Consider the following 576,716-nt stretch of genomic DNA (forward strand, 5'->3'; position numbering starts at 1 on the left):
TTTTGGTCAAGGAATTTCGGAGTCCCCTAGATTCCTACGAAAAAAAAATTTTTGGAAAAATGCTCTAATTGTTGGAAAACTGGCCACTTTTGTTTTGTATGGCAACTTTTAAACGGTGCGAGATAGGTGGGGGGTGCTCGACCAAATGTCATAGAGGGCCCCGAGGCAAAGCAAACTGCTTTAAAAAAAAATCAAAATGGCCGACTTTTTTTTTTAATTTTTTCAAGTTGGTCCGAGCGCGCTGAGATTTGGTACAGCGAGAGATAGAGGCCTCTAGATACCTACGAATAAAAAATTTTTTGGAAAAAATCCAAGATGGCGGAAATAATGGGCATTTTAATTTTGTATGGAAACTTTTAAACGGTGCGAGATGGGTGGGGGGTGCTCGACCAAATGTCATAGAGGGCCCCGAGACAAATCAAACTGCATTTAATTTTTGACGTGAAACGTAGGTAAACGTCTTTAAAAACCCGTAGAGGGGCTCGGATCAAAAACCGATGTAACGAAAAAGTGTTATGGCGCGGCGGCTTATATCTCCGAAACTATAATACCTATAAACATAGTTTTGATACAGATGTGTAGAAGAAAGTAGCCATTACTCGGAACAGCACGTGCCGCTGACATAGATGGTGCTGATTCTGCGCTAGACACGACGTATTCGGAGCAAAAATGACCCCTATTTTCAGTGTTCATTTAGTAATGACTAATCAGCCCATTAACCGATTTTGGTAAAATTCATGTCATTTGATAGATCTTACTTTATTTTAATGAAATATGAGTAAAATAAAGTACGTGGAATTATAATAAGCTGTTAAAAAATAAAAATGTGACAGTTTTTACAGAATTTTTATCACTGCTCTTGTTTGAGGCCACGGTGTGCGAAAAAAAGGGCGCCAAACTGACAAAATATACCTGAAATAGTAAGATAAAGCAATAACGGTTCTTTTAATACCACATTCACCATAGTAATACATGCTCATCTCCTCAAATAATGTATTAGCATCTATGGCGGCGCAGCGACGCGAGTTACTTTGATAGAACACGTATAACGTATGACGGCTGCTTGACAATCCCGAGTTCCTAATGCTAGTAAGTATATAGTAATCTTAGTTAGGTACTTTCTGATGTAATGGGTAAAACATAATTTAGAAAAGGTCACTTCTGTGGACAATAGGTACTATAAAAGGTAACGACTGTGGTTCAAATATATCCCGTTTTTCTCATTTGAGTCTCAAGTATTGAATGAAATATTCTGCCTGTAAAGGTGCTGCGCAAAAAATTGCTTTTAGATTCCCTTAAATGCGATGGCTACAGGAAAAACACGAACGAGTTTGCTATAAAAAGTGTATTACCCGTATAAAATATCTATTCTCGTAATTTTGCTGAGTTATTTACAAAAAAATTGTACCTAATCGTTACATTCATTACTCCAAAATGAATTGATCATTTAATTATTTAAATAGGTGTGACACTGTAATTAATTATTTTAAAATTACCCATCAAATGCTGTATTCAAGTTCATCTAGATACAGTGAATCATTATGACCCCAAATAATCTTTACAGATAAAATTTAGATACTACTCAAATATGTGCGACTTCGGTATTCAAACACAAAGCAATAGTACAAGAGTCTAACTAAATGCGAAGGTCGAAGGCTGCGCTCTCGAAGGCAAGAAGCGTCCAGGATGTCAGTGCTTTAACACAGAACAATATTACAAGTGTCTAAATGCGAAGGCCGAAGGCCGAGCTCCGCGTAGGGCCGAAGGGCCGAAGCGTCCAGTCTGTCAGTTCTGTGTTTAACCACTGACATCCTGGACGCTTCCGCCTTCGCATTTATACTCTTGTAATATTGTTCTGTGTTATAGCATTTAAATCCTGGACGCTTCGGGCCTTCGGCCCTACACGGAGCTCGGCCTTCGGCCTTCGCATTTAGACACTTGTACTATTTTTCGGTGCTAAGGCACTGATGTCCTGCACACTTCGGGCCTTCGGTCCTACGCGGAGCTCGACCTTCGCATTTAGACACTTGTATTATTGTTATGTGTTAAAGCACTGACATCTTGGACGCTTCGGGCCTTCGGCCCTACGCGGAGCCCGGCCTTCGACCTTCGCATTTAGACACTTGTACTATTGTTTTGTGTTATAGTACTTAAATCCTGGACGCTTCGGGCCTTCGGCCTTACGCGGAGCTCGGCCTTCGGCCTTCGCATTTAGACACTTGTACTATTGTTCTGTGTTAAAGCACTAACATTCTGGACGCTTCGGGCCTTCGGCCCTACGCGGAGCTCGGCATTCGGCCTTCGCATTTAGACACTTTTACTATTTTTCTGTGCAAAGGCACTGACATCTTGGACGCTTCGGGCCTTCGGCCCTACGCGGAGCTCGGCCTTCGGCCTTCGCATTAAGACACTTGTACTATTGTTCTGTGTTATAGCACTTAAATCCTGGACGCTTCGGGCCTTCGGCCCTACGTGGAGCTCGGCCTTCGGCCTTCGCATTTAGACACTTTTACTATTGTTCTATGTTAAAGCACTTAAATCCTCGGCCTTCGGCCTTCGCATTGGCGGTCCACACCACGTTTCACGTCTGCCAAAGCGGCTGTGTCCCTGATACAGCCTCTCTCATTTTTTTTCAAAATGGCCGACTTTTTTTTTGACGTGAAACGTCTTTAAAAAGCCGTAGTAGAGGTGCCGGACCAAAAACCAAGTGTAACGAAAAGTGTTATGGCGCGGCGGCTTATATCTCATAAACTATAATACCTACAAACATAGTTTTGATATAGATATATAGAAGAAAGTAGCCATTACTCCGAACAGTACGTGCCGCTGACATAAATGGCGCTGATTCTGCGCTAGACACGACGTATTCGGAGCTAAAATGACCCCTATTTTCAGTGTTCATTTAGTAATGACTCATCAGCCCATTAACCGATTTCGGTAAAATTGATGCCATTTGATAGATCTTAATTTATTTTAATGAAATATGAGTAAAATAAAGTACGTGGAATTATAATAAGCTGCTAAAACATAAAAATGTGACAGTTATTACAGAATTTTTATCACTGCTCTTGTTTGAGGCCACCGTGTGCGAAAAATAGGGCGCAAAACTGACAAAATGTACCTGAAATAGTAAGATAAAGCAATAACGGTTCTTTTAATACTACATTCACCATAGTAATACATGCTCACCTCCTCAAATAATGCATTAGCATCTAAGGCGGCGCGGCGGCGCGGCGGCGCGAGTTACTTTGATAGAACACATAATATAACGTATGACGGCTGCTTGACAATCCCGAGTTCCTAATGCTAGTAAGTATATAGTAATCTTAGTTAGGTACTTTCTGATGTAATGGGTAAAACATAATTTAGAAATGGTCACTTCTGTGGACAATAGGTACTATAAAAGGTAACGACTGTGGTTCATATATGTATATCCCGTTTTTCTCATTTGAGTCTCAAGTATTGAATGAAATATTCTGCCTGTAAAGGTGCTGCGTAAAAAAATGCTTTTAGATTCCCTTAAATGCGATGGCTACAGGAAAGACACGAACGAGTTTGCTATAAAACGTGTATTGCCCGTATAAAATATCTATTCTCGTAATTTTGGTGTGTTATTTACACAAAAAATTGTACCTAATCGTTACATTCATTACTCCAAAATGAATTGATCATTTAATTATTTAAATAGGTGTGACGCTGTAATTAATTATTTTAAAATTACCCATCAAATGCCGCATTCAAGTTCATCTAGATACAGTGAATCATTATGACCCCAAATAATCTTTACAGATAAAATTTAGATATTATCCAAAATTATTATAATACATCACGCATTCGCGAGATGTGCGAATTCGGTATTCAAACACAAAGCAGTAGTACAAGAGTCTAACTAAATGCGAAGGTCGAAGGCTGCGCTCTACGTAAGGCCGAAGGCAAGAAGTGTCCAGGATGTCAGTGCTTTAACACAGAACAATATTACAAGTGTCTAAACGCGAAGGCCGAAGGCCGAGCTCCGCGTAGGGCCGAAGGCCCGAAGCGTCCAGTCTGTCAGTTCTGTGTTTAACCACTGACATCCTGGACGCTTCGGCCTTCGCATTTAGACACTTGTACTATTGTTCTGTGTTATAGCACTTAAATCCTGGACGCTTCGGGCCTTCGGCCCTACGTGGAGCTCGGCCTTCGGCCTTCGCATTTAGACACTTGTACTATTTTTCTGTGCTAAAGCACTGATGTCCTGCACGCTTCGGGCCTTCGGTCCTACGCGGAGCTCGGCCTTCGCATTTAGACACTTGTACTACTGTTCTATGTTAAAGCACTTAAATCCTGGACGCTTCGGGCCTTCGGCCCTACGCGGAGCTCGGCCTTCGGCCTTCGCATTTAGACACTTGTACTATTGTTCTGTGTTAAAGCACTAACATCCTGGACGCTTCGGGCCTTCGGCCCTACGCGGAGCTCGGCCTTCGGCCTTCGCATTTAGACACTTGTATTGTTCTGTGCTAAAACACTGATGTCCTGGACGCTTCGGGCCTTCGGCCCTACGCGGAGCTCGGCCTTCGGCCTTCGCATTTAGACACTTGTGCTATTGTTTTGTGTTATAGTGCTTAAATCCTGGACGCTTCGGGCCTTCGGTCCCACGCGGAGCTCGGCTTTCGGCCTTCGCATTTAGACACTTTTACTATTGTTCTGTGTTATAGCACTTAAATCCTGGACGCTTCGGGCCTTCGGCCCTACGCGGAGCTCGGCCTTCGGTCTTCGCATTTAGACCCTTGTACTATTATTCTGTGTTAAAGCACTAACATTCTGGACGCTTCGGGCCTTCGGCCTTCGCATTTAGACACTTTTACTATTTTTCTGTGCTAAAGCACTGACATCTTGGACGCTTCGGGCCTTCGGCCCTACGCGGAGCTCGGCCTTCGGCCTTCGCATTTAGACACTTGTATTATTGTTCTGTGCTAAAACACTGATGTCCTGGACGCTTCGGGCCTTCGGCCCTACGCGGAACTCGGCCTTCGGCCTTCGCATTTAGACACTTGTACTATTGTTCTGTGTTAAAGCATTAACATCCTGGACGCTTCGGGCCTTCGGGTCCACACCACGTTTCACGTCAGCCATAGCGGCTGTGTCCCTGATACAGCCTCTCTCATTTTTTTAATTTTTTCAAGTTGGTCCGAGCGCGCTGAGATTTGGCATGCGGCGAGCTTGGGGGCCCAAGATTACCATGTGAAAAAAAATTTTTGGAAAAATCCAAAATGGCGGCGGACACGGGCCAAATTCAAATTTCCAAGTAGGTTAAGCGAGCCCGAAGGGCGAGCTTCAGGCTGGGAGGCCGAAGGCCGACCTCGCGGAGGGCCGTCAGGCCCGGAGCTTCACCCCGAATGTCCAAGCGTGCCCCACCCCCAGTAATTTTGGGCGAGGCCGAAGGCCGAGCTGCGGGAATGACGAACAAAGCAAAATCCTATACAAAAAGTGTGTTTAGCGAGCCCGAAGGGCGAGCTTCAGGCCGGGAGGCCGAAGGCCGACCCCGGCGGAGGGCCGAAGGCCCGGAGCCTCCACCCAGACTCCCAAAACGCGAGGCCGAAGGCCGAGCTGCGTGAATGCAGTTCCTGCAAGCGTTGTACAAAGTCAACTGTCTTGATAAGCGAAGCCGGCGGGCCGAAGGCCCGACGGCGGAGCGTCGAGGCTCGCGAAGGCCGAAGGCCGAGCTCCGCGTAGGGCTTAGGCCCGAAGCGTCACACGAGAGGGGGAAGTTGGAGCTTAAACACGACCCAATAGGAAAAGTGTCTTAGACAAGCGAAACGGCGGGCCGAAGGCCGAAGTCTATATTATATAAAGTCTATATAAAGTCTATATTATATAAAGCCGCAACCCGATGATTAATTGACATGATTGTTCTCCCAGAAGGAGGTTCGTGGGGTATTTGAGTTTGCTACGGTCGTATAGAGGGCGGTCTGATGACCTCCAGAAAAATCCGACTTTTGGTCTACCGTCTTTCGTCACAAAAATGTTGAACGGCCCGGCTAAACGGTTAGACTTGGTGGGGGGGTGCTCGACCAAATGTCATAGAGGGACCCTGGCAGTTTTTGACGCCGCCATTTTTTTTTCAATATGGCGGACTCAAAATGGCGGCCGATTTTCAAGTTTGTCCTAGCGCGCTGAAATTTTGGTCACGGAATCTCGGGGTCCCCTGGATTCGTATGGAATTTTTTTTTTTGAAAAAATCCAAGATGGCGGAAAAAATGGCCACTTTTATTTTGTATGGCAACTTTTAAACGGTGCGAGATAGGTGGGGGGTGCTCGACCAAATGTCATAGAGGGCCTCGAGCGAAATAAAACTGCATTTAAAAAAATTCAAAATGGCCGACTTTTTTTTTTTAATTTTTCAAGTTGATCCGAGCGCGCTGAGATTTGGCATGGCGGAAGATAGTGGGCTCTAGATTCCTATGAAAAAAAATTTTTTTGGAAAAAATCCAAGATGGCGGAAATAATGGCCATTTTAATTTAGTATGGCAACTTTTAAACGGTGCGAGATGGGTGGGGGGTGCTCGACCAAATGTCATAGAGGGCCCCGAGACAAAACAAACTGCATTTAAAATTTTTCAAAATGGCCGACTTTTTTTTTAATTTTTTCAAGTTGGTCCGAGCGCGCTGAGATTTGGCATGCGGCGAGCTTGGGGGCCCAAGATTACCATGTAAAAAAAATTTTTTGGAAAAATCCAAAATGGCGGCGGACACGGGCCAAATTCAAATTTCCAAGTAAGTTAAGCGAGCCCGAAGGGCGAGCTTCAGGCTGGGAGGCCGAAGGCCGACGTCGCGGAGGGCCGTCAGACCCGGAGCTTCATCTCGAATGTCCAAGCATGCTCCACCCCCAGTAATTTTGGGCGAGGCCGAAGGCCGAGCTGCGGGAATGACGAACAAAGCAAAATCCTATACAAAAAGAGTGTTAAGCGAGCCCGAAGGGCGAGCTTCAGGCCGGGAGGCCGAAGGCCGACCCCGGCGGAGGGCCGAAGGCCCGAAGCCTCCACCCCGACTCCCAAAACGCGAGGCCGAAGGCCGAGCTGCGTGAATGCAGTGCCTGCAAGCGTTCTACAAAGTCAACTGTCTTGATAAGCGAAGCCGGCGGGCCGAAGGCCCGACGGCGGAGCGTCGAGGCTCGCGAAGGCCGAAGGCCGAGCTCCGCGTAGGGCCGAAGGCCCGAAGCGTCACACGAGAGGGGGAAGTTGGAGCTTAAACACGACCCAATAGGAAAAGTGTCTTAGACAAGAGAAACGGCGGGCCGAAGGCCGAAGGCCGAAGGCCGTAGGCCCGACGTGAGCTTGTCAAGACACTTTTACTATTGGGTCGTGTTTAAGCTCCAACTTCCCGCTTAAGTCCCAACGCAAAACCAACCCCCCCAAGTGTTTTAATAAGCGAAGCGACGGGCCGAAGGCCCGGCGCTGAGCTTCGAAAGCCAGCGAAGGCCGAAGGCCGAGCTCCGCGTAGGGCCGAAGGCCCGGAGCGTCCCTTTCGATTTCCCGAGCATGCGAGGCCGAAGGCCGAGCTGCAGGAATGAAGTGCTCGCACGCGGATCTTTTCTTTCTAGCAAAAGTACAACTTTATTTATTTCTCCCTTTGGAAAAAAAACTACTACACAACAATAACAACAGCAGGAATGGACTGCTACCAACAATGTGGGTTAGGTTAGGTTAGAACTGCGACCCTCACAGGAACAGACTACTACCAGAAAAGTGGGTTAGGTTAGGTTAGAACTGCGACCCTCACAGAAACGGACGGCTACCATAAAAGTGGGTTAGGTTAGGTTAGAACTGCGACCCTAATAGAAACGGACTGCTACCAAAAAATTGGGTTAGGTTGGGTTAGAACTGCGACCCTCACAGAAACGGTAACAACACGCGTACCGCGGGGCCCTCGGGCCCCGCGCACAGGGCAAAATCTAGTTAGAGAAATGTAAAGTTACATGCCAGTAAGTAGGTACATGCCTAATACAACATGCCTTATCTCGGTAAATGCCATATCAGTTCACTTAATGCGATACATAATTATATATTTAAGCCTCGATTAGCCTTATACATACATACATACAGTCATACATAAATCACTGGCTCAGTGACCCAAAGAGGATCTTGACCTCTGACACAAAAGAGCGTCACTCTGCCCTATTCTGGGTAAGTTGGATATTCTTATAAAAGTGGAATCTTGATTGGTGCAAGGGCTTCAAGGCTGAGCTGAGAAGGCTGGCAGAATTTTCCCTCTGAGCCTCCGAAATACAGGTCACCCCTCTGATCATTCGAAGCCTCCATAAGGCATCTTGCTAACTCATCGAGGCGACGCCCGCTAGGCCTGCTAACATCTACGGCCTGAGGGTTTCAACGTTATATGCCAAGCCACGCCAGGCCATAATAGTAAAGGTCTAATTATTGAATTTTAATTTTTTGTCCGACTACGGCAGAATTTGCTATCTATGCGTGCATGTGTAGGTACTGTTTGCATGAAACTACTGAACTGATTTTGATAAATAAGGTGTCAATTTATTTGTCTTTGTAGCCCAGGTCACAAAAGCTACATTTTAACCGACTTTGGAAGGAGGAAATTAGGTACATAAAGAAACAGTATATTGCTTACTTATCAAGTAAATTATTATTTTTTTAATTATGGTTCCATTCGAAAATGTCGTTTTCATGTATTTTATGTAATGTTCATTCATTTAATACTCGATAAACAGATTCTTTGCATAATATGAGCGCATTAAGGTAGAATTGTTGGGGCGCTTTAGTTTTTTTTCCACACCTTCCACAGTTTTTGTCGGAAATGTAAAATTTAAATTGTGATATATAGTTGAATAACTAGTTTTATAAATATTATATGCAAAATAATTTTGACGGTTTTACTTTAGCAATAAAATTGATACATATCTACTTTTTCCATAAAAAGTGGTATTTCGTTGTTTCTAGCTCTGAAACCGTACATTTTTTTTACAAACAATGTTTAAGTGAATCATAATACATTTAATAACCTTTCATTACATGTAACTCACGTGTATGTGAGACTCGTGGTATAGCTATAATTTACATTTTACGAAATTCGGCAGTGATTATTTATATGACGTCATTATTTGTAACTGAGGAACAACAGAGATGGTCTCCCGGCAGTTTTAGAATCCAGGTCATATTGCTAATAACATACTAGAAGCTTATGCGGATTATCCTGAAAATGACCAATTTTGATTTTTTTAACTTTTATGCATTTGTATGGGCAAATATCTACATTTTGATGCATAATTTCCACATATTTGGTTCAATTTTGATTTTATTGATATCAGTGTATGGCTTGAGACGTCATCTTTAATATTGTAGTACATTACTTTATCGTCCGACTTTTGGTTTGGTTGCAAAACCCAAATAATAGAATATTTTTTAACGTAATTTTTATTATTTTGTAATTTTTTCTTAAACTGTTGCATATTTTGATACACTTTGTAAGAATAAAATATAGTTTATTTAATTGGCTTTCATTTAATACCGCACACGTGTATGTGCTATGCATAATTTGGGTGCAGTATGCAATATTCGCAACGAAGCGGGAGTCATTTTGATGACGTCATTCCGCTGAAGTAGATGGCCGGCGCCGCCGTCTCCCGGCAGTTTTGGAGACCCAATGCTATGCCCAACAACATACTAAAAGTTGGTAGCGGTTTCCGGCTCTGAACTATATTCCCATAAGGCATATGACTAATATTTTAACGCTTACGTGGGGGTCTAATCGATTGCTAAATAAAAGCGTTGCACCAACTATAAAATAACAGGACGTTAAAATTACTAATCGCTAATCGTATTGCGTATTATGAACGCATTCCTACCAAAAATTTTATGATAGAATTTTTATGTTATACAGGGTGATTCATGAGACATGAGCAGGAATAATCCTGCACACTCAGTAACTGATAATTGGTCGATCACCATCATATTTAGGGGAGACAACCATACTTTTTCCTATATTTTTACTTTTTGATGAGGGCAAATTTAATTGTCTACAATCGTAGTTACCCTACAGGACCTAATTAATAAACATAAAACCTCTTTAACCGTAATGACAGCATTTTGATTAGGAAGAAAACAAACTGTCAAATTTGAGTGAGATACTTAGGAGTTTTCAAAAGTAACCAGACCGTGATGACATTCAATTTGACACAGAATATCGGTAGTTTAGTATTGTAGTTAAAGGGTGACCATGCATGTCGTAAATAAATTAATAACTTTTTTTTTTCAACACGACTAGATAATTAACGTTAACCTCACTAATACTGTTACGAAACGGTTGCATATAATTTACGATACGCGCAGTGTTAATCCTGCTCACGTCTCCTGAATCAGCCTGTATAGCAACCCAGTCATAAATGCCAAAGTAAGTTATCAAAATTCTCAACCTCTTTGATCTCAAAGAGAAAAGTTTTGTACGCGCGAACCAAACTTTGCAGATTTCAAATCTAAATATATATTCAACACTATAAGCCATTCCTGAACATTTTTATCTTAAAAACAATATATATTCACAGGCTTCACGCTTCGAGCAACACTGGCTTCCGACAAGGCACATTAAAGTGAAATCTCTGACGATTATTAAAAATGCATATGCTTTCCAAACTATAGCCACACTGAAAGAGGCAGTTATGTTATTATCAACCTGAAGACCTTGCTAGGTTTCGTGGAGTAGCTGGGGTGGTTAAAGTAGGGCTAACTCGTTTCTCGCAAAATAGGCACAGTGGATGTCGATTTGCGATAAATGCCCAGTAAAACTAACTAACTATAAGCTACAGCCAGAATCAGACAACGGGCTACATGGCTTGGTAAGTTATCTTATTAGTTTAATACCTTTAGAACCCTATGCACAAGGCTTTCCCTTACTATGCCTTTATCTTTAAGCTGTGAACTGGCTCTGAAGCAAAGTTCATACCATTCTATTTCTGCAGCATTTTTTCTTTCGTACCCAGGCAGTTCAGGCTCAATTGGCAATAACATTTTTTATACAATTGTGCATACCTAACTGCTAATTAGTAGTATTACATTCAAGTTACTTTTTACATTAATTTGAAGCCGCTTGTTATAAGCACTTGCTTTTTACCAGTAGTCGAAGAGAAACACATAATATTTTTACAATTATAATAAATAATGTTGCTTTCTTTTCAGGATTAATTTTAATACAAGATGAAAGGAGTGTACAAGTGAATCAACTCAAGAATATGCATGTCAAATGCATAGGCAGAACGAAAATTTTGTGGTTTAAAGTAACAAAGTAACTGGAAGAAACTTGTTGTTTAAATTAAAAATAAAGTATTATAAATATTATCTTATTTTCATTTTGATAATAAAATATGTTTCTAAGCACCTTATCTAAGTTTATTTATCTCACACTGGTATAAGGTATTCTCTTGAAACTGCAGATTGACTAATGAAGGTAAGAGACTATCCAGAGAGCTTATTTCAAATAACCAATTTATATCAACATCATAAGTATTTATTTTTTGTATCATAATGGTATTGAGTATTAATTATTTCCTTTCTTCCTTGGGTGGAGACAAATAATTATTTATAAACATTGGCTATTGTGAAGTTGAAAGAGGTGTAGTGAAAATAAATAATCTACCGGCGCGATTCGGGAAATGATTGAGAGATTCACTAGATATGAAATAGTAAAGATATGTAACGTTCTAAGACAAAAGGTACCTTATGGCGGCTGGCGCTTACGTCGCATAGCGCATAATATATTTAAGTGCGGCGTTAATAATTGCCAACTGTCATAAAGTACCTTTAAATAATTTCATATCTAGTGAATCTCTAATTCATTTCCCGAATCGCGACGTATGTTAATATGCATGGCCTATGGCAAAGTTTCTGACATCAGGATGATAAACTAAATAAAATAAATGTAACATAAAGGGGCTTCCCTTGTGACTGTGCTCAGAGCTTAAGAGCTATAGAGATAGATTAGGTTTTATAGTGTTTAAATTTAGGAACTTCAGGCAGCAGTTGTGAATGATTCACGGTTAGTTTCACTAGATTTATATTGACCGGGATATGAACCGTGATTACTGATTACCTTTCGTATTGTTTTTGAGCTCCCGATATTTCATATCCCGGCCAATATAAGTCTAGTGTAATTAGGTTCAGGTAGGAAATTTCTAGAATAATTTTATTAAAGATAAAAAAGACATACTGATACCTGCCTCCGCACTTCCGCAGCCAAACGATGTAGTTTTGTGGAGCTTAATTGCTACATTTACCTAACCGTTACTTATTATTCTTATAAATAAAATAATAAGATCATGACAGTAGCTATTGTAAGATCTTAGCGCTCTGGTACATTTTGCAATAGACTACAACCATTGTACATCCTTCATCTAAAAGCAGCACACATGATCAAATTCACATTGCTTTTGTAATTAAATGATTTATTAGGTAGTCATAATAAATACTGGGTAAAGCCATAGTGTGAAACAAGTTGTTTTAAAAGTTGTTTCATGTATTCAGATACCTATACATAGGTATAGCTTCGGAAATAAAATGATTTCTAATTAAGTACTTGCAGAGAGCATTGTTACTGTTTCATAGGCTTGTAAATAACATATGTTTTAAAAGCAAATAAAACACAAATAAGTAGGTAATAACTGAAACAGTATAATCATTTTTGCATCACACATTTTTCTAATTTATAGGTAACAATTTAGTCATATCTTCAACTTAAACTCATTCTGTTAGCGATTTAGACTTAAAACACGTACATTTCTTTTAATATATGAATAAATAAAATTAATGTATTTATGAAACACTAAAATCTCCCAACTAAAATGACTTTTAAAACCATTAATGTCAATGTCACACGTTTAGCGTTTAGAAACTTCCACATTTTTATTGAAAACAATTTTCTAATAGTTTACCTACATATAAGGTCAGTAAATGAATGCTCAAAAAACGTTGTAGAGGGAAATGCTAGGAACACAATTTTTGACTCCGTAACTTTGTTTAGACTAGTTAGGAGGTGAACATATCAAAAGTCTCCGGCTGTAGCCCCGATGCTGCGGGGAAGAGGGGGGTAAGAAGATCTAATTTTTCGGTTTTTCATTGATATCTTGGAAACTTTGCATCTTAGCGACATGACTACTAAGACAAACCGAAAGCTCATAAAATTAGTTACAAGTTTTATTTAGTCAAGTTTTTCGATATCTTGAATAGTTTTTGAGATACCCGATCTTGAAAGTTTATTTAGGGATTTTAATTTTTTCTTGATATCTACATCAGTGATGCTGTTAGGCCACGTTTGGTATCATTTTCGTATAAATCGGGGGTGCTGAATTCATTTATGGTATCACATTGACACTATTCCGAAGTAAAACCAAAATTTAAAAAAAATATTTTTTAAAATCCCTCTTCACGCTTAAACCGCTGAACCAATTTCGTTGAAATTTTGTATAGAAATAGTTTCAGTCTCGACACAGGACATAGGATGGTTTTTATAACCAAAAGCATCTTTTGAGGATGTGAAAAGTGGGGTGGAAGTTTGTATGAGGAGTCAATAACCGCTGAACCGGTTTAGGTGAAATTTAGGATGGTATACATCTGTGATTTAGATGAAAATGATACCTAACATGACTTCAAACTTTACCTTAAGCAGTATTTACCTCAGGAATTCAGTTTCGTCGACGAAGTTGAATTCCCCCCATACTCCATTTCACAACTTTAAAGGATGATTATTGAGATAAAAAGTATCTTATATCCTGTCTTGGGACTCGAAATATTTGTATACCAAATTACAATTAAATCGGTTGAGCGGTTTAAGCGTGAAGAGGAATTAAAAAAAAAGGTATTTGTTTAAAGTTTATATGTTTTTTCTAAGGAATGGTGTCAATGTGATACCAAAAATGAATTCAGCACCCCCGATATATACGAAATTGATACCAAACACGGCCTAGCAGCTTCACTAATGTAGATATCAAGATAAAATTGAAAGCCCTAAATAAACTTTCAAGAGCGGATATCTCAAAAACTATTCAAGATATCGAAAAATATGACTGAATAAAACTTGTAACAAATTTTATCAGCTTTTGGTTTGTCTCAGTAGTCATGTCGCTAAGACGCAAAGTTTCCAAGATATTAGTGAAAAACCGAAAAATGAGACCTTCTTTCCCCCCTCTCCCCCCCAGCACCGGGGCTACGGCCGGGGACTTTTGATAATCTGCCGTCCTAAGCTAAAAGGCAGTTTTTCGACAAAAGCTAGTTTCGAGATAATCGCAAAAAACCAACCCAAACATCTTTCTTGAATTTCTACGAAACGGTAAAACTTTTTCCATTTTTTCTTTTTGTATGTGATAGGTATATATATGTACTTATTTTAGGTATTTATACTATGTTTCTAAACAGCTCAGTTTTTTTTTATTTTATAAAAAACACTTTATATTAGTATTAAGCTTGAAAATGAGTAGGTCGTACTAGTCAAGAAGGCGGTAAACATGCGTTATGCGGCATTCTAACTTAGTTCCGAAGTAGAAACTAGGTAAAAACGCCGTATATGTCACATGCTGCCTTTTTGCTTAGTACCAATGAATAATTCGCACTTGAGATCCTAAGTTAAAAGACCCTATAGCAGCTATTCGGCCTTTTTGGTTAGTATACTAGGAAAAATTATGAATTTGACCACATTTTCGACTAGCGTGCTAGTGTAAAAAAACGTATACCAATAAAAACACCGAATATACGGTTTTATAGATTAGTATTTATGGAAGAAATGGGAATAAAAAACAGTCACGTAGTTCAAATGTTTATTTATATACGAACAAAAAACGCCATACTAGTAGGCTATTATTAAAAAAACGAGATCCAGCAATTACTTTTTGGATTATATTATAATCTCAATTACCATACAAAATTAACATATAAATTGGGTTATTCCCACTAGTTACGATCAAGTTGTTACCAGTGGTAACTAATGGGAGTAGTTACCACTACAATCTTGTTAGGGTTCAATAAAGCCTCTATATTTATAGTATTCTACTTATACTGTTTTTATTACTATTGAACTAATAAAATGTTGGTGGTAACTACTAGGAATAAAATCCAACCTTTTACCAGTGGTAACTACTGGGAAACAAATCTCATTAGTTACCACTGGTAACAACTTGATGGTAATTAGTGGGAAAAACCCGATCTATGTGTTAATTTTGTATGGTAATGAAGATTATAATCCAAAAAGTAATCGCTGGATCTTGTTTTTTTAATAATAGCCTGGTAGTAAAGTGTTTTGTGTTCATATAATAAACAAACATTTAAACTGTACTGTAAAAAAATGTTGGTGGTAACTACTAGGAAAAAATTCCACCTTTTACCAGTGGTAACTACTGGAAAAAGAAGTTCCCAGTAGTTACCACAAAACTGAGTTGGTGGTAGCTACTGGGAAGAAAAGTGGGATATTAATTCCCAGTAGATACCACTGGTAACAACTTGGCGGTAGATACCTAACTAGTGGGAATAGTATGTAACAAATTTTTAGTGTACGGCCTTTCTGATTTTATTTGTATAATAGACTAGATTTACTCGACTCTACTAATGACATTACATATACTTCTAATGAGCATGAGCAACGAAACTTAACAGAGTCCGCAGTAAGCTCAGCCGAATTTTTACGTCCCATAAAAACGGAGATTCGTACTCATTTTAAAACAACGTGTTGGATTGTACTAAATTGCACATACAATGACATGAGGTATATCTATGCCAGTACCTAATTAGTTTATATTCCAACAAAACTAATGAAATAGAGGAAAAATAAGTTTTGTATGAAAAACTTATTTTCGCTGTATTTTTTTCCATGGTATCTGAAGCTACACATTAATTACAGGCATAGATATACCTTATCCTTTACTGAGTACAAAGTTTTAGAGCAATGTAGCTAATCGTTTTAAAATGAGAGCGTAACTACAGTTGTATGGAGAACCCAGCTTGCTGCTGACTTATTGTTTTTATATTTTTTTTTAAAACGTAATAGATAGTACTGTAATATAATATATAAATACTATGATAAATAAAACGTAATATAATTTGCAGCAATTAATTTACGACATTTCTTATCGAAATCTATTGGTGCGATATGAACTAGATAAAACCTACTTAAGTATTTCATTTAAGTAAAATATTATATATATATATATATATATAGATAACCAGGACAAAGGACCATGGGCATCTTTGTATGGAACCTGGGTCCATCCGAAAACCAACTGAGAATTAAAGATAATATTATATACACACACATATATATATATATATATAAGGGAAATTTAATGACGGGCAGTATAACATTTTCCGCCTAAGTATTTAGATAACCAGGACAAAGGACCATGGGCATCTTTGTATGGAACCTGGGTCTATCCGAAAACCAACTGAGAATTAAAGATAATATTATATACACACATATATATATATATATATATATATATATATACACGTTTGCTGTAGAAAAGTACGTATGAACAATTTTACCATCACAAACTACGCTAGAAAGACGTATTTGCTGTCGAGCGGAAGTATTTGCGAGGCATTTATAAAGTATATACCTTATTAAAAATGATAATACTCGAAGGTACTAATTGTAAACACTACATATTATTAATAACATATGATGGTAATGCAATAATAAAGTATTTTTTTTAACCTTGGCGTTCGGTCAATATTTCGCGCGCAAAAAGCCACCTCCGCTCTCATTCCGGCAGCCACAAGCCTGCGCTTGCGGCTGACGGCTTTTACTTAGCGTAAAGGTGTCTTTCGGCGCGCGGGGAGCATGACGAAGGTTGGAGCATATACTGCGTTATAAACTAGTTAGACGCACTTTCAACCATTTTAAAAGTTTGTTTGCGTTTAATACGACGTCCATACAAAATTAGAAGAGCGTATAATAGTTATACGTTTCTAAAGACTATTATGGTGACGTAAAAAAGTTAAGTGATACTAGGCTAAAATGGCGTATGAGACATTTAAACAAAAAAAAATATTATACGATTTTTTAGACTAGTATCAGATCTAAAATTTTGCTAAAGATCCTAATCTTAAAGTGCGTATAGCGTCTTTTACGTATTTTTAGCCTAGTTTTTGGCTTATACGTTATTTTAGGCTAGATATGGTGGATAAGATTTTACGCAAACCAGAGCGTAAAAAAACGTATAGCTGCATATACGTTGTTTTAGCCTGGCTTTGTCAAATAGTCGCTTTTTAGACTAGGAACGAACGAAAATTAGTGCAAATACGGTCTTTTTACGATATTTTTCTCGAAAACTAAGCCACTTATCGGAAAACGGGCTAAAGTGGTCGATGCGTCTCGATCTCTACATTACGAATATCACAAAAAGTCCATTTTGGCAAAATGTCGAAAAACTGCCTTTTAGCTTAGGGCGGCAGATATGTTCACCTCCTAACTAGTCCAAACAAAGTTACGGAGTCAAAAATTGTGTTCCTAGCATTTCCCTCTATAACTTCTTATTTCTTGGCCTAATAACGTAGTATTTCATAAAATTATTGAAAAATCAAACACAAATTCATGAAATACGGACAAGTTCAATAAAGTGCCGCCATTTTTATCAGGCGAGCAAATCGTTAACAGTGGTCTACGACCGGTTAAGGGCAGCGTAACATTTTAACAGACGTTAGGCGTGGTGCCAGCCAAATATGCAGTTAGCGTTCGTTGGCGCCATTTTACAAGCTTTTATTTAGTTTCACCTGACCGTTGTCTGTCGGTCTGTAATCAAATCTTGCAAGTTAAATTTGATCCACTTCCCGGTTTCCGATTGAGCTGAAATTTTGCATGCATGTACCATCGAGCTGATCTGATGATGGAGACAGGAGGTGGCCATATGAATTCTGTGATGAAACAACGCAACCTAATTGTGTTAGGGGTTTTTAGAATTATCTCGATGAGTACATATTAGTTGTTTGTTGTAAGAAAAGTACAGTCAGCGATAAGAGCTTTTACCAAAAATTTATTTTTTGCCAAAAAAATATTTACAAGCTTTCATTTACTTTCACTTCACCTGACCGTTGTCTGTCTGTAATCAAATCTTGCAAGTTAAATTTGATCTACTTCCCGGTTTCCAATTGAGCTGAAATTTTGCACGCATGTATAAATCGAATGACAATGCAATACTATGGTACCATCGAGCTGATCTGATGATGGAGACAGGAGGTGGACATAGGAACTCTGTGATGAAACAACGCAACCTAATTGTGTTAGGGATTTTTAGAATTGTCTCGATGAGTATTAGTTGTCTGTCGTAAGAAAAGTACAGTTAGCGATAAAAGCTTGTACCAAAAATGCCAAAAACTTATTAGCCATGATCAGCACATCAAATGGGCCCGCCCTAAATATACCTAACTAATTATTTACGTTTTTCAGATAGTTTAAGTATTAACAACAAATCACATTTCGGCTGCTAACGTCTTATCAAATTACCAGGTGACACTCCAAAAAAGACAGAGACATTACTTCTTTGAATTAGTGTTGTGGATCATGGTAGAGAATTCTTTTAAAAATTAAGCTAGTTTTCAATTAATATAATAATAATTTTGACATGAAAATTTGAAAAACTTTATTATTTATAGCCAAAAATAGGCAAGAAAGGCTGACTACTGGACCATGGCTGAGCACTGGTGCCTTTACCCTATGGGGAACCCCCAAAATTTATTGTTTTTTTTTTTCTATTTTTGTGTGAAAATCTTAATGCGGTTCACAGAATACATCTACTTACCAAGTTTCAACAGTATACTCGTAGTTATTATAGTTCCAGAAAAAAGTGGCCGTGACATACGGACGGAGAGACAGACAGACATGACGAATCGATAAGGGTTCCATTTTTTGCCATTTGGCTAAGGAACCCTAAAAAGGGGGAAAAAGTAGATATTTATTATATCCACAATATCTCAAAAAGTATTAATATTTAAGAATACAAAATTAATATTATAAATTTATAAAAGAGGAGGATATTTCCAATCAAACATTCCTTACTTGCAGAGCTGTATCTCCATCTGGGGGCACGGCAGTGTCCCCGCCAAGTCGAGCAAAACAAAAAGGCACGGCCGTACCATCCTTTTCTCGACGCGATTCAGGCCATTTTCGACGGCCTGTAATTTTGTGCTGGCTGAAGGTAGAACCATCATCATCATCATTTATTCATTGACTAACTTACATTAACAGATATACCAAACATGTAAGTTATAAACATAACAAATTATTGTATTACTATATATGTACTATATACATGACTAATAGGTAATACCTAATACTAAATTATGACGATATAGTCGTGGGCGTGGAGATCGACTCCAAATACCGAGTTGCCGTGGCTAAGAGTCTCGGTTCCTTCTGTGAGAATATGTCTGTCAGGGCGTCGAATAGAAGTATATTATTTATGTGATTCAGTGATACATAAAGAGGGCTAGTGACTAAAGTTACTGTGCTGGTGCTGGGAATTATAAAAAGAGGTGTGGGGCGGAGTCGAAGAGTAGTTCTCACCAGAGCTCGGCAGGGGTGAGCCATTTTGACGTCACTTATGTCAAGTGCAGATATTAATATAGATACACCTTAGAAAGAAATATTAAAATAAAACTTTATTAATTATAATTAAACTAAAATGACAATGCCTTATGTACAAATAAACTTTAATACTAGCATATGGATGGATATACATATTATTTGAAGAGGTTTACTAAAAAAGCTTGCTATAAAATTTATTTGTTTTAATGGCGACGTAAAGATCGTAGCGGAAAGGCAGCCTAAATAAAATTATTTCTTTAGTTATTAAATTACACCACATATACCATCGAATGACAAGGCATGTCCATGTTGTGCAAACTCTGAAAACAGCTCACCCCCGCCGAGCTCTGGTTCTCACAAATGGCGTAGGTACTTTAAAAGTGACATATTGCAATAACCGTGAATTTTCAGTGACATAGGGATTAACATGCTTTAGCTATATTTTCAAAAACATTAAATCTGAACTTGTAGTTTAAGAATTATTGTACTTCAAATTTCCTTAGTTTCGACACTGACACTCACTCACTCACGATCATCACAATTCTAAGGTACTTCTAGCATACCCACAAGCTTCAAATTTTAAACACAGGTAGTTTTCAGCGTATTAAGCCACAGAAAATCTAAAAATATTGCAATATCAGTCACGTTTTAAAGATCTAAGAACTGCATGAGTAAGTTTGTAATTCCATAGAAATATATGCTATTACAAAGTTACTGTTGCAGTTCCTACAAATAGTAGGTAAAGTAAAGGTACACTACGATGTACGATGTGAGTATGAATGAAGATGTGTTTAGTTATGATATGTGTATACATACATAGTATGAGTGTGAGTACCCGAAAAGAAGGACTGCCTACAAAAAGAGATGAGATCCCATCAAAAACATTACATGTAAAAATGTAAATAAATTAATTAAAAAATTAAAAACACGACTGCTGCATTTTAACCAGGGACCTTTTGATTGAGATGCATTTAGGGTCGTTTCTCAAAAAGTTGGCACCGCCAGGTTAACGTTAACGTTTTTCAAAAAATTTGCATTTTCGCATTTTTTTTTTATTGGGATCGTTAAAAGGCAACTTTAACTATTAGAAAATGTGGAAGGGAAGCAATTCCTTCAATTAGTTTAGGAGATATAGGCGTTTGAAATTCAGGTTAATGATATCAAGGACAGGTGAAAGATATTTTGTCTCCAGGTTATCGATAGTAGAAGCAATAATAAGAAATAATAAGAAATAATAATAAGAAATAAGTACAAATTCCAATGAAAATATTGACAGGTTATCGAGAGGCGTCATTAACCTGTGTCCGTTGCCGTTAACCTGGTTTCTTGTCATCGTTCACCTGTAATGAGTGTCATCCACCTGTCCACCACATCATTTTCAATGCCTTCTAAAAATAATCGAAAAATGTGTCATCTTCTGTAAAAAGGGACCTTATTGTCCACCATGATGATTAAAATTTTGGATTCTGACCCACCTCACCTTCGATTCGATTCCCAATTTAACAACAAGTTTCTGTGAATAAGTAAACATTCAATCTTACTGTCTATTCACCCTGGCAGTACCTAGTGGAACTCAGGTTTGGTGCAACATAGGCACATGCAGTTTTGGTCATCCAACTCGTCTTGGTGAGCACTTGGGAGAGCAGAACTCAAGATAGAGCTATATGGTAAGCGTACAGCATGTCACGTACGTCGGGCTACGCCCAACTCTCGTAGTCTGAGGGCGCCACGACTTTGGAACGCGTGCATCGCGCCACATACGTCGGGCTAAGCCCCACGCTTTAAGTATGAGGGCGCCGAAGGCGCCCGGATATGGTGAGGGTACAGCGTGTCACGTACGTCGGGCTACGTCCAACTCTCTTAGTATGAGGGCGCCTCGACTTTGGAACGCGTACAGCGCGCCATATACGTCGGGCTAAGCCCGACGCTTTGAGTATGAGGGCGCCGAAGGCGCCCGGCTTTGGTAAGCGTACCTACAGCGTGTGACCTACGTCAGGCTACGCCCGACTCTTTCAGTATGAGGGCGCCCGGTTTTGGAACGCATACAGCGCGCCACGTACGTCGGGCTGCTTTGAGTATGAAGACGCCGACGGCGCCCGGGTTTGGTAAGCGTACAGCGCGCCACGTACGTCGGGCTACGCCCGACTCTTTTAGTATGAGGAAGTCGAAGGCGCCTGGTTTTGGACCACGTGCAGCGCGCCACGTATGTCGTGCTATGCCCGACTCTTTTAGTATTATTCAAACCCTATCGCTTAAATTGAAGTTCACACGTTTAGATTTCAATAGGGCGATTTCTAAAAATATACCCATACAAGTCATATGGATGATTTGTATATATTTTTATGATCAGCGGTAAATACCCTTTTATTTGCTAGCTCACTAAATAAGATAGAAGAATTTATTTTTCTTAGCACATTTTGTAAATCCTTATTTAACCAAAATAAGATTTAAGCGCGTATGTTGCATATATAGTATTTTAAATCGCCTTTCAAAGCTCTTCATTTTGAGACCCCACTCGATAGGTTTGCAAGATTTTTTCTTCTAAACGTCACGCAATATTGTGTATTACGTCCGCCATATTGGTTTTATAATGATGTCATATAGCCTATGTCACCCGGGATGACGTAAGGATTCTAATGACATATCATACATCTAAATCGGTTAAGGCATTCAGAAGTTATGATGGAATAAAGAAACTCACATAAATACAAACATGAACGCTGAACACAATACACTCTTTTTGTTTGGGCAGTCGTGTAAAAAGGTGCCAGTCTCGCAACGCTTCTACTACAAAAAAGTTTTTGAGATGTAATGTGAAACCAAGTCGGTTATTTTAATCAGTGCCAGGGGGGTGTTAAAACAGTATCAATAAGATATCTTTAATTTGTAATACATATAATGACTTGGCAATCGCATATAATGTTTTACTCGTACCGTACTCGTAAATATGTGTATATGTTACTGTAAAAGCCCGAAGTACGGCAAAACCTAGGTTTTACCGCTGCTGATCGGCAAAAGCCCGAAATGTTAAATCTTACTAGTTTACTTCGGGCTTTTACCAACACCGATATGGTAAATCCTAGGTCTTACCACGGCGATCGGTAAAGTTTGTGTCATGCACTGATTCTCAACCCCTCCCGCTCAAACCCCCGTACACCGCACCGCATGCGCCGTTAAGTGGGTTAGGTTAGGTTTGAACTGCGATCCTCACAGAACCGAACAAAAGTGGTTAGGTTAGGTTAGAACTACGACCCTTACAGAAACAAAATCCTATTAGAAAAGTCCGGTTTTACTTCCTTTTCTACATATTGCACCATCTACCATAGTCTTTCATCGGGCCCCATAGAAGTCGTTTTTTTTTTCTTTAAACTTATCATCTAATAATCTCAAGAATCAGTGCATGATTCAAACTTTACCGGTCGCCGTGGTAAGACCTAGGATTTACCATATCGCTGTTGGTAAAAGCCTGAAGTAAACTAGTAAGATTTAACATTTCGGGCTTTTACCGATTGGCATCGGTAAAAACTAGGATTTACCGGTAAAATCTAGGTTTAGCCGTACTTCGAGCTTTTACAGTAACATATATAATACTCAAACTGCAATGAGCGCTAGCATTATGTTCAATTAGAATTATTTTTAATAGATGACGATGATCCTCATGTCATTATGCAGCCGTGCGATGGCCAGGTAATTTTATGTATTACAAATCAAAGATATCATCCTATTGATACTCTTTTAACACCCCTTTGCACTGATTAAAATAACCGACTTGGTTTCACATTACATCTCATAACTTTTTTGTAGTTGAAGCGTTGCGTGACTTGCACCTTTTTACATGTAATGTTTTTGATGGGATTATTTATACTTTTATTCAACGCTCACAGCAGTCACAGCCTTCTGCGCCTCATTTTCGAGAAACGCGCGCGCAAAATATAATTTTAATGATATTAAGTATAGAGAGAATTATTTTTTTAAATGATGGTGTATTTAAAACATGTTAACAAATGTACTGCTTGTATAAATTTATCATAAAGTTATTTTTTGAACAAGTTATGCAATTGTATATCAACAAAATCTCGAAATCCTTCTTCATTGAAAACGAAAAAAAAATTATACATAACGAATAGTAAAATTTTGTCCCTTTCTAGAGCCCTTCTCATTGTACATGCTTAATAAGATCACATCACATTATAAAAGTTTTAATTAAGTTAATACTTCAAAGAATAAATATATTTATTTATTTATTTATTATACATAAGTTTTAAGAAAAAAAACCGCTTAATTTTTGCATTCTGTAACAAATCAGGGCAAACCGTAACCGTACAAGCATTGCTAATTAATTTGAGCATACTTAACTTAATTAAAATTTAATCTATTGGTACAAAAACTCATTCTATTTTTCATTTGGCGGACAGATAGTAATTTCAAGCTCATTATCTTTGCTTAGGTATCATCAGACCATGACGTTATCAGCTTAATTAAAATGCTAGGGTTGGCACTGCACATTAATATATTTAACGGATATGGATCAAGGATCACGTATATTAAAGACTAGCTGTGCCCGCGGCTCCGCCCGCGTGGAATTCGGTCTGTTCTATTTCTCTCCCTCTCCCCTGGAGGCGGAACTTGAAGTAAAGTTGACAGATGGATATGCTAGAGGACTGTAGCCCAGATAAAATATTTTACAATTAGGTACCACTGAATAAAACTACACTCCAAAATCAATAGCTTTTTTCGCCCTTATTCAAATTTTACACGTGATTTAAACGACAGAGTAGTAGGTGTATATCGGACGATACAGTAAGGTATACGCGCGCGAGCAAAAGCGAAGCGGCTTGCCTGGCTAAAGCGCCACTCACCGTGGTCTTCTTCAGACTCCTGAGGAAAATCACGTGCCCTTTGTAACCTCAATGCGTTGCGAGACTTTCACGAATCATTCGATTTTTTTGGGGAAGGCATGGTAATGCATATAAAATGTGAGTCCCAAATCGTTTGACTCCGCTAACGACCAGTGCCGGATTAAGATATTTTGATGCCCTAAGCATTTCTAGACCATGGTGCCCCCTCTCCCTAGGGTCGTCAAGATTATATTGAATTTTTTTTTTGGTAAATTGAGTGACGTTCATTGCCGCATTACAGCTGGATATGGAAATCAGTCACATCATTTTATCACGAAAATTGACAGTCCTGCAGCAATAACGTTGCAACAGAGTAATGCTGCTGCAGTTGCCACCTGATTATCACCTTTATCATATCTTAGAATGTACTTGAAAACGCGAGCGAAGCGAGCGCGAATATTTTTCAATATAAATACGCAATTTAATAGACAGTTGGTCATTTTTACTTTTAGTATAGAAATCAGACACATCATTTTATCACGAAAATTTACATGGAAATCAGTCACATTATTTTTGCACAAAAATTGACAGTGCTGCAACAGTAACGTTGCAACACAGTAATGCTGCTGCAGTTGCCACCCGAATATCACCTTTATCACATCTTAGAATGTTATTGAAAAATCGGGCGAAGCGAGCGCGAAAATTTTTCGATATAAAAACGCAATTTGATAGAGAGTTGTACATTTTTACTTTTAGTATAGAAATCAGACACATCATTTTATCACGAAAATTGACAGTACTGTAGCAGTAACGTTGCAATAAAGTACTATTTTCGATATAAAAAACGCAATTTGATAGACAGTTGTATATTTTTACTTTTAGTTCCAACCAGGCGCGAATCCAGGATTTCATACAGAGAAGGGATGTGACAGTTTTCTATCAGCCTAGCTTGGCATACTGCTGGAGTTGCTAACCGAATATCATCTTTATCATATCATAGAACGGTTTTGAAAACGCGAGCGAAGCGAGCGCGAAAATTTTTCGATATAAAAAACGCCATTTGATAGATAGTTGTACATTTTTAGGGTTCCGTACCCAAAGGGTAAAACGGGACCCTATTACTAAGACTCTGCTGTCCGTCCGTCCGTCTGTCACCAGGCTGTATCTCACGAACCGTGATAGCTAGACAGTTGAAAATTACACAGATGATGTATTTCTGTTGCCGCTATAACAACAAATACTAAAAACTGAATAAAATAAAGATTTAAGTGGGGCTCCCATACAACAAACGTGATTTTAGACCGTAGTTAAGCAATGTCGGACGGGGACTTGGATGGGGGACCGTTTTATTTTTGCCTGTTTTTGCATTATGGTACGGAACCCTTCGTGCGCGAGTCCGACTCGCACTTGCCCGGTTTTTTTACTTTTAGTCCCAACCAGGCGCGAAAAAGTTTGCCCCTCCTTCCTAAGTAGCGCCATAAGATTCAGGGGCAAACTTATATCAAGCGAGTATTGTGGCTACCCCCCCTTATATGGGTTGAATTTTTATAGCCTATAACCTGGCCGGAGATTTTCTAGACAGATTAGTAAAGTTTTCATCAAAATCCGTTCAGCCGTTTTCACGTGATGCGCGTTCAAATAAACAGACAAACAGATAAACAGATAAACAGACAAACAGACAAAAATTCTAAAAACTGTTGGAACGTGTTCTGTTATCGATTCTAAGTATCCCCAGCCAACTTTTTTTCAAATATCTTCCATGTACAGACTTTGGACCGTCTACAGCTTTATTATATGTATAGATACTCGATGTACGCCATAGCTAAAACTATACAATTCATAAGTTATATAAATCAGCCAGGAACCAATCCATTAAAGAAGCTGTTCGGGTCATTCAAATAAAAGTCACTGTATCGCAGTCAAACACACTCAAGCATAGACTATTTCAATACTTGACATTCCATCAAACGCAGCCGTCATAAATTCATTATAGACGGTCTGCGACATATTTATTAAGCATGTTTAAACATGCCGACGACCGGTCTGGCCTAGTAGACAGTGACCCTGCCTGCGAAGCCGATGGTCCTGGGTCCGAATCCCAGTAAGGGCATTTATTTGTGTAATGAACACTAATATTTGTTCCTGAGTCATGGGTGTGTTCTATGTATATAAGAATGTATTTATTTATATAAGTATGTGTATCGTCGCCTAGCACCCATAATACAAGCTTTGCTTAGTTTGGGGCTAGGATGATGTGTGTAAGATGGCCCCTAATATTATTATTATTATTCTGTCTTTCCATATCTCGGGACCATGGGGTCTCGGACCATTGGGAGGCATGCGTGGGGCCGAAGCCAATAGCACAGAGGCCCTTTAAGACAAGTTTGATGTTATGTAATACATCAGCTAGAACCCATTCACGGGTACAAATAGATACCCGTAAATCGATCCCAGCTGGCATAGGAGCTATTGTAAATGCAGTGGAGAAGAGAGCCGGTTATGGTGTTGAAGTTTGGTTGGTCAAAAGATTGGGCTATTGCCAAGAGGTCCGGACACCTGCCATAACATTGTTTCTACATGTTATCGAGGCAGGCGGTGACTTGCCGCCAACTAAGTGGGCCCCTGAAACTGTCGTCGTAAAGATTATTATTACCTACCTAGTACTACACCTATCTGATGTTAAAAATATTATTGTACTTATTTTATTTAGTTAGGTCCTACTTATAGGTAGATTTTAAGGGAAAGGTCTTCAAAGAGGTTATAGTTAGTAGATTAATTGTCAGTTATTTGTCAATTATGATTGATGTCATATAATTTATTATTTTATTCATTAAAAATACGCATTAGTTGAATAATATTGTTTTAATTAATTCATTTATCAATTACCAGACCAAGAGAAGTCTGCAACGATTTTGATAGCACACACAGTGTAAGTGTTAATTTAAACGCCAAACTTCTATGAAATTATGACTATAAATAGCAATTGTATCAAAATTCATAGTTTTTAGGGTTCCGTACCCAAAGGGTAAAACGGAACCCTATTACTAAGACTTCGCTGTCCGTACGTCCGTCAGTCCGTCCGTCCGTCCGTCCGTCAGTCCGTCCGTCCGTCCGTCCGTCCGTCCGTCCGTCTGTCACCAGGCTGTATCTCACGAACCGTGATAGCTAGATAGTTGACATTTTCACAGATTATGTATTTCTGTTGCCGCTATAACAACAAATACTAAAAACAGAATAAAATAAAGATTTAAATGGGGCTCCCATACAACAAACGTGATTTTTGACCAAAGTTAAGCAACGTCGGGAGTGGTCAGTACTTGGATGGGTGACCGTTTTTTTTTGTTTTTTTTTTCTTGCATTGTGTTACGGAACCCTTCGTGCGCGAGTCCGACTCGCACTTGCCCGGTTTTTTAACTAAATATTTTGAATTATTGTAATGATTTCCTCATAGGTCATGTGAAAACCAGTATGTGTCGCATGGTATTATTGTTTCACCTTGGGCGCTAACATTTTAGTCCTTCACTTTGCTAAGGATTCAATGTACACCAAAGCCGTAAATATGTAATTTTGCTCCCTTGTGACACAATCTACCATATTTTATCAATAATGAACTGAATTGAATAATACTTAAAGACTGATTAATTATTTATTATCAATACATTTTATAAAACAAAGTCTCCCACCGCGTATGTCTGTTTGTGTGGTTGTATGTTCGCGTTAAACCCAAAAACTACTGAACGGATTTACATGCAAATTTCACCTATAGATAGAGTGATTCTTGGTGAATGTTTAGGATTTAGGTGTATAAATTATAATTTGTTAAGGTTAACCCGTGCGACGCCAGGGAGGGTCACTAGTTATAAATTATTTTTGAATATTTATACTATAATTTTGGCCAACACTAGAGAGAACGTGAATTATAATTGCATATCAACGCTTTGCAATCAAAAACCATATCATTGATTTAAAAGATAATTAAAAATTTCCGTGGTATAAAATTGATCGGAATACCTTAGCTACTCGTTACTTGATACCTGCTCGTCATCATACATTTGCGGCTGTTCGGAGTGTTCGGTAAGTTGAGAAGAAGGTAGGTGCCCGCGCCAAATAAGGCCCATCGATATTTTAATTTATATCTTTTTAACCGACTTCCAAATCTCAAAAGGAGGAGGTTATCAATTCGGTTGAATGTTATATATACCGGGTGTGGCCTGTAACACGAGCAAATAATTAAAACATAGATTGTACTCCTCAAACGGTGACACTTTTGTTCAACAACATTTAAAAATTATGAAGTATTTAGACTCCCTATTTTTCATACAAAATAAATATTATCTTCAATGGACGCCATCGCCACGCCATATCATTGTCAACAAAATTCGCAATACATTGCGTCTTAGAATAAACTTTAAAGTGTATTAAAAATCAAACCACAAGTTATTTTTAAAAGTCGCTGAACAAATGTTGGTCAGTATGAGGAGTACAGCCTACAGTTTAATTTTTTGCTCATATTACAGGCCACACGCGGTGTATATATGTATATATATATATATAATGTTTGTTACTCCATATTGCCGTCATTACTGGACCGATTTTGAAAATTCTTTTACAGTACATGCATTATGGTCCTGTATTTTCCCGCACTTTTCGTGCGATGTCAAAAGTTTAAAGGGCCATATGTACTGTGAAACGTTGGACGATACACGTGCGAATAGGTAATTTGCAACTCGTGTCGATTTAAAACACTCCCTTCGGTCGTTAATTTATCGCCACTCGTTTCAAATTTCCTCTTTTCCGCACTTGTATCGTAAATAACTATTTGATAGTATGTATATGCATACAGATTAGTCCCGTTTTTGCCAAACCCAGTTCTGATGATGGGATCCATAGGGAATCGTGGGAACTCTTCAAATCTTAAAGGCATTCATATAGTGATTTTTGTGTTTTTATTGTTACATTTAATATGAACTTACCGTTTTGTCTAAGGTACTAGACAAACATGGACGCTAAAGAATCTAGCCGTGTATTATGTATTGGGCAATCTGCCCCGGACATCAAATTGATTGCCGTTTTTCGATTGATTTGCCTAGATGTAAGATTCTATTATACCAAATATCAACCCTAAAATGTTACAAGTTTTCGATAAAAGGGTAAGTAACTATACAGATAGGTACCTACTGAACCAATTTTTTTGTAACTTAAACATATTATTTAAGTTGCATAATGTATGATTTAAAAAAATATGAAGTACAAAATGTCTTTATAAATAGTGAAATATTCTGTTTGAACTAAACAATACTTTTATGTTTCCGATATATTAGAAGGACCCTCCTATTTTGGGTATTTTATGTGTAAACTAATATTCTCTGCCATATCTTTTTTCACACTTTGATCAGGGTAAAAATACCCAACCTGTGTGTAAAATCAAGAGAAAAATACCGGCCAAGTGCGAGTCGGACTCTGCCGTGTCACGCCTAACTCCGTTAACTCGAGTTACATGAGTTACGGATAACCAGTCTAAATCGTCTTAAAAACCATTAAAAATATATCTCCTAAAAGAAAATTTTGAAAATATTCATTATTTACTGAGAAAAGCATATGACTAACTCATGTACCTTCATTTTTTTGCCGATGGCGTCAGGCACAACTCAGTTAACTTGAGTTGCATGACTGACATAACCAAAATATCACAATCGTTTCTTAAGTTGCCAGAGTTAGGCAGGACTGGCCGAGCGCTTGGTTTATAAGACAACAATATTGGTCAAGTAAAACGTGTCACGTTTGATCACGCGTATGTCATGTAACTTGACTTACATGACTTCATGTGACCACTAATAGTATGAAAGAGTTGATCATGCGGAACCATTTAATTCGAATAAATGAAAACTATTCAATTATGCGAAAAAAAAATTAAAGGGCCTATTCTGTGACCATATTTCCTACATGTAGATAAAAAATAAATAAAAAAATTACCATGAACCGTCAACGATAACAGCATTTGAATCTTTAATACTTTAAACGTAATTATCTCGAAATTCAACTTTTAAAGTTACATGAGATGCGCGTGACACGGCAGGACTCGCGCACGACGGGTACCATACCATTACGCAAAAACGGCTAAAAATTACGTTTGTTGTATGGGAGCCGCACTTAAATATTTATTTTATTCTATTTACTTATAGTATTTGTTGTTATAGCGGCAACATAAATAGTTACCTAATGATAGTAATGATTCTCCGAGAAACTTTTAGTAGATTGACGATTCGCCGAACATCGTTTCGCAGAGCCATTTATTTGTAAACTAGCTGTTGCCCGCGACTTCGTCCGCGTGGAATCTTATCTTCAACATTTTACATCTTTAGTACCTATAATTTTCATATCCAAGCAATGTTGAAATTAAGTACTTTTCTTTTTTAACAAGTTGTATGAAGTTTTAAGTCAAGTGGATTTTGATGTTGGTTACTGAAATTACTTTTTTTGTATTCTCATAATAGGTACCTATGCCCTTATACAAAGATTCAAATTCGGCACTCACAAAATATCTGATCTCCATACAAACTTTCAACCCCTTTCTTACCACCTTGGGGGATGATTTTCAAAAATGCTTGAATTAGTTTTCATGGTTTTTATTGTTTTACCTTTTTTTTGCAAAAGTTCAAGTTCCTAGCTTAAAATTAAATTTACACCCCATGACGAACTTTCATCCCCTTTTTAACCCCCTTAGGGCTTGAATTTCCAAAAACGTCGCAATAACTTTTTTTGTAATCGGCTAATATGTCTTTCTAAGAAGTTTCAAAGCATTTTTAATGGATTCAAACTTTGAAACCCATTTTAACCATGTTACGGATGCATTTTACAAAACGCTGAAATTACTTTTATTGTCTTCTAATAGTATTCCCAAATACAAAGATACAAGTCCCGCGCTCGAAAAAATGTTTGATATCCATACAAACCTTCAAGCCCTTTTTCACCACCTTAGGGGATGAATTTTCAAAAACGCTGATATTAGTTTTCTAGCATTTTAATTTAAAACGTTTTTACAATGTTTCAAGTTCCTTGCTTAAAATAAAATTTGCACCCGCAGACGAACTTTCATCCCCTTTTTAGCCCCCTCAGGGGTTGAAATTCCAAAAACGTTGCAATTTACTTATTTTTGTAATCGGCTATTATGCCTTTCAAAGAAGTTTGAAAACCATTTGTAATGGATTCAAACTTTCAACCCCTTTTTAACCATGTTAGGGGATGAAATTTACAAAACGCTGAAATTACTTTTCCTGTCTTCTACTAATATCCCTAAATACAAAGATTCAAGTCCCACACTCGAAAAAATGTTTGATATCCATACAAACTTTCAACCCCTTTTTCACCACCTTAGGGGATGAATTTTCAAAAACGCTGAAATTAGTTTTCTTGTATTTTAATAATATATCTTTTAACGAAGGTTCAAATTCCTAGCTCAAAAGAAAACTTTAACTCCATACAAACTTTCATCCCCTTTTTAACCCTGTTAGGGGATGAATTTTACAAAACGCTGAAATTACTTTTATTGTCTTCTAATAATATCCCCAAATACAAAGATTCAAGTCCCATGCTCGAAAAATTTTTTGATATCCATACAAACTTTCAACCCCTTTTTCACCACCTTGGGGCATGAATTTTCTGAAACGCTGAAATAAGTTTTCTTTTTTTTGAATTTGATACGTTTTTACAAAGTTTGAAGTTCCTAGCTTAAAATAAAATTTGCACCCGAAGACAAACTTTCATCCCCTTTTAAACCCCCTTAGGGGTTGAATTTCCAAAAACGTTGCAATCACTTTTTTTTTGTAATCGGCTATTATGCCTTTCTACGAAGTTTCAACGCATTTGTAATGGATTAAAATTTTCAACCCCTTTTTAACCCTGTTATGGGATGAATTTTACAAAACGCTGAAATGACTTTTCCTGTCTTCTAATAATATCCCTAAATACAAAGATTCAAGTCCACCACTCGGAAAAAAAATGGATATCCATACAAACTTTCAACCCCTTTTTCACCACCTCAGGGGATGAATTTTCAAAAACGCTGAACTTAGTTTTCTTGTATTTTAATAATATATCTTTTTACGACGTTTCAAATTCCTAGCTTAAAAGAAAACTTTAACCCCATACTAACTTTCATCCCCTTTTTAACCCCCTTAGCGGTTGAATTTCTCAAAATCGCTTCTTATCTCTTGTACACTTTATAAATGCAATCTGGTGTGCAAATTTCAACTATGGTAAGACCACCAGTGAATGAACACTTAAGCAATTATCCAAGTTTGAAAAATCATTGCTCAGCATTCATTAATAATTGGAATAATTAACTGCAATTTAACTAACTCATTTAATAAATAAGAAAGTCATTTCTGCGATTTTTAATTACTTTCATAGTTTTTGAGTTATACCAGAATTTACCAAAAACTACCCAATAACCTAATGAATGAACATAAAAACTAGTGAATGAACACCGAAAAACCCAGTGAATGAACATTATTTAACTCTTTTTAATTAGCATAATAAAATCATTTTTATCACAAACACCGTTTTCGGCTCTATTTTAATAAGTATAGCGATAGCGTTTGTATCTTTTTGTCCCTCCATATTGACTTCGAATCGATTAGAATGTAATGAAATTATGGTTATTCACCAATAACATAGAAACCCGTTACATATTAAAAGGAAAAAATAAAATCAACCATTAAAACCAGAACCAACGTGCATATTTTGATGAAAAGGGGTCATGCTCACCAAATAATGCTTAAATTAATAAACTTGTCACTGCATTGTTCGTGGTTACACTGTTCATACATAGAATTAGTAGAAATCCAATAAATGAACAAGCCAAATTTTGTATTGTTCATACATAGGCATGACAAATCTAGTGAATGGACTATAGAAATTTGGTTTGTTCCAATACTGGCTAATTGAATCAGAATCGTTTTCTATGCAGAATCACAACAAACAAGCTTAATACGATTGCGTTTACATATAAATTTGGGAAAAAAATGAAATCTACCCGACACCAGTAAATGAACACACTGTTCATTTACTGGTTTCAGAACATTTGATGAGCCAGTAATGGAACTATAAAAAATAAAGACTTAATATGGATCTGTTACGTGATTGCCAACTTTTTAAGTTTGCCTACATTTCGAAGAGTTAGTATAACTACGTTCATTTTGACTACTTTTCAACTCCTCTATACTGATAGTTACATTTCGCCATCTTTACCATTTCACCAACTTTTAACCTTCCTCATATGATTTGATTATTTTTGCCGAATAATAAACTTGCCCATATATTTTTTTCTCACATTGCAATATTATTGTACAGGCCGTAACAAACGTGTTATACATATAGGTAATTAATAAATTTGAATATAGTTTTTGTACATTGCATTCAATCTGCATCTTAAGCCCCGGAGCTATTGCTGCTGTTACGAAATGCCTTGAAAACATGCATCATAAGATTGCCACTACAATGTTGATACATAGAACTTCTGTATCGGTGTCCTTATCCAACTTGCACACAACATTATGGTGTCGTCTTTATTTTATACTTTGTTATATTGCGATGCACCGTCGTTAAGTCATTACAGAAAACACTCTTACGCCCATCGACACCCCATACTTTGATAAATTAAGAACGTACTTGTTACCAACATTGAGGCATAGAAATAATCTTATCGAATTAAAATGACTGCTGTTGCATTTTGGTGGCACATACCATACTTGCTTTTAACATAGACGTATTATACTTACTTTTCTTTAGGTGGGTATGATTGGTAGTAAAACGTCAAACGTCATTTGAATTGTCGTGAACGTGGAAATACGTGGTTATTTTTTATTGTAATTGGTAAAATAACTTTAGCTGTTATTTAAATGGGGGCCAAATCTTTAAGGAAATGTGAAGTTTGTAGTGGGTGTGTAAGAAGACTAACTACTGACGCTTTTTGGCCAAATTTCCACTTGATCCGAACAGGTCGGTAAACTGAGGTTTGTATGCAATATTTTCATTTTTTACTTTGAGTCGTTAACAGTTACTAATTTAATTAGTTTTAGTCGTGTACAATCCATGATTAAAACGAAAATATTTTGTGAATAAAGTATTTTTAAGTAAAAAACTAAGTAACCTATGACACGAATAGTGTACGACCAATTTATCGATAATCTCTTTATTTCAGATGTCGATTATGGGCAAAGCTGAGGAAAAGGAAATGAGGATTTGGCGTATTTATTTACCTATTCAAAAACTGAATGGAAACAAGTTCATTTGTGGAAATCATCAAATCGCGCGAATTCAGCTTATTGTAATATGCCTACTTGAATAATAAACTATGTTATTTTTATCATGTAAAATAAAATTGTTTATATACATAATGTTCTTTTATTTTATTAATCCACGTGATTCTCAAAATGTACTGTTACAGTAGTACAGTAGGTAAATACAGCAGCACGTATCGCACATTTATCGATAACGATAAACAGTAGGTACTGGAAGTGTCGAGCCCTAGCGTTGTTTTCTTTTGTGTTGATAGTATTGTGTGTGATTTTTTTTTAACAATTATGGCCTGGATGCGAGATCTTTAAGCCTGTATTTGGTGTGTTGGGATATGTACGTTCATAATTCGGTTCGAGGATTGTTCGAGAGTGCCGACTCTTAAAACGTAGTGATTATATGCTCTTTGACTCTTACTACTGGTGCAATAAGACTGATGTAAAAAAAATTATATGCCGTGTAATATAATAATAACGGTCGTTTTATTAAACACAACCATGTATGTGGGTATTTATGAAATAAGTTCGGTAGCTACATACATTCATTTTGTGCCAGTGTGTTTTACGATATTATTTATGAGTGATTTAGGATTTCAACTACATAGTTTCCTTTAGTTACCTAGTAATTAACTGCAGTTCTAAACCTTTAAAGATGGTTCGACTGACGACTTTTTTAAAGACTAAGATAATAGTTCTCTGGGAACAGAACCAGTGTTTCTAAAATAGCTCGGGATTTGCATACAACGGTAAGTGATTTTAAGAATTGTAAAAGTGACTTATTTATTGCCTTAATTAGATCTTAGGTATTTCATATGTCTTATAAACGTATTAATATTTATCACCGTAATATAGTCCAAATACACACAGACGCTCCATTTACGAGTACTCGTTCGAGTGCTGAAAATTTCGGAGTATCGATAAGCACCGTTCGAAGACACTTACATGCTGCGAAAATCCATAATAATAAGCCAGCAAACAATACGCTCTTTTTGTTTGGGCAGTCGTGTAAAAAAACACCCGCACATCGGACAACAAGAAAGAACTTTGCTGAACGTTACCGAAACTTCGATTGGGAAAACGAAATTGTAATTTTTACTGATGAGAAGTGTATAAATCGGATAAGGACGGTCGTAAAATATTATGGCGAAGAAGTGGAGAGAGATACAACCCCAAAAACCTGTTAGATCTGAGAACTAGCGGAAGGATGACTTTGGGTAAGCAAACCTCACATAATTATGTAATACTGCGTAGGTAACTAGGTATATGTATATAATATATATATATACATATATAGATATTTATATATACACATGTACTCGTATATGTATACTATGTATATTTAGTATTGTTTCAAAGTACTTATAAACCAAAGATTCATTTCGATTTCGGGTATAACTCTAATTTATAATATATATATATATATATATATATATATATATATATATAAAAAGATTGTATATAAGAAAGAAAGATTGTATTGTATATATATATATATATATATATATATACAATACAATCTTTCTTTCTTATATACAATCTTTTGCGTAAATTTGTGAAAACCGCAAAAAAAACAGTGTATAGATAATGCTATATGTAACATACTATCCCTAATCAATTTACTTAGTAATCTACGAGTAATACCTCAATAAATGTAATAAAAAAACCGGGCAAGTGCGAGTCGGACTCGCGCACGAAGGGTTCCGTACCATAATGCAAAAAAAAAACCAAAAAAAAGCAAAAAAAAAAAACGGTCACCCATCCAAGTACTGACCACTCCCGACGTTGCTTAACTTTGGTCAAAAATCACGTTTGTTGTATGGGAGCCCCATTTAAATCTTTATTTTATTTTGTTTTTAGTATTTGTTGTTATAGCGGCAACAGAAATACATCATCTGTGAAAATTTCAACTGTCTAGCTATCACGGTTCGTGAGATACAGCCTGGTGACAGACGGACGGACGGACGGACGGACAGCGAAGTCTTAGTAATAGGGTCCCGTTTTACCCTTTGGGTACGGAACCCTAAAAATTTAAGTTAAGGCGAACAAAAAGAGTATATTTATTTATTATAGAATGGGTCATTCCATGTGATTTCAACAAATTTGAATTAAAAAGTGTGCCGCATGATTTTTGATTTGCATAAAAAAAATTGAGGATATATTTCATGGTGGCAGAAGTGCTGAACCACCACCAGTTTTTTCTTTTATCTTTTAATTTCCAAGTTTTGCCCATTCGAAGTTAGCAGTGGGGTCAAATTCTTGCTTGTACAAAATCAGACCTAACTTTTTTTCTATAAAAGGTAACGAAATAATTATTACTTTTTTTGATTAGGTATGAAATGTGGATATTATACTGTATGACAAAATTTATCTGAATTAACTACAAAAAAAATGGTGACCACCCGAAGTGTACACCTAATTGGTCAATTATTGCAATTTTAAAATGGTTCTTGTGCCAACCCTGGTGCATATCAAATATTACTTTTTTCTGAAATATAATGTACTTACCGTGTTCATCTTGTAAAATAAATATAATTGTGTTAGATCAATTACTTTTAATAGAAAAATGTAAGTGAAAATTTAGAAATTCGAAAAATGCTCGTGTTTGACTCTAAAAAAAACCATGTGGAAGAGAAAATAAAAATTTGATGGTAGTCAGAAAATATAGCTGATATCTTCGTTAATTAGATTTACAAAAAAAAGTTTTGTTATTTTGCCTATTTTTTGAAATATGATTTTTTTAACATGCTACTGTTTACAACTATCGATACAAAATGTTTTATGTTATAAATTAATAAAAATGGGACGGTAATTGGTCATACGGATATTATTTACGTTTTTTATGTTCAAATATTTTTTTTGACATGGCAATAATTTCATTTGTAAATTTAACGAGGGTAGAAATTCGACAATGCACTGTTACCTGACAAGGATTGTGAATCACTTGCGAATGTTTCTTAATTTAGCCGTGTAGAAAATAACCGACGCCTCCTGACTTGTTAACAAGCTTTATTTGCATGTTACATGGCTAAATTACGAACATAAGTAAACGGACCAATAATCCTTATCGAAGTTCTATAGGAAATCGTATTTATCTAGGAGATAATGAAGTGGTGCAAACTCTTTGTAGTAAGTGCTTGTGTTATTAATAGTTGACTGTTCAAATTCATGGGATCAAGTTCTTTTTCGTCTCAAAATCAGATGTCGAAGAAGCTGAGGTATATCTATCAGAGCGATTTAAAAATATAAGGACCATAAAAAATACACGTTCTTATCATAGCTTCGTTCCCATTTCTCAAAATGAATTAAAAGTGCGACGTTATTCAACTTCAGAAAATTTTGAAGTAGCAAAGGTTTGCAAATGATTTTTTTTTATTGTATAAATATATAAAGTAAATTTCAATCGTCTGGATTTTATTTATATTTTTCCATCGAATTCATTCATATTTATAAGTTTAAGGTCATATGTATTTTAATCTGCATAAATACAACAAGAGCGAAAATGTATGAGACGAGCAGTTTAAAAAATCATATTTCAAAAAATAGGCAAAATAACAAAACTTTTTTTTCTAAATCTAATTAACGAAGATATCAGCTATATTTGCTGACTAAAATCAAATTTTTATTTTATCTTCCACATGGATTTTTTTAGAGTCAAACACGAGCATTTTTCGAATTTCTCAATTTTAACTTATATTTTTCTATTAGAAGTAATTGATCTAACACAATTATATTAATTTTACAAGATGAACACGGCAAGTACTTTATATTTCAGAAAAAAGAAATATTTGATATGCACCAGGGTTGGCACAAGAACCAATTTAAAATTGCAATAATTGACCAATTAGGTATACACTTCGGGTGGTCACCATTTTTTTTGTAGTTAATTCAGATAAATTTTGTCATACAGTATAATATCCACATTTCTTACCTAATCAAAAAAAGTAATAATTATTTCGTTACCTTTTATAGAAAAAAAGTTAGGTCTGATTTTGTACAAGCAGGAATTTAACCCCACTGTTAACTTCGAATGGGCAAAACTTGGAAATTAAAAGATTAAAAAAAAAACTGGTGGTGGTCCAGCACTTCTGCCACCATGAAGTATATCCTCAATTTTTTTTATTCAAATCAAAAATCATACGGCACACTCGATTTGTTGAAATCACCTGGAATGACCCGAATGGCTCATGCTCCATTGTCATAATACAACAAGCAAGCTCCTTGAACGCTACAAACTTAAAACTCTGACTAGCAGACGCAATGTCCAAGACGCTATTGCTTTGTTCAACATATGTGGGGGTTATTATAATTGTCCAGAACTGCTCGAACATATCGGTTTACGTGCTCCAACCTATAGAACACGAACTATATCCCTGTTCGCGTTGCCTGCCTCGTCGAATAACGCTGGAGTCCGCGCTCCGCTCGCAGAATATGTCAAATGTACAATAACAACCTGGTCTCGGTTGACATTTTTAACAATAGTCGTGCAAATTTCAAACGTAAGGTAAACCTACTGTTATGAAGCGTTTAAGTACTTCCTTAAACATACCATAAAATTTGATTCGTCTTAACTAGATAATTACTGTTGGCTCAATATATGCTTAGTCCTATATTTATCATAGTATAAGTGTAAATATGTAGTTCCTCATCTCGCTGCTAGAATGTTATGTGTGTAATCTTCTCAGCACTGTAATGATTATTATTATCGTCTGTCTATCAATGTTAGTTTAGTATCTATTATCCTGTTATACCTCAATCCGATGACAATGTCACTTAAATATCCTAGGTTTACAAATCATAGTGGGAATTGTCTCAGGATGTAGGTTGTAACTACTAATGTATAAATCTATGTCCTCTTTTGTATTATATATCTGCCTATGTCTGTTTTTTCCCCAATAAAGAAAATAAATATAAAATAAAATATTAAGAATATTTTCAGGCTATTGGGGTTGGATGTCCTCCATGGACCCAGGAGAGCTGGTGGAAGTAGGCAGCCGTATGAACGGTCAACGTTACATGGAGGTGCTACGAGACGTGATGCTGCCGACAGTTCGTGTTGCATATCCCCAAGGTCAAATTCATCTTGTCCACGACAACAGTTCGGTGCATCGCTCACAAGTTGTCCAAGAGTGGCTGTCATCGCAAGATGACATTACTGCGTTCGTGTGGCCGTCTAAAAGTCCTGACCTGAACCCAATAGAAAATCTATGGGGTCAAATGATTCTTAATTGGGACTCCACTGAAATCCGGACGAAACAAAATTTAAACGAAGAGGTATACAGAACGTGGGAGCTGATGCGAAATAGTAACTGATGCGAAATAGTATACTTAATAACGTAGAGTCTACGTTATTAAGTATAAGAATCGTTTGACCTATTGGATTCATGTTTCACTTATTTTATGTTTAAATTAATAATTTAAGAAGAGATGGAAATTGTTATCCTATAGCTGGTTTGTTACTGCACACCTCGGAGTAATTAACAAATGGAGACGCCATGTCTAAAATTTTCGGTACAAAATAGTCTGCCGTTTTTTGCGGGGGAGGGGCACATCAAATGTATAGGTACGTCATGTCAGATAAACGTCAGTCCATACATATGGTTGACCATTGGCCGCCTATTTTCGACAGAGGGGAACGCCTGTTAATGGCGGCTCCATTGTTAATTACTCCGAGCTGCACACCGTTGTGTGGGGACCTTGCACTTTGAGACTATGCGCTGAAACTTGGCACAGTTGATTGTTAGCTGGTCTTGAGCAGATACAGACCGGGAGCCGAAGAGAGCCACCTCTCATTTAGTGGGGGGAGGGGGGAAGTTCGACGCTGCCGCGCTTCACTTGGAGCAATATTTCTCTAAAACTATACCTATTAGGGCACGTAATATATCATTTTCAGATAAATTGAGGATGAGGAATCTAGTTTTGGAACAAAAACAATGCACTTTCTAACAAAAAAAAAAGCATAAAGTAGAAAAGATTAAAAACGTATTTTAGATTTTTTCATAATTACCAATTTTTTTTAAGTGTAGCAGGAATTAAAAAAAATATAGTCGTAAAGCTACACTTATTACGTTTAAGAAAATATATAGTTTATTATACAAAACTGTTGATAAATGAGTGATAAAAAATAATATTAAGCGTGGGTCAGAGTGATCTCAATACAAAATATTATTAATATGGGAAAGTTACTTATAATTTGTTCTACAATCGTTTATTTTTCTTGTTTTTCGTAAATAACTCGTAAACGGTAGCCCACAGCAAAAAAAAAAAATTACGTAAATAATCTGTTTCAGATTTCTTATAAAATAAGTGCTACTTTTTTTCGCTACCATCAATATTTAAAAAAAATATTGGAGGGAGAAAATAAATACTTAGGTCCCCTTTTTTAGTAATTCGTAAATAACTCGTAAACGATGGCCAATAGCAAAACATGTTTTATTACATGAATAATTTACATCAAATTTCCTACAAAAAAGGTTATTCAAACTTTTTCGCTAGGGTCAATATTTAAAAAGAGGACCTCAGATTTATTTTCTCTAATAAAAAAAAATATGCTATTGGCCATCGTTTACGAATTATTTACGAATGAATAAAAAAGGGGACCTTACAATTTATTTTCTCTCTTCAATTTTTTTTTAAAATACTCATCCTAGCGAAAAAAAGTAGCACTTATTTTATAAGAAATCTGTAACAGATTATTTACGTAAAATATATTTTTTGCTGTGGGCTACCGTTTACGAGTTATTTATGAAAAACTAAAAAAAATAAACGATTGTAGAACAAATTTTAATTAACTTTCCCACCTTAATAATATTTTATATTGAGATCACTCACACGCTTAATATTACTTTTTATCTCCCATTTATCAATAGTTTTGTGTAATAAACTATATATTCTCTTAAACGTAATAAGTGTAGCTTTACAACTATATTTTTAATTTCAGATTCCTGCTACACTTTAAAAATTTGGTAATTATGAAAAATTCAAACATACGTTTTTTAGTCTTTTCTACTTTATGCTTTTTTTATCAGAAAGTGCATTGTTTTTGTTCCAAAACTAGATTCCTCATCCTTAATTTATCCGAAAATGATATATCACATGCCCTAATAGGTATAGTTTTAGAGAAATGTTGCTCCAAGTGAAGCGCGGCGGCGTCGAACTTCTCCCCCTCCCCCCACTAAATCAGACGTGGTTCTCGATGTCTACCGGTCTGTTTCTGCTCAAGACCAGCTAAGAATCAACTGTGCCAAGTTTCAGCGCATAGTCACAAAGTGCAAGGTGTCGTGCACTAACAAACCAGGTACTAACTTACTACTTACTTAATAAGGTATACTTAGTTGTTTTTTTTACATTTATTCCTCGGAATAATACATTATAAATATACGTTTTAGATTCTTGTTTAAATGGGCACCATGATAAATAATCACAAAAAAAAAAGTTTTCTTGATGCTTAGTAATAATATTAAATGCTCAGAAATTCATAATCAATGTGAATCTATCTATTTCATTACAAACAATAACGCAAACTAAATTTCATGCAAATTACGAGTATCATTTTATAGTTTATTCAGTGTTGTGTAGGTTTTTTAATGAGTCTAAAACTGTAATAAATACGAAAGATGTAAATTGTTAGCTACCTAACTTGTAGTTGACATGCTGATTCTCTCATATAAAATACAGTTTAAGATACGGAATTTAAAAAAAAGGATTATTCCTAAGAAATTTGGTATTTGTATGCCGTTTCTATATTTTGTAAATGGAGAAAACAAGTTTAAGGTTTTAAATTACAGAACTTATAAAGTTCGTTGCACGAAAGAAAAAAAGTGATGTGATAATTTTGTTACGCAAACTCAAATCTATGCGAGTCTTTGTGAATTATGAACAATTAACCAAGTTATTGTGTTTACATATAATAACATTTCAATTCGTTTTGGGGAAAAAAATACCAACAAATACCTGATAGTTGTATATTATTTGACAGTTGTATTACAAGAAATGAGGGAATACTGTATAAATTACTGTCTTCTGTTTCATATGTTTTATTTAGGTAAAATCCCTACTTAAATATGTATTTATGTTATTTGAAGAAAGAAATAATGTAATTATATAAACAATCCTATTAGGTATATCCCTATTATTAGCGTTACAGGATCCATGCCGGTGCTTATTAGCATTTAAAAAATGTAATTTAAATGTAATTAACATTAAAATAAAGTAGGTATATGACTGATCACGCTTATACATATTATAAATAATAATAATATGAATTATTTCTTCCAATGCATACCTACTAGAGGTATACTTAAGTAAATAAAGAAATATATTTCAACTGTCTGTTCTTTTATTTTGCATTAACTATAAATACGACTTATAATTAAGCTTATTAATACGTTTATTTTAACAAAAAAAAGATGAAACGGAATAAAATGAAAAACAAACATACAAAACGATATCTTCACGGCGGGGCACGAACCCATAACCTCTTGAATGTGAAGCAAGGGGTCTTACAATTTGACCAAAGATGCATCTACCTGATAGTGTCGAAATTTGTGTACGGTTGTAGACCTAAACTTGGGGTGGATACATTTCTCTGGTGCTGTGTGTACAAGCGTCTAAATGCGAAGGCCGAAGGCCGAGGTCCGCGTAGGGCCGGAGGCCCGATGCGTCTAGGATGTTAGTGCTTTATTACAGAACAATAGTATAAATGTCTAAGGCCGAAGGCCAATTACCGCATAGGGCCGATGGCTCGAAATGTCCAGGATGTCAGTGCTTTATCACAGAACAATAGTACAAGTGTCAATGCGAAGGCCGAAGGCCGAGCTCCACGTAGGGCCGAAGGCCCAAAGCGTCCAGGATGTCAGTGGTTAAACACAGAACTGACAGACTGGATGCTTCGGGCCTTTGGCCCTACGCGGAGGTCGGCCTTCGGCCTTCGCATTTAGACACTTGTAATATTGTTCTGTGTTAAAGCACTGACATCCTGAGCGCTTCGTGCCTTCGGCCCTACGTAGAGCTCAGCCTTTTGAGATTCAATTCACATCTAATAGATATCTTACTCTATCTAACGTAAAAGTGACATTGGTTGCCCGAATTGCGCTGCAAAAGAGAACTAGTTAATATCTAAACTACAACGTATCTAGAATGGATCTAGTACGTGTCTAGTACTTGTGAATATCTAGAAGTTCGTATACCGCGGACTGTATCTAAATGAACTTGAATACATCATTTGATGGGTAATTTTATAATAATTAATTACAGCGTCGCGCCTATTTAATTAAATGATCAATTCGTTTTGGAGTAATGAATGAAACGATTAGGTACAATTTTTTTTTGTAAATAACACACCAAAATTACGAGAATAGATATTTTAAACGGATAATACACGTTTTATAGCAAACCCGTTCATGTCTTTCCTGTAGCCATCGCAAATTTAAGGGAATCTAAAACCAATTTTTTACGCAGCACCTTTACAGCCGGAATATTTTATTCAGTACTTGAGACTCAAATGAGAAAAACGGGATATATAATGTACCACAGTCTTTACCTTTTATAGTATTGTCCACAGAAGTGACCTGTTCTAAAATATGTTTTACTTTTACCCATAGGTCCATCAAAAAGTACCCAACTAAGATAGATAGCATGTACCTAATTAGCAATAGGAACTTGGGATTGTCAAGCAGCCGTTATACGTTCTATACGGATTTTCTATGTGTTCTATCAAAGTAACTCGCGCCGCCGCGCAGCAATAGATTCTAATGCATTATTTGAGGAGATTAAATACACAAAATACACAAACATTTATTGTAGGTAATATACAAAAACATTTTCAGGGGTGCTAAGATTATCCTAATTATGTACAGTTTGACAAAGTGTAGGTACCTCAGCTAAGAAATACATTATATCAGGTTGCTCTTGGTTCCTACACTAGGCTTCGCCTGTCTCGTAGGTAACCCAGACTCAAGTGAGTTTATACAATTGAAACTTAAATCCAAGGAAGAGGAAATACTAACATATATTACTTTTACATTTTTACAATAAATGACTTAAAAAAACGAAAGATTCTTAAATTACAATAAAACTAAATTAACCTAGATAAAATTTAAACTTATCCATCGCGTGCGACTCAATCAAGTTAATTGTTGCTAGTGAATGTGTGTTTGTGTGTGTGTATATATATATATATATAAATGTATGTGTGTGTGTGTGTATGTGAAAAGAAAAAGTGGTTATTTATCCACTTTTACAAGTTCTTCTATGTCCTCGTAGGAAAAGGATCTGAGCCATGAAGATATTTCTTTCAGAACTTCCCTAACAGACAATTTTTAGTTTCCGTACTTTGTTCACGGAACACTTATGGGATCACTTCGGTCTTGCAAATCAGTTAAATACGTTTTTTGATGAGGATTTTAGTGTTGACTTTGTTGTAGACAAACGGATGGATGAAGTTAGGCAGACGTTGAGCGAAAGCCGATAAGTCGGGGGAACTGGGACTTTAAACGTGCGTTTTTGTAGCATGCAGTCGTAGTTGGGGGACTTCAAGACTTCTCCGTGAATCCTTGACACCACACGGAGGATAAAAATACCACGAACACTGAGGACATCCATATCGCTGTACACTAGTTTGGTAGGGTATCTAATTGGTTTTCGAAGGGAGACCTTGATGACAGCACGTTGCCCCCTCTCCAGAGTAATCAAGCAGGTTTTGCATGCTCCGCCCCAAGCAGTTATGCAGTATGCTAGTACAGATTGGCAGATGCTAATGTAGACTGTTCTGAGCAATGATTTGTTTGCGGAGTTACGTAAAATTTTGAAAACGTAAATTAGTTTGCGTACCCGATTTGCTCTGGTTTTTATGTGCTCCTTGAAATCCAGCTTCTCGTCAATTACTACCCCAAGATATTTTACGGAAGTAGCCCTGTCGATCGGCTGGCAAGAACAGGAAGATGTTGGTGATTGGGTTCGGTTACAAGTGTGCATTTTGATACTGGGTGAAATAGTAGGAGCTGAGGCTTTTGTTTTATGAAAACATATGAGTTTTGTTTTTGTAGTGTTGAGTGTAAGCAAGCTGCGTTTTAGCCAGTCAGCTACAAAACCCAGCCCTCTCTAAGCCCGGGGGTCATCCAGGGCTTAATCGTAAACTTGGACCGGCTAATGGCTACATATGATGAGTGCTTAGAAATAACGTCAAGCAGCAGTCGATTGAAGGCATTAACAGCTTCTTGCATTGTGAGTGCGGAAGTAACTCTGGACCAGTCGATGTTCAGCAACATTTGTCCAGCTGCGATCGTGGAAGATAATTGCCGTGTCGTCGGCATAGCAAATTATATCAGCATTGGGTAAATTGCCTGAAGCTATGTCATTAATGTAAACATTAAATAATATAGGAGCCAATACACTACCCTGCGGGACTCCGAAACCGATTTCCATATGGTTACTTATGTCTTGGACTATCTTGACTCGCTGTGTTCGGCCTGACAGATAGCTGCTAAACCATTTCAAGGCGATCCCTCTCACACCTAGTTCACAGTAGTTAGAGTTCTAGTTTTTTTAATAGAATTGGGATTGAGACAGTGTCGAACGCCTTGGTTAGGTCCAGGAAGACACCGATGCAGCTTTCGTTATTGTCGAGGTATCCTGATATTAAGTTTGTCATGAGTACCACTGCGTCATCAGTCGACCTTTTTTCGCGAAAGCCAAACTGCCGATTTGAGATTATGTTATATTTTTCTAGGAAACTGACCAAGCGTTTACTGACCAATTTTTCTAGGATTTTTGAGAGAGCCCCGAGCAAAGAAATTGGTCTGTAATTGCTAGGGTTACATTTGTCCCCTGTTTTGTATATTGGTATGACCGCCGCCTCTTTCCAAACATCAGGAAAGATACCCTCGGACAAACTAAGGTTGAAAATGTGTGTAAGGGGAGTGATAATGTAGCTTTTGATAGCCTTTAGCAGACGATTTGTGATCCCGTCTAGACCAGGAGAGCTATCAGGTTTCAGGCTATTTATTATCGACTCAACCTCTGATTCGCTGGCTGCAATAAAGAACAGAGATTGAGGCGGAGAAACATTTGATGACCTTTCACGCGCAAGGTCCTCTTGAGTTTTGTTAGTGGTTTTAAGTACATCGTTGGCCAGCCTTTCACCAACTCTTGCGAAGAACTGGTTACAGTAATCGAGAGATTCGCCAACTGTACTCTTAATTTGCGTCAGATCGGTTGGCTTTTGTACATTTTTCTTCGTGTAAGTGATATTCTTGATTGAATTCCAGAGTTTTTTTGGGTTATTCTTATTTTCTTCTAGCTCGGCTGATTCGTAGTTATATTTTAGTTTCCGTAGAAGCCCGTTGTGAAATTTTTTGTAGCGGATGTAAATTTGTTTCAGGATTTGATCATTTGGATTTTTGCGGCATTTTTGATGGAAATGATCTCTATGCCTTGAGCACCGTATAAGCCCGGGGGTCATCCAGGGCTTAATCGTAAACTTGGACCGGCTAATGGCTACATATGATGAGTGCTTAGAAATAACGTCAAGCAGCAGTCGATTGAAGGCATTAACAGCTTCTTGCATTGTGAGTGCGGAAGTAACTCTGGACCAGTCGATGTTTCGGAGTTCATTCTCAACGCCTTCAGTATCAATTTTCTTCACAAATCGTTTGTTTTGGTTTTGTTTTGACGCTTTTGTGCTTATACCTATCACAATCAGATCGTGGTATGTGATGTCTGACTTACAAACGACCGTTGCCGCCGGCAATCTTGCAGTGACATGAACGTGGTCCAGACAAGAATCGCCACGGGTAGGCTTGGTCACTGTTTGCTTAAAGTCTAGTTCTGCTAACATACATAGGTAGTTCGCGCATGTGCCAAGTTGTGAGATATTATCTGACAGTGTGTTGATATTTATATCTCCTGCAACTGTCACGCAGGGGGATCGTTTTATTGATTGTACTGCAGACATAAGCGAGTTGCAAAAATGTATGGTGTCATTGAACGATGGTGACCGATATATGCCCAGAATATCAAATCGATTTTTGACTGCAACATGTAGGCAATCGGCATCTCGAAAAGTAGGCTCAGAGACTTGTGGCATCCATGATTTATTTACGTACATGACAACACCACCGGCTAGATTTGTGTGTTCGGAACGACTGAAATCCATCTAGCTGTGGTATTTTCGATCCATCATTGAGCCAACATTCCGTCAGGACAATTACATCCGTCTTGTTAAAGATATTAAAAACTGGTCAAGTGCGAGTTCGGACTCGCGTTTCAAGGGTTCCGTACATCACACAATTTTCAAAAATTTTTTTTTGTACATCAAACGTGACGTGAGTGAAACGTCTTGAAAAACCCGAATGGGTCAATCAAAAACCAGATGTAACATGAAGTTTTCTGGCGTGGTGGCTTATATTATCTCTGCAACTATGCAAAGTAGCTTAGATAGGAAGATTAAATGCCGAACAGTAATACAAGGTGTCCAAATGCGAAGACTGAAGACCGAGCTCCGCCTAGGGCTGATAGCTCGGAGCGTCCGACGAGTCACGCTTCCTGACAACTTCCGCAAGTGTTTTAAAAGGCCGAAGAGAGATAATACCTACAGGGTGGCCAAAAAATAAGTGCATTCCCGTAGCCGGGGAGGTTTTCGGATTATACTGAGCTTTACAAGTTTTACTATGGGACCCCAACCCCGAAATCGCGAAAAAAATGTATCCTCCCGTAGAAAACGGACCAGCCAAAATGTATGAAACAGCCAAATTTTTCCTCGCAATTTCGGGGTTGCACGTTGGCAACGGGAATACACTTAGTTAATTTTTGGCCACCCTGTTTAGTGCTTTTTAAAACACGTAACAATAGTAACCTAATCAATCAGTACCTACACTTGTACCAATGCGGCTGTGTGCCAGATACAGCCTATAGTCACACCAATAAAAGTCTGCAGCGGATATGATAGCCCACGCAGTGTAAGTGTTATTAATGCGTCATAATTTCATAGAAGTTTGACGTTTAATATGACACTTGCACTGCGTGGGCTATCAAAATCGCTGCAGACTTTTTACGATCTAACTATAGTCGCATTTTTTGTCGTCATTCCGACTCATGCTTGAAGTTAGCTTCAAGTGTGAGTCGGAATGGCACGCCTCTTCGGGACGCTTCGGGCCTTCGGCCTTATGCGGATATCGGCCTAGGGCCTTCGCAAATAGCTGTCTACATCACGTTCACTTAAACCATTGCGGCTGTGTCCCTAAAAAACCTAAACAGCATTTTTGTTCTTACATCCGACTCACGCTTGACTGTAGATTTCTAACAGGTTTTCCTGTCATTGTTAGATAAAGGACTATTATGAGTAATTTTTTCAGAATTTTAAACCCTGTAGTTTCGGAGATAGAGGGGGGGGGGAATGGTAATTTTTTGTCTTATTTCTTGAATAACTTCTAAATTTTTTATTGTAAATTTATAAAAAAAAAATATTTGAGATTCTCACAATGAGCTCTTTCGTTTGATATGTAACACGACATAGTTTGCAAAACTTTGTTTTTAAATTTTATCTTTTACCCCCCAAAAGTAGCCTTTATGTTTAAAATTCATTTGTTGACGTTACATATTCGTCTTTGGGTCACAGACTTACATATGTGTACCAAATTTCAACTTAATTGGTCCTTAAACTTAGTTTCGGAGCAAATTGGCTGTGACAGACGGACGGACAGACAGACGCACGAGTGATCCTATAAGCACAGGGCGGACACGCCATACATCAAAACTCGTTTGCGTGTATATGTGTGAACGGCACGTCTGTACACGCGTCATTGTGTGAGTAAGTCGCTTAGGGCTACTATTTACATGTTTTTGAGTTCACGGAGCGTTATCGTTGTACTCGTAACGTAAATATCAAACATTTTTATTCCTAAAATTAAAGAAAGAAACATAATTTACAAGATGGTATTTTCTCCTAGATCCTTGCTATAATAAACTGTTCTATTCACAGGTCACAGCTAATATTATTTGAACGTATATGCGAACTCACCCGTAACCCGTAAAGGCCGTAAAATATTACGTAAAGTATGGTGCGGCAATAAATTACCAAAAATGTCATGTCGAATTGTCGATACACAATTATCGTGGACTAAATATAAATAATTACAAAACGCTACTTTTTAATATATGTATAATAAAAAATAAATGTTCTTTATTTCGTGAATTTGAAAAACAACCATACATCGCAAAATACATCGGCATTTTGAACGTTGCGTCATCGCGCCGCGGCGTTGCTAGCCGAACTGAGAGTATGTCAGGAGTCCGTCAGGACTCAGTCGCGGGGCGAGGTAATCCGAGTCGGGGCGGGGCGGCGCGTGTCCGTTCTGTATGATAATACTATTACTTATTCTGTGCTATAAGGGTTCCGTTTTTTCCTTTTGAGGTACGGAACCCTAAAAATTGGTCAAAGTTCTTTTGAAGAATCCTTATATTGTAAGTTAGTACTTTCAGGTTAAATTTTTTTATCAATATAAAGCTCGCATGACTCTGGGCAGTCAATGACATGGTAGGGCGTATCATCCTGATCAATATCTGAAATCAAAATGTCAATGTCACCCGGTATCGTATAGTTGAAACTCAGGATACAATCGCTTAAGAATTTGTTCCTGCCATTTACTGTCTGAGCAGCGAGCTATCGGGGTTGGATTTGGTAGAGGACATAGGAATGTATTGTTGATCGTAGTCATAACCTTATATGAGTGTGTGATGAGGCTGATAGCATTATTAATTGTGTGCGTGTTAGAGTATGTGTAAGGTGTTTGTGTTAAAAACTGTGAAATATTAACTATCACGCAAAGAGGATAGAGAAGTGTTACATTAAACAGAAAAATTGAACAATTACGAACTGCGAAAATTTTCTTCGGAAACGTAGGTCGAGGCGCCGGCGTCCAAGATTTGCTCGGTGGGGGCGGGTATCGCAGCAGATGTCGCTCCGAGGCATCGTTCAAGATCTTCGGCGCTCCGAATCGGAACTTCAGGGCAGCCCTCCTTCTTGCGAATGAATATACTATCATTTCTGGTCCAGCAGAACTTGCATCCGGCCTTATTAGACTGCAGCCTAGAGTCACGAAATAACTCCCGATTTTCTTTGGTGAGCCGTTCATTGAAATACAGCTTTCTTCTGGGGCCATTAATTTCTATAGCATTCGTGACTAAGTTCCGCCTGCTTTTGGCGGTCTTCAAAAATTCGTTTCTCTTGGCGCGGCGAACAAATTTTACCACTAACGGGCGTGGAAGCCTGCCCTCCGACTCTGGTAACTTAGTTCCCCGAGGACCAATGCGAGTTACGAAGTCCAGGTCTTCTTCAGTCAGATTAAGGCCCATTTTTATTGCAGTAGTAAGGACAATGTGTATTTTATTTTCGTTTGGGAACTCGTTCACGCCAATTATCTCTATCTCATTGCATAATCTGTCTTGTGCTTGTGCATTTAGCTGGTTTTCGAGCTGAGAGATTCTTTGCTTAAGGAGGTCGTTTTCAGCATCACGTTCTTCGAGAGCTCGAATGCGGATATCGGACTGAACTAAACGATTTTCTAGGTCCGCCAAACTATCGTTACACTTATCTAGCTTTGAGTTGATGTTTTGCAGATTAAGGTTCATCTTGCTCATGTCCAAACGCATCAGCTGGATCTCAGCGGTTAGGGATGAAAGCGGATCGGGTCGCGTGTCTTCTTCTACTCCTTGGTTGCTGCTGGGTTCCGGAACGAGCGCAGGTGCTGTTGATGGTTGTTTTTTCTTCAGAGGTTCAGAACTCCCTCCCGCTGGAGCTGCGGCTGCGGCGCTGGCCGCTGCGAGGCGGACTGGTGTGTTAGTGTTGTCTGTTTTTGGTTGCCTGCAGCAGCATTCTTGGCACTTCCATAAAGCCTTGTGTTGGGTGCTCATGGCAGCAAAAGTCTTAGGGTCTATGTTTGCGCACGCTAAATCATATTTCAGTTTACATATGGAGCATGCCAGATATTCATTTCTCTTTGGAAAGGCGCTACCGCACCCCGCACAGACACTCGTTGTAGGTGGCATTTTTATTTTGTCAATAATCGATTTGGAAACTTACAATCGATTTGAATTATTGATTAGCATGTATTACTAGTGTAAATGTAGTATATAAAGAACCGTTTTTGCTTTATCTTACTACTTCAGGTATTTTGCGTCAGTTTTGTGCCTTAATTTTCGCACACGGTGGCCTCAAACAAGGTGATAAAATTTCTGTAAATACTGTCACATTTTTATGTTTTAGCAGCTTATTATAATTCCACGTATTTTATTATACTAACATTTCATTAAAATAAAATAAGATCTATCAAATGGCACCAACTAGCCAAGTATAGGTTTTGGTTTGGTCTCGGTTACGTTCAAGAACATCTTAGTCCATGTTGTTAACCAGTTTTTTACGCGGAAAGTACGTTCCCCCTGGACAACTACCTTATCACACTCGGTTACGAACGTGGAAGAACAATTCCACTCAGACAACTAGTTTTCTTCGCTGAAGATACTTTCCCCCTAGACAACTAGTAGCAAAATTCGGTTAAAAAAATGGAATTAGACTTCCACTCACATAACTGTTTATCTCCGCGGAAGAAATAGTGCGTCTAGTTAGTAACCAGTTATCAAACTTGGTTGTATGAGTGGAACAAAGGAAAAATAGCAACCAATTTCTGTTTGTTTTGGACCGAAGCGTTAGCGAAGTTCTTCGTTCAGTTTGCACAATATGATTTCGTATGTCCGAATGTTCTGCTCTGCAGATCGCAATTTTCAACCCAATTCTCGTCAAATTTTATGATGAATTAGTTTTTTTTGTCGAGCATTTTTTTTGGACATTTTTAGGGTTCAGTACCTCAAAAGGAAAAAATTGAGAGAGGCTGTATCAGGGACACAGCCGCTATGGCTGACGTGAAACGTGGTGTGGACCGCTAATGCGAAGGCCGTAGGCCGAGCTCCGCGTAGGGCCGAAGGCCCGAAGCGTCCAAGATGTCAGTGCTTTAACACGGAACAATAGTACAAGTATCTAAATGCGAAGGCCGAAGGACGAGCTCCACGTAGGGCCGAAGTGCTTCAGCACAGGGCACCAGTACAAGTGTCTAAATGCAACGGCCGAAGGCCGAGCTCCGCGTAGGGCCGAAGACCCGAAGCGTCCATGATGTTAGTGCTTTAGCACAGAACAATAGTACAAGTGTCTAAATGCGAAGGCCGAAGGCCGAGCTCCGCGAAGGGGCGAAGGCCCAAAGCATCCAGGAAATCAGTCCTTTAGCACAGAACAATAGTACAAGTGTCTAAATGCGAAGGCTGAAGGCCGAGCTCCGCGTAAGGCCGAAGGCCCGAAGCGTCCAGGACATCAGTGCTTTAGCACAGAACAATAGTACAAGTGTCTAAATGCGAAGTCCGAAGGCCGAGCTTGGCGAAGGGCCGAAGGCCCGATGCGTCAAGGATGTTAGTCCATTAACACAATACAATAGTATGTGTCTAAACGCGAAGTCCTAAGGCCGAGCTCCGCGTAGGGCCGAAGGCCCGAAGCGTCCAGGATGTTAGTGCTTTAACACAGAACAATAGTACAAGTGTCTAAATGCGAAAGCTTATTTTATTATTAAGGAAAATTAATTACAGCGTCACACCTATTTAATTAAATGATCAATTCATTTTGGAGTAATGAATTTAACGATTAGGTACAATTTGTTTGTAAATAACACACCAAAATTACGAGAATAGATATTTTATACGGGTAATACACGTTTTATAGCAAACTAGTTCGTGTCTTTCGTGTAGCCATCGCAAATTTAAGGGAATCTAAAAGTATTTTTTTACGCAGCACCTTTACAGGAGGAATATTTTATTCAGTACTCGAGATATATATGAACCACAGTCGTTACCTTTTATAGTATTGTCCACAGAAGTGACCTTTTCTAAAATATGTTTTACCCATAGGTACATCAGAAAGTACCTAACTAAGATTACTATACATCGTCGCCCCCATGCTAAACTAACATAAGTGTAAATTTGTCAAAATTGAGTTATTGATGTAATTCTGTACCAAATATGACAATGCACAATGTGACCAATTTTCAGCCTTCTATCTTTTAAGCTTTCAGAGTTACCATTGTACCAATCTGACTTAATAGTTCTTTTACCCCATGGTAGACTCGCGAAGTGTAGATAAGGTATTTTTCCTTGGCCGACACCAGTAAATAACTAACGAATCTGCCATTTTCGTTAACTTTCTATGGTGGCAATTATTATTGACCGGTACGATTAGCCTATAGAAAACTTGCGAATCTGGCAAATACGGTAGTTTACTATGGTGGCATTTATTCCTCATTCATATTAATAAACTATAGCATAATTGCGAATCTACACATTCGTTATTTTACTATGGTGGCAACTATTACTCAACCACATAAGTAGACTACAGCAAATTTGCGAATCTGGCACATATGTCAGTTTACTATGGTGGCATTTAATATTTATCTACATTCATAACCTTTAGCGTAGTTGCGAAACTGCTCATTCGTTAATCTACTATGGTGGCAAATAGATATAACCACAAAGTAGCCATAGCAAATTTGCGAATCGGGCATATTCGTTACTTTATTATGGTGACCACGGTGGCCATTATTTACCACATCACATAAATTAGCCTGTTAAAATTTACGAATTTTGCATTTCCGTGAGTTTGTAAGGTAAATAATTCGTTTGTACCTTTAGAGTAACTTACAAGTAAATAAGCGAATCAGGCGTTTTCGTAAGTTTATAATAAAATTATTTTTGTACTGTTTACAAGATTACTTGAAACGCATTTTTGTTATATTTTATACCACGTCCGTAGCTAGCTTCAGAGTTAGACCCTTTAACAGCCTGTACACTTCTTTTTTTAGGGTTCCGTACCCAAAGGGTAAAACGGGACCCTATTATTAAGACTTCGCTGTCCGTCCGTCCGTCCGTCCGTCCGTCCGTACGTCTGTCACCAGGCTGTATTTCACGAACCGTGATAGCTAGACAGTTGAAATTTTTGCAGATGATGTATTTCTGTAGCCGATAGCGGCTACAGCAACAACAACAAATACTAAAAACAGAATAAAATAAAGATTTAAATAGGGCTCCCATACAACAAACGTGATTATTGACCAAAGTTAAGCAACGTCGGGCGTGGTCAGTACTTGGATGGGTGACCGGTTTTTTTTTTGCATTTTTTTTTTCGTTTTTTTTTATTATGGCACGGAACCCTTCGTGCGCGAGTTCGACTCGCACTTGCCCGGTTTTTTAAGAATCGGGAAAAGCTCGATCTCGGACTCGTTCCACAGCCGGAACCCGCGGGAGGAAATATCTCTTGAACTGCACAGTTCGCGACCATTTAGCTACTAGTCTAGGGTGTGAGGATGAACACCCTGCCGACGGCGAGCGGTGCGGTGATAGAAGCTGGCCGTTGGCATCATGTCAATAACTATTATTCAGAGCATAGATCATCGTACAAGCGGTAGAACACATACAAGGAGGTAAAGTCTCTCCTTAGACTTGCCTAATACCGAGGCTCAATACCGCTTGTGAGTTTGGGACTGTTCATTTTGTATTGGGAAGGGGGCGCTTTGGCACTGGAAGTGTTAAACACAACTTCTGGTATGCTGTCTGGCCCGCTCGACTTATAAACGTTGAAAGATAGCAGCTCCCGCCGAATATCTCTCTGCGTGATAGAGATTTCTAGCATAGGGTCTGATCAGGGAGTCGTGACACAAGCTCTTTTTTTTTAATTCTTTATATGGCAACTTTTTTTCCTATCACATAAGCTGTCAGTTTCAAACTGTCATTTATTTTCATAGTAATTTTATTGCCAGGTGCAGTTCTTATTGAAATTCCCACGTTTTTTTTGTGACACGACTCGCTGGTCAGACTCTATGAGTACCGCGGGATGGTGGGCGGCACGGAGCTACCGTTGTCATTCGAGGCAGAATTCGAAGCAAAGATCGGTTTTCTCTTTTACACTGTGAGCCAGAGCACCGTCAGCTTTTCGCAGTGGTGGTAAAGAAGACTGACAAAAATTCCTTCGGCAGCTTTGGCAAGTGCTTAGAACGCGCGACTCCCCACTGGGTAGCCCGCTAGATTTTCAGTAATCCTGCCAAAGAAATCGTATTTGGCTCTGATAATGGCTTTTTTACTGGACCTCGAGGCAGCATTTAATTTGCGTTTCACATCGGAGACGTTCGAATCCTTATTAGCTACGGCCTTTCTCCAAGCCCTGTAAGCGGCTTGCTTGCAAACTGTAGCTTCTTTACAGGGCTGGTTAAACCAAGGACGTCTCTTTGCTCCCGCACCTATTACCGAATTGGGAATGAAACAATCCATTTTTGTATTGCTGTTGATGCCCCAAAAAACCACCAGTATCGTCTCGGGGATATTGGCTGCGCAGGATATTCTGATGTGAATCAGAGCTGCCTACACGGGTACGACGCGTAGAATTCACGCAGTCCGTTCCAAACTGCTGATTTATACTGCCGTACCCGTCGTGAGCTAGTTGGCCGTGGTGGATCGCATGGTGCAAGTGTCCGGACTAGACAGTGATTGGATGAACATAATTTTATAAAAAATAACCAGAGGCAGTAATCGGATGAACCGAGAAGCGCGTTCACTGAGACGGAATATCCGTCCGGACGTGTGGTCTGCAGAAGGTCTAGTAGAGAGCTTGTATGGTATTGGTTTTCTCGTGGGGGAAATTACCAGTGGCGAGAGTTTATAGGCCAGAGACAATTCGTAAGCAGACCTTCCTGCGTGGTCGGCGGACCAGGACCCAAGCCAATCAATGTAGTAGACGTTGAAATCCCCCAAAATCACCGTAAGACCTGTACAGGCACGCGTAGACGTGAGTCCACTGTAGTCTACGCACACGCACACCCACAGAACTGACAGGTCAATAACTGTCTACATAGGCATCAAGGTGGTGACAGCAGACATCCTGCCGGACATACACTACATATCCCGGCGTGTCTCATGAACTTGTGTTCAAGTGTATAGCCGGGATATATTTAATAATTAAGTATGCAATGTCTGCCGGGCAGGATATCTGCGTCTCCATAAGAAACACGATGGTCGGCTGCACAGATGGTGATGGACTGGGATGGACATAATTATTATAAGGCCTTGTCAAGTAAGTAGGTAATGGTTATAAAGACTGACAAAAAAGAGTAGAAATTAAAAAGTGACACTGTAGTAAGGTCAGGTTTTTCTTAGATTGATTTGAAAAGTGAAAAAAAACGACACTACAGTATTGCCACTTTTTAATTTCTACTCTTTTTTGCTTATAAGTGTTTGATTATGCAAAATATTCTTGTTGAAATCAAAAATAAATACAGATTCGCAACTCAATTTCTATACAAATGAATAGGAAGCATTCACATACACCAGAGTAAACACACGAAAGTGTCATTTTCGTAACTTTACCTCGGTCCAAATGTTTTAAATGGATTTATAATTTGCGAAAGTGGTACTTTCGTGAGTTCACTATGGTGAAAAATCTTATCTTTTTTTTGCTATCTATGGAGATGCAAAATTGCGAATGTGCTGTAATTCCCAATTCCAATAAAATAATGCATATCTGACAAATTGATCATGTAATACATGCATTTTGAAAACACTGTGTGTATACTATATCAATACAACTTCAACGACTACTTCAAAAAAAACAAAATGGAATTTTTAGGAGCTTCAAATCGCTCTCCTCAAAAATGTGTTTTTTACAGTTATGTTAGTTTAGCATGGGGGCGACGACATATACTTTGTATCTTTCCTATAAAATACATGTAACTTTCGAAAAAAAAAACTGACGTTTGTCTGACAAATACAATCATACACGTATAATACCTGTTTTATACTGTGTATTTTACATGTTTATTTAATAATGACGTGTCATGTCACCTAGAGCATAGATTAAAAGTATTTCGTCAGAATTGATAATTTCAACCTCTTTAGTTAACTGATATTGAAATATAGTCTGAGCGGAATGAAAAGTCACCTGTTTGTATGAGAGCCAATAATACGTTCCGAGTCACTATTCATAATATAATATAATAATGCGAAAAATACAATGTATATAATAATGTAAAAAACTTAAACTTGCGAAAGATTCAATCGAAGATCCGCAAGGAAAGATACTATATTTTATTAAAAAATACAGGGGCCTTTGAAAGATCATGTAATTAGTTTTCTTGTATTTTAATAATATATTTTTTTAAGAAGTTTCAAATTCCTAGCTTAAAAGAAAACTTTAACCCCATACAAACTTTCATCCCCTTTTTAATCCCCATAGGGGTTGAATTTCTCAAAATCGCTTCTTATTACTTGTACACTTTATAAATGCAATCTTGTGTGCAAATTTCAACTTTCTGGCTTTTATAGTTTCGGCTCTGCGTTGATGAATCAGTCAGTCAGTCAGGACACTTGCATTTATATATATAGACTAGCTGTTGCCCGCGACTTCGTCCGCGTGGAATCTTATCTTCAACATTTTACATCTTTAGTAGGTACCTATAATTTTCATATCCAAGCAATGTTGAAATTAAGTACTTTTCTGTTTTAGCAAGTTGTATGAAGTTTTAAGTCAAGTGGATTTTGATGTTGGTTGCTGAAATTACTTTTTTAATACAGTTGCTCAAAAAGTGCTACTTTACGTAGCTTTTTAGCGTGCGGAAAGTTGGATATCTCGAACTAGTGCTTTTTACTTTTCCAATTTTTTTAAATTTATACTTGTTCCAATTCACGACTACTTATTGATGAGTGTTAATATTAGTTTCCTTTAAACGTCGTAATCAGCATAAAAACCTACCGTTAATGTAAGAATACGAAAAATATTACATATTTCATATTTAATTACTTACCTCTTCATCATTATAACACGTTTATTTTTTAATATTCAATATTGAAAATTGCGTTCTTAATAAGTTGACTGAATGGAACGGAATAGCTGCCAAACGCCCATAGATATAATATACTTAAAGACGACGTCTAACCGAGCTGTCACTGTTACCACTTTTGTTTAGTGTACGATTAACAATGTTTTTCTTATTTTTTCGCAACTGTATTAAAAAACGTCGTTCGATACACGTGCGGAAATGTCATTCTTCACTCGTCCCGAGTCTTGCCACTCGCCTGCGGCTCGTGGCAACATATCTCGGTACTCGTGAAGTAATGACATACCTTCCGCACTAGCATCGAAATGTACTATTCTTGTATTCTCATAATAGGTACTTACCTATGCCCTTATACAAAGATTCAAGTTCCGCATTCCGCACTCACAAAATATCTGATCTCCATACAAACTTTCAAACCCTTTCTCACCACCTTGGGGGATGATTTTCAAAAATGCTTGAATTGATTTTCATGTTTTTTAATTTATTACCTTTTTTTCCAAAAAGTTAAAGTTCCTAGCTTAAAATTAAATTTACACCCCAAGACGAATTTTCATCCCCTAATTAGCCCCCTTAGGGATTGAATTTCCAAAAACGTTGCAATTACTTTTTTTTGTAATCGGCTATTATGTCTTTCTAAGAAGTTTCAAAGCATTTGTAATGGATTCAAACTTTGAACCCCATTTTAACCATGTTAGGGGATGAATTGTACAAAACGCTGAAATTACTTTTATTGTCTTCTAATAATATACCTAAATATAAAGATTCAAGTCCCGCGCTCGAAAAAATGTTTGATATGCATACAAACTTTCATCCCCTTTTTAACCCCCTTAGGGGGTGAATTTTGAAAAATTCTTTCCTAGTGGATCCCTAGACCTTATAAGGAATCTAGTTGCCAAATTTGGACTTTCTAGTCCCAGTGATTTGGGCTGTGCGTTGATTTAAGTCAGTCAGTCAGTCACTCAGTCAGTCAGTCAGGTCTTTCACGTTTATATATATAGACTAGCTGTTGCCCGCGACTTCGTCCGCGTGGAATCTTATCTTCAACATTTTACATCTTTAGTAGGTACCTATAATTTTCATATCTAAGCAATGTTGAAATTAAGTACTTTTCTTTTTTAGCAAGTTGTATGAAGTTTTAAGTCAAGTGGATTTTGATGTTGGTTGCTGAAATTACTTTTCTTGTATTCTCATAATAGGTACTTACCTATGCCCTTATACAAAGATTCAAGTTCCGCATTCCGCACTCACAAAATATCTGATCTCTATACAAGCTTTCAACCCCTTTCTCACCACCTTGGGGGATGATTTTCAAAAATGCTTGAATTAGTTTTCAAGTTTTTTAATTTATTACCTTTTTTTCCAAAAAGTTAAAGTTCCTAGCTTAAAATTAAATTTACACCCCAAGACGAATTTTCATCCCCTAATTAGCCCCCTTAGGGATTGAATTTCCAAAAACGTTGCAATTACTTTTTTTTGTAATCGGCTATTATGTCTTTCTAAGAAATTTCAAAGCATTTGTAATGGATTCAAACTTTGAACCCCATTTTAACCATGTTAGGGGATGAATTGTACAAAACGCTGAAATTACTTTTATTGTCTTTTAATAATATACCTAAATACAAAGATTCAAGTCCCGCGCTCGAAAAAATGTTTGATATACATACAAACTTTCATCCCCTTTTTAACCCCCTTAGGGGTTGAATTTCCAAGAACGTTGCAATTACTTTTTCTTTGTAATCGGCTATTATGCCTTTCTAAGAATTTTCAAAGCATTTGTAATGGATTTAAACTTTCAGCCCCTTTTTAACCCTGTTAGGAGATGAATTTTAAAAAACGCTGAAATTTCTTTACCTGTCTTCTAATAATATCCCTAAATACAAAGATTCAAGTCCCACACTCTAAAAAATGTATGATATCCATACAAACTTTCAACCCCTTTTTCACCACCTTACGGGTTGAATTTTCAAAAATGCTGAAATTAGTTTTCTTGTATTTTGATAATATATCTTTTAACGAAGTTTCAAATTCGTAGCTGAAAAGAAAACTTTAACCTCATACAAACTTTCATCCCCTTTTTTAACCCTGTTAGGGGATGAATTGTACAAAACGCTGAAATTACTTTTATTGTCTTCTAATAATATACTTAAATAAAAAGATTCAAGTCCCGCGCTCGAAAAAATGTTTGATATCCATACAAACTTTCAACCCCTTTTTCACTACCTTAGGGGTTGAATTTTCAAAAATGCTGAAATTAGTTTTCTTGTATTTTGATAATATATCTTTTAACGAATTTTCAAATTTGTAGCTGAAAAGAAAACTTTAACCCCATACAAACTTTCATCCCCTTTTTAACCCTGTTAGGGGATGAATTTTACAAAACGCTGAAATGACTTTTATTGTTTTCTAATATTATCCCCAAATACAAAGATTCAAGTCCCGCGCTCGAAAAATTTTTTGATATCTATACAAACTTTCAACCCCTTTTTCACCACCTTGGGGATGAATTTTCTAAAACGCTGAAATGAGTTTTCTTTTAGTTGAATTTGATACTTTTTTACAAAGTTTCAAGTTCCTAACTTAAAATAAAATTTGCACCCGAAGACGAACTTTCATCCCTTTTTTAACCCCCTTAGGGGTTGAATTTCCAAAAACGTTGCAATCACTTTTTTTCTAATTGGCTATTATGCCTTTCTACGAAGTTTCAAAGCATTTGTAATGGATTAAAATTTTAAACCTCTTTTTAACCCTGTTAGGGGATGAATTTTACAAAACGCTGAAATTACTTTTCCTTTCTTCTAATAATATCCCTAAATACAAAGATTCAAATCCACCACTTGAATTTTTTTTTTGATATCCATACAAATTTTCAACCCCTTTTTCACCACCTTAGGGGATGAATTTTCAAAAACGCTGAAATAAGTTTTCTTGTATTTTATTAATATATCTTTTTACGAAGTTTCAAATTCCTAGCTTAAAAGAAAACTTTAACCCCATACAAATATTCATCCCCTTTTTAACCCCTTTCGGGGATGAATTTTGAAAAATCCTTTCTTAGTGGATCCCTAGATCTTATAAGGAATCTAGTTGCCAAATTTGGACTTTCTAGTCCCAGTGGTTTGGGCTGTGCGTTGATTTAAGTCAGTCAGTCAGTCAGTCAGTCAGTCAGTCAGTCAGTCAGTCAGTCAGTCAGTCAGTCAGGTCTTTCACGTTTATATATATAGACTAGCTGTTGCCCGCGGCTTCGTCCGCGTGGACTCTTGAACATTTTACATCTTGTGTACCTATAATTTTCATCGATGCAAAATTTAAAATACAAACTTTTAATGCCCTTTTACCAAGTTTGAAGTTCCTAATTTGAAAGCTTGAAAAAAAATGTTTGATATTCATACAAACTTTCAACTTCTTTTGCACCACGTTAGGGGATGAATTTTCAAAAACGCTGAAATGAGTTTTCTTGTAATTTAATTTAATACCTTTTTGCAAAGTTTCAAGTTCCTAGCTTAAAATAAAATTTGCACCCCAAGACGAACTTTCATCCCTCTTTTAACCCCCTTAGGGGTAGAATTTCCAAAAACGTTGCAATTAGTTTTTTTGTAATCATCTATTACGCCTTTCTAAGAAGTTTCAAAGCATTTGTAATGGATCCAAACATTCAACCCCTTTTTAACCCTGTTAGGGGATGAATTTTACAAAACGCTGAAATTACTTTTCCTGTCTTTTAATAATATCTCCACACAAAGATTCAAGTCCCGCGTTCGAAAAAAATTTTGATATCCATACAAACTTTCAACCCCTTTTTCACCACCTTAGGGGATGAATTTTCAAAACCGCTGAAATTATTTTTCTTGTATTTTAATAATATATCTTTTAAAGAAGTTTCAAATTCCTAGCTCAAAAAAAAACTTTAACCCCATACAAATTTTCATCCCCTATTTAACCCTGTTAAGGGATGAATTTTACAAAAAGCTGAAATGACTTTTATTGTCTTCTAATAATATCCCTAAATACAAAGATACAACTCCACCACTCGAAAAAAAATTTGATATCCATACAAACTTTCAACCCCTTTTTCACCACTTTAGGGGGTGAATTTTCAAAAACGCTGAAATTAGTTTTCTAGTATTTTAATAATATATTTTTTTAAGAAGTTTCAAATTCCTAGCTTAAAAGAAAACTTTAACCCCATACAAACTTTCATCCCCTTTTTAATCCCCATAGGGGTTGAATTTCTCAAAATCGCTTCTTATTACTTGTACACTTTATAAATGCAATCTTGTGTGCAACTTCAACTTTCTGGCTTTTATAGTTTCGGCTCTGCGTTGATGAATCAGTCAGTCAGTCAGGACACTTGCATTTATATATATAGACTAGCTGTTGCCCGCGACTTCGTCCGCGTGGAATCTTATCTTCAACATTTTACATCTTTAGTAGGTACCTATAATTTTCATATCCAAGCAATGTTGAAATTAAGTACTTTTCTTTTTTAGCAAGTTGTATGAAGTTTTAAGTCAAGTGGATTTTGATGTTGGTTGCTGAAATTACTTTTCTTGTATTCTCATAATAGGTACTTACCTATGCCCTTATACAAAGATTCAAGTTCCGCATTCCGCACTCACAAAATATCTGATCTCTATACAAGCTTTCAACCCCTTTCTCACCACCTTGGGGGATGATTTTCAAAAATGCTTGAATTAGTTTTCAAGTTTTTTAATTTATTACCTTTTTTTCCAAAAAGTTAAAGTTCCTAGCTTAAAATTAAATTTACACCCCAAGACGAATTTTCATCCCCTAATTAGCCCCCTTAGGGATTGAATTTCCAAAAACGTTGCAATTACTTTTTTTTGTAATCGGCTATTATGTCTTTCTAAGAAATTTCAAAGCATTTGTAATGGATTCAAACTTTGAACCCCATTTTAACCATGTTAGGGGATGAATTGTACAAAACGCTGAAATTACTTTTATTGTCTTTTAATAATATACCTAAATACAAAGATTAAAGTCCCGCGCTCGAAAAAATGTTTGATATACATACAAACTTTCATCCCCTTTTTAACCCCCTTAGGGGTTGAATTTCCAAGAACGTTGCAATTACTTTTTTTTTGTAATCGGCTATTATGCCTTTCTAAGAATTTTCAAAGCATTTGTAATGGATTTAAACTTTCAGCCCCTTTTTAACCCTGTTAGGAGATGAATTTTAAAAAACGCTTAAATTTATTTTCCTGTCTTCTAATAATATCCCTAAATACAAAGATTCAAGTCCCACACTCGAAAAAATGTATGATATCCATACAAACTTTCAACCCCTTTTTCACCACCTTACGGGTTGAATTTTCAAAAATGCTGCAATTATTTTTCTTGTATTTTGATAATATATCTTTTAACGAAGTTTCAAATTCGTAGCTGAAAAGAAAACTTTAACCTCATACAAACTTTCATCCCCTTTTTTAACCCTGTTAGGAGATGAATTGTACAAAACGCTGAAATTACTTTTATTGTCTTCTAATAATATACTTAAATACAAAGATTCAAGTCCCGCGCTCGAAAAAATGTTTGATATCCATACAAACTTTCAACCCCTTTTTCACTACCTTAGGGGTTGAATTTTCAAAAATGCTGAAATTAGTTTTCTTTTATTTTGATAATATATCTTTTAACGAAGTTTCAAATTCGTAGCTGAAAAGAAAACTTTAACCCCATACAAACTTTCATCCCCTTTTTAACCCTGTTAGGGGATGAATTTTACAAAACGCTGAACTGACTTTTATTGTTTTCTAATAATATCCCCAAATACAAAGATTCAAGTCCCGCGCTCGAAAAATTTTTTGATATCCATACAAACTTTCAACCCCTTTTTCACCACCTTGGGGATGAATTTTCTAAAACGCTGAAATCAGTTTTCTTGTAGTTGAATTTGATACTTTTTTACAAAGTTTCAAGTTCCTAACTTAAAATAAAATTTGCACCCGAAGACGAACTTTCATCCCCTTTTTAACCCCCTTAGGTGTTTAATTTCCAAAAACGTTGCAATCACTTTTTTTTTTCTAATTGGCTATTATGCCTTTCTACGAAGTTTCAAAGCATTATTTGTAATGGATTAAAATTTTCAACCCCTTTTTAACCCTGTTAGGGGATGAATTTTACAAAACGCTGAAATTACTTTTCCTTTCTTCTAATAATATCCCTAAATACAAAGATTCAAGTCCACCACTTGAATTTTTTTTTGATATCCATACAAACTTTCAACCCCTTTTTCACCACCTTAGGGGATGAATTTTCAAAAACGCTGAAATAAGTTACACGACTGCCCAAACAAAAAGAGTGTATTGTGTTCAGCGTTCATGTTTGTATGTATATATTTATTTACTTATGTGAGTTTCTTTATTCCACCATAACTTCTGAATGCCTTAACCGATTTAGATGTATGATACATCATTAGAATCCTTACGTCATCCCGGGTGACATAGTCTATGTGACGTCATTATAAAACCAATATGGCGGACGCAATACGCAATATTGCGTGACGTTTAGAAAAAAATATCTTGCAAACCTATCGAGTGGGGTCTCAAAATGAAGAGCTTAGAAAGGCGATTTAAAATATATATGCAAAATAGGCGCTTAAATCTTATTTTGGTTAAATAAGGATTTGCAAAATGTGCTAAGAAAAATAAATCTATGTACCTATCTTATTTAGTGAGCTATCAAATAAAAGGGTATTTACCGCTGATCATAAAAATATATACAAATCATCCATATGACAAAACGCTGAAATTGCTTTTTTTGTCTTCTAATAATATCCCCAAATAAAATGATTCAAGTCCCGTGCTCGAAAAAATGTTTGATGAGCATTATACTAATAAGTACACAATAACAATGCCTTTTTCCTATAGCATTGGATACTACAATTTATTACAGCTAATGAAAAGCGGTTAATTCGGTACTTACAGCCAAAAATAACATGTAATGATACAATTAGATGTAATGACACCATAATCTTAAAATTAAATTAACAAGTCTATATATATACTTAGTAGAACAATTTTTGGACATAGCCTTGATTTCAGACCGTATACTCAGGTCTAATTAGCCGTACAATAAAAAAGAAAAAGAATTACAATGGCAAGTATTCCATACAACTCTTTAAATCACTTAAACTACGGAAACGAAAATGAAATTATCTAGTTAAAAAAAAACTTCCTCGAACCCATATCTTATTGGAGGATTTCGAGTTCTAGGGGGCTGGTACCTCGGAGTCGGGTCGGGCGGTAAAATTTGGGCCCCGCTCGTGCCACCGCGCTCGCCCGGACTGCTCGGACCTGCGGCTCCCGACTGTGCCCCGTCACACGGGAAAAGTAACAAAGTATTTCTTGAACGCCGTTTTATTTGGTCGACATGACGATGAACAATTTCGCCCGTACTAGTTTCTACTGCGTAATCTGAGCTACCTAAACTTTCTTTAATAATTCCTTCGAGCCACCTGTCCGCATTCCTCGAGCTGTAATTTCTGTACCAAATCATATCTCCCGCTTGGAAACCCCGATGCGCACCGCCAGCAGCGCGTTGTTGCCGCGCCTGCGCTTCGCGCGCGTGCGCCCCTCTCTCCGGTTTTAAACAATCCAGACGTGTGCGTAAACTTCTACCTTGTAAAATGTTGGCAGGACTGTCCCCCGTCAAACTATGTATTGTATTTCTATAAATTAAAAGGAATCTACTCAGAGCTATTTCCGCATCGAGTTTCTGTTTTTGTGCCTTGATCAAAACGTGTTTACATATTTTTACAGCGCTTTCCGCCGCACCGTTCGACGAAGGATGGTATGGGGCTGTAAATATATGCTCCACGCCGTTACTTTTAATGAAAAACTGAAATTCGTGACTAGAAAAGGGAGGTCCGTTGTCTGATACTACCTGTTTAGGTATACCAAACCTAGCCCAAATTTCTCGCAATTTAGCGATGACAGCGGCCGCAGTAGTACTCGCCATCTTGATAACCTCGATCCACTTAGAACACGCGTCTACCATTACTAGGTACATAACTCCTGCGAGGGGACCTAAAAAATCTAGGTGTAACCTGGTCCATGGGCGCTCCGGCCAGGGCCAGGCGCGCGGGGCCTGTGCTGGCGGCGCACTGGCCGTCGCCGCGCACACGGCGCACGCGCCGCACGTCTGCTCAATCGCTTCATCCATACCCGGAAACCAGGCATAACTTCTCGCTAATGATTTGGTCTTTACTACTCCCATATGAGTTTCATGAAGTTCCCTAATAACCTTGTCTTGGCAGCCCACCGGAATGACCACTCGGTGTCCCCACATAATGCATCCCAGTTCTAAATAAAGTTCCTTCCTACGATTGAAATACGGTTTCAATTGTTCTATTTCTATGGAATCTGGCCACCCATCTAAAATAAAACTTGTTACGCGAGACAGTAACGGGTCTTTCCTAGTTTCAGCCTTTAGCACTTTATAATCTAATAGCAAGGCGTCAGACGCAAAGTGGAGATAGGTTTGTTCTGGTTCTCTTTTCTCATTCTCCGCTTCACTTACTTTATGCGCCTTGATAAGTGCGATAAGACATCTGCCACGTTTTGCTCTGATCTGACGTATTCTATGTCGAAATCGTACGCCGACAAGCATAAAGCCCATCTTTGTAATCTACTGGCCGTCATACTCGGTACGCCTACATTGGGTCCAAAATACTAACCAGGGGCTTATGATCTGTTCGCAAAGAAAAACGCCTACCATATAAGTATCGGTGAAAACGTTTGACCGCAAAATAGATTGATAACGCCTCTTTATGAATTTGGCTATAATTGCGCTCAGCCGCGGTAAGCGCGCGCGACGCGTACGCTAAAGGACGCTCGGAGCCGTCGGGGTAACGCTGAGCCAAAATGGCACCTACTGCGAAGGAACTAGCGTCACTTGTGACCACCACCTCTAACGCGGGGTCGTAGTGCGCGAGCACCTCGGCACTTGACAACATACTTTTTACCCTATCAAACGCTATAATCTGTTGGTCACCCCACTGCCATCTAGTGTGTTTTTGTAACAACGCATGAAGTGGCGCCAAATAATTACCGAGATGCTTGATGAACTTAGCATAAAAATTAACCATGCCTAAAAATGATCGGAGTTCACTGACATTACTAGGGTACGGCATTTCCAAGATCGGTTTTATTTTAGCTTTGTCTACACTTACACCCCTTTTGTCAATAACATACCCCAAATACGTCACCTTTTCTTGTAAAAATACGCATTTTTCCTTTTTTAATTTTAAACCATGCGCCTGCAATCTAGCTAGAACCGTATTTACCGTAGCTAAATGTTGCTTTAAGTCACTTCCCGTAATTAAAATATCATCGTAGAACACAACCACGTTATCAATACCTTGTAGGAGGTTACTCATCAACCTTTGAAAAATACCTGGACTGAAGCTAAGCCAAAAACCAATCTATTATATGTGAATAACCCTCGGTGCGTGTTTATTCATATTCATATATTTTATTCATAATAGTTCGTATTACATGTCAAAAATATTGTTTACAAGAAATTATTTACAAAATAAGATTTGTAACATTTTACATAATAATATGATATACAATTAAAAATTAAATATAAATCTAAGTTTGGGTACTTATTTTGTACTCCATAAACTCATTAAAGCTGTAAAAAGTGTGCTCGATAAGCCATCGTTTCAGTTGTATTTTAAAGCTCATTAATGACGGCGCATTCGTGACATGACTCGGCAGTCTGTTGTACACAGTCGGCCCCATCACGTGGGTTAGTTTCGCTGACTTGGCTAATCTATGCTTAACACCCAGGAGCCTGTGGGCATTCCGCAAGTTACGACCGTGCACGTCAGCTCCTCTCGCGTATTCATTAAGGTGGCATCGCACATAGACAGCTACTTGGTATATGACTACAGAGGGCAGCGTGAGTATCTGGAGGTCCTTAAAGAGTGGTTTTGCAGATGTATTTTGTCCTACCTGTACAATCGCTCGGACGGCTCTTTTCTGCATTCGGAAGACACGCTCCCATTCGGCAGCGCGGCCCCACAGCTCCGCACCGTATTGGAGGATCGAGTGGACAGTGGCAAAATAGCAGGACCTCACCACATCCCTGGGCACCACCCTTGCCAGGCGTCGCAGTGCGAAGCAGGCACCCGCCAGTTTGTTACAAACTTTAATAGTGTGTGCTTCCCACTGGAGGCCCCTATCAAGTTCAATGCCCAGAAATGCGGCGCTTTGGACCCGGTCTATTCTGACACGGTCCACGAGTACCACTAGATCTCTAGGATCTCTTCCAGCAAGATTGAAATGAAGGAAATTGGTCTTTTTTAAGTTAAGTGCTAAGCCGTTCACACTGAAATACCGCGATACCTGACTAGCAACTTCATTTAGGCGCTGCTCAAGTTCATCTATATTGGGTGCGGATACTACAACAGCGACGTCATCGGCATACATATAAGCTTCTCCCGCTGTTATTGCTTCCGGAAGGTCATTTAGAAGCAGCGAGAAAAGTATATTCGACACCGACGACCCTTGTGCAACTCCGATTGCCGTCGATATCGCTTCCGATCTCACTCTGCCCCCGTCACCTACCACTGCCTGGGACCTACCATGAAGCATATCTGTTAAGAGTGCGTGCGCTTTACCTCTAATGCCATAGTGGCGCAGTTTGACAGCGAGCACGCTGTGGTCAGCAACATCGAACGCCTTCGACAGGTCACAGCATAACAGAGCAACCTGCCGGCCCTGTTCGCGAGCACCCACAACACAGCGCACCAACTCACGCGTCATCCCGCAAGTCGAGCGGCCCGCGCGTTAGGCATATTGCCGCGCAGACAGAGCGTCTGTAGCCGTAAGAAAGTCCGTTAGTCGCGAGCTGAGGCCATTTTCGAACACCTTAGCCACCGCTGGAATTATGGAGACGGGTCTGTATCCATCAATGTTTTCTCTTTTTCCTTTTCCCTTAAACACAGGCGAAATTTTACTTTTTTTAAGGGATGAGGGATAGACTCCTTCGAAAATGCATTGATTATACAGATCCGCCAGCACAGGTGATAGGGGAGTGGCAGCGATATATATGAGCTCCATAGAAATATCGTATAGATCTTTAGTGGCTTTGTGTGGGATGTTTTTGGTGATTATTCGAAACACCTCAGCTACAGAGAACGGACGGAGGAGCAGGCTACAATCGGCCGGCGCGCAGGCAAGGCTCAGCGCGGCGCTCACCTGCGGCAAGTCGGCGCTCGGTGCTCCACATGCCGCCGCCGCGGACGCAAACCGTTTGTTCATGGCACTCGCAGCGTCCTGTTTCGATGCGAAACTGGTCCCGTCTGAGTCTACGACAACATCAAAAAAATCTGCCAGAGGGCGTGAGGTTCTGCCCCGTTCCTTATTTATAATTTGCCACATGGATTTGGAGGCACTTTGGCTCATTTTTATAGTATTTTTATAATGGTTGTATTTTGTATGCCTAACGAGCTCGTTATACCTCTTATGTGTACTGTCGATTATTTGTTTTAGGCGTTCATTATTTGGAAACACATTGCCAATTTTAATAATATCAAATAAAAATAGTTTTAAATTGAAAATGTCATCTGATACCCAGGATTGATTCTTACGATTATACAATTTAAATGGAAAGCAACTGTCAAAGTGATATTTAATAATATTTATAGTAGATGACGCCATCTGCGCAGCCGTGCGTCCACGGCGATTCCACAAATCGTTCCAGTTTATACTGAATAATGCTTCTATGAAGGAAGTTCGGTTCGCATGAGTAAATGCGCGTGCCAGCCGCGCCGGCGCCGGTGGCGCGCGAGCCTGGTACATCACCTCGCAGCGCACCGCGAGATGATCACTAATGTTTGTAGCCACAGGAGACGCATGCGTTACATCGGGCCGGCAGTTAGTATATACATGGTCTAAACACGTAGCCGAATGACTGCTAATCCTAGTATAAAAATCTACAATACATCTAAAATTGTATACAGCTAGTAAATCAATCAAATTTTCCTAGAAGGGTCATCATTTAAAAAATCAATATTCATGTCGCCTACAATAATGCAATCCTTATCATAATCCGCGATCTTAGCGAGCACACTTTCTAAGCGAGTCATAAATTCGTTGGCGGTTATACTATTTGTCCGATAAATACACACAACAATAAGATTTAGGTCTAGTAATTCTATCGCGGATATTTCGCAATAAAGTTCGTTTGAAAGTTGCTGTATGTCTGTTATTTCGACTGCTTTGACGGAATTTTTAACAAAAATGCACGAACCACCGTGAATAGCTTGTTTTCTACAAAAATGCGATATTAAACAATAGCCATCTAAATGTATACATGCAATTTTATCATCCGTCAGCCAGTGCTCCGTAAAAGCCACTATGTCACTATTTAGGTCAGTATTCAATAGCACTTCCAATCTCTCCGTCTTATTGTTAAGAGATTGGACGTTTTGTTGACTAATCACAATCTTACGTGTTAGCGGTGCGTCATTCGTTACATTGCAAGTAGTAGTGGGCAGCGTGCGCGCATCCTCACCGTGTGACGGCGGAGCGCGGACTGGGAGCGGCTCCCCGTCACTGGCGGGGGCGAGCGAGAAACCAGTCTGTGAATCGTATGCCCGGTGGCCACACAGTCGGCGTTGTTAGTCGATCGTACAAGCTTGCGGGCATGCCAATAACAAATGCTGCGTGTCTATTTGTTTTTATGCAGCGTTTTTCGACAACGTATTCATTCGATTGCTCAATTTTACACAGGAACTGGCGAATTTGTTCTTCAGTCGTTTCTGGTTTAAATAGCCACGCTTGTATGTATTTAATTTGTTCAACAGACTGGAGGTCCGAGTTCTCGTTGCCGGTTCCAACAGTAATGGACTGCTTAGGCTTGCGTGGTTTATTTTTCTTACCTCTAGCGATTTTCCATTCTTTGTCGTCTGACTGCTCACCAGTCGCCTCACACTCACTCACTCCTTGCGGTGCTGCAACTTGCTGGTTTCGTGGCCCCACATCGGCGTTTGTCGTATCCGTCGCCTTCTGCTCTGAAGCCGAAATCGTCTTATTTTGCGATGAAACAGTTGGTGGTATTGACGTCCTTTTCTTGCTCGTGGGCTCTTCTTGGGGCTTGCTCATTGTCGATAGTTTAGCGCTTCTCATCGTAGCTCGTCGGGCGCGGTCGGATGATGACGTCGTCGCCGAGGTGGTCGGTGTTGGAGTTATGTCGATACTCTTCTTACCCGCGTCAGTCGACGTGTTGTCCGTCTCACACGTATCTAATTTTTTCGGGGTGTCCGTGGAAATTCTTTGCGTGTGTTCGCGAACTACCCTCTTGAGTTCTTCTATGATCTGTTCTTGGTGATCAATTTTTCGATTTTGCGCTTCGATGCTTGAAGTTAGAGCGCAGATTTTTTCAGTGAGTAGTGTTAATTTCTTCAACACATCTTTATTTGGCAAAGCCATAATTATCGCGACTGAATTTACCGCGTTATTTTATAAAAAAAGTGACGAACGGTTATAGGGACACGTCCGTGTGTTGTGGCGCACACCAGAAGTTTATGACCGTATATTTCTTTGATTCCTCGTCTAGTAATACTTGAGAATATGCTTGTGACAGATCCAATTTTGTAAAATATGTACTACCACTGAGGCTACTAAACACATCTTCTATTCTCGGAACGGGATATTTGTCGACCAATAAAACTTTGTTCAATGTTACCTTGTAATCGGCACAAAGGCGTAAGCTGCCGTCAGGCTTACGTATGGGAACGAGTGGCGTGGCCCAGTCGGAGGCATCAACAGGCTCGATGATCCCGGTGCTCAACATGGAGTCGAGCTCCGCGTCGACGCGCTCACGGAGCCAATATGCATTAGTACCCCGGCGTGGGCCTCCGCTGCGCCCGCGCGGCCACCGCGACCGCGCGCCCCGGCCAGTGGAAGCGCCATCTCGACGCCTACCCGCCGGCCCACAGATTTGTTCCATCGGGTTTGGGCAAACGCGCCTTAAATGACCAATCTTCCCACACCTACTGCACACGAAACTCTGGAATCTGCATTCCGTAAAGTTATGATAACGGTCCCCGCACGCCGCGCATCCGTTTTTAAAATTCACTGCACTCATGTTTTGTTGATTTTGTTGTCGCGAGGCACTCCCAAATTGCAATGCACTAGGCTTTGCTGTGCTGGCGCTTGCATGATGCACCCCCTCCGCCGATGTCCCCGCGCCCCCGCTAGAATCCACCGCTAGTGCATCTCTTTCCGCCGCCTCAAGGTTCGATGCGATAGATACAGCTTTCTCGAAGTCTAATTTCGATTCGGTAAATAATCTTTGCCGAAATAAATCGTTACTAATCCCGCATGCAAATTGATCGCGCAAATTATCGTTAAGTATTGTTTTAAAATCACAATAGCGAGATAATTTTTTTAACTCCGCTACATAATCCTTTATTGCCTGACCTTTGCTCTGACGACATTGGCGGAAGCGAAAACGTTCTGCCAACACAGATGGCGGTGGTTGGAGATGGTTTTCCATTATTTTTATAAACCTCCGCATATGTTAACTCCCCTGCTTTTTTAGGGCTACATAAGGTTACCATTAATTCATATGCTGTGTCACCGATGGCCGAGATCAATACCGGTAGCTTCATGTCGTCCGCGGTCGAGTTAACCTTAAAGTACATTTCCACTCTGTCCACATATACTCGCCAATTCCCATTACTTATGTCGAATGCACTTGCCGATGGTTGTCATCTTCTCACACGCGAAATACTTCGAAAAACTGTATTTTTGCCAGCCCGTCGCCAGTGTTAAATAAAAGACTAGGTGTGGTCCAGTAGATGATCATTTAATGACAACTGTCAAAAACCCTTGCTTAAACTACCTACATACATAACATATACCTACCTACATACAAGTGATGAACTTGCAAATAAAAGTAGGTAGCCCTGAGAGACTAGATTGCTGAATGCCGAGCTCTGCGTAGGGCCAAACACTCAAAGCGTCCAAGAGAAGCGAGCTTCTACGCGAGGCTGAAGGCTAAGCTGCGGGACGTTAGCGGTGAAACACAAAATCACTGTAGGTACCTACAGTGGTTTTGTGTACATGTGTTAAAATACGTAAGCTGAAGACCGACCTCCGCGTAAGGCCGAAGGGCTAGGGATTCTAGCAATTCCTGTAATTTCTACAAATATCTGACCGAGTTCCGCGAGTACTAACCTGCCGCAGCTCGATCTTCGGCCTTGCGTGGAATTGCGACTTCTCAATTATGATACTAGGGGAAATTGTAGAAAGCGCGTACCTGTCGGACGCTCCGGGTCTTCGGATTTACGCGGAGTTCGATCTACGGGCTTCGCATTTAGACACTGGCTATGCCATCGGGCATAGAAAAAGGCCTCATACAAAAAGGATCGCTTTTTTGTATGAGGGCGCCGAAGGCACCCGACTTTGGAACGCGTGCATCGCGCCACATACGTCGGGCTAAGCCCCACGCTTTAAGTATGAGGGCGCCAAAGGCGCCCGGATATGGTAAGCGTACAGCGTGTCAAATACGTCGGGCTACGCCCAACTCTCTTAGTAGTAGTAGTAGTAGTAGTAAAATACTTTATTGTACAAAAAGAAACATAAAACATGAAAGAACACACCTCATTAGTACAAAGGCGAACTTATCCCTTTCAGGGATCTCTTCCACCCACGCTTTAAGTATGAGGGCGCCGAAGGCGCCCGGCTTTGGTTAGCGTACAGCGTGTGACGTAACATCAAGCTACGCCCGACTCTTTCAGTATGAGGGCGCCGAAGGCGCCCGGTTTTGGAACGCATAGAGCGCACCACGTACGTCGGGCTGCTTTGAGTATGAGGACACCGACGGCGCCCGAGTTTGGTAAGCGTACAGCGCGCCACGTACGTCGGGCTACGCCCGACTCTTTAAGTATGAGACAATCGAAGACGCTTGGTTTTGGACCACGTGCAGCGCGCCACGTATGTCGTGCTATGCCCGACTCTTTTAGTATTATTCAAACCCTTAAATCGAAGTTCACACGTTTAGATTTCTATAGGGCGCTTTAGTTCCTAAATTTACTTTATAAAAATATACCTATACAAGTCATATGGATGATTTGTATATATTTTTATGATCAGCGGTAAATACCCTTTTCTCCAATATGCTCGGAAATGTTCACCTTATTGTAGCAAAAATAGTACGGGAAGTTCTTCGTTAATGTCAAACTCTAATTTAAAAAAATCAAACTATCGCTGTCCTGTTCTAGCGGACGGGAAGTAAAAAAACACTACAGTAATAACTTATTACTGTAGTGTTTTTTACTTTTTAATAATAAAAAACGCAAACAGCCAATTATTATTGCCGCGAGCCGCTTCTACACGACCCGATCAGCTATCATTTCACGTGTATGATCGTGCAAATACTGCTTAATAAAATCAAAGATTATTTATATATTTTTTTTTAAATCTCATCCGTGTTCATAAAGCTTATATAGTTTGTCAAAGGACTTTCTCATTTCAAACATAGACAGAAAGAATCATACTATCTTTGTCTTACACTAGTACTAGCACCCAAAAGAAAAGGATGGGTATAGTTTTCCTGGTTCTTACTGACCGAAAAATTGGTTTGACCAACTATATTGCACAATTATATTGAATGAACGAATATTGAATGGTACTGAATGGCAGAATAAGTTTGTGCCTTTAACTTTTAAAAATTAATTAAAGAGGGAAATTGTTTTTGACATTTTGGATGTGAAGGTTTGATTTGATGCTTAAATAATTATAATTTAACCTATTTCCTCGCATGTTTGGAGAAAAGCACTATATATGCCTCGGCAGGAATAGCAATTCGTGGATTCGTCTTCTTTGTCGGACTCCGCTTCGCGTCGTCCGACAAAATCGAAGCTCATCCACGAATTGCCCTTTCCCGGCCTCTGCAATAATGTACTATTTATTTGATAGCTCACTAAATAAGATGGATAGATTTATTTTTCTTAGCACATTTTGTAAATCCTTATTTAACCAAAATAAGATTTAAGCGCCTATTTTGCATATATATTTTAAATCGCCTTTCTAAGCTCTTCATTTTGAGACCCCACTCGATAGGTTTGCAAGACATTTTTTTCTAAACGTCACGCAATATTGCGTATTGCGTCCGCCATATTGGTTTTATAATGACGTCACATAGCCTATATCACCCGGGATGACGTAAGGATTCTAATGATGTATCATACATCTAAATCGATTAAGGCATTCAGAAGTTATGGTGGAATAAAGAAACTCACATCTATACATATAATAAAGCTGTAGAGGGTCGAAAGTCTGTACATGGAGAATATTTGAAAAAAAATAAATTAATTAAAAAATTAAAAACACGACTGCTGCATTTTAAAGCGAACTGAAAAGCTAAAAATAATGTTAATATGTTAGTCACTAAATTTTATGAATCTTTCTTCTATCTATCTATACATATATGTATATAAATGCAAGTGTCCTGACTGACTGACTGACAGATTCATCAACGCAGAGCCGAAACTACAAAAGCCAGAAAGTTGAAATTTGCACACCAGATTACATTTATAAAGTGAACAAGAGATAAGAAGCGATTTTGGGAAATTCAACCCCTAAGAGGGTTAAAAAGGGGATGAAAGTTTGTATGGAGTTAAAGTTTTCTTTTAAGCTAGGAATTTGAAACTTCGTAGAAAGATATTTTATTCAAATACAAGAAAATTAATTTCAGCGTTTTTGAAAATTCATCCCCAAAGGTGGTGAAAAAGGGGTTGAAAATTTGTATGGATATCAAACATTTTTTCGAGTGGTGGACTTGAATCTTTGTATTTAGGGATATTATTAGAAGACAGGAAAAGTAATATCAGCGTTTTGTAAAATTCATCCCCTAACAGTGTTAAAAAGGGGGTAAATGCAACAGTTTTGGAAATTCAACCCCTAAGGGGGTTAAAAAGGGGATGAAAGTTCGTCTTCGGGTGCAAATTTTATTTTAAGCTAGGAACTTGAAACTGTAAAAACGTATTAAATTAGAATACAAGAAAACTAATTTCAGTGTTTTAGAAAATTCATCCCCCAAGGTGGTGAAAACGGAGTTGAAAGTTTGTATGGATATCAAACATTTTTTCGAGCACGGGACTTGAATCATTTTATTTGGGGATATTATTAGAAGACAAAAAAAGCAATTTCAGCGTTTTGTCATATGGATGATTTGTATATATTTTTATGATCAGCGGTAAATACCCTTTTATTTGATAGCTCACTAAATAAGATAGGTACATAGATTTATTTTTCTTAGCACATTTTGCAAATCCTTATTTAACCAAAATAAGATTTAAGCGCCTATTTTGCATATATATTTTAAATCGCCTTTCTAAGCTCTTCATTTTGAGACCCCACTCGATAGGTTTGCAAGATATTTTTTTCTAAACGTCACGCAATATTGCGTATTGCGTCCGCCATATTGGTTTTATAATGACGTCACATAGACTATGTCACCCGGGATGACGTAAGGATTCTAATGATGTATAATACATCTAAATCGGTTAAGGCATTCAGAAGTTATGGTGGAATAAAGAAACTCACATAAGTAAATAAATATATACATACAAACATGAACGCTGAACACAATACACTCTTTTTGTTTGGGCAGTCGTGTAAAAATACCCTTTTATTTGATAGCTCACTAAATAAGATAGGTACATAGATTTATTTTTCTTAGCACATTTTGCAAATCCTTATTTAACCAAAATAAGATTTAAGCGCCTATTTTGCATATATATTTTAAATCGCCTTTCTAAGCTCTTCATTTTGAGACCCCACTCGATAGGTTTGCAAGATATTTTTTTCTAAACGTCACGCAATATTGCGTATTGCGTCCGCCATATTGGTTTTATAATGACGTCACATAGACTATGTCACCCGGGATGACGTAAGGATTCTAATGATGTATAATACATCTAAATCGCTTAAGGCATTCAGAAGTTATGGTGGAATAAAGAAACTCACATAAGTAAATAAATATATACATACAAACATGAACGCTGAACACAATACACTCTTTTTGTTTGGGCAGTCGTGTAATAACAGAACACGTTCCAACAGTTTTTAGAATTTTTGTCTGTTTGTCTGTTTATCTGTTTATCTGTTTGTCTGTTTCTTTGAACGCGCATCACGTGCAACCGGCTGAACGGATTTTGATGCAAACTTTACTAATCTGTCGAGAAAATCTCCGGCCAGGTTATAGGCTATAAAAATTCAACCCCTAAAAGGGGGGGGTAGCCACAACCCTCGCTTGATTTAAGTTTGCCCCTGAATCTTATGGCGCTACTTATGAAGGAGGGGCAAACTTTTTTCAAATAAGTGCTACCACTATTGAGTACCCTGGTAAACTAACAGATGGCGCTGAGTTTAATACGTAGTGACATGAATAGCTACCGAGGAAGGTTTTTGCCAAATTAACTCTAAGTTTAGATGAGGGGGTACGGACATCAACAAATTTAATTGAATAATTATGTCGAATTATATTGTCCCTGGCGCTAGGCCGGGAAAACGCTAGGCCGAAGAAGAATTATGTCGAATTAATAATATACAACAAAATTAAACGACAGTAAATTAATTACCCCTCATTGCACAGTGCCATCTTTTTCACGACTACCCAGAAAAAAGAGAGAGAGAGTTTATTGTGTTTTCAGCGTTCGTGTTTGTATGTAGGTATATATTTATTTATCTGAGTTTCTTTATTACACCTTAACTTCTGAATACCTTAACCTTAGCCCGACTACGGAATGCAAATCGGTTATTTTTTGTATGGAAATAATCGGTTTTTAACCGAAACCGCGGTTATTTCCATACAAAAAATAACCGATTTGCATTCCTTAAGCCCGACGTACGTGACACGCTGTACGCTTACCAAAGCCGGGCGCCGAAGGCACCCTCATAGTAAAACCTTCGGACCAGTGCCGGATTAACCAATAAGCAAAACAAGCACGTGCTTAGGGCATCACGTTCAGGGGGGGGGGGGGGGCACCAAAATGCCAGGTTGAAAAAGTAGAACAAATTTTAAAATTAGGGACAGACACATCGTTTTTACCACACGATTTTTTAGCTGTCCAAAAGCTAATTTGCAAAAATAATGGCGCGTAATTCTTTGCAGTAGAAGAGTCGTGATTACATGCATAGATTCGATTTCAACCCACTCTTTTGTGGTTCGGCGTTAGGTCTTATGCGAGGCCTTCTGCCTTACGGCAAAGTTAATCTTCCTGCCATAATTACACTTGGGCGTGGATCCAAATCCAAGCTTTCCTCTTTCGCAGCTGGGCCTACTGCCTTGCTCACACTTCGCCAATTCAATTCACTTGGTCAATTCCAAGCTCTGCTTTCTTGCATCTTTTATGCATGAAAACAACCTCGCTGAGACCCTTAAATATCGAGCCCTATGCGAAGCTAGGCTGATAGAAAACTGTCCCATCCCTTCTTTGTATGAAATCCTGGATTCGCGCCTGGTTGGGACTAAAAGTAAAATTGCGTTTTTTATATCGAAATATTTTTGCGCTCTCTTCGCTCGCGTTTTTAATAACTTTCTAAGGTATGATAAAGGTAACATTCGGGTGGCGACTGCAGCAGCATTACTCTGTTGCAACGTTACTGCTGCGGTACTGTCATTTTTCGTCATAAAATGATGTGGCTGATTTCCATACTAAAAGTAAAAATGTACAACTGTCTATCATATTTGATATCGTTTTTATATCGAAAAATTTTCGCGCTCGCTTCGCTCGTGTTTTCAATTACATTCTAACCTAACATATGATAAAGGCCCCATTCGGGTGGCGACTGCAGCAGCATTAGGTACTCTGTTGCAACAATACTGCTGCGGCACTGTCAATTTTCGTGATAAAATGATGTGACTGATTTCCATTCTCAGCTGTAATGCGGCAATGAACTTTTACTCAATTTACCAAAAAAAATAATGTACTCTTAATGACCCTAGGAGAGGCGGCACCACGGTCTAGAAATGCTTACGGCATCAAAATATCTTAATCCGGCACTGCTTCGGACTTAACCCGACGTACGTGTCGCGCCGTACGCGTTCCAAAGCCGGGCGCCTTCGGCGCCCTCATACTAAAAGGATCTGGCGTAGCCCGACAACTTGGCGCGTTGCACGCGGTTCAAAGCCAAGCGACTTCGACTTTCTTATACTAAAAGAGACGTACGTGACACGCTGTACGCATTCCAAAGCCGGGCGCCTCCGGTGCCCTCATACTCAGAGCGTCGGGCGTAACGTACGCGTTTCAAAGCTGAGCGTCTAAAAGAGTCGGGCGTAGACCTACGTACGTGACACGCTGTACGCTTGCCTAAGTTGGGCGTCGAAGGCACCCTCATACGCTGTACGCGTTCCAAAGCCGGGCGCCTTCGGCGCCCTCATACTAAAAGTGTCGGGCGTAGACCGACGTACGTGATACGATGTACGCGTTACAAAGCCGGGCGCCTCCCTCATACCTACTCAAAGCGTCGGACGTAACCCGACGTACGTGACACGCTGTACGCTTGCCAAAGTTGGGAGCCGAAGGCACCCTCATACTCAAAGCGTCGGGCTAAGCCCGACGCACGTGGCGCCCTGAATGCGTTCCAAAGCCGGGCTCCTTCGGCGCCCTCATACTAAAAGAGTCGGTAATTGCCCGACGTATGTGGCGCACTGCACGCGGTCCAAAGCTAGGCGACTTCGACTTTCTCATACTAAAAGAGTCGGGCGTAGTCGGACTACTACAAATCGCGCTCTAAAAAGTATGAATCAATAAGATTAAGAGAAATTATCATGCAGGAAATTATAAATGTTATAATTTTTTCAATAAAAAAATACAGCGTAATGTAATTTACTATTTTTTATATATTTAGCAGCTTACTGACCGAATTCCATGCGGGTTGAGCCGCGGGCACAGCTAGTAAGTAAATAAATATATACATACAAACATGAACGCTGAACACAATACACTCTTTTTGTTTGGGCAGTCGTGTAAAAATCATCAACTTCCGGATTTTTCCAAGTTTTCCGACATTTCGTCTTAAAAGAAATGTATTTTTAGTGTTCCGTACAAAACTTATGGGATCACTTCGGTCTTGCAAATCAGTTATTTTTAATTAAATTACTGCGTAAATTTAAGTAAAAATTCGGAAAATGTATTAGTTTTACTATTTAATTAATATACAGGAACAAATAGAATTTGTCTAATTATGCATCAAATTTGATGTTTATGTTGTGTACGCTGCATCCTACACCATGCATTTAAGGGTTAAATAGGTATATGGATATTCTTGTCAATTCTGTTCTTGTTTTTTTTCTTATCGAATAGAATAGAATATAATAGAAAGGTGTTTATTTCCCTAGTTCGTATGTTACATTCTGTCCGGTGGTGTATTCGGCCTGTGGGTGTGTCAGCTACTTATGATAGTTATGATCTACTTATGTTTGTCCAAAAGATCTGTGTAAGTGTCAAGTAGTGTATGCTGTATGCTTGTTAGTGTATGTACAAAGTAAATTTATATAAATTAAAAATGTTGTTTAATGTTGTCTTAATCCTACTTACAGCTAATTACAATCAATGGGGACGTGGAGCGGTTGTTCGCTTGCTGAGCAGCCGACTCCTGTCTTTTTTTGGTACATAGCTTATTTCACCTAGTCTCGTGTTAGTTATAAGGGGGTTGTACTGTCCGTGTCCGATGTAGACGTCACCAGGGGTTTCAAGATCCTCGATGTGCATTTCGCGGAGTCGGCGGAGCATATTTATCCTCGTTTAGGTCTTGAGCACGGAGGTGCCATGGATCCCAGTCTAGCATATCTCAGACTATTAAGGTTTCTAGACGTCTTGGGAACTGCCCGGCGGTCTTGAGAGCCTTTCGATACTGGCGTTCAATTTTTAATAAGTTGCTCTTACTGTAGCGTAAGAGTAGTTGTACCACACCGTAGTCCAATATAGGAACTATGCAAGCCTGAATGACGGCGAGTTCACCGTCAGATCTGTCTTGGCGTGCCAGCCTATGATAGGGCCGAACGCGCTTCGTGCCCGTCTTGCCTTCTGCACAACGTAGTCCGTCTGTTTACCCATGATCATGGTCTTGTCTAAATGTACGCCTAGATATTTTATACCTTTTTTATAGTTGATAACCTCGTCTTTTATACGGTAGTTTCTCTTGTGAGTGAACATGGCACACTCCGTTCTATCTAAGTTGCATTTTAGTCCCCAGCGATGGTAGTAATTGATAATGGTTTCGGCGGCCCAGCCCGCGCGGCGTGTCGCAAAGTTTGGGTCAGGAGATCTGTTGAGGATGCACAAGTCATCGGCATCGGCACGAATGTGATCCCGTTTATCCCAAACGTCGTGTACGTACAGGTTAAAGATAACCGGGCCTAGGATGGAGCCTTGGGGCACTCCATGTGGCACAGTTTTCTTATCTCCGCTGGTAGTTCTGAAGCGTCCGTAGGTTTTGCGACCAATCAGGTAATTCTCTATTAGTTTGATGATGTTGTTTGGGACGTCAGCTGTTTGAAGCTTCTTCATTAAGCCTTCGTGATTTATAGAGTCGAAAGCCTTCGAGAGGTCTGTTGACACCATGGCTACGCTCTCTTTAGCTTCCAGTGCATCTGTTATGAACTTGCCAGTCCGAAGAATTTGTGTACCCGTACCTCTGTTCTTGGTAAAGCCATGTTGGAACGGTGGTTGGAGCTTATCGGCCGTCTGACGCAAACGTGATAGGATCAGGCGTTCATATGTAGTTTGCCCATGATATTTAGCAGAGTGATGGGTCGGTATGATTTGGCCTCCCGGTGATTCTTTCCTGCTTTATGTAGGAAGATGCACTCCCCGATTTTCCATCTATTGGGATAGTAGCCTGTCAGTAATAGGTAATCTGCTATCACTTTGTACCAGATGAGGAATGGGTCGATCCGCTTTGAGTTTATCCGGGCCAGGTGCCTTTTTATTTTTAAAACGTCTGAGCGCGAGTCTGATTTCGTCTATAGAGGTAGGGTCTAGAGGCTGGAACGGTGTGTTTTTCTCTGTGTTCTTATCTTCGCTACTTATCTCGGCTTCTGTGATGATTGCTGCGTCAACTAGAGCATCAATGGTTTCTTTCTTGCTGTTACAACCGTCGATGTGGGGTAGTCTCTGTACCGGAGCCTTCAGGTTACGTTGGATTCGCAACATCTGGGCTCTATTGTTCTGTGGATCGTTTATCAACCGTGTCCATTTCTTGTTGTTATATTCAACAAGTGCTTGTTGAACCAGACGTTTCAGATGATTGTACGTTCTGTACCTTAACCCTCTACTAGCTAATCTACTTTAATAAAATTCATTATAAATAAATAAAAATAGATAAATTTGGCCATGTGATCGTCTAGTGAAATTAATAAGTTGTGAACCTTAGTACTGTAAAGAGGGCGGCCTATCGGGAGGACGTCGTGGGCATAGAAAACTCGAAGTAGACCTTCTTTAAATATATTTGAGAGAAATTTACATCAAGATCAACATCTATACTCTCGGAGTAAATATCTATGGGGCGGCCATTAACAGGCGTTCCCCTCTGCAAAAAGATCGCGGCCGCCGGTCAAGGAGGTTATATAAAACTAGTTGCCACACGTCATACGCCATTCAGCAAACGTCAGTCTAAGCGGAATGATAGGAACCGAAAATGCCGAACTGCAGCGTTTTCTCGTGCAAAATGAGATCGGAAACGTCTAGTCTACAAAAAGAACACGTTTCTTATCATATATAAGTACTATTACATCTAAATATTATCAAATAGTGCATTAACTTTGCAAATAACTAAAAAACATTGTCAATCTGACAGTGATACCAGTGATATGATATTAGATCTAATTTAGGGTAATACTAAAGAAGACTTTCTAAATATTAATTAGGTACGAGTAGAATTTCTAATAGGAAATATTATGCGAAACTCTGCGTAGGGGGCGCGACTACCACTATCCATCACAATCTGGGGGTCCGCTGCGGAACAAGAAAATTTAAATTTCGTTAGGTATCTAATCTCTCTTTCACTATTGCATATTTGAGCGATAAAGAGAAAAGAGAAAATTTACTAGCTAGCTTAGTGCTACACTCTGGCGGCAGAACATTGCAGTAATACGCGTTGCTTTTTGTTATATGTGACGTTCCATGGAAAAAGGTACCTTATGGCGGCCGGCGCTTACGTCGCATGGCGCCGCAATAATATTGGAGCGGCGTTAATAATAGCGTAAGCGCCAACCCCCATAAGGTACCTTTACCCGTGGGACTTCACATATAATTTATGTAACACATTATTTTTATATAATACCTTAGTTTCATATCAACCTAATCTATTTAATCAAATAAATAGATCTATAAGAATAAAGAAAAGGGGGACGGGGGATCAAAAAGTAGTCGAAAGCATCTCGCGTGATTTGTGCACAACCCCTAAATAACGTAAAATTACCGATAGACTCTTTTTTGAAAATTAATTTTTCCTTTAGTTTCTACATATAGCTGGTCAAGCAGATCTTGTCAGTAGAAAAAGGCGGCAAATTTGAAAAATGTAGGCGGGAAGGGATATCGTCCCATAGAAAATTTGAATTTCGGGCCTTTTTTACTGACAAGATTTGCTTGACCAGCTATATATTTTTATTTAACATGTCAAATATTTTATTAATTTAAGGTATTTACGGCTGTCACTTTCCATAAATAGGCACTTTTAATTTATTACTCTGGTATCACCGTACCAATATTAGTGATGGGACACCATAAAAACCAATATCGGTAAAATCGATATAAACATAATGAATAATATACAGATGGTCATGATGCCTAGCGAACACCAGCCATATCGTACAAATCTCAAGGGGTGATATTCCTAGGCAGATGACGATCTGCCTAGTGACCACCAGCCATATCGTGCTAACTTCAAGGTGTGATATTCCTAAGCAGATCATGAAACGCCGGCATGTCATGATCTGACTAGTGACCACCAGCCATACCGTTCAAACCTCAACATTTAGGCATATCGAATAAGTAGGATGTCCTAATTTTAGCAAATGATAACCATTGAAATGGCTTGACAGCCTACTTATAGTATACGTGTTTGGGTAGCGTATGATTTTAGTACCTAGCAGAATGCGTAGGTACTAGCTACGCATTCTGCTCCAAATGCCACATAGAATGTAGCACTAGCAGTGGCAAAAAATGCAAAAGGCAGATTATTAAATGGCGGCGTTTCATGATATGCCTAGGAATATCTCGATATGCCCGATTTTACGATCCACCGCCGATATATATACTAATTATCCCCTACTCAATATCCCTTAAATGACATCCTATGGCCGCGTTCCATCTCTGTCATCAGATCTGCATGCTCGATAGTATATTGCATTGCTTTCAGAAGTAAACCAACATGTAAAATATTAACTAATAAACTGATAATAAAAAATCATTCTATATCAGCTTGCAAGATTCGCCCTAAACAAATTGACAAACTATTAGAAATAACATCTAAACAATACAAAAATTGAAAGTTAGTAAAATGCTGGTACAAAGACTTGATATTGTATTATTATTATAATTGATAAAAGCAGAAATTAAAATTCATTGTCAATTTTATCGACAATATTATCGGCGCGTCCCTCGCACTATCTAGGTTTACTTAGAACTGACGTCATCTCGTTCACGGACAGGGTTGTCTGTGTTTGTTCTTGTACTTGTGTGAATATAGTTTTTGCTAGTGTTTGATAATTTTGTCGTGTGCGTGTGTAGCGACGCATGCTAAAAATGCATTAGTGTTAACATTATGTGCAGAACGACAGAATTTTTCAGATAGAAATTAGTGCGCGTCTCTACTCCATAGATATTTACTCCGAGTCTATACTAGGTAGCTGCCTCTGATCGAATGCCGAATGCGCACCGCGTTCTATTTGACAGCGGGCTGATATTCTAAATTTAAATATCATAACTAACCAGTCACAGATTAAAAAGGCTGTAAAGGTTGCAAACCTTTACATATCTCGCCTCCTCGGGTGAAAGAGGCAGCTATCTTTCACAAAACTACGCCCTATCCTATTCTATCCTAACTACCGATTGGCCCTACCTAGATCCAACCCCTACAATTTTTTTCCTAACATCCCTTCGCTAAGGTCGGCCTTATGCAAGGTAGCCAACATCTACGACCTTCTACGTAGGTCATGCCTATGGCTGTAATCCTCGTAAATAGGTCAGATGTGGGCTTGGTTTGGAAAAAGGATAAAAAACTAGACCCACGACCCAATTTAAACCATCTTTTTTCATTCGAACTTCCTCACAGCTAATTGTCATTGGCCATTACTAGATGACACTTGTATTTCTGACAGCTGTTAGCAAATTCGCCTAACGTCAAAATAAGAAAACAAGCCGCATTTTTATTTTACAATAATAAACAAATATAAAATCGGAAATCGGAAATCTGCATGCACGTTTTCCTTACCTTTGCAATATACAATCTTGAAGTTCCATGGTTGTATTGCCAATGCCCATCTGGCTAGCCGTCCATTCATATCTCTTCGTGTGCGAAGCCACACTAGCGCCTTGTGATCTGTCACCACTTCAAATTCAAGGCCCCATAGGTATTGTTTAAAGTATGTTATAGCCCATATTAATCCTAAACATTCCTTCTCAGTAATGGCATAACGTTTCTCTGCTTAGCTGAGTTTTCTTGATGCGAATGCTACTGGTCTTAGTTGCGTTTTTCTTGCATTAAGCAGCATCCTAGAGCTTGATCTGATGCATCAACATATAGCCTAGTAATTATATCCTCGTCAGATGAGAAGTAACGTAGCACTGGAGCTCGACATATTCTCTGCTTCAATTCTTCGAACGCAGTTTGAGCCTCGTGTGTCCATTCAAACTTTCGACCTTTCTTCGTTAAGTCCGTAAGTGGTAGGGTTAATTGGGCAAATTCGCTTATGAATTTTCTGTAGTAGGAAAATAATCCTAATGCAGACCTGAGTTCCTTTAAATTTCTTGGCGGTTTCGCATCTTGCATGGCCTTGACTCTTTCTTCTACGGGTTCAATTGCTTGAGACGAAACCGTATGCCCGAGAATTGTCAGTTTCGTATAGCCGATCTTGCATTTTGTTGGTTTTAAGGTGAGATTCGCTTTTTGAAATTTTCTGAGCACTTGCTCTAGGGCTGTCAGGAATTCCTTGAACGTCTTTGCATAAACTATTATATTATCTACATATACTAAGACCGTTTTGTATTTCATATCCGCTAGCACCGTATCCATGGCTCTTTGAAATACTGCTTGTGATGTCTTTAGGCCAAATGGGAGAGTCTTGAAGGAGTACAAACCTGACTGAGTAATAAAACTCGTTTTTTCCTTTCCTTTTCCCAATCTCAACTGCCAGTAGCCTGAATTCAAGTCCAATTCGGCGAAGTAGCGTGCTACTTCCAGGCATGCAAGTAGATCCTCAATTTTCGGTATAGGATACGCGTCTGCTTTTATTTTCTTGTTGAGAGCTCTGAAATCAATACAAAAACGTGGTTTCCTGTCTGCTTTTTCGACAATGACGACTGGTGAAGCGTATGGACTCTGAGAACGTTCAATAATGTCATTCTTCAACATTTCTTGTACTTGTTCTTCAATCAATTCCTTTTGTTTCGCTGACGTCCTATAGGGTGGTTTATGTACCGGGATTTCATCCGTAGTTTCAATGTCAATTAAATACCCATTGTACGCACCTAGATTTGTTGCACAATATGCAAATCTATCTTCATAGTTATTAAGCACACTCTTAAGTTGCTGGGTTTGTGTTGGCGTCAAATTTTCGTTAATCTTTATGCAGTTAATGTCTTCTGCGAGGCTAAATAATTCAGTGTGCTGTAATATCTGACAATCCAAATTCTCACTTGTAGGTACATTCTTGTTTTCTTGAATTGTTGACATTTCTGACATGTTGATGTCATTCATTTTTCTGTCGGGAAATTTATTTTCTGACATTTTCCTTGTCAAGCTTAGCATGTCGTTTTTCGTTCTTGCGAAAAATTCTTCTACTTCATGTCGACGTAATAGTGGCCACGAAAATTTATTTAGTAATATTGCTTGGCCCGTTTCGTAATTAATGTCTGCGATATGATCTTCTCCAAAATCACTGCCCAAAATGAACTGGTCATGTGGTAACTCTAATACCTGGAAAGTATATGTAAAGACGGCGCCTCCAAATACAATATTCGCTCTTATAGTTCCTAATGGCTTTAGGAAGGTGTTATTTACTAAGACTAATACCATATCACTAATTCTATTATATGTTAACCCTAATCTAGTCACTAACGACAAGCTCACGCATGACGTCTCAGCCCCTGTGTCCAAGAGCGCGAGAAAATCTGTACTATAAAAATTAATAACAATGTATCCAGTTAGCCTGGATTTGCCAGCGGGTTTTTCGGAGCGTAAGACATTCAGCGGCGCGGAGCTCCGGTGCCTCGTCGCTGGTTGTCGTTTGGGGTGCTGTCGCTGCTTCTGGGCTGACGTGAAGTGGAGATTGTTCGTATCCGTATCGATGGTATTGCCCTCTGCCGCCGTAGTACTGGTTGCGATATTGCGTTCGCCGTGTTGTATCTCTGAAATCATAACGAGGTTGGGTACTACGAACAGGAGTAGTGTTCGGGTCCGCTTTTTCAGTAGTGACTGTCGTTGCTATTGGAGTAATCGGCGTTGATGCTGCCGTACTATACGCGATTGCTGGTGCCGTTGACGTCGACGGTGATGAGGTATTTGGTGATGGCGTCAATGTTAACGCAGTAAAACCTCGCATTGTGTCTTGCTCAGAGAAAGCGGTTGGTAGAGAGAGCGAAACACTTTCAGTGAGTGGTATGTTTAGCTGCGTTGATTTATTAGATTCAAAAATGTCGATATACTGTCAAATCGCCTTTCGCAATTCTTCTTTTGTTTTCATTTGTATGGTTGCGAAATACATTTTATATTTTTCCGTTAAATTTCGTTGAAAATGTTTAACAAACGCCTCGTCATCAATTCCGATAGCTTTAGTGGCCAAGGCATCGATGGCATAATAATAGTCTAATGGCGTTTCGTTTTGTGCTTGAGTTCTATAATAAAATGCCTGTGCATAATTGACGCGTGATGGAAATTCCTTTTTTAGTTTTTCGAAAACATCCTCTAAAGATGTGAAAGTGTTAAAATTTGCCTTATAGAATTGCAGCGCTGGTCCGCTCAGATAGGCTGCTACGGCATATTTATTTTGTTCCTCTTTGAATTTTTTTACTTGGGTGACGATTTTATATTGAATGATGAAATCTTCAACGTCAGTCGTCCCGTTGAATTTTTCAGACTCCATTTTACGTATATTTTGCACAGCTATTTTATAATTTAACCAAATTTAACTACAGAATGGGTGATAATGAGAATTAAATAACAAGAAAAGTATCACCCGAAATGTCTCCTTGAGGTGGCGATTAATCCTTATGCTTTTGTAGATTCGCTTGGCGTGCGAATTGAGGTCGGGGTTCTTCCTAGCGCTCTTCTTTGCGAGATATCTAAAACGCGAAAAACTGGGGGAAACTTTACGCTAATATAGCATCCTCCACCATGTAAAGAGGGCGGCCTATCGGGAGGACGTCGTGGGCATAGAAAACTCGAAGTAGACCTTCTTTAAATATATTTGAGAGAAATTTACATCAAGATCAACATCTATACTAGGTAGCTGCCTCTGATCGAATGCCGAATGCGCACCGCGTTCTATTTGACAGCGGGCTGATATTCTAAATTTAAATATCATAACTAACCAGTCACAGATTAAAAAGGCTGTAAAGGTTGCAAAACTTTACAGTACCCATCGTCTTTTATGTGCAGACTGATTAGATTTGGATTTAAAATACTACCCTTAAAATACCCTACGTAATTGTAAATATTGCTACTGTAATTCTATATGATAACACTATCATATGAAAAAAAATAATAACGAGTGTTATTATAATAAAAAGTTACCGTGAATAGTAGTGTAAGCCCTTGATGTTTGTAATTAAAAATTATATTTTCCTTTTATATCCATTCGCTAACCTAGCTAGCTAAAAGAAAATATTTATATGTAAATGGTGTAAATATTAATACGTACAAACATACTTTATCTACTGTTACGCCTCGGATGAAGACGGGTCTCTTAACAAAATAATACCTATTTTATTTTATTTATAAATATCAAGCAAGGTATATCAATAAAAATATTGCGTCTCTCGGGGAAACTGTACGGAGCGCAGAAGAACTCCGTGCACACGTCCGATCGCTGCGGCTACCTCTCCGCTCTCCCGCTCGGCGCGGCGGACCTTTAAATGCATGATTTTTTCTAATTATTTGACCGAAATTAATAATATGTGTATCACATAATTGTTTGCCGAATCTAGGAAAATTAGTAAAGAAAAATATAAAATTGATTTTCACTGCGAAATCAGTGTTAGAAGTTGAATAGGCTAAATCATAATTATTTTTGTAAATATATAATATATAACTATTAGTAAGGGTATAGTATAGGAAAAATCTTACTGTTATCAGAACGGTACACTATTTGTGATATTCCTATGATAAAGTTTGTAAATATAAAATAACTAGCTGTTGCCCGCGACTTCGTCCGCGTGGAATCTTATCTTCAACATTTTACATCTTTAGTACATATAATTTTCATATCCAAGCAATGTTGAAATAAAGTACTTTTCTTTTTTAGAAAGTTGTATGAAGTTTTAAGTCAATTGGATTTTGATGTTGGTTGCTGAAATTACTTTTCTTGTATTCTCATAATTAGGTACCTATGCCTTTATACAAAGATTCAAGTTCCGCACTTACAAAATATCTGATCTCCATACAAACTTTCAACCCCTTTCTCACCACTTTGGGGGATGATTTTCAAAAATGCTTGAATTAGTTTTCATGTTTTTTAATTTGATACCTTTTTTTGCAAAAAGTTCAAGTTCCTAGCTTAAAATTAAATTTACACCCAAAGACGAACTTTCATCCCCTTTTTTAACCCCCTTAGGGGTTGCAATAACTTTTTTTTGTAATCGGCTATTATGTCTTTCTAAGAAGTTTCAAAGCATTTGTAATGGATTCAAACTTTGAACCCCATTTTAACCCTGTTAGGGGATGAATTTTACAAATCGCTGAAATCGCTTTTATTGTCTTCTAATAATATCCCCAAATACAAAGATTCAGATCCCGCGCTCGAAAAAATGTATGATATCCATACAAACTTTCAACCCCGTTTTCACCACCATAGGGGATGAATTTTCAAAAACGCTGAAATTAGTTTTCTTGTATTTTAATTTAAAACGTTATTACAAAGTTTCAAGATCCTAGCTTAAAATAAAATTTGCACCCGAAGACGAACTTTCATCCCCTTTTTAACCCCCTTAGGGGTTGAATTTCCAAAAACGTTGCAATCACTTTTTTTTGTAATGGGCTATTATGCCTTTCTAAGAAGCTTCAAAGCATTTATAATGGATTTAAATTTTCAACCCCTTTTTAACCCTGTTAGGGGATGAATTTTACAAAACCCTGAAATCACTTTTCTCGTCTTCTAATAATATCCCTAAATACAAAGATTCAACTCAACCACTGGAAAAAAATGTTGATTTCCATACGAAATTTCAACCATTTTTACAATCTTAGGGGATGAATTTTCAAAAACGCTAAAATTCGTTTTCTTGTATTTTAATAATATATCTTTTAACGAAGTTTCAAATTCCTAGCTCAAAAGAAAACTTTAACCCCATACAAACTTTCACCCCATTTTTAACCCTGTTAGGGGATGAATTTTACAAAACGCTGAAATTACTTTTATTGTCTTCTAATAATATCCCCAAATACAAAGACTCAAGTCCCGCAATAGAAAAAAAAATTCATATCAATACAAACTTTCAACCCCTTTTGCACCACCTTGGGGGATGAATTTTCTAAAACGCTGAAATTAGTTTTCTTGTATTTGAATTTGATACTTTTTTACAATGTTTCAAGTTCCTAGCTTAAAATGAAATTTGCACCCGAAGACGAACTTTCATCCCCTTTTTAACCCCCTTAGGGGTTGAATTTGCAAAAACGTTGCAATCACTTTTTTTTGTAATGGGCTATTATGCCTTTCTAAGAAGTTTCAAAGCATTTATAATGGATTGAAATTTTCAACCCCTTTTTAACCCTGTTAGGGGATGCATTTTACAAAACACTGAAATTACTTTTCTCGTCTTCTAATAATATCCTTAAATACAAAGATTCAACTCAACCACTCGAAAAATTTTTTTATTTCCATACAAACTTTCAACCCCTTTTTCACCACCTTAGGGGATGAATTTTATAAAACGCTGAAATAAGTTTTCTTGTATTTTAATGATATATCTTTTTACGAAGTTTCAAATTCCTAGCTTAAAAGAAAACTTTAACCCCATACAAACTTTCATCCCCTTTTTAACCCCCTTAGGGGTAGAATTTCTCAAAATCGCTTCTTATCTCTTGTACACTTTATAAATGCAATCTGGTGTGCAAATTTCAACTTTCTGGCTTTTGTAGTTTCGGCTCTGCGTTGATGAATCAGTCAGTCAGTCAGTCAGTCAGTCAGGACATTTGCATTTATATATATAGTTAGAAGAAGACTAGCTGTTGCCCGCGACTTCGTCCGCGTGGAATCTTATCTTCAACATTTTACATCTAATTTATTATCCAATAATTTTCATATCCAAGCAATGTTGAAATTAAGTACTTTTCTTTTTTAGCAAGTTGTATGAAGTTTTAAGTCAAGTGGATTTTGATGTTGGTTGCTGAAATTACTTTTCTTGTATTCTCATAATAGGTAGGTAACCTATGCCCTTATACAAAGATTCAAGTTCCGCATTCCGCACTCACAAAATATCTGATCTCCATACAAACTTTCAACCCCTTTCTCACTACCTTGGGGGATGATTTTCAAAAATGCTTGAATTAGTTTTCATGTTTTTTAATTTAATACCTTTTTTTTGCAAAAAGTTCAAGTTCCTAGCTTAAAATTAAATGTACACCCCAAGACGCACTTTCATCCCCTTTTTAACCCTCTTAGCGGTTGAGTTTCCAAAAACGTTGCAATTACTTTTTTTTGTAATCGGCTGTTATGTCTTTCTAAGAAGTTTCAAAGCATTTGTAATGGATTCAAACTTTGAACCCCATTTAAACCCTGTTAGGGGATGAATTTTACAAATCGCTGAAATCACTTTTATTGTCTTCTAATAATATCCCCAAATACAAATATTCAAATCACGCGCTCGAAAAAATGCATGACATCCATACAAACATTCAACCCCGTTTTCACCACCATAGGGGATGAATTTTCAAAAACGCTGAAATAAGTTTTCTTGTATTTTATTAGTATATCTTTTTACGAAGTTTCAAATTCCTAGCTTAAAAGAAAACTTTAACCCCATACAAACTTTCATCCCCTTTTTAACCCCCTTAGGGGTTGAATTTCTCAAAATCGCTTCTTATCTCTTGTACACTTTATAAATGCAATCTGGTGTGCAAATTTCAACTTTCTGGCTTTTGAAGTTTCGGCTCTGCGTTGATGAATCAGTCAGTCAGTCAGTCAGTCAGTCAGTCAGTCAGTCAGTCAGGACACTTGCATTTATATATATAGATTGTACCAAGTCAAGTCAAGTCAAAAATACTTTATTCATGTAGGCCTAGTAACAAGCACTAATGAACGTTTTACGTAATAATATATTATCTTAAGCTAATTATCAGAGCAATTTATTGAAGTTAATATTATTCCATAGTAATATTGGATTATTATTAAATTAATATCCAAACTATGCATGGCACTTAATCGTGTGGGGTATTGAATAAAAGCCAATTAAATATGCTGTATTTCATTTAATACAGTATGTGAGTGATTCTCAAGAAGTGGCATCGACAGGTTAAAGTTAATGAAATTTTTTTTTGTATTTTTTTTACTTCAAGTACCCCAAATTTTCAAAAGGGAACGGAAAATGAAGAAGTTAGTTTCAAGACTTACAATAACCTATACATTGAACACAGGTTAAAGTTAAGCAAGTTACAGTGAAAAATACGTTCAATTTTATTTTTTCCCTTGAACGGATAATAATACGTTTGTCTCACTTTTAGCATGGATGAATAAACCTTCATACAATATTAAAATTACATTATTACATTAGGCCCCATACTGACAACACGGGACAGATTGTCCTGGCGCAGACGCACAAGAAGGCCTGACCCCAAATGAAGTTGGGAATAGGGCAGGATCATGATGATGACATTTAGGCCCATACCAAATTCTTAAAATAATCGAGACAAGTTAACTTTAACATTCCGTTACAAAACCCCAGATGTCTGCCTTTAACCACTTGTATCTACGAAACTACGACACTTGGGTCGTAATGGTACCAGTCAGATGCAATACAACGCATGTACAAGTTGGTACAGGTTAACAGTGAAAATATCCTTGGACAAACTTCGTGCGTGAATATTGTTGTAAAAAAAATCCCACCAAAAACATAAATGTAAAAAAGGAGAGCCAAGTTCAATACAAAAATTATGCTTGGCTGTGGGGCTCGCCGCAAAAAGAATGGAGATCTAAATGAGTGCCACTGCCAAGTTCTATGCAAAATCCAAATATGGCCAAGCCAAATGTAACCTACTTTAAAATCTCACATTTTTTTAAATAACAGCAATTGTTATAGGTATCAAATAAAGCAAAGAAATAGAGTTTAATACTTGTTTATAATGTTATTTTGTTCCTATAAATACATATTTGGATTTTGCATAGAACTTGGCAGTGGCACTCATTTAGATCTCCATTCTTTTTGCGGCGAGCCCCACAGCCAAGCATAATTTTTGTATTGAACTTGGCTCTCCTTTTTTACATTTATGTTTTTGGTGGGATATCAATACTTTTTGTAAAGAAAACTAGGCAGGTATTGAGATTTAATGTTTTTTCTTGTGTTTCCGCTGTATGGTTTTTACTTCTGTTCTTTGTATAATTATGTGGTACCGCGCGCCGCCGACGACACACCGTTGGCCGGTTGTTTAGAGCGTATTAAAAGGTTTTTGTATGGGGACACCAATTATTTTTTGACTAAACTTTATTTTAATATAGCAAATATAATAATACATATATTGGGGTAGTTTCAAATATCTGCTTGTAACGGTTCCAATGCTACAATAATTTTTTTTTTGTATGGGGACCCCCCCCCCCCCCTATTTACTAACTTTTTTTTATTATTAGATTTTTTCCTACGCTTACACACAATAACCGAGCTGGATTCCAAATTTCATCCTTCTAGGTCATCTGGAAGTAGGTTAGGTTTAGGTACTTATATCAGTCCCAATAAAAAATGGTTTTTTTGTATGGGGACCCCCCCTATTTTTAAACTTTATTTTATTTTTAGATTTTTTCCTACGGTTACACACAATAACCGAGCTGGATTCCAAATTTCATCCTTCTAGGTCATCTGGAAGTAGGTTAGGTTTAGGTACTTATATGTCAGTCCCAATAAAAAGTGTTTTTTTTTGTATGGGGACCCCCCCTATTTTTTAACTTTATTTTATTTTTAGATTTTTTCCTACGGTTACACACAATAACCAAGCTGGATTCCAAATTTCATCCTTCTAGGTCATCTGGAAGTAGATTAGGTTTAGGTACTATAAGTCATAAGTCAGTCTTAAAATTTACGACTTTTTGACCTTCATACCTTTATAACCGTTTGAGCTAGCTTCATGAAATTTGGGCTTCTAGATATCCTTATGGATATAATTAAACACACGTAGTTTTATGTGTTTACGTCAAAGATGTTTTGAGTTATAGAAGGGTCAAAAGTGGCACCAAGTGGTTCGTGTAATATTACACTCGGCGCTGGCTAGCCAGTTCCTTTGCTTGAACTTGGCTTGACACGCTGCCGCGTGTCTAGATATATATAAGGCCTGTGCAAAGTATTTTTTTATGTTATTATATAGCATGATATTTTATTTAGGTACATAAATTGATGCTTATAAAATACTAGCTGTGCCCGCGGCTCCGCCCGCGTAGAATTCGGTTTGTGTCAGTAAGCTGCTAAATATATAAAAAATTGTAAATTACATTACGCTGTATTTTTTATTCAAAAAATAATAACATTTATAATTTCCTGCATGATAATTTTTTAAAATAATTCTATCTTATTGTTTCATACTTTTTAGAGCGCGATTTGTAGTAGTCCAACTACGCCCGACGCTTTTAGTATGAGAAAGTCGAAGTCGCCTAGCTTTGGACCGCATTCAGCGCGCCACGTGCGTCGGGCTTAGCCCGATGCTTTGAGTATGAAGGTGCCTTCGGCTCCCGACTTTGGCAAGCGTACAGCGTGTCACGTACGTCGGGTTACGCCCGACGCTTTGAGTATGAGGGAGGCGCCCGGCTTTGGAACGCGTACAGCGTATTACGTACGTCGGTCTACGCCCGACACTTTTAGTATGATGGCGCCGAAGGCGCCCGGCTTTGGAACGCGTACAGCGTGCCACGTGCGTCGGGCGTAGCCCGACGCTTTGAGTATGAGGGTGCCTTCGGCGCCCAACTTTGGCAAGCGTACAGCGTGTCACGTACGTCGGTCTACGCCCGACTCTTTTAGTATGAGGGCGCCGAAGACGCCCAGCTTTGAAACGCGTACGTTACGCCCGACGCACTGAGTATGAGGGCGCCGGAGGCGCCCGGCTTTGGAACGCGTACAGCGTGTCACGTACGTCGGTCTACACCTGACTTTTAGTATGAGGGCGCCGAAGGCGCCCTGCTTTGGAACGCGTACAGCGTGTCAGCACGTACGTCGGTCTACTCCCGACGCTTTGAGTATGAGGGCGCCGAAGGCGCCCGGCTTTGGAACACGCACGGTGTGTCAAGTACATCGGTCTACGCCCGACTCTTTGAGTTTGAGGGCACTGAAGGCGCCCGGCTTTGGTAACCATACAGCGTGTCACGTACGTCTCTTTTAGTATGAGAAAGTCAAATTCGCCTGGCTTTGGACCGCGTGCAGCGCGCCACGTTGTCGGGCTACGCCAGATTCTTTTAGTATGAGGGCGCCGAAGGCGCCCGGCTTTGGAACGCGTACAGCGCGACACGTACGTCGGGTTAACTCCGAAGCAGTGCCGGATTAAGATATTTTAATGCCCTAAGCATTTCTAGACCATGGTGCCCCCTCTCCCTAAGGTCATTAAGTTTACATTATTTTTTTTGGTAAATTGAGTGCAGTTCATTGCCGCATCACAGCTGAGAATGGAAATCAGTCACATTATTTTATCTCGATAATTGACAGTGCCGCAGCAGTAATGTTGCAACAGAGTACCTAATGCTGCTGCAGTCGCCACCCGAATGTCACCTTTATCATATCTTAGGTTAGAATGTAATTTAAAATTTTTCGATATAAAAACGCAATTTGATAGACGGTTGTACATTTTTACTTTTAGTATGGAAATCAGTCACATCATTTTATCACGAAAATTGACAGTGCTGCAGCAGTAACGTTGTAACAGAGTAATGCTGCTGTAGTCGCCACCCGAACGTCACCTTTATCAGATCTTAGAAAGTGATTGAAAACGCGAGCGAAGCGAGCGCGAAATTTTTTAGATATAAAAACGCAATATGATAGACAGTTGTACATTTTTACTTTTAGTATGGAAATCGGTCACATAATTTTATGACGAAAATTGACAGTAACGTTGCAACAGAGTAATGCTGCTGCAGTCGCCACCCGAAAGTCACCTTTATCATAACTTAGAAAGATATTAAAAACGCGAGCGAAGCGAGCGCGAAAATTTTTCGATATACGCAATTTTACTTTTAGTCCCAACCAGGCGCGAATCCAGGATTTCATACAAAGAAGGGATGGGACAGTTTTCTACCAGCCTAGCTTCGCATAGGGCTCGATATTTAAGGATTTCAGCGAGGTTGTTTTCATGCATAAAAGATGCAAGAAAGCAGAGCTTGTAATTGACCAAGAGAATTGAATTGGCGAAGTGTGAGCAAGGCAGTAGGCCCAGCTGCGAAAGAGGAAAGCTTGGATCCACGCCCAAGTGTAATTAAGGCAGAAGATCAACTTTGCCGTAAGGCAGAAGGCCTCGCATATAACCTAACGCCGAACCGCAAAAGAGTGAGAGAGAGTGAAACCCAGATAAATAAATATATACACATACAAACACGAACGCTGAAAACACAATACACTCTCTCTCACTTTTTTTTGGGTAGTCGTGAAAAAGATGTCACTGCAATGAGGGGTAATTAATTTACTGTCGTTTAATTTTGTTGTATATTTTTAAATCGACATAATTATTCAATTAAATTTGTTGTCCATGTCCGTACCTCCTCATCTAAACTTAGAGTTAATTTGGCAAAAACCTTCCTCGGTGGCTATTCATGTCACTTGTATTAAATTCAGCGCCATCTGTTAGTTTACCAGGGTACTCAATAGTGGTAGCACATATTTGAAAAAAGTTTGCCCCTCCTTCCTAAGTAGCGCCATAAGATTCAGTGGCAAACTTAAATCAAGCGGGTGTTGTGGCTACCTACCCCTTTTAGGGGTTGAGTTTTTATAGCCTATAACCTGGCCGGAGATTTTCTCGATAGATTAGTAAAGTTTTCATCAAAATCCGTTCAGCCGTTTTCACGTGATGCGCGTTCAAATAAACAGATAAACAGATAAACAGACAAACAGATAAACAGACAAAAATTCTAAAAACTGTTGGAACGTGTTCTGTTATCGATTCTAAGTATCCCCAGCCAACTTTTTTTCAAATATCTTCCATGTACAGACTTTCTACCCTCTACAGCTTTATTATATGTATAGATAAAGAAGTAAAACTGGAAGAGCGATGTTTTTGGACAAGACAGGTTACAGTGAAAAGTGCTACTCTTTATTTTTATAAATATATATAAATATAAGTATTAAATTTAAATAAAAATAAAGAGTTGGCCTCGATAAACATTGTTTTAGTTTATCTTGATACTTTTTTTGTTTCATATGAAAAAGAGCAAATAAAGATACATTTAATTCAAAAACTCGATGACAGGTTAAGATGCCATTATTTTGAGAATCACTCATGTACCAAAATATACAGCAGTTTAAGAGCCATTTACAAAAGAATCAAAATGATGTAAAAAAATATTCGATTATTTGGGTTTTACAACCAAACCAAAAGTCGGACGTTAAAGCAATGTACTACAAAATTAAAGACGACATCTTAAGCCATACATTGATATCAATAAAATCAAAATTCGACCAAATATGTGGAAATGATGCATCAAAATTTAGGTATTTGCCAGTACAAATGTATCAAAGTTAAAAAAATCCAAATAGTACATTTTCAAGATAATCCACGTAAGCTTCTAGTATGTTATTAGCAATATAACCTGGGTTCTAAAACTGCCAGGAGACCATCTCTATTGTCCCCAAGTGACGAATAATGACGTCATACAAATAATCACTGCCGAATTTCGTAAAATGTAAATTATAGCTATACTCGTACTATGAGTCTCACATACATGTGTGTTATATGTAATGAAAGGTTAATAAATTTATTATAATTCACTTAAACATTGTTTGTAAAAAAAGTATGGTTTAAGACCTTGGAACAAAGAAACGCCACTTTTTATGGAAAAAGTAGATGAGATACCTATATCAATTTTATAGCTAAACTAAAATCGACAATAAAATGTTGCGTATGATATTTAAAAAAAACAGTTATTCAACTATACATCACAATTCAAATTTTAAATTTCTGATAAAAACTGGATGTTGTGGACAAAAAACTAAAGCGCGCCAACAAGGCTACCTTAATGCGCTCATATTATGCAAAGAAAGTTCTAGTTATCGAGTATTAAAGTTCATTACATTACATAAAATACATGAAAACGACATTTTCGAATGGAACCTTAATTAAAAAAATAATAATTTGCTTGATAAGTAAGCAAAATATTGTTTCTTATGCATAACACGATTTGTATTGGTAGTTATTCCGAATCATTTTAAAATGATATTACTTAAATGGTATTAGTCTACAATATTCTTATGAATGTAATACGAAATAATCGTTTCTTTTTTTCATTTTATCTCAGTTTGATATCATGACGTCACGGTGTCAAATCAGGTTTTGAATAATATATAGGATCCCACTGATTAACAGTCCGCCGGACAGTGTAGGCCTGTGAGTTAGAACAAAATTTTGACAGTTTCGAACAACTGACAGGCCGATACCGTCCGGCGGACTGTTAATCAGTTGGCCCCAAGCTCCCATAAAAACAGTTGTTCAGTATGACCTACCTAATAATCCCCGCGCACAATATGGCTAACGGTCCAAAAATGACCCTGTATAATCACACCGTAAATTATTGCAGGTGCCTAAAAAACCGGCCATTTGCGAGTCAGCCTTGCGCACGAAGGGTTCCGTACCATTAAGCAAAAAACGGCAAAAGAATCACGTTTGTTGTATGGGAGCCCCCCTTAAATATTTATTACTTTCTGTTTTTAGTGTTTGATGTTATAGCGGCAAGAGAAATACATCATATATGAAAATTTCAAATGCCTAGCTATCACTGTTCATGAGATACAGCCTGGTGACAGACAGACAGACGGACAGCGGAGTCTTAGTAATAGGGTCCCGTTTTTATTACCCTTTGGGTACGGAACCCTAAAAACAGCCTGTATTTAGCCTGTATTGTGTTTGTGTTGTGTTTTTAAGTATACTTAATATACATATATTCACAATAAATACCTACCTTCTGTTGCAGTTCGAGAACAATGGCGTTGGTGATGGTGTCAGCAATCGTTGTGATTGCGGGGTTGTGGGCACAGCTGCCCTGCATTTCTTGTTCAGTTAGTAAAAAGATACATAAATACTTTCACTGAATCCATCACCATCTTATAATACGATCTCGTTTATTTCGATTTCTAGCTTGGGGGCCTAGCCAACACGACGACCGTTTGCAGAAAACGAAACGAAACTTGAACGATTTCAAACGAAACGAAACAAGATCATTTCCATATACATATTATACATAAACGTTTATTAAATCTTAGCGTTTCGTTTTCTGCAAGCGATTGTCACATCTTGGCATAAGGTGGCGCTTGGCATATGTTGCAGAGAGCAGGGTGCTGCTCCCCGCAACATACTTTCATACATTTTTCCCCGGTTAAGATGGGATGTAATTGGGATATATGTATGTACCTATATGTTATTTCTAGTCATAGTCAGCCACCAGCTCATTCGATCCCAATATGATAAAAAGCGGCCAAGTGCGAGTCGGACTCGCCCATGAAGGGTTCCGTAGCAGCAAGTAACATAATAAAATTGCGGCTTACGTGACGTACCGTACATCATATATTTTTTAACCGACTTCCAAAATTCAAAGGCGGAGGTTATCAATTCGGTTGTATGTTTTTTTTTGTTTTGTTACTCCATATCTCCATCATTACTGGACCGATTTTGAAAATTATTTTTAGATTGTATATGCATACAGATTGGTCCCGTTTTTGTCAATACCCAGTTTTGATGATGGAATCCATGAGGAATCGAGGGAACTCCTCAAATATTAAAGGCATACATACAGTGATTTTTGTATTTTTATCAACAAATACATTCAAAAATGTGATATTTGATGAAGTGGAACTGCTGATGATTCATCCCTCTTGACGCGTAGACAGGCCGGCGGCTCAAGCGAAAGTGAAGTTCGCCTCCGTTCAAAAACAAGCCAACCGGTTTGCCAACGGTCACCTGATTCACGGAATGATTAATAAAGTCGCCAACAGATGGCGCGCAAACGCCAGTAATCAGTTAAGCCGCTTGTCAAAGTAAAATCATCTGCCATTCGTTTCACCGACCGCCACTAGATGGCGCAGAAAAACATGAAATAAATCAATTACAGATGGCGCTAAATATCAATAATGCCGAAACATAATATATGTATTTATTTTTAAACTTTCAGATAAATCAATAATTTGTCTGTTTTTATACACACACATCAAGATTTTTTGTTTGTTAATAAATGTTTTATTGATTATACTTAAAAAGGATGAAAATTAAAATTCTTCGATTGCAGTTGTTAAAATAATTGAAGGGATGTTTACAAAAACAACATAACTGACTACACTGGTTGACACCTGAAACGATTAATATGTTCTTTAAAAAGTGTCAACCGCTCTAAGCAGTTATGTTGTTTTTGTAAACATCCCTTCAATTATTACCTAGGTTAGGACAACACGAAACTATTCAATATTTAGTAAATTAAAAAGCTACTTCCCCGCACACGTACGGAAAGTGCCAGTTTCCGAGCATAGGCATTGTAAAGTATTTAATTTGATTAATTTTATAAATAGCGTTAAAATATTTTTACACAATTTTCAATCGCGGCTGAATGTCGGATGGGCCTGAGCGATCGATGCCTAACCTGTCAAATAATTGGCCAAGCACGAAGTCAAGACTACGGTGTTCAGAGCACCTTACCATGCATCCCTAGACGGTTTTAAGTTTGGATGCTTATACTAGCCCTATGCCTATGGCGGCACGATCTTGACGTCTTTCGGAAAGATTGGCCCAATATTGCCATAGAACGAGACGCGTGGAAGAAAGAGAGGGAGGCCTTTGCCCAGCAGTGGGACACAACAGGCTAACAAATAAATAAAATAAATGCCTATGAAGCCTATGAAAGAGACTGGTCAGCAACATTAGGACATGATGTCACGATCCTCAGCATTGAGGGAACGACTGATGATGACTGATACTATAAGTAATGTCTAGGAGCCCTGAGACCTTGGAGTTTGGACTGATATTAACGCGGAGCTCGGCCTCCGGCCGTCGCATTTAGACACTTGTATTAATTACCTGTGTTTAGAACTGACCTCCTGGATGCTTCGGGCTTTCGGCCCAATGCGACTACAGCCTTTGGATCTTGCGACTTAGACACTTGTACTTAAAAATACTTGGAAAAGTTACGGGAGGCGCGCGTCTGCCGGGCGCTTCGGATCTTCGAATCGCTCCTTCGGCCTTTGCATTTAGTTAGATTCTTGTACTATATTGCTTTGTGTTTGAATACCGAAGTCGAGCATCTCGCGAATGCTTGATGTATTATAATAATTTAGAGTAAGGCCAAGCGCGCACCACGATTTTTTGTCCTGCGATAATATTGTCGCAGAAATGCAACGTATGTGTTTATATGTTGTTTTTGTACCATATATATGAATAAAGTATTTGGTGCGCGCATATGCGAAAAAAAATCGCAGCGATTTTAAAATTGTGATTTGTCACATTTTTCCACGATTGTTCGCGACGCGATTGTCGCAAAGTGAATTGCAGCATGCGGAGTTGTATGGCCCCGCGCGCACTATGATAATAAAATCGCACCCCGGCCGGACCTCAGTCGCCATTTCGCTCTCCAAACCCCAACATCTCGGCACCTGCATCTCCAATGGAGTCTCAAAATGAGACGCTAGATGTTAACCATTTAATTATGGAAATAGACGGGGATCACCTTTGTGTTATAAATGCTCAAAGTCATACAGCATTCGCATATTAAAGACACGTTTCATGACAAGCGACTGGTACGAAATCCATGTTGAGAATGAACAAATCGTCGACTTTTTCATCGCAGTGCGCGCAGTGAATTTTCTGCGATATATTACAGCGCGATTCTAAAATCGTATCGCAAAAATTAAAATCGTGGTGCGTGCTTGGCCTATAATACCTTAAATGTATACTCCTTCAATTTGAATTTAGAACTCATTATTATTTTTTTATTTGATTTTGTATCTAGTTCCATGTCATATACCTATATAGACTTTAATATTATTTAGAACTGCTAAAAAACAAGATCGGCTTACTTTAAATATTTCGTCAATTTTACCTTTGTTTCTAAAAACTGTGATATTTAACTGTCATATACTATTAATGTCTTCCAAAATAATTTTCTCGTAACAGGACTGAGGGGCTACCGCGAAAACCGAAATTCGCAATTTGCGGGGATCTTTCTCTTTTACTCCAATGAAGGCATAATTAGAGTCCATTACATCCATTACAAACAAATCTAGAGGCAGTATTTGCTTTATGGTTCGTAATTACCACGCCACTACGCCTATAAAAAAATACAAAAAATGAGAGAGGCTGTATCAGGGACACAGCCGCTATGGCTGACGTGAAACGTGGTGTGGACCCGAAGGCCCGAAGCGTCCAGGATTTAAGTGCTTTAACATAGAACAATAGTAAAAGTGTCTAAATGCGAAGGCCGAAAGCCGAGCTCCGCGTAGGGCCGAAGGCCCGAAGCGTCCAGGATTTAAGTGCTATAACACATAACAATAGTAAAAGTGTCTAAATGCGAAGGCCGAAGGCCGAGCTCCGCGTAGGGCCGAAGGCCCGAAGCGTCCAAGATGTCAGTGCTTTAGCACAGAAAAATAGTAAAAGTGTCTAAATGCGAAGGCCGAAGGCCGAGCTCCGCGTAGGGCCGAAGGCCCGAAGCGCCCAGAACGTTAGTGCTTTAACACAGAACAATAGTACAAGTGTCTAAATGCGAAGGCCGAAGGCCGAGCTCCGCGTAGGGCCGAAGGCCCGAAGCGTCCAGGATTTAAGCACTATAACACAAAACAATAGTACAAGTGTCTAAATGCGAAGGCCGAAGGCCGAGCTCCGCGTAGGGCCGAAGGCCCGAAGCGTCCAGGACATCAGTGTTTTAGCACAGAACAATAATACAAGTGTCTAAATGCGAAGGCCGAAGGCCGAGCTCCGCGTAGGGCCGAAGGCCCGAAGCGTCCAGGATGTTAGTGCTTTAACACAGAACAATAGTACAAGTGTCTAAATGCGAAGGCCGAGCTCCGCGTAGGGCCGAAGGCCCGAAGCGTCCAGGACATCAGTGTTTTAGCACAGAACAATAATACAAGTGTCTAAATGCGAAGGCCGAAGGCCGAGCTCCGCGTAGGGCCGAAGGCCCGAAGCGTCCAGGATTTAAGTGCTATAACACAGAACAATAGTACAAGTGTCTAAATGCGAAGGCCGAAGGCCGAGCTCCGCGTAGGGCCGAAGGCCCGAAGCGTCCAAGATGTCAGTGCTTTAGCACAGAAAAATAGTAAAAGTGTCTAAATGCGAAGGCCGAAGGCCGAGCTCCGCGTAAGGCCGAAGGCCCGAAGCGTCCAGAATGTTAGTGCTTTAACACAGAATAATAGTACAAGGGTCTAAATGCGAAGACCGAAGGCCGAGCTCCGCGTAGGGCCGAAGGCCCGAAGCGTCCAGGATTTAAGTGCTATAACACAGAACAATAGTAAAAGTGTCTAAATGCGAAGGCCGAAGGCCGAGCTCCGCGTAGGACCGAAGGCCCGAAGCGTCCAGGATTTAAGCACTATAACACAAAACAATAGCACAAGTGTCTAAATGCGAAGGCCGAAGGCCGAGCTCCGCGTAGGGCCGAAGGCCCGAAGCGTCCAGGACATCAGTGTTTTAGCACAGAACAATAATACAAGTGTCTAAATGCGAAGGCCGAAGGCCGAGCTCCGCGTAGGGCCGAAGGCCCGAAGCGTCCAGGATGTTAGTGCTTTAACACAGAACAATAATACAAGTGTCTAAATGCGAAGGCCGAAGGCCGAGCTCCGCGTAGGGCCGAAGGCCCGAAGCGTCCAGGATTTAAGTGCTTTAACATAGGACAGTAGTACAAGTGTCTAAATGCGAAGGCCGAGCTCCGCGTAGGACCGAAGGCCCGAAGCGTTCAGGACATCAGTGCTAAAGCACAGAAAAATAGTACAAGTGTCTAAATGCGAAGGCCGAAGGCCGAGCTCCACGTAGGGCCGAAGGCCCGAAGCGTCCAGGATTTAAGTGCTATAACACAGAACAATAGTACAAGTGTCTAAATGCGAAGGCCGAAGCGTCCAGGATGTCAGTGGTTAAACACAGAACTGACAGACTGGACGCTTCGGGCCTTCGGCCCTACGCGGAGCTCGGCCTTCGGCCTTCGCGTTTAGACACTTGTAATATTGTTCTGTGTTAAAGCACTGACATCCTGGACACTTCTTGCCTTCGGCCTTACGTAGAGCGCAGCCTTCGACCTTCGCATTTAGTTAGACTCTTGTACTATTGCTTTGTGTTTGAATACCGAATTCGCACATCTCGCGAATGCGTGATGTATTATAATAATTTTGGATAATATCTAAATTTTATCTGTAAAGATTATTTGGGGTCATAATGATTCACTGTATCTAGATGAACTTGAATGCGGCATTTGATGGGTAATTTTAAAATAATTAATTATAGCGTCACACCTATTTAAATAATTAAATGATCAATTCATTTTGGAGTAATGAATGTAACGATTAGGTACAATTTTTTGTGTAAATAACACACCAAAATTACGAGAATAGATATTTTATACGGGTAATACACGTTTTATAGCAAACTCGTTCGTGTCTTTCCTGTAGCCATCGCATTTAAGGGAATCTAAAAGCATTTTTTTACGCAGCACCTTTACAGGCAGAATATTTCATTCAATACTTGAGACTCAAATGAGAAAAACGGGATATATATGAACCACAGTCGTTACCTTTTATAGTACCTATTGTCCACAGAAGTGACCATTTCTAAATTAAGATTACTATATACTTACTAGCATTAGGAACTCGGGATTGTCAAGCAGCCGTCATACGTTATATTATGTGTTCTATCAAAGTAACTTCCGCCGCCGCGCCGCCGCGCCGCCTTAGATGCTAATGCATTATTTGAGGAGATGAGCATGTATTACTATGGTGAATGTAGTATTAAAAGAACCGTTATTGCTTTATCTTACTATTTCAGGTATATTTTGTCAGTTTTGCGCCCTATTTTTCGCACACGGTGGCCTCAAACAAGAGCAGTGATAAAAATTCTGTAATAACTGTCACATTTTTATGTTTTAGCAGCTTATTATAATTCCACGTACTTTATTTTACTCATATTTCATTAAAATAAAATAAGATCTATCAAATGGCACCAATTTTACCGAAATCGGTTAATGGGCTGATGAGTCATTACCATTACTAAATGAACACTGAAAATAGGGGTCATTTTAGCTCCGAATACGTCGTGTCTAGCGCAGAATCAGCGCCATTTATGTCAGCGGCACGTACTGTTCCGAGTAATGGCTACTTTCTTCTATATATCTATATCAAAACTATGTTTGTAGGTATTATAGTTTATGAGATATAAGCCGCCGCGCCATAACACTTTTCGTTACACTTGGTTTTTGGTCCGGCACCTCTACTACGGCTTTTTAAAGACGTTTCACGTCAAAAAAAAAATGTTTGCCATAATTTGCAGTTTTATTTGTATAAAGTCAACATGAACATAATAAATAATACATTATTAGCCAAGTTCTATAATTAAAAATTATAAATTTAGCACACGAATAAAAAAAAACATTTAAAATATTTCATCTAAACGTTAGCGGTAAAAAGGTCTACTCAAACACGCGTACCTAGTTATTTTTTTAAATTGTTATGGAGGCAAAGTAGAAAAAATTTCATTCTGTATTTTCGTTTTAATGGATTTATGGTGCGTTGTTGATTTTATGAGTTCCGACGAAACAATGAAATTTATATTAATTGTAATCGTAGGAGTTGGAATTGGCAGCGTAAGCAGAATTGATTTTAAATAACTTGCTGCCTCTGCCGCCAAGTCAAAGACGAAGAATGTTTAAGTTTGCTTATGGCAATTTATTATGGCAAAACACTGATTTAAACTTTCACGATTATTTATTAAACATTATCAAACTGCACAACGGGACGGGAGATATTGATGTCAACTTGAGCCAGTCTTCTCCGAGACCACGGTGACAACGCCGTCCTCGAAACGTCGGGGGTAAATCTTAAAACTTAAATACGCGATTAAGTCCCGTTGTGCAGTTTGATAATTTATTAAGGCAGTTTATTAGAAACAGTTTTGTGCATATTTTAAAGAGATGAAAGTAACCACAAAATCGTCAACACTGTGGAAATTATACTTATTTACTCCATGCATAAAGCAACGATGTATGTGAAACATGATATCAATATTCAAAACTATGTAAACTTATGCGACGAAAACGATAGTCTGACGGATACAAGGCGAAAAAATCAAAGATACATGAAAATATACGGGTAGTAAAAATACACGACTCGTGTAAAACATACGAGTGATAAAGATAAAGGTACGTGTTAGTTATATTTTGGGTGTAGTTTACTTTTAGTTTTTTCTATAAATAAAACTTGGGTTTCGTGGATTTTTCATTTTATTTATTTCATTGCATGTTTGAGAAAAGCACTATACATACCTCGGCGGGAAATGGGGTTGCCCGCCTCAGACCTAGTCTTCGGCCGGCAACCCCTTTCGTCCCGGTCTCTGTAGTAATGTACTATTACAGATAAACTCCAATAATAAATATGTTTCTTACTGAGCATACTAAGATAGTCCATTGGTTGGAAAGCCCGTTCAAAATTTAAACTTATTTGCATTATATCAAGGTTGTATTTTGTAGCTCTTTTTCTGTCTTATACTTATAGGCTATTTAGAAAATACGTTTTTGGCAAAAATTTCATTTTAGGTACAAGCTTTTATCGCTGACTGTACTTTTCTTACGACAGACAACTAATACCCATCGAGGCAATTCTAAAAACCCCTAACACAATTAGGTTACGTTGTTTCATCACAGAGTTCCTATGGCCACCTCCTGTCTCCATCATCAGATCAGCTCGATGGTACCATAATATTGCATTATCATCCGATTTATACATGCATGCAAAATTTCAACTCAATCGGAAACCGGGAAGTGGATCAAATTTAACTTGCAAGATTTGATTACACACAGAAAGACAGACAGACAATGGTCAGGTGAAACTAAATAAAAGCTTGTAAAAATGAAATATCTCACAAAAGTAAGTAAAATTAAACTTTATAGCACGGACATACGTTATAGATTTCAATGCCAAAATTTTAAGTAAGGATCTTTCTGCTAAAACTACTTCCTAATATGAAATGACCAGTGTAAGCATCAGTTAGCTAGCCCTAAGCTCAGGCTATAAGGCTAGGCTAAAGATCAGGCTGCAGTTGAAAAAGTAATAAAGATAAAGTTAACCTGATAATTTTCCCGCCGTCTCCATCATGCTTGTTTTGGTTGGGTATTGACTGGTCAGCTGCCTGTTAGCTAAGTTTTCGCCAAAATCGCCAGGACAGAGATTAAATTTTTTGTATGAAAACTTGCAACTTTTAATGCATTTTTATCGAAACTACTGCACTCTAAAATGAAGTCTGAATCAGTCCATGGACTAAATTTTTTGCAAGCTTTCTAATGGCACCTCACACAATTGTTACAATTGAAAATAAAAATTCAGCCTACCCCTCTCAACCCCCTAAAACCAGAAATAAGCACTTTTGACTTATTCACAGTGTTAGTAATGGTACTTGCCATAACTATTCCAAATTGCAGGTACCTATTAACCTACCTACATCAAACGGTCTTTGAGAAAAACGCATTTAACTGATTTGCCAGACCGAAGTGATCCCATAAGAGCACCGTGAACAATGTTTTGTAATACGGTGCTCTAAAAATGACAATATATCGAACGATTTATTTTATTTGTGAAAAGCTCTTGCGGGCTTAAGTACACGAGATCTCAAACGCTCACAAGATAATACAAGATAAAATTACCATACAAACAATGTCAACTTACCCAATAAATAACGTTTGACTGTCACCGTATTTAAGAAATATTGCGCTTAAAATTTAGTTTTGTCTTCGCAAGTGCGATGAAAATCTTTGTGTATTACTCCGGGGGAAAGAATATTGCAAACTAGAGTCTCACTTCTAGTATTTGACTTACCCCGCATTTGACGCAGGTACAGGTAGGTGGTATTGCGCGCCGGTGGGAGCCATGACCCATTTTAATCCCTAGGGATTAGTTTTTATTTTGGCTCGCAGCCATTTGAACTAAGGAAGTTATTAAGTCAAGCATTTGTGTTAAATAAAGATATTAAATGATCTAGGAATTACTTCAAAATGCTGACGTTTTCTATTTCACAAACACAAACAAATTTCCTGCCCATTTTAGAAGGTTACCCTTAAATCAGTTTAAGCATTAAAAAATGTATACACTATATACCTACATTATTAATTTATAATTGTTTTTACTCTATTTTTAATTTTTGCTGTAACCTATAATGCTTCTGATTAGACATGACTTTTAAAGTTTTAATATTAATAGTTAATAACTAGTTAGGTATTTATAAAATATGTTAATTCATTTCGCATGTTACTTACTATATTTTTGTACACCAGGGCAGGGTATACATAGTGCTACACATATTTATTTACCGCCACTGTAATCAGTTTGTCACATATACTCACAAATAAAAACACTTTGAACTTCATTTTATTCCTTACTTAAGAAAATTCGATTGTTTTCATAACAGAACTGAATAACTGATTACAATTTATTGTACACTATTTTAAACCGTGGCTGTAAGTATACTGAATTGGCTTCTGCCTTACATGCCTTTACGTCAAACAATATGCCGGACGGCAGTCTGTTATTTTACCGTAATTATCGCATAACTAGGTTAATCTTATTTTTTAATACAGTTGCTCAAAAAGTGCTACTTTACGTAGCTGTTTAGCGTGCGGAAAGTTGGTTATCTCGAACTAGTGCTTTTTACTTTTCCAATTTTTTTAAATTTATACTTGTTCCAATTCACGACTACTTATTGATGAGTGTTACAAATGGCGGACTAATATTTTATCAAAATATTGTTAACAAAAGCAATACCTATTGGTAATATTATAACCCGAAACTGATTGGGACAGATAAATTAAACGATTATCGTTCCAAAAACTTGTTTTTAATCGTACAGCGAATAAAATAATTTAAATATTTTTTTTTGTTACTGATGAAGTTAAAGTGACGTCACATAGTTTGTGATTTCCGGCCCCTCTCCTCTTGTCACAACATGTCACATTATCTTGATCACCGCGACGTGTGTGATGTAATTAATGGATGACCCCCAGCTGCAAAAGGGCTGCAATATTACGCGTTTTATTCATCAAAGGCGTCGACAGCGTATGTACATAATATATATTACCTACCCTGAATTCCATGCAGCATTCCATCAGTATAATTTTAGTTTAAGATAGCTAGTAATAAATCCAGGGATTCGTGCAGTGAAATTTTAATCAGAAGTATATCTAACTTCAGAGTTATTGAGCAAAAGATTTAAAACTCGCGCGATCGTCAAATCTTCCGTCCTGAGTTTCGCACGGCGCGCCGTAATCTATAAACGCCGTAATCAATAAAACAATAAATCGCCGGCAAATCATTTATTGATTTCGCTGAACCGATTTCGATGGAAACTATGTCTACATCTTTGATTTAGTTGAAAATGATACTAAACTTGACTTAGAACCTAAACTTAAAGAATTATTAACCTCAGACGTCGCAGACGCTTAAACCCCCCCCCCCCCCTGCATCAAAAATCTGGGTGGCTCCATCTTAAATCTATCCTTGGGTCCAAAGGAAATCTCTTGTTCATGCAACGCCGTGGTTGACCATTTTATTATGCTCTGAGCACACTCAACTAGTAGCAGTTAAGTCGCTCTACACGTCAAGGATGACTCAACCAACACCACAGCGTAGCGTATGACGTATAAGTGTAGATATATACGCTGTCGGGCTGCCGATGGTGAATAAAACACGAAAAACTTTCGCTGTGGAGTACCCATATAATACATTTATTTACACAATTACATGGATAAATACTACACACACTAAATATTTACAAATAACGAGGACATCTAATTTGGGCATTTCTATGTCCCCAATGTTCTTAGTCTGTTTGGTTACTTTTTTTTAAACTTTCTATGACAGTAACAAGAAGACCAAAAAATTTTTGGGACACTTTTCTCGTATTAGGATCAAAAGATCTCGTGATTCTGGGTGAAAATAATATGAAAATTCCAAAACCTCAAATGCAATTTGTGGGTGCATCTACAAATAGAAATGCCCAATTACAAACGATGTGGAAAATGTATGTACAATAGTTGTAGTCGGAATCTTTACCGGCGTGGATGCAGCACGTGAACACTATAGAGTATTATGTCTCACTTTTGCAGATAAAAACGAACGATAAAGATGTCGTGTTCTATGTTGAAGATAAAGCTGCAGAATGGATGAAATCTTCATTAACAACAGCTCAAGCGAACCAAATCGCTTCAGCATGCAACCATGGTAAATATTGTATATGTATTTGTTTAAACATACGTGCATAAAAGAAAAACTTAATGTACAAAAGGCGAACTCCATGATTCTACCTACCTTCTGGCTACGATATATTATTTGATATTTTCCAGTCGATTTTCAGTGAAGAAAAACATCGTGAGGAAACCGGACTAATCCCGATAAGGTCTACAAGCCAATTCCAACAATATAATAGGAAGATATTTAAGCTATTGAAAATTGTAATTGTTTAAACTGGCTCCACGAGACGGGCCTAGCCTAGTGTGGCGGTCATAGGTTAAGTAAACCATATGTATTTTTTCTGGTAAATAAACTATTTTTAATTTTTATTTTATTATTATTTTATAATGCGATGCTGATCTAACATGGATCTGAAATTATTCTTCTTCTTCCTCGCGTTATCCCGGCATTTTGCCACGGCTCATGGGAGCCAGGGGTCCGCTTGACAACTAATCCCTTGACTTTGATCCCTTTCCTTGACTTATAATTTGACGTAAGAACTAGTTTTTACGAAAGCGACTGCCATCTGACCTTCCAACCCAGAGGGGAAACTAAGCCTTATTGGGATTAGTCCGGTTTCTTCACGATGTTTTCCTTCACCGAAAAGCAACTGGTAAATATATTATCAAATGATATTTCGTACATAAGTTCCGAAAAATTCATTGGTACGAGGCGGGGTTTGAACCCGCGACCTCCGGATTGAAAGTCGCACACTCTTACCGCTAGGCCACCAGCGCTTTTTTTGAATCTGAAATTATTCCAATATCCAAATACAAACAACAAATAATTTATTAAGAAAAGTATAGTACATACATGGTTGCTCTTAAAGACTATCACCTTTTTCATAAACGTTTACTTAAGCTGACAAGCCGATAATAGTCGTTTGTCCCTCTCCATCATACCAATACGTCGGAAAGGGACAAATGAGGGGGTGAGATTTTTTATTACAGACATGTGGTTTACAAATGCCTGAACTAGGATTCCTTGTGTGTCAGGCAGAGAAGGAAAAAAATAAGTTCAAAAACTAAAACCCGACTACTGCAAATCGCGCTCTAAAAAGTATGAAACAAGATAGAATTCTTAAAATCTGAAATTATTAAACAGGAAATATTATAAATGTTATCATTGTTTAAAAAAATAATACAACGTAATATAATTTACTACATTTTTTATATATTTACAGAGATTCAGAGGATAGCCGTGGTCGTATGCCACTTTACTTTAAAGCCCGACTCTTATAGTTTGAGTCGGCGCCCGGCTTTGGAACGCGTACTGCGAGCTTCATACGTCGGGCTACGCCCGACTCTTTTAGTATGAGGGCGCATTCGGCGCCCGGCTTTGGAACGCGTACAGCGTGTCTCGTACGTCGGGCTACGCCCGACTCTTTTAGTATGAAGGCGGGAGGGCGCCTTCGGCGCCCGGCTTTGGAACGCGTACAGCGTACCTCGTACGTCGGGCTACGCCCGACTCTTTTAGTATAAGGGCGCCTTCGGCGCCCGGCTTTGGAACGCGTACAGCGTACCTCGTACGTCAGGCTACGCCCGACTCTTTTAGTATGAGGGCGCCTTCGGCGCCCGGCTTTGGAACGCGTAAAGCGTACCTCGTACGTCGGGCTACGCCCGACTCTTTTAGTATGAGGGCGCCTTCGGCGCCCGGCTTTAGAACGCCTACAGCGTACCTCGTATCGTCAGGCTACGCCCGACGTTTATGAAAAAGGTGATAGTCTTTAAGAGCAACCATGTATGTACTATACTTTTCTTAATAAATTATTTGTTGTTTGTATTTGGATATTGGAATAATTTCAGATTCAAAAAAAGCGCTGGTGGCCTAGCGGTAAGAGTGTGCGACTTTCAATCCGGAGGTCGCGGGTTCAAACCCCGCCTCGTACCAATGAATTTTTCGGAACTTATGTACGAAATATCATTTGATAATATATTTACCAGTTGCTTTTCGGTGAAGGAAAACATCGTGAAGAAACCGGACTAATCCCAATAAGGCTTAGTTTCCCCTCTGGGTTGGAAGGTCAGATGGCAGTCGCTTTCGTAAAAACTAGTTCTTACGTCAAATTATAAGTCAAGGAAAGGGATCAAAGTCAAGGGATTAGTTGTCAAGCGGACCCCTGGCTCCCATGAGCCGTGGCAAAATGCCGGGATAACGCGAGGAAGAAGAAGAATAATTTCAGATCCATGTTAGATCAGCATCGCATTATAAAATAATAATAAAATAAAAATTAAAAATAGTTTATTTACCAGAAAAAATACATATGGTTTACTTAACCTATGACCGCCACACTAGGCTAGGCCCGTCTCGTGGAGCCAGTTTAAACAATTACAATTTTCAATAGCTTAAATATCTTCCTATTATATTGTTGGAATTGGCTTGTAGACCTTATCGGGATTAGTCCGGTTTCCTCACGATGTTTTTCTTCACTGAAAATCGACTGGAAAATATCAAATAATATATCGTAGCCAGAAGGTAGGTAGAATCATGGAGTTCGCCTTTTGTACATTAAGTTTTTCTTTTATGCACGTATGTTTAAACAAATACATATACAATATTTACCATGGTTGCATGCTGAAGCGATTTGGTTCGCTTGAGCTGTTGTTAATGACGATTTCATCCATTCTGCAGCTTTATCTTCAACATAGAACACGACATCTTTATCGTTCGTTTTTATCTGCAAAAGTGAGACATAATACTCTATAGTGTTCACGTGCTGCATCCACGCCGGTAAAGATTCCGACTACAACTATTGTACATACATTTTCCACATCGTTTGTAATTGGGCATTTCTATTTGTAGATGCACCCACAAATTGCATTTGAGGTTTTGGAATTTTCATATTATTTTCACCCAGAATCACGAGATCTTTTGATCCTAATACGAGAAAAGTGTCCCAAAAATTTTTTGGTCTTCTTGTTACTGTCATAGAAAGTTAAAAAAAAAGTAACCAAACAGACTAAGAACATTGGGGACATAGAAATGCCCAAATTAGATGTCCTCGTTATTTGTAAATATTTAGTGTGTGTAGTATTTATCCATGTAATTGTGTAAATAAATGTATTATATGGGTACTCCACAGCGAAAGTTTTTCGTGTTTTATTCACCATCGGCAGCCCGACAGCGTATATATCTACACTTATACGTCATACGCTACGCTGTGGTGTTGGTTGAGTCATCCTTGACGTGTAGAGCGACTTAACTGCTACTAGTTGAGTGTGCTCAGAGCATAATAAAATGGTCAACCACGGCGTTGCATGAACAAGAGATTTCCTTTGGACCCAAGGATAGATTTAAGATGGAGCCACCCAGATTTTTGATGCAGGGGGGGGGGGGGTTTAAGCGTCTGCGACGTCTGAGGTTAATAATTCTTTAAGTTTAGGTTCTAAGTCAAGTTTAGTATCATTTTCAACTAAATCAAAGATGTAGACATAGTTTCCATCGAAATCGGTTCAGTGAAATCAATAAATGATTTGCCGGCGATTTATTGTTTTATTGATTACGGCGTTTATAGATTACGGCGCGCCGTGCGAAACTCAGGACGGAAGATTTGACGATCGCGCGAGTTTTAAATCTTTTGCTCAATAACTCTGAAGTTAGATATACTTCTGATTAAAATTTCACTGCACGAATCCCTGGATTTATTACTAGCTATCTTAAACTAAAATTATACTGATGGAATGCTGCATGGAATTCAGGGTAGGTAATATATATTATGTACATACGCTGTCGACGCCTTTGATGAATAAAACGCGTAATATTGCAGCCCTTTTGCAGCTGGGGGTCATCCATTAATTACATCACACACGTCGCGGTGATCAAGATAATGTGACATGTTGTGACAAGAGGAGAGGGGCCGGGAATCACAAACTATGTGACGTCACTTTAACTTCATCAGTAACAAAAAAAAATATTTAAATTATTTTATTCGCTGTACGATTAAAAACAAGTTTTTGGAACGATAATCGTTTAATTATCTGTCCCAATCAGTTTCGGGTTATAATATTACCAATAGGTATTGCTTTTGTTAACAATATTTTGATAAAATATTAGTCCGCCATTTGTAACACTCATCAATAAGTAGTCGTGAATTGGAACAAGTATAAATTTAAAAAAATTGGAAAAGTAAAAAGCACTAGTTCGAGATAACCAACTTTCCGCACGCTAAACAGCTACGTAAAGTAGCACTTTTTGAGCAACTGTATTAAAAAATAAGATTAACCTAGTTATGCGATAATTACGGTAAAATAACAGACTGCCGTCCGGCATATTGTTTGACGTAAAGGCATGTAAGGCAGAAGCCAATTCAGTATACTTACAGCCACGGTTTAAAATAGTGTACAATAAATTGTAATCAGTTATTCAGTTCTGTTATGAAAACAATCGAATTTTCTTAAGTAAGGAATAAAATGAAGTTCAAAGTGTTTTTATTTGTGAGTATATGTGACAAACTGATTACAGTGGCGGTAAATAAATATGTGTAGCACTATGTATACCCTGCCTTGGTGTACAAAAATATACTAAGTAACATGCGAAATGAATTAACATATTTTATAAATACCTAACTAGTTATTAACTATTAATATTAAAACTTTAAAAGTCATGTCTAATCAGAAGCATTATAGGTTACAGCAAAAATTAAAAATAGAGTAAAAACAATTATAAATTAATAATGTAGGTATATAGTGTATACATTTTTTAATGCTTAAACTGATTTAAGGGTAACCTTCTAAAATGGGCAGGAAATTTGTTTGTGTTTGTGAAATAGAAAACGTCAGCATTTTGAAGTAATTCCTAGATCATTTAATATCTTTATTTAACACAAATGCTTGACTTAATAACTTCCTTAGTTCAAATGGCTGCGAGCCAAAATAAAAACTAATCCCTAGGGATTAAAATGGGTCATGGCTCCCACCGGCGCGCAATACCACCTACCTGTACCTGCGTCAAATGCGGGGTAAGTCAAATACTAGAAGTGAGACTCTAGTTTGCAATATTCTTTCCCCCGGAGTAATACACAAAGATTTTCATCGCACTTGCGAAGACAAAACTAAATTTTAAGCGCAATATTTCTTAAATACGGTGACAGTCAAACGTTATTTATTGGGTAAGTTGACATTGTTTGTATGGTAATTTTATCTTGTATTATCTTGTGAGCGTTTGAGATCTCGTGTACTTAAGCCCGCAAGAGCTTTTCACAAATAAAATAAATCGTTCGATATATTGTCATATTTAGAGCACCGTATTACAAAACATTGTTCACGGTGCTCTTATGGGATCACTTCGGTCTAGCAAATCAGTTAAATGCGTTTTTCTCAAAGACCGTTTGATGTAGGTAGGTTAATAGGTACCTGCAATTTGGAATAGTTATGGCAAGTACCATTACTAACACTGTGAATAAGTCAAAAGTGCTTATTTCTGGTTTTAGGGGGTTGAGAGGGGTAGGCTGAATTTTTATTTTCAATTGTAACAATTGTGTGAGGTGCCATTAGAAAGCTTGCAAAAAATTTAGTCCATGGACTGATTCAGACTTCATTTTAGAGTGCAGTAATTTCGATAAAAATGCATTAAAAGTTGCAAGTTTTCATACAAAAAATTTAATCTCTGTCCTGGCGATTTTGGCGAAAACTTAGCTAACAGGCAGCTGACCAGTCAATACCCAACCAAAACAAGCATGATGGAGACGGCGGGAAAATTATCAGGTTAACTTTATCTTTATTACTTTTTCAACTGCAGCCTGATCTTTAGCCTAGCCTTATAGCCTGAGCTTAGGGCTAGCTAACTGATGCTTACACTGGTCATTTCATATTAGGAAGTAGTTTTAGCAGAAAGATCCTTACTTAAAATTTTGGCATTGAAATCTATAACGTATGTCCGTGCTATAAAGTTTAATTTTACTTACTTTTGTGAGATATTTCATTTTTACAAGCTTTTATTTAGTTTCACCTGACCATTGTCTGTCTGTCTTTCTGTGTGTAATCAAATCTTGCAAGTTAAATTTGATCCACTTCCCGGTTTCCGATTGAGTTGAAATTTTGCATGCATGTATAAATCGGATGATAATGCAATATTATGGTACCATCGAGCTGATCTGATGATGGAGACAGGAGGTGGCCATAGGAACTCTGTGATGAAACAACGTAACCTAATTGTGTTAGGGGTTTTTAGAATTGCCTCGATGGGTATTAGTTGTCTGTCGTAAGAAAAGTACAGTCAGCGATAAAAGCTTGTACCTAAAATGAAATTTTTGCCAAAAACGTATTTTCTAAATAGCCTATAAGTATAAGACAGAAAAAGAGCTACAAAATACAACCTTGATATAATGCAAATAAGTTTAAATTTTGAACGGGCTTTCCAACCAATGGACTATCTTAGTATGCTCAGTAAGAAACATATTTATTATTGGAGTTTATCTGTAATAGTACATTACTACAGAGACCGGGACGAAAGGGGTTGCCGGCCGAAGACTAGGTCTGAGGCGGGCAACCCCATTTCCCGCCGAGGTATGTATAGTGCTTTTCTCAAACATGCAATGAAATAAATAAAATGAAAAATCCACGAAACCCAAGTTTTATTTATAGAAAAAACTAAAAGTAAACTACACCCAAAATATAACTAACACGTACCTTTATCTTTATCACTCGTATGTTTTACACGAGTCGTGTATTTTTACTACCCGTATATTTTCATGTATCTTTGATTTTTTCGCCTTGTATCCGTCAGACTATCGTTTTCGTCGCATAAGTTTACATAGTTTTGAATATTGATATCATGTTTCACATACATCGTTGCTTTATGCATGGAGTAAATAAGTATAATTTCCACAGTGTTGACGATTTTGTGGTTACTTTCATCTCTTTAAAATATGCAGCATCAGAACTGATGAGTTGCGAGGACAATATGAAACTACATTAAAATTGACTCATTCTCCAACTGGTCGGTTATGACAGGCAGAAACCTTGCATCATCACGACTGAGGAGTTGGAGGTTATTATGAAATGCAAGTGCCCCTGCCCAATACTTAAAATCCTACTCTAGAATCAGAACTGTATCAATCCTGGTGGTTAAGGTAGGCAGTAACCGTGCAGCATCAGAACTGAAGAGTTGGAGGTCAGTAATGAGTCACTAAGGATTTGTTTCATAGCAACAATAATATAATAACTAGCAAGTGTGTACGACTCTCGGTTAAGGGAAGCAGTGATTCTGCAGCATCAGGATTTGAAGATTAAAGGTTGAAAATATCATAAAAAGTTATTGTCACGGGGACTAGAAGTGGCCGAAAAATGGATCGCAAGATTTGATGGTCCATACAAAGATAGGTATATACGAGGTCAAGCTAAATAAAACCGTTTAATAATAAAAACCCGCTTAACCCTTTGAACGCCACGCCTGTCGTGTGCGGCGCGTCATTGTGAACCTTATGAAAATGCGGGAAGTTTTATTTTTTCCTATTACAGAAGGGTCAATATCTGCATATCCCCATATCCCTTCTCACAGTTCCTGGTAAAGTCTTTGCCAGAGTTCTCTTGAATCACCTCATTAAGCTCTTTGAAGAGATCCTACCGGAAACACAGTTCGGGTTCCGACCTAATCAGGGTACCTGTAAGGCTATGTTCTCATTGCGTCAACTACAGAAAAAAAGCAGAGAACAGGGACAAAGGCTGTACTTTTGCTTCGTTGACCTTGAGAAGGCCTTCGATAGTACCCCCCGTGAAGCTTTGTGGATGGTGCTAGGGAAACTAGGATGCACGGATAAATTCATTCGACTCCTGAGACTTCTGCATAACAACATGGAGTGCTGCCTCGCTGTGCATGGCGAGGAGTCTAGCTGGCAGAAGGTGGCAGTCTGTGAAAGTTTAGAGGGGCAGAGCTCGTCAAATGGAATTCGCATCCGTTTCCGCACTGACGGTAATCAATATATTCAACTTGGCCAGATTTAAGGCTCGCACTAAAGTCTCGTACACTGTGATCACCGAGGTCATGTACACCGACGACTTGTGCTTCATAGCGGAAACCCCTCGTGACCTACAGCAACTTGTGACCGAGTTTCACGAGTCCTGCTGCAAGTTTGGACTGAAAGTCAGTGTCAAAAAGACGGAAGTAATGTCACTAGATATAGACGCTGACAGTTAGGCTTAGGGAGGATGTACTGAAACAGATTGATAAGTTCCGGTACCTGGAGAACACAGTAACGTCTACGTGTGACCTTGACGCAGAGATATACAGCAGAATTGGTGCCGCTGCTGCATCATTTGGTAAGCTGGATGCCAAGGTCTTCCGCTCACATGACCTAAAACTAGCGACAAAGATCTCCATATATATGGCTGTCTTGTACTCTTCTGACACATACATTACACCGATTCCACCTAAACTGCCTTTGCAAAATCTTAAAGATCAGCTGGTCCGATCGTGTGCGGAACACCGAAGTACTGCGAAGAGCCAAAGTGGTTGGGATCGAAGTTTATATTATGCGATGACAACTTCGCTGGGGCGGCCAAGTTTCAAGGAGGGTCGGGTGGCAAAGCGCATCTTTTACTCGGAGCTGGAGGTGGGCAAGCGAAAGCATGGCGGGCAACTTCTCAGATATAAAGATGACTGATGTGCTTAAGCGCCACATGAAGAACTGCCACATTGACCCGCTTCTGTGGAAGAAGCAGGCGGCTGACCGCCCTGTATGGAGATCTTATGTCATTAAACAAACTGATGACTTTGAATCCCGTCGACTTATGGAGCTAGATATCAGACGGGATGAGCTGAAAGCCCGACCACCAGCGGCTATTAGGTATAATTACAGCAATGGTGTTCATACCTTTTTTTTTTTTTTTTTTGACGGAGTGGGAATGCATTTACGCACAGTGTGTGGGACTCGCCGCTCCTTATCCCTCTCTTAGCGAGAGGGAGGGAGAATTTGGCCCTACCCACTAAACCCACTCCGGCGTTTCACCCTCTTTGCCGTTCGTGAGGGCGCACTGGGATCGAGGTCATTCCACCACAGCGCCCTCCGGCAGCCCCGGCTTGTCGCCAGGGCACCCTCACAATGCAGGGGGGGACCAGAAACGCTTGATCCCCACCCCTACGACGTGTGTGGGGCCGATGCGATGCGGGTTCGGTACCCACTGGCCCTACTAGGGCTCGAGGCGAGCATACGCTCCTCGCCTTCGACCCTGCCGCCTGCGTCGGAGAGGAAGCGCGTCAGCCGCCGCTTCTCGCTCCCTCTCCGCCTCCTCCTTCTGCGACATTACTTCTTCGCAGAAGGAGGCCACCGCTTCCCATTTCCTCTCGCTACCCAGCATCGCCGCTATTATGCTGTGTAGCGAGAGATCCGCCACCCCCGTCGCTGCCCTGAGGGAAGCTCTTTCCACGGCCCAGCGATTACACTTCCAGAGTGTGCTGAGCCGTATCATCCGCCGCGCCACATTCGTGGCACTGAGGCCCCGGCTCCCTCTGTATTTTGTGCAGGTAGTGTCCGAAACAGCCGTGTCCGGACACCACCTGCGTCACCCTAAAGGTCAGGGCCCCCCTGCCCCGATCCACCCACTCGTCCATTACCGGGAGAATAGCCCCTATGGTTCGGGTTCCATAGTGGCTATCCTCCAAGGCCTCCCGCCACCTCTCTCGTAGGCGCTCCGCGGCTCCCCGCATCACCCTCTCAACCTCCTCCGCGCCTGGGAGCTCCCCACGCCCCCTGGCTTCCGCCCTCAGCCGGTACCTGTCCGCCAGCACCCCCGCTTCCAGCTCCCAAGGCGGGGTGCCGGCAAGGAGGCATGCTGCTGCGTGAGAGGTGGTGCGGTAGGCCCTCACCATCCTCTGGGCCACCACCCTCTGTGGCCGACGGAGCAATGCCCTCGCGCGTCCCGTCAGTCGTCCGGCCCAAATTGGCGCTCCGTAGAGCGCCATGCTCCGGACGATCCCCGCATATAGCCGCCTACATGGGGCATTCGGCCCCCCCAGATTAGGCAGTAGGCGGCCCAGAGCCGAGGCAGCACCTATGAGATGAGGAGCCTGTCTCGCAAAGTGCTCCTCGAATGTCCATCTTCTGTCCAGGACAAGGTCCAAGTACTTGATGTGGGCCCTGACCTGGACAGCTTCGCCCCCCACCCTCACTGCAGTGCCTTCCGGCAGCTGCCCCCACGCCCTCGTTCGCCCGAGGACCATGGCCTCGGTCTTCGGCAGTGCGACCCTAAGCCCCAGGAGTCCTATGCGGTGCACCGTGAGCTCGGTCGCCACCGCTGCCCTCCTGAGCACCTCTTCCAGCTCCTTTCCCCACACGGCCACCAGTGTATCGTCTGCATAACATATGGTGACCATGCGTGGAAGCTGCGACCCCCGGATCACCCAGTCGTAACCGAGGTTCCACAGGAGGGGACCCAGGACAGACCCCTGTGGGACCCCACACACCATGGCCCTCGCGCCCCGGACACCCCTCTGCTCATAGAGCACTACCCGCCCCGTCAGGTATTGCTCTATTACGCGCCTCAGATAGTGAGGCACTCCATGGTAGCGGAGTGCCTCCCCTATGACCGTATAGGGAAGGGACCCGAACGCGTTAGCGATGTCCAATGACACCGCCACCACTCCCTCCCCCTGGCCTGCCGCAAGTAGCCCGAAATCCCTCAACGCGCCCACCGCGTCTATAGTGGACCGCCCCCTACGGAACCCGAACTGGCTGTCATGCAAGTTCGGACCTGTTTCCACTAGGTGCTGCTGTATACGGGAGGCCAGGATTCGCTCGAAAAGCTTCCCGACCTCATCCAGCAGCACGATGGGACGGTAGCCAGCAGGCGAGTCTGGTGGGCGCCCCTCCTTCCTCAGTAGGCACAATCGCCCCTCCTTCCAGCATCCCGGGAAGCGCCCCTCCTTGAGGCAGTCGTCCAGGAGGGATTTGAGACGGTTCCCGAGGTGCTTGAGTGCCAGGAAAAGCACTTTTCCTGGCACTCCGTCCGGTCCCGGCGCTTTGCGCGAGCCCCTGAGCCGGTCCATTGCCCACTCTATCTCGTCGTCGGTGATAGGGACGACGACGAGAGGTTCCACTGGGTCCACTATTGGGGGGGCCATCGCCGGTGGGACAAAGTGCGGTGCCTCCGGAAACAGGCCCTCAACCACTCTCCGGAGGAGTTCTGGGTCCATGGATTCCATGGGTGGGGCGCTCTGCATTTTGTTGCGCACCATTCTGTAAGGGCGGCCCCATGGGTCCCTATTGAGGGTTGCCAAGAACTCCTCCCACCCCTCGTTCTTCGCCTTCTTAATGGCCTGCTGGAGGGCCCGCTTCTTCTCTGCCCATGCAGTGCGGAGGAGCTCCTCCTCCTCAGCGGTGTGCCTCCTCCTTCTGCACCGCGTGTAGGCCCGCCGGGCATTGTTGGAGGCCGTGCGGAGGGCGGCGATCTCCGGGGTCCACCAATAGACTTGTTTTTTGCCCCGGGCAGGCCGGGCCTGGGGCATGGAAGCGTCACAAACCGTCTCCAGGGACCTTCTGAAGTGGACGGCCCTCTCCTCGACTCCTCTTGGGTCCGCCTGGGGAGCGTTCCACGCCTCGATGATGGCGGCCTCTTCCGCCATTTCTCTGTCGAGGCGGGCCAACGACCATCTTGGGAACCCCCTTCTCCCGGCACATCGGCCGTTAGGGCTGGTCGGCGCGGCCCTCTGCAGTGGGGAGACCCTCATGCGGATATATAAATGATCTGAGAGGGTCTCTTCGTCCTCCAAAACTCGCCACTCGGCAACGCGCGCTGCCAGGTCAGGGGTCGCGAAGGATAGGTCAACTATAGACCCCCCATTCCAGCGGACGCACGTCTGCGTGTTGCCGCGGTTGAGGAGGACCAAGCCCGCCGCCGCCGCCCAATCCTCAACCTCAGCCCCTCTGGGTTCGGTGTTTGGGGACCCCCATGCTCGGCTCTTGGCATTGAAGTCTCCCAACACCAGGATGGGCGCCTGGCCGGCCCTTCTCACCACCCCTTCCAGGTCCCCCAGGAAGCGCTGGAAGGCATTCAGCGGCAGGTTGGGGGAGAAGTATACCCCAACTACTATGAGTCCTCCCCATTTAGCCGCCACGAATCCCTCCCCTCTCTCTATGCCTATGAGGACCTCCCCCGGCACCGGGGCCACCAATGCCACCCGGCCGTCTCTAGACCCTACCCAGTTGGGCCGAGGAGGGACAGCGTATGGCTCTGCCACCGCAGCCAGTGCAACACCCCACTCCGCCATGTTCTGCATGAGCAGATCCTGTGCGGGAACGCAGTGGTTGATGTTGCACTGCAACACTTCCCATGGACCTTGTTGCGGGTGTACTTGCATTACTGGTCCATGGGCTGTCCCTCAAACATCTGTTCCGTCGGAAGGGGGCTTGGGTCAATGGCCGGGGTGGCATTTTCCAGAGCCCCACGGTTCCCACTGCGGGCTTCCACTCCCCTGACCTTAGGGGGGTTACAGGAGAAACCGCCCATTCTGTGCCTCGCTGGCAATTTCGCCTGGTGGCAGACTGCGCAGAAGGCCTCTGCTTGACAGTCCGCTTGACTGTACAAGGGCCGAACCAGTACCGCTGTAGCCAATGCGGATGTCCCCGACCCGGACATCCGCATTCGAGCAACCCCCTTTGGCCGCAATTGCCCTCGCCACCGCTTCCGGTGTGGCAGCCTCGTCGAGGCCGGAGACTCGAAGACGCGCCATTTTAACCGGTCTATAGACTCGGGCCGCGTCTCCTATGGCTGCCTCCAGGCGCACCTTCAGAGCATCGGCGGTGCGGCCATTGTCTTCCCCCGCCACTTCCAGGATGCGGGCCCCGTCCGCCGTCTTCCGCACATTAACGTGCTCGAGGCCTATCTCCTCTAGCCGAAAGGCTTGAGTGGCTCTCAGCATTACGGAGGCGTACGACTCCTTCGCCTCCGGCTTAAGAGCCACCACTACGGCTGCGGTTTTCGGGACCGCCAGCTTTTTGGCTGCCGGGACCGCCGGCTTATTAGCTTTAGTCGTCGAAGCGGCAGGAGGGGTGGCCTTCTTTTTCTTTCCCCGCTTCACCACCTGCGTCCATTCCCCCTGCGTGGGGGGTGTCTGTGTGGGAGGTGCAGGCACCGGCCGGACGGCTGCCGTCGTCTTCTTGGTCCGCGGAGCAGGCGCAGGTCTCGCAGGGGGCATGAGTGTCGCCCCCGTCGCAGCGGCCTGTCTGCCACTGCCACCCAATGGCCCCCTGTTCTCCCTCAGTTGCGGGCTGTGCTGCTCCGGGGCGGTAGGCGCATTATTAGGGCCCTCTGCCCTTTTTCTGTCTGCCGCTAACGGCGGGCGGAGGATCGGCTCTGGAGGGAGGCGCCTCTGGACCTCCTGTAGCCTGGTGTTCACCATCCCTCCGATGGAGGCAAACAGCTTCTTCTCTAGCTTCTCCCTGAAGGAGTCGAGAAGCGTCTCCACCTCGGCCCTTAGGAGGTCCCCTGACCCATTATGGTCCGCGGGGGGTGCCTGAGGGGCCGCCATTCCCCTCTCGGAGAAGGCTTTCCGGAGCGCTTTAGTCTCCAATCGCATGTTGGCGAGTTCCTCCCGCATCCTTTTATTATCCGCTCTGAGGGAGCGGATCTCCTCGCTTTCGTGCCGTGCCTGCAGCTGTTCCATGGCGGCCTTAATAACGCTGCAAGTCTTGGCTAGTTTGTACGTATAGATTATTTATTATATTTGACTAGGTACGTTACTTTTCTAAAATTTGGTTTGTTGCTAAAAACTAGCCAAGACAAATCCTTTATAATTTCAGGATTTTCTACACAGCACAGAACTTGGCACCCATATAGATCTCAATTCTTTTGTCGGCGAGTTTGCGTGCTCCAGGATTTAAGTGCTTTAACATAGAACAATAGTACCTACAAATGTCTAAATGCGAAGGCCGAAGGCCGAGCTCCGCGTAGGGCCGAAGGCTCGAAGCGTCCAGGATTTAAGTGCTATAACAAAGGACAACAGTACAAGCGTCTAAATGCGAAGGCCGAAGGCCGAGCTCCGCGTAGGGCCGAAGGCCCGAAGCGTCCAAGATGTCAGTGCTTAAACACATAACAATATGTATTACAAGTGTCTAAATGCGAAGGCCGTAGGCCTAGCTCCGCGTAGGGCCGAAGGCCCGAAGCGTCCAGGATTTAAGTGCTTTAACATAGAACAATAGTACCTACAAGTGTCTAAATGCGAAGGCCGAAGGCCGAGCTCCGCGTAGGGCTGAAGGCCCGAAGCGTCCAGGATGTTAGTGCTTTAGCACAGAGCAATAGTACAAGTGTCTATTATGCGAAGGCCGAAGGCCGAGCTTCGCGTAGGGCCGAAGGCCCGAAGCGTCCAGGACAGTGATTTAGCAGAGCTACTATTGTAGAAGTGTCTAAATGTGAAGGCCGAGCTCCGCGTAGGGCCGAAGGTCCGATGCGTTCAGGATGTTAGTGCTTTAATACAGAACAATAGTATAAATGTCTAAGTGCGAAGGCCGAAACGCCAAGCACCGCATAGGGCCGAAGGCCCGAAATGTCCAGGATGTCAATGCTTTATCACAGAACAATAGTACAAGTGTCAATGCGAAGGCCAAAGGCTGAGATTCGGCCTTCGCATTTAGTTACTTGTAATATTGTTTTGTGTTAAAGCACTGACATCCTGGACGCTTCTTGCCTTCGGCCTTACGTAGAGCGCAGCCTTCGACTTTCGCATTTATTTCTACTCTTGCCTTGTGTTTGAATATCGAAGTCGCGCATCTCGCGAATGCGTGATGTATTACAATAATTTTGAGTAAGATCTAAATTTTATCTGTAAAGATTATTTGGGGTCATAATGATTCACTGTATCTAGATGAACTTAATAATTCATTACAGCGTCACACCTATTTAAATAATTAAATGATCAATTCATTTTGGAGTAATTAATGTAAAGATTAGGTACAATTTTTTTGTAAATAACACACCAAAATTACGAGAATAGATATTTTATACGGGTAATACACGTTTTATAGCAAACTCGTTCGTGTTTTTCCTGTAGCAATCGCATTTAAGGGAATCTAAAAGCAATTTTTTACGCAGCACCTTTACAGGCATAATATTACATTCAGTACTTGAGATTCAAATGAGATAAACGGGATATATATGAACCACAGTCCTAATGTCCACAGAAGTGACCTTTTCTAAATTATATTTTACCCATTACATCAGAAAGTACCTAACTAAGGCCGACTTGCACCATTTCACTAACCCAGGGTTAAGCGGTTAAACTGTTAACCCAGTGTCAAATTGTACTGGTAACCATGGTAACTCCAGGTTTAACCGCTTTACCCCGGGTTAGTGGAATGGTGCAAGTCGGCCTAAGATTACTATATGTACCTATACTTACTAGCATTAGGAACTCGGGATTGTCAAGCAGCCGTCATACGTTATATGTGTTCTATCAAAGTAACTCCGCCGTAGATGCTAATGCATTATTTGAGGAGATGAGCATGTATTACTATGATGAATGTGGTATTAAAAGAACCGTTATTGCTTTATCTTACTATTTCAGGTATATTTTGTCAGTTTTGCGCCCTTTTTTTCGCACACGGTGGCCTCAAACAAGAGCAGTGATAAAAATTCTGTAAAACCTGTCACCTTTTTATTTTTTAACAGCTTATTATAATTCCGCGTACTTTATTTTACTCATATTTCATTAAAATAAAGTAAGATCTATCAAATGACACGAATTTTACCGAAATCGGGCTGATGAGTCATTACTAAATGAACACTGAAAATAGGGGTTATTTTTGCTCCGAATACGTCGTGTCTAGCGCAGTATCAGCGCCATTTATGTCAGCGGCACGTACTGTTCCGAGTAATGGCTACTTTCTTCTAAACTTCTATATCACAACTATGTTTATTGGTATTATAGTTTCGGAGATATAAGCCGCCGCGCCATAACACTTTTTCGTTACATCGGTTTTTGATCCGAGCCCCTCTACGGGTTTTCAAAGACGTTTACCTACGTTTCACGTCAAAAATATGCTTGAAATCCTCAAAACATGACATATTTTGTACAATTATTTTTTAATTTAGCCATTTCCCCCCAAAAGTGCCCCCTATGTTCAGAAATCTTTTGTTTTTATTACATGTCCGTCTTTGGGTCAAAAACTTGCATATGCGTACCAAATTTCAACTCAATTCGTCCAGTAGTTTTGGAGCAAATAGGCTGTGACAGACGGACAGACGGACGGACAGACAGACGCACGAGTGATCCTATAAGGGTTCCGTTTTTTTTCCTTTTGAGGTAAGGAACCCTAAAAATGTTCTCGATATAATCCGTTTCAACCCTTTTAGAAGACTTTCAAGTCCACTATTAAAAAAAATGTTCGCTCCCGATGCAAACTTTATTAATAGGTATACCTACAATCTTTTCAAAAACGGCGTAATCAGTTTTCATATATTTTAATATTAATGCCCTTTTGCCAAGTTTCAAGTTCCTAGCTCAAAAGAAAATGTGTACCACATATAAACTTACATCCCCTTTAAAACCCTTTTAGGGGTTGAATTTTTGAGAACCGTTAAATAAGTTATTTTAAACTTATACAATGCCTTTCTACGAAGTTTCAAAGCATTTGTAATGATTTCAAACTTTCAATCCCTTTTAACCCTTTTAGGAGATGAATATTAATAACGCTTAAATAGTACATTTCGATGCTCGTGGCAAGATATCTCGGTACTCGTGAAGTAATGACATTTCCGCACGTGTATCGAACGACGTTTTTTAATAAAGTTGCGAAAATATAAGAAAAACATTGTTAATCGTACACTAAACAAAAGTGGTAACAGTGACAGCTCGGTTAGACGTCGTCTTTAAGTATATTATATCTATGGGCGTTTGGCAGCTATTCCGTTCCATTCAGTCAACTTATTAAGAACGGAATTTTCAATATTGAATATTAAAAAATAAACGTGTTATAATGATGAAGAGGTAAGTAATTAAATATGAAATGTGTAATATTTTTCGTATTCTTACATTAACGGTAGGTTTTTATGCTGATTACGACGTTTAAAGGAAACTAATATTAACACTCATCAATAAATAGTCGTGAATTGGAACAAGTATAAATTTAAAAAAATTGGAAAAGTAAAAAGCACTAGTTCGAGATAACCAACTTTCCGCACGCTAAACAGCTACGTAAAGTAGCACTTTTTGAGCAACTGTATTAAAAAATATTTTATTGTTTTCCAATAATATGCATTTATACAAAGATTCAAGTGCCGCACAAAAAAAAATGTTTGATCTCCATACAAAATTTTAACCCATTTTTTACCACCCTGGGGGATAAATGAAATTAGTTTTCTTTTATTTTAATTAAATAACTTTTTACGAAGTTTCTAATTCCCAGCTAAAAATAAAATAAGAACCCCTACAAACTTTCAATCCCTTTTTAACCACTTTAGGGGATGAATTTTTAAAAACGCTTATTTTCTTTTCTAGTAAATATTATAATAATATTGTCTTTATACTAAAATTCAAATCTCGCACTTTAAAAAATGTTTGACCTCCATACAAACTTTCAACCCCTTTTACATCACCTTAAGGGATTGTTTGAGCGTTATATGTATTATTATAAGATTTATGAGTAATTTGCCATTCATTGTGGAAATAGTTTAATTTGATACCTCAAACAGTTCGACTGATACGACTTTATAATAAAACTAAAAAATGTTTATAGTGTCGATTCATATCAAAAAGTACGTGTGAAGTGAAATACAATGCGTCTTTTCATAAAATCTACGTTTTATTGAACATTTATCCACCATTGAACCAGACTTTATCCAAAACAAAATTGTACCGGCTAAGCGGTCGGACAGGATGAATTTTCAAAAACGCTGAAATCAGATTTATTTTCTTTCCATGAAATACTAACCCTGTAGAAATTTTCAACCCCTTTTTTGACGTGAAACGTCTTTAAAAAGCCGTAGTAGAGGTGCCGGACCAAAAACCAAGTGTAACGAAAAGTGTTATGGCGCGGCGGCTTATATCTCATAAACTATAATACCTACAAACATAGTTTTGATATAGATATATAGAAGAAAGTAGCCATTACTCGGAACAGTACGTGCCGCTGACATAAATGGCGCTGATTCTGCGCTAGACACGACGTATTCGGAGCTAAAATGACCCCTATTTTCAGTGTTCATTTAGTAATGACTCATCAGCCCATTAACCGATTTCGGTAAAATTTGTGCCATTTGATAGATCTTATTTTATTTTAATGAAATATGAGTAAAATAAAGTACGTGGAATTATAATAAACTGCTAAAACATAAAAATGTGACAGTTATTACAGAATTTTTATCACTGCTCTTGTTTGAGGCCACCGTGTGCGAAAAATAGGGCGCAAAACTGACAAAATATACCTGAAATAGTAAGATAAAGCAATAACGGTTCTTTTAATACTACATTTACCATAGTAATACATGCACATCTCCTCAAATAATGCATTAGCATCTAAGGCGGCGCGGCGGCGCGAGTTACTTTGATAGAACACATATAACGTATGACGACTGCTTGACAATCCCGAGTTCCTAATGCTAGTAAGTATATAGTAATCTTAATTTAGAAATGGTCACTTCTGTGGACAATAGGTACTATAAAAGGTAACGACTGTGGTTCATATATATCCCGTTTTTCTCATTTGAGTCTCAAGTATTGAATGAAATATTCTGCCTGTAAAGGTGCTGCGTAAAAAAATGCTTTTAGATTCCCTTAAATGCGATGGCTACAGGAAAGACACGAACGAGTTTGCTATAAAACGTGTATTACCCGTATAAAATATCTATTCTCGTAATTTTGGTGTGTTATTTACACAAAAAATTGTACCTAATCGTTACATTCATTACTCCAAAATGAATTGATCATTTAATTATTTAAATAGGTGTGACGCTATAATTAATTATTTTAAAATTACCCATCAAATGCCGCATTCAAGTTCATCTAGATACAGTGAATCATTATGACCCCAAATAATCTTTACAGATAAAATTTAGATATTATCCAAAATTATTATAATACATCACGCATTCGCGAGATGTGCGAATTCGGTATTCAAACACAAAGCAATAGTACAAGAGTCTAACTAAATGCGAAGGTCGAAGGCTGCGCTCTACGTAAGGCCGAAGGCAAGAAGTGTCCAGGATGTCAGTGCTTTAACACAGAACAATATTACAAGTGTCTAAACGCGAAGGCCGAAGGCCGAGCTCCGCGTAGGGCCGAAGGCCCGAAGCGTCCAGTCTGTCAGTTCTGTGTTTAACCACTGACATCCTGGACGCTTCGGCCTTCGCATTTAGACACTTGTACTATTGTTCTGTGTTATAGCACTTAAATCCTGGACGCTTCGGGCCTTCGGCCCTACGTGGAGCTCGGCCTTCGGCCTTCGCATTTAGACACTTGTACTATTTTTCTGTGCTAAAGCACTGATGTCCTGCACGCTTCGGGCCTTCGGTCCTACGCGGAGCTCGGCCTTCGCATTTAGACACTTGTACTACTGTTCTATGTTAAAGCACTTAAATCCTGGACGCTTCGGGCCTTCGGCCCTTCGCGGTGCTTGGCCTTCGGCCTTCGCATTTAGACACTTGTACTATTGTTCTGTGTTAAAGCACTAACATTCTGGGCACTTAGGGCCTTCGGCTCTACGCGGAGCTCGGCCTTCGGCCTTCGCATTTAGACACTTTTACTATTTTTCTGTGCTAAAGCACTGACATCTTGGACGCTTCGGGCCTTCGGCCCTAAGCGGAGCTCGGCCTTCGGCCTTCGCATTTAGACACTTTTACTATTGTTATGTGTTATAGCACTTAAATCCTGGACGCTTCGGGCCTTCGGCCCTACGCGGAGCTCGGCCTTCGGCCTGCGCATTTAGACACTTTTATTTTATTTTATTTATTTGGAAAGCAAACAGAAATAAGTGAGCAGGAGATAAGTTTACAGAGACACACTATGGACATTCACTTATTTCCTTAACAGCTCTCACTAAAACATATATAACAGAAATATACTACACTTAACTACTCTTAAGGTACTAAATACAATTGTTAATTTACTAACACTACATAGACGCTAAGCTTATCAAACAGAATGGTGGTTACTAAGAGAGGAAGAGACACAGTAAAAAAAAAAAACGGTCTTCGCATTTAGACCCTTGTACTATTATTCTGTGTTAAAGCACTAACATTTTGGACGCTTCGGGCCTTCGGCCTTACGCGGAGCTCGGCCTTCGGCCTTCGCATTTAGACACTTTTACTATTTTTCTGTGCTAAAGCACTGACATCTTGGACACTTCGGGCCTTCGGCCCTACGCGGAGCTCGGCCTTCGGCCTTCGCATTTACTTGTACTATTGTTCTGTGTTATAGCACTTAAATCCTGGACGCTTCGGGCCTTCGGCACTACGCGAAGCTCGGCCTTCGGCCTTCGCATTTAGACACTTGTACTATTGCTCTGTGTTAAAGCACTAACATCCTGGACGCTTCGGGCCTTCGGCCCTACGCGGAGCTCGGCCTTCGGCCTTCGCATTTAGACACTTGTATTATTGTTCTGTGCTAAAACACTGATGTCCTGGACGCTTCGGGCCTTCGGCCCTACGCGGAGCTCGGCCTTCGGCCTTCGCATTTAGACACTTGTACTATTGTTTTGTGTTATAGTGCTTAAATCCTGGACACTTCGGGCCTTCGGCCCTACGCGGAGCTCGGCCTTCGGCCTTCGCATTTAGACACTTTTACTATTGTTCTGTGTTATAGCATTTAAATCCTGGACGCTTCGGGCCTTCGGCCCTACGTGGAGCTCGGCCTTCGGCCTTCGCATTTAGACACTTGTACTATTGTTCTGTGTTAAAGCACTAACATTCTGGGCGCTTCGGGCCTTCGGCCCTACGCGGAGCTCGGCCTTCGGCCTTCGCATTTAGACACTTTTACTATTTTTCTGTGCTAAAGCACTGACATCTTGGACGCTTCGGGCCTTCGGCCCTACGCGGAGCTCGGCCTTCGCCCTTCGCATTTAGACACTTTTACTATTGTTATGTGTTATAGCACTTAAATCCTGGACGCTTCGGGCCTTCGGCCCTACGCGGAGCTCGGCCTTCGGCCTTCGCATTTAGACACTTTTACTATTGTTCTATGTTAAAGCACTTAAATCCTGGACGCTTCGGGCCTTCGGGTCCACACCACGTTTCACGTCAGCCATAGCGGCTGTGTCCCTGATACAGCCTCTCTCATTTTTTTTTCGAAATAACTCATCGTAAAATTGTCCTAAAAACCTCGTACGTTATGGTGAACCGACAACTACCCACTACACCCGCTTCTCTCTTATCAGTTAAGGTCATTGACACCCCCCCCGCCCCTCCCGCTGTTTGCAATCGCGTCACCAATTATGAACCCTATTGCAGCGAGATTACCTACATAAGTTGCTAATTTTTCCTTTCATACTTTAACGTCAAAATGCAAAGGCAACCCATTTTTAATCAAAAATGTTATTTCTGATTAATGATTATTAACAAATCGTCCGTGGCTTAAAAACAATGAGTAAAAACTAGGTCAGGTATCTTTGCATTCAGGCGTATTTAAAAAATTGAATCAACTTACGTACATTTGATTAAAAATCGACGCAATTAACGAAAGTCCCACGAGATGGTACTCTTGGATTCAATCCTTGTCTGCGAAGGCGTGGAACGGATTCCATTTCGTATAATCTTTGTGCACCACGTAAACACTCACCACTTAATAAATAACACCGTACCACTTCGTAAAATTCCCGGTTCGAAAACATTTTTTTTAACCTTAGTACGCGCGCGATTATTATTTTAAGGTTGGCGAGTGACGAGTGACTAATCATTTATGCTTACCGTTATGTTTACCGCTAGCGCGGAATGGTTTAGTTTAGACTACCCTCGAAATTGATAAACCTGCCTACCATCGCCAACACTAACTGGGTGGACCCTATTGCAACGATTATAAGGTTTAATGTAGGTCAGATAAGGGTTTTGCTGATGTTGTTGTTAAAACCTACTATTAGGTTTGTTTACATTTGTGTTAATAGGGTGACCACGACTCGTGGAAAATATTTAAAAAATGAAAAATGAAAATTAAAAAAAATGTACTCTTTTTTTTCGCTAAATAGATTCCTTAAGTGTAACCTAGTGCCGGGAATGAATATGGCCAGTGATTTAAATTTCACCCTGTATAACAAAGGGAACAGATACACCAAAGGCAACAGAGCCAACAAAGAAAATAAAGGCATTTCAAGTCCCGTATTCACAAAAATATGTAATCTCCATACAAATTTTCAACCCCGTTTTCACCACCTTGGGGAATGAATTATTTAAAAAAAAGAATTTTGTTTTTTAGTGTAACACCCTTTTGCAAGGTTTCAAGTTCCTAGCTTAAAATAAAATTTACACCCCAAGACAAACTTTCATCCCCTTTTTAACCCTCGTTAGAGGTTGAATTTTCAAAAATATCGATCTTTAAATTTCTTTAATTTTCTTTCTAAGAAGTTTCAAAGCATTTGTAATGGCTTCAAACTTAAATATATTGTATGTTAACAGGTACTAGACGGGCAAACCAAGATAATATATACAACAAATGGAACAGATACAACAAAGGAAACAGATACACCAAAGACAACAACGGAAACACAGGTAACAGATTGGAAATAAACATCTTGGAACACTTTTTTTTATCTACACGTGAACATTTCCCCCAACCTTAACCCTTTACCTACGGGCCCTTGAATCACTCCGTCACCGCCCAATACGGGCATGTTTTGGCGAGAGTTAGCGGTTAGGCATAATTTCACTTACTAGTAACTTTGGAAGTATTACAGCTAGGTACATACTTGAAACTTCACACACACACAGTAAGTATAGGTGTTTAATCAATAAATAATCACTTGGAGTATTAATATTCACTATTATGTCTGCTATCAAGCAATATATCAGTCACTAAGAAATTGAAGATTTTTAAGTTACTACTCGCGGATTTCACAAGTTTAAGTTTAAAAACATTAGTTTATAGTATACCTACTTAACACAAATAAACACTTAAATAACGATAATTACGAAAATAATGCATAAATATCAATCACTTAAAACGTTGCATAAAAACAATTTGCCACTTATGGAAAATAGTGATGTGCGTCTATCGACACATTTGTCGATATATCGATAACCTAGTAAATGTAAAACTGAAGTTTATCAAGTGTGTGATTTTGGTGAAATTAATATTAGGTACATTAGCACCTATGTTTAACACGACCATTACTTCGATCAACTATAGTTGACACCCGTAGGTAAAGGGTTAAGGGAAAGCAAAACTAAATATTACTTAACATAAATAATAACCGTTTTCATCAAATTAAACGAACATTCACAATCATATAGCGAAATAATTAACTAAAGAAAAAGTATTACTTATTCTAACGAAGTATATCCCTATTGATTATTGGATAGGCAGAGGGCAAAAATAATCGCACGACAGGACGGACGAAACTTCCTGTAAGGAGTGAAATGTGACTCACGCTAGCATTTTCTATGACGGCTGATCGGTGACCACTGACCACGTGATGCGTTCCATAGAAAACGAAGCGCCGGAAGCTCCAGCCCGGCCCCGGCCAGGTCTAGCGCGAGTCATCTTTTATTTTGTCCTAACGGGGACAACGCGTGTTGAGCCAACCTTCGCAGGATATGCTGAAAATGGCGGCGCATTATCTACTTTTATCACAACCACTGTGCCGGTTACGATGGGAACTAGTAGCGCGGTCAACGACAGGCTTAACCCGAAACAAATAATCAAACAGGTTTGGAGTCACGAGCAGCCTCAGGAAAATCATATGTGTTATGTAAACCGGGGCCCCACGTGCGTGCTAGGGCCATCTCCCGATGTCTACCCCGAATACATACTGCAAATGATCCGAAAAAAGACGGAGAAGTGCAACAAATGCAGACGTTCAGACAGAAAGTGAGTTCCTGCTCTCATCTATTTATATGTACTTTTATAACTAGCACGGGACTTAATCGTGTAAAACTTAAGTTTATTTATGGCCTGACGTTTTGAACGCGACGTTACGTTCGTGGTCACAGGCAGACTGGCGAGGAATTGTATCAACATCTTCTTGCTGCGCGGGCTTTGCGAACTACCCGCACTTGATCTTGATTATTCAATAGGCCTGATGACAAATTTTGAAATCCCTTTTACTATTGTCGGTACACTTGTATTGGTTCCAAAAACACAATATTTTAGCTATAGGTACTCTTATGAGTACCTATAGCTAAAATATTGTTGACTGGTATTGTTGAGTAAATCTTATGATTTCACATAAATAATTGCATTTTATTGTAGCTAGTTTAAACCTCGCGCGAAAATGCCTCGCACGCCATTTGTGACGTCATAAATGAGATTAGTGGTAGTGTTGTAGATATTGTTTAACAGTTACGAATTTTGCCTTGAACCCGAATGATATTGTTAATATATTACGATTAGGGGTGATAAATATATTACAAAAATTAATTACAATAACTCATTTTGCAACCGTGTCAGAGATTTGTATAAAATTTTCAAAATCTCTCACATGGTTGCAATTAAAGTTTAATTATTTAGAAACATGTAATTTTTTGTGAAAATACCGAGTGCCTGTTTTACTTTGCATTTTTTCAATTTTTTTCTGGTTACGTCAGCCAACATTGGATCTGTCTGTAAGGTCATGTAAACATGGCAATGATAGTTCCATTCAGCCAAATTTTTTTTTGGTGAAATATCGTATTATTTTGCATTTTATTTATAAAATAACAAATAAATATTTACTTTACATCGTGTAATAATATTTTTGGACGTAATAAATGTTTCGTGGCGAAATATTTATTTTTTGAACCTGCAAACTCTTTGGTGAGGACGTATGGATTACGGTAAATGAGGTTGTCTATGCTGCTCTAAGAAATATGTCATGGATTGATGACGTCACTTCTTAAGAGCCCTTCAAGGTGCACACTAGCTCCACAGCTAAATAATCGTGGTTATTTAAATTTAACGAAATATATTGAAAAAAGGGGGCCGCTACGTACTGTATTGTGTATTTAAGTACCTTTTGAATACATCAAACTAGTTTTTGTGTTGCTGGTTTCATCGATCTAGGAACTCAAAACAAAAACGGCCGTTTTAACTTTGGACGCATAGATTGACGAATCCAGCAACATAAAAACTAGTCTGATGTATTCAAAAGGTACTTAAATACACAATACAGTACGTAGCGGCCCCCTTTTTAGGGTTCCGTACCCAAAGGGTAAAACGGGACCCTATTACTAAGACTTCGCTGTCCGTCCGTCCGTCCGTCTGTCTGTCACCAGGCTGTAACTCACGAACCGTGATAGCTAGACAGTTGAAATTTTCACAGATGATGTATTTCTGTTGCCGCTATAACAACAAATACTAAAAACAGAATAAAATAAAGATTTAAGTGGGGCTCCCATACAGGAAAAGTGATTTTTGACCAAAGTTAAGCAACGTCGGGCGTGGTCAGTACTTGGATGGGTGACCGTTTTCTTTTCACATTTTTTCCCGATTTTTTTTGCTTTATGGTACGCACGTTGAAGGGCTCTTAAATCGCTTCTGATTGGTGTTTCAGTGAAAATGGCCAAGTGGAGAATTTTGTACTTTTATTTTATTACATATATTTTAAAATCTTATTCACATATCTGTTTCTTTGAAACCATTACTTCCATGATTCTTTGTTAGGGTAACATTCAATTTCTGACCGCAGCTGCACTACTAGTACGAACGCATCGGTGTTATTGTCATTTTCCATAGTAAAATTAATAGTAGTGCTGTTGTCGTTGGAACTGGACTGTCACCTTTTGCTGTCATCAGGCCTATTGTAGGCTAGGGTTGTGTCACTTTGCCTACACACAAAACTCACGACATCCGATGGTATGTGATGGGATGTTTTTTCACTCTTACGTTTGCTAATCACTGCATTTGCTCATCTATTTATCTTAGATCACAAACCTCTTTCGATCTACATTTGTAGGTACTCTAACTCCGTTAGATTAGCAATGTGCAATTTGCTTATTCTCGAAATTTCCAAAATTTTTACATATAATGTTCCTGTTCAGATAAGCGATTATTTATTACTTAGGTACTCAATGTTCTTAACTGTTGACGACTTTTCATTCAACATGAACGTCACTCATTGGCGTGTGTTTTAGACGTAACGGGAGCCGAGCTAAAAGTTAATTTTGAGATTTCAAGCTGAATATACCCGTCGCTCTGACGGGGCGTAACCGCGGCGTGAGAAACTGTATTTGTGTATGTAATGCACGCACACAGACGCGTGCGGTGCGCCCGTACTCGCGCCGGCGCGCACCTCACTGCTTGCAACTTCCCATATAACCATTCCAGTCGCAGAATCATCAAAGTGGTAACTAAATGTCAGATGTGTCGTAACAGAGTCCACACAATGTGTCTAGAATTGTTTCGAAACAAAGTGTCGTCGCCGTGTCTACACTTTTCCGTAACAAGGTGTCGACACATTTGTGTGCACTTTGCGTGCGGTTTGCGACTAAATCTGACAGCAAATTTGTGACAGCAAATGTCAATATAAAATACCTCTTGAAAACCAAGGTTTGTCAAACTACTATTAGTGTCTCGTGTGCTCGTAATTCTAGTAAGTCATCATGGGCGATGCGAATGATAAAAATCGACCAAAACCATATAAACACCCAACACCCGTCAACCTTTTACAGAAAAGTTTTTAAAGAAATGCAATACGCTACTAGGTCAGGCAACGAATGCTCAATAAAGTTGTAGAGGGAAATGCTCAGAACACAATTTTTGGCTTCTTAACTTGGTTTGGACAAGTTAGGAGGTGAACATACGTCCTCGGCCGTAGCCTTTGAGCGGGGGGGGGAGAGAGGGGGCTTTGAAGGTCCTATTTTCCGGTTTTTCGATTATATCTCGGAAACTATGCATCGTAGCGACATGGCCACTTATAGAAAATGAACGTTAATTTAATTTGTTACAAGTTTATTTAGTCAATTTTTTCCATATATTGAACAGTTTTTGAGATATTCGCTCTTGAAACTTTATTTAGGGCTCTCAATTTTATCTTGATCTCTACATCAGTGAAGGTGCTAGGCCGTGTTCCACAAAATTTAAAAACAATTTTTTTAGGGTTCCGTACCTCAAAAGGAAAAAATTGAACCCTTATAGGATCACTCGTGCGTCTGTATGTCTGTCCGTCTGTCACAGCCTATTTTCTCGGAAACTGCTGGACCAATTAAGTTGAAATTTGGTACATATATGTAAATTAGAGACCCAAAGACGGACATATAACGTAAACAAATTGATTTTATACCCAAAAAATTACCATTGCCCCCCCCCCCCCTTTATCTCCGAAACTACTAGGTCATAAATTTTGAAAAAAATGAGAGAGGCTGTATCAGGGACACAGCCGCTATGGCTGACGTGAAAGGTGGTGTGGACCCGAAGGCCCGAAGCGTCCAGGATTTAAGTGCTTTAACATAGAACAATAGTAAAAGTGTCTAAATGCGAAGGCCGAAGGCCGAGCTCCGCGTAGGGCCGAAGGCCCGAAGCGTCCAGGATTTAAGTGCTATAACACATAACAATAGTAAAAGTGTCTAAATGCGAAGGCCGAAGGCCGAGCTCCGCGTAGGGCCGAAGGCCCGAAGCGTCCAAGATGTCAGTGCTTTAGCACAGAAAAATAGTAAAAGTGTCTAAATGCGAAGGCCGAAGGCCGACCTCCGCGTAGGGCCGAATGCCCGAAGCGCCCAGAATGTTAGTGCTTTAACACAGAACAATAGTACAAGTGTCTAAATGCGAAGGCCGAGGGCCGAGCTCCGCGTAGGGCCGAAGGCCCGAAGCGTCCAGGATTTAAATGCTATAACACAGAACAATAGTAACAGTGTCTAAATGCGAAGGCCGAAGGCCGAGCTCCGCGTAGGGCCGAAGGCCCGAAGCGTCCAGGATTTAAGCACTATAACACAAAACAATAATACAAGTGTCTAAATGCGAAGGCCGAAGGCCGAGCTCCGCGTAGGGCCGAAGGCCCGAAGCGTCCAGGACATCAGTGTTTTAGCACAGAACAATAATACAAGTGTCTAAATGCGAAGGCCGAAGGCCGAGCTCCGCGTAGGGCCGAAGGCCCGAAGCGTCCAGGATGTTAGTGCTTTAACACAGAACAATAGTACAAGTGTCTAAATGCGAAGGCCGAAGGCCGAGCTCCGCGTAGGGCCGAAGGCCCGAAGCGTCCAGGACATCAGTGTTTTAGCACAGAACAATAATACAAGTGTCTAAATGCGAAGGCCGAAGGCCGAGCTCCGCGTAGGGCCGAAGGCCCGAAGCGTCCAGGATTTAAGTGCTATAACACAGAACAATAGTACAAGTGTCTAAATGCGAAGGCCGAAGGCCGAGCTCCGCGTAGGGCCGAAGGCCCGAAGCGTCCAAGATGTCAGTGCTTTAGCACAGAAAAATAGTAAAAGTGTCTAAATGCGAAGGCCGAAGGCCGAGCTCCGCGTAAGGCCGAAGGCCCGAAGCGTCCAGAATGTTAGTGCTTTAACACAGAATAACTACTATTATAGTACAAGGGTCTAAATGCGAAGACCGAAGGCCGAGCTCCGCGTAGGGCCGAAGGCCCGAAGCGTCCAGTATTTAAGTGCTATAACACAGAACAATAGTAAAAGTGTCTAAATGCGAAGGCCGAAGGCCGAGCTCCGCGTAGGACCGAAGGCCCGAAGCGTCCAGGATTTAAGCACTATAACACAAAACAATAGCACAAGTGTCTAAATGCGAAGGCCGAAGGCCGAGCTCCGCGTAGGGCCGAAGGCCCGAAGCGTCCAGGACATCAGTGTTTTAGCACAGAACAATAATACAAGTGTCTAAATGCGAAGGCCGAAGGCCGAGCTCCGCGTAGGGCCGAAGGCCCGAAGCGTCCAGGATGTTAGTGCTTTAACACAGAACAATAGTACAAGTGTCTAAATGCGAAGGCCGAAGGCCGAGCTCCGCGTAGGGCCGAAGGCCCGAAGCGTCTAGGATTTAAGTGCTTTAACATATGTACTATTCAATGAAACACCACGAGTCCTTGACAACAACTGATTTATTAAAACATAAGAGGGTAGAACCCTAAACTTACAGATACCTACAACATTTCCCCAAAAGGAATTTCTTAAAAAACTAAACAATTTGTTGTTTTGTAACATAAAGTATCTGTCACACCACACATTACATTCTACAATCTTATCAATGTATACATTACTTAGTCTATTCCCGTTTTTTTTTGCAATATTTATCAGGAAACTTTACACTATATATACCTATATATATTTTAGTTATAAGTATGACCGATATATTTTTTACACCTACGTCTAAACGACCTATTGGTTTTTCTGAAGTAACTGTTTATCTTTAACTTATTACAAGTAAGTATAATACTAGCCAATTAATTCAAAGCATAATGAAACTTATTTCTATGTGTGATATAAACTCACGGTTGTATAACTATAATGTCTATAATGCAAGAAGATAAGAGACTGTAAGGTTCAAAATGAAACCGTGATATCATAATTTTACTATGATGTTAAAATTAGACAGGTGATTTTAAACCTTACGGTGAACTAAATAAGATCTAATTACTTCGGTTATTCCGACTTAGTATAAATTAATTTGATAATTAAGTTATATAGTTGGCTATTTTAATAACAAATACCTATGCGTAGGCTATATACGTAACGAGTATTTTTAATTGAATTCTGTTTAACATATTTTACTTCTTAGACTGATTTTCGGCGAATAATTTCGCCTTCCTACGCGTCATTATGACTGTCGGTCCATCGGAAGCATGTGTTTGTTGATTATCTGCCTTATGGGCGTTATCATAAGACGGGTTTTCGCATGTTTCCGATTGACCGATATCTTCGCAGGCGTCCTTGAACTCCTCCCCGCAGTCAGCTGATGGCTGCGGCGGCTCGGACTTCGGGGACACCGGCTCGTCACTGACCATACATTTTATCAAATGACGACGATTGCGTCGGAATTTACCTCCCATCTTATTTTGAACTATATACGATCTAGGAGTCGCGGCTTTACCCACCACAGTGGCGCGAGTCCTAGCTTTTCCTTCTACACATACTACGTCATCTCCTATGTCAAGTGGAGGTAATTCCTTACAATGTACGTCGTATCGTACTTTGGCCTTATGCTGATTAAGTAACATTGTGTTGTGTTCAGATGAGTCAACAGGTTGCGGCTTTAATAATTCTGGGTGAACTGGTAGTTTACATCTTAATCTGCGACTCATCAAAAGCTGCGCAGGGGAGCTCAAACCGTCGCGGGGCGTATTTCGGTAGTTTAGAAGTGCTAAATAAAAATCGCTATCACTTAAAATTGATTTTTTGAGCATTAACTTTACCGTTTGAACTGCGCGTTCACTCTTTCCATTAGCCTGGGCATAATTTTGCGATGATGTTACGTGATTAAAATCCCATTTTTTGGTAAATTCTTTAAAATCGCGACTACTAAATTGGGTCCCATTATCTGTAATCAAAGTGTCGGGTATTCCGTGACGTGCAAATATTTCCTTTATATTAGTTATCACAATGTTGGAGGAAATATTTGGTAAACTGCACACTTCAACATAGTTGGAATAATAATCCACCAAAACTAGGAAATATTTTTTTCTTATTTCGAAAATATCTGCACCAACTTTTTCCCACGGAAGTTTAGGGATAGCAATGGGTAATAGCGGCTCCTTAGGCGGGGCGTTTGAGCACTCCTGGCAGGTGGCACATCGTCTCACCATGAGCTCGATATCACGTGACATGTTAGGCCAGTACATCACTTGTCTCGCGCGCCGCTTGCATCGATCTATGCCCATATGACCCTCGTGTACTATATTTAACATTGTTGATCGCAAGACTCGCGGTATCAACACAGACATATCTTTAAAAATCACTCCGTTGACCATAAATAATTCTTCCCTAAAAGACCAGTACACCTTCAGTTCAGGCGCCACTTGCGACTTATGGTCGGGCCAACCCATATTAATATACTCAGCTAGCTTTACAAATTCGGAGTCCCGTTGAGATTCTTTTTTAATTAACGATAGTTTCGCATTCGAAATAGGTATGTTATCAATTATTAGTTGTATCTGATACACATTATTTTTATGTACTCCCTCACTATACAGATCTGGCAAAGGCGCCCGAGACAATGTGTCCGGTATATACATATACTTTCCAGGCTTATAAGTTACAACTAAATCGTAATGCTGTAGACGCAGCATCATGCGTTGTAAGCGTGCTGGGACAGACATGAGAGGTTTTTTGAAAATGCTCTCTAAAGGTTTGTGGTCTGATTCAACGGTTACTTTCTCTCTGCCAAATATATACTGATGGAATCGTTCACAAGCAAAAACAATCGCGAGCAATTCCTTTTCGACCTGCGCGTACCGTCGCTGCGCGTCCGGGAGCGTGCGCGAGGCGAACTCCACGGGCCGCCCGCCCTGCAGGATGACGGCGCCCAGGGCGTCACGTGACGCGTCCACCGAGAGCGTCACCGGTGCCGTCACGTCGTACAGCGCCAGTACGCCGGCTCCACAAACACACTCTCTTAACTCATCAAACGCACCCTTTTCCGCGGGCCCCCACTGCCAGTTATTCTCTTTTTTAAGTAAGTTAGTTAAAGGTGTCGCTCGTTGAGAATAATTAGGTATGAACTTGGACAAATAATTCACGGCTCCAAGAAATCGCTCTAAACTCTTCCTATCGCATGGCGGCGGCATTTGACTTATTGCCCTAATTTTCTCACTATCTGGCCTCATACCGTCAGCGTCAAAAATGTGCCCCAAATAAGTGACTTGCTGAACAGCTATTTTACACTTATCTTTGTTAAATTTGAGATTTATCTCTCTCGCTCGGTTTAACAATGCATGCAATCTTTCATCATGTTCCTGTCGAGTTTTACCCCATACAATAATGTCGTCTATGAAATTGTCTACGCCTTCAAGATCCTCAAGAAGTTGCCGCATTTTGGCATGGAAAACCTCCGAAGCACAACTAATGCCGAAAGGCAACCGAAGGAACTGATACCTCCCAAATGGAGTCGCAAATGTGCAAAGGTCAGCGCTTTCCTCGTCCAGCTGCACAACCCAGAAACCCGAATTAGCGTCCAGCACCGAGAAGTAGGAGGCTCCGCGCAAGCGCGTGGCCAGCTCGGTCAGCGAGGGCAGCTGGTAGTGCGCGCGACGTACCGCCACATTTAACGCGCGCGGGTCGAGGCATACGCGAATACCGTTATTCTTTTTTGCAACAAGTACTAACGGATGAACCCATTTTGTAGGATGTGATACTTTCTTAATTACTCCTAATTCCTCCATTTTTTTTAATTCGTCCGATAACCTGTCTCTTAACCCTAGAGGTATCTTCCTATTAGCGCATACGACCGGGGGAACCGATTTGTCAACAACAATGTGATATTTACCCGGTAGACAACCTAAACCTTTAAAGAGATCAGAATATGACGCTAAGTTTATGGCATAAATACGTTTTATCATGCACATCTCTTCACAAGACTCCCGTCCCAGCACACTTTGACATTTCATGTTAGCGATTGCGAAGTGCAGAGAATAAGGTTTATTTTTATACCAAAAAGTTATATCGCACTCACCTATAATAGGGATCTCATTACGGGTATATGATTCTAAATTAACTTTGACCGGTTGTAACATTTGTTTATTAAACCCTAGCGATAAAAATCTTTCTAACGTAATAACATTCATATCTGCACCCGAATCAAGCTTAAAGCGCTCGGGGCCATTCTCACATAACAAGGTTTCATACCACTGACTTTTATTTTTATTACATTTCACCATATCCACGTAAAACGGTTCAAACTCGCCGGAACCACTACTATACGAGTCATTCTGATCGATCTCATACACTTTTTTAACGCCGTTATCAGTTTGTACAAAACGAGACTTACACATTCTGGAGAAGTGTCCACGATTTCCGCACGCGAAACAAGTCGCGAATGAAGCTGGGCATTCCCGGTTGTCAGCACAACGCGTTCCGCCGCAACCCGCGCACTCACGAGGCGGGCCCCGCGCGCCGCCGGCGCCGCGCCCGCGCCGCGCGCTGGGCGCCGATGCCCGGCGAGGCGGCCGCGCGGCGCCCCCGCGTCGCGCGCGCCTTTCTACACCATGCACCTGCACTGAACTGGAACTCTCGACACTTTTACTTATCTGCTTGCCGCTCTCTTGTGACACCTCCTCAGCTTGGCACAACTTGACAGCCTTATCCAAATCGAGATCGTCGCACCTCAAAAGCCTATCTCTCACTACGGAGTTTCGTATGCCGCATACAATACGATCTTTTATGAGGTCCTCCTGCAAAGTACTGAACTCACAATTTTTGCTCAGGAGACGCAAGGCCGTAACATACGACTGAATGGACTCGCCATCCTCTTGATTACGAGTAAAAAATCTATATCTCAACAACGTTACGTTGACCTTCGTTCCAAAGTATGCGTCGTATTTTTTTATAATAGCCTTTACGTCCTCCTTATCGCTTTCGTTATCGAAAGTAAACGTTTGAAAAATATCGAAGCCCTCGGGTCCGATGAGGTTGACGAGCAGGCTCGCCTCCACCCCGGCAGACTCGGAACTCACTCCGGATGCTTTCACAAACAGTGTGAATTGTTGCTTCCACCGCTTCCATGCATCTGCACGGGCGACCGGCCCTCCCGCCATGTCGAGTTCCGGTGGTGGTCTCGCGTGCTCCATTGTAGTGAACAAATATCATAATTACGCACACACCGCACAAAGAAAAACGTTCGTAACTATAATCGGGCGTCTTTGGTGACTTAAGACACACTTTATGACTATATATATCCGAGATAAAGCACTACACCGCTGCCACCATGTACTATTCAATGAAACACCACGAGTCCTTGACAACAACTGATTTATTAAAACATAAGAGGGTAGAACCCTAAACTTACAGATACCTACAACAACATAGAACAGTAGTACAAGTGTCTAAATGCGAAGGCCGAGCTCCGCGTAGGACCAAAGGCCCGAAGCGTGCAGGACATCAGTGCTTTAGCACAGAAAAATAGTACAAGTGTCTAAATGCGAAGGCCGAAGGCCGAGCTCCACGTAGGGCCGAAGGCCCGAAGCGTCCAGGATTTAAGTGCTATAACACAGAACAATAGTACAAGTGTCTAAATGCGAAGGCCGAAGCGTCCAGGATGTCAGTGGTTAAACACAGAACTGACAGACTGGACGCTTCGGGCCTTCGGCCCTACGCGGAGCTCGGCCTTCGGCCTTCGCGTTTAGACACTTGTAATATTGTTCTGTGTTAAAGCACTGACATCCTGGACACTTCTTGCCTTCGGCCTTACGTAGAGCGCAGCCTTCGACCTTCGCATTTAGTTAGACTCTTGTACTATTGCTTTGTGTTTGAATACCGAATTCGCACATCTCGCGAATGCGTGATGTATTATAATAATTTTGGATAATATCTAAATTTAATCTGTAAAGAATATTTGGGGTCATAATGATTCACTGTATCTAGATGAACTTGAATGCGGCATTTGATGGGTAATTTTAAAATTATTAATTACAACGTCACACCTATTTAAATAATTAAATGATCAATTCATTTTGGAGTAATGAATGTAACGATTAGGTACAATTTTTTGTGTAAATAACACACCAAAATTACGAGAATAGATATTTTATACGGGTAATACACGTTTTATAGCAAACTCGTTCGTGTCTTTCCTGTAGCCATCGCATTTAAGGGAATCTAAAAGCATTTTTTTACGCAGCACCTTTACAGGCAGAATATTTCATTCAATACTTGAGACTCAAATGAGAAAAACGGGATATATATGAACCACAGTCGTTACCTTTTATAGTACCTATTGTCCACAGAAGTGACCATTTCTAAATTATGTTTTACCCATTACATCAGAAAGTACCTAACTAAGATTACTATATACTTACTAGCATTAGGAACTCGGGATTGTCAAGCAGCCGTCACACGTTATATGTGTTCTATCAAAGTAACTCGCGCCGCCGCGCCGCCTTAGATGCTAATGCATTATTTGAGGAGATGAGCATGTATTACTATGGTGAATGTAGTATTAAAAGAACCGTTATTGCTTTATCTTACTATTTCAGGTATATTTTGTCAGTTTTGCGCCCTATTTTTCGCACACGGTGGCCTCAAACAAGAGCAGTGATAAAAATTCTGTAATAACTGTCACATTTTTATGTTTTAGCAGCTTATTATAATTCCACGTACTTTATTTTACTCATATTTCATTAAAACAAATTAAGATCTATCAAATGGCACCAATTTTACCGAAATCGGTTAATGGGCTGATGAGTCATTACTAAATGAACACTGAAAATAGGGGTCATTTTAGCTCCGAATACGTCGTGTCTAGCGCAGAATCAGCGCCATCTATGTCAGCGGCACGTACTGTTCCGAGTAATGGCTACTTTCTTCTATATATCTATATCAAAACTATGTTTGTAGGTATTATAGTTTATGAGATATAAGCCGCCGCGCCATAACACTTTTCGTTACACTTGGTTTTTGGTCCGGCACCTCTACTACGGCTTTTTAAAGACGTTTCACGTCAAAAATACACAAAATAGTCCTTTACCTATCACGATTATCTAGACACGCGGCAGCGTGTCAAGCCAAGTTCAAGCAAAGGAACTGGCTAGCCAGCGCCGAGTGTAATATTACACGAACCACTTGGTGCCACTTTTGACCCTTCTATAACTCAAAACATCTTTGACGTAAACACATAAAACTACGTGTGTTTAATTATATCCATAAGGATATCTAGAAGCCCAAATTTCATGAAGCTAGCTCAAACGGTTATAAAGGTATGAAGGTCAAAAAGTCGTAAATTTTAAGACTGACTTATGACTTATAGTACCTAAACCTAACCTACTTCCAGATGACCTAGAAGGATGAAATTTGGAATCCAGCTTGGTTATTGTGTGTAACCGTAGGAAAAAATCTAAAAATAAAATAAAGTTAAAAAATAGGGGGGGTCCCCATACAAAAAAAACATTTTTTATTGGGACTGACATATAAGTACCTAAACCTAACCTACTTCCAGATGACCTAGAAGGATGAAATTTGGAATCCAGCTCGGTTATTGTGTGTAAGCGTAGGAAAAAATCTAAAAATAAAAAAACGTTAAAAAATAGGGGGGTCCCCATACAAAAAAATATTTTTTTATTGTGGCGTTGGAACCGTTACAAGCAGATATTTGAAACTACCCCAATATATGTATTATTATATTTGCTATATATATTAAAATAAAGTTTAGTCAAAAAATAAGTGGTGTCCCCATACAAAAAACTTGTAATACGCTCTAAACAACCGGCCAACGGTGTGTCGTCGGCGGCGCGCGGCACTACATAATTATACAAAGAACAGAAGTAAAAACCATACAGCGGAAACACAAGAAAAAACATTAAATCTCAATACCTACCTAGTTTTCTTTACAAAAAGTATTGATATCCCACCAAAAACATAAATGTAAAAAAGGAGAGCCAAGTTCAATACAAAAATTATGCTTGGCTGTGGGGCTCGCCGCAAAAAGAATGGAGATCTAAATGAGTGCCACTGCCAAGTTCTATGCAAAATCCAAATATGTATTTATAGGAACAAAATAACATTATAAACAAGTATTAAACTCTATTTCTTTGCTTTATTGGATACCTATAACAATTGCTGTTATTTAAAAAAATGTGAGATCTTAAAGTAGGTTAGATTTGGCTTGGCCAGATTTTATCAGAATTAAAATATATATAAAATGATTGATGTAATGAAAACTGGCCAAGTCAAATCTAACCTACTTTAAGATCTCACATTTTTTTAAATAACAGCAATTGTTATAGGTATCCAATAAAGCAAAGAAATAGAGTTTAATACTTGTTTATAATGTTATTTTGTTCCTATAAATACATATTTGGATTTTGCATAGAACTTGGCAGTGGCACTCATTTAGATCTCCATTCTTTTTGCGGCGAGCCCCACAGCCAAGCATAATTTTTGTATTGAACTTGGCTCTCCTTTTTTACATTTATTAAGATGACAGGAAAACCTATTAGAAATGTGCAGCCAAGCGCGAGGCGGACTTAATGTAGGGAACCCTATATACGCGAGTCCGGCTCGCACTTGGCCGGTATTTTTTAAACTCCTCTTGACGCTTAACCGCTGAACCGATTTCGTTGAAATTTGGTATAGAAATAGTTTGCGTCCCGGAACAGGACATAGGATAGATCTTATAACCAAAATCATCTTTTGAAGGTGTGAAAAGTGGCGTGAAAATTTGTACGGACAATCAATAACCGCTGAACCGATTTATATGAAATTTGGGATGGTCTACAATTCTACATCTTTGATTTAGTTGAAAATGATAAAAAACATGACTTCAAACCTAAACTTAAACAGTAAGTATTAACTTCAAGAATTCAATTCTGAATTCCGCCTGCACCACATTTCACACCTTTAAAGGATGATTTTTGACATAACTTATCATGTTCTGTCTCGGGACTCAAAATATATGTGTACCTTTAAATTAAAACTGTTCAGCAGTTTAAGCGTGAAGAGGAGTTTAAAAGAAAGTTTTTAATAAGTTTATATGTTTTTACTTCGGAATGGTGTCAATGTGATACCATAACTAAATTTGGTACTGTGAATTTATACGAAAACGATACCAAACATGGCCTCGTAGCTTTACTGATGTAGAAATCAAGATAAAATTGAGAGCCCTAAATCTTATTACTTGGCCTAACTTGTGTAGAAGGAAAAGGAAAAATAAAAGTCTTCGGCAGGAATATAAGACACAAATATAATTTTTACAGTTACTATTTCAACCATCAAACATAAACATACCTTGATTATATTATTCTAGTGAGATACGCATATATAAACAAAAACATTAAAAAAATTACAAGGTCGAAATGTCACGGAGCTTGTGTGAGTTATATGTGAAAAATAAAAACTTTTATGACAAGAAAATCTGGACACAATTTAAGAATCATCCAATTGCGTCGAGGAATCATCAGTATTTTTGCTTGTTTCATTACCTCCTTGCTTCTTTTTTTGTCCTTTGTATTCTGTAGCAATTGGTTAGATCTGAAAATAAAGATAACTTGCGTCGTCACGGATGTCGATTTATAGGTTTTAGGGAGTGCAGTATTCGAAAATGATGACCATTTTATAATCCAAGATGGCGGCTACGCATGTTGTCATAAAAGTCGTCATGAATATTGTTTTATAGGTTTTAGGACGTGACAGGTCCAACAATAGGGTATATTACTGCAATGTTCTGCCGCCAGAGTGCAGCACTACCGACTCAGTAAATTCATAGACTAACTTATACATACTGTGCCTTAAACTGTTTTTTGACAAGTTTTCAAAGACAATAAAATATGACATTGATGCATCAAGGCGGTTTGTTAACAAGTGCCTACCGGTAAACGCGAAAATCGAAATTTAGTTATCCGCCTCTTTATCGCTCGAATATGCGAGAGTGATAGAGAGGCAGAAACCGAACCCTCGATTGTCGTGTTTCACGATAGGCGATATGTGAGTGACGTAGTGACGCATGTTTGTTTACTGTATGTGTACTACTAGTGCCACCTACGCAGAGCTTTGCCTAATATTCCCTATTGTCTACATCACTGTAATTGAAGTCACAGGCCTCCATGGGCTACGGTAAACGCTTACCATCAGACGGGCGGTGTGGTTGTTTGCCACCAACATGTTAATTAAAAAAAAACTCCACCATGTCGCCAGTTAATAAGTACTTATTTTGCGAAGCTAATGACATTTGTTACAAGAAATACGACAATTGTCACGAAATTCCGACACAGAACTCAAGAATTACCGAAAGTTCTTTGAAATCTTGTGACAATTTCCATCATTATCATCATAAACATCGCAAAAGAAATACATGTTTTTGCCGATATGATAAAGTTTTTAAAAATAATACAATGATGGTGACAAACAGGAATACGGCCCGCCCGATAGTAAGCGATAACCGTAGCCCATGGATGCCTGTGACGTCAGCAACAATGAGACTTGTCGAAATGTCGCACCTGTCACGTTACGTCACATTGTCACGCCAGGGAGTACATCTGAAAATTGTGTGTTCCCATTTGTCCCCATACCGATAAGGTGGGAAATAATAATTTGGCCAAGTCCGAGATAGCTCGAGGCATTTAGTGTTCCGTACGGCTACCATCAGTTTGGCATTGACATAAACGATATCGTGAACGTAATTTACTTCCTATAGGTATATCTCTTTCGCACTAATATATCAGTACGAGCGAGATGCATAGAAAGTAAATTACGTTCACGCCCACGGTAGGGTTTATGTCAATGCCAAACTGATGGTAGCCGTGCCGCTCGCATCGTTACATTTTACAGGGGTTGTTTGCCTGTTTTTAGGATACCGTATTCAACTACACACACAGAACAATAGTACAAAGTGTCTAAGTGCGAAGGCCGAAGGCCGAGCTTTAGCAAAATGTCATCGCTTTAGCACAGAGCAATAGTACAAGTGTCTAAATATGAAGGCCAAAGGCCGACCTCCGCGTAGCGCGAAGGCCCGAAGCGTCCAGGATGTCAGTGCTTTAACACAGAACAATAGTACAAGTGTCTAAATGCGAAAGCCGAAGGCCGAGCTCCGCGTAGGGCCGAAGGCCCGAAGCGTCCAGGATGTTAGTACTTAAACACAGAACAATAGTATAAGTATCTAAATGCGAAGGCCGAAGGCCGAGCTCCGCGTAGGGCCGAAGGCCCGAAGCGTCCAAGCTGTCAGTTCTGTGTTTAACCACTGACATCTTGCAGGCTTCGGGCCTTCGGCCCTACGCGGAGCTCGGCCTCCGGCCTTCGCATTTAGACACTTGTATTAATTACCTGTGTTTAGAACTGACCTCCTGGATGCTTCGGGCTTTCGGCCCAATGCGACTTCAGCCTTTGGATCTTGCGACTTAGACACTTGTACTTAAAAATACTTGGAAAAGTTACGGGAGGCGCGCGTCTGTCGGACGCTTCGGATCTTCGAATCGCTCCTTCGGCCTTTGCATTTAGTTAGATTCTTGTACTATTGCTTTGTGTTTGAATACCGAAGTCGAGCATCTCGCGAATGCTTGATGTATTATAATAATTTAGAGTAAGGCCAAGCGCGCACCACGATTTTTTGTCCTGCGATAATTTTGTCGCAGAGATGCAACGTATGTGTTTATATGTTAGTGCGCGCATATGCGACAAAAAAATCGCAGCGATTTTAAAATTGTGATTTGTCACATTTTTCCGCGATTGTTCGCGACGCGATTGTCGCAAAGTGATTGCAGAATGCGGAGTTGTATGATAATAAAATCGCACCCCGGCCGGACCTCAGTCGGCATTTTGCTCTCCAAACCCCAACATCTCGGCACCTGCATCTCCAATGGAGTCTCAAAATGAGACGCTAGATGTTGACCATTTAATTATGGAAATAGACGGGGATCACCTTTGTGTTATAAATGTTAAAATACAGCAATCGCATATTAAAGACACGTTTCATAACAAGCGACTGGTACGAAATCCATGTTGAGAATGAACAAATCGTCGACTTTTTCATCGCAGTGCGCGCAGTGAATTTTCTGCGATATAATGGCGATATATTACAGCGCGATTCTAAAATCGTGTCGCAAAAATTAATATCGTGGTGCGCGCTTGGCCTATAATACCTTAAATGTATACTCCTTCATTTTGAATTTAGAACTCATTATTATTTTTTATTTGATTTTGTTTCTAGTTCTATGCCATATATATAGACTTTAATATTATTTAGAACTGCTAAAGAACAAGATCGGCTTACTTTAAATATTTCGTCAATTTTACCTTTGTTTCTAAAAACTGATATTTAACTGTCATATACTACGAGTATTAATGTCTTCCAGAATTATTTTCTCGTAACAGGACTGAGGGGCTACCGCGAAAACCGAAATTCGCAATTTGCGGGGATCTTTCTCTTTTAATCCAATGAAGGCGTAATTAGAGTGACAGAGAAAAATGCTCGCAATTTGCGAACTTCTATTTTCGCGGTTATAGCCCTGAATTTTGTTGCTCACCGATCCGTTCAAAAATATACATAAGTACTGAATATAATTAATAGATATTATAATTATACAATTAATACAGAAATGTAATGGTACTTAATGAAAAGGAATACTGTGTATATTGTTTCGACGAATCAGATACTCTCAATAAAATCTATACATGAGGCTAAAGCTGTTCATAAATATTAAATGACTTTATTATCTCTATACGCCTTACTAACTCTATGTGTCCTATTGTGAAAAAAAAATGAGAGAGGCTGTATCAGGGACACAGCCGCTATGGCTGACGTGAAACGTGGTGTGGACCCGAAGGCCCAAAGCGTCCAGGATTTAAGTGCTTTAACATAGAACAATAGTAAAAGTGTCTAAATGCGAAGGCCGAAGGCCGAGCTCCGCGTAGGGCCGAAGGCCCGAAGCGTCCAGGATTTAAGTGCTATAACACATAACAATAGTAAAAGTGTCTAAATGCGAAGGCCGAAGGCCGAGCTCCGCGTAGGGCCGAAGGCCCGAAGCGTCCAGGATTTAAATGCTATAACACAGAACAATAGTAAAAGTGTCTAAATGCGAAGGCCGAAGGCCGAGCTCCGCGTAGGGCCGAAGGCCCGAAGCGTCCAGGATTTAAGCACTATAACACAAAACAATAGTACAAGTGTCTAAATGCGAAGGCCGAAGGCCGAGCTCCGCGTAGGGCCGAAGGCCCGAAGCGTCCAGGATTTAAATGCTATAACACAGAACAATAGTAACAGTGTCTAAATGCGAAGGCCGAAGGCCGAGCTCCGCGTAGGGCCGAAGGCCCGAAGCGTCCAGGATGTTAGTGCTTTAACACAGAACAATAGTACAAGTGTCTAAATGCGAAGGCCGAAGGCCGAGCTCCGCGTAGGGCCGAAGGCCCGAAGCGTCCAGGACATCAGTGTTTTAGCACAGAACAACCCAAGTAACACACAAGCAGGATAATAGAGTAAAATTATCATCTTATTCAAATTAAGATTGCATAAATTTTGTGTATATGCGGTGGAAATTACTAAATTCGGAATAAGAAAATATGTGGGCCTAGTGGGGCCTTTATACCAATAAATGCTGAATAAGTTTTGCATAGTATCGGTTTTGCATATTAAAGCTGAATAATACTTATTTCTTACACAGTTACTTAGACATTATTCAGCTTAAAGCATTTGTGGTTAGTAAAAGCTGCATAATACCAGCATTAGCAGCAATTAGCTGTATATATTCTGTGTTGTATGATTTTAAGCAGACAATATTAAGAAAAATGTGATAGTGGCTACTAAATGCTGAAAAGAAGCGTCGGTGAAGACTTTCAACTGTATAAAAGCGGTTGCAGTTTCTGTTTTAACGCTAGTTTTTGAATAAAGGTGGACGCTATTACTGGAAGCTGTAATAAAATCCACATATTATTTGTTATTCAGTAGCTGCATATATGGGTAAACTATGGCTTTTATTGACATAACGTCTGAATAATAAATACTAAAACAACACTTATACTTAAGTTATAGCGATTTTAGTACACATATACTATATTTTCTTGCTAAAAGCTGCAAAATGAACGCAATGAGAAGCGCTATTCAAACTACTGCTTAGTATCAACAAGTGCGCAGTGGAGAGGGTTCCGTAGCTTTATACACGGTCAACAGTGCTACTTGAGTCTGATTGCTTTGAGCTTGAGCGTGTTTTTATTTTATTTTGAACGCATCAAGAATAAATACGCATATTCTTTAATCCAACCATTATTTAAAAAATCGAGGTTTAGTTTTCTTAACAATTCTCTTCGATTGGTTATTTTACACAAGATGCATAGTCCTTTTAATTAGAGATGCACCGGATATCCGGTTACTATCCGGCCACTATTTTACTATTCTGCCGGATACCGGATAGTGACCTTCTATTCGGCCGGATACCGGATAGTAACATTGCATGATTTCGGAGTAAACAAATTGGATTTAAGAAACAGACACGGTCATAATCGTACTTGTTTATTATTTTAAAACAATTTAATCATTCCACTGACTTGCACGCGCACTCATTTCGAACCTAGAAATGAGTCCGCGCGAACGTTTACTAGGAAACAGGTCAAACCTGCAGAATGCGCACCTGAAAAACCGAAATGTAGGTATAGTTCCGCCGGCCGAATATCCGGCGGCCGGATACCGGATATTCGGCCAGTGTCCAGGCCGGATATCCGAAATCCGGCCAAACAACTATCCATTGCATCTCTACTTTTAATGACGTAAAACAATTGCTAGTTACCATCGTAAACACTGTTAACTGACCATTTTCATACCTTACTGCAAAGAGATAAAGTTTACCAATGGCCATTTAAGGTTGTTGTTAGTTGGCAAACAATGTGTCAAATGCTAGTTATTCATATTGTTGCATTAAAAAGTTGTAGACTGGACTGGGTATGAGAAAATTAAAATAATCACCCTCATAGCGAAATCGATTCTCCTGTCGATTTTGAACAGACTGTTTTTAGTTTTCAAGTGGGTCTACTCATACCCATCCCACACTGTACTCGTACTCATACCTAAACAATACTGCCCATATCAAACTATACTTAATTGTACTCATACCGGTGATACCCGCTACTAATATGAATGAATGAATGATATACCCTCACCTTCGCACCTATACCATATTCATATTCATACCATACTCGTAACCATACCAATCATACTATCTTCGTACTCACGTCGTACATCTTTGCGTTACCTTTACCTACTACATATTTGTCGGAACTGATAACGGAAAAAATAACTGTGTAAACTGCCGTGCCCCCAGATTTATCATAAAACTTATATATTATATCGCGTTTATAATATTAGTGGGAAGTAGGATTGAATATTGCCCGTGTTACATACCTATAATGTTTTATCATCAAAGTAGTGAGGATCTATGTGGTTTTTACTATTTGTGTATAGAACCCTAATAGGCTTTAAGATTGAGAAAACAATTACTATTATACTGATGTTATTCAAAACTTGTTGTATTAAGACCATTATTATCTAACATGTTGCTTAGTAACGCGAATAATGTGAATGCTTATTCAGAAATTAGCACAATAATAGCTGTGGCAGCAGCTTATATTCAGCACAGTCGGACGCCATTACGGTTGCTCACTTTCTAACCTCTACAATTATATAGGAATTGAAAATGAACTGAAAAACCCATTTTATTCATTTATAAAACTAGTTTTATCGTAGCATATCTTGCTAAAGTACATTTTCTATCACTAAAACATCTAAACACCGCAGAAAAATTACAAATTTAAATGTGGAGTAGTAAATTTTCTATATTTACTTTTGAAACGGTGCATTATTTACGTGGCGCTTTAAAATTTTAAATAAAATGCATATATATATTAACAGTAAAGTCGCATGCGCAATGAAATTGAAGTTATGTAAACATCAAATAAATATATGGGAGATGTCCTCCTTATTTTGTAAGTTTTCACTGCAGAAACTACACTTTGACACGAGTTCACAAATTAAAATGGAAGACAAATCATTGATTTAACACAAATATCTGTATATATTTTCTGTAAAAATGCACTTTGGAACCAAAATCTTCATAACGTGTGAATAACTGATTCATTGTGTACAAAGCTGGATAACTTTGGTTTAAAAGCGGTATATAAGCTTTTGACAGCCTCTATACAAGTGTTATTCAGCGATTCAATGTGTGGGCATACACTTATATAGCTATTACATTACTGTTATTCAGAAATAAGCGGCGTGGGCACTGCCCACTTTGCGCCCAAACCTTCTGTATAACGTCTGTATAACGCTTATTCAGCTGTTATACAGCTACCTTATTCAGCATTAAGTACGGCATGCTCTATTATTCAAACAATATTCAGCTACGTTGTGTTACTTGGGAATAATACAAGTGTCTAAATGCGAAGGCCGAAGGCCGAGCTCCGCGTAGGGCCGAAGGCCCGAAGCGTCCAGGATTTACGTGCTATAACACAGAACAATAGTACAAGTGTCTAAATGCGAAGGCCGAAGGCCGAGCTCCGCGTAGGGCCGAAGGCCCGAAGCGTCCAAGATGTCAGTGCTTTAGCACAGAAAAATAGTAAAAGTGTCTAAATGCGAAGGCCGAAGGCCGAGCTCCGCGTAAGGCCGAAGGCCCGAAGCGTCCAGAATGTTAGTGCTTTAACACAGAATAATAGTACAAGGGTCTAAATGCGAAGACCGAAGGCCGAGCTCCGCGTAGGGCCGAAGGCCCGAAGCGTCCAGTATTTAAGTGCTATAAAACAGAACAATAGTAAAAGTGTCTAAATTCGAAGGCCGAAGGCCGAGCTCCGCGTAGGACCGAAGGCCCGAAGCGTCCAGGATTTAAGCACTATAACACAAAACAATAGCACAAGTGTCTAAATGCGAAGGCCGAAGGCCGAGCTCCGCGTAGGGCCGAAGGCCCGAAGCGTCCAGGACATCAGTGTTTTAGCACAGAACAATAATACAAGTGTCTAAATGCGAAGGCCGAAGGCCGAGCTCCGCGTAGGGCCGAAGGCCCGAAGCGTCCAGGATGTTAGTGCTTTAACACAGAACAATAGTACAAGTGTCTAAATGCGAAGGCCGAGCTCCGCGTAGGACCGAAGGCCCGAAGCGTGCAGGACATCAGTGCTTTAGCACAGAAAAATAGTACAAGTGTCTAAATGCGAAGGCCGAAGGCCGAGCTCCACGTAGGGCCGAAGGCCCGAAGCGACCAGGATTTAAGTGCTATAACACAGAACAATAGTACAAGTGTCTAAATGCGAAGGCTGAAGCGTCCAGGATGTCAGTGGTTAAACACAGAACTGACAGACTGGATGCTTCGGGCCTTCGGCCCTACGCGGAGCTCGGCCTTCGGCCTTCGCGTTTAGACACTTGTAATATTGTTCTGTGTTAAAGCACTGACATCCTGGACACTTCTTGCCTTCGGCCTTACGTAGAGCGCAGCCTTCGACCTTCGCATTTAGTTAGACTCTTGTACTATTGCTTTGTGTTTGAATACCGAATTCGCACATCTCGCGAATGCGTGATGTATTATAATAATTTTGGATAGTATCTAAATTTTATTTGTAAAGATTATTTGGGGTCATAATGATTCACTGTATCTAGATGAACTTGAATGCGGCATTTGATGGGTAATTTTAAAATAATTAATTACAGCGTCACACCTATTTCAATAATTAAATGATCAATTCATTTTGGAGTAATGAATGTAACGATTAGGTACAATTTTTTGTGTAAATAACACACCAAAATTACGAGAATAGATATTTTATACGGGTAATACACGTTTTATAGCAAACTCGTTCGTGTCTTTCCTGTAGCCATCGCATTTAAGGGAATCTAAAAGCATTTTTTTACGCAGCACCTTTACAGGCAGAATATTTCATTCAATACTTGAGACTCAAATGAGAAAAACGGGATATATATGAACCACAGTCGTTACCTTTTATAGTACCTATTGTCCACAGAAGTGACCATTTCTAAATTATGTTTTACCCATTACATCAGAAAGTACCTAACTAAGATTACTATATACTTACTAGCATTAGGAACTCGGGATTGTCAAGCAGCCGTCACACGTTATATGTGTTCTATCAAAGTAACTCGCGCCGCCACGCCGCCTTAGATGCTAATGCATTATTTGAGGAGATGAGCATATATTACTATGGTGAATGTAGTATTAAAAGAACCGTTATTGCTTTATCTTACTATTTCAGGTATATTTTGTCAGTTTTGCGCCCTATTTTTCGCACACGGTGGCCTCAAACAAGAGCAGTGATAAAAATTCTGTAATAACTGTCACATTTTTATGTTTTAGCAGCTTATTATAATTCCACGTACTTTATTTTACTCATATTTCATTAAAATAAAATAAGATCTATCAAATGGCACCAATTTTACCGAAATCGGTTAATGGGCTGATGAGTCATTACTAAATGAACACTGAAAATAGGGGTCATATTAGCTCCGAATACGTCGTGTCTAGCGCAGAATCAGCGCCATCTATGTCAGCGGCACGTACTGTTCCGAGTAATGGCTACTTTCTTCTATATATCTATATCAAAACTATGTTTGTAGGTATTATAGTTTATGAGATATAAGCCGCCGCGCCATAACACTTTTCGTTACACTTGGTTTTTGGTCCGGCACCTCTACTACGGCTTTTTAAAGACGTTTCACGTCAAAAAACACAACGACAGTCAAGAACGGAATTCTTAATTTGAATTTTTCAGATTTTTGAGATGCTTAGTCCATTGGTTGGAAAGCCCGTTCGAAATTGAAACTTATTTGCAATATAATAAGGTCGTATTTTATAGATCTCTCTCATACTTATAGTAGGCTATTGAGATAAAATTAAATATCCCACAAAAATAAGCAAGCAGAATTAAACTTTGTGTCAAAGACATAAGTCATAAATTTCAATGCCAAAGTTTTAACTAAGGATGTTTCTCGCCTAATATGGATTGACCAGTGTAAGCATCAGTTAGCTAGCCCTAAGCAACCAAAGGTCAAGCTGCAGTTGAAAAACTAATAAAGATAAAGTTAAGCTGATAATTTTCCCGCCGTCTCCATGCTTCTTTAAGTTGGGTATTGACTGGTCAGCTGCCTGTTAGCTATAGTTTTCGCGAAAATCGCCAGGACAGAGGTGAAAATTTTTGTATGAAAACTTGCAACTTAAAATGCATTTTTTGACGAAACTATTACAGTCTAAAATGAAGTCAAAATCAGTCCATCGACTCAATTTTTTGCAAGCTTTCTAATGGTACCCCACACGATTCTTACAAATGAAAAAAGTTTCAGCCTAACCCCTCTCAACCCCCTAAATTTCCCCCTTTAATAAGAAATAAGCAGTTTTGACTTATTTACAATATGAGTGGTGGTAATTGCTATAACTGTTCCAAATTTTAGGTATCTATGTCAAACGATCTCTGAGAAAAACGTATTTAACTGATTTGCAAGACCGAAGTGATCCCATAAGTGTTCCGTAAACAAAGTTTTGTACGGAACACTAAAAATGGGAAATATTTACATGCAAATCCTATTCCATCTGTTCCCTACGGAGATAAATGGGAATACATCCGAAAATTGTGTGTTCCCATTTGTCCCCACCCCGATAAGGTGGAAAAAATGGGAAATATTTACATGCAAATCCTATTCCATCTGTTCCCTACGGAGATAAATGGGAATACATCCGAAAATTTTGTGTTCCCATTTGTCCCCACCCCGATAAGGTGGAAAAAATGGGAAATATTTACATGCAAATCCTATTCCATCTGTTCCCTGCGAGGATAAATGGGATTACATCTGAAAATTTTGTGTTCCCATTTGTCCCCACCCCGAAAAGGTGGGAAAATTGGGAAATATTTACATGCAAATCCTCTTCCATCTGTTCCCTACGGGGATAAATGGGAATACATCTGAAAATTGTGTGTTCCCATTTATCCCCACCCCGATAAGGTGGAAAAAATGGGAAATATTTACATGCAAATCTTATTCCATCTGTTCCCTGCGAGGATAAATGATAAATGGGATTACATCCGAAAATAGTGTGTTCCCATTTGTCCCCACCCCGATAAGGGGGGGAAAAATGGGAAATATTTACATGCAAATACTATTCCATCTGTTCCCTGCGGGGATAAATGGGATTACATCTGAAAATTGTGTGTTCCCATTTGTCCCCACCCCGATAAGGTGGGAAAAAATGGGAAATATTTACATGCAAATACTATTCCATCTGTTCCCTGCGGGGATAAATGGGATTACATCTGAAAATTGTGTGTTCCCATTTGTCCCCACCCCGATAAGGTGGGAAAAAATGGGAAATATTTACATGCAAATACTATTCCATCAGTTCCCTGCGGGGATAAATGGGAATACATCTGAAAATTGTGTGTTCCCATTTGTCCCCACCCCGATAAGGTGGAATAAATGGGAAATATGTATTTACATGCAAATCTTATTCCATCTGTTTCCTGCGAGGATAAATGATAAATGGGATTACATCCGAAAATTGTGTGTTCCCATTTGTCCCCAGCCCGATAAGGGGGGAAAAAATGGGAAATATTTACTTTCAAATCCTATTCCATCTGTTCCCTGCGGGAATAAATGGGAATACATCCAAAAATTGTGTGTTCCCATTTGTCCCCGCCCCGAAAAGGTGGGAAATATTTACATGCAAATCCTATTCCATTTACGTACAAAAATGTCCCCCTGTCAACTTTCAATCGAGATTTAATCGATAAATTATTCGATTAATATTCAGATTAATGCAATTTCAATCTATGTTAGGTCGACTAAATTAATCGCGATTAAAATATGAGGATTAACTTTTTTTTATTCCACTGCATGGCTCTTACACTTTGAGAATATCTGAAAACGAATGAACACAAGGAGCCATTTTGCAAATCCAGTAACTTTGTTATTACTTTTGACAGCGCGTGTCATGTGTCAACACAGAGTCGACACAAAGTCGAAACATTTGCGACTACTTTGTGACTGCAATATTTCTCAGCCTTAAACCATATTTATACATCATAATTAACAAGTTTCGTAGTATGTAAAGCGTTATTTCTGTTATTTAAGTATAGTATACGCATCGAAGTACTAAAAATGCATCAAATAATATAGTTATGAACACAGGCACTGAGAAGTAAACAATTTCATTTCCGGCTAAACTAAAACAATGTGGTGGCGCGTTGATTATATTACACTTAGTTTATCAAATCACTCGAGCAGTTTAATTCCCCATAATAATTTAAGTCCTATTGTAATATAAATGCAAACAATATATAATTACGTCTTGTAATCCGTTTTAGAGATGGCGTATTAATGTCACTTATTTTTATTTAAGCATTTTTCCATCTGACAGTTTCCATTTGACAGGAACGAAATGAACGAATGAACGAATGATTTTGGCATAAAGTAGTCGCAAACCCGAAACAATGTGTGCACACGGCGACCACACTTTATGTCACTTTGTGTCATGTGTCGACCCTTCCCCATTTCTGGTAACTGTGTCGACACGGCGACGACTCTGCGACTGGAATTGTGACCGAAACAGACGGTGTCGACACAAGATGTGTCAACACCGCGTCGTAACGGCGACTAGAAATGGTTGTATGGGTTGCATTGTCACTTTTTGTTACTGCTACTACTAAGTAGGGTAATTCACCAGTAACTGGCCACTTTTAATAACTGGCCGCCCTAAACTAAAAATGAATCCTATTCACCTATGAACAGAATTCATTTTAGTATAAGGTTTCAATAGCTTCAATAACTGGCCACCTTATACTAAAATTAATTATATTTATAGGTGAATATAATTCATTTTTGGTTTGGGGTGGCCACTGACGAATTACCCTATTGCGATTGAACTTTTTTACTTACCCGGCTTACGTTTACGGAACTCGATATCGAATAGGGTAATTCGCCAGTAACTGGCCACGTTTAGTACCTGGCCAAGTTAAGTAACTGGCCGCCCTAAACTAAAAATGAATTCTATTCACCTTTATACAGAATTCATTTTAGTAGGTATAAGGTTTCAATAACTGGCCACCTTAAATATACTAAAATGAATTCTATTTATAGGTGAATAGAATTCGTTTTTGGTTTGGCGTGGCCAGTTACTAATAGTGGCCTGTTACTGGCGAATTACCCTATTTATGTACTTAGTGGTTAATACTAGTATCAAGTAAGTATTTTTTTTCAATAATGCTCTGAAACGAAGTATAGACATGACAAATATAAATATTAACGTCTTCGAGAAATCTTTGTAAGGCAGGATTGGACATTCTATAGAGTAAGAGTAAGTGTATGAAACTACCAATTCAGCTAGGACTAGGGAATGCAATCTAGATCTCGCAATTTCGAGATCTCGCTAGATCTCGCACGTATTATCGAAATTTAATCTAGTTGACCGAAAATCTCGATATATGCAATCTCGGTCGAGATCTCGATAAATATTTTCGAGATCTCGAACAAGACTGAAAGTGAAATTCTTTGTTTTAAGTAATATAGGACCTTAGATTCATCTTGTTCAGGCAGTGCTATTATGTGTCCGGCTTTAGCTATTTTATTGTTACGCAGTTTCTAAGTAAAGGTAAATAGTGGTTTAACATCGATAGCATTTCATAGAAGTACAGTAAAAATTTAAATTGATTTTAAGTTAAATGTCAATTTAATTTGTTGTTGTTATTTTCAAAATATAACATGCGGTACTTACCTTAAATAAGTAGTATGTCGGCGGCATATCGTAAAATCGTAATCCTAGGCGTATCATGAAACGCCACCATTTCCTGATCTAATATTAACCCAGGCATATCACGATCTTCCTTATGAAAGAGATGGCAGATCCATCAGATCAATGCATTCTTTGATATTCCTAGCTTCATAGCGGGCGCATTGTAAAATAATTGATCGAGAAATCATATATGTATTTTCAATGATTTTGTAAATGACTACAGTTATGACTACGGTTATTAGAAACCAGTTATAGTATGTTTAATATTCTTTCTAATGGTATGCATCACCAATTGATCAGTAAAATAGAACCCGAGAAATAATGAACAGTTGAGGTCGGTCGCCCGCCATTTACGTGACGGAACAAAATTCATCATTACTTGGTTATATAATATCATACAGCAATAAAACTTATGTTTTTGGAAAGCTAATGAAATATTTGTTTATTTTATAATAACATTAATTGCGGTAAAGTTATAATTTATTGAGTTAGACGCATGTTTTGTCAGTACTTATGCCATCCATGCACGGTAAAAAATCATATATTTTAAAATATTTTGTAAACGACTACAGTTATGACTACGGTTATTATATAAAACAATAATTGCACGTTTAATACTCTTTCAAACGACATCTCACACGAACCGATCGGTCCCATAGGCCTAAAGACGTGAACAAATATCAATGGTGGTCGGCCGCCCACTTTTTCATTCCTTTTTTCGACACGTCCCCCCTACCCCTCCATAAAATAAAAACCGGTCTATTCATATTCTGGAGACCACGAGGAACACGTCCATACCAGTTTTAGATATTTAGAAGGGATGTCGACGAAAATCGTGAAAGAGACGACTTTTGTTTAATTTGCCTATAGACTATAGGAATATTAGAATATCACACCTTGAGGTTTGCACAAAATGGCTGGTGTTCGCTAGGCAGATCATGAAATGTCGGCGTTTCATTATATTCCTAGGAATATCTCGATACGCCCGATTTTACGATGTGCCGCCTACATATTATATGTTTGGAATTCTTAGAGATTTTTGATTAAAATAACACATTTTTAGTTACTTTGTCAAATTCGATCTCGTCGAGTTATTAATCTCGATCCCGAAAATCTGACTGTCGAGATCTCGAAACACCCAATGTCGAGACGGATTTTTCGTGCGAGATCTCGAATCGCCAATCTTGGTGCGAGATTGCATTCCCTAGCTAGGACCTTAAATTGCTCGACAATTACGGAGCGTGACTGTACCTAAAAAAATTGTAAACCCATATCCATGCAATAAAATTTAAGGAGCTTTCGAAAAGGATTATAGACTTCACTGGTGACCGAAGAGCTGGCAGCTTTCTCGCTCAACGTATTAGCTTAGCAATACAGCGGGGAAATGCTGCCAGCGTCCTCGGCACCATGCCAAAGGGGCCCAATTACTTAGATATATTTTAATTTTATCTTATTTTATTTAGTATTAGTTTTTAGTTTTAATTTAGTTTTATTTTATAGATAAGTTAGTTTATTTTCATTTTTAATATTTGTATCTACTGTAACGTAGACATTTTCTTAGATTATTAGTGTTCCGTACAAAACTTTGTTTACGGAACACTTATGGGATCACTTCGGTCTTGCAAATCAGTTAAATACGTTTTTCTCAGAGACCGTTTGACATAGATACCTAAAATTTGGAACAGTTATAGCAATTACCACCACTCATATTGTAAATAAGTCAAAACTGCTTATTTCTTATTAAAGGGGGAAATTTAGGGGGTTGAGAGGGGTAGGCTGAAACTTTTTTCATTTGTAAGAATCGTGTGGGGTACCATTATAAAGTTTGCAAAAAATTGAGTCGATGGACTGATTTTGACTTCATTTTAGACTGCAATAGTTTCGTCAAAAAATGCATTTAAAGTTGCAAGTTTTCATACAAAACTTTTCACCTCTGTCCTGGCGATTTTCGTGAAAACTATAGCTAACAGGCAGCTGACCAGTCAATACCCAACTTAAAGAAGCATGGAGACGGCGAGAAAATTATCAGCTTAACTTTATCTTTATTAGTTTTTCAACTGCAGCTTGACCTTTGGTTGCTTAGGGCTAGCTAACTGATGCTTACACTGGTCAATTCATATTAGGCAGTAATTTTTACGAGAAACATGCTTAGTTAAAACTTTGGCATTGAAATTTATGACTTATGTCTTTGACACAAAGTTTAATTCTGCTTGCTTATTTTTGTGGGATATTTAATTTTATCTCAATAGCCTACTATAAGTATGAGAGAGATCTACAAAATACGACCTTATTATATTGCAAATAAGTTTAAATTTCGAACGGGCTTTCCAACCAATGGACTAGGCATCTCAAAAATCTGAAAACTTCAAATTAAGAATTCCGTTCTTGACTGTCGTTGTGTTTTTTTTTTCCCACAATAGGACACATAGAGTTAGTAAGGCGTATAGAGATAATAAAGTCATTTAATATTTATGAACAGCTTTGGCCTCATGTATAGATTTTATTGAGAGTATCTGATTCGTCGAAACAATATACACAATATTCCTTTTCATTAAGTACCATTACATTTCTGTATTAATTGTATAATTATAATATCTATTAATTATATTCAGTACTTATGTATATTTTTGAACGGAAAGGTGAGCAACAAGATTCAGAGCTATAACCGCGAAAATAGAAGTTCGCAAATTGCGAGCATTTTTCTCTGTCACTCTAATTACGCCTTCATTGGAGTAAAAGAGAAAATCCCCGCAAATTGCGAATTTCGGTTTTCGCGGTAGCCTCTCCTGTTACGAGAAAATAATTTTGGAAGACATTAATAGTATATGACAGTTAAATATCACAGTTTTTAGAAACAAAGTTAAAATTGACGAAATATTTAAAGTAAGCCGATCTTCTTTTTTAGCAGTTCTAAATAATATTAAAGTCTATACATATGGCATAGAACTAGAAACAAAATCAAATAAAAAATAATAATGAGTTCTAAATTCAAATTGAAGGAGTATACATTTAAGGTATTATAGGCCAAGCGCGCACGATATTACGATATTAATTTTTGCGACACGATTTTAGAATCGCGCTGTAATATAAGTATCGCAGAAAATTCACTGCGCGCACTGCGATGAAAAAGTCGACGATTTGTTCATTCTCAACATGGATTTCGTACCAGTCGCTTGTCATGAAACGTGTCTTTAATATGCGATTGCTGTATGACTTTGAGCATTTATAACACAAAGGTGATCCCCGTCTATTTCAATAATTGAATGGTCAACATCTAGCGTCTCATTTTGAGACTCCATTGGAGACGCAGGTGCCGAGATGTTGGGGTTTGGAGAGCGAAATGCCGACTGAGGTCCGGCCGGGGTGCGATTTTATTATTATAGTGCGCGCGGGGCCATACAACTCCGCATGCTGCAATTCACTTTGCGACAATCGCGTCTCGAACAATCGCGGAAAAATGTGATAAATCACAATTTTAAAATCGCTGCGATTTTTTTGTCGCATATGCGCGCACTAACATATAAACACATACGTTGCATTTCTGCGACAAAATTATCGCAGGACAAAAAATCGTGGTGCGCGCTTGGCCTTACTCTAAATTATTATAATACATCAAGCATTCGCGAGATGCTCGACTTCGGTATTCAAACACAAAGCAATAGTACAAGAATCTAACTAAATGCAAAGGCCGAAGGAGCGATTCGAAGATCCGAAGCGTCCGACAGACGCGCGCCTCCCGTAACTTTTCCAAGTATTTTTAAGTACAAGTGTCTAAGTCGCAAGATCCAAAGGCTGAAGTCGCATTGGGCCGAAAGTCCGAAGCATCCAGGAGGTCAGTTCTAAACACAGGTAATTAATACAAGTGTCTAAATGCGAAGGCCGGAGGCCGAGCTCCGCGTAGGGCCGAAGGCCCGAAGCCTGCAAGATGTCAGTGGTTAAACACATAACTGACAGCCTGGACGCTTCGGGCCTTCGGCCCTACGCGGAGCTCGGCCTTCGGCCTTCGCCTTTAGATACTTATACTATTGTTCTGTGTTTAAGTACTAACATCCTGGAAGCTTCGGGCCTTCGGCCCTACGCGGAGCTCGACCTTCGGCTTTCGCATTTAGACACTTGTACTATTGTTCTGTGTTAAAGCACTGACATCCTGGACGCTTCGGGCCTTCGGGCTACGCGGAGGACGGCCTTTGGCCTTCACATTTAGACACTTGTACTATTGCTCTGTGCTAAAGCGATGACATTTTGCTAAAGCTCGGCCTTCGGCCTTCGCACTTAGACACTTTGTACTATTGTTCTGTGTGTGTAGTTGAATACGGTATCCTAAAAACAGGCAAACAACCTCTGTAAAATGTAACGATGCGAGCGGTACGGCTACCATCAGTTTGGCATTGACATAAACGCTACCGTGGGCGTGAACGTAATTTACTTTCTATGTATCTCGCTCGTACTGACATATTAGTGCGAAAGAGATATACCTATACTCCTATAGGAAGTAAATTACGTTCACGATATCGTTTATGTCAATGCCAAACTGATGGTAGCCGTACGGAACACTAAATGTCTCGAGCTATCTCGGACTTGGCCAAATTATTAATTAATATTTTTGGGTTGAATTCCTTTTCTTATTTCAACGTTTTTAACAATATCCCAAACGAACGCGATTGATTGCACTTCTTTGCATAATCTGTTGCATTCAGATGCACCTTTTGATGCTTATCTGTTGTCGGGGTTGTCATATAAGTAAATATAAGTAAAACATAAGATATTTATGTTGTCATTCCAGGAAAACTTTGTATGATTTAGGTATGACTTTTTTAGATAAAAAATAATATTGATGTAAAGCAAAACATAGAAATTACAGACTGACAAAGTGGCTCTGAAATGAAACATTATTAGATTTAATGATAAAATATATTTCTTAGGCTCAAGAAAGAGTTCTCTAGATAAATCAGTTCAGAATTTTCGAAGGATTTGTGTCTTCAGGGATTGGCACCCTACTTTTGTTTTTGGCCTTTTGTTCTCAACATATGAGGAGGTCATTCTGAGGTGACATGCACTTTTGATGTGTGGACCCCTCCGGGGACGCACGCTCGCATGAGCCCTATTTTGTGGTAAGACCACACATTCCACATGGTGGTCAAAATGGTGGAAGCAGTTCGAGTCCTTCGGTGTGTTCCACTGAGTAAGTATAAATGGAATTTAGTTGTGATCAATTCCACAATGGCGCGAAACATTGTGGGTTTGTTCTTAACCAGGTGATAGCTAGTGAAGTAGACTGTATGATGAATTGGTGATATAATGGAAACACGCAGATTTTATACAAATATTATAAATAATTTATTTAAGAAAGCACAACAAGATCTTAATATATAGGCGGTGACAGGCAGACAGAATTGACATAATAAAAATCAAAAGGTAAATCAAAGGTTTTACAAATAATATGTTCGAAAGAGGTCGCGCGCCAGCCAGTCGCCAACATACCGGACCCCCAGTGGAACACTAACCACTGGTGGCTACTGGCTGGGGCGCGGCCTCCATCAGGATAAGTTTCCGGGCCGGTCTGCGCAGCACGCCCCCTCTGGTGTGGACGTCTGCCACGCGGACCGCTCCGTCGGGTCCTAGGTAGACCTTTGCTACCGTTCCTAGTGGCCAACAAACCACGAGGAAGGGTAGGATCGGCGATTAGCACCACGTCACGTTCGGTCCCCTTGCACGTAGCGTCGGTAGGTACTCCCGTAGCCATCGTGCCCAAAACTGATCTGCTAGGCGCAGGGTTCTCCGCCAGTCACATCGTCGGGATAGGTCTGCGTCTGTCAGCGACGTGGTCCATGGAACTACTGATGAGGAGCCGAGGATAAAATGGAATGGTGTCAACGCCTCTGGTGCATCTGGGGAGGACGGGACGTATGTAAGTGGCCTGGAATTCACTATCGATTCAGCCTCGAGTAGGAGCGTTGACAGGACCTCTTCCTTCAGTGGTTGATTTGTTAGGCAAGATCTGAGGGCTGCTTTCACTGTCCGCACAAGCCGCTCCCAGGCGCCGCCCATGAACGGGGATGCTGGTGGGATGAAGCGCCAGTCGATTTTGTGATTAGTGGCGTACTCTACGACCGAGTTGTCATGTAGGGAGCGCAGTTCGCGGGAAGAGCCAACAAAGTTAGTCCCGTTATCGGAAAATATGGTGGTGGGCGATCCCCGGCGAGCAATGAAGCGTCTGAGGCTCATTATGGCGCTATCTGCAGTGAGTGAGTTCACGATTTCGAGGTGAAGCGCTCTGGTTGTGAGGCATGTATATAAGGCGATGTATCGTTTCTCGCTCCGTCGATATAGCGTTACTAGGATCGGGCTAAAGTAATCAAGGCCCACGTGGGTGAATGGTCTTTTGTGGTGATCAAGACGTTCTGGTGGTAAGTTGCCGGTCTGAGGTTGGATAGGTTTCGTGTTCCATCTCTTACACTTCAGGCAGGCGCTTGCTACGCTACGGATGGTTCCTCTGGCTCTTAATATCGAATATCTTTGCCGAAGTTCATTTAGGACGAGCTCATTAAACTGATGCGCGGCTTTGATATGTTCGTGGAGGATCAAGAGTCGTGAAATGTAGTGGCGGCCGTCGAGAATCATGGGTGATTTCATCTCGTCGTTCACTCCCGGTGCGGAACTTATGCGCGTGTTTTGTCGCATTATGCCTTCTCCATCAAGTGTAGGCGCCAATTTCTTAATCCGACTATTCTTGGGCACTGGCTTCGAAGATCGTAAGTTCGATAATTCCTCGGGGAAACTCTCTGTTTGTGCTTGACGGACCAACATATTCTCCGCTTCTATCATCTCTGACGCGTGAAGCCGGTGGGGAGACGTGGTGTTGTCAATGTAGAGTTTGGAATTTGGATCTATTGGCCGAGACAGTTTAAACCGGAATAGGCGTGCGCCCTGGAGAAAACGGGCAGTGGCACGTAGTAAGCGTAGCCAGGAGCTAAAACGCGTTGAGTCAGGTAACGAATTCGAGAGTGGGGTGTCGAGGAGCAGAACCATCAGATCCGATTTTAACTCGGGGTCTGATGAGGTCTCTCCCTCGTCAGTGACGCGCTCGGTCGGCCAAGTGCAAGACTGTTCAACAAGGAACTGTGGACCGGTGAACCACCGATGAGTTGCGGTAAACTCAGTTCGTTTTGGTTTTGTCGCATCGTCAGCGACGTTGAGAGAGGTATTGATTCACCTCCAATCGGATGGATTGGTGGTTTCCAATATCTCTCCCAACCTGTGTGCCACGAAAGGTTTAAACGCGCGAGCGTCACTCCAGGACCAAAATGATAGCTAGTGAAGTGGACTGTATGATGAATTGGTGATATAATGGAAACACGCAGATTTTATACAAATATTATAAATAATTTATTTAAGAAAGCACAACAAGATCTTAATATGTAGGCGGTGACAGGCAGACAGAATTGACATAATAAAAATCAAAAGGTAAATCAAAGGTTTTACAAATAATATGTTCGAAAGAGGTCGCGCGCCAGCCAGTCGCCAACACCAGGTTTTGGTTCTTTACAGAGTTGACTCCTGCTCGAGGGTTGGGAGTGCTCCGCGAGAAGTCGTAACAGCTTCCAGTGCGGTGAGCTAAATTTCCAATTGTTTCATTTTTTCTTTAGCGGCCATTAAGTCGTCGGCTAATATATCCTTTTCTCGGTTTACAGGAGCCGGGATGTTTCTAGATGTTTCAAGATGTTTCTAGAAGCTTTCAATGTTTCTAGAAGCTTTCGATGTTTCTAGAAGCTTTCGATGTTTCTAGAAGCTTTCGATGTTTCAAGATGTTTCATGAGCTTTAGATTTCTTTCGAAGATGTTTTGAACTTTTAAAATGCTGTGGGATCTATCCCACGCCATCTGCACTGGCCGGCTCCAACCAGGTTAGCAGTCAGCTTCCCGGGGGATAGGCGAGGTCACTCCCCGCTGCTCCAGGTCCGGTAGCAGTTTTTGAGGTCGGTCCGATGCATCTTTAATTTTTAAATTGCGTCTGCGCTCGACTACCTACAAATTTAAAATGTAATTTAGAGTAGTTATTTAGTTATTTCAGTTTAAAGTTTTGAAAGTTCTGGTGCATAAAATTTAGGTATTTCGAAATTTAGTTTTTAGGGTCAATTTTTGAAGAGGGTGTTTTTTCGACATTTGTATGGCAATCTTTTATTTTTGAAAAATCTGATTTATAATCATCGTTTTAGGAAGGGTTCTTCACAACAAAAAATATACTGTAGGAGGCACCTCTGTACTTTTTATAGTTAGCTAGATATGGACGTTTAAAGATCGACATTTGTATGACACTATTTAGCCATTTGTAAGGCGCTTTTGACATGTATAAGGCATTTTTTCGACATTATATGGCAGTATCAACATGTATATGCTACTATTTATTATTTTTGTTGCATTTATAAGACCCTGACGACATTTGTATGACACCTTCTCGACATCTGTATGGCACTATGTCGACATTTGTATGCCACAATCGACATTTATACGGTCAAAATAGCCGTATAAATGTCGCCATACAAATGTCACGACATGTCGCTAATAATATTTTTTAGCGATATTTCCTACACAAAACAACCGATTCACTTATTTATTTTACTATATATTTTAACACTATATTTGCAACTATTATTATAAAATAAACATTTTTATTCCAACTATGTACCAACGTATTAAGCGTCCATACAAATGTCATTGTAGTCGTACCAAAATATATCGAAAGAGATTTTTATCTGTTTTTAAATAAATTAAACTGTTTCCGGGTCTATATTTGATGTCAATCGATGCCCAACTAACCGCACTATTGCGTCGTAAATTTAATCTAACCGTTATTCAATAGACAAAGAAGATTATAGGGGGTATATTTAAGTCATAACAAAACAGGTGCGACGCGGGACAGCGATAAAAAGGCTTCCCTGGTTTTATTAAATAACGCATTAATTTATCAATATGATTAAATCAATTCTCTAGAAAATGCTCTTTATAGAAATACAAAGTTCTTTATAATAGGTTGCCTACATACAAAGTTATGATTTTTTTTATTGCGCTATGCCGCCACTGGGACACGCGAAAAACGGCAAATTTCGCCGTTTTTGGAACTTCAAATGCGATTTTGTCAGGAACAAATAATATTTTAGGTACAGTTGTGCATGATTTTTAAAGCTTATAATACACTGAGTGAAAATATATACATACCCAGTCTTTTAGTCCTATGGACTTCGAGTTTTAGCCGTGGGACAGCAAAAAATGCCTATTTGAAAATTGACCCTTTAGTATTTAGTTAATTGGAGTAAATCCTCATAACTTGAACCTGTGAAGCGACCCAGCTTTGCCACTGAGCTTTTCAAATTATTTATTAGGTTAATAAAGTTTGTTAGTTTTAAATTTGTCTAATTGTTTCTCCTCCTAGCTTTCCTACAGCAAGGTTTCCATTTAGTTTATTTTATTTTATTTTGATTTAATTTTATTTTGTTAACATGGCTGTTTCCATTTTAGACAAGCCGGAGCTCTTCATTCATTTATTTTACCCCCTTTCAAAACAGCCGTGTTACACTACCTTATCAATAAACTTTTACTTATTTAATGTAAAAAATAAAATATTTTTGATTTTGATTTCTAATTTGAAATATTAGAATCAAAAAGTTCAAAATAAATTGTATATGTAACTACAAAAATGTGTTCCCTCTCAACGCAAAACCCCTTGTGTCTTAGGAGGATCTAGATATTTTCACACAAGACGGTTTATCGATAACTTTTTACATCACTAGATTATCGACATTAAATGTCGACTATTGCCCATCACTTTTCTGGCAGTGTACGTATTTAGAAACTTGACTCCGCCCCTAAAATTAGTGCGATAGGGACAACTGCAGCTGAGGCGAAAAATCCTGCGTAAAAATGTCAAAAATCGAGGTTTCGTACTCCACTGTTTCCTCCTCCAAAACTTAACCAATCGTAACCTTTTTTTTTATACCACATCGGTGGCAAACAAGCATACGGCCCGCCTGATGGTAAGCAGTCACCGTAGCCTATGAACGCCTGCAACTCCAGAGGTGTTACATGCGCGTTGCCGACCTTTTAAAAACCTGTACACTCCTTTTTCGAAGAACCCCATACTGTAGACCCTCGGGAAAACCTCGGGAGGGATCTCATTCCACAGCCGGAGCGTCTGCGGGAGGAAATTCCTCTTAAATCGCACAGTACGCGACTATTTAGGTTCTAGGGTGTGAGGATGAACACCCTGCCGACGGCGAGCGGTGCGGTGATAGAAAGCGGCCGTTGGCATCATGTCAAATAGTTCCTCAGGGCACAACCCATTGTACAAGCGGTAGAACACACACAAGGAGGCAAAGTCTCTCCTTAGACTTAAAGGTTCAATACAGCTTGTGAGTTTGGGATCATCGACGATTCGCACAGCGTGCCTTTGGACTGAGTCGAAGGGTCCAAGCTGGCATCCAGGTGCTCCTGCCCAAAGGTGACAGCAGTACTCCATATGGGGTCTGACTTGCGATTTATAAAGCAGCAGTCTTTGCCCCGGAGTAAAGTATCGCCTCGCTTTATTGAGCACACTGAGTTTTTTGGATGCCAGCGCAGCCTTACCTTCCAGGTGGCTGCGGAATTGGACGTCACTGGAGATGTCAACACCGAGGTTCCCAATACTCCCTGACATGGTAAGGGCTGTGCCTTGGAACTGTGGGACCACAGTGAATGGGGTTTTCTTAGCAGTTAACGCGCAAACTTGTGTCTTGGTGGGGTTGAATCGCACTAAATTGTCCCGGCCCCACACCGAAACTCTGGATAGAGTGCTCTGAATGTCTGACACAAGCTTTTCACGACTCTCCAGCACCACAGAGCGAGGGATATTGGCACGGCCTGTGTAAAAGGCATCCCCAGTACTGTCGTCTGCATAGCAATGAATGTCATCGATAGACAACATGTCATTGATGTGCAGCAAAAACAGCGTAGGGGATAGCACAGAACCTTGCGGAACGCCAGCGTTAATGTCCATGCTATCGGAGCAGCTTCCGTCTACTACGGCTCGTATGCGTCTGCCGGACAAAAAGCTAGCGATCCATTTGCATAGTCCCTCCGGCAATCCATAAGATGGTAACTTCGACAAGAGACCCCGATGCCAGACCCGATCGAACGCCTTCGCTATATCTAGGCTTACTGCCAATGCCTCATCTTGACTCTCAATGGCCGAAGCCCAGCGGTGTGTGAGATACACTAGAAGATCACCAGTCGAGCGACCGTGGCGAAAACCATATTGGCGGTCGCTGATCAGATCGTGTTCTTCTAGGTATCTCAGGAGGTTTGCGTTGATTATACGCTCCATGACCTTAGAGAGAAGGAAGGTAATAGCGATAGGCCTGTAATTCGATGGGTCCGATCTATCGCCCTTTTATAGGCACAGGGTGTACAAGGGCCGTCTTCCACGAAGATGGAACATGCCGTTTGTCGCTAGAGAGTGAGAAAAGACGCGCTAACACAGGACATAACTCAGGAGCACACTGCTTTAGCACAAGAGCTGGTATGCCGTCTGGCCCGCTCGACTTATGGACGTTCAGGGATAGCAACTCCCGCCGAATATCCCTCTGCGTGAATGAGATTTCTGGCATGGAGTATACGCACCGCGGGATGGTGGGCGGCACGGCGCTACCGTCGTCGTTCAGGGTCGAGTTCGAGGCAAAAAGAGTACCAAGGAGATCGGCTTTCTCCTTTGCACTGTGGGCCAGATCACCATCAGCTTTCCGCAGTGGTGGTAAAGACGACTGACAAAAATTTCCCTCGGCAGCTTTGGCAAGTGACCAGAACGCGCGACTCCCAGTGGGATAGCCCGCTAGTTTCTCACCAATTCTGCCGACGAAATCGTATTTAGCCCTGGCAATGGCTTTTTTACTGGACCTCGAGGCAGCGTTTAATTTGCGCTTCACATCAGAAACGTTCGGATCCTTATTAGCTACGGCCTTGGTCCAAGCCCTGTAAGCGGCTTGCTTGCGAACTGTAGCTTCTTTACAAGGCCGATTAAACCAAAGACGTCGCTTTGCTCCCGCAGCTATTACCGAGTTGGGAATGAAACAATCCATTCCCAGCAGTATTGTCTCGGCAACATTGGCTGCACAGGAGTCAGGATCGTCTGATGTGAAACAGAGCTGCCTCCACGGGAACGAGGCGTAGAATTCACGCAGTCCGTCCCAATCTGCTGACTTATAATGCCACACGCGCCGCGAGCTAGCTGGCTGTGGTGGATCGGGCCGCGCGCAAGGTGCCTGTGCCCGGACGAGGCAGTGATCGGACGAACCGAGAGGTGCATTCACTGAGACGAAATATCCGTCCGGACGTGTGGTCAGCAGGGGGTCCAATAAAGAGCTCGTATGGTTCTCGATATCTGGAATTCTCGTGGGAGAATGTACCAGTTGCGAGAGTCCATAGGCCAGAGAAACATCGTGAGCAGCCCTCCCTGCGTGGTCGGTGGACCGGGAACCAAGCCACTCAACGTATTGAGCGTTAAAATCCCCCAAAATCACCAGCTCTGCGGAAGGGTACTGCTCCAGAAGTTTGTCAGCCGTCCGTTGTAGGTGCTCGAAAACCCGGGTTGTTTCCGTGCTTCCGCTATGAGACCTGTATAGGCACGCGTAGATACAAGTGTGGCCGCTGTAATCCACACCCACCCACAGAACTGGAACCAAATTTGGAAATCTAAATAATTATGAAATTATCTGTATTGGACCGTTTTGCCTTTTTGGCTAATTGATATCAGTTTTGAATACCACGCCTCTCATTGCGGCATAGTCAATTAGGCCATTTTGGCCATTTTTGAAGGGCTCTAGCGCCTTAAACAACAAAAATATCAAAAAAAGCAAAACGGTCCGACACAGATATTGACAATATTAATCTGTGTTGAAAAAATCATTGCTCTAGCTTCAAAAACCACGGAGGAAAACGTGGAGTACGTTTGTATGGAGGAATGACCACTCCTGTTTGCTCTTAAGGGTATGACCCTTAACTTAGTAATAGAAACTTATCATAAGAAGGTTTGGCAATAAACTTTCGGAAAAAAATAACAAGAACATTCATGGGAACTTTGCAATTTTTGAAAATTATCTTTATCACATGCTATGTACGTTAATATCGAATTATGTCGCTGATTAATATGATTATGTTTTAATTATTTAAACATAATCATATTATTTTTTATGATTATGTCAAATTATGTTTTATTTAAACAAAATTTTATGGGTTTGGTGCTTTACGCACACTAGCGTCCCCTCTCCACCCCCTGACGCAAACCCCCCTTTTAGCATGAAGTATTATGTCCCGATTGACAATTTTATTAGCATTCTGAATGTGATTGCATTCTGAATGTGATTGCTGACAAGTTTGATTACCCGATCATCGTTTCCTCACTAGGGCAAGTAAAAAGTGTAGCAGTACATCTTATTGATTAAGTATAGTTTCAACATATATATATATTTTTGTTTTTAGTTGTAGTTTTCTATCTTAGTCTAGGCACTAACAGGGTTTTAATTATTTTAATTATTGTAATTCCTTGGATTTCACGGGCCTATAAATCCCGGTCTTTTGATAGGCTTGCGTGGGGATATAGATCTAACACGTAGAGGCCCCTTGAAGAGCTTTAATTTCATGTAGCTCGCCTGCTCGAACCCGTTCACAGGCGCAACAATAGACACCCATGAACCGGTCTCAGCAGGCATTGGGACTATTGTAGAAAAAGTGAACAGTATACCGGTCTATAGGTTGCAGTTTGGGTGGACAATGAGAAATGGCTATTGAGAGGTCGGACACCTGCAATAACAATGTTTTACACGTTACTGAGGCAGGTGGTGACTTGCCGCTGAGTAGATGGGCTCCTGAAACTGCCGTCGCGAAGACGACCATGAGTAACATCGGTGTGAGCGGCTCAGGGGTGGAGGGGTGTGCGCCGCTTTTTACCCAGTGGCTGTATGCATCTTTCACTTCCACCTCTGGACCATATAGCTCTAGCGACTCCTCTCTGGACTAATGAAGGCAAGCTAGAGCTGAGAGTCCTGGGGGTCCCCTTGGGGTCCACTCTGACCAACGAAGACACGCCGGAGATGGACACCCTGACCGACTCTCGGGAGCAATCGGGTCCATGGGGTCGTTACTCCCCAACAACAGCTCGCCACAAGCTGCCCTACGGGCTGATTATTATTTAAAGAACAAAGTCTCAATGAAAGAAATAATAATGGAACAAGCTGAACCAGTGAACCAGCTGGTTCTCCCTATAGGTACGATTTATATAGATATTTAGTAGGTAGTATGTTATATTCTCTGACTTCTACTGTCAAAAACTTGGGTATCATCTTGGACCAGACACTTTCATGGACGCCGCATATATCTGAGGTCAGTAGGAAGCTGTTTGCTTTGCTACATTATTTGAGGCCACTGCTAAGCTTTCTTACTCTTCCCACGAAAGTTTGTCTTGCTCGCTATCTCTTACTGCCACTCCTTGATTACCTATGGGGATATTGCATTTGTGGACCTTAGGATGGAATTGCTTGATAAGCTTGAGCGCTTGCAGAATGTCTGCATTAGATACCTACAGTATATTTGGATTGCGAAAGTACGGCCGTGTATCCACCTTCCGCTCGCAGCTTGGCTGGCTTCCGATACGTCGGCGTAGGGATGTGCATGTTCTTCCGATACGTTGGCGTAGGGATGTGCATGTTCTTCCGATACGTCGGCGTAGGGATGTGCATGTTCTTCCGATACGTCGGCGTAGGGATGTGCATGTTCTTCCGATACGTCGGCGTAGGGATGTGCATGTTCTTCCGATACGTCGGCGTAGGGATGTGCATGTTCTTTCTTTACTTTTCAACGTATTATTTCATCCAGGGCCATCTTAAACAATGCCCCTGGGCACATAAGAATTTGGGGCCCTGTTGGAAAGTAGAGAAAGCGAATTAGACTAACATTTGTCTACTATAATCTTCTATTTGTTATGGGTAGTCAAATATAGTGTTTCTGTCTGTCTTTGGGGGCCCCCTGAGGATGGGGGCCCTGGGCACAGGCCCCGTGTGCCCTTATGGTAAAGACGGTACTGATTTAATCCCGCATTCCCTGCGTATCTGTCGGAAAGGTTTAGTTTTCTGGCTTCTGCCAGCGGTCACCATCTGCAATCTAAGTACCTAGTACAAATCTGTCTTTAGCCATTCCGCCTAAAAAGTCGCGTACATACTCTAGGTCCTTCACTGCTCATGCAGCTAAATTGTGGAACGAGCTACCAGTAGACGTTCGGAAATCACAGTCTGTTGCCTCGCTCAAGGAGAAATTGAAATAGTTGTGGTAGTTGGACTCCCGATGTTGAAATTGACTAGTTACCTACTAATTTATGTTATAGTGTATATAATATATATAATATTATAGTATACCTACTCTTAATTTATTTTTCGTCTCAAGTTAGGTTATTTATAATATGAATATAAAAGTAAAATATAAAAACACTTACAAAACAATAAAATATACATAATAAACACTTTATAAAAAACCTAACCTAGGGTGCCGCCGCCAGCAGCAGCAGCGGGGCAAGGCCGAGGCTACCGGTGGTCAGGGCTGCGGAGAGAGGAACCGGCGGACTATCCGCGCGCGTGTCCAAGATATTATACTTAATTATACAGTGTGTAATAATACGGGCTAATACGGGCGAATCTCTTAACGGTGGTTAGTATAGGTCAAAGTAAAGGTAATTAGATAACATTTACTTAAAGTTGCAACAATAATTTTGTCCATACAAAATAATTCAGCCCGCAATGTAATGCAAACACACTCACGTTATACGCTCATTGACAGTTACTTTCAAAAACTCCTATTACGTATGTAATGCCATTAACTGTCATGAGTGGGTAAATAATAAATAAGTATGATGTTTTTTATCTGACGAAATTACTACCTAGTTTAAAACCAAATTACATCAAAAAATCTTATTAAAGCAATCATTAATTTTAATAACGACCCATTGAAATTACAACTGAAATTTAAAGAAAACCAACTAAAAAAGAAAACTAAAAAACACAATTTACAACAATACAAATTCTAAGAAACCTGAGTTTAGTTTTGCCCCCTCCACCCTTCCAGTTACGGGCAATCCTTCGCGAGCTCGCTGTATCGCGTTTACAATTTACTCAAGCGTTTTTTGGTACAACTCGATGAGGGAATCGCTCTCTGTACACTGCTAGCGCTCGATGACCATTTTGTAGTGTTTCACCGTAAATTAAAATCATGCCCATTTATTCAGGAGCATTAAAACTTGTTAAACGAGGCATTTTTATAACATACGATTACTTTTGAATCGAAAGACTGACATCGTCAAATCAGAGTTGAAATAAAATAAGAAACTTGCAATTTCACCAAAGAGTTGCCACGTTTTCATACAATGTACCAAGTTTTGTGCTGTTTAGACGGTTTAGTTAATTCTCGAAATAATTTTGGTAATAACTGTACAACTATTAGGCGGGCCGTATGCTTATTTTCCGCCATCCTGGTATAAAAAATTTGGCAAATTAAATACGAAATGAATACACAATAATCACTTCTTATGAGATACTGATATTAAATGACTTTTCAAAAAAGGTGTCCTATCAAAGGTGCTTGTCTATTGCTCAGATTAGAAATAATCACGTCAAGTGCTGTCATCGTGACTGATTAAAATGAAGTCAGTTTCTTGTTGATAAACATGATAAATAAATAAGATTTAATATCTTTTAACACGCCTAGTAGTACTTTTATCTACCAAAATTACTACAAAACATTAAACGCAGTGTAATGCTAACATGTATTGTGAATGTTCCTCCAGATAGGTAAGTTTGTAAATGCTATTGTTGTATTGCTAATGAACATTTGACATTTCGGTACCTCAACCATGTTTACAATACATAGCTGCTGAGAAATTTAAAAAAAAAATTATGGGGTCGTAATGAACTGCAACTTAAAAAAAAATTTTACTTCATGATTACACTAATGAATACTATGTCCGATTTAATTTATCGCCCGTATTAGACTTACACACTGTATTATTATGTGTGTTTGTTTATTTTTAGGGTTCCGTACCCAAAGGGTAAAACGGGACCCTATTACTAAGACTTCGCTGTCCGTCCGTCCGTCTGTCTGTCACCAGGCTGTAACTCACGAACCGTGATAGCTAGACAGTTGAAATTTTCACAGATGATGTATTTCTGTTGCCGCTATAACAACAAATACTAAAAACAGAATAAAATAAAGATTTAAGTAGGGCTCCCATAGAGCAAACGTGATTTTTGACCAAAGTTAAGCAACGTCGGGCATGGTCAGTACTTGGATGGGTGACCGTTTTCTTTTTGCTTTTTTTTCCGTTTTTTTTTGCTTTATGGTACGGAACCCTTCGTGCGCGAGTCCGACTCGCACTAGCCCGGTTTTTAATTATTATAGTTAGGATATAGCAATATGTTTATATATGTATTACATGCTTTATAATAGGTGTAGGTGTAGGTAGGTATATGTTTATTAGTAGTGTCCGGAGTAGCGGTGGCAAATTTCACACAGAAGGTAACGGAGTCACCTAAGTATTTTTATGATTAAACGACAAACGAGTAAATGATTAATTTTGCATAATAATCCATTTATGAGTAGGAAATGATCGATCACTCTACATCTACCGATGTCATGGTTGCATGTTTTAGGACTTGTTTATAATTTTCCATTGAAATCATATTCCTTAATTTGTCAACATCTGTGTTTCTATCTAGAACCAATTCGAGTTTATTTCGCACGGTTTTACTTCCTTGGAGGCTTAAAATACTCCTAACTAACTAACTATTACCAGAAAACTTACTTCTATCGGAATTTTAGTGCATTCTAATTTTTCTATCTATTCTGGTATAATTTCGTAACACTTTTTTATAAAGCTTAATTCGTTTTTTTAAATGTTCATTTTCGAACAACTCTTGGGCTTTTCTGATGATTGCTATCAGAAAAGCCCAAGAGTTGTTTGAAAATGAGTTTCTTTACTGTTCAATTGCATCACAACATTTTTAACCACGTCAAAATGTGTATCGTAGTAAAAACATGCATTTAACCAGGTGCCCCAACGAGTGATAATGGGTTAAATAAGTTTTAAGTAGGTACTTACTTCCAATTAACGAGTACTTTTGGAAAACGAATAATTTATTTATTCTATGTTAAAAACATTATTGAAAAAAACGACTCCATTACCCTCTGTGTGAAATTGGCCACCGCTACTCCGGACACTATTCATTAGGTTATTCGTATTAATATTACTGGCTTATATTTCCTTTTTCCTTTTTATTCTCGTCCTACTTTATGTGTGTCCAAAACATTAATATAGTTATATGTTCATTTTTCTTTTCACCTTTTAGTGTTTGTTCCTCTCTCATTTTATCAAAGGTTAGCTGGAAGAGATCTCTATTAGGGATAAGTTCGCGCTTGTACATAATTATACTTACATCTTTTACTCTGTTATTTCTGTTTTGTGTAAACTTGTTTATGTGCAATAAATTGACATACTTACCTACATACATACATTATATTGAAATTCAACAAGTCAATACATGAATATGGTGAATCTTACCAAAAAACTTATAAACCTTTTTCGTTAAGAATTCATTAAGGATTATTTCTTACATTGACTTTTTTCCAAACTCTAATACTTTTCTTAAAAACGAAAAAAAAACCATCTACCGGGACATATTTCGTGCTTAAAGGAGGGGTTGCGTCAGGGGCGAGGGTAGCGTGCAGTGTGCATAAAGCCCCAAGTGTACCCAAGGTATCATAATAGGTAGGTTCTTTTCAAGCTAGATATAATTTGCTTTCCTTTCCCATACATCGACCATAACTTGACCGAATCAAATAGCATAACAGTGTATACTTTTATAGAGTCGGCCTGGTATGCGCGAAGGATATAAAAGACAACGTGTACCAAGAAATGGACTATTGCGTGCTAGTGAAAATGAATTGCATAGGCGGCGTCGCGGGTACGTACTTACCCGCCTACCTACACTCACTGTTAGCAGGCGAAGTCAACAAGCAGGCCTCTTGTCCAAAATTAGCTTGCATGATATTTTTGAAAGATGGCAATTGGCTCTGATACTCTACTTCCCGTAAGATTCAAATATTTCAAATAAACCTGTATTATGCACCCCAGAAATTTACACAAAAGTGTGTCATAATTAGTGAGAAATGAGCTTTTTTAATATATAAGTATACCTACATTTGAAATTTCGTGCAATTTTCTTTAAGATGCCATAAAAATCATTTTTAAAGGCGTGCAAAAAAATTTGGCAAACATCTAAAGCGTTCTAAATTACTTACAACAAGAAAACAAATACTTACAGCGTTTTGATCACCCAAATTATTTAACCGCAACGTTTTATTACGGATATTGTATATATCTTTTGTCTAATTCACGTGGACTACTGCGTTTTTGCCGTATACATATAAATTACTTATACATTTGGTAATGCAGTTTACTACGTATTTAAACGTAAACGTAGTAACCCACAAAATTTTCATTTGTAACTAATACTTAGAGCCCGCGCACACAGAAAGCGGTCAGAAGTTCCGCGATCGGCTGACCGCTGACCGCTTGGTTTACGAAAGCGTTCTAAAGTGTTTATGCTATTGTATGTGCAACATGTCGCTAAATAGTTCATCTTCCGAAGACGAAGCGTTGCGTTGCGTTTTGTGCCTATTAGAGGCATTAAAAAAAAGAAAGAAACGAGGTGAATTCCATAATATTTTTACCGAATTACATATTGGAGATAAAGAAGGATTTTATATTTATTTTCGCATGTCTAGCAATAGTTATAATCATTATGACTTAAATCATAATTATAAAATACGCCTTTCTCTCACCAGCTCAATATATTTTTCTATGTCAATGGCGGTTGACATTGCGGTGATCTGGCGTTCTCTGTCTCGGCAGGAATAGAACTCTTGACCGCCGGCGTTCTGTCTGACCGCAGCTGTCTGAATGCCTCCTGTGTGTGTTTTGAGTAGTTAGGAGCTACCTACATTGCATAGAACGCAGAACTCTGAACGCGGAACGCAGAACTTCAGACCGCTTTCTGTGGGCGCAGGCTCTTACGGTTAAATGCATTTACTTAAATGAAATTAAGTCCAATTTTTTTTTAAACATTGCTTCCAATTTTGAGTAAGGTATGTTCATAAACACGTTTTTAATGACTTTTTTTTTTTCAAAAATTGAAAGGTGCTTCGCTGGTGAACAATTTGGTTTTTGTGGGTTTATACTTACGTGTTTGTTATTTGCCGTCGATAGGTATACTATTTAGTATGAAGTTGATCTGATAATGCATTCCGAAGGTATACAAGCCCATAGGAGCTACCCGAGGAGGTGATCACAGCAGCACGCTTTCTGTTCCAGTTGTTCAGTCGTCAGGCAGATGGGGAGAGTTTGGGAAGATACCGTTCGCCATCAAGCCGCGCTGGGGGCGTATTTCGATCCGGGGTGCCGAAAACGCCCACATCCGCTTTTACGACAACTGGCCGTATAAGATAAAACACAGTTATTGGGTAATTCACAAATCACAGATATTATGTTATACCGGGTGTGGCCTGTAATATGAGCAATAATTAAACTCTACTATAAACTACTCCTCATACTGACCAACATTTGTTCGGCGACTTAAATAACTTGTGGTTTGATTTTAAATACACTTTAAAGTGTATTCGAAGACGCAATGTATTATGTTATGTTTAAGACGTGACAAGCAACATCAATCACAATGATATGGCGTGGCGATGGCGTTCATTGAAGATAATAATTATTTATTTTGTATGAAAAATAGGGAATCAAAATAATTCATAGTTTTTAAAAGTTGTCGAAGCAAAGGGTCACCGTTTGAGGAGTACAATCTATGTTTTGATTATTTGCTCATGTTACAAGCCACACCCGGTACGTTTAATGTAATTTTAATTATTTTTATTGTATATGTAACATCTTTTTGGGCTTCGGGGCGGAATTACACGTTTTCAATGTTTTTATTAACCGACTTCCAAATCTCAAAGAAGGAGGTTATCAATTCGGTTGTATGTTTTTTATTTTTTTTTTGTTTGTTACTCCATATCTCCGTCTTTACTGGACCGATTTTGAAAATTATTTTTTTGATTGTATGTATATGCATACAGATTGGTCCCGTTTTTGTCAAAACCCAGTTCTGATGATGGGGTCCATGAGGAATCGAGGGAACTCCTCAAATCTTAAAGGCATACATATAGTGATTTTTGGGTTTTTATCAACAACTCAAGCATATACATCCAAAAAAGTGACATTTGGTGAAGCGGAACTGCTGATGATTATTGTTATTTTTTTTTTTTTTTTTTTTTTTTTTTTTTTTTTTTTTTTTTTTTTTTTTTTTTTTTTTTTTTTTTTTTTTTTTTTTTTTTTTTTTTTTTTTTTTTTTTTTTTTGGACTGAAAAGTACACATACATACAAAAATGTCAAAGGAAAAGTGCAGTGGTTGTGGCGAACTCTTGCCTGGCTCCAAGTTTATGAATTGCATCGAATGCGAAAGGAAGTACGACCTGGTTTGCCTCGGGATTGAGCTTAACGCTTTTAATAAGTTCAGCAAAGACCAAAAAAGCCAATGGCTCTGTCCCTCGTGTACCTCCTCGCGACCTAAAGGAGACAACACGCACACGCCCATTCGCGGCGCCGCTACACTCTCAACTACCATCCACAATGCATCGGACAACGTAAACATGACCCGCGGAAGCCGGCAAAAATCCACCAAAACAGTTGTAACCCCTCCAGATAATGAGCCTGGTATACCCGAGCTAGTAAAAGAAATCAGGCAGCTACGAACAGAGGTTCTCGAACTTAAAGAGCAAAATTTAGAAATCGCTCTCCTGAGGAAAGACGTGCAGGAGCTCAAAACGCAATTATCCAGTGCGACTGCGTCTCTTAACGAGTCCACCAAGGAGTATGAGAAAAAGCTCTGTTCTCAGCAAAATAATATAACAGAGCTCACTGACGCTTTGGAGCAGCTTCAGCAATCCTATAGGACTCTCGAACAAAACAGCCTGAATGACGAGCTAGAGATTGCTGGCATTGAGGAGTCTGAGAACGAAAATCTTCACCATATTGCCCTCGTAGCATCCACGAAACTGGGCGTGTCCCTCACCGATGCCGAGGTGAGCCGAGCATTTCGAGCAGGAGCGAAACGACGTTCAACTGACATCCATGGAGCGAGTGCAGGAAAGAAACAACAACCGCGACCGATTGTTATTAAACTTACACGACAGTCAAGACGAGACGAAATAGTAAAGGCCGCTAGAGCTCGACGAAGCCTGACCTCCGAGGGTATAGTGTCCGGCGCGTCCACAAAAGTATACATTAATGAAAGGCTGACAAAATGCAATCGGGCTCTTTTTCACGCCGCCAGACAACGGTCCGCACAGTGCCACTTTCGCTTTTGCTGGACCCGCAACGGATGCATATACGTTCGGAAAGCTGAAGGCAAGCCCGCAATCCATATTCGATCTCTTGCTGAAATTGATTTGCACATGGGATTACCTGAAGCAAATGCGCGTCCGGCAAACGCGGAGGTTCCAGCAGAAGAATCGGACTCCGTGGCAACCACAAACTTCACTTAAACTGCTGTTTACGAGTATTAGTTTAGTATTTTTGCATGTGTATTCCTGTCTTAATAACCAAGCTGTGGAATATTGCTCCTCACACCAACTCACACAACCTAATATAGCGATTCAAAACATATGCCCTCATGACATCACCCACTCATTCATATATCACTACACACACAACACAAAATTCAAAGATCCTGTGCAAACTTGGAACCTGCCATTCTCAAACTCTTATTGTGGTTTAACTTCATGTAATCTAATAAAGCTTTATAATAGAGAGTTCTAAGATACATAATGACATAGACCAAACTCTAGCTATAGAATGTCAGGTTCACAACTATATAGAAACTTGCAAAGACGCACTAAATAAACACAACTTTAAGGTGCTTGCCCTTAACATCCGCAGCATACAGCAAAACTTCAATTCTTTTCTAGTCGCATTAGAACGTCTAAAATCCAAAATCGACGTAATTATATTAACAGAGTGCTGGTTAGCAGCTGGAGCTCCACCAGGCCAGATTCCCGGTTATCGTATGTATGCTACAAAAAACAATCTAAACCGTGCTGGCGGCGTTGTAGCCTATGTCCAAGAGGCCTGGAGCGAATCTGTCACAGAGCCTTATTTTGAAGAGGCTGAGTGTTTATTGATTAAATTATCAGATACGATCACGGTTCTTGGCATATATCGTTCTCCTTCTTTCACGCAACTTAGTAAATTCATTAAGCACCTTAGCATTACCCTTACCTCGATCAGCAATAATTCCTCCGTTATTGTCGCCGGGGACATAAACATTAATATTTTAAACACACTTGACCATCACACCAACGAGTACCTGTGCTTCATGGCTGAAGCAGGTTTTCGACCAGCAATCTCGGAACCCACTAGACTGGACTCTTGCCTAGATCACATATTTGTAAAATCAAAATCCCACAATTTAATTGGCCTAGTATGCAAAATGAATATTACTGACCACGAAGCTGTGATACTTGGAATGTCTCTCCATACCGACAAGCCTAAAGATAAAAACAGATTTATTTTTAAAACAGACTGCCGTGCCATCGTTTTAGAACTCCAAGAAGAGGACTGGTCTGCGGTAATGCAACAAAATAACCCCGATGTGGCAGCTGAAGAATTTCACAAGGTCCTTGAATCGGTAGTACAAAAGCACACAGTTAAAAAACGTGCGAGCAGATCGACATATACTTTGAAGCCGTGGATAACACCCGGCCTTATTAGGTGTCAAAAACACCGTGACCGATTACACATGGAACTTAGAAACCACCCTGATGACCCCATGCGCAAATTGGTGTATAAGAGGTATAGAAATTTTCTTACAGGGTTACAACATAGGTTAAAAAACGCTCATGATAGCAGAGAATTGGAAAAAAACGTAAGCAACACAAAAGGACTCTGGAAAGTAATTAAAAACATTGCCGAATTCCCAGATAGTAAATCAAAAGCCACAGAACTAACAAAAATAAAGCCAACGCCCTTAGAATCAATAAATTATTGCAATAACCACTTTGCCAACACAGGAACACGTCTAGCCAGTAACTTACTCTCAAAAATGAACAAGACAGAGCTTTCTCTCCCATCGACTCTCAGCAATACTGCCTCATCCCCACACACTTTCTTTTTGCGGCCTACTGACGAACGTGAAGTGGCCAAACTTATTAGTGTGCTGCGAAATGATAGTAGCCCTGGTCCTGATAACCTAAAACCTTCACTCCTTAAAGCTATTAAAGCCGCTATAACTAGTCCTTTAACTTATATATTCAACCTAAGTCTCACAACAGGAATAGTTCCTTCCATGTGGAAGAAAGCAGTGGTTATACCTATCCACAAGAGCGGCCAAAGAAACGCACCCGAAAACTATAGACCAATATCTCTTTTGCCTATATTTTCAAAATTGCTTGAGAAAATTGTTAATAGTCGCCTAGTTGACTACTTGGACCGATTCAGCCTACTAGAAGACTCCCAATACGGTTTCAGACGCGGTAAGTCGACGGAAGATGCAGTCGGAAGCTTGACCAGGAAAATCACTTCTGCATTGGACAGCGGCCTGAAGTGTGTGGGAGTGTTTCTTGATCTAGCAAAAGCATTCGACACCGTCTCAGTGCCCATACTACTGCGAAAGCTAGAGCATTATGGAATAAGGGGACTTCCGCTTCAGTGGTTTGAGAGTTACCTTACTGGCAGATACCAGAGATTGAGGGTGGATGAGTACTTGAGCGAAGAAACGCCAACTGTTTTCGGCGTACCACAAGGGAGTGTTCTAGGCCCAACACTGTTTATCCTTTATATAAATGATATTTTCTCCGCCACGCCTGCTCAGTGCGACCTCATATGCTATGCAGACGATACAGTGGCTATCTTCTACGGGAAATCCTGGAGCGATACTCTGCGGAAAGCTGAAGTGGGTATGTCCGACATGAAACGCTGGTTAGACAATAATCTTCTCTCTCTGAACCTAAAGAAAACCAAATATATTTGTTTTCACAAAACCAAAGCTTCTGAGCCAAGGCTAGCCACGGCCCTTCATATCAAGTGTGCTACTGGTCTATCATCGAATGACCCCTGCAATTCGATCAGCCGAACGAATTGCATTCGATATTTGGGTGTTGAAGTTGATCAGCACTTCTCATTTAAGCAACACATAAGTTCACTTTCACAGCGAGTGAGAAAATTAATTTATGTTATGCGCCTACTTCGGCATTCCGCTGATAACCGAGTCCTGCGTCAGGTCTACATTGCCTTATGTCAGTCTATACTGGGGTATTGTATATCAGTATGGGGCGGAGCTGGTACCACCACGATGCTCGGGTTGGAAAGGGCACAAAGAGCTGTTCTCAAGGTAACGTACAAAAAGCCCTACCAACATCCTACAGACCAACTTTTCTCTGAAACCCAATTACTTTCAGTTCGTCAATTATTCGTCTGCAGAGTCGCCATGCTGATGCACAAACTCACGCTTAACTCCCCCACATACGCAGCATTACATCGCAAAAGGGTTTTTCGTGTCCCACAAAGTTTGACAAAAACATCTTACTCGCGACGCTACCCACAGTTTCTACATCCATATATTTATAACCAAATATTAAAAGCTTTCAACGTCCAAACATTATCTCTCAAAGAACTGCTGTACACCCTTAAGAAATGGTTAATCTCTCTTTCCTACAAGGCCACCGAAGACATACTAAAACCCTTGCAATAACGCACCGCATACACAGGATCACTCTCTCTCACACACTCACACACACACACACACACACACACACATACACACACACACACACACACACACACACATAAACCCGGAGCATATCTGTACACATTTCTTTCTTCTTTGTGTTTATTAATCTTTGATATAAGTAGTACATATTAGTAGTAGTTAGTAGTGTATTTTACTTTTAAGTAAGTATCAGACCTGTATCCCACGCATCTTGTTGGTAAATCTTATGTTCAATGCCCCACAGTCCTCACGACACAGGCTCGACCTAGTGTGAGGGCTATTGTTTGTTCTAAGAAGCTGTTGTACATATTCTATAGTTAATTTTAATTTAATTACTAAGGTTTCAAGTCATGTCAATTTGGAAAATAAAAATATATTTGTTTGTTTGTTTGTGATGATGATCAGAACGGAACTCTTCAACGACGCATAGTTCACGTTTGGCGATTTAAGCCACATTTTCGTCAAGCTCGAGTTCTGATGATGGGATCCAAAAGGAATCGAGGGAACTCCTCAAATATTAAAGGCATACGTATAGATTTTGTTGTAGTTTCATCATAAAATCAAGCATTTCCATTAAAAACTGTCGCATTTCATGAAGTGGAACTGCTGATGATGATGACCAGAACAGGACTCTTCAACGACTCATAGTAGGTACACTTTTGGTCTCTGACCCAGACCAGACCGCAAGCGCCGTTAAGTGGATTAGGTTAGGTTTGAACTGCGATCCTCACAGAACCGAACAAGGGTTAGGTTAGGTTAGAACTGCGAGCCTTACAGAAACGAAAAGTTGAAAAGTGGGTTTGATTAGGTTCGAACTGCGATCCTCACAGAACCGAACTGCTATCGAAGTGGGTTAGATTAGGCTAGAACTACGACCTGGCGAGGTTGCGGAAGAGTACTTCGGCGTTCCTGGGACCTCGCCGTATAGCAGCGAGGCGGCAACAGAGGGGTTTTAGTGGGTAAACCTGGGGTCTCATGAGCCCACAACAGGGAGTCCCACATAACCATCCCGGCCCGTCCCCGCGCCGGGGTGGTATGCGTAAAGCATTTCCCCTCTTTAAAAAAAAAAGGCTAGAACTACGACCCTTACAGAATCGAAATGCTAGTAGAAAAGTGGGTGGTTTTACCTCCTTTTCTACATAGTGTACCATCTACAATAATCTTTCACAGGCCCCCATAGAAGTCGGTTTTTTGACGTGAAACGTAGGTAAATGTCTTTAAAAACCCGTAGAGGGGCTCGGATCAAAACCCAATGTAACGAAAAAGTGTTATGGCGCGGCACCTTATATCTCCGAAACTATAATACCAAAAAAACATAGTTTTGATATAGATGTTTAGAAGAAAGTAGCCTTTACTCGAAACAGTACGTGCCGCTGATTCTGCGCTAGACACGACGTATTCGGAGCAAAAATGACCCCTATTTTCAGTGTTCATTTAGTAATGACTCATCAGCCCATTTACCGATTTCGGTAAAATTCATGTCATTTGATAGATCTTACTTTATTTTATTGAAATATGAGTAAAATAAAGTACATGGAATTATAATAAGCTGTTAAAAAATAAAAAGGTGACAAGTTTTACAGAATTTTTATCACTGCTCTTGTTTGAGGCCACCGTGTGCGCAAAAAAGGGCGCAAAACTGACAAAATATACCTGAAATAGTAAGACAAAGCAATAACAGTTTTTTTAATACCACATTCTTTATAGTAATACATGCTCATCTCCTCAAATAATGCATTAGCATCTACGGCGGAGTTACTTTGATAGAACACATATAACGTACTAGCTGTGCCCGCGGCTCCGCCCGCGTGGAATTCGGTCTGTTCTATTTCTCTCCCTCTCCCCTGGAGGCGGAACTTGAAGTAAAGTTGACAGATGGATATGCTAGAGGACTGTAGCCCAGATAAAATATTTTACAATTAGGTACCACTGAATAAAACTACACTCCAAAATCAATAGCTTTTTTCGCCCTTATTCAAATTTTACACGTGATTTAAACGACAGAGTAGTAGGTGTATATCGGACGATACAGTAAGGTATACGCGCGCGAGCAAAAGCGAAGCGGCTTGCCTGGCTAAAGCGCCACTCACCGTGGTCTTCTTCAGACTCCTGAGGAAAATCACGTGCCCTTTGTAACCTCAATGCGTTGCGAGACTTTCACGAATCATTCGATTTTTTTGGGGAAGGCATGGTAATGCATATAAAATGTGAGTCCCAAATCGTTTGACTCCGCTAACGACCAGTGCCGGATTAAGATATTTTGATGCCCTAAGCATTTCTAGACCATGGTGCCCCCTCTCCCTAGGGTCGTCAAGATTATATTGAATTTTTTTTTTTGGTAAATTGAGTGACGTTCATTGCCGCATTACAGCTGGATATGGAAATCAGTCACATCATTTTATCACGAAAATTGACAGTCCTGCAGCAATAACGTTGCAACAGAGTAATGCTGCTGCAGTTGCCACCTGATTATCACCTTTATCATATCTTAGAATGTACTTGAAAACGCGAGCGAAGCGAGCGCGAAAATTTTTCAATATAAATACGCAATTTAATAGACAGTTGGTCATTTTTACTTTTAGTATAGAAATCAGACACATCATTTTATCACGAAAATTGACATGGAAATCAGTCACATTATTTTTGCACAAAAATTGACAGTGCTGCAACAGTAACGTTGCAACACAGTAATGCTGCTGCAGTTGCCACCCGAATATCACCTTTATCACATCTTAGAATGTTATTGAAAAATCGGGCGAAGCGAGCGCGAAAATTTTTCGATATAAAAACGCAATTTGATAGAGAGTTGTACATTTTTATTTTTAGTATAGAAATCAGACACATCATTTTATCACGAAAATTGACAGTACTGTAGCAGTAACGTTGCAATAAAGTACTATTTTCGATATAAAAAACGCAATTTGATAGACAGTTGTATATTTTTACTTTTAGTTCCAACCAGGCGCGAATCCAGGATTTCATACAGAGAAGGGATGTGACAGTTTTCTATCAGCCTAGCTTGGCATACTGCTGGAGTTGCTAACCGAATATCATCTTTATCATATCATAGAACGGTTTTGAAAACGCGAGCGAAGCGAGCGCGAAAATTTTTCGATATAAAAAACGCCATTTGATAGATAGTTGTACATTTTTAGGGTTCCGTACCCAAAGGGTAAAACGGGACCCTATTACTAAGACTCTGCTGTCCGTCCGTCCGTCTGTCACCAGGCTGTATCTCACGAACCGTGATAGCTAGACAGTTGAAATTTACACAGATGATGTATTTCTGTTGCCGCTATAACAACAAATACTAAAAACTGAATAAAATAAAGATTTAAGTGGGGCTCCCATACAACAAACGTGATTTTAGACCGTAGTTAAGCAATGTCGGACGGGGACTTGGATGGGGGACCGTTTTATTTTTGCCTGTTTTTGCATTATGGTACGGAACCCTTCGTGCGCGAGTCCGACTCGCACTTGCCCGGTTTTTTTACTTTTAGTCCCAACCAGGCGCGAAAAAGTTTGCCCCTCCTTCCTAAGTAGCGCCATAAGATTCAGGGGCAAACTTATATCAAGCGAGTATTGTGGCTACCCCCCCTTATATGGGTTGAATTTTTATAGCCTATAACCTGGCCGGAGATTTTCTAGACAGATTAGTAAAGTTTTCATCAAAATCCGTTCAGCCGTTTTCACGTGATGCGCGTTCAAATAAACAGACAAACAGATAAACAGATAAACAGACAAACAGACAAAAATTCTAAAAACTGTTGGAACGTGTTCTGTTATCGATTCTAAGTATCCCCAGCCAACTTTTTTTCAAATATCTTCCATGTACAGACTTTGGACCGTCTACAGCTTTATTATATGTACTAGCTGTGCCCGCGGCTCCGCCCGCGTGGAATTCGGTCTGTTGTATTTTTCTTCCTCTCCCCTGGAGGCGGAACTTGAAGTAAAGTTGACAGATGGATATGCTAGAGGACTGTAGTCCAGATAAAATATTTTACAACTAGCTGTGCCCGCGGCTCCGCCCGCGTGGAATTCGGTCTGTTCTATTTCTCTCCCTCTCCCCTGGAGGCGGAACTTGAAGTAAAGTTGACAGATGGATATGCTAGAGGACTGTAGCCCAGATAAAATATTTTACAATTAGGTACCACTGAATAAAACTACACTCCAAAATCAATAGCTTTTTTCGCCCTTATTCAAATTTTACACGTGATTTAAACGACAGAGTAGTAGGTGTATATCGGACGATACAGTAAGGTATACGCGCGCGAGCAAAAGCGAAGCGGCTTGCCTGGCTAAAGCGCCACTCACCGTGGTCTTCTTCAGACTCCTGAGGAAAATCACGTGCCCTTTGTAACCTCAATGCGTTGCGAGACTTTCACGAATCATTCGATTTTTTTGGGGAAGGCATGGTAATGCATATAAAATGTGAGTCCCAAATCGTTTGACTCCGCTAACGACCAGTGCCGGATTAAGATATTTTGATGCCCTAAGCATTTCTAGACCATGGTGCCCCCTCTCCCTAGGGTCGTCAAGATTATATTGAATTTTTTTTTGGTAAATTGAGTGACGTTCATTGCCGCATTACAGCTGGATATGGAAATCAGTCACATCATTTTATCACGAAAATTGACAGTCCTGCAGCAATAACGTTGCAACAGAGTAATGCTGCTGCAGTTGCCACCTGATTATCACCTTTATCATATCTTAGAATGTACTTGAAAACGCGAGCGAAGCGAGCGCGAAAATTTTTCAATATAAATACGCAATTTAATAGACAGTTGGTCATTTTTACTTTTAGTATAGAAATCAGACACATCATTTTATCACGAAAATTGACATGGAAATCAGTCACATTATTTTTGCACAAAAATTGACAGTGCTGCAACAGTAACGTTGCAACACAGTAATGCTGCTGCAGTTGCCACCCGAATATCACCTTTATCACATCTTAGAATGTTATTGAAAACGCGGGCGAAGCGAGCGCGAAAATTTTTCGATATAAAAACGCAATTTGATAGAGAGTTGTACATTTTTACTTTTAGTATAGAAATCAGACACATCATTTTATCACGAAAATTTACAGTACTGTAGCAGTAACGTTGCAATAAAGTACTATTTTCGATATAAAAAACGCAATTTGATAGACAGTTGTATATTTTTACTTTTAGTTCCAACCAGGCGCGAATCCAGGATTTCATACAGAGAAGGGATGTGACAGTTTTCTATCAGCCTAGCTTGGCATACTGCTGGAGTTGCTAACCGAATATCATCTTTATCATATCATAGAACGGTTTTGAAAACGCGAGCGAAGCGAGCGCGAAAATTTTTCGATATAAAAAACGCCATTTGATAGATAGTTGTACATTTTTAGGGTTCCGTACCCAAAGGGTAAAACGGGACCCTATTACTAAGACTCTGCTGTCCGTCCGTCCGTCTGTCACCAGGCTGTATCTCACGAACCGTGATAGCTAGACAGTTGAAATTTTCACAGATGATGTATTTCTGTTGCCGCTATAACAACAAATACTAAAAACTGAATAAAATAAAGATTTAAGTGGGGCTCCCATACAACAAACGTGATTTTAGACCGTAGTTAAGCAATGTCGGACGGGGACTTGGATGGGGGACCGTTTTATTTTTGCCTGTTTTTGCATTATGGTACGGAACCCTTCGTGCGCGAGTCCGACTCGCACTTGCCCGGTTTTTTTACTTTTAGTCCCAACCAGGCGCGAAAAAGTTTGCCCCTCCTTCCTAAGTAGCGCCATAAGATTCAGGGGCAAACTTATATCAAGCGAGTATTGTGGCTACCCCCCCTTATATGGGTTGAATTTTTATAGCCTATAACCTGGCCGGAGATTTTCTAGACAGATTAGTAAAGTTTTCATCAAAATCCGTTCAGCCGTTTTCACGTGATGCGCGTTCAAATAAACAGACAAACAGATAAACAGATAAACAGACAAACAGTCAAAAATTCTAAAAACTGTTGGAACGTGTTCTGTTATCGATTCTAAGTATCCCCAGCCAACTTTTTTTCAAATATCTTCCATGTACAGACTTTGGACCGTCTACAGCTTTATTATATGTATAGATGTATAGATTAGGTACCACTAAATAAAACTACACTCCAAAATCAATAGCTTTTTTGGCCCTTATTCAAATTTTACACGTGATTTAAACGACAGAGTTGTAGGTGTATATCGGACGATACAGTAAGGTACGCGCGCGAGCAAAAGCGAATCGGCTTGCCTGGCTAAAGCGCCACTCACCGTGGTCTTCTTCAGACTCCTGAGGAAAACCACGTGCCCTTTGTAACCTCAATGCGTTGCGAGACTTTCGCGAATCATTCGATTTTTTTAGGGAAGGCATGGTAATGCGTATAAAATGCGAGTCCCAAATCGTTTGACTCCGCAAACGACCAGTGCCAGATATTTTGATGCCCTAAGCATTTCTAGACCATGGTGCCCCCTCTCCCTAGGGTCGTCAAGATTATATTGATTTTTTTTTGGTCAATTGAGTGACGTTCATTGCCGCATTACAGCTGGATATGGAAATCAGTCACATCATTTTATCACAAAAATTGAGAGTCCTGCAGCAATAACGTTGCAACAGAGTAATGCTGCTGAAGTCGCCACCTGAATATCACCTTTATCATATCTTAGAATGTTATTGAAAACGCGATCGAAGCGAGCGCGAAAATTTTTCGATATAAAAACGCAATTTAATAGACAGTTGGTCATTTTTATTTTTAGTATGGAAATAAGTCACATCTATTTGCACAAAAATTGACAGTGTTGCAACAGTTACGTTGCAAAACAGTAATGCTGCTGCAGTTGCCACCCGAATATCACCTTTATCATATCTTAGAATGTTATTGAAAACGCGAGCGAAGCGAGCGCGAAAATTTTTCGATATAAAATCGCAATATGATAGACAGTTGTACATTTTTACTGTTAGTATAGAAATCAGACACATCATTTTACCTCAAAAATTGACAGTACTGCAGCAGTAACGTTGCAACAGAGTACTATTTTCGATATAAAAAACGCAATTTGATAGACAGTTGTACATTTTTACTTTTAGTCCCAACCAGGCGCGAATCCAGGATTTCATACAGAGAAGGGATGTGACAGTTTCTCTCATCTTCTACTGCTCGCTCTTTGGCTTCACTCAAAAGCGCTACTTGATAGGATGCTTTTAGTTTTCGGCTTTCACGGGGCCCCTGAGACCTAACTGCCAAAGTGTTATCACTTTGACAGTTAGGTCTCAGGATCGCGGCTAAGTAGTAACTCGCCTTGGCCGACAAATCTGCCGTTCAAGAGAGCAAAATTCGCTATAAAATCGGTAACCTATGTCGAAAACATCGGCTGGCCGCAAGCCCGAAAGCAAGATTTTTTTCCATGACTTTAAGGGCCTCCGCGTAAAGGTCAAATCGAAAGCCTACGTTGGAGATGTTCTTTCGTACCCTCACTCTCTTACTTTTAGTATGGAAATCAGTCACATCATTTTATGATGAAAATTGACAGTGCCGGAGCAGTAACGTTGCAACAGAGTAATGCTGCTGCAGTTGCCAACCGAATATCACCTTTAGCATACCGCAGAATGTTATTGAAAACGCGAGCGAAGCGAGCCCGAAAATTTTTCGATATAAAAAACGCCATTTGATAGACAGTTGTACATTTTTAGGGTTCCATACCCAAAGGGTAAAACGGGACCCTATTACTAAGACTTTGCTGTCCGTCCGTCCGTCTGTCACCACGCTGTATCTCACGAACCGTGATAGCTAGACAGTTGAAATTTTCACAGATGATGTAGTTCTGTTGCCGCTATAACAACAAATACTAAAAACTGAATAAAATAAAGATTTAAGTGGGGCTCCCATACAACAAACGTGATTTTAGACCGTAGTTAAGCAACGTCGGGCGGGGTCAAGTACTTGGATGGGTGACCGTTTTATTTTTGCCTGTTTTTGCATTATGGTACGGAACCCTTCGTGCGCGAGTCCAACTCGCACTTGCCCGGTTTCTTTACTTTTAGTCCCAACCAGGCGCGAAAAAGTTTGCCCCTCCTTCCTAAGTAGCGCCGTAAGATTCAGGGGCAAACTTAAATCAAGCGGGTATTGTGGCTACCCCCCCTTATATGGGTTGAATTTTTATAGCCTATAACCTGGCCGGAGATTTTCTCGACAGATTAGTAAAGTTTTCATCAAAATCCGTTCAGCCGTTTTCACGTGATGCGCGTTCAAATAAACAGACAAACAGATAAACAGATAAACAGACAAACAGACAAAAATTCTAAAAACTGTTGGAACGTGTTCTGTTATCGATTCTAAGTATCCCCAGCCAACTTTTTTTCAAATATCTTCCATGTACAGACTTTGGACCGTCTACAGCTTTATTATATGTATAGATAGATAGATAGAAGATAGATAGATAGATGACGGCTGCTTGACAATCCCGAGTTCCTAATGCTAGTAAGTATATATATAGTAATCTTAGGCCGACTTGCACCATTCCACTAACCCGGGGTTAAGCGGTTAAACCTGGAGTTACCATGGTTACCAGTACAATTTGACACTGGGTTAACAGATTTACCGCTTAACCCTGGGTTAGTGAAATGGTGCAAGTCGGCCTTAGTTAGGTACTTTCTGATGTAATGGGTAAAATATAATTTAGAAAAGGTATCTTCTGTGGACAATAGGACTGTGGTTCATATACAGGGTGAAATTTAATTCACTGGCCAAATTGAAACAACCGAAAGAAATCGAAAAAATATTAAACACGTGTTTTTTCTTTTAATACCGCTCAGTACATTTTTTTCGAAATAACTCATCATCAAGTTGTCCTAAAAATCTCGTACGTTATGGTGAACCGACAACTACCCACTACACCCGCTTCTCTCTTATCAGTTAAGGTCATTGACACCCCGCCCCTCCCGCTGTTTGCAATCGCGTCACCAATTATGAACCCTATTGCAGCGAGATTACCTACATAAGTTGCTAATTTTTTTTCCTTTCATATTAACGGGCTTAGAACCGTCAAAATGCAAAGGAAACCCATATGTTATTGCTGACTAATGATTATTAACAAAACTTCCGTGGCTTAAAAACAATGAGTAAAAACTAGGTCAGGAATCTTTGCATTCAGGCGTATTTAAAAAATTGAATCAACTTACGTACATTCGATTAAAAATAGACGCAATTAACGAAAGTCCCACGAGATGGTACTCTTGGATTCAATCCTTGTCTGCGAAGGCGTGGAACGGATTCCATTTCGTATAATCTTTGTGCACCACGTAAACACTCACCACTTAATAAATAACACTGTACCACTTCGTAATATTCCCGGTTCGAAAACATTTTTTTAACCTTAGTACGTGCGCGATTATTATTTTAAGGTTGGCGAGTGATGAGTGACTAATCATTTATGCTTACCGTTATGTTTACCGCTAGCGCGGAATGGTTTAGTTTAGACTACCCTCGAAATTGATAAACCTGCCTACCATCGCCAACACTAACTGGGTGGACTCTATTGCAACGATTATAAGGTTTAGTGAAGGTCAGATAAGGGTTTTGCTGATGTTGTTGTTAAAACCTACTATTAGGTTTGTTTACATTTGTGGTAATAGGGTGACCACGAGTCGTGGAAAATATTTAAAAATTGAAAAATGAAAATTAAAAAAAGTGTACTCTTTTTTTTCGCTAAATAGATTCCTTAAGTGTAACCTAGTGCCGGGAATGAATATGGCCAGTGATTTAAATTTCACCCTGTATACCCCGTTTTTCTCATTTGAGTCTCAAGTACTGAATGAAATATTCTGCCTGTAAAGGTGCTGCGTAAAAAATTGCTTTTAGATTCCCTTAAATGCGATGGCTACTGGAAAAACACGAACAAGTTTGCTATAAAACGTGTATTACCCGTACAAAATATCTATTCTCGTAATTTTGGAGTGTTATTTACAAAAAAAATGTACCTAATCGTTACATTCATTACTCCAAAATGAATTGATCATTTAATTATTTAAATAGGTGAGACGCTGTAATGAATTATTAAGTTCATCTCGATACACTGAATCATTATGACCCCAAATAATCTTTACAGATAAAATTTAGATCTTACTCAAAATTATTATAATACATCACGCATTCACGAGATGCGCGACTTCGATATTCAAACACAAGGCAAGGGTAGAACTAAATGCGAAGGTCGAAGGCCGCGCTCTATGTAAGGCCGAAGGCAAGAAGCGTCCAGGATGTTAGTGTAATGTTTAACACAGAACAATATTACAAGTAACTAAATGCGAAGGCCGAAGGCCGTGATCCGCGTAGGGCCGAAGGCCCGAAGCGTCCAGTCTGTCAGTTCTGTGTTTAACTACTGACATCCTGGACGCTTCGGGCCTTCGCCCCTACGCGGAGCTCAGCCTTCGGTCTTCACATTGACACTTGTACTATTGTTCTGAGATAAAGCATTGACATCCTGGACATTTCGGGCCTTCGGCCCTATGCGGTGCTTGGCCTTCGGCCTTCGCACTTATACATTTATACTATTGTTCTGTATTAAAGCAATAACATCCTGGACGCATCGGGCCTTCGGCCCTACGCGGAGCTTGGCTTCACATTTAGACACTTCTACAATAGTAGCTCTGCTAAGGCACTAACATCCTGGACGCTTCAAGCCTTCGGCCATACGTAGAGCTCAGCCTTAGGTCTTTGCATTTAGACACTTGTACTACTGTTCTGTATTAAAGCACTTAAATCCTGGACGCTTCGAGCCTTCGGCCGTACGCGGAGCTCGGCCTTCGGCCTTCACATTTAGACACTTGTATTATTGTTCTGTGCTAAAGCACTGATGACCTGGACGCTTCGGGCCTTCGGTCCTACGCGGAGCTCGGCCTTCGGCCTTCGCATTTAGACACTTGTACTATTATTTTATGTTAAAGCACGTAAATCTTGGACGCTTCGGGCATTCGGCCCTACGCCAAGCTCGGCCTTCGGCCTTCGCATTTAGACACTTGTATTATTGTTGTGTTTAAGCACTGACATCTTGGACGCTTCGGGCCTTCGGCCCTACGCGGAGCTCGGCCTTCGGCCTTCGCATTTAGACACTTGTACTATTGTTCTGTTTTATAGCATTTAAATCCTGGACGCTTCGGGCCTTCGGCCCTACGGGGAGCTCGGCCTTCAGCCTTCGCATTTAGACTCTTGTACTATTGTTCTGTTGTAAAGCACTAACATCCTGACCGCTTCGGGCCTTTGGCCCTACGTGGAGCTCGGCCTTCGGCCTTCACATTTAGACACTTGTATTATTTTTCTGTGCTAAAACACTGTTGCCCTGGACGCTTCGGGCCTTCGGCCCTACGTGGAGCTCGGCCTTCGGCCTTCGCATCTAGACACTTGTACTAATGTTCTGTGTTATAGTACTTAAATCCTGGACGCTTCGGGCCTTCGGCCCTACGCGGAGCCCGGCCTTCGGCCTTCGCATTTAGACACTTGTACTATTTTTCTGTGCTAAAACACTGATGTCCTGGACGCTTCGGGCCTTCGGTCCTACGCGGAGCTCGGCCTTCGGCCTTCGCATTTAGACACTTGTACTATTGTTCTGTGTTATTGCACTTAAATCCTGGACGCTTCGGGCCATCGGCCCTACACGGAGCTCGGCCTACGGCATTTAGACACTTGTAATATTGTTATGTGTATAAGCACTGACATCTTGGACGCATCGGGCCTTCGGCCCTACGTGGAGCTCGGCCTTCAGCCTTCGCATTTAGACACTTGTACTATTGTTCTGTGTTATAGTACTTAAATCCTGGACGCTTCGGGCCTTCGGCCCTACGCGGAGCCCGGCCTTCGGCCTTCGCATTTAGACACTTGTACTATTTTTCTGTGCTAAAACACTGATGTCCTGGACGCTTCGGGCCTTCGGTCCTACGCGGAGCTCGGCCTTCGGCCTTCGCATTTAGACACTTGTACTATTGTTCTATGTTAAAGCACTTAAATCCTGAACGCTTCGGGCCTTCGGCCCTACGCGGAGCTCGGCCTTCTGCCTTCGCATTTAGACACTTGTACTATTGTTCTGTGTTATTGCACTTAAATCCTGGACGCTTCGGGCCATCGGCCCTACACGGAGCCCGGCCTTCGGCATTTAGACACTTGTAATATTGTTATGTGTTTAAGCACTGACATCTTGGGCGCTTCGGGCCTTCGGCCCTATGCGGAGCTCGGCCTTCGGCCTTCGCATTTAGACGCTTGTACTATTGTTCTGTGTTATAGCACTTAAATCCTGGACGCTTCGGGTCTTCGGCCCTACGCGGAGCTCGGCCTTCGGCCTTCGCATTTAGACACTTGTAAGTACTATTGTTCTATGTTAAAGCACTTAAATCCTGGATGCTTCGGGCCTTCGGCCCTACGCGGAGCTCGGCCTTCGGCCTTCGCATTTAGACACTTGTAATATTGTTATGTGTTTAAGCACTGACATCTTGGAAGCTTCGGGCCTTCGGCCCTACGCGGAGCTCGGCCTTCGGCCTTCGCATTTAGACACTTGAACTGTTGTCCTTTGATATAGCACTTAAATCCTGGACGCTTCGGGCCTTTGGCCCTACGCGGAGCTCGGCCTTCGGCCTTCGCATTTAGACACTTGTAGGTACTATTGTTCTATGTTAAAGCACTTAAATCCTGGACGCTTCGGGTCTTCGGCCCTACGCGGAGCTCGGCCTACGGCTTTCGCATGTAGACACTTGTAATATTGTTATGTGTTTAAGCACTGACATCTTGGACGCATCGGGCCTTCGGCGCTACGCGGAGCTCGGCCTTCGGCCTTCGCATTTAGACACTTGTAGGTACTATTGTTCTATGTTAAAGCACTTAAATCCTGGACGCTTCGGGCCTTCGGCCGTACGCGGAGCTCGGCCTTCGGCCTTCGCATTTAGACACTTGTACTATTGTTATGTGTTTAAGCACTGACATCTTAGACGCTTCGGGCCTTCGGCCTTCGCATTGGCGGTCCACACCACGTTTCACGTCAGCCATAGCGGCTGTGTCCCTGATACAGCCTCTCTCATTTTTAGGGTTCCGTACCCAAAGGGTAAAACGGGACCCTATTACTAAGACTTCGCTGTCCGTCCGTCCGTCTGTCACCAGGCTGTATCTCACGAACCGTGATAGCTAGACAGTTGAAATTTTCACAGATGATGTATTTCTGTTGCCGCTATAACAACAAATACTAAAAACAGAATAAAATAAAGATTTAAATGGGGCTCCCATACAACAAACGTGATTTTTGACCAAAGTTAAGCAACGTCGGGAGTGGTCAGTACTTGGATGGGTGACCGTTTTTTTTTTTTGTTTCTTTTTGTTTTTTTATTTTTTCATTATGTTACGGAACCCTTCGTGCGCGAGTCCGACTCGCACTTGTTTTTTCTTAATACAGTGAAACCTAGTTAAATGGGACCTGGATAAGTGAGAAACCTCTATAGCTGGGACTCATGGTGCGGTCCCGACACTTTAGCACTGAATTACCTCTGTTACTGAGAAAAAACGAACCTCTATAACTGGGATTCGTTGTTGTGATTTTATAGTCACATTTACCTCTATAATTGAGACAGAGAGTGTATTTTACCTCTTTTACTGAGACTATATTTATTTTATAAGATTACATTTTCCTAATTGTTTTTTAGTATTTTATAGGGACGTGACCTCTGTATCTGAGATAACGTCAATCTATGACCTCTCTAAAGCACTTAAATCCTGGACGCTTCGGGTCTTCGGCCCTACGCGGAGCTCGGCCTTCGGCCTTCGCATTTAGACACTTGTAAGTACTATTGTTCTATGTTAAAGCACTTAAATCCTGGACGCTTCGGGCCTTCGGCCTTCGGCCTTCGCATTTAGACACTTGTAATATTGTTATGTGTTTAAGCACTGACATCTTGGGAGCTTCGGGCCTTCGGCCCTACGCGGAGCTCGGCCTTCGGCCTTCGCATTTAGACACTTGTACTGTTGTCCTTTGATATAGCACTTAAATCCTGGACGCTTCGGGCCTTTGGCCCTACGCGGAGCTCGGCCTTCGGCCTTCGCATTTAGACACTTGTAAGTACTATTGTTCTATGTTAAAGCACTTAAATCCTGGACGCTTCGGGCCTTCGGCCTTCGGCCTTCGCATTTAGACACTTGTAATATTGTTATGTGTTTAAGCACTGACATCTTGGGAGCTTCGGGCCTTCGGCCCTACGCGGAGCTCGGCCTTCGGCCTTCGCATTTAGACACTTGTACTGTTGTCCTTTGATATAGCACTTAAATCCTGGACGCTTCGGGCCTTTGGCCCTACGCGGAGCTCGGCCTTCGGCCTTCGCATTTAGACACTTGTAGGTACTATTGTTCTATGTTAAAGCACTTAAATCCTGGACGCTTCGGGTCTTCGGCCTACGCGGAGCTCGGCCTACGGCTTTCGCATGTAGACACTTGTAATATTGTTATGTGTTTAAGCACTTAAATCTTGGACCCTTCGGCCCTACGCGTAGCTCGGCCTTCGGCCTTCGCATTTAGACACTTGTAGGTACTATTGTTCTATGTTAAAGCACTTAAATCCTGGACGCTTCGGGCCTTCGGCCGTACGCGGAGCTCGGCCTTCGGCCTTCGCATTTAGACACTTGTACTATTGTTATGTGTTTAAGCACTGACATCTTAGACGCTTCGGGCCTTCGGCCTTCGCATTGGCGGTCCACACCACGTTTCACGTCAGCCATAGCGGCTGTGTCCCTGATGCAGCCTCTCTCATTTTTAGGGTTCCGTACCCAAAGGGTAAAACGGGACCCTATTACTAAGACTTCGCTGTCCGTCCGTCCGTCTGTCACCAGGCTTTATCTCACGAACCGTGATAGCTAGACAGTTGAAATTTTCACAGATGATGTATTTCTGTTGCCGCTATAACAACAAATACTAAAAACAGAATAAAATAAAGATTTAAATGGGGCTCCCATACAACAAACGTGATTTTTGACCAAAGTTAAGCAACGTCGGGAGTGGTCAGTACTTGGATGGGTGACCGTTTTTTTTTTTCTTTTTGTTTTTTTTTTTTTTTCATTATGTTACGGAACCCTTCGTGCGCGAGTCCGACTCGCACTTGTTTTTTCTTAATACAGTGAAACCTAGTTAAATGGGACCTGGATAAGTGAGAAACCTCTATAGCTGGGACTCATGGTGCGGTCCCGACACTTTAGCACTGAATTACCTCTGTTACTGAGAAAAAACGAACCTCTATAACTGGGATTCGTTGTTGTGATTTTATAGTCACATTTACCTCTATAATTGAGACAGAGAGTGTATTTTACCTCTTTTACTGAGACTATATTTATAAGATTACATTTTCCTAATTGTTTTTTAGTATTTTATAGGGAATTGACCTCTGTATCTGAGATAACGTCAATCTATGACCTCTCTAACTTTGACTCAATTTCCGTATTCTTACTAACTCTTAGTTTATCCACAAATTCCGCATTTGCCTTATTGTGTCTAAACAATTTCAAGATTGATTTAGTTAATTTATGTAAGTAGTTAAAACTATCGAAACGAAAGCTGAAATTTTGATAAGTAACACGAAAAAATAAATTTTCATTTATTAAATTTCTAATACGCAATGAAGTCCGTATCAAATTTAATTTAATTTTGAAATATCTATCCTTTGGAGAATCATTCAAAATAAATTCAAATAAATATTTAAACAGACTTAAAAATATTTAGGGACAAGGATTATTTTACCTTATTTATTTTTAAAGATAATTACTAAATACCTTATTAACCACCTCTATAACTGAAATATACTCTATTCTCACCTCTATTAATGGAACCCTCTGTAAATGAGACAGAAATTTATTTGTACCTGGCTAACTGAGAGCCTGGGTAAGTGAAAAACCTCTTTAAGTGAGACAAATTTGCTCATCCCTTGAGATTCCACTTATCCAGGTTTCACTGTAATTATTATTATAGAGATAACGCAGGTAGCTTGTTAAAACCTACTGGCACGTCCGCTGAACATAATCTTAAATTTATTTTAAATGATAGGTACTTATTTTTCGGACAATACAATAGTGTTTCGTGTTAAATAGGCTACAATTTACGTGGAAAACCTATTAGTGGATGGTGCTGGAGCTAATATACGGCGTTGCATGAACAAGAGATTTCCTTTGGCAGGATTGGTCCCAGGACCCAGGGATGGATTCAAGAAGTGGAGCCACCGAGATTTTTGATGTAAATTCTTAGGGGGGGGGGTCTAAACTTGATCTTGATATCTGTATCATTTAAGCTACTAGGTCAAGTTTGGTATCGTTTCCGTATAAATCAGGGGTGCCGAATTCATTTCTGATATCATAATGACACCATTCCGAAGTAAAAACACATAAAATATGAAAAAAATACTTTTTTTTTAATTCCTTTTCACGCTTAAACTGCTGAACCAATTTAGTTAAAATTTGGTACAGAGATAGTTTGAGTCCCAGGGAATAACATAGCATACTTTTAATCTCAATAATTATCCCTTAAGGGTGTGAAAAGGGAGGAGGAAATTTGTATGGGGATTCAATAACCGCTGAACCGATTTAGATAAAATTTGGTATAGGGATAGTTTGAGTGCCGGGGAAGAACATAGGATAGTTTTTATTCCAAAAAAAAACCTTATTAATGAATGGTAAGGTGTAGGATTGTATGGGAAATCAATAAACGTTGAACCGATTTCGATGAAATCTATGTCTATATCTTTGATTTAGTTGAAAATGATACTAAACTTGACTTAGAACCTAAACTTAAAAAAATATTAACCTCAAACGTCGCAGACGCTTAACCCCCCCCCACCCCCCACCTGCATCAAAAATCTGGGTGGCTCCACTTCTTAAATCCATCCTTGGGTCCTAAGGACCAATCCTGCTAAAGGAAATCTCTTGTTCATGCAACGCCGTGGTTGACCTTTTTTTGCTCTGAGCAAACACAACTATATTATCTGGGCGTAATAACGCTCACTGACATTTATTTGAATAAGTACTTACCTACTATAAATATTGTGCCGTGACTTGACAACATAGTGTCATTGGTCTGGTAATTTGGACCTTTACGGCTACCATCAGTTTGGCATTGACATAAACGCTATCGTGAACGCAGGCAGATTGGTGCAATGGTGTCATGGAGCACCTGGTTTTGTACCCTTGTGTACCCTTCAACGGCCAAGTCACGCAACATTAACTATAATAATAAAGAAATCGCAGTAAGGAACCTTAGACTTGGCACGACTTTGTCTAGATTTCATTACTTTTTAGAGATAAACAAGCAGCTCCATCGAGACTTGGCTAGTTTTTTACAGAATGTTTTTGGTGGGTTAATATTTTAAATTCATGTCTCGATGTGTCATAGAAGGTAGCATCCTATAGAAGTGGTATACGCGTGCCTCCGCGAGGGACAAAACATACGCAATGCGACAATATTAAAAACGCGTTTTGACATTCCTGACAATATACCAAATTTATGTGTCGTTGGTATTTGTGTATCGTTGGCGTACGTGTCGCCATCAATTTTTAGATTAAGTCAGGTCCCCACAGAAAACCAGCGCCACGGTCTGCCGCGGCATCATGCTGAGTGGGGATCCTATTTTAGCGTCCTAATCTCTTTTATGTCTGCATACTTTTCTTTTATTTATTTTTTCCATGTACTATGTTGTTTAGGTAATGATTGCAACCGAGCCGCATTACTTAACGCAAGGAATTGCGCACAGTTTGATAAGCAATGATCGCCCTTACATCTCGGGCACGGCTTTGTCGCCGGCGGCTGAGTTTTGTTGTTATTATTACCTATTTTATCATGCACTGCTATCATAGTTTTTATTTTAGTGGCACTTTTAGTGTGTTGAAGTGACTGATTCGATGATAATTCGAGTGTTTCGAGTAAATCAGCACGGTTTTGTAAGAAAGTTAAGAATTCCTCGAAAGTAACTGATTTGTTTTTATCTAAACCGCCTTTGAACTCTTCCCACTCACGAAATGATTTTGTGTCTAACTTCTGTGAAATTAAGTGAATGAGAAGTGTTGACCATTCTTTGACGGGCTCGCCTAGTGTTTCTAACGAACGAAGGTTTTTGTTAACCTGATCTATGACCCTTTTAATGTGGCTGGAAGATTCTCGTGCAATCGGTTCAATATTGAACAAGGCCGATACATGATTATGCAGCAACTGGCGCTTGTTGTTGAAGCGATCACATAGAAGTCTCCAAGCCAACGCGTAGTTGTCAGACGAGAATTCCACCGACTGTATGACGACTGCTGCGGATGCCTCCAGGGAAGTCCTAAGGTAGTGAAATTTATTTATGTCGTCAATGCCGTCGTTGGAGTGAATGAGGCTAGTAAAGGTGTCGCGAAAGCCTAACCAATTTTCATAGGAACCATTGTATTTTGGCAATTGAATAGTCGGTAACCGAACAAGCTTATTATTTCCTTTACGCGATGATTGGTCGCTTGCGGCTGAGTTGAAACTCGATTCTTGCTGTTTGGCGTGTTTGGCCAATATGTCTTGCGCCTTGGAAAGTAATTTAAAATACCTACTTTCAAACTCTGCTCGCTCAGCTAACTGAGTGTCAGAGTTACTCGAACTGCACTCAAGTTCCAATTGAATCTCATCATAACGGCCATACAACGACTCAATTTTGCCCATACGCAACTGCAATTCATTTACCTCAGCCGATGTCAGTGAAGCAACGTCCAAATCATCCATATATTTCTCAAATATGGTTAGTCGGCCTTTATAGCTGGCCCGCCTGGCAATTAGCTCCTTTTCTTCAGTCATTTTTGGGAAGCGAGTGTAGTCAACCTGGAATATTTATGTTACAAATTTGAGAAGGAGAAATAACAATCAATGAAAGTGCCCTAGCAATAAGCAAGCAAAAGTTAAAGTTACAATTTTAAGGTTAAATAATCTTAGCAGTCTACAATTATAGGTGTACGATATTCACGTAAAAGCACTTGAAATGAATTTAAGGATAATGTTAATTGTACATTTGATTTTTAACTAATTAAAATTAATGTTGATGGCAAGTGCAGTGTAAGCTTTAAGCGTTTAAGTGTGAATATTAAGCGTTCTGATTTTGTATATTTATTAAATTACTTATTTTTTAAACTAGTATTTTTATTAAATTAATAAGTTGTAACTAAATCAGACCGGTACACTTAAATTAAATCTAAAGTTAAAGAACAAAGCTTGACACGTGTGTACTAACCTTTGTCACAGAGTTAAATTACGCTTAAATAATACCTGTAGAGTGCTGGATTAAATTTAATACACACAATTAGCACTGGATTACAACTTTTCTTTACTAAAGTCTTGTAATATATCAAATCTCGACCACTTTCGACGATCCTTTGTCTCTTCTTTGTTCGAGATGATGGTGCCACCCGATGCCAATTGATAGGTAACTCTCCAGTAATTCCACAATTCCTCTTGACCGTATTATTTTTAGTCACTGGTGTCTTCCATCCGTGTCGTAAGGACCATGTTTAGGTCTTTAGGAGGAAAATGGAAACTAGCGTAATATATTTTACTACATGACTAATTTATTACCAGTCGGTACAAAAGCTTAAGAGTAAGTGCTTAAAACTAATATATCCTAGTCTAATAATTATTCGCGCCGGAGGGGCGATGGATTTGCGATGAGGGTTTTGTCAGGCGTTATTCTTAAGGCGTTCTTCAACATATGTTGTGACGTCAAATAAATGTATTTCTTTCTTCTTTCTTTAAATGACAAAATTCGTAAGTCGGTCGGGTTATTCATTTAATTTATGGGGCGAACAAACAAAAAGTGGGACTGTGACAAGAACAAGCAATAATACCGCTTTCTCTGCTACTCCTACTGAAAGTTTCATAAGTGTATCTAGTTCAGTCATTTGGCCCCTCCTCCGTTTCATGTTATTTCGAATTTTAACAAGCTAATACATGAATATTGTGCACCATATAAAAAAATAATATGACCTTTTTTATTAAGTATTTATTAAGGATTATATCTTTCATTGACACTTTTTTCCTCAAATGTATACTTTTCTCAAGAAATGTAAAAAACTGTGAACCGGGACATATTTCAGCCAAAAAGTGGGGTTGCGTCAGAGGGAGGGGAAGGGACGCTAGTGTGCGTAAAGCACCATACCCTAAGGTATCATACTACATTCATAAAAGGCTGGCTATAATTAGTTTGTCTTCCCCATACATTAAGTAGAACACAATTTAACCGAATCAATGGGATATGGGGTTTTTATGATAATTAATGGGATAATTTGAGGAATATCATTTTATTTTCTTTAGTGAATAGGTAACATATTTATGTAGGTACTTACAGAAGGACAGAGTTATGACGAAATTGCTGTTTGCTAGTTTTTAAAGTGTTTATAAATAAGTATATGGTAAAAGAATTAGTATAAAGTCTATCGGGTAATAGAAAATATTATAAAAAAATTGCTTCATTTATTTATATAACCTAATACGTATATCATTATCATGCTCTTCCTAACCTAATCTAATTTTCTGGCAGTTGTTCGTTTTTGTAGGTCACAGTTCTAACCTAACCTAACTTACTTTTCTGGTGGCCGTTCGTTTTGTATGAGGTCGCAGTTCTAACGTAACCTAACCCACTTTTCTGGTATCCGTTCGTTCTATACAGGAGGCCGTTGTTCCTACCTAACATAATCTTTTCTGGCACAGGTTCAATTTTGTTTGGGGTTCACAGTTCTTACTTAACGTAATCCACTTTTCTGCTAGCAGAAAAAACATTATGCCATAATAAAAGTATGCTGCAGGATGATTATGGTACATTAAATTTTGCTAAACGCAAGTGTGCAAAAGTAATCTTCTGCTAAATAATATGCTGCAAAATGTATTGTATGCATAGTAATAATAACGCCAAGTAATATTAATGCAAAATTATCATTCGACTAAAAGATGTATTATTGTATCGCTCGAGTGAAGTGCTATGCGCGCTTGGAATCGGACGCGCATTACTGCACAATCTATCTTCTATCTATCTATCTATACATATAATAAAGCTGTAGACGGTCCAAAGTCTGTACATGGAAGATATTTGAAAAAAAGTTGGCTGGGGATACTTAGAATCGATAACAGAACACGTTCCAACAGTTTTTAGAATTTTTGTCTGTTTGTCTGTTTATCTGTTTATCTGTTTATCTGTTTGTCTGTTTATTTGAACGCGCATCACGTGAAAACGGCTGAACGGATTTTGATGCAAACTTTACTAATCTGTCGAGACAATCTCCGGCCAGGTTATAGGCTATAAAAATTCAACCCTTAAAAGGGGGGGTAGCCACAAAACTCGCTTGATTTAAGTTTGCCCCTGAATCTTATGGCGCTACTTAGGAAGGAGGGGCAAACTTTTTTCAAATGTGCTACCACTATTGAGTACCCTGGTAAACTAACAGATGGCGCTGAATTTAATACGTAGTGACATGAATAGCCACCGAGGAAGGTTTTTGCCATATTAACTATAAGTTTAGATGAGGGGGTACGGAATCAACAAATTTAATTGAATTACTTTGCCTTACGGCAAAGTTGATCTTCTGCCTTAATTACACTTGGGCGTGGATCCAAATCCAAGCTTTCCTCTTTCGCAGCTGGGCCTACTGCCTTGCTCACACTTCGCCAATTCAATTCACTTGGTCAATTCCAAGCTCTGCTTTCTTGCATCTTTTATGCATGAAAACAACCTCGCTGAGGCGTTTTTTTTATCGAAAAATTTTCGCGCTCGCTACGCTCGCGTTTTTAATAACTTTCTAAGGTATGATAAAGGTGCCATTCGGGTGGCGACTGCAGCAGCATTACTCTGTTGCAACGTTACTGCTGCGGTACTGTCAATTTTCGTCATAAAATGATGTGACTGATTTCCATACTAAAAGTGAAAATGTACAACTGTCTATCATATTGCATTTTTATATCGAAAAATTTTCGCGCTCGCATCGCTCGCGTTTTCAATCACTTTCTAAGGTATGTTAAAGGTGACATTCGGGTGGCGACTGCAGCAACATTACTCTGTTACAACGTTACTGCTGCAGCACTGTCAATTTTCGTGATAAAATGATGTGACTGATTTCCATACTAAAAGTAAAAATGTACAACTGTCTATCAAATTGCGTTTTTATATCGAAAAAATTTCCCGCTCGCTTCGCTCGCGTTTTCAATTACATTCTCACCTAAGATATGATAAAGGTGACATTCGGGTGGCGAATGCAGCAGCATTAGGTACTCTGTTGGAACATTACTGCTGCGGCACTGACAATTTTCCTGATAAAATGATGTGACTGATTTCTATTCTCAGCTGTAATGTTGCAATGAACTTCACTCAATTTACCAAAAAAAAATAATGTAATCTTGATGACCTTAGGGAGAGGAGGCACCAGGGTCTAGAAATGCTTAGGGCATCAAAATATCTTAATCCGGCACTGCTTCGGACTTAACCCGACGTACGTGTCGCGCTGTACGCGTTCCAAAGCCGGGCGCCTTCGGCGCCCTCATACTCAGAGCGTCGGGAGTAGCCCGACGTACGTGGCGCGCTGTACGCGTTCCAAAGCCGGGCGCCTACGGCACCCTCATACTAAAAGTGTCGGGCGTAGACCGACGTACGTGACACGCTGTACGCATTCCAAAGCCGGGCGCCTCCGGCGCCCTCATACTAAGAGCGTCGGGCGTAACGTACGCGTTTCAAAGCTGGGCGTCTTCGGCGCCCTCATACCAAAAGAGTCGGGCGTAGACCGACGTACGTGACACGCTGTACGCTTGCCAAAGTTGGGCGCCGAAGGCATCCTCATACTCAAAGTGTCGGGCTACGCGTCATCAAAATATCTTAATCCGGCACTGCTTCGGACTTAACCCGACGTACGTGTCGCGCTGTACGCGTTCCAAAGCCGGGCGCCTTCGGCGCCCTCATACTCAGAGCGTCGGGAGTAGCCCGACGTACGTGACACGTTGTACGCATTCCACCTCCGGCGTACGTTACACCTCCGGCGCCCTCATACTAAGAGCGTCGGGCGTAACGTACGCGTTCCAAAGCCGGGCGCCTTCGGCGCCCTCATACTAAAAGTGTCGGGCGTAGACCGACGTACGTGATACGCTGTACGCGTTCCAAAGCCGGGTGCCTCCCTCATACTCATAGCGTCGGGCGTAACCCGACGTACGTGACACGCTGTACGCTTGCCAAAGTTGGGAGCCGAAGGCACCCTCATACTCAAAGCATCGGGCTAAGCCCGACGCACGTGGCGCGCTAAATGCGTTCCAAAGCCGGGCTCCTTCGGCGCCCTCATACTAAAAGAGTCGGGAATTGCCCGACGTATGTGGCGCACTGCACGCGGTCCAAAGCTAGGCGACTTAGACTTTCTCATACTAAAAGAGTCGGGCGTAGTCGGACTACTACAAATCGCGCTCTAAAAAGTATGAAACAATAAGATTATTTTAAGAAATTACCATGCAGGAAATTATAAATGTTATAATTTTTTGAATAAAAAAATACAGCGTAATGTATTGTAATTTACAATTTTTTTTTATATTTAGCAGCTTACTGACACAAACCGAATTCCACGCGGGCGGAGCCGCGGGCACAGCTAGTATAGAATAATATAATTATTCGCGATCGGCGCGAATTAGGTCGCTGCCTCGGATCTTTTCGTAATGGGTTCGCAACAACTCGTAGCGAATGAATTACTGGCGTTCGTACAGAATGCCGTCGACACCATGGACGAAGTCAGCATCAGGCAGATCTGCAAATCAAGTTTCAGTGAAGACGACATTTACAGTGGCAAGGCGCTGCTATTCCAGACGATCGGCAAAACTGACCAGATGCCATCCCGTCGGAGGGATGGGGGTGTGAAGAGTCTTCAGGACATAATTAAAGTGTTCAAGGAGACGAATCCAGACGACGTGCCTGCCTTCCTTGCGAAGCGGCTAGACCGGTTACCGCCGGTTACCTTCGATCACGTCGACGTCACCAGGCTGCTGAAGGACATAACATTCCTGAAGACGAGTCTAGCAGAGGTGCAGTCTAAGTTAGAGGTCGCAAATAACACCATTTGTGAACTTCGTACTGAGGTAGTGACACTCCGTGACACTGTTTCGGTATGTAGGTCACACGAGGCCACTGACTTAGGCTCGTGTAGTGATGCGCGTGCAATTGTGTGCAATGCTGGGTCAGCAACGGGCGATATGACGCCAGTCCCCGCCGCCGACTCGCCCCCCGCACCCCGCACGCCGCGTCTCGTCGTACCGTCATCTGCTCCAGTTGGTGTATCAGCGACTCCTGGTCTCGATTACGCTGCTGCTGCAAAACGAAGAAAAGCACCTTCGAGGGTACCTGAACGTGTTTCTCGTAATGAGAAGCCACCCCGCGCTGAAAAAGGATTCAGACAGGCGTCGAAGGAGAGGAAGCCGCGCAAGGCGCCTCGCAAGAGCCAGTGTGGCACTGCGGAGCTAGATATTGCTTCTGGCCTGAGAGTTGCCACGCCGAATACGGCGCTATATGTATCGCGCCTGCACGTTTCCACCACGGTTGACGATGTGGTGGAATATGTTCGCAAGAAGAGCCGTTACGAACTGAAAGTGTTCCAGCTGCGATCGCGCCATTACGTGCACTTCAGCTCTTTCGTCGTGCGCGTGCCGCGGCCGCTGCTGGAAACCATCGCGAGCGCGGACTTCTGGCCGAAGGGTGTAGTGTTTCGGCGGTTCCGTGGGAATCTACCAAATCCTACACCGGAACATGCGACACAACTGAAAACCGCCGTGTCGCCGAAATAATTTTTTAGCTTGTAAGATTTTACTATTGTATGTATGTTAGTTTGTAAGGTATGTATCTATGGGCCTTAGTTGCCTGATAATAAATGATATTTGATTTGATTTGATTTGTTTCGGCGATACATGTTATGCGAAGTATATTTCGGATAAACAATATTATGTCAGATGAGGGGATGGGCCCTGGTTTACCACATTTGATATCAATATTTTGAAGTAGGCACGTAACATGATGGTTGAGATAAACAGTTGACTCGTTCGGTCGTGTTCCAGGTGGTCCTCAACGGCCGATGGGGTAGCAGCAGCAGCTGGTGGTGGGGTGGATCCCGGTTAATGACCAAGTTGTGGCAGGAAGAGCGGGAGCCGCCGAAGGTGATCGACAACCCCAACGCGCTTCGAGGTGCAGACCTCTGGACGGAGTACAGCGTCGTGTGGAACAAGACCTCCGGCTGGTTCCTCATGTCGCAGCCTCGCTGGATCCACTGGCGGGAGCACTTCCTCCTTGATCACGTGTCCTGGCCCTACCCCAGGAACATCAAATACTTCGACGTGTCGAGTGATCGCGGCATCCCTCTGACCTGGATACTCCACGGTGCGTACACAAAAGTCTTAAACGTTTAATATAAACCCTCTCAACCCTCATAGAAAAATAATTTTCCAAAGTGCTATAATCAGTTTTCTTGTATAGACGACCGGTCTAGCCTAGCGGGTAGTGACCCTGCCTGTGAAGCCGATGGCACTGGGTTCGAATCCCGGTACGGGCATTTATTGAACCCAAATATCTGTTCCTGAGTCATCGGTATTTTCTATGTATCTAAGCATGTATGTATCTAAGCATTTATTTATCTATACAGTGTGTAAATTCAATACGGGCGAATATTTAAACGGTGGTTAACATAGGACCTAAGACGTATACATTAAGATACCTAGATATTGCTTAGAAATACAATGATAGTAATTTTAACCATACAAAATAATTCGGCGCGCATTGTAATACAACATAAAAGTTACGGGATACGAGCTTTTTAAAGTAACTGTCAAGAGTGTCAAGGTAAAAAGCTCGTATCTCGTAATGTCATGCCATTTTATCTCTTTATGTTTGCCCTACTACTGGGTAAATCTAGACACGCGGCAGCGTGTCAAGCCAAGTTCAAGCAAAGGAACTGGCTAGCCAGCGCCGAGTGTAATATTACATGAACCACTTGGTGCCACTTTTGACCCTTCTATAACTCAAAACATCTTTGACGTAAACACATAAAACTACGTGTGTTTAATTATATCCATAAGGATATCTAGAAGCCCAAATTTCATGAAGCTAGCTCAAACGGTTATAAAGGTATGAAGGTCAAAAAGTCGTAAATTTTAAGACTGACTTATGACTTATAGTACCTAAACCTAACCTACTTCCAGATGACCTAGAAGGATGAAATTTGGAATCCAGCTTGATAATTGTGTGTAACCGTAGGAAAAAATCTAAAAATAAAATAAAGTTAAAAAATAGGGGGGGTCCCCATACAAAAAAAACCACTTTTTATTGGGACTGACATATAAGTACCTAAACCTAACCTACTTCCAGATGATCTAGAAGGATGAAATTTGGAATCCAGCTCGGTTATTGTATGTAACCATAGGAAAAAATCTAAAAATAAAATAAAGTTTAAAAATAGGGGGGGTCCCCATACAAAAAAACCATTTTTTGTTGGGACTGACATATAAGTACCTAAACCTAACCTACTTCCAGATGACCTAGAAGGATGAAATTTGGAATCCAGCTCGGTTATTATGTGTAAGCGTAGGAAAAAATCTAAAAATAAAAAAAAGTTAAAAAATAGGGGGGGTCCCCATACAAAAAATATTTTTTCATTGTAGCGTTGGAACCGTTACAAGCAGATATTTGAAACTACCCCAATATATGTATTATTATATTTGCTAAATTAAAATAAAGTTTAGTCAAAAAATAAGTGGTGTCCCCATACAAAAAACTTGTAATACGCTCTAAACAACCGGCCAACGGTGTGTCGTCGGCGGCGCGCGGCACCACATAATTATATAAAGAACAGAAGTAAAAACCATACAACGGAAACACAAGAAAAAACATTAAATCTCAATACCTGCCTAGTTTTCTTTACAAAAAGTATTGATATCCCACCAAAAACATAAATGTAAAAAAGGAGAGCCAAGTTCAATACAAAAATTATGCTTGGCTGTGGGGCTCGCCGCAAAAAGAATGGAGATCTAAATGAGTGCCACTGCCAAGTTCTATGCAAAATCCAAATATGTATTTATAGGAACAAAATAACATTATAAACAAGTATTAAACTCTATTTCTTTGCTTTATTGGATACCTATAACAATTGCTGTTATTTAAAAAAATGTGAGATCTTAAAGTAGGTTAGATTTGGCTTGGCCAGGTTTTATCAGAATTACAATATAGGTAAATAAAATGATTGATATAATGAAAACTGGCCAAGTCAAATCTAACCTGCTTTAAGATCTCACATTTTTTTAAATAACAGCAATTGTTATAGGTATCCAATAAAGCAAAGAAATAGAGTTTAATACTTGTTTATAATGTTATTTTGTTCCTATAAATACATATTTGGATTTTGCATAGAACTTGGCAGTGGCACTCATTTAGATCTCCATTCTTTTTGCGGCGAGCCCCACAGCCAAGCATAATTTTTGTATTGAACTTGGCTCTCCTTTTTTACATTTATGTTTTTGGTGGGATTAATAAAATTACGGGGTCAGTAACTGAAAAAAAACTTCTTAATAGGGGGTATTACTGCAATGTGCTGCCGCCACAGTGCAGCACTAGCACCCTTCGTAAACCATTGAGTAACTCATACATACTGTGCCTTAAACTGTTTTTTACAAGTTTTCACACACGGAAACGCGAAAATCGAAACTTGAGCTATCTGCCTCTTTATCGCTCGAATACGCAAGACTGCCGTGTCCAGCCAAACTCACGTATATTTGAAATTGGCATTTCGAGAAAATCGACGTTAACGATTAAAACAAAGAACTTATCATAACTGACAAAATTATGTTCCGTTTCTTTATTAGGGTTCCGTACCTCAAAAGGAAAAAAACGGAACCCTTATAGGATCACTCGTGCGTCTGTCTGTCCGTCTGTCCGTCTGTCACAGCCAATTTGCTCCGAAACTACCGGACCAATTAAGTTTAAATTTGGTACACATATGTAAGTCTGTGACCCAAAGACGGATATGTAACGTCAACAAATGAATTTTTTAATACAGTTGCTCAAAAAGTGCTACTTTACGTAGCTGTTTAGCGTGCGGAAAGTTGGTTATCTCGAACTAGTGCTTTTTACTTTTCCAATTTTTTTAAATTTATACTTGTTCTAATTCACGACTACTTATTGATGAGTGTTGACATTAGTTTCCTTTAAACGTCGTAATCAGCATAAAAACCTACCGTTAATGTAAGAATAGGAAAAATATTACATATTTCATATTTAATTACTTACCTCTTCATCATTATAACACGTTTATTTTTTAATATTCAATATTGAAAATTCCGTTCTTAATAAGTTGACTGAATGGAACGGAATAGCTGTCAAACGCCCATAGATATAATATACTTAAAGACGACGTCTAACCGAGCTGTCACTGTTACCACTTTTGTTTAGTGTACGATTAACAATGTTTTTCTTATTTTTTCGCAACTGTATTAAAAAACGTCGTTCGATACACGTGCGGAAATGTCATTCTTCACTCGTCCCGAGTCTTGCCACTCGCCTGCGGCTCGTGGCAAGATATCTCGATACTCGTGAAGTAATGACATACCTTCCGCACTAGCATCGAAATGTACTATTTCTTATAAATTTACGATAAAACGTTTAGAAGTTATTCAAGAAAATAGACAAAAAATTACCATTCCCCCCCCCTCTATCTCCGAAACTACTTAGTCTAAAATTCTGAAAAAAATACACAAAATAGTCCTTTACCTAAAGATGACAGGAAAACTTATTACAAATCTAGAGTCAAGCGTGAGTCGGATTTAAAAACAAAATGCGGTTTAGGTTTTTTTAGGGACACAGCCGCAATACTTTCAGTGAAACATGATGTAGACAGCTATTGCGAAGGCCCTAGCCCGATATCCGCATAAAGCCGAAGGCCCGAAGCTCCCCAAAGAGGCGTGCCTTTAGCTTCAAGCGAGAGTCGGACTGAAGACAAAAAATGCGACTAGGCTGTATCTGGCACATAGTCGCAATGGTACTTGTAGTACAGTCAACAGCAGAAGTTGCTAAGCGGCCGAGGTGTTCAAAATTACCTTGACATGCTCTTATTGTCTTAAATATAAAGTCGCGTCCAGATCATTTTAAACCACTCTCCCGCTTAGCAACTTCTGCTGCTGACTGTACTGATTGATTAGGTTACTATTGTTACGTGTTTTAAAAAGCAGTAGGTATACAGGGTGGCTAAAAAATAAACTAAGTGTATTCCCGTTGCCAACGTGCAACCTTGAAATCGCGAAGAAAAATTTGGCTGTTTCATACATTTTGGCTGGTCCGTTTTCTATGGGAGGATACTTCTATTTTCGCGATTTCGGGGTTGGTCCCATACTAAAAGTTGCTGAGTATAATCCCAAAACCTCCTTGGCTACGGGAATACACTTATTTTTTGGTCACCCTGTAGGTATTATCTCTCTTCGGCCTTCGCTTTTAAAACACTTTCGGAAGTTGTAGGAAGCGCGACCCGTCGGACGCTCGAGTGTTCAGCTCTACGCATTTGGACACTTGTAGGTACTATTGTTCGGCATTTAATCTTCAGAGATATGCCACCACGCCAGAAAACTTCATGTTACATCTGGTTTTTGATTGACCCATTCGGGTTTTTCAAGACGTTTCACTCACGTCACGTTTCTCGTATAAAAAAAAATTTGAAAATTGTGTGATGTACGGAACCCTTGAAACGCGAGTCCGACTCGCACTTGACCAGTTTTTTATATAATACGAATAAGTAGTACAAGAACCACCGATAAGACGTATTTAAAACTAAAATTGTATTCATATGAATTAATTATGCCAAATTCAAAATATGGACAGTCTAAAATTGCATACTTACATTTTAAGTTACGCGAAATGCGGTATCTACAGATACGGTAACATGGCGGTCGGCCTTTAATCCGTTGGCAGCACAACATATACGGACGGTGTTATGCCGATCTCCAGTATCTTAATAGTGCTAGGAAATTACATAGGTAAAACTTAAAGATAAAACTTAAAGAAAAGTCACATTTTTGGGAAAGTAGGTAGTTTAAAGAATACATTAATAATTAACATAACAAATGGTAAATTCTGTTAGAAATAGAAAATGGTCATCAAACCTCCAGGGATCTACAAACATAGTACTACTACAGTAGCATAGTAGTACTAACAGTGTACTAGGGACAAACATAGTACTAAACATGCAATTTCAACATTTTCAACATAATTTTTGATATTACTTTTTTTGGAACATAATAATTAATAATTTGTATGTATGCATGTATGTATAAACTCTTTAATGTACAAAATACAAATTTATGGCACAGGATAGGCAGTACAAAGGCGAACTTATCCCTTTAAGGAGTGCAGCACATTTGACCTTTAAACCATCAAGTCTTCATGCAGTCACCCGTGCTGTCAACGCACAGCAATAGATATTGCTACTCAATAGCATATCATTGATATGAATGATGAACAGAGTAGGTAACAAAACAGATCCTTGGGGTACGCCAGCGTTAATGGGCCGGAGGTTTGAGCATTGTCCGTCAATAAGCGCTGTAATGCTACGCCCAGATAGAAAGCTGGCGACCCATGTGCGTGTCCATCGGGAGCGCGTACTAAGAAAGCTTGGAGAGAAGCGGCTTGTGCCAAACCCTATCGAAATCCTTTGCGATATCTAGGCTAATTGCCAGAGCTTGCTCTCAATGGCGCTGGCCCTACGGTGAGTGAAATATACCAGAAGATCACCAGCGCCACGACCATGGCGGAAGCCGTATTGCCGGTCACTTATGAGCTGGAGGTCCTCAAGGTACGCTAGGAGCTGGTTGTTAGCCACGCGTTTATGCCGCAAATAAAAACGTATATTTCGACACTCTCAAGGGAATCAAAATGGATAGGGTAGTTAATGTTGACCTAGAACTATGGAATTTGGCAAGTAATGTCATCGTTATTTTTTTTCAGATTTACCACACGGTAAGTATCTATTTACTACTCAGAGACGAGCAACGAGCACGTGTTTTGGCGAGGCTCCCGTGGCCCGCGCCGATAATCGGTCTTAATCGGTTTAGGTTGATAAAAATACAATCTACTGTGGCAAAACCAAAAGGAATAATACATTACTATTATACAAGTGCGAAAAGTAGGAAATTACCTTTTCTCAAACATGCAATGAAATATTGATGTTATGTTCCTTAGCTAGCTCAAACGGTTATAAAGATATGAAGGTCAAAAAGTCGTAAATTTTAAGACTCACTGACAGACTTATAGTACCTAAACCTAACCTACTTCCAGATGACCTAGAAGGATGAAATTTGGAATCAAGCTCAGTTATTGTGTGAAAGCGTAGGAAAAAATCTAAAAATAAAAAAAGTTATAAAATAGGGGGGGTCCCCATACAAAAAAAACCATTTTTTATTGTGACTGACATATAAGTACCTAAACCTAGCCTACTTCCAGATGACCTAGAAGGATGAAATTTGGAATCCAGCTCAGTTAATGTGTGAAAGCGTAGGAAAAATCTAAAAATAAAAAAAAAAGTTATAAAATAGGGGGGGTCCCCATACAAAAAACCATTTTTTATTGTGACTGACATATAAGTACCTAAACCTAACCTACTTCCAGATGACCTAGAAGGATGAAATTTGGAATCCAGCTCGGTAATTGTGTGTAAGCGTAGGAAAAAATCTAAAAATAAAAAAAGTTAAAAAATAGGGGGGGTCCCCATACAAAAAACCTGTAATACGCGCTAAACAACCGGCCAACGGTGTGTCGTTGGCGGCGCGCGGCACCACATAATTAATACAAAGAACAGAAGTAAAAAACATGCAGCGGAAACACAAGAAAAAACATTAAATCTCAATACCTGCCTAGTTTTCTTTACAAAAAGTATTGATATCCCATCAAAAACATAAATGTAAAAAAGGAGAGCCAAGTTCAATACAAAAATTATGCTTGGCTGTGGGGTTCGCCGCCAAAAGAATGGAGATCTAAATGAGTGCCAAGTTCTATGCAAAATCCAAATATGTATTTATAGGAACAAAATAACATTATAAAAAAGTATTAAACTCTATTTCTTTGCTTTATTGGATACCTCTAACGATTGCTGTTATTTAAAAAAAATGTGAGATCTTAAAGTAGGTTAGATTTGGCTTGGCCAGTTTTTATCAGAATCTATACATCTATCTATACATTATAATAAAGCTGTAGAGGGTCGAAAGTCTGTACTTGGAAGATATTTGAAAAAAAGTTGGCTAGGGATACTTAAAATCGATAACAGAACACGTTCCAACAGTTTTTAGAATTTTTGTCTGTTTGTCTGTTTATCTGTTTATCTGTTTGTCTGTTTATTTGAACGCGCATCACGTGAAAACGGCTGAACGGATTTTGATGCAAACTTTACTAATCTGTCGAGACAATCTCCGGCCAGGTTATAGGCTATAAAAATTCAACCCTTAAAAGGGGGGGTAGCCACAAAACTTGCTTGATTTAAGTTTGCCCCTGAATCTTATGGCGCTACTTAGGAAGGAGGGGCAAACTTTTTTCAAATGTGCTACCACTATTGAGTACCCTGGTAAACTAACAGATGGCGCTGAATTTAATACGTAGTGACATGAATAGCCACCGAGGAAGGTTTTTGCCATATTAACTATAAGTTTAGATGAGGGGGTACGGAATCAACAAATTTAATTGAATTACTTTGCCTTACGGCAAAGTTGATCTTCTGCCTTAATTACACTTGGGCGTGGATCCAAATCCAAGCTTTCCTCTTTCGCAGCTGGGCCTACTGCCTTGCTCACACTTCGCCAATTCAATTCACTTGGTCAATTCCAAGCTCTGCTTTCTTGCATCTTTTATGCATGAAAACAACCTCGCTGAGGCGTTTTTTTTATCGAAAAATTTTCGCGCTCGCTACGCTCGCGTTTTTAATAACTTTCTAAGGTATGATAAAGGTGCCATTCGGGTGGCGACTGCAGCAGCATTACTCTGTTGCAACGTTACTGCTGCGGTACTGTCAATTTTCGTCATAAAATGATGTGACTGATTTCCATACTAAAAGTGAAAATGTACAACTGTCTATCATATTGCATTTTTATATCGAAAAATTTTCGCGCTCGCATCGCTCGCGTTTTCAATCACTTTCTAAGGTATGTTAAAGGTGACATTCGGGTGGCGACTGCAGCAACATTACTCTGTTACAACGTTACTGCTGCAGCACTGTCAATTTTCGTGATAAAATGATGTGACTGATTTCCATACTAAAAGTAAAAATGTACAACTGTCTATCAAATTGCGTTTTTATATCGAAAAATTTTCCCGCTCGCTTCGCTCGCGTTTTCAATTACATTCTCACCTAAGATATGATAAAGGTGACATTCGGGTGGCTACTCTGTTGGAACATTACTGCTGCGGCACTGACAATTTTCCTGATAAAATGATGTGACTGATTTCTATTCTCAGCTGTAATGTTGCAATGAACTTCACTCAATTTACCAAAAAAAAATAATGTAATCTTGATGACCTTAGGGAGAGGAGGCACCAGGGTCTAGAAATGCTTAGGGCATCAAAATATCTTAATCCGGCACTGCTTCGGACTTAACCCGACGTACGTGTCGCGCTGTACGCGTTCCAAAGCCGGGCGCCTTCGGCGCCCTCATACTCAGAGCGTCGGGAGTAGCCCGACGTACGTGGCGCGCTGTACGCGTTCCAAAGCCGGGCGCCTACGGCACCCTCATACTAAAAGTGTCGGGCGTAGACCGACGTACGTGACACGCTGTACGCATTCCAAAGCCGGGCGCCTCCGGCGCCCTCATACTAAGAGCGTCGGGCGTAACGTACGCGTTTCAAAGCTGGGCGTCTTCGGCGCCCTCATACCAAAAGAGTCGGGCGTAGACCGACGTACGTGACACGCTGTACGCTTGCCAAAGTTGGGCGCCGAAGGCATCCTCATACTCAAAGCGTCGGGCTACGCGTCATCAAAATATCTTAATCCGGCACTGCTTCGGACTTAACCCGACGTACGTGTCGCGCTGTACGCGTTCCAAAGCCGGGCGCCTTCGGCGCCCTCATACTCAGAGCGTCGGGAGTAGCCCGACGTACGTGGCGCGCTGTACGCGTTCCAAAGCCGGGCGCCTACGGCACCCTCATACTAAAAGTGTCGGGCGTAGACCGACGTACGTGACACGCTGTACGCATTCCAAAGCCGGGCGCCTCCGGCGCCCTCATACTAAGAGCGTCGGGCGTAACGTACGCGTTTCAAAGCTGGGCGTCTTCGGCGCCCTCATACCAAAAGAGTCGGGCGTAGACCGACGTACGTGACACGCTGTACGCTTGCCAAAGTTGGGCGCCGAAGGCATCCTCATACTCAAAGCGTCGGGCTACGCGTCATCAAAATATCTTAATCCGGCACTGCTTCGGACTTAACCCGACGTACGTGTCGCGCTGTACGCGTTCCAAAGCCGGGCGCCTTCGGCGCCCTCATACTCAGAGCGTCGGGAGTAGCCCGACGTACGTGACACGTTGTACGCATTCCACCTCCGGCGTACGTTACACCTCCGGCGCCCTCATACTAAGAGCGTCGGGCGTAACGTACGCGTTCCAAAGCCGGGCGCCTTCGGCGCCCTCATACTAAAAGTGTCGGGCGTAGACCGACGTACGTGATACGCTGTACGCGTTCCAAAGCCGGGCGCCTCCCTCATACTCAAAGCGTCGGGCGTAACCCGACGTACGTGACACGCTGTACGCTTGCCAAAGTTGGGAGCCGAAGGCACCCTCATACTCAAAGCATCGGGCTAAGCCCGACGCACGTGGCGCGCTAAATGCGTTCCAAAGCCGGGCTCCTTCGGCGCCCTCATACTAAAAGAGTCGGGAATTGCCCGACGTATGTGGCGCACTGCACGCGGTCCAAAGCTAGGCGACTTAGACTTTCTCATACTAAAAGAGTCGGGCGTAGTCGGACTACTACAAATCGCGCTCTAAAAAGTATGAAACAATAAGATTATTTTAAGAAATTACCATGCAGGAAATTATAAAAGTTATAATTTTTTGAATTAAAAAAATACAGCGTAATGTATTGTAATTTACAATTTTTTTTTTATTTAGCAGCTTACTGACACAAACCGAATTCCACGCGGGCGGAGCCGCGGGCACAGCTAGTTACAAAATATATATGTTGAATAACTTTATAAAATGACTGATGTAATGAAAACTGTATTGAACTTGGCTCTCCTTTTTTACATTTATGTTTTTGATGGGATTTTAACGAGAAACATCCTTAGTTAAAACTTTGGCATTGAAATTTATGACTTATGTCTTTGACACAAAGTTTAATTCTGCTTGTTTATTTTTGTGGGATATTTAATTTGATCTCAATAGCCTACAATAAGTATGAGAGAGATCTACAAAATACGACCTTATTATATTGCAAATAAGTTTAAATTTCGAACGGGCTTTCCAACCAATGGACTAGGCATCTCAAAAATCTGAGAAATTCACATTAAGAATTCCGTTCTTGACTGTCGTTGTGTTTTTTTTTTTCACAATAGGACACATAGAGTTAGTAAGGCGTATAGAGATAATAAAGTCATTTAATATATATGAACAGCTTTGGCCTCATGTATAGATTTTATTGAGACTATCTGATTCGTCGAAACAATATACACAGTATTCCTTTTCATTAAGTACTATTACATTTCTGTATTAATTGTATAATTATAATATCTATTAATTATATTCAGTACTTATGTATATTTTTGAACGGATCGGTGAGCATCAAGATTCAGGGCTATAATCGCGAAAATAGAAGTTCGCAAATTGCGAGCATTTTTCTCTGTAACTCTAATTATGCCTTCATTGGAGTAAAAGAGAAAGATCCCCGCAAATTGCGAATTTCGGTTTTTGCGGTAGCCCCTCAGTCCTGTTACGAGAAAATTAGTTTGGAAGACATTAATAGTATATGACAGTTAAATATCACAGTTTTTAGAAACAAAGGTAAAATTGACGAAATATTTAAAGTAAGCCGATCTTGTTTTTTAGCAGTTCTAAATAATATTAAAGTCTATATATATGGCATAGAACTAGAAACAAAATCAAATAAAAAAAAATAATGAGTTCTAAATTCAAATTTAAGGTATTATAGGCCAAGCACACACCACGATTTTAATTTTTGTGACACGATTTTAGAATCGTGCTGTAATATATCGCAGAAAATTCACTGAATGACTGAATGACTGATGAAAAAGTCGACGATTTGTTCATTCTCAACATGGATTTCGTACCAGTCGCTTGTCATGAAACGTGTCTTTAATATGCGAATGCTGTATGACTTTGAGCATTTATAACACAAAGGTGATCCCCGTCTATTTCCATAATTAAATGGTCAACATCTAGCGTCTCATTTTGAGACTCCATTGGAGATGCAGGTGCCGAGATGTTGGGGTTTGGAGAGCGAAATGCCGACTGAGGTCCGGCCGGGGTGCGATTTGATTATCATAGTGCGCGCGGGGCCATACAACTCCGCATGCTGCAATTCACTTTGCGACAATCGCGTCGCGAACAATCGCGGAAAAATGTGACAAATCACAATTTTAAAATCGCTGCGATTTTTTTTCGCATATGCGGACCAAATACTTTATTCATATATATGGTACAAAAACAACATATAAACACATACGTTGCATTTCTGCGACAAAATTATCGCAGGACAAAAAATCGTGGTGCGCGCTTGGCCTTACTCTAAATTATTATAATACATCAAGCATTCGCGAGATGCTCGACTTCGGTATTCAAACACAAAGCAATAGTACAAGAATCTAACTAAATGCAAAGGCCGAAGGAGCAATTCGAAGATCCGAAGCGTCCGACAGACGCGCGCCTCCCGTAACTTTTCCAAGTATTTTTAAGTACAAGTGACTAAGTCGCAAGATCCAAAGGCTGAAGTCGCATTGGGCCGAAAGCCCGAAGCATCCATCAGGAGGTCAGTTCTAAACACAGGTAATTAATACAAGTGTCTAAATGCGACTGCAAGATGTCAGTGGTTAAACACGTACAGAACTGACAGCCTGGACGCTTCGGGCCTTCGGCACTACGCGGAGCTCGGCCTTCGGCCTTCGCATTTAGATACTTATACTATTGTTCTGTGTTTAAGTACTAACATCCTGGATGCTTCGGGCCTTCGGCCCTACGCGGAGCCCGGCCTTCGGCTTTCGCATTTAGACACTTGTACTATTGTTCTGTGTTAAAGCACTGACATCCTGGACGCTTCGGGCCTTCGGGCTACACGGAGGTCGGCCTTTGGCCTTCACATTTAGACACTTGTACTATTGCTCTGTGCTAAAGCGATGACATTTTGCTAAAGCTCGGCCTTCGGCCTTCGCACTTAGACACTTTGTACTATTGTTCTGTGTGTGTAGTTGAATACGGTATCCTAAAAACAGGCAAACAACCTCTGTAAAATGTAACGATGCGAGCGGTACGGCTACCATCAGTTTGGCATTGACATAAACGCTACCGTGGGCGTGAATTTCTTAATTTGAAAGTCAACTCATATTAATTTCTACTACTATGTAAAGTACAGTCAAGGACAAACACATATCATTACGTTCTAATATTTTAATTTTATTGATATCTTCCAGAACTTCTCGTTTATCCGTGTTTTTACACACTTGTCCTGTTTATGAGATTCAGGTATTAATAAATTCACATACTTAATCAAAGTTATACGGAAATGTTAGAAGTTTAGAACTAGTACTTAAAGTATCAAAATATTAAAAGAGCACCAACCTACTAAATTGTTTTCGACTTGTAAACATTGCAGTTTTTCGTTATAAAACGCTTCACGTCGACTTCGCACATTGTCGTAATTATTTACGAGCTTAAATAATAGTTTGCGGACCTCACACGGATAGTCATTATTAATATTATATAAGTACTAGACGGGCCCGCAGCTCCGCTCGCGTAAATGAAATAAAGAGTGTGTCAACCCTGCCAGGGTTCATAACGGTGATAGGGATTTTTTATTTGCACCCGTTATTTGGATAACTTAATACGCAAAATATCTGAAAAAAATTATGTGATTTGATAAAAGGCAAAATTATACTTTTTAGGGTTCCGTACCTCAAAAGGAAAAAACGGAACCCTTATAGGATCACTCGTGCGTCTGTCTGTCTGTCCGTCTGTCACAGCCGATTTTCTCCGGAACTACTTACTGGACCAATCAAGTTGAAATTTGGTACACATATGTAAGTTTGTGACCCATATACGGACATGTATCGTATTTGAATTTTAAACATGGCGACCACTTTAGGGGGGTAAATGAAAAAATGAAAAAATAAAATTTTTCAAACTATATCATGTTACATATCAAATGAAAGAAATTATTATAAGGATCTCAAATATATTTTTTTTATTATTTTCAAATAAACAGTTTAGAAGTTATTCAAGAAAATAGGCAAAAAATGATCTTTCCCCCCACTTATCTCCGAAACTACTAGGTCTAAAATTTTGAAAAAAATACAGTAAATTGGTCTATACCTATAGATGACAGGAAAACCTATTAGAAATGTACAGTCAAGCGTGAGTCGGACTTAATTACAGGTTTTGATCCGACCCCTACGGATTTTTTAAAGAGATATCACTCACGTTTTACATAAAAAATACATTGTTAACAGTGCCGGATTACTTAGAGTAGTAGTTTTCTTAGAATAATTGGTAATAATTTTCTGATAAGTTAATCATTTTATTAAATATTTAACGGTCTTACCATAACACTTTTTCGTTACCTACATCGGTTTTTGATCCGAGCCCCTCTAAGGGTTTTTAAAGATGTTCACCTACGTTTCACGTCAAAACGCCGTGTGCCTGCTACACTGCCACATCTCAAAAAACCGTTTTTTCGAGAAATCGCGTCTCAAAGTTTTGAGAGTATAGTTCAGGGTGTTTAATAGGATCTTACTCCTTTAGTTTTAGGTCTATGAATTTAAAATTTAGCTTTTTTTACTCGGAATGATATAACCCTCCTTATGACCACGCCACTTTTTAAAAGAAATGTATATTTTTTAAGACACAAGGCCCGAAAGACAGGTATTTAGAGTTGTGGCCGTATTGCAGAAACGTTTTTTAAAGATTTTGAGATGCGGCCAAATTTAAACACAAAATTATTGGATAAAGGTTACCATGAAAATATAAATAAAAACACCAAAATAGTTAAAATCCCTTTATTTTTACCCGACTACGGCAACGCAAAAGGAGGGTTATGATTTTGACCGGTATGTATGTGGGTATGTATGTATGTATGTATGTATGTTCATTTGTTCCCTCATAACTTCTAAAGTACACATTATAATTTGACAAACGACATGTCATTCGAATTATCTTAATCGTCCGCTGGTTATAGGCTATATGAAGTCACAAAAAAATGAACAAGGCGTCCTCTAGAGGTCATAAAGTCACGAACGAAAAAAATAAAAATAAGTAATGATTACGTGATGTATATCATTTGAAAGAGCTCAGTTAGCACATTTTAAATATATAAATATTGTTAGCTTTTGCAACCGGCTTTGCTTGCATGCACCCGATGAAACATTAATTTATCGGGTAGGTAATTCGAACTACGAATCTACAAGCGCTCTGGATTCTATCCGCATATTACCCGACTACGGCGATACAAGAAGGTATTTGCAAAATAAATTTGTTTGGCCGCTATAAACATAGTGTTTTTTTTAATGACCTGCAATATTGTATAACGTGAATAGGTATAGAAGTCCAGATCAGCCAAAATGTATAAAACAGCCGTACAAGAGACGTAGGAAGCTCGCTGTACGCGTTCCAAAGCCGGGCGCCTTCGGCGCCCTCATACTAGAGGAGTCGGGCGTAGCCTGACGTACGTGGCGCGCTGCAAGCAGTCCAAAGCCAGGCGACTTCGACTTTCTCATACTACAAGTGTCGACATACGTGACACGCTGGACGCTTACCAAATCCGGGCAAATGCATGAAACAGCCGTACAAAAGACGTGCGGGCACGCTGTACGTGTTCCAAAGCCGGGCGCCTTGGGCGCTCTCATACTAAAAGAGTCGGGCGTAGCCCGACGTACGAAGCTCGCTCTACGCGTTCCAAAGCCGGGCGCCTTTGGCGCCCTTATACTAAAAGAGTCAGGCGTAGCCCGACGTACAAGACACGCTCTACGCGTTCCAAAGCCGGGCGCCTTCGGCGCCCTCATAGTAATAGAGTCGGGCGTAGCCCGACGTAGGAGGCGCACTGTACACGTTCCAAAGCTGGGCGCCGAAACCGCCTCCATGCCAAAGGATAGCGCAGCCCGATATATGTGGCGCTCTGCGTGTATTTCTGTACTGGGGATGCCCTCGAAAAAGTAATATAAAGTGACTTCGAATAGGTAGTTAGTAACGAAGTCATGACCCCAAAATTAATTAAATAAAAAATAAGTTCAAAAACTAAAACCCGACTACTGCAAATCGCGCTCTAAAAGTATGAAACAAGATAGAATTCTTATCTGAAGTTATCAAACAGGAAATATTATGAATGTTATAATTTTTTTAATAAAAAAATACAACGTAATATGTATAATTTACTACATTATTTATATTTTTACAGAGATTCAGAGGATAGCTGTGGTCGTATGCCACTTTACCTTAAAGTTTATAATCGTGGCATACGACCATGCACGGCGATCCTTTGAATATCTCTGTAAATATATCAAAAATGTAATACATTTTATTACGTTGTATTTTTTTATTAAAAAAAATATAACATTTATAATATTTCCTGTTTGATAAGATAACTTCAGATAAGAATTCTATCTTGTTTCATACTTTTTAGAGCGCGATTTGCAGTAGTCGGGTTTTAGTTTTTGAACTTATATCAACTTTGATAGGAACAAGATCACTGTACGCGACAATAATAATATGTGTAACTCAGCTAATTATTATTTTCTAGGACGCAACTCAAAAGCTTCATTTAAAACGTGTGCTTTATAGCCACAACTCAAAAGTGGCTGTATTGCAGGGAATTGTCTGACAATATATGGTCAAATGCATAAGGCCACTTGTGAGAAAAAGGCTCTTAAAGACCTTTTTTGCTATGGCTCTCGAAATAAGGTCGTAAATTGAACAATTTTGAATACGAATCTGCAATAATCCAGAAAATCAAAAATTTTGAATTGTGGCAGTATAGCAGGCACACGGCGAAAAGATCCTATATAATCGATCTAAAGTTATAGTTTTCCCCTACTCGTAATTTTCATTTTACTATTGACTGCTTGTTACCCGACTACAGCCACGCAAAAGGAGGGTTATGATTTTGACCGGTATATATGTGGGTATGTATGTATGTATGTTCATTTGTTCCCTCAGAACTTCTAAAGTACGCATTATAATTTGACAAACGATATGTCATTCGACTCGTTTTAATCGTCCGCTGGTTATAGGCTATATGACGTCACAAAAAAAATGAACACGGCGCCCTCTAGAGGCCATAAAGTCACGAACCAAAAAAATAAAATAAAATAATGATGACGTGTTGCATATCATTTGAAAGAGCTCAATTAGCACATTTCAAATATATACATTATGCTAGCTTTTGCATCCGGCTTTACTTACATGAACCCGATAAAACATTAATTTATCGGGTAGGTAATTCGAACTACGAATCTACAAGCGCTCTGGATTCTATCCGCGTATTACCCAATTAAGGCGATACAAGAAGATTTTTGCCAAACAATGGCCACTATCTATACATGGTGTTTTTAGGGTTCCGTAATACTGGAGTAATTGATTACGAAGGAATCACGATTACACTTGTACTTAGATATATTCAATTCCAAAGGAATCAAGTACGCAAGTAATCAGCGGATTTGATTCCAGTAATTTCGATTACCAAAGGAATCGATTACTAAGGAAAAATGATTACTGTAATGTAATGTGTAATTTAATTCCAAAAGGAATTGATTACGCCCAACTCTGCCAAAGGGTAAAACGGGACCCTATTACTAAGACTCTGCTGTCCGTCCGTTCGTCCGTCCGTCCGTCCGTCCGTCCGTCCGTCTGTCACCAGGCTGTATCTCAAGAACCGTGATAGCTAGACAGTTGAAATTTTCACAGATGATGTATTTCTGTTGCCGCTATAACAAAAAACTAGATTTTGCCCTGTGCGCGGGGCCCGAGGGCCCCGCGGTACGCGTGTTGTTTGCTGCTGGTGTTGTTGTTGATGTGTTATTGTTGGTAATGTTGTTGTTGCTGTTGTAATTGTGTAGTAGTTTGTTTTCCAAAGGGAAAATTAAATGAATTTCTACTTTTGCTAAGACGAAAAGATCCGCGTGCGAGCACTTCATTCCCGCAGCTCGGCCTTCGGCCTCGCGTGCTTGGGAAATCGAAAGGGACGCTCCGGGCCTTCGGCCCTACGCGGAGCTCGGCCTTCGGCCTTCGCTGGGTTTCGAAGCTCAGCGTCGGGCCTTCGGCCCGCCGCTTCGCTTATTAAAACACTTGGAGGGTTGGTTTTGCTTTGGGGCGTAAGCGGGAAGTTGGAGCTTAAACACGACCCAATAGTAAAAGTGTCTTGACAAGCTCACGTCGGGCCTACGGCCTTCGGCCTTCGGCCCGTCGTTTCGCTTGTCTAAGACACTTTTCCTATTGGGTCGTGTTTAAGCTCCAACTTCCCCCTCTCGTGTGACGCTTCGGGCCTTCGGCCCTACGCGGAGCTCGGCCTTCGGCCTTCGCGAGCCTCGACGCTCCGCCGTCGGGCCTTCGGCCCGCCGGCTTCGCTTATCAAGACAGTTGACTTTGTAGAACGCTTGGAGGAACTGCATTCACGCAGCTCGGCCTTCGGCCTCGCGTTTCGGGAGTCGGGGTGGAGGCTCCGGGCATTCGGCCCTCCGCTGGGGTCAGCTTTCGACCACCCGGCCTGAAGCTCGCCCTTCAGGCTCGCCTAACACACTTTTAATATAGGATTTTGCTTTGTTCGGCATTCCCGCAGCTCGGCCTTCGGCCTCGCCCAAAATTACTGGGGGTGGAGCATGCTTGGACATTCGAGATGAAGCTCCGGGCCTGACGGCCCTCCGCGAGGTCGGCCTTCGGCCTCCCAGCCTGAAGCTCGCCCTTCGGGCTCGCTTAACCTACTTGGAAATTTGAATTTGGCCCGTGTCCGCCGCCATTTTGGATTTTTCCAAAAATTTTTTTTCACATGGTAATCTTGGGCCCCCAAGCTCGCCGCATGCCAAATCTCAGCGCGCTCGGACCAACTTGAAAAAATTAAAAAAAAAAAGTCGGCCATTTTGAAAAATTTTAAATGCAGTTTGATTTGTCTCGGGGCCCTCTATGACATTTGGTCGAGCACCCCCCACCCATCTCGCACTGTTTAAAAGTTGCCATACAAAATTAAAATGCCCATTATTTCCGCCATATTGGATTTTTTCCAAAAAAATTTTTTTTCATAGGAATCTAGAGCCCACTATCTTTCGCCATGCTAAATATCAGCGCGCTCGGATCAACTTGAAAAATTAAAAAAAAAAAAGTCGGCCATTTTGAATTTTTTTTAATGCAGTTTTATTTCTCTCGAGGCCCTCTATGACATTTGGTCGAGCACCCCCCACCTATCTCGCACCGTTTAAAAGTTGCCATACAAAACAAAAGTGGCCAGTTTTCCAACAATTAGAGCATTTTTCCAAAAATTTTTTTTTCGTAGGAATCTAGGGGACTCCGAGATTCCGTGACCAAAATTTCAGCGCGCTAGGACAAACTTGAAAAAATTAAAAAAAAAAAGTCCGCCATTTTGAAAAAAAAAAATGGTGGCTTCAAAAACTGCCAGGGTCCCTCTATGACATTTGGTCGAGCACCCCCCACCTACCTCCCACCGTTTGGCCGGGCCGTTGTACATTTTTCTGATCGGAAGCGGTAGACCAAAAGTCGGATTTTTCTGGAGGTCACCAGACCGCCCTCTATACGACCGTACCAAACTTAAATACCCCACGAACCTCCTTCTGGGAGAACAATCATGTCAATCAATCAGTCGGGTTGCGGCTTTATATAATATAGATACTAAAACAGAATAAAATAAAGATTTAAATGGGGCTTCATACAACAAACATGATTTTTGACCAAAGTTAAGCAACGTCGGGCGGGGTCAGTACTTGGATGGGTGACCGTTTTTTTTTACCTTTTTTGCTTTTTTTTTTATTTGTACGGAACCCTTCGTGCGCGAATCCGACTCGCAATTGCCCGGTTTTTAATGATCTGCAATATTTTATAACGCAAATAGGTAAAAAAGTCCAGATCAGCCAAAATGTAGGCAACAGCCGTACAAGAGACGAACGTACGTGTACGTACGAAGCTCGCTGTAGGTGTTCCAAAACCGGGCGCCTTCGGCGCCCTCATACAAAAAGAGTCGGGCGTAGCCCGACGTCCGAGGTACGCTCTAGGCGTTCCAAAGCCGGGTGTTGAAGGCGCTCTCATACTAAAAGAGTCGGGCGTAGCCCGACGTGCGAAGCTCGCAGTACGCGTTCCAAAGCCGCGCGCCGAAGGCGCCCTCATACTAAAAGAGTCGGGCGTAGCCTGACGTACGAGGTACGCTGTACGCGTTCCAAAGCCGGGCGCCGAAGGCGCCCTTATACTAAAAGAGTCGGGCGTAGCCCGACGTACGAGGTACGCTGTACGCGTTCCAAAGCCGGGCGCCGAAAGCGCCCTCATACTAAAAGACTCGGGCGTAGCCCGACGACGTACGAGACACGCTGTACGCGTTCCACAGCAGGGCGCCGAAGGCGCCCTCATACTAAAAGAGTCGGGCGTAGCCCGACGTACGAGGTACGCTGTACGCGTTCCAAAGCCGGGCGCCGAAGGCGCCCTCATACTAATAGACTCGGGCGTAGCCCGTCGACGTACGAGACACGATTTACGCGTTCCAAAGCCGGGCGCCGAAGGCGCCCTCATACTAAAAGAGTCGGGCGTAGCCCGACGTACGAGACACGCTGTACGCGTTCCAAAGCCGGGCGCCGAAGGCGCCCTCATACTAAAAGACTCGGGCGTAGCCCGACGACGTACGAGACACGCTGTACGCGTTCCACAGCAGGGCGCCGAAGGCGCCCTCATACTAAAAGAGTCGGGCTTAGCCCGACGTACGAGGTACGCGGTACGCGTTCCAAAGCCGGGCGCCGAAGGCGCCCTTATACTAAAAGAGTCGGGCGTAGCCCGACGTACGAAGCTCGCAGTACGCGTTCCAAAGCCGGTCGCCGAAGGCGCCCTCATACTAAAAGAGTCGGGCGTAGCCCGACGTACGAGGTACGCTGTACGCGGTTCAAAGCCGGGCGCCGAAGACGCCCTCAAACTATAAGAGTCGGGCGTAGCCCGACGTACGAGGTACGCTGTACGCGTTCCAAAGCCGGGCGCCTTCGGCGCCCTCATACTAAAAGAGTCGGGCGTAGCCCGACGGACGAGGCACACTGTACGCATTCTAAAGCCGGGCGCCGAAAGCGCCTCCATGCCAAAGGATGGCGCAGCCCGTTATATGCGGCGCTCTGCGTGCATTTCTGTATTGAAGATGCCCTCGCAAAAGTAAAGTAACTTCAAATAGTTAGTAACGAAGTCTTGTCCCCAAAATTAATTAAATAAAAAATAAGTTCAAAAACTAAAACCCGACTACTGCAAATTTCGCTCTAAAAAGTATGAAAAAAAGATAGAATTCTTATCTGAAATTATTAAACAGGAAATATTATAACTGTTATCATTTTTTAATAAAAAAATACAACGTAATATAATTTTCACCTCAGCAGCTCGAACAAGGGTACTTTGCTGCTTAAAAATAGTGAGCAAAATGCGATTTTGCACACTGAGTCATTTTGTCTCACTCAGTGAGCAAAATCGCATTTTGCTCACTGAGTGAGACGAAATAAGTGAGCAAAATCGCATTTTGCTCACTGAGTGAGACAAAATGTCATTCAAGTGACCTTTATAGTCAAATGTTATTTCAACATGCGGGAAGTTCGATATACTTGGATTCTATTATCTCTGTCCCTCTAGGTATGTTCTCACTGCTTAGGGTGAAAAATTGTGCGTACTACACGAGATCAAAGTTATTTACATCTCGTGCGCTTTTGAATCCCTTACTACGCACAAGATTCTAAATTATATATAGATTATTTAGAATCTTTCGCTTGCACTGGACTCAAAATAAGCACTCGAAGAAATATCAAACTTTGATCTCTTGTTGTACAAATAACTATTACTACAATTTTTATATATTTACAGAGATTCAAAGGATCTCCGTGGTCGTATGCCACGATTATTAACTTTAAAGTAAAGTAGCATACGACCACGGCTATCCTCTGAATCTCTGTAAATATATAATAATTGGCCAAGCACGAAGTCAAGACTACGGTGTTCAGAGCACCGTACGACACATCCCTAGGTGGTTTTAAGTTTGGATACTAATACTAATTTATCCCATAAGTACATTTTATTGACTAGGAAATAAGAAGGTAATGTCTGGGAGCTCTGGGACCTTGGAGTTTGGACTTTTATTAAAGTCCTCTGCGGGCGCAGCACGGTTCCATTTTTATCGACTATCACTATGCGCGTCCCTTTCGCACTAACATACTTGTTAGAACGTGACAGGCATGGTGACAAGGGATAAAAACGCCACCGTGCTACGCCGCCTGGGCTAGTATAGGTAATGTAGAAGTTACAAAGCTTCTACCTTAGATATATTTTTTAGAGATTAAAGATTTTATTTACCACCTTGTCGGGTTGATTGTATATCCATACCAAATTACAGCTTTCTGAACACTAACAATCAACCTCATCTTGGAGGTGAAAAGAGGAAAAATCGTAAGGCCCATTTCGGCCAACCGAAATCAAGAACGTTTATATAATATAGGCCTAATACCGTTTATCTAAAACGTTTGGTGAAGGCACATTTCTAGTAAAAACAAATTATTATGAATTTCTCTGTAATTTGTACAAACCATTTCGTAAACTCACATTCCGCTAAACTGTTGTTTTTACATCTTACTAGCATCCATAACATATTGAAGTATGATATTCTTCCACTTGTCTGAACATTTTCATTATTATTGATTCTTTTTTGTGAGATTGGCTTTTTCTGCCACGGCACTTTGCCAATTATTGATTCTTTCAAACACCAAAATAGTGTACATCGAACCTAAACTTTTTTTTCCGCTGAGCGCACCCGTCAATTCAAATTGTCACTCGCGGATTCTCTATTGAAAATGTTTGAAATTGTTATTAATAGGTACGGACGGACAATTTAAAAGCGGTGTGTGATGTTGATAAAAATGATTAACTAATTTGAAGATCTCAAAATAAAATTAGAAGTGGACTATGCCGTTAAACAAGAATGTATGAATAAAATCATTGCTTCAGCAGGTAGATGTCCTTACTACTGGATTTTAATATTTTATTAGATTTCTCAGTTGCCACCGTAGGCATTGTAGGCATCTTAGCTTTGATTAAGCACAATCTTATTTAATATATTGGTATTTAATGGTGACACAGCAGAAATATCTCTTGAAATAGAATCGATTCAGAATGTAAACAAAGATAATGGCTGTCATTCGCGATCCACATTCCACAGATAAAGCACAGATGACACGCGATTTTCGAATTATTCGAACACAGTGTTGCTAACCCGCGATTTTTCAAATTTGCCGCCGTTTGCTACTGACAAGATTTGCTTGACCCAGTATAGTTGCTGCTCTCACCGATCGGTTCAAAAATATACATACTTTATACAATTAATACATAAATGTAATGGTACTTAATGAAAAGGAATAGGTACTGTTTCGACGAATCAGATACTCTCAGTAAAATCTATAGGTAGATGACGCCATAGCTGTTAATAAATATTGAATGACTTTATTATCTCTATTCTATCGCTTTACTAACTCTATGTGCTCTAATGTGAAAAAAAAAACACAACGACAGTGAAGAACAGAATTCTTAATTTAAATTTGAACTGATAAACTCCAATAATAAATATGATTCTTACTGAGCACACTGCGATAGTCCATTGGTTGGAAAGCCCGTTCGAAATTTAAACTTATTTGCTTTATAATAAGGTTGCATTTTGCAGATCTTTTACTCTCTCATACTTATAGTAGGCTATTCAGAAAATAAAATGAAATATCTCACAAAAGTAAGTAAGTAGAATTAAACTTTGTATCAAAGACATAAGTCATAAATTTCAATGTCAAAGTTTTAAGTAAGGATCTTTCTTACTAAATTACTTCTTAATATGAATGACCAGTGTAAGCATCAGTTAGCTAGCCCTAAGCAACCAAAGATCAGGCTGCAGTTTAAAAACTAATAAAGTTAGAGTTAACCTGATAATTTTCCCGCCGTCTCCATACTGGTTTTAGTTGGTTATTGACTGGTCAGCTGCCTGTTAGCTATAGTTTTCCCGAAAATCGCCAGGACAGAGGTGAAAATTGCATTCTAAAATGAAGTCAAAATCAGTCCATCGACTCAATTTTTTGCAAGCTTTCTAATGGTACCTCACACAATTCTTACAATTGAAAATAAAATTCAGCCTACCCCTCTTAAGCCCTAAATTTCCCCCTAAAATCAGAAATAAGCAGTTTCGATTTATTCACAGTGTTAGTGATGGTACTTGCCACAACTATTCCAAATTTCAGGTACCTACATCAAACGGTCTATGAGAAAAACGCATTTAACCGATTTGCAAGACCGAAGTGATCCCATAAGAGCACCGTGAACAAAGTTTTGTACGGTGCTCTAAAAATTGTAGTAAATTATATTACGTTGTATTTTTTTATTAAAAAATGATAACATTTATAATATTTCCTGTTTAATAATTTCAGATAAGAATTCTATCTTTTTTTCATACTTTTTAGAGCGTGATTTGCAGTAGTCGGGTTTTAGTTTTTGAACTTATTTTTAGTGTTCCGTACAAAACTTTGTTTAAGGAACACTTATGGGATCACTTCGGTCTTGCAAATCAGTTAAATACGTTTTTCTCAGAGACCGTTTGACATAGATACCTAAAATTTGGAACAGTTATAGCAATTACCACCACTCATATTGTAAATAAGTCAAAATTGCTTATTTCTTATTAAAGGGGGAAATTTAGGGGGTTGAGAGGGGTAGGCTGAAACTTTTTTCATTTGTAAGAATCGTGTGGGGTACCATTAGAAAGCTTGCAAAAAATTGAGTCGATGGACTGATTTTGACTTCATTTTAGACTGCAATAGTTTCGTCAAAAAATGCATTTAAAGTTGCAAGTTTTCATACAAAAATTTTCACCTCTGTCCTGGCGATTTTCGTGAAAACTATAGCTAACAGGCAGCTGACCAGTCAATACCCAACTTAAAGAAGCATGGAGACGGCGGGAAAATTATCAGCTTAACTTTATCTTTATTAGTTTTTCAACTGCAGCTTGACCTTTGGTTGCTTAGGGCTAGCTAACTGATGCTTACACTGGTCAATTCATATTAGGCGAGAAACATCCTTAGTTAAAACTTTGGCATTGAAATTTATGACTTATGTCTTTGACACAAAGTTTAATTCTGCTTGCTTATTTTTGTGGGATATTTAATTTTATCTCAATAGCCTACAATAAGTATGAGAGAGATCTACAAAATATGACCTTATTATATTGCAAATAAGTTTAAATTTCGAACGGGCTTTCCAACCAATGGACTAGGCATCTCAAAAATCTGAAAAATTCAAATTAAGAATTCCGTTCTTGACTGTCGTTGTTTTTTTTTCACAATAGGACACATAGAGTTAGTAAGGCGTATAGAGATAATAAAGTCATTTAATATTTATGAACAGCTTTGGCCTCATGTATAGATTTTATTGAGAGTATCTGATTCGTCGAAACAATATACACAATATTCCTTTTCATTAAGTACCATTACATTTCTGTATTAATTGTATAATTATAATATCTATTAATTATATTCAGTACTTATGTATATTTTTGAACGGAAAGGTGAGCAACAAGATTCAGAGCTATAACCGCGAAAATAGAAGTTCGCAAATTGCGAGCATTTTTCTCTGTCACTCTAATTACGCCTTCATTGCGATCAAATTGCGAATTTCGGTTTTCGCGGTAGCCCCTCCTGTTACGAGAAAATAATTTTGGAAGACATTAATAGTATATGACAGTTAAATATCACAGTTTTTAGAAATAAAGTTAAAATTGACGAAATATTTAAAGTAAGCCGATCTTCTTTTTTAGCAGTTCTAAATAATATTAAAGTCTATATATATGGCATAGAACTAGAAACAAAATCAAATAAAAAATAATAATGAGTTCTAAATTCAAATTGAAGGAGTATACATTTAAGGTATTATAGGCCAAGCGCGCACGATATTACGATATTAATTTTTGCGACACGATTTTAGAATCGCGCTGTAATATAAGTATCGCAGAAAATTCACTGCGCGCACTGCGATGAAAAAGTCGACGATTTGTTCATTCTCAACATGGATTTCGTACCAGTCGCTTGTCATGAAACGTGTCTTTAATATGCGATTGCTGTATGACTTTGAGCATTTATAACACAAAGGTGATCCCCGTCTATTTCAATAATTGAATGGTCAACATCTAGCGTCTCATTTTGAGACTCCATTGGAGATGCAGGTGCCGAGATGTTGGGGTTTGGAGAGCGAAATGCCGACTGAGGTCCGGCCGGGGTGCGATTTTATTATTATAGTGCGCGCGGGGCCATACAACTCCGCATGCTGCAATTCACTTTGCGACAATCGCGTCTCGAACAATCGCGGAAAAATGTGATAAATCACAATCTTAAAATCACTGCGATTTTGTTGTCGCATATGCGCGCACTAACATATAAACACATACGTTGCATTTCTGCGACAAAATTATCGCAGGACAAAAAATCGTGGTGCGCGCTTGGCCTTACTCTAAATTATTATAATACATCAAGCATTCGCGAGATGCTCGACTTCGGTATTCAAACACAAAGCAATAGTACAAGAATCTAACTAAATGCAAAGGCCGAAGGAGCGATTCGAAGATCCGAAGCGTCCGACAGACGCGCGCCTCCCGTAACTTTTCCAAGTATTTTTAAGTACAAGTGTCTAAGTCGCAAGATCCAAAGGCTGAAGTCGCATTGGGCCGAAAGTCCGAAGCATCCAGGAGGTCAGTTCTAAACACAGGTAATTAATACAAGTGCCTAAATGCAAAGGCCGGAGGCCGAGCTCCGCGTAGGGCCGAAGGCCCGAAGCCTGCAAGATGTCAGTGGTTAAACACATAACTGACAGCCTGGACGCTTCGGGCCTTCGGCCCTACGCGGAGCTCGGCCTTCGGCCTTCGCCTTTAGATATTTATACTATTGTTCTGTGTTTAAGTACTAACATCCTGGAAGCTTCGGGCCTTCGGCCCTACGCGGAGCTCGACCTTCGGCTTTCGCATTTAGACACTTGTACTATTGTTCTGTGTTAAATCACTGACATCCTGGACACTTCGGGCCTTCGGGCTACGCGGAGGTCGGCCTTTGGCCTTCACATTTAGACACTTGTACTGTTGCTCTGTGCTAAAGCGATGACATTTTGCTAAAGCTCGGCCTTCGGCCTTCGCACTTAGACACTTTGTACTATTGTTCTGTGTGTGTAGTTGAATACGGTATCCTAAAAACAGGCAAACAACCTCTGTTAAATGTAACGATGCGAGCGGTACGGCTACCATCAGTTTGGCATTGACATAAACGCTACCGTGGGCGTGAACGTAATTTACTTTCTATGTATCTCGCTCGTACTGACATATTAGTGCGAAAGAGATATACCTATACTCCTATAGGAAGTAAATTACGTTCACGATATCGTTTATGTCAATGCCAAACTGATGGTAGCCGTACGGAACACTAAATGTCTCGAGCTATCTCGGACTTGGCCAAATTATTTATTTAAGTAGATAGAAAAGTCTATGTACAATTTCACCGACTAAATCTATTAATTTTACATTTTTGCGACTAAAATCGTTACCGGCCTCTAAAACGCCACTTGCAACATTCGACTAACCCGGGTTAACCGGTTAAACCTGAAGTCACCTTGGTTACCAGGACAATTTGACACTGGGTTAAGGGTTTAACCGGTTTACCCCGGATTAGTGGTATGGTGCAAATGCATGGCCCTAAGTTAGAAATGTGGCTTGAAAGCGATGCGAATATAAACGCTTTTTTTCTGGGTCTAACATTAATCGTAATAATGATTATATTTTCAGATCTCGAGATATTGAGAAAGGGCCGCTGCCCGCGGTCATAGCTGCGGGACAACTCTATGATAGGCACGGAGGGCGTGCGCCCTCAGGACTAGTCCGTGGAGGACAGTGTCTACGCTGAATATTCCACGAATTAATAAAGTAGTGGAAGTGAAATATGACTGTTGTTTTAGTATGAAAACCAATGTCGCCAAACTCACTAATCTGTGGGCACGTTAAAATATGTCACTGAAATACCTACAATGCCTACATATAAATGCTTTGATTCGTAGCAACTTTTCGTGCCATTGGGTGACACCGGTTGACATTTCTCACACGAATAATTATCAACTATAGGTGACATGACCCATCACGGTCTAAAATATAAAATGTCAAAGTTATGAGACATACGACTCTTTAATTACTTCAATCATCTCACGAAAGCTTGCTAAACATTCACCTAATACAACTACTTAACACCGGATGGCTCTATTTTTAACCGACTTCCAAATCTCAAAGAAGGAGGTTATCAATTCGGTTGTATGTTTTTTTTTATTTTTTTTTATGTTTGTTACTCCATATCTCCGTCATTACTAGATCGATTTTGAAAATTCTTTTTTTGTTTGAATGTATATGCATACAGATTGGTCCCGTTTTTGTCAAAACCCAGTTCTGATGATGGGATCCATGAGGAATCGAGGGAACTCCTCAAATCTTAAAGGTATACATATAGTGATTTTTGGGTTTTTAACCGACTTCCAAATCCCAAAGGAGGAGGTTATCAATTCGGTTGTATGTTTTTTATTTTTATTTTTTTTATTTTTTTTATTTTTATTTTTATTTTTTATGTTTGTTACTCCATATCTCCGTCATTACTGGACCGATTTTGAAAACTATTTTTTTGATTGTATGTATATGCATACAGATTGGTCCCGTTTTTGTCAAAATCCAGTTCTGATGATGGGATCCATGAGGAATCGACGGAACTCCTCAAATCTTAAAGGCATACATATGGTGATTTTTGTGTTTTTATAACAAATCAAGCATATACATTCAAAAACATGACATTTGATGAAGTGGAACTGCTGATGATGATCAGAACGGAACTCTTCAACGACGCATAGTTCACCTTTGTCGATTTGTCCTCTTCGTTATGTTTGTTAAGCAAGTTAAGTTTTTAAGCCACAATTTTATCAAGCTTGAGTTCTGATGATGGGATCCATGAGAAATCGAGGGAACTCCTCAAATTTTAAAGGCATGCGTATAGAGATTTTTGTATTTTCATCAGAAAATCAAGCATTTTCATTAAAAACTGTCGCATTTGATGAAGTGGAACTGCTGATGATGATCAGAACGGAACTCTTCAACGACGCATAGTTCACGTTTGGCGATTTGTCCTCTTCGTTATGTTTGTTAAGCAAGTTTAGTTTTTAAGCCACATTTCTGTCAAGCTCGAGTTCTGATGATGGGATCCATAAGGAATCGAGGGAACTCCTCAAATCTTAAAGGCATACGTATATAATTTTTTGTATTTTCATCATAAAATCAAGCATTTACATTAAAAACTGTCGCATTTGACGAAGTGAAACTGCTGATGATGATCAGAACAGAACTCTTCAACGACGCATAGTACATGTTTGGTGATTTCGAATTTCGATTTTGACTTGGACTGGGACCCGGACTCATACCCGGATCCGGTTCGGACCCGGACTCGGACTCGGACTCGGACCCGGACTCGGACCCGAACTCGGACCCGGACTCGGACCCGGACCCGGACTTGGACCGGGACTCGGACCCGGACTCTGACTCAGAGACCCGGACCTTGACCCGGAAAACCACTATGATACCTAAACTAAATAAACCACTATGATTACCTACCATAAAATGTGGGTATGATGATGCCAAACCCCTCCCGCTCAAACTCCCGTACACCGCACCGCATGCGCCGTTAAGTGGGTTAGGTTAGGTTTGAACTGCGATCCTCACAGAACCGAACAAAAGTGGGTTAGGTTCGGTTAGAACTGCGATCCTCACAGAACCGAACTGCTATCAGAGAAGTGGGTTAGGTTAGGCTAGATAACTACGACCCTTACGGAAACGAAATGCTACTAGAAAGTAGGTACTGGTTTTACCTCCTTTTCTACATAGTGCACCATCTACCATAATCTTTCACCGGGCCCCATAGAAGTCGGTTTTTTTTTCTTAAAAATTATTATCAACAAATCAAGCATATACTGTGAGGGGGCAGGTAGAGGAGCCTCACGGGGATGATGGGAATGAAAAGGCAGGATCCAGAGCGATGAGGGGTATTTATTATTTAAATAAAAAGGCACCTGTAACAATACAGGTTACGTGTTAACAGATAGGTATGTATAAAAGCACTTTCGTAATTCAGAAGGTTAGAAATCAAATAACTTACAATATGTGCCTTGGTGATGATGTAGATATATATCTGGAAGGTGTGCAGGGCCACAAAACGAGCACTATACTGAACTGCACGCACTTATGAATTATTACGTTTACTAATAAAAATCACACTTAAACGGTCGTGTTTAGAAACTTGGGAAGTACAGTCCGTTAGATAAAATGATGTTTATCGATCAAAGTATGTGATCGAACTGAAAATAAAAATCATTGAATGGAATTTGGAATAGGATTTGAATTTCAAAAGGGAATTTAGAATTTGTATGGTGCCAGAAATAGTATGAAGGTCGATAGTGTAACGCTTCGTTACACGCACCGTTACACTACCGGGGTCGCCCTGGAAGGGAAAATCCTGGGGCTTATGGCCAAAGGATTTTTCCGTATTGTAAATATAATGTAATGAATATGGGTATGAGTGATAAATTTAGAAGGTGGGGATGTTATATACAATGTTTATCATACAAGAGAGGCGATTTAAACATGCATACCAAAGGTCATTCATACATCATCTTATAAAATTTTGGTTAATTGTTAAACCAAAATAAGTTTCAATAGAGTACTCCTTTAAGTAGAGGACGTACTCATTAAATCGCTCTCCATTGGTATTAAGGCTTATTAATCAGTAACCACCCGCTGAATATTAATGAATCTAAATATAATATCTACAATAATGTGTACCTACAAAGAGTACGATTGTTGAAATTTATTCAACAAAATAATGCCGTATGGAATGTAGGATTACTACAAAATATCATAAGATAATTCCTTAATGGAATTAATAAATGTACTGTACGGTACGTATGTACCTAAGTACGTAAATATGAACGTTATGTCAAGGGAAGAAATATATAAATAAGTATTGTTCTAACTCTGGTAGAGTTAGCTTTGAATAACGTTATATGAACGTAATATAACGTTATATAAATTAAATAGTATAAATGAACGTATAAATTCGTACTAAGTAGGTATGTACGAAATGTAATGAGTCCGAAATGTATAATGGGGATGAGATATAATTATAAATGTATAACATTATATACAATATTTTACAAGTTAGGAGCTTAGGAGAAAAGTAGCTAAGTTTGAGCCAAATAAGAATCTAATTAAGGAAAAACAGTATATTATTTATTTTAGAATTTTGGGGAGAGGTTTAAGGTCTCTAATATGCCATCGTCCGAGCATTTTGCCGGACATGTCTTGTAGGACATATACTAAGGGTGATATTTTTTTTAGGATAGAACATTTAATAAACTTGGGTGCAAGTTTAGCAGAATAGTGTTTAGGAGAATTACTAATTGCGTAATTTCGTTTCCAGACGATGTCATTTTCGTTGAATTCGAAATGTTGGTGATGTTTATTATACGATGAAGAATTGGTTTGGTGTGCTCTCCAAAGACGGGCTTGTACTTCGGAGAAGACAGGCTGGAGAAGACCAAGATTATCAGCGTATTCGTCTCTGGGCGCGAATATAATATCATCTGTGAGATCAGATTTATCGTATGCTGATCCACATGTGACTAATTCGCGACCAAATACAAGGAAAGAAGGAGTATAATTTGTTGTTTCATTTACGGAAGTATTAATAGCAAATTGTATCTTATGTAGGTTGATATCCCAATTCCTGTGGTCATCCTGTATGAATAAGGATATTGCTGTGGTAACAACTTTATTATATCTCTCCACGGGATTTGGTTGGGCGCATTTAATTGCGCAATAGTGTATTTTTGGGATCTGATAGGAGTGGAATAAATCCGTTGTCTCTTGACTAACGAATTGAGGACCATGGTCAAGAATTATGGTCTGTGGGATTCCGTACACTAGGAAAACTAGGTTTTCTAGAATATGAACGATTACTGATGACGTAGCACGTTTAATCGCAAAGAGGAGGCAGTATTTTGAAAAACAGCAAGTAACGACAAAGATGAATCTGTTGTGTTTTAGTGTAGTAGGCAAGGGGCCGATCAAATCTATTGAAATGCATTGAAAGGGTCGAGAGCATTGCTTAGGTTTACCCATTAGGCCAAGTTTTAGTTGGGTTTGGTGTTTGCAAGCTAAGCAAGTCTCGCATTTGGCAATAAAATTTGAAATATCTTTGTACATTCCTGGCCAAAAATATTTCAATTTAACTTTATTGTATGTTTTAAATGTTCCGAAATGAGCGCAAGTTGGGGTGGAATGATTTTCTGTGATAATGGGTATTCTGTACTCTAGTGGGATAACTTCTTTCCAATTATACTCAGATTGGAGTAACGAAGGGGTTTTTGAGTATCGGTATAATTTATTATTATGTATTATGTAATCTGGAGTGGTGTTGGGGTTAGAACTGCATTTAGCGTAGATATTATTATACCAGTCGTCATTGGTATTAGAACTATTGTAGTTAATAACGTCTACTGAAGGTAAGCGTGATAAAGCGTCAGGGATTAGATGATCTTTACCACGTTTATGTTTAATTTCGAAGTTAAATGTAGATAGACGAATACTCCAGCGGGCTAGACGTCCGGTTGGATTATCTAGATGGAGAAACCATTGTAATGCGGAATGGTCTGTGTAGATTGTGAACTTTAAGCCGTTGTCAAGATAGCAACGCCAATGTTCTAGGGCTAGTAAGACACTTAAGAGTTCTCTTTCTGTAATTGAGTAATTTCTTTGGGGACCAGTTAGGGATTTGCTCATACAAGCAATGGGTTTCTCAACGCCATCAAATTCTTGGGTCAGCATGGCACCGATGCCGAAGCTGGATGCATCACAGTGGACTGCGAAGGGTTTTGAGAAGTCTGGGCAAGCAAGAACAGGGGTAGAGACTAGAGCTTCTTTAATGGATTTAAAGGCATTGTCTTCTAGTGATGTCCATTTAAATGGTGGTGCTTTTTTGGAAGTGGAGGTAAGTTTAGTTAGTGGTGCAACCTTTGTGCTGAAATCGGGGATAAAGCGTCTATACCAACTTGCTGTACCTAGGAACTTTTTAACTTCTCGAGGAGTTGTGGGAGGTGGGATGTTAAGTATTGCCTTAACCTTGTCAGGATCTGTTTGAAAGCCGTGTTCATTAACTATGTAACCAAGATATTTAAGTTCTTTTTTGAAAAATGAACACTTGGGGAAGTTTATAGTAATGTTGGCTTGTACTAGCCTTTGGTAAACTTTATTAAGTAAAGTGATGTGTTCATCGAAAGTATTACTTATGATGATAATATCATCTAAGTAGGTAAATACTGAGTTATCAAGGTTTTCAGAAGGGAATAACGCATCCATAAAGCGTTGTTGGGTAGCAGGGGCATTAGTCAATCCAAAAGGCATTACGCGAAACATGTACATGCCTTTTGAGGGTACATGGAAACTAGTTTTAGGTCTATCAGAAGGGCGTAGGAATATTTCCCAAAATGCTTTTGCTATGTCTATCGATGATAGATATTTAGCATTTTTTAGATTATCTAAAATGTCAGAAATGAGTGGGAGTTTGTAGGCATCTTTGCGCGTAATCGAATTTAGTTTACGGCTGTCGATGCAAAAACGCCACGTTCCATCTTTTTTAGGAGTTATTATGACAGGGTTTAGCCATGGGCTTTCACAGGGTTCGATAACATTAAGCTTTAGCATTTCATCAACTTCTTTGCATAAAGCTTTTTGTTTCTCTGGAGAAAGCCTATAGCATCGCTGTTTGATTGGTGGATGGTCACCGGTATCTATGTGATGTTCAATGAGGTGGGTTCGTCCTAAGGGTTTGGTTTCTGTTGAAATATTTTTAAATTTTTCAATAATAGTATCTGAAATTAACTGTTGAGTTTCAGAAAGGTTGTCATAATTAGTGATGTGTTGGTCGCAGGTGGAAATAACTAGGGTATCTATATGTTTATCAGAATATGACGTTATGTCAGGTAATATGTGGGGAGCTATATTGAATTTTCTCCAAAAATTTGTGCCTAGAATCAAGGGTTGCTTTACAGTAGGGATAACATGAGCGGTAATAATAGCCACAATATTTTTGTACGAAATTGGTAGTTGAATTGTACCAATAGAGTATATAGGGTAGCCGTCGGCTACAGAGCCTACGACTTTATGGTCGTAATTTATGGTAAAATTGTGGGATAAGAGAATTTTATGGGAATTATTTCCGAAAATAGTTAAAGCACTGCCACTGTCTAAGAGGCCACATAAAGTTAAATTATTTGTCTGGATGTTGACATAAGGTCGTTCATCGTATGGATCTTGAGTGAAAAGTGCTGATGTAGTATTGTATGATGACATAAATAATTTAATGGTATCTAACCATTGGTTCCATTCTGTAGCAGTAGTTTTATTTAAGTTACTTTTCTCCTTTATGCGTTTTTTGGAAATTTATGGCAAACTATACATTTTGCAAAAGTGACATTTTGTTTGCCACAGCGGAAGCATACTATATTTTTACTTGTACAAATATCTAAAGAATGATCGTTTGTTCTGCAACGCGGACAGGAGTAACGTAACGTAGAAGGTGGTGCTGTTACAGTATGGACCGGTTTATTAAATGGGAATGGTGGTATATACGGTTGGGAAGGGGGGGTATGGTTAGAATCTTGTTGAATGTTGGTATAGTTGCTAGAGCTATAAGTAGAGGTAGTATTACAGCTTTCGTACCATTTGCACGATTGGAATAATGTGTCTATAGACGTAACATCTGTAGGAACTAATCTGGAACTGTAATAAGGGCTCATGTTTATACGGAGGATATCTATTTTTTGTTTTTCAGAAAGGGGTTCATGTAATTTGGAAAAGAGGGCTTCCATGGCTGAAAAATACATTATTATTCGTTCATGTTGTTTTTGTTTACGGGAATGTATATTTTGTAGTAAGTTGTGGTCATGGTCATGCAATTCGAAATCTTTTAAGAAGTGGGTTTTAAATGATTTCCAATCTGTAAGGGTTGTTTTCTTTGACCTATACCAATCTAAAGGAGTGCCTGATAAAAAATCGTATATATATTTGTGTAAGCGTTTGTCGTCAATGTTACGCGCAATTGCAAACTCTTCGATGTTTCGAATAAAATCATAAGGGCAACTATCGCCTTTATAGTTGAATTTTTTAAAATCGCTTGGTTTTGCTTCAGAGAGGTTGGTTAATTTTCGAGCAAGTAGGTCTAAATTTGTGGAATCATCTATCAAAGAGGTTGCTGACGCGTAAGTTGACGTTGTTGTTGATGGTTGTGACATGTTAAATTTTGTTTGACATTTTGACAATAATTCGCATATTTTCGAATAGTTGTCAATAATTTCTGGAGACAATTCAGTGGTAATAGAGAGACGTTCTATTCTGTTATATAAATGAAATAAGAAAACCGCTATTCTATCGTGCTTCGCTTGGTTGGTGGTCGCAAGCTGTAGCTGAGAAGAAACTATTGTGAGGCATCTGCTAATTTCGGTGATATCCTGTTCAAGATCATATGGGCTGGAGAGATTCGAACACGGGTCCGCGAATAAATTTGGAGTGAGGAGCTGTCTTAAATCATCAGCCTGCGCGGTGGCTGGGAACTGAATGTTCCTGAGTTTGAGCTCATAGATGAGTTCAGGTTTATTTAATAGTGCTGGATTCATTGTTTATTAAAGTGGATACCTATTACGAAGAGAATAATTGATGTTATCAATATAAATAAAATATGTAGTTATTAAATTTTATTTTTTATTGAATCGAAAGGAGAAGTTTATTGTGATATTAGGCTTAGTTGTGTATATTTATTTAATCGGGTGAAGGATAAGCTATCGGATTATCTCCAACAGTACTGCCGTAAGTCAGGATTGGTTCGCACTTCAGTGACTCCAAGGAGTTTTAAAAACACTTAGGATTGAAACCAATTTGTGAGATTTCAGTGGAAATCTTGGATTGTGTAATTGTATGTGTGATAGATGTTTTGTGTAATCACTATGTTAAGAGTTTTGTTACGTGGCGCGACAAAAAGCGTAGGACGCTGGCATAATAGGGATTAGAAAATAGATATAGATAAATTGGTATAAGATGATGAATGATGATAGATGTATATGTAATTGGTTATTTAAGGGGGGAATTTTGGTTAAACGGTTGAGGATTAGATAAAAGGTTGGTTGTAAAATAGAAAATTAAATAAAATGATGTTAGGCCAAGAGATATTGCGAAAATTTGAGTTGGGTCGACTATAACCTTTTAGAATTTTGAAAAGATCTTAAAGCTAGCGATTACAAACAATATAAAAAAAAAATTGTTAGAAAAAGGAAAAATGTAGGACTGGAACAGCTGGTTGTGGTTGTTGGGTAGGAGCAGGTGCTGGCACGGAGGTACTGGAACGGGCTGCTCAGCGTCGTAGGGCGGGTGGGTGTCTTGTCAGGTCCGGGTTTGAGCACGTTGGTGGCGCCAGTGTGAGGGGGCAGGTAGAGGAGCCTCACGGGGATGATGGGAATGAAAAGGCAGGATCCAGAGCGATGAGGGGTATTTATTATTTAAATAAAAAGGCACCTGTAACAATACAGGTTACGTGTTAACAGATAGGTATGTATAAAAGCACTTTCGTAATTCAGAAGGTTAGAAATCAAATAACTTACAATATGTGCCTTGGTGATGATGTAGATATATATCTGGAAGGTGTGCAGGGCCACAAAACGAGCACTATACTGAACTGCACGCACTTATGAATTATTACGTTTACTAATAAAAATCACACTTAAACGGTCGTGTTTAGAAACTTGGGAAGTACAGTCCGTTAGATAAAATGATGTTTATCGATCAAAGTATGTGATCGAACTGAAAATAAAAATCATTGAATGGAATTTGGAATAGGATTTGAATTTCAAAAGGGAATTTAGAATTTGTATGGTGCCAGAAATAGTATGAAGGTCGATAGTGTAACGCTTCGTTACACGCACCGTTACATATACACCCAAAAAAGTGACATTTGATGAAGTGGAACTGCTGATGATGATCAGAACGGAACTCTTTAACGACGCATAGTTCACGGTTGACGATTTGTCCTCTTCGTTATGTTTGTTAAGCAAGTTAAGTTTTTAAGCCACATTTTTGTCAAGCTCGAGTTCTGATGATGGGATCCATGAGGAATCAAGGGAACTCCTCAAATCTTAAAGGCATGCGTATAGAGATTTTTGTATTTACATCAGAAAATCAAGCATTTTCATTAAAAACTGTTGCATTTGATGAAGTGGAACTGCTGATGATGATCATAACAGAACTCTTCAACGCCGCATAGTTCACGGTTGGCGATTTGTCCTCGTCGTTATGTTTGTTAAGCAAAGTTAAGTTTTTAAGCCACATTTTTGTCAAGCTCGAGTTCTGATGATGGGATGGGATCCATGAGGAATCAAGGGAACTCCTCAAATCTTAAAGGCATGCGTATAGAGATTTTTGTATTTACATCAGAAAATCAAGCATTTTCATTAAAAACTGTTGCATTTGATGAAGTGGAACTGCTGATGATGATCAGAACGGAACTCTTTAACGACGCATAGTTCACGGTTGACGATTTGTCCTCTTCGTTATGTTTGTTAAGCAAGTTAAGTTTTTAAGCCACATTTTTGTCAAGCTCGAGTTCTGATGATGGGATCCATGAGGAATCAAGGGAACTCCTCAAATCTTAAAGGCATGCGTATAGAGATTTTTGTATTTACATCAGAAAATCAAGCATTTTCATTAAAAACTGTTGCATTTGATGAAGTGGAACTGCTGATGATGATCAGAACAGAACTCTTCAACGCCGCATAGTTCACGGTTGGCGATTTGTCCTCGTCGTTATGTTTGTTAAGCAAAGTTAAGTTTTTAAGCCACATTTTTGTCAAGCTCGAGTTCTGATGATGGGATGGGATCCATGAGGAATCAAGGGAACTCCTCAAATCTTAAAGGCATGCGTATAGAGATTTTTGTATTTACATCAGAAAATCAAGCATTTTCATTAAAAACTGTTGCATTTGATGAAGTGGAACTGCTGATGATGATCAGAACAGAACTCTTAAACGACGCATAGTTCACGTTTGGCGATTTTTCCTTTTCGTTATGTTCGTTAAGCAAGTTAAGTTTTTAAGCCACATTTTTGTCAAGCTCGAGTTCTGATGATGGGATCCATAAGGAATCGAGGGAACTCCTCAAATATTAAAGGCATACGTATAGATTTTTTTGTATTTTCATCATAAAATCAAGCATTTACATTAAAAACTGTCGCATTTGATGAAGTGGAACTGCTGATGATGACCAGAACAGAACTCTTCAATGACGCATGGTACACGTTTGGTGATTACGAATTTCGATTTTGACTTGGACTGGGACCCGGACTCGGACTCATACCCGGATCCGGTTCGGACCCGGATCCGTTTCGGACCCGGACCTGGACTCGGATCCGGATTCGGACTCGGACCCGGTCTCGGACCCGGACACGGACCCGGACTCGGACCCGGACTCGGACCCGGACCTTGACCCAGAAAACCACTATGATACCTTAACTAAATAAACAACTATGATTACCTACCATAAAATTAATGTAGGTACGACTAAAGTACGATGATGCCAATCTTACTAGCCCCTCCCGCTTAAACCCCCGTACACTGCACGGCATGCGCCATTAAGTGGGTTAGGTTAGGTTTGAACTGCGATCCTCACAGAACCGAACAAGGATTAGGTTAGATTAGAACTGCGAGCCTTACAGAAACGAAATGCTACTTGAAAAGTGGGTTTGATTAGGTTCGAACTGCGATGCGCACAGAAACGAACTGCTATCTGAGGAGTGGGTTAGGTTAGGCTAGAACTACGACCCTCATGGCTCTTCTTCACGATGGGCCAACGCCGGCCACTCCAAGGGACGCATTTATGCGTTAGAGGGAGCAAGTGATATTGCTATCTCATTCTACCGCATGGCTGCGTCCCTTGGAGTGGCCGGCGTTGGCCCATCCTGTAGAGGACCGTAGGAGGCCATTATACAGAAGCAAAATGCTAGTAGAAAAGTGGGTGGTTTTACCTCCTTTTCTACATAGTGTACCATCTACAATAATCTTTCATCGGCCCCCATGGAAGTCGGTTTTTTTTTCTTAAAAATTATAAAGTTAATTAAATATGTAGTAAAATTACAGGCAAGACAAAGATTAAGGAGACCATATAAGTAAGCTATAATCCCATCAAAAACAAATGTGAAATGAGAGCCAAGTTCAATAACGTCGTTGTTGATGCATTCTAATTGGAATATATAAAGATAATCAATCGTTATGAGGAGGCGAAGCTTAGCCTAAACAACAACAACTAATGAACTGTCCCTACTAGCTATTGTTTGTCTCATTACCTGTTTTTACCTTTTTCATTATTAAGATAAAGTATCCTTAATGCATCGTAATTGGTTAATCTCTATGTGAGGCGGCGTTCACCAAGACACCGTCCGCTTAGTACAGCTTGTTTTGCAACTAAGCGTGAACTTTATTACTTGGCCATTGAATTTCACTCCTACGTCGGTCGATTCCCAAATTTTCTTTATGGCAACCTCTATGAAAGCGTTGAATATGAGTGGGGATAGTGGACATCCTTGTCGAACCCCTTGTCGTATTTTCGCCCGAACCTTTTCCGATGCTAGCTCTATTACGGTTTCTTGCTCTTTATAGATTTCGTGTATTATCCGTCTATCTCGGTAGTCTAGCCCTATGTCCTTCAATGTTTTCGTCATCTTGTTCCAATCAATCTTATCGAACGCTTTCTCTAGATCCACAAAAGCGATATGTGTACTTAGTCCTAGATCCATTCGTCGGTCTATTATTTGTCTTAGAGCTAGTATGGCCTCTCTTGTGCCCTTCTTTTTCCTGAATCCGTATTGATCTGTACTTAAGGTGCTATCTATTTTTCCTTCTATTCTATTTTGGATAATTTTGAGTAATATTTTAGATACATGTGAGATCAAACTTAGGGTCCTATGCTCTTCGCATTTTAAGGTATTGGCTTTTTTCGGCAAGGTCACAGTTTTGGTGAGTTTGAAGTCTTCCGGTATTTGCCCTGTGTTATATACTACTTTTGTCATTTCGAATAATAAGTGAAGTAAGTTCTCGTTAGAGTATTTGATCAATTCTATAGGTATATCATCATATACCTAAAACTAATATTCTCTTCTTCGTTCTTTACCTAAAACTAATATTTTTACATTTGTACCTTGATCTTCAATAACTGTATTATGTATATGGTCCCTTATACACTGGGTCCATTTTATCTCTATCTTCCTTTTTGACTAATACCAAATCTCCTATTGTATATGTTATTGGATTTGTTTTTAAATCATAACTTAGTTTTCTAGATAATTTTGTCTTAATTAAATTATTTCTAGCATCCTCTTGGGATTTTTGTAATCTATACTTAAATTCTATTGGATATGAGTCAAAATTATACATTGGATCTACTTGATTAACAATATTACTTGGTATACGACATAATTTACCGAATACTAATTCATACGGTGTATATTTAGTTGCTGAATGCACTGTCATATTATAGGAAAAACACCAATATTGTAACCAATCTGACCACTGGTGAGCCTGGTTGTCTGTTTGTATTCTTAAAAATGCTCCTAGAGCTTTATGTGAATTTTCCAAGGAACCAAGGCTTTCGTGGTGGTACGCGGTTGATTGCAATTGTTTTATACCTAAAATGTTACAAATTTCGCGCATAGTTGATGAGATGAATTCACTTCCTCTATCTGTTCCTATTTCTTTGGGAATACCATATCGTAATATAAAATTATCAACTAAAGCTCTCGCGACTGTGTCTGTCTCCTTATTTAGCAGTGGATATGCCTCTACATACTTTGTGAGCTCGCACTGTAACGTAAGTATATAGCAATATCCATTTGTATCTTTAGTTAGGGGTCCGCATAAGTCTAGGAATACCTTATCGAATGACGCTGTTGCCGTGCTAGTAATACAGTCAGCAGCAGATATACCTGAGCGGGCAAGGTGTCCAAGAAAACATATACACTTGAATCGTCACAAAAATAAGGACATCTAAGATGTCATTTTCACGTAGGCTTTCAGTTCGTCACAAATACCTTAACTTCTGAGTTTTTCTTTAACACCTACATCCTTATTTAATCACAATGACAATAACGGTTAAAAAGTCAGTGGTAACTAAGCAATCAAATTCAAGCTGCTGTCATTAATACCTATACGCACTGCCAATCACGTACGTCAGCAGCCAGGGTGCCACCAGTTGCTAAGCAGTTGTTATTTCAATGGTAACTAAGCATCAACATTTTATCTGTTTAACTAATACTGTAGCACTACGAATTGACACCTCCTTTCTTAAAGAAGTATTTTATCGTTAAGTGTCAAACTTATACAATAAATAAGTAGGTTCTACTAGAATGATCGGTTTTTTTATTTTAACTGTCATATGCGGCTGTTCTTCCAAACTGTTGATCATATTATATACCTATGTTAATATATTTATTTAGCCCACTTATTGTAGTAAAATATACTATACAGGGTGGCCCATTTAGATCGGCCAGTATGGGAAAATCTGATACTATAAGATATACACCGATCTCTTCTTAGGAATCATGTCATCGATTTTAGTAACACAAAAAACTACATTCATACATTTAAAAAAATGTGTACTCAGCTCGGGAATCGAACCCCGAACGTTTTGAAAAATAAAACTAAGATTATTTCTATTTAGATATCGATTTTGTAGGTCTCAATTTAGTCAGTTTTCGAAGAGACCAGCATTTTTAGGGTTCCGTACCCAAAGGGTAAAACGGGACCCTATTACTAAGACTCTGCTGTCCGTCCGTCTGTCCATCCATCCGTCCGTCCGTCCGTCTGTCACCAGGCTGTATCTCAGGAACCGTGATAGTTAGACAGTTGAAATTTTCACAAATCATGTATTTCTGTTGCCGCTATTATAAGTAACAAGAAATACTAAAAACAGAATAAAATAAAGATTTAAGTGGGGCTCCCATACAACAAACGTGATTTTTGAGTAGTAAATATCAAATGGCATTCCGCACAGGAGTAATCTAAGTAACGCCCACTGCGGGTTCAAACCTACAACGTCCTGATAGAAAGTCGTACATACGCTACATGTGACATTATCTTCAAAAATTATATAAACTAATGCGAAATTAACATAAAACCAGAAGACACAAATTAATAAAAGAAATGAAACCCAAAAAAAAAACAAAAAGCTGTAATCTCTAGGTGCGTACGACTGAGATTTGAACCCGCAGTCTCTGCTTTGAAAAGCAAACGCCTGTTACTGAGACCACGACGTGCCTTGACAATTGGCTCTAAATTCGGCTTCAGTTAGCTTTTGCTATGTGTCATTCGTCTTGACGATTCTGTTAAAAGAAATAGTTTGCAGTAAGTTGACCGAAAGGCTCCTGTCAAATGGTTGAAGGGCAAAACGTGAGATAGATGTATGTGATGACAAGACTGTACTGCTTTCGATGATTGTCAAAACGCTTTACCTGAAATTAGCATGGCTATCTTTTATTCAATATTCGACCATACTTGTATGCTTTAAAGTCTATTTTTCCATATTGTTCAGATATATTTGACACGTTGACCGCTTAGATACCATTGGTTTTTTGACAGCTAAGGTATCAATGACTTGTTGTAAGTGTAGAAATTAATGAATAGCGACTGTTAACATATTTGTGACACGTTGAGCGCTCACAAGTAAATACTACCATGACAGTCAACAACTTTTTGACAGTTTAAACGTTTACCTCTCTTTGAGCACCTGGAGTGCATAGCGACTTCTGCTGCTGACTGTACATAGCGGTTGTTTAACGTTTTTATGGAATTTTTGTTTTTGACATTTATCACATTTTTTTACGAATTTCTTAATGTCGTTATCCATTCCGGGCCAGTAGTAGTACCGCTTTACGTTATTGGTCATTCTTTGAATTCCTGCGTGACCGCTAGTAGGTAATAAATGAAAATCGTTTAATATGACGCGTTGGTCATCTTTATTTGTTATCTTTGTGACACCTTTAATAATACATAATCGGGGTCCGGACCCGGTATTGTGTGTATGCATGTATTGAGCTAGCTCCTTTATGATAAATGCGGTGTCATCATTATATAATATGCATACCTCTTTTATTTGTTGTGCCTTGCAAAATGCACCTAATTCTCTCGCGAAGAAAGCTCGTTTCGTACACGATGGAGTAATAGGCCTGACACACAATGTCGCCAAGGATGGCGAGTATATGATTTCATTATTTTTACTCATGACGCGATCTGATTGTTTTAGTATTTTGTAGTAGTCGCGTTTATTGAAACTTAATTCCGGTAATTCCTGAGGTTTTTTGAGAAGTTCAACTATGTCTGGTTGCGCAGGCCAGTCGCAATTGGAACCCTTGTCTTGTGACTTATTATTCTTTTCTTGCTCTTCCATGCGTTTCCTCTGTGCTCTAGTCATTACTGATACCACTTGCTTTGTCATGTTCTTTAATTCTTCACTGGAAATTTCAATCCTAGATAACGCGTCTGCAGCTACGTTATCTTTACCTTTCAAATATTCTACAGTGAAATCGTATTCTTCTAGGCACAATCGAAACTTGGTGAGTCGACTCGAGGGATTATTCATTTTGAATAAATAAATGAGTGGGCGGTGATCGGTGACAATTTTAAATTTTCGTCCATATAAGTATGGTCTAAAATATTTCACTGCCCATACTATAGCTAGTAATTCTTTTTCTGTCGTGGGATAATTTTTCTCTGCTTTGTTTAGAGGTCTGCTTGCATATGCTACTGGTAATCCATTTTCATTGGATAAGACACATCCTAAAGCTATGCCCGATGCGTCTGTGTGTATCGTAAACGTGTTGTCATTTGAGAAATCCGGATATTGTAGTAATGGTGGGGTACTGATGGCTATTTTTAACTTTTTAAATGCGTCGTCGCATTGTTTCGTCCAACTAAATTCTACATTTTTCTTTAATAAATTGTTTAGTGGTTGTGTTATTTCGGAGAATTTCCTAATAAATTTCCTGTAATAATTTACAAAAGCTACAAAACGTCTGACCTCGTCTGAGTTTTTCGGTACTGGATAGTTTTGAACTATTGAAATCTTTTTTGGATCGGGTTTTATCCCTTCCGAGGTTACTACATGTCCTAGGTACAATATTTCTTTTTGCAAAAAATTACATTTTAGTGGATTTAGTTTAAAATTTACTTGTCTTAATCTCTCAAAAATATCTGTTAAGTTTTTATTATGTTGTTGCAAGTTTCGACCCATGACAATGATGTCATCTAAATAAACTATACATTGCACGTAGTTTAGTCCTGACATAGCTATGGTCATTGCTCTGCTAAAAGCATTTGGTGAATTTTTTAATCCCATAGGTAGGCGTTTCATTTGATAGTGTTTATCTGCTATGAACGCGGTGTATTTCCTGCTCTCGGGATCAAGTTTTATTTGATAATAACCCTGGTTTAAGTCTAAAGTGCTAAAATACATAGCGCCGGTTAAAGAATCTAAGATTTCCGTGATGTTGGGTAAAGGGAATTTATCGTTTTCTATTACCTCATTTACTTTCCTGTAATCTATTACCAATCTCCATTTCTTATCTCCATTTGAGTCTGGTTTCTTGGGAACGAGTAGTAACGGACTTGCCCATTCCGACTGCGACTCTTCTATGATGTCATTTTCCAACATTTGTTTTATTTGTCTATTTATTTCTGATTGCTGTGACTGAGGTAATCGGTAGGGTTTAGTATATACGGGTGATACGTTGGGTTTTAAATGTATTTTCTGTTCATATAGGTTTGTAGTGTTTAACAAGTCACCCGGCAGCTGAAAAATGTCGGCATATTTTGCGCAAATGCTGGCAATGGAGTTGCTTTCTTCATTGTTTAAGTTGTTGAATTTTAAAAGAGAATAAAGTAATTTTACTCGGTCTGCGTTATTTTTACTTTTCTCATATGTGAAACAATTATAATCACGCAATGGTTTTATTTCTGGTGTGATATTGTTTAAAGTTACGTCTTCTTCACGTGTGTTTAATATTTTAACAGTTATCTTCCCATTCTTGCTATGTGTTAAGGTATTGGCCAAAAAAATTCCTTCCCCAATTTCGCTTGATAATACGACGTACTCCCCTGTATAATTTGTGGGTAATTTTACAATAGATTCACTTCTTGCGGGTAATTGTATTTGATTTGAACTAATGGTTCTGTTGTTGTCATTTTGTAATGTCAATGGTATTGTAATTAATTCGTTGTTATTGTTTAATGTGATTACTCCTTTTTCGTAATTTATGACACATTTGTATTTTATCAGAAAATCTTGCCCAATTATTCCGTCGACCTGTAATGGTAATTTTTGGAATACATGAAATTCATGCTCAAATGATTGGTTTTCACTCTGCAAGTGTAGAGTAATTGTATTGTATGACGTTATTTTCCCTCCGACTCCGTTGATATGAGTCATCTTTGGTACCATGTGTCCGCGAGATATTAATGCTGCGTCGTTCGTTATCGCGCTTAGACTCGCGCCTGTGTCAATAAGCCATTTGTGCGTTGTACCGTTTATCGTAAATTGAACTGAATTCATATGACAATAAGTTAGGATATAGTTGTTATTCACGAAAAAATTGTAACAGCTGAGGCGAATTGCTGTCATCTGGTGTATTTTGTATCGCCGTATTAACTTGATATCGTTTGTTTGGTATATTTTGACGAGGACGGTTATAATTTGTATATGTACGCGTATTATAGTTTTTCGCGATTTGTATAGGTCGAGTGTTTTTCATCTGGGTGTGAACCCTTGGTGGCTTGTTTGACGTATTACCCCTAGTAGGGTATGTACGCTGTGGGTATTTACCCACTGGTTTATTATTGTAATTAGACCTGTATTGTCTGTGGTTATTATACCCTTTGTTCCGGAAGTATAAAACTTGCTCCGGAGCGGGCGTAGATGATATGGACACCTCTTGGTCTTTTGCACCTTGTATGGCATCTTTTAGCGAGGTGTATCCTCGTGAAGCTATAATGGTACTTAGTTTGTCATTTCGCAGGCCTTCCGCGAATTTATTTATTGCCATTTTCTCATTCAACGATTGTAAGACCGCATATGCCTCTGGTTTCCCATTGGCCTGTGTTACTGTGAGGTTTACAAATAAATCCTCCAACTCCTGTCCGTATCGCTCGATTGACCTATTTCCCTGTTTTGCCGTAAATAGCTTGGTTTGTATCGCGGTAGCTGATTTAGTCGGTAAAAGACGGAGTTTCATCTCATCAACTAAATCGCTTACACTGGTATGTTTTTCGGATATTCTAAGTTTAGCACTTTGTGTTAATCGAGTCTTAATAATGAAATTCATCAATAATTGTGAATCTGAATCTTTTATCATTGTAGAGTACAACTCTATGGCGTCTATAAGTTGTCTAGTGACGGTCTCCGAACCGTCCATAGCTGGTAGCAATGCTACTGCTGTTTTCAGGTTAAAGTTGTCATTCGACGTCATTGTGACCTGATATTTGTTGTCTTGGTCGTATTGAGTTATAATTTTACTGTAAATTTCTTCTATTTTTAGAAAATAAGACTGGATTAACTCACTGTCCTGTATAGAAATTTCTGATTTTTCTACTTTAGAACTATGTAGCTCTATATATTCTTCGTACTGATTATATAATAGTTTTACTTGCTGAAGTTTACTTTGACCATTAGCCTCTTTTCGGCGTTTTGGTCCTAATTTTCTAATATCTTCCTGTAGTGATTTTAATTGGTCATATAACTTTTGAATATTGGTCATAATATTCTTATGAATTTAGGTGGTACGGAAATATTCACATTGCTTACAACAATAATTGAAATTGGTTTAACACAGTTATGCTTAAATTGTACCTCTTAACATCGTATGGTCGTTGTTGGACACTGGGGGTGGTCGTAGCGACGGCTCTGGTGCTGGTGACACGCTGCAGGTGCTGGGTAGCGGCGGTGGGGCTGATGCTCTTCCTAGACGCTCTGCTCTGCCTTGTTGGTGTTGCGCATTATCGTGGCTACTGCTTGTCGCTCAATTTTCCTTGTTAGACACTTATGTATCTTTTTCCATATGGCGTATGAAAAAATTACGCATACGATTACTAGAACAGCTGTTGTTATGTATGTTGCAACTGTGCTGTTGTCTGCCTGTTTAGCGCTGGCGTTGTTGGAAGCACCGTTCTGTGCAATAATCACCTCTTCTTTCTTGTCGTTTTTGGTGCACTGGCTTCCCATAATTTTCGTGGATTTGTGCTTGCTTGAGCAGTGGAGCAGTAGAGCTGGCTGGCTGGCTGGCTGGCTGGCTGGCTTACTGGCTGGCTGGCTGGGCGGTGTCTAAGCTGTGGCTGCCTCGAGCAGCCCGACTGGCAGGATCGCCATGAAGTGTCCGGAGTTCAGGGGTTATAATGATAACACAAGAGTCGAGTAAATACTGAATATATTGGTAGAAAGCGCTCGCCTTATATACTAAGGTTTTAACAGGTTTAATCGAGTGGAAGTTATGGCAATGGTCATTAAACATTGTATAATAAATTACAGTAAGTCAAGGTTTAAGGCATCGTTAACTTAATGTTCTATAAAGTAGTAAAATACATATATGGGAGATAGGCATCAAGTATCAGCTGTATCAGCTGATAGCAGCTGTGTATGATCTGACTACACTACATTTTATCGCTGCGAGTAAAGAGTGCAAAGAGAGTCCTCGCCGGCAATGTGAACAGCCAGCGATCAACTATTAATATAGGTACCTATCTATTGTCTTTTACCGACACGGAATCTCTATCTTATCGCTTACACGCCCTTGGTGCTTGGACTAGTGCATATCCATACAACAGTCCAAATAGCGTGGCTGCAATCCAAAATCGGTCCGTGAATGTCAAAAACGTACAATGTTTAATATTAGGATGCCTTCCATTTGGATGAATCCATTGTAACGTCATCCATTTGGAAGGCTCGTCAGTGGCCTGCTTTAAACGTACTTATCCATACCCCGAAGGTAACGGAATTCAATAAAAACTAGGGCTCGCGGTCGAGTCCGTGTTTCGTTTACACGTTTCGAATACCCGTTTCCGAATAACACGTACACGGTTTTCTGGCCCGTTCTGCACGTGTAATTAAGAAACGTGTAATTGAGATCCGTCTCCACGGATAAACGGGTATTCGAAGAAACGGATCTTATTTACCCGTGGCTCCGGACTAGAGATGGGTAGGGGTGAGTAAATACTGAGTATTTACTCGGTATTTACTCAAAGCACCCGATAAATACCCGTATTTACTCATTTAGGTGGGTAAAAACGATTGCTTATAAAATATTCAAAAAGTGAAATTTAAGTACAAAATTGTCTTTTATTGAAGAGTGCTAACGTGTATTAACAATATCTATAAAATAAAAAGCATAGAAGGCGCTTAATTTAGGAAAAAAAGGAAATTATTAGTGAGAGGCAAATTGTGATAACAATTTTGTTTTAAATAAGAAGGTATTTACTTAAAAAATATGAGTACTTAAATTTTATCGATGTTCTAGATAAGTGCATGTCGCGCAAAAGTGCGTGTTTACGCGGCACTTACGACCTTTTATTAAGGGTTTTTTAAAGAAAACTCAAAAATGGCTCAACCGATGATATTCAAAATATTGTTTTTTGTACTCTATTATACGGCTCATCTCCCGGTATGTTTTCATATTTTTTCTGATCTTTGGTTCGAAAGTTATAGAGAGATAAACAATATTTTGGCCTTTCGGAACGGTTTTTTCCAAAAATATTCAATTTATCCAAAAATGATCTTAGAAACATTCCAGTTATTTTTGAAGACCCATTTAATGACGTGCAACACGTTGGTGGTTTCTGAGATATTTTTTTGTGACAATTAGTTACATGTATGGAGTGCCCCTCTTTTTAAATACATTTCTTACAATTTTGAGTACTTATTCCAGTAGCGGCTTACAAAATACACCTATATTTCAAATTTATATGCCCCTTTCAGCACTCGAAATAGTTTATACCCACCAATTTGGGTATAAACGAGTAAATACGGGTATATTGAGTAAATACTGAGTATTTACTCGGTATTTACCTGTGAGTATTTACTCACTACCCATCTCTACTCCGGACACGTCCTTTGACGAGTAGCGAAGGAACGAGCCGGCGCGGCGTACCTACTTAAGAGCTACAAATAAATAGACAAAAGATTCATGACGAGTTTCCGTCATATCTAACCTTATTCCATGGTCCATAGAGTCGAAATTCAACAAACGGTTTAAATACTCGTAACCCTTTTCTGAGCAGGTAGTTTTTGCTTGCAATGTTGCAATACGAATAGAAAATTAGAAATACAATATACCTATGCTACTTATCAAAATAGTATTTTGTATAAGACTTCAAATAGGTACTAATACTTTATGGTTTATTATTAATAAATCATTTGCTTATATCTTATATCAAATATTTGCTTCTTTAATTTTAGCCGCTGCATTTGTTACAATTTCATGTATGTGTAGACAGGTTCTCCTTAGTACACCGACATAAAGCTTAGAATTGGCTATGGCAGGTCTGATAACGATTTGGGATGCTACTTGTTTTCGGCGATATGAGACAAAAGGGTATTGGAAAACAACACGTTGAACACCACCGGCCGGCATTTATTACCTGAGCACTAGTGTGAAAGTGACCCAAGTGAACATGAATGATTACCAATTTTGAGATCTATCTTAATGTATTTAACAATATAATTACAAGGTAACCAAGGTAGCATGGGTTTTTAAAGTTTTCGCGTGAAATCCTGAGTTTCAAATGCCGCTTTTGTGTACTTTTTTTTGCATCGTTGGTGGATTTGCTGTTCTCGCGCAACAGTTAGGTAATTGATAGCTGTCGCTAACGCGCACGTATTAGCTCTGTAAACTTTGCTATTTTAAAATGCAAAATAAACAAATTCAGTGCCGGGAAATAGCTAAGTCTATTGAGAAACTTCTAAATCTTATGTGACAATGTTGTCCTTAATTTTATATTTATACAAAGTGCAAAACTATGAATAGAAAAAATGTAACAACGTTGTGCAAAAATCTGTGTAAAAGTAAACATTAACTGCAGTGTAAGAACAAATATATAAGGAAACAACTTTTGGAAGTACAAAAAGTGTAGTGCACTGACTAGTTTACGGCAAGTAATCAAAGAAATTACTAAAACTCAGATTCAGTGTTAGTGTGTGCTCTTTTTTTTTCTATTGAGGGTGATCTCTAAAACTTTATTTGTTCAAACCGCTAACGGGTGTGTTTGTTAATGAAACTGGACTAACATAGATCCTAAATTCGTCACACCACGTATAAGCTTCTGTAGTCTAGTGGCTCAAGTGCATATTTTTGAATCACTCTTTCACCGACGTCCGGAGTTCGATCCCCAGTGGCCGAGTGACTTTTTGTGTTTTCATTTTGTTTTTTTTTTTTTTGTTTTTTTTGTTTTTCTTCTGCATTTCTTTATATTTAAAACGGAAGACAAGGCCTAATCCGTCTTTTCTACTAAAACAAAAAACAAAAATGGCTCCGATTCACATATGCGCTCGATGCACGAAGAGAATTCAAGACAAACACTTCTTGACGTGTTCCTGCTGCAAAAAAAGTTATGACCTTCAGTGCTGTAATGCGGAAAAGCGTTATAATCTTATGGATAAAGAACGGAAGCAATCTTGGAAGTGTACAAATTGCATAAGAGCAAAAGTTTACAAGGGGAGAACAAACACGCCTAACGTACAGAAGAAAAGAGTTCATACAGCTATATTGGCATCTACACCAAAGGAAACCACTGAGTGTAAAAGTAAAGAAGAATTGGTGCAAGAGCAGATTGCGTCTCCTGAGCGTAATATGATACAAGATCTAGTAAAAAAAGTGGCTCCCGAAAATGACCAGATAAAAGTATCTCCTGGAGTGCCACTATTAACATCACCGACGTCTGCAGAACAGGCCACATCGGAGACAGCGAATCTCGCAATAAAATCAAATCACCCTGCGTCACATGATAGGGCCACTGATGCATCCTCTGACAAGGTCGACCTGTCAATGGATAGTATAAATCTTACACCTAACTCTATCACGAATACTCAACATGCTCTACTACCTCCGGTATCTCCTGACAACGCAGAGCTGCCGCGTACAAAACCCACTATTTCACCGGACAGGATCACAATTAGAAGGAAAAAATTGGAAGCTAAGAAATCTACTGATAATGATGATTTGAAAGAGGATAGCATGTGTTTACCGGGCAATATCACAACACCTCAATATAATGTTCCAGTACATAATTCCTTTGACTCCCTTTCTCAGGAAGACTCCTTTGACTGTTCCCTCGAAGAAAATCACACTACACTAAACAACAGCTGTCCTTATATATCAATGAATGGATCTGGACAAGGTCAAGGACCGTCTCGTGAGGTCAGCGTCACTAGTCTTCCTAACCTGGATTCGCAGGTGCAAAATGTTGTAGTATATGACCTGAAGCAACAGATTCAAAAGCTTAAAAATCAACTTCTAAGCGCGGACAATGAAATCCAAAAACTTCTTAGTGAAAATTTCGAGCTGCAAGATACATTAACAGAGACGCGCAAAAAATGCGAGCTGTATAAAAAACTATTAAAGGAGCCAGCGAGGTCAATAAGTACACCTATACAGAAGAAAGGAAAACAGAAACTACAAAGTAAAGCACCGGTGAACGACTGTAATAGGGTAACTTCTGAAAAAGGGACGAAACAACATGACAGAGTAAACAGTGCCAGTCCTGGTCAGTCGATCTTGAAACCTGTCAACCCTCTCAAACAAACGGAATCCACTAAGACTAAAGATAAACTCCTCATTATAAGTAGCAATAATAGAAACAGCATATTGAAAACCATCACGAACAATGATTATTTTAGAAATTTCTCCTACTGCCACTACATCACACCTGGAGTTGGTGTAAGAGAGTTGTTCCAAGACTTACATAACCATGCAAAGGACATGACGTCACGTGACTATTGTGTAGTGCTAATAGGCGAGGCGGACTTTCATCAATCGAGCAATGTAACAGTTTTAGTTAAATACATAGAAAATATTGTAAAATGCATCTTAAACACCAATGTTATAGTTACCTGCCCACTGTACATACGCGAAAAATCATTGTTTAACGCTAGGGTGGAATGGTTTATTCATTTGCTGACCAAAGATTTGCATAAGCAAAATTCACGTTACTTTGTTTATGATCCCAATTTATTAAATCTGTCATACGATATGTTTTCTAAGTGGACAGGAAGGTTTAATAACTATGGTATGAGCTATCTCTTGGATACTCTCCACAATAACATTCTGTGGCACCTCAACGATGGTTGCGCTGAGAATGTTGAGCATGCCGAGATAGAACCACAAACTATTTCTATGAGGGAAGAAGAGTTTTTTCGTGAGTAGCACAAAAGATACCTTAAATATAGTCCATCAAAATGTATGCGGGCTGCTAAATAAACTAAATGACCTTGAAATTTATTTGAATGACATACCAAAAATTATGGATTTTATATGTATTAGTGAGCATTTCCTAAATAAAAATTCAGTGGCTTGCCTAAGTTTCCCGAAATACAAATTGTCTTCTTGCAACACAAGACCTGCTAAAAAACGGGGAGGGTCTCTTATCATGAGTTTAGAAAAAAGGGAAACTGAGGAAATACCATATTGTAAGAAGCTATATACAGCCAACTGTTTTGAGTACTACTAATATGTATATCTGTTGCTGCTATAGAACTCCGAACGACACAAATCTCGATACATTTATGACACAGTTAGAATTATTGCTGGAGCACCTCTTCAATAAAATGTCTATTATTTGTGGCGATTTTAATATAAATATGTTGGATGACAATAAGCGCCGTAATGATTTCCTGAGTTTATTGAGATGTTATAATTTTAGGCACCTCATAAATGATGCCACATTCATTAGAAATGAATCGCAATCTTGCCTTGACAACTATGTTACAAATATTCCTGCAGATTTAGTTGCGGGCACTGCCATTGACCATAATGGGTTAGCAGATGGACATGCTGCAATTTCCTGTGAACTTTACACCGCAGACCAACAAACAAACAAAATTAAAGAGCGTTCTTTTGTAACTGAAAGGCGTTTCTTTACGGAAAATAATATTAAAACGTTTAGACAAAATTTGATGGCTATAAATTGGTATGACATGGGTATAAATAGTTTTTTGAATAAATTTTCCGACATATTCAATCAATGTTTTAAAAAAAGACAGGTTAAGTCTATTAGAAGAGAAAATCCGAAAATAAAATGGATAACAAAAGGCGTCAAGGTAGCTAGTAAAATGAAACGGGTTCTTTGTAACGTAGATAAGTCTTCGTGTGATCGCTCTATCCTGGAATATCGGGATAGATATTTAAATATTTTTAGGAAAGTGGTCAGGTATGCAAAAAAGTCAGCAATTCAAGCACAAATATATAAGGCTAAAAACTCTTCAAAGGGGATATGGGACATTGTAAATAAGCGAAGAAGTAAATTTCCAAAGAGCAAACAGAGTAATATATCGGTTAAATTTAATTGCAAAGTGATACAGAGCCCCCAAGATGTTGCGGATATTTTCTCGTCCCAATTCGATTCTAGTAATGTCCCGGGAACAGGTGACTTGGGCTCTGCAACTCAGTGTTTAGAGAATTCGCACAGGAAATGTTTTGCGGATTTATGCTGGCAGCCAATTTCACAGTCAGAAATATTTAGTATTGTTAGATGCATGGAAAACAAAACATCTTATGGGTATGACGAGATCCCAATAACAGTTATTAAAAGGTGCAATGACATACTCATGGGCCCACTTACTTACCTATTCAATAAATGCTCTGACCACGGCGTGTTTCCAGATCAGTTGAAAGTGGCCAGAGTTTTGCCAGTTCATAAGAAAGGTAGTAAATCTGACCCAAAAAATTATCGGCCCATATCTCTTCTACCAACTTTATCAAAAATCTTTGAAAAGCTAATAAATTCCCGTCTTTTGAAACATCTGAAAGAAAATACTATTATCAACCCTAGGCAGTTTGGGTTTCAGAAAAATAAGTCCACCACAGACGCAGTCGATTGCTTTGTGGATGACGTTATATTAAAGCTTCACAACAAAAAAAGAGTTGCAGGCCTCTTCCTCGATCTCAGCTCCGCATTTGATACGGTGGACCATGACATTCTTTTAAAAAAATTAGAATTCTACGGTGTAAGGGGTAATGTTGCTAGACTGCTAAATAGTTATCTCAAAAACCGTAAGCAATTTGTAGAGATAAAAAACCTTGAGAACAACCTTGAGAGTGCGGTTAGATCTCATTATGTTAGTGTTAAGAGGGGCATCCCGCAGGGTTCGATTTTAGGGCCTCTGCTGTTCATTTTGTTTACAAATGACCTAGTTGACTATATGGACAGCAGAGTGCCTGATTGCAAATTAACTTTATTTGCCGATGACACTAGTGGAGTTGTATCTTCCGATAGTATGAATGAGCTTAGCGAATTAATAAATGAGACCTTTGCGGCATTCCAGTACTGGTTCAATGTAAATAATTTAAGTCTTAACGCTAGGAAAACAAATGTAATGCTGTTCAAAAACAACACAAAAAAAACTGACAAGCTAGAAGTTATCATAGATGGAATAACAGTAGATATTGTGGATGTTGTTAAATTTCTTGGTATTCGTATTGATGCTGAACTAAACTGGAAACCGGAGTTAGAGGTTGTAGAAAACACAATCCTATCAGCTTGCTACGCGCTTAGAAGTCTAAGGGAAGAACTCTCGATTGAACAGCTAAAAGTAGTGTACTATGCGCTAGTGGAGTCCAGGCTGAGGTACAGCATCAAACTTTGGGGGAACAGCTTCAAATACAATATAAATAAAGCCATTGTAGTACAAAAAAGAGCAATTCGAACAATAATGCGCATACAACAATGGGTATCTTGCCGTGATCACTTCTCAAGTTTAGATATCCTGACAGCTCCTTCGTTATACGTCCTCGTTTTATTAACTGACTTTGTGAAAAATATCGCTAACTTTGAGTCTTCTGCGGAGCAGGAGTTGCGCCTTCAATCACGAACAAAAAACATAAAGCACTCTTTCTGCCCTAAACAACAAGTAGCAAGGCATTGTGTAAGGTATCAGGCTGTCCGGATTTTTAACCAACTACCTACAAATCTAAAAGCCATTACAGATTATAAGACATTTAATAAGCACTTGAAGATATTTTTATTGAGGGGGTGTTTTTACAGTATTGACGAGATCTTTGCAAATTAAACTGATTTTTACAAAATTATCATGCATGTAACTTTACACTTTTAATGATGACATTTTTATTACTTTATTTGTACCTACTTTTTTTGTTGGTTTAAGTGTGTTTTTGGAATTATAATTATTGACATATCCGGTCCTGCTGTTATTGTATAATTTTAATTATGTGCATGTATTAGTTTGTAAGATTTTTCTAACACAATATCATATTGTTATAGAAATAAATAAATGAAATGAAATGAAAATGATAAAAATAATAAATGACCACAAAGTAGTAGTAGGTAGTATTTATCTGCACACCTATTCTTCGCGAAACTATATAACTTGACACCATTATAGGTATATAAAATGTGTTTCTTTGATTGAAATGTAATATGTAATGAAATTAGCTTAAAAGCAATAATAGTAAAAAAATTAAGGTTCTAAACTAGGGACGGGTAGGTTTAAAATTAAAAATAGTAGACTATATAGAATAGGGACACCTACTTCCATTCATATATTGTATAGTTGGCTAAATATGATATATTAACACATGTGTTAAAACTGTTATAAATAATTTAAAAAATTCTTACGCCAAACGAGTTCATCTGAAGTTAACATTCAATACTAGACCTTGCATGCCCAGACCTAGAGCATTGATTGGCTCAAACTGTTTCGGATCCGTTCGGGCCGGTGTTAAGTACCCGTGTAAACGGAGATACGTATCTGAGAAAAGTTTCTTGGGAACGTTTCTTGGATACGTATCCGGATCCCGGCGGTTCCGTGTAAACCGCGTTCTTAGCACCGCCGGTCTTAAGAACACGGGTATTCGTTTCGGCGTGTAACACGGATACCGGGAGCCCTAATAAAAACACGGTGTATAGAGATGACACGGGGGTGGGGCTAAACGACCGAACCAGATGCACTTATGGCAATTTCAGTAGGAGTAGCAGAGAAAGCGGTATTATTGCTTGTCCTTGTCACAGTCTCACTTTTTGTTTGTTCCCCACTAAAATTTATTTATATGGTTTATGGTGGGCAACAAATAACCCGACCGAATTACGTAGATTGTTTTTGGTATGTTGTCATAAATGTTAAAACGTGTTTTTAATATTGTCGCTTTGCGAATGTTTTATCCCTCACGGAGGCACGCGTATAGCTCATCTATGTACCTAATACTTATTAAATACTGCAACAAGGAACTAACGGAACCTTTAAGACTTTTAATAAATCAATCTTTTAACGACGGAATATTTCCAGATATGCTAAAAGTCTCAAAAATCGTACCAATCCTCAAGCCGGGTGGTGAAAAAACTAATATAAACCAATACAGGCCCATCGCCCTTTTACCGTCTATCTCTAAGATATTTGAAAAGTTAATGTCAAACCGCGTGTATAGATTTTTTGAGAAATATAATGTTCTAGATAATAACCAATATGGATTCAGATGTAACCGATCCACTGGCCTTGCTGTGTATAACTATATACATGATGCCTTAAATTACATAAATAATAAACAGTACAGCGTTGGATTGTTATTATACATGACCAAAGCCTATGACCGTGTATCCCACCAGATTTTACTTAACAAGCTATATGGCATGGGTATCCGTGGAAACGCACATGAATGGTTCAAATCTTACCTTTATAACCGTAGACAGTATGTACAATTAGAACACTTAGATATTAGTACAGGGGAAACGCGTATAATAGCTTCAAAAATGCGGCACACGACTTGCTCTATACCGCAAGGAAGTGTTACAGGATGTCTTCTGTTTATAGCATACATAAATGACTTGCCAAAAATTTTAAATACATCATGCGTTATGTTTGCTGACGACGTCTCAATATTACTGAATTGTACAAATAGTGTAGAATGCAATACTCGCCTACTGGAGACTCTCAACACAGTTACTGACTGGCTCCACGAACATAACCTCGATATAAACTTTAATAAAACGAAAATAATACACTTTAAACCAAATCAAAAAAATCCGTTGCATATAAGTTTACAAATTGACCATAATAAAACCATCGAAGAAGTAGACGAGTGCAAACTATTGGGCATGACACTAGACTCGAGTATTAATTGGAAATCGCACATACAGGATATAAAATGCAAACTAGCTAGGTTCACCTACGCATTAAGCATCTTAAAGATTAATACGAACATTGAAACCGCTAAAACCGCATATTTTGCATATGCGTACGCATGGCTACGATATGGTATTATCCTGTGGGGAGAAAGCACCGATGTGCATCAACTGTTCGTTATGCAGAAAAAATGCATTCGCATCTTATCCAACACGCGCGTACCAAACAGCTGTCGCTCATATTTCAAAGAACTGAAAATACTAACACTACCCTCCATATATATAATGGAGGCGGCACTATTTGTAAAAAGTCACCTTCAGTTGTTTGAGATAAAAAAACTGTCAAGACCAAATCGCAAACCAGTCGGTCCTCAATTATTATTGCCACCCTCCAAATTAGCTATGGTAAGAAACGGCCCTTACTGTCGATGTGTGCGTATAATGACTAAAGTGCTTAGTTTCCTGAATCTTGAAATTAGCGATAAATTATTTAAGAAACAGTTAAAGGAAATGTTATTAGAAATGAATTTAGAACATTAGAATATTTGATAGAAAATAGGTTTAGTCATATTTTATAGAGAAAATAATGATAAATTTGGAAAAAACTTACAAATAATAATGTTAGGTTATTTTGTTCATAATTTTTAAAGTAAGGAAAAATGACTATAGTGGGCTATTGTAATACATAAATAAGGCATAAATACATCCGATTTTGCATTTAATTTCATCTAAAAATGTATATTTTACTGAACAAATCATAGGTGCAAAGGAAAATGGACTCAAAATGTATATATAATAAGGTTCAAAATCGAAACTATATGCAACCACAAATGCATTTTTGTGGTTGCATATTTTGAATGAAGCGTATTATACGTTTTGGTCGCATAACGCGACCAAAGTTGTAAATTTGAATTATTGAATGGAATGGGGCACAAAATTCGGAGTATAAAAGCAGGACAGAATCTGGGACAGGGGCATTCAGTCTACAGCAGCGGTCCTGGGAAGAACTCTAAAGAAGAAGGAAGAGGAAGCAGCCAAAGAAGCTACGGAGCAGCCGAGGAGCCGGGACACTAGAGGAGGCCTAGGACGCCAGTGAAGCCCTACGGAGCCCTATTGCGGGGTCAAGATCGCCGAAGAAGCCAGCGAAGCCCTACTGCGGGGTCAAGATCGTCAGCGAAGCCCTACGGAGCCCTACGACGGGGTCAAGATCGCCAGGGAAGCCCTACGTAGGATCTTCAGAAGAGCCTCAACGTATAGGCTCCGGACAGAGGAGTTCAACGGGTAGACTCCGCCCTGCGGGCAGTCTCCGAACTCATCTGCCTATAAAGGGCAGACGCCTCACCACTCCGAGCAACGAGGCTTCAGTAGCAGAGCGACGGCTACTAGATCCGGAGCTTCGAATTCCAGTCTAGCCTCGAGAACTTCTGTGAGTGTTTAAATATTTTTCATATCAATTTACTTAGATATTTCTATTACAACTAAATAAATGAAAGTTGAATAAAAGTTATGAGTTCTGTGGAACTTTTCTGGTTAAAATGGGAATCAAATAGCAGAATTGTAGAAATATTAAAGTATTTAACTGGCTTAGCGAGAGTGATAAAATAAAACTGAATGAAAAGAAACAGTGAGTTAAGAATAATTGACAGTAAGAATGTTATGAATGCATGAGCAATATTTAGAATGCCCTAGCTTTCCTTTTGAGAATAAACGCATAAGCAAATTGAATTTTTACAAGAATAATTAAATTTAAAGAAATTTAAGTATGGATTTAATGAGAATAAACTGTTTTAGCTCAAGAAAATTTAAGTAACTTTTAAAATATGAATAAAATTGGACTAAAGCCTTTGTAAACATAAAAGGATCATATTAGTGTGAAATAATGCACTAGAGATCTATTCATATTCCAAATTACAGTGCATCAGATAAGCAGAGCAAGTCTGAAAGATTACTGTTGGAAAAACCATTTGTAATCTGTGCATTATACTGTAATAAAAGAATTTTGGAGTTTGAATGGAATCTTTTATTATATTTATGTAAATAATCATATTTGGCTTTATTCTAGTTTAAATTGGGGCATTAGAACATAATTATTTTACAAATTCTCTAGTAGAAGGTACTAAAGTTGGGATTTTAACTTCATTCGCTTTTGCGGTAAATCTACTGTGTCCAATAACTTTTTCAGGGACTCAGAAGTTCGGAACTACGCCATGATCGCTTCAAACGGATATAGATTTATTAGATTTGCAAAATGGTTGAGTTACATAGAGTTTAACTTATGAATTTCCATGTTTAATAGCTTTTGCTTAAAATCAGTTTTAGTTCTTGTTTCTAGCAAGAGTAAATTATAACTTATAATTTATAGTACAAATAATTGAAGCATTCGCTCTACTATATTCAAAGCTTGTAGTTTTCTTCTTAGCGTTCTTTCTGCAAGCTTATTCTAGATTACGAACGCTAAAATAGACTCACGTCGCTTAAATCTAGACACTAGGTAGGTAAGTCGAGGGATAAAACAAATTAGCTTCAAAATAAAATACAAAACCACACAAAATAAAATCAAAATCAAATATTCCGGTTAATAAACGCTTTAAACTCTATTCTGTTGTTTGTTTTAGTAACCACCCCCGTCCTCATAAAGAATCTGAGTTGCTATGTGTCACAACAAAAAGGGTCCTTCATAAACCACTACGATCTTAGCCAGGCCATAGTTTTAAGAAAGCATGTGACGGGGAATTCTGACTCATATCAGGGCTTTAGTTTATTTAGATTTAATTCTGTACTTTTGGGACTTTATTTAAAAGGGGGTTTTAGGTTCTTTGAGATACTTAGCTTGTGGTAAGTATTTGAGAATTAGGGCCGAGATCATCTAGTTGCTTAGTAAATGAGCAGGTAGGTTAGGTTAAGTAAGTAAGTTCAGTAGTTATGGGGTTAGGATTGTTTCAATGTACCTCTTGCCAAATGTAAGACCAAATGTACAATGAACATGATTACAATGGAATAAATGATATGATATGATATGATAATACTAGGTCTATGTCGGACGTCCAGGCGGGAGGAGCAAAGCGATTGCACCCGTTCGTTGTTAATATTCTATAGTTGGTCAAGCAGTGGCCTATTTTATAAAGCTACAAGTTACAATTTACAAGCGGAAGTCTCTTTCTAACCCTATGTGTTAGAACGAGACTTCCGCTTGTAAATTGTAACTTGTAACTTTATAAAATAGGCCACAGATCTTGTCAGTAGAAAAAGGCGGCAAATTTGAAAAATGTAGGCACGAAGGGATATCGTCTCATAGAAAATTTGAATTTCGCGGCTTTTTCTACTGACAAGATTTGCTTGATCATCTATATTTGTCCGCACAAAACGATTTGCCTCAACTTTTGACGTGAAACGTCTTTAAAAAGCCGTAGTAGAGGTGCCGGACCAAAAACCAAGTGTAACGAAAAGTGTTATGGCGCGGCGGCTTATATCTCATAAACTATAATACCTACAAACATATTTTTGATATAGATATATAGAAAAAAGTAGCCATTACTCGGAACAGTACGTGCCGCTGACATAAATGGCGCTGATTCTGCGCTAGACACGACGTATTCGGAGCTAAAATGACCCCTATTTTCAGTGTTCATTTAGTAATGACTCATCAGTCCATTAACCGATTTCGGTAAAATTGGTGCCATTTGATAGATCTTAATTTATTTTAATGAAATATGAGTAAAATAAAGTACGTGGAATTATAATAAGCTGCTAAAACATAAAAATGTGACAGTTATTACAGAATTTTTATCACTGCTCTTGTTTGAGGCCACCGAAAATAGGGCGCAAAACTGACAAAATATACTTGAAATAGTAAGATAAAGCAATAACGGTTCTTTTAATACTACATTCACCATAGTAATACATGCTCATCTCCTCAAATAATGCATTAGCATCTAAGGCGGCGCGGCGGCGCGAGTTACTTTGATAGAACACATATAACGTATGACGGCTGCTTGACAATCCCGAGTTCCTAATGCTAGTAAGTATATAGTAATCTTAGTTAGGTACTTTCTGATGTAATGGGTAAAACATAATTTAGAAATGGTCACTTCTGTGGACAATAGGTACTATAAAAGGTAACGACTGTGGTTCATATATATCCCGTTTTTCTCATTTGAGTCTCAAGTATTGAATGAAATATTCTGCCTGTAAAGGTGCTGCGTAAAAAAATGCTTTTAGATTCCCTTAAATGCGATGGCTACAGGAAAGACACGAACGAGTTTGCTATAAAACGTGTATTACCCGTATAAAATATCTATTCTCGTAATTTTGGTGTGTTATTTACACAAAAAATTGTACCTAATCGTTACATTCATTACTCCAAAATGAATTGATCATTTAATTATTTAAATAGGTGTGACGCTGTAATTAATAATTTTAAAATTACCCATCAAATGCCGCATTCAAGTTCATCTAGATACAGTGAATCATTATGACCCCAAATAATCTTTACAGATAAAATTTAGATATTATCCAAAATTATTATAATACATCACGCATTCGCGAGATGTGCGAATTCGGTATTCAAACACAAAGCAATAGTACAAGAGTCTAACTAAATGCGAAGGTCGAAGGCTGCGCTCTACGTAAGGCCGAAGGCAAGAAGTGTCCAGGATGTCAGTGCTTTAACACAGAACAATATTACAAGTGTCTAAACGCGAAGGCCGAAGGCCGAGCTCCGCGTAGGGCCGAAGGCCCGAAGCGTCCAGTCTGTCAGTTCTGTGTTTAACCACTGACATCCTGGACGCTTCGGCCTTCGCATTTAGACACTTGTACTATTGTTCTGTGTTATAGCACTTAAATCCTGGACGCTTCGGGCCTTCGGCCCTACGTGGAGCTCGGCCTTCGGCCTTCGCATTTAGACACTTGTACTATTTTTCTGTGCTAAAGCACTGATGTCCTGCACGCTTCGGGCCTTCGGTCCTACGCGGAGCTCGGCCTTCGCATTTAGACACTTGTACTACTGTTCTATGTTAAAGCACTTAAATCCTGGACGCTTCGGGCCTTCGGCCCTACGCGGAGCTCGGCCTTCGGCCTTCGCATTTAGACACTTGTACTATTGTTCTGTGTTAAAGCACTAACATCCTGGACGCTTCGGGCCTTCGGCCCTACGCGGAGCTCGGCCTTCGGCCTTCGCAATTAGACACTTGTATTATTGTTCTGTGCTAAAACACTGATGTTCTGGACGCTTCGGGCCTTCGGCCCTACGCGGAGCTCGGCCTTCGGCCTTCGCATTTAGACACTTGTGCTATTGTTTTGTGTTATAGTGCTTAAATCCTGGACGCTTCGGGCCTTCGGTCCTACGCGGAGCTCGGCCTTCGGCCTTCGCATTTAGACACTTTTACTATTGTTCTGTGTTATAGCACTTAAATACTGGACGCTTCGGGCCTTCGGCCCTACGCGGAGCTCGGCCTTCGGTCTTCGCATTTAGACCCTTGTACTATTATTCTGTGTTAAAGCACTAACATTCTGGACGCTTCGGGCCTTCGGCCTTACGCGGAGCTCAGCCTTCGGCCTTCGCATTTAGACACTTTTACTATTTTTCTGTGCTAAAGCACTGACATCTTGGACGCTTCGGGCCTTCGGCCCTGCGCGGAGCTCGGCCTTCGGCCTTCGCATTTAGACACTTGTACTATTGTTCTGTGTTATAGCACTTAAATCCTGGACGCTTCGGGCCTTCGGCCCTACGCGGAGCTCGGCCTTCGGCCTTCGCATTTAGACACTTGTATTATTGTTCTGTGCTAAAACACTGATGTCCTGGACGCCTCGGGCCTTCGGCCCTACGCGGAGCTCGGCCTTCGGCCTTCGCATTTAGACACTTGTACTATTGTTCTGTGTTAAAGCACTAACATCCTGGACGCTTCGGGCCTTCGGCCCTACGCGGAGCTCGGCCTTCGGCCTTCGCATTTAGACACTTGTATTATTGTTCTGTGCTAAAACACTGATGTCCTGGACGCTTCGGGCCTTCGGCCCTACGCGGAGCTCGGCCTTCGGCCTTCGCATTTAGACACTTGTACTATTGTTTTGTGTTATAGTGCTTAAATCCTGGACGCTTCGGGCCTTCAGCCCTACGCGGAGCTCGGCCTTCGGCCTTCGCATTTAGACACTTTTACTATTGTTCTGTGTTATAGCATTTAAATCCTGGACGCTTCGGGCCTTCGGCCCTACGTGGAGCTCGGCCTTCGGCCTTCGCATTTAGACACTTGTACTATTGTTCTGTGTTAAAGCACTAACATTCTGGGCGCTTCGGGCATTCGGCCCTACGCGGAGCTCGGCCTTCGGCCTTCGCATTTAGACACTTTTACTATTTTTCTGTGCTAAAGCACTGACATCTTGGACGCTTCGGGCCTTCGGCCCTACGCGGAGCTCGGCCTTCGGCCTTCGCATTTAGACACTTTTACTATTGTTATGTGTTATAGCACTTAAATCCTGGACGCTTCGGGCCTTCGGCCCTACGCGGAGCTCGGCCTTCGGCCTTCGCATTTAGACACTTTTACTATTGTTCTATGTTAAAGCACTTAAATCCTGGACGCTTCGGGCCTTCGGGTCCACACCACGTTTCACGTCAGCCATAGCGGCTGTGTCCCTGATACAGCCTCTCTCATTTTTTTTTGTAAGGACGATTAAGGAATGGAATGCGCTCCCGTCATCTGTGTTTCCTGGGAAATTTGACCTCGGTGTCTTTAAAGCAAGAGTGAATAGGCTATTATTACTTACTGAGCCGGTAAGCTCCATCATCTTAGGCTCTGTTTTCACTTTCCATCAGGTGTGACTAGAGCCAATCCCCGTTTAGTTTATTGTAAAATAATTTTTAAGAAAAAAAAACCGACTTCTATGGGGCCCGGTGAAAGATTATGGTAGATGTTGCACTATGTAGAAAAGGAGGTAAAAACAGTACTTTCTAGTAGCATTTCGTGTCCGTAAGGGTCGTAGTTCTAGCCTAACCTAACCCACTTCTCTGATAGCAGTTCGGTTCTGTGAGGATCGCAGTTCGAGCCTAATCAAACCCATTTTTCTAGTAGCATTTCGTTTCTGTAAGGCTCGCAGTTCTAACCAAACCTAACCCACTTTTGTTCGGTTCTGTGAGGATCGCAGTTCAAACCTAACCTAACCAATTAACGGCGCATGCGGTGCGGTGTACGGGGGTTTGAGCGGGAGGGGTTTGGCATCATCATACTTTATACCTACATTTTATGGTAGGTAATCATAGCGGTTTATTTAGTTTAGGTATCATAGGGGTTTTCCGGGTCAAGGTCCGGGTCTCTGAGTCAGAGTCCGGGTCCGAGTCCCGGTCCAAGTCCGGGTCCGGGTTCGAGTCCGGGTCCGGGTCCGAGTCCAGGTCCGAGTCCGGGTCCGAGTCCGGGTCCGAGTCCGGGTCCGAGTCCGGGTCCGAGTCCGGGTCCGAGTCCGGGTCCGAGTCCGGGTCCGAGTCCGGGTCCGAGTCCGAGTCCGAGTCCGGGTCCGAACCGGATCCGGGTATGAGTCCGGGTCCCAGTCCAAGTCAAAATCGAAATTCGAAATCACCAAACATGTACTATGCGTCGTTGAAGAGTTCTGTTCTGATCATCATCAGCAGTTCCACTTCATCAAATGCGACAGTTTTTAATGTAAATGCTTGATTTTATGATGAAAATACAAAAAATTCTATACCTTTAAGAGTATGCCTTTAAGATTTGAGGAGTTCCCTCGATTCCTTATGGATCCCATCATCAGAACTCGAGCTTGACAGAAATGTGGCTTAAAAACTAAACTTGCTTAACAAACATAACGAAGAGGACAAATCGCCAAACGTGAACTATGCGTCGTTGAAGAGTTCCGTTCTGATCATCATCAGCAGTTCCACTTCATCAAATGCGACAGTTTTTAATGAAAATGCTTGATTTTCTGATGAAAATACAAAAACCTCTATATGCATGCCTTTAAAATTTGAGGAGTTCCCTCGATTTCTCATGGATCCCATCATCAGAACTCAAGCTTGATAAAATTGTGGCTTAAAAACTTAACTTGCTTAACAAACATAACGAAGAGGACAAATCGCCAAAGGATGAATGAACTATGCGTCGTTGAAGAGTTCCGTTCTGATCATCATCAGCAGTTCCACTTCATCAAATGTCACGTTTTTGAATGTAAATGCTTGATTTGTTGATAAAAACATAAAAATCACCATATGTATGCCTTTAAGATTTGAGGAGTTCCGTCGATTCCTCATGGATCCCATCATCCGAACTGGATTTTGACAAAAACGGGACCAATCTGTATGCATATACATACAATCAAAAAAATAATTTTCTAAATCGGTCCAGTAATGACGGAGATATGGAGTAACAAACATAAAAAAAAAAAAAAAAAAAAAAAAAAAAAAAAAAAAAAAAAAAAACATACAACCGAATTGATAACCTCCTCCTGTGGGATTTGGAAGTCGGTTAAAAAATATATATACAAAGAGTACGAACTAAAAATATTCGATACTAAATTGATGACATTTTTAAGCATGTTACGTCAAAAAAGGGACAGTAATGTAGAAAGTGGCGCCCTCATTTATATTCTACTGGTTTTTGTCACACTGTAATTTGAGGCAGGAAATAGGCAACATTACGAAAAACCCTGCGTAGAGGGCGTTAATAGCACATCCCAGGGCCTACCGCGAAACACGTAAATCGAAATATCGTTTTCTGCCTCTATCACTCATGGCCATTCGATCGACAGAGAGGCAGATAACGAAATTTCGATTATCGCGTTTTGCGGTAGCCTATCTGTAAACATAGGTACTGTAAGCAAATCACCTTGATACATCAATGTCATAGTGAAAATTGTCAAGAAACTCGGTGGGATCAGGGCTTTGCATATAGCAAGACCGAGCCGGGCCCGCACCGTGCCACTCCCGAGCCCTGGTGATGACATAAAGGTGGCCACTGACGAACCTTCCAACAGTCCAAATAGCGTGGCTACATTCCAAAATCGGTCCGTGAATGTCAAAAACGTACAATGTTTAGTATTAGGATGCCGTCCATTTGGATGAATCCATTGTAACGGCATCCATTTGGAAGGCTCGTCAGTGGCCTGCTTAACGCTTTGCATAGAAAAGGAAGCTCCGGTAGCTCCGGCGGCCCGGCCACAGCCCGGTCTAACGTGAGTCATCCTAAACTGGAAAAAAAACGGAAAAAACGAAATTTTGTGTTGTTTTTTGTGTGTGCGATAAGCATTTGTTTTTTTCCGGGATTTTCATCCCTAATTCCACCCAGTAATAAAAACTGACTTTAATAAATATGGTTTAATTACAACTTGCGTGAATAGGCATTTTTGAGCGTTCATAGGTGAATGTGTGGAGCGAGCATTATTTGACGTGTAGGTGTGGGTTCAACAAAAAGAACGCTTGTCAATAAGGCGTTCGTGCTGTTAAAATTCAATTAATAATAGCCTTTATCGACCATCAACAGTGTAGTCCCCTTTTGATTGAGGGAAATTGTCACGTATAGTTCCACTACTCGCCGCCGCACCGTGAATAGCGCGTTAGTTAATCTATCTCTCACAAGATGTCATTAATTCCTGTAAACGTATATATTGAAAAAAAAAAGCTTTACTCTATGCTATAAAATACCCTTTCGCACGTCAAAAACTCCAAGATGGTGCCCAAGCCCATGGACAAAAAAGTCTAGCGATAGTATCCACGCCTGTCAAAATTTGACATTAGCAATCCACAGTTAGGTGACAACCGAACCAAACCGACTTAACCGACCTACCCCGAGTTCAAAGTCATTATAAACCGTATAGTAGTAATTAATAAAACAAAGTTGATTTTTTCTTACTTATTTTTTCGATCACATGTTTGCGATAGAATGCGATTCCATTGAACATGTGATACAATCAACTGTTGATTTGATGTGGATTGGAAATGTCAGCTTTGCACGAGTGGAATAAGGCCCCAGGCCTGCTCCGCTGTCGGCCAAGAGTTTTTAACCGACTTCCGAATCCCAAAGGAGGAGGTTATCAATTCGGTTGTATGTTTTTTTTTATTAATTTTTTTTTTATTTTTTTTATTTTTTGTTTGTTACTCCATATCTCCGTCATTACTGGACCGATTTAAAAAAATTTTTTTTTGATTGCATGTATATGCATACAGATTGGTCCCGTTTTTGTCAAAATCCAGTTCTGATGATGGGATCCATGAGGAATCGACGGAACTCCTCAAATCTTAAAGGCCTACATATAGTGATTTTTGTGTTTTTATCAATAAATCAAGCATATACATTCAAAAACGTGACATTTGATAAAGTGGAACTGCTGATGATGATCAGAACGGAACTCTTCAACGACGCATAGTTCACCTTTGGCGATTTGTCCTCTTCCTTATGTTTGTTAAGCAAGTTCAGTTTTTAAGCAACATTTTTGTCAAGCTTGAGTTCTGATGATGGGATCCATAAGAAATCGAGGGAACTCCTCAAATTTTAAAGGCATGCATATAGAGGTTTTTGTATTTTTATCAGAAAATCAAGCATTTTCATTCAAAACTGTCGCATTTGATGGAGTGGAACTGCTGATGATTATCAGAACGGAACTCTTCAACGACGCATAGTTCACGTTTGGCGATTTGTACTCTTCGTTATGTTTGCTAAGCAAGTTTAGTTTTTAAGCCACATTTCTGTCAAGCTCGAGTTCTGATGATGGGAACCTTAAGGAATCGAGGGAACTCCTCAAATCTTAAAGGCATACGTATAGAATTTTCTGTATTTTCATCATAAAATCAAGCATTTACATTAAAAACTGTCGCATTTGATGAAGTGGAACTGCTGATGATGATCAGAACAGAACTCTTCAACGACGCATAGTACACGTTTGGTGATTTCGAATTTCGATTTTGACTTGGACTGGGACCCGGACTCGTACCCGGATCGGAACCGGACCGGGACTCGGACTCGGACTCGGACTTGGACCCGGACTCGGACCCGGACTCGGACCCGGACTCTGACCCGGACTCGGACCCGGACTCGGACCCGGACTCGGACCGGACTCGGACCCGGACTCGGACCCAGACTCAGACCCGGACTCGGACTCAGAGACCTGGACCTTGACCCGGAAAATCACTATGATACCTAAACTAAATAAACCGCTATGATTACCTACCATAAAATGTAGGTATATAGTATGATGATGCCAAACCCCTCCCGCTCATACCCCCGTACACCGCACGGCATGCGCCGTTAAGTAGGTTAGGTTAGGTTTGAACTGCGATCCTCACAGACCAAACAAAAGTGGGTTAGGTTTGGTTAGAACTGCGGGCCTTACAGAAACGAAATGCTACTAGAAAAGTGGGTTTGATTAGGTTCGAACTACGATCCTCACAGAACCGAACTGCAATCAGAGAAGTGGGTTAAGTTAGGCTAGAACTACGACCCTTACAGAAACGAAATGCTACTAGAAAGTACTGGTTTTACCTCCTTTTCTACATAGTGCACCATCTACCATAATCTTTCACCGGGTCCCATAGAAGTCGGTTTTTTTTTCTTAAAAATTATAATTTATATGTTTTACCTATACTACAAGTTACTGTGCTATAGTTATCTTTATTATAACTAAATATTGCGCTATTCATATTAGTCACGAAAAAACTGCCTGTTAGGATTTACATTATCGTGTGACGGTTGCATGTGCTGCTGCGCACGCGTATTCGGGCGAGTGGGCGCGCGCGCAGGTCGGTGGACTGTAGCTGCACGGTCAGCGAAATTGTCCGGTTGTTTAACTCTATTTGTCGAGACGTGTTGCGAAATACCTGTGTTACGGTTATTATTGGAATAATACCGTGTCCCGAATGTATTTTTATTTCCTGTGTTAAAATCTCTGCCCTTATTCCTATTGTAACGCGCAGAGTGGGCATTCCGGTTCCCGTAATTATTACGAGAATGTCCCCGTCCATAATGTAGGACTTGATCCTGTTGTGGTGATGAGCTGTGCTCGTCAATGGCCGTCCTGATTGCTTCGGGCAATGACGTAAATTGCCTAGATGATATTATTGTGCTTAATTTTGGGTCTGCTAGACCGTCTGCAAACCGTTTAATGGCTGATTTCTCGTTCAGCGGACGAAGTATATCGTACCTGCTATCGTTATCGTCGGCCTGAGATATGGTCAGGTTGACGAAAAGATCCTCGATCTCGGCTCCGAATGCCTCTATAGTTCTCCTACCTTGCCTAGCTCTGTATAGTTGAGCCTGAATCGATTCGGACGATTTTTTAGGTAGTAAAAATGTGCGCATATCCGTGACAAGTAATTCTACGCTACTATATGACGTCTTTAATCTGAGCTTAGCGCTAGATGAAAGTCTTGTTTTTAGGACGAAGTCTATTAAAACCTGTTGAGTTTCGCTACTAATAATGGAACTGTACATTAGAATACCGTCTATTAATTGTTTAGTGGTATCCTCCTGCCCCGTCATGACGGGCAACAAGGCGATGGCCGTCTTGACATCAAAACTGGGCTTAGCCATTTTTCCGTCTGTTTGAGTTTCTGTATCAAAATAATTTATTGCTATCTTTATCCTACTGTAAGTGTCGGCAATATCGTTTATATGCTTATTAGCTAACTCTAATTCTGTAATTTTATATTTTTCCGTTTGCTCCTGTAACTGAGACACAATATCCGCCGCGCGATTATATAATTCGTTTGATTCGTCTAGTTTCTTTCTACCTATTTCTTTCCGTCGCCTCTCTGGACCTAACTTTACAATCCTCCTTCCTCCTCGGCGTAATTTTACTCTCCTATAAGAATAGTAGTTGTATAACTTCTGTCTGTAAGGGTATTATAAAACTAAAAGAATAAATGGCAGCTATAGTACAGCTTTTTTCAGTATTACTGACAGAGTTGCTTATTTTGGCGTAATTTTACACTCGTATAAGTATATATTTCGACCACGAAAATAAAAAAAATGTAATGAACAAAATTAATAATTTAGAAAATTATGAAATGGAACGAAGAATAGAAATAGACATTTGGACCTAAGGGTTTTTTTATTTGTTATACGGATTTCTAAAGAGACTTATAACTTATGTACGGAGAACCGAAATACAGCCAAACGAATACAAATATCCTATTATAAAGCTGTTTTAATTACAAAAGCTGTAAATGATACTCCATTTATTACACAGCACAGCTACTAAGATTATAATACTCTCCAACTAACCTGTAGGCTGCTTAAAAATTGTCGCCATTTTACAATGAAAATAAAACGTATTTGTAAATATAATTAATGAAATACTTGCAAATATTTATCAGACTAACATCGTGTTATGATTACCAGCTAAAATAAATTAACTTTAGCCTTAGAATTAATATTTATAAATATTTTTGATATTCTAACCTTAAAAACAAACACTAACTTTACCGATTTTTGATATTTTCCTTATGGTTTCTCTTTGTTATTTTGCAGGCGCGTGAATATTTTGCCAGAAAAGATACATAGGTTCGCAATAAATAATAATCGGCACTTACCAATAACATAATATTCCACTCAAGACCTCTATAATATGTATTTACTTTTACTTTTACCATCCACTATGACACTTTATTGTCGCCATTACCTACTATTTTACGGATGAACAAGATTAAGACATTTTAGTTTCTTAATAGTACATTACTACAGAGGCCGGGACGAAAGGGGTTGCCGGCCGAAGACATATAGACGGCCGAGCGAAGCGAGGCCGGATAGGTCTGAGCGCGGGCAACCCCATTTCCCGCCGAGGTATGTATAGTGCTTTTCTCAAACATGCAATGAAATAAATAAAATAAAAAATCCACGAAACCCAAGTTTTATTTATAGAAAAAACTAAAAGTAAACTACACCCAAAATATAACCAACACGTACCTATATATCATTATCACGCGTATGTTTTACACGAGTCGTGTATTTTTACTACCCGTATATTTTCATGTATCTTTGATTTTTTCGCCTTGTATCCGTCTGACTGTCGTTTTCGTCACGTAAGTTTACATAGTCTTTCATGTTGATATCATGTTTCACATACATCGTTGCTTCATGCATGGAGTAAATAAGTATAATTTCCACATTGTTGACGAATTTGTAGTTACATTCATTTAAAATATGCCACAAAACTGTTTCTAATAAACTGTAAGCCATTTTTCTTAGTTCCTCAAATAATAAAATTGCCATAAGCAACCATATACATACTTCGTCTTTGACTTGGCGGCAGAGGCAGCAAGTTATTTAAAATCAATTCTGCTTACGCTGCCAATTCCAACACCTACGATTACAATTGATATTAATTTCATTATTTCGTCGGAACTCATATTAAAGTCAAAAAATCAACAACGCTCCATAAATACAATAAAACAGAATGAATATTTTTCAACTTTACCTCCATAACAATTTAAAAAAAAATAACTTCGCGTGTTTGAGTAGACCTTTTTACCGCTAACGTTTAGATTAAATATTTTAAATGTTTTTATGTGTGTAGTTAAATTTATAATTTAAAATTATAGAATTTGGTTAATAATGTATTATTTATTAACTTCATGTTGATTTTATACAAATAAAACTGCAAATTATAGCAAGCATTGTTTTTTGGTTTTTTTTTTTATATAGGCGTAGTGGCAGTGTCATTACGAACCATAAAGCAAATACTGCCTCTAGTTTTTTTTAATGGATGAATGCCACGATGCTGTGTCACAAATATCTGTGAAATGAAAATTAAAAAAGAGGGCTTTGCCGGCCTAGGCCTGCAAGATTTGTATGAAATTCCATTAACGACCTTTTGTCCTAGCCGCACCTGAAACGTCATACTTCGCAGCCTATTATAAGGAACATAACATCAATATTTCATTGCATGTTTGAGAAAATGATTATTATTCTCTTGTAATTATTTTTAAAAGCTAATTTAAAACTCATATTCTTATTAGCCCAAGAAAGATACGCTTACGTTAAACATTAATTAGTAATAGGCAATTTTTTTTTTATTCCTGTTCTTTAGATCATTTTAAGATACTTTATTTTCGAATCCAACCAACTTTCCCTCCGGAAGTAGGTAAAAAAAAATAGTTTAAAAAAAGAGCCGTTCTTGTTTGTTAAAAATAGTAATAGTATTTTTAGTTCGTAAACGTGACGAAAATAATATATATAATGAGTCGACAATGGAATCGGTCAAAATATTTACACGAAAAATAACTAATTCAATAAATTGCGGGACCTCACGGATATACGTCGTAACTTGATATAAAAAAAAAGTTATAATTAAGTCTTTGATTTAATTACCATAAAACTACTTCATTAAGCTATTTATCCGAGAATCCAACATCAATATTATTTGTATCACTTTTATATATATTTACGCCTTAAACGTGCTAGAAAAAATGGTTATAGATATAATTTCTAGCAGACTTTGTTCTGATAACGTTCAAAGTGATATTCAATACATAATCACACTAAAACATGGTCAATGTAATAAATAAGAGCAATTTAACAAATTCGCTAAATGAAACTACCAAATTTGAACTCTGTGCGCTAATGCTAAGGATTACATTTCCTTGCGGCGCGCGGGTACAGTTTCAATGCGGGCGGTGGCGGGAGTTCGTGCCAAGGACGCGTGGATAGTATGTAGGTAAGTATGTACTTAACTACAAGTTGCTACAAGTGACAGGCCAATTCGAACGTGCGCGGGCGTCCCGCTCGCACCAAATATTTGTGCGGCCAAGTCTGAGCGAAATGAACGCGCGCGTGAATGATAGCTAATTAAAAATAACTGATATAATTTCCAACATTATTTTAATATTGGTTGATGTTCAAATTATACACGTCAGTCGTCAACGTTATGACCCACTACAAAAATAAAAATTTCGCATGACTATCGTTCTTATTTAATTTCAGAATGGCATAGTGTGGAGTGGCATTATAAAAGGAATACTTATTATTGTAACGGTGCGTGTAACGAAGCGTTACACTATCGACCTTCATACTATTTCTGGCACCATACAAATTCTAAATTCCTTTTTGAAATTCAAATCCTATTCCAAATTCCATTCAATGATTTTTATTTTCAGTTCGATCACATACTCTGATCGATAAACATCATTTAATCTAACAGACTGTACTTCCCAAGTTTCTAAACACGACCGTTTAAGTGTGATTTTTATTAGTAAACGTAATAATTCATAAGTGCGTGCAGTTCAGTATAGTGCTCGTTTTGTGGCCCTGCACACCTTCCAGATATATATCTACATCATCACCAAGGCACATATTGTAAGTTATTTGATTTCTAACCTTCTGAATTACGAAAGTGTTTTTATACATACCTATCTGTTAACACGTAACCTGTATTGTTACAGGTGCCTTTTTATTTAAATAATAAATACCCCTCATCGCTCTGGATCCTGCCTTTTCACTCCCATCATCCCTGTGAGGTTCCTCTACCTGCCCCCTCACACTGGCGCCATCAACGTGCTCAAACCCGGACCTGACAAGACACCCACCCGCCCTACGACGCTGAGCAGCCCGTTCCAGTACCTCCGTGCCAGCACCTGCTCCTACCCAACAACCGCAACCAGCTGTTCCAGTTCTACATTTTTCCTTATTCTACCAATTTTTTTTTTATATTGTTTGTAATTGCTAGCTTTAAGATCTTTTCAAAATTCTAAAAGGTTATAGTCGACCCAACTCAAATTTTCGCAATATCTCTCGGCCTAACATCATTTTATTTAATTTTCTATTTTACAACCAACCTTTTATCTAATCCTCAACCGTTTAACCAAAATTCCCCCCTTAAATAACCAATTACATATACATCTATCATCATTCATCATCTTATACCAATTTATCTATATCTATTTTCTAATCCCTATTATGCCAGCGTCCTACGCTTTTTGTCGCGCCACGTAACAAAACTCTTAACATAGTGATTACACAAAACATCTATCACATACAATCACACAATCCAAGATTTCCACTGAAATCTCACAAATTGGTTTCAATCCTAAGTGTTTTTAAAACTCCTTGGAGTCACTGAAGTGCGAACCAATCCTGACTTACGGCAGTACTGTTGGAGATAATCCGATAGCTTATCCTTCACCCGATTAAATAAATATACACAACTAAGCCTAATATCACAATAAACTTCTCCTTTCGATTCAATAAAAAATAAAATTTAATAACTACATATTTTATTTATATTGACAACATCAATTATTCTCTTCGTGATACGTATCCACTTTAATAAACAATGAATCCAGCACTATTAAATAAACCTGAACTCATCTATGAGCTCAAACTCAGGAACATTCAGTTCCCAGCCACCGCGCAGGCTGATGATTTAAGACAGCTCCTCACTCCAAATTTATTCGCGGACCCGTGTTCGAATCTCTCCAGCCCATATGATCTTGAACAGGATATCACCGAAATTAGCAGATGCCTCACAATAGTTTCTTCTCAGCTACAGCTTGCGACCACCAACCAAGCGAAGCACGATAGAATAGCGGTTTTCTTATTTCATTTATATAACAGAATAGAACGTCTCTCTATTACCACTGAATTATCTCCAGAAATTATTGACAACTATTCGAAAATATGCGAATTATTGTCAAAATGTCAAACAAAATTTAACATGTCACAACCATCAACAACAACGTCAACTTACGCGTCAGCAACCTCTTTGATAGATGATTCCACAAATTTAGACCTACTTGCTCGAAAATTAACCAACCTCTCTGAAGCAAAACCAAGCGATTTTAAAAAATTCAACTATAAAGGCGATAGTTGCCCTTATGATTTTATTCGAAACATCGAAGAGTTTGCAATTGCGCGTAACATTGACGACAAACGCTTACACAAATATATATACGATTTTTTATCAGGCACTCCTTTAGATTGGTATAGGTCAAAGAAAACAACCCTTACAGATTGGAAATCATTTAAAACCCACTTCTTAAAAGATTTCGAATTGCATGACCATGACCACAACTTACTACAAAATATACATTCCCGTAAACAAAAACAACATGAACGAATAATAATGTATTTTTCAGCCATGGAAGCCCTCTTTTCCAAATTACATGAACCCCTTTCTGAAAAACAAAAAATAGATATCCTCCGTAGAAACATGAGCCCTTATTACAGTTCCAGATTAGTTCCTACAGATGTTACGTCTATAGACACATTATTCCAATCGTGCAAATGGTACGAAAGCTGTAATACTACCTCTACTTATAGCTCTAGCAACTATACCAACATTCAACAAGATTCTAACCATACCCCCCCTTCCCAACCGTACATACCACCATTCCCATTTAATAAACCGGTCCATACTGTAACAGCACCACCTTCTACGTTACGTTACTCCTGTCCGCGTTGCAGAACAAACGATCATTCTTTAGATATTTGTACAAGTAAAAATATAGTATGCTTCCGCTGTGGCAAACAAAATGTCACTTTTGCAAAATGTACAGTTTGCCATAAATTTCCAAAAAACGCATAAAGGAGAAAAGTAACTTAAATAAAACTACTGCTACAGAATGGAACCAATGGTTAGATACCATTAAATTATTTATGTCATCATACAATACTACATCAGCACTTTTCACTCAAGATCCATACGATGAACGACCTTATGTCAACATCCAGACAAATAATTTAACTTTATGTGGCCTCTTAGACAGTGGCAGTGCTTTAACTATTTTCGGAAATAATTCCCATAAAATTCTCTTATCCCACAATTTTACCATAAATTACGACCATAAAGTCGTAGGCTCTGTAGCCGACGGCTACCCTATATACTCTATTGGTACAATTCAACTACCAATTTCGTACAAAAATATTGTGGCTATTATTACCGCTCATGTTATCCCTACTGTAAAGCAACCCTTGATTCTAGGCACAAATTTTTGGAGAAAATTCAATATAGCTCCCCACATATTACCTGACATAACGTCATATTCTGATAAACATATAGATACCCTAGTTATTTCCACCTGCGACCAACACATCACTAATTATGACAGCCTTTCTGAAACTCAACAGTTAATTTCAGATACTATTATTGAAAAATTTAAAAATATTTCAACAGAAACCAAACCCTTAGGACGAACCCACCTCATTGAACATCACATAGATACCGGTGACCATCCACCAATCAAACAGCGATGCTATAGGCTTTCTCCAGAGAAACAAAAAGCTTTATGCAAAGAAGTTGATGAAATGCTAAAGCTTAATGTTATCGAACCCTGTGAAAGCCCATGGCTAAACCCTGTCATAATAACTCCTAAAAAAGATGGAACGTGGCGTTTTTGCATCGACAGCCGTAAACTAAATTCGATTACGCGCAAAGATGCCTACAAACTCCCACTCATTTCTGACATTCTAGATAATCTAAAAAATGCTAAATATCTATCATCGATAGACATAGCAAAAGCATTTTGGGAAATACCCCTACGCCCTTCTGATAGACCTAAAACTAGTTTCCATGTACCCTCAAAAGGCATGTACATGTTTCGCGTAATGCCTTTTGGATTGACTAATGCCCCTGCTACCCAACAACGCTTTATGGATGCGTTATTCCCTTCTGAAAACCTTGATAACTCAGTATTTACCTACTTAGATGATATTATCATCATAAGTAATACTTTCGATGAACACATCACTTTACTCAATAAAGTTTACCAAAGGCTAGTACAAGCCAACATTACTATAAACTTCCCCAAGTGTTCATTTTTCAAAAAAGAACTTAAATATCTTGGTTACATAGTTAATGAACACGGCTTTCAAACAGATCCTGACAAGGTTAAGGCAATACTTAACATCCCACCTCCCACAACTCCTCGAGAAGTTAAAAAGTTCCTAGGTACAGCAAGTTGGTATAGACGCTTTATCCCCGATTTCAGCACAAAGGTTGCACCACTAACTAAACTTACCTCCACTTCCAAAAAAGCACCACCATTTAAATGGACATCACTAGAAGACAATGCCTTTAAATCCATTAAAGAAGCTCTAGTCTCTACCCCTGTTCTTGCTTGCCCAGACTTCTCAAAACCCTTCGCAGTCCACTGTGATGCATCCAGCTTCGGCATCGGTGCCATGCTGACCCAAGAATTTGATGGCGTTGAGAAACCCATTGCTTATATGAGCAAATCCCTAACTGGTCCCCAAAGAAATTACTCAATTACAGAAAGAGAACTCTTAAGTGTCTTACTAGCCCTAGAACATTGGCGTTGCTATCTTGACAACGGCTTAAAGTTCACAATCTACACAGACCATTCCGCATTACAATGGTTTCTCCATCTAGATAATCCAACCGGACGTCTAGCCCGCTGGAGTATTCGTCTATCTACATTTAACTTCGAAATTAAACATAAACGTGGTAAAGATCATCTAATCCCTGACGCTTTATCACGCTTACCTTCAGTAGACGTTATTAACTACAATAGTTCTAATACCAATGACGACTGGTATAATAATATCTACGCTAAATGCAGTTCTAACCCCAACACCACTCCAGATTACATAATACATAATAATAAATTATACCGATACTCAAAAACCCCTTCGTTACTCCAATCTGAGTATAATTGGAAAGAAGTTATCCCACTAGAGTACAGAATACCCATTATCACAGAAAATCATTCCACCCCAACTTGCGCTCATTTCGGAACATTTAAAACATACAATAAAGTTAAATTGAAATATTTTTGGCCAGGAATGTACAAAGATATTTCAAATTTTATTGCCAAATGCGAGACTTGCTTAGCTTGCAAACACCAAACCCAACTAAAACTTGGCCTAATGGGTAAACCTAAGCAATGCTCTCGACCCTTTCAATGCATTTCAATAGATTTGATCGGCCCCTTGCCTACTACACTAAAACACAACAGATTCATCTTTGTCGTTACTTGCTGTTTTTCAAAATACTGCCTCCTCTTTGCGATTAAACGTGCTACGTCATCAGTAATCGTTCATATTCTAGAAAACCTAGTTTTCCTAGTGTACGGAATCCCACAGACCATAATTCTTGACCATGGTCCTCAATTCGTTAGTCAAGAGACAACGGATTTATTCCACTCCTATCAGATCCCAAAAATACACTATTGCGCAATTAAATGCGCCCAACCAAATCCCGTGGAGAGATATAATAAAGTTGTTACCACAGCAATATCCTCATTCATACAGGATGACCACAGGAATTGGGATGTCAACCTACATAAGATACAATTTGCTATTAATACTTCCGTAAATGAAACAACAAATTATACTCCTTCTTTCCTTGTATTTGGTCGCGAACTAGTCACATGTGGATCAGCATACGATAAATCTGATCTCACAGATGATATTATATTCGCGCCCAGAGACGAATACGCTGATAATCTTGGTCTTCTCCAGCCTGTCTTCTCCGAAGTACAAGCCCGTCTTTGGAGAGCGCACCAAACCAATTCTTCATCGTATAATAAACATCACCAACATTTCGAATTCAACGAAAATGACATCGTCTGGAAACGAAATTACGCAATTAGTAATTCTCCTAAACACTATTCTGCTAAACTTGCACCCAAGTTTATTAAATGTTCTATCCTAAAAAAAATATCACCCTTAGTATATGTCCTACAAGACATGTCCGGCAAAATGCTCGGACGATGGCATATTAGAGACCTTAAACCTCTCCCCAAAATTCTAAAATAAATAATATACTGTTTTTCCTTAATTAGATTCTTATTTGGCTCAAACTTAGCTACTTTTCTCCTAAGCTCCTAACTTGTAAAATATTGTATATAATGTTATACATTTATAATTATATCTCATCCCCATTATACATTTCGGACTCATTACATTTCGTACATACCTACTTAGTACGAATTTATACGTTCATTTATACTATTTAATTTATATAACGTTATATTACGTTCATATAACGTTATTCAAAGCTAACTCTACCAGAGTTAGAACAATACTTATTTATATATTTCTTCCCTTGACATAACGTTCATATTTACGTACTTAGGTACATACATACCGTACAGTACATTTATTAATTCCATTAAGGAATTATCTTATGATATTTTGTAGTAATCCTACATTCCATACGGCATTATTTTGTTGAATAAATTTCAACAATCGTACTCTTTGTAGGTACACATTATTGTAGATATTATATTTAGATTCTTTAATATTCAGCGGGTGGTTACTGATTAATAAGCCTTAATACTAATGGAGAGCGATTTAATGAGTACGTCCTCTACTTAAAGGAGTACTCTATTGAAACTTATTTTGGTTAAACAATTAACCAAAATTTTATAAGATGATGTATGAATGACCTTTGGTATGCATGTTTAAATCGCCTCTCTTGTATGATAAACATTGTATATAACATCCCCACCTTCTAAATTTGTCACTCATACCCATATTCATTACATTATATTTACATTACGGAAAAATCCTTTGGCCATAAGCCCCAGGATTTTCCCTTCCAGGGCGACCCCGGTAGTGTAACGGTGCGTGTAACGAAGCGTTACACTATCGACCTTCATACTATTTCTGGCACCATACAAATTCTAAATTCCTTTTTGAAATTCAAATCCTATTCCAAATTCCATTCAATGATTTTTATTTTCAGTTCGATCACATACTTTGATCGATAAACATCATTTTATCTAACAGACTGTACTTCCCAAGTTTCTAAACACGACCGTTTAAGTGTGATTTTTATTAGTAAACGTAATAATTCATAAGTGCGTGCAGTTCAGTATAGTGCTCGTTTTGTGGCCCTGCACACCTTCCAGATATATATCTACATCATCACCAAGGCACATATTGTAAGTTATTTGATTTCTAACCTTCTGAATTACGAAAGTGTTTTTATACATACCTATCTGTTAACACGTAACCTGTATTGTTACAGGTGCCTTTTTATTTAAATAATAAATACCCCTCATCGCTCTGGATCCTGCCTTTTCACTCCCATCATCCCTGTGAGGTTCCTCTACCTGCCCCCTCACAATTATCGTAGTCATTTGACAGTTTTGGTGACACTTTCACATTCTGTCACAGCGAAGTGTGTAGGCCCACTCTTTAATTTTATATTAAAGTCTATCCAACAACTTTGTCAGTAGAAAAAGGCGCGAAATTCAAATTTTCTATGAGACAATAACCTTTCGCGCCTAAGCGTCTGTAGACTTTTTTTTTCAACAAACGTATTATATTGACTATTTCGTGCTCTTTCTATTCATAACTAGTTTACGTTCCTAAGTTTCAGAAAGCCCCCTCTCGCTGTCTGCGAAAATCGACGCCACACTCGCGTTCGCGGCTTCACGCCGCGATTCGCGCACGAGTGTGGAGGAGGCTTAATAAGTATAACATAGTATAATAATAGTCGACGCCAAAGATATGTTTACACTTTTGCACCTTATTCCTTTGTAATAAGGCTAAAAGTACGGCTTTAAAATGACAACGTTTTACACAAAAATAAAACGCTAATTACATAACTTACCATATTCGGAACCTAAGAACAATATTGAGAGTGGCAACACTGTCACAGGAGGCTATTCATAAATTACGTCATTTCAAATTTGGGGCAGGGGGCAAAAATCGTCAAAAATAGATGACGTCATTTATGGACAGCCCCTAGGTCGTATTGTCTTTTTCTAGCATATACGTCCCTCTCTCCCCCACACTCCTACCACACAGGCAGGTTGCTTTGTCAGTTATACAAGATAAATTTTCAAGTCATTGTCTCAAAATTATACATATGTGCACCATGCAGGATTAAAACTTTAGGTTCCGAATAGAGATGCACCGGATATTCGGTTATTATCCGGTATCCTATCTCGCCCTTATTTTAATATCCGGCCGGATACCGGATAGTAACTATGCTTGATATCGGAATATAATCGTACTCGATTATTATATTAAAACAATTTAAACGTTCCATTCACTAGCTCGCGCACTAATTTCGTAGTGATAGACCTATATGAGTCCGTGCAAAAGTTCATTACGAAACAGGGCAAAACTTCCACAATGCTCACCTGAAAAATCGGAATGTAGGTATATTTCCGCCGGCCGAATATTCGGCGCCCGAATACCGAATATTCGGCCTATGGTCAGGCCGTATATCCGGTATCCTGTATGCGGCCAAACAACTATCCGTTGCATCTGTAGTTCCGAATATGGTAAGTTATTTAATTAGCGTTTTATTTTTGTGTAAACGCTGTCATTAAACAGCTGTACCGATATTCGGAACCTAAGAATAATATTGAAGCATGTTTGTTATCGCCTGGTGGTGGGAAGACGCCAAACCAATGTGATTATACATATCCTATGATATACTTATTATGTGTATGTAATATAATTATATTATAAATGTAGTACACCCTTTATTGTAACACCAATGAGGAGAGAGATATTTAGTAAAGTATACAATTTGATAGGTACATTTTGAATTAACATAGGTATATATGCCATTAAATAAATAAATAAATACTATAGGACAATTTTACACAGATTGACCTAGTCCCACAGTAAGCTCAATAAGGCTTGTGTTGTGGGTACTAGACGACGAAATATATAATATACACATATCTATAAACTAGACGGGCCCGCGGCTCCGCTCGCGTAAATGAAATATAGAGTTTATCTTATGTTTATTTAACTGCCGACATTACTATGTACATAATAATTAATAACACAGTCAGACAGGGTTGGATATATATGCAACCTTGCCAGGGTTTATAACTGTGATATCCCATTTCTTATTTAATTGTAGTCGTTACTTGGATAACTTAATTCGCAAATTTCTCAAAAAATGATGTGATTTGATGAATAAAAGGCAAGATTGTATCTTTTCATCTACGTAGGTATTTGTGACGTTCCACGGCAAAAGGTACTTTATGGCGGCTGCCGATTACGTCGCATAGCGCCGCAATAATATTGGAGCGATGCTATTATTAACGAATAATAGCGTAAGCGCCAACCACCATAAGGTACGTTTACCTGTGGGACGTCACATTTATAACAACTTGTTTCAACATAAAATTATTCTTTATTTTTATAAGCCTAGTTCCAAAACGTTCATTAGATTAATTTCCGCCTTAAGAATAATATGGACGATCACCGCCCATAAATCGATAATCGCCTTTTCATACAAACGTAGTCCCCATTTCCCTTTCTGGATATTAACATTACTTACTACGGCTACGGTGATGCAACGACCCAAAGTGAGTCCTGGCCTCCGACTCCAGATCACGCCATGTTTCTCGGTCTTGCGATAGCTCTCGCCAGTCAGCATGGCGGAGGTTGGGCAGGTCTAGAGCAACTACGTCGTTTCAGCGGTACCTAGGACGTCCATCGGCTGTCTCCCACTTCGTTGTCCCAAGTACGCTCTCGGCACGATCCTCTCCCATTCTCTTTGTGTCCGAGCCACGGAAGCTCAGCCGCTTTGGTCTCTCCAATAACTAACTAACTAACTAACTATTTTGAATCAGCGATCCAAAGAGAATCTTGGCCTCCGAAACGAGAGCGTGCCACCTGTCCCGATCCTGCGCAACTTCCTGCCAGTTACTGACGCGAAGCTGAAGCAGATCCGCCGCCACACTGTCTTCCCAGCGATACCTGGGCCGACCCACTGGACGGCTACCAGTCGGTCGTCCCAAGAACGCCTTCTTGACAGCCCGATCCTCTCCCATTCTGAGTAGGTGACCGAACCAGCGAAGTCTGTGCGCTTTCGTTTCGCCGATGATATTGGGTTCGGCCACTAACTCCTCGATCTCGGCATTTTTCCGGATCCTCCAGGTGCCGTCATCTCTCTGAATAGGTCCCAGGATCTTGCGAAAAACTTTTCTCTCTGCTACCAGGAGCTGACCTTCTTCTTTTAGTGTTAGGGACCAGGCCTCACAGCCATACATTAGGATAGGCCAAATATATCGCCAAATATATCGGAACACATTTTTATTATTTCTATGGCAACAAAGTTATATTACGATATATTTGGCTACTTTAGCCGTCACTATCTATTTCATACTGACTGTACATTTGCTTTATGAATGTGTAGTCGCCATTAGATATATATCGTAGCCACCAAGGTCGCTCAAAAATATCTGAACATACACTTTGATTACATTATACATAATTTACATGGTTCAGATATTTGTGAATACCTCATCCGCTCCGATATATCTGATGGTGACTTTCAGCAAGAAGAAAAATCTTACCTGGTCGAGTCGTATCTTATTACGCGAGAAAACAATTCCCGAATTGATTATATCTCTAAAGTCATCCCTTGAACTGATGGACTTCATATTAACGTATCAACTTTTTATTTTTGGGCTTTCTCGGCAGCCCGTTCCCCGGACGAATGGCAATGGTTGCCGAAGCCATAAAAGTCATCTGAATAATATAACTCGAAAATAAATTTAAAACAACGAAATGCAAATTATTAGTAATATGACAGAAGTCATTCGTATGGGGGCTACGAAGGTTGACATTGACAGCACTTTTTATTTTACTTCGAGTAAAAAAAGCCGAAATCACTGCATACCAACATAACAAACATAATTTTGGTTATTTGAAGATCGAAACGAAACCAACAGAGTTTCCGAAAATGGCCGATAGTCGTAAAATGAAGAATGTTATGAAAATTTCTTTTGCTTATTGTAAGTTAAATACGCATCGAAAGCGATAGTTTTTATGCTCTAGTTATATTCTCATATTTAGATAATAGATTAGAACAGCTTTTTCTTATCATACGTGCGTCTTATTCGTGAAACGTGTCAAAAACTTTTTTAGAAATTTGTAAGGTGCCATCTCTCTTCTTCCCTCGTTTTTTATCCCGTTCTGGTTTTTCGATTTTATATATATGATTTGCATTTGTGAGCACCTGACGAAGCCTGCGTTGTGGATATCCTACCTAAAAATTTGATCATATTTTTATAGATGTTAAATAAAGACTTAGATAAAAAATTATAATATGTGAAGTGTAATTAAATCCAAAATAACAACTACATGCAAAAGTTCTTTTCCTTAATCTTTTAAGCTATAGGTAAGTAAGTACCTGCTAAATTATTTATTTAAGTACCTACCTACATTTTTACCAATATTTTATTCAAAATCAAACATCTAGTTGGAAAGAAATAAGTAGGTAGATAAAGAGTGAAATATTTCACGATTTCGTATGTCATTCTTGCGCAGAGCCATGCTAATCTCTCTCTGTTTCTAGTCAAATTTAAGTATATGAATTATGAATTGCCGAAGTACTAACCCACAATGGGATGTAGGTTTGTTCGTTACCTTGTATCTCTTTTTATCAGCACTTTTATTACTAAAAGTTTATTTGTGACGTCCCGCGATAAAGGTACCTTATGGCGGCTGGCGCTTATGCCGCATAGCGTTGCAATAATATTGGAGCGGCGTTAATAATAGCGTAAGCGCCAATCGCCATAAGGTACCTTTATCCGCAGGATGTCACATTCTGCTATATTATACTAACCCTGAACGGGATAAAAAGACAAATTGCTGATAGATACTTAGACAGATGAAACCTCCTCGCCATATCATAGTCTACCTTAATACGTAGGTTCTACGTAACGCGTATTAACTAGCCGTACCATTCGTATTCGAAAACACAAATCACTTGAAAACTGAAGGGTATGCCATTCACCATTTAAGTATTCAAATTTCAAACCTTATTATACACACAGAAAGATTTAAACTAACAAGACTCAGAAGAGACTTCATGTAGTATGTAATGGTAACACGTGCACGCTTTACTAACTCGATGTGTTTTTAAAGATATGTACTTCAGTATTTTCATTGGCATAGCCACGGTGCACGCAGGCAGCCTTTGAAAACACTTTCACGTCATATCATGGCATAAGCCGTTAGAAACTGTTTTTCACCACACCAGCTCGGAAAGGCTTACTTTGCACTTCAAAAACTAAGAGCAAACTTACATTTTAATCACAAGTGAGGCAAAGTAATCAAATGCAAATTTTGAGTTGTTTTGTTATGTTTGCTGGTAGAATTGACTTTTAAATCATGATTTTGGATGATAAATATTTAATAACATTCATTTGTATTTGATTATTACATTTAATATTTGCTTCAGGTTGATGTAGTGGAAGATTTTGTGTTTCAATTGGGGCAAATTTTGTTTAACCCTCGTGCTTTGAAACCCTCGCAACGCTCAAGATTCCATGTTTCGAATATTGATACTCGCAATATTAGCACGAGCGGTTAAACAATAACTTTGCCCCCTTGTAAAATAAATAACTATTTCAATATAGTCAGCTAAACTGAGGTACAAATTCAAAAACTCACCAGTAATTTAGCTTCACGACCTTCTAGATGGAAAAACAGCAAGCCAATGACTTGAAAATTTGCCTTGAATAACTGACAAAGCAACCTGCCTGTGTGGTGGGAGTGTAGGAGCGAGGGACGTATATGCTAGAAAGGAGCAATACGACCTACGACAGTGTTGCCACTCTCAATTTGAGATGCAATGGATAGTTGTTTGGTCGGATACCGGGTATTCGGCCTGACCATCGGCCGGCGGAATAATACCTACATTTCGGTTTTTAGGTGCGCATTGTGCAGGTTTTAACCTGTTTCGTGGTGAACGTTGGCGCGGACTCATTTCTATGTTCGAAATGAGTAGGTACCTACGCGTGCAAGTGAGTGGATGTGGATTTTTAAATTGTTTTGAAATAATAAACGAGTAAGTACAATATGACCGTGACTGTTTCTTAAATCCAATTTGTTTACTCTGAAATCTAGCAAAGTTAATATCCGGTATTCGGCCGGATAGTGGGTCACTAATGTCACTATCCGGTGCATCTCTACTCTCAATATTATTCTGAGGTTCCAAATATCGGTACAGTTGTTTAATTGTTGCTTAATTTGGAGATTGACCCCAATTTCATTTCTGATCAAATCGGTCGATTTGATCATCCCGTCTGGACTCCACTTAACAGCCGTAACACATTAGCGCGCGCGCGTAACACGGTGCGCCAAACCATAGCCTGATGTCATGTAGGTATGTACTTAGTCCAAAATTATGTTATTTATATGCAATATATGCATTGAACGTTAAATCTGAACCAATTCGATTACTATTCTATAGTGAATCAGCATGACTTGAAAAAGCGCGGCAAATTTAAAACATGTATGTAAAAACCATTTAAGGTTTCAATAGCCCTCATAGACCTGACTTTTATCTCGATATCGTAATTTTCTAGCGACAAACCCATTATCTATACAAAACTGTCGCAAAAATGTTATCGCTTGTATATCGTGGTACAGGATAGGATGGAGCCATAGACTTACTACTTGCTTGCAGGTATCGTAATCAAACAAAGTGCTTGCTAAGTAGCTAAATACGCGCAATGTATTTTTATGTCAAAAATAATGTATTTATTTAATGTTAATTTAGTATGAATTATATAGTAAATATATGTATATTGTTTTATCCACAAATATGAACAATTGTAGTTAATTTACAAAACATAATTTATACGGCCACAAATAAAATATTAAATGCTTCTAAAGTCTGTTTGATTATTTCTACATTGGAAACGAAGTCATTTCAAATTATAAAAACATTAACTGAACACCTTATTGCTACCTGCATTCACCGCTCGCCGCTCAGCTACCCCCTGACGAATACCACGGCCTTACGTTTTATGACAGGACTCTGAGTCAGGGGAGTGGCACACTTGGTCCGCCATTTTAATCAGTCATTCCATGTTCGGGTGCGCTTGCGTTCAGTCGAGTTTTGGAATATTACTGCAAATTTTTGTTGTTTGTTAATTTGTTGGTTATGGTGTCGACTTTTATTGCCCTAGTCGCCAAAATAAATGATGTTACTTAGTGAAATTTTAACCGACACCACACGGTAAAAATAAGTTTAACAATAATTACTTAGTTAAAAATCGAGTAAAAACGGTATTTCTAATACTTAACTTATATTTTTTGCTATTCAATTAAAGAGTACTAACAAAATCCTAACTCAATTAATTAGTGCAAATATTTTAAGGTTTGCGATTCCTGCTCGGCCTTGCGTCGTAAGGTGCCCGGTACCACTGTATTGCAGCAATAACTAGAAATGCTTACTTTGGGGAACATTAGCAACTGTCGTTTTTGATAATTACATTTTAGTGGTGAGGGGTGGTACTTAAATGACCGCTATTGAAACCTTAAATGGTTTAAACTTATAGGCGCGAAGATTTGAAATCCCTAAGAAAATTTTAATTTCGCGTCTTTTTCTGCTATCAAATTATGTGTGTTTCGGTATAATAGCCCAATATAATTGGCCTATTATTGTATTAAATTTAACGCGCACGCAAAGACGGAAAGCCTGCAATTATATAAAATTTACTTTCTTATTTACAGCACTCTTGCCCAGATTAAAGCTGATAAGTAGTTCGAATCTAGTCTCCCATATTTTTTAATTTCACTGGTACATATGTCTTGACCGAGTAAATAGTAAATATACTAAATACTTTTTTAAATATTCGCGCTCGGGGCGGGGGGAAGTTTCATCGTTCCGCCGCCCGCTCCATGCAACGACCAATCGCGTTAGCTCGCTGGCTCGTGCGCGGCAATTTTAAAGCAACGATAACGTTTTTGATGGTTTTTTGTGTTATGAATCATATTTCAAGCCGATTTTTACAGTATTCGACGATCGAGAACTCATAACGAAAATCCCATATGATATTGGTCTATTACCATTTTTAACCAGGAAATTAAAGCACAACCCCATAAAACCCACCATACGGTATTATTTAGTGTACGATTAAATTGCAACGCTTGTACTTATTATAATTTGGAAATAATTAGAGAAAAAATAGCCTATTACCATTTTTGAGGACGGAAATATACTGAATTTAATAATAACCGTAGGTTACTTACTTTAAATGTAGGATACATAATTATTTTTTGTGTGATTCATGCTTAATGTTATAAATCAAATATTTCTCTATGAGTATTAATTTAAAAAATGTTATTAATATTTTTTACAAATTTTCTATGATTTTTTATATTTTTACATTTTTTTTTAAATACCTTAATGTAATATATTTATTTGGATTATGTGTCGACGTAATCACTAGATTTATTGTCTGTCCCATACACCATAACAGAAATAAGTACATCATCTGTGAAAATTTCAACTGTCTAGCTATAACCGTTCGTGAGATACAGCCTGGTGACAGACGGACGGACGGACGGACGGACGGACAGCAGAGTCTTAGTAATAGGGTCCCGTTTTACCCTTTGGGTACGGAACCCTAAAAATGAGAGCTACTAACTTACCAAAAAAATTGCGTGATGGTTATCATTTTGTTGTCAAGTCGGTTAATAATGACGTACCTAATTAACCACGTCAAATATCCGAAGACTGATTGATTTTATGGTACACCGGCCCTTTTCAATTACTTCTTTTTTTTTGGCTAAACGAAAGCTTTGAAAAAGCATCATTTTTAATACTTTGCACACACACACCCACCGTACAACTTTCACAGTTAAAATTATCCATTTTTTCACTAATCGCACTTTATAATTTCCGGCAACTGTTATCTCATAAACTCACCAAAACAAACAAACAATGGCGACTGAATAAAAATGTAAATAAACTTACGCAAATACAGTAAACGAATAAAAAAAAAGTCTCGTAATTGCACTAAATTACCATAGCCAATGCTACTTTTTAAAATAGTCACGTAAACATCGGAACTATTCGGAAACTTTCGGGCGTCACCGTCATCGTTTAGGTTTGGTACGAAAGGCACTGCCTAATGCGTTTAAATGTGTGCGTTACTTGTATAAGTGTGTGCTCGTACTTATAGGAAGGCCCACTACACTGTAACCGCGTAACGACGACTCACGAAGAGGCACACATAGAAAGATTTAAGACGGAAATGTTTTCTGTCTTTGCCGTGCAAGGCGCTAGTGCCGCGTGGTATAAACTTCGTCGCCTAGAATTATAGATGATGACTTGATGATTTGATGCTTAACCGGTAGATGGAGCGCTGCTTAATTTTAGAATGTTTTAAGTTATATCGATATTATCGATTACTGATAGTACGATCAAGTATAAATTAAATTAAGTAGTTTAAGAGGTGTTAAATTGTATATTTAACAGCGCCATCTATCTCACCTCTTACGTACTTTATCGAAGTCTAGAATCACTAGATGGCTTAATGATCTATATAACGTACCTACTTAGTTCCCTACAAAGTGCATAGGTGGCGCTGTAATTAGCTTTAATTATTTTAGGCTAGTTAATTTGCGATGTACTCATACTCACTTTCCGAATATACACCATAAGAAGCACACGCTGGTTTGTCTCCGACTCCCTCAATATCCTCCGACCTACGCCCACGTGCCATCATTTTGGTGACCCCGATCCTAAAGAAGATACTTCTATTGAATACGCACGGAGTAGAAGCTGGGCGATGCGAGCCTAGCAACAACGAGACGGGAAAATCGAGCGGTAAGCATCCAGACCGCCTTTGTGTTCCCGCATCGCCACGTGGGGGATCGAAGCGTTTTGTCAGCGGAGAAGGAAACCAACACAACAACTACAACACACGTGCTAGTGCTACAATCGACACGATCTTCGCATATGCGCAGAGAGCAACCAAAATCAATTGGAAAGTCACCGATTCATCAAGCAACGAGCGAGTCGTGGCGAGCGACGACGCCACGAGGTCACCTGCAGAGGTCAAGCTTCAGAGAAGGGTTGAGAAGAGAAGAAGAAGGCTAAAAGCAGGTTTCTATTATCAAGTAAGTGGCTGGCAATTAATTAACGGGCTAAATTATTTGAAAATCCTTCAACTTTCGCGTTTTTATAACCTAACTGTACACGTGTTATACCTATTCAATTCTACAATCATATCTTGCATTTAAATATGCCTTCATCGGACAGTGATTCCACGGAATCCACAGTTGTTGGGGATGTAAAATTAAAAACTTTAATTAAAAAACGAGGAGTAATTAAGGGGAAGTTAACCATATTTAAAAAATATCTGTCGAAACTTACACCTGCCTCATTAACTGCTGATCATATAATCGATTTAGAATTACGTACAACTAGAATAACAAGTGTTTTCAAAGAGTTCGAAATTATTCAAGATAGAATTGAGACTTTAAGTGAAACTCTAGATGAGCATTTACAGGAAAGAGAAACCTTTGAGAACACTTATTTCGAATGTGTGTCTTTAAGCAAAGGTTATTTAGCGCAGGCATCTAGACCAGGAGCCTCCACATCCCCCGAAGGCAACGTTCGCGAGGTCAGCGAGCCACGTGAGCACGATTCTATTAAATACCCAGATATTAAATTACCGTCTTATAATGGACAGGTTACGGACTGGATTGAATTTCGAGACACTTTCGACGCACTCGTCAATCAAACCAGTCTAAAACCTATCCAAAAATGTAAATACCTAAAGGGTTGCTTAACTGACAGCGCACTGGAGGTTATTAGCTCATTGGAATTTGCCGAGGAAAGCCACGCCATAGCGTGGCAATTACTGTGCGAGAGATATAATAGCCCTAAGACACTCGTTTATAGCCATCTGAGAGCTCTGTTTAATATTGACACTTTACCTAATACGGCCACTGCCCTTAGATCCTTAAATGATAACATTTCAAAGCATTTGCGCATACTTAGATCAGTAAAGGTCCCTACCAACGATTGGGATTTGCTAATTGTTTTTTTCCTCAGTTCCAAACTCGATAAAAAATTGCAAACCTAATGGGAGGAAAAAATTAATTCCCGTGAATTGCCTACGTTACAGGACTTCAAGTCGTTCTTGCGAACTCAAGCCGACCTCAGGGAGGCCGTGAGTCAAGCCAAGGCCTCGAAGACCGCGGCCCACGAGGCCCCGTCGCGGAAGGCGATGGTAACCACGCACCCTCCGTCCCATACCAACAGTAAGGTAACCCCTAAAAATAGTACCTATCGTAACCAATGTCCGAACTGTAAAGAGGCGCATTTCATAAACCAATGCCCGAAGTTTTTGGCTCTGAATGCAGCCACATGCATTCGTGTGGTAAAAAGATTAGGTCTCTGCTCCAATTGCTTAGGATCGAATCATATCGTACCAAACTGCCGCGCGAGTAACTGCAGAACATGTAAAGGTAAGCACCATACGCTCTTACACATTACACATACCGACACAACCGAGTCTAATCCACGACAATCGACACTTAATACTCCTGCAGACACGCCGACTTCTGTAGATACGCAGTCAATCAATTTAATTACTAACCAACGACAATTGAACTCTGGCGGGGTTCCGCGCGATCGCAATCCACAAAACAAAGGTGTAATTTTGTCCACCGCCCGAGTAAAGGTACTTAATAAAGATAACCAACCAATTATATTGCGCGCGTTACTAGACAATGGTTCGCAGTCGAACTTTTTAACCAAAAGTGCATACAATAAATTAAACTTACCAACACAACAATTAAACTTAGAGATTATAGGATAGGATTTAACGAAAAAATAACGAAAGTAGATCAATCATGCAACTTAATCATGCGGTCAACCGATGACTCATACTCAAAGAATTTGTCTTGTTTTATTGTATCCACAATAAGTAATTTACCCAAACACGCGGTTAGCGCTCGACAACTCAATATACCTAGGCGATTCCGTTTGGCAGACGAATTCTTTTACGAAGGCGGGGAAGTCGATCTGCTAATAGGAGCTGAGCATTTTTAAATTTTTATCAGTTACTTTGTACCGAGCGACATTATTTAGGTAACGGCCGACCAATCCTTCAAAATACCCAATTAGGTTACATAGTATCCGGCCCGTACTCGTGCAACTCAACCAACGTGCCACAGAGGGTGAGATGTAACTTCACTCAAACTCAGGCGCTTCAGACCTTTTGGAATTCCGACAGCGAACATTCTACAACGGCAATACCAAATCTATACATATAATAAAGCTGTAGACGGTCCAAAGTCTGTACATGGAAGATATTTGAAAAAAAGTTGGCTGGGGATACTTAGAATCGATAACAGAACACGTTCCAACAGTTTTTAGAATTTTTGTCTGTTTGTCTGTTTATCTGTTTGTCTGTTTATTTGAACGCGCATCACGTGAAAACGGCTGAACGGATTTTGATGAAAACTTTACTAATCTGTCTAGAAAATCTCCGGCCAGGTTATAGGCTATAAAAATTCAACCCATATAAGGGGGGGTAGCCACAATACTCGCTTGATATAAGTTTGCCCCTGAATCTTATGGCGCTACTTAGGAAGGAGGGGCAAACTTTTTCGCGCCTGGTTGGGACTAAAAGTAAAAAAACCGGGCAAGTGCGAGTCGGACTCGCGCACGAAGGGTTCCGTACCATAATGCAAAAACAGGCAAAAATAAAACGGTCCCCCATCCAAGTCCCCGTCCGACATTGCTTAACTACGGTCTAAAATCACGTTTGTTGTATGGGAGCCCCACTTAAATCTTTATTTTATTCAGTTTTTAGTATTTGTTGTTATAGCGGCAACAGAAATACATCATCTGTGTAAATTTCAACTGTCTAGCTATCACGGTTCGTGAGATACAGCCTGGTGACAGACGGACGGACGGACAGCAGAGTCTTAGTAATAGGGTCCCGTTTTACCCTTTGGGTACGGAACCCTAAAAATGTACAACTATCTATCAAATGGCGTTTTTTATATCGAAAAATTTTCGCGCTCGCTTCGCTCGCGTTTTCAAAACCGTTCTATGATATGATAAAGATGATATTCGGTTAGCAACTCCAGCAGTATGCCAAGCTAGGCTGATAGAAAACTGTCACATCCCTTCTCTGTATGAAATCCTGGATTCGCGCCTGGTTGGAACTAAAAGTAAAAATATACAACTGTCTATCAAATTGCGTTTTTTATATCGAAAATAGTACTTTATTGCAACGTTACTGCTACAGTACTGTCAATTTTCGTGATAAAATGATGTGTCTGATTTCTATACTAAAAGTAAAAATGTACAACTCTCTATCAAATTGCGTATTTATATTGAAAAATTTTCGCGCTCGCTTCGCTCGCGTTTTCAAGTACATTCTAAGATATGATAAAGGTGATAATCAGGTGGCAACTGCAGCAGCATTACTCTGTTGCAACGTTATTGCTGCAGGACTGTCAATTTTCGTGATAAAATGATGTGACTGATTTCCATATCCAGCTGTAATGCGGCAATGAACGTCACTCAATTTACCAAAAAAAAAATTCAATATAATCTTGACGACCCTAGGGAGAGGGGGCACCATGGTCTAGAAATGCTTAGGGCATCAAAATATCTTAATCCGGCACTGGTCGTTAGCGGAGTCAAACGATTTGGGACTCACATTTTATATGCATTACCATGCCTTCCCCAAAAAAATCGAATGATTCGTGAAAGTCTCGCAACGCATTGAGGTTACAAAGGGCACGTGATTTTCCTCAGGAGTCTGAAGAAGACCACGGTGAGTGGCGCTTTAGCCAGGCAAGCCGCTTCGCTTTTGCTCGCGCGCGTATACCTTACTGTATCGTCCGATATACACCTACTACTCTGTCGTTTAAATCACGTGTAAAATTTGAATAAGGGCGAAAAAAGCTATTGATTTTGGAGTGTAGTTTTATTCAGTTTCAGTCAATTGTAAAATATTTTATCTGGGCTACAGTCCTCTAGCATATCCATCTGTCAACTTTACTTCAAGTTCCGCCTCCAGGGGAGAGGGAGAGAAATAGAACAGACCGAATTCCACGCGGGCGGAGCCGCGGGCACAGCTAGTGATGAATACGTTCAGTGTGAGAAGGTATTCAATGAGCACTCCAGAAAGTCTGATGGTAACTTCGTGGTATCTATTCCCTTTAAGGAGCCGCCTACCGATCTAGGTCAATCGCGATCTGTAGTTTACAAACGATTTAAAACATTAGAATCCAAGTTCTCTCGAAATCCCGAATATAAGGAAAAATATGTTCAATTCATGAAAGATTTTGAAAATGCTGGACATATGGTTCAGACAAAAAATACTGAATACTGCAATTACCTACCCCATCATGCCGTGTTAACCCCCCATAAGCCCACGACACCTCTTAGAGTCGTGATGGACTGTTCATTTCAAACTAACAATGGAAAATCACTTAATAGTATTCAATACAAGGGTACAATAAACCAGGACGACTTAGCTAACATATTGCTAAGGTTCCGAAAAAATAAATATGTAATAAGTGCAGACATCGAACGTATGTACCGAATGATTTATATCAACCCCGACCAACGACATTTACAGTGTATACTATGGCGCGAAAATCCTACAGAACCTTTACGTACATACACACTTACAACTCTAAGTTTCGGTTTAAAAAGCGCACCCCATATAGCTACTCGGTGCCTACAGCAGCTCGCGCAGGAGTGTCAGGAGAAATATCCAGAGGCAGCGGCCGCGATACGTGACAGCTTCTACATGGATGACCTGCTCCACGGAGGCGACGATGAACGTCAGGTCGAAGAAACAGCTGTTCATCTCAAGCAGATCCTGCAAGGAGCGAATTTTCACCTGCGAAAATGGAAATCGAATTCTGCCAACATATTGAAAACTGTAAGTAATACCGATCCCACACACACTAACACAACAACACCCATCTCACTCGCACACGATACGCATAAGGTGCTAGGGCTCGCGTGGTGTAGTACAAGTGACGATTTAATGTACCAATTTAAAGACGAACCAGTATCAAAGCCATTAACCAAACGAAAGATTTTATCCCTAGCCTCAGCTATATTTGATCCCCTAGGGCTTCTAAACCCTACCCTAATTATTGCTAAATTCATTATTAAAAAGTTGTGGGACAATAAATATCAATGGGACCAAAGTTTACCTACAGATGTTATAAGTGAATGGGAAACCTTCTATAAAAACTTGTTTACGCTCAATTCACTGCATATACCTAGGTACGCGCTTATCAGTGATTCCATAACGTTAGAATTGCACGGATTCTCGGACAGTTCATTAACTGCATATGGTTGCGCTATCTACCTACGCGCTATAGATATGTACGGACATGTTTTAACACGATTACTATGCTCAAAAACAAGGGTGGCGCGTAAGGAAACTATACCACAAAACAGATAGGTACAGAAATCAATCACACGTATGTACTTTACTTTTCATACCTACGCCCGGCGGTCGCTCTAGGGTTGCGAACTATGGCTTGTGTACAAAAAACTATCGTGGTAGTGGCACTCGTATCTATCGTATCGTATCTCGTATCTAGTTGTTTGATTTATTGTTGAGGATGAAATGGGAAGTATGGAAATATAAATTAATAACTCAAATAGGTATTTTAATTTTAATGTCATTGGTTTATTACAAATTTGTCACAGAAAATATCTTGCGATAATTTCGAGATTGACAAAATGCACGATTATTATATTTTCGCAATTCGCATTCTCATGTACAATGTAATAAATTCGCATTCGCATTCTCTCTGAAACCACTGGTAGCTTAAAAACCGGGCAAGTGCGAGTCGGACTCCGCGCACGAAGGGTTCCGTACCATAATGCAAAAAAAAAAACAACAAAAAAAAAATGAGAGAGGCTGTATCAGGGACACAGCCGCTATGGCTGACGTGAAACGTGGTGTGGACCCGAAGGCCCGAAGCGTCCAGGATTTAAGTGCTTTAACATAGAACAATAGTAAAAGTGTCTAAATGCGAAGGCCGAAGGCCGAGCTCCGCGTAGGGCCGAAGGCCCGAAGCGTCCAGGATTTAAGTGCTATAACACATAACAATAGTAAAAGTGTCTAAATGCGAAGGCCGAAGGCCGAGCTCCGCGTAGGGCCGAAGGCCCGAAGCGTCCAAGATGTCAGTGCTTTAGCACAGAAAAATAATAAAAGTGTCTAAATGCGAAGGCCGAAGGCCGAGCTCCGCGTAGGGCCGAATGCCCGAAGCGCCCAGAATGTTAGTGCTTTAACACAGAACAATAGTACAAGTGTCTAAATGCGAAGGCCGAAGGCCGAGCTCCGCGTAGGGCCGAAGGCCCGAAGCGTCCAGGATTTAAATGCTATAACACAGAACAATAGTAACAGTGTCTAAATGCGAAGGCCGAAGGCCGAGCTCCGCGTAGGGCCGAAGGCCCGAAGCGTCCAGGACATCAGTGTTTTAGCACAGAACAATAATACAAGTGTCTAAATGCGAAGGCCGAAGGCCGAGCTCCGCGTAGGGCCGAAGGCCCGAAGCGTCCAGGATGTTAGTGCTATAACACAGAACAATAGTACAAGTGTCTAAATGCGAAGGCCGAAGGCCGAGCTCCGCGTAGGGCCGAAGGCCCGAAGCGTCCAGGATGTCAGTGCTTTAGCACAGAAAAATAGTAAAAGTGTCTAAATGCGAAGGCCGAAAGCCGAGCTCCGCGTAAGGCCGAAGGCCCGAAGCGTCCAGAATGTTAGTGCTTTAACACAGAATAATAGTACAAGGGTCTAAATGCGAAGACCGAAGGCCGAGCTCCGCGTAGGGCCGAAGGCCCGAAGCGTCCAGTATTTAAGTGCTATAAAACAGAACAATAGTAAAAGTGTCTAAATTCGAAGGCCGAAGGCCGAGCTCCGCGTAGGACCGAAGGCCCGAAGCGTCCAGGATTTAAGCACTATAACACAAAACAATAGCACAAGTGTCTAAATGCGAAGGCCGAAGGCCGAGCTCCGCGTAGGGCCGAAGGCCCGAAGCGTCCAGGACATCAGTGTTTTAGCACAGAACAATAATACAAGTGTCTAAATGCGAAGGCCGAAGGCCGAGCTCCGCGTAGGGCCGAAGGCCCGAAGCGTCCAGGATGTTAGTGCTTTAACACAGAACAATAGTACAAGTGTCTAAATGCGAAGGCCGAAGGCCGAGCTCCGCGTAGGGCCGAAGGCCCGAAGCGTCCAGGATTTAAGTGCTTTAACATAGAACAGTAGTACAAGTGTCTAAATGCGAAGGCCGAGCTCCGCGTAGGACCGAAGGCCCGAAGCGTGCAGGACATCAGTGCTGTAGCACAGAAAAATAGTACAAGTGTCTAAATGCGAAGGCCGAAGGCCGAGCTCCACGTAGGGCCGAAGGCCCGAAGCGTCCAGGATTTAAGTGCTATAACACAGAACAATAGTACAAGTGTCTAAATGCGAAGGCCGAAGCGTCCAGGATGTCAGTGGTTAAACACAGAACTGACAGACTGGACGCTTCGGGCCTTCGGCCCTACGCGGAGCTCGGCCTTCGGCCTTCGCGTTTAGACACTTGTAATATTGTTCTGTGTTAAAGCACTGACATCTTGGACACTTCTTGCCTTCGGCCTTACGTAGAGCGCAGCCTTCGACCTTCGCATTTAGTTAGACTCTTGTACTATTGCTTTGTGTTTGAATACCGAATTCGCACATCTCGCGAATGCGTGATGTATTATAATAATTTTGGATAATATCTAAATTTTATTTGTAAAGATTATTTGGGGTCATAATGATTCACTGTATCTAGATGAACTTGAATGCGGCATTTGATGGGTAATTTTAAAATAATTAATTACAGCGTCACACCTATTTAAATAATTAAATGATCAATTCATTTTGGAGTAATGAATGTAACGATTAGGTACAATTTTTAGTGTAAATAACACACCAAAATTACGAGAATAGATATTTTATACGGGTAATACACGTTTTATAGCAAACTCGTTCGTGTCTTTCCTGTAGCCATCGCATTTAAGGGAATCTAAAAGCATTTTTTTACGCAGCACCTTTACAGGCAGAATATTTCATTCAATACTTGAGACTCAAATGAGAAAAACGGGATATATATGAACCACAGTCGTTACATTTTATAGTACCTATTGTCCACAGAAGTGACCATTTCTAAATTATGTTTTACCCATTACATCAGAAAGTACCTAACTAAGATTACTATATACTTACTAGCATTAGGAACTCGGGATTGTCAAGCAGCCGTCACACGTTATATGTGTTCTATCAAAGTAACTCGCGCCGCCGCGCCGCCTTAGATGCTAATGCATTATTTGAGGAGATGAGCATATATTACTATGGTGAATGTAGTATTAAAAGAACCGTTATTGCTTTATCTTACTATTTCAGGTATATTTTGTCAGTTTTGCGCCCTATTTTTCGCACACGGTGGCCTCAAACAAGAGCAGTGATAAAAATTCTGTAATAACTGTCACATTTTTATGTTTTAGCAGCTTATTATAATTCCACGTACTTTATTTTACTCATATTTCATTAAAATAAAATAAGATCTATCAAATGGCACCAATTTTACCGAAATCGGTTAATGGGCTGATGAGTCATTACTAAATGAACACTGAAAATAGGGGTCATTTTAGCTCCGAATACGTCGTGTCTAGCGCAGAATCAGCGCCATTTATGTCAGCGGCACGTACTGTTCCGAGTAATGGCTACTTTCTTCTATATATCTATATCAAAACTATGTTTGTAGGTATTATAGTTTATGAGATATAAGCCGCCGCGCCATAACACTTTTCGATACACTTGGTTTTTGGTCCGGCACCTCTACTACGGCTTTTTAAAGACGTTTCACGTCAAAAACGGTCACCCATCCAAGTACTGACCACTCCCGACGTTGCTTAACTTTGGTCAAAAATCACGTTTGTTGTATGGGAGCCCCATTTAAATCTTTATTTTATTCTGTTTTGACGTGAAACGTCTTTAAAAAGCCAAAGTAGAGGTGCCGGACCAAAAACCAAGTGTAACGAAAAGTGTTATGGCGCGGCGGCTTATATCTCATAAACTATAATACCTACAAACATAGTTTTGATATAGATATATAGAAGAAAGTAGCCATTACTCGGAACAGTACGTGCCGCTGACATAAATGGCGCTGATTTTGCGCTAGACACGACGTATTCGGAGCTAAAATGACCCCTATTTTCAGTGTTCATTTAGTAATGACTCATCAGCCCATTAACCGATTTCGGTAAAATTGATGCCATTTGATAGATCTTAATTTATTTTAATGAAATATGAGTAAAATAAAGTACGTGGAATTATAATAAGCTGCTAAAACATAAAAATGTGACAGTTATTACAGAATTTTTATTACTGCTCTTGTTTGAGGCCACCGTGTGCGAAAAATATGGCGCAAAACTGACAAAATATACCTGAAATAGTAAGATAAAGCAATAACGGTTCTTTTAATACTACATTCACCATAGTAATACATGCTCATCTCCTCAAATAATGCATTAGCATCTAAGGCGGCGCGGCGGCGCGAGTTACTTTGATAGAACACATATAACGTATGACGGCTGCTTGACAATCCCGAGTTCCTAATGCTAGTAAGTATATAGTAATCTTAGTTAGGTACTTTCTGATGTAATGGGTAAAACATAATTTAGAAAAGGTCACTTCTGTGGACAATAGGTACTATAAAAGGTAACGACTGTGGTTCATATCCTATCAAAAACATAAATGTAAAAAAGGAGAGCCAAGTTCAATACAAAAATTATGCTTGGCTGTGGGGTTCGCCGCAAAAAGAATGGAGATTTAAATGAGTGCCAAGTTCTATGCAAAATCCAAATATGTATTTATAGGAACAAAATAACATTATAAACAAGTATTAAACTCTATTTCTTTGCTTTATTGGATACCTATAACAATTGCTGTTATTTAAAAAAAATGCGAGATCTTAAAGCAGGTTAGATTTGACTTGGCCAGTTTTCATTACATCAGTCATTTTATAAAGTTATTCAACATATATATTTTGTAATTCTGATAAAAACTGGCCAAGCCAAATCTAACCTACTTTAAGATCTCACATTTTTTTTAAATAACAGCAATTGTTATAGGTATCCAATAAAGCAAAGAAATAGAGTTTAATACTTGTTTATAATGTTATTTTGTTCCTATAAATACATATTTGGATTTTGCATAGAACTTGGCACTCATTTAAATCTCCATTCTTTTTGCGGCGAACCCCACAGCCAAGCATAATTTTTGTATTGAACTTGGCTCTCCTTTTTTACATTTATGTTTTTGATAGGATATCAATACTTTTTGTAAAGAAAACTAGGCAGGTATTGAGATTTAATGTTTTTTCTTGTGTTTCCGCTGCATGTTTTTTACTTCTGTTCTTTGTATTAATTATGTGGTGCCGCGCGCCGCCAACGACACACCGTTGGCCGGTTGTTTAGCGCGTATTACAGGTTTTTTGTATGGGGACCCCCCCTATTTTTTAACTTTTTTTATTTTTAGATTTTTTCCTACGCTTACACACAATTACCGAGCTGGATTCCAAATTTCATCCTTCTAGGTCATCTGGAAGTAGGGTAGGTTTAGGTACTATATGTCAGTCACAATAAAAAAGAAATTTGTATGGGAACCCCCCCTATTTATTAACTTTTTTTTGTTTTTAGATTTTTTCCTACGCTTACACACAATAACCGAGCTGGATTCCAAATTTCATCCTTCTAGGTCATCTGGAAGTAGGTTAGGTTTAGGTACTTATATGTCAGTCACAATAAAAAATGGTTTTTTTGTATGGGGACCCCCCCTATTTTATAACTTTTTTTAATTTTTAGATTTTTTCCTACGCTTTCACACAATAACTGAGCTGGATTCCAAATTTCATCCTTCTAGGTCATCTGGAAGTAGGTTAGGTTTAGGTACTTATATGTCAGTCACAATAAAAAATGGTTTTTTTTGTATGGGGACCCCCCCTATTTTATAACTTTTTTTAATTTTTAGATTTTTTCCTACGCTTTCACACAATAACTGAGCTGGATTCCAAATTTCATCCTTCTAGGTCATCTGGAAGTAGGTTAGGTTTAGGTACTATAGGTATGTCAGTCAGTCTTAAAATTTACGACTTTTTGACCTTCATATCTTTATAACCGTTTGAGCTAGCTTCATGAAATTTGGGCTTCTAGATGTCCTTATGGATATAATTAAACACACGTAGTTTTATGTGTTTACGTTAAAGATGTTTTGAGTTATAGAAGGGTCAAAAGTGGCACCAAGTGGTTCGTGTAATATTACACTTGGCGCTGGCTAGCCAGTTCCTTTGCTTGAACTTGGCTTGACACGCTGCCGCGTGTCTAGATATATCCCGTTTTTCTCATTTGAGTCTCAAGTATTGAATGAAATATTCTGCCTGTAAAGGTGCTGCGTAAAAAAATGCTTTTAGATTCCCTTAAATGCGATGGCTACAGGAAAGACACGAACGAGTTTGCTATAAAAACGTGTATTACCCGTATAAAATATCTATTCTCGTAATTTTGGTGTGTTATTTACACAAAAAATTGTACCTTATCGTTACATTCATTACTACAAAATGAATTGATCATTTAATTATTTAAATAGGTGTGACGCTGTAATTAATTATTTTAAAATTACCCATCAAATGCCGCATTCAAGTTCATCTAGATACAGTGAATCATTATGACCCCAAATAATCTTTACAAATAAAATTTAGATATTATCCAAAATTATTATAATACATCACGCATTCGCGAGATGTGCGAATTCGGTATTCAAACACAAAGCAATAGTACAAGAGTCTAACTAAATGCGAAGGTCGAAGGCTGCGCTCTACGTAAGGCCGAAGGCAAGAAGTGTCCAGGATGTCAGTGCTTTAACACAGAACAATATTACAAGTGTCTAAATGCGAAGGCCGAAGGCCGAGCTCCGCGTAGGGCCGAAGGCCCGAAGCGTCCAGTCTGTCAGTTCTGTGTTTAACCACTGACATCCTGGACGCTTCGGCCACTTGTACTATTTAGACACTTGTACTATTGTAAAATTGGTGCCATTTGATAGATCTTAATTTGTTTTAATGAAATATGAGTAAAATAAAGTACGTGGAATTATAATAAGCTGCTAAAACATAAAAATGTGACAGTTATTACAGAATTTTTATCACTGCTCTTGTTTGAGGCCACCGTGTGCGAAAAATAGGGCGCAAAACTGACAAAATATACCTGAAATAGTAAGATAAAGCAATAACGGTTCTTTTAATACTACATTCACCATAGTAATACATGCTCATCTCCTCAAATAATGCATTAGCATCTAAGGCGGCGCGGCGGCGCGGCGGCGCGAGTTACTTTGATAGAACACATAATATAACGTATGACGGCTGCTTGACAATCCCGAGTTCCTAATGCTAGTAAGTATATAGTAATCTTAGTTAGGTACTTTCTGATGTAATGGGTAAAACATAATTTAGAAATGGTCACTTCTGTGGACAATAGGTACTATAAAAGGTAACGACTGTGGTTCATATATATCCCGTTTTTCTCATTTGAGTCTCAAGTATTGAATGAAATATTCTGCCTGTAAAGGTGCTGCGTAAAAAAATGCTTTTAGATTCCCTTAAATGCGATGGCTACAGGAAAGACACGAACGAGTTTGCTATAAAACGTGTATTACCCGTATAAAATATCTATTCTCGTAATTTTGGTGTGTTATTTACACAAAAAATTGTACCTAATCGTTACATTCATTACTACAAAATGAATTGATCATTTAATTATTTAAATAGGTGTGACGCTGTAATTAATTATTTTAAAATTACCCATCAAATGCCGCATTCAAGTTCATCTAGATACAGTGAATCATTATGACCCCAAATAATCTTTACAAATAAAATTTAGATATTATCCAAAATTATTATAATACATCACGCATTCGCGAGATGTGCGAATTCGGTATTCAAACACAAAGCAATAGTACAAGAGTCTAACTAAATGCGAAGGTCGAAGGCTGCGCTCTACGTAAGGCCGAAGGCAAGAAGTGTCCAGGATGTCAGTGCTTTAACACAGAACAATATTACAAGTGTCTAAATGCGAAGGCCGAAGGCCGAGCTCCGCGTAGGGCCGAAGGCCCGAAGCGTCCAGTCTGTCAGTTCTGTGTTTAACCACTGACATCCTGGACGCTTCGGCCACTTGTACTATTTAGACACTTGTACTATTGTAAAATTGGTGCCATTTGATAGATCTTATTTTATTTTAATGAAATATGAGTAAAATAAAGTACGTGGAATTATAATAAGCTGCTAAAACATAAAAATGTGACAGTTATTACAGAATTTTTATCACTGCTCTTGTTTGAGGCCACCGTGTGCGAAAAATAGGGCGCAAAACTGACAAAATATACCTGAAATAGTAAGATAAAGCAATAACGGTTCTTTTAATACTACATTCACCATAGTAATACATGCTCATCTCCTCAAATAATGCATTAGCATCTAAGGCGGCGCGGCGGCGCGAGTTACTTTGATAGAACACATATAACGTATGACGGCTGCTTGACAATCCCGAGTTCCTAATGCTAGTAAGTATATAGTAATCTTACTTAGGTACTTTCTGATGTAATGGGTAAAACATAATTTAGAAAATGTCACTTCTGTGGACAATAGGTACTATAAAAGGTAACGACTGTGGTTCATATATATCCCGTTTTTCTCATTTGAGTCTCAAGTATTGAATGAAATATTCTGCCTGTAAAGGTGCTGCGTAAAAAAATGTTTTTAGATTCCCTTAAATGCGATGGCTACAGGAAAGACACGAACGAGTTTGCTATAAAACGTGTATTACCCGTATAAAATATCTATTCTCGTAATTTTGGTGTGTAATTTACACAAACAATTGTACCTAATCGTTACATTCATTACTACAAAATGAATTGATCATTTAATTATTTAAATAGGTGTGACGCTGTAATTAATTATTTTAAAATTACCCATCAAATGCCGCATTCAAGTTCATCTAGATACAGTGAATCATTATGACCCCAAATAATCTTTACAAATAAAATTTAGATATTATCCAAAATTATTATAATACATCACGCATTCGCGAGATGTGCGAATTCGGTATTCAAACACAAAGCAATAGTACAAGAGTCTAACTAAATGCGAAGGTCGAAGGCTGCGCTCTACGTAAGGCCGAAGGCAAGAAGTGTCCAGGATGTCAGTGCTTTAACACAGAACAATATTACAAGTGTCTAAATGCGAAGGCCGAAGGCCGAGCTCCGCGTAGGGCCGAAGGCCCGAAGCGTCCAGTCTGTCAGTTCTGTGTTTAACCACTGACATCCTGGACGCTTCGGCCACTTGTACTATTTAGACACTTGTACTATTGTTCTGTGTTATAGCACTTAAATCCTGGACGCTTCGGGCCTTCGGCCCTACGTGGAGCTCGGCCTTCGGCCTTCGCATTTAGACACTTGTACTATTTTTCTGTGCTAAAGCACTGATGTCCTGCACGCTTCGGGCCTTCGGTCCTACGCGGAGCTCGGCCTTCGCATTTAGACACTTGTACTACTGTTCTATGTTAAAGCACTTAAATCCTGGACGCTTCGGGCCTTCGGCCCTACGCGGAGCTCGGCCTTCGGCCTTCTGATTTAGACACTTGTACTATTGTTCTGTGTTAAAGCACTAACATCCTGGACGCTTCGGGCCTTCGGCCCTACGCGGAGCTCGGCCTTCGGCCTTCGCATTTAGACACTTGTATTATTGTTCTGTGCTAAAACACTGATGTCCTGGACGCTTCGGGCCTTCGGCCCTACGCGGAGCTCGGCCTTCGGCCTTCGCATTTAGACACTTGTGCTATTGTTTTGTGTTATAGTGCTTAAATCCTGGACGCTTTGGGCCTTCGGCCCTACGCGGAGCTCGGCCTTCGGCCTTCGCATTTAGACACATTTACTATTGTTCTGTGTTATAGCACTTAAATCCTGGACGCTTCGGGCCTTCGGCCCTACGCGAAGCTCGGCCATCGGCCATCGCATTTAGACCCTTGTACTATTATTCTGTGTTAAAGCACTAACATTCTGGACGCTTCGGGCCTTCGGCCTTACGCGGAGCTCGGCCTTCGGCCTTCGCATTTAGACACTTGTACTATTGTTCTATGTTATAGCACTTAAATCTTGGACGCTTCGGGCCTTCGGCCCTACGCGGAGCTCGGCCTTCTGCCTTCGCGTTTCGAAACTTGTACTATTGTTCTGTGTTATAGCACTTATAGCACTTAAATCCTGGACGCTTCGGGCCTTCGGCCCTACGCGGAGCTCGGCCTTCGGCCTTCGCATTTAGACACTTGTACTATTGTTCTGTGTTAAAGCACTAACATCCTGGACGCTTCGGGCCTTCGGCCCTACGCGGAGCTCGGCCTTCGGCCTTCGCATTTGTTCTGTGCTAAAACACTGATGTCCTGGACGCTTCGGGCCTTCGGCCCTACGCGGAGCTCGGCCTTCGGCCTTCGCATTTAGACACTTGTACTATTGTTTTGTGTTATAGTGCTTAAATCCTGGACGCTTCGGGCCTTCGGCCCTACGCGGAGCTCGGCCTTCGGCCCTACGCGGAGCTCGGCCTTCGGCCTTCGCATTTAAACACTTTTACTATTGTTCTGTGTTATAGCATTTAAATCCTGGACGCTTCGGGCCTTCGGCCCTACGCGGAGCTCGGCCTTCGGCCTTCGCATTTAGACACTTGTACTATTGTTCTGTGTTAAAGCACTAACATTCTGGACGCTTCGGGCCTTCGGCCCTACGCGGAGCTCGGCCTTCGGCCTTCGCATTTAGATACTTGTATTATTGTTCTGTGCTAAAACACTGATGTCCTGGACGCTTCGGGCCTTCGGCCCTACGCGGAGCTCGGCCTTCGGCCTTCGCATTTAGACACTTGTGCTATTGTTTTGTGTTATAGTGCTTAAATCCTGGACGCTTTGGGCCTTCGGCCCTACGCGGAGCTCGGCCTTCGGCCTTCGCATTTAGACACTTTTACTATTGTTCTGTGTTATAGCACTTAAATCCTGGACGCTTCGGGCCTTCGGCCCTACGCGGAGCTCGGCCTTCGGCCTTCGCATTTAGACCCTTGTACTAATATTCTGTGTTAAAGCACTAACATTCTGGACGCTACGGGCCTTCGGCCTTACGCGGAGCTCGGCCTTCGGCCTTCGCATTTAGACACTTTTACTATTTTTCTGTGCTAAAGCACTGACATCTTGGACGCTTCGGGCCTTCGGCCCTACGCGGAGCTCGGCCTTCGGCCTTCGCATTTAGAAACTTGTACTATTGTTCTGTGTTATAGCACTTAAATTCAGGACGCTTCGGGCCTTCGGCCCTACGCGGAGCTCGGCCTTCGGCCTTCGCATTGAGACACTTATATTATTGTTCTGTGCTAAAACACTGATGTCCTGGACGCTTCGGGCCTTCGGCCCTACGCGGAGCTCGGCCTTCGGCCTTCGCATTTAGACACTTGTACTATTGTCATGTGTTATAGCACTTAAATCCTGGATGCTTCGGGCCTTCGGCCCTACGCGGAGCTCGGCCTTCGGCCTTCGCATTTAGACACTTTTACTATTGTTCTGTGTTATAGCATTTAAATCCTGGACGCTTCGGGCCTTCGGCCCTACGCGGAGCTCGGCCTTCGGCCTTCGCATTTAGACACTTGTACTATTGTTCTGTGTTAAAGCACTAACATTCTGGACGCTTCGGGCCTTCGGCCCTACGCGGAGCTCGGCCTTCGGCCTTCGCATTTAGACACTTTTACTATTTTTCTGTGCTAAAGCACTGACATCTCGGACGCTTTGGGCCTTCGGCCCTACGCGGAGCTCGGCCTTCGGCCTTCGCATTGAGACACTTATATTATTGTTCTGTGCTAAAACACTGATGTCCTGGACGCTTTGGGCCTTCGGCCCTACGCGGAGCTCGGCCTTCGGCCTTCGCATTTAGACACTTTTACTATTGTCATGTGTTATAGCACTTAAATCCTGGATGCTTCGGGCCTTCGGCCCTACGCGGAGCTCGGCCTTCGGCCTTCGCATTTAGACACTTTTACTATTGTTCTGTGTTATAGCATTTAAATCCTGGACGCTTCGGGCCTTCGGCCCTACGCGGAGCTCGGCCTTCGGCCTTCGCATTTAGACACTTGTACTATTGTTCTGTGTTAAAGCACTAACATTCTGGACGCTTCGGGCCTTCGGCCCTACGCGGAGCTCGGCCTTCGGCCTTCGCATTTAGACACTTTTACTATTTTTCTGTGCTAAAGCACTGACATCTCGGACGCTTTGGGCCTTCGGCCCTACGCGGAGCTCGGCCTTCGGCCTTCGCATTTAGACACTTTTACTATTGTCATGTGTTATAGCACTTAAATCCTGGACGCTTCGGGCCTTCGGCCCTACGTGGAGCTCGGCCTTCGGCCTTCGCATTTAGACACTTTTACTATTGTTCTATGTTAAAGCACTTAAATCCTGGACGCTTCGGGCCTTCGGGTCCACACCACGTTTCACGTCAGCCATAGCGGCTGTGTCCCTGATACAGCCTCTCTCATTTTTTTTGTATTGAACTTGGCTCTCCTTTTTTACATTTATGTTTTTGATGGGATCGAAATTTCACAAGTTGAAATGTTTTCAACCGAATATAATTTACTCCAAAATAATAAACCGTTACTAAAATCATCAAACTTATTGTCTTTAAATCCATTTATGGAAAACAAGCTAATTAGAGTAGGTGGCCGTTTGGGTCTGTCTGCTTACGACCATAATAAAAAACACCCAATCATTCTTTCACACAAACACATATTAACCAAGCTCATCATGAGCGACTACCACGTGAGACTGCTGCACGCCGGACCTCAACTGTTGCCGTCATCGGTTCGCGAACGATTTTGGCCGATAAACGGTAAGAGTTTGGCAAATAAAATTGTAGATAAATGCGTAACCTGCTTCAGAGCCAAACCAAGGTCACAGATTCCCATTATGGGTAACTTGCCGCCGACGCGGGTCACACCCGCGCTTCCCTTTATGTTCACTACGTTGGATTACGGTGGTCCGTACACGGTCAGGGACAGGAGGGGACGTGGGTACAAAACCTATAAATGTTACATAGCTATTTTTACATGTATGACAACGAAGGCAGTTCACATAGAATTGATTTCAGGGTTACAGACCTCAGCATTTCTCTCGGCTTTTAGACGATTTATTGCTCGACGAGGGGTCCCCAAGGAACTCCTGTCAGATAACGCTACAACCTTTCATGGTGCTTGTAACGAGTTAACAGAGCTTTATGATTTTTTGAATGAACATTCTAATGACTTGATGACCTTTTGTGCGAAAGAAAGAATTCAATGGAAATTCCTTCCACCCTATACTCCCCATATGGGAGGGCTCCATGAGTCCGCTATAAAGCGATGTAAATTTCACTTAAAGAGGGTTCTAGGTCAAGCTCTTTTAACCTATGAGGACTTTTTATCGATACTTGTACAAGTTGAAGGAATTTTAAACAGTCGTCCCTTATGCCCTATTCCAAATTCAAATACTGATGAAATTACATGTCTCACGCCAGCCCACTTCTTGATTGGTAGGACACCTAGCTCAATGCCCAATTATGACTACAAAGATGTACCTATAAACCGACTCACCCTGTATCAACAATTACAGCAGCTGCAACAGAACTTCTGGACCTCTTGGTCAAGAGACTACATAGGGCTGTTGCAGGAACGTACAAAATGGAGAAGTTCCAAAGGTCCAGCTCTTCGTGCGGGAGCCGTGGTACTGGTGCGAGAGGAAAGTCTGCCGCCCTGCCTGTGGAGGATGGGGCGCATCATCAGCTGCTGCCAAGGTCGTGACGGCATCGCAAGGGTGGCCGAAATCCAAACAGCAAGAGGAATTATTAAGCGATCTTTTAATAATATTTGCCCGCTACCGATCGACGCGATAGATATATAAGTAGATTATTCTATACGTATACCTAGCTATATAAGTAGTTTTAAGTTTAGCACATACCTAATGTTACATAAGTTCCTATTGTTTATTATAATTTGTTTCCTGGTTCTTTTCATTGACCTTAACCTAAATAGTAAAACAAAATGCTTGGTACTTACTAACAATTGCTTAAACTTTACTCTTAAATAAATATTTAACTAGTTCTTGTGATAATACACCTATTTTATCTGTCTATAGTACCAAACAGTTTGTGTTATGCTTCTTCCAACAAAAACATGATTATCTTAATCGATCATAGTTATCTACATTCCTTTTATTCAGAGATAGTCATGTGTTGAAAGAAGTATAATAGCAAATCTGTCATGCCAGACAGAGACAACAACCTTTCTGAATGGCACGACAGGTTTCTTATATTTAAGCAACTCCCTTGCCCGGGAGCATGTTAAATTGTATATTTAACAGCGCCATCTATCTCACCTCTTACGTACTTTATCGAAGTCTAGAATCACTAGATGGCTTAATGATCTATATAACGTACCTACTTAGTTCCCTACAAAGTGCATAGGTGGCGCTGTAATTAGCTTTAATTATTTTAGGCTAGTTAATTTGCGATGTACTCATACTCACTTTCCGAATATACACCATAAGAAGCACACGCTGGTTTGTCTCCGACTCCCTCAATATCCTCCGACCTACGCCCACGTGCCATCAAGAGGATAGACATCGGAATTATAGTAGGGTAGGCAGTGCCTTTTTGCCTTTATGAAGTGCACGCCACTGGCTATGTGACGTTATTATAAAACCAATATGGCGGACGTAATACACAAAATTGCGTCACGTTTAGAAAAAAAAATCTTGCTATCCTATCGAGTGGGGTCTCAAAATGAAGAGCCTTGAAAGACGATTTAAAATATATATGCAGCATACGCGTTTAAGTCTTATTTTGGTTAAATAAGGATTTACAAAATGTGCTAAGAAAAATAAATCCTTCTATCTAATTTAGTGAGCTATCAAATGAAAGGGTATTGACTGCTGATCATAAAAATATATAAAAATCATCTATATATGATTTGTATATCTATATATATAAACGTGAAAGACCTGACTGACTGACTGACTGACTGACTGACTGACTTAAATCAACGCACAGCCCAAACCACTGAGACTAGAAAGTCCATATTTGGCAACTAGATTCCTTATAAGGTCTAGGGATCCATTAAGAAAGGATTTTTCAAAATTATTCCCCTAAGGGGGTTAAAAAGGGGATGAAAATTTGTATGGGGTTAAAGTTTTCTTTTAAGCTAGGAATTTGAAACTTCGTAAAAAGATATATTAATAAAATACAAGAAAACTCATTTCAGCGTTTTTGAAAATTCATCCCCTAAGGTGGTGAAAAAGGGGTTGAAAGTTTGTATAAGATAAGATAAGATAAGAATAGCCTTTATTGACCAAAATAGAATTATTACATATTGTATTTAAATAAATTCACATTTCATTTATCATTATATTAGTTTTAATATCTTTCCTATCAAATTTTCAATAAATATATTTTAATGTCATTGTTTTTAGTATTTTAGTCTGCCTTCTTGGCATAGGCCTCCTCCAGTTCTCTCCACGTCTCTCTATCCTGTGCCGTCCTAATCCAGTTTACTCCCGCATGCTTCTTGATGTCGTCTGACCACCTCATTAATGGTCTCCCTTCTCTCCTCTTTCTATCTCTAGGATACCATTCCGCCACCTCTCTATCTCACTTATTTCTACCTTCTCTTACCATATGTCCAGCCCATTTCCATTTTAACGTTTTTACAGTCACTGATACATCCTTAATTTTAGTTTTCTTTCTAATATCTGTCAGTCTTACTTTGTCTTTCCTTTTTACAGATAAGATTGATCTTTCCATGTTGTGTTGGCAAACTTTTAATTTTTGGAGATCTTTCTTAGTTACTGCCCAGGTTTGACATCCGTAAGTCATACATGGTAGAACACACATATCAAATACCTTTGATTTGCAGGACAATGGTAAATCTTGGTTTTTTAGAATGTTTCTCAATGACCAGTAGGCTTTCCATGCGTTAACAGTTCTTTTTTCAATTTCTTTACTTGTCATGTTTGAACCTGTTATAATTTGTCCTAGATATGTGTATTCCTCGACATATTCAATCTCTTTTCCATGGACAAGTACAAGATTTTTGGTGTGGTTTGACATAACCTTGGTCTTCTCTGTGTTCATTGTTAGTCCTACTTCAGCGCTTTGCTCAGCGAGTTGCTCTAACATTTCTTGTAGTGATTGGGCACTTTGCGCAAATAGCACTAGATCGTCCGCAAATCTCAGGTGGCTAAGTTTTTTACCATTTATGTTTATGCCTTGATGATCCCAGTTGAGGTTTCGAAATAGGTGCTCTAGCACGGCTGAGAATAATTTTGGTGAGAGTGGGTCGCCCTGTCGCACCCCTTTACTGATAGAAAATTCTGTTCCCATGGCTTCTAGTTGGATTGCCGAAGTACAGTTATTGTATATTTCTTTGATAATCCGAATGTATTTTTTGTTTACTCCTTGCTGTAGCACTCCATATGCTCGCATGCTTTAAGCTGTCAAAAGCCTTATTGTAGTCCACAAATGCTAAGTAGTATATTTTCCTGAATTCTGTTAGTTTTTCGATTACTTGTTTGACTAAAGCCTTATTGTAGTCCACAAATGCTAAGTAGTATATTTTCCTGAATTCTGTTAGTTTTTCGATTACTTGTTTGACTACAAATATATTGTGGTCTATAGTGCTAAAATTAGATCTAAATCCTCCCTGTTCTCTTGGTTGGTTTTCGTCTAATGTCTTCGTTAGCCGGTTTCGTAAAATCTTTGAGAATACTTTGTATAGGTTTGGCATTAAACTTATAGGTCTATAATTGTTTATTGATTGTTTGTCTCCTTATTTGTGTAGCAATATAATAATAGATTTCTTCCACTGCTCTGGTACTTTTTCAGTCCTTAATACTTCATTAAGGATACTTGCCAGCGGTTTAGAAATTACTTTTAAAGTGGCTTTTAACATTTCATTTGTTATTTTGTCTGGACCAGGCGCTTTCTCTGCTTTTTGTGATTTTATGGCAAATTCTATTTCTTTCTCTAGGATACTTGGCACCTCAAGTGCTTCTTCTTCAGGGTTTTCATGTAATTCTACAATAGACTCTTGGTTAGTGTCACTATAGAGGTCTTTGTAAAACTCTGTAGCTACTTGCAGGATTGAGGTCCGTTTCGACTCCTTTTTCCCCCTTTTTGATCTCAAACTAGGTATCCATGTAACCATTTCTCTCATATCTTTAAAAGCTTTCTTGACTGCGCCTGTTTTTTGTATGTAGTGCTCCAATGCATCTCTTTGTTTTCCCTTTCTATAGTGTCTGATAGCTTTGTTTATGTCTTTGCTAATTTGTGTAATTTCGTTTTTCCTTGTCTTCTTCTCCATCAACATAGTTTTCCTTTTTTGCATGAGAGTTCGTGCCCTGTCTCCAATCTTGTCTTTTTCTCTGTTGATTGAGGTAATATTATGGGATACAGTAATTAACGTTTTTTCTAGACGATTGTATTTTTCTTGTAGATTACTTATTGAATCTATTTCCCACTGTGTTAATGGATGTTTCGTTTTTTCCAGTTTAGGCATCCCTACAGCAATCTTAGCCCTTACCATACGATGGTCTGATCTGAAGTTTAGTGAGCTAAGAACATCCACATCCTGGAATGTTTTTGGCCGGTTTGTTAATATAAAGTCTATCTCATTGCTGTAGCGTTCACCTGGGGACATCCAAGTCCACTTCCGACACGGTCTTTTCTTGTAGAAAGTGTTCATGATGTAAAGGTTGTTGCATAAGGAAAAATCTATCAGTCTTTGACCATTGTCGTTTCTGTTGCCAGTAGAGTGATTTCCCACTGTGTTAATGGATGTTTCGTTTTTTCCAATTTGGCCATTAAAATCTCCCATCACAATCTTTGCCTTGTGTGTAGTGGCCATTGTTGAGTTAAGTTGATTGTAAAAACTTTCTTTTTTTGCACAGTTGGTAGGAGCATAAACTTGTACTATTGACATTGGCTCTTTTTGCTCCGGGAGTTTCAAGTTTAGTATAACTATTCTGTCTGATATCGATATGAATTCTGTGATATATTTCTTCAGTGAGATGTGTACTAGAAAGCCAACCCCATACTGCCCTCGTGTTTCTCCTTTGTAGTACATAATAAAATTGCTATGTTCTTCTATTTCTTCTCCAAGACGGCGTACCTCACTTAAACCCACTACATGCCAGTTTATATTTTTAAGTGCTTCTTCAAGTTCGGCCAATCTCTCTGGAGTTCTAAGTGTGTTTACGTTAAGTGTGGAGATATAGAGGTTTTCTTTCTGTTTTGAGGTTGGTACAATTTGATAGTCTTTGTCCTTGCGTTTTGTAGTATTTGTTGCTGGAGGGGTGCGGTCCTGTTCTCCCACGGTGACCGCTGTCCGGATTGGGAGAGGTGTTGAAAAAGTTGATTTAAATTGTTGTTTCTTAATAAGAGGAGTTGAACTGTGGCCTATGGCAATTAGTTTTTTGTGCTGTTCGTGCTGTTCGTTTGTGCCCTATGCCTCATTACTTGGAAGGCATTGGTTTTTACAACCTTAGAGGATGGTGTTTGTTTACCAACATATGAGTTTTTGTCTTCTTCCGAGGGGGGTGATTCCGAGCGTATTCGCTTGTTTGTGCTAGGGATGACTACTAATTTGTCATATTTGATATAAGCTTTATTTCCATTTGCTTGTTCCTTTTTGACAAGGGGAATTAAGTTTTTGCGAATCTCTAGAACTTCCTTTGTAAAGTCTTCACTTAAATATATATTTTTTGATTTTAGATACTTAATCAGTTTAAAAGCTTTGATTTCATTTCCTTACGCACAAATCTGGCTTGGATCGGTCTATTCTTGTTGGGTGTAAACTTTCCAAGTCTTCTTGCATAATCAATATCACATTCCCCGATGTTCATCTCCCCACTATCTTGAAGAAGTTTTGTGACTTTCGCAGTGATGAACTCTCCTTTTTCTTCAGGCACGTTGAATAAGATGATGTTTTTTTCCTTGTTTTGTCTTGTCAAGGATTGCACTTGTTTTTGAAGGTTGTCAACGGTTTCCCGGTAGGTTTTGTTTTCCGTTTCCAGCGCGGTAATTCTGCTGCCGAAGCTTTCTTCCAGTATTTTTGTTAAATTTTGTGTAATTTCCGCCGTCTGGGACTTCATCAGCCTTGTCATCATTTCTTCCATTTGTGATTCTTTCATTTTTCTTTGTTACGATTTTGAGGTTAAGTTGTCACTATGGTGTTTTTAGCGCGGACAACAGTTTTTATATTAAATTTCGGTTTTAGTTTTATGAAATGTGAGTCCAGTTCTTAGACTTTCGTACGATTTCTATTTAATCTTTCACTTTTCCACGAATTTCTTATTAATTTCCCAGAAATGAAAAATTTGCGATGTCACTTGTCAACGAGCCACAGATAAAATTAATTACAATCGGGGGACCTTGGTGTGCCTAAGTGCATCTCATTCAAAAAAGGTCCCCCGACTGCAATAGAAATTAAATATACACGTACCTACATTCACGGTCATAAATGAGCATAACCTTTAGTATTTACTGTGAATGACCGTGAGTGTTTATTTACATTCCAATTTAGATTCATAAAGTTATGTAACTAACATATGAACATTACCTATTTTTAGCTTTTCAGTTCGCTTTAAAATGCAGCAGTCGTGTTTTTTAATTTTTTAATTAATTATTTTATTTTAAACATTTTAGTGAAAAAAACTAAGTATAAAACTATGATTTAAGGTAGGTATATAGATTTCCCCCGGCCATTTAGTTTGTCCACGAAGTTTTGACGTGAAACGTCTTTAAAAAGCCGTAGTAGAGGTGCCGGACCAAAAACCAAGTGTAACGAAAAGTGTTATGGCGCGGCGGCTTATATCTCATAAACTATAATACCTACAAACATAGTTTTGATATAGATATATAGAAGAAAGTAGCCATTACTCGGAAGAGTACGTGCCGCTGACATAGATGGCGCTGATTCTGCGCTAGACACGACGTATTCGGAGCTAAAATGACCCCTATTTTCAGTGTTCATTTAGTAATGACTCATCAGCCCATTAACCGATTTCGGTAAAATTGGTGCCATTTGATAGATCTTAATTTATTTTAATGAAATATGAGTAAAATAAAGTACGTGGAATTATAATAAGCTGCTAAAACATAAAAATGTGACAGTTATTACAGAATTTTTATCACTGCTCTTGTTTGAGGCCACCGTGTGCGAAAAATAGGGCGCAAAACTGACAAAATATACTTGAAATAGTAAGATAAAGCAATAACGGTTCTTTTAATACTACATTCACCATAGTAATACATGCTCATCTCCTCAAATAATGCATTAGCATCTAAGGCGGCGCGGCGGCGCGAGTTACTTTGATAGAACACATATAACGTATGACGGCTGCTTGACAATCCCGAGTTCCTAATGCTAGTAAGTATACAGTAATCTTAGTTAGGTACTTTCTGATGTAATGGGTAAAACATAATTTAGAAATGGTCACTTCTGTGGACAATAGGTACTATAAAAGGTAACGACTGTGGTTCATATATATCCCGTTTTTCTCATTTGAGTCTCAAGTATTGAATGAAATATTCTGCCTGTAAAGGTGCTGCGTAAAAAAATGCTTTTAGATTCCCTTAAATGCGATGGCTACAGGAAAGACACGAACGAGTTTGCTATAAAACGTGTATTACCCGTATAAAATATCTATTCTCGTAATTTTGGTGTGTTATTTACACAAAAAATTGTACCTAATCGTTACATTCATTACTCCAAAATGAATTGATCATTTAATTATTTAAATAGGTGTGACGCTGTAATTAATAATTTTAAAATTACCCATCAAATGCCGCATTCAAGTTCATCTAGATACAGTGAATCATTATGACCCCAAATAATCTTTACAGATAAAATTTAGATATTATCCAAAATTATTATAATACATCACGCATTCGCGAGATGTGCGAATTCGGTATTCAAACACAAAGCAATAGTACAAAAGTCTAACTAAATGCGAAGGTCGAAGGCTGCGCTCTACGTAAGGCCGAAGGCAAGAAGTGTCCAGGATGTCAGTGCTTTAACACAGAACAATATTACAAGTGTCTAAACGCGAAGGCCGAAGGCCGAGCTCCGCGTAGGGCCGAAGGCCCGAAGCGTCTAGTCTGTCAGTTCTGTGTTTAACCACTGACATCCTGGACGCTTCGGCCTTCGCATTTAGACACTTGTACTATTGTTCTGTGTTATAGCACTTAAATCCTGGACGCTTCGGGCCTTCGGCCCTACGTGGAGCTCGGCCTTCGGCCTTCGCATTTAGACACTTGTACTATTTTTCTGTGCTAAAGCACTGATGTCCTGCACGCTTCGGGCCTTCGGTCCTACGCGGAGCTCGGCCTTCGCATTTAGACACTTGTACTACTGTTCTATGTTAAAGCACTTAAATCCGGAACGCTTCGGGCCTTCGGCCCTACGCGGAGCTCGGCCTTCGGCCTTCGCATTTAGACACTTGTACTATTGTTCTGTGTTAAAGCACTAACATCCTGGACGCTTCGGGCCTTCGGCCCTACGCGGAGCTCGGCCTTCGCCCTTCGCATTTAGACACTTGTATTATTGTTCTGTGCTAAAACACTGATGTCCTGGACGCTTCGGGCCTTCGGCCCTACGCGGAGCTCGGCCTTCGGCCTTCGCATTTAGACACTTGTGCTATTGTTTTGTGTTATAGTGCTTAAATCCTGGACGCTTCGGGCCTTCGGTCCTACGCGGAGCTCAGCCTTCGGCCTTCGCATTTAGACACTTTTACTATTGTTCTGTGTTATAGCACTTAAATACTGGACGCTTCGGGCCTTCGGCCCTACGCGGAGCTCGGCCTTCGGTCTTCGCATTTAGACCCTTGTACTATTATTCTGTGTTAAAGCACTAACAATCTGGACGCTTCGGGCCTTCGGCCCTACGCGGAGCTCGGCCTTCGGCCTTCGCATTTAGACACTTGTACTATTGTTCTGTGTTATAGCACTTAAATCCTGGACGCTTCGGGCCTTCGGCCCTACGCGGAGCTCGGCCTTCGGCCTTCGCATTTAGACACTTGTATTATTGTTCTGTGCTAAAACACTGATGTCCTGGACGCTTCGGGCCTTCGTACCTACGCGGAGCTCGGCCTTCGGCCTTCGCATTTAGACACTTGTACTATTGTTCTGTGTTAAAGCACTCACATCCTGGACGCTTCGGGCCTTCGGCCCTACGCGGAGCTCGGCCTTCGGCCTTCGCATTTAGACACTTGTATTATTGTTCTGTGCTAAAACACTGATGTCCTGGACGCTTCGGGCCTTCGGTCCTACGCGGAGCTTGGCCTTCGGCCTTCGCATTTAGACACTTGTACGGCGATATTTATAGCTCACCGCTGGGCGAGTAACTATAAATATCGCCGTGTCTCTTTTATTTACACGGGAGTGCTTATCTTTTGTTCGTGTTTATAGCCGATAGCTCATAGCTTACTAGCTCGCGGTGGGACCAGTGCCTTAGTATGTTCGGCGCCCGGTTTTGCAACGCGTATGAGGGCGCCAAAGGCACCCGGCTTTGGAACGCGTACAGCGTGTCTTGTACGTCGGGCTACGCCCGACTCTTTTAGGATGAGGGCGCCGAAGGTGCCCTGTTTTGAAACGCGTACAGCGCGCCACGTACGTCGGGCTACGCCCGATACTCTTAGTATGAGGGCGCCGAAGGCGCCCGGTTTTGGAACGCGTCCGGCGCGCCACGTATTTAAGTATGAGGGCGCCAAAGGCGCCCGGTTTTGGAACACATACAGCGCGCCACGTATGTCGGGCTACGCCCGACGCTTTAAATATGAGGGCACCGAAGGCACCCGGTTATGGAACGCATACAGTGCTCCACGTACATCGGACTACCTACGCCCGACACTCTTAGTATGAGGGCGCCGAAGGCGCCCGGTTTTGCTACGCGTACGGCGCGCCACGTAGGTCGGGCTACGCCCGACGATTTAAGTATGAAGGCGCCCGGCTTTGAAACGCGTACAGCGCGCTACGTACGTCGGGCTACGCCCGACACTCTTAGTATGAGGGCGCCGAAGACGCCCGGTTTTGGAACGCGTCCGGCGCGCCACGTAGGTCGGGCTACGCCCGACGCTTTAAGTATGAAGGCGCCGAAGGCGCCCGGTTTTGGAACACATACAGCGCGCCACGTACGTCGGACTACCTACGCCCGACACTCTTAGTATGAGGGTGCTGGAGGCGCCCGGGATTGGTAAGCGTACAGCGCGCAACGTACGTCGGGCTACGCCCAACGTTTTGAGTAGTAGGTACGCCTCTTTTGGACACTTCGGACTTTCGGCCCTACGCGAAGTTTACCTTTGGTGCGCCTTTAATTTGGTGTTCAGACATAGAATGACAATACACTTCTATTATTACAGTCGACCTATACAAGTATAGAAAGACATAATATGTATAATCATTGTCACTTAAATACTTCTTACTATTATGAAAATTAGTTTAGTACTAAAGTTAAGAAGAAATGATTGAGGTTGGTATGTACCTACCTACCTACGCACGTGTTAAATCAAAATCTGTTTTTTTACAGTCGGGTTGAATTAGTAGTCAAGTACAATTTTATTCACAAGAAATATAAGAATGCAATAAGCCATAAATTATTCAAAGCCTATCGCTTAAATCGAAATTCACAGGTTTAGATTTCAGGTTGTTTCTCAAAAAGTTGGCACCGCCACCTATAAATAGGTTTATGTTAGAACTTTTTTTTCATTATGTATAATTTTTATATATAAAATTTTAACCCATATTTAGAGAGACTTTTTACACAGAGGCCTAATACTTTGAAAAACATTTAATAAATATTGATTACAAAAAAAATATTGTAATCACGTTTATCCGTTAACCTGCCGTGTCCCAACGATGAAAACCACACAAATTATTAACTTAATTTAACGTCATTACCGTATTTTATTAACATATATCCTTAACTTTGAAAGTATTACTATACTTATATTTTAAGTTATTCGGCTTCAAAGTTTGTCCAAGGCAATTCTTAACAGTCACCTGGCGCGTCACGTTCATGACGATTGTATAACCCCCACCGCACCTTTCCCGTCTCACTCCGCACGAGCCGAAGCCGTCACTCATCAGCTATCACCTGGTAGGACGAAGACGTGGTTATTGTGCTTCGCAAATAAAACACAAACGACAAAGTATCGGAAATTGGAGTTTGTAATGGGTAAGTACTCTTTATCCTGGCGTCGATATCTTGCTAATTATGTAACCTATCGCATTACTATCAAGATATGTAACGTAAACAATAAATTTTTATTTGAAGAATATGACATTAGATAAGAAATATTAAATTACATAAATTACTAAAAGACATAAATAGGAATATAAAACTAAAACTAACTATAATTAAACGTAAACAATAGTTTAGTTTTATATGCCTAAGTATGGAGTTCATCAAGCTAATACATTTTGTGTATTCGCGATATAACTGCCATTTTCCCCATCACCTGCATATCGTCCACCTGGCTAAAACTGCCAGGTGGATGAGATTTTGCGGCAGGTTAATGTCACTGATACCACAACTAATACTCGTAACTATATAATTATATAGCGGTTATATCGCTTTTGTGTGTTAATTTAGGGATAAAAACTATCCTGTCTGTTAAAGCTGCATATTATTGAAATTTGTGTACTTTTGTCTTAAGTCTCGTTAACCTGTCCAAAAAAGTCAGGTGAATGATGCAATGGCAGGTGTATGAAGCGTCATTCACTTGCCATATGACAGGTGATCGATAATTATTTAAAATCCACGTTACATATACTCAAACAAGATTTGTGACGTCCCACGGGAAAAGGTACCTTATGAGGATTTTTAGTTTTAGACATATATTAAAATGTTTTGTAAAAAGGTGAAAACATGCTCATTACCCGACTACGGCAACGCAAAAGGAGGGTTATGATTTTGACCGGTATGTATGTGGGAATGTATGTATGTATGTTAATTTGTTCCCTCAGAACTTCTAAAGTACGCATTATAATTTGACAAACGATATGTCATTCGAATCGTCTTAATCGTCCGCTGGTTATAGGCTATATGACGTCACAAAAAAATGAACACGGCGCCCTCTAGAGGTCATAAAGTCAAGAACCAAAAAAATAAAATAAAATAATGATGACGTGTTGTATATCATTTGAAAGAGCTCAATTAGCACATTTCAAATATATACATATTGTTAGCTTTTGCATCCGGCTTTACTTACATGAACCCGATAAAACATTAATTTATCGGGTAGGTAATTCGAACTACGAATCTACAAGCGCTCTGGATTCTATCCGCGTATTACTCAATTAAGGCGATACAAGAAGATTTTTGCAAAAGAAATTTGTTTGGCCACTATCTATACATGGTGTTTTTTAATGATCTGCAATATTTTATAACGCGAATAGGTACTATCAGCCAAAGCGAGAGTCGACCACCTTAAAGGCGCATTTTGTTTGCAGTGAGAACATCTGCCCGAAGCTTGTCAACTTTTGTCCACCAATGAAATTTGGGGGCGGACCACTAGAATTTCTTTTGAAGTTTTTTGTAATTTTCTGTCAGAATGTAAACAGTGGTCCAATAAGAATAACAGCAAAATGTTATAAATATATTAATGCGTGAGTATTGCTAATCTAAATAGATTACTAAATAAATGATGATTAATTTAAATTGAATAAAATGAGTGTTTAATCTTGCCAACGTATTTAAACGTTTTTTTGTAAATGTTAAAATATGAAAATAATTCATAGTTTATAAGTACTCGGAAAGAACCGACAAGGCATTTTCGACCAAAATTAGGATGTTTGATGAACATAAATGCCAGAATTACCCATTTGGCTTTCGGTCCTTTGAGCCGCGATGGGTTTTATTTTTCTTTATATCGTGATATCTTACGGTGGCCCTTGAAACGATTGTTACATCATTTTAATATGCCACCATACCTCTCATTAAAAAAAAATATGGATTGTGTCACGGATAGTATCATTGTTGGAATATTCAATTTCGACGTTTCGAGTCCTTTATAGCAATCATGATTATGGTGGTAGGTGTCACAACAATACGTTACAATTTACAACGCATAGGAAATAGAAGGGAGTGGCTTTTTTATACTGTATAAGTAAATCACCAAGAAACATCTGGCTAGTAACACTCACTTAAAATTGCATGCATTCTAAGTGGCCCAACTCAAATTCCTTACCTCGCAGTTTCGGTTCTAAAAATAAATCTCTTGATGGCTTGCCTTGTTACTAGCCACCTTTTTTTATCTAAGTTTAAAAAAAGTTGAGTGCTTTACGAGTTCAACAAAGGTCAATAAATAATACTATTGATGTATTTAATTTATATTTATGATATTGGTTATTATAAAATATACATATTTAACAACTTAAACTAAATTTAAAACCTAAATTCCGGGTGTCCTGGCAGCAGCGGAAGCCCGGGTGGTCCTCCGGCGACGTTGGAAATACCACCACCACCACCACAACCACCACCACCACAACCACCACCACCGCTGCAAACAGAATGCACAGTTAATTGTTATCTTAATGTAAGTAAATCGATCGCACTATGTCGCTATCGCGGGTCTCTATTCGTTAGTCATAATTTGGTTTTTTTCAGAAACGAGTAACATCATATAATAACTATGTCAAACAAAGTGATCCGCGCTATGGCACTATGGTATCAATATCCAAAATTGGTGACTTAACATTTTTTAAACAATATTAATCCGTGAATACTTACTATGTTATTTCGATTTTAAGTAGGTGCACTGTTCCTCCGCTCTTGCCGAGGAGCCGGGTTCCCCACCGGGTCAGGAGTTAGCGGGCGCGGGCGAGGCGCCGGAACTCTGGGGCGCCTCGGCAGCAGCGGAGGCTCAATTGGTCCCGCCGGCGGCCACCAGATTAGAGCCGCCACCAGCTCTGGAGGTGGCGTCGGCGGCAAAGACGGCGAGCGAGGCGGGGAACCCGCCTCGCTCGCCGAAGAAGTAGACGCCTCCGGCGTCGGCGGCGTCGGAGGAGGCGATATACCCTCCGGCGGCGTTGGAGGAGGGGTATTTATTCCGCTGCAAACAGAATGCACAGTTAATTGTTATCTTAATGTAAATCTTATTCTATTGAAGTTTAGTATAAAGTCATTAATTAGAACGAAGTTACCCAGCACTATATCGCAATATCCAAAATTGGTGAGTTAACATTTTTTAAACAATAATAATTCGTGAGTACTCACTTTCCGTCCATGTTCGATATCTTCAGTGGTCGGACTGTTAATATTTAAGTTTCAGCCACTTTAGTTCTGCCCCTCTCAAGTTCATTATGCCGGCTCAGCATTGCTCCGAGCAATTATTAGGGTTGGCACCACTTGACGTCCTTTTGCGTGCATGACCACAAATAAGAAAATGACTTGAATTTTGACAACCCTAAATAGCCGAAAGGGATAGTGCCATATAAGCTGTAACGGCATTAAAATACTACTATTATTGAAATATTTTAAGGCTCCGATTTTGTTGCCAAGGTATTCATTTAATTTTAGTACCTATTTCTATTTTTTAAGCTACTGAAATCCGATTAATTAGTCGACCGGTTAAATACGGGCTCAAAAAAAAGTATGGGTTGTTAAACAATTTAAGATAAAATCGGACAGATGTTAAGACGCCGCGCGGGCGTCTTTGCACGCAAAATGCGCAAAATTTAACAACTATGGACAAACATTATCGCCATTCAAAAAAAGTTTCCAAGTATTCTTGGTCGCGCAATTGTTTAACGGCCACCAGATGTGTGATCTTTCTAACATAGAATGCCTAAGCTTTTACCTGTGATATTGAGTATCCCATAATTTTATTATTATTTGCCAACAGTTATTTTACTAATGGTTATTTTATTTTTAGACAAACAGATGCGCTCTTCTTAATCATAAGTGTTAACAAAAAGATTCTTACTACATTTTAAAGACATCACATTAGTATATATAAGAAACACTTATAATATTATATTTAGTAGGTATTAAAGAAATTATTTGTGAATAGTTTACCTGTTAGGGGCAATATTCGCACTCGTCCTCTGGATAGTGGTCATAAATAGCCAAACCACAGGCGAAACACCAAAACAAGTTATTGTTAATAACACTAACTATATTGTTCATAGCATTAAAGTCTAAAATTAAGTGATCTGGACGTGATGGAGAGTTCAAGACAATACGTCCACAATCACACACACCTATTAATACAAAATGCACCGGACCTTCCCACGGCCACACTGCCTCATTATTTAAAATTAGGAAAAGGTCATCCTTCGTTAAAACTTTATCCACATTAACACAGACTACCATTGTAACCAATAATTTCCTCTTAATAAGAATTTTTAACAAGAAAGTAATGAAATGAACATAAGTGGCAAGGTCCCTACGAGTATTTTGACTGTTAGTCCTTCAAAAAGTTAGATAACACGAGTGTTGTAAACAAAATCCCATCAAAAACATAAATGTAAAAAAGGAGAGCCAAGTTCAATACAAAAATTATGCTTGGCTGTGGGGTTCGCCGCAAAAAGAATGGAGATTTAAATGAGTGCCAAGTTCTATGCAAAATCCAAATATGTATTTATAGGAACAAAATAACATTATAAACAAGTATTAAACTCTATTTCTTTGCTTTATTGGATACCTATAACAATTGCTGTTATTTAAAAAAATGCGAGATCTTAAAGCAGGTTAGATTTGACTTGGCCAGTTTTCATTACATCAATCATTTTATAAAGTTATTCAACATATATATTTTGTAATTCTGATAAAATTGGCCAAGCCAAATCTAACCTACTTTAAGATCTCACATTTTTTTTAAATAACAGCAATTGTTATAGGTATCCAATAAAGCAAAGAAATAGAGTTTAATACTTGTTTATAATGTTATTTTGTTCCTATAAATACATATTTGGATTTTGCATAGAACTTGGCACTCATTTAAATCTCCATTCTTTTTGCGGCGAACCCCACAGCCAAGCATAATTTTTGTATTGAACTTGGCTCTCCTTTTTTACATTTATGTTTTTGATGGGATATCAATACTTTTTGTAAAGAAAACTAGGCAGGTATTGAGATTTAATGTTTTTTCTTGTGTTTCCGCTGCATGTTTTTTACTTCTGTTCTTTGTATTAATTATGTGGTGCCACGCGCCGCCAACGACACACCGTGGGCCGGTTGTTTAGCGCGTATTACAGGTTTTTTGTATGGGGACCCCCCTATTTTTTAACTTTTTTTATTTTTAGATTTTTTCCTACGCTTACACACAATTACCGAGCTGGATTTCAAATTTCATCCTTCTAGGTCATCTGGAAGTAGGTTAGGTTTAGGTACTATATGTCAGTCACAATAAAAAAGAAATTTGTATGGGAACCCCCCCTATTTATTAACTTTTTTTTGTTTTTAGATTTTTTCCTACGCTTACACACAATAACCGAGCTGGATTCCAAATTTCATCCTTCTAGGTCATCTGGAAGTAGGTTAGGTTTAGGTACTTATATGTCAGTCACAATAAAAAATGGTTTTTTTGTATGGGGACCCCCCCTATTTTATAACTTTTTTAATTTTTAGATTTTTTCCTACGCTTTCACACAATAACTGAGCTGGATTCCAAATTTCATCCTTCTAGGTCATCTGGAAGTAGGTTAGGTTTAGTTACTTATATGTCAGTCACAATAAAAAATGGTTGTTTTGTATGGGGACCCCCCCTATTTTATAACTTTTTTTAATTTTTAGATTTTTTCCTACGCTTTCACACAATAACTGAGCTGGATTCCAAATTTCATCCTTCTAGGTCATCTGGAAGTAGGTTAGGTTTAGGTACTATAGGTATGTCAGTCAGTCTTAAAATTTACGACTTTTTGACCTTCATATCTTTATAACCGTTTGAGCTAGCTTCATGAAATTTGGGCTTCTAGATGTCCTTATGGATATAATTAAACACACGTAGTTTTATGTGTTTACGTTAAAGATGTTTTGAGTTATAGAAGGGTCAAAAGTGGCACCAAGTGGTTCGTGTAATATTACACTTGGCGCTGGCTAGCCAGTTCCTTTGCTTGAACTTGGCTTGACACGCTGCCGCGTGTCTAGATACATTGTTACTACTAATAAGATGTCTTTGCTGGCGGCTTCGAACCTCAAAGTAAAGGTATCCTATTTCGTTATTCGGCAGTGTTGAATTAACTATTCGAAGCCCTTTACATTGTAACCAAAACATTTAACGTGTGAAAATGATATTATAAACAAAAGTATAATTGGTAAACTTTAAGTGCCCTCAACGATTCTCTCGGTTCAGTTCAGTCATCTTGTTCGGTAAAAACTGACGTTCAGGAGTGAAAAACCTTGTAGTGTAGTTCTGAAGTGTAAAAACCACACTGGATCATGGAGCGGCTGAGAGCTATATTGAGAGCCTTGACATGCATAAGGTAGGAATGAAAAAATACTCTTTTGTGCTTGAACATTATCTTTTAAAAATATTGTTTTGTGTTTTTACATGCTAATGACCGCTTTTTTACACCCACACAGACGACGACGGTCTGCGGAACGATTAGTGTCATCACAGCAACAGCCGTCCATTGATGGCAGCGGCAACATCAACGGCGAGGGGTAAGTTTATTTTCCACCAGTAAAGAATAACTAAGTAATATACTAGTAAACGAATAGTTTCGAGAAATAGGGCCCTCAAATAAACTGATGCGCTAATGACTTTGTTCATGTTTTCTGATTACCGATTTAGATATTGGTTAATCATAATAAGTTACCTTGGTTAAAAATCTACTAATAATGTAGTTTATGAGATCTAAGTTTCAACATTTGACAGTTACGGTTTGACCCTAATTTAAGGGTGTCAATTCCACGATAGATCTTATGTTCCTACATTTAAGGGTTAAATCATAACTGTCAGAATACTAGTTAACTATAACAGATGCTTGAGTTAAAAACTTCCCGGAATCTTTATATCGTCGCCCCCGGGGGGCGAAGAGAACAATAACAGGGATAAAAAAAAGAAACATTTAGAAAATAAATATTGTGTGGACACTAACAGGCTGCACCACCTTACACAGGTCGGAGGTGCGCGTGGGAGCCGCTGGCGGCACTTGTTGGGGGTGCGGAACGCCCCTTAGCATGTGCTTAAGGTGAGGACTTGTATAAGTTTAACGTTTTATCTACCCTTGCTTAACAGTCACCCGGAAAAAAGTCACCGATACAACAGAAGTTACGCTGCCATTTTAAAACATCTTGAAATTATGTCTAGAGACTCTTCTTCCTCATACTTTTAGAAATGACCTCTTAGATAGACTTATAGAATGTTTAACCCTCGTGATTTGAAACTCTCCCAACGCTCAAGATTCAATTTTTCGAACCACTCGCTCCGCTCGTGGTTCAATTTTGGAATCTTTCGCTTGCTTCATATTTCAATGCTTTAATTGATTATTTCAGAGAGCCTCTCTCGTCGGCGCCAACGCCACCGACGCCGCCGCCGCCGCCGCCGACTCCAAGACCCCGACGCCGCGTGCGACGCGTCTTCATCCGCCTTTCTAAAATGTATTAGGTATTCCCACTTTAGGTTAAGTCTGTAATTAAAGTAAATAAATTCTTTGATTATTTTACTTTTATTTTATATATAATACATAAAAGTTATATATATAAATCGATGTAATATATATGTCTAAACGAAGCAACTTTTAGGTATTAAGGATTGCAATAAGTCCAAATTTGTGCAGCAATGAAGGTTGATATTCAAATTTAGTCAATTCAAAAAACAACTAGAGCCGGACTTTTAGCGCATTTGTTGTGCACATTGTAAAGAAAACACATGCCCTTGTTTTTACTTAGTAGGTAGATCGGGAGAGAAAAGAGAACAATTTAAGCATTCTCATCAACGCAACAATGTTTTTTTTGCTTAATAAAAAAACAGCAAGTCTGTTTCAAAAAAAAAGTTAGGGAAAAGGGCGCATGTGGATTGCTTTCCTGCAGGTGTCTGCTTTTTATTTCGCCATTAGCAAGACAAGTTACGGTACTGCATGCCGTCAAAGAAAAATATGCACCACAAAGGGTAATAAAAAGCTGCTCGTCTGAATAGCGATCTGCCGTCAAATGGTAGAACGCTGCAAGTCAAAAAAAGCAGTTTTGAGAAAAACGCATTTAAAGGTTTAAACATTCCGGCCTTTGAAACACCTATTTTTTATAAACTTATAAGGTTGAAATTTACACAATATGTACCTAAGAGTGCATTTTATATAGCCGACTAATGAAAATTTTATAAATTAGTGTATTTATTTAAATATTAGTCATAAAGTGTTTTGCCAATAAGATCCAACAAAAAATAACCTATAGAAGTTCTTAGCAAAACGCTGTAACTCCATAGTTACATCATTTTGCCACAATATTTCCTAGTTGCAGCGTTTTGGCCGTTAGATTATAACTCATAAAGTGATTCATTGCAAAAGGAAAACATTGTAAGTGTAATTCTTAAAATGGGTATGTAATTTAAAAAAGTTAAATTAATTAGGTAATTGGATATTTTTTACTTTCATTTTTGATAAACGGTATTACTATAATTTTTTCAGTCTCTTGCCGCGTTTTGCCGTATTCTACGCTCTTAATTTAACAATATTATAATACAAGCAGAACGCTGCAGGTAGCACTTACAGCGTTCTGCTTTACTCTATGTTATGATGTATTAAACACGACACAGAAATAAACACGTGTTAACTCTTGTTACAATGTTTTGGTATGCTTAGCCTATAGTTGCCGCGTTTTGACAGTTTTCTACAGACTTAATTAAAAGAGATATCAAAAATCTGAAAAAAGGGGATGATAGAAGAACATAAAAGGAATCATTTGATCCAAGGCAACTTAAAACGCTGTAACTTGAGTTGCAGCGTTTTACCATTTGACGGCAGCGATAATGAGCCGTTAGTCCAGTTGCGGCTAGTTAGTTAGTTAGTTTCGGCTATTTTCACTTGGCAACCAACGCCACCCTATCGTCCTAAGGACCAAGGTCACAGAATAAATAATAAGTAGTACTCACTCTCTAACAAAACGCATCTGTTACGATCAGCACAGATATAGCCGCTAGGTGACGACAGCGCCACGCGCGGCTTATGGCAAACCCCAAAATTGGGGCCGAACGGATGCACTTTTAGATACCTGTAGCAAAGCGACGAAATCGGGGAGTGAGACACGCCTGCCAAGGTCCTACCAAATTTTCAATCAACGCAAAATCAACTCTATTTTCTGCTACTACAGGTTCAAATTTCAGTGGCAAATTATATCTTTTTTAGGGTTCCGTACCCAAAGGGTAAAACGGGACCCTATTACTAAGACTTCGCTGTCCGTCCGTCCGTCCGTCCATCCGTCTGTCACCAGGCTGTATCTCACGAACCGTGATAGCTAGACAGTTGAAATTTTCACAGATGATGTATTTCTGTTGCCGCTATAACAACAAATACTAAAAACAGAATAAAATAAAGATTTAAATGGGGCTCCCATACAACAAACGTGATTTTTGATCAAAGTTAAGCAACGTCGGGAGGGGTCAGTACTTGGATGGGTGACCGGTACCGTAATTTGTAATTCTTCCGAGATTTCAGTAATATTATAACCATCGTCTCTTAAAGTGATAATACGGTTTCGCACCATCGATGACAAATTGCGGTGATGAGACATGATTGCGAGAGCGACGGTTAAGACACGTTGTGCGAGTTAGATGTGCAAGATGCAACTGACTTGTGAACAATGACAGTTACTGAACAAAAAAAAAGGATCTTTGTTTCTCATTGGTCAACAAATTAGGGGCGGGTCAACTCCAAACTCAACGTTTGCAAGCGACACTGTTTTGAAACTGGTCGACTCTCGCTTTGGCTGATAGTACAAAAGTCAAGATCAGCCAAAATGTAGGCAACAGCCGTACAAGAGACGTACGAGGCACGCTATACGTACGAAGCTCGCTGTAGGTGTTCCAAAACTGGGCGCCTTCGGCGCCCTCATACTAAAAGAGTCGGGCGTAGCCCGACGTACGAGGTACGCTGTAGGCGTTCCAAAGCCGGGTGTTGAAGGCGCCCTCATACTAAAAGAGTCGGGCGTAGCCTGACGTACGAGGTACGCTGTAGGCGTTCCAAAGCCGGGCGCCGAAGGCGCCCTCAAACTAAAAGAGTCGGGCGTAGCCCGACGTAGGAGGTACGCTGTACGCGTCCCAAAGGGCGCCCTCATACTTAGGGCGTTCCAAAGCCGGGCGCCGAAAGCGTTCTCATACTAAAAGAGTAGGGCGTAGCCCGACGTACGAAGCTCGCAGTACGCGTTCCAAAGCCGGGCGCCGAAGGCGCCCTCATACTAAGAGAGTCGGGCGTAGCCCGACGTACGAGGTACGCTGAAGGCGTTCCAAAGCCGGGCGCCGAAGGCGCCCTCAAACTATAAGAGTCGGGCGTAGCCCGATGTAGGAGGTACGCTGTACGCGTTCCAAAGGGCGCCCTCATACTTAGGGCGTTCCAAAGCCGGGCGCCGAAGGCGTTCTCATACTAAGAGAGTCGGGCGTAGCCCGACGTACGAGGTACGCTGTACGAGTTCCAACGCCGGACGCCGAAGGCGCCCTCACACTAAAAGAGTAGGGCGTAACCCGACGTATGAAGCTCGCAGTACGCGTTCCAAAGCCGGGTGCCGAAGGCGCCCTCATACCATAAGAGTCGGGCGTTCATACTTTTTAGAGCGCAATTTGCAGTAGTCGGGTTTTAGTTTTTGAACTTATTTTTTTACCAAAACATGATACATAAACAATTTTCTCTAAATAGCAATCAGTTGCAGATTTCATGAAAATTTTTAGTCAGTTAGCAATTGTGAATTATGGCATGATATAGATAACAAGCTAATATGCCGAAATAATTAAAATTAACGGCAATAAAACAGTTATGGAATGTGAATAAAATGTTGTCCAAAGCATGACGCAGAGGGTTTGAACACAGTTATGAGAAATCGGATGTGGGAGACGTTATTGTATATAAAATGTTTTCTTGTAATATAAAAAAATAAGTTCAAAAACTAAAACCCGACTACTGCAAATTGCGCTCTAAAAAGTATGAAACAAGATAGAATTCTTATCTGAAATTATTAAACAGGAAATATTATAAATGTTATCATTTTCTAATAAAAAAATACAACGTAATATAATTTACTACAATTTACGTTGTATTTTTTTATTAGAAAATGATAACATTTATAATATTTCCTGTTTAATAATTTCAGATAAGAATTCTATCTTGTTTCATACTCTTTAGAGCGCAATTTGTAAAGAAAACACATGCCCTTGTTTTTACTTAGTAGGTAGATCGGGAGAGAAAAGAGAACAATTTAAGCATTCTCATCAACGCAACAATGTTTTTTTGCTTAATAAAAAAACAGCAAGTCTGTTTCAAAAAAAAAGTTAGGGAAAAGGGCGCATGTGGATTGCTTTCCTGCAGGTGTCTGCTTTTTATTTCGCCATTAGCAAGACAAGTTACGGTACTGCATGCCGTCAAAGAAAAATATGCACCACAAAGGGCTCACCCCATAAAAAAAAAATCACAAAAAAGCTGCTCGTCTGAATAGCGATCTGCCGTCAAATGGTAGAACGCTGCAAGTCAAAAAAAGCAGTTTTGAGAAAAACGCATTTAAAGGTTTAAACATTCCGGCCTTTGAAACACCTATTTTTTATAAACTTATAAGGTTGAAATTTACACAATATGTACCTAAGAGTGCATTTTATATAGCCGACTAATGAAAATTTTATAAATTAGTGTATTTATTTAAATATTAGTCATAAAGTGTTTTGCCAATAAGATCCAACAAAAAATAACCTATAGAAGTTCTTAGCAAAACGCTGTAACTCCATAGTTACATCATTTTGCCACAATATTTCCTAGTTGCAGCGTTTTGGCCGTTAGATTATAACTCATAAAGTGATTCATTGCAAAAGGAAAACATTGTAAGTGTAATTCTTAAAATGGGTATGTAATTTAAAAAAGTTAAATTAATTAGGTAATTGGATATTTTTTACTTTCATTTTTGATAAACGGTATTACTATAATTTTTTCAGTCTCTTGCCGCGTTTTGCCGTATTCTACGCTCTTAATTTAACAATATTATAATACAAGCAGAACGCTGCAGGTAGCACTTACAGCGTTCTGCTTTACTCTATGTTATGATGTATTAAACACGACACAGAAATAAACACGTGTTAACTCTTGTTACAATGTTTTGGTATGCTTAGCCTATAGTTGCCGCGTTTTGACAGTTTTCTACAGACTTAATTAAAAGAGATATCAAAAATCTGAAAAAAGGGGATGATAGAAGAACATAAAAGGAATCATTTGATCCAAGGCAACTTAAAACGCTGTAACTTGAGTTGCAGCGTTTTACCATTTGACGGCAGCGATAATGAGCCGTTAGTCCAGTTGCGGCTAGTTAGTTAGTTAGTTTCGGCTATTTTCACTTGGCAACCAACGCCACCCTATCGTCCTAAGGACCAAGGTCACAGAATAAATAATAAGTAGTACTCACTCTCTAACAAAACGCATCTGTTACGATCAGCACAGATATAGCCGCTAGGTGACGACAGCGCCACGCGCGGCTTATGGCAAGCCCCAAAATTGGGGCCGAACGGATGCACTTTTAGATACCTGTAGCAAAGCGACGAAATCGGGGAGTGAGACACGCCTGCCAAGGTCCTACCAAATTTTCAATCAACGCAAAATCAACTCTATTTTCTGCTACTACAGGTTCAAATTTCAGTGGCAAATTATATCTTTTTTAGGGTTCCGTACCCAAAGGGTAAAACGGGACCCTATTACTAAGACTTCGCTGTCCGTCCGTCCGTCCGTCCATCCGTCTGTCACCAGGCTGTATCTCACGAACCGTGATAGCTAGACAGTTGAAATTTTCACAGATGATGTATTTCTGTTGCCGCTATAACAACAAATACTAAAAACAGAATAAAATAAAGATTTAAATGGGGCTCCCATACAACAAACGTGATTTTTGATCAAAGTTAAGCAACGTCGGGAGGGGTCAGTACTTGGATGGGTGACCGGTACCGTAATTTGTAATTCTTCCGAGATTTCAGTAATATTATAACCATCGTCTCTTAAAGTGATAATACGGTTTCGCACCATCGATGACAAATTGCGGTGATGAGACATGATTGCGAGAGCGACGGTTAAGACACGTTGTGCGAGTTAGATGTGCAAGATGCAACTGACTTGTGAACAATGACAGTTACTGAACAAAAAAAAAGGATCTTTGTTTCTCATTGGTCAACAAATTAGGGGCGGGTCAACTCCAAACTCAACGTTTGCAAGCGACACTGTTTTGAAACTGGTCGACTCTCGCTTTGGCTGATAGTACAAAAGTCAAGATCAGCCAAAATGTAGGCAACAGCCGTACAAGAGACGTACGAGGCACGCTATACGTACGAAGCTCGCTGTAGGTGTTCCAAAACTGGGCGCCTTCGGCGCCCTCATACTAAAAGAGTCGGGCGTAGCCCGACGTACGAGGTACGCTGTAGGCGTTCCAAAGCCGGGTGTTGAAGGCGCCCTCATACTAAAAGAGTCGGGCGTAGCCTGACGTACGAGGTACGCTGTAGGCGTTCCAAAGCCGGGCGCCGAAGGCGCCCTCAAACTAAAAGAGTCGGGCGTAGCCCGACGTAGGAGGTACGCTGTACGCGTCCCAAAGGGCGCCCTCATACTTAGGGCGTTCCAAAGCCGGGCGCCGAAAGCGTTCTCATACTAAAAGAGTAGGGCGTAGCCCGACGTACGAAGCTCGCAGTACGCGTTCCAAAGCCGGGCGCCGAAGGCGCCCTCATACTAAGAGAGTCGGGCGTAGCCCGACGTACGAGGTACGCTGAAGGCGTTCCAAAGCCGGGCGCCGAAGGCGCCCTCAAACTATAAGAGTCGGGCGTAGCCCGATGTAGGAGGTACGCTGTACGCGTTCCAAAGGGCGCCCTCATACTTAGGGCGTTCCAAAGCCGGGCGCCGAAGGCGTTCTCATACTAAGAGAGTCGGGCGTAGCCCGACGTACGAGGTACGCTGTACGAGTTCCAACGCCGGACGCCGAAGGCGCCCTCACACTAAAAGAGTAGGGCGTAACCCGACGTATGAAGCTCGCAGTACGCGTTCCAAAGCCGGGTGCCGAAGGCGCCCTCATACCATAAGAGTCGGGCGTTCATACTTTTTAGAGCGCAATTTGCAGTAGTCGGGTTTTAGTTTTTGAACTTATTTTTTTACCAAAACATGATACATAAACAATTTTCTCTAAATAGCAATCAGTTGCAGATTTCATGAAAATTTTTAGTCAGTTAGCAATTGTGAATTATGGCATGATATAGATAACAAGCTAATATGCCGAAATAATTAAAATTAACGGCAATAAAACAGTTATGGAATGTGAATAAAATGTTGTCCAAAGCATGACGCAGAGGGTTTGAACACAGTTATGAGAAATCGGATGTGGGAGACGTTATTGTATATAAAATGTTTTCTTGTAATATAAAAAAATAAGTTCAAAAACTAAAACCCGACTACTGCAAATTGCGCTCTAAAAAGTATGAAACAAGATAGAATTCTTATCTGAAATTATTAAACAGGAAATATTATAAATGTTATCATTTTCTAATAAAAAAATACAACGTAATATAATTTACTACAATTTACGTTGTATTTTTTTATTAGAAAATGATAACATTTATAATATTTCCTGTTTAATAATTTCAGATAAGAATTCTATCTTGTTTCATACTCTTTAGAGCGCAATTTGCAGTAGTCGGGTTTTAGTTTTTGAACTTATTTTTTATTTTGTTTATTGTGTGATGAAGATGATTTGTTTTGTTTATTGGGCGAGAGAGAGAGGTATGGATGAAAAGAAAAAGACATGCTGCGTCGATCCCAAATGAATGGGGCAAGGGCAAGCGAATGATGGTGATAATCTGAAACTTTAATGCTTAACGTTTGTTTACCTGACCGATTATGATTTTTTGACGTGAAACGTCTTTAAAAAGCCGTAGTAGAGGTGCCGGACCAAAAACCAAGTGTAACTAAAAGTGTTATGGCGCGGCGGCTTATATCTCATAAACTATAATACCTACAAACATAGTTTTGATATAGATATATAGAAGAAAGTAGCCATTACTCGGAACAGTACGTGCCGCTGACATAGATGGCGCTGATTCTGCGCTAGACACGACGTATTCGGAGCTAATATGACCCCTATTTTCAGTGTTCATTTAGTAATGACTCATCAGCCCATTAACCGATTTCGGTAAAATTGGTGCCATTTGATAGATCTTAATTTATTTTAATGAAATATGAGTAAAATAAAGTACGTGGAATTGTAATAAGCTGCTAAAACATAAAAATGTGACAGTTATTACAGAATTTTTATCACTGCTCTTGTTTGAGGCCACCGTGTGCGAAAAATAGGGCGCAAAACTGACAAAATATACCTGAAATAGTAAGATAAAGCAATAACGGTTCTTTTAATACTACATTCACCATAGTAATACATGCTCATCTCCTCAAATAATGCATTAGCATCTAAGGCGGCGCGGCGGCGCGAGTTACTTTGATAGAACACATATAACGTATGACGGCTGCTTGACAATCCCGAGTTCCTAATGCTAGTAAGTATATAGTAATCTTAGTTAGGTACTTTCTGATGTAATGGGTAAAACATAATTTAGAAATGGTCACTTCTGTGGACAATAGGTACTATAAAATGTAACGACTGTGGTTCATATATATCCCGTTTTTCTCATGTGAGTCTCAAGTATTGAATGAAATATTCTGCCTGTAAAGGTGCTGCGTAAAAAAATGCTTTTAGATTCCCTTAAATGCGATGGCTACAGGAAAGACACGAACGAGTTTGCTATAAAACGTGTATTACCCGTATAAAATATCTATTCTCGTAATTTTGGTGTGTTATTTACACAAAAAATTGTACCTAATCGTTACATTCATTACTCCAAAATGAATTGATCATTTAATTATTTAAATAGGTGTGACGCTGTAATTAATAATTTCAAAATTACCCATCAAATGCCGCATTCAAGTTCATCTAGATACAGTGTGAGGTATGGTGGACAGTTGGAATAAAAGACGTGAGTCTAGCTCGATGGTTATAATCAGACTGACTAAACTAACTTACATGTTCTCTCTACATCTAGTTACATACACGTATAGTATATGCACACCTCACCTGGGGGGTGCTTTTGAAAAAAAATTAATTGTTAAATTACATTTTTTTTTTGTATTAAAATTAAAGTATAAAAATATACAATGTGTTTTTTATTTTATATGTACCTAAATTTTAATCTTATGAGTAAAGGTTACAATGACAATTATAATAGAAAAGTTAACTACAACATTTTAAAACATTAAAATTAATTGCTACACACTAAACGTTAAAACATAATATCATAGTGATACATACTAATTATAAAATGGTTTAGTTCTATTTTTATGGACAAGATCGATCTTACCATCTATATCTAACTTAACATTTACTCCATCGTCCTCTATGACTTTAAAAGGTCCTTTAAAAAGGTTATCAAATTTTTTCCCAGTTTCTGACTTAATTAAAACAAGATCATCCTTTTTATAAGTCATTGAGTTCGATAACTTATCATAATATATTTTTCGTAATTCTTTTGTTTTTAACAAATTTTCTCTAGCATCTTTATGTGCTAATTGTAGTCTGTATTTTAATTCTAAAGCATAATCTTCTGAGTTATACATAGGTTCTACAGTGTTAGTTAAATTACTAGGGATATTACATTTCTTTCCGAAAACCAACTCGAATGGTGAATACTTTGTGGCTGTATGTACTGTTGTATTATACGCGAAACACCAGAACGGTAACCACTGACTCCACGTGTCAGGGTGTCCGTCGCACTGTATTCTCATAAATGCGGCTAAATGTTTGTGCATATTCTCTAATGCGCCTATTGATTGATGGTGGTATGCGGTTGAATTAAATTTACTTATTTTTAATAACTTACATACTTCGTCCATAGTAGCTGACATAAACTCCGTACCGCGATCTGTTGATATCGCTCCTGGGATGCCATACCTTAATATAAAATTACTTACTAGAGATCTTGCTACGCTAATTGTATCCTTACGCTGTAGGGGATACGCCTCAATGTACTTGGTCAGTTCGCACTGCAATGTGAGAACGTATTTGTTATCTTCCGCGTCGGCATCGAGTGGTCCGAGTAGGTCGAGATATATTTTCTCGAAGGCGGATGTCGCTGTCGTTGTGATAGTCATTGGCTGTCTTAAGTTCTTAGAGTACTTAGATACTTGACATTTACTACACTTTTTCACATATTCCCTAACGTCATTTCCTAAACCTGGCCAGTAGTATTTTGACTTAATATTACTTATCATTCTGCGAACGCCGGCATGTCCGCTTGTTGGTAACAAATGATAGTCGTTCATTATAACTCGTCTCTCATCCTTGTCGGTAATTCTGTTTATTTTTCCTAGGACATTTACTTTCGGTCCGGACCAACTTTTATTTAACTTTATTTCATTTACCAGAGATTTTATAAATAACGCGTTTTTATCATTTTTTATTATACATAACTCGTCTACTTGTATCTCTTTACAGAAATCACCTAACATACTCACAAATACGGCTCGCGTGAAATATGACGTATAATTAAGGTTAATGTAAAGACGTAATTTATCTTTTACGTACGCAAAACAATCTTTTTCTCTGGTTATTAACTTATTTTTTCTCAATATTCTTAACTCATCTTCTGACCCAAATAACATTTCTACAGAGTTATTAGGCTTTCTTAATATTTCCGCAATTCTCGGCTGATCAGACCTTAAATTTTCGGATATACTAAGATCCATAATATTACTGTCACTCGATCCGTTATCTTGCATTAATTTTTTACTCTGGGCCCTTGTCATAACCATAATCTGTTCACTCATATTTTTTAATTCGTCTGATGTTATTGTTATCCTACTTAAAGCGTCTGCTACTACGTTAGTTTTTCCTTTTATGTATATTATTTTATAGTCATATTCCTCTAACTGCAATCTAAATTTTACTAATCTGTTGGACGGGTCTTTCATACTGAAAAGATAGAGAAGTGGTCTGTGGTCTGTTAATATTGTAAAGCGTCGTCCAAACAAATATGGTCTGAAATAGCGTACACTCCATGTGATTGCCAAAAGTTCTTTCTGAATAATGGGATAATTTAACTCTGATTTATTTAGAGGTCTACTGGCATACGCTATAGGCCTTTTGTCTTTATTACATAGCACGGAACCGATCGACTTTGCTGACGCATCTGTTTGTAAGATAAATTCGTTTTCTATGGAAAAATCGGGATATTGTAAGATTGGTGGCGTTATTAGTTTTTCTTTTAGTATGTTAAACGCCGTATCGCACTCGTCGGTCCACTGAAATATTACGTTTTTTCTACATAACTTGTTTAATGGTAAAGTTATCTCCGCGAAATTAGGGATAAATTTCCTATAGTAATTGCAAAAAGCTACGAAACGCCTAACTTCGTCACTATTTGTTGGTGTTGGGTAATTTTGTAATACTTTTGTTTTTTGTGGATCTGGTAACACACCTTCCGCCGATACAACATGACCCAAGTAAAGTAATTCTTTTTTTAGAAAATCACATTTTTGAGGATTTATTTTCAAGTTAACTTTACGCAACCTTTCTAAGACATCAATTAAGTTTTTATTATGTTGATTCATATTTCTTCCAAAAATAACTAAGTCATCCATGTAAACAAAACATTTCTCGTACGAGAGACCTGACATTGCTATTGACATTACACGGGAAAATGCACTACCACTAATTTTCAAACCCATGGGGAGCCTTTTCATTCGAAATTGACCTTGACTTGTTGAAAACGAAGTGATATTTCTACTATCTTCATCCAGAGATGTTTGGTAATATGATTGTTGTAAATCAAGGTGACTAAAGTATATTGCGCCTGACAAAGAATCTAGAATTTCGACAATATTCGGAAGAGGGAATTTATCGTCTTGAATAACGTTATTTACTTTACGGTAATCGATAACTAATCTCCATTTTTTTGTGTTATCATCTGATTTTTTTGGTACTAAAAGTATGGGACTGTTCCAATCGCTATTTGATTCCTCAATTATATCGTCTTTAATCATTTGTTCAACTTGTTTATTTACTTCCGATTTCATTGCTGCTGGTAATCTATAAGGCTTTGTATATATAGGTTTAGTATTTGGTTTCACGGTAATACTTTGGCTCAATATATTGGACGTTCCTAATTTATCCCCTTCTAAGTAAAAGACATCGGCGTATTTGGCACATATTGACTCGATAAGTCTACGGTCTGTATCGTTTAAATGGTCTAATTTTAAAGATGGTAGTAATTTTTTAACTCGATCTACTCCGTTGTCGGTTTTGTGAAAGCTACAAATGTTATAATTATTTAAATTTTCTAATTTAGGTAGAAACATGGGTAATTGGACGTCATGGTCACTTGTATTTAAAATTCGTACCGGTATTCTATTTTGTTTAACTTTAACTATACTTCCGGCTAAAAATATATTTTCGGCTAATTTTTCAGAATTTATAACGTAATCCTTTCCCAAGTCAAGAGATTTTACTTTAATTAAATGTAATGATTCACTTCTCGCTGGTAGTGATAAACAAGTTCCGTTATTGCTACTTCTCTGAATTCGTAACACGTATCTCTCGTTCCCATCGTGTAACGTGAGTTCGTCCGTCATTAAGTCTATAATTGCGTTATATCTTCGCATGAAGTCGAGTCCGAGAATGCCATCCGCGTGACATGGCATATCCTCATCCTGTAATATATGAAACCTATGCGTAAGCGATATCGTATTACTGTATTCTAAAGTCACGTCTGTCACATGTTTACTTGTAATTTTTCCACCTACGCCTGATATTATAGTACCTTTTTCGTATGTCGGAGATTCTCTGGGAACCTTGCTACGTTGTAAAATAGATATACTTGCACCATTGTCAATCATAAGGATAATATTTTGTCCACCTACTGAAACTCTAACATAGTCTAGTCCGTCACATATAGTCAAAACTTTATGCTCGAAAAAACTGCATCTGTGAAGGTTCTTCACTCACCGTGTTGCGTGAGGTTTGCGGCTCGTGTGTATATGTATACACATTTCCTCGACGGCCGCGGTTCCTTTGTGTACCACGTCCTCTAAAATTTGCACGCTGTCCGCGTCCCCTATAAAAATTATTAGTGGGTACAGTACCTCTGCTCATCGGGTAGCTCGGTACCCAATGATTGCGGTAGGCTCTGGCTCGAGGCTGGTAGGCATGTCCGCGCCAACCATAACGCTGGGGTTGCTGGAAACCTCTTCTGGTCATGTTCATGACCACAGGCTCGGGCTGCGGTCGCGCCAGCTCCTCGTCTTGAGCAGCTCTGACGGCTTCCTTCAATTCTGTGTACTCCCGGGCAGCTAGAATTGTACTTAATCGGCGGTTTCGCAAACCGTCTGTAAACTTTTTGATAGCCAAAGACTCATTTATCGGTCTAAGGACATCGCAAGCTTCCGACTTCCCGTCAGCTTGCGCTATTGTTAGGCCGATAAACAATTCCTCTAGTTTATCGCCGTATTGGCTAATTGACATTTCTCTTTGTGAAATGTTGTTTAATTGTATTAGCAAAGAATTTGCGGATTTCTTAGGTAGCAAATATTTTTTTATATCGGCTACTAGCTGGGTAGCGGTGTCATATGTCGATTTTAGCTTCAATTGCGCGATTTTATTAAGTCGGGTTTTTAAAACAAAAGAAATCAGCAACTTCTTTTCGCTACTATCTGTTAACATGCCATCTAACATTTCAATTCCCGCTATCATCCTTTCCACAGTTTCCTCCTTATCATCTAAAATTGGAATTAAGCTATTAGCTTCCCTAATTTCAAATTGCTTCGCCATTTTAGTTGGTTTTTCGGACACGCTTTCTATTATTTTATACTTTAAAATTCTATCGTAAACTTCTTCTATTTTCTCACACAATAATTCCGAAAATAAACATTCCTTTGACAGTTCATTTACATTAACAGAAACAACTAACTGCTTATAGTCCTCATATATTAATTGCGCTTCAGAAAATTTTATTAATCCTACTTCTTGTTGCCTTCTACACTCGCCTAATTTCCGCAGGTCAACTCTAAGTTTTTCTAACTTTTCATATATATTATTTAATTTTAAATCCATACCTTTAACAACACACTTTGACGCACTGAAATTTTAACGCTTTTCACTTCACACACGCGTATCACGTAAAGCTCCTTGCTCCTTCCTTCGCCTCCGATCCTTGGTGCCTAGACATCTTCTTCGGTGACTTTCGCCGGGGCTGCCCGCCTTCCAGACAGCCTGGTCTGCATCCTGCTCCAGAATTCGCGTCGCACCTCTTTTCTGACACAATTCGCTTGTGCTTTTCTCGCCAACACGCATAAGTAGTCCACAGCAGAAAATCAGCGCTATTATGACAAATAGGATGCTCACTAGTATATTATTGATTCTGGTGTGTTCATTTGAGCTCGTTGCATAGTTGCTCCCAATTGCATTCTGTGTGATGATGAACTCCCTTTCTTCCTGTTTACTGTACTGGTGCCCCATTTTCACTTTCACTTAATTTATAAACTGTCCGAAAATTCACTGATTTAAAAGTTCATCGCTCGGTCGGTACGCGCTCGCTCCGCGGTCGGTCGTTGTTTATATGATATCCGATACCATCGCGCGCCGAGGTACGTCGAGGCCACGGTCAACGGTCGCCATGAGGTATGGTGGATAGTTGGAATAAAAGACGTGAGTCTAGCTCGATGGTTATAATCAGACTGACTAAACTAACTTACATGTTCTCTCTACATCTAGTTACATACACGTATAGTATATGCACACCTCAAGTGAATCATTATGACCCCAAATAATCTTTACAGATAAAATTTAGATATTATCCAAAATTATTATAATACATCACGCATTCGCGAGATGTGCGAATTCGGTATTCAAACACAAAGCAATAGTACAAGAGTCTAACTAAATGCGAAGGTCGAAGGCTGCGCTCTACGTAAGGCCGAAGGCAAGAAGTGTCCAGGATGTCAGTGCTTTAACACAGAACAATATTACAAGTGTCTAAACGCGAAGGCCGAAGGCCGAGCTCCGCGTAGGGCCGAAGGCCCGAAGCGTCCAGTCTGTCAGTTCTGTGTTTAACCACTGACATCCTGGACGCTTCGGCCTTCGCATTTAGACACTTGTACTAGTGTTCTGTGTTATAGCACTTAAATCCTGGACGCTTCGGGCCTTCGGCCCTACGTGGAGCTCGGCCTTCGGCCTTCGCATTTAGACACTTGTACTATTTTTCTGTGCTAAAGCACTGATGTCCTGCACGCTTCGGGCCTTCGGTCCTACGCGGAGCTCGGCCTTCGCATTTAGACACTTGTACTACTGTTCTATGTTAAAGCACTTAAATCCTGGACGCTTCGGGCCTTCGCATTCAGACACTTGTACTATTGTTCTGTGTTATAGCACTTAAATCCTGGACGCTTCGGCCTTCGCATTTAGACACTTGTACTATTGTTCTGTGTTATAGCACTTAAATCCTGGACGCTTCGGGCCTTCGGTCCTACGCGGAGCTCGGCCTTCGGCCTTCGCATTTAGACACTTTTACTATTGTTCTGTGTTATAGCAATTAAATACTGGACGCTTCGGGCCTTCGGCCCTACGCGGAGCTCGGCCTTTGGTCTTCGCATTTAGACCCTTGTACTATTATTCTGTGTTAAAGCACTAACATTCTGGACGCTTCGGGCTTTCGGCCTTACGCGGAGCTCGGCCTTCGGCCTTCGCATTTAGACACTTTTACTATTTTTCTGTGCTAAAGCACTGACATCTTGGACGCTTCGGGCCTTCGGCCCTACGCGGAGCTCGGCCTTCGGCCTTCGCATTTAGACACTTGTACTATTGTTCTGTGTTATAGCACTTAAATCCTGGACGCTTCGGGCCTTCGGCCCTACGCGGAGCTCGGCCTTCGGCCTTCGCATTTAGACACTTGTATTATTGTTCTGTGCTAAAACACTGATGTCCTGGACGCTTCGGGCCTTCGGCCCTACGCGGATCTCGGCCTTCGGCCTTCGCATTTAGACACTTGTAGTATTGTTCTGTGTTAAAGCACTAACATCCTGGACGCTTCGGGCCTTCGGCCCTACGCGGAGCTCGGCCTTCGGCCTTCGCATTTAGACACTTGTATTATTGTTCTGTGCTAAAACACTGATGTTCTGGACGCTTCGGGCCTTCGGCCTTCGCATTTAGACACTTGTACTATTGTTTTGTGTTATAGTGCTTAAATCCTGGACGCTTCGGGCCTTCGGCCCTACGCGGAGCTCGGCCTTCGGCCTTCGCATTTAGACACTTTTACTATTGTTCTGTGTTATAGTCATACGTCGGACTCCAGCGGGCATTTTCGTGGCATGTCAGAATGTTAGGTAAAGTTCGCAAATCAATCAATTCACTTTTGAGTATTTGTACTTAGTATTTGGTACCTAGTATTTATAATGTGAAATTCCAAATATAAGTATGAACAACAGTCATAATGACGCATGTTAGCTATTTATTTGTTTTTTAAGTGGCCACTTCAGTGGGCTATCAGTCATCACTTCAAAGAGTATTTACACATTATATATGAATAAATGATAACGGGTAACTAATTTAATTAACTATGTTACAACTAATACTAGGTACATTATAATACTCGCAAGTTAAGATTTTTTTGTAAACCTTACCTTGCCCTCAAACTGCCCCCTATAGTCCGACGTTTGGTTATAGTATTTAAATCCTGGACGCTTCGGGCCTTCGGCCCTACGCGGAGCTCGGCCTTCAGCCTTCGCATTTAGACACTTGTACTATTGTTCTGTGTTAAAGCACTAACATTCTGGGCGCTTCGGGCATTCGGCCCTACGCGGAGCTCGGCCTTCGGCCTTCGCATTTAGACACTTTTACTATTTTTCTGTGCTTAAGCACTGACATCTTGGACGCTTCGGGCCTTCGGCCTTACGCGGAGCTCGGCCTTCGGCCTTCGCATTTACACTTTTACTATTGTTATGTGTTATAGCACTTAAATCCTGGACGCTTCGGGCCTTCGGCCCTACGCGGAGCTCGGCCTTCGGCCTTCGCATTTAGACACTTTTACTATTGTTCTATGTTAAAGCACTTAAATCCTGGACGCTTCGGGCCTTCGGGTCCACACCACGTTTCACGTCAGCCATAGCGGCTGTGTCCCTGATACAGCCTCTCTCATTTTTTTTTATTGTATGTATATGCATACAGATTGGTCCCGTTTTTGTCAAAACCCAGTTCTGATGATGGGATCCATGAAGAATCGAGGGAACTCCTTAAATCTTAAAGGCATACATATAGTGATTTTTGTGTTTTTATTTACAAATCAAGCATATACATTCACAAAAGTGACATTTGATGAAGTGGAACTGCTGATGATGATCAGAACAGAACTCTTCAATGACGTATAGTACACGTTTGGCGATTTAGATTTCGACTTGGATTGGGACTGGGGCTAGGATCCGGACTGTGACTCGGGCCCGGACTCGGACCCGGACCGTGACTCGGACCCGGACCTAGTCTCAAACCCGGAGTCGGACCTGGACCTGGATTCCGACTCTTATCTGAACCTGAACCCGGACCTGACCTTGCACCAAACCTGAGTTCCACTAGGTACTGCGAGGGTTCAGCATCAGCTCTATCTTGGGTACTGCTCTCCCAAGTGCTCATCAAGACGTGTCGAATGACCAAAACAGCATGTGTCTACTGTCTATGTTGCATCAAATCTGAGTTCCAGTAGGTACTGCGAGGGTTCATCATCAGCTCTATCTTGGGTACTGCTCTTCCAAGTGCTCATCAAGACGTGTCGAATTACCAAAACAGCGTGTGTCCATGTTACATCAAACCTGAGTTCCAGTAGGTACTGCGAGGGTTCATCATCAGCTCTATTTTGGGTACTGCTCTCCCAAGTCCTCATTAAGACGTGTCGAATGACCAAAACAGCGTGTCTATGTTGCACCATACCTGAGTTCCACTAGGTACTGCGAGGGTTCAGCATCAGCTCTATCTTGGGTACTGCTCTCCCAAATCCTCATTAAGACGTACATGCAGAACAATAGTATAAATGTCTAAGTGCGAAGGCCGAAGGCCAAGCACCCCATAGGGCCGAAGGCCCGAAATGTCCAGGATGTCAATGCTTTATCACAGAACAATAGTACAAGTGTCAATGTGAAGGCCGAAGGCTGAGCTCCGCGTAGGGGCGAAGGCCCGAAGCGTCCAGGATGTCAGTAGTTAAACACAGAACTGACAGACTGGACGCTTCGGGCCTTCGGCCCTACGCGGATCTCGGCCTTCGGCCTTCGCATTTAGTTACTTGTAATATTGTTCTGTGTTAAACATTGCACTGACATCCTGGACGCTTCTTGCCTTCGGCCTTACGTAGAGCGCAGCCTTCGACCTTCGCATTTAGTTCTACTCTTTCCTTGTGTTTGAATATCGAAGTCGCGCATCTCGCGAATGCGTGATGTATTATAATAATTTTGAGTAAGATCTAAATTTTATCTGTAAAGATTATTTGGGGTCATAATGATTCACTGTATCGAGATGAACTTAATAATTCATTACAGCGTCACACCTATATAAATAATTAAATGATCAATTCATTTTGGAGTAATGAATGTAACGATTAGGTACAATTTTTTTGTAAATAACACTCCAAAATTACGAGAATAGATATTTTATATTGGTAATACACGTTTTATAGCAAACTCGTTCGTGTTTTTCCTGTAGCCATCGCATTTAAGGGAATCTAAAAGCAATTTTTTACGCAGCACCTTTACAGGCAGAATATTTCATTCAGTACTTGAGACTCAAATGAGAAAAACGGGATATATATGAACCACAGTCCTATTGTCCACAGAAGATACCTTTTCTAAATTATATTTTACCCATTACATCAGAAAGTACCTAACTAAGGCCGACTTGCACCATTTCACTAACCCAGGGTTAAGCGGTTAAACTGTTAACCCAGTGTCAAATTGTACTGGTAACCATGGTAACTCCAGGTTTAACCGCTTTACCCCGGGTAAGTGGAATGGTGCAAGTCGGCTTAAGATTACTATATCTAGACACGCGGCAGCGTGTCAAGCCAAGTTCAAGCAAAGGAACTGGATAGCCAGCGCCAAGTGTAATATTACACGAACCACTTGGTGCCACTTTTGACCCTTCTATAACTCAAAACATCTTTAACGTAAACACATAAAACTACGTGTGTTTAATTATATCCATAAGGACATCTAGAAGCCCAAATTTCATGAAGCTAGCTCAAACGGTTATAAAGATATGAAGGTCAAAAAGTCGTAAATTTTAAGACTGACTGACAGACTTATAGTACCTAAACCTAACCTACTTCCAGATGACCTAGAAGGATGAAATTTGGAATCCAGCTCAGTTATTGTGTGAAAACTTAGGAAAAAATCTAAAAATAAAAAAAAGTTATAAAATAGGGGGGGTCCCCATACAAAAAAACCATTTTTTATTGTGACTGACATATAAGTACCTAAACCTAACCTACTTCCAGATGACCTAGAAGGATGAAATTTGGAATCCAGCTCAGTTATTATGTGAAAGCGTAGGAAAAAATCTAAAAATCCCCATACAAAAAACCTGTAATACGCGCTAAACAACCGGCCAAAGGTGTGTCGTTGGCGGCGCGCGGCACCACATAATTAATACAAAGAACAGAAGTAAAAAACATGCAGCGGAAACACAAGAAAAAACATTAAATCTCAATACCTGCCTAGTTTTCTTTACAAAAAGTATTGATATCCCATCAAAAACATAAATGTAAAAAAGGAGAGCCAAGTTCAATACAAAAATTATGCTTGGCTGTGGGGTTCGCCGCAAAAAGAATGGAGATCTAAATGAGTGCCAAGTTCTATGCAAAATCCAAATATGTATTTATAGGAACAAAATAACATTATAAACAAGTATTAAACTCTATTTCTTTGCTTTATTGGATACCTATAACAATTGCTGTTATTTAAAAAAAATGTGAGATCTTAAAGTAGGTTAGATTTGGCTTGGCCAGTTTTTATCAGAATTACAAAATATATATGTTGAATAACTTTATAAAATGACTGATGTAATGAAAACTGGCCAAGTCAAATCTAACCTGCTTTAAGATCTCGCATTTTTTTTAAATAACAGCAATTGTTATAGGTATCCAATAAAGCAAAGAAATAGAGTTTAATACTTGTTTATAATGTTATTTTGTTCCTATAAATACATATTTGGATTTTGCATAGAACTTGGCACTCATTTAGATCTCCATTCTTTTTGCGGCGAACCCCACAGCCAAGCATAATTTTTGTATTGAACTTGGCTCTCCTTTTTTACATTTATGTTTTTGATGGGATAAACATAACCAAATTTGTAGCAAATTTTATAAAAAAACTTTTGCCCGAAGTAATTATAATATGTAGTGCACTGCATTATGGGAATATAGTTCAGAGCCGGAAACCGCTACCAACTTTTAGTATGTTGTTGGGCATGGTATTGGGTCTCCAAAACTGCCGGGAGACAGCGGCGCCGGCCATCTACTTTAGCGGAATGACGTCATCAAAATGACTCCCGCTTCGTTACGAATATTGCATATTGCACCCAAACTATGCATTGCATATAATTGTGTGGGGTAATGAATGAAAACCAGTTAAATATGCTATATTTCATTTATACAATGTGTACAAAAATATACAGCAGTTTAAGAGCCATTTACAAAAGAATCAAAATGATGTAAAGAATATTCAATTATTTGGGTTTTACAACCAAACCAAAATCGGACGTTAAAGCAATGTACTACAAAATTAAAGACGACGTCTGACGCCATACGTTGATATTAATAAAATCAAAATTGGACCAAATATGCGGAAATTATGCATCAATATGTAGGTATTTGCCCATACAAATATATCCATAGCGGAAGCGAGCGCACAGAGCAGACGTGTACCAAATTATATTTAAAATATTTAATTTGCCGTTATTAACAATTTGGACCTTATGTTATTAAGTGTAAAACAAACTATAGAGTGCTACAGTGAGTGCGATTTACGACCATTCTCTTCTACATCAGTCAAGACGTCAGCGCGGTAACGGCTCTTCCTGCCCTCGAGCGAGCGGGACGGGCTCCTAATTTTTCATCCTGCTCGCACGGCGGCATAGTGCACCTTAACAGTGCAGCGCGCAAGTACAAATGGCGAACACGGACCTACCGCGCTCACCGACTAGAAGTGGCCTCGACACTGAGCGTAGTGGGCCAGTAACTGAACTAACAAATTACAAATCATACTTTGAGTCTCCGGACAGGACAAAAGTCACTTTTCGCAACAAAAGAAAACAAGGCGATGATGATAATGAGGATATAAAATCGGAGGTACATGGAATGCGAAAAGAGATGTCAGAAATGATGTCGTACCTCAAATCTGTTAATTCTCGCCAATCGGAAAATCTGAACCAATTATGTTTGGATGTAGCAGCAATAAAAGAGCAAGTCAAGGACATAAGGCACACCGTAGAACAACTGACTACAGAACAAAATAAAATTAAATCGGAATTATCAACTATTTCTGAGGGAAACCAGATGAACTCAAATAGAATTGAAACTTTGGAGCAAAACCTGCAGCAACTGAAGTCAAGCACTGCCTCCCTTGAAACGTCCGTACAACCCATATGTGAAAATATAATGACCGAAATAAACGAGCGTAGCCAGAGATCTAAAAACATAATTATCTTAGGAATAGAAGAACAAGTGGCAGATAACCAAATCGAACGTAATGAGCTAGACAAGACAGAAGCTATCAATATTATAAAAAAATATTTCCTTGGATTACTCAGAACCTGAGAAAACAACACGTATAGGCAGATATGCACAAGATAAAAAACGCCCATTAAAAGTCTGTTTCTCGTCGCAAGCCACTGCGCTGGCAATATTAAAAAATAAAGCAAGCATTAAAAATGACTCTATTAAAATTGTACCCGACCAAACACCATGTCAACAGGCCTACATGAAAAACATCAAAGAAGAACTTGCTAAACGAGTATCAAATGGAGAAGAAAACCTTACCATCAAATATGTCAAGGGTATCCCTAAAGTAGTACAACTCTTTCCAAAAAACGACAACCCGCAGAAACCAGCAATGGAAATAAACAGACAATCACAAACAAGTCAATCACACATCAAATAAAGAATAGCTATCAAGACATAACAGCCGCCAAAGGAGCACTTACATGTTTATACGCCAATGCTAGAAGCATAGTTAAAAAAGGAAAGTTAGAAGAATTACAATGTGTTGTCCAATCTGTCAAGAATACAATCCATATACTAGTCATCACAGAAACATGGATCAAGTCTGATGACGAAGCTCAAATGTTACAACTGCCTGGCTACACACACTACTATAACTATCGAACCAACAGCAGAGGAGGAGGACTGTCTATCTTCGCGCACAACCACCTGAAACATCACATCTTAGAAGAACACTCCTCAAATGGCAACCATTACTTATGGATTTATCTAGAACAACACGCGGTAAGCATTGGCGCTATTTACAGAACAAACCACTCTAGTATGCAAGACTTTCTAAACACGCTTTCGCTCCAACTCCAAAAACACAAAAGGGCTGTCACTTTCGGAGACTTCAACATAAATTTACTAAGCGATGAAAAACAAACTAAGGACTACGAAGAAATAAATACAGAAAACGGCTTTGAAATATTAAATGAAATACACGAAGACTACAGCACCCGTGAAACAACGTCAACAAAAACAATACTCGACCATGTTTGCTCAAACTTAAAAAGTACCAATTTTAATTTATACATCGTTGATTCGGCCCTGTCTGACCACAAACAGTTATTTTTAGAAATCAAGAATCAGCATCCGACAGAAAGAAAAACATTCGAATACGAAGCCATAGACTACACCAAGTTATACAAAATAATTGAAGAACACGGAAACACGGTTGACAATGATTTTGAGAGCCTCCAGAATTTACTATTGTCGAGCATCGACAAGTGCAAGATTAAGAAAACCAAAATACTAAATCCACCCACGCAAGACTGGATAAGGAAGGATATTTTAACAAGTATTAATGAAAGAAACAAGCTATGGCAACAACTCAAACGGGATCCTTTAAACGAACACTTAAAAGAAGAGTATCGGAAGAAAAGAAATAGTGTCACATCGGATATCCAGAAAGCAAAGAGCCAATATTATTACAAAAAATTCAAGAACTGCAAAACAAAGCCTAAAAAAATGTGGTCTTTGATAAACAGCCTCTCGGTCAATAAAAGCAAGGAATTGTATCTACCGGATAAGCTTCAAACCAGTACAAGTGTCATAACAGATAAATTAGAGATTTGTGAATATTTTAACGACTTTTTTGCAAACATTGGTCTTAATCTAGCAAATGAAATACCACAAAAATATCGAAATTTCACGAGTAGCACATATTCAAATAAAACTACCAACTCAAAACTCCTAGAACTATCGCCAACAAACCCGGGTGAAGTTATGAATATTATTAATAATCTAAAACCCAACACTAGCTGCGGTCTCGATGGAATAACTGTAAAATCGATCTTATGCATTAAACATCTAATTGTCGATGGCTTAACCAAATGTATTAACGACTGCTTTGAGAGAGAGATATTTCCTGATAGCCTAAAAAATGCGAAAGTTACGCCTATATACAAAGCTGGATCAAGATCGGACCCTGGGAACTATAGGCCTATCTCAGTGTTGCCAGTAATTTCTAAAATTGTCGAAAAACTTATCTATATCCAGCTAGAAAAATACTTGGACTCAATTAATTTTCTCTTTGAAAAGCAATATGGTTTCAGACCTAAATCGAGCACACTTTCTGCAACAATAGACCTCGTAACCAAAATTAAAACCAATATCGATAAGAAACAACTTGCTCTTGGTGTATTCATAGACTTAAAAAAGGCTTTCGATACGATCAGTCACGAAATTCTATTGAATAAATTACATAGTTTAGGAATCGAGGGATCAGCATTTAATATACTTAAATCATATTTGTCTAATCGACGTCAAGTAGTCAAAGTAAACGAATACCAAAGTAATCCAAAATTTGTATTATGCGGCATCCCTCAGGGATCGATTTTGGGCCCGTTATTATTCTTAATTTATATAAATGACATTTGTAATTTGGGTCTTAAAGGGGACATAACTCTCTACGCTGACGATACAAGTCTATTTTATTTCGGATACTCGGTTAATAATATCCTAGCAGAGGCTCAGTCCGATCTCAACGTGCTAAATGTATGGTTCCAGAAAAATCTCTTAACAATCAACATTGACAAAACAAACTACATTCTTTTCTTGGCTAAAAATAAAAAAGTCCCTAGTTATGAACCATTAAAAATTAATAATAAAATTCTCAAAAAAGCTGACAAAGAAAAGTACCTTGGCCTAATTTTGGATAAAAATCTAAACTGGAAAGCTCACATTGAAAAAATAAAGACCAAAATAACTTCATTAACAGGAGCACTCCGTAGAAATACCTGGTGCTTTCCAAAAGACATAAAACATACAATATATAACACCCTCATACAACCCCACATTGACTACCTTATTGTAATTTGGGGGACAGCCGCAAAGAGTCACCTTTCTTTAATACAAATAGCACAAAACAAATTGATAAAAGCCCTCTTTCAATATGCTTATCTAACCCCTACAAAAAAAGTTTATTCAGAAACAGGCATAATGGACATAACTCAAACATACACATATAAAACATGCATTTTAATTAGAAAAATAATTAACAACAATAATGTGCAAATTAGTTTTACAAAAAAGCACCACCACCAAAAGATCAAACTAAGGAATGCTAATGACCTTATATGTATTACGTACACTAAGAACAAACTACGGAAGAAAATGCATTATCTATGATGGCGCAAAACTGTATAACAGCCTGCCAACAAATATAAAGGAAACAAAAGCTATAAACATTATTAAAACCAGGCTAAAACTACATATCAAAAAAATTAATAAATGCAAAGCCAATACATAAATAAAAAAATAATAATAATAAAAAAAACACATAGCATGTGCATACGTACTTTATAATAACTATTAACTATTTGGGGATTCAAAATAATTACTGCTTACTAATTTATTTTATCAAGTAAAATAAGATAAGTGTGATGTTTTCTTCAACCCCAAATCTATATTTATCGGTAGGTAAAGCACATTCAACACTAATAAATACCTAAACTAGAAATAATTATAGTAAATATATAAATAATGTAAATAATATTTTTGCTTTAATAGTTGTTAAATAATTGTTATGCAAACACACGTAGTAGGTAATATTATTCTAGTCATTAAAATGGATAAAAATAAACTTTCTGTTTTTTTAAATTATTACTTTACACCATTTTAAGTTAAATTTGCAAATACTAGAAATTATACTATTAAAATAAATGATTGTTAAAAATATTAATATGTCAACACGTGTAATACATAAATCTAGTCATATAAATAATAACAATGAAATGTGTTTTCAACAAAAAAAAAGAAATATATATATATATATATATCTATATATATATATATATATATATTTGACGACCGGTCTGGCCTAGTGGGTAGTGACCCTGCCTGCGAAGCCGATGGTCCTGGGTTCGAATCCCAGTAAGGGCATTTATTTGTATGATGATACAGATATCTGTTCCTGAGTCATGGGTGTTTTCTATGTATTTAAGTATTTGTATATTATATATATCGTTGTCTGAGTACCCACAACACAAGCCTTCTTGAGCTTACTGTGGGACTTAGTCAATCTGTGTAAGAATGTCCTATAATATATATTTATATTTATTTATATTTATATATATACTCATCCTAAGTATCATAACACACATCGAGGCCATATCATAATTCATAATTCATAATAATTCATAATTTTATTGCATAATAATCAAGACAGATATTACATTAGGGTAAGTTCACACATGAACCCTGTTAGGGCACAGCAAATGTTTCTTAAAACTAAACTAAATATAACTAGGACGTGCAGTGCAGGCACATGTGTACATAATTAAAATTAAAATATTTAAACGCATTTTGATGCTTATGTTCAACATAAGATTAAAAGCTAATATTTATTATTTTATACTTATGTTATTACACTTATACATTATTTATTTTTGATAGGTACCATTGATTTATTATTATTAATTTGTTTTTAAATACACTCCCTTAGTATCATTAATAAATTAGTATCAAGGACATTTAATTCAATTCATCATTTATTAATAAATTAGCATTAAATATATTTATTTCATCAATTTATCATTTATTCATTATACAATATTATAGGTAGGTATATTTAATTAAAAAATTATTATTATTTTATTTAGGCAAAGATTCATCATTCAGGTACTCGTCTATGGAATAATAGCATTTTTTTAGAAGCAATTTTTTTAGTTCCCTTTTGAAAACGTTGTCTTCAATTTCGTTTATAATTTTTTCGGGTAGTTTGTTTGCTACAAGTATGCATCGATAGTAAGGGCCTTTTTTAAACATTTCTAATTTTGTTGGGGGTAGTTGTATTTCAATTTTAGAATTTTGCCTTCTTTGCGAGTTAACAACTTTTTTAGTGAAAAGATGGGAATTGTTCCTAACAAAGAGTGCCGCTTCCATAATATATATAGAGGGCAGCGTGAGAATGTTTAATGCAGCGAAGTGCGGTCGACAACTGTCTGGTATGTGCGTGTTGGTAAGTATGCGAATACATTTCTTCTGCATCAGGAATAGTTGATTGGCATCAGTGCTGGCCCCCCACAGAATCACACCGTACTGGAGCCTTGCGTGCGCAAAAGCGAAATATGCTGACATCGCGGTTTCCAAGTCAGTGTTGACCTTTAGCACACTTAACGCATATATAAAGCTCGATAACTTTGATTTTATATTTTGAATCATCTCTAGTTGCGACCATTCTATGTTTCTCAACAGCGATCTACGTACGTGTATTGCGCGCACTGTTGTCCACCAGCCTACCTCCTAATACAATAAAATAAATTAATAAAAAAATTAATTAATTAAAAAATTAAAAACACGACTGCTGCATTTTAAAGCGAAATGAAAAGCTAAAAATAATGTTTTAAAATCCCTCGGTTTCATAATTAGAAATACAAAATCTTTTCGAAAACCAAATACAAAAGTTCTTCTATACAACTCGCTTGTACGGAGCACACTCGAGTATTGCGGGGTTGTGTGGCGCCCTCATTACGCAGTGCACAGTCTACGGATAGAACGAATTCAAAAACGACTTCTTAACCACTTAGCATACTCTACAGGTAACAGCAGGAGAATTAAAGGTTATGCTGCTCGTCTTAAATATTTTAAAATTAAATCAGTAGAAAATAGAAGAAATCTTTTAGATTTAACATTTTTATCAAAAATTTTAAGTGGTTCTATAAACTGCCCTGAGTTATTGTCAAAATTTAAATTTAGAGTACCTTTTAGATATCCTCGAAACCCTATCGCCTTTCTAAGCTCTTCATTTTGAGACCCCACTCGATAGGTTTGCAAGATATTTTTTTCTAAACGTCACGCAATATTGCGTATTGCGTCCGCCATATTGGTTTTATAATGACGTCACATGGCCTATGTCACCCGGAATGACGTATGGATTCTAATGATGTATCATACATCTAAATCGGTTACGGCATTCAGAAGTTATGGTGGAATAAAGAAACTCACATAAGTAAATAAATATATACATACAAACATGAACGCTGAACACAATACACTCTTTTTGTTTGGGCAGTCGTGTATAGTACATTGTGTATTAAGGGCGGGAAATAAGAAATTACGAACGAGTGTCAATTTTAAGCCCGACGCGAAGCGAGGGCTTAAAATGTTCACGAGTTCGGAATTTCTTTACCGCCCGTGGCACACACAATGTTTTTCATCACACTTGTAAGGAAAAAAAGGAGAATTAATAAAAACAAACTTCTGTATAAAACACTTTTCCGCCCTAGGGCGAAAATTTCAATTTCCCGCCCGCAAGCCCTACGTGTAAATAAGTGTTTTTCATCACACTTGCGCGGAAAAGATTTTTTCCGCCCTAGGGCGAAAATTTCAATTTCCCGCCCGCAAGCCCTACGTGTAAATACATCTTTTCCGAGCAAGTGTGATGAAAAAAATATTGAAATACCAGTCACGTTTTAAAGATTTAAGAACTGCATAAGTAAGTTTGTAGTTAAAAATATATTTATTTATTATACAAAAGGTTAATGATATATAAATAATCATACAAAAGTAGCTTAAATATATCTAAATATTTTATGTAAAAGACCTGCTCGGGCTGTACTGCGTGCAAAGCTGCCCATGATATTTGCCGCGTTACCACGTTGGATAGCGATTGCCAGCCTTATAAATATATATGCGACAGCAAAGTTACTTTTGCGGTTCCCACAAATAGTAGGTCAAGTAAAGGTCTAAGATGTATGATGTGAGTATGAATATGTGTACATAGACCATTATCATTTGAATTAAAAATTAAAGATATCTAATATTGATACGGTTTTAACACCCCCTGGCACTGACTAAAGTAACCGACTTGGTTTCACATTTATATGTCAAAACTTTTCTGTAACAACACAGGTTTGGAGTCACGAGCAGCTTCAGAAAAATCAAAGTTGTTATGTAAACCGGGGCCCCACGTGCGTGCTAGGCCCCTCTCCTGACGTCTACCCCCAACACATACTGAAAATGTACCAAGAAAATACGAAAAGGTGCAATAAATGCAGCCCGTCAGACAGACAGTGAGTTCTTGCTCTCATCTATTTATACTTTTATAACTAACACGGGACTTAGGGCCAGTTGCACCAATCACATTTGACAGACTGATCAACGTCAGCCGGCGCGCCCCAGCGCTAACTATGAAACTTTCCGTACATTAAAATTTAGCAAACTCTTTAACGATACGAACAGTTTGGTGCAACCGACCCTTAATCGCGTAAAACTTACGTTTATTTATGGCCTGACGTTTTGAACGCGACGTTACGTTCGTGGTCACAGGCAGACAGGCGAGGAATTGTATCAACATCAAGGCCTGTTCACTTCCTAAGAAAGTTATGTCCCCAAATAATTGCGCATGTGTGCGCCTGAAGCTTCTATGTGTGCGTTGGCCTCCGAGAAAAAGTTGCGAGTAATAAAAATAAAAACATTTTTCTACAGCAACATTGCTCCCAACTCTGATTTAAATTATCACGAATTTTATACATAATTAATCATAAAACGGGACTTAAAACGCTTAAAACTTAATTACACGCGATTAAGTTTTATAATGAATATTTGCTTCCAACTGTCTTTATCAATGTTCATAAAATATATGGAGGGTAGGTACGTCTACCCACCACAATAAAAAAATATATTTGTCAATGACTCTGTCCAACTGCTGTGGTTAAAGTTCATAACGAAAATTTTATTTATTAAATCTTTAAATAATAAATACAACGTAGCGGTACAACCACTTAAGACTGTAAGTATGTACCTACATAGATTACAGCAATGCACATAGAAAATGTGCTAAATGCGGAGCAACGGCTGTTGAAGCAGCCAGAGTGAAATTTATACAGCTTTAGTGGGTTCAGAAGGAACCGAGTCATAACGCATCTGGAAAGCGTATTAATTAACCGTGAAGAAATGTATGTATACAAGTTAGAAATCTGTGTTGTGTAAAGTGTAGTGTATCTGTGTGTAAAGTGTGATAGCTAGGCATGCCTAATGTTATTTGTATAATACTGAAAACTTTGTGAATGCGCTTTATTAATGTCTATTTTTTATTAAGTTGCCAGTTTCAGTGTATATTTATTTTCTATAAGTAAAACATTTTTTTAATAAATAATACAATATTATAAATATAAACATGCCTTTTATTTAAATCAATTGATAATACCACAAACAAGGGTTTATTTGCATCTTTCATATATTTCGTGATATGAAGATAACGTGAAAAGAAGAAGAAGGTGTTGATTCTTAAAGAGAACTGTGATGATTATGTAAATTTAAAGACTTAACTATTATTATACTAGTGTATTGTTGTGTAAAATGTTGGGCTTTTTTATATCATATTACAAATCCAAATGAATTTGCACGTTCGTGCATTTACAGATAAATCCTGATCGTCACTTTCGTGCATGCGATTTTTTTTATGATGAAGGGACGTTGGATTTTTTTTATCATTTTTAGGGTTCCGTAGCCAAATGGCAAAAAACGGAACCCTTACGCTACGTCTTACGTAGGCGAACAACGCGCGAACGCGGCGCGGCGCGGCGCGGCGAAAGCGGCCGCCGCCGCGCCGCGCCGCGCCGCGCCGCCTGACATTGGCGTGCAAATCGCGCCGCACCGCGTTCGCAACGAGATCGCTTACGTAGGACACTTCTATGGGCATCAAAGGATTGATTTCGCCGCGCCGCGCCGCGCCGCGTTCGCGCGTTGTTCGCCTACGTAAGACGTAGCGTTATAGATTCGTCATGTCTGTCCATCTGTCTGTCTGTCCGTCTGTCCGTGTATGTCACAGCCACTTTTTTCCGAAACTATAAGAACTATACTCTTGAAACTTGGTAAGTAAATGTATTCTGTGCGCCGCATTAAGATTTTCATACAAAAATAGAAAAAAAAACAATAAATTTTTAGGGTTACCATACTTAGAACTGAAACTCCAAATTTTTTTTATCTTCAAATCCATACGTGTCCATCACCATTGAAGACCTCGCCGTGTGCCTGCTATACTGCCACAATTCAAAATTTTTGATTTTCTGGATTATTGCAGATTCGTATTCAAAATTGTTCAATTTACGACCTTATTTCGAGAGCCATAGCAAAAAAGGTCTTTAAGAGCCTTTTTCTCACAAGTGGCCTTATGCATTTGACCATAAATTGTCAGACAATTCCCTGCAATACAGCCACTTTTGAGTTGTGGCTATAAAGCACACGTTTTAAATGAAGCTTTTGAGTTGCGTCCTAGAAAATAATAATTAGCTGAGTTACACATATTATTATTGTCGCGTACAGTGATCTTGTTCCTGTCAAAGTTGATATAAGTTCAAAAACTAAAACCCGACTACTGCAAATCGCGCTCTAAAAAGTATGAAACAAGATAGAATTCTTATCTGAAGTTATCAAACAGGAAATATTATAAATGTTATATTTTTTTTAATAAAAAAATACAACGTAATAAAATGTATTACATTTTTGATATATTTACAGAGATATTCAAAGGATCGCCGTGCATGGTCGTATGCCACGATTATAAACTTTAAGGTAAAGTGGCATACGACCACAGCTATCCTCTGAATCTCTGTAAAAATATAAATAATGTAGTAAATTATACATATTACGTTGTATTTTTTTATTAAAAAAATTATAACATTCATAATATTTCCTGTTTGATAACTTCAGATAAGAATTCTATCTTGTTTCATACTTTTAGAGCGCGATTTGCAGTAGTCGGGTTTTAGTTTTTGAACTTATTTTTTATTTAATTAATTTTGGAGTCATGACTTCGTTACTAACTACCTATTCGAAGTCACTTTATATTACTTTTTCGAGGGCATCCCCAGTACAGAAATACACGCAGAGCGCCACATATATCGGGCTGCGCTATCCTTTGGCATGGAGGCGCTTTCGGCGCCCAGCTTTGGAACGTGTACAGTGCGCCTCCTACGTCGGGCTACGCCCGACTCTATTACTATGAGGGCGCCGAAGGCGCCCGGCTTTGGAACGCGTAGAGCGTGCCTTGTACGTCGGGCTACGCCTGACTCTTTTAGTATAAGGGCGCCAAAGGCGCCCGGCTTTGGAACGCGTAGAGCGAGCTTCGTACGTCGGGCTACGCCCGACTCTTTTAGTATGAGGGCGCCTTCGGCGCCCGGCTTTGGAACGCGTACAGCGAGCTTCGTACGTCGGGCTACGCCCGACTCTTTTAGTATAAGAGCGCCCAAGGCGCCCGGCTTTGGAACACGTACAGCGTGCCCGCACGTCTTTTGTACGGCTGTTTCATGCATTTGCCCGGATTTGGTAAGCGTCCAGCGTGTCACGTATGTCGACACTTGTAGTATGAGAAAGTCGAAGTCGCCTGGCTTTGGACTGCTTGCAGCGCGCCATGTACGTCAGGCTACGCCCGACTCCTCTAGTATGAGGGCGCCGAAGGCGCCCGGCTTTGGAACGCGTACAGCGAGCTTCCTACGTCTCTTGTACGGCTGTTTTATACATTTTGGCTGATCTGGACTTCTACACCTATTCACGTTATACAATATTGCAGGTCATTAAAAAAAACACTATGTTTATAGCGGCCAAACAAATTTATTTTGCAAATACCTTCTTGTATCGCCGTAGTCGGGTAATATGCGGATAGAATCCAGAGCGCTTGTAGATTCGTAGTTCGAATTACCTACCCGATAAATTAATGTTTCATCGGGTGCATGCAAGCAAAGCCGGTTGCAAAAGCTAACAATATTTATATATTTAAAATGTGCTAACTGAGCTCTTTCAAATGATATACATCACGTAATCATTACTTATTTTTATTTTTTTCGTTCGTGACTTTATGACCTCTAGAGGACGCCTTGTTCATTTTTTTGTGACTTCATATAGCCTATAACCAGCGGACGATTAAGATAATTCGAATGACATGTCGTTTGTCAAATTATAATGTGTACTTTAGAAGTTATGAGGGAACAAATGAACATACATACATACATACATACATACCCACATACATACCGGTCAAAATCATAACCCTCCTTTTGCGTTGCCGTAGTCGGGTAAAAATAAAGGGATTTTAACTATTTTGGTGTTTTTATTTATATTTTCATGGTAACCTTTATCCAATAATTTTGTGTTTAAATTTGGCCGCATCTCAAAATCTTTAAAAAACGTTTCTGCAATACGGCCACAACTCTAAATACCTGTCTTTCGGGCCTTGTGTCTTAAAAAATATACATTTCTTTTAAAAAGTGGCGTGGTCATAAGGAGGGTTATATCATTCCGAGTAAAAAAAGCTAAATTTTAAATTCATAGACCTAAAACTAAAGGAGTAAGATCCTATTAAACACCCTGAACTATACTCTCAAAACTTTGAGACGCGATTTCTCGAAAAAACGGTTTTTTGAGATGTGGCAGTGTAGCAGGCACACGGCGACCTATCCATAGAAACCCATGGATAGGTCTTCAAAAATGATATTGAGATTTCTAATATCATTTTTTTCTAAACTGAATAGTTTGCGCGAGAGACACTTCCAAAGTGGTAAAATGTGTGTCCCCCCCCCTGTAACTTCTAAAATGAGAGAATGATAAATCAAAAAAAAAAATTATGATAAGAAGGAGCATTCCATGAAATTGTCTACCGTTTGTCCCGTACAAACGCGAATTTTGTGAAGATTTGCAAGTATAAGAGTTTCCTTTTTTATAACAAATGGTCAAAAATATCCACAGAGTAATAATCGCCTGTTTTAAATGCCGAAAAAAAAGTCGCAACACAGGAAATTAAATGCGTTTGTACGGGACAGCCCGTGGAATGCTCCAGAAAACGTCAAGCCACATATTTTGACTAAGGTGTAGAGTCTGTGAAGTTAAAGCTTGTAGAGTTAGAAGCTTGGCTCTACAAGACTTCTGATAACTTTTTGTCAGTGAGAGCCTTATGGTTTCGTCTTGGCAATATTTTACATGAAAATGTTATTGGTGGGATTTTTAATTATCTTTCACCTTTTAGTGTTTGTTCCTCTCTCATTTTCTCAAAGGTTAGCTGGAAGTGATCTCTATTAGGGATAAGTTGGCCTTTGTACATATACTTACATCTTTTACTCTGTTATTTCTGTTTTCTGTAAACTTGATTATGTGCAATAAATTGACATATTGAACTTCAACAAGTTAATACATGAATACATGGCGAATCAGACTAAAAAAATTATAAACCTTTTTTGCTAAGAATTTATTAAGGATTATTTCTTACATTGACTTTTTTGCCTAACTCTAATACTTCTCTTAAAAACCGGCCGAGTGCGAGTCGGACTCGCGTTCCAAGGGTTCCGTATATTACACAATTTTTAACAATCAGTGACGGATTAATATATTTTGATGCCCTAAGCATTTCTAGGTGCCCCCTCTCCCTATGGTCATCAAGATTACATTGATTTTTTTGGTAAATTGAGAGAAGTTCATTGCCGCATTACAGCTGAGAATGGAAATCAGTCACATCATTTTATCACGAAAATTGACAGTGCCGCAGCAGTAATGTTGCAACAGAGTACCTAATGCTGTTGCAGTCGCCACCCGAATGTCACCTTTATCATAGCTTAGAAAGTAATAGAAACGCGAGCGAAGCGAGCGCTGAAATTTTTCGATATAAAAACGAAATATGATAGACAGTTGTACATTTTTACTTTTAGTATGGAAATCAGTCACATCATTTTATCACGGAAGTAGATAGTACTGCAGCAGTAACGTTGCAACAGAGTAATGTTGCTGCAGTCGCCACCCGAATGTCACCTTTATCGTACCTTATAAAGTAATTGAAAACGCGAGCGAAGCGAGCGCGAAAATTTTTCGATATAAAAACGCAATTTTACTTTAAGTCCCAACCAGGCGCGAATACAGGATTTCATACAGAGAAGGGATGGGACAGTTTTCTATCAGCCTAGCTTCGCATAGGGCTCGATATTTAAGGGTCTCAGCGAGGTTGTTTTCATGCATAAAATATGCAAGAAAGCAGAGCTTGGAATTGAATTGGCGAAGTGTGAGAAAGGCAGTAGGCCTAGCTGCGAAAGAGGAAAGCTTGGATTTGGATCCACGCCCAAGTGTAATTAAGGCAGAAGATCAACTTTGCCGCAAGGCAGAAGGCCTCGCATAAGACCTAACGCCGAACCGCAAAAGAGTGGGTTGAAATCGAATCTATGCATGTAATCACGACTCTTCTACAGCTACCGATTGTTTCCCAAAGAATTACGCGCCATTATTTTTGCATATTAGCTTTTGGACAGCTAAAAAAAATCGTGTGGTAAAAACGATATGTCTGTCCCTAATTTTTAAATTTGTTCACCTTTTTCAACCTGGCATTTTGGTGCCTAAGCACGTGCTTGTTTTGCTTATTGGTTACAAAGTCTTTATTAATTCAACCATTAAAGTCGACGAGTACAAAAAACTTTAAGCTAGCTCTCAATTTAACATTTTTTTTAAACATTATTTTTAATTTGAGCTTACAATTACTCGTAAGTAGGTAGGTAAGACCGTTAAATATTTAAAATGATTATCTTATCAGAAAATTATCACCAATTACTCTAAGAAAACTACTACTCTAAGTAATCCGGCACTGTTAACAATGTATTTTTTATATGAAAAGTGAGTGAAAGGTCTTTAAAAAATCCGTAGGGGTCGGATCAAAAACTGTAATTAAGTCCGACTCACGCTTGACTGTACATTTCTAATAGGTTTACTTGCTTGTAGGGGAACTTGCTTAACAAACATAACGACGAGGACAAATCGCCAAATGTGAACTATGCGTCGTTGAAGAGTTCTGTTCTGATCATCATCAGCAGTTCCACTTCATCAAATGCAACAGTTTTTAATGAAAATGCTTGATTTTCTGATGTAAATACAAAAATCTCTATACGCATACCTTTAAGATTTGAGGAGTTCCCTTGATTCCTCATGGATCCCATCATCAGAACTCGAGCTTGACAAAAATGTGGCTTAAAAATTTAACTTGCTTAACAAACATAACGAAGAGGACAAATCGCCAACCGTGAACTATGCGTCGTTGAAGAGTTCCATTCTGATCATCATCAGCAGTTCCACTTCATCAAATATCACTTTTTTGGGTGTATATGCTTGATTCGTTGATAAAAAACCAAAAATCACTATGTGTATGCCTTTAAGATTTGAGGAGTTCCCTCAATTCCTCATGGATCCCATCATCAAAACTGGATTTTGACAAAAACGGGACCAATCTGTATGCATATACATTCAATCAAAAAAAGAATTTTAAAATCGGTCCAGTAATGACGGAGTTATGGAGTAACAAACATAAAAAAAATAAAAAAAAAATAATAAAAATAAAAAAAAACATACAACCGAATTGATAACCTCCTTCTTTGAGATTTGGAAGTCGGTTAAAAAGTAGGGCAGTGTCATCTGCATAGGAAATGATTTTGCCACTATCTATTTTTAGATTGCATAGGTCATTAATATAAATTAATAATTTGGCCAAGTCCGAGATAGCTCGAGACATTTAGTGTTCCGTACGGCTACCATCAGTTTGGCATTGACATAAACGATATCGTGAACGTAATTTACTTCCTATAGGAGTATAGGTATATCTCTTTCGCACTAATATGTCAGTACGAGCGAGATACATAGAAAGTAAATTACGTTCACGCCCACGGTAGCGTTTATGTCAATGCCAAACTGATGGTAGCCGTACCGCTCGCATCGTTACATTTTACAGAGGTTGTTTGCCTGTTTTTAGGATACCGTATTCAACTACACACACAGAACAATAGTACAAAAAGTCTAAGTGCGAAGGCCGAAGGCCGAGCTTTAGCAAAATGTCATCGCTTTAGCACAGAGCAATAGTACAAGTGTCTAAATGTGAAGGCCAAAGGCCGACCTCCGCGTAGCCCGAAGGGCCGAAGCGTCCAGGATGTCAGTGCTTTAACACAGAACAATAGTACAAGTGTCTAAATGCGAAAGCCGAAGGTTGAGCTCCGCGTAGGGCCGAAGGCCCGAAGCTTCCAGGATGTTAGTACTTAAACACAGAACAATAGTATAAGTATCTAAAGGCGAAGGCCGAAGGCCGAGCTCCGCGTAGGGCCGAAGGCCCGAAGCGTCCAGGCTGTCAGTTATGTGTTTAACCACTGACATCTTGCAGGCTTCGGGCCTTCGGCCCTACGCGGAGCTCGGCCTCCGGCCTTCGCATTTAGACACTTGTATTAATTACCTGTGTTTAGAACTGACCTCCTGGATGCTTCGGACTTTCGGCCCAATGCGACTTCAGCCTTTGGATCTTGCGACTTAGACACTTGTACTTAAAAATACTTGGAAAAGTTACGGGAGGCGCGCGTCTGTCGGACGCTTCGGATCTTCGAATCGCTCCTTCGGCCTTTGCATTTAGTTAGATTCTTGTACTATTGCTTTGTGTTTGAATACCGAAGTCGAGCATCTCGCGAATGCTTGATGTATTATAATAATTTAGAGTAAGGCCAAGCGCGCACCACGATTTTTTGTCCTGCGATAATTTTGTCGCAGAAATGCAACGTATGTGTTTATATGTTAGTGCGCGCATATGCGACAAAAAAATCGCAGCGATTTTAAAATTGTGATTTATCACATTTTTCCGCGATTGTTCGAGACGCGATTGTCGCAAAGTGAATTGCAGCATGCGGAGTTGTATGGCCCCGCGCACACTATAATAATAAAATCGCACCCCGGCCGGACCTCAGTCGGCATTTCGCTCTCCAAACCCCAACATCTCGGCACCTGCATCTCCAATGGAGTCTCAAAATGAGACGCTAGATGTTGACCATTCAATTATTGAAATAGACGGGGATCACCTTTGTGTTATAAATGCTCAAAGTCATACAGCAATCGCATATTAAAGACACGTTTCATGACAAGCGACTGGTACGAAATCCATGTTGAGAATGAACAAATCGTCGACTTTTTCATCGCAGTGCGCGCAGTGAATTTTCTGCGATACTTATATTACAGCGCGATTCTAAAATCGTGTCGCAAAAATTAATATCGTAATATCGTGCGCGCTCGGCCTATAATACCTTAAATGTATACTCCTTCAATTTGAATTTAGAACTCATTATTATTTTTTATTTGATTTTGTTTCTAGTTCTATGCCATATATATAGACTTTAATATTATTTAGAACTGCTAAAAAAGAAGATCGGCTTACTTTAAATATTTCGTCAATTTTAACTTTGTTTCTAAAAACTGTGATATTTAACTGTCATATACTATTAATGTCTTCCACAATTATTTTCTCGTAACAGGAGAGGCTACCGCGAAAACCGAAATTCGCAATTTGCGGGGATTTTCTCTTTTACTCCAATGAAGGCGTAATTAGAGTGACAGAGAAAAATGCTCGCAATTTGCGAACTTCTATTTTCGCGGTTATAGCTCTGAATCTTGTTGCTCACCTTTCCGTTCAAAAATATACATAAGTACTGAATATAATTAATAGATATTATAATTATACAATTAATACAGAAATGTAATGGTACTTAATGAAAAGGAATATTGTGTATATTGTTTCGACGAATCAGATACTCTCAATAAAATCTATACATGAGGCCAAAGCTGTTCATAAATATTAAATGACTTTATTATCTCTATACGCCTTACTAACTCTATGTGTCCTATTGTGGGAAAAAAAAAACACAACGACAGTCAAGAACGGAATTCTTAATCTGAAGTTTTCAGATTTTTGAGATGCCTAGTCCATTGGTTGGAAAGCCCGTTCGAAATTGAAACTTATTTGCAATATAATAAGGTCGTATTTTGTAGATCTCTCTCATACTTATAGTAGGCTATTGAGATAAAATTAAATATCCCACAAAAATAAGCAAGCAGAATTAAACTTTGTGTCAAAGACATAAGTCATAAATTTTAATGCCAAAGTTTTAACTAAGGATGTTTCTCGCCTAATATGAATTGACCAGTGTAAGCATCAGTTAGCTAGCCCTAAGCAACCAAAGGTCAAGCTGCAGTTGAAAAACTAATAAAGATAAGGTTAAGCTGATAATTTTCCCGCCGTCTCCATGCTTCTTTAAGTTGGGTATTGACTGGTCAGCTGCCTGTTAGCTATAGTTTTCACGAAAATCGCCAGGACAGAGGTGAAAATTTTTGTATGAAAACTTGCAACTTTAAATGCATTTTTTGACGAAACTATTGCAGTCTAAAATGAAGTCAAAATCAGTCCATCGACTCAATTTTTTGCAAGCTTTCTAATGGTACCCCACACGATTCTTACAAATGAAAAAAGTTTCAGCCTACCCCTCTCAACCCCCTAAATTTCCCCCTTTAATAAGAAATAAGCAGTTTTGACTTATTTACAATATGAGTGGTGGTTATTGCTATAACTGTTCCAAATTTTAGGTATCTATGTCAAACGGTCTCTGAGAAAAACGTATTTAACTGATTTGCAAGACCGAAGTGATCCCATAAGTGTTCCGTAAACAAAGTTTTGTACGGAACACTAAAAATAAGGTCGAGGCCAATACGCTGCCTTGCGGCAAGCCAAAAGCTGTATTTTCTAAATCGGAACTGATAGTGTTATCTATTTTTAACCGACTTCCAAATCCCAAAGGAGGAGGTTATCAATTCGGTTGTATGTTTTTTATTTTTATTTTTTTTATTTTTTTTATTTTATTTTTTATTTTTTATGTTTGTTACTCCATATCTCCGTCATTACTGGACCGATTTTGAAAATTATTTCTTTGATTGTATGTATATGCATACAGATTGGTCCCGTTTTTGTCAAAATCCAGTTCTGATGATGGGATCCATGAGGAATCGACGGAACTCCTCAAATCTTAAAGGCATACATATGGTGATTTTTGTGTTTTTATCAACAAATCAAGCATATACATTCAAAAACGTGACATTTGATGAAGTGGAACTGCTGATGATGATCAGAACGGAACTCTTCAACGACGCATAGTTCACCTTTGGCGATTTGTCCTCTTCGTTATGTTTGTTAAGCAAGTTAAGTTTTTAAGCCACAATTTTATCAAGCTTGAGTTCTGATGATGGGATCCATGAGAAATCGAGGGAACTCCTCAAATTTTAAAGGCATGCGTATAGAGATTTTTGTATTTTCATCAGAAAATCAAGCATTTTCATTAAAAACTGTCGCATTTGATGAAGTGGAACTGCTGATGATGATCAGAACGGAACTCTTCAACGACGCATAGTTCACGTTTGGCGATTTGTCCTCTTCGTTATGTTTGTTAAGCAAGTTTAGTTTTTAAGCCACATTTCTGTCAAGCTCGAGTTCTGATGATGGGATCCATAAGGAATCGAGGGAACTCCTCAAATCTTAAAGGCATACGTATAGAATTTTTTGTATTTTCATCATAAAATCAAGCATTTACATTAAAAACTGTCGCATTTGATGAAGTGGAACTGCTCATGATGATCAGAACAGAACTCTTCAACGACGCAGAGTACATGTTTGGTGATTTCGGACTCTGACTCAGAGACCCGGACCTTGACCCGGAAAACCCCTATGATACCTAAACTAAATAAACCGCTATGATTACCTACCATAAAATGTAGGTATAAAGTATGATGATGCCAAACCCCTCCCGCTCAAACCCCCGTACACCGCACCGCATGCGCCGTTAAGTGGGTTAGGTTAGGTTTGAACTGCGATCCTCACAGAACCGAACAAAAGTGGGTTAGGTTTGGTTAGAACTGCGAGCCTTACAGAAACGAAATGCTACTAGAAAAATGGGTTTGATTAGGCTCGAACTGCGATCCTCACAGAACCGAACTGCTATCAGAGAAGTGGGTTAGGTTAGGCTAGAACTACGACCCTTACGGACACGAAATGCTACTAGAAAGTACTGTTTTTACCTCCTTTTCTACATAGTGCACCATCTACCATAATCTTTCACCGGGCCCCATAGAAGTCTGTTTTTTTTTCTTAAAAATTATTACGCATTGAGTACGTCCGTCTAGGTAGCTCGCGATTAATTTGAGCTGTGTTCCTCTAATACCTAGTGCTTCAAGTTTGTGCAGTAAAGTGGATGTAGAAACAGTGTCAAAAGCTTTTGCAAGGTCCAAGAAGATTCCAATTGTCTTGTTTCCCTTGTCTAATTCCTGAACTAAATAGTCAGTCAATTCATGTTCAGCATCTGCGGTTGATAACTTTGGCCTAAAACCAAACTGTGTCTTTGCCAATATTGCATGTTTCTCCAGATATTGTATAAGTCTATTATTAATATTTTTTTCTAGGATTTTTGAGGTTGCTGGTAACAGAGAAATCGGTCTATAATTTGTTACTTCAGCTGTGCTACCAGATTTATAAATAGGGATTACAATGGATTTCTTTAGACATTTCGGGAATATTCCTTCAGAGATGCACTTTTGAAAAATGTGTGTTAGCGGTGGCACCAGGATGTGTCTGAAGGTCTTTATTATTTTGTTCGAGATGCCATCCCGACCAGCCGCGGAATCTTCTTTTAAGGTCATGGTAATTCTTTCAACCTCAGCTTCATCCGTATTAAGTAACACAAATGATTTGGAAGATTTGTTTGTTTCGGATAGTATTCTTAAAGGGGGTGACGACGAATCGCCCTGAAGTCCCGGGACCTTTTCAGCCAGGTTTTTGCCTATGTTAACGAAAAACTCATTTGTGTTATTTGCAGCCAACAATTTGGACGGACCTACTTGCAACAAACTTGCAGATGACTCACGTTGCTTTGCTGTGTAATTGTGTATGTTACGTTTCTAAGATATTTCCATACTAATTTACTGTTTTTTTTAGCAATTTCCAGCTGTGTTTTGTCGTAGTGTGTTTTAACGTTTTTCAGTAAGTTGTTACAAAAATTACGATATCTTTTATACGACAATTGCAATATAAGATTGTCTGGGTTCGCTTTAGCTTTTAAGTGTAGTTTATCCCTGTGTCTCATAGATCGAAGTAATCCCGGGGTAATCCATGGTTTTTTGTTATAATTCTTGCTATTAAGACGTGTCTTATTGGTGTTAAGTAAGATTGCTTGTTGGACATTTTTAATCAAGTACAGCATACTATTTTCTGCATCAGCAGAATTATAAACTGGGCCAAAGTCAATATTGCGTAAATCATCTCCAAGTTTGTTAATATTTAATTTATTGACAAATTGCGTGCGCGTGCATGCATTACGTGATTTACGATAGAGGGTTAGTAGGGCAGCTCTGTGGTCGGTCACTGTAGAGTTAGTAACAAGTGCTAATGCCGAAAAGTTTGATTTTACCATAATATGATCTAGGCATGACCCGCTTTGGTGTGTAGGAAGCGTGTGTGCTGGGGGTAAGCCATGGAAAGAACATAGGTTAAGGTAGCTTTGGGCTGTCAAAGACGTTTCGCTGCTTTCAGGTAGAATGTTAATGTTAATATCTCCTATCAATACTATATTATTAAAAGATGATAATTGACTTAAATTTTCATCTAGGGATTTGATAAAATTACTAATATCTCTAAAGGAAGGGGGTCTATAAAGGGCTAGTATTGCCGTATCTGATCCGATTTTAATTAAGAGCCGATTACAATCTAGTATATGGGGTTCGACAACTGTGATATTTAAATTATTTTTTACATAAACTACAACCCCGTCATTTTGGTTATAATTAGATATAGTGCTATACGAACTGTAGCCGGGCATATTTGGGAGATTGGTATGGGTACCAATCCAACATTCAGTCAAGACAATGATGTCACAAGTAATATCCAGTCTTTGTTGAAACACATTAAAATTATCAAAATATTTGGAAATGCTGCGTATGTTTTGTGTTAGAATTGATAAAGGACTTCGACAGAGTCGAATATGTTGTTTACATGTTTCGACATCGCATGCTTTGGACTCTGATACAGAGAAACTATCTAGGTCAGAGAATATGCAATTATTCATAGGTAGTTAAACTAAAGAAAACAAAAAGTGCTATAAAAATATGTGAAAAGTTGGCGCTCCTAGGCGCCATCATAATCTATGGAGTTTAAATACCTTTTTTCGGCCATTTGTCTAGCTGGGCATGCGGCGTCACCTGTTTGGTGGTTGCATTGTTTTTTGTAGTGCGAGCATGTTGCACATTTTGGGGCTTCGTCCTTTTTTGTGCATTCCTTGAATGAGTGACCCGCTTCGCCGCAGTGGCCGCAGATGTTAGTATCCATTTTGCAGGTCTTCGCTGCATGATTGTAAAGCTGACATTTGAAGCACCGCGTAAACAAGGTGAAATCCCTAACAGGGCACGATGACCAATTCACAAAAACTCTGTCGTTCGTAATTAGGGCCTTGCGTATTACTCCAGAAACTTCAATTATATAATTACAGGTCTCGGCGTCCTTTTTTCCGGATTTGTGACTTAGCTTAGTGGAAGCCATAAATTTTTCGAGCGACCAATCTTGTAATTTATCGGCTAAGTTTTGATGGTATATGCACTTCAGGACTTCAGGTTCTTGCATGTCCGCGGGAACTCCGATAACTACAATTCTGGGCTTGCATTTTTGTGGCTCGTCAACGGTGAGTCCAGAGGTCGTAAGCTGCGCTGTTTGCTTGAGTTTTATTACGTCTTCTTTTGAGTCAGTGCTAATCACAACACCGCCATTTTTGATTTTGCGCAACCCTCTCACGTGCAGCTTCATTTCGTCGGGCCGGATAATCTTTTGCACGAGAGATTTTGTCTCCTCACTCGATTTCAACTTGTCAACAGGGTAAATTGCGACTGAGCTAATGTTAGACGGTTGGACGTACCTCGTTCCATTTTTCTTAAGGGCGTCGGCAAACGAAGCAGGTCCGGAAACTGTTCGGCTGGATTCTTCAATCGTCTCCTTTAGGTCTTGGATACGTTGTACGAGGTCCATTTTTTCTTGGTGAACTTGGCGGGCCTGATATGCTTGTATTGCGTGACTTTTTAAGGATTGGTATTCGATAGCCATTTGTGAGGCTAAATGGCTCACGCTGCGACACATGTTGTTAATTCTGATCTTCTGGTCACTGTTCAGTTTACCTTCTGCAGATGTAGAGCAGACGTCTTGCAGGTTCATTTCAATCTTTTTGAGCCATGTTTGGATGTCACTTGTGGGAATTACCTTCGGGGGCTCTTCTTCCTGCTGCATGTTTGCTGGTGCGGGACCGGGCGGGCCGGGCAGCGGCGTGGGCGTTGAGGGCGGGCTGCGGCGTGTTAGTCCATTCCGGTTAAATGGACTATTCTCCGTCATTGTTCGATTACACTTGTTTACTCCACTTATACATTATACTATAGCAGTAGGTCGCGATAGATGACTAATGACCCATATAATGCACGATTGGAAATGAATGCTCAAAAAACGTTGTAGAGGGAAATGTTAGGAACAGAATTTTTGACTCCGTAACTTTGTTTGGACTAGTTAGGAGGTGAACATATCAAAAGTCCCCGGCTGTAGCCCCGGTGCTGGGGGGTAGAGGGGGATAAGAAGGTCGAATTTTTCGGTTTTTCATTGATATCTTGGAAACTTTGCGTCTTAGCGACATGACTACTAGGGTTTGCTCCCGGGAAATACCGGAACTGAAAGTACCGGGAATTCCCGGGATTTAGAACCATGGAAAGAACCGGGATTTCGAAATTAAAATCCCGATACTTTCGGGATTTTCGGGACTAAAATTTCTGGTACAATGTTTGACTGCTTTCTGTTACTTAGCATGAAATATCATGTTTTATAAAGAAAAAAAAAAATATTTTATCAATCTAAGGCTTAATTACGGCTGACCACAACATTAAAATAAAATAAAAAATAAAATGTCAATGGGTTTGACAATGCCGACAGTATAAAATTGCGTAATTTGATACTTTGTGGGCATAAATGTTTTAGAGTCTGGCTACTGAAATTTTACCTAAATTCTTGGCGGGAAATTCAAAAAATTTTGGGCTGGTCACACTTTACTTGTGTAGTAGGAATTATAGTTTTGATACTCGACAATATTTATGATATTCTGTGTACAAGTAAGTGAAGTGTAAGCCTTCGGCTCGGAGAAGGTGGTTTATGAGTGATACACGCAACGGTTGGATATCAATTGTATTTTATAATTAAATGTGCGGTTTATATAGGAAAGCATTTCCTTTGTTCTTTACACTAGGTCTAAAGTACAAGGTTGAAGAAAATAGAACATTATAACTCACATTATAGACGGGTCTAACGCGAATTATATTCAATTACCTTGATTTACCGACGTTTCGACACAGGTTTCACTGGTCGTGGTCGCGGCTGACTGATGTCCCAGCAAAATGTCAAAACAAAGATTTGTGCATCTACTCGACGAAAAGTGTATGGAAAAGTTTGGGGTAGACATCACATTTTCAAACCACCCACCACACATAATGTTAATTATTGTCAATAGTCCGACACGAAACACTCACAATATCCACGCACCCGTCCGAAGATAGATCCTTTGGCTTTAACTTCTGTATCACTGGTTCCCAAGTTGGCATTATTATCCTCGAGTTGTGCGAGAAGCAATTGAAATCAAGAAACACCCCAGGAATTTTAATAGGGAGGATGGTTTCAACTTATCGCCAACTTGGGAACCAGTGATACAGAAGTTAAAGCCAAAGGATCTATCTTCGGACGGGTGCGTGGATATTGTGAGTGTTTCGTGTCGGACTATTGACAATAATTAACATTATGTGTGGTGGGTGGTTTGAAAATGTGATGTCTACCCCAAACTTTTCCATACACTTTTCGTCGGGTAGATGCACAAATCTCTGTTTTGACATTTTGCTGGGACATCAGTCAGCCGCGACCACGACCAGTGAAACCTGTGTCGAAACGTCGGTAAATCAAGGTAATTGAATATAATTCGCGTTAGACCCGTCTATAATGTGAGTTAATATGTATTCAAAACGCGAAAGTTTAAAATATTAAATAGAACATTATTTTTATGTTTGCAATATCGGATTACATGGTATCATATTACATTCGGAAAATGAACAATTAATTTATTAAATCGATTCGCGGTGGGTGGTCTCAGCTGTGTGTGTGAGTCACTCCATGCTACATAAGGTACCTTTAAGCAAATAAGTTAAATAAACGTTTACGTGCACTCAAAGTCAGCTCACATAATTTCTACCACTATTTAAAGTACAGTCAATGACAAACACCTAATGTTTACGTTCCAATATTTAGATTTTATAGATATTTTTCAGAACTTTTAGTTTATCCGTTTCTTTGTACACTTGTCATATTTATGAAATTCAGGCATTAATAAATTCACGTACTTAATCAAAGTAATACGCAAATGTTAGAACTAGTACTTAAAGTATCAAAATATTTAGAGAGTACCAACCTCCTAATTTGTTTACATTTGGTTAGGAGTTGTAAACATTGCAGTTTTTCGTTATACAACGCTACACGTCGACTTCGCACATTGTCGTAATTATTTACGAGCTTAAATAATAGTTAGCGAACCTCACTCAGTATAGAAATTATTATTATTATTTAAAATAATTCCATTATAAACCGCAAATAATTTGAATGAATGACATAAATTGACAACTGACTTTTAGCTTTTTTTTTAAATCATAGACAATTGGTGATACAACAACGAAATATCTGTCAACAATTTTTGGTTAGCCAGACTCTAACGATAAATCATTTTATACGAACAATTAGCTATTTCATATTTGTATGTATACTATCAATAGAAGCAAAAAATAGAGAGAATTTTGTAATTAATAAAATACTACTTGTAATTAAAATTCAAACACGGTATTTAATGAAACTCTCATATCCCTTAACATGGCAAGACATGAAATAATGTGTCTACCTATCTCGTGGAACGTTTTTGGGAATAGTAATGAGTAAAAAACTACTATATTTACGGAAAAAATATTAAAAGTATTCTGAAAGTAGGGTTTTCAGGACGTCCGTTAAAACGGACATTGCCATGAACCTTACAGATTGATTGCTCCCAAGGTTGTCCTATAAAACGGACAACGCCGTCATACAGTTACATAAACTAAAAAATTTAAATTTAAAACAGGGCAAGAAAATTTAAAGTTATTTAAATAACACATAGTAAATCTTTGGAATAAATGTTTAATTAGAATATCAAGAAGAAAAAAATTATGAAAAACATAAAAATACTATATTTACTTATAGTGTTGATGTGTAAAACGACCCACGTACAGAAAGAAATATACATTTTAAAGCTACGTATACATACAAAATAGGCTCATAAAGCTAGTTACAGATTACAATTATTGTAAGTAATATTACTTTACTTAAATGACCACACTATTTAACACTATGGTCTCACAGTTCTATGTCTTGCTTGTTTTCTTATTACCCGGACTATCTGGAACCTAAGCTGGTGGTAGAGAATAGTTGTAGTTCCTGTAAAAGTTTAGTTTGTAAGATATTTTTCAGTGTTGTGCTCGCAACATTCTGGGAATATATGGCTCCTCCTTAGCGAGAACCAGAATCTTATCCATGTCATGCTCCCAGACCGCAAACTTTAGTTGGCGGTGCTTGACATCAGCTATAATAATATGTTCTTGTACCCAAGTAGAAATGCTTTGCTTCGTCTGCCTGACATATGAAAGACTAGATTCGAAATTAGCTATTTATTCTCCTAAATTTTATAGAGATTACATTTTACAGGCCTCAGAAATTGTAGCATCCTCGTCATCGACTTGAAATAGGTTCTAACCGTAGAACATTTCAAGACGTGCCAATACTTTGGATACTGAACAGAGTTATGCGTTTAATGGCGAGGAATTAAGCTTTGTAGATGGAGTACTAGAGGACAGGTCGTGTTTAGGTCATCAGGTCGAGTATTATGAACAACTTTTTTCCCACAATGACTAGGTACGTTAGACTTTGAAATTTTATTTGAATACAGATAATGCCATTCACAATGAGGCGCACTAAACTTAAATAGCATGACAATAACAATAAAAGCACGCGTGTTCGTAAATGAACATATATTTGTCCATCATATTTGACATCCTCGTAGAAAGTGACCTGGCTGAAAAAGAGTCAGATTGGGGCAAGGCAGATGTACAATCTGTCTCTAGTAAAATTTCGTCATCGTCGTCTTTTTTGTTATCTCACTCTTCTGAGTCAGATGGTGGAACCACCTGAAACTAAAATATAAAAAATGTACACAAATACTTATGTATAACATAAGCCCAACGCAACAATTGCCTATAAAATTACAATAAATGAAAAAAAGTATATACCCTAAGTATGGCAATGTCCGTTTTCTGTCACAATCTTGTCTCCGCACAAGTCGGCACTGTCCGTTTTTTAGGACGTGCTGAATGGTACTTTGTTACCAGTACTCTCGACAATGTCACAAAAATGGGACAAGATTTATTTCGCAATTTTTGACTTAGAATTAATCTATGGTTTAATGAGCTTTATATAGAATAACAATGTCTAACTCATCTAGTAATAATATCAACACAAAGAAAACACTTTGGCTATTTACTTTATATTCTATGACGTCAGGAACACACTCCGTCGCAAATTCAGCGAATTTCAAATTTCTACTGCCGTCTGCGCATAAACCAAATTTTGTCTGATATTGTCTTAAACTAAGAAAAAACAACTGGTCAAGTGCGAGTCGGACTCGCGTTTCAAGGGTTCCGTACATCACACAATTTTCAAAATTTTTTTTGTACGAGAAACGTGACGTGAGTGAAACGTCTTGAAAAACCCGAATGGGTCAATCAAAAACCAGATGTAACATGAAGTTTTCTGGCGTGGTGGCATATCTCTGAAGATTAAATGCCGAACAATAGTACCTACAAGTGTCCAAATGCGTAGAGCTGAAAACTCGAGCGTCCGACGGGTCGCGCTTCCTACAACTTCCGAAAGTGTTTTAAAAGCGAAGGCCGAAGAGAGATAATACCTACAGGGTGACCAAAAAATAAGTGTATTCCCGTAGCCAAGGAGGTTTTGGGATTATACTCAGCAACTTTTAGTATGGGACCAACCCCGAAATCGCAAAAATAGAAGTATCCTCCCATAGAAAACGGACCAGCCAAAATGTATGAAACAGCCAAATTTTTCTTCGCGATTTCAAGGTTGCACGTTGGCAACGGGAATACACTTAGTTTATTTTTTAGCCAGCCTGTATACCTACTGCTTTTTAAAACACGTAACAATAGTAACCTAATCAATCAGTACAGTCAGCAGCAGAAGTTGCTAAGCGGGAGAGTGGTTTAAAATGATCTGGACGCGACTTTATAGTTAAGACAATAAGAGCATGTCAAGGTAATTTTGAACACCTCGGCCGCTTAGCAACTTCTGCTGTTGACTGTACTACAAGTACCATTGCGACTATGTGCCAGATACAGCCTAGTCGCATTTTTTGTCTTCAGTCCGACTCTCGCTTGAAGCTAAAGGCACGCCTCTTTGGGGAGCTTCGGGCCTTCGGCCTTATGCGGATATCGGGCTAGGGCCTTCGCAATAGCTGTCTACATCACGTTTCACTTAAACCATTGCGGCTGTGTCCCTAAAAAAACGTTAACCGCATTTTTGTTCTTAAATCCGACTCACGCTTGACTCTAGATTTCTGATAGGTTTTCCTGGCATCTTTAGGTAAAGGACTATTTTGTGTATTTTTTTCAGAATTTTAGACCCAGTAGTTTCGGAGATAGAGGGGGGGAATGGTCATTTTTTGTCTATTTTCTTGAATAACTTCTAAACGTTTTATTGTAAATTTATAAGAAAAATATATTTGAGATTCTCAAAATGAGCTCTTTCGTTTGATATGTAACACGATATAGTTTTCAAAACTTTGTTTTTTATTTTATCGTTTATCCCCCAAAAGTAGCCCCTATGTTTAAAATTCATTTGTTGACGTTACATATCCGTCTTTGGCTCACAGACTTACATATGTGTACCAAATTTCAACTTAATTGGTCCGGTAGTTTCGGAGCAAATTGGCTGTGACAGACGGACAGATGGACAGACAGACGCACGAGTGATCCTATAAGGGTTCCGTTTTTTTCCTTTTGAGGTACGGAACCCTAAAAAGTACAATTCTCGCACTTTCTTTCCATCTTTCCCTTTTCTAGCCTGCACTTAGTGTTTAAACTTGGCGCCACATTTAGTACCTGTACTAAAAAAGTGACAGAAACGTTTTAAGGGATATAATGATATTTAAAATTAATTTATTTATTACAGTGAGATGCCCAGGATCCTTGATAAATTGTTAATTCTGGCTGAATAATTTCTTGGTTTGTCTTATTGATATTTCTGTTATTACCTATACGTTCGAAGGTCCACAGCCCATTCTGAACGCATGCGAAAATTATTATTTTTTTATCCTTTTTTAACGAAACGTCTTACATATTTGAAATAAATGATGATATTATTGAGCCACAATTCAGGTTTTGCCGATCAACAATAATAGTAAAAATATCACAATACATGTAGTTTAGGTAAAAAAAAACAAATTATATTATCTATACATATAATAAAGCTGTAGACGGTCGAAAGTCTGTACATGAAAGATATTTGAAAAAAAGTTGGCTGGGGATACTTAGAATCGATAACAGAACACGTTCCAACAGTTTTTAGAATTTTTGTCTGTTTGTCTGTTTATCTGTTTATCTGTTTATCTGTTTATCTATTTGTCTGTTTATTTGAACGCGCATCACGTGAAAACGGCTGAACGGATTTTGATGAAAACTTTACTAATCTGTCGAGAAAATCTCCGGCCAGGTTATAGGCTATAAAAATTCAACCCATATAAGGGGGGGTAGCCACAATACCCGCTTGATTTAAGTTTGCCCCTGAATCTTACGGCGCTACTTAGGAAGGAGGGGCAAACTTTTTCGCGCCTGGTTGGGACTAAAAGTAAAGAAACCGGGCAAGTGCGAGTTGGACTCGCGCACGAAGGGTTCCGTACCATAATGCAAAAACAGGCAAAAATAAAACGGTCACCCATCCAAGTACTTGACCCCGCCCGACGTTGCTTAACTACGGTCTAAAATCACGTTTGTTGTATAGGAGCCCCACTTAAATCTTTATTTTATTCAGTTTTTAGTATTTGTTGTTATAGCGGCAACAGAAATACATCATCTGTGAAAATTTCAACTGTCTAGCTATCACGGTTCGTGAGATACAGCGTGGTGACAGACGGACGGACGGACAGCAAAGTCTTAGTAATAGGGTCCCGTTTTACCCTTTGGGTATGGAACCCTAAAAATGTACAACTGTCTATCAAATGGCGTTTTTTATATCGAAAAATTTTCGGGCTCGCTTCGCTCGCGTTTTCAATAACATTCTGCGGTATGCTAAAGGTGATATTCGGTTGGCAACTGCAGCAGCATTACTCTGTTGCAACGTTACTGCTCCGGCACTGTCAATTTTCGTCATAAAATGATGTGACTGATTTCCATACTAAAAGTAAGAGAGTGAGGGTACGAAAGAACATCTCCAACGTAGGCTTTCGATTTGACCTTTACGCGGAGGCCCTTAAAGTCATGGAAAAAAATCTTGCTTTCGGGCTTGCGGCCAGCCGATTTTTTCGACATAGGTTACCGATTTTATAGCGAATTTTGCTCTCTTGAACGGCAGATTTGTCGGCCAAGGCGAGTTACTACTTAGCCGCGATCCTGAGACCTAACTGTCAAAGTGATAACACTTTGGCAGTTAGGTCTCAGGGGCCCCGTGAAAGCCGAAAACTAAAAGCATCCTATCAAGTAGCGCTTTCGAGTGAAGCCAAAGAGCGAGCAGTAGAATATGAGAGAAACTGTCACATCCCTTCTCTGTATGAAATCCTGGATTCGCGCCTGGTTGGGACTAAAAGTAAAAATGTACAACTGTCTATCAAATTGCGTTTTTTATATCGAAAATAGTACTCTGTTGCAACGTTACTGCTGCAGTACTGTCAATTTTTGAGGTAAAATGATGTGTCTGATTTCTATACTAACAGTAAAAATGTACAACTGTCTATCATATTGCGATTTTATATCGAAAAATTTTCGCGCTCGCTTCGCTCGCGTTTTCAATAACATTCTAAGATATGATAAAGGGGATATTCGGGTGGCAACTGCAGCAGCATTACTGTTTTGCAACGTAACTGTTGCAACACTGTCAATTTTTGTGCAAATAGATGTGACTTATTTCCATACTAAAAATAAAAATGACCAACTGTCTATTAAATTGCGTTTTTATATCGAAAAATTTTCGCGCTCGCTTCGATCGCGTTTTCAATAACATTCTAAGATATGATAAAGGAGATATTCAGGTGGCGACTTCAGCAGCATTACTCTGTTGCAACGTTATTGCTGCAGGACTCTCAATTTTTGTGATAAAATGATGTGACTGATTTCCATATCCAGCTGTAATGCGGCAATGAACGTCACTCAATTGACCAAAAAAAATCAATATAATCTTGACGACCCTAGGGAGAGGGGGCACCATGGTCTAGAAATGCTTAGGGCATCAAAATATCTGGCACTGGTCGTTTGCGGAGTCAAACGATTTGGGACTCGCATTTTATACGCATTACCATGCCTTCCCTAAAAAAATCGAATGATTCGCGAAAGTCTCGCAACGCATTGAGGTTTCAAAGGGCACGTGGTTTTCCTCAGGAGTCTGAAGAAGACCACGGTGAGTGGCGCTTTAGCCAGGCAAGCCGATTCGCTTTTGCTCGCGCGCGTACCTTACTGTATCGTCCGATATACACCTACAACTCTGTCGTTTAAATCACGTGTAAAATTTGAATAAGGGCCAAAAAAGCTATTGATTTTGGAGTGTAGTTTTATTTAGTGGTACCTAATTGTAAAATATTTTATCTGGACTACAGTCCTCTAGCATATCCATCTGTCAACTTTACTTCAAGTTCCGCCTCCAGGGGAGAGGAAGAAAAATACAACAGACCGAATTCCACGCGGGCGGAGCCGCGGGCACAGCTAGTTTAGTATATACGCAGAGGCAGTTCATATCACAGTAGTTAATGTAGTCAATGATTGTGTGGCTTAAAGACACATAATATTATAATGCTACAAATGAAGTGTGTAGTTTCATTATGCGACTTTTTTTATTGTTTTAAGAAAGACTCATGGTCGTTTTACGCTTTTGTTACTGAAAATTGATGTAAAAACTGATATTTGAAGGCAGTCCCGAAAGTACCGAAAATACCGGGAAATCCCGGTTCCATTTTTGTCCGGTACCGAAAATCCCGGTTCTTTTAAACAGAACCGGTTCTGCAATCCCTAATGACTACTAAGACAAACCGAAAGCTGATAAAATTAGTTACAAGTTTTATCCAGTCAAGTTTTTCGATATCTTGAATAGTTTTTGAGATACCCGCTCTTGAAAGTTTATTTAGGGATTTTAATTTTATCTTCATCAGTGAAGTTGTTAGGCCATGTTTGGTATCATTTTCGTATAAATCGGGGGTGCTGAATTCATTTATGGTATCACATTGACACTATTTCGAAGTAATACCAAAACTTAAAAAAAAAAAATTTAAAAATCGCTCTTCACGCTTAAACCGCTGAATCAATTTCGTTGAAATTTGGTATAGAAATGGTTTCAGTCTCGACACAGGACATAGGATAGTTTTTATAACCAAAAGCATCTTTTGAGGTTGTGAAAAGTGGGGTGGAAGTTTGTATGCGGAATCAATAACCGCTGAACCGGTTTAGATGAAATTTAGGATGGTATACATCTGTGATTTAGATGAAAATGATACCAAACGTGATTTCAAACCTTACCTTAAGCAGTATTAACCTCAGGAATTCAATTTCGTCGACGGAGTTGAATTCCCCCCATACTCCATTTCACAACTTTAAAGGATGATTATTGAGATAAGAAGTATCTTATGTCCTGTCTTGGGACTTGAAATATCTGTATACCAAATTTCAATTAAATCGGTTGAGCGGTGTAAGCGTGAAGAGGAATTTAAAAAAAGGTATTTGTTTAAAGTTTATATGTTTTTTCTTAGGAATGGTGTCAATGTGATGCCAAAAATGAATTCAGCACCCCCGATTTATACGAAAATGATACCAAACTCGGCCTAGCAGCTTCAGTAATGTAGATATCAAAATAAAATTAAAACCCCTAAATAAACTTTCAAGAGAGGATATCTCAAAAACTATTCAAGATATCGAAAAACTTGACTGAATAAAACTTGTAACAAATTTTATCAGCTTTTGGTTTGTCTTAGTAGTCATGTCGCTAAGACGCAAAGTTTCCAAGATATAAGTGAAAAACCGAAAAATGAGACCTTCTTTCCCCTCTCTACCCCCCAGCACCGGGGCTACGGCCGGGGACTTTTGATATGTTCACCTCCTAACTAGTCCAAACAAAGTTATGGAGTCAAAAATTCTGTCCCTAGCTTTTCCCTCTATACCTTCTTATTGCTTGGCCTAATGGTATATAAATTATCATACAAAAGTAACTTAAATATATCAAAATATTAAAATATTTTAATCCAGAAGACCTCCGCGGGCTGTACCGGGTGCAAAGGTGCCCATGATACTTGCCGCGTTACCACGTTGGATAGCGATGGCCAGCCTTTGCACCAGGTACGAACCCGCGCGAGCATCAGAGGTCCTCTCCCTGATTCTACGTCCCACCTCCCTTATAAGTAAAAGCTATGGCGTCAGACCCCCAACACCCCGTTACCTCGAAGGCGAGTGGCACAAAATAATAATTCGCCTCAAGGTCGGAGTATTTTATCCGCTTCTTAACGCTGCCAACACTGAGAGAAAAATCATTAGTAAACTAAACCAGGAATTAAAATAATTGGCCAAGCACGAAGTTAAGGCTACGGTGTTCAGAGCACCGTACGACACATCCCTAGGTGGTTTTAAGTTAGGATACTAATACTAATTTATCCCATAAGTACATTTTATTCACTAGGAATTAAGAAGATACCTAATGTCTGGGAGCTCTGGGGCCTTGGAGTTCGGACTTTTATTAAAGGCCTCTGGGCTAGTATAGGTAATGTAGAAGTTATAAAGCTTCTACCTTAGATATATTTTTTAGAGATTAAAGATTTTATTTACCACCTTGTCGGTGTGATGTATATCCATACCAAATTACAGCTTTCTAACACTAACAATCAACCTCATCTTGGAGGTGAAAAGAGGAAAAATCGTAAGTCCCATTTCGGTCAACCGAAATCAAGAACGTTTATATAATATAGGCCTACCGTTTATCTAAAACGTTTGGTGAAGGCACATTTCTAGTAGAAACAAATTATTATGAATTTCTCTGTAATTTGTACAAACCATTTCGTAAACTGACATTCCGCTAAACTGTTGTTTTTACATCTTACTAGCATCCATAACATATTGAAGTATATTCTTCCACTTGTCTGAACATTTTCATTATTATTGATTATTTTTTTGTGAGAATGGCTTTTTCTTCCAGAGCACTTTGCCAATTATTGATTCTTTCAAACACCAAAATAGTTGACAATTTAATATACGTCAGAGTTGACAGGCAACTTCGAGCATGAAAAACTAAATCCGTCAAAAATACTGGGTATCTTTGATATAGTCGCAATTGTTGTATTTTAAACTTGTAGACTGGGCAGGCACGACTCAAAAAGAAATAATATTACAATAATTAAGTCTGTGATTCGGCATTTCTCGGTTTTTGACGTTTAGGCTTGTTTCTGACACAAAATGTAATTAACGTAAAGTATTAATAAATTTGCCCATGTTTCATATAAGTCACAGAAATAAATAATAATAAATGTCTACGTTTTAGTACAAATAGGGTAACTGCGTCAGTTTGCCGTCCACACAGAACACCACCTCTAGAAACCTAATATTGGCCATTTTGTTCCCGACGCAAATCACCAAACTGTGAGGTGCGGGAGGGGTGCTCACGGCGTTGCGATTGGTCGATGCAAACATGGCGCGCCGACACGTGTAAGCGTAGGGATGGGACATGTTCATTACAGATAGTGGGTACTGCTACCAGTGATACCGAAATTTATTGTGGTAAAATTGTTACCAATTTAGTATACTTAGAGTAAACTTACTTAATAATTATATTGAATAATTTAATATTTCATTAAGTAATTTAACAATGTACCTGAAAATTTTACTTAACATATTAGGGCATTTCTGTTTAAAGTACCCAGAACTTGAATTTTAAAGTTTAGAATTTTTATATTATTTCCACTCAGAATCGCAATCTCTTTCGATACGAGAAAAAAGTGTCGCCAAAATATCATACAATTTTCTTTCTTTGAAGTTCATCATCAGGTCCATCTCGTGACATGAGACCTAACTGCTCATCTAGAGGATTCTAAAAAACCCATACAACATATGTCTATCACAAACCAACACCGAGTTCCCTCGCACTTCTTTGAAGTTCATCATCAGGTCAATCTCATGACATGAGATCTAACTGCTCATCTAGAGGATTCTAAAAAACCCATACAACATATGTCTATCACAAACCAACGCTGAGTTCCCTCGCACTTCTTTGAAGTTCATCATCAGGTCCATCTCGTGACATGAGACCTAACTGTTCATCTAGAGGATTCTAAAAAACCCATACAACATATGTTTATGACAAACCAACACCGAGTTCCCTCGCACTTCTTTGAAGTTCATCATCAGGTCAATCTCGTGACACGAGACCTAACTGCTCACCTAGAGGATTCTAAAAAACCCATACAACATATGTCTATCACAAACCAACACAGAGTTCCCTCGCACTTCTTTGAAGTTCATTATCAGGTCAATTAACTGCTCCGCTGGCCTAGAGGATTCTAAAAAAACTTACACAACATATTACCTATATATTATGTCTAAAATGGTACAATACGGTATGACGAAGCACGAAGTTTCCGCAACTGACGAAATCATCATCGTCACATCACTAGTCGAAAGGGAAAGGGATAGCACATTGCATTTTCTAGTTGACGAAAAGGGACGGACTACTTCGCCTCTGCTTACTGACCAGTATAAAATGAACCCCGCGGACAAGAAACATTATTCAATAAAATAATGTTTTTGACTTTCCTGTTGATTCGGTTAAATTATGTTCTAATGTATGGGCAAGAAAAACTAATTATAGCCAGCATTCTATGAAAGTAGTATGATACCTTTGGGTATGGTGCTTTACGCACACTAGCGTCCCTCCCCCTCCCCCTGACGCAACCCCCCCCTTTTAGCATGAAATATGTCCCGGTTTACGGTTTTTTTTTATTTATGAGAAAAGTACTAGAGTTAGGAAATAAGTGTCAAGGTAAGAAATAATCCTTAATCAATTTTAAACAAAAAAGGTTATATATAACTTTTTGGTAAGACTCACCATATTCATGTATTAACTTGTTGAAGTTCATTATAAGTTAGTACGTGATAGTACTGAAAAAAATCTTATACGGAAAATAAGCTTGCAAGGTTATTGTCCTGTATGATTTCTTTTAGTACTATCACGTACTATGTTATATTGATCTTCTGCAAGTTTTTCAACGGTTAAATTTTGTCGAAGTTCATCTAGCCATAGCATGAATATGGTGCGTCGTATCAAAAAAATGAATATAACCTTTTTTGTTTAGAATTTAATAGGGAACATTTCTTTCATTGACACTTTTTTCCTATATTGTATACTTTCCCCAAAAAACTAAAAAAACTCCCAATCGGGACATATTTATGCTAAAAGGGGGGGGTTGCGTCAGGGGGAGGGGACGGGACGCTAGCCTGCGTAAAGCACCATACCCAAAGGTATCATACTACATTCATAGAATGCTGGCTATAATTAGTTTTTCAAAAAACATAATTTGACCGAATTATGTGGGATGTTATTCCATCTGTTTTATAAGTAGAAGTCTTAGATGACTTGCCACACCATTTTAAGCTGCAATATCCCATGATTTCCCAATAAATTCAATAGTTTACGATTTATTTTCTTAGACTCGTGCACACTGCTAACAGGTCGTTAACATGGACGCAACTGATCGGAGCGGCGCGCGAGCAATCTTATATTTGACCTATACACCATACGGGCGGTGAGCGCGAGTCGTCCTATAAGCTACGTCTATAGGGGTTGGTCTGTGGCCGTCCAGTACCTGTTTCCGTCCACTTGGCGGAGTTTCTACAAAGACTTGCGTATAATTTGTATTTTTAACTTACCGCACAATTTTGGACTTGTTGTAAATCAGTTTTTAAAAGTAAAAATATTTTAGTAGAACTGGAATTCATGAGAACCAAATCTTAACTGACATTTTTGTCACTCAAACAAGTTTGATCAAGATCGGCTTACTTTATATTTCTTCAACTTTACCTTTGTTTCCAAAAACTGTGAATTTTAACTGTCATATACAATACTGGCGGCGTAGCACGGTCGCGTTTTTATCGCTTGTCACCATGCCTGTCACGTTGTAACAAATATGTTAGTGCGAAAGGGATGCGCATAGTTATAGTCGATAAAAATGGAACCGTGCTGCGCCCGCAGGTCTTCCAAAATTATTTTTTCGTAACAGAACAGTATCTAGTTGCTGCTCTCACCGATCGGTTCAAAAATATACATACTGTATACAATTAATACATAAATGTAATGGTACTTAATGAAAAGGAATACTGTTTCGACGAATCAGATACTCTCAGTAAAATCTATAGGTAGATGACGCCATAGCTGTTAATAAATATTAAATGACTTTATTATCTCTATACGCTTTACTAACTCTATGTGCTCTAATGTGAAAAAAAAAACACAACGACAGTGAAGAACGGAATTCTTAATTTAAATTTGTACTGATAAACTCCAATAATAAATATGCGATAGTCCACACTGCGATAGTCCATTGGTTGGAAAGCCCGTTCGAAATTTAAACTTATTTGCTTTATAGGTTGCATTTCGCAGATCTTTTACTCACTCATACTTATAGTAGGCTATTCAGAAAAAAAGAAATATCTCACAAAAGTAAGTACGTAGAATTAAACTTTGTACCATAGACATAAGTCATAAATTTCAATGCCAAAGTTTTAAGTAAGGACTTTCTTACTAAAACTACTTTCTAATATGAAATGACCAGTGTAAGCATCAGTTAGCTAGCCCTAAGCAACCAAAGATCAGGCTGCAGTTTAAAAACTAATAAAGATAGAGCTAACCTGATAATTTTCCCGCCGTCTCCATACTTGTTTTAGTTGGATATTGACTGGTCAGCCGCCTGTTAGCTATAGTTTTCGCGAAAATCGACAGGACAGAGGTGAAAAATTTTGTATGAAAACTTACAACATTAAATGCATTTTTTATCGAAACTATTGCATTCTAAAATGAAGTCAAAATCAGTCCATCGACTCAATTTGCAAGCTTTCTAATGGTACCTCACACGATTCTTACAATTGAAAATAGAATTCAGCCTACCCCTCTTAACCCCTAAATTTCCCCCTAAAATCAGAAATAAGCAGTTTCAACTTATTCACAGTGTTAGTGATGGTACTTGCCATAACTATTCCAAATTTCAGGTACCTACATCAAACGGTCTTTGAGAAAAACACATTTAACCGATTTGCAAGACCGTAGTGATCCCATAAGAGCACGGTGAACAAAGTTTTGTACGGTGCTCTAAAAACAGTTCTGTATTGGAGGAAAAAATGAAGTTTAGTAATAATTATAGACGTTTCACTATTTCTGTAAAGTTTATTTATTTCTACAAACAGCTTAGTAATCCTAAATCTAATTTCAACAAACAGATAATAGAAATTGCAAGAACTAATAGAAATTGCAAGAACTAATAGAAATTGCAAAAGTCAATTTGTTCCTATTAGTTAACTCTCCTTGTCCCCGGATTAAGTTTATTTTTGTAATTCTAAGTGTGTTTTTGTTATCCTTTTCTCTCAGTGAACTCTGCCGCAGCGCCTGCTGTCTGCACCGCCCGGTTAAGGATTGAGGCGGCGAAAGTGCTGACGCACACGTCGCGTCCCACAGTAGGCACTTTCCCTTCTGCCAGGGCACCAAAGTTAACCCGTCCGGCCGTTTGCCATCGGTGCGACAGAGGCCAGGTGGTTCCAGAACACACGGTATGTTCGCGGATATTAGGGCGCTCCGGACGATGTCGTTAAGGTGCAGTGAGTTCAGAAAACGGAGTTTTTTAAAAGCCGTAGCTCTTTTTTGGATCACAATACGGCTGCCATACATTCAATTAGCAAACTTGAGGGCTTTTTCTAGTGACTACCGGGATTAGAATCCTAAGTTTTTGACTTTTGCTCGATAGAAAACGATCACGAACATAGGTCTAAAACGGACTTTAAAGATTCGTAACAATTTGTGCACAAAAGATAATAATATGAAAACTGCTTCTAATAACGCGCAATTGTATGCTTGAGCGACTACCAGGATTACTTGTTTTTTAAATTTCACATTCAATAAATAAGTTCGAAAATATGATATCAGCGGTTCCGTGCACGCAACTTCTTTGATCAGATGCCCGCTGGGCTCGGATCAAAGCACACGTATCGCAAATTTAATTAAAATGACAGTTGGTTTTGGCATTTATTTCGACATTAAATCATATACAGGGTGATTCATGAGACGTGAACAGGACTAATCCTACACACTCAGTAACTGATAATTGATCGATCACCGTAGTATTTAGGTGAAACAATCACTCTTATTCCTATTTTTTACTTTTTGGTGTGGGCAAATTTAATTCTCTACAATCTTGGTCACCCTACAAAACCTAATTAATAAACATAAAACCTCTTTTACCGTAATGACAGCATTTTGATTACGAAGAAAATGAACTGTCAAACTTGGTGAGATACGAGTTTTCAAAAGTAACCGGACCGCGATGACAGTGATGACATTTAATTTGACACAGAATATCGGTAGTTTAGTATTCTGATTTTAGGGTGACCATGCATGTCGTAAATAAATTAATAACTCTTTTTTTCAACACGACTACAAAATTAACGTTAAACTCACTAATACTGATACGAAACAGTTACTTATAATTTACGAAATGCGCAGTGTTAGTCCTGCTCACGTCTCCTGAATCACCCTGTACATATACGAAAAAGTATACCAGTAGACAAATAGTATTTAAAAAAACAGGGTAAATAATTATCATCACATGGAGCTCGAGTCTCATCTTAGATTTGATTTGTTGGGGCATAATGGTTGAAAAACGCAGTAAACTATCTTAAAACAATACGATTCCAATATCATTTAAGTAATTTGCTCCTTGAAACCCGGCTTAGAATGAAAAAAGTATGAAGACTCATACTTACTGATTGGAATTAATTTTCATTATGCTGGTATTAATATTGCATACCTATTTGACGTACTTTTGTACGTCAACGTCAATGAACTGTGATGACAATGTTGTGATCTTGTATTTATGTTAGAGAACTTTTGATCTTGAAATATTAATACGGAACATTATGTAAATATTTCGTGTACTACTTGAAAATCGTGCAGTGGTACACCTATTTTGTTGCTGTGAGGTCCGTCTAAGATATGTAGATGTATAATGCGGTTACGTGCTGTTCTGCAAACCTTCATGAAATCAAGAATAAATAAACGGCTATGGTCTAGCCTCAGTTCTAGCGAGTTTTTGCGGCTTGTGAGGCCGAAATATACCTACTGGCCTACGAGGCTTACAGCCCAAAACCGCTGCGGCCTGGATTGTGATTGCCTGTGTATCGAGTGTTATACTAATTTACTATAAAATAAAACAAAGTTTTTAATTCAATGATATTCTGTGCATATTTAATTTTATTTTTTATACCTCGTCGCTGACAAACAAGCATACGGCCCGTCTGATGATAAGCAATCTTCGTAGCCTTTGGACGCCTGCAACTCCATGCGCGTTGCCGAGTCTAACACTCCGCACCCCTCGTTGATAACTGGCAATCATACTCACCGGCAGGAAGGACACTATGAGTAGGGTCTAGTGCTAGTGTTATTTGGCTGCAGATTTCTGTGAGGTTGAGCTCTGCTCTAGATCTGGAATGACAACCGCTGTGTTGTGCCCTACCACATATATAAGTTACTCTATGCCCTACCACACAAAGCGAGATGTCATTCTCAGTTCCCATTCCCATACCTCTCTTTGGACGTAGTTCAAGGACCAGAGGTATGTCCATATATCTTAAATATTTTCATCTTAAATAACTATAGAGATTCAGAGTCTGAACATATAACCGTAAGTTTACCAAAAAAGTGCCTTAATAGGTACAGTCAGATGCAGAGAGAATGAATCCGCCAAAATGAAATTTCCACCCTGCCAGGACTTAATTTATTGATAAAGATAACCATATATTTATTTGCAAAAAATATAGTGATGAACATAGGTGGACAGTAATTTTGGATGCGTAGGGTAGAGCGGGGAGAAACGTAACACTTTGTACTTTGACCTTAGTTTCTGGTTAACCCTTATTATTTTGATGAGTTTAATGTAGTCATATATAACGTCAGTGCATGTTCTGTACTTTAACGTCTTGACTAACATTATAATTGTGTATTTTGTTTTAAAAAAATCGTCTTTTGTTACTAATGACCCCGTTGGCGTGCAGAAAGTAACACGTTGTGGGTCAAAAGTAACAAAACACAATGGGCTGTAATTTAATATAATATGACATATCAAAACAAAATAAAAACCGGTCAAGTGCGAGTCGAACTCGCATCCCAAGGGTTCCATACTGCACACATTTTTGAACGAGCGAGCAAAGCGAAGTTCTTAAGTACATTCAACTGTTTATTCAATTTGTCCACACACAGCTGGCTATCTTAGGATAGTTAGTTACCCATTTCTTTTTGTTCAAGTATTATGTTAAGCATAGTGCCTACATTTTTTTTTCATTTTTAGGCGTATCTCTGTTAATTCAAGATAACAGGGCTATAACCGCGGAAATCGAAGCTCGAAGTTCGCAAATTGCTGGCATTTCTCTCTGTCACTCTAATTACCTACGGTTTCAATGGTGTAAAAGAAAAATCCCCGCAATTTGCGAAATTCGATGGTCGCGATATACGGCAGTTCAGCCTTCTCACTTAGCTACTCGTACTTAAACCAATTATTAGTTCTGTTTGAGCACTAACCTCCTAAAGGTCATGCTTCGACCTTGCGTGGAGGTGCACCTCTCTCGGATGCGTCAGGCCTTCGGCCCAACGCAGAGCTTGGCCATCAACCTTCGCACTAGCTGTCCGCACCACGTTTCACGTAAACAATTGCGGTTGTGGCCCTGACAGAGCTTATCCACAATTCTTATTATCAAGACCGGCTCACGATTAGTTGCAGACTTCTTACGCGTTTTTCCAGTAATCTGTAGGTATTGGGCCCAATCGCTTAGCAAAAGATAGAGCAAAATCAACAATCTCCTTTCAGGGGAGCATGCACTTGTCGGAGGCTCTGGGCCTTCAGAGCTTTCGACCTTCGCTTTCAGACAATAGAACTATAATTGTTCTGTGTTAGAGCACTAACCTCCCGCAACTCGGCCTTCGGCCGTGCGTTTTAAAAAGCCTCTGAGGGATGCTTGGGCCTACGGCCCTACGCGTAGCTCGGCAATCGGCTTTCGAAAAAGCTGTCCACAGCTAGTTTCACGTAAACCATTACGGCTGTGTCCCTAAAACAGCCCAACCGCGTTTTTTTTCTTAAGTCCGACTCACGCGTGACTCTAGATTTCTAATAGGTTTTACTGTCATCTAGAGGTAGAAGGTTGTGTATTTTTTTTCAAAATTTTAGACCCAATATTATCGGGGATAAGGGGGGGGGGGTCATTTTTTGCCTATTTTCTTAAATAATTTCTAAACTGTTTCATATAAAATTATAAAAAAAAAAATATTTGAGATCCTCAAAATAAGCCCTTTTAATATATGTAACACGACATGGTTTGCAAAACTTGGTTTTCTAATTTTCTCATATTCCCCTTAAAATAGCCCCCTATACGTAAAATTCATTTGTTTATATTACATGTCCGTCTTTGGGTAGCAGACTTCCATATGTGTACCAAATTTCAACTTAATTGGTCCAGTAGTTTTGGAGCAAATTGGCTATGACAGACGGATAGACAGACGCACGAGTGATCCTATAAGGGTTCCGTTTTTTCTTTTTGAGTTACGGAACCCTAAAAGTACCTACTAATCATGTAAATTATTATTGATAACACACTTTAATATTTGCATTTCAACTACATAAACATTAGTATTTTAAGAAAACAAATCAATATTAATTCCTCGTTAGAAATTGTTTTTATTTCAAGTGATGAGATCAATTATTATTGTCTTATAAACATGTTTTCTAATCAGATAATTCAGGGTCAGAGTTTTTTCACTTACAAATATGGCATACATCGTTTACTAATATGGCATTGATCCAATAGGTATATTGTATGGGATGTAAATGTTACTTTTGTATGGCTTTGTTACTTTTGTACCCGACCGCATTTTTCTGAAAGCATGAAAGATATCTTTGAATTTGAAACGCAACGTGTGCGAGTAAAATAAATTGCAATCAATCTAATCAATATCCCTTCGGGTGGCAGGGCCTCCGGTTGAACGGTAGGAAAAATGGCGCGGCCATTTTTAAAACATGCCCCTGCGTGGCAGAGGCCGGGAGCCAGACACTCCCCAATTAGCGGTGAACCGGGAGACGGTTCCGTTACAACAAGCCCGTATGTGGCAGAGACCGTCTTCCGGCCTCTGTGCGACGCCGTATTTTGCGCCTAAAATAAAACCGTTAAAACTATGCCTTGCTTGCTCACTTTTGCAAGACGCATTCTTCATTAAACAAGGATGGTATTCCTTAACGGTTGAATTCCCGCGTAAAATAATGTTTTTTAGAAATGGCGTGATGTTCACGCCCCACCAGACCTCGCCCATTAAGCCTCCTCCACACTCGTGCGCGAATCGCGGCTTCGCCCGCAATTCACGCGCATAGTCTGGAGGGGGCTTTACGCGCCGACCGTCGAGACGCGAACATTCAGAAACCAGAAATTTATTTGCTAAAAACATTGTCGTTACAAAGGTATACAACTGGAATACGCAGTGATAAAAAGTGAAATAAACTGTGTGAATCGTGTTAAATGTAATGTTTTGTCATAAAGACTGCTTTTTTTTTTCAATCAATTGTTTTATTTCCTAATTATACGTATTTTTATACATGAAAAAAAAATGGTAATATGAGATTTGATCAAGTCCAGCATAATTCTAATAAATATAATGGAATTCATTGGTATACAATCAAATAAGCTATTTTATGCTGAATTCAATGATACATAGTTAATATCATTCATACATATTTTTTGAGAAATTGTCATATTTCTAACACACGCCAAATTCGCGATGACCACCCATGGAGGCCCCGCCACTTGACGTATATTTTTCTAAATTGGCCGCACCAATTCCGCCGCCGCCATTCAACGGCTTGTTATATCTGTCCATCTCCCGGCTCCCCGCCACCATAGAGACCTAGCCAGACAATGCCACTCTAGGGGATATGCAAATATTCAGAAAATGTATGAATTTTAATACAACATAAACATCAAAATAACTAAAAGTCAAAAAACGTACTTTTGATTCGAAAAATCACGTTGCGTCCTCTCACACAACCTAATAGCAGTGGCGCCCGTTTCGACTGAATGCGCTGACTGAGTGAGGGGGGCACCACTGTCTATCACTTAATAGCAGCGGAGTGGTATTTTGTCGATTAGATAAACCTACAGAGCAATAGTTACTTTCCACCCGCAGTTACCTTTGTCCCCGCTCTCCCCTACATTTCACTTGAAGAAGCATGCAAATTTTGCTTAGTAGCTAGGTAGTATAACTAAATATATACAAATTGAAGCTAAGCTAAGGTAAGTTATATAATAATAACATCATCGGAATACACATATGATTTTAATGAAATTGTCATTGAATTGATTTGTGCCTTATCGAAAGCCCTATTGATTAGAGTAGTACCTAAATAACGTTTTTCATTTGACGACTTCTGTATTTATTCGGTTTATTTAGTTCGAGTATCTAATGAATTCGATTATTTAGTTAATTTACATTTAAGTACGTCACATGTGACATGAACAGACAAGGAGAGCAATATAATAGTACATTTCGATGCTAGTGCGGAAGGTATGTCATTACTACACGGGTACCGAGATATCTTGCCACGAGCCGCAGGCGAGTGGCAAGACTCGGGACGAGTGAAGAATGACATTTCCGCACGTGTATCGAACGACGTTTTTTAATACAGTTGCGAAAAAATAGGAAAAACATTGTTTATCGTACACTAAACAAAAGTGGTAACAGTGACAGCTCGGTTAGACGTCGTCTTTAAGTATATTATATCTATGGGCGTTTGGCAGCTATTCCGTTCCATTCAGTCAACTTATTAAGAACGGAATTTTCAATATTGAATATTAAAAAATAAACGTGTTATAATGATGAAGAGGTAATTAAGTAATTAAACATGAAATATGTAATATTTTTCGTATTCTTACATTAACGGTAGGTTTTTATGCTGATTACGACGTTTAAAGGAAACTAATATTAACACTCATCAATAAGTAGTCGTGAATTGGAACAAGTATAAATTTAAAAAAATTGGAAAAGTAAAAAGCACTAGTTCGAGATAACCAACTTTCCGCACGCTAAACAGCTACGTAAAGTAGCACTTTTTGAGCAACTGTATTAAAAAAGATATTGTTTTGTCTTCCTTCTTTCATGGAACTTTTTTAGAGTTTCTCTTGCTCAAAGGAGGCTAGTGGTTAAGACGAAACTCAAAATACTCTCATTTGCATCTTAAAAAAAACAGGATGGGTCACTGACCTGCCCCGGTAAAGTGAGGTAGTGTGCGTGACGTGTGCTTGTGTGTGAAATGGGGTAATTTGACAGAATCTGAAAATTTTCCCCGGGCATACCTCACCTTACCTCACCTTACGTCTGAGTACCCACAACACAAGCCTTCTTGAGCTTACTGTGGGACTTAGTCAATCTGTGTAAGAATGTTCTATAATATTTATTTATTTATTTATTATTGCATAAATAAGTTTTAGAATAACATAGAAGATTGACGAAAAACGAAAAATGAGGTAAAATAATTGTAAAATATAAAACAATATTATAACCAAACTATTATTTTTTTCTGGACATTTATAACGTGATCTTATTACGCATGTACAGTCAGCTGCATAGACAGTTGACCCCCCCCTGCAAATTTCTAAGCAGGGGGGTCAGTTATCTCTGCAGCTGGCTGTACATGGTGTGTCTGACCATGGGGCTTTAAATCCAGAACTTTATTTAACTCGCTAAACTGAGCTACTTTTACTATGGGACCAACCCTAAAATCGGGGAAAATTTTCCATATAATTTTTTTCCATAGAAAACGTCGACATCTAATCAGCCAAAATGTATGAAAAAGTAAAAAAAAATCGGGGTTTCGGGGTTGGTGCCATAATAAAAGTAGCTCAGTTTAGCGAGTAGAATCGAGACCTGGATTTAAAGCCTCATGGTCAGACACACGCTGTATATGAGAAGGGCGCTGTATATGGGAAGCGAGGAAATTTTACAATAGTTATTTATAGTTTATTTTTCGAGGTAATTTTGTTCATTAACAATGCCTAACTTGTTGAAAAAATAACTTTAATATAAATTTCTACAAGTATTACGTTTGTTCACATGTTTTAAATCGATCATATATTATTTTAAATTTTTCAATGAATATTTAATACCTTCAAAATTATATTTAATATTACGTGATCACTTTTTCACGCAGCGCGCTTTGTTGGAAAATGAGGCGCGGAGGGCTGTGTTCAGCGTTGAATAAAAAGTATAAATAATGGAGATACAGCCGGCCCAGCCAAGGTTACAATCGCTATCGCTTCGACAGCGAAAAGCTTTACGTCTCTCTAGCACGCTTCCATATAAGTGCGATATATGGCATCTTGGCTACGCGGCCAGTTCTGCAAGTTACGAAATGTTTGATTGGAAATACCCTCCTCTTTTATGATATTAATTTTGATTTCTTAAAAATTAATACTTTTATGAGATATTGGGGAAATATCTACATTTTTCCCCATTTTTATTAACCGACTTCCAAATCCCAAAGGAGGAGGTTATCAATTCGGTTGTATGTTTTTTTTTATTATTTTTTTTATTTTTTTTATTTTTTTTATTTTTTATGTTTGTTACTCCATATCTCCGTCATTACTGGACCGATTTTGAAAATTTTTTTTGTGATTGAATGTATATGTATACAGATTGGTCCCGTTTCTGTCAAAACCCAGTTCTGATGATGGGTTCCATGAGGAATCGAGGGAACTCCTCAAATCTTAAAGGCATACATACAATAGTGATTTTTGGGTTTTTATCATCAAATCAAGCATATACATCCAAAAAAGTGACATTTGATGAAGTGGAACTGCTGATGATGATCAGAACGGAACTCCTCAACGACGCATAGTTCACGGTTGGCGATTTGTCCTCTTCGTTATGTTTGTTAAGCAAGTTCAGTTTTTAAGCTACATTTTTGTCAAGCTCGAGTTCTGATGATGGGATCCATGAGGAATCGAGAGAACTCCTCAAATCTTAAAGGCATGCGTATAGAGATTTTTGTAATTACATCAAAAAATCAAGCATTTTCATTAAAAACTGTCGCATTTGATGAAGTGGAACTGCTGATGATGATCAGAACAGAACTCTTCAACGACGCATAGTTCACGTTTCGCGATTTTTCCTCTTCGTTATGTTTGTTAAGCAAGTTAAGTTTTTAAGCCACATTTTTGTCAAGCTCGAGTTCTGATGATGGGATCCATAAGGAATCGAGGGAACTCCTCAAATATTAAAGGCATACGCATAGATTTTTTTGTATTTTCATCATAAAATCAAGCATTTACATTAAAAACTGTCGCATTAGATGAAATGGAACTGCTGATGATGACCAGAATAGAACTCTTCAACAACGCATAGTACACATTTGGTGATTACGAATTTCGATTTTGACTTGGACTGGGACCCGGACTCGGACCCAGAACCGGACTCATCCCCGGATCCGGTTCGGACCCGGACCGGACCTGGACTCGGACCCGGGCTCGGACCCGGACTCGGACCCGGACTCAGACCCGGACTCGGACCCGGACCTTGACCCGGAAAACCACTATGATACCTTAACTAAATAAACCACTATGATTACCTACCATAAAATGTGTAAGTATATAAGTATGATGATGCCAATCTTACTAGCCCCTCCCGCTTAAACCCCCGTACACCGCACCGCATGCGCCGTTAAGTGGGTTAGGTTAGGTTTGAACTGCGATCCTCACAGAACCGAACTGCTATCAGAGAAGTGGGTTAGGTTAGGCTAGAACTACGACCTTACAGAAGCGAAATGCTAGTAGAAAAGTGGGTGGTTTTACCTCCTTTTCTACATAGTATACCTATACCATCTACAATAATCTTTCACCGGCCCCCATAGAAGTCGGTTTTTTTTTCTTAAAAATTATTTGTTTATAACTTTTGATATTTTTTGAGGTACTGAGGTACCTATCACACGTATTTTTAGGAGTATTATCTCTATTTTTCACCGTTTTCAGTTTCTCGAACAGACTACAATATGTTAATATTAAGTTAAGTTTATATTTATACTAGCGACCCGCCCCGGCTCGCACGGCTTACACAAAACCTAAACAAATCAAACTCTTAAACCTTCCTCATCCTCCAGAATTCCTCATTCCTTTCCTTTCCATTCCATTCCTCATCTATTGATAAGTGAAAATCGCATGAAAATCCGTTTAATAGTTTTTGAGTTTATCGCGAACATACAATTATACAGGCAAACAGACATGCGGGGAGGGGAACTTTGTTTTATAAGGTTTAGTGTATGTCAACAACCCTGATTACTTGTTATAGCTAGATTTAAGTTTTATTACTAAATAAAATACCTAAATAATAACAACGTTATTATCAAACATTTTGATTAGTGTTTTTAAAGTAGTCACACTACTATATATAAATTATAGACAGCTAAAACGATATCTATAAGTAAATCGATAGGTAAAGACGTCGGCTCGAATCCGACCTTCATCACTGGATGGCTTCGTCGCTTTTTCTTTAATATCAGTTAGGTTAGGTAAGGTTAGTCATTGCATCTATTCCAGTTTACAGGTTTAATTTTTGCATTCTGTAACAAATCAGGGCAAACCGTAACCGTACAAGCATTGCTAATTAATTTGAGCATAACTTAATTAAAATTTAATCTATTGGTACAAAAACTCATTCTATTTTTCATTTGGCGGATAGATAGTAATTTCAAGCTCATTGTCTTTGCTTAGGTATCATCAGACCATGACGTTATCAGCTTAATTAAAATGCTAGGGTTGGCACTGCACTTTAATATATTTATTAAGCATGTTTAAACATGCCGACGACCGGTCTGGCCTAGTGGATAGTGACCCTGCCTGCGAAGCCGATGGTCCTGGGTCCGAATCCCAGTAAGGGCATTTATTTGTGTGATGAACACTAATATTTGTTCCTGAGTTATGGGTGTATTCTATGTATATAAGAATGTATTTATTTATATAAGTATGTGTATCGTCGCCTAGCACCCATAATACAAGCTTTGCTTAGTTTGGGGCTAGGTTGATCTGTGTAAGATGTCCCCTAATATTATTATTATTTGTATGTCTTTTACATATCTCGGGACCATGGGGTCCCGGACCTTTGGGAGGCGTACGTGGGGCCGAAGCCAACAGCACAGAGGCCCTTTAAGACAAGTTTGATGTTATGTAATACACCAGCTAGAACCCATTCACGGGTACAAATAGATACCCGTAAATCGGTCCCAGCTGGCATAGGAGCTATTGTAAATGCAGTGGAGAAGAGTGCCGGTTATGGTGTTGAAGTTTGGCTGGACAAAAGATTGGGCTATTGCCGAGAGGTCCGGACACCTGCCATAACAATGCTTCTACACGTTATCGAGGCAGGCAGTGACTTGTCACTAACTAGGTGGGCCCCTGAAACTGTCGTCGTAAAGACAACCAGGAGCAACACTGGTGTAAGCGGCTCAGGGGTGTCGAGAGGTGTGCGCCGCTTTCTACCCAGTGGCTGTTATAACAGCCACTGTGCCAACTCGCGTCCTATGCATGTTTCACTTCCACCCCTGGAGCATATAGCTCTAACGACTTCTCTCTGGACGGCCAATGAAGGCAAGCCAGAGCTGAGAGTCCTGCGGGTCCCCTTGGGGTCCACTCCGACCGACGAAGACACGCCGGAGACGGAGACCCTGACCGACTCTCGGGAGCACTCGGGTCCGTGGGGTCGTTATTCCCAAACTTTGGTAGAATAAGGATTCACAAAACGTGCTAAGAACAATAAATCCTTCTATCTTATTCAGTGAGCTATCAAATTAGAGGGTTTTTACCGCTGATCATAAAAATACATATATATAAATCATATATACCTAAGGTAAACACAGGAACTAAACACAAACATGTTCTAAATCGCGCTATTGAAATCTAAATGTGTGAACTTCTATTTAAGCGATGGGCTTCGAATAATTTCTGGCTAATTGGATTCTTATATTTCTTGTGAATAAAATTATCCTTGCCTACTAAACCTTTTATTACACGACTGCCCAAACAAAAAGAGTGTATTGTTTTCAGGGTTCATGTTTGTATGTGAGTTTCTTTATTCTATCATATCTTCTGAATGCCTTAACCGATCTAGATAAATGATATATCATTAGAATCCTTACGTCATCCCGACTAACATAGGCTACGTGACGTCATAATAAAATCAATATGGCGGACATAATACATGATATTGCATGATGTTTAGAAAAAAAAATTTTGCAAACCTATCGAGTGGGGCCTCAAAATGAAGAGCTTTGGAAGACGATTAAAAACATATATGCAACATACGCGTTCAAGTCTTATTTTGGTAGAATGTGTGACTAATGTTTATACATATTATGTCTCTTCCTTCTAGAATGCTTAGAACCTTCCTGTATAATTTCCTAACCTAACTAGTAGTAGTAGACGTTTGTCTAAATTCAAAAGCCGAAATGTGAGCTCCGCGTAAGTTCCAAGGGCCAGAGCGCGCGCTTTTCGCAACTTTCCCCTAAGTAATATCTTAATTTTGAAGGCCAGCAAAGGCTGAGCTGCCGTCAAATGGTAAAACGCTGCAACTCAAGTTACAGCGTTTTAAGTTGCCTTGGATCAAATGATTCCTTTTATGTTCTTCTATCATCCCCTTTTTTCAGATTTTTGATATCTCTTTTAATTAAGTCTGTAGAAAACTGTCAAAACGCGGCAACTATAGGCTAAGCATACCAAAACATTGTAACAAGAGTTAACACGTGTTTATTTCTGTGTCGTGTTTAATACATCATAACATAGAGTAAAGCAGAACGCTGTAAGTGCTACCTGCAGCGTTCTGCTTGTATTATAATATTGTTAAATTAAGAGCGTAGAATACGGCAAAACGCGGCAAGAGACTGAAAAAATTATAGTAATACCGTTTATCAAAAATGAAAGTAAAAAATATCCAATTACCTAATTAATGCTGTTTTGGGCGCTATAATGCATGTTAAGCTGCTAGTGTTATAGGTTATAGCTCAAAGTGAATTGAACAAGCTTAACAGCTATATGAGTAATAATCTGCAATTTGCACTTAAGGTTCTAAACGTGTGATGAAGTCTTCTACTTATATCTTTTTATATCGCAATCGCTACTTAACTCTCTTGTATGACTTACAGTCGAATAGAGAAGTTGTGAGTCGCTATTATAGATCTAAGATCATGTAGTTACAGACGAGCGTTATTTAAATACCGTAGCACTCTCTAATCTCATAACTGTCAATAGAGTCATACGTATAAGCTAAAACTACAATGCCAAACGCCAATGAATCAATAGATAAGCGAAAACTATAAATTAGACCGTAAAATAAAATAGTATATAAATATAGATATTTTATTCAATAATGACTTGTTTTTATTTACTCGCCATTAGATTTTACTTCAAGTTATCACATTGTGAGCTTACAAAAATGCAACGAAAGTAGATAGTGGCAAAGGAAAATAATGTGCAATTACCTTCTTGAGTGCCTAATCGCCTATTACAAATGTTGACCATAAATGCTTATTTAACATCTAAAGCTGAAACTATCACCTATGTGGACCTACGCTGCTACTCAAATAGTAGTCACTTATTTTGCATCCTGGAGCGTGCGGCGCAAATATCCATTTAAAACGCCACAAGCCTCAGATCTCAAGACAATTTTAAATTATTAACTACGGAGTGGGTTTGAAAACGTTTTACATGTAGACGTGAGTCAAATAACAACACAGATATTAAGTACTTTATATACAGTGGTCTTGCAATCCTGAAATGGCTTTTCTCAAAACATACTTAAGTTTCCTGTGATAAAAGACAAAACAAACAAACCATCATTCTATATCGATATTTTATAACATAACCTCACATTTTGGATACCTACATTATAAAATGTACTGTCTAACAATAATAGTGAGCTGCGAGAGTGTTGTGTTCAAACACAGACCAATAGAACAAGTGTCTAGATGCGCAGGCCAAAGTCCGAGCTGGGGTACCTGTATACCAACATGACAAACATAATTTAGGTTACTTTAACTTACGGATTTTTTGGTCTAATCTGTAGCCCCGCCAAACGAAAGCAACCGAGAGTTGCCGAGAGATGGCCGAATAAAGTTATTTTGAAAATTTCATTTGCTTATTGTAAATTAAATACGCATCGAAAGCGATTAATTTTATATTCTAGTTATATTCTCATATTTAGATAATAGATTGGAACAGTTTTTTCTTACCATACGTGCGTCGTATTCGAGAAACGTGTCAAAAACTTTTTTGGAAATTTGTAAGGCGCCATCTCGCTTCTTCTCTCGTTTTTTATCCCGTTCTGGTTTTTCAATTTTATATATATGATGATTTTGGCCAACACTAGAGAGAACGTGAATTATAATTGCATATCAACGCTTTGCAATCAAAAACCATATCATTGATTTAAAAGATAATTAAAAATTTCCATGGTATAAAATTGATCGGAATACCTTAGCTATTCGTTACTTGATACCTGCTCGTCATCATACATTTGCGGCTGTTCGGAGTGTTCGGTAAGTTGAGAAGAAGGTAGGTGCCCGCGCCAAATAAGGCCCATCGCTATTTTAATTTATATTTTTTTAACCGACTTCCAAATCTCAAAAGGAGGAGGTTATCAATTCGGTTGAATGTTATATATACCGGGTGTGGCCTGTAACACGAGCAAATAATTAAAACATAGATTGTACTCCTCAAACGGTGACACTTTTGTTCAACAACATTTAAAAATTATGAAGTACTAGCTGTTGCCCGCGACTTTGTCCGCGTGGAATCTTATCTTCAACATTTTACATCTTTAGTACCTATAATTTTCATATCCAAGCAATGTTTAAATTAAGTACTTTTCTTTTTTAGCAAGTTGTATGAAGTTTTAAGTCAAGTGGATTTTGATGTTGGTTGCTGAAATTACTTTTTTTGTATTCTCATAATATTCATATTCATATTCATTTTATTTATAATATTACAAATATTACATGTCAATTGTGTATATAAAATAATTTACAATTTAATACATTTAAATAAAGGTAAAAATAAATTTGATTAACAATTCGTTAATTTATAATTTAACATTTAAAAACTCTTCCAAACTATAAAATGTGTGCTCGAGAAGCCAACTTTTAAGTCTTCTTTTAAAACAACCTACAGAAGGAGCCGAGGTTATAGTTACTGGCAGCTTGTTATAGACAGTTGGACACATGATGTGTGTTATCTTCCCAGATCTCGCAAGTCGTCGCTTAACAGGCAGAAGCCTGTTAGGGTATCGGAGCGGACGGGCTGAGTCTGCGCGTTTTTTATAAGTGTGTAGATTAATGTGGGCATAAATAGCAATCTGTTGTATTAATATTGACGGCATAGTCAGTATGCCCAGTTCTTTGAAGAAGGGCCTCACGGAAGTATCCTGAGACACCTGCATCACCGCGCGCACAGCTCTTTTTTGGAGTCGGAAAGCGCGTTGCCAGTCCGCTGCGCGCCCCCACAACTCTGTGCCATACTGCAATTGTGAGTGAATGGTTGCGAAATAGCAGGTTCGCACTACGTGCCGCGGCACGACTCGAGCCAAGCGGCGAAGCGCGAAACAAGCACCACCGAGTTTCCCGCAAAGTTTATCTATGTGCGGAGCCCACGATAGTTTTCGGTCGATTTCGAAACCCACAAACGTGATGATATCTACCTGCTGCATGCATACACCACCAGACTGAACCTTAAGGGACCCCGGTGTGCGGCCGCCAACGTGGAAGTGAATAAAATGCGTTTTGGTCAAATTAAGCGCGAGGCCGTTCAGACGAAACCACTGTGATAACTGGTCTGCTGCGTCATTAAGCCGGGTCTGCAGGCTGTTCTCGTCTGGTGCCGTTACAATACCCGCCACATCATCGGCGTACATTAAGATCTCGGCCGCCGTTATTGCTTCGGGGAGATCATTAATTATCAGGGAAAACAGTATGTTTGAGATCGACGATCCCTGGGCCACACCCATAGTTGTAGTCAGCGGGTCCGACCTGGATAACCCTCCATCTCCCACGACTACCTGCGATCGACCGCGCAGACCGTCAGTGAGGAGGCTAAGAGCATTTCCACGTACGCCGTAATGTTTCAGCTTAGCCGCGACGACGCTGTGGTCGGCCACGTCGAAAGCCTTGGAGAGGTCACAGCAGAGCATCGCTACTTGCTGTTTACTCTCCAGAGCATCCAAGACCCTGCGTACGACTTCGCGTGCTAGGTCGGTGGTACAGCGGCCGGACCTGTACGCATATTGGCGGTCGGAAATTGCATTTGTCGAGTTTAAAAACGTTGTGAGTCGGCAACACAATCCATTTTCTAACACCTTAGCGACAATCGGAATGATGGATACTGGCCGGTACCCGTCCATATTTTCAGTTTTTCCTTTGCCTTTAAAAAGAGGGGACACCTTACTGATTTTTAAAGACTTAGGGTACGATCCTTCTTTAATACATAAGTTGTACATATGAGTAAGAACAGGTGTTATAGTAGAGGCAATTGTGTTTAACAAGTCCATGGACAGTCCATATACGTCTTTACTCGTTTTATGTGGTATTCGGGCCGTTATTATATTGTAAACTTCAGCGCAGGTAAAACGGGTAAGTCGCATGGAGCAGTCAGTCGGCGCACGCACTGCACTCAGCTGATCGCGCACTCGGTCAAGGTCAGCGCGGGGCGCTCCGCATGCTATCGCGGCATCAACAAATCTAGCGTTCATGGCATCCACCGCTTCTTTCTTAGTGCTATACTTTACGCCCTGCGAGTTTACTACGAGTTCTGTGAAGTCGATAGGAGGCCGTATGTTTTTTCCCCTTTCTTTATTTACTACTTGCCACATAGTTTTACACGAGTTCTGTGACGCGGCTATCTGTTTTGAGTAAAATTGCGTTTTGCTTTGTTGAATCGCATGATTATATTTGATCTTCAACTTATCTATGCATTTTTTTAACGCATCATTTAAAGGGAACTTACGTTCGAAATTAAGACAGTCGAATAATAAAGCTTTAATATTTAAAATCTCTTGGGAAACCCACGATTCGGTATTTTTCGAGCGACAGTTTTTTTTCAATGGGAAACTAGTGTCTATTCTGTTCGATAAAATATTATTTAACTGAGCCGATAATAATTCAGCTGTATAACTAGTATTCGATATAAAATTAGTCCAATCTATACATTCTATCGTGTAAATGAAATTAGCGCGATTCATTTTGGAGTAGTTTCTGGATAATCGTGGCTGTGTGACAGGTTTTATACTTTTACTTGTCACCTCTATACGCACTGCGAAGTGATCACCTATATTAGTTACGACAGGAGACGTTGTTATCGAGCCTACATCCACGTTCGTGTAAGCGTGGTCAAGTGCAGTGGATGAGTTACAACTTACGCGAGTGGGAAACGTTACTTCGTTCCTACAGTCGTGGGCCCTCAGAACCTCCTCCAGATGTTTAAAGTCTAAGGTTTTTTCTCCTATGCAATTAATATTCATATCACCTAAAATGATGTAATTTTTATTTAATTCAGTGACTTTATCGAGCACACATTCAAGGTGGGTCAGAAACTCCTTAGTAGTAATTAGGTTGGTACGGTATAAACAAATAATAATGATATTAAAATCCACCAAGTAAATAGCTGATAGCTCGCATACTAATTCTTTGGACATGTCAACAATTTCAGGTACATTCACAGCTTTAGTACCATTTTTAACATAGAGGCATGACCCACCGTGAAGAGATTGTTTACGGCAAAAATATGATACTAGATTGTATTTGTCTACACTAATACATTTTAAATTAACGTCAGAGAGCCAGTGTTCCGTAATTGCTAACACGTCACATTTAAGATCGGTACTTAGTAGAACTTCCAGCCTGTTTATTGTATTGTTGAGAGATTGAACGTTTTGATGGCATACGATTATTGGCGCACTCGATGCATCCCGTGTGTGTGAAGTTGTCGCATGCGCTGGCGCGCAGTCACTGAGCCGTCGTCGCGGGCCGGTCGGTGGTGGGGCCCCGCTCTGAGCGGGGACGGACGCGAAACCAGTCGGAGAAACGAATGCCGTGTGGCCACGAAGTTGGTAACTTTAGCCGCTCGTATATGCTTTTCGGGGGAGCCGATTATAAACGCAGAGTGCCGTTTGGTTTTTATATCCCTTTTTTCCACAGTGTATTCTTCAGACTCATGTATCTTCTTTAGGAAATTCATAATTACCACAGAATAAATAGGTAATAGTACTAAGTACAGAAGACTCACTCTCTAACAAAACGCGTCTGTCACGATCAGCACAGATATGGCCGCTAGGTGGCGACAGCGCCACTCGCGGCTAATTCATAATTTGCTCTTCTGTGGTGTCCGGCTGGAAATTCCATGCTTGAATATATTTAAATCTCTCAGCTGATTGCAGGATGTTGTGCTTGCTGCCAACTCCGATAACTACAGCAGGTTTACATTTTCGGTTCTTACGACGAGGATGTTGCCAATCACCAACTTTGTCGTCTTCGTCACTTTCTGTCAACTTAGTAGTTATAGTCACTGGCTCTGAGCAGATCTCTTCAGGCCTTAATATCGGTGGCGCACTATCTACGAGCGTCATCGACTCGGGCTTGTTTAATGGCCCAACGTCTAGCTGTGACGTCAACGCTGGTGCAGTCGCTGCATCCTGCCTTTGCGCGAGTGCGGTAGGCGGTGTTGTTATCTTCGTCACACTTAATGCTGCCGCTTTCGGTTTTTGTCGTGTTTGATCCTTATTGGTAGAAGCCGTCTTACTCGCACGATCAGCCGCCCTTCGTGCGCGATCGGTGGTAATCGTAGGGGTTGTTGTCATGCTCTTCCTACTAGCTGTAATTGCTGATAGGTCTTCGCCGCTCTTGCCTGTAGCCGATTTCACCGACACACACATCGACATATTCGCTGTATCGACACTCGACAAAAATTGTTCAAGTACCTCCTTTTGGCTTTCTATAAGCTTTTGTTGAGCATGAATTTTCTCATTTTGCTCTAAAATCAGGGCCGCTTGCAATGAAATTTTCTCAGTCAACGAATTTAACTTCTTTTTCGCTTCGTCTAGTATACTTTTTAAGTCGGTTTTGGCCATTTTACAGAGTAATCCGGTAGAAATGGCCAAGAGCTTTTCACAACACGTCTTGTTAGTAACACACGCACACACGCATAATAGGTACCTATGCCCTTATACAAAGATTCAAGTTCGACACTCACAAAATATCTGATCTCCATACAAACTTTCAAACTCTTTCTCACCACCTTGGGGGATGATTTTCAAAAATGCTTGAATTAGTTTTCATGTTTTTTAACTTAATACCTTTTTTGCAAAAAGTTCAAGTTCCTAGCTTAAAATTAAATTTACACCCCAAGACGAACTTTCATCCCCTTTTTAACCTCCTTAGGGCTTCAATTTCCAAAAACGTTGCAATTACTTTTTTTGTAATCGGCTAATATGTCTTTCTAAGAAGTTTCAAAGCATTTGTAATGGATTCAAACTTTGAACCCCATTTTAACCCTGCTAGGGGATGAATTTTACACATCGCTGAAGTCACTTTTATTGTCATCTAATAATATCCCCAAATACAAAGATTCAAATCCCGCGCTCGAATAAATTTATGATATCCATACAAACTTTCAACCCCTTTTTCACCACCTTGGGGGATGAATTTTCTAAAACGCTGAAATTAGTTTTCTTGTTTTTGAATTTGATACGTTTTTACAAAGTTTCAAATTCCTAGCTTAAAATAAAATTTGCACCCGAAGAAGAACTTTCATCCCCTTTTTAACCCCCTCAGGGGTTGAATTTCCAAAAACGTTGCAATGACTTTTTTTTCTTATCGGCTATTATGCCTTTCTAAGAAGTTTCAAAGCATTTGTAATGGATTAAAATTTTCAACCTCTTTTTAACCCTGTTAGGGGATGAATTTTACAAAACGCTGAAATTACTTTTCCTGTTTTCTAATAATATCCCTAAATACAAAGATTCAAGTCCACCACTCGGAAAAATTTTTGATATCCATACAAACTTTCAACCCCTTTTTCACCACCTCAGGGGATGAATTTTCAAAAACGCTGAAATTAGTTTTCTTGTATTTTAATAATATATCTTTTTACGAAGTTTCAAATTCCTAGCTTAAAAGAAAACTTTAATCCCATACAAACTTTCATCCCCTTTTTAACCCCCTTAGGGGTTGAATTTCTCAAAATCGCTTCTTATCTCTTGTACACTTTATGAATGCAATCTGGTGTGCAAATTTCAACTTTCTGGCTTTTGTAGTTTTTAAAAGTCGCTGAACAAATGTTGGTCAGTATGAGGAGTACAGCCTACAGTTTAATTTTTTGCTCATATTACAGGCCACACGCGGTATATATATATATATATATATATATATATATATATATATATATATATATATATATATATATATATATATATACATATATAATGTTTGTTACTCCATATTGCCGTCATTACTGGACCGATTTTGAAAATTCTTTTACAGTACATGCATTATGGTCCTGTATTTTCCCGCACTTTTCGTGCGATGTCAAAAGTTTAAAGGGCCATATGTACTGTGAAACGTTGGACGATACACGTGCGAATAGGTAATTTGCAACTCGTGTCGATTTAAAACACTCCCTTCGGTCGTTAATTTATCGCAACTCGTTTCAAATTTCCTCTTTTCCGCACTTGTATCGTAAATAACTATTTTGATAGTATGTATATGCATACAGATTAGTCCCGTTTTTGCCAAACCCAGTTCTGATGATGGGATCCATAGGGAATCGTGGGAACTCTTCAAATCTTAAAGGCATTCATATAGTGATTTTTGTGTTTTTATTGTTACATTTAATATGAACTTACCGTTTTGTCTATGGTACTAGACAAACATGGACGCTAAAGAATCTAGCCGTGTACTATGTATTGGGCAATCTGCCCCGGACATCAAATTGATTGCCGTTTTTCGATTGATTTGCCTAGATGTAAGATTCTATTATACCAAATATCAACCCTAAAATGTTACAAGTTTTCGATAAAAGGGTAAGTAACTATACAGATAGGTACCTACTGAACCAATTTTTTTGTAACTTAAACATATTATTTAAGTTGCATAATGTATGATTTAATAAAATATGAAGTACAAAATGTCTTTATAAATAGTGAAATATTCTGTTTGAACTAAACAATACTTTTATGTTTCCGATATATTAGAAGGACCCTCCTATTTTGGGTATTTTATGTGTAAACTAATATTCTCTGCCATATCTTTTTTCACACCTTGATCAGGGTAAAAATACCCAACCTGTGTGTAAAATCAAGAGAAAAATACCGGCCAAGTGCGAGTCGGACTCTGCCGTGTCACGCCTAACTCCGTTAACTCGAGTTACATGAGTTACGGATAACCAGTCTAAATCGTCTTAAAAACCATTAAAAATATATCTTCTAAAAGAAAATTTTGAAAATATTCATTATTTACTGAGAAAAGCATATGACTAACTCATGTACCTTCATTTTTTTGCCGATGGCGTCAGGCACAACTCAGTTAACTTGAGTTGCATGACTGACATAACCAAAATATCACAATCGTTTCTTAAGTTGCCAGAGTTAGGCAGGACTGGCCGAGCGCTTGGTTTATAAGACAACAATATTGGTCAAGTAAAACGTGTCACGTTTGATCACGCGTATGTCATGTAACTTGACTTACATGACTTCATGTGACCACTAATAGTATGAAAGAGTTGATCATGCGGAACCATTTAATTCGAATAAATGAAAACTATTCAATTATGCGAAAAAAAAATTAAAGGGCCTATTCTGTGACCATATTTCCTACATGTAGATAAAAAATAAATAAAAAAATTACCATGAACCGTCAACGATAACAGCATTTGAATCTTTAAAACTTTAAACGTAATTATCTCGAAACTCAACTTTTAAAGTTACTACATGAGATGCGCGTGACACGGCAGGACTCGCGCACGACGGGTACCATACCATTACGCAAAAACGGCTAAAAATCACGTTTGTTGTATGGGAGCCGCACTTAAATATTTATTTTATTCTATTTACTTATAGTATTTGTTGTTATAGCGGCAACATAAATAGTTACCTAATGATAGTAATGATTCTCCGAGAAACTTTTAGTAGATTGACGATTCGCCGAACATCGTTTCGCAGAGCCATTTATTTGTAAACTAGCTGTTGCCCGCGACTTCGTCCGCGTGGAATCTTATCTTCAACATTTTACATCTTTAGTACCTATAATTTTCATATCCAAGCAATGTTGAAATTAAGTACTTTTCTTTTTTAGCAAGTTGTATGAAGTTTTAAGTCAAGTGGATTTTGATGTTGGTTGCTGAAATTATTTTTTTTGTATTCTCATAATAGGTACCTATGCCCTTATACAAAGATTCAAATTCGGCACTCACAAAATATCTGATCTCCATACAAACTTTCAACCCCTTTCTTACCACCTTGGGGGATGATTTTCAAAAATGCTTGAATTAGTTTTCATGGTTTTTATTGTTTTACCTTTTTTTTGCAAAAGTTCAAGTTCCTAGCTTAAAATTAAATTTACACCCCATGACGAACTTTCATCTCCTTTTTAACCCCCTTAGGGCTTGAATTTCCAAAAACGTTGTTATTACTTTTTTTGTAATCGGCTAATATGTCTTTCTAAGAAGTTTCAAAGCATTTGTAATGGATTCAAACTTTGAAACCCATTTTAACCATGTTACGGATGCATTTTACAAAACGCTGAAATTACTTTTATTGTCTTCTAATAGTATTCCCAAATACAAAGATACAAGTCCCGCGCTCGAAAAAATGTTTGATATCCATACAAACCTTCAAGCCCTTTTTCACCACCTTAGGGGATGAATTTTCAAAAACGCTGATATTAGTTTTCTAGCATTTTAATTTAAAACGTTTTTACAATGTTTCAAGTTCCTTGCTTAAAATAAAATTTGCACCCGCAGACGAACTTTCATCCCCTTTTTAGCCCCCTCAGGGGTTGAAATTCCAAAAACGTTGCAATTTACTTATTTTTGTAATCGGCTATTATTATGTCTTTCAAAGAAGTTTGAAAACCATTTGTAATGGATTCAAACTTTCAACCCCTTTTTAACCATGTTAGGGGATGAAATTTACAAAACGCTGAAATTACTTTTCCTGTCTTCTACTAATATCCCTAAATACAAAGATTCAAGTCCACCACTCGGAAAAAAAATTGATATCCATACAAACTTTCAACCCCTTTTTCACCACCTCAGGGGATGAATTTTCAAAAACGCTGAACTTAGTTTTCTTGTATTTTAATAATATATCTTTTTACGACGTTTCAAATTCCTAGCTTAAAAGAAAACTTTAACCCCATACTAACTTTCATCCCCTTTTTAACCCCCTTAGCGGTTGAATTTCTCAAAATCGCTTCTTATCTCTTGTACACTTTATAAATGCAATCTGGTGTGCAAATTTCAACTATGGTAAGACCACCAGTGAATGAACACTTAAGCAATTATCCAAGTTTGAAAAATCATTGCTCAGCATTCATTCATAATTGGAATAATTAACTGCAATTTAACTAACTCATTTAATAAATAAGAAAGTCATTTCTGCGATTTTTAATTACTTTCATAGTTTTTGAGTTATACCAGAATTTACCAAAAACTACCCAATAACCTAATGAATGAACATAAAAACTAGTGAATGAACACCGAAAAACCCAGTGAATGAACATTATTTAACTCTTTTTAATTAGCATAATAAAATCATTTTTATCACAAACACCGTTTTCGGCTCTATTTTAATAAGTATAGCGATAGCGTTTGTATCTTTTTGTCCCTCCATATTGACTTCGAATCGATTAGAATGTAATGAAATGATGGTTATTCACCAATAACATAGAAACCCGTTACATATTAAAAGGAAAAAATAAAATCAACCATTAAAACCAGAACCAACGTGCATATTTTGATGAAAAGGGGTCATGCTCACCAAATAATGCTTAAATTAATAAACTTGTCACTGCATTGTTCGTGGTTACACTGTTCATACATAGAATTAGTAGAAATCCAATAAATGAACAAGCCAAATTTTGTATTGTTCATACATAGGCATGACAAATCTAGTGAATGGACTACAGAAATTTGGTTTGTTCCAATACTGGCTAATTGAATCAGAATCGTTTTCTATGCAGAATCACAACAAACAAGCTTAATACGATTGCGTTTACATATAAATTTGAGAAAAAAATGAAATCTACGCGACACCAGTAAATGAACACACTGTTCATTTACTGGTTTCAGAACATTTGATGAGCCAGTAATGGAACTATAAAAAATAAAGACTTAATATGGATCTGTTACGTGATTGCCAACTTTTGACGTGAAACGTCTTTAAAAAGCCGTAGTAGAGGTGCCGGACCAAAAACCAAGTGTAACGAAAAGTGTTATGGCGCGGCGGCTTATATCTCATAAACTATAATACCTACAAACATAGTTTTGATATAGATATATAGAAGAAAGTAGCCATTACTCGGAACAGTACGTGCCGCTGACATAAATGGCGCTGATTCTGCGCTAGACACGACGTATTCGGAGCTAAAATGACCCCTATTTTCAGTGTTCATTTAGTAATGACTCATCAGCCCATTAACCGATTTCGGTAAAATTGATGCCATTTGATAGATCTTAATTTATTTTAATGAAATATGAGTAAAATAAAGTACGTGGAATTATAATAAGCTGCTAAAACATAAAAATGTGACAGTTATTACAGAATTTTTATCACTGCTCTTGTTTGAGGCCACCGTGTGCGAAAAATAGGGCGCAAAACTGACAAAATATACCTGAAATAGTAAGATAAAGCAATAACGGTTCTTTTAATACTACATTCACCATAGTAATACATGCTCATCTCCTCAAATAATGCATTAGCATCTAAGGCGGCGCGGCGGCGCGAGTTACTTTGATAGAACACATATAACGTATGACGGCTGCTTGACAATCCCGAGTTCCTAATGCTAGTAAGTATATAGTAATCTTAGTTAGGTACTTTCTGATGTAATGGGTAAAACATAATTTAGAAAAGGTCACTTCTGTGGACAATAGGTACTATAAAAGGTAACGACTGTGGTTCATATATATCCCGTTTTTCTCATTTGAGTCTCAAGTATTGAATGAAATATTCTGCCTGTAAAGGTGCTGCGTAAAAAAATGCTTTTAGATTCCCTTAAATGCGATGGCTACAGGAAAGACACGAACGAGTTTGCTATAAAACGTGTATTACCCGTATAAAATATCTATTCTCGTAATTTTGGTGTGTTATTTACACAAAAAATTGTACCTAATCGTTACATTCATTACTCCAAAATGAATTGATCATTTAATTATTTAAATAGGTGTGACGCTGTAATTAATTATTTTTAAATTACCCATCAAATGCCGCATTCAAGTTCATCTAGATACAGTGAATCATTATGACCCCAAATAATCTTTACAGATAAAATTTAGATATTATCCAAAATTATTATAATACATCACGCATTCGCGAGATGTGCGAATTCGGTATTCAAACACAAAGCAGTAGTACAAGAGTCTAACTAAATGCGAAGGTCGAAGGCTGCGCTCTACGTAAGGCCGAAGGCAAGAAGTGTCCAGGATGTCAGTGCTTTAACACAGAACAATATTACAAGTGTCTAAACGCGAAGGCCGAAGGCCGAGCTCCGCGTAGGGCCGAAGGCCCGAAGCGTCCAGTCTGTCAGTTCTGTGTTTAACCACTGACATCCTGGACGCTTCGGCCTTCGCATTTAGACACTTGTACTATTGTTCTGTGTTATAGCACTTAAATCCTGGACGCTTCGGGCCTTCGGCCCTACGTGGAGCTCGGCCTTCGGCCTTCGCATTTAGACACTTGTACTATTTTTCTGTGCTAAAGCACTGATGTCCTGCACGCTTCGGGCCTTCGGTCCTACGCGGAGCTCGGCCTTCGCATTTAGACACTTGTACTACTGTTCTATGTTAAAGCACTTAAATCCTGGACGCTTCGGGCCTTCGGCCCTACGCGGAGCTCGGCCTTCGGCCTTCGCATTTAGACACTTGTACTATTGTTCTGTGTTAAAGCACTAACATCCTGGACGCTTCGGGCCTTCGGCCCTACGCGGAGCTCGGCCTTCGGCCTTCGCATTTAGACACTTGTGCTATTGTTTTGTGTTATAGTGCTTAAATCCTGGACGCTTCGGGCCTTCGGTCCTACGCGGAGCTCGGCCTTCGGCCTTCGCATTTAGACACTTTTACTATTGTTCTGTGTTATAGCACTTAAATCCTGGACGCTTCGGGCCTTCGGCCCTACGCGGAGCTCGGCCTTCGGTCTTCGCATTTAGACCCTTGTACTATTATTCTGTGTTAAAGCACTAACATTCTGGACGCTTCGGGCCTTCGGCCTTCGCATTTAGACACTTTTACTATTTTTCTGTGCTAAAGCACTGACATCTTGGACGCTTCGGGCCTTCGGCCCTACGCGGAGCTCGGCCTTCGGCCTTCGCATTTAGACACTTGTACTATTGTTCTGTGTTATAGCACTTAAGTCTTGGACGCTTCGGGCCTTCGGCCCTACGCGGAGCTCGGCCTTCGGCCTTCGCATTTAGACACTTGTATTATTGTTCTGTGCTAAAACACTGATGTCCTGGACGCTTCGGGCCTTCGGCCCTACGCGGAGCTCGGCCTTCGGCCTTCGCATTTAGACACTTGTACTATTGTTCTGTGTTAAAGCATTAACATCCTGGACGCTTCGGGCCTTCGGCCCTACGCGGAGCTCGGCCTTCGGCCTTCGCATTTAGACACTTGTATTATTATTCTGTGCTAAAACACTGATGTCCTGGACGCTTCGGGCCTTCGGGTCCACACCACGTTTCACGTCAGCCATAGCGGCTGTGTCCCTGATACAGCCTCTCTCATTATTATTTTTTTTTAATTTTGCCTACATTTCGAAGAGTTAGTATAACTACGTTCATTTTGACTACTTTTCAACTCCTCTATACTGATAGTTACATTTCGCCATCTTTACCATTTCACCAACTTTTAACCTTCCTCATATGATTTGATTATTTTTGCCGAATAATAAACTTGCCTATATATTTTTTTCTCACATTGCAATATTATTGTACAGGCCATAACAATAGTACATTGTAGGAGAGGACGGAAAATCGCTAAAAGATGGACGAGTGAGTTCGAGTGCCGACACGTTAGTGGAGGCCCTCGAATAATACGAAACCATCTTTAGCGTTTCCGGCCGAGGCATTACATAGTGCTTTTCACGACTACTGCGAGGAAATAAGAAAACATTTGCATAGCTATACTAGCCCGCGATTTCTCTGGTAGCAAATTACTAGCCACTGCCGGTACTGTCTTTCGAATTTCGATAGGCGTCAGCGTAAGAATATCATTTTCTTCACTAGAAGAACTCATTTTTATAGCGAGCGTAGATACGCGTTTCTTATATTTTTTAGTCAAACATAATTTACACTATCCAATTCAGTAGGTATTTTCAGATCCCGCCTTTTTTTACTTTTTTTACCACTTTTAAGAGGCGTTTTTCTGTTATTTGCTTCAAACCGACTCTAAAATTAGAAGCGTTTTTGCTAATAAAACCACAAAAAGCTACAAAAGTAAAAAACGCCTTAAGCGTGAACTGAATGAATAATTGTTAAAAAAAAAATTAAGTGAATGGTTTTGATATTTTTTTTTTTAAACAAGAAATTGGTGCTATAAATAACCTAATTTTATTTTTGAAGGAAAAAGTTGCGCAAAAAAAGACCTTTTATTGATTTTTATGTTTTAAATGATACTCATTGCTGTAGTGAACTGTCACCAATGACAGATGATGACAACAATGAAACATTGTAGTAGTGGTGCTTCAGGTGCTACAGCTATTGCCTACTTTCCAGCTTGGTTTTAGACCATCTATTGCCACATTTCCGAACAGTGGCGTGAAAACGTGTTATACATATAGGTAATTAATAAATTTGAATATAGTTTTTGTACATTGCATTCAATCCGCATCTTAAGCCCCGGAGCTATCGCTGCTGTTACGAAATGCCTTGAAAACATGCATCATAAGATTGCCACTACAATGTTGATACATAGAACTTCTGTATCGGTGTCCTTATCCAACTTGCACACAACATTATGGTGTCGTCTTTATTTTATACTTTGTTATATTGCGATGCACCGTCGTTAAGTCATTACAGAAAACACTCTTACGCCCATCGACACCCCATACTTTGATAAATTAAGAACGTACTTGTTACCAACATTGAGGTATAGAAATAATCTTATCGAATTAAAATGACTGCTGTTGCATTTTGGTGGCACATACCATACTTGCTTTTAACATAGACGTATTATACTTACTTTTCTTTAGGTGGGTATGATTGGTAGTAAAACGTCAAACGTCATTTGAATTGTCGTGAACGTGGAAATACGTGGTTATTTTTTATTGTAATTGGTAAAATAACTTTAGCTGTTATTTAAATGGGGGCCAAATCTTTAAGGAAATGTGAAGTTTGTAGTGGGTGTGTAAGAAGACTAACTACTGACGCTTTTTGGCCAAATTTCCACTTGATCCGAACAGGTCGGTAAACTGAGGTTTGTATGCAATATTTTCATTTTTTACTTTGAGTCGTTAACAGTTACTAATTTAATTAGTTTTAGTCGTGTACAATCCATGATTAAAACGAAAATATTTTGTGAATAAAGTATTTTTAAGTAAAAAACTAAGTAACCTATGACACGAATAGTGTACGACCAATTTATCGATAATCTCTTTATTTCAGATGTCGATTATGGGCAAAACTGAGGAAAAGGAAATGAGGATTTGGCGTATTTATTTACCTATTCAAAAACTGAATGGAAACAAGTTCATTTGTGGAAATCATCAAATCGCGCGAATTCAGCTTATTGTAATATGCCTACTTGAATAATAAACTATGATATTTTTATCATGTAAAATAAAATTGTTTATATACATAATGTTCTTTTATTTTATTAATCCACGTGATTCTCAAAATGTACTGTTACAGTAGTACAGTAGGTAAATACAGCAGCACGTATCGCACATTTATCGATATCGATAAACAGTAGGTACTGGAAGTGTCGAGCCCTAGCGTTGTTTTCTTTTGTGTTGGTAGTATTGTGTGTGATTTTTTTTTAACAATTATGGCCTGGATGCGAGATCTTTAAGCCTGTATTTGGTGTGTTGGGATATGTACGTTCATAATTCGGTTCGAGGATTGTTCGAGAGTGCCGACTCTTAAAACGTAGTGATTATATGCTCTTTGACTCTTACTACTGGTGCAATAAGACTGATGTAAAAAAAATTATATGCCGTGTAATATAATAATAACGGTCGTTTTATTAAACACAACCATGTATGTGGGTATTTATGAAATAAGTTCGGTAGCTACATACATTCATTTTGTGCCAGTGTGTTTTACGATATTATTTATGAGTGATTTAGGATTTCAACTACATAGTTTCCTTTAGTTACCTAGTAATTAACTGCAGTTCTAAACCTTTAAAGATGGTTCGACTGACGACTTTTGACGTGAAACGTCTTTAAAAAGCCGTAGTAGAGGTGCCGGACCAAAAACCAAGTGTAACGAAAAGTGTTATGGCGCGGCGGCTTATATCTCATAAACTATAATACCTACAAACATAGTTTTGATATAGATATATAGAAGAAAGTAGCCATTACTCGGAACAGTACGTGCCGCTGACATAAATGGCGCTGATTCTGCGCTAGACACGACGTATTCGGAGCTAAAATGACCCCTATTTTCAGTGTTCATTTAGTAATGACTCATCAGCCCATTAACCGATTTCGGTAAAATTGATGCCATTTGATAGATCTTAATTTATTTTAATGAAATATGAGTAAAATAAAGTACGTGGAATTATAATAAGCTGCTAAAACATAAAAATGTGACAGTTATTACAGAATTTTTATCACTGCTCTTGTTTGAGGCCACCGTGTGCGAAAAATAGGGCGCAAAACTGACAAAATATACCTGAAATAGTAAGATAAAGCAATAACGGTTCTTTTAATACTACATTCACCATAGTAATACATGCTCATCTCCTCAAATAATGCATTAGCATCTAAGGCGGCGCGGCGGCGCGAGTTACTTTGATAGAACACATATAACGTATGACGGCTGCTTGACAATCCCGAGTTCCTAATGCTAGTAAGTATATAGTAATCTTAGTTAGGTACTTTCTGATGTAATGGGTAAAACATAATTTAGAAAAGGTCACTTCTGTGGACAATAGGTACTATAAAAGGTAACGACTGTGGTTCATATATATCCCGTTTTTCTCATTTGAGTCTCAAGTATTGAATGAAATATTCTGCCTGTAAAGGTGCTGCGTAAAAAAATGCTTTTAGATTCCCTTAAATGCGATGGCTACAGGAAAGACACGAACGAGTTTGCTATAAAACGTGTATTGCCCGTATAAAATATCTATTCTCGTAATTTTGGTGTGTTATTTACACAAAAAATTGTACCTAATCGTTACATTCATTACTCCAAAATGAATTGATCATTTAATTATTTAAATAGGTGTGACGCTGTAATTAATTATTTTTAAATTACCCATCAAATGCCGCATTCAAGTTCATCTAGATACAGTGAATCATTATGACCCCAAATAATCTTTACAGATAAAATTTAGATATTATCCAAAATTATTATAATACATCACGCATTCGCGAGATGTGCGAATTCGGTATTCAAACACAAAGCAGTAGTACAAGAGTCTAACTAAATGCGAAGGTCGAAGGCTGCGCTCTACGTAAGGCCGAAGGCAAGAAGTGTCCAGGATGTCAGTGCTTTAACACAGAACAATATTACAAGTGTCTAAACGCGAAGGCCGAAGGCCGAGCTCCGCGTAGGGCCGAAGGCCCGAAGCGTCCAGTCTGTCAGTTCTGTGTTTAACCACTGACATCCTGGACGCTTCGGCCTTCGCATTTAGACACTTGTACTATTGTTCTGTGTTATAGCACTTAAATCCTGGACGCTTCGGGCCTTCGGCCCTACGTGGAGCTCGGCCTTCGGCCTTCGCATTTAGACACTTGTACTATTTTTCTGTGCTAAAGCACTGATGTCCTGCACGCTTCGGGCCTTCGGTCCTACGCGGAGCTCGGCCTTCGCATTTAGACACTTGTACTACTGTTCTATGTTAAAGCACTTAAATCCTGGACGCTTCGGGCCTTCGGCCCTACGCGGAGCTCGGCCTTCGGCCTTCGCATTTAGACACTTGTACTATTGTTCTGTGTTAAAGCACTAACATCCTGGACGCTTCGGGCCTTCGGCCCTACGCGGAGCTCGGCCTTCGGCCTTCGCATTTAGACACTTGTGCTATTGTTTTGTGTTATAGTGCTTAAATCCTGGACGCTTCGGGCCTTCGGTCCTACGCGGAGCTCGGCCTTCGGCCTTCGCATTTAGACACTTTTACTATTGTTCTGTGTTATAGCACTTAAATCCTGGACGCTTCGGGCCTTCGGCCCTACGCGGAGCTCGGCCTTCGGTCTTCGCATTTAGACCCTTGTACTATTATTCTGTGTTAAAGCACTAACATTCTGGACGCTTCGGGCCTTCGGCCTTCGCATTTAGACACTTTTACTATTTTTCTGTGCTAAAGCACTGACATCTTGGACGCTTCGGGCCTTCGGCCCTACGCGGAGCTCGGCCTTCGGCCTTCGCATTTAGACACTTGTACTATTGTTCTGTGTTATAGCACTTAAATCTTGGACGCTTCGGGCCTTCGGCCCTACGCGGAGCTCGGCCTTCGGCCTTCGCATTTAGACACTTGTATTATTGTTCTGTGCTAAAACACTGATGTCCTGGACGCTTCGGGCCTTCGGCCCTACGCGGAGCTCGGCCTTCGGCCTTCGCATTTAGACACTTGTACTATTGTTCTGTGTTAAAGCATTAACATCCTGGACGCTTCGGGCCTTCGGCCCTACGCGGAGCTCGGCCTTCGGCCTTCGCATTTAGACACTTGTATTATTATTCTGTGCTAAAACACTGATGTCCTGGACGCTTCGGGCCTTCGGGTCCACACCACGTTTCACGTCAGCCATAGCGGCTGTGTCCCTGATACAGCCTCTCTCATTATTATTTTTTTTTTAAAGACTAAGATAATAGTTCTCTGGGAACAGAACCAGTGTTTCTAAAATAGCTCGGGATTTGCATACAACGGTAAGTGATTTTAAGAATTGTAAAAGTGACTTATTTATTGCCTTAATTAGATCTTAGGTATTTCATATGTCTTATAAACGTATTAATATTTATCACCGTAATATAGTCCAAATACACACAGACGCTCCATTTACGAGTACTCGTTCGAGTGCTGAAAATTTCGGAGTATCGATAAGCACCGTTCGAAGACACTTACATGCTGCGAAAATCCATAATAATAAGCCAGCAAACAATACGCTCTTTTTGTTTGGGCAGTCGTGTAAAAAAACACCCCTTACTGACGCACATCGGACAACAAGAAAGAACTTTGCTGAACGTTACCGAAACTTCGATTGGGAAAACGAAATTGTAATTTTTACTGATGATAAGTGTTTTAAATCGGATAAGGACGGTCGTAAAATATTATGGCGAAGAAGTGGAGAGAGATACAACCCCAAAAACCTGTTAGATCTGAGAACTAGCGGAAGGATGACTTTGGGTAAGCAAACCTCACATAATTATGTAATACTGCGTAGGTAACTAGGTATATGTATATAATATATATATAAAGATATTTATATATACACATGTATATGTATACTATGTATATTTAGTATTGTTTCAAAGTACTTATAAACCAAATATTCATTTCGATTTCGGGTATAACTCTAATTTATAATATAGACATATATATATATATACAATACAATCTTTCTTTCTTATATACAATCTTTTGCGTAAATTTGTGAAAACCGCAAAAAAAACAGTGTATAGATAATGCTATATGTAACATACTATCCCTAATCAATTTACTTAGTAATCTACGAGTAATACCTCAATAAATGTAATAAAAAAACCGGGCAAGTGCGAGTCGGACTCGCGCACGAAGGGTTCCGTACCATAATGCAAAAAAAAAAAAAGCAAAAAAAAAAACGGTCACCCATCCAAGTACTGACCACTCCCGACGTTGCTTAACTTTGGTCAAAAATCACGTTTGTTGTATGGGAGCCCCATTTAAATCTTTATTTTATTTTGTTTTTAGTATTTGTTGTTATAGCGGCAACAGAAATACATCATCTGTGAAAATTTCAACTGTCTAGCTATCACGGTTCGTGAGATACAGCCTGGTGACAGACGGACGGACGGACGGACGGACGGACAGCGAAGTCTTAGTAATAGGGTCCCGTTTTACCCTTTGGGTACGGAACCCTAAAAATTTAAGTTAAGGCGAACAAAAAGAGTATATTTATTTATTATAGAATGGCTCATGCTCCATTGTCATAATACAACAAGCAAGCTCCTTGAACGCTACAAACTTAAAACTCTGACTAGCAGACGCAATGTCCAAGACGCTATTGCTTTGTTCAACATATGTGGGGGTTATTATAATTGTCCAGAACTGCTCGAACATATCGGTTTACGTGCTCCAACCTATAGAACACGAACTATATCCCTGTTCGCGTTGCCTGCCTCGTCGAATAACGCTGGAGTCCGCGCTCCGCTCGCAGAATATGTCAAATGTACAATAACAACCTGTAGCTCTACTATCAGTTTCGTGAATGACAGTGAGAAGTGAAGACAGTGAGAAAGTTAAGGAAAATGTATGGAGTAATTGTACAGAGCCTCTACCGGTCACGTAAAGAACTAAAAAATTCAATTGGTACCATGAGTTATAGACGTTTTTACGCGAGTTTTCCATACTTGCCTAACTTCACACCTAAAACGCTCTCTTTGTAATTATATAATGAAAACTGAGCCAGAATTATTCTGCGTAAATACTTTACGCGAGTAAACGTGACAGATGTTATGGAAAAATACGTGCGTTTCCAACGTGACATTTCTGTCAACTTGTAAACACAACAAATACGCAGATTTTTCACGAATATCAATGCAATTTTCAACGTAATATGTATAAATTTATAACAGTATGTGAACTTCAAGCAAAACTTTAAGGGATAAATCAATTAATAGTTCGATAAAAGGCTGATTTAGTACAAAGGTAATGAGTTATACTTGACATCATATTTTCCTATTTCTACTGCTACATTTGCGAAAATCACATTGCTTACGAGCAGTTTTTGGTTTTAGGCAAGAAGCTGATTGAAAACAACATTTCCATGAAAACCCGGATTGCATCATGTATGCATGTAGAAGTTACATATGTATTAAGAATTAAGGCTCAATACAAGGAGCGGTACATAGATAATGTTGCTGGGTGCACATAACACATAGTAAGAATAAGACATACCATACCGCAAGACCTATTATAATATTTACACAAGAATTGCTACGTATTTTATTAAGCATTATTATCTTATATAAAATAAAACATACAAATGTTCTGTGGGTTTATTTATTTTTCTTTACTAAGTAAGTATTATTTTATTTTCCGTTGTTCAAATTATTGTGTTTGGTACCTAGGTAATCGTTTTTCATGTCAACTTGGTAACAGGAAATATAAAACTTTCTTCAAAAACTTTTGCTGGTGGTTCTGAATCTGAAAATTTAAATAAGATTTAAACACATTTATTGCCAAAAACCCGCTGCGTGGGTTCATTTTGTATTGGAAATGGGGCGCTTGGCACTGAAATATACTCGAGATCATATAGGTACTATAAAATTAAAATCGCTATTAAGGTCATACGTAGGGTCTGTGCGGAAAGAGAAGAGTCGTAGGTATAATGTATGGGCTCCCCTAAATTTCACGACTTTTCTCTTTCCGGACACTCTATTAGATAATGTTACTTAGCAGTAGGAGACGGCCGCTGTCATGATGCGGACTGAAGCGGACCATTATAATACATACCTATTTTAATATTTTAAGATTTCTTCTCATGTGTGTATTATTTTCATCATAGGTAATAAATATGTAGCCAAAAGTAGCCTGTATAATCGCGCCGTATACTTTGCTTCCTATTTTTTAACACGCAATGTCATAATTTTAACTCGATTATTAATGATGTTTACGTAATTATCATATTTTGCAATTTTTGTCTTGAATACAATTATATTTTAATTTATACACTGTTTACTAACATTGATGTGTTTATTATTTTCGTAACTATGGCAACGTCAAATCTTTAAAAATTTGTAGAATGAAGGTTGAGTCAGTAACAAAGTGACAAAACTGGTCTTAGAGTATTTAATAACTGGAGTGGCCATTGAGTGCTTACTGTTAGGATTTAGGATTAGGGTTCCAAGCAGGAAAGAAAAGCTTGTTTTAACACCATATAGGTAATGTTTATTAATCTCAAGCAAGACTACATAGTAATGGCGTCTCATACGAGAAGAAAGAACACCTACGTTTGTTTTATATTGACAACCGAATAAATCAAATATCATAGTCGTAGTAGTCTCGAAGGTATACTCTTTATTTTTTTGTTGACATTATTACTTACCCCTCTGCCGAAAAACGCGCACAATTGTGCAAACTTTTGTATGGACCGACATGGCTTTTTGTACGATACGTACAAATCATGTAGAAATAGCAATACATTTGACGTCCCCTCCCCCGCAAAAATCGGCGGACTGTTTTGTAAAGAAAATGACAGCGATGACATCTCCCTTCTAAATGCTCTTAGTGGATGGTAGAGGTAAGGAATACAATCTCCGTGTAATTAATAATGAAAAAGTGTCCGTCAAAAACCTTAAGAGGGAAGTATACTACGTAATCGTCCATACAAAAAGAGAAAACGTTTTTCCACTTGTATATAAATACGAGTATCTTCCATTCTCCATGATTTTTAGTACGGTATTGATACAATGAAAAACTAGGTTTATGGGTTTTCTTTTTTTCGCTACTCTGGAGAGATTTAGAAAAATTATAATAGCTGACAGCGTGCCCAGTTTTTGCAAATATTCTCCCTTAAAGGAGTTTTCTCATAAAGTCATAAAGGATTCTCCTTACCTCTAACCTCTATATTCACGGCTACCATCAGTATATGTAACATTACTTTCTGTGCATCTCACTTGCACTAATATGCGAGAGCGAGATGCATAGATAGTAAATTACGTAGACGTGAGAAAATTTGACAATTTTGTTATTTAGTTCATTAGGTGACTCCTAGAGGCGCTGTATAAAACTCCGATATACTCGTAACTCTTGCTCTGTTTTTTAGTATAGTTAGAAAGGGACAGTATCGTTTGGAGTGGAGTGAAGTTAGGTACATAAGACCGTAAAGAAACGTAAAACGTGACTCACGGCACGTTTATTCACCGAGTGTAAGTGAAAAATACTCTGCCAACTGATGGTAGAGGCTCTGGTCTCGGTTGACATTTTTAACAATAGTCGTGCAAATTTCAAACGTAAGGTAAACCTACTGTTATGAAGCGTTTAAGTACTTCCTTAAACATACCATAAAATTTGATTCGTCTTAACTAGATAATTACTGTTGGCCCAATATATGCTTAGTCCTATATTTATCATAGTATAAGTGTAAATATGTAGTTCCTCATCTCGCTGCTAGAATGTTATGTGTGTAATTTTGTCAGCACTGTAATGATTATTATTATCGTCTGTCTATCAATGTTAGTTTAGTATCTATTATCCTGTTATACCTCAATCCGATGACAATGTCACTTAAATATCCTAGGTTTACAAATCATAGTGGGAATTGTCTCAGGATGTAGGTTGTAACTACTAATGTATAAATCTATGTCCTCTTTTGTATTATATATCTGCCTATGTCTGTTTTTTCCCCAATAAAGAAAATAAATATAAAATAAAATATTAAGAATATTTTCAGGCTATTGGGGTTGGATGTCCTCCATGGACCCAGGAGAGCTGGTGGAAGTAGGCAGCCGTATGAACGGTCAACGTTACATGGAGGTGCTACGAGACGTGATGCTGCCGACAGTTCGTGTTGCATATCCCCAAGGTCAAATTCATCTTGTCCACGACAACAGTTCGGTGCATCGCTCACAAGTTGTCCAAGAGTGGCTGTCATCGCAAGATGACATTACTGCGTTCGTGTGGCCGTCTAAAAGTCCTGACCTGAACCCAATAGAAAATCTATGGGGTCAAATGATTCTTAATTGGGACTCCACTGAAATCCGGACGAAACAAAATTTAAACGAAGAGGTATACAGAACGTGGGAGCTGATGCGAAATAGTAACGCATGCGCGAACATGGTCGCAAGCATGTCAAGTCGGCTTCAACTAGTATACGAGAACGATGGTTATCCTCTACGTTATCTATCTATCTATACATATAATAAAGCTGTAGAGGGTCGAAAGTCTGTACTTGGAAGATATTTGAAAAAAAGTTGGCTAGGGATACTTAAAATCGATAACAGAACACGTTCCAACAGTTTTTAGAATTTTTGTCTGTTTGTCTGTTTATCTGTTTATCTGTTTATCTGTTTGTCTGTTTATTTGAACGCGCATCACGTGAAAACGGCTGAACGGATTTTGATGCAAACTTTACTAATCTGTCGAGACAATCTCCGGCCAGGTTATAGGCTATAAAAATTCAACCCTTAAAAGGGGGGGTAGCCACAAAACTCGCTTGATTTAAGTTTGCCCCTGAATCTTATGGCGCTACTTAGGAAGGAGGGGCAAACTTTTTTCAAATGTGCTACCACTATTGAGTACCCTGGTAAACTAACAGATGGCGCTGAATTTAATACGTAGTGACATGAATAGCCACCGAGGAAGGTTTTTGCCATATTAACTATAAGTTTAGATGAGGGGGTACGGAATCAACTAATTTAATTGAATTACTTTGCCTTACGGCAAAGTTGATCTTCTGCCTTAATTACACTTGGGCGTGGATCCAAATCCAAGCTTTCCTCTTTCGCAGCTGGGCCTACTACCTTGCTCACACTTCGCCAATTCAATTCACTTGGTCAATTCCAAGCTCTGCTTTCTTGCATCTTTTATGCATGAAAACAACCTCGCTGAGGCGTTTTTTTTTATCGAAAAATTTTCGCGCTCGCTACGCTCGCGTTTTTAATAACTTTCTAAGGTATGATAAAGGTGCCATTCGGGTGGCGACTGCAGCAGCATTACTCTGTTGCAACGTTACTGCTGCGGTACTGTCAATTTTCGTCATAAAATGATGTGACTGATTTCCATACTAAAAGTGAAAATGTACAACTGTCTATCATATTGCATTTTCGACAATTCGACAATTTAACATCACCCTAGTTGTCAAGATATGTAATGTTAATTAGTATAATGTACTGGTACCTACTACCTAATTCATTTACCTATAACCTATAAGTTTATCGCATGTTCAATATTGTTCACATATACAAGACACTTATATAAGTTGTGGTTACCTATAATTAGATAAGCATCAGTCATGATTGTTATATAGATTTAAGAGCATGTAAGATGTATTATCTGTTGGTAATCCTAAATAAAGAAAATAAAAATAAAATAAAATAATTTTTATATCGAAAAATTTTCGCGCTCGCATCGCTCACGTTTTCAATCACTTTCTAAGGTATGTTAAAGGTGACATTCGGGTGGCGACTGCAGCAACATTACTCTGTTACAACGTTACTGCTGCAGCACTGTCAATTTTCGTGATAAAATGATGTGACTGATTTCCATACTAAAAGTAAAAATGTACAACTGTCTATCAAATTGCGTTTTTATATCGAAAAATTTTCCCGCTCGCTTCGCTCGCGATTTCAATTACATTCTCACCTAAGATATGATAAAGGTGACATTCGGGTGGCGAATGCAGCAGCATTAGGTACTCTGTTGGAACATTACTGCTGCGGCACTGACAATTTTCCTGATAAAATGATGTGACTGATTTCTATTCTCAGCTGTAATGTTGCAATGAACTTCACTCAATTTACAAAAAAAAATAATGTAATCTTGATGACCTTAGGGAGAGGAGGCACCAGGGTCTAGAAATGCTTAGGGCATCAAAATATCTTAATCCGGCACTGCTTCGGACTTAACCCGACGTACGTGTCGCGCTGTACGCGTTCCAAAGCCGGGCGCCTTCGGCGCCCTCATACTCAGAGCGTCGGGAGTAGCCCGACGTACGTGGCGCGCTGTACGCGTTCCAAAGCCGGGCGCCTACGGCGCCCTCATACTAAAAGTGTCGGGCGTAGACCGACGTACGTGACACGCTGTACGCATTCCAAAGCCGGGCGCCTCCGGCGCCCTCATACTAAGAGCGTCGGGCGTAACGTACGCGTTTCAAAGCTGGGCGTCTTCGGCGCCCTCATACTAAAAGAGTCAGGCGTAGACCGACGTACGTGACACGCTGTACGCTTGCCAAAGTTGGGCGCTGAAGGCATCCTCATACTCAAAGCGTCGGGCTACGCGTCATCAAAATATCTTAATCCGGCACTGCTTCGGACTTAACCCGACGTACGTGTCGCGCTGTACGCGTTCCAAAGCCGGGCGCCTTCGGCGCCCTCATACTCAGAGCGTCGGGAGTAGCCCGACGTACGTGACACGCTGTACGCATTCCACCTCCGGCGTACGTTACACCTCCGGCGCCCTCATACTAAGAGCGTCGGGCGTAACGTACGCGTTCCAAAGCCGGGCGCCTTCGGCGCCCTCATACTAAAAGTGTCGGGCGTAGACCGACGTACGTGATACGCTGTGCGCGTTCCAAAGCCGGGCGCCTCCCTCATACTCAAAGCGTCGGGCGTAACCCGACGTACGTGACACGCTGTACGCTTGCCAAAGTTGGGAGCCGAAGGCACCCTCATACTCAAAGCATCGGGCTAAGCCCGACGCACGTGGCGCGCTAAATGCGTTCCAAAGCCGGGCTCCTTCGGCGCCCTCATACTAAAAGAGTCGGGAATTGCCCGACGTATGTGGCGCACTGCACGCGGTCCAAAGCTAGGCGACTTAGACTTTCTCATACTAAAAGAGTCGGGCGTAGTCGGACTACTACAAATCGCGCTCTAAAAAGTATGAAACAATAAGATTATTTTAAGAAATTACCATGCAGGAAATTATAAATGTTATAATTTTTTGAATAAAAAAATACAGCGTAATGTATTGTAATTTACAATTTTTTTTATATTTAGCAGCTTACTGACACAAACCGAATTCCACGCGGGCGGAGCCGCGGGCACAGCTAGTTAAGTATAAGAATCCTTTGACCTATTGGATTCATGTTTCATTTATTTTATGTTTAAATTAATAATTTAAGAAGAGATGGAAATTGTTATCCTATAGCTGGTTTGTTACTGCACACCTCGGAGTAATTAACAAATGGAGACGCCATGTCTAAAATTTTCGGTACAAAATAGTCTGCCGTTTTTTGCGGGGGAGGGGCACATCAAATGTATAGGTACGTCATGTCAGATAAACGTCAGTCCATACATATGGTTGACCATTGGCCGCCTATTTTCGACAGAGGGGAACGCCTGTTAATGGCGGCTCCATTGTTAATTACTCCGAGCTGCACACCGTTGTGTGGGGACCTTGCACTTTGAGACTATGCGCTGAAACTTGGCACAGTTGATTGTTAGCTGGTCTTGAGCAGATACAGACCGGGAGCCGAAGAGAGCCACCTCTCATTTAGTGGGGGGGAAGGGGGAAGTTCGACGCTGCCGCGCTTCACTTGGAGCAATATTTCTCTAAAACTATACCTATTAGGGGGGCATGTAATATATCATTTTCAGATAAATTGAGGATGAGGAATCTAGTTTTGGAACAAAAACAATGCACTTTCTAACAAAAAAAAAAGCATAAAGTAGAAAAGATTAAAAACGTATTTTAGATTTTTTCATAATTACCAATTTTTTTTAAGTGTAGCAGGAATTAAAAAAAAATATAGTCGTAAAGCTACCCTTATTACGTTTAAGAAAATATATAGTTTATTATACAAAACTGTTGATAAATGAGTGATAAAAAATAATATTAAGCGTGGGTCAGAGTGATCTCAATACAAAATATTATTAATATGGGAAAGTTACTTATAATTTGTTCTACAATCGTTTATTTTTCTTGTTTTTCGTAAATAACTCGTAAACGGTAGCCCACAGCAAAAAAAAAATATTTTACGTAAATAATCTGTTTCAGATTTCTTATAAAATAAGTGCTACTTTTTTTCGCTACCATCAATATTTTAAAAAAATATTGGAGGGCGAAAATAAATACTTAGGTCCCCTTTTTTAGTAATTCGTAAATAACTCGTAAACGATGGCCAATAGCAAAACATGTTTTATTACATGAATAATTTACATCAAATTTCCTACAAAAAAGGTTATTCAAACTTTTTCGCTAGGGTCAATATTTAAAAAGACGACCTCAGATTTATTTTCTCTAATAAAAAAAAATATGCTATTGGCCATCGTTTACGAATTATTTACGAATGAATAAAAAAGGGGACCTTACAATTTATTTTCTCTCTTCAATTTTTTTTTAAATACTCATCCTAGCGAAAAAAAGTAGCACTTATTTTATAAGAAATCTGTAACAGATTATTTACGTAAAATATATTTTTTGCTGTGGGCTACCGTTTACGAGTTATTTATGAAAAACTAAAAAAAATAAACGATTGTAGAACAAATTTTAATTAACTTTCCCACCTTAATAATATTTTATATTGAGATCACTCACACGCTTAATATTACTTTTTATCTCCCATTTATCAATAGTTTTGTGTAATAAACTTAAACTATATATTCTCTTAAACGTAATAAGTGTAGCTTTACAACTATATTTTTAATTTCAGATTCCTGCTACACTTTAAAAATTTGGTAATTATGAAAAATTCAAACATACGTTTTTTAGTCTTTTCTACTTTATGCTTTTTTTATCAGAAAGTGCATTGTTTTTGTTCCAAAACTAGATTCCTCATCCTTAATTTATCCGAAAATGATATATCACATGCCCTAATAGGTATAGTTTTAGAGAAATGTTGCTCCAAGTGAAGCGCGGCGGCGTCGAACTTCTCCCCCTCCCCCCACTAAATCAGACGTGGTTCTCGATGTCTACCGGTCTGTTTCTGCTCAAGACCAGCTAAGAATCAACTGTGCCAAGTTTCAGCGCATAGTCACAAAGTGCAAGGTGTCGTGCACTAACAAACCAGGTACTAACTTACTACTTACTTAATAAGGTATACTTAAGGTCGCCTCCATAAACTCGCGAACTAAATTGACATGAGTTTGACAAATAAAATGATACCAGGAATAGCAAAGAAAAAATAGTCACGGGTATATGTCGATAAAATGATATCGATAAGTAAAATATTGCACTTACTACCCATGTCATAAATTATAAAGGGGTCACAAACAGTGCCGGATTTACCACTAGGCTGAGTAGGCTGAAGCCTAGGGCGGCAGATTTTAGGGAGCGGCAAATTTGGGTCAAAATTGTTTTATTTGCTGTTCAGATAGGGTCGACCAGAATTTTGCCGCTCCCCTATTTATATGTAAAATTTAAAATTTAAATAACAAGCATTATTTGTCGATTTTGCCGCCCTCTGTCATGTCAAGACCCGTTATATTGAGACAGACAGATAGCCGGACGGACAACAAAGTGATCCTATATGGGTTCCGTTTTTTTCCTTTTGAAGTACGTAACTCTAAAAATTTACCTTTTATTTTCTCGAAAAAATTTCGCGCTCGCTACGCTCGCGCTTTCATTTAGATACCTACATTTTTTGGGACCGATCTGACTACATTGTAAATTTGGGATGGTCGGCGATTCTTGTGTCTTCGTGCTATTGAATCTCACTAAATTGTTCCGACCCCATGCCGAAACTCAGGATAGAGTGCTCTCGGATACAACCTAGAAAACCTATAAGCCAGGCGGATAGGGACGGCAAAATCGGCATAGCCTACGGGCGGCAAATGTCTAAATCCGGCACTGGTCACAAACGATTTCGATTAATATGAATGTGATGAGAAAAGTGGTTAATTCGATTGTAAGATTGTGTCGTTACCGATCAAATCAGGAGGTGCGGATGAGAAACTGACAAATTTCAGTGTCATGTTAGTGTGCAACAACTTGCCGTTGTTTATTTCAAGAGCTCGGTTGTCGCCATAAATCTAAAATTGGTGATTTAATTTTATACATGTGGCCGGTAGATGAGATTGATCCATAATTATTTATACTTGGTCAAGCAGATCTTGTCAGTAGAAAAAGGCGGCAAATTTGAAAAATGAAGGCGCAAAGGGATATCGTCTCAAAGTAAATTTGAATTTCGCGCCTTTTTCTACTGACAAGATTTGCTTGACCATCTGTACATCTTGACCTTATTGTCAACTTAAACGTTCAGTTTAGGGACTGGTCTTTACAATCGAAGCAATAGGGATACCGAGGCGATTTAATTTTTGCGTCCACACCACTCGAATTAAATGAGAAATTAATCACATTATACGAAATATTTCCCCATCTGGGCCGGCCTTTTTTGTATTTTGAGCCAAAATCACTTTTTCTATATTATCACCTACAACTTAATTGTTACTCTAGCTGTAAGTTTTCCTAACAAATAAAACAAAATAAATATAATAAAATACTTATTTAATTACAATATGTTTATTCAATATCCTTGTCTCTATTAGGTACTATAAAATTGCACAATTTTGGAAATACCGACATTCTCTAATTCAAACTTTTTTGAAAATATCGATATGAACAACACTGGCCAAACTGTGGTATCATTTGTGCACATTGACCTGTCAATTTAGTTCGCGAGTTTCTGGAGGCAACTATAGTTGTTTTTTTTGACGTGAAACGTCTTTAAAAAGCCGTAGTAGAGGTGCCGGACCAAAAACCAAGTGTAACGAAAAGTGTTATGGCGCCTCGGCTTATATCTCATAAACTATAATACCTACAAACATAGTTTTGATATAGATATATAGAAGAAAGTAGCCATTACTCGGAACAGTACGTGCCGCTGACATAGATGGCGCTGATTCTGCGCTAGACACGACGTATTCGGAGCTAAAATGACCCCTATTTTCAGTGTTCATTTAGTAATGACTCATCAGCCCATTAACCGATTTCGGTAAAATTGGTGCCATTTGATAGATCTTAATTTGTTTTAATGAAATATGAGTAAAATAAAGTACGTGGAATTATAATAAGCTGCTGAAACATAAAAATGTGACAGTTATTACAGAATTTTTATCACTGCTCTTGTTTGAGGCCACCGTGTGCGAAAAATAGCGCGCAAAACTGACAAAATGTCAGCGTGTACGGCGCAGCTCCTCTAAGTCGGACAGATACACATCATCCGCCATTAATAATAGACCTTGATGTTGTCATCTTGCCACCAAAATGTATCAATTCTTTTAATCAACAGAAACCAAACTTTAATAAATGTAACTACGAAAAAGTTCGCCAGGAGCTGCGTTCGGTTGACTGGGAGGAACTCTTATCTGATTCTGACATAAACACAGCTGTACATAATTTCCACAGTAAACTGGACGAAATTATCAAAAATAACACGCCTTCAAAAAGAGTAAAAGCTGATACCTATCCGTGTTGGTTTAGTCGTGGCCTAATAAAGGCCTTGAAAGAGAAGTCGAAGTACCACAGACGCTATAAAACATATGGTAACCCTCGAGACTACGACACGTTCGATTTATTACGGGCTAGGTGCAAGAAAATGATAGATAAATGTTATAATGTATACGTAAACTCAGTACAAGACTCCATTAAACATAATATTAAACACTTTTGGAGATATGTAAACGATAAAAAGGGTTCTAACTCGATACCAGTTACGATGAAATATAACAATCTCGTATCGTCAAATACAAATGAAGTCTGTGAAATGTTCTCCAGTTACTTTGGCTCCGTCTTTGAGAAACCAGCTGACGTATACACGTGCGCTATCTCCAATGCACTCTATCCACATATTACTCTTTGCGATACTCGCGTCAGTGTGGATGAGGTAAAGGCTAAAATAAAACGTCTTGACAGTGACAAAGGGGCTGGACCTGACGGCATTCCTGCGTCATTCATAATAAAATGTGTCGACGAACTCAGTCCACCTCTTTCCATTATCTTCAATAAATCAATATCAGACGGTAATTTTCCAGATGCGTGGAAAACTGCATTTATTGTCCCAATCCACAAATCAGGTGATAAAGATCAGTGCAAAAATTACAGGCCAATAAGTATCCTATCTGCCTTTTCAAAATTGCTAGAATCCGTAGTGTACAGTTGTTTTTACTCACACTTAAAAGCCTTTATTTCTCCTAGCCAGCACGGCTTTGTACAAAATAGATCTACTATTAGCAATTTACTGGTTTACAAGAACTATCTCTGCAGTGCTTTTGCTAAAAGAATACAGACTGATTCTATATACACAGACTTCTCAAAAGCATTCGACAAGGTTGATCATTCTATTCTCATCAGGAAACTAGAGGGGTATGGTGTTCACGGCAATCTGCTGAGATGGATTAAGTCTTACTTAGAGAACAGAAATCAACTTGTTAATATCAAAGGTCATCTCTCTGCGCCCGTTACCATCACGTCTGGTGTACCACAAGGATCGCACTTAGGCCCGCTTTTATTTGTTGTCTATATAAATGACCTTGTCGCTGAGTTGACCTGTCCTTGCCTTTTATATGCGGATGACCTCAAGATTTTTACTACTATTAAGAATACTGAAGACTGCATATTGCTTCAACAGAATCTCAAGACTATATCTGAATGGTGCAACAGAAATAGGATGTACTTAAATACGGACAAGTGCTTCACGATCTCATTCACAAACTCCAAAAATAAAATAACTTTTGATTATACACTAAACAACGTCTCAATTAATCGCAAGCAAGTCATCCGCGACCTGGGAGTGTACTTCGACGAAAAATTAAATTTCCATTATCATTACGACCACTTAATCGGCAATTGCAATAAGCTTTTAGGTTTTATCACTAGAGCCTCCCGGGACTTTAAAGACAATCAAACAATTAAAATCCTTTACTTCTCTTTAATAAGAAGCATTCTGGAATACGGATCTATAATCTGGTCACCTTTCTACAAAATTCACGTTGATCGCATAGAAAGGGTGCAAAAGCGTTTCCTTAATATACTTTGCTATAGATCTCAGCTTGGTCGCACATACAGATCGTATTCCAGTAGGCTTAAATATTTCAACTTGTCATATCTGTCGACACGGAGACAATGCAGCGAGTTATTGTTTCTATATAAAATCATTCACTCATACATAGACTGTCCTTCTCTCCTTTCACAACTTAACCTAATTGCACGTATAAATACACGAAACCCCTCACACAGAATCTTCCAGCTACAAATTTTCAAGAACAACACGTCTTACTATAATCCCGTTACCAGAATGTGTCGTTTGTACAATGACACAGTTGCTAAACATCCTTCTCTCGACATCTTTAATAATAATCTGCCTAAATTTAAAATTAGTATTATAAAAGCACTTTGTTAGATATTGTAATTCTCTGTTATTCTATTGTAATCTTCATAACAATATTAATATGTCTCTCCTTACTTGTACTAACACAATGTAATACTGACATGATATATGCTTATAATCGTTTGTAATTTTGATACCATAAGATTGACATACTTGAATTATTTGATTTATAGACACAAATTTATCGCATGTAAATTTTGTTCTTAATGTGCGCACATATTTAGGGTTAGAGTCCAGTTCAGAACGCTGTACGTCTCCAATATGCATGTAAACGCAATGACTGTAACCTGTTTTGTGAGCCTAAATAAATTAAAAAAAAAAAAAAAAAAAATATACCTGAAATAGTAAGATAAAGCAATAACGGTTCTTTTAATACTACATTCACCATAGTAATACATGCTCATCTCCTCAAATAATGCATTAGCATCTAAGGCGGCGCGGCGGCGCGAGTTACTTTGATAGAACACATATAACGTGTGACGGCTGCTTGACAATCCCGAGTTCCTAATGCTAGTAAGTATATAGTAATCTTAGTTAGGTACTTTCTGATGTAATGGGTAAAACATAATTTAGAAATGGTCACTTCTGTGGACAATAGGTACTATAAAAGGTAACGACTGTGGTTCACATATATCCCGTTTTTCTCATTTGAGTCTCAAGTATTGAATGAAATATTCTGCCTGTAAAGGTGCTGCGTAAAAAAATGCTTTTAGAATAGATTCCCTTAAATGCGATGGCTACAGGAAAGACACGAACGAGTTTGCTATAAAACGTGTATTACCCGTATAAAATATCTATTCTCGTAATTTTGGTGTGTTATTTACACAAAAAATTTTACCTAATCGTTACATTCATTACTCCAAAATGAATTGATCATTTAATTATTTAAATAGGTGTGACGCTGTAATTAATTATTTTAAAATTACCCATCAAATGCCGCATTCAAGTTCATCTAGATACAGTGAATCATTATGACCCCAAATATTCTTTACAGATAAAATTTAGATATTATCCAAAATTATTATAATACATCACGCATTCGCGAGATGTGCGAATTCGGTATTCAAACACAAAGCAATAGTACAAGAGTCTAACTAAATGCGAAGGTCGAAGGCTGCACTCTACGTAAGGCCGAAGGCAAGAAGTGTCCAGGATGTCAGTGCTTTAACACAGAACAATATTACAAGTATCTAAACGCGAAGGCCGAAGGCCGAGCTCCGCGTAGGGCCGAAGGCCCGAAGCGTCCAGTCTGTCAGTTCTGTGTTTAACCACTGACATCCTGGACGCTTCGGCCTTCGCATTTAGACACTTGTACTATTGTTCTGTGTTATAGCACTTAAATCCTGGACGCTTCGGGCCTTCGGCCCTACGTGGAGCTCGGCCTTCGGCCTTCGCATTTAGACACTTGTACTATTTTTCTGTGCTAAAGCACTGATGTCCTGCACGCTTCGGGCCTTCGGTCCTACGCGGAGCTCGGCCTTCGCATTTAGACACTTGTACTACTGTTCTATGTTAAAGCACTTAAATCCTGGACGCTTCGGGCCTTCGGCCCTACGCGGAGCTCGGCCTTCGGCCTTCGCATTTAGACACTTGTATTATTGTTCTGTGCTAAAACACTGATGTCCTGGACGCTTCGGGCCTTCGGCCCTACGCGGAGCTCGGCCTTCGGCCTTCGCATTTAGACACTTGTGCTATTGTTTTGTGTTATAGCACTTAAATCCTGGACGCTTCGGGCCTTCGGCCCTACGCGGAGCTCGGCCTTCGGCCTTCGCATTTAGACACTTGTATTATTGTTCTGTGCTAAAACACTGATGTCCTGGACGCTTCGGGCCTTCGGCCCTACGCGGAGCTCGGCCTTCGGCCTTCGCATTTAGACACTTGTACTATTGTTCTGTGTTAAAGCACTAACATCCTGGACGCTTCGGGCCTTCGGCCCTACGCGGAGCTCGGCCTTCGGCCTTCGCATTTAGACACTTGTATTATTGTTCTGTGCTAAAACACTGATGTCCTGGACGCTTCGGGCCTTCGGCCCTACGCGGAGCTCGGCCTTCGGCCTTCGCATTTAGACACTTGTACTATTGTTTTGTGTTATAGTGCTTAAATCCTGGACGCTTCGGGCCTTCGGCCCTACGCGGAGCTCGGCCTTCGGCCTTCGCATTTAGACACTGTTACTTATTGTTCTGTGTTATAGCATTTAAATCCTGGACGCTCCGGGCCTTCGGCCCTACGCGGAGCTCGGCCTTCGGCCTTCGCATTTAGACACTTGTACTATTGTTCTGTGTTAAAGCACTAACATTCTGGGCGCTTCGGGCATTCGGCCCTACGCGGAGCTCAGCCTTCGGCCTTCGCATTTAGACACTTTTACTATTTTTCTGTGCTAAAGCACTGACATCTTGGACGCTTCGGGCCTTCGGCCCTATGCGGAGCTCGGCCTTCGGCCTTCGCATTTAGACACTTTTACTATTGTTATGAGTTATAGCACTTAAATCCTGGACGCTTCGGGCCTTCGGCCCTACGCGGAGCTCGGCCTTCGGCCTTCGCATTTAGACACTTTTACTATTGTTCTATGTTAAAGCACTTAAATCCTGGACGCTTCGGGCCTTCCGGTCCACACCACGTTTCACGTCAGCCATAGCGGCTGTGTCCCTGATACAGCCTCTCTCATTTTTTACATTTATTCCTCGGAATAATACATTATAAATATACGTTTTAGATTCTTGTTTAAATGGGCACCATGATAAATAATCACAATTAAAAAGTTTTTTTGATGCTTAGTAATAATATTAAATGCTCAGAAATTCATAATCAATGTGAATCTATCTATTTCATTACAAACAATAACGCAAACTAAATTTCATGCAAATTACGAGTATCATTTTATAGTTTATTCAGTGTTGTGTAGGTTTCTTAATGAGTCTAAAACTGTAATAAATACGAAAGATGTAAATTGTTAGCTACCTAACTTGTAGTTGACATGCTGATTCTCTCATATAAAATACAGTTTAAGATACGGAATTTAAAAAAAAGGATTATTCCTAAGAAATTTGGTATTTGTATGCCGTTTCTATATTTTGTAAACGGAGAAAACAAGTTTAAGGTTTTAAATTACAGAACTTATAAAGTTCGTTGCACGAAAGAAAAAAAGTGATGTGATAATTTTGTTACGCAAACTCAAATCTATGCGAGTCTTTGTGAATTATGAACAATTAACCAAGTTATTGTGTTTACATAATTATAATAACATTTCAATTCGTTTTGGGGAAAAAAATACCAACAAATACCTGATAGTTGTATATTATTTGACAGTTGTATTACAAGAAATGAGGGAATACTGTATAAATTACTGTCTTCTGTTTCATATGTTTTATTTAGGTAAAATCCCTACTTAAATATGTATGTATGTTATTTGAAGAAAGAAATAATGTAATTATATAAACAATCCTATTAGGTATATCCCTATTATTAGCGTTACAGGATCCATGCCGGTGCTTATTAGCATTAAAAAAATGTAATTTAAATGTAATTAACATTAAAATAAAGTAGGTATATGACTGATCACGCTTATACATATTATAAATAATAATAATATGAATTATTTCTTCCAATGCATACCTACTAGAGGTATACTTAAGTAAATAAAGAAATATATTTCAACTGTCTGTTCTTTTATTTTGCATTAACTATAAATACGACTTATAATTAAGCTTATTAATACATTTATTTTAACAAAAAAAAGATGAAACGGAATAAAATGAAAAACAAACATACAAAACGATATCTTCACGGCGGGGCACGAACCCATAACCTCTTGAATGTGAAGCAAGGGGTCTTACAATTTGACCAAAGATGCATCTACCTGATAGTGTCGAAATTTGTGTAGGTACGGTTGTAGACCTAAACTTGGGGTGGATACATTTCTCTGGTGTTGTGTGTACAAGCGTCTAAATGTGAAGGCCGAAGGCCGAGGTCCGCGTAGGGCCGGAGGCCCGATGCGTCTAGGATGTTAGTGCTTTATTACAGAACAATAGTATAAATGTCTAAGGCCGAAGGCCAATTACCGCATAGGGCCGATGGCTCGAAATGTCCAGGATGTCAGTGCTTTATCACAGAACAATAGTACAAGTGTCAATGCGAAGGCCGAAGGCCGAGCTCCACGTAGGGCCGAAGGCCCAAAGCGTCCAGGATGTCAGTGATTAAACACAGAACTGACAGACTGGATGCTTCGGGCCTTTGGCCCTACGCGGAGGTCGGCCTTCGGCCTTCGCATTTAGACACTTGTAATATTGTTCTGTGTTAAAGCACTGACATCCTGAGCGCTTCGTGCCTTCGGCCCTACGTAGAGCTCAGCCTTTTGAGATTCAATTCACATCTAATAGATATCTTACTCTATCTAACGTAAAAGTGACATTGGTTGCCCGAATTGCGCTGCAAAAGAGAACTAGTTAATATCTAAACTACAACGTATCTAGAATGGATCTAGTACGTGTCTAGTACTTGTGAATATCTAGAAGTTCGTATACCGCAGACTGTATCTAAATGAACTTGAATACATCATTTGATGGGTAATTTTATAATAATTAATTACAGCGTCGCGCCTATTTAATTAAATGATCAATTCGTTTTGGAATAATGAATGAAACGATTAGGTACAATTTTTTTTGTAAATAACACACCAAAATTACGAGAATAGATATTTTAAACGGGTAATACACGTTTTATAGCAAACCCGTTCATGTCTTTCCTGTAGCCATCGCAAATTTAAGGGAATCTAAAACCAATTTTTTACGCAGCACCTTTACAGCCGGAATATTTTATTCAGTACTTGAGACTCAAATGAGAAAAACGGGATATATAATGTACCACAGTCTTTACCTTTTATAGTATTGTCCACAGAAGTGACCTGTTCTAAAATATGTTTTACTTTTACCCATAGGTCCATCAAAAAGTACCCAACTAAGATAGATAGCATGTACCTAATTAGCAATAGGAACTTGGGATTGTCAAGCAGCCGTCATACGTTCTATACGGATTTTCTATGTGTTCTATCAAAGTAACTCGCGCCGCCGCGCAGCAATAGATTCTAATGCATTATTTGAGGAGATTAAATACACAAAATACACAAATACACAAACATTTATTGTAGGTAATATACAAAAATATTTTCAGGGGTGCTAAGATTATCCTAATTATGTACAATTTGACAAAGTGTAGGTACCTCAGCTAAGAAATACATTATATCAGGTTGCTCTTGGTTCCTACACTAGGCTTCGCCTGTCTCGTAGGTAACCCAGACTCAAGTGAGTTTATACAATTGAAACTTAAATCCAAGGAAGAGGAAATACTAACATATATTACTTTTACATTTTTACAATAAATGACTTAAAAAAACGAAAGATTCTTAAATTACAATAAAACTAAATTAACCTAGATAAAATTTAAACTTATCCATCGCGTGCGACTCAATCAAGTTAATTGTTGCTAGTGAATGTGTGTTTGTGTGTGTGTATATATATATATAAATGTATGTGTGTGTGTGTATATGTGAAAAGAAAAAGTGGTTATTTATCCACTTTTACAAGTTCTTCTATGTCCTCGTAGGAAAAGGATCTGAGCCATGAAGATATTTCTTTCAGAACTTCCCTAACAGACAATTTTTAGTGTTCCGTACAAAACTTTGTTCACGGAACACTTATGGGATCACTTCGGTCTTGCAAATCAGTTAAATACGTTTTTTGATGAGGATTTTAGTGTTGACTTTGTTGTAGACAAACGGATGGATGAAGTTAGGCAGACGTTGAGCGAAAGCCGATAATTCGGGGGAACTGGGACTTTAAACGTGCGTTTTTGTAGCATGCAGTCGTAGTTGGGGGACTTCAAGACTTCTCCGTGAATCCTTGACACCACACGGAGGATAAAAATACCACGAACACTGAGGACATCCATATCGCTGTACACTAGTTTGGTAGGGTATCTAATTGGTTTTCGAAGGGAGACCTTGATGACAGCACGTTGCACCCTCTTCAGAGTAATCAAGCAGGTTTTGCATGCTCCGCCCCAAGCAGTTATGCAGTATGCTAGTACAGATTGGCAGATGCTAATGTAGACTGTTCTGAGCAATGATTTGTTTGCGGAGTTACGTAAAATTTTGAAAACGTAAATTAGTTTGCGTACCCGATTTGCTCTGGTTTTTATGTGCTCCTTGAAATCCAGCTTCTCGTCAATTACTACCCCAAGATATTTTACGGAAGTAGCCCTGTCGATCGGCTGGCAAGAACAGGAAGATGTTGGTGATTGGGTTCGGTTACAAGTGTGCATTTTGATACTGGGTGAAATAGTAGGAGCTGAGGCTTTTGTTTTATGAAAACATATGAGTTTTGTTTTTGTAGTGTTGAGTGTAAGCAAGCTGCGTTTTAGCCAGTCAGCTACAAAACCCAGCCCTCTCTAAGCCCGGGGGTCATCCAGGGCTTAATCGTAAACTTGGACCGGCTAATGGCTACATATGATGAGTGCTTAGAAATAACGTCAAGCAGCAGTCGATTGAAGGCATTAACAGCTTCTTGCATTGTGAGTGCGGAAGTAACTCTGGACCAGTCGATGTTCAGCAACATTTGTCCAGCTGCGATCGTGGAAGATAATTGCCGTGTCGTCGGCATAGCAAATTATATCAGCATTGGGTAAATTGCCTGAAGCTATGTCATTAATGTAAACATTAAATAATATAGGAGCCAATACACTACCCTGCGGGACTCCGAAACCGATTTCCATATGGTTACTTATGTCTTGGACTATCTTGACTCGCTGTATTCGGCCTGACAGATAGCTGCTAAACCATTTCAAGGCGATCCCTCTCACACCTAGTTCGCAGTAGTTAGAGTTCTAGTTTTTTTAATAGAATTGGGATTGAGAGAGTGTCGAACGCCTTGGTTAGGTCCAGGAAGACACCGATGCAGCTTTCGTTATTGTCGAGGTATCCTGATATTAAGTTTGTCATGAGTACCACTGCGTCTTCAGTCGACCTTTTTTCGCGAAAGCCAAACTGCCGATTTGAGATTATGTTATATTTTTCTAGGAAACTGACCAAGCGTTTACTGACCAATTTTTCTAGGATTTTTGAGAGAGCCCCGAGCAAAGAAATTGGTCTGTAATTGCTAGGGTTACATTTGTCCCCTGTTTTGTATATTGGTATGACCGCCGCCTCTTTCCAAACATCAGGAAAGATACCCTCGGACAAACTAAGGTTGAAAATGTGTGTAAGGGGAGTGATAATGTAGCTTTTGATAGCCTTTAGCAGACGATTTGTGATCCCGTCTAGACCAGGAGAGCTATCAGGTTTCAGGCTATTTATTATCGACTCAACCTCTGATTCGCTGGCTGCAATAAAGAACAGAGATTGAGGCGGAGAAACATTTGATGACCTTTCACGCGCAAGGTCCTCTTGAGTTTTGTTAGTGGTTTTAAGTACATCGTTGGCCAGCCTTTCACCAACTCTTGCGAAGAACTGGTTACAGTAATCGAGAGATTCGCCAACTGTACTCTTAATTTGCGTCAGATCGGTTGGCTTTTGTACATTTTTCTTCGTGTAAGTGATATTCTTGATTGAATTCCAGAGTTTTTTTGGGTTATTCTTATTTTCTTCTAGCTCGGCTGATTCGTAGTTATATTTTAGTTTCCGTAGAAGCCCGTTGTGAAATTTTTTGTAGCGGATGTAAATTTGTTTCAGGATTTGATCATTTGGATTTTTGCGGCATTTTTGATGGAAATGATCTCTATGCCTTGAGCACCGTATAAGCCCGGGGGTCATCCAGGGCTTAATCGTAAACTTGGACCGGCTAATGGCTACATATGATGAGTGCTTAGAAATAACGTCAAGCAGCAGTCGATTGAAGGCATTAACAGCTTCTTGCATTGTGAGTGCGGAAGTAACTCTGGACCAGTCGATGTTTCGGAGTTCATTCTCAACGCCTTCAGTATCAATTTTCTTCACAAATCGTTTGTTTTGGTTTTGTTTTGATGCTTTTGTGCTTATACCTATCACAATCAGATCGTGGTATGTGATGTCTGACTTACAAACGACCGTTGCCGCCGGCAATCTTGCAGTGACATGAACGTGGTCCAGACAAGAATCGCCACGGGTAGGCTTGGTCACTGTTTGCTTAAAGTCTAGTTCTGCTAACATACATAGGTAGTTCGCGCATGTGCCAAGTTGTGAGATATTATCTGACAGTGTGTTGATATTTATATCTCCTGCAACTGTCACGCAGGGGGATCGTTTTATTGATTGTACTGCAGACATAAGCGAGTTGCAAAAATGTATGGTGTCATTGAACGATGGTGACCGATATATGCCCAGAATATCAAATCGATTTTTGACTGCAACATGTAGGCAATCGGCATCTCGAAAAGTAGGCTCAGAGACTTGTCGCATCCATGATTTATTTACGTACATGACAACACCACCGGCTAGATTTGTGTGTTCGGAACGACTGAAATCCATCTAGCTGTGGTATTTTCGATCCATCATTGAGCCAACATTCCGTCAGGAAAATTACATCCGTCTTGTTAAAGATATTAAAAACTGGTCAAGTGCGAGTTCGGACTCGCGTTTCAAGGGTTCCGTACATCACACAATTTTCAAAATTTTTTTTTTGTACATCAAACGTGACGTGAGTGAAACGTCTTGAAAAACCCGAATGGGTCAATCAAAAACCAGATGTAACATGAAGTTTTCTGGCGTGGTGGCTTATATTATCTCTGCAACTATGCAAAGTAGCTTAGATAGGAAGATTAAATGCCGAACAGTAATACAAGGTGTCCAAATGCGAAGACTGAAGACCGAGCTCCGCCTAGGGCTGATAGCTCGGAGCGTCCGACGAGTCACGCTTCCTGACAACTTCCGCAAGTGTTTTAAAAGGCCGAAGGGAGATAATACCTACAGGGTGGCCAAAAAATAAGTGCATTCCCGTAGCCGGGGAGGTTTTCGGATTATACTGAGATTTACAAGTTTTACTATGGGACCCCAACCCCGAAATCGCGAAAAAAATGTATCCTCCCGTAGAAAACGGACCAGCCAAAATGTATGAAACAGCCAAATTTTTCCTCGCAATTTCGGGGTTGCACGTTGGCAACGGGAATACACTTAGTTAATTTTTGGCCACCCTGTTTAGTGCTTTTTAAAACACGTAACAATAGTAACCTAATCAATCAGTACCTACACTTGTACCAATGCGGCTGTGTGCCAGATACAGCCTATAGTCACACCAATAAAAGTCTGCAGCGGATATGATAGCCCACGCAGTGTAAGTGTTATTAATGCGTCATAATTTCATAGAAGTTTGACGTTTAATATGACACTTGCACTGCGTGGGCTATCAAAATCGCTGCAGACTTTTTACGATCTAACTATAGTCGCATTTTTTGTCGTCATTCCGACTCATGCTTGAAGTTAGCTTCAAGCGTGAGTCGGAATGGCACGCCTCTTCGGGACGCTTCGGGCCTTCGGCCTTATGCGGATATCGGCCTAGGGCCTTCGCAAATAGCTGTCTACATCACGTTCACTTAAACCATTGCGGCTGTGTCCCTAAAAAACCTAAACAGCATTTTTGTTCTTACATCCGACTCACGCTTGACTGTAGATTTCTAACAGGTTTTCCTGTCATTGTTAGGTAAAGGACTATTATGAGTAATTTTTTCAGAATTTTAAACCCTGTAGTTTCGGAGATAGAGGGGGGGGGGGGGAATGGTAATTTTTTGTCTTATTTCTTGAATAACTTCTAAATTTTTTATTGTAAATTTATAAAAAAAATATATTTGAGATTCTCACTATTATAAATGAAACAAACGGAGAGCTATGAACGAACACACATTTATTCCAGTAACGGTAAGACGGAAGTGACATACATACTTGTCATAGATAACCATATGTAATACCAACATACACAGTTTATTTGATGTTACCATACAGAAATATACTTATCCTAACACCCCAACTACAGCAAATAAACCAAACTTTCATATGTACATATATAGGAGTTAAAAAAACTTATGAACATTGACTAACTCCCATAGACTCTATACATTTATAATGTTTAATTGCACATAATGCCTTTGTTAATACGTCAGCAGGCATAGCAGTAGTTGGCAAATAATTTAAATTAATTATTTTATCGTTTACTGCGTCCTTTACAAAATGATAACGAATATCAATATGTTTACTCTTTCTATGACAACCATAATTTGCCACCAACTTCTGTGCACTCTGACTATCATTGAACAAAGGTACAGTATAACAATCACCAGTAATTTCATTTTGCAAAGCTCTGAGATACATAGCTTCTTTGCAAGCTTCCGCTATTGACATCAGTTCTGATTCCATACTAGACAAAGCAACTGTCCTCTGTTTCTTACTAAGCCAGGAAACAGCTGACCCTGATAATTTAAAACAAAAGCCGGTATAAGACCTCCGGTCCACAACATTACTAGCCCAATCGGCATCTACATATCCTTCTAGCTGATTGTAAGCCTTTTCTTTTACATACATCAAACAAAAATTTTTAGTTTTGCTTAAATACCTAAGTATTCTCTTGGCATAATTCCAATGAACTTTAGTATAACATTTGTTAAATTGACTGAGAAAACTAACACTGAAAGATATATCAGGCCTAGTCATCACTGATAAATACATAAGCCCTCCAATAAGGTTCTGATATGGAATTTCTTTATCACAAATTTCTGATTTTTCTATACTCAATTTACATTCCATTGGAGTATTAGCCTCTTTACATTTAGACATATTAAATTTTTCTAACAAATTGTTTATATATTCTTCCTGGTCTAATGTAACAACATTTGCATTTTTATCAATTTTTACACGCATACCCAGGCATTGCTGAACTTGTCCTAAATTTTTAATATTAAAATTAGAACTCAAAACAGAAACTAATCTGTCTGTCTCTTCTTTACTGTTTGAATAAACAAAGAAATCATCGACATATAATGCGATAATTATTTTCACATTATCATTCATTTTTGTAAACACACAAGGTTCTAACTTACATTTTTTAAAACCTAATTCACACAAACATTTTTCAACTCTTTCATACCAAGACCGAGATGACTGTTTCAAGCCATATATGGCTTTGTTAAGTTTAACAATCACCTTTTTCTTGTTAACATCACAAGAAATATCTGGTTGATACATATAAATGTCCTCTTTGAGGTAACCATTTAAAAATGCAGTTTTAACATCTAGATGTGTAACATCAAGGTTCAATTGCACAGACAAGGCAAATAACAGTCTTAAAGTAGAATGTCTGACCACGGGTGAGAAAGTGTCCTCATAGTCTATTCCTGGCTTCTGCGTGAAGCCTTTAGCCACTAAACGCGCTCTGTAACGCACACTTTTATCACTGTTAACTTTGATTTTAAAAACCCACTTGCACTGCACTAAGGTTTTACCTGAAGGTAACTGTTCCACCGGCACCCAAGCTTGATTTTCTTCGAATGCTTGCAGCTCATCCTGCATAGCCTCAATCCATTTATCCTTATCTGGCCTGGACAGGGCATCCTGAACAGACACAGGATCACTGATGTAGTCAGGACTCGACGAGGTGCACATGTTAGTAAATCCATAGCGCTCTGGTTGCCTCCGGACTCGTTTCGTTACTACTTCCACTGGTGCAAGCTCCTCTTCTGACTCCTCCTGCTGCAATGTATTGTCCAAATCAGATATTGCATTGTCATAATCAGACTCTACAGAAATGTTCAGATCTGAGTGATCAGGTTCACTCCTACTCATGACTGTCTCCTGCTTTTCTTCACAGGCAGTTTCCTGTTCCTGACAAGTATCCCCAACTGAAACTGATACTCTGTCATCTGAACAACTCTGACAAGTATCCCCAACTAAAACTGATACTTGGTCATTTGAATGTTTCCTTTCAATATCCTCATGTATATACACATCTCTACTTGTACTTATACACTTTTTAACGGGATCATAAATCCTATATCCCTTGACATTTTCTGGAAAACCAACTAGGATGTTTTTCTTTGACTTAGTGTCCCACTTAAGCCGCTTTTCCTTGGGTACATGAACCATAACCGGGCTGCCAAAAATCCGGACATGACTTAAATCTGGCTTTGTATTAGTCCAGAGCTCAAACGGTGTCTTGTCATTTAATCCTGATGCAACTGATCTATTTTTAAGATAAACTGCAGTATTAGTAGCCTCTGCCCAAAATCTTTTATCTAAATTTGCATCAAACAACAAACAGCGAGCTCGTTCAACGACTGTACGTATACTCCGTTCTGCCAATCCATTTTGTTCTGCCGTGTAGGGATTAGACTTTTGATGCACTATGCCGGCTTCCTTCAAATAAGTCTCAAACTCATGGCCACAGAACTCAAGTCCATTATCTGTCCTAAAACACTGGATTTTTCTACCCTTCTGATTTTCAACCATGGCTCTAAATTCTTTAAAACATTTAAATGACTCACTTTTTGCTTTGAGAAAGTAAACAAATACCATACGACTATAATCGTCAACAAGAATCAGGAAATACCTTGATCCGCCAATTGAAGTAGTCTCCATTGGTCCACATACGTCTCCATGCACTAACTCCAGTACCTGGCTGCTCCGCGTTCCTGTGTGATTAAATGGCAAGCGAGACTGCTTCCCCTCACAACATACGGTGCACGTATTCTTGCTGATATCTGATTTATCACTGTATGATATACCCGTAACCGCTCCATCTCTCATGAGGTTTAATGACTTCATATTTAAATGTCCCGTTCTGCGGTGCCAAACTTCACTACTTGCCGGCGAGCTTGACGTAAGTAAACAAAGCTTACTTTCATCCATAATCAATTTGTATACGCCATCGATTAAGTCCGCCACGGCGACAAGTTCTTTGTTTTTGTTATAAACAAGGCAGTTTTTCTCCTCAAACTCCACTTTATTGCCGTTCTTAACTAACTGGCTCACTGATATTAGATTCGTGCTAAGGTTAGGTACGCACAAAACGTTTTTCAATGTCACTTCGTATTTACATATTGGAGTCACTGTCACAATATCCACATCTCCCGAGCACAATACTGGCATAGCACTACGATTAGCTGCTATAATCTCCTTTACGCTGGGTGTAAATGATGTATTCTGGATCATGTTTACATCACGTACAAAATGACCACTTGCGCCTGAGTCTATATAAAAGTCCGTTTTGCCGTAGTTCCCGCTCATAAATACTGCGGAAAAAGCGTGTGTTTTCTTTATTTGTTCCGTTTGCTGATTACTTGCTTGGCATTGATTTTTATAATGGCCATAGGATTTACATCGATAGCACTTTATTTTCGACTTATCACCATTGTTGTTGTTGTTGTTGACATTTGCCACAGACAATCCGCCGCCATGATTCTTTTTCTTATCAGAGCTACCAACTTTCAAGTTTTTACTGTGGTAGTGCTGCCCTCTACTCAACAATGCGTTGCCAACTTCACTATCATCGACTGCCAAGTCGATGAGTTTCGTTTTTATGACATCTGCAGTAATGGCGATTCCGGAATGTTCAATTGCCATTATCATTGGGATGTATTTTTCAGGTAATCCAGCTAACATCAAGCACCCGATCCACTCGTCGTCCACGGAAAAACCGGTCCCCGATAATTTCTGAGCCGTCTCGATGATTTGTGTAACATAATTTTGCATGGATTCACAGTTTTCGAGTCGAATCGAAATTAAATTGCGCAGCAACGTTATTTTTCGGGAAAATCCAGAATCATCAAACAACTTTTGTAGCTTCGTCCACAAATCTTTAGTTGTTTTTGCTTCCTTTATGTGAACATACAGCGACGGATCGATCGTTAAAATCAATTTTGCTTTGGCTTTTGCATCACTTGTGGCTGCTGATGGCGCTGATGCGTCGGGTTCAGTCTTTATTGAATCTCCCGTGCCTTCTAAAATCAACAAATTCTCCACTGCAAAAGCCCATTCCCGATAATTCTCACGTCCCTTCAACTTAGGAACGTTGGTCAGGAACGAATTTGAAGCCATGATGTCGAATCACGAAATTCACGAACCACTTTTAAATTACAATGTCCTGGCACTAATTTGATGCTAGCTACCTAAAACTAACTTTTAACTATTCCCTAATGGGCATAACTGGGCCCATAACATTTATTCCAGTAACGGTAAGACGGAAGTGACATACATACTTGTCATAGATAACCATATGTAATACCAACATACACAGTTTATTTGATGTTACCATACAGAAATATACTTATCCTAACACTCACAATGAGCTCTTTTGTTTGATATGTAACACGACATAGTTTGCAAAACTTTGTTTTTAAATTTTATCTTTTACCCCCCAAAAGTAGCCTTTATGTTTAAAATTCATTTGTTGACGTTACATATTCGTCTTTGGGTCACAGACTTACATATGTGTACCAAATTTCAACTTAATTGGTCCTTAAACTTAGTTTCGGAGCAAATTGGCTGTGACAGACGGACGGACAGACAGACGCACGAGTGATCCTATAAGGGTTCCGTTTTTTCCTTTTGAGGTACGGAACCCTAAAAATTGGTCAAAGTTCTTTTGAAGAATCCTTATATTGTAAGTTAGTACTTTCAGGTTAAATTTTTTTATCAATATAAAGCTCGCATGACTGGGCAGTCAATGACATGGTAAGGCGTATCATCCTGATCAATATCTGAAATCAAAATGTCAATGTCACCCGGTATCGTATAGTTGAAACTCAGGATACAATCGCTTAAGAATTTGTTCCTGCCATTTACTGTCTGAGCAGCGAGCTATCGGGGTTGGATTTGGTAGAGGACATAGGAATGTATTGTTGATCGTAGTCATAACCTTATATGAGTGTGTGATGAGGCTGATAGCATTATTAATTGTGTGCGTGTTAGAGTATGTGTAAGGTGTTTGTGTTAAAAACTGTGAAATATTAACTATCACGCAAAGAGGATAGAGAAGTGTTACATTAAACAGAAAAATTGAACAATTACGAACTGCGAAAATTTTCTTCGGAAACGTAGGTCGAGGCGCCGGCGTCCAAGATTTGCTCGGTGGGGGCGGGTATCGCAGCAGATGTCGCTCCGAGGCATCGTTCAAGATCTTCGGCGCTCCGAATCGGAACTTCAGGGCAGCCCTCCTTCTTGCGAATGAATATACTATCATTTCTGGTCAAGCAGAACTTGCATCCGGCCTTATTAGACTGCAGCCTAGAGTCACGAAATAACTCCCGATTTTCTTTGGTGAGCCGTTCATTGAAATACAGCTTTCTTCTGGGGCCATTAATTTCTATAGCATTCGTGACTAAGTTCCGCCTGCTTTTGGCGGTCTTCAAAAATTCGTTTCTCTTGGCGCGGCGAACAAATTTTACCACTAACGGGCGTGGAAGCCTGCCCTCCGACTCTGGTAACTTAGTTCCCCGAGGACCAATGCGAGTTACGAAGTCCAGGTCTTCTTCAGTCAGATTAAGGCCCATTTTTATTGCAGTAGTAAGGACAATGTGTATTTTATTTTCGTTTGGGAACTCGTTCACGCCAATTATCTCTATCTCATTGCATAATCTGTCTTGTGCTTGTGCATTTAGCTGGTTTTCGAGCTGAGAGATTCTTTGCTTAAGGAGGTCGTTTTCAGCATCACGTTCTTCGAGAGCTCGAATGCGGATATCGGACTGAACTAAACGATTTTCTAGGTCCGCCAAACTATCGTTACACTTATCTAGCTTTGAGTTGATGTTTTGCAGATTAAGGTTCATCTTGCTCATGTCCAAACGCATCAGCTGGATCTCAGCGGTTAGGGATGAAAGCGGATCGGGTCGCGTGTCTTCTTCTACTCCTTGGTTGCTGCTGGGTTCCGGAACGAGCGCAGGTGCTGTTGATGGTTGTTTTTTCTTCAGAGGTTCAGAACTCCCTCCCGCTGGAGCTGCGGCTGCGGCGCTGGCCGCTGCGAGGCGGACTGGTGTGTTAGTGTTGTCTGTTTTTGGTTGCCTGCAGCAGCATTCTTGGCACTTCCATAAAGCCTTGTGTTGGGTGCTCATGGCAGCAAAAGTCTTAGGGTCTATGTTTGCGCACGCTAAATCATATATCAGTTTACATATGGAGCATGCCAGATATTCATTTCTCTTTGGAAAGGCGCTACCGCACCCCGCACAGACACTCGTTGTAGGTGGCATTTTTATTTTGTCAATAATCGATTTGGAAACTTACAATCGATTTGAATTATTGATTAGCATGTATTACTAGTGTAAATGTAGTATATAAAGAACCGTTTTTGCTTTATCTTACTACTTCAGGTATTTTGCGTCAGTTTTGTGCCTTAATTTTCGCACACGGTGGCCTCAAACAAGGTGATAAAATTTCTGTAAATACTGTCACATTTTTATGTTTTAGCAGCTTATTATAATTCCACGTATTTTATTATACTCACATTTCATTAAAATAAAATAAGATCTATCAAATGGCACCAACTAGCCAAGTATAGGTTTTGGTTTGGTCTCGGTTACGTTCAAGAACATCTTAGTCCATGTTGTTAACCAGTTTTTTACGCGGAAAGTACGTTCCCCCTGGACAACTACCTTATCACACTCGGTTACGAACGTGGAAGAACAATTCCACTCAGACAACTAGTTTTCTTCGCTGAAGATACTTTCCCCCTAGACAACTAGTAGCAAAATTCGGTTAAAAAAATGGAATTAGACTTCCACTCACATAACTGTTTATCTCCGCGGAAGAAATAGTGCGTCTAGTTAGTAACCAGTTATCAAACTTGGTTGTATGAGTGGAACAAAGGAAAATAGCAACCAATTTCTGTTTGTTTTGGACCGAAGCGTTAGCGAAGTTCTTCGTTCAGTTTGCACAATATGATTTCGTATGTCCGAATGTTCTGCTCTGCAGATCGCAATTTTCAACCCAATTCTCGTAAAATTTTATGATGAATTAGTTTTTTTTTGTCGAGCATTTTTTTTGGACATTTTTAGGGTTCAGTACTTCAAAAGGAAAAAATTGAGAGAGGCTGTATCAGGGACACAGCCGCTATGGCTGACGTGAAACGTGGTGTGGACCGCTAATGCGAAGGCCGTAGGCCGAGCTCCGCGTAGGGCCGAAGGCCCGAAGCGTCCAAGATGTCAGTGCTTTAACACGGAACAATAGTACAAGTATCTAAATGCGAAGGCCGAAGGACGAGCTCCACGTAGGGCCGAAGTGCTTCAGCACAGGGTACCAGTACAAGTGTCTAAATGCAACGGCCGAAGGCCGAGCTCCGCGTAGGGCCAAAGACCCGAAGCGTCCATGATGTTAGTGCTTTAGCACAGAACAATAGTACAAGTGTCTAAATGCGAAGGCCGAAGGCCGAGCTCCGCGAAGGGGCGAAGGCCCAAAGCATCCAGGAAATCAGTCCTCTAGCACAGAACAATAGTACAAGTGTCTAAATGCGAAGGCTGAAGGCCGAGCTCCGCGTAAGGCCGAAGGCCCGAAGCGTCCAGGACATCAGTGCTTTAGCACAGAACAATAGTACAAGTGTCTAAATGCGAAGTCCGAAGGCCGAGCTTGGCGAAGGGCCGAAGGCCCGATGCGTCAAGGATGTTAGTCCATTAACACAATACAATAGTATGTGTCTAAACGCGAAGTCCTAAGGCCGAGCTCCGCGTAGGGCCGAAGGCCCGAAGCGTCCAGGATGTTAGTGCTTTAACACAGAACAATAGTACAAGTGTCTAAATGCGAAAGCTTATTTTATTATTAAGGAAAATTAATTACAGCGTCACACCTATTTAATTAAATGATCAATTCATTTTGGAGTAATGAATTTAACGATTAGGTACAATTTGTTTGTAAATAACACACCAAAATTACGAGAATAGATATTTTATACGGGTAATACACGTTTTATAGCAAACTAGTTCATGTCTTTCGTGTAGCCATCGCAAATTTAAGGGAATCTAAAAGTATTTTTTTACGCAGCACCTTTACAGGAGGAATATTTTATTCAGTACTCGAGATATATATGAACCACAGTCGTTACCTTTTATAGTATTGTCCACAGAAGTGACCTTTTCTAAAATATGTTTTACCCATAGGTACATTAGAAAGTACCTAACTAAGATTACTATACATATACTTTGTATCTTTCCTATAAAATACATGTAACTTTCGAAAAAAAAAAACTGACGTTTGTCTGACAAATACAATCATACACGTATAATACCTGTTTTATACTGTGTATTTTACATGTTTATTTAATAATGACGTGTCATGTCACCTAGAGCATAGATTAAAAGTATTTCGTCAGAATTGATAATTTCAACCTCTTTAGTTAACTGATATTGAAATATAGTCTGAGCGGAATGAAAAGTCACCTGTTTGTATGAGAGCCAATAATACGTTCCGAGTCACTATTCATAATATAATATAATAATGCGAAAAATACAATGTATATAATAATGTAAAAAACTTAAACTTGCGAAAGATTCAATCGAAGATCCGCAAGGAAAGATACTATATTTTATTGAAAAATACAGGGGCCTTTGAAAGATCATGTATCTTTCAAAGGCCCCATTTCATTTTCATCGCTACTTCGGCCCTACGCGGGGCTCGGCCTTCGGCCTTCGCATTTACACACTTATACTATTGTTCTGTGCTAAAGTACTGATGTCCTGGACGCTTCGGGCCTTCGGCCCTTCGCGGAGCTCGGCCTTCGGCCTTCGCATTTAGACACTTGTACTATTTTTCTGTGCTAAAGCACTGATGTCCTGGACGCTTCAGGCCTTCGGCCCTACGCGGAGCTTGGCCTTCGGCCTTCGCATTAAGACACTTGTAGTATTGTTCTGTGTTAAAGCACTAACATTCTGGACGCTTCGGGCCTTCGGCTCTACGCGGAGCTCAGCCTTCGGCCTTTGCATTTAGACACTTGTATTATTGTTCTGTGCTAAAGCGCTGATGTCCTGGACGCTTCGGGCCTTCGGCCTTCGCATTTAGACACTTGTACTATTGTTCCGTGTTAGATCACTAACATCCTGGACGCTTCAGGCCTTTGGCTCTACGTGAAGTTCGGCCTTCGGCCTTCGCATTTAGACACTTGTACTATTGTTCTGTGCTAAAGTACTGATGTCCTGGATGCTTCGGGCCTCCGGCCCTACGCGGAGCTCGGCCTTCGGCATTCGCATTTAGACACTTGTACTATTGTTCTGTGCTAAAGCACTGATGTCCTGGACGCTTCGCCTTCGGCCTTCGCATTAGTGGTCCACACCACGTTTCACGTCAGCCATAGCGGCTGTGTCCCTGATACAGCCACTCTCAATTTTCTATTTACAAACTAATTAAAAAATAAACTACGGCAATTGGCGCCAAATGAAAACATTTTTCACGCACGTCACGCATCCGTAGTTTTTATTAATTCAGAGATAAACTAGAGTTGGGGTCGATTGTCATATCGTTAGATACCAACTAACATGCAAGATTTGTCAAAATTGTTTGCAATTGACAATTGCTTTATTTAACTTTGCTTCATTGTATAAAAAAAATGACGAAGCCTGTTGCGGATATCATCATTGGTTTGTTTTGGACGAAGCATGTTGCGGATGTGCATTTGGGGCCACCTGACAAAGCCTGCGTTGTGGATATCCTAACTAATAATTTGATCATATTTTTATAGATGTTAAATAAAGAATAATTATAATACGTCCGATGTGTAAAATCACTGACATTTCATTTCGAATAAAACGTACCGTCACCTCGACTGATATTAGAATAGGGGTCAAACCAAATTTCTTTGTTTTTCAAAGATGTTCGAAATTGGAATGAAATAATACTATCGAAATCGATGTTATTATTTAGCAATAGTAACATTTTTACAGATAAGAAATTTGTTCTAACAAAACAGTCTATTTTTATGTGGTCATAATGTACGGTTCTTGAACTCATCATGGCGTGTTCATAATAGTTGGGTAGATAAATTCTTATCACCGTAGCCTAATTGCTAATACTGCACTGGAGCGTCCGTCAGGTGCATTGTTTTGCGATTGGTTCGATCGCACCACTTTTATGAGCAGCCGGCCTAGCCAAGGTTACAATACAATCGCTATCGCTTAGACAACGAAACGCTTTGTATCTCTTTATCACTCTTACATATTAGTGCGACAGTAACTGTTGCGTTTCGATCGCTACGGAGCGTAAATGAAATGAAATGAAATGAACGGTAATTAAATTAAATTATTTACTTGTACAAAAATGGGTATACATAAAGGATCTTATTCTATAGACAGTGTCTCCATTTTTAGCCTATTACAGACATACAAATTAAATAACCTTACAACTATATTACAACTATATTTACACTAGCTGTTGCCCGCGACTTCGTCCGCGTGGAATCTTATCTTTAACATTTTACATCTTTAGTAGGTACCTATAATTTTCATATCCAAGCCATGTTGAAATTAAGTACTTTTCTTTTTTAGCAAGTTGTATGAAGTTTTAAGTCAAGTGGATTTTGATGTTGGTTGCTGAAATTACTTTTCTTGTATTCTCATAATAGGTACTTGTACAAAACGCTGAAATTACTTTTATTGTCTTCTAATAATATACTTAAATACAAAGATTCAAGTCCCGCGCTCGAAAAAATGTTTGATATCCATACAAACTTTCAACCCCTTTTTCACTACCTTAGGGGTTGAATTTTCTAAAATGCTGAAATTAGTTTTCTTGTATTTTGATAATATATCTTTTAACGAAGTTTCAAATTCGTAGCTGAAAAGAAAACTTTAACCCCATACAAACTTTCATCCCCTTTTTAACCCTGTTAGGGGATGAATTTTACAAAACGCTGAAATTACTTTTATTGTTTTCTAATATTATCCCCAAATACAAAGATTCAAGTCCCGCGCTCGAAAAATTTTTTGATATCCATACAAACTTTCAACCCCTTTTTCACCACCTTGGGGATGAATTTTCTAAAACGCTGAAATGAGTTTTCTTTTAGTTGAATATGATACTTTTTTACAAAGTTTCAAGTTCCTAACTTAAAATAAAATTTGCACCCGAAGACGAACTTTCATCCCTTTTTTAACCCCCTTAGGGGTTGAATTTCCAAAAACGTTGCAATCACTTTTTTTCTAATTGGCTATTATGCCTTTCTACGAAGTTTCAAAGCATTTGTAATGGATTAAAATGTTCAACCCCTTTTTAACCCTGTTAAGGGATGAATTTTAAAAAACGCTGAAATTACTTTTCCTTTCTTCTAATAATATCCCTAAATACAAAGATTCAAGTCCACCACTTGAATTTTTTTTTGATATCCATACAAATTTTCAACCCCTTTTTCACCACCTTAGGGGATGAATTTTCAAAAACGCTGAAATAAGTTTTCTTGTATTTTATTAATATATCTTTTTACGAAGTTTCAAATTCCTAGCTTAAAAGAAAACTTTAACCCCATACAAACATTCATCCCCTTTTTAACCCCTTTTGGGGATGAATTTTGAAAAATCCTTTCTTAGTGGATCCCTAGATCTTATAAGGAATCTAGTTGCCAAATTTGGACTTTCTAGTCCCAGTGGTTTGGGCTGTGCGTTGATTTAAGTCAGTCAGTCAGTCAGTCAGTCAGTCAGTCAGTCAGTCAGTCAGTCAGTCAGGTCTTTCACGTTTATATATATAGACTAGCTGTTGCCCGCGGCTTCGTCCGCGTGGACTCTTGAACATTTTACATCTTGTGTACCTATAATTTTCATCGATGCAAAATTTAAAATACATACTTTTAATGCCCTTTTACCAAGTTTGAAGTTCCTAATTTGAAAGCTTGAAAAAAAATGTTTGATATTCATACAAACTTTCAACTTCTTTTGCACCACGTTAGGGGATGAATTTTCAAAAATGCTGAAATGAGTTTTCTTGTAATTTAATTTAATACCTTTTTGCAAAGTTTCAAGTTCCTAGCTTAAAATAAAATTTGCACCCCAAGACGAACTTTCATCCCTCTTTTAACCCCCTTAGGGGTAGAATTTCCAAAAACGTTGCAATTAGTTTTTTTTGTAATCATCTATTACGCCTTTCTAAGAAGTTTCAAAGCATTTGTAATGGATCCAAACATTCAACCCCTTTTTAACCCTGTTAGGGGATGAATTTTACAAAACGCTGAAATTACTTTTCCTGTCTTTTAATAATATCTCCACACAAAGATTCAAGTCCCGCGTTCGAAAAAAATTTTGATATCCATACAAACTTTCAACCCCTTTTTCACCACCTTAGGGGATGAATTTTCAAAACCGCTGAAATTATTTTTCTTGTATTTTAATAATATATCTTTTAAAGAAGTTTCAAATTCCTAGCTCAAAAAAAAACTTTAACCCCATACAAATTTTCATCCCCTATTTAACCCTGTTAAGGGATGAATTTTACAAAAAGCTGAAATGACTTTTATTGTCTTCTAATAATATCCCTAAATACAAAGATACAACTCCACCACTCGAAAAAAAATTTGATATCCATACAAACTTTCAACCCCTTTTTCACCACTTTAGGGGGTGAATTTTCAAAAACGCTGAAATTAGTTTTCTTGTATTTTAATAATATATATTTTTAAGAAGTTTCAAATTCCTAGCTTAAAAGAAAACTTTAACCCCATACAAATTTTCATCCCCTTTTTAATCCCCATAGGGGTTGAATTTCTCAAAATCGCTTCTTATTACTTGTACACTTTATAAATGCAATCTAGTGTGCAAATTTCAACTGTCTGGCTTTTATAGTTTCGGCTCTGCGTTGATGAATCAGTCAGTCAGTCAGGACACTTGCATTTATATATATAGACTAGCTGTTGCCCGCGACTTCGTCCGCGTGGAATCTTATCTTCAACATTTTACATCTTTAGTAGGTACCTATAATTTTCATATCCAAGCAATGTTGAAATTAAGTACTTTTCTTTTTTAGCAAGTTGTATGAAGTTTTAAGTCAAGTGGATTTTGATGTTGGTTGCTGAAATTACTTTTCTTGTATTCTCATAATAGGTACTTACCTATGCCCTTATACAAAGATTCAAGTTCCGCATTCCGCACTCACAAAATATCTGATCTCCATACAAACTTTCAAACCCTTTCTCACCACCTTGGGGGATGATTTTCAAAAATGCTTGAATTGATTTTCATGTTTTTTAATTTATTACCTTTTTTGACGTGAAACGTCTTTAAAAAGCCGTAGTAGAGGTGCCGGACCAAAAACCAAATGTAACGAAAAGTGTTATGGCGCGGTGGCTTATATCTCATAAACTATAATACCTACAAACATAGTTTTGATATAGATATATAGAAGAAAGTAGCCATTACTAGGAACAGTACGTGCCGCTGACATAAATGGCGCTGATTCTGCGCTAGACACGACGTATTCGGAGCTAAAATGACCCCTATTTTCAGTGTTCATTTAGTAATGACTCATCAGCCCATTAACCGATTTCGGTAAAATTTGTGCCATTTGATAGATCTTATTTTATTTTAATGAAATATGAGTAAAATAAAGTACGTGGAATTATAATAAGCTGCTAAAACATAAAAATGTGACAGTTATTACAGAATTTTTATCACTGCTCTTGTTTGAGGCCACCGTGTGCGAAAAATAGGGCGCAAAACTGACAAAATATACCTGAAATAGTAAGATAAAGCAATAACGGTTCTTTTAATACTACATTCACCATAGTAATACATGCTCATCTCCTCAAATAATGCATTAGCATCTAAGGCGGCGCGGCGGCGCGAGTTACTTTGATAGAACACATATAACGTGTGACGGCTGCTTGACAATCCCGAGTTCCTAATGCTAGTAAGTATATAGTAATCTTAGTTAGGTACTTTCTGATGTAATGGGTAAAACATAATTTAGAAATGGTCACTTCTGTGGACAATAGGTACTATAAAAGGTAACGACTGTGGTTCATATATATCCCGTTTTTCTCATTTGAGTCTCAAGTATTGAATGAAATATTCTGCCTGTAAAGGTGCTGCGTAAAAAAATGCTTTTAGATTCCCTTAAATGCGATGGCTACAGGAAAGACACGAACGAGTTTGCTATAAAACGTGTATGACCCGTATAAAATATCTATTCTCGTAATTTTGGTGTGTTATTTACACAAAAAATTGTACCTAATCGTTACATTCATTACTCCAAAATTAATTGATCATTTAATTATTTAAATAGGTGTGACGCTGTAATTAATAATTTTAAAATTACCCATCAAATGCCGCATTCAAGTTCATCTAGATACAGTGAATCATTATGACCCCAAATATTCTTTACAGATAAAATTTAGATATTATCCAAAATTATTATAATACATCACGCATTCGCGAGATGTGCGAATTCGGTATTCAAACACAAAGCAATAGTACAAGAGTCTAACTAAATGCGAAGGTCGAAGGCTGCGCTCTACGTAAGGCCGAAGGCAAGAAGTGTCCAGGATGTCAGTGCTTTAAAACAGAACAATATTACAAGTGTCTAAACGCGAAGGCCGAAGGCCGAGCTCCGCGTAGGGCCGAAGGCCCGAAGCGTCCAGTCTGTCAGTTCTGTGTTTAACCACTGACATCCTGGACGCTTCGGCCTTCGCATTTAGACACTTGTACTATTGTTCTGTGTTATAGCACTTAAATCCTGGACGCTTCGGGCCTTCGGCCCTACGTGGAGCTCGGCCTTCGGCCTTCGCATTTAGACACTTGTACTATTTTTCTGTGCTTTAGCACTGATGTCCTGCACGCTTCGGGCCTTCGGTCCTACGCGGAGCTCGGCCTTCGCATTTAGACACTTGTACTACTGTTCTATGTTAAAGCACTTAAATCCTGGACGCTTCGGGCCTTCGGCCCTACGCGGAGCTCGGCCTTCGGCCTTCGCATTTAGACACTTGTAGTATTGTTCTGTGTTAAAGCACTAACATCCTGGACGCTTCGGGCCTTCGGCCCTACGCGGAGCTCGGCCTTCGGCCTTCGCATTTAGACACTTGTACTATTGTTTTGTGTTATAGTGCTTAAATCCTGGACGCTTCGGGCCTTCGGCCCTACGCGGAGCTCGGCCTTCGGCCTTCGCATTTAGACACTTGTGCTATTGTTTTGTGTTATAGTGCTTAAATCCTGGACGCTTCGGGCCTTCGGTCCTACGCGGAGCTCGGCCTTCGGCCTTCGCATTTAGACACTTTTACTATTGTTCTGTGTTATAGCACTTAAATCCTGGAGGCTTCGGGCCTTCGGCCCTACGCGGAGCTCGGCCTTCGGTCTTCGCATTTAGACCCTTGTACTATTATTCTGTGTTAAAGCACTAACATACTGGACGCTTCGGGCCTTCGGTCTTACGCGGAGCTCGGCCTTCGGCCTTCGCATTTAGACACTTTTACTATTTTTCTGTGCTAAAGCACTGACATCTTGGACGCTTCGGGCCTTCGGCCCTACGTGGAGCTCGGCCTTAGGCCTTCGCATTTAGACACTTGTACTATTTTTCTGTGCTTTAGCACTGATGTCCTGCACGCTTCGGGCCTTCGGTCCTACGCGGAGCTCGGCCTTCGCATTTAGACACTTGTACTACTGTTCTATGTTAAAGCACTTAAATCCTGGACGCTTCGGGCCTTCGGCCCTACGCGGAGCTCGGCCTTCGGCCTTCGCATTTAGACACTTGTACTATTGTTCTGTGTTAAAGCACTAACATCCTGGACGCTTCGGGCCTTCGGCCCTACGCGGAGCTCGGCCTTCGGCCTTCGCATTTAGACACTTGTATTATTGTTCTGTGCTAAAACACTGATGTCCTGGACGCTTCGGGCCTTCGGCCCTACGCGGAGCTCGGCCTTCGGCCTTCGCATTTAGACACTTGTGCTATTGTTTTGTGTTATAGTGCTTAAATCCTGGACGCTTCGGGCCTTCGGTCCTACGCGGAGCTCGGCCTTCGGCCTTCGCATTTAGACACTTTTACTATTGTTCTGTGTTATAGCACTTAAATCCTGGAGGCTTCGGGCCTTCGGCCCTACGCGGAGCTCGGCCTTCGGTCTTCGCATTTAGACCCTTGTACTATTATTCTGTGTTAAAGCACTAACATACTGGACGCTTCGGGCCTTCGGCCTTACGCGGAGCTCGGCCTTCGGCCTTCGCATTTAGACACTTTTACTATTTTTCTGTGCTAAAGCACTGACATCTTGGACGCTTCGGGCCTTCGGCCCTACGCGGAGCTCGGCCTTCGGCCTTCGCATTTAGACACTTGTACTATTGTTCTGTGTTATAGCACTTAAATCCTGGACGCTTCGGGCCTTCGGCCCTACGCGGAGCTCGGCCTTCGGCCTTCGCATTTAGACACTTGTATTATTGTTCTGTGTTAAAGCACTAACATCCTGGACGCTTCGGGCCTTCGGCCCTACGCGGAGCTCGGCCTTCGGCCTTCGCATTTAGACACTTGTATTATTGTTCTGTGCTAAAACACTGATGTCCTGGACGCTTCGGGCCTTTGGCCCCACGCGGAGCTCGGCCTTCGGCCTTCGCATTTAGACACTTGTACTATTGTTTTGTGTTATAGTGCTTAAATCCTGGACGCTTCGGGCCTTTGGCCCCACGCGGAGCTCGGCCTTCGGCCTTCGCATTTAGACACTTGTACTATTGTTCTGTGTTAAAGCACTAACGTTCTGGGCGCTTCGGGCCTTCGGCCCTACGCGGAGCTCGGCCTTCGGCCTTCGCATTTAGACACTTTTACTATTTTTCTGTGCTAAAGCACTGACATCTTGGACGCTTCGGGCCTTCGGCCCTACGCGGAGCTCGGCCTTCGGCCTTCGCATTTAGACACTTTTACTATTGTTATGTGTTATAGCACTTAAATCCTGGACGCTTCGGGCCTTCGGTCCTACGCGGAGCTCGGCCTTCGCATTTAGACACTTGTACTACTGTTCTATGTTAAAGCACTTAAATCCTGGACGCTTCGGGCCTTCGGCCCTACGCGGAGCTCGGCCTTCGGCCTTCGCATTTAGACACTTGTACTATTGTTCTGTGTTAAAGCACTAACATCCTGGACGCTTCGGGCCTTCGGCCCTACGCGGAGCTCGGCCTTCGGCCTTCGCATTTAGACACTTGTATTATTGTTCTGTGCTAAAACACTGATGTCCTGGACGCTTCGGGCCTTCGGCCCTACGCGGAGCTCGGCCTTCGGCCTTCGCATTTAGACACTTGTGCTATTGTTTTGTGTTATAGTGCTTAAATCCTGGACGCTTCGGGCCTTCGGTCCTACGCGGAGCTCGGCCTTCGGCCTTCGCATTTAGACACTTTTACTATTGTTCTGTGTTATAGCACTTAAATCCTGGAGGCTTCGGGCCTTCGGCCCTACGCGGAGCTCGGCCTTCGGTCTTCGCATTTAGACCCTTGTACTATTATTCTGTGTTAAAGCACTAACATACTGGACGCTTCGGGCCTTCGGCCTTACGCGGAGCTCGGCCTTCGGCCTTCGCATTTAGACACTTTTACTATTTTTCTGTGCTAAAGCACTGACATCTTGGACGCTTCGGGCCTTCGGCCCTACGCGGAGCTCGGCCTTCGGCCTTCGCATTTAGACACTTGTACTATTGTTCTGTGTTATAGCACTTAAATCCTGGACGCTTCGGGCCTTCGGCCCTACGCGGAGCTCGGCCTTCGGCCTTCGCATTTAGACACTTGTATTATTGTTCTGTGTTAAAGCACTAACATCCTGGACGCTTCGGGCCTTCGGCCCTACGCGGAGCTCGGCCTTCGGCCTTCGCATTTAGACACTTGTATTATTGTTCTGTGCTAAAACACTGATGTCCTGGACGCTTCGGGCCTTTGGCCCCACGCGGAGCTCGGCCTTCGGCCTTCGCATTTAGACACTTGTACTATTGTTTTGTGTTATAGTGCTTAAATCCTGGACGCTTCGGGCCTTCGGCCCTACGCGGAGCTCGGCCTTCGGCCTTCGCATTTAGACACTTGTACTATTGTTCTGTGTTAAAGCACTAACGTTCTGGGCGCTTCGGGCCTTCGGCCCTACGCGGAGCTCGGCCTTCGGCCTTCGCATTTAGACACTTTTACTATTTTTCTGTGCTAAAGCACTGACATCTTGGACGCTTCGGGCCTTCGGCCCTACGCGGAGCTCGGCCTTCGGCCTTCGCATTTAGACACTTTTACTATTGTTATGTGTTATAGCACTTAAATCCTGGACGCTTCGGGCCTTCGGCCCTACGCGGAGCTCGGCCTTCGGCCTTCGCATTTAGACACTTTTACTATTGTTCTATGTTAAAGCACTTAAATCCTGGACGCTTCGGGCCTTCGGGTCCACACCACGTTTCACGTCAGCCATAGCGGCTGTGTCCCTGATACAGCCTCTCTCATTTTTTTCCAAAAAGTTAAAGTTCCTAGCTTAAAATTAAATTTACACCCCAAGACGAATTTTCATCCCCTAATTAGCCCCCTTAGGGATTGAATTTCCAAAAACGTTGCAATTACTTTTTTTTGTAATCGGCTATTATGTCTTTCTAAGAAGTTACAAAGCATTTGTAATGGATTCAAACTTTGAACCCCATTTTAACCATGTTAGGGGATGAATTGTACAAAACGCTGAAATTACTTTTATTGTCTTCTAATAATATACCTAAATGCAAAGATTCAAGTCCCGCGCTCGAAAAAATGTTTGATATGCATACAAACTTTCATCCCCTTTTTAACCCCCTTACGGGGTGAATTTTGAAAAATTCTTTCTTAGTGGATCCCTAGACCTTATAAGGAATCTAGTTGCCAAATTTGGACTTTCTAGTCCCAGTGGTTTGGGCTGTGCGTTGATTTAAGTCAGTCAGTCAGTCACTCAGTCAGTCAGTCAGGTCTTTCACGTTTATATATATAGACTAGCTGTTGCCCGCGACTTCGTCCGCGTGGAATCTTATCTTCAACATTTTACATCTTTAGTAGGTACCTATAATTTTCATATCCAAGCAATGTTGAAATTAAGTACTTTTCTTTTTTAGCAAGTTGTATGAAGTTTTAAGTCAAGTGGATTTTGATGTTGGTTGCTGAAATTACTTTTCTTGTATTCTCATAATAGGTACTTACCTATGCCCTTATACAAAGATTCAAGTTCCGCATTCTGCACTCACAAAATATCTGATCTCTATACAAGCTTTCAACCCCTTTCTCACCACCTTGGGGGATGATTTTCAAAAATGCTTGAATTAGTTTTCAAGTTTTTTTTAATTTATTACCTTTTTTTCCAAAAAGTTAAAGTTCCTAGCTTAAAATTAAATTTACACCCCAAGACGAATTTTCATCCCCTAATTAGCCCCCTTAGGGATTGAATTTCCAAAAACGTTGCAATTACTTTTTTTTGTAATCGGCTATTATGTCTTTCTAAGAAATTTCAAAGCATTTGTAATGGATTCAAACTTTGAACCCCATTTTAACCATGTTAGGGGATGAATTGTACAAAACGCTGAAATTACTTTTATTGTCTTTTAATAATATACCTAAATACAAAGATTCAAGTCCCGCGCTCGAAAAAATGTTTGATATACATACAAACTTTCATCCCCTTTTTAACCCCCTTAGGGGTTGAATTTCCAAGAACGTTGCAATTACTTTTTTTTTGTAATCGGCTATTATGCCTTTCTAAGAATTTTCAAAGCATTTGTAATGGATTTAAACTTTCAGCCCCTTTTTAACCCTGTTAGGAGATGAATTTTAAAAAACGCTGAAATTTCTTTTCCTGTCTTCTAATAATATCCCTAAATACAAAGATTCAAGTCCCACACTCGAAAAAATGTATGATATCCATACAAACTTTCAACCCCTTTTTCACCACCTTACGGGTTGAATTTTCAAAAATGCTGAAATTAGTTTTCTTGTATTTTGATAATATATCTTTTAACGGAGTTTCAAATTCGTAGCTGAAAAGAAAACTTTAACCTCATACAAACTTTCATCCCCTTTTTTAACCCTGTTAGGGGATGAATTGTACAAAACGCTGAAATTACTTTTATTGTCTTCTAACAATATACTTAAATACAAAGATTCAAGTCCCGCGCTCGAAAAAATGTTTGATATCCATACAAACTTTCAACCCCTTTTTCACTACCTTAGGGGTTGAATTTTCAAAAATGCTGAAATTAGTTTTCTTGTATTTTGATAATATATCTTTTAACGAAGTTTCAAATTCGTAGCTGAAAAGAAAACTTTAACCCCATACAAACTTTCATCCCCTTTTTAACCCTGTTAGGGGATGAATTTTACAAAACGCTGAAATGACTTTTATTGTTTTCTAATAATATCCCCAAATACAAAGATTCAAGTCCCGCGCTCGAAAAATTTTTTGATACAAACTTTCAACCCCTTTTTCACCACCTTGGGGATGAATTTTCTAAAACGCTGAAATCAGTTTTCTTGTAGTTGAATTTGATACTTTTTTACAAAGTTTCAAGTTTCTAACTTAAAATAAAATTTGCACCCGAAGACGAACTTTCATCCCCTTTTTAACCCCCTTAGGTGTTTAATTTCCAAAAACGTTGCAATCACTTTTTTTCTAATTGGCTATTATGCCTTTCTACGAAGTTTCAAAGCATTATTTGTAATGGATTAAAATTTTCAACCCCTTTTTAACCCTGTTAGGGGATGAATTTTACAAAACGCTGAAATTACTTTTCCTTTCTTCTAATAATATCCCTAAATACAAAGATTCAAGTCCACCACTTGAATTTTTTTTTGATATCCATACAAACTTTCAACCCCTTTTTCACCACCTTAGGGGATGAATTTTCAAAAACGCTGAAATAAGTTTTCTTGTATTTTATTAATATATCTTTTTACGAAGTTTTAAATTCCTAGCTTAAAAGAAAACTTTAACCCCATACAAACTTTCATCCCCTTTTTAACCCCCTTAGGGGATGAATTTTGAAAAATTCTTTCTTAGTTGATCCCTAGACCTTATAAGGAATCCAGTTGCCAAATTTGGACTTTCTAGTCCCAGCGGTTTGGGCTGTGCGTTGATTTAAGTCAGTCAGTCAGTCAGTCTGTCAGGTCTTTCACGTTTATATATATAGATTTATTTACTTATGTGAGTTTCTTTATTCCACCATAACTTCTGAATGCCTTAACCGATTTAGATGTATGATACATCATTAGAATCCTTACGTCATCCCGGGTGACATAGTCTATGTGACGTCATTATAAAACCAATATGGCGGACGCAATACGCAATATTGCGTGACGTTTAGAAAAAAATATCTTGCAAACCTATCGAGTGGGGTCTCAAAATGAAGAGCTTAGAAAGGCGATTTAAAATATATATGCAAAATAGGCGCTTAAATCTTATTTTGGTTAAATAAGGATTTGCAAAATGTGCTAAGAAAAATAAATCTATGTACCTATCTTATTTAGTGAGCTATCAAATAAAAGGGTATTTACCGCTGATCATAAAAATATATACAAATCATCCATATGACAAAACGCTGAAATTGCTTTTTTTGTCTTCTAATAATATCCCCAAATAAAATGATTCAAGTCCCGTGCTCGAAAAAATGTTTGATGAGCATTATACTAATAAGTACACAATAACAATGCCTTTTTCCTATAGCATTGGATACTACAATTTATTACAGCTAATGAAAAGCGGTTAATTCGGTACTTACAGCCAAAAATAACATGTAATGATACAATTAGATGTAATGACACCATAATCTTAAAATTAAATTAACAAGTCTATATATATACTTAGTAGAACAATTTTTGGACATAGCCTTGATTTCAGACCGTATACTCAGGTCTAATTAGCCGTACAATAAAAAAGAAAAAGAATTACAATGGCAAGTATTCCATACAACTCTTTAAATCACTTAAACTACGGAAACGAAAATGAAATTATCTAGTTAAAAAAAAACTTTTTCGAACCCATATCTTATTGAAGGATTTCGAGTTCTAGGGGGCTGGTACCTCGGAGTCGGGTCGGGCGGTAAAATTTGGGCCCCGCTCGTGCCACCGCGCTCGCCCGGACTGCTCGGACCTGCGGCTCCCGACTGTGCCCCGTCACACGGGAAAAGTAACAAAGTATTTCTTGAACGCCGTTTTATTTGGTCGACATGACGATGAACAATTTCGCCCGTACTAGTTTCTACTGCGTAATCTGAGCTACCTAAACTTTCTTTAATAATTCCTTCGAGCCACCTGTCCGCATTCCTCGAGCTGTAATTTCTGTACCAAATCATATCTCCCGCTTGGAAACCCCGATGCGCACCGCCAGCAGCGCGTTGTTGCCGCGCCTGCGCTTCGCGCGCGTGCGCCCCTCTCTCCGGTTTTAAACAATCCAGACGTGTGCGTAAACTTCTACCTTGTAAAATGTTGGCAGGACTGTCCCCCGACAAACTATGTATTGTATTTCTGTAAATTAAAAGGAATCTACTCAGAGCTATTTCCGCATCGAGTTTCTGTTTTTGTGCCTTGATCAAAACGTGTTTACATATTTTTACAGCGCTTTCCGCCGCACCGTTCGACGAAGGATGGTATTGGGCTGTAAATATATGCTCCACGCCGTTACTTTTAATGAAAAACTGAAATTCGTGACTAGAAAAGGGAGGTCCGTTGACTGATACTACCTGTTTAGGTATACCAAACCTAGCCCAAATTTCTCGCAATTTAGCGATGACAGCGGCCGCAGTAGTACTCGCCATCTTGATAACCTCGATCCACTTAGAACACGCGTCTACCATTACTAGGTACATAACTCCTGCGAGGGGACCTAAAAAATCTAGGTGTAACCTGGTCCATGGGCGCTCCGGCCAGGGCCAGGCGCGCGGGGCCTGTGCTGGCGGCGCACTGGCCGTCGCCGCGCACACGGCGCACGCGCCGCACGTCTGCTCAATCGCTTCATCCATACCCGGAAACCAGGCATAACTTCTCGCTAATGATTTGGTCTTTACCCATATGAGTTTCATGAAGTTCCCTAATCTAGACACGCGGCAGCGTGTCAAGCCAAGTTCAAGCAAAGGAACTGGCTAGCCAGCGCCGAGTGTAATATTACACGAACCACTTGGTGCCACTTTTGACCCTTCTATAACTCAAAACATCTTTGACGTAAACACATAAAACTACGTGTGTTTAATTATATCCATAAGGATATCTAGAAGCCCAAATTTCATGAAGCTAGCTCAAACGGTTATAAAGGTATGAAGGTCAAAAAGTCGTAAATTTTAAGACTGACTTATGACTTATAGTACCTAAACCTAACCTACTTCCAGATGACCTAGAAGGATGAAATTTGGAATCCAGCTTGGTTATTGTGTGTAACCGTAGGAAAAAATCTAAAAATAAAATAAAGTTAAAAAATAGGGGGGGTCCCCATACAAAAAAACCACTTTTTATTGGGACTGACATATAAGTACCTAAACCTAACCTACTTCCAGATGACCTAGAAGGATAAAATTTGGAATCCAGCTCGGTTATTGTGTGTAACCGTAGGAAAAAATCTAAAAATAAAATAAAGTTTAAAAATAGGGGGGGTCCCCATACAAAAAAACCATTTTTTATTGGGACTGATATAAGTACCTAAACCTAACCTACTTCCAGATGACCTAGAAGGATGAAATTTGGAATCCAGCTTGGTTATTGTGTGTAACCCTAGGAAAAAATCTAAAAATAAAATAAAGTTAAAAAATAGGGCGGGTCCCCATACAAAAAAACCACTTTTTATTGGGACTGACATATAAGTACCTAAACCTAACCTACTTCCAGATGACCTAGAAGGATGAAATTTGGAATCCAGCTCGGTTATTGTGTGTAAGCGTAGGAAAAAATCTAAAAATAAAAAAAATGTTAAAAAATAGGGGGGGTCCCCATACAAAAAAATATTTTTTTATTGTAGCGTTGGAACCGCTACAAGCAGATATTTGAAACTACCCCAATATATGTATTATTATATTTGCTATATTAAAATAAAGTCAAAAAATAAGTGGTGTCCCCATACAAAAAACTTTTAATACGCTCTAAACAACCGGCCAACGGTGTGTCGTCGGCGGCGCGCGGTACCACATAATTATACAAAGAACAGAAGTAAAAACCATACAGCGGAAACACAAGAAAAAACATTAAATCTCAATACCTGCCTAGTTTTCTTTACAAAAAGTATTGATATCCCACCAAAAACATAAATGTAAAAAAGGAGAGCCAAGTTCAATACAAAAATTATGCTTGGCTGTGGGGCTCGCCGCAAAAAGAATGGAGATCTAAATGAGTGCCACTGCCAAGTTCTATGCAAAATCCAAATATGTATTTATAGGAACAAAATAACATTATAAACAAGTATTAAACTCTATTTCTTTGCTTTATTGGATACCTATAACAATTGCTGTTATTTAAAAAAATGTGAGATCTTAAAGTAGGTTAGATTTGGCTTGGCCAGGTTTTATCAGAATTACAATATATATAAAATGATTGATATAATGAAAACTGGCCAAGTCAAATCTAACCTACTTTAAGATCTCACATTTTTTTAAATAACAGCAATTGTTATAGGTATCCAATAAAGCAAAGAAATAGAGTTTAATACTTGTTTATAATGTTATTTTGTTCCTATAAATACATATTTGGATTTTGCATAGAACTTGGCAGTGGCACTCATTTAGATCTCCATTCTTTTTGCGGCGAGCCCCACAGCCAAGCATAATTTTTGTATTGAACTTGGCTCTCCTTTTTTACATTTATATTTTTGGTGGGATAATCTTGTCTTGGCAGCCCACCGGAATCACCACTCGGTGTCCCCACATAATGCATCCCAGTTCTAAATAAAGTTCCTTCCTACGATTGAAATACGGTTTCAATTGTTCTATTTCTATGGAATCTGGCCACCCATCTAAAATAAAACTTGTTACGCGAGACAGTAACGGGTCTTTCCTAGTTTCAGCCTTTAGCACTTTATAATCTAATAGCAAGGCGTCAGACGCAAAGTGGAGATAGGTTTGTTCTGGTTCTCTTTTCTCATTCTCCGCTTCACTTACTTTATGCGCCTTGATAAGTCGCGATAAGACATCTGCCACGTTTTGCTCTGATCTGACGTATTCTATGTCGAAATCGTACGCCGACAAGCATAAAGCCCATCTTTGTAATCTACTGGCCGTCATACTCGGTACGCCTACATTGGGTCCAAAATACTAACCAGGGGCTTATGATCTGTTCGCAAAGAAAAACGCCTACCATATCTACTAATCTCTTCTAATGTTACCATCTTTGTCTTTTGTATTCTTATTACTATATTTGTCTTTTTATATTAATTTTGTTGTTATTCTTTATGTATATTAATAATTTTCTTGTTATTCATGTTACCTGTCGTGATTGTTTCACCGGATGGTCTTATCGGAAGATCAGCGCTGGAAGTCGCCAGCAACATGCTGAGGTGAGACCATTTCGTGGCACTCTCTCTTTTTTATTATGTTTTCTCTGTTCAGTGTAAGTTTTTATTTTGTGTTTGTGCTCACGAATAAAATTATTTCTATTCTATTCTATTTCATATAAGTATCGGTGAAAACGTTTGACCGCAAAATAGATTGATAACGCCTCTTTATGAATTTGGCTATAATTGCGCTCAGCCGCGGTAAGCGCGCGCGACGCGTACGCTAAAGGACGCTCGGAGCCGTCGGGGTAACGCTGAGCCAAAATGGCACCTACTGCGAAGGAACTAGCGTCACTTGTGACCACCACCTCTAACGCGGGGTCGTAGTGCGCGAGCACCTCGGCACTTGACAACATACTTTTTACCCTATCAAACGCTATAATCTGTTGGTCACCCCACTGCCATCTAGTGTGTTTTTGTAACAACGCATGAAGTGGCGCCAAATAATTACCGAGATGCTTGATGAACTTAGCATAAAAATTAACCATGTCTAAAAATGATCGGAGTTCACTGACATTACTAGGGTACGGCATTTCCAAGATCGGTTTTATTTTAGCTTTGTCTACACTTACACCCCTTTTGTCAATAACATACCCCAAATACGTCACCTTTTCTTGTAAAAATACGCATTTTTCCTTTTTTAATTTTAAACCATGCGCCTGCAATCTAGCTAGAACCGTTTTTACCGTAGCTAAATGTTGCTTTAAGTCACTTCCCGTAATTAAAATATCATCGTAGAACACAACCACGTTATCAATACCTTGTAGGAGGTTACTCATCAACCTTTGAAAAATACCTGGACTGAAGCTAAGCCAAAAACCAATCTATTATATGTGAATAACCCTCGGTGTGTGTTTATTCATATTCATATTCATATATTTTATTCATAATAGTTCGTATTACATGTCAAAAATATTGTTTACAAGAAATTATTTACAAAATAAGATTTGTAACATTTTACATAATAATATGATATACAATTAAAAATTAAATATAAATCTAAGTTTGGGTACTTATTTTGTACTCCATAAACTCATTAAATCTGTAAAAAGTGTGCTCGATAAGCCATCGTTTCAGTTGTATTTTAAAGCTCATTAATGACGGCGCATTCGTGACATGACTCGGCAGTCTGTTGTACACAGTCGGCCCCATCACGTGGGTTAGTTTCGCTGACTTGGCTAATCTATGCTTAACACCCAGGAGCCTGTGGGCATTCCGCAAGTTACGTGCACGTCAGCTCCTCTCGCGTATTCATTAAGGTGGCATCGCACATAGACAGCTACTTGGTATATGACTACAGAGGGCAGCGTGAGTATCTGGAGGTCCTTAAAGAGTGGTTTTGCAGATGTATTTTGTCCTACCTGTACAATCGCTCGGACGGCTCTTTTCTGCATTCGGAAGACACGCTCCCATTCGGCAGCGCGGCCCCACAGCTCCGCACCGTATTGGAGGATCGAGTGCACAGTGGCAAAATAGCAGGACCTCACCACATCCCTGGGCACCACACTTGCCAGGCGTCGCAGTGCGAAGCAGGCACCCGCCAGTTTGTTACAAACTTTAATAGTGTATGCTTCCCACTGGAGGCCCCTATCAAGTTCAATGCCCAGAAATGCGGCGCTTTGGACCCGGTCTATTCTGACACGGTCCACGAGTACCACTAGATCTCTAGGATCTCTTCCAGCAAGATTGAAATGAAGGAAATTGGTCTTTTTACACGACTGCCCAAACAAAAAGAGTGTATTGTGTTCAGCGTTCACGTTTGTATGTATATACTAGCTGTTGCCCGCGACTTCGTCCGCGTGGAATCTTATCTTCAACATTTTACATCTTTAGTACATATAATTTTCATATCCAAGCAATGTTGAAATAAAGTACTTTTCTTTTTTAGAAAGTTGTATGAAGTTTTAAGTCAATTGGATTTTGATGTTGGTTGCTGAAATTACTTTTCTTGTATTCTCATAATTAGGTACTATGCCTTTATACAAAGATTCAAGTTCCGCACTCACAAAATATCTGATCTCCATACAAACTTTCAACCCCTTTCTCACCACTTTGGGGGATGATTTTCAAAAATGCTTGAATTAGTTTTCATGTTTTTTAATTTAATACCTTTTTTTGCAAAAAGTTCAAGTTCCTAGCTTAAAATTAAATTTACACCCAAAGACGAACTTTCATCCCCTTTTTTAACCCCCTTAGGGGTTGCAATAACTTTTTTTTGTAATCGGCTATTATGTCTTTCTAAGAAGTTTCAAAGCATTTGTAATGGATTCAAACTTTGAACCCCATTTTAACCCTGTTAGGGGATGAATTTTACAAATCGCTTAAATCGCTTTTATTGTCTTCTAATAATATCCCCAAATACAAAGATTCAGATCCCGCGCTCGAAAAAATGTATGATATCCATACAAACTTTCAACCCCGTTTTCACCACCATAGGGGATGAATTTTCAAAAACGCTGAAATTAGTTTTCTTGTATTTTAATTTAAAACGTTATTACAAAGTTTCAAGATCCTAGCTTAAAATAAAATTTGCACCCGAAGACGAACTTTCATCCCCTTTTTAACCCCCTTAGGGGTTGAATTTCCAAAAACGTTGCAATCACTTTTTTTTGTAATGGGCTATTATGCCTTTCTAAGAAGCTTCAAAGCATTTATAATGGATTTAAATTTTCAACCCCTTTTTAACCCTGTTAGGGGATGAATTTTACAAAACCCTGAAATCACTTTTCTCGTCTTCTAATAATATCCCTAAATACAAAGATTCAACTCAACCACTGGAAAAAAATGTTGATTTCCATACGAACTTTCAACCCCTTTTTACAATCTTAGGGGATGAATTTTCAAAAACGCTAAAATTCGTTTTCTTGTATTTTAATAATATATCTTTTAACGAAGTTTCAAATTCCTAGCTCAAAAGAAAACTTTAACCCCATACAAACTTTCACCCCATTTTTAACCCTGTTAGGGGATGAATTTTACAAAACGCTGAAATTACTTTTGTCTTCTAATAATATCCCCAAATACAAAGACTCAAGTCCCGCCATAGAAAAAAAAATTCATATCAATACAAACTTTCAACCCCTTTTGCACCACCTTGGGGGATGAATTTTCTAAAACGCTGAAATTAGTTTTCTTGTATTTGAATTTGATACTTTTTTACAAAGTTTCAAGTTCCTAGCTTAAAATGAAATTTGCACCCGAAGACGAACTTTCATCCCCTTTTTAACCCCCTTAGGGGTTGAATTTGCAAAAACGTTGCAATCACTTTTTTTTGTAATGGGCTATTATGCCTTTCTAAGAAGTTTCAAAGCATTTATGATGGATTAAAATTTTCAACCCCTTTTTAACCCTGTTAGGGGATGAATTTTACAAAACACTGAAATTACTTTTCTCGTCTTCTAATAATATCCTTAAATACAAAGATTCAACTCAACCACTCGAAAAATTTTTTTATTTCTATACAAACTTTCAACCCCTTTTTCACCACCTTAGGGGATGAATTTTCAAAAACGCTGAAATAAGTTTTCTTGTATTTTATTAATATATCTTTTTACGAAGTTTCAAATTCCTAGCTTAAAAGAAAACTTTAACCCCATACAAATTTTCATCCCCTTTTTAACCCCCTTAGGGGTTGAATTTCTCAAAATCGCTTCTTATCTCTTGTACACTTTATAAATGCAATCTGGTGTGCAAATTTCAACTTTCTGGATTTTGTAGTTTCGGCTCTGCGTTGATGAATCAGTCAGTCAGTCAGTCAGTCAGTCAGGACACTTGCATTTATCTATATATATAAATGCAAGTGTCCTGACTGACTGACTGACTGACTGACTGACTGACTGATTCATCAACGCAGAGCCGAAACTTCAAAAGCCAGAAAGTTGAAATTTGCACACCAGATTGCATTTATAAAGTGTACAAGAGATAAGAAGCGATTTTGAGAAATTCAACCCCTAAGGGGGTTAAAAAGGGGATGAAAGTTTGTATGGGGTTAAAGTTTTCTTTTAAGCTAGGAATTTGAAACTTCGTAAAAAGATAAAATAATAAAATACAAGAAAACTAATTTCAGCGTTTTTGAAAATTCATCGCCTAAGGTGGTGAAAAAGGGGTTGAAAGTTTGTATGGATATCAAAAAAATTTGCGAGTGGTGGACTTGAATCTTTGTATTTAGGGATATTATTAGAGGACAGGAAAAGTAATTTCAGCGTTTTGTAAAATTCATCCCCTAACAGGGTTAAAAAGGGGTTGAAAATTTTAATCCATTACAAATGCTTTGAAACTTCTTAGAAAGGCATAATAGCCGATTATAAAAAAAAGTAATTGCAACGTTTTTGGAAATTCAACCCCTAAGGGGGTTAAAAAGGGGATGAAAGTTCGTCTTCGGGTGCAAATTTTATTTTAAGCTAGGAACTTGAAACTTTGTAAAATAGTGTCAAATTCAAATACAAGAAAACTGATTTCAGCGTTTTAGAAAATTCATCCCCCAAGGTGGTGAAAAAGGGGTTGAAAGTTTGTATGGATATCAAATTTTTTTTCGAGCGGGGGAATTGAATCTTTGTATTTGGGGATATTATTAGAAGACAATAAAAGTAATTTCAGCGTTTTGTAAAATTTATCCCCTAACAGGGTTAAAAAGGGGATGAAAGTTTGTATGGGGTTAAAGTTTTCTTTTGAGCTACGAATTTGAAACTTCTTTAAAAGATATATTATTAAAATACAACAAAACTAATTTCAGCGTTTTTAAAAATTCAACCCCTAAGGTGGTGAAAAAAGGGTTGAAAGTTTGTATGGACATCAAACATTTTTTCGAGTGTGGGACTTGAATCTTTGTATTTAGGGATATTATTAGAAGACAGGAAAAGTAATTTCAGCGTTTTGTAAAATTCATCCCCTAACAGGGTTAAAAAGGGGTTGAAAGTTTGAATCCATTACAAATGGTTTTGAAACTTCTTAGCTTAAGGCATAATAGCCGATTACAAAAAAAGTGATTGGGTTAAAAAGGGGATGAAAGTTCGTCTTTAGGTGCAAATTTTATTTCAAGCTAGGAACTTGAAACTTTGTAAAAAGGTATTATATTAAAATACAAGAAAACTAATTTCAGCGTTTTTAAAAATTACTCAATATGGTGGTGAAAACGGGGTTGAAAGTTTGTATGGATATCATGCATTTTTTCGAGCGCGGGATTTGAATCTTTGTATTTGGGGATATTATTAGAAGACAATAAAAGTGATTTCAGCGATTTGTAAAATTCATCCCCTAACAGGGTTAAAATGGGGTTCAAAGTTTGAATCCATTACAAATGCTTTGAAACTTCTTAGAAAGACATAATAGCCTATTACAAAAAAAGTAATTGCAACGTTTTTGGAAATTCAATCCCTAAGGGGGCTAAAAAGGGGATGAAAATTCGTCTTGGGGTGTAAATTTAATTTTAAGCTAGGAACTTTAACTTTTTGGAAAAAAAGGTAATAAATTAAAAAACATGAAAACTAATTCAAGCATTTTTGAAAATCATCCCCCAAGGTGGTGAGAAAGGGGTTGAAAGTTTGTATGGAGATCAGATATTTTGTGAGTGCGGAATGCGGAACTTGAATCTTTGTATAAGGGCATAGGTACCTATTATGAGAATACAAGAAAAGTAATTTCAGCAACCAACATCAAAATCCACTTGACTTAAAACTTCATACAATTTGCTAAAAAAGAAAAGTACTATATTTCAACATTGCTTGGATATGAAAATTATAGGTACTAAAGATGTAAAATGTTGAAGATAAGATTCCACGCGGACGAAGTCGCGGGCAACAGCTAGTTATGTATATATTTATTTACTTATGTGAGTTTCTTTATTCCACCATAACTTCTGAATGCCTTAACCGATTTAGATGTATGATACATCATTAGAATCCTTACGTCATCCCGGGTGACAAAGGCTATGTGACGTCATTATAAAACCAGTATGGCGGACGCAATACGCAATATTGCGTGACGTTTAGAAAAAAATATCTTGCAAACCTATCGAGTGGGGTCTCAAAATGAAGAGCTTTGAAAGGCGATTTAAAATATATATGCAAAATAGGCGCTTAAATCTTATTTTGGTTAAATAAGGATTTACAAAATGTGCTAAGAAAAATAAATCTATCTATCTTATTTAGTGAGCTATCAAATAAAAGGGTATTTACCGCTGATCATAAAAATATATACAAATCATCCATATGACTTGTATAGGTATATTTTTATAAAGTAAATTTAGGAACTAAAGCGCCCTATAGAAATCTAAACGTGTGAACTTCGATTTAAGCGATAGGGTTTGAATAATACTAAAAGAGTCGGGCATAGCACGACATACGTGGCGCGCTGCACGTGGTCCAAAACCAAGCGTCTTCGATTGTCTCATACTTAAAGAGTCGGGCGTAGCCCGACGTACGTGGCGCGCTGTACGCTTACCAAACTCGGGCGTCGTCGGCGTCCTCATACTCAAAGTAGCCCGACGTACGTGGCGCGCTGTATGCGTTCCAAAACTGGGCGCCTTCGGCGCCCTCATACTGAAAGAGTCGGGCGTAGCTTGATGTTACGTCACACTTAAAGCGTGGGTGGAAGAGATCCCTGAAAGGGATAAGTTCGCCTTTGTACTAATGAGGTGTGTTCTTTCATGTTTTATGTTTCTTTTTGTACAATAAAGTATTTTACTACTACTACTACTACTACTACTACTAAGAGAGTTGGGCGTAGCCCGACGTATTTGACACGCTGTACGCTTACCATATCCGGGCGCCTTTGGCGCCCTCATACTTAAAGCGTGGGGCTTAGCCCGACGTATGTGGCGCGATGCACGCGTTCCAAAGTCGGGTGCCTTCGGCGCCCTCATACAAAAAAGCGATCCTTTTTGTATGAGGCCTTTTTCTATGCCCGATGGCATAGCCAGTGTCTAAATGCGAAGCCCGTAGATCGAACTCCGCGTAAAGCCGAAGACCCGGAGCGCCCGACAGGTACGCGCTTTCTACAATTTCCCTTAGTAATATCATAATTGAGAAGTCGCAATTCCACGCAAGGCCGAAGATCGAGCTGCGGCAGGTTAGTACTCGCGGAACTCGGTCAGATATTTGTAGAAATTACAGGAATTGCTAGAATCCCTAGCCCTTCGGCCTTACGCGGAGGTCGGTCTTCAGCTTACGTATTTTAACACATGTACACAAAACCACTGTAGGTACTTACAGTGGTTTTGTGTTTCACCGCTAACGTCCCGCAGCTTAGCCTTCAGCCTCGCGTAGAAGCTCGCTTCTCTTGGACGCTTTGGGTGTTTGGCCCAACGCAGAGCTCGGCATTCAGCAATCTAGTCTCTCAGGGCTACCTACTTTTATTTGCAAGTTCATCACTTGTATGTAGGTAGGTATACTAACACTTTTTAAAGTCATTAGCGTCGAATAGACCCTTTTACATGCAGTCTGTCGCGTATTATTGATGTTTGAATTGGTGCTATTTTGCCAAAGGCCATGTGTGCGTCGTGCTGAAGTTGCGTTGCGACGAAGATAATGGGGACAAAATCTTTTTAGTGACAGTTAAAATTATGAGTCTTTATTGTGGATCTTCAAACCCTCATGGCCATTATAATTCAAAATTCCACTTCTTTTTAAGAAGTTAAGAAGCTATATTTAATATCAAATGTCAAATGTCCCAAATTGTGAACACATTTACATATTATCCGCAGAAAAGACGCCCGTATTCCGGAACGGTGAGCTTAATTATAAGGTCCCAGTCCCGGGAGCTAATACCTATCCGCATAAAAAGAACTTTGTGGACAAACTAAATGGCCGGGGGAAATCTTTATAAATGGTAGTTTTACTTAGTTTTTTCACTAAAATGTTTAAAATAAAATAAATTAATTAAAAAATTAAAAACACGACTGCTGCATTTTAAAGCGAACTGAAAAGCTAAAAATAATGTTAATATGTTAGTCACTAAATTTTATGAATCTTAATTGGAATGTAAATGTACACTCACGGTCATTCATAGTAAATACAAAGGGCTATGCACATTAATGACCGTGACTGTAGGTACGTGTATATTTAATTTCAATTACAATCGGGGGACCTTGATGTACCTAAGTGCATCTCAATCAAAAGGTCCCCCGACTGCAATTGAAATTAAATGTAACGTACCTACAGTCACGGACATAAATGTGCATAGCCCTTTGTATTTACTATGAATGACCGTGAGTGTACATTTACATTCCAATTAAGATTCATAAAATTTAGTGACTAACATATTAACATTATTTTTAGCTTTTCAGTTCGCTTTAAAATGCAGCAGTCGTGTTTTTAATTTTTTAATTAATTTATTTTTTAAGTTAAGTGCTAAGCCGTTCACACTGAAATACCGCGATACCTGACTAGCAACTTCATTTAGGCGCTGCTCAAGTTCATCTATATTGGGTGCGGATACTACAACAGCGACGTCATCGGCATACATATAAGCTTCTCCCGCTGTTATTGCTTCCGGAAGGTCATTTAGAAGCAGCGAGAAAAGTATATTCGACACCGACGACCCTTGTGCAACTCCGATTGCCGTCGATATCGCTTCCGATCTCACTCTGCCCCCGTCACCTACCACTGCCTGGGACCTACCATGAAGCATATCTGTTAAGAGTGCGTGCGCTTTACCTCTAATGCCATAGTGGCGCAGTTTGACAGCGAGCACGCTGTGGTCAGCAACATCGAACGCCTTCGACAGGTCACAGCATAACAGAGCAACCTGCCGGCCCTGTTCGCGAGCACCCACAACACAGCGCACCAACTCACGCGTCATCCCGCAAGTCGAGCGGCCCGCGCGGTAGGCATATTGCCGCGCAGACAGAGCGTCTGTAGCCGTAAGAAAGTCCGTTAGTCGCGAGCTGAGGCCATTTTCGAACACCTTAGCCACCGCTGGAATTATGGAGACGGGTCTGTATCCATCAATGTTTTCTCTTTTTCCTTTTCCCTTAAACACAGGCGAAATTTTACTTGTTTTAAGGGATGAGGGATAGACTCCTTGGAAAATGCATTGATTATACAGATCCGCCAGCACAGGTGATAGGGGAGTGGCAGCGATATATATGAGCTCCATAGAAATATCGTATAGATCTTTAGTGGCTTTGTGTGGGATGTTTTTGGTGATTATTCGAAACACCTCAGCTACAGAGAACGGACGGAGGAGCAGGCTACAATCGGCCGGCGCGCAGGCAAGGCTCAGCGCGGCGCTCACCTGCGGCAAGTCGGCGCTCGGTGCTCCACATGCCGCCGCCGCGGACGCAAACCGTTTGTTCATGGCACTCGCAGCGTCCTGTTTCGATGCAAAACTGGTCCCGTCTGAGTCTACGACAACATCAAAAAAATCTGCCAGAGGGCGTGAGGTTCTGCCCCGTTCCTTATTTATAATTTGCCACATGGATTTGGAGGCACTTTGGCTCATTTTTATAGTATTTTTATAATGGTTGTATTTTGTATGCCTAACGAGCTCGTTATACCTCTTATGTGTACTGTCGATTATTTGTTTTAGGCGTTCATTATTTGGAAACACATTGCCAATTTTAATAATATCAAATAAAAATAGTTTTAAATTGAAAATGTCATCTGATACCCAGGATTGATTCTTACGATTATACAATTTAAATGGAAAGCAACTGTCAAAGTGATATTTAATAATATTTATAGTAGATGACGCCATCTGCGCAGCCGTGCGTCCACGGCGATTCCACAAATCGTTCCAGTTTATACTGAATAATGCTTCTATGAAGGAAGTTCGGTTCGCATGAGTAAATGCGCGTGCCAGCCGCGCCGGCGCCGGTGGCGCGCGAGCCTGGTACATCACCTCGCAGCGCACCGCGAGATGATCACTAATGTTTGTAGCCACAGGAGACGCATGCGTTACATCGGGCCGGCAGTTAGTATATACATGGTCTAAACACGTAGCCGAATGACTGCTAATCCTAGTATAAAAATCTACAATACATCTAAAATTGTATACAGCTAGTAAATCAATCAAATTTTCCTAGAAGGGTCATCATTTAAAAAATCAATATTCATGTCGCCTACAATAATGCAATCCTTATCATAATCCGCGATCTTAGCGAGCACACTTTCTAAGCGAGTCATAAATTCGTTGGCGGTTATACTATTTGTCCGATAAATACACACAACAATAAGATTTAGGTCTAGTAATTCTATCGCGGATATTTCGCAATAAAGTTCGTTTGAAAGTTGCTGTATGTCTGTTATTTCGACTGCTTTGACGGAATTTTTAACAAAAATGCACGAACCACCGTGAATAGCTTGTTTTCTACAAAAATGCGATATTAAACAATAGCCATCTAAATGTATACATGCAATTTTATCATCCGTCAGCCAGTGCTCCGTAAAAGCCACTATGTCACTATTTAGGTCAGTCTTCAATAGCACTTCCAATCTCTCCGTCTTATTGTTAAGAGATTGGACGTTTTGTTGACTAATCACAATCTTACGTGTTAGCGGTGCGTCATTCGTTACATTGCAAGTAGTAGTGGGCAGCGTGCGCGCATCCTCACCGTGTGACGGCGGAGCGCGGACTGGGAGCGGCTCCCCGCCACTGGCGGGGGCGAGCGAGAAACCAGTCTGTGAATCGTATGCCCGGTGGCCACACAGTCGGCGTTGTTAGTCGATCGTACAAGCTTGCGGGCATGCCAATAACAAATGCTGCGTGTCTATTTGTTTTTATGCAGCGTTTTTCGACAACGTATTCATTCGATTGCTCAATTTTACACAGGAACTGGCGAATTTGTTCTTCAGTCGTTTCTGGTTTAAATAGCCACGCTTGTATGTATTTAATTTGTTCAACAGACTGGAGGTCCGAGTTCTCGTTGCCGGTTCCAACAGTAATGGACTGCTTAGGCTTGCGTGGTTTATTTTTCTTACCTCTAGCGATTTTCCATTCTTTGTCGTCTGACTGCTCACCAGTCGCCTCACACTCACTCACTCCTTGCGGTGCTGCAACTTGCTGGTTTCGTGGCCCCACATCGGCGTTTGTCGTATCCGTCGCCTTCTGCTCTGAAGCCGAAATCGTCTTATTTTGCGATGAAACAGTTGGTGGTATTGACGTCCTTTTCTTGCTCGTGGGCTCTTCTTGGGGCTTGCTCATTGTCGATAGTTTAGCGCTTCTCATCGTAGCTCGTCGGGCGCGGTCGGATGATGACGTCGTCGCCGAGGTGGTCGGTGTTGGAGTTATGTCGATACTCTTCTTACCCGCGTCAGTCGACGTGTTGTCCGTCTCACACGTATCTAATTTTTTCGGGGTGTCCGTGGAAATTCTTTGCGTGTGTTCGCGAACTACCCTCTTGAGTTCTTCTATGATCTGTTCTTGGTGATCAATTTTTCGATTTTGCGCTTCGATGCTTGAAGTTAGAGCGCAGATTTTTTCAGTGAGTAGTGTTAATTTCTTCAACACATCTTTATTTGGCAAAGCCATAATTATCGCGACTGAATTTACCGCGTTATTTTATAAAAAAAGTGACGAACGGTTATAGGGACACGTCCGTGTGTTGTGGCGCACACCAGAAGTTTATGACCGTATATTTCTTTGATTCCTCGTCTAGTAATACTTGAGAATATGCTTGTGACAGATCCAATTTTGTAAAATATGTACTACCACTGAGGCTACTAAACACATCTTCTATTCTCGGAACGGGATATTTGTCGACCAATAAAACTTTGTTCAATGTTACCTTGTAATCGGCACAAAGGCGTAAGCTGCCGTCAGGCTTACGTATGGGAACGAGTGGCGTGGCCCAGTCGGAGGCATCAACAGGCTCGATGATCCCGGTGCTCAACATGGAGTCGAGCTCCGCGTCGACGCGCTCACGGAGCCAATATGCATTAGTACCCCGGCGTGGTCCTCCGCTGCGCCCGCGCGGCCACCGCGACCGCGCGCCCCGGCCAGTGGAAGCGCCATCTCGACGCCTACCCGCCGGCCCACAGATTTGTTCCATCAGGTTTGGGCAAACGCGCCTTAAATGACCAATCTTCCCACACCTACTGCACACGAAACTCTGGAATCTGCATTCCGTAAAGTTATGATAACGGTCCCCGCACGCCGCGCATCCGTTTTTAAAATTCACTGCACTCATGTTTTGTTGATTTTGTTGTCGCGAGGCACTCCCAAATTGCAATGCACTAGGCTTTGCTGTGCTGGCGCTTGCATGATGCACCCCCTCCGCCGATGTCCCCGCGCCCCCGCTAGAATCCACCGCTAGTGCATCTCTTTCCGCCGCCTCAAGGTTCGATGCGATAGATACAGCTTTCTCGAAGTCTAATTTCGATTCGGTAAATAATCTTTGCCGAAATAAATCGTTACTAATCCCGCATGCAAATTGATCGCGCAAATTATCGTTAAGTATTGTTTTAAAATCACAATAGCGAGATAATTTTTTTAACTCCGCTACATAATCCTTTATTGCCTGACCTTTGCTCTGACGACATTGGCGGAAGCGAAAACGTTCTGCCAACACAGATGGCGGTGGTTGGAGATGGTTTTCCATTATTTTTATAAACCTCCGCATATGTTAACTCCCCTGGTTTTTTAGGGCTACATAAGGTTACCATTAATTCATATGCTGTGTCACCGATGGCCGAGATCAATACCGGTAGCTTCATGTCGTCCGCGGTCGAGTTAACCTTAAAGTACATTTCCACTCTGTCCACATATACTCGCCAATTCCCATTACTTATGTCGAATGCACTTGCCGATGGTTGTCATCTTCTCACACGCGAAATACTTCGAAAAACTGTATTTTTGCCAGCCCGTCGCCAGTGTTAAATAAAAGACTAGGTGTGGTCCAGTAGATGATCATTTAATGACAACTGTCAAAAACCCTTGCTTAAACTACCTACATACATAACATATACCTACCTACATACAAGTGATGAACTTGCAAATAAAAGCAGGTAGCCCTGAGAGACTAGATTGCTGAATGCCGAGCTCTGCGTAGGGCCAAACACTCAAAGCGTCCAAGAGAAGCGAGCTTCTACGCGAGGCTGAAGGCTAAGCTGCGGGACGTTAGCGGTGAAACACAAAATCACTGTAGGTACCTACAGTGGTTTTGTGTACATGTGTTAAAATACGTAAGCTGAAGACCGACCTCCGCGTAAGGCCGAAGGGCTAGGGATTCTAGCAATTCCTGTAATTTCTACAAATATCTGACCGAGTTCCGCGAGTACTAACCTGCCGCAGCTCGATCTTCGGCCTTGCGTGGAATTGCGACTTCTCAATTATGATACTAGGGGAAATTGTAGAAAGCGCGTACCTGTCGGACGCTCCGGGTCTTCGGCTTTACGCGGAGTTCGATCTACGGGCTTCGCATTTAGACACTGGCTATGCCATCGGGCATAGAAAAAGGCCTCATACAAAAAGGATCGCTTTTTTGTATGAGGGCGCCGAAGGCACCCGACTTTGGAACGCGTGCATCGCGCCACATACGTCGGGCTAAGTCCCACGCTTTAAGTATGAGGGCGCCAAAGGCGCCCGGATATGGTAAGCGTACAGCGTGTCAAATACGTCGGGCTACGCCCAACTCTCTTAGTAGTAGTAGTAGTAGTAGTAAAATACTTTATTGTACAAAAAGAAACATAAAACATGAAAGAACACACCTCATTAGTACAAAGGCGAACTTATCCCTTTCAGGGATCTCTTCCACCCACGCTTTAAGTATGAGGGCGCCGAAGGCGCCCGGCTTTGGTTAGCGTACAGCGTGTGACGTAACATCAAGCTACGCCCGACTCTTTCAGTATGAGGGCGCCGAAGGCGCCCGGTTTTGGAACGCATACAGCGCACCACGTACGTCGGGCTGCTTTGAGTATGAGGACGCCGACGGCGCCCGAGTGTGGTAAGCGTACAGCGCGCCACGTACGTCGGGCTACGCCCGACTCTTTAAGTATGAGACAATCGAAGACGCTTGGTTTTGGACCACGTGCAGCGCGCCACGTATGTCGTGCTATGCCCGACTCTTTTAGTATTATTCAAACCCTATAGCTTAAATCGAAGTTCACACGTTTAGATTTCTATAGGGCGCTTTAGTTCCTAAATTTACTTTATAAAAATATACCTATACAAGTCATATGGATGATTTGTATATATTTTTATGATCAGCGGTAAATACCCTTTTCTCCAATATGCTCGGAAATGTTCACCTTATTGTAGCAAAAATAGTACGGGAAGTTCTTCGTTAATGTCAAACTCTAATTTAAAAAAATCAAACTATCGCTGTCCTGTTCTAGCGGACGGGAAGTAAAAAAACACTACAGTAATAACTTATTACTGTAGTGTTTTTTACTTTTTAATAATAAAAAACGCAAACAGCCAATTATTATTGCCGCGAGCCGCTTCTACACGACCCGATCAGCTATCATTTCACGTGTATGATCGTGCAAATACTGCTTAATAAAATCAAAGATTATTTTTTTTTTTTTTAAATCTCATCCGTGTTCATAAAGCTTATATAGTTTGTCAAAGGACTTTCTCATTTCAAACATAGACAGAAAGAATCATACTATCTTTGTCTTACACTAGTACTAGCACCCAAAAGAAAAGGATGGGTCTTTTTCCTGGTTCTTACTGACCGAAAAATTGGTTTGACCAACTATATTGCACAATTATATTGAATGAACGAATATTGAATGGTACTGAATGGCAGAATAAGTTTGTGCCTTTAACTTTTAAAAATTAATTAAAGAGGGAAATTGTTTTTGACATTTTGGATGTGAAGGTTTGATTTGATGCTTAAATAATTATAATTTAACCTATTTCCTCGCATGTTTGGAGAAAAGCACTATATATGCCTCGGCAGGAATAGCAATTCGTGGATTCGTCTTTTTTGTCGGACTCCGCTTCGCGTCGTCCGACAAAATCGAAGCTCATCCACGAATTGCCCTTTCCCGGCCTCTGCAATAATGTACTATTTATTTGATAGCTCACTAAATAAGATGGATAGATTTATTTTTCTTAGCACATTTTGTAAATCCTTATTTAACCAAAATAAGATTTAAGCGCCTATTTTGCATATATATTTTAAATCGCCTTTCTAAGCTCTTCATTTTGAGACCCCACTCGATAGGTTTGCAAGACATTTTTTTCTAAACGTCACGCAATATTGCGTATTGCGTCCGCCATATTGGTTTTATAATGACGTCACATAGCCTATATCACCCGGGATGACGTAAGGATTCTAATGATGTATCATACATCTAAATCGATTAAGGCATTCAGAAGTTATGGTGGAATAAAGAAACTCACATCTACTGGGTGATTCATGAGACGTGAGCATGACTAATCCTGCACACTCAGTAACTGATAATTGATCGATCACCGTCGTATGTAGGTGAAACAACCACACTTTTTCTTATTTTTCTACTTTTTGATGAGGGCAAATTTAATTCTCTACAATCATGGTCACCCTACAAGACCTAATTAATAAACATAAAACCTCTTTTACGAAGAAAATAAAATGTCAAACCTGAGTGAGATACGAGTTTTCAAAAGTAAGCAGACCGTGATGACAGTGATGACATTCAATTTGACACAGAATATCGCTAGTTTAGTATTCTAATGTTAGGGTGACCATCGATGTCGTAAATAAATTAATAACTTTTTTTTTCAACATGACAAGAAAATTAACGTTAACCTCACTAATACTGTTAGGAAACAGTTGCTTATAATTTACGAAATGCACAGTGTTAGTCCTGCTCAGTCTCCTGAATCACCCTGTATACATATAATAAAGCTGTAGAGGGTCGAAAGTCTGTACATGGAGAATATTTGAAAAAAATAAATTAATTAAAAAATTAAAAACACGACTGCTGCATTTTAAAGCGAACTGAAAAGCTAAAAATAATGTTAATATGTTAGTCACTAAATTTTATGAATCTTAATTGGAATGTAAATGTACACTCACGGTCATTCATAGTAAATACAAAGGGCTATGTACAATATGTACATTAATGACCGTGATTATTTAATTTTCGGTTAAGTAGGTACGTGTATATTTAATTTCAATTGCAGTCGGGGGACCTATTGATTCAGATGCACTTAGGTACATCAAGGTCCCCCGATTGTAATTGAAATTAAATGTAACGTACCTACAGACACGGACATAAATGTGCATAATGTTAATTTATTTTATTAGTAAGTATGTAATCTCAGATTTTTCGGGGTTTGAAAATTTTTCGATATAAAATCGCAATATGATAGACAGTTGTACATTTTTACTGTTAGTATAAAAATCAGACACATCATTTTACCACAAAAATTGACAGTACTGCAGCAGTAACGTTGCAACAGAGTACTATTTTCGATATAAAAAAGGCAATTTGATAGACAGTTGTACATTTTTACTTTTAGTCCCAACCAGGCGCGAATCCAGGATTTCATACAGAGAAGGGATGTGACAGTTTCTCTCATCTTCTACTGCTCGCTCTTTGGCTTCACTCGAAAGCGCTACTTGATAGGATGCTTTTAGTTTTCGGCTTTCACGGGGCCCCTGAGACCTAACTGCCAAAGTGTTATCACTTTGACAGTTGGGTCTCGGGATCGCGGCTAAGTAGTAACTCGCCTTGGCCGACAAATCTGCCGTTCAAGAGAGCAAAATTTGCTATAAAATCGGTAACCTATGTCGAAAAAATCGGCTGGCCGCAAGCCCGAAAGCAAGATTTTTTTCCATGACTTTAAGGGCCTCCGCGTAAAGGTCAAATCGAAAGCCTACGTTGGAGATGTTCTTTCGTACCCTCACTCTCTTACTTTTAGTATGGAAATCAGTCACATCATTTTATGACGAAAATTGACAGTGCCGGAGCAGTAACGTTGCAACAGAGTAATGCTGCTGCAGTTGCCAACCGAATATCACCTTTAGCATACCGCAGAATGTTATTGAAAACGCGAGCGAAGCGAGCCCGAAAATTTTTCGATATAAAAAACGCCATTTGATAGACAGTTGTACATTTTTAGGGTTCCATACCCAAAGGGTAAAACGGGACCCTATTACTAAGACTTTGCTGTCCGTCCGTCCGTCTGTCACCACGCTGTATCTCACGAACCGTGATAGCTAGACAGTTGAAATTTTCACAGATGATGTATTTCTGTTGCCGCTATAACAACAAATACTAAAAACTGAATAAAATAAAGATTTAAGTGGGGCTCCCATACAACAAACGTGATTTTAGACCGTAGTTAAGCAACGTCGGGCGGGGTCAAGTACTTGGATGGGTGACCGTTTTATTTTTGCCTGTTTTTGCATTATGGTACGGAACCCTTCGTGCGCGAGTCCAACTCGCACTTGCCCGGTTTCTTTACTTTTAGTCCCAACCAGGCGCGAAAAAGTTTGCCCCTCCTTCCTAAGTAGCGCCGTAAGATTCAGGGGCAAACTTAAATCAAGCGGGTATTGTGGCTACCCCCCCTTATATGGGTTGAATTTTTATAGCCTATAACCTGGCCGGAGATTTTCTCGACAGATTAGTAAAGTTTTCATCAAAATCCGTTCAGCCGTTTTCACGTGATGCGCGTTCAAATAAACAGACAAACAGATAAACAGATAAACAGATAAACAGACAAACAGACAAAAATTCTAAAAACTGTTGGAACGTGTTCTGTTATCGATTCTAAGTATCCCCAGCCAACTTTTTTTCAAATATCTTCCATGTACAGACTTTCGACCGTCTACAGCTTTATTATATGTATAGATAGATTTAAAAACTTTATTATAGGAATATCACAAATAGTGTATCTTTCAGTAGTATACTACCATCAGTAGTATGATTTTTCCTATATATTTTACTAATCTATCTTCTATCTATCTATCTATACATATAATAAAGCTGTAGAGGGTCGAAAGTCTGTACTTGGAAGATATTTGAAAAAAAGTTGGCTAGGGATACTTAAAATCGATAACAGAACACGTTCCAACAGTTTTTAGAATTTTTGTCTGTTTGTCTGTTTATCTGTTTATCTGTTTATCTGTTTGTCTGTTTATTTGAACGCGCATCACGTGAAAACGGCTGAACGGATTTTGATGCAAACTTTACTAATCTGTCGAGACAATCTCCGGCCAGGTTATAGGTTTATAAAAATTCAACCCTTAAAAGGGGGGGTAGCCACAAAACTCGCTTGATTTAAGTTTGCCCCTGAATCTTATGGCGCTACTTAGGAAGGAGGGGCAAACTTTTTTCAAATGTGCTACCACTATTGAGTACCCTGGTAAACTAACAGATGGCGCTGAATTTAATACGTAGTGACATGAATAGCCACCGAGGAAGGTTTTTGCCATATTAACTATAAGTTTAGATGAGGGGGTACGGAATCAACAAATTTAATTGAATTACTTTGCCTTACGGCAAAGTTGATCTTCTGCCTTAATTACACTTGGGCGTGGATCCAAATCCAAGCTTTCCTCTTTCGCAGCTGGGCCTACTGCCTTGCTCACACTTCGCCAATTCAATTCACTTGGTCAATTCCAAGCTCTGCTTTCTTGCATCTTTTATGCATGAAAACAACCTCGCTGAGGCGTTTTTTTTATCGAACAATTTTCGCGCTCGCTACGCTCGCGTTTTTAATAACTTTCTAAGGTATGATAAAGGTGCCATTCGGGTGGCGACTGCAGCAGCATTACTCTGTTGCAACGTTACTGCTGCGGTACTGTCAATTTTCGTCATAAAATGATGTGACTGATTTCCATACTAAAAGTGAAAATGTACAACTGTCTATCAAATTGCGTTTTTATATCGAATAATTTTCGCGCTCGCTTCGCACGCGGTTTCAATCACTTTCTAAGGTATGTTAAAGGTGACATTCGGGTGGCGACTGCAGCAACATTACTCTGTTACAACGTTACTGCTGCAACACTGTCAATTTTCGTGATAAAATGATGTAACTGATTTCCATACTAAAAGTAAAAATGTACAACTGTCTATCAAATTGCGTTTTTATATCGAAAAATTTTCCCGCTCGCTTCGCTCGCGTTTTCAATTACATTCTCACCTAAGATATGATAAAGATGACATTCGGGTGGCGAATGCAGCAGCATTAGGTACTCTGTTGGAACATTACTGCTGCGGCACTGACAATTTTCCTGATAAAATGATGTGACTGATTTCTATTCTAGGCTGTAATGTTGCAATGAACTTCACTCAATTTACCAAAAAAAAATAATGTAATCTTGATGACCTTAGGGAGAGGAGGCACCAGGGTCTAGAAATGCTTAGGGCATCAAAATATCTTAATCCGGCACTGCTTCGGACTTAACCCGACGTACGTGTCGCGCTGTACGCGTTCCAAAGCCGGGCGCCTTCGGCGCCCTCATACTCAGAGCGTCGGGAGTAGCCCGACGTACGTGGCGCGCTGTACGCGTTCCAAAGCCGGGCGCCTACGGCACCCTCATACTAAAAGTGTCGGGCGTAGACCGACGTACGTGACACGCTGTACGCATTCCAAAGCCGGGCACCTCCGGCGCCCTCATACTAAGAGCGTCGGGCGTAACGTACGCGTATCAAAGCTGGGCGTCTTCGGCGCCCTCATACCAAAAGAGTCGGACGTAGACCGACGTACGTGACACGCTGTACGCTTGCCAAAGTTGGGCGCCGAAGGCATCCTCATACTCAAAGCGTCGGGCTACGCGTCATCAAAATATCTTAATCCGGCACTGCTTCGGACTTAACCCGACGTACGTGTCGCGCTGTACGCGTTCCAAAGCCGGGCGCCTTCGGCGCCCTCATACTCAGAGCGTCGGGAGTAGCCCGACGTACGTGACACGCTGTACGCATTCCACCTCCGGCGTACGTTACACCTCCGGCGCCCTCATACTAAGAGCGTCGGGCGTAACGTACGCGTTCCAAAGCCGGGCGCCTTCGGCGCCCTCATACTAAAAGTGTCGGGCGTAGACCGACGTACGTGATACGCTGTACGCGTTCCAAAGCCAGGCGCCTCCCTCATACTCAAAGCGTCGGGCGTAACCCGACGTACGTGACACGCTGTACGCTTGCCAAAGTTGGGAGCCGAAGGCACCCTCATACTCAAAGCATCGGGCTAAGCCCGACACACGTGGCGCGCTAAATGCGTTCCAAAGCCGGGCTCCTTCGGCGCCCTCATACTAAAAGAGTCGGGAATTGCCCGACGTATGTGGCGCACTGCACGCGGTCCAAAGCTAGGCGACTTAGACTTTCTCATACTAAAAGAGTCGGGCGTAGTCGGACTACTACAAATCGCGCTCTAAAAAGTATGAAACAATAAGATTATTTTAAGAAATTACCATGCAGGAAATTATAAATGTTATAATTTTTTGAATAAAAAAATACAGCGTAATGTATTGTAATTTACATTTTTTTTTTATATTTAGCAGCTTACTGACACAAACCGAATTCCACGCGGGCGGAGCCGCGGGCACAGCTAGTACATATATATAAATGCAAGTGTCCTGACTGACTGACTGACTGATTCATCAACGCAGAGCCGAAACTACAAAAGCCAGAAAGTTGAAATTTGCACACCAGATTACATTTATAAAGTGAACAAGAGATAAGAAGCGATTTTGTGAAATTCAACCCCTAAGAGGGTTAAAAAGGGGATGAAAATTTGTATGGAGTTAAAGTTTTCTTTTAAGCTAGGAATTTGAAACTTCGTAGAAAGATATTTTATTCAAATACAAGAAAATTAATTTCAGCGTTTTTGAAAATTCATCCCCAAAGGTGGTGAAAAAGGGGTTGAAAATTTGTATGGATATCAAACATTTTTTCGAGTGGTGGACTTGAATCTTTGTATTTAGGGATATTATTAGAAGACAGGAAAAGTAATTTCAGCGTTTTGTAAAATTCATCCCCTAACAGTGTTAAAAAGGGGTTGAAAATTTGAATCCATTACAAATGCGTTGAAACTTCTTAGAAAGGCATAATAGCCGATTACAAAAAAAAGTAAATGCAACAGTTTTGGAAATTCAACCCCTAAGGGGGTTAAAAAGGGGATGAAAGTTCGTCTTCGGGTGCAAATTTTATTTTAAGCTAGGAACTTGAAACTGTAAAAACGTATTAAATTAGAATACAAGAAAACTAATTTCAGTGTTTTAGAAAATTCATCCCCCAAGGTGGTGAAAACGGAGTTGAAAGTTTGTATGGATATCAAACATTTTTTCGAGCACGGGACTTGAATCATTTTATTTGGGGATATTTTTTTTTTTTTTTTTTAATATTTATTGGTTCACCAACAATTGTTTACACTTTGTAAAGTATAACTACAAACGTTTTAACTATTATCGCTTAGCGTAACAATTACTTAAAGGTAAACACCACATGCATTGAATAAAGTAAGATAATTGCATTTACGTTACATACGTAATATACCGTTTACAATAATAATGCAGGCATTAACTATTTACTATATAATATATAACATTGAGTGGATATCTGAGCTTATGATATTATTTTTGCTAAGCAGGAGCGAACAGATTTTTTAAAGTGATGCGCAGAGTCAAAGTGTATATCCATTACATGGCTACAACTATTTATTACCTTGCATAATCTTGGGACAGGTGAGTTACTGCCGTGGACCGTCCATCGGAGCGGGGGGCACAGGGGTGTTATCGGATTACGGGGTATTCTCTTTGGAGCACGGAAGTGCAGAAGGCCAAGAAGTTGCGGACAGTCTATGTCATTATTCAATAATTTATACAAAAACATTGCATCCGCAATGCTTCTGCGTAGCGATAATGACTCAAGTTTAAAAAGTTTTAATCTTTGGGCATAAGAAACGGCTGTTTTGGCTTTGCCATCTGCAAAAGTCAGGTGTCGCAAGAACCGCTTTTGAACCCGCTCCAGTCTTAAAGAGTGAGTAGCATAGTGTGGGCGCCACACTACACTACAATATTCTAATATACTCCTCACAAGGCTGTTGTAAAGCAAAATTTTGGTATTACTTCGTCGAAACACTTTGGCATTCCTTATAACAAACCCTAACATTTTATATGATTTCTTAGATATATGTTCCACATGAGGGATGAAAGTGAGTTTTTTATCAAACACTACTCCTAAATCGCGTATTGTGTCGACTTCTTGAAGGGCATTGCTGCCAATGCTGTAATCAGACAAAATGATATTTTGTTTCCTCGTAAACTTGACATGAACACATTTTTCGGCATTTAAAATCATTTGGTTACTATTACACCAGTGGACCAGCCTGCCCAAGTCACTTCGTAGCAAATCAACATCATTAGCTGAGTTTATTGTGCGTGCAAACTTTAGGTCGTCAGCATACATAAAAATCTTCGAGTATCTAAAACAGTCAGGTATATCATTAATATTATTAGAAGACAAAAAAAGCAATTTCAGCGTTTTGTCATATGGATGATTTGTATATATTTTTATGATCAGCGGTAAATACCCTTTTATTTGATAGCTCACTAAATAAGATAGATAGATTTATTTTTCTTAGCACATTTTGTAAATCCTTATTTAACGAAAATAAGATTTAAGCGCCTATTTTGCATATATATTTTAAATCGCCTTTCTAAGCTCTTCATTTTGAGACCCCACTCGATAGGTTTGCAAGATATTTTTTTCTAAACGTCACGCAATATTGCGTATTGCGTCCGCCATATTGGTTTTATAATGACGTCACATAGCCTATGTCACCCGAGATGACGTAAGGATTCTAATAATGTATCATACATCTAAATCGGTTAAGGCATTCAGAAGTTATGGTGGAACTAGCTGTGCCCGCGGCTCCGCCCGCGTGGAATTCGGTTTGTGTCAGTAAGCTGCTAAATATAAAAAAAAAATGTAAATTACAATACATTACGCTGTATTTTTTTATTCAAAAAATTATAACATTTATAATTTCCTGCATGGTAATTTCTTAAAATAATCTTATTGTTTCATACTTTTTAGAGCGCGATTTGTAGTAGTCCGACTACGCCCGACTCTTTTAGTATGAGAAAGTCTAAGTCGCCTAGCTTTGGACCGCGTGCAGTGCGCCACATACGTCGGGCAATTCCCGACTCTTTTAGTATGAGGGCGCCGAAGGAGCCCGGCTTTGGAACGCATTTAGCGCGCCACGTGTGTCGGGCTTAGCCCGATGCTTTGAGTATGAGGGTGCCTTCGGCTCCCAACTTTGGCAAGCGTACAGCGTGTCACGTACGTCGGGTTACGCCCGACGCTTTGAGTATGAGGGAGGCGCCTGGCTTTGGAACGCGTACAGCGTATCACGTACGTCGGTCTACGCCCGACACTTTTAGTATGAGGGCGCCGAAGGCGCCCGGCTTTGGAACGCGTACGTTACGCCCGACGCTCTTAGTATGAGGGCGCCGGAGGTGTAACGTACGCCGGAGGTGGAATGCGTACAGCGTGTCACGTACGTCGGGCTACTCCCGACGCTCTGAGTATGAGGGCGCCGAAGGCGCCCGGCTTTGGAACGCGTACAGCGCGACACGTACGTCGGGTTAAGTCCGAAGCAGTGCCGGATTAAGATATTTTGATGACGCGTAGCCCGACGCTTTGAGTATGAGGATGCCTTCGGCGCCCAACTTTGGCAAGCGTACAGCGTGTCACGTACGTCGGTCTACGTCCGACTCTTTTGGTATGAGGGCGCCGAAGACGCCCAGCTTTGATACGCGTACGTTACGCCCGACGCTCTTAGTATGAGGGCGCCGGAGGTGCCCGGCTTTGGAATGCGTACAGCGTGTCACGTACGTCGGTCTACGCCCGACACTTTTAGTATGAGGGTGCCGTAGGCGCCCGGCTTTGGAACGCGTACAGCGCGCCACGTACGTCGGGCTACTCCCGACGCTCTGAGTATGAGGGCGCCGAAGGCGCCCGGCTTTGGAACGCGTACAGCGCGACACGTACGTCGGGTTAAGTCCGAAGCAGTGCCGGATTAAGATATTTTGATGCCCTAAGCATTTCTAGACCCTGGTGCCTCCTCTCCCTAAGGTCATCAAGATTACATTATTTTTTTTTGGTAAATTGAGTGAAGTTCATTGCAACATTACAGCCTAGAATAGAAATCAGTCACATCATTTTATCAGGAAAATTGTCAGTGCCGCAGCAGTAATGTTCCAACAGAGTACCTAATGCTGCTGCATTCGCCACCCGAATGTCATCTTTATCATATCTTAGGTGAGAATGTAATTGAAAACGCGAGCGAAGCGAGCGGGAAAATTTTTCGATATAAAAACGCAATTTGATAGACAGTTGTACATTTTTACTTTTAGTATGGAAATCAGTTACATCATTTTATCACGAAAATTGACAGTGTTGCAGCAGTAACGTTGTAACAGAGTAATGTTGCTGCAGTCGCCACCCGAATGTCACCTTTAACATACCTTAGAAAGTGATTGAAACCGCGTGCGAAGCGAGCGCGAAAATTATTCGATATAAAAACGCAATTTGATAGACAGTTGTACATTTTCACTTTTAGTATGGAAATCAGTCACATCATTTTATGACGAAAATTGACAGTACCGCAGCAGTAACGTTGCAACAGAGTAATGCTGCTGCAGTCGCCACCCGAATGGCACCTTTATCATACCTTAGAAAGTTATTAAAAACGCGAGCGTAGCGAGCGCGAAAATTGTTCGATAAAAAAACGCCTCAGCGAGGTTGTTTTCATGCATAAAAGATGCAAGAAAGCAGAGCTTGGAATTGACCAAGTGAATTGAATTGGCGAAGTGTGAGCAAGGCAGTAGGCCCAGCTGCGAAAGAGGAAAGCTTGGATTTGGATCCACGCCCAAGTGTAATTAAGGCAGAAGATCAACTTTGCCGTAAGGCAAAGTAATTCAATTAAATTTGTTGATTCCGTACCCCCTCATCTAAACTTATAGTTAATATGGCAAAAACCTTCCTCGGTGGCTATTCATGTCACTACGTATTAAATTCAGCGCCATCTGTTAGTTTACCAGGGTACTCAATAGTGGTAGCACATTTGAAAAAAGTTTGCGCCTCCTTCCTAAGTAGCGCCATAAGATTCAGGGGCAAACTTAAATCAAGCGAGTTTTGTGGCTACCCCCCCTTTTAAGGGTTGAATTTTTATAAACCTATAACCTGGCCGGAGATTGTCTCGACAGATTAGTAAAGTTTGCATCAAAATCCGTTCAGCCGTTTTCACGTGATGCGCGTTCAAATAAACAGACAAACAGATAAACAGATAAACAGATAAACAGACAAACAGACAAAAATTCTAAAAACTGTTGGAACGTGTTCTGTTATCGATTTTAAGTATCCCTAGCCAACTTTTTTTCAAATATCTTCCAAGTACAGACTTTCGACCCTCTACAGCTTTATTATATGTATAGATAGATAGATAAAGAAACTCACATAAGTAAATAAATATATACATACAAACATGAACGCTGAACACAATACACTCTTTTTGTTTGGGCAGTCGTGTAATAACAGAACACGTTCCAACAGTTTTTAGAATTTTTGTCTGTTTGTCTGTTTATCTGTTTATCTGTTTGTCTGTTTCTTTGAACGCGCATCACGTGCAACCGGCTGAACGGATTTTGATGCAAACTTTACTTATCTGTCGAGAAAATCTCCGGCCAGGTTATAGGCTATAAAAATTCAACCCCTAAAAGGGGGGGTAGCCACAACACTCGCTTGATTTAAGTTTGCCCCTGAATCTTATGGCGCTACTTATGAAGGAGGGGCAAACTTTTTTCAAATAAGTGCTACCACTATTGAGTACCCTGGTAAACTAACAGATGGCGCTGAATTTAATACGTAGTGACATGAATAGCCACCGAGGAGGGTTTTTGCCAAATTAACTCTAAGTTTAGATGAGGGGGTACGGACATCAACAAATTTAATTGAATAATTATGTCGAATTATATTGTCCCTGGCGCTAGGCCGGGAAAACGCTAGGCCGAAGAAGAATTATGTCGAATTAATAATATACAACAAAATTAAACGACAGTAAATTAATTACCCCTCATTGCACAGTGCCATCTTTTTCACGACTACCCAGAAAAAAGAGAGAGAGAGTTTATTGTGTTTTCAGCGTTCGTGTTTGTATGTAGGTATATGTTTATTTATCTGAGTTTCTTTATTACACCTTAACTTCTGAATACCTTAACCTTAGCCCGACTACGGAATGCAAATCGGTTATTTTTTGTATGGAAATAATCGGTTTTTAACCGAAACCGCGGTTATTTCCATACAAAAAATAACCGATTTGCATTCCTTAAGCCCGACGTACGTGACACGCTGTACGCTTACCAAAGCCGGGCGCCGAAGGCGCCCTCATAGTAAAACCTTCGGACCAATGCCGGATTAACCAATAAGCAAAACAAGCACGTGCTTAGGGCATCACGTTCAGGGGGGGGGGGGGCACCAAAATGCCAGGTTGAAAAAGTAGAACAAATTTTAAAATTAGGGACAGACACATCGTTTTTACCACACGATTTTTTAGCTGTCCAAAAGCTAATTTGCAAAAATAATGGCGCGTAATTCTTTGCAGTAGAAGAGTCGTGATTACATGCATAGATTCGATTTCAACCCACTCTTTTGTGGTTCGGCGTTAGGTCTTATACGAGGCCTTCTGCCTTACGGCAAAGTTAATCTTCCTGCCATAATTACACTTGGGCGTGGATCCAAATCCAAGCTTTCCTCTTTCGCAGCTGGGCCTACTGCCTTGCTCACACTTCGCCAATTCAATTCACTTGGTCAATTCCAAGCTCTGCTTTCTTGCATCTTTTATGCATGAAAACAACCTCACTGAGACCCTTAAATATCGAGCCCTATGCGAAGCTAGGCTGATAGAAAACTGTCCCATCCCTTCTTTGTATGAAATCCTGGATTCGCGCCTGGTTGGGACTAAAAGTAAAATTGCGTTTTTTATATCGAAATATTTTCGCGCTCGCTTCGCTCGCGTTTTTAATAACTTTCTAAGGTATGATAAAGGTAACATTCGGGTGGCGACTGCAGCAGCATTAGTCTGTTGCAACGTTACTGCTGCGGTACTGTCAATTTTCGTCATAAAATGATGTGGCTGATTTCCATACTAAAAGTAAAAATGTACAACTGTCTATCATATTTGATATCGTTTTTATATCGAAAAATTTTCGCGCTCGCTTCGCTCGTGTTTTCAATTACATTCTAACCTAACATATGATAAAGGCCCCATTCGGGTGGCGACTGCAGCAGCATTAGGTACTCTGTTGCAACATTACTGCTGCGGCACTGTCAATTTTCGTGATAAAATGATGTGACTGATTTCCATTCTCAGCTGTAATGCGGCAATGAACTTTTACTCAATTTACCAAAAAAAATAATGTACTCTTAATGACCCTAGGAGAGGCGGCACCATGGCCTAGAAATGCTTACGGCATCAAAATATCTTAATCCGGCACTGCTTCGGACTTAACCCGACGTACGTGTCGCGCCGTACGCGTTCCAAAGCCGGGCGCCTTCGGCGCCCTCATACTAAAAGGATCTGGCGTAGCCCGACAACTTGGCGCGTTGCACGCGGTTCAAAGCCAAGCGACTTCGACTTTCTTATACTAAAAGAGACGTACGTGACACGCTGTACGCATTCCAAAGCCGGGCGCCTCCGGTGCCCTCATACTCAGAGCGTCGGGCGTAACGTACGCGTTTCAAAGCTGGGCGTCTTCTGCGCCCTCATACTAAAAGTGTTGGGCGTAGACCGACGTACGTGGCACGCTGTACGCATTCCAAAGCCGGGCGCCTTCGGCGCCCTCATACTAAAAGTGTCGGGCGTAGACCGACGAACGTGATACGCTGTACGCGTTCCAAAGCCGGGCGCCTCCCTCATACTCAAAGCGTCGGGCGTAACGTACGCGTTTCAAAGCTGAGCGTCTAAAAGAGTCGGGCGTAGACCTACGTACGTGACACGCTGTACGCTTGCCAAAGTTGGGCGTCGAAGGCACCCTCATACGCTGTACGCGTTCCAAAGCCGGGCGCCTTCGGCGCCCTCATACTAAAAGTGTCGGGCGTAGACCGACGTACGTGATACGATGTACGCGTTACAAAGCCGGGCGCCTCCCTCATACCTACTCAAAGCGTCGGACGTAACCCGACGCACGTGGCGCGCTGAATGCGTTCCAAAGCCGGGCTCCTTCGGCGCCCTCATACTAAAAGAGTCGGGAATTGCCCGACGTATGTGGCGCACTGCACGCGGTCCAAAGCTAGGCGACTTTGACTTTCTCATACTAAAAGAGTCGGGCGTAGTCGGACTACTACAAATCGCGCTCTAAAAAGTATGAATCAATAAGATAGAATTATTTTAAGAAATTATCATGCAGGAAATTATAAATGTTATAATTTTTTCAATAAAAAATACAGCGTAATGTAATTTACTATTTTTTATATATTTAGCAGCTTACTGACCGAATTCCATGCGGGCGGAGCCGCGGGCACAGCTAGTAAGTAAATAAATATATACATACAAACATGAACGCTGAACACAATACACTCTTTTTGTTTGGGCAGTCGTGTAAAAATCATCAACTTCCGGATTTTTCCAAGTTTTCCGACATTTCGTCTTAAAAGAAATGTATTTTTAGTGTTCCGTACAAAACTTATGGGATCACTTCGGTCTTGCAAATCAGTTATTTTTAATTAAATTACTGCGTAAATTTAAGTAAAAATTCGGAAAATGTATTAGTTTTACTATTTAATTAATATACAGGAACAAATAGAATTTGTCTAATTATGCATCAAATTTGATGTTTATGTTGTGTACGCTGCATCCTACACCATACATTTAAGGGTTAAATAGGTATATGGATATTCTTGTCAATTCTGTTCTTGTTTTTTTTTCTTATCGAATAGAATAGAATATAATAGAAAGGTGTTTATTTCCCTAGTTCGTATGTTACATTCTGTCCGGTGGTGTATTCGGCCTGTGGGTGTGTCAGCTACTTATGATAGTTATGATCTACTTATGTTTGTCCAAAAGATCTGTGTAAGTGTCAAGTAGTGTATGCTGTATGCTTGTTAGTGTATGTACAAAGTAAATTTATATAAATTTAAAATGTTGTTTAATGTTGTCTTAATCCTACTTACAGCTAATTACAATCAATGGGGACGTGGAGCGGTTGTTCGCTTGCTGAGCAGCCGACTCCTGTCTTTTTTTGGTACATAGCTTATTTCACCTAGTCTCGTGTTAGTTATAAGGGGGTTGTACTGTCCGTGTCCGATGTAGACGTCACCAGGGGTTTCAAGATCCTCGATGTGCATTTCGCGGAGTCGGCGGAGCATATTTATCCTCGTTTAGGTCTTGAGCACGGAGGTGCCATGGATCCCAGTCTAGCATATCTCAGACTATTAAGGTTTCTAGACGTCTTGGGAACTGCCCGGCGGTCTTGAGAGCCTTTCGATACTGGCGTTCAATTTTTAATAAGTTGCTCTTACTGTAGCGTAAGAGTAGTTGTACCACACCGTAGTCCAATATAGGAACTATGCAAGCCTGAATGACGGCGAGTTCACCGTCAGATCTGTCTTGGCGTGCCAGCCTATGATAGGGCCGAACGCGCTTCGTGCCCGTCTTGCCTTCTGCACAACGTAGTCCGTCTGTTTACCCATGATCATGGTCTTGTCTAAATGTACGCCTAGATATTTTATACCTTTTTTATAGTTGATAACCTCGTCTTTTATACGGTAGTTTCTCTTGTGAGTGAACATGGCACACTCCGTTCTATCTAAGTTGCATTTTAGTCCCCAGCGATGGTAGTAATTGATAATGGTTTCGGCGGCCCAGCCCGCGCGGCGTGTCGCAAAGTTTGGGTCAGGAGATCTGTTGAGGATGCACAAGTCATCGGCATCGGCACGAATGTGATCCCGTTTATCCCAAACGTCGTGTACGTACAGGTTAAAGATAACCGGGCCTAGGATGGAGCCTTGGGGCACTCCATGTGGCACAGTTTTCTTATCTCCGCTGGTAGTTCTGAAGCGTCCGTAGGTTTTGCGACCAATCAGGTAATTCTCTATTAGTTTGATGATGTTGTTTGGGACGTCAGCTGTTTGAAGCTTCTTCATTAAGCCTTCGTGATTTATAGAGTCGAAAGCCTTCGAGAGGTCTGTCGACACCATGGCTACGCTCTCTTTAGCTTCCAGTGCATCTGTTATGAACTTGCCAGTCCGAAGAATTTGTGTACCCGTACCTCTGTTCTTGGTAAAGCCATGTTGGAACGGTGGTTGGAGCTTATCGGCCGTCTGACGCAAACGTGATAGGATCAGGCGTTCATATGTAGTTTGCCCATGATATTTAGCAGAGTGATGGGTCGGTATGATTTGGCCTCCCGGTGATTCTTTCCTGCTTTATGTAGGAAGATGCACTCCCCGATTTTCCATCTATTGGGATAGTAGCCTGTCAGTAATAGGTAATCTGCTATCACTTTGTACCAGATGAGGAATGGGTCGATCCGCTTTGAGTTTATCCGGGCCAGGTGCCTTTTTTTTATTTTTAAAACGTCTGAGCGCGAGTCTGATTTCGTCTATAGAGGTAGGGTCTAGAGGCTGGAACGGTGTGTTTTTCTCTGTGTTCTTATCTTCGCTACTTATCTCGGCTTCTGTGATGATTGCTGCGTCAACTAGAGCATCAATGGTTTCTTTCTCGCTGTTACAACCGTCTATGTGGGGTAGTCTCTGTACCGGAGCCTTCAGGTTACGTTGGATTCGCAACATCTGGGCTCTATTGTTCTGTGGATCGTTTATCAACCGTGTCCATTTCTTGTTGTTATATTCAACAAGTGCTTGTTGAACCAGACGTTTCAGATGATTGTACGTTCTGTACCTTAACCCTCTACTAGCTAATCTACTTTAATAAAATTCATTATAAATAAATAAAAATAGATAAATTTGGCCATGTGATCGTCTAGTGAAATTAATAAGTTGTGAACCTTAGTACTGTAAAGAGGGCGGCCTATCGGGAGGACGTCGTGGGCATAGAAAACTCGAAGTAGACCTTCTTTAAATATATTTGAGAGAAATTTACATCAAGATCAACATCTATACTCTCGGAGTAAATATCTATGGGGCGGCCATTAACAGGCGTTCCCCTCTGCAAAAAGATCGCGGCCGCCGGTCAAGGAGGTTATATAAAACTAGTTGCCACACGTCATACGCCATTCAGCAAACGTCAGTCTAAGCGGAATGATAGGAACCGAAAATGCCGAATTGCAGCGTTTTCTCGTGCAAAATGAGATCGGAAACGTCTAGTCTACAAAAAGAACACGTTTCTTATCATATATAAGTACTATTACATCTAAATATTATCAAATAGTGCATTAACTTTGCAAATAACTAAAAAACATTGTCAATCTGACAGTGATACCAGTGATATGATATTAGATCTAATTTAGGGTAATACTAAAGAAGACTTTCTAAATATTAATTAGGTACGAGTAGAATTTCTAATAGGAAATATTATGCGAAACTCTGCGTAGGGGGCGCGACTACCACTATCCATCACAATCTGGGGGTCCGCTGCGGAACAAGAAAATTTAAATTTCGTTAGGTATCTAATCTCTCTATCACTATTGCATATTTGAGCGATAAAGAGAAAAGAGAAAATTTACTAGCTAGCTTAGTGCTACACTCTGGCGGCAGAACATTGCAGTAATACGCGTTGCTTTTTGTTATATGTGACGTTCCATGGAAAAAGGTACCTTATGGCGGCCGGCGCTTACGTCGCATAGCGCCGCATCCGCAATAATATTGGAGCGGCGTTAATAATAGCGTAAGCGCCAACCCCCATAAGGTACCTTTACCCGTGGGACTTCACATATAATTTATGTAACACATTATTTTTATATAATACCTTAGTTTCATATCAACCTAATCTATTTAATCAAATAAATAGATCTATAAGAATAAAGAAAAGGGGGACGGGGGATCAAAAAGTAGTCGAAAGCATCTCGCGTGATTTGTGCACAACCCCTAAATAACGTAAAATTACCGATAGACTCTTTTTTGAAAATTAATTTTTCCTTTAGTTTCTACATATAGCTGGTCAAGCAGATCTTGTCAGTAGAAAAAGGCGGCAAATTTGAAAAATGTAGGCGGGAAGGGATATCGTCCCATAGAAAATTTGAATTTCGGGCCTTTTTTACTGACAAGATTTGCTTGACCAGCTATATATTTTTATTTAACATGTCAAATATTTTATTAATTTAAGGTATTTACGGCTGTCACTTTCCATAAATAGGCACTTTTAATTTATTACTCTGATATCACCGTACCAATATTAGTGATGGGACACCATAAAAACCAATATCGGTAAAATCGATATAAACATAATGAATAATATACAGATGGTCATGATGCCTAGCGAACACCAGCCATATCGTACAAATCTCAAGGGGTGATATTCCTAGGCAGATGACGATCTGCCTAGTGACCACCAGCCATATCGTGCTAACTTCAAGGTGTGATATTCCTAAGCAGATCATGAAACGCCGGCATGTCATGATCTGACTAGTGACCACCAGCCATACCGTTCAAACCTCAACATTTAGGCATATCGAATAAGTAGGATGTCCTAATTTTAGCAAATGATAACCATTGAAATGGCTTGACAGCCTACTTATAGTATACGTGTTTGGGTAGCGTATGATTTTAGTACCTAGCAGAATGCGTAGGTACTAGCTACGCATTCTGCTCCAAATGCCACATAGAATGTAGCACTAGCAGTGGCAAAAAATGCAAAAGGCAGATTATTAAATGGCGGCGTTTCATGATATGCTTAGGAATATCTCGATATGCCCGATTTTACGATCCACCGCCGATATATATACTAATTATCCCCTACTCAATATCCCTTAAATGACATCCTATGGCCGCGTTCCATCTCTGTCATCAGATCTGCATGCTCGATAGTATATTGCATTGCTTTCAGAAGTAAACCAACATGTAAAATATTAACTAATAAACCGATAATAAAAAATCATTCTATATCAGCTTGCAAGATTCGCCCTAAACAAATTGACAAACTATTAGAAATAACATCTTTTTTTTTTTTAATTATAAATGGGCTTACTCATGGCCACAGACTAGCCGAGGCGTAGACGTGGCCTACGATGGAGCGAGCTCACCCAGAAGGTGCCTGTTCACTCTTGATTTGAAGGTTGCCGGGTTATAAGAACACGGAAATATAGACGCCGGCAAGGAATTCCATTCCTTGGCAGTGCGCATAAGGAAAGTAGAAGCAAAGCGCTTCGTGCGAATTGGTGGAATATCTACCAAGTAAGGATGGAAACCGGCCGTGCGTCTAAAAGTCCGATGGTAGAATGGGGACGGTGGAATAAGCTCGTGTAGCTCTTGGGCACACTCCCCGAAGTGCAACCTGTAGAATACCGACAGGCTGGCGACTTTCCGCCGATGGGCCAAAGACTGAAGCTTAGCCGTTAGCTTCTTGTCGCCAATCATCCTCCTGGCTCTGCGCTCCACTGAGTCCAAAGCGGCGAGTTGGTATTTAGCTGAGCCATCCCACAGGTGGCTGCAATACTCCATACACGACCGGACTTGAGCTTTGTAAAGTGTTAGAAGCTGTCCAGGTGTGAAGTATCGCTTCACCTTATTTAGGACGCCCAGCTTTCTGGCTGCAGTTTGTGCTTTAGACTCAATGAAGCTGCCGAAGCTGAGGACTGAACTCAGCTCCATGCCGAGGAGTTCCAGGCTGTCGGCAATAGGTACAGATGCACCCCGGAAAGAAGGAGTCAGGTCGAATGGACTCCGTTTTGCTGAAAATAGACACGTCTGCGTTTTGGAGGCATTGAACGTGACCAGATTGTCATCACCCCACTGGGAAACGAGACTAAGGGTCAAGTTCATTCGCTCAACCATGGCCTCTCTCTGTGAACGTATATCCTCCCTGCTGTCCCCTGCACTAGCCAAATATCTCTCAACAACCGTACTGTCATCTGCATAACCTACAATGCTGGGTTGCAGCATGTCGTTAATGTGGAGCAGGAAAAGGGTTGCGGAGAGAACAGACCCCTGAGGAACACCGGCGTCAATGGCCATGAGGTCTGAAGAGCAGCCATCAATAACTACTCTGATCGACCGTTCACTCAAGAAATCAGATAGCCAGCTACAAAAGTCTGCAGGGATGCCGTATGCAGGAAGCTTGCTAAGGAGACTTGCGTGCCAAACCCTGTCAAAGGCCTTCGAGATGTCCAGTGAAACAGCAAGCGCTTCACCGTTCCTCTCGATGGCCTCGCCGCAGCAGTACGTGACATACGCTAAAAGATCCCCAGTAGACCGACCTCGGCGAAAGCCATATTGACGGTCACTGAGCAGATCATTTGCTACATCTAAACAATACAAAAATTGAAAGTTAGTAAAATGCTGGTACAAAGACTTGATATTGTATTATTATTATAATTGATAAAAGCAGAAATTAAAATTCATTGTCAATTTTATCGACAATATTATCGGCGCGTCCCTCGCACTATCTAGGTTTACTTAGAACTGACGTCATCTCGTTCACGGACAGGGTTGTCTGTGTTTGTTCTTGTACTTGTGTGAATATAGTTTTTGCTAGTGTTTGATAATTTTGTCGTGTGCGTGTGTAGCGACGCATGCTAAAAATGCATTAGTGTTAACATTATGTGTGTGCGTTACCTCGTCCCCCGCGCCAAAAACGACAGAATTTTTCAGATAGAAATTAGTGCGCGTCTCTACTCCATAGATATTTACTCCGAGTCTATACTAGGTAGCTGCCTCTGATCGAATGCCGAATGCGCACCGCGTTCTATTTGACAGCGGGCTGATATTCTAAATTTAAATATCATAACTAACCAGTCACAGATTAAAAAGGCTGTAAAGGTTGCAAAACTTTACAGTACCCATCGTCTTTTATGTGCAGACTGATTAGATTTGGATTTAAAATACTACCCTTAAAATACCCTACGTAATTGTAAATATTGCTAATGTAATTCTATATGATAACACTATCATATGAAAAAAAATAATAACAAGTGTTATTATAATTAAAAGTTACCGTGAATAGTAGTGTAAGCCCTTGATGTTTGTAATTAAAAAATATATTTTCCTTTTATATCCATTCGCTAACCTAGCTAGCTAAAAGAAAATATTTATATGTAAATGATGTAAATATTAATACGTACAAACATACTTTATCTACTGTTACGCCTCGGATGAAGACGGGTCTCTTAACAAAATAATACCTATTTTATTTTATTTATAAATATCAAGCAAGGTATATCAATAAAAATATTGCGTCTCTCGGGGAAACTGTACGGAGCGCAGAAGAACTCCGTGCACACGTCCGATCGCTGCGGCTACCTCTCCGCTCTCCCGCTCGGCGCGGCGGACCTTTAAATGCATGATTTTTTCTAATTATTTGACCGAAATTAATAATATGTGTATCACATAATTGTTTGCCGAATCTAGGAAAATTAGTAAAGAAAAATATAAAATTGATTTTCACTGCGAAATCAGTGTTAGAAGTTGAATAGGCTAAATCATAATTATTTTTGTAAATATATAATATATAACTATTAGTAAGGGAATAGTATAGGAAAAATCTTACTGTTATCAGAACGGTACACTATTTGTGATATTCCTATGATAAAGTTTGTAAATATAAAATAACTAGCTGTTGCCCGCGACTTCGTCCGCGTGGAATCTTATCTTCAACATTTTACATCTTTAGTACATATAATTTTCATATCCAAGCAATGTTGAAATAAAGTACTTTTCTTTTTTAGAAAGTTGTATGAAGTTTTAAGTCAATTGGATTTTGATGTTGGTTGCTGAAATTACTTTTCTTGTATTCTCATAATTAGGTACCTATGCCTTTATACAAAGATTCAAGTTCCGCACTCACAAAATATCTGATCTCCATACAAACTTTCAACCCCTTTCTCACCACTTTGGGGGATGATTTTCAAAAATGCTTGAATTAGTTTTCATGTTTTTTAATTTAATACCTTTTTTTGCAAAAAGTTCAAGTTCCTAGCTTAAAATTAAATTTACACCCAAAGACGAACGTTCATCCCCTTTTTTAACCCCCTTAGGGGTTGCAATAACTTTTTTTTGTAATCGGCTATTATGTCTTTCTAAGAAGTTTCAAAGCATTTGTAATGGATTCAAACTTTGAACCCCATTTTAACCCTGTTAGGGGATGAATTTTACAAATCGCTGAAATCGCTTTTATTGTCTTCTAATAATATCCCCAAATACAAAGATTCAGATCCCGCGCTCGAAAAAATGTATGATATCCATACAAACTTTCAACCCCGTTTTCACCACCATAGGGGATGAATTTTCAAAAACGCTGAAATTAGTTTTCTTGTATTTTAATTTAAAACGTTATTACAAAGTTTCAAGATCCTAGCTTAAAATAAAATTTGCACCCGAAGACGAACTTTCATCCCCTTTTTAACCCCCTTAGGGGTTGAATTTCCAAAAACGTTGCAATCACTTTTTTTTGTAATGGGCTATTATGCCTTTCTAAGAAGCTTCAAAGCATTTATAATGGATTTAAATTTTCAACCCCTTTTTAACCCTGTTAGGGGATGAATTTTACAAAACCCTGAAATCACTTTTCTCGTCTTCTAATAATATCCCTAAATACAAAGATTCAACTCAACCACTGGAAAAAAATGTTGATTTCCATACGAACTTTCAACCCCTTTTTACAATCTTAGGGGATGAATTTTCAAAAACGCTAAAATTCGTTTTCTTGTATTTTAATAATATATCTTTTAACGAAGTTTCAAATTCCTAGCTCAAAAGAAAACTTTAACCCCATACAAACTTTCACCCCATTTTTAACCCTGTTAGGGGATGAATTTTACAAAACGCTGAAATTACTTTTATTGTCTTCTAATAATATCCCCAAATACAAAGACTCAAGTCCCGCAATAGAAAAAAAAATTCATATCAATACAAACTTTCAACCCCTTTTGCACCACCTTGGGGGATGAATTTTCTAAAACGCTGAAATTAGTTTTCTTGTATTTGAATTTGATACTTTTTTACAAAGTTTCAAGTTCCTAGCTTAAAATGAAATTTGCACCCGAAGACGAACTTTCATCCCCTTTTTAACCCCCTTAGGGGTTGAATTTGCAAAAACGTTGCAATCACTTTTTTTTGTAATGGGCTATTATGCCTTTCTAAGAAGTTTCAAAGCATTTATGATGGATTAAAATTTTCAACCCCTTTTTAACCCTGTTAGGGGATGAATTTTACAAAACACTGAAATTACTTTTCTCGTCTTCTAATAATATCCTTAAATACAAAGATTCAACTCAACCACTCGAAAAATTTTTTTATTTCTATACAAACTTTCAACCCCTTTTTCACCACCTTAGGGGATGAATTTTCAAAAACGCTGAAATTAGTTTTCTTGTATTTTATTAATATATCTTTTTACGAAGTTTCAAATTCCTAGCTTAAAAGAAAACTTTAACCCCATACAAATTTTCATCCCCTTTTTAACCCCCTTAGGGGTTGAATTTCTCAAAATCGCTTCTTATCTCTTGTACACTTTATAAATGCAATCTGGTGTGCAAATTTCAACTTTCTGGATTTTGTAGTTTCGGCTCTGCGTTGATGAATCAGTCAGTCAGTCAGTCAGTCAGTCAGGACACATGCATTTATATATATAGATAGATAGATAGATAACAAACCCCGAAAAATCTGCCCAAAATCACATAGGTACTAAAAATCACTTCCAGGTTTGTCCAAGTTTTCCGATATTTCGTCTTTAAACAAATTTAATTTTTATGAATTAAAATACTGCGCAAATTTATGCAATAATTCGGAAAATGGATTAGTTTTACTATTGAAATAATATACAGGAACAAATAGAATTTGTTTAATAAAATTATGCATACAATTTGATGTTTAAGTTGTGTGTGTTTATCTGCATCACTATCATGAATCTAGCAAATAACTGGATCTGGCATGAAAGGTGGGGGGGGGGCAGGGACTGAACAGGATAGTCTTATGTATCCTTCAGTAGGAGTAGCAGCGAAAGAGCTATTATTGTTTGTCCTTCTCTGCTACTCCTACTGCAAGATACATAAGTCTATCCCGTTCGTAATCCAGTTATACCAAATTCATGACAAAACGGCAATCATATAGTTGGCGTCTGGGGCCGGTTCCCCCACGGTTCGTACATTCAAGGCTACCCTTTGAACACATTTAGGTACCTACACATAATAAGTATGAGATTTTGAACGCCGATTTTTATTTTGTTGTATTTTTATTTATTTTTGCCAGATTTTGATAAAGTTTGGTGCATTGCATAGATAGAGTTCCCTGTGTACAATATAAGCACAATATTGAATCTTCCTCCGAGTTACGGAAACGTAGTCGAGGAGCTTATAATCAAAACCTGATTTGTCACAAAATAATTTTTAAGAAAAAAAAACCGACTTCTATGGGGCCCGGTGAAAGATTATGGTAGATGGTGCACTATGTAGAAAAGGAGGTAAAAACAGTACTTTCTAGTAGCATTTCGTGTCCGTAAGGGTCGTAGTTCTAGCCTAACCTAACCCACTTCTCTGATAGCAGTTCGGTTCTGTGAGGATCGCAGTTCGAGCCTAATCAAACCCATTTTTCTAGTAGCATTTCGTTTCTGTAAGGCTCGCAGTTCTAACCAAACCTAACCCACTTTTGTTCGGTTCTGTGAGAATCGCAGTTCAAACCTAACCTAACCCACTTAACGGCGCATGCGGTGAGGTGTACGGGGATTTGAGCGGGAGGGGTTTGGCATCATCATACTTTATACCTACATTTTATGGTAGGTAATCATAGCGGTTTATTTAGTTTAGGTATCATGATGGTTTTCCGGGTCAAGGTCCGGGTCTCTGAGTCAGAGTCCGGGTCCGAGTCCCGGTCCAAGTCCGGGTCCGGGTCCGAGTCCGGGTCCGAGTCCGGGTCCGAGTCCGGGTCCGAGTCCGGGTCCGAGTCCGGGTCCGAGTCCGGGTCCGAGTCCGGGTCCGAGTCCGGGTCCGAGTCCGGGTCCGAGTCCGGGTCCGAGTCCGGGTCCGAGTCCGAGTCCGAGTCCGAGTCCGGGTCCGAACCGGATCCGGGTATGAGTCCGGGTCCCAGTCCAAGTCAAAATCGAAATTCGAAATCACCAAACATGTAATATGCGTCGTTGAAGAGTTCTGTTCTGATCATCATCAGCAGTTCCACTTCATCAAATGCGACAGTTTTTAATGTAAATGCTTGATTTTATGATGAAAATACAAAAAATTCTATACGTATGCCTTTAAGATTTGAGGAGTTCCCTCGATTCCTTATGGAACCCATCATCAGAACTCGAGCTTGACAGAAATGTGGCTTTAAAACTAAACTTGCTTAACAAACATAACGAAGAGGACAAATCGCCAAACGTGAACTATGCGTCGTTGAAAAGTTCCGTTCTGATCATCATCAGCAGTTCCACTTCATCAAATGCGACAGTTTTTAATGAAAGTGCTTGATTTTCTGATGAAAATACAAAAATCTCTATACGCATGCCTTTAAAATTTGAGGAGTTCCCTCGATTTCTCATGGATCCCATCATCAGAACTCAAGCTTGATAAAATTGTGGCTTAAAAACTTAACTTGCTTAACAAACATAACGAAGAGGACAAATCGCCAAAGGTGAACTATGCGTCGTTGAAGAGTTCCGTTCTGATCATCATCAGCAGTTCCACTTCATCAAATGTCACGTTTTTGAATGTATATGCTTGATTTGTTGATAAAAACACAAAAATCACCATATGTATGCCTTTAAGATTTGAGGAGTTCCGTCGATTCCTCATGGATCCCATCATCAGAACTGGATTTTGACAAAAACGAGACCAATCTGTATGTATATACATACAATCAAAAAAATAATTTTCAAAATCGGTCCAGTAATGACGGAGATATGGAGTAACAAACATAAAAAAAAAAAAATGAGAGAGGCTGTATCAGGGACACAGCCGCTATGGCTGACGTGAAACGTGGTGTGGACCCGAAGGCCCGAAGCGTCCAGGATGTTAATGCTTTAACACAGAACAATAGTACAAGTGTCTAAATGCGAAGGCCGAAGGCCGAGCTCCGCGTAGGGCCGAAGGCCCGAAGCGTCCAGGACATCAGTGTTTTAGCACAGAACAATAATACAAGTGTCTAAATGCGAAGGCCGAAGGCCGAGCTCCGCGTAGGGCCGAAGGCCCGAAGCGTCCAAGATGTCAGTGCTTTAGCACAGAAAAATAGTAAAAGTGTCTAAATGCGAAGGCCGAAGGCCCGAAGCGTCCAGAATGTTAGTGCTTTAACACAGAATAATAGTACAAGGGTCTAAATGCGAAGACCGAAGGCCGAGCTCCGCGTAGGGCCGAAGGCCCGAAGCGTCCAGGATGTTAGTGCTTTAACACAGAACAATAGTACAAGTGTCTAAATGCGAAGGCCGAAGGCCGAGCTCCGCGTAGGGCCGAAGGCCCGAAGCGTGCAGGACATCAGTGCTTTAGCACAGAAAAATAGTACAAGTGTCTAAATGCGAAGGCCGAAGGCCGAGCTCCACGTAGGGCCGAAGGCCCGAAGCGTCCAGGATTTAAGTGCTATAACACAGAACAATAGTACAAGTGTCTAAATGCGAAGGCCGAAGCGTCCAGGATGTCAGTGGTTAAACACAGAACTGACAGACTGGACGCTTCGGGCCTTCGGCCCTACGCGGAGCTCGGCCTTCGGCCTTCGCGTTTAGACACTTGTAATATTGTTCTGTGTTAAAGCACTGACATCCTGGACACTTCTTGCCTTCGGCCTTACGTAGAGCGCAGCCTTCGACCTTCGCATTTAGTTAGACTCTTGTACTACTGCTTTGTGTTTGAATACCGAATTCGCACATCTCGCGAATGCGTGATGTATTATAATAATTTTGGATAATATCTAAATTTTATCTGTAAAGATTATTTGGGGTCATAATGATTCACTGTATCTAGATGAACTTGAATGCGGCATTTGATGGGTAATTTTAAAATAATTAATTACAGCGTCACACCTATTTAAATAATTAAATGATCAATTCATTTTGGAGTAATGAATGTAACGATTAGGTACAATTTTTTGTGTAAATAACACACCAAAATTACGAGAATAGATATTTTATACGGGCAATACACGTTTTATAGCAAACTCGTTCGTGTCTTTCCTGTAGCCATCGCATTTAAGGGAATCTAAAAGCATTTTTTTACGCAGCACCTTTACAGGCAGAATATTTCATTCAATACTTGAGACTCAAATGAGAAAAACGGGATATACATATATGAACCACAGTCGTTACCTTTTATAGTACCTATTGTCCACAGAAGTGACCATTTCTAAATTATGTTTTACCCATTACATCAGAAAGTACCTAACTAAGATTACTATATACTTACTAGCATTAGGAACTCGGGATTGTCAAGCAGCCGTCATACGTTATATTATGTGTTCTATCAAAGTAACTCGCGCCGCCGCGCCGCCGCGCCGCCTTAGATGCTAATGCATTATTTGAGGAGGTGAGCATGTATTACTATGGTGAATGTAGTATTAAAAGAACCGTTATTGCTTTATCTTACTATTTCAGGTATATTTTGTCAGTTTTGCGCCCTATTTTTCGCACACGGTGGCCTCAAACAAGAGCAGTGATAAAAATTCTGTAATAACTGTCACATTTTGACGTGAAACGTAGGTAAACGTCTTTAAAAACCCGTAGAGGGGCTCGGATCAAAAACCGATGTAACGAAAAAGTGTTATGGCGCGGCGGCTTATATCTCCGAAACTATAATACCTATAAACATAGTTTTGATACAGATGTGTAGAAGAAAGTAGCCATTACTCGGAACAGCACGTGCCGCTGACATAGATGGTGCTGATTCTGCGCTAGACACGACGTATTCGGAGCAAAAATGACCCCTATTTTCAGTGTTCATTTAGTAATGACTAATCAGCCCATTAACCGATTTTGGTAAAATTCATGTCATTTGATAGATCTTACTTTATTTTAATGAAATATGAGTAAAATAAAGTACGTGGAATTATAATAAGCTGTTAAAAAATAAAAATGTGACAGTTTTTACAGAATTTTTATCACTGCTCTTGTTTGAGGCCACGGTGTGCGAAAAAAAGGGCGCCAAACTGACAAAATATACCTGAAATAGTAAGATAAAGCAATAACGGTTCTTTTAATACCACATTCACCATAGTAATACATGCTCATCTCCTCAAATAATGTATTAGCATCTATGGCGGCGCAGCGACGCGAGTTACTTTGATAGAACACGTATAACGTATGACGGCTGCTTGACAATCCCGAGTTCCTAATGCTAGTAAGTATATAGTAATCTTAGTTAGGTACTTTCTGATGTAATGGGTAAAACATAATTTAGAAAAGGTCACTTCTGTGGACAATAGGTACTATAAAAGGTAACGACTGTGGTTCAAATATATCCCGTTTTTCTCATTTGAGTCTCAAGTATTGAATGAAATATTCTGCCTGTAAAGGTGCTGCGCAAAAAATTGCTTTTAGATTCCCTTAAATGCGATGGCTACAGGAAAAACACGAACGAGTTTGCTATAAAAAGTGTATTACCCGTATAAAATATCTATTCTCGTAATTTTGCTGAGTTATTTACAAAAAAATTGTACCTAATCGTTACATTCATTACTCCAAAATGAATTGATCATTTAATTATTTAAATAGGTGTGACACTGTAATTAATTATTTTAAAATTACCCATCAAATGCTGTATTCAAGTTCATCTAGATACAGTGAATCATTATGACCCCAAATAATCTTTACAGATAAAATTTAGATACTACTCAAATATGTGCGACTTCGGTATTCAAACACAAAGCAATAGTACAAGAGTCTAACTAAATGCGAAGGTCGAAGGCTGCGCTCTCGAAGGCAAGAAGCGTCCAGGATGTCAGTGCTTTAACACAGAACAATATTACAAGTGTCTAAATGCGAAGGCCGAAGGCCGAGCTCCGCGTAGGGCCGAAGGGCCGAAGCGTCCAGTCTGTCAGTTCTGTGTTTAACCACTGACATCCTGGACGCTTTCGCCTTCGCATTTATACTCTTGTAATATTGTTCTGTGTTATAGCATTTAAATCCTGGACGCTTCGGGCCTTCGGCCCTACACGGAGCTCGGCCTTCGGCCTTCGCATTTAGACACTTGTACTATTTTTCGGTGCTAAGGCACTGATGTCCTGCACACTTCGGGCCTTCGGTCCTACGCGGAGCTCGACCTTCGCATTTAGACACTTGTATTATTGTTATGTGTTAAAGCACTGACATCTTGGACGCTTCGGGCCTTCGGCCCTACGCGGAGCCCGGCCTTCGGCCTTCGCATTTAGACACTTGTACTATTGTTTTGTGTTATAGTACTTAAATCCTGGACGCTTCGGGCCTTCGGCCTTACGCGGAGCTCGGCCTTCGGCCTTCGCATTTAGACACTTGTACTATTGTTCTGTGTTAAAGCACTAACATTCTGGACGCTTCGGGCCTTCGGCCCTACGCGGAGCTCGGCATTCGGCCTTCGCATTTAGACACTTTTACTATTTTTCTGTGCAAAGGCACTGACATCTTGGACGCTTCGGGCCTTCGGCCCTACGCGGAGCTCGGCCTTCGGCCTTCGCATTAAGACACTTTTACTATTGTTCTGTGTTGTAGCACTTAAATCCTGGACGCTTCGGGCCTTCGGCCCTACGCGGAGCTCGGCCTTCGGCCTTCGCATTTAGACACTTGTACCTACTATTGTTCTGTGTTAAAGCACTAACATTCTGGACGCTTCGGGCCTTCGGCCCTACGCGGAGCTCGGCCTTCGGCCTTCGCATTTAGACACTTTTACTATTGTTCTGTGTTATAGCACTTAAATCCAGGACGCTTCGGGCCTTCGGCCCTACGCGGAGCTCGGCCTTCGGCCTTCGCATTTAGACACTTGTACTATTTTTCTGTGGTAAAGCACTAACATTCTGGACGCTTCGGGCCTTCGGCCCTACGCGGAGCTCGGCCTTCGGCCTTCGCATTTAGACACTTTTACTATTGTTCTGTGTTATAGCACTGAAATCCTAGACGCTTCGGGCCTTCGGCTCTACGCGGAGCTCGGCCTTCGGCCTTCGCATTTAGACACTTGTACTATTATTGTTCTGTGTTAAAGCACTAACATTCTGGACGCTTCGGGCCTTCGGCCCTACGCGGAGCTCGGCCTTCGGCCTTCGCATTTAGACACTTGTAATATTGTTACGTCTTTAAGCACTGACTTCTTGGACGCTTCGGGCCTTCGGCCCTACGCGGAGCTCGGCCTTCGGCCTTCGCATTTAGACACTTGTACTATTGTTCTGTGTTATAGCACTTAAATCCTGGACGCTTCGGGCCTTCGGCCCTACGTGGAGCTCGGCCTTCGGCCTTCGCATTTAGACACTTTTACTATTGTTCTATGTTAAAGCACTTAAATCCTGGACGCTTCGGGCCTTCGGCCCTACGCGGAGCTCGGCCTTCGGCCTTCGCATTGGCGGTCCACACCACGTTTCACGTCTGCCAAAGCGGCTGTGTCCCTGATACAGCCTCTCTCATTTTTTTTTTATGTTTTAGCAGCTTATTATAATTCCACGTACTTTATTTTACTCATATTTCATTAAAATAAATTAAGATCTATCAAATGGCATCAATTTTACCGAAATCGGTTAATGGGCTGATGAGTCATTACTAAATGAACACTGAAAATAGGGGTCATTTTAGCTCCGAATACGTCGTGTCTAGCGCAGAATCAGCGCCATTTATGTCAGCGGCACGTACTGTTCGGAGTAATGGCTACTTTCTTCTATATATCTATATCAAAACTATGTTTGTAGGTATTATAGTTTATGAGATATAAGCCGCCGCGCCATAACACTTTTCGTTACACTTGGTTTTTGGTCCGGCACCTCTACTACGGCTTTTTAAAGACGTTTCACGTCAAAAAAATATAAATATAATAATTTTTAAGAAAAAAAAATGACAAATTTGGATTTTTTTAACTTTAATGCATTTGTATGGGCAAATATCTATATTTTGATGCATAATTTCCACATATTTGGCCCAATTTTTACACGACTGCCCAAACAAAAAGAGTGTATTGTGTTCAGCGTTCATGTTTGTATGTATATATTTATTTACTTATGTGAGTTTCTTTATTCCACCATAACTTCTGAATGCCTTAACCGATTTAGATGTATGATACATCATTAGAATCCTTACGTCATCCCGGGTGACATAGGTTATGTGACGTCATTATAAAACCAATATGGCGGACGCAATACGCAATATTGCGTGACGTTTAGAAAAAAATATCTTGCAAACCTATCGAGTGGGGTCTCAAAATGAAGAGCTTTGAAAGGCGATTTAAAATATATATGCAAAATAGGCGCTTAAATCTTATTTTGGTTAAATAAGGATTTACAAAATGTGCTAAGAAAAATAAATCTATCTATCTTATTTAGTGAGCTATCAAATAAAAGGGTATTTACCGCTGATCATAAAAATATATACAAATCATCCATATGACTTGTATAGGTATATTTTTATAAAGTAAATTTAGGAACTAAAGCGCCCTATAGAAATCTAAACGTGTGAACTTCGATTTAAGCGATAGGGTTTGAATAATACTAAAAGAGTCGGGCATAGCACGACATACGTGGCGCGCTGCACGTGGTCCAAAACCAAGCGTCTTCGATTGTCTCATACTTAAAGAGTCGGGCGTAGCCCGACGTACGTGGCGCGCTGTACGCTTACCAAACTCGGGCGTCGTCGGCGTCCTCATACTCAAAGCAGCCCGACGTACGTGGCGCGCTGTATGCGTTCCAAAACTGGGCGCCTTCGGCGCCCTCATACTCGCTCGGCGTAAAGAGTCGGGCGTAGCTTGATGTTACGTCACACTTAAAGCGTGGGTGGAAGAGATCCCTGAAAGGGATAAGTTCGCCTTTGTACTAATGAGGTGTGTTCTTTCATGTTTTATGTTTCTTTTTGTACAATAAAGTATTTTACTACTACTACTACTACTACTAAGAGAGTTGGGCGTAGCCCGACGTATTTGACACGCTGTACGCTTACCATATCCGGGCGCCTTTGGCGCCCTCATACTTAAAGCGTGGGGCTTAGCCCGACGTATGTGGCGCGATGCACGCGTTCCAAAGTCGGGTGCCTTCGGCGCCCTCATACAAAAAAGCGATCCTTTTTGTATGAGGCCTTTTTCTATGCCATGGCATAGCCAGTGTCTAAATGCGAAGCCCGTAGATCGAACTCCGCGTAAAGCCGAAGACCCGGAGCGTCCGACAGGTACGCGCTTTCTACAATTTCCCCTAGTAATATCATAATTGAGAAGTCGCAATTCCACGCAAGGCCGAAGATCGAGCTGCGGCAGGTTAGTACTCGCGGAACTCGGTCAGATATTTGTAGAAATTACAGGAATTGCTAGAATCCCTAGCCCTTCGGCCTTACGCGGAGGTCGGTCTTCAGCTTACGTATTTTAACACATGTATTTCAGATATTTGTAGAAATTACAGGAATTGCTAGAATCCCTAGCCCTTCGGCCTTACGCGGAGGTCGGTCTTCAGCTTACGTATTTTAACACATGTACACAAAACCACTGTAGGTACCTACAGTGGTTTTGTGTTTCACCGCTAACGTCCCGCAGCTTAGCCTTCAGCCTCGCGTAGAAGCTCGCTTCTCTTGGACGCTTTGGGTGTTTGCCCCAACGCAGAGCTCGGCATTCAGCAATCTAGTCTCTCAGGGCTACCTACTTTTATTTGCAAGTTCATCACTTGTATGTAGGTAGGTATACTAACACTTTTTAAAGTCATTAGCGTCGAATAGACCCTTTTACATGCAGTCTGTCGCGTATTATTGATGTTTGAATTGGTGCTATTTTGCCAAAGGCCATGTGTGCGTCGTGCTGAAGTTGCGTTGCGACGAAGATAATGGGGACAAAATCTTTTTTAGTGACAGTTAAAATTATGAGTCTTTATTGTGGATCTTCAAACCCTCATGGCCATTATAATTCAAAATTCCACTTCTTTTTAAGAAGTTAAGAAGCTATATTTAATATCAAATGTCAAATGTCCCAAATTGTGAACACATTTACATATTATCCACAGAAAAGACGCCCGTATTCCGGAACGGTGAGCTTAATTATAAGGTCCCAGTCCCGGGAGCTAATACCTATCCGCATAAAAAGAACTTTGTGGACAAACTAAATGGCCGGGGGAAATCTTTATAAATGGTAGTTTTACTTAGTTTTTTCACTAAAATGTTTAAAATAAAATAAATTAATTAAAAAATTAAAAACACGACTGCTGCATTTTAAAGCGAACTGAAAAGCTAAAAATAATGTTAATATGTTAGTCACTAAATTTTATGAATCTTAATTGGAATGTAAATGTACACTCACGGTCATTCATAGTAAATACAAAGGGCTAAGATGTACATTAATGACCGTGACTGTAGGTACGTGTATATTTAATTTCAATTGCAGTCGGGGGACCTTTTGATTGAGATGCACTTAGGTACATCAAGGTCCCCCGACTGTAATTGAAATTAAATGTAACGTACCTACAGTCACGGACATAAATGTGCATAGCCCTTTGTATTTACTATGAATGACCGTGAGTGTACATTTACATTCCAATTAAGATTCATAAAATTTAGTGACTAACATATTAACATTATTTTTAGCTTTTCAGTTCGCTTTAAAATGCAGCAGTCGTGTTTTTAATTTTTTAATTAATTTATTTTATGACTTGATTGATATCAACGTATGGCGTCAGACGTCGTCTTTAATTTTGTAGTACATTGCTTTAACGTCCGACTTTTGGTTTGGTTGTAAAACCCAAATAATTGAATATTTTTTTACATAATTTTGATTCTTTTGCAAATGGCTCTTAAACGGCTGAATATTTTGATACACACTGTAGAAATGAAATATCGTCCTATTACTGCAAATACCGATTAAGTGATGTTTTGACGAAATCGTTTTTCTTAGACTTTAAGATGTATTTTTTCAAGCACTACGATCTGGCAAAACCCATTTTATTATATGATCCCGCGTTTATAAGATAGCCTCCAGCATAAAGTAACTTATTGATAATTCCGTGACACTGTACACAGGCAGAATATGGTAGATGTATAATAACGTAGTGTTTTAAGTTTTCACCTCCAAGTAGAAGTAGTTACTGGCGCATAGTGTTTTTTTGCATACTCAGTTTATGTAATATGAGCATTTTTTCTTCTGAAAATAGGTTTTAAATATACTTAATTGATATTTGCACACAAAAGTATCTACTAAATTACTTATTTTCGGCAGGCTAAATATACTAAATATGTATACCATGTTTTTTCAGAAGATATTTGAATTTATAAATGAAATATCATACTGCCATAAAATGGTAAAGCGACTTAATTGGTTTAGCTTGTGGTTTTATGGCAATATTAATACGCATTCCTACAGGCAGAACCAACTAAGTGCGCGTACCAGCTACGAGCCCTAGTTTCTTCGAACACTTGCGACTCACGCGCGTCGTTGTTTCCGTTGATGTTTACGTAATTGTCCGTTTAAAAATTGTTTATAAGCCGAAGATTTTGAGTGATTGATAAAAATGAGTGCAAGGAGTAAAAGACTTGTAAGAATGGCCACGGGAAAGCAGGACGCAAAACGTAAGTAACATTATTTTGCTATAATTTAAGTTTAAGGTAAGTATTTGTAAAATGTTGAACAAATTTAGTTACATAAGCATTGTACCTACATTGATATAATAAGAGTAAGTTTTTAGTAAATATTAAATTTAGGAATCGCAGTTGATAGCGTTTGTCTTGTGATATTACCTACTTAGGTAGGTATTAATAGGTACAAAGTTCAAAAGCCAACACACCCGCAGAGTGCTGACCGCTATCGTGATTTTTCTTAGACTACCTACAATCGATATAATTATTTTGTATTAAAGTATGTAAGTATGTATGCACGTTTGTTTTTAGGGTTCCGTACCCAAAGAGTAAATACGGGACCCTATTACTAAGACTCCGCTGTCCGCCCGTCCATCTGTCACCAGGCTGTATCTCATGAACCGTGATAAATAAAATAAATCTAGACACGCGGCAGCGTGTCAAGCCAAGTTCAAGCAAAGGAACTGGCTAGCCAGCGCCAAGTGTAATATTACACGAACCACTTGGTGCCACTTTTGCCCTTCTATAACTCAAAACATCTTTAACGTAAACACATAAAACTACGTGTGTTTAATTATATCCATAAGGACATCTAGAAGCCCAAATTTCATGAAGATAGCTCAAACGGTTATAAAGATATGAAGGTCAAAAAGTCGTAAATTTTTAGACTGACTGACATACCTATAGTACCTAAACCTAACCTACTTCCAGATGACCTAGAAGGATGAAATTTGGAATCCAGCTCAGTTATTGTGTGAAAGCGTAGGAAAAAATCTAAAAATTAAAAAAAGTTATACAATAGGGGGGGTCCCCATACAAAAAAAACCATTTTTTATTGTGACTGACATATAAGTACCTAAACCTAACCTACTTCCAGATGACCTAGAAGGATGAAATTTGGAATCCAGCTCGGTTATTGTGTGTAAGCGTAGGAAAAAATCTAAAAACAAAAAAAAATTAATAAATAGGGGGGGTCCCCATACAAATTTCTTTTTTATTGTGACTGACATATAGTACCTAAACCTAACCTACTTCCAGATGACCTAGAAGGATGAAATTTGGAATCCAGCTCGGTAATTGTGTGTAAGTGAAAAAATAGGGGGGGTCTCCATACAAAAAACCTGTAATACGCGCTAAACAACCGGCCAACGGTGTGTCGTTGGCGGCGCGCGGCACCACATAATTAATACAAAGAACAGAAATAAAAAAACATGCAGCGGAAACACAAGAAAAAACATTAAATCTCATAAATACCTGCCTAGTTTTCTTTACAAAAAGTATTGATATCCCATCAAAAACATAAATGTAAAAAAGGAGAGCCAAGTTCAATACAAAAATTATGCTTGGCTGTGGGGTTCGCCGCAAAAAGAATGGAAATCTAAATGAGTACCAAGTTCTATGCAAAATCCAAATATGTATTTATAGGAACAAAATAACATTATAAACAAGTATTAAACTCTATTTCGTTGCTTTATTGGATACCTATAACAATTGCTGTTATTTTAAAAAATGAGAGAGGCTGTATCAGGGACACAGCCGCTTTGGCAGACGTGAAACGTGGTGTGGACCGCCAATGCGAAGGCCGAAGGCCGAGCTCCGCGTAGGGCCGAAGGCCCGAAGCGTCCAGGATTTAAGTGCTTTAACATAGAACAATAGTAAAAGTGTCTAAATGCGAAGGCCGAAGGCCGAGCTCCACGTAGGGCCGAAGGCCCGAAGCGTCCAGGATTTAAGTGCTATAACACAGAACAATAGTACAAGTGTCTAAATGCGAAGGCCGAAGGCCGAGCTCCGCGTAGGGCCGAAGGCCCGAAGCGTCCAAGAAGTCAGTGCTTAAAGACGTAACAATATTACAAGTGTCTAAATGCGAAGGCCGAAGGCCGAGCTCCGCGTAGGGCCGAAGGCCCGAAGCGTCCAGAATGTTAGTGCTTTAACACAGAACAATAATAGTACAAGTGTCTAAATGCGAAGGCCGAAGGCCGAGCTCCGCGTAGAGCCGAAGGCCCGAAGCGTCTAGGATTTCAGTGCTATAACACAGAACAATAGTAAAAGTGTCTAAATGCGAAGGCCGAAGGCCGAGCTCCGCGTAGGGCCGAAGGCCCGAAGCGTCCAGAATGTTAGTGCTTTACCACAGAAAAATAGTACAAGTGTCTAAATGCGAAGGCCGAAGGCCGAGCTCCGCGTAGGGCCGAAGGCCCGAAGCGTCCTGGATTTAAGTGCTATAACACAGAACAATAGTAAAAGTGTCTAAATGCGAAGGCCGAAGGCCGAGCTCCGCGTAGGGCCGAAGGCCCGAAGCGTCCAGAATGTTAGTGCTTTAACACAGAACAATAGTAGGTACAAGTGTCTAAATGCGAAGGCCGAAGGCCGAGCTCCGCGTAGGGCCGAAGGCCCGAAGCGTCCAGGATTTAAGTGCTACAACACAGAACAATAGTAAAAGTGTCTTAATGCGAAGGCCGAAGGCCGAGCTCCGCGTAGGGCCGAAGGCCCGAAGCGTCCAAGATGTCAGTGCCTTTGCACAGAAAAATAGTAAAAGTGTCTAAATGCGAAGGCCGAATGCCGAGCTCCGCGTAGGGCCGAAGGTCCGAAGCGTCCAGAATGTTAGTGCTTTAACACAGAACAATAGTACAAGTGTCTAAATGCGAAGGCCGAAGGCCGAGCTCCGCGTAAGGCCGAAGGCCCGAAGCGTCCAGGATTTAAGTACTATAACACAAAACAATAGTACAAGTGTCTAAATGCGAAGGCCGAAGGCCGGGCTCCGCGTAGGGCCGAAGGCCCGAAGCGTCCAAGATGTCAGTGCTTTAACACATAACAATAATACAAGTGTCTAAATGCGAAGGTCGAGCTCCGCGTAGGACCGAAGGCCCGAAGTGTGCAGGACATCAGTGCCTTAGCACCGAAAAATAGTACAAGTGTCTAAATGCGAAGGCCGAAGGCCGAGCTCCGTGTAGGGCCGAAGGCCCGAAGCGTCCAGGATTTAAATGCTATAACACAGAACAATATTACAAGAGTATAAATGCGAAGGCGGAAGCGTCCAGGATGTCAGTGGTTAAACACAGAACTGACAGACTGGACGCTTCGGCCCTTCGGCCCTGCGCGGAGCTCGGCCTTCGGCCTTCGCATTTAGACACTTGTAATATTGTTCTGTGTTAAAGCACTGACATCCTGGACGCTTCTTGCCTTCGAGAGCGCAGCCTTCGACCTTCGCATTTAGTTAGACTCTTGTACTATTGCTTTGTGTTTGAATACCGAAGTCGCACATATTTGAGTAGTATCTAAATTTTATCTGTAAAGATTATTTGGGGTCATAATGATTCACTGTATCTAGATGAACTTGAATACAGCATTTGATGGGTAATTTTAAAATAATTAATTACAGTGTCACACCTATTTAAATAATTAAATGATCAATTCATTTTGGAGTAATGAATGTAACGATTAGGTACAATTTTTTTGTAAATAACTCAGCAAAATTACGAGAATAGATATTTTATACGGGTAATACACTTTTTATAGCAAACTCGTTCGTGTTTTTCCTGTAGCCATCGCATTTAAGGGAATCTAAAAGCAATTTTTTGCGCAGCACCTTTACAGGCAGAATATTTCATTCAATACTTGAGACTCAAATGAGAAAAACGGGATATATTTGAACCACAGTCGTTACCTTTTATAGTACCTATTGTCCACAGAAGTGACCTTTTCTAAATTATGTTTTACCCATTACATCAGAAAGTACCTAACTAAGATTACTATATACTTACTAGCATTAGGAACTCGGGATTGTCAAGCAGCCGTCATACGTTATACGTGTTCTATCAAAGTAACTCGCGTCGCTGCGCCGCCATAGATGCTAATACATTATTTGAGGAGATGAGCATGTATTACTATGGTGAATGTGGTATTAAAAGAACCGTTATTGCTTTATCTTACTATTTCAGGTATATTTTGTCAGTTTGGCGCCCTTTTTTTCGCACACCGTGGCCTCAAACAAGAGCAGTGATAAAAATTCTGTAAAAACTGTCACATTTTTATTTTTTAACAGCTTATTATAATTCCACGTACTTTATTTTACTCATATTTCATTAAAATAAAGTAAGATCTATCAAATGACATGAATTTTACCAAAATCGGTTAATGGGCTGATTAGTCATTACTAAATGAACACTGAAAATAGGGGTCATTTTTGCTCCGAATACGTCGTGTCTAGCGCAGAATCAGCACCATCTATGTCAGCGGCACGTGCTGTTCCGAGTAATGGCTACTTTCTTCTACACATCTGTATCAAAACTATGTTTATAGGTATTATAGTTTCGGAGATATAAGCCGCCGCGCCATAACACTTTTTCGTTACATCGGTTTTTGATCCGAGCCCCTCTACGGGTTTTTAAAGACGTTTACCTACGTTTCACGTCAAAAAATGTGAGATCTTAAAGTAGGTTAGATTTGGCTTGGCCAGTTTTTATCAGAATTACAAAATATATATGTTGAATAACTTTATAAAATGACTGATGTAATGAAAACTGGCCTAGTCAAATCTAACCTGCTTTAAGATCTCGCATTTTTTTAAATAACAGCAATTGTTATAGGTATCCAATAAAGCAAAGAAATAGAGTTTAATACTTGTTTATAATGTTATTTTGTTCCTATAAATACATATTTGGATTTTGCATAGAACTTGGTACTCATTTAGATTTCCATTCTTTTTGCGGCGAACCCCACAGCCAAGCATAATTTTTGTATTGAACTTGGCTCTCCTTTTTTACATTTATGTTTTTGATGGGATAAAAAATAAAATAAAAATATTTTTATTGACAAAAACAAGTTACAGGTAGGTGTTGAAGTCCCTGACTTCTGAGCTAGGTAAAGACCTGTGTTACAGAAGTCAGTGTCCTCTCCCAGACAATAGAAACAGAATGAAGATTATCAAATCTTATTATTAACTACTAAATTTATGTTTTTAATTTTATATTTAAAGAAATTAATTATATTTATTTATAGGGCTTGTTTTGATACCAGAAAACAATGCCATTCTAGTAAGATTACATAGCAATTACATTATATATATATATATTTATTTATTGTGTGTGTGTGTGTGTGTGTGTGTGTATGTGTGTGTGTGTGTGTATATGAGTATATTAATGTAGGATGCTTTCAGTTTGATCATAATCTAATGACAGCAACCAAGACTTAAGTTTTCTCTTACACTCATATTTAGTTAGGGGATAGATATTTAGAGTTTTGTTAATTTTATTATATATAAAGATGCTCATAAAACCCTGTTGCCGTCTGGCAGTAGTCAGTCTGCATTTATATGGTGCACATACATTTGTCATTGTTCGCTTACTTGTAATTTTATTTTGATCATAGGGGGTAAGCTTATGCTGTTTTAACGTTAACAGTAATAAATATAGTTGTCTGACAGATAGCAATTGACATTGTTTATATAATAGAGTCGTTGGATATCTATATGGTCTACATGTCATGACCTTCAACAGGGATCTCTGAGCTCTTTCTAATTTTATCATATGGGTTTTACAAGCGCCACCCCATACAACATTGCAATAACCAATGACTGGCTGCGCCAAAGCAACATACACAGTTTTTAATAAATCTAGTTCAGATACAGATCTTAATTTCTTAAAAATATAAACTAGTTTTCTTATTCGTGTTGAGGTTAGTTCTAAATGTGGCTGCCAACTCAGTCTATCATCAAGCAGTACTCCTAGATACTTAATGCAATCAGATTTAGCAATGACAGTACAAGTACAATCAGTTCCTGTCTGAAAACTACATGTGTGAACCTTAAGTTCTCTATTTTGCATAAATGATTTATTTAAAGAAAATTGTAAATATGTGGTCTTACTTAAGTTTAGGGTAAGTAGATTTCTTTGTAACCAGCTACTGATTTTATGGAGTCCTATCTCAGCATTACTATACACTTCCTCCCATGTATCTCCATGGAAAATTATAGAGGTGTCATCAGCATAAGTGAAGATTTTACCTTTTGTAAGCGATAATTGACACAGGTCATTTATGTAAATCAGAAACAAACTGGGTCCCAGTATACTGCCCTGGGGCACACCATAAATGACAGGGGCATCCTTACTAACAGTGTTTCCTATTTTAACTTGTTGTGTACGATTGACCAGGAAGTCACTGAAAATCATGTGAGCCCTTTCCCTTATGCCAATACACTCCAGCTTGCGGATAAGCTCTGGAATCGAGACAGTGTCAAATGCCTTGGCAAGATCAAGGAAAATGCCCAGGCATTTTTTTTTTTGTATCTAGTAGGGTAGTAACGTGATAGCTAGGCAGTTGAAATTTTCACTGATGATGTATTTCTGTTGCCGCTATAACAACAAATACTAAAAAGTACGGAACCCTCGGTGCGCGAGTCCGACTCGCACTTGTCCGGTTTTTTGTATTATTTACAATGTAGTTTTAGCCAATTATCACGAGTGCTATACAAATCACTTTTTTACATATACCTGGATCTTAACTGACTACATATAAGTAAGAGGTTTTATACGAATAAAATTGTGGTTGAATTATAGTTTATTAAATTTATTTTCAGTTAAATGTGACTTAGAAGAAGAGCAACGCCAGGCCTCCGATCTTGACGAGTCGCAAGAACGTATCGCGGATCAGATGGAAGAAATTGTTCGTGATATTTTTCTGGACGATAACATACAAGAATCGGATGAAGACTTATCGCAGGGTAACATACCACTACCAGAAAGACGTGTCAGAAACGTCGTCAGACTCAAGGTCGTTATTCAGCGGGGACTTTTCTGATAAGGATCCTAGCTATCACCCAGAGGAACAGCAGCGATCTTCTGCTAGCCTAAACTGTGAAGATAATTTAATTACTTTGCAGGACTTATTAGGCTCCAAAGCTAGTGAAAATATGTCACCTGTTACAATATCACCACAATTTGGCAGCAGTCACCAATATGAGGAAGAGATAAACGACACAGTCTCCGAGGTCACTATACCAACATTAGCAGATATGTTAGGCTCCATATCTAATGACATCATTCCATCTGTTGCTGATGCTATATCACCAGTGCCTGGCACCAGTCATCAATATAAAGAAACAAACCACGACACAGCCACCGAAATTGCTTCTCTCATTTTAACAGATATTTTAGATTTAGTTTGGGATAACGTGAAAATAATTAGCCGTTGGCGTGCTGCTGATCCGGGGACTTGGAAAAAAAATGTAGCCAAAAAAAGACGTGCGGAAGGGTTGTCATACACCACAAATCGCCGTGTGCCTGCTATACTGCCACAATTCAAAATTTTTGATTTTCTGGATTATTGCAGATTCGTATTCAAAATTGTTCAATTTACGACCTTATTTCGAGAGCCATAGCAAAAAAGGTCTTTAAGAGCCTTTTTCTCACAAGTGGCCTTATGCATTTGACCATAAATTGTCAAACAATTCCCTGCAATACAGCCACTTTTGAGTTGTGGCTATAAAGCACACGTTTTAAATGAAGCTTTTGAGTTGCGTCCTAGAAAATAATAATTAGCTGAGTTACACATATTATTATTATCGCGTACAGTGATCTTGTTCCTATCAAAGTTGATATAAGTTCAAAAACTAAAACCCGACTACTGCAAATCGCGCTCTAAAAAGTATGAAACAAGATAGAATTCTTATCTGAAGTTATCAAACAGGAAATATTATAAATGTTATATTTTTTTTAATAAAAAAATACAACGTAATAAAATGTATTACATTTTTGATATATTTACAGAGATATTCAAAGGATCGCCGTGCATGGTCGTATGCTACGATTATAAACTTTAAGGTAAAGTGGCATACGACCACAGCTATCCTCTGAATCTCTGTAAAAATATAAATAATGTATATTCAATTACACAAACGGGTCTACCGCGATATAATTTCATTGTTTTTACCTTTAATTCCGACGTTTCCGGAATTTTTATGAAACATAAATAAGGTTGAAATTTTGACAGGAGAACTGTCAGAGAGTAGACTGTGCGTTTAGTTACCGCATCGGAAAGAAGGTATTCTGAATGAAACAAGGTAGAAAACGTACGATAAAAATATAATTATTAGTAATTATTATTAACCACTTAAAATATTACAAGTATTAATGAGCATTGATATTTTTTCGAGAGTCATATGATTTGGAAAAGGTTTAAGTTGGTTTGACGTTTGATGCGTCGATATGGATCGAAACGGAGGGCTGGGGATTTTTTCTAGAATCGATGGATGGATGTGGGAGTTGGTACTGGGGCACGCTAGCATTGATACAGTTCCTAATTGAATATCGAAATAAACCGCCTCGCCCCCTTCCGCCGCCTGCCCTGGCCGGTGGAAGATTGGGATATATGTAAAGTGCGCCGTGTGTGTGTGTGTTGTGCGCGAAAAGGGCGTAGCCCACCGAGTGCTTTCCGTGCCGCCGGCGAGCGCAAGCATGGCCGACGGTCGTGTTGCTCCGAGCGCCGTTGCGCGCTCCCTGATGTGCTGAGCGTCGTGGGGACGCTGGTTTTCACCGCAGGGCGCAGTTTCCGAGGCCTGTGGACTGCGTGCCGCCTGGCGATCCCGAGGTGCTTCACACAGGCCTCCCCTTCACTTGCGTGGCCTGTCGACTCCGAGGCGCGACACGTTGGCGCCACCATCAAGCCGTAGGGCACGGCCTTGACCCGCGAGCCGTGTGTCGGACAGCCTTGCCGCGGTCCGACGACCCCAAGGTCTCATCGCGCGGGTCCTTCTTGTGGAACTCCTGAGCGCCGCGGGTTGTTCTCGCCCGGGCTTGCCAAAGCCGGAGCTTGAGGAACGCCCGTCGCCCACCGTCAGCGATCCGCCTGCTGCGTTAAATACCAGCGGGCCTGTGGATGATAGCTACGTTCGGTACCCGTGAGTGCACTAGACTTTTATCCCAGGTTTTGGCCAAAACCCCGCGTCTCGTCCATCTCGCGATCGTAGATTAAGGTTTACTATAGTGTCACCCCATAACCGCCGACAGTTTAGAGAAACCGATTGTATTCTGAGCAGCGCCCGCCCTAAAGCGGAGTGCATTGTAGTAGTTAGCGAATTGTATTAAATTGCATGTCATATATTTGGTCTTATCTTTTCAATATCCTATCAAGTTCCCATTAACCAGGTTAGAGTAACAAGAGGACCCTTGCACTCCAAAGGTGAAATGTTTTACTGCGGATCTTATCCGAGGCATCACTTCCATTAATCATTTAGACATCTTAAAAACCTTATTATTTCTTATACACAACAATATTATTTTTTATATACGACAAAACCCAAAGTCCTCTCCAACGAGCGACACTATTATCCGCGGATCGTGAGAGAGGCGATTGAAATCAAAAAACACCCTAAAAATTTCAATCGAGAGGACGGTTACAAATTATCGTCTACTTGGGGACCAGTGATTCAAATGTTGAAACCAGCAGATATATCTTCGGACCAGTGTACGGATACTGTGAGTGTTGTGTGTCGTGCCGTGGACAATAAACATTAAACTTTAACGGGTAGCTGCAATTTCTTTGTCTACCCCGAACATTTTTATAAACTAATTTCGGGTAGTTTAGTGTTGTTTTATTAATATCTCCGTTGACATTTGTTGGGACGTCAGTCTTTCCGTGACCACAGCTGATGCAACTCAGCTGAAACGTCGGAATTAAAGGTAAAAACAATGAAATTATATCGCGGTAGACCCGTTTGTGTAATTGAATATGTGTACAAATCGCGAGAGTTTAAAGTGTTATATTGCAAACCGATACGGGCAGGAAGGTGCAATTAAATTGAAACGCCTTGAGAAACTTCGGAAAAGACGTGCTTTTTTAGAAACATCAGTGGACTTTCTAGTGAAGTGCCGCGATTTGAACATAATACCGTCGTGTGTGCGATTAGCGCCGCGTCGAGATATCGCACATTCTGAAGATATTCTCAAAAACGCAAGTGTCAAATTACTGAGGAGATTAATAAAAAATCACCGGCAGGAAGTATTTGGGATACAGAGTGAGTTATATAGTTTGCATTTGGAGTGCAGTAGTTACTTGACACCGGAGGATTTTCAGTTATGCGACCGGGTAACGTATCTGCAAGCTGCAAGGAAATATGACCTATGTAGGGATACACATGAGCGGAAATTGAACAGATTAATCGTGAGACAGAAACGTAGACGTAATGATGAACATGGGGTTTCGTCAATGGACAAGAGCGAAACTGTTATTAATCTGTCAAAGGAAACGCTAGATCAACCTACAATAAGTCTATTATCAAAAGGCATGAATTTTGCCCTAACTCCAAAACGGGTTCCGTACGAAAACATCATATGTAGCGTAGAGGAGGCGTTAATCCGTAATAAATTACCGGTTAATGACGCGGAAACTGTGCGCCAAGATGTTTCGGTATTGCTACGGAAGGTCAGACTGCCTTCAAGCAACATTTCTACAGCGGAGCGTCAAGCGTTAAGAACCCTCCGGGACAACGAGGATTTACTTGTTTTAAAAGCCGACAAGGGTAATGCTACTGTGGTTATGGATAGGCTAGACTATGACAGCAAGATTCAAGCACTTCTTGCGGATAAGACTGTGTACAAACCAGTCAGCTACAATCCTACCGCTAGGGTCACCACACGTCTGAGGAAGCTCATTAAAGATCACGAGGAGTTGTTTACTGAGGACGATTTTACCAATCTTCACAGACCAAAAGCTGTCCAACCACCTAAATTGTATGGACTACCGAAGGTGCACAAATCTAACATACCCTTACGGCCGATTGTTAGTCAGATTGGTTCGCCCTCATACCACTTAGCGAAACATGTTGCGGGAGCACTGCAAAAGCTAGTGGGGAAGACTTCGTCCTATGTAAAGGACTCTCGTCATTTTGTTGATATTGTTAAGGCCAGGAAATTGGAACCGGATGAGATAATGGTAAGCTTCGATGTGGAGTCGTTGTTTACCAATGTTCCATTAAAAGAGTGTCTGGGCATTGTCAAAACGAAGCTTATAGATAACGAACTTCCAGAAGAGTATGTCACTCTGTTGGAGCACTGTCTAGAGGGAAACTATTTCCTCTACCAAGGGCAGTTTTATCTGCAAGTGGATGGGGTGGCAATGGGCAGTCCAGTTGCCCCCGTGATTGCCAACATATGGATGGAACACTTTGAAGAGTTGGCATTACGTTCCGGACCGTCTGTAATTAAAATGTGGAAGAGATATGTAGATGACGTGTTCTGCATTTTAAAGGGCAACGCCGACACAGTGAAGCATTTCGTCGGCCATTTAAACTCCATCCACCCAAAGGTAAAGTTTACATTTGAAATGGAGTGCGATAGATCCTTACCCTTTCTGGATGTGAAGTTGAGAGTGAAACCAGATGGAACCCTGGCACACTCCGTGTACAGGAAGCCCACACATACTGACAGGTACCTACAAGCATCTTCCCACCATCATCCGAGGCATCTACAATCCGTCGTCACATCCCTGGTTAACAGAGCACGAGACTTATGTGACGCGGAACACATAGATAATGAGTTAGCCCATGTTCAGGAAGTGCTAAAGAAAAATGGGTACTTGCAGAAAATCCCACGCACGACTAGGAAAAAAGAAAGACATCCGGAGGTTAGTAGGCAACCAGCCTTTTTGCCGTATGTGAAAGGGATAACGGACAAAGTTGGATCAGTACTGAAGAAATTCTCCATTAAGACTGTATACACGCCGTTATCTAAAGTAGCAAGTCTTTTACGCAGCCCAAAGGATGTCATTCCGTACCAGAATCCGGGTGTCTACAAGATAGAATGCAGTTGTGGAAGTGCGTACATTGGCCAAACAAAGCGCAGTATTCAAGAGAGGGTAAAGGAACACATAGCAGCTGTTAAAAATCGCCATGTAAACAAATCCGCAATAGCTGAGCACTTGCTGACAACAGGAACGAATCACTGGATTGAGCTACATAAACCCAAAGTCCTCTCCAACGAGCGACACTATTATCCGCGGATCGTGAGAGAGGCGATTGAAATCAAAAAACACCCTAAAAATTTCAATCGAGAGGACGGTTACAAATTATCGTCTACTTGGGGACCAGTGATTCAAATGTTGAAACCAGCAGATATATCTTCGGACCAGTGTACGGATACTGTGAGTGTTGTGTGTCGTGCCGTGGACAATAAACATTAAACTTTAACGGGTAGCTGCAATTTCTTTGTCTACCCCGAACATTTTTATAAACTAATTTCGGGTAGTTTAGTGTTGTTTTATTAATATCTCCGTTGACATTTGTTGGGACGTCAGTCTTTCCGTGACCACAGCTGATGCAACTCAGCTGAAACGTCGGAATTAAAGGTAAAAACAATGAAATTATATCGCGGTAGACCCGTTTGTGTAATTGAATATGTGTACAAATCGCGAGAGTTTAAAGTGTTATATTGCAAACCGATACGGGCAGGAAGGTGCAATTAAATTGAAACGCCTTGAGAAACTTCGGAAAAGACGTGCTTTTTTAGAAACATCAGTGGACTTTCTAGTGAAGTGCCGCGATTTGAACATAATACCGTCGTGTGTGCGATTAGCGCCGCGTCGAGATATCGCACATTCTGAAGATATTCTCAAAAACGCAAGTGTCAAATTACTGAGGAGATTAATAAAAAATCACCGGCAGGAAGTATTTGGGATACAGAGTGAGTTATATAGTTTGCATTTGGAGTGCAGTAGTTACTTGACACCGGAGGATTTTCAGTTATGCGACCGGGTAACGTATCTGCAAGCTGCAAGGAAATATGACCTATGTAGGGATACACATGAGCGGAAATTGAACAGATTAATCGTGAGACAGAAACGTAGACGTAATGATGAACATGGGGTTTCGTCAATGGACAAGAGCGAAACTGTTATTAATCTGTCAAAGGAAACGCTAGATCAACCTACAATAAGTCTATTATCAAAAGGCATGAATTTTGCCCTAACTCCAAAACGGGTTCCGTACGAAAACATCATATGTAGCGTAGAGGAGGCGTTAATCCGTAATAAATTACCGGTTAATGACGCGGAAACTGTGCGCCAAGATGTTTCGGTATTGCTACGGAAGGTCAGACTGCCTTCAAGCAACATTTCTACAGCGGAGCGTCAAGCGTTAAGAACCCTCCGGGACAACGAGGATTTACTTGTTTTAAAAGCCGACAAGGGTAATGCTACTGTGGTTATGGATAGGCTAGACTATGACAGCAAGATTCAAGCACTTCTTGCGGATAAGACTGTGTACAAACCAGTCAGCTACAATCCTACCGCTAGGGTCACCACACGTCTGAGGAAGCTCATTAAAGATCACGAGGAGTTGTTTACTGAGGACGATTTTACCAATCTTCACAGACCAAAAGCTGTCCAACCACCTAAATTGTATGGACTACCGAAGGTGCACAAATCTAACATACCCTTACGGCCGATTGTTAGTCAGATTGGTTCGCCCTCATACCACTTAGCGAAACATGTTGCGGGAGCACTGCAAAAGCTAGTGGGGAAGACTTCGTCCTATGTAAAGGACTCTCGTCATTTTGTTGATATTGTTAAGGCCAGGAAATTGGAACCGGATGAGATAATGGTAAGCTTCGATGTGGAGTCGTTGTTTACCAATGTTCCATTAAAAGAGTGTCTGGGCATTGTCAAAACGAAGCTTATAGATAACGAACTTCCAGAAGAGTATGTCACTCTGTTGGAGCACTGTCTAGAGGGAAACTATTTCCTCTACCAAGGGCAGTTTTATCTGCAAGTGGATGGGGTGGCAATGGGCAGTCCAGTTGCCCCCGTGATTGCCAACATATGGATGGAACACTTTGAAGAGTTGGCATTACGTTCCGGACCGTCTGTAATTAAAATGTGGAAGAGATATGTAGATGACGTGTTCTGCATTTTAAAGGGCAACGCCGACACAGTGAAGCATTTCGTCGGCCATTTAAACTCCATCCACCCAAAGGTAAAGTTTACATTTGAAATGGAGTGCGATAGATCCTTACCCTTTCTGGATGTGAAGTTGAGAGTGAAACCAGATGGAACCCTGGCACACGCCGTGTACAGGAAGCCCACACATACTGACAGGTACCTACAAGCATCTTCCCACCATCATCCGAGGCATCTACAATCCGTCGTCACATCCCTGGTTAACAGAGCACGAGACTTATGTGACGCGGAACACATAGATAATGAGTTAGCCCATGTTCAGGAAGTGCTAAAGAAAAATGGGTACTTGCAGAAAATCCCACGCACGACTAGGAAAAAAGAAAGACATCCGGAGGTTAGTAGGCAACCAGCCTTTTTGCCGTATGTGAAAGGGATAACGGACAAAGTTGGATCAGTACTGAAGAAATTCTCCATTAAGACTGTATACACGCCGTTATCTAAAGTAGCAAGTCTTTTACGCAGCCCAAAGGATGTCATTCCGTACCAGAATCCGGGTGTCTACAAGATAGAATGCAGTTGTGGAAGTGCGTACATTGGCCAAACAAAGCGCAGTATTCAAGAGAGGGTAAAGGAACACATAGAAGCTGTTAAAAATCGCCATGTAAACAAATCCGCAATAGCTGAGCACTTGCTGACAACAGGAACGAATCACTGGATTGAGCTACATAAACCCAAAGTCCTCTCCAACGAGCGACACTATTATCCGCGGATCGTGAGAGAGGCGATTGAAATCAAAAAACACCCTAAAAATTTCAATCGAGAGGACGGTTACAAATTATCGTCTACTTGGGGACCAGTGATTCAAATGTTGAAACCAGCAGATATATCTTCGGACCAGTGTACGGATACTGTGAGTGTTGTGTGTCGTGCCGTGGACAATAAACATTAAACTTTAACGGGTAGCTGCAATTTCTTTGTCTACCCCGAACATTTTTATAAACTAATTTCGGGTAGTTTAGTGTTGTTTTATTAATATCTCCGTTGACATTTGTTGGGACGTCAGTCTTTCCGTGACCACAGCTGATGCAACTCAGCTGAAACGTCGGAATTAAAGGTAAAAACAATGAAATTATATCGCGGTAGACCCGTTTGTGTAATTGAATATGTGTACAAATCGCGAGAGTTTAAAGTGTTATAAATAATGTAGTAAATTATACATATTACGTTGTATTTTTTTATTAAAAAAATTATAACATTTATAATATTTCCTGTTTGATAACTTCAGATAAGAATTCTATCTTGTTTCATACTTTTAGAGCGCGATTTGCAGTAGTCGGGTTTTAGTTTTTGAACTTATTTTTTATTTAATTAATTTTGGGGTCATGACTTCGTTACTAACTACTTATTCGAAGTCACTTTATATTACTTTTTCGAGGGCATCCCCAGTACAGAAATACACGCAGAGCGCCACATATATCGGGCTGCGCTATCCTTTGGCATGGAGGCGCTTTCGGCGCCCAGCTTTGGAACGTGTACAGTGCGCCTCCTACGTCGGGCTACGCCCGACTCTATTACTATGAGGGCGCCGAAGGCGCCCGGCTTTGGAACGCGTAGAGCGTGTCTTGTACGTCGGGCTACGCCTGACTCTTTTAGTATAAGGGCGCCAAAGGCGCCCGGCTTTGGAACGCGTAGAGCGAGCTTCGTATGTCGGGCTACGCCCGACTCTTTTAGTATGAGGGCGCCTTCGGCGCCCGGCTTTGGAACGCGTACAGCGAGCTTCGTACGTCGGGCTACGCCCGACTCTTTTAGTATAAGAGCGCCCAAGGCGCCCGGCTTTGAACGCATACAGTGCGCCTCGTACGACGACGGGCTACACCCGACGCGTTGAGTATGAGGGCGCCGAAGGCGCCCGGCTTTGGAACACGTACAGCGTGCCCGCACGTCTTTTGTACGGCTGTTTCATGCATTTGCCCGGATTTGGTAAGCGTCCAGCGTGTCACGTATGTCGACACTTTTAGTATGAGAAAGTCGAAGTCGCCTGGCTTTGGACTGCTTGCAGCGCGCCACGTACGTCAGGCTACGCCCGACTCCTCTAGTATGAGGGCGCCGAAGGCGCCCGGCTTTGGAACGCGTACAGCGAGCTTCCTACGTCTCTTGTACGGCTGTTTCATACATTTTGGCTGATCTGGACTTATACCTATTCACGTTATAAAATATTGCAGGTCATTAAAAAAAACACTATGTTTATAGCGGCCAAACAAATTTATTTTGCAAATACCTTCTTGTATCGCCGTAGTCGGGTAATACGCGGATAGAATCCAGAGCGCTTGTAGATTCGTAGTTCGAATTACCTACCCGATAAATTAATGTTTCATCGGGTGCATGCAAGCAAAGCCGGTCGCAAAAGCTAACAATATTTATATATTTGAAATGTGCTAACTGAGCTCTTTCAAATGATATACATCACGTAATCATTACTTATTTTTATTTTTTTCGTTCGTGACTTTATGACCTCTAGAGGACGCCTTGTTCATTTTTTTGTGACTTCATGTAGCCTATAACCAGCGGACGATTAAGATAATTCGAATGACATATCGTTTGTCAAATTATAATGTGTACTTTAGAAGTTATGAGGGAACAAATGAACATACATACATACATACATACCCACATACATACCGGTCAAAATCATAACCCTCCTTTTGCGTTGCCGTAGTCGGGTAAAAATAAAGGGATTTTAACTATTATGGTGTTTTTATTTATATTTGCATGGTAACCTTTATCCAATAATTTTGTGTTTAAATTTGGCCGCATCTCAAAATCTTTAAAAAACGTTTCTGCAATACGGCCACAACTCTAAATACCTGTCTTTCGGGCCTTGTGTCTTAAAATATATACATTTCTTTTAAAAAGTGGCGTGGTCATAAGGAAGGTTATATCATTCCGAGTAAAAAAAGCTAAATTTTAAATTCATAGACCTCAAAAAACCGTTTTTTTCGAGAAATCGCGTCTCAAAGTTTTGAGAGTATAGTTCAGGGTGTTTAATAGGATCTTACTCCTTTATACTCTCAAAACTTTGAGACGCGATTTCTCGAAAAAACGGTTTTTTGAGATGTGGCAGTGTAGCAGGCACACGGCGAAATAATCAAATAAGATCTCCAAAAGTCCCTAAGACAATTGACTGTACAAAATGCATATTTAAGTGTACAGATAGCTTTACTGAACAACACCGAAATAAAATATGCAGAATATACTGGAATTTGGACTTTGGGAGCAAGAAAAATTTTATACTGTCTCGTCTTACAGTCCGTTCACCAAAGCGAGTCGTTGTACAGAAAAAACGCGCAGCTAAACCTTACACCACAAAGTGTTATTTTGATATAGATGGAGAGAAGCGACAAGTTTGTCAGAAATTCTTTTGCTCCACTTTAGGCATTTCACCTTCAGTAATCCACGATGCTGTTAAACACAGAGATGAACTTGGATTTTACATCGGTGAAGACGGACGAGGGCATCACGTTCCACCAAACAAAACTCCTCCCGAAAAAATTCAAGAAGTAGTTGATCATATTTCTTCTTTTCCTACAATGGCAGGTCACTACGTTAGAAAGCAAACCAAAAGAAAATATTTAGAAAGCACTTTGTCCATTAGCAAGATGGACCATTAGAAAAATGTACTCTTTTTTTTCGCTAAATAGATTCCTTAAGTGTAACCTAGTGCCGGGAATGAATATGGCCAGTGATTTAAATTTCACCCTGTATATTAAAATGTTTTGTAAAAAGGTGAAAACATGCTCATTTTGTTAATTGTGTGATGAGATGACGGGCGAGAGAGAGAGGTATGGATGAAAAGGAAAAGACATGCTGCGTCGATCCCAAATGAATGGGGCAAGGGCAAGCGAATTATGGTGATAATCTGAAACTTTAATGCTTAACGTTTGTTTACCTGACCGATTATGATTTTTAGTGTTCCGTACAAAACTTTGTTTACGGAACACTTATGGGATCACTTCGGTCTTGAAAATCAGTTAAATACGTTTTTCTCAGAGACCGTTTGACATAGATACCTAAAATTTGGAACAGTTATAGCAATTACCACCACTCATATTGTAAATAAGTCAAAACTGCTTATTTCTTATTAAAGGGGGAAATTTAGGGGGTTGAGAGGGGTAGGCTGAAACTTTTTTCATTTGTAAGAATCGTGTGGGGTACCATTAGAAAGCTTGCAAAAAATTGAGTCGATGGACTGATTTTGACTTCATTTTAGACTGCAATAGTTTCGTCAAAAAATGCATTTAAAGTTGCAAGTTTTCATACACAAATTTTCACCTCTGTCCTGGCGATTTTCGCGAAAACTATAGCTAACAGGCAGCTGACCAGTCAATACCCAACTTAAAGAAGCATGGAGACGGCGGGAAAATTATCAGCTTAACTTTATCTTTATTAGTTTTTCAACTGCAGCTTGACCTTTGGTTGCTTAGGGCTAGCTAACTGATGCTTACACTGGTCAATTCATATTAGGCAGTAATTTTTACGAGAAACATCCTTAGTTAAAACTTTGGCATTGAAATTTATAACTTATGTCTTTGACACAAAGTTTAATTCTGCTTGCTTATTTTTGTGGGATATTTAATTTTATCTCAATAGCCTACTATAAGTATGAGAGAGATCTACAAAATACGACCTTATTATATTGCAAATAAGTTTAAATTTCGAACGGGCTTTCCAACCAATGGACTAGGCATCTCAAAAATCTGAAAAATTCAAATTAAGAATTCCGTTCTTGACTGTCGTTGTGTTTTTTTTCCACAATAGGACACATAGAGTTAGTAAGGCGTATAGAGATAATAAAGTCATCTAATATTTATGAACAGCTTTGGCCTCATGTATAGATTTTATTGAGAGTATCTGATTCGTCGAAACAATATACACAATATTCCTTTTCATTAAGTACCATTACATTTCTGTATTAATTGTATAATTATAATATCAATTAATTATATTCAGTACTTAAACTACGTAACGTACGTACGTTTATTTATTGTAAACTACGTGTATGTGAGGTGTGCAATAAAGAGTATTGTATTGTATTGTATTGTACTTATGTATATTTTTGAACGGATCGGTGAGCAACAAGATTCAGGGCTATAACCGCGAAAATAGAAGTTCAAAAATTGCGAGCATTTTTCTCTGTCACTCTAATTACGCCCTCATTGGAGTAAAAGAGAAAGATCCCCGCAAATTGTGAATTTCGTTTGTCGCGGTAGCCCCTCAGTCCTGTTACGAGAAAATAATTTTGGAAGACATTAATAGTATATGACAGTTAAATATCACAGTTTTTAGAAACAAAGGTAAAATTGACGAAATATTTAAAGTAAGCCGATCTTGTTTTTTAGCGGTTCTAAATAATATTAAAGTCTATATATATGGCATAGAACTAGAAACAAAATCAAATAAAAAAAAAAATGAGTTCTAAATTCAAATTGAAGGAGTATAGGTACATTTAAGGTATTATAGGCCAAGAGCGCACCACGATTTTAATTTTTGCGACGCGATTTTAGAATCGCGCTGTAATATATCGCAGAAAATTCATTGCGCGCACTGCGATGAAAAAGTCGACAATTTGTTCATTCTCAACATGGATTTACGTACCAGTCGCTTGTCATGAAACGTGTCTTTAATATGCGATTGCTGTATGACTTTGAGCATTTATAACACAAAAGTGATCCCCGTCTCTTTCCACAATTAAATGGTCAACATCTAGCGTCTCATTTTGAGACTCCATTGGAGATGCAGGTGCCGAGATGTTGGGGTTTGGAGAGCGAAATGCCGACTGAGGTCCGGCCGGGGTGCGATTTTATTATCATAGTGCGCGCGGGGCCATACAACTCCGCATGCTGCAATTCACTTTGCGACAATCGCGCCGCGAACAATCGCGGAAAAATGTGACAAATCACAATTTTAAAATCGCTGCGATTTTTTTGTCGCAAATGTCGCGCACTAACATATAAACACATACGTTGCATTTCTGCAATAAAATTATCGCAAGACAAAAAATCGTGGTGCGCGCTTGGCCTTAATCTAAATTATTATAATATTTATAATACATCAAGCATTCGCGAGATGCTCGACTTCGGTATTCAAACACAAAGCAATAGTACTTGTACTATCTAACTAAATGCAAAGGCCGAAGGAGCGATTCGAAGATCCGAAGCGTCCGACAGACGCGCGCCTCCCGTAACTTTTCCAAGTATTTTTAAGTACAAGTGTCTAAGTCGCAAGATCCAAAGGCTGAAGTCGCATTGGGCCGAAAGCCCGAAGCATCCAGGAGGTCAGTTCTAAACACAGGTAATTAATACAAGTGTCTAAATGCGAAGGCCGGAGGCCGAGCTCCGCGTAGGGCCGAAGGCCCGAAGCCTGCAAGATGTCAGTGGTTAAACACAGAACTGACTTCGGGCCTTCGGCCCTACGCGGAGCTCGGCCTTCGGCCTTCGCATTTAGATACTTATACTATTGTTCTGTGTTTAAGTACTAACATCCTGGACGCTTCGGGCCTTCGGCCCTACGCGGAGCTCGGCCTTCGGCTTTCGCATTTAGACACTTGTACTATTGTTCTGTATTAAAGCACTGACGTCCTGGACGCTTCGGGCCTTCGGGCTACGCGGAGGTCGGCCTTTGGCCTTCACATTTAGACACTTGTACTATTGCTCTGTGCTAAAGCGATGACATTTTGCTAAAGCTCGGCCTTCGGCCTTCGCACTTAGACACTTTGTACTATTGTTCTGTGTGTGTAGTTGAATACGGTATCCTAAAAACAGGCAAACAACCTCTGTAAAATGTAACGATGCGAGCGGTACGGCTACCATCAGTTTGGTATTGACATAAACGCTACCGTGGGCGTGAACGTAATTTACTTTCTATGCATCTCGCTCGTACTGACATATTAGTGCGAAAGAGATATACCTATAGGAAGTAAATTACGTTCACGATATCGTTTATGTCAATGCCAAACTGATGGTAGCCGTACGGAGCACTAAATGCCTCGAGCTATCTCGGGCTTGGCCAAATTATTTTTTATTGTATGTATATGCATACAGATTGGTCCCGTTTTTGTCAAAACCCAGTTCTGATGATGGGATCCATGAAGAATCGAGGGAACTCCTTAAATCTTAAAGGCATACATATAGTGATTTTTGTGTTTTTATTTACAAATCAAGCATATACATTCACAAAAGTGACATTTGATGAAGTGGAACTGCTGATGATGATCAGAACAGAACTCTTCAACGACGTATAGTACACGTTTGGCGATTTAGATTTCGACTTGGATTGGGACTGGGGCTAGGATCCGGACTGTGACTCGGGCCCGGACTCGGACCCGGACTGTGACTCGGACCCGGACCTAGTCTCAAACCCGGAGTCGGACCTGGACCTGGTCCCGACTCTTATTTGAACCTGAACCCGGACCTGACCTGACCTGACCTTGCACCAAACCTGAGTTCCACTAGGTACTGCGAGGGTTCAGCATCAGCTCTATCTTGGGTACTGCTCTCCCAAGTGCTCATCAAGACGTGTCGAATTACCAAAACAGCATGTGTCTACTGTCTATGTTGCATCAAATCTGAGTTCCAGTAGGTACTGCGAGGGTTCATCATCAGCTCTATCTTGGGTACTGCTCTTCCAAGTGCTCATCAAGACGTGTCGAATTACCAAAACAGCGTGTGTCCATGTTACATCAAACCTGAGTTCCAGTAGGTACTGCGAGGGTTCAGCATCAGCTCTATCTTGGGTACTGCTCTCCCAAATCCTCATTAAGACGTATCGAATGACCAAAACAGCGTGTGTCTATGTTGCACCAAACCTGAGTTCCACTAGGTGCTGCGAGGGTTCGGCATCAGCTCTATCTTGGGTACTGCTCTCCCAAATGCCCATCAAGTTGCGTCGAATGTTTAAAACAGCGTGTGTCTATGTTGCACCAAACCTGAGTTCCACTAGGTTCTGCGAGGGTACAGCATCAGCTTTATCTTGGGTACTGCTCTCCCAAATGCCCATCAAGGCGTGTCGAATGTCTAAAACAGCGTGTGTCTATGTTGCACCAAACCTGAGTTCCACTAGGTGCTGCGAGGGTTCAGCATCAGCTCTATCTTGGGTACTGCTCTCCCAAATCCTCATTAAGACGTATCGAATGACCAAAACAGCGTGTGTCTATGTTGCACCAAACCTGAGTTCCACTAGGTGCTGCGACGGTTCAGCATCAGCTCTATCTTGGGGACCACTTTTCCAAGTGCTCATCAAGACGTGTTGGATGACCAAAACAGCGTGTGTCTATGTTGCACCAAACCTGAGTTCCACTAGGTACTGCCAGGGTGAATAGACAGCAAGATTGAATGTTTACTTATTCACAGAAACTTGTTGTTAAATTGGGAACGAATCGAAGGTGAGGTGGGTCAGAATCCAAAATTTTAATCATCGTGGTGGACAATAAGGTCCCTTTTTATCGAAGATGACACATTTTTCGACTATTTTTAGAAAGCATTGAAAATGATGTGGTGGACAGGTGGATGACACTCATTACAGGTGAATGATGACAAGAAACCAGGTTAATGGCAACGGACACAGGTTACTGACGCCTCTCGATAACCTGTCAATATTTTCATTGGAATTTGTACTTATTTCTCGATAACCTTCTTCTACTATCGCTATCGATAACCTGGAGACAAAATATCTTTCACCTGTCCTTAATATCATTCACCTGAATTTCAAACGCCTATATCTTCTGAACTAATTGAAGGAATTGCTTCCCTTCCACATTTTCTATTAGTTTAAGTTGCCTTTTAACGATCCCAATAAAAAAAAATGTGAAAATGTAAAATTTTTGAAAAAAAATGAGAGAGGCTGTATCAGGGACACAGCCGCTATGGCTGACGTGAAACGTGGTGTGGACCCGAAGGCCCGAAGCGTCCAGGACATCAGTGTTTTAGCACAGAACAATAATACAAGTGTCTAAATGCGAAGGCCGAAGGCCGAGCTCCGCGTAGGGCCGAAGGCCCGAAGCGTCCAGGATGTTAGTGCTTTAACACAGAACAATAGTACAAGTGTCTAAATGCGAAGGCCGAAGGCCGAGCTCCGCGTAGGGCCGAAGGCCCGAAGCGTCCAGGACATCAGTGTTTTAGCGCAGAACAATAATACAAGTGTCTAAATGCGAAGGCCGAAGGCCGAGCTCCGCGTAGGGCCGAAGGCCCGAAGCGTCCAAGATTTAAGTGCTATAACACAGAACAGTAGTACAAGTGTCTAAATGCGAAGGCCGAAGGCCGAGCTCCGCGTAGGGCCGAAGGCCCGAAGCGTCCAAGATGTCAGTGCTTTAGCACAGAAAAATAGTAAAAGTGTCTAAATGCGAAGGCCGAAGGCCCGAAGCGTCCAGAATGTTAGTGCTTTAACACAGAATAATAGTACAAGGGTCTAAATGCGAAGACCGAAGGCCGAGCTCCGCGTAGGGCCGAAGGCCCGAAGCGTCCAGGATTTAAGTGCTATAACACAGAACAATAGTAAAAGTGTCTAAATGCGAAGGCCGAAGGCCGAGCTCCGCGTAGGACCGAAGGCCCGAAGCGTCCAGGATTTAAGCACTATAACATAAAACAATAGCACAAGTGTCTAAATGCGAAGGCCGAAGGCCGAGCTCCGCGTAGGGCCGAAGGCCCGAAGCGTCCAGGACATCAGTGTTTTAGCACAGAACAATAAAACAAGTGTCTAAATGCGAAGGCCGAAGGCCGAGCTCCGCGTAGGGCCGAAGGCCCGAAGCGTCCAGGATGTTAGTGCTTTAACACAGAACAATAGTACAAGTGTCTAAATGCGAAGGCCGATCTCCGCGTAGGACCGAAGGCCCGAAGCGTGCAGGACATCAGTGCTTTAGCACAGAAAAATAGTACAAGTGTCTAAATGCGAAGGCCGAAGGCCGAGCTCCACGTAGGGCCGAAGGCCCGAAGCGTCCAGGATTTAAGTGCTATAACACAGAACAATAGTACAAGTGTCTAAATGCGAAGGCCGAAGCGTCCAGGATGTCAGTGGTTAAACACAGAACTGACAGACTGGACGCTTCGGGCCTTCGGCCCTACGCGGAGCTCAGCCTTCGGCCTTCGCGTTTAGACACTTGTAATATTGTTCTGTGTTAAAGCACTGACATCCTGGACACTTCTTGCCTTCGGCCTTACGTAGAGCGCAGCCTTCGACCTTCGCATTTAGTTAGACTCTTGTACTATTGCTTTGTGTTTGAATACCGAATTCGCACATCTCGCGAATGCGTGATGTATTATAATAATTTTGGATAATATCTAAATTTTATCTGTAAAGATTATTTGGGGTCATAATGATTCACTGTATCTAGATGAACTTGAATGCGGCATTTGATGGGTAATTTAAAAATAATTAATTACAGCGTCACACCTATTTAAATAATTAAATGATCAATTCATTTTGGAGTAATGAATGTAACGATTAGGTACAATTTTTTGTGTAAATAACACACCAAAATTACGAGAATAGATATTTTATACGGGTAATACACGTTTTATAGCAAACTCGTTCGTGTCTTTCCTGTAGCCATCGCATTTAAGGGAATCTAAAAGCATTTTTTTACGCAGCACCTTTACAGGCAGAATATTTCATTCAATACTTGAGACTCAAATGAGAAAAACGGGATATATATGAACCACAGTCGTTACCTTTTATAGTACCTATTGTCCACAGAAGTGACCATTTCTAAATTATGTTTTACCCATTACATCAGAAAGTACCTAACTAAGATTACTATATACTTACTAGCATTAAGAACTCGGGATTGTCAAGCAGCCGTCATACGTTATATGTGTTCTATCAAAGTTACTCGCGCCGCCGCGCCGCCTTAGATGCTAATGCATTATTTGAGGAGATTAGCATGTATTACTATGGTGAATGTAGTATTAAAAGAACCGTTATTGCTTTATCTTACTATTTCAGGTATATTTTGTCAGTTTTACGCCCTATTTTTTGCACACGGTGGCCTCAAACAAGAGCAGTGATAAAAATTCTGTAATAACTGTCACATTTTTATGTTTTAGCAGCTTATTATAATTCCACGTACTTTATTTTACTCATATTTCATTAAAATAAATTAAGATCTATCAAATGGCATCAATTTTACCGAAATCGGTTAATGGGCTGATGAGTCATTACTAAATGAACACTGAAAATAGGGGTCATTTTAGCTCCGAATACGTCGTGTCTAGCGCAGAATCAGCGCCATTTATGTCAGCGGCACGTACTGTTCCGAGTAATGGCTACTTTCTTCTATATATCTATATCAAAACTATGTTTGTAGGTATTATAGTTTATGAGATATAAGCCGCCGCGCCATAACACTTTTCGTTACACTTGGTTTTTGGTCCGGCACCTCTACTACGGCTTTTTAAAGACGTTTCACGTCAAAACATACAAATCATATGGATGATTTGTATATATTTTTATGATCAGCAGTCAATACCCTTTCATTTGATAGCTCACTAAATTAGATAGAAGGATTTATTCTTCTTAGCACATTTTGTAAATCCTTATTTAACCAAAATAAGACTTAAACGCATATGCTGCATATATATTTTAAATCGTCTTTCAAGGCTCTTCATTTTGAGACCCCACTCGATAGGATTGCAAGATTTTTTTTCTAAACGTGACGCAATTTTGTGTATTACGTCCGCCGTATTGGTTTTATAATAACGTCACATAGCGTATGTTAGTCGGGATGACGTAACGATTCTAATGATGTATCATACATCTAAATCGGTTAAGGCATTCAGAAGTTATGGTGGAATAAAGAAACTCACATACATATATACATACAAACATGAACGCTGAAAACAATACACTCTTTTTGTTTGGGCAGTCGTGTAAATACATATATACATACAAACATGAACGCTGAAAACAATACACTCTTTTTGTTTGGGCAGTCGTGTAATAAGGACAAATTTACAAAAAGAAAGTGTTACATTTCACATGTAATATTTTTTTTTACATATCATACGTTGAATTACTTTAAATACAATTATTATATTTTAGTCTGGAGTAATTGTTGGATTTATCAATTTTGCTCGCTCACTACAAATTGCGGATCGGTCGAGCGACAAATCCTCATTCTCTCAGACTTCTCATCTCTCAGAATACAATGACATACTTCAACGAAAATGTGTTAGTGTGCGTGTTGTGACACTAGTCACTCGTCCGTACACAAAAAGAGATCGAGGTTTGCAAGACTTGTCTTTGACGTGTGTCATTTTCTATGTATTTGTGTCGTAATTACAGATTGGATTTTGTATGTAAGTGTGTGAGAAGTGCGACTGTGTGCACCTTTCCCCCCGCGAAAAATGGCAGAAATATTTGTACGGTGAGATATCGCTTGGGCCCCTCCCTTCCGACGTGTCGGAAGCCGGTGTTGCTCGAAGGAAATTATCAAACAGGAAATATTCAAAGGATATCTGTGGTCGTATGCCATGATTATAAATTACTTTAAGGTAAAGTGGCATACGACCACGGCTATCCTCTGAATCCCTGTAAATATATAAAAATAATTTGGCCAAGCCCGAGATAGCTCGAGGCATTTAGTGTTCCATACGGCTACCATCAGTTTGGCATTGACATAAACGATATCGTGAACGTAATTTACTTCCTATAGGTATATCTCTTTCGCACTAATATGTCAGTACGAGCGAGATGCATAGAAAGTAAATTAAGTTCACGCCCACGGTAGCGTTTATGTCAATGCCAAACTGATGGTAGCCGTACCGCTCGCATCGTTACATTTTACAGAGGTTGTTTGCCTGTTTTTAGGATACCGTATTCAACTACACACACAGAACAATAGTACAAAGTGTCTAAGTGCGAAGGCCGAAGGCCGAGCTTTAGCAAAATGTCATCGCTTTAGCACAGAGCAATAGTACAAGTGTCTAAATGTGAAGGCCAAAGGCCGATCTCCGCGTAGCCCGAAGGCCCGAAGCGTCCAGCGGGCGCAGCGTGGTTTCCTTTTTATCTTCTATCACTATGCCCTCACTTTTGCACTTAGATACTCGTTAGAATGTGACAGGCATGGTGACAAGCGATAAAAATGTGACCGTGCTACCAGGCCAGGATGCTGTAACACAGAACAATAGTACAAGTGTCTAAATGCGAAAGCCGAAGGCCGAGCTCCGCGTAGGGCCGAAGGCCCGAAGCGTCCAGGATGTTAGTACTTAAACACAGAACAATACCTAGTATAAGTATCTAAATGCGAAGGCCGAAGGCCGAGCTCCGCGTAGGGCCGAAGGCCCGAAGCGTCCAGGCTGTCAGTTCTGTGTTTAACCACTGACATCTTGCAGGCTTCGGGCCTTCGGCCCTACGCGGAGCTCGGCCTCCGGCCTTCGCATTTAGACACTTTTATTAATTACCTGTGTTTAGAACTTACCTCCTGGATGCTTCGGGCTTTAAGCCCAATGCGACTTCAGCCTTTGGATCTTGCGACTCAGACACTTGTACTTAAAAATACTTTGAAAAGTTACGGGAGGCACGCGTCTGTCGGACGCTTCGGATCTTCGAATCGCTCCTTCGGCCTTTGCATTTAGTTAGATTACTACTACTACTATTGCTTTGTGTTTGAATACCGAAGTCGAGCATCTCGCGAATGATTGATGTATTATAATAATTTAGAGTAAGGCCAAGCGCGCACCACGATTTTTTGTCCTGCGATAATTTTGTCGCAGAAATGCAACGTGTGTGTTTATATGTTAGTGCGCGCATATGCGACAAAAAAATCGCAGCGATTTTAAAATTGTGATTTGTCACATTTTTCCGCGATTGTTCGCGACGCGATTGTCGCAAAGTGAATTGCAGCATGCGGAGTTGTATGGCCCCGCGCGCACTATGATAATAAAATCGCACCCCGACCGGACCTCAGTCGGCATTTCGCTCTCCAAACCCCAACATCTCGGCACCTGCATCTCCAATGGAGTCTCAAAATGAGACGCTATTAGATGTTGACATTTAATTATGGAAATAGACGGGGATCACCTTTGTGTTATAAATGCTCAAAGTCATACAGCAATCGCATATTAAAGAAACGTTTCATGATAAGCGACTTGTACGAAATCCATGTTGAGAATGAACAAATCGTCGACTTATTCATCGCAGTGCGCGCAGTGAATTTTCTGCGATATATTACAGCGCGATTCTAAAATCGTGTCGCAAAAATTAAAATCGTGCTGCGCGCTTGGCCTATAATACCTTAAATGTATACTCCTACAATTTGAATTTAGAACTCATTATTTTATTTTTTTTTGATTTTGTTTCTAGTTCTATGCCATATATATATATAGACTTTAATATTATTTAGAACTGCTAAAAAACAAGATCGGCTTCATCATCATCATCATTTCAGCCTATATACGTCCCACTGCTGAGCACAGGCCTCCTCTCATGCGCGAGAGGGCTTGGGCTATAGTCCCCACGCTAGCCCAATGCGGATTAGGGACTTCACGTACACCATTGAATTTCTTCGAAGATGTATGCAGGTTTCCTCACGATGTTTTCCTTCACCGAAAAGCTAGTGGTAAATATCAAATGATATTTCGTACATAAGTTCCGAAAAACTCATTGGTACGAGCCAGGATTTGAACCCGCGACCTCCGGATTGAAAGTCAGACGTCATATCCACTCGGCCACCACTGCTTAAGATCGGCTTACTTTAAATATTTCGTAAATTTTACCTTTGTTTCTAAAAACTGTGATATTTAACTGTCATATACTATTAATGTCTTCCAAAATTATTTTCTCGTAACAGGACTGAGGGGCTACCGCGAAAACCGAAATTCGCAATTTGCGGGGATCTTTCTCTTTTACTCCAATGAAGGCGTAATTAGAGTGACAGAGAAAAATGCTCGCAATTTGCGAACTTCTATTTTCGCGGTTATAGCCCTGAATCTTGTTGCTCACCGATCCTTTCAAAAATATACATAAGTACCTACTGAATATAATTAATAGATATTATAATTATACAATTAATACAGAAATGTAATGGTACTTAATGAAAAGGAATATTGTGTATATTGTTTCGACGAATCAATAGATAGATACTCTCAATAAAATCTATACATGAGGCCAAAGCTGTTCATAAATATTAAATGACTTTATTATCTCTATACGCCTTACTAACTCTATGTGTCCTATTGTGGAAAAAAAACACGACAGTCAAGAACGGAATTCTTAATTTGAATTTTTCAGATTTTTGAGATGCCTAGTCCATTGGTTGGAAAGCCCGTTCGAAATTTAAACTTATTTGCAATATAATAAGGTCGTATTTTGTAGATCTCTCTCATACTTATAGTAGGCTATTGAGATAAAATTAAATATCCCACAAAAATAAGCAAGCAGAATTAAACTTTGTGTCAAAGACATAAGTCATAAATTTCAATGCCAAAGTTTTAACTAAGGATGTTTCTCGAAAATTACTGCCTAATATGAATTGACCAGTGTAAGCAACAGTTAGCTAGCCCTAAGCAACCAAAGGTCAAGCTGCAGTTGAAAAACTAATAAAGATAAAGTTAAGCTGATAATTTTCCCGCCGTCTCCATGCTTCTTTAAGTTGGGTATTGACTGGTCAGCTGCCTGTTAGCTATAGTTTTCGCGAAAATCGCCAGGACAGAGGTGAAAATTTTTGTATGAAAACTTGCAACTTTAAATGCATTTTTTGACGAAACTATTGCAGTCTAAAATGAAGTCAAAATAAGTCCATCGACTCAATTTTTTGCAAGCTTTCTAATGGTACCCCACACGATTCTTACAAATGAAAAAAGTTTCAGTCTACCCCTCTCAACCCCCTAAATTTCCCCATTTAATAAGAGAAATAAGCAGTTTTGACTTATTTACAATATGAGTGGTGGTAATTGCTATAACTGTTCCAAATTTTAGGTATCTAGGGAAGAATTCTCGAAATTGGATTTATCTAGGGCATATAACCAGTGTGAGCTCGATGAGGCATCAAAGAAATTGACGTGTATAAACACACACAAAGGGCTTTATTGTTACACACGCCTCGTTTTTGGCTTATCCTCTGCGCCGTGTATTTTTCAGCAAATTATCGACAAATTACTTTCGGGAATCGACGGCATTTGCATTTTTCTCGACGATGTACTTATAACTGGACCGACCCGAAAAATACACGTCGAGAGGCTCGAGCAAGTCCTTAGTCGACTTAATGACGCCGGTTTGTGTTTAAAACAGGATAAATGCGAGTTATTTAGGAGTTCTGTAGAATACTTAGGGTTTGTAATCGATAAAGATGGATTACATAAATCCAAAAATAAAGTTCAAGCCATTCTTAATGCTAAAAGTCCGAAAAATGTATCTGAGCTTCAATCTTTTCTACGTTTGTTAAATTACTATCGGGTATTCGTACCTAATGCTTCGGGTATTTTAAACCCGTTGTATGCGTTGCTAAAAAAAGATTGTAAATGGTATTGGGGCGTCGAAAAAGAGGAGTCATTTGTGCGAATAAAAAAGGAGTTAGCGAGTGAGCGAATGTTAGCACACTACAACCCGGATTACGTCACGATTTTGACCACGGATGCCGGACCGGCGGCTTTAGGGGCTATTTTAGCTCAAAAACAGCCGGACGGCTCCGAGCGCGTTGTCGCTTATGCCTCCCGCTCGCTCACGCCCAGCGAAAAAAACTATGCTCAGATACAAAAAGAAGCGGCATCATTAATTTTTGGAATAAAGAAATTCCATTATTATTTGTACGGCAGATCGGTACCTTTTGTTTTAAGAACGGACCACAAACCCTTAGTATCAATTTTCGGATCCAAAAAAGGTGTTCCCGAATTAGCAGCAAATCGGTTGCAGCGTTATGCCATATTTCTGTCGGCTTATAACTATGAGATCGAATATGTAAAAAGCGAGCATAACGTTGCAGATTACTTGTCTAGGGCCACACTGGATGAAACGCAAGGGTGTCCCGAAGGAGATACAGTTGATAGGGCAACATACATAAATTTTATATCTGATTCGTTGAAACCAGTTACGGCGAAAGATATTTGTTTAGCAACAAAAAAAATGAGAGAGGCTGTATCAGGGACACAGTCGCTATGGCTGACGTGAAACGTGGTGTGGACCCGAAGGCCCGAAGCGTCCAGGACATCAGTGTTTTAGCACAGAACAATAATACAAGTGTCTAAATGCGAAGGCCGAAGGCCGAGCTCCGCGTAGGGCCGAAGGCCCGAAGCGTCCAGGATGTTAATGCTTTAACACAGAACAATAGTACAAGTGTCTAAATGCGAAGGCCGAAGGCCGAGCTCCGCGTAGGGCCGAAGGCCCGAAGCGTCCAGGACATCAGTGTTTTAGCACAGAACAATAATACAGGTGTCTAAATGCGAAGGCCGAAGGCCGAGCTCCGCGTAGGGCCGAAGGCCCGAAGCGTCCAAGATTTAAGTGCTATAACACAGAACAATAGTACAAGTGTCTAAATGCGAAGGCCGAAGGCCGAGCTCCGCGTAGGGCCGAAGGCCCGAAGCGTCCAAGATGTCAGTGCTTTAGCACAGAAAAATAGTAAAAGTGTCTAAATGCGAAGGCCGAAGGCCCGAAGCGTCCAGAATGTTAGTGCTTTAACACAGAATAATAGTACAAGGGTCTAAATGCGAAGACCGAAGGCCGAGCTCCGCGTAGGGCCGAAGGCCCGAAGCGTCCAGGATTTAAGTGCTATAACACAGAACAATAGTAAAAGTGTCTAAATGCGAAGGCCGAAGGCCGAGCTCCGCGTAGGACCGAAGGCCCGAAGCGTCCAGGATTTAAGCACTATAACACAAAACAATAGCACAAGTGTCTAAATGCGAAGGCCGAAGGCCGAGCTCCGCGTAGGGCCGAAGGCCCGAAGCGTCCAGGACATCAGTGTTTTAGCACAGAACAATAATACAAGTGTCTAAATGCGAAGGCCGAAGGCCGAGCTCCGCGTAGGGCCGAAGGCCCGAAGCGTCCAGGATGTTAGTGCTTTAACACAGAACAATAGTACAAGTGTCTAAATGCGAAGGCCGAAGGCCGAGCTCCGCGTAGGGCCGAAGGCCCGAAGCGTCCAGGATTTAAGTGCTTTAACATAGAACAGTAGTACAAGTGTCTAAATGCGAAGGCCGAGCTCCGCGTAGGATCGAAGGCCCGAAGCGTGCAGGACATCAGTGCTTTAGCACAGAAAAATAGTACAAGTGTCTAAATGCGAAGGCCGAAGGCCGAGCTCCACGTAGGGCCGAAGGCCCGAAGCGTCCAGGATTTAAGTGCTATAACACAGAACAATAGTACAAGTGTCTAAATGCGAAGGCCGAAGCGTCCAGGATGTCAGTGGTTAAACACAGAACTGACAGACTGGACGCTTCGGGCCTTCGGCCCTACGCGGAGCTCGGCCTTCGGCCTTCGCGTTTAGACACTTGTAATATTGTTCTGTGTTAAAGCACTGACATCCTGGACACTTCTTGCCTTCGGCCTTACGTAGAGCGCAGCCTTCGACCTTCGCATTTAGTTAGACTCTTGTACTACTGCTTTGTGTTTGAATACCGAATTCGCACATCTCGCGAATGCGTGATGTATTATAATAATTTTGGATAATATCTAAATTTTATCTGTAAAGATTATTTGGGGTCATAATGATTCACTGTATCTAGATGAACTTGAATGCGGCATTTGATGGGTAATTTAAAAATAATTAATTACAGCGTCACACCTATTTAAATAATTAAATGATCAATTCTTTTTGGAGTAATGAATGTAACGATTAGGTACAATTTTTTGTGTAAATAACACACCAAAATTACGAGAATAGATATTTTATACGGGTAATACACGTTTTATAGCAAACTCGTTCGTGTCTTTCCTGTAGCCATCGCATTTAAGGGAATCTAAAAGCATTTTTTTACGCAGCACCTTTACAGGCAGAATATTTCATTCAATACTTGAGACTCAAATGAGAAAAACGGGATATATATGAACCACAGTCGTTACCTTTTATAGTACCTATTGTCCACAGAAGTGACCTTTTCTAAATTATGTTTTACCCATTACATCAGAAAGTACCTAACTAAGATTACTATATACTTACTAGCATTAGGAACTCGTGATTGTCAAGCAGCCGTCATACGTTATATGTGTTCTATCAAAGTAACTCGCGCCGCCGCGCCGCCTTAGATGCTAATGCATTATTTGAGGAGATGAGCATGTATTACTAAGGTGAATGTAGTATTAAAAGAACCGTTATTGCTTTATCTTACTATTTCAGGTATATTTTGTCAGTTTTGCGCCCTATTTTTCGCACACGGTGGCCTCAAACAAGAGCAGTGATAAAAATTCTGTAATAACTGTCACATTTTTATGTTTTAGCAGCTTATTATAATTCCACGTACTTTATTTTACTCATATTTCATTAAAATAAATTAAGATCTATCAAATGGCATCAATTTTACCGAAATCGGTTAATGGGCTGATGAGTCATTACTAAATGAACACTGAAAATAGGGGTCATTTTAGCTCCGAATACGTCGTGTCTAGCGCAGAATCAGCGCCATTTATGTCAGCGGCACGTACTGTTCCGAGTAATGGCTACTTTCTTCTATATATCTATATCAAAACTATGTTTGTAGGTATTATAGTTTATGAGATATAAGCCGCCGCGCCATAACACTTTTCGTTACACTTGGTTTTTGGTCCGGCACCTCTACTACGGCTTTTTAAAGACGTTTCACGTCAAAAGATGCGGTATTGTTGCGCGTTAAGTTTTATATAGAACTAGCTGTGCCCGCGGCTCCGCCCGCGTGGAATTCGGTCTGTTGTATTTTTCTTCCTCTCCCCTGGAGGCGGAACTTGAAGTAAAGTTGACAGATGGATATGCTAGAGGACTGTAGTCCAGATAAAATATTTTACAATTAGGTACCACTAAATAAAACTACACTCCAAAATCAATAGCTTTTTTGGCCCTTATTCAAATTTTACACGTGATTTAAACGACAGAGTTGTAGGTGTATATCGGACGATACAGTAAGGTACGCGCGCGAGCAAAAGCGAATCGGCTTGCCTGGCTAAAGCGCCACTCACCGTGGTCTTCTTCAGACTCCTGAGGAAAACCACGTGCCCTTTGTAACCTCAATGCGTTGCGAGACTTTCGCGAATCATTCGATTTTTTTAGGGAAGGCATGGTAATGCGTATAAAATGCGAGTCCCAAATCGTTTGACTCCGCAAACGACCAGTGCCAGATATTTTGATGCCCTAAGCATTTCTAGACCATGGTGCCCCCTCTCCCTAGGGTCGTCAAGATTATATTGATTTTTTTTTTGGTCAATTGAGTGACGTTCATTGCCGCATTACAGCTGGATATGGAAATCAGTCACATCATTTTATCACAAAAATTGAGAGTCCTGCAGCAATAACGTTGCAACAGAGTAATGCTGCTGAAGTCGCCACCTGAATATCACCTTTCTATATCATCTTAGAATGTTATTGAAAACGCGATCGAAGCGAGCGCGAAAATTTTTCGATATAAAAACGCAATTTAATAGACAGTTGGTCATTTTTATTTTTAGTATGGAAATAAGTCACATCTATTTGCACAAAAATTTACAGTGTTGCAACAGTTACGTTGCAAAACAGTAATGCTGCTGCAGTTGCCACCCGAATATCACCTTTATCATATCCTAGAATGTTATTGAAAACGCGAGCGAAGCGAGCGCGAAAATTTTTCGATATAAAATCGCAATATGATAGACAGTTGTACATTTTTACTGTTAGTATAGAAATCAGACACATCATTTTACCACAAAAATTGACAGTACTGCAGCAGTAACGTTGCAACAGAGTACTATTTTCGATATAAAAAAGGCAATTTGATAGACAGTTGTACATTTTTACTTTTAGTCCCAACCAGGCGCGAATCCAGGATTTCATACAGAGAAGGGATGTGACAGTTTCTCTCATCTTCTACTGCTCGCTCTTTGGCTTCACTCGAAAGCGCTACTTGATAGGATGCTTTTAGTTTTCGGCTTTCACGGGGCCCCTGAGACCTAACTGCCAAAGTGTTATCACTTTGACAGTTAGGTCTCAGGATCGCGGCTAAGTAGTAACTCGCCTTGGCCGACAAATCTGCCGTTCAAGAGAGCAAAATTCGCTATAAAATCGGTAACCTATGTCGAAAAAATCGGCTGGCCGCAAGCCCGAAAGCAAGATTTTTTTCCATGACTTTAAGGGCCTCCGCGTAAAGGTCAAATCGAAAGCCTACGTTGGAGATGTTCTTTCGTACCCTCACTCTCTTACTTTTAGTATGGAAATCAGTCACATCATTTTATGACGAAAATTGACAGTGCCGGAGCAGTAACGTTGCAACAGAGTAATGCTGCTGCAGTTGCCAACCGAATATCACCTTTAGCATACCGCAGAATGTTATTGAAAACGCGAGCGAAGCGAGCCCGAAAATTTTTCGATATAAAAAACGCCATTTGATAGACAGTTGTACATTTTTAGGGTTCCATACCCAAAGGGTAAAACGGGACCCTATTACTAAGACTTTGCTGTCCGTCCGTCCGTCTGTCACCACGCTGTATCTCACGAACCGTGATAGCTAGACAGTTGAAATTTTCACAGATGATGTATTTCTGTTGCCGCTATAACAACAAATACTAAAAACTGAATAAAATAAAGATTTAAGTGGGGCTCCCATACAACAAACGTGATTTTAGACCGTAGTTAAGCAACGTCGGGCGGGGTCAAGTACTTGGATGGGTGACCGTTTTATTTTTGCCTGTTTTGCATTATGGTACGGAACCCTTCGTGCGCGAGTCCAACTCGCACTTGCCCGGTTTCTTTACTTTTAGTCCCAACCAGGCGCGAAAAAGTTTGCCCCTCCTTCCTAAGTAGCGCCGTAAGATTCAGGGGCAAACTTAAATCAAGCGGGTATTGTGGCTACCCCCCCTTATATGGGTTGAATTTTTATAGCCTATAACCTGGCCGGAGATTTTCTCGACAGATTAGTAAAGTTTTCATCAAAATCCGTTCAGCCGTTTTCACGTGATGCGCGTTCAAATAAACAGACAAACAGATAAACAGATAAACAGATAAACAGACAAACAGACAAAAATTCTAAAAACTGTTGGAACGTGTTCTGTTATCGATTCTAAGTATCCCCAGCCAACTTTTTTTCAAATATCTTCCATGTACAGACTTTCGACCGTCTACAGCTTTATTATATGTATAGATTGGGTGGCCACGGAAATTGAAGGATAATGACTTAAAAATGTTTTTTAACTGTCGTACAGAGCTGACTTTAGAAGAAGGCTGTATTTTGCGCGGCCATAAAGTTGTCATACCTTCCATTTTCCGGGAGCAACTTTTGAATGAGTTGCATGATTCTCATCTAGGTGTGGTAAAAACTAAATCGGAAGCAAGAAAACGAATGTGGTGGCCTAATATAGACCAGCACATTGAACAAAAAATTGGGTCATGTAGCGTGTGCATTACACTAAGAAACGCCCCGGCGCGGTCTCCGCTAGTTTCGTGGCCGTACCCGGCACTATGATAATACTATTACTTATTCTGTGCCGGCACGCAGGGAGCGCGTGCACCTGGACATGTGCGCGGTGCAGAGTCGGCAGTTCCTTATCGCCGTAGATGCGCATTCCAAGTGGGTCGAGTGTTATGTAATGACACAGACGGACACCGCTAGTGTAATTATGAAATTAGCAGACATGTTTAGTAGATTTGGACTTGTTCGCACCCTGGTTACAGATAATGCCTCAAATTTTTGTTCTACGTTGTTTACAGAGTTTTGTACGTTAAATGAAATTAAACATATAACTATTGCACCTTATCACCCGAATTCGAACGGCCAAGCCGAAAATAGTGTAAAATTCGTAAAAAAAGGCATAAAGGCAATACTTGCGCAGAATCCGTCTCAGTCTAGTTTTAATCTATACATATAATAAAGCTGTAGAGGGTCGAAAGTCTGTACTTGGAAGATATTTGAAAAAAAGTTGGCTAGGGATACTTAACACGTTCGCGGACGCGGATTGCATAGCATCCGTTTTCGTACTCCTCCTGGTGACGCGCCTGCTATTGCATCCGTTATTCTTTTTAAATTTCTTCGTTGAAATGCTTATCAATCCGCTTAACCACAGTATAATATTATTCATCAACTTTTCCTCTACCAGTCACCAGAGTCAAATAATGCATACTGCCATATTACATAGTTTTATCGAAGTTAAAAATTATCCTGTGACGTCTCCAAATTGGCCCCCCTTTCTGTGACGCGGATGCTATAGCATCCGTCTTTGTATGGCAGCTCCCTTAGTAGCCCGGCAGGTGCGTCTGGGAGTGGACACATGTAATTTGGGTCAATTTCGTGCGCGATAGCGATTTTGGCGTATTTTTATAAAATCGTAATTAATGTTTTTCTTACAATTACTTTAAGTTTGTCATTGTGTTTTAATAAACAAACGTGTTTACTTGCTGTTAATTATACTTCAGTAAAATTTTGATAACGATTAATGTGAAAAAGTGAGGCATGAATGTGTATACCTATTATTGAAATAATTACGTTACTAGTCATAGTTTTGGTCATATAATTGTGAATTATAGCCTGTTGGCGCTCGATGATCACCTCCCACAAGGTAAGCACCTTATGACACGCATTTGTGGTATCATTCTGTGTATATTTCATGCCTTGTATTTGGTGCAGATGCATCCGAAAAAGAATATAAAGTTGGGTGAATCATCGCTTGGCAGGAAAAGTGGTGGACGCTTTACGTCCAGAACTTAACGCGGCGGTACGTTACAGGGAACTGAAAAAGTGTAATGCGGTACATATTGACACTTTTGAGAAGTAGTGTTGGCGTAAAATGCTGCGTATACCTTGGACAGCTAGAAGAACAAACCTCTCATTTTAAGAGAGCTCAACATTGTAACTCGGCTCTCTACAACATGCTATGAGACCCATGACTGGGCCTTTAGATTAGAGCCGGTCTCCAACGCATAATTTGTAGGTAGTATCACATAATTTGAGGTCGAATGAACAGCGAACGTGCTTGGCATGGGGCATGTATGAGATGGACTCAATATTACAATGATAAGCAAAGAGGGAACAAAACAGAAGAAGAAAATTGTTTGAAGAGGTCAGCAAATGAGTCTTTAGAGCAAAAATCGCGCCCTTAGGAAGTCAGAAGTCTCAGCCATCAAGTCCATCGAGCACGATGTATGAATGCTATAACATGCGACGTCATATAAAATCCCATCTTGACTACGTCATGTGACAGACATGCTTATGCATCCGAATTGTATAGCATTTGTTGTCACATAGCGTATAAAAAATATACTTCATATTGACGCGGATTGCATAGCATTCGCCTTGCATAGCATTACGCGTCATATACAAACCTAAAAGATATATTTGTAGTGACAGGAATGCTATAACAGTCCCAATATTTCCATACAAAATTTAGGTGTCCAACTGGTGTGACTGAGCGTCCGCGAACGTGTTAAAATCGATAACAGAACACGTTCCAACAGTTTTTAGAATTTTTGTCTGTTTGTCTGTTTATCTGTTTATCTGTTTGTCTGTTTATTTGAACGCGCATCACGTGAAAACGGCTGAACGGATTTTGATGCAAACTTTACTAATCTGTCGAGACAATCTCCGGCCAGGTTATAGGCTATAAAAATTCAACCCTTAAAAGGGGGGGTAGCCACAAAACTCGCTTGATTTAAGTTTGCCCCTGAATCTTATGGCGCTACTTAGGAAGGAGGGGCAAACTTTTTTCAAATGTGCTACCACTATTGAGTACCCTGGTAAACTAACAGATGGCGCTGAATTTAATACGTAGTGACATGAATAGCCACCGAGGAAGGTTTTTGCCATATTAACTATAAGTTTAGATGAGGGGGTACGGAATCAACAAATTTAATTGAATTACTTTGCCTTACGGCAAAGTTGATCTTCTGCCTTAATTACACTTGGGCGTGGATCCAAATCCAAGCTTTCCTCTTTCGCAGCTGGGCCTACTGCCTTGCTCACACTTCGCCAATTCAATTCACTTGGTCAATTCCAAGCTCTGCTTTCTTGCATCTTTTATGCATGAAAACAACCTCGCTGAGGCGTTTTTTTTATCGAAAAATTTTCGCGCTCGCTACGCTCGCGTTTTTAATAACTTTCTAAGGTATGATAAAGGTGACATTCGGGTGGCGAATGCAGCAGCATTAGGTACTCTGTTGGAACATTACTGCTGCGGCACTGACAATTTTCCTGATAAAATGATGTGACTGATTTCTATTCTCAGCTGTAATGTTGCAATGAACTTCACTCAATTTACCAAAAAAAAAATGTAATCTTGATGACCTTAGGGAGAGGAGGCACCAGGGTCTAGAAATGCTTAGGGCATCAAAATATCTTAATCCGGCACTGCTTCGGACTTAACCCGACGTACGTGTCGCGCTGTACGCGTTCCAAAGCCGGGCGCCTTCGGCGCCCTCATACTCAGAGCGTCGGGAGTAGCCCGACGTACGTGGCGCGCTGTACGCGTTCCAAAGCCGGGCGCCTACGGCACCCTCATACTAAAAGTGTCGGGCGTAGACCGACGTACGTGACACGCTGTACGCATTCCAAAGCCGGGCGCCTCCGGCGCCCTCATACTAAGAGCGTCGGGCGTAACGTACGCGTTTCAAAGCTGGGCGTCTTCGGCGCCCTCATACCAAAAGAGTCGGGCGTAGACCGACGTACGTGACACGCTGTACGCTTGCCAAAGTTGGGCGCCGAAGGCATCCTCATACTCAAAGCGTCGGGCTACGCGTCATCAAAATATCTTAATCCGGCACTGCTTCGGACTTAACCCGACGTACGTGTCGCGCTGTACGCGTTCCAAAGCCGGGCGCCTTCGGCGCCCTCATACTCAGAGCGTCGGGAGTAGCCCGACGTACGTGACACGCTGTACGCATTCCACCTCCGGCGTACGTTACACCTCCGGCGCCCTCATACTAAGAGCGTCGGGCGTAACGTACGCGTTCCAAAGCCGGGCGCCTTCGGCGCCCTCATACTAAAAGTGTCGGGCCTAGACCGACGTACGTGATACGCTGTACGCGTTCCAAAGCCGGGCGCCTCCCTCATACTCAAAGCGTCGGGCGTAACCCGACGTACGTGACACGCTGTACGCTTGCCAAAGTTGGGAGCCGAAGGCACCCTCATACTCAAAGCATCGGGCTAAGCCCGACGCACGTGGCGCGCTAAATGCGTTCCAAAGCCGGGCTCCTTCGGCGCCCTCATACTAAAAGAGTCGGGAATTGCCCGACGTATGTGGCGCACTGCACGCGGTCCAAAGCTAGGCGACTTAGACTTTCTCATACTAAAAGAGTCGGGCGTAGTCGGACTAATCGCGCTCTAAAAAGTATGAAACAATAAGATTATTTTAAGAAATTACCATGCAGGAAATTATAAATGTTATAATTTTTTGAATAAAAAAATACAGCGTAATGTATTGTAATTTACAATTTTTTTTTATATTTAGCAGCTTACTGACACAAACCGAATTCCACGCGGGCGGAGCCGCGGGCACAGCTAGTATTAAATTAAGTAAATTATTGTTCGACTATAGGAACTCGACTCATTGTACTACTGGATTCTCACCGGCTCAGCTGTTGCTAGGCCGATCGTTACGCTCTCGACACGACTTGCTGCGTGCGCCGCGCGGTACCGACGCCGACGCTAATAATCACGCCGGCGCCGGCGCCGACGCCGACGCCGACACCGACACCCAAGCTCCTCGCCTTCCGTTGTCATTGGCTTCCTCGGCTAATCAAAATGTTATCTCCAAACAGATCTCACAATGTAAACAATACGGCGGGCAGAGAAAATGTAACTTTAAACGGGGCGATAATGTTTTAGTAAAATCATTTTTTAAGAATGGTACTAAGTATACATGGAAACGAGGTACTATTGAGAATAAAGTGGGATCCAGAATGTATATCGTAAATATAATGGACTTAAAAATAAAAGTAAAGAAACACGTCGACCAATTGTTACATTACAAAGGCTGTGACGACAGCAACGAGTCCGATTCCGAAGGCGACGTCCCGACATTGCAAAACGACGACGACGCCCAGGAAGACAACGTCGAGGACGCGCAAACCGACACACCTCTGCCTGAAGAGCAAGAAGCTGTCGAGCTGGAGGAGAGCGGCGTGGCGAATCCCCACGACACGTCTCCGGACACGTCTTTCGAGAGTGTCGCTTCATCTGTCAGCTCTCCGCAGAGACAATCAGTGCAAGAGAACACAGATACAATAATGTCGTCAGATTGTCCGTTGGAGGTTATAGAGGCGGACGACAACGATGTTGAGCCTGACGCTCCGACTGAAGATCATGGCCTAGTCGACCTTGACAACAGGCGACAACGGCCAATAAGGAGTACCAGGAACAAGGACGTTAATTATAAAATTTAATGGACCTTAAAATTATAAAACGATTGTACTAAGTAGGTAATTTATGTACTCTCTAGTGATTAAGTACTAAAACTGTTTTTGTTTTGGATTTTTTTTGTAACTTATCGCTTGAATCCTGCCAACCGAAACTGTATCATTATGTCTTTCAATTGGGTTGAAAATTGCATAGAATTGGAAAACTTAAGACTAGTGTCATAATTGATGGGGGAGGGTGTAGAAGGCGATATGTCCTTATTATTTGTTAGTTTTTTTGGCAATGATTTATTATTGCTTATTATTTTATTTTAAAATCTAAATAATTACATTGTTTGGATAAATATTGGTGGAGGGATTGTAGTATTTTGGTAATGTAGGTAGCTCGTAAAAATATGTCAAATGTCAGTTTGCCGTGAAATACATGACCGTTACGTTGCTATCCGAGTGTTTTAATTCTAATTAAATCCTAAACACAATACTATGTCAAACGGTCTCTGAGAAAAACGTATTTAACTGATTTGCAAGACCGAAGTGAAGTGATCCCATAAGTGTTCCGTAAACAAAGTTTTGTACGGAACACTAAAAATGTTTATAGTGTCGATTCATATCAAAAAGTACGTGTAAAGTGAATGCGTCTTTTCATAAAATCTACGTTTTATTGAACATTTATCCACCATTGTACCAGACTTTATCCAAAACAAAATTGTGCCGGCTAAGCGGTCGGACAGGATGAATTTTCGAAAACGCTGAAATCAGATTTCTTTTCTTTCCATGAAATACTAACCCTGTAGAAATTTTCAACCCCTTTCTTTCAACCATTTTGAGGGATATTTTTTTCAAAAACGTTGAAAGATCTTGTCTGGTATTTTAATAATATGCCGTTATATAGAGATTCAAGTCCCGTATTTACAAAAATATGTAATCTCCATACAAATTTTCAACCCCTTTTTCACCACCTTGGGGAATGAATTATTTTAAAAAAAGAATTTTGTTTTTTAGTGTAACACCCTTTTGCAAGGTTTCAAGTTCCTAGCTTAAAATAAAATTTACACCCCAAGACAAACTTTCATCCCCTTTTTAACCCTCGTTAGAGGTTGAATTTTCAAAAATATCGATCTATAAAATTTCTTTAATTTTCCTTTCTAAAAAGTTTCAAAGCATTTGTAATGGCTTCAAACTTAAATATATTGTATGTTAACAGGTAATAGAAGGGCGAACCAAGACAACATATACAACAAAGGGAACAGATACACCAAAGACAACAACGGAAACACAGGTAACAGATTGGAAATAAACATCTTGGAACACTTTTTTTTATCTACACGTGAACATTTCCCCCAACCTTAACCCTTTACCTACGGGCCCTTGAATCTCTATATAATAGAGATTCAAGTCCCGTATTCAAAAAAATATGTAATATCCATACAAATTTTCAACCCCTTTTTCACCACCTTGGGGAATGAATTATTTAAAAAAAAAGATTTTGTTTTTTAGTGTAACACCCTTTTGCAAGGTTTTAAGTTCCTAGCTTAAAATAAAATTGACACCCCAAGACAAACTTTCATCCCCTTTTCAACCCTCGTTAGAGGTTGAATTTTCAAAAATATCGATCTTTAAATTTCTTTAATTTTCCTTTCTAATTAGTTTCAAAGCATTTGTAATGGCTTCAAACTTAAATATATTGTATGTTAACAGGTACTAGACGGGCGACCCAAGACAACATATATAACAAAGGGTGTTCCCTTTGTTATATATGTTGTAGACAACATATACAACAAAGGGTGTTCCCTTTGTTATATATGTTGGCTTGGGTCGCCCGTCTAGATACACCAAAGACAACAGAGCCAACAAAGAAAATAAAGTCATCAGTTATACCAAATACAAGAAAGGCAAAAGATACACCAAAGACAACAAAGAAAACAAAGACAACAACGGGAACACAGGTAACAGATTGGAAATAAACATCTTGGAACACTTTTTTTTATCTACACGTGAACATTTCCCCCAACCTTAACCCTTTACCTACGGGCCCTTGAATCACTCCGTCACCGCCCAATACGGGCATGTTTTGGCGAGAGTTAGCGGTTAGGCATAATTTCACTTACTAGTAACTTTGGAAGTATTACAGCTAGGTACATACTTGAAACTTCACACACACACAGTAAGTATAGGTGTTTAAACAATAAATAATCACTTGGAGTATTAATATTCACTATTATGTCTGCTATCAAGCAATATATCAGTCACTAAGAAATTGAAGATTTTTAAGTTACTACTCGCGGATTTCACAAGTTTAAGTTTAAAAACATTAGTTTATAGTATACCTACTTAACACAAATAAACACTTAAATAACGATAATTACGAAAATAATGCATAAATATCAATCACTTAAAACGTTGCATAAAAACAATTTGCCACTTATGGAAAATAGTGATGTGCGTCTATCGACACATTTGTCGATATATCGATAACCTAGTAAATGTAAAACTGAAGTTTATCAAGTTATGATTTTGGTGAAATTAATATTAGGTACATTAGCACCTATGTTTAACACGACCATTACTTCGATCAACTATAGTTGACACCCGTAGGTAAAGGGTTAAGGGAAAGAAATACTAAATATTACTTAACATAAATAATAACCGTTTTCATCAAATTAAACGAACATTTACAATAATATAGCGAAATAATGAACTAAAGAAAAAGTATTACTTATTCTAACGAAGTATATCCCTATTGATTATTGGATAGGCAGAGGGCAAAAATAATCGCACGACAGGACGGACGAAACTTCCTGTAAGGAGTGAAATGTGACTCACGCTAGCATTTTCTATGACGGCTGATCGGTGACCACTGACCACGTGATGCGTTCCATAGAAAACGAAGCGCCGGAAGCTCCAGCCCGGCCCCGGCCAGGTCTAGCGCGAGTCATCCTTTATTTTGTCCTAACGGGGACAACGCGGGTTGAGCCATCCTTCGAAGGATGTGCTGAAAATGGCGGCGCATTATCTACTTTTATCACAACCACTGTGCCGGTTACGATGGGAACTAGTAGCGCGGTCAACGACAGGCTTAACCCGAAACAAATAATCAAACAGGTTTGGAGTCACGAGCAGCCTCAGGAAAATCATATGTGTTATGTAAACCGGGGCCCCACGTGCGTGCTAGGGCCATCTCCCGATGTCTACCCCGAATACATACTGCAAATGATCCGAAAAAAGACGGAGAAGTGCAACAAATGTAGACGTTCAGACAGAAAGTGAGTTCCTGCTCTCATCTACTTATATGTACTTTTATAACTAGCACGGGACTTAATCGGTTAAAACTTAAGTTTATTTATGGCCTGACGTTTTGAACGCGACGTTACGTTCGTGGTCAAAGGCAGACTGGCGAGGAATTGTATCAACATCTTCTTGCTGCGCGGGCTTTGCGAACTACCCGCACTTGATCTTGATTATTCAATAGGCCTGATGACAAATTTTGAAATCCCTTTTACTATTGTCGGTTGTACACTTGTATTGGTTCCAAAAACACAATATTTTAGCTATAGGTACTCTTATGAGTACCTATAGCTAAAATATTGTTTACTGGTATTGTTGAGTAAATCTTATGATTTCACATAAATAATTGCATTTTATTGTAGCTAGTTTAAACCTCGCGCGAAAATGCCTCGCACGCCATTTGTGACGTCATAAATGAGATTGGTGGTAGTGTTGTAGATATTGTTTAACAGTTACGAATTTTGCCTTGAACCCGAATGATATTGTTAATATATTACGATTAGGGGTGATAAATATATTACAAAAATTAATTACAATAACTCATTTTGCAACCGTGTCAGAGATGTGTATAAAATTTTCAAAATCTCTCACACGGTTGCAATTAAAGATTAATTATTTAGAAACTTGTAATTTTTTGTGAAAATACCGGGTGCCGGTTTTATTTTGCATTTTTTTAAATTTTTTCTGGTTACTTCAGCCAACATGGCAATGATAGTTCCATTCAGCCAAATATTTTTTTGGTGAAATATCGTATTATTTTGCATTTTATTTATAAAATAACAAATAAATATTTACTTTACATCGTGTAATAATATTTTTGGACGTAATAAATGTTTCGTGGCGAAATAATTTATTTTTTGAACCTCCAAACTCTTTGGTGAGGACGTATGGATTACGGTAAATGAGGTTGTCTATGCTGCTCTAAGAAATATGTCATGGATTGATGACGTCACTTCTTAAGAGCCCTTCAAGGTGCACACTAGCTCCACAGCTAAATAATCGTGGTTATTTAAATTTAACGAAAGATATTGAAAAAAGGGGGCCGCTAAGTACTGTATTGTGTATTTAAGTACCTTTTGAATACATCAAACTAGTTTTTGTGTTGCTGGTTTCGTCGATCTAGGAACTCAAAACAAAAACGGCCGTTTTAACTTTGGACGCATAGATTGACGAATCCAGCAACATAAAAACTAGTCTGATGTATTCAAAAGGTACTTAAATACACAATACAGTACGTAGCGGCCCCCTTTTTAGGGTTCCGTACCCAAAGGGTAAAACGGGACCCTATTACTAAGACTTCGCTGTCCGTCCGTCCGTCCGTCCGTCTGTCTGTCACCAGGCTGTAACTCACGAACCGTGATAGCTAGACAGTTGAAATTTTCACAGATGATGTATTTCTGTTGCCGCTATAACAACAAATACTAAAAACAGAATAAAATAAAGATTTAAGTGGGGCTCCCATACAGGAAACGTGATTTTTGACCAAAGTTAAGCAACGTCGGGCGTGGTCAGTACTTGGATGGGTGACCGTTTTCTTTTCACACGCCTTGTTTATTATAGTTATTTTCATAGTGTAATGTCATATGGTATTCTGGTTTGGGGCAAAGCAGCTGACATACAGACTATATTTGTCTTACAAAAGAGAGCCATTCGTTCTATATATAATTTAAGGGTGCGTGAATCATTAAGAGAACTTTTTAAAGAAATTAATATTTTAACTGTAGCTTCCCAATACATATATGATAGTATTATTTATGTTGTTAAGAATCTAGACTCCTTCACTAAGAATTCTGATGTCCATAACTATAATACTAGAAATAAAAATAAGCTTGCTATCAGAAAGTTTCGTGTTCGTAAAGTACAGAAGTCATTCGTTGGGCAATGCATTCATTTTTATAACAAGTTACCTGAGGATGCTTTAAGATTACCCTTTCCAGCTCTTAAGAATTACTTAAAAAAGTCATTGATGTTGAAGGCTTATTACAGAGTCGAGGACTACTTGACAGACAAACATGCATGGTCCAAACCAGAAACTGTAATAACGACAAGTAGCAATTAAAAATATTGTATTATGTGTAGAGTTAAAGGTGACTCAGCTCAGGTAAGAAAGCA

General features: G+C 39.6%; 2 protein-coding genes and 1 non-coding gene across 3 annotated transcripts; all 3 read right to left on the bottom strand.

Moving 5' to 3' along the window:
* Positions 1 to 282,663: 282,663 nt before the first annotated feature.
* LOC134679210 (uncharacterized) lies at positions 282,664 to 283,752 on the bottom strand. The gene has a single exon (XM_063538089.1). It carries the CDS (start codon positions 283,607 to 283,609, stop codon positions 282,722 to 282,724), a length of 888 nt encoding a protein of 295 aa, XP_063394159.1. The 5' UTR covers positions 283,610 to 283,752; the 3' UTR covers positions 282,664 to 282,721.
* Positions 283,753 to 298,240: 14,488 nt separating this feature from the next.
* LOC134679515 (U6 spliceosomal RNA) lies at positions 298,241 to 298,351 on the bottom strand. Its single transcript, XR_010100340.1, has one exon. It is a non-coding gene; the product is annotated as a U6 spliceosomal RNA (small nuclear RNA).
* An 83,273-nt stretch (positions 298,352 to 381,624) lies between these two features.
* LOC134678365 (uncharacterized) lies at positions 381,625 to 384,042 on the bottom strand. The gene has a single exon (XM_063536914.1). The coding sequence runs from the start codon at positions 384,040 to 384,042 to the stop codon at positions 382,795 to 382,797; it is 1,248 nt and encodes a 415-aa protein (XP_063392984.1). The 3' UTR covers positions 381,625 to 382,794.
* Positions 384,043 to 576,716: the final 192,674 nt, after the last annotated feature.

This window comes from Cydia fagiglandana, chromosome Z, assembly GCF_963556715.1.
Source record: "Cydia fagiglandana chromosome Z, ilCydFagi1.1, whole genome shotgun sequence".
NCBI classification, from domain to species: Eukaryota; Metazoa; Arthropoda; class Insecta; order Lepidoptera; family Tortricidae; genus Cydia; species Cydia fagiglandana.

Coding starts and splice junctions, on each gene's coding strand:
- LOC134679210 (XM_063538089.1), bottom strand. CDS start 283,609: ATGGCTAAGCCCAGTTTTGATGTCAAGACGGCCATCGCCTTGTTGCCC.
- LOC134678365 (XM_063536914.1), bottom strand. CDS start 384,042: ATGACGGAGAATAGTCCATTTAACCGGAATGGACTAACACGCCGCAGC.